Consider the following 576,716-nt stretch of genomic DNA (forward strand, 5'->3'; position numbering starts at 1 on the left):
ACATTCATTTTTATTTTGTCCCTTTCCAGTCGATCTCTAATGAATACGGGTTATCTTCAGGTTTATATAAAAAATAAATCGCTTTTAACTGAAGAATCACGCCTTAAAAAAGAAACGCTTATTAAAATTTATTTCTTTCTCTCCTCGCGCGCTGTCGTGTACTCCGGCTCGAATAAAATTAAAAAGTCCAGAATTCTTATTTATTTTAATACAATAAACCGCAATCGTTGAATAAAGATAAATAAAAAGCAATAAAAAATAAAATCGCATTAGCAATAAACAAAATACTTCAGCGGATGTGGGCAGACCGAGCAAGCACACTAAAATGCGTGGAGAGGAATCGCTTTGAAGAAATCTATCAGTCGGTTGCTAGTCGTGTAAAAACTCGTAAAATATATGTGGAGATAACAAAATCAAGTGTTATTATACAATTATCCATTAAATGTGTACACCTATTTGGAACATAAAGTTCTGCATTGCATTCTTATCGCTCATATATTACACAATCAACTTGTTGATATTTAAAAGTCAGATGTACCCGATCTAAGATACAACCAATAAGTATTATATTACTTTTTAAACTCAATAATCTAAACAAAAGCAAAAGAAAATAATTATGATTAGAAGTCAGCTCCACCGCAGACTTAGCCGATTGTCACGAGTGCTACCCTCGTCGGCGTTTTCTTAATTGTGCCGAAATATTTATTTGATTGCGGACTTTGTAGCACAGCCTGCAACCGAAATGGTCATCGGCATCCAGGCGGGTATCACAATGGGTATACCGCCTAACGCCACAGTAATAATCCTTTATGGCATATCTACTAATACGAGTATTAGGTACTTGCGCCATGTGCACTTATGAAGTACCCAATATTAGTAGTTGGTGTGCAAAATTTACTTTTTTGATAAGAAAGCAAAGCATTCAAGGTATCAGAAAGGTTTTTTGATAAATTAGGCAAGTACTTAGTAATAAAAGTCTTAATCCTGAATACAATGACTATACCGAGTGGTTTGTTAATAAAAGAAAAAACTAAAAATTACTTTAGCAGTAGAGACGATAGATGTACGAGTATAACCTAATTTATTTAGAAATAAGTAAGTAGGTTATTAAGTAATATGGATATCCTTGATCGCAATACCCACAGCAAGCGTGTTTACTGCCGATCACATCGCGGTTATTATGTTAGCACGGGCTTGGCTTCACAATGGTCACATTATTACACCTATTCAATTCTATAAGTAGCTTACAAATGTTCTACATTAACAGTACCTAACGATAAATGACAACATAGAAATGTCCCTAAAATAAACGTGTCTGCAGGTGTGTATTTAAATATAAGAATAATAATAGCGATCATGAAGATATAACTATTGGAGTCAAGTCTTTGCCAATAAAATTTCCAGTTAGAACAACTAACAATAACAGACATGGTAAGAATATTTCAAAATTATCCTTAACTCAAATCTTACGCAGGCAGCTCTCCAGTGTCTAAGCTTGCCCGTCAGGCTATTGTCGTATCAGCGATCTAAATGGGGCACAAAATCGATACTCGATATTTCTCGATACATTCGTAGCAGTGTAACTACGCATCGTGCAGATCATTCGTGAACGAGAAATGAAATAAAGTATGAACTGGTCGCCCACTCGGATCTGTGAGTACAACTGTATGGTGCCTGAGCCAACAATCGAGATCTGAAGCGACGATATCGATGTCAACTAGCGCAGCCTGTCCTCGCCGTTCCCATGATTTGCGATGCCGTTCTAATCATTATAATTACGGCCTATCCATCAAACAGACGTATGATAAACATAAGACCAGAAATCAATTTGAAACAGTCATCGGTTTCCATCTGGACGAACGTAATGCACGATTTGAGAAATAGCAGAGATCATTTTTGCGCGGACGACGTGTTTATGAGCGCTCCGTTATAAATTCTCTTTGATCTCATCCAACATGTCACATTGAGAACGCGAAGTTGTCAGTTACGTGCGTTGAAAATGCAGACACTGGTCGTTTACATATTTTTATTGCTCTAATTTCTCTAGTCGGGTAGGGGGTGTCATTTGACGATGGCTAACAAAGCTGACTAATTATCGTGGCGGGGCATGTCGTAAAACACTGCATATTGACGGAATATAGAGAGGCCGGCACACAGTGCTTAATGACATTAATCACATTGATTTATTGTGGTTCCGAGTTATTACAGGCCGGGCGCCGGCCGTGTGTGCGTGTGTTCCTATATCGGAGCGCTACATCTGTAGGTGTATACTTCTTGTGTAAATGTAATACACAGTGCATACAGAGTGTGCTAGAACACCTGAGGAAAATATGTACTCAAATATCGTATTAATTCAAGGAACCGTAAGTGTTACAAACATAATTACAGAACCTACTGTTAAGTACCTTAAATAACCGTAAGATATATTTGCGTGATGCTAATAAACATTTACTTATTCATTCTTTCATTTACTTATATTTTCGTGGAATACATATATTTGCCACTTATCTCTGTACAAATGATTCATAAGGTGATTGGCATATTTATTATTTAAAATTACATAGGAAAAACAAATGTTTATAATTTAAAACAAATATATTTTATTAATCTGTCGCTCTAAAAATCTATTTTTTTATAGCAATAGCATAGTAATCAAAAGCCTGTTTCAAGATCTTTTTGTCTGATAATCGATCATAGTTTGGTACGTATCATTATAAATATACATACAAAATTACACGACGTTTAGGCATTACTAAGAACAATTTCGAGCACCCTGTCTAGCATAAGAGAAGTAACACACACAAACTACGCTAGTGTGTGTTCGGCATTAGGCAACAATTTACGCTGTTTGTGGCGTGTTAATATTGATTGGCTCGCTTATTTCGACTCGCGCGGATCTATCCACCAACTAGCCGGTTCCGCACTCTGCTTCCACATGAAAGCATACCTCTTATGTGTTTAGCCACTGACCGTCTGAATTTAAACCGCAGAACCGTAATGTATGCGCTTTGAAAATCTTTATGTCACAAAGCATGGAGAACACAAAAGTAAAACCTAGTCTTTACGAATCAGTTTAAGTCTTAGTTGAGGACAACAATGTGCACCTGCATAAGAGACATTATGATACTAATTTGTTGCTGGAATAACGAGCATTACTGAGACCTACTGTTCAATCTACGTGTAAATTTTTTCATGCTCACGTAATATCTTGGATGAATCAAACTATATATATGATTATATCGATGGTGGTAAGGTCAAACTTTCAAAAACCTATTTCAATTGCCTCTTTAAAAGTTGCATCCAAATTTTTTTCGTCACTTTGACTGGCAATGGACATGCACCCTCCTGACGGAGGGTAATCCTATCAGCACCCATTATATACTTCTGTACCATTAGTGTGTTGTAACTAGTAGAATATCTACATAGTATCTCCGATCACTGTTTACTGAGAATTATCTGTTCGGACAATTTATATGACAGGTACGTGCGATGAATATTTAACTTGATATCGATAGCATCCCTAGCATTTGAATGAATTTATGCCAATATTTCCATGTATATTATAGGTGTCTATGTTAAAGCTATACATATCTTCCTCGTAAATACATACAAATAATCACGTTCATATCCCTTGCGTGGTAGCCAGAACCAACAGTCTTATCTTTCTCTCTCTCGTTAATGCTGTAAATCCACTATAGAGATCACGTAGGTAAGCTTTAAAAGCTGTTAAAAGATCTGGTAAATTTTTGTACTTACTGCCGGTCTGAATACATGCATGAGAAAACAAAAGAAAAACAGCTAAATAAGTTTTTTCTATTGCAATAACGTTCATTTAACAAATACAAGAATGGTAATCTAATAAATGGACACAAGGAAAAAACTAAAGAGAAACGTTCATGAAAATGCCATAAGTAGACATTACATCGAGAAACCTCGATACACCGTGTAACCATGCACATGAAATCCTACGTGCCCGCAGCGATGGACACGTCCTCATGGCGATCGAACGCCCGCTTGCATGTCAAACACATGATTATAATTTCATAATGCGCGCTTGTCAACATAAATAATACGCAAAATTTATGTTACGAGGTTCTCACCGTTCGACGCGAGCGCAAAGAATCATAATGGACCATCATTAACTTTAAACAGACACAGCACTCATATTCATTTGAGGACGTGGTTATAAATTCAATTAAGCCGTTTGTATATAGGTAGTGCCTAGTAGATGTAATATTGTAAGCGTGTATGAGCTCGAATGCAAATTCAATTTCTTATTTGCATAAATGGCCATTTAAATTGTTTTATGGTTTGTTTGCAACATGAGTTACAGTGGTGGCACACTGCGACAGTTGCAGACAGACATATGTGATTACCCATATAGGTACTCGTATATTGTCGAGAGCCTTATAAATGTAGTATGTTGATGGTTGAATTGAAAGGATTAACTAAAGATGAATCGCAAATGTCTTTAAAAGCGGAAAAATATAATCCATTTAAACTTTTAACACTACACCGGCAATTTGAAAGCATAATTAGGTACCTCATTTTGAAAGTACTGACCTTGTGAACAAAGCGAGTGAGATCTACCAATCAACTTAGGGAGACTTATTATTTGGTATATTTGTAACGCGACAAATTTTTAACAACAAAACACGACAAAGCCGGACCGATTTTGATAAAACTTTAAAAGTAAGTAGGATCTATCAAATAAAATTTTTACTTCATAGGGCCACAAAATTGGTTTGTCGTTTTAGAGAAATTCATAATTTTGTAAAAAAATAAAAGTGTTCGTGAGGTTTAAATTGATGGCGAACAACTAGTTTTAATGTAATTTTTAAAGACAATAAGACATTCCAATTGAGATCAGTCCGCCATTGCACATATTCTTTTACTCCAAGAACTGTATAATTTCTTTTTTTCTTTGTCTTTATTTTCTTTGGCAAAATTTTCATTTTTCTAACATGTTTCATGCGAACATTCTTTGTTTCTCGAACAGCTTACATTGCGTCTATAATTCATTGAGCTGTTGAATATCATCCTAAATTGTGCCATTCATAGCAGAGACTGGGAAATGGTTATCTATACAAACATTCACTTCTTCCAATTCCAACCATCAATATCACATGAATGAGATTAGGTTACCCCACAATACATCGACGATATAAAAGTCCATCATCATTAGCTCTATATTTCGGAAAATTAGTTGCTTCCGCAGGCTTGATGTATGGTTTCGGCTTCACGGGTTTCTATTGAATAAATCTATTGTTTCGGCTATGTAAGAATAAGAAAAGTTGTGAATTTCTTCGTGTAAGACAAAAACTAGAATATTTTTCTAACATGTTATTTCATTTATACATTGATATTAATACAAAATTCAGTTGTAACTTGTCTGGTCCTGGAAGTCAGTTACGGAAGCTTTTTATAAAATAATACTTACAATATAGGTAAGTATTATTTTATAAAAAAAAATTACTTGCAATAATCTGCAAATCTGTAAAACAGGTTTTAAAATTCAAATTCAATTCAAAACTGTTCATTAATATAGGACATTACAGTATCACTTAAAATTGTCATATCTTTTGGTTTCAAATAATAGGTTGACGTCAAATCTTAAAACTAAGTTTACTGCCACTTCCAGAGCGTCAGTGCAGAAGAAGCAGTAACAATCTGCACCGCAGCATTTTCTTCAACAACGTCAACTTCACAATTATCCAAACTTAGGTATAACAGTTGTGATTTCAGTTTGCGAGGACAAATTTTATCATAAGTAGAAAAAAATATCCAAAGACATATGCATAAAGACATGCATGTGAAATTATCAAGCAAAACAGCTGTCCAGTAGATGCCATAAATCCTGAGGGACAAAAAGTTCTACTCGACGCAATGCATACTCGAAACCTCGGCCCAGTTATTCAAATAGAAGTCGGAGTAAAAACCGTGCGAAAAACATTCCGCACGAAAATCCCGCATTGAAATTAATGTTGATACAGGACGTGGAACAGCGATCTATCATCGGCTCGTATAAAAACGCTCGTTAGCCTCCCCACCCTAGCCTACCTGCTAATAATGTTACCACTCAAGTGCTACTATTACCCTTGTCATTTATTATATCCATTTTGGCAAATTGTCTCATCTCTCTGCGGGTACAATTAACGCTATCGTCGTTTCCCAGCTTGCTGTGGCGGCGGAATTGATGTTCTGTATAAAGTGAATAGAATTCGTGGAGGCAATGAATGAAATTAAAGAGATAGTTGGATAATACTTGTAATATGTGGGATCGATAGACGCTCCAGGGATGACCTACTAACATACTTGAGTAATGCAATCAAGCAAGAATAATGTAAAAAATTTTTGCTTTTGCGCATCATTTGTTTGTATTGAGTTGAGGGAAGATAGAATTTGGCAGCTGCTTTTTATTTCGTCCAAACCGATCAAAGATCTGGAACAAGTTTACAACGCTCTTCTGTTTTTAGACTACCTTCGAAAGTGTCGTTCTTTACTACAGTCTTGTATTTCTTTTATATGCACTTCGAATGCATATTGCATACCCTTCATAATCATAAAATTTTAAAAATATTATAACAACAACCTATAGAAAAATAAAATCAGAGTAAGCCTTTATTATAATCCACGCGTAGATAAGTACGAGTAAGTATTATAAAAAGATCGTGTTTCAACCCGCCTCAAAACCACTCTTGTGACATAAATCAAACCCAAATATACGCTATATTTGTGTACACCGTGTTACTACGCGTGAAAACAAACGTCTACAAAACTACAAGCCCGGGGGTGTCTTCGCCGACACCAAATCGTAACAGAGATTGAGGACGCACGCGAGGGTGTCGTCTGTGGCTCCTTGGGGAGGAACTGCTTATAAAAGTATGCGTGGAGAATCCGGGAGGCCTCAGCACCCCGCGTATTAAAATTATTATGAAACCGCGCCGCGATAAGGCGGGATGATGCCGGCTTAGCGCCGCGCCACCCCGCCCCACACTATCGCGCCACTCGAATGCCTTTTCAGCGTACATCTACATGAAAAGTTGCGGCTTATGCATAAACTTGCAAATAAGGTATACAATTTTCAGTGCACGTTCGTTTCTTACAAATAAAGGAAAACTTGAATCAACTGCTAAATCAGGTCTTTATCTTAAATCTATTAAAATCCCTAAGAATATAAAATAGCAAATATTTTAATTCCTAGTCATTTTACAAGTTTACGCAATTTCTTCTAAATATTAAAATTTTAATAAATTTTTCAAATAAATATCAAGCACGACGTAGGTGCCGTTTTCTAACATCAGTTGATTAATTAGAATATAAATCATCAAACTAGTTTGTGGGCAGAAATCCAAATTCGATATAGGAATTATTTGTCACAAAGCTTATCACATAAAGCAGTTCCGAACTTAGAACATTAACCAGATAAAGTTATTCCAACAATGTAAACATTGAAGCAACTTTATGCAGAAGCTGCAATGGTATGTCGAACGACAATTATAACTTTGGCCCGGACGCGACAAAGCGTTCCGCTGCAACAAATAAAATATGTCCACGAAAACACGAGGACGGCGCAGAGAAATTTCGTGCAAGAGACAAAGATAAGCTTAACCAGCACGAAATTATGAGCGTTTAACTGTTTCTAGCTGTAGAATCTGGCACGGGTGCTTCGCCGGCTCGCCAGCGCGCGTTATTTACGAGGGGGCGCGCGCCCACCGCCGCCGCCCGCTGCACCCGAGATAGTGCCTTCCCCGGAAAAGCGACGCCGCCGCCGCAACTGCCGCGCGACAGGATCCTCAAACCAACACAACATATAACAACATCGACCTTATGCTCCTCACATAAAATTCACTTTCCCGCAGCACCGACATGTCTCATGCCACCACAGCACCTCGCTTACACCTCGCGTCTGCTTGTGCAGATTGCCGTCGACCCGCACTTAAACGGTACACAGATTTGACCTTTATTACCGGCGCAATAGGACGAAATCGTCCCGCAGCCGCTTGCCCGCTTTCAGTTCTGACTCGAGTAGTTTTCCGACGTTACATTATATTGAAGATGTCTGTATTTCTTGTTTATGATAGCATAAAGCTATGGTAGGTAAATTTATGCCGCTATATCGGCGTAGCACGTCTACCACAGCGCTACGAAGGCGATAGAACACGGTTATGGCCCAAATACACGTTAGTGAACTTGCGAACACCAACCAACATAATAATCGGTCCAGTAATATTTTCCAAGTCTTTTTTAACTGCAAATTATTTGTTTGTTGTGTACTTAACAATCTCACGAGCGGTTTAATAACATTAGTCATCTCTACATACCTATACTAGATCGGGTTAAACAGCTAAATTCTTAGATAGGAGAAGTCGTTTGTTAATAAAAGTATACTAATGCATAAATGAACAAATAAGCGTCCATCTAACATCTGCACTAAGAACATTAAGCATAATAAAACAAGTCGTTAACGCGACCTGGACATCAATATAAACTAACAAAGATGAGAGGGGTCGCGGACCTATGTCATTTAAGTGAAAATATACGACACTGAGAAAAGAGAAAAATGCGCAAAAACCGTCTAGAGCATTATGCCGCGTGGGCTACCATTACTTTTAATATAAATAAAATAACAAAATATGAGCGTCCGGCCGCCGAGCGCCCCCGGACACCGCACTTTCAGGCCGCGATATATTTTGTAACTCTTAACGTTGAGAACCACTGTGCTCTTGTTACGTTTTGTTTAATGGACCGCTATTTTAGAGGAATGTTTGCATGGTGTTGGATTTGAAAATATGCTTCATTTTATATCCAGGTTTTGAACAAAAGAGTTCTGAATCAACTTATAAGTAAGTATATTTACATTGAATTATGTTTTTTCAACCAAAGACTTTTTTATAATCTAAAGTCCTATTAGTTATTTACTCATCAAGCTTACTCGTAACCAACCCCTCGGTCTTGGGAGTCTGTGAAAGGGGTAAGTCAATAGCAGCAGAGAGGGATGAATGACATTGCAACTTCATAATAATTACATAGTACGAAGTAAGTAAATTAGTGTGAATACTTGAAAATGTTGATGCAATTTATCATTTATCTATATTATTATTATGATATATTTACAAATTAATTAAGGATATAAGTAAGTACAAAGATAACCTAGAGAGGTTTTACTATCATTTTAATAAAATTATTTCATAAATAATACTTAAAAATCCTCTACATAAAACAATTAAATTTAACTTTTAGACTTCCCGTAACAAACTTCAATGCGTACCTAAATTGAAAATTGTATGGTTGCAAATGAATACCCATTCTAATAACTTAATCACGGACATCCCCATCGTTGTCTATCTCCAACCCTTCACTAATTACAGCGGCCGCTCCGAAGCCTCGATCATCGACCAATATTGTCCACGCTCATAAAGCCTAAAAAACAGAACATACCTATAGTCTGGGCAATAAAACCGCGCGAAAATGGCAATAGCTATTCAGAGGGAGATATTAAAATGCATGGAAATAAATTCGGCGTCGCATTCGGGCGTACGGCTGGGGGTGCAGTAAAAATAAACAGCAACGCCATTAGAACTCACTTCCATATTCAAATTTATGAACGCGTCCGCGTCGAGCCCCGCGCCCGCCGCCCTGTCCGGCCCGGATCCGGCCCTGACCGGCCTCTACCCACGGTCTGGGAGCGATAATTTTGACATCCGATTTAAAAATTTCACCCCACGTCAGCGTGAAAAGGTATGAAAACCGCTTAACATACGAGACGATCTACGTTTTTCGCCGAGTTTTATTGAGTGTATTTTGTACGAGGTTTTATAAAAGGAGATGTTGATTTATGAAGATATTTTTTTTCGATTACTTATATGATTAACGATGATTTAGGTTTAACCAAATATAATGAAAGTTATTGTTCATTAAAAATAAGAGAACGATAGGTACAGACGTTGGTAGATTAGTAAACAAACTTTGGTTTGGACTAAGTACAAAATCTTTCATCAATTAGGTATGATTCAAGATATATATTTTTTTCAAACTACAAAGTTAGAAAATTATGCAAATATCTATAATCTGTTATCATGACGGACGACTAGCATCTGTTATAATGACGACAAACGAGATTTGAACCGAGGACCTCGGAGATACGCTGCACATCAGTCACTGTCATTGAGTTTCGTCGACTTCTGATCATTTTATTCGTGGGTCAAGTGCCAATGACGCCTTGTTAACATTTTAATTTTATTTTAGAGAGGTTCTTAAATAGCCTTTTTATTGTCGTTTTATCACCAGTTTCATTTTCAAATTTATATCAAGAAATTCTTAAATAAACGTATTTATGTCAAGAAATAAAAAAATTAAACTGGTAACTTTTCTTCTCGTACAGATATTTGTTTTAGGAAGGCGTTTCAAAATCAATATTACTACATAATAAGATGTCTATTAAATTACCTACGATAAAATACATTTTTTTTTATGTTCATTAGTTCTTTTTGTTTCTCTGATGACAAAAAAACAAATAAAAGAGAAATAATTTTAATGACAGCTCTACGTAACACTTTCAAAGTCAAACAAAATTTAAACGGGCATCACGGTTTCGAGACGCTTTTGCTTAAACAAACAGAGAGCGGACAGTTTTCAAAAATTCTGTATTTCTGTGTATTTAAATCGAATGTGAGTTGTGTTACGCAGCTATTTTCGGTTAACTGCCACTGAAATAACACCTGAGGAGCTGCCATTAATTCATATGGGATTAGGTGTCATCATAAACAAGCGGTATTTAGTCAACTGAGGTTAGAAACAACAACATGCCGACCGTTATCATTTAAAAATGGAATATCGTTAATGTTTCTCCAAAATTCTTCAACTTACAACATTTTGATGTTCTCTTTTCAAATACAATGTAGGCAATTTAAACAGTATTGCGGTGATTGATATCAGTGATTTAATACTTAATTATATAAGCAGTTACTTTAATTTGTTTGTTTTGATTTGAAAAATATTTTCTTTAAGCAGAAATAAGAAAATCAACCCTTTAAAATATTCCCAATTTCAACAAACCTTAAACATGATGAATACCTACTTAACGAATCTGCTTTTTGAAGCCTTCAAGCAAATTAACTCAAGCCCATAAATCCTTTCACTTAATACCAAACTAAGAATGACCAGATTCATCAAACCAAGTTGAAAGATATCAAAAAAATAGTCCCCGATGCTAAGCGGGGCACATGAGCGGAGCCGGTCGTATGAATATTCAAGAACACGGCGACATAAAAACCCTGCCGTCGTGACAGTTAATTAAAACTTTAATTTAATTATGTTTTCTCTTGATAGTAGGTACGCAACTCTAATTACGATTGGATGACTTAGATGCGAGTTAGTTTCTTGTGATGTTTATGTGTATTTATAGGAACTAGTATTGAGTGTTATTTAAGAGGAAGTATAGGTATACCTAGATACTTATTTTTCATATGTAGAGTTCTGATGTTTGCAAAGAAGATTGAAATATAATAACAGATATAAATTAAAAGCTTAAGATATTAATTATTATTATGCTAAATGATGCCTTCTTAGTTAAAAAGTAACTGTTTAGATACTTATATTATCTAAACTTTGGTATAAGTAGGTATTTATTTTAAAAAAAATGCAACAGCCGGCGCTATACCAAATGAGACAAGAGGCCTATGGAAAAATAAAGTGCTTAAATGATATCATCAGATCTATGCCTCAACAAATTAATCATTTGTTGTTAACAACCAACTGAACATCGATAGCTAATCACAGAAATGCAGGCAGCTAAATCAATTATACCATTGCCTTTTCTAATTAAAAAAAGCGAATTAATCATCCTCTTTAGAGACGTAGTGACGTAAAGAAAATGGTATCCGCCGATTGTGCTTAGTCGATACCGATTCGATGACTGGCAGAATTGGGTACTACACTACCACAAATTATAGACCTATCGCATAGCTCAACTTTGCTTGGTCGAGTTGTACTGATCTCTACTCAGAATAACTTCCTCGACCAAACCAACTAGACGAATATAAAGTCCCTCAAAGCCGTGGAGGAATAGTAAATTGCTTCTATCACATTAATATTGGATCCCGGGTATGCAGTCACACGTATACTATATTTAATTTAAATACACAATGCGATTGACATGGCTCCCGAACTATATTTTTTTATAGGTAAACTTGTTAGAAAAATTAAAATTGTTGAGCGTGAATGATAGTTACGGGTGTCGGTGGGATTCGACACAGTGTGAGTTGTGTCGGTGTGGTCGATTTAATTAAAATATGTTAATAAGATAAGTATATTATGTAATGAGGTGCTAATGACCTTGAGCGAGCCGCATTTCGAAGCTAGGAAGCTTTTGACCAAGCATATTTAGGTAATTTCCAGACAATAAATTAAGTATTAAAAAAATATATATATTTCATAAAGCATTTTATTAGAATAGTTTTCGTCAGTCAGTAGTCTAACCATAAACATAAAATTACAACTTAATGTTTCATTTGAGACTCTACCACACCCTACTACTTACTTACGGGTGCATTTAGGTATATTTTTCAGATTTGACCCCAGTTGGGAATAGAATTAAAAAAAATTGTACTAATATACCTAAAAGGAACTGTTTAAGTAGATAACTTGTAGGTATAAAACTAAAAAAGACTTATACTGTTATACAAACGTAGACCTCGCGAACACTTTAAATTTTTACAGAATTGTGATTATCTCAAAAACTACTTACCGTGTGGTTCCTGGCACCAATACAAAAAAGAATAGGACCACTTCATCTCTTTCCCATGGATGTCGTAAAAGGCGACTAAGGGATAGGCTTACAAACTTGGGATTCTTTTTTTAGGCGATGGGCTAGCATAGCACCTGTCTCTAATTGAATCTTAATTCTATCATTAAGCCAAATAGCTGAACGTGGCCATTCAGTCTTTTCAAGACTGTTGTCTCTATCTACCACGCAAGGGATATAGACGTGACCATATGTAGGTATGTATGTATGTACTACTTACCTACCCGATTACGATGACCCACAAACTAGAAAAAATATTCATAGATCTTACACACCTTTTCAATTAACCAAAATCGGACCTGCGGTTAGGAAGTTATCGCGTAACAAACATACTTAGGTACATACAAAAAATGTATTTTCATCCAATGTTGATTGGTACCTAGACCCCACTCGTTTAGCTTACTCAGTCAATAATTAAAAGTATTTCTTCCAAAAATAATAACTAAGTACTAACTCAGTTACACTTACCTGCATACATTAAGATAGATTAAGCTATAGTATATACCTACTTAAGACCAATTAGGTACTAGGTACCTACTTCTGAGAAAGTACTTCTTCTAAAGACTCTATCTGTCTAAGTTCCTAATGTGCCTGATTTCTAAAATTGTTCCTTTATTAGAAAGCAACATTTTGTGCAATAAATATTTTTGATTAGGCTGGCTACATTGCAAATTTCAGTACAAGGAAAGCCAAACTACCAAATCAATTATTTTGTGATTTTAGGTTAGAACCTACCTACAATACCTAAATTAAAACATTAGGTACATTACACCTATAATACTTACTTCTTTGTAAGTATATTAAAAATGAACCTAAGTAAGTAGGTAGATACTTACAGAAAGTACTGTAACTACATACTTTCAAAATTATTTGCTTAAAGCTACATACTAAGTAGGTTGGACTACAAAAGCAATTTCCTAGGTATGTAAGTAAGTACTTATCTACCAAAGTAAGTAGTTAAGTAGATACCTAGGTACATTAAATTGGAAACTGTACACTTCACCTACGCTGAATGTGGTAGGTATTAGATAGGTTTGTGTATGAAGAATAAGTTAGAAAGTGCTTACTAATCCTCATAAAAATATAATTAAAACTATTTAAATTAAAAAATATAGGTATACTTATTCATGAGCCCAAAATAATTAATATTTAAAAAAATTTTTTTTCGATTATAAGCCTAGAAGACATTATCAAAGATTTTTAATTATCGCAGTTTAAGAAATAATTCCAGACAGTAAACATCCCGACTTAATGTTTTAACAAAGAAAATCCATTCTCGGCACGTTAGGATCCATTTAAATTTATCTTTATTTAAAAAATGGTGAAGACAATTACAATACATTACGTTGAAATATGTTATAAGTTCTCCTAAGTAGGTTAACTTATTTTAATTCAGTAACAAGGTATTTTATACAAAGTCTCCCAATATTATAATTTTTAATTTACACAAATCATCGTTTTTTTTTTAAATTACCAATTTCATCCAATGAAAAACCGTAACCACACATATGCAAAATGCTATAAGAAAAAACACGAGTAACGAACTCCCCAACACAAGTTCAGTCGTAGAGCCAATAAAAATATTGAGTAGAAAGAAAATTTTATGACGTGTAGCTTCAATTAGTGAATGTGGGAGGCTTCGCGGCCGCCATCTAGCGGGCGTCGCGCCGCCCACCGCCGCCCGCCGGCCGCATATCGCTTATGAATATGAGGCGTTATGATTATGAAATATGCCCCGCCCCGAATATGGAATATGGAGGAGGGGGGCCTGCAACGCGTGCGAATGGGCGAAGTTTGATTTATGAGAAGGCGCGGCCCCGCCTCCCTGTCATAACTGTGTATACCTGGTGCGCGCGCTCCCGCCCGCCGCCCGCGGCAGGCTCAGTCCCGCTTCAGATGGCGAGTGGTGCGCTCGTCCGCACTCCGCGTCCGCACTAGTTCTAGCGAGCCGAGTGTCGGGCTTCGCCGCGAGTGAACGCACGAGCGCCGCGACGCCTGCCATGCGCCGGCTGTGAGCATACATCATGCCGCGCGTCAAGCCAGCCTGCGTCCGCCGCGTATCCATCGGTACTTAACTCCATAACCAACACACACACGCGCCAATACATGGAACAGTGATATTAAGGATACACGGTGATCTTTCCGCTAAGTTTTGTTCGCCCCCGGTTTCGAGCGCTGAAAATGATTCAGTTAGCGACGATAAAATTTGGCATCCATCAGAGAGTGAGCACTAAAACTCGCTACCAGCGCGGTGAGTAAACAGTGCAGTGAATTTCCACTTGACAAATATTTTCGGCCGCACATAGACGGAAAACGTATCCTGGGAAAAGCTTTTTGTGGCTTAGGTACCTACCTGTCGACAAAGTTTGCGTGATTACAAAAACGTTTGAGAGGTTGTGGTTGACTTGTATTTCGGGCTATGAAAATGTAGGTTCTTTTACTTAGATACTTCAATTTGCATAGAAATTAAATAAAATACTGAATAGGCGCTTAATTTAAAAAAATATAATTGTACTTTTCGATTATTTAAGTAATTCTTTGTAACTAAAATTGTTGACACATTTTTCTCATCATTTGGATAACTCCTCGAAAATGAATATTTTTAAATGCCGTCGTAATTCCGTTTTTTCAAATCTCGATAATTCATTTATTGTTATTTAATGTGTAAATGTAATTACAATGTCTTGCACACATAATTGAAATACCTACTTATTTGATTCATTCTACAATAGAAAGGGATTAAATTAATAATAGAAATAAAAAATCGGTATACCACCTACTTACCTTATACGGGCCATACTTCTCCTTTAAAAACTGTAGGTAGGTAGTTGTTAAGATCGATACAAATTACCTATCAACTTTAAAAATAATGCTTTCTTATTAAAAGGATTTATAGGATAGTTTAACATAGGCATAGCTTTTTTTAAATATTAAGATGTTTTTGTGCTTCTTTGCAAAATTTGTGTTTTTTTAATTACTTAAGTACCTATTTAACGATAATCCTGCTAGGTATTTTATATGATGAAATAATTATATGAAATTAATAAACTATACCCTTATTTAATAAATGTTGGTTCATAATGGAAGCATTAAATTTTTTGTTTATAAAACAGTTGGAGTTGAAAGGTGTTTTCTTTTTTTTTAAATTGTACCTAATACCTAAGTATCATATAAAATCTTCAAATTCAAGTTATTTTTTTCATTAAAAATAATGTTTGGACAGTGGGACAGTGAAATAATTAACCTTACTAAGAACTCTTTAAATTGATTATTGTTGAATAGGCTAGATTATTTTATATGGATAAGTAAATAGGTACTAAATTATCATTATAAGTATAAATATCCCCAAAACTTCCTACGCGTCCTTGAGGCGTTAATGGCCCTTTGTCACACGTCACTTACGTTGGTATTTATAGACTAAAGTTAAATTATTGATTTCATTACCGTCCCGCGACCGCGGCCCGGCTGACACGCTGTCAAATTTTATTATTACGAATGCTACATCAGCTTATCTCATTGCCGGTTTTATGGCCGCTCTATAAAATATTTAGAGACGGTTTTATCTCCTAACGATTGAAATAACCTGCCCGTTCATATTCTTATGAAATATATTCACTGTTTGTTTGTTCCACCAATAAATTGTAGAAACTCGTTATCGACCGGTTCCATTTGGACTGAAATGAGAGATATGCAGCGACCGTTTACCTTGAATGATGAATATTTATTGCTACGATGATTATTTTCTTACTTTATGTAAGTAGATTAATTATTTCAAATTTATAAAATCAATGTTATATTAACATCATCATGTAATGGCAATCAGCACAATTATTTATGTAAGTACTTCTTAACTGTAATTAAAATACACCAATCAATGACTTTCTTTAGATATCAGTATAAGGCATCATTGTACCTTTTTGAATATTATTTACTCATATCTACGTATGGGTTGGATTGGAAGTCAGAACTAGTCAGATTAGATTTCTGATTGTGCGGAGGATGCGATTATACTTAAGCGTATATGTATCTGTTCAATATATCTGATTATATTGATGACATTGTATGTATTAAAGGGACATATATGTAGGTATAGATACATTGAAAATTAAACTTAAAGAATAGGTATACTGGCCATTCTAGATCAGTAATTTAGACTTGTAGGTAGGTGTCTAGATAAACTGCCCTTCCAAGGCAATCATAGCTGCAAGGCTAAATAAAATAATACAAATTTACTAAAAAAAAAAAATACATTTACCCTGACGTTTGTGTTCCTAAACACTACCTATCTATACAAACCTACATAAGAAATAATTTCTCGAACAAATTAACAACAAATATTCCATAAAACTCCCTCATTGTATAAAAATGTCTTCGAGCGCATTGTGTTGACCACTTTCAATGTTTATTTGTGTGGCGGACGCTGCCCACTATTCAAATACTGACACGCTTTGGCTATAATGACACTTTAAAAGTTTTTTTTCAATTCTGCGTAAGGCAGCGGCTATGTGCGACCGCAGCCTCGCTTTGAGGCGACCGCTGAGCGGGCCCGCCGAAAGCGACACAGGCAAACACAAACTCACAACCACTAATCCTCACTCCTACAACTAACACCAAAAACCGGCATTTCGCTACAAATGACATATTTAATCTGGTTCGCAACATTACCCCGGATTATATCCATGTTTTGTATCATACTCACTTTTCCAAGTTAAAGGCGTGTGCCGACAATAGAACACCAATATTTTAAATCCAAATTTAAAAGAAGTTACTAAGAAGTTATAAGAAGACCTATCTATAAAAAAATATATATTGTATATTTAGACGTATTTGAATATGAAAAGGTGAAAGTTTTTTATGAAACCGATAAGAAAATTGAATATTTATTCTTAAACCTTCCATAATAGGGCTCTAATAGCTGGTGCACATGTCATGTATTTCCAAATTAGGTATTTTTATTCTTTTTCTTCACTTAACTCTTTGGCAAACCTTATGATGGTATTTTAATCATTTCGTATTAAAAATTTATTTAATTTCAATTTTTACAAATAAATTTTATCCGTCAGCTTTTAATATCATTACAACAAAAAAAATCAGATATTCGTTAAAGAAAAAAGTACACAAAAATAAGTAAGTTTGTGCACTCTGTATACCTAGGGAAAAAATCACAATCACTTTCTAAATGTATTTGACAGGAAAGGTTGGACAAAGGGAATGATTTATTTTTGTAAATAACTAAGTGTGTCACTTTTTTCATCATTTGTTTGCTTTAAAGAATTTATGCTATTGTTCACCAACAAGGACGTAAGCGCATATTTTAATCTTTTCTAACTAGACGGTAATTTAATTGCAAAATAACTTTCTATACTTACATTCCTAGTGGTATTCTTTAGTAGTCTATTATTATCAATCAAATGTTAAAATGACGAGCCGAAATAAAATTAATACTTAGGTACCTACTTTAACCGTAATTGTCAATAATAATGCAGGTTCAGTTTATATAGGTATTTATATGATCTTTTTGTGAACCAATTAGTGGACTTATTGGTAAAAGCTTTTTATACCATTTCAATCATTAGATACTTACATTATTAAAACTAAATTGTAAAAATATAAAGCAATAATAAGTAAAGAAGCAAAATTTGCGAATTTATTAATACTTAATAAGGCCATTATCTAACAGAAGAACTAACGGTTGAGTCAAAAACTAATTTCACTTATACAATAAAACTAATAAAACAAAGTTAATTTAAAAAGCTGTTATTTCCTAAAAATAATTTTAATTTTTCTGAGCCAAATCTTTTGCTATTAGTTAAATACCTAAGGCGCGTACTAACATACTACCTTAATCATATACGTATCGTACAAGTTAATTAAAACACATACAAATATAACTTAAACAAATAAATAAGTGCAGTAATTTGCAATTATGTAAATAATCGTAATTGTAAGCCTAATGATACCTATAAGTGCAAAAATAAAATTGTTTGTTTTTATCTAAGAGAATTAGTATTAGAATGATTTGCGTTTTGGGCCTTAATGATTATATTAATAGATAAGATTACATACTTTAAATTCAAAATAAAGAGTTCGAATTGTTCTATTGTATTCAGCGACATTGTAGCGTTAATTAAAATACATATTCATATTACACATAATAAGTAAGTATACTTATATAATATGAAGCCACGTAAATGATAGTAGGTATAGTATACCTATAGTTAGGAAGACACAAAATATACCTTACTGTATTAAAATCAGAAAACAAATCATTGCGTTGGAAGGCACGCTAAGCTTTGGTTTATAATAACCAAAAATTAACTTTTAGCACAGATGTTGTCTTAAAATTAGTTGTGATCAGGACTTCAGATTGTCGCTCCATGTAAAGACTGTTACTGTTAACTTACTACTTTTAAAACCATGACTCTTGTAATCAAACGACCAAAATTTATCCAGGTTAACACTTCTACCTTGGGATCGCGAGTACATACAACATCTCTTATATTTATTTTCTTACAAATTCTGTTAGGTACTTACCTACTACATGCATATATACTAGATACGCTTTGGAAGCGGTAGTAGTTATAATTAGATTTAAGTTATGTGACGTCAATAAGTGATACCTTGTATCCAATTTTGAAAATAAATCTATTCTATTCTATATAAGGTCGCGCAATAAAATTCTCCTGTTGGCACTTTCCATTGCCCTCTGATCAACACTAAGCTTTGAACGTTTCTTTCATTAGAGTATCAAGTATAATTATAGGTTAAATGCCTTAAAGATATTAGGTACCTACCTATCTAATTATTTGACGGCCTCTGTGGCGCAGCGATAGTGCGCTTATCTGTGTCACCGGAGGTCCCGGGTTCGAATCTCGGCCAGGGCATGATGAGAAACGAACTTTCTCTGATTGGCCTGGGTCTTGGATGTTTATCTATAGGTATACGTATTTATTATAAAATATAGTATCGTTGAGTTAGTATCTCGTAACACAAGTTTCGAACTTACTTCGAGGCTAACTCAATCTGTTAATTTGTCCCATACATATTTATTTTATTTATTTATTTATCTAGTAACCTAATATCACCGAAAAAATGGTTATATAAATTATATATAAGTAGTTAGTGCTAAATGGCATATAGTTAGTAAGAATAAATAATTCAGAATATGAAGAACGAAACCGAAATTTTTTGATTTAAAAAAATACTTTATATCTAGGTATATTCTCATTACATTACTTTTGAGCGTTAAATAAAGAAAGCAGTGTTTGTATATTCAATATTTTAAACATAATACTCAACCTTATTACTAAAACGTGTGTGTGCACCATGTGTTATTAAATCATAATTATTAAATTAATGAATTTAACTTTACTTACTTAAAGACACTTTTTACGTCAGAAAAAATATATTGTAACGTACTTTTAAGAACCAATTAGTTTTTGTTGTGTTTTTTATATACCTTTTATGTTTGTCTTACTTTCTATTAGAGCACGAAAGAAAAAGAAACAAATTCTAAAATAAAAAAATTGCAATTTCTTCACTTGTTCATTGGACGTTACTATTAGCGACATCTATTGTCAAGTAGCTTAAGTAGAGCAGACTGCTGTTATAATGTCGTGCGATTTTAATGGTATAACAAGATTAGTGCTATTAATATTTCTGTGCTTTTACATTGACAATGCATAATAACATAACATACGACCACATTATTGTTATAAATAAAATAAAAACTATGTTTTGTCGTAATGTTCGAAACCAGGGGCAAGAATTTTTTTTTAAATTTGCATTCTGTGGACGTTGCGTTCAACGTTTTAAAATAAAACAAACATGTAATTCTGCGTAAATAATGGTCGTATTTTCCTTGATATCACTAACATCATTACGTTATTATTTTTGGTCTGTGTTTATTGTGTTAACCGTCAGAGAATAAAGAAATCTATAAAAACAAAGCTTTTTCAAAAGGAATAAACCCTCCTATAGGCACACTTAAACCTCTACTTTAATTTTTTTTATATTTTTTGAGATAACTAATATTCGATATTATTGTTCTAGGTGACAGTTCCGGATCGTGTTCGGACGAAGATATAAATAATGTGCCCGATGATGTCAGAGACCGCACAGAGGCACATATGTGCCCGCGCTGCCAGGAACAGTTCGAGAACCTTCATGAGTTCCTTTACCACAAAAGAGTTTGTGATGAAAAGGCACTTCAGATGGGCGAGGAAAGAATGCACTCGGATCCCGAGGAAATGGTTGTTTCCGGGGACGAAGAAATGGATGGACCTAACAAAAGATTAGAACAAGTACGACGACACCGTCAAGATGCTGAAAATAATAATAGCCTTGAAGATGGCGAGGCAGAAGTACCCGAAGCTGATGTACCGCCAGTTGGGTTACCATTCCCGGTTACTGGCCATGTCACACTTGAAGCTTTACAAAATACAAAAGTCGCAGTAGCACAATTCGCTGCGACCGCCATGGCCAATAATGCCGACAATGAGGCTGCATTACATGAACTTGCCGTACTACAAAGCACTCTATTCACTCTGCAACATCAACAAGTATTTCAGCTACAGCTGATACGACAATTACAAAATCAACTTTCGCTTACGCGACGGAAAGACGAGCCACTTCAGAGCCCTCCACCAAGCGAACCAGAATCAAATTTACCTGTGCCCACCGCTCGATCGCCGTCACCGCCACGTCCGCCACGGGAGCCTACCCCCGCCGCTCCTGCTCCTCCCACTAGCCAAAGCTTGCCCTCAACCCAATCGCATCTGACTCCTAGATCTGATACAATTTCCGTTCCTAAACTCCCAACTTCTTCTCCACCTATGATGACCCACCCTCCTTACAGTTCCATTTCGTCATCGTTAGCGTCTTCAATTATCACGAACAATGATCCACCACCGTCCCTCAACGAACCAAATACGTTAGAAATGCTGCAAAAACGAGCCCAAGAAGTGTTGGACAATGCATCGCAAGGATTATTAGCAAACAATCTAGCTGATGAACTTGCCTTCCGAAAATCAGGGAAAATGTCACCTTACGATGGAAAGAGCGGCGGAAGAAACGAACCTTTCTTCAAACATCGATGTCGATACTGTGGAAAAGTATTCGGAAGTGATTCTGCGCTCCAAATACACATTCGTTCCCATACAGGTGAAAGGCCTTTCAAATGTAATGTTTGTGGATCCCGATTTACAACCAAAGGGAATCTCAAAGTTCATTTTCAAAGACATACTGCAAAATTCCCTCATGTCAAAATGAACCCAAATCCAATACCAGAACATTTGGATAAATATCATCCGCCATTATTAGCGCAGTTGTCGCCCGGCCCAATCCCTGGGATGCCACCACATCCATTACAATTCCCTCCGGGCGCACCGGCTCCTTTTCCACCAAGCTTGCCACTTTACAGGCCGCCACATCACGACCTATTACCGCCTCGTCCACTTGGAGACAAACCTTTGCCACCCCATCCTTTGTTTGGAATGCGAGAAGAACAAGACGCTCCGGCTGATCTCAGTAAACCTTCTGCGCCGAGCCCTCCCCGATCCGCATCCGATGTTTTTAAGTCTGAACCACAAGACGAGGAAAGTCAGAGAGATTCTAGTTTTGAAGATGCCGACCGCGTTACACCTAAACGTGAACCAGAAGAAAATGACACGACGGCTGATGGAGAACCAGAAAGATATCCATCCTCATCACCCTATGACGACTGCAGTATGGACTCGAAGTACAGCAATGAAGATCAAATCGGCAGAGAAAGTCCACAAGTCAAGCCCGATCCCGACCAACCGGAAAATCTCTCAAGTAAGAATTCACCGATATCTGGACCAATTTCAATAGCAACGGGGCTACGAACCTTTCCTTCATATCCATTATTTCCACATTCACCACCTAGTAGTATTTCCTCTGGTAGTATTACTCCTTTCCAAAATATACATCATGTAGTTGACGTCGATCTTGCGCGTGACCCTGTTTTTTATAATTCACTTTTGCCACGACCCGGTAGTAATGATAACTCTTGGGAAAGTTTAATAGAAATTACTAAAACATCAGAGACGTCTAAGTTACAACAGTTGGTAGACAATATTGATAACAAATTATCAGATCCTAATGAATGTATTGTTTGCCATCGTGTCCTATCATGTAAAAGTGCTTTACAAATGCATTACAGAACACACACTGGCGAAAGACCTTTCCGATGTAAATTGTGTGGACGTGCCTTTACGACTAAAGGTAATTTAAAGACTCATATGGGTGTTCATCGTATAAAACCTCCATCTCAATTGTTACATCAATGTCCAGTGTGTCACAAAAAATTTGCTGATCCTACTATATTGCACCAACATATCCGTCTTCATACCGGGGATCGTATTCCGTTTGATCAAACACGTAATATAGAACTCAATGATTTTCCATCGCTCAGTAATGAATCCGACGTCAACGAATACAATACATATCGACCTATCCCTCCACCGATGTTTCCCACTCCTTCCACTCCTGGCGACCGACGGGCGGACTCCCGCGGGACCGACGATGAGAGCGGCCGGGACGATCGTGATCCCGCTAATCGGGAGTTCGACGATGAGTCTGATATGAAAGATCGTCGAACTTCGCCGCTCTCCGTCTACGCCTCGGCGTCCGAATGCGAAGTAAAAACCATCACCACAACGGCTTCCCTCCCATCGGCGACAGGTTCGGAGAGCGGGCGGAGTGCGCGGGCCTCACCGCCGTCGCCCACGCTGTCGACGCTGTCGACGCCACCGCGGCTGCCACACCACTCGCCGCTGCCATCGCCACCCGCGCCCCTCGCAGCGCTCGGTGCTCTCGGAGGATCACCCTTCAGCCCACTCGGACTCGCGTTCCCTCCCGCAGGTATGCGATAGCGGGATATTATAATTTCGTCCGCCCCGGTCGCCCAAACTTCCATCCCTATAATTTATCCTTGATTGCCAACTAATAAACAACTGTCAATTAACTGGGCGCTTGATGTACGCTGAAAGTCTTATAAAGTAACATTTGGTTGAAGAAATAATGCTAGTCCTCGTAATGGTGCGTTTCGATCCTATCATCCTATAAGTGACACTGAGTTGGCATTGAACAGTGGATTTATTTGTGTGCAGTGCGCGGGAACACCACGTGTAACATCTGCTACAAGACGTTTGCCTGCAACTCTGCGTTGGAGATTCATTACCGCAGTCACACCAAGGAACGGCCGTTCAAGTGTACAGTTTGTGACCGCGGCTTTTCTACAAAGGTTAGTGTCTATTTATTATCCAACTTTTTTTTCAGTTTTCTACTAACACTCTCCTCTGCCCAACACTGTTTCAGTTTTCATTATTTGTTTAAAAATAATTTCGCCAGATATTTATTTCTAATACAACTTAAAAGACAAGACATTACCACTAAAATGATTATCATGTAATAGTCACATACCTAGGTCGACTTGGCTCTGATCCAGTCATATTTTTTATTGTTACATAAATAGCAAAGCTTTATTCATTCAAATTCTAATCAAATTTTCACATTTGTAATGTTTACGGCAATAGCTTTCTGTATAAAACTACATTTTAGTGAAAATAATTCGATTTTCTCGCCAATAAGTAGCAACAAGCGTCCGATAAATAAATAATAGGTGTCAAATAACTAAGTTCAGAGACGCCAGCGTCGCTGCGAGGAAGTTCACGCGCCGGTTTCATTTCATCCAAGTCTCGGTGCATTAATTTTGCAAGCAGTAATTACAAGTCGCTAGTCGGCATTAGTTTTAGCTGTTGTCTTCCTCGGCACCCGACCTCCTTGCAGTGTTCAGTAATTGACTACGAACTTAGCAAATTTGTAGACTCGTTACGATTTCATGTGGATGAACGGAAAGCAAGTAGGTAAACGAAAATATATGTGATATAAATATCAGATATGTGATGTATGTGATATAAATATGATCAGAGAAAAGTAAGTGAATGAAACTTTGAGATTAAGATTCGTAAGTTAGGTACAGTACCTACGTCTTCTTCAAAAACTTCCACTTATAGGATAGAAAATGATACATACATACATAAACTCACGCCTCTTTCCCGGAGGGGTAGGCAGAGACTACCTCTTTCCACTTGCCACGATCCCTGCATACTTCCTTTGCTTCATCCACATTCATAACTCTCTTCATGCAAGCTCGGCGGTTTCGGGCACTTTTGACCTGACCCTTCACCAGGACGTCCTTAATTTGATCAAGATATGTTCTGTGTTGTTAGAAAATGATAAGTGTATAAAATAACTACCTACTTTTTACATATATGAATAATTCGAATTTAATTCAATACCTAAGATATTAAACAAAATGCCTCCTAAATCTGAACATTTCAATATTTTAATTATTTTGCTATGGGTAAGTATAAAAAATACATAAAAGAAAAACATGTTATAGTAGATGCAACCTTTAAAGCTGAGTAAAGAAAGCAAACTGAACTGCTGCCCTTGTTAGGAAAGGAAATTTATATTAATTTTAATTTCTTTTTCCACCTAAACCAAAATCTCCGGAGACATATCATTATATATATATATCCTTGCCAAGAGCGGACGGTAAACATAAGCATTATCGGCTTTACATTAATGTCATTGATAAAAACGTAGATATACAATTGGTTTCCCTCAATCGTGAAATAAAATTCATGTTTTTTAATGTTTTCTAATTATAAGTTTAACAACTATCAAGATATTATAGATGTTTGATGCTATCGTTTCTATTGGGAACGAAACTATAGGTATACTTTATTCATTTCTCGCTCTTTTATTAATGAGTTCAATAAAGAATATTAATCAATTAGCAAAATATAATTATATAAGCCATAGCTTGCGCATACTGCCTTGACGTGAACATGTATAAGTTATGTCAATGTTATTAAAATACATGGGCGACCCGTTTTTAAAACAGAATTCAAATAGCTTTAATGAACTAATTTCAAAAATATTTTTAACCTATCTATACAATAGTATTAGTTTCTTATAAACAGTGGTACAAGTGCCAATTTAATTCAAAACATCAAAATAATAATATAAAAAAAGTTATTGTTAAAAGCATTTTATAGCGTTTGAAGTTTTATACTCAATTCGGCCAATATTTCAAGCATGTAAGCTGCGCCTGCGCTGCGAGCTTGGTCGCAGTCCATCGCGCCACAAAAATGACAAGTCATAAAAACAACGTCACAGAAAACGATCGGAATATTAATTCATGTCGTAAAATATTTATTGCTTATAAATCCTTGAGCCTTTACCTACGCTTCTCGTCATAAAAAGATTATTTATGCTTGACAAAGTAAAATTTTTCGTATGTTTCCGAAAGTGAACCCAGTTTAACAATAAAATATAGATTATTTACGACGGCGCCTCAATTTCAAATGTTAAATTCAATGCTTAGTAGAACCAGATTTAAAAACTTTATATTTAAATCTGTGGATAGATTAAAGGTACATTGCAAGAAAAGCACGGTTCAATCTTACATCTCTTTTGAGGCAGTAAATATGTCAAATAGATATAAAAAATTGTTATAATAGAAGTGAAGCTGTGAAGTTTGTCTTTCACGCATATATAGAAATATAATTATTTAGAATTATAAATTGCATTAAATATTTTGTTTTTACAGAAAATAAGTGAATTAAGCTCTAATAGCATACCTTACATATATGTATTTAACAGCAAACTCATAAAAGAAACACTAGGTACATAATTGTCAATAAGAAAATCGCATTACAAGCACAGTCACAGGTGCCATGCGCGTATAAATGAAGCCCTTATGGAATTCAACCTCAATTTCTATAGAAAATCTTCAGAAATAAGGCAGAGGTCATCCGTTTATTTATTTTATATTTAAAGGTGACATGTGAATGATCGTTTTACGCGAGCGTATACGTAGTAATATATATAAGCATTTCGTATTCTTAGCAAAATACTTTAAATTCCACTATTAAAACTTTAACTTAAAGACAATGGGATAATTTAAAACAGAAGCTTGTTTATAATGTATTGCGGCGTTGTTCGCGATAAATACTGGTGTTTTCTCCTTATATTAGTAATGTGGCGTTAGAAAACATCGTCTCGCAGAACCAGCAACCCAGGCCTTACAACCGCATTTGAAATTACAATAAGTGTCGGCGACACCCGCACTCCGCGGTACGAAAGTTCACGCGCCAAACAATTTTATCGTGTATTCCTATCTTGTTATAGGTGTATAAGAGTTTGTTGACTTGGAACCATGTGATATACAACAGAAATAGGTACTTGCATACGTAATAAAAATTTATTCAGATTTCCATGGATGAAAATTGCTTCTTATATAACAACTTAGAGAAGTTGTTTATAATCACCGACGTCAATAAGTGGTTCAAGCTATATTCAAGTAGGTCAAAAACACATAAAAAAATTTAATGGCTCTTGGAAAACTTATATTAATTAATCTTTTAAAGCTCAATTATAACCAACCTTCAATATTTTAAAAAGCGTTTTATTAAAAATAACTCGAACAATAGGTGGCTTTCTTCAATTTAACCAATTTTAATAACATTTCTTATTTTGTTACCATTATGTTTATAAGAGAACATTAACCTACAGGGAAAAATATATACCTGTCTCAACCGTAAATCGTATTAATTTATGTGGGTCTTGATTATAAATGTTAAACAAATATTATTAAGGCAATTTTAACAGATACATTCTGCTGCAAATAAAAGTATTATCGTTGGTTTTGAATCGGATTAATGGACACTTCTCCGCATCATTTGATCAAATTTTAATACAAATCGTCTTTTCCGTCTTGAATGACCCAAAATATGTTTAGAGTTTTCAATTTAGCCATGTTCAACTTTGGCTGGGCAGTTTCTAAAGCATTCGATTAAGCATAGAATTAAATGAGGTGCTTTTATTAGTATTATTTTCTAATTATTTAATTTAATATCACGTTGACCAGATAGCAATCGCCAAACTTATCTACTTGGTAGTAATCACAGGCGAATACTGAGTGACGATTTCTCTCTCTTTGGGAAGTAGGTACATAGACCCAAACAGAGAAAAAGAGAAACCAAACAGTATTATTGTAATAAGTAGAGGGTAGGCCAAAGGTATAAATAGGTACTACCAATTCATATTATATATTATATGCATATAACATATATGCTATACCATAAAGATTTTCTTATATAAGGTAATTATTTTGTGCAAATTTGTTACATAACGAAACGTAAGCGATTTTCTTACACTTTTCAATGCATTCTTTCTTGATCATTTTACATCCCTTTACCTTTAGTGTTTTGTGCATTAAACGCATTTTTGGGGTTGTCAAATATTGTGGAATAATTCGCATTGTCTTCCAAAATGTGGGGCTGCTGCTCAGGGCTTGTGGCCCTCTTCAGCGACTGTCTAAATTATTTATTGTGGAATAAATTACATAGTTGCAATAAAATACTGTAACTGAAAATTTTTGCACTAAATTATGACAACCTTAAAAATGCTCTTACAGGGTCGAATCCAGGACTTATTCAAGTGTACTTTTGTCGATTTTCCTGGATCCATCCCTGTAACTTTGTGTGTTTGTGGTTCCAGAGCAGTGGCGGCGGATGCCGGTGCGGTAGGCGCGCGCGCGCACCCCGCCCCCCGCACGCCACTGCTTTGGATCTCTGGAACGCCTTCGTCTACCCGGTATGATAGAGCGACGCCTGTGCGAAACTCTTTTATAATTAAGATGCTGTATTATGACGGCTGTACACTGATTTGCAAATCCTTGTGGTAAATTTCTAGCTTGAGCGCGAATTCACATTTGTTATATTAAGATTAGCCAATGAACATGAATTGCATCATCTAGTGTACAGATGCCATAATTTTATTGCACAAACGCCAAAGGTCCTTCCATTATTTTTTTGGTTTTGGTATTAAGTATTTATACCTTGTTATTTTGAGTCGTCGTTTGCCAAATTAACACATCCAAATACATCATAATGGATCTGCAATGATGGGTCCAGATTTTATTTTTATAATTTTCATTGGTAAACTGTCATAAATATTATTATTTTCTTATATTATATGGAGATAAATAACAAAATGTCATAAATACTAATCAGGTAATTAATAAACTTCCGTCACTAGCAGGCCCGTCATTATTTTGAATATTGTTTATGTATAATCATTATTAGCAATATATACTCATAGGCTTATATTATGCTTATGACTTATTTAAAATCATTCGGCAATAAATTTTGCATAAATTTATCAAAATAGCAATACAATATTTTAGGTATATTATTGACCACGAACTAACAAGATCATCAGATATAATAACTTGTCATCACTGTATCAATATAGGTATTCATCATTACGATATGTTTTCAAGATTTACTCAACGTTTAATTAATTCACACTGTGCTTCTAAAGATTTACCTACGCCTGCCTCGTAAAAGATCAACTGCATACAGCTTTAAGACTCTCAATATTGAATGTCCCATTTCTTACCTCCCCGTTCATCCACAGGGCAACATGAAACAACATATGCTGACCCATAAGATCCGAGACATGCCCCCAGTCTTCGACAAGAGTCCTAGTGGCACCACTGGCGACGAGACCCGGGAAAGCAGTCCGGACCGACGGTCATCCCCGGACAAGATGGAGTTGAAGAGATCGCCGCCCGCGCATCCGCCGCCGCCCATGTCTCACCCGCAACCTATTGATATGCCACCACTACCAAAGCGGCCAAGCGGTAAGCGATTTGTATTTTTCAGCAATAAAATAAAACGTCAACAAAATTATTAAAAGGACAAAAGCAACAATCAATTCGTCAAGAATTTCTAAGGCAGGCAAACAGCATTAGATAACACGTTTACTTATGGCCTAACATTAAAGTTTAAACGACGATTGACGATATTGAGAATTTGTTTAATGAGATATATATAAATCAAAAACATTCATTGTTTTGCATTCTGCGCTAAGTTGGCTTTTTCTGCATAATCAGCAATTATAGTCATAAAAGCAAGATACCTAAACACGACTAGGTACCTATTAAAAATTAAGTATGTAATATTATATATCTACATTTATCAAAATGTAAATATAAATGAAAATATAATATCTTGCAGTGCCAAGTATTCCGAGCCACCCTCCCCCTCCAACTTCGTCCAAGCACCTTTGCGGGGTGTGCCGCAAGAACTTTTCGTCGTCCTCGGCGCTGCAGATTCACATGCGCACGCACACTGGCGATAAACCCTTCCGTTGTGCGGTCTGCCAGAAAGCTTTCACTACCAAAGGAAATCTCAAGGTAATTACCATCTGCAAAATTATAATGTTAGCTTAGTATGTATTAAGTATATTATCTCAGAGAATACCCAAAAAAATAATGAGTGAAAAAAATTCTCAGTGTGATCAAATGATGTGTTTGTTTTACTGCCTTACCTTCACACTTCGGTATTATGGCGAATTATAAAGAAGACGCAACCGAGACAAATGACAAGAGTGGGTGATAACTTGGCTGTGGTTTGAAATGTGACTCCAAGGAGTGTTCACCTCGATAACTTAATTAAAATAGTGAATAGCCTATTCCGCGAGAGAATCCTTAGTTTACACCTCAGCCTTATACTTTAACAATGGGCATAAAGCGAAGCAGCTGACACAAACATATTTTCTTTGCTACCAGATCAGCATTAATGCACAATATTGTTGTTTGTTTACAACAGGTTTAGGTATATCACATCTCTATTCCTTAAGGAGTAGTCAACAGTCTCGAAAAGATATAATGAATTCTTCATTCATCAGAAGAATTAGTGAATAAATAAGAGTAATTTCTGCAGGTGCACATGGGAACGCACATGTGGAGCGGTGGAGCGTCCCGGCGCGGCCGTCGCATGTCGCTGGAGCTGCCGCCGCGGCCTCTGCACGAACCGCACGACTTGCTGCGCCGCCCCGACCTCTTCTACCCCTACCTTCCCGCACCGTTCCTCAACGGCATGCAGCAAAAGGTAGCTTTTATCAGTAATTTGAAACTCTTATTAGGTGGTAGTAGCTAATTGCTATTTGATGCTCCTGTATAAGATAAACTATTAGCGATTAAAGAAATCATTAGACGTTTATTGCCCCACATGCATTGCTCCAAATAAAATATATGATGTGATTAACTATAAAATCGAATTATTGTTCCCACAGCTGAACGAAATATCAGTGATACAGCAGAGTGCGGGACAAAACGGAGTAGGAAAGTTCCCGGGTCTATTAGGATTTGGAGCCTTTGGTGGCGCTCGGCCCGGCGCAGCCTCCCCGCTGGAGAGGCCGCCATCACTAGATGGTGGCGATGAAAGACAAGCAGCTATGAGGGAATTAGCGGAAAGAGGCCGGGAGCTGGCAGAAAGGAGCCGGCAAATGCGGGAGGAAGGAGAATACAGGTCTCCTCCGGCGCACGCGCCGCACCCGCCGCCGCCCGCGCAGCCCTCCCCTCCCGCGCCGCACCACCCGCACTCGCACCCCCTGGCTTCCCTGCCGCCGCCAGCGCGCACTGAGGGTCTCACCGTGTAAAAATTGATTCAAAACTCGAAACCCGACATTCCAAAAATCTCGAACTGAAAGAGGTGGCGCAATAAGTGATGACGAAGCAGACGAATGAATCTCAATTCTCAAAGGATTAGTGTCATGTTTATATTGTACAGAGACTTATTTATAGGCATATAATTATATGAAAATAAGGGACTGATAAATGATGCACTCAGCGTCTATTATAGCATAATATGTGCGAAATGTAGAGTAGTGCTATATAACAAATTGTTATTCCACGTGTTATTACGCCTAGTATTACTTTAAGTTATATACGCACGAGTACGGGCCTGGGGCAATCGGGGGCTCGTGTGAGCCCCACGTTCATGTCATGACTCTGTGATAGAGCACATTCAAAGACTGTGTCGTACGACCGAACAGATGTTTCATTCACTACCACTCTCGAATATGTCAAGTACTTTCTTTGGAAAATATATTAAACGTAGACATAGTCAAATGTGCTATGACATCAAAAATAGATATAAATTATCCCAAAAATTAATTAAAATCTTAAATCTTTATCTTAAATATGTATATAATTTGTATAATAGTAATGAACACATAGATATATGTATATTTCAAATTAAAATCTTGACTATTACAATGATAAATTAAGACTATATACAAAAGGGGGCGATATGCATGATTTTATCTCCACATTCCAACCAAATGTATTCACACTCGATTGTAGGAGATTCTTTAGTAAACAATATACCTTATTAAAGATGGTACCTGTAATAGAATGTCTATCGTGACTAGGTATCCAGTATTCTTAATACATTTAATTATTGTAACAGAGGTTAATGACATATTCATATCATGTAAATTAAAAAGTATTTGCATTTGAGGTCTATAGTTATAAGAATTTAGAGTCATAGCTATTATATTGCTTTAGAATACTTCAACATATCTAATAAAAAAGTGAGCGACTGGTGTAACGATTAACTTCTTTAAAATAGATATAACATGACTTTTACGTAGAAAATCACTGGCACCTTCAGACTGATATATTTACAGAGTTCACGAGAAATATTTATTTCCAAAATATGCATTTTTTAATGTCTGAATTAGTCAAATAGTGGATTTGGTACTAAGTTTTTAAGACCATTATGTTTATTGTCTGTACTTTTTTATACATTCGATCTAGTTCAGTGTATACATGTCCTATAAATTATTTATTACTAAATCATGCATACACTCTTAGTATTAAAGAACGCTTGTGGGGCGTTAGGCCTCACGCAACAATTTAGTTGTCTAGAATAAATTTCATAGCACTTACAAGTTATTTTCAAGTTGCAAATAGATACTAGATTGTAGAATTAGTCAAGAATATGATGTCATGTCATGTCAGTATAAATAATCATTGTAAATTATTAAATGTTTATGTAAATGTCCAAAAAGTATTCAAATTATTTAAAAATCAATTATACTAATTATTATTTTCTTTTTTGTTGTCCTTACCCTGATTTTCCCTTTTATTTTGGCTTTCGGTAAAATAATGCCCAAGTTCTGATGTTTTTAAAAAAGACTAATGTAATCTTAAGTTTAGAACCGAAAAACAAAAGAAAATTAAAGAAACTACTATACTACTAGCTACTCAACAAAAAAGATTTCTTTTACCCCAAAACCACAACGGTTTTAGCTTCAATTTATCTGGCAGGTCACATACATCTGTTAGCAAATTTTTAAGGAAAATAAAATGGAGATATTCCTCAGAATGCAGTTGCCGAAAATTCTAATTCATTACAACCAAAGAGTGAAATCCCCGCCGCTTTTATAACCACTGAACTCAAAATGACATGACTGTTTTTATAACATTCCCAACAGTCCTGCTTTCCTCAAACGTTGATAAGGCATATCTTATGTTCTGTCTCATATCTCTGGAAGTTGAAAAAAGCTCGGAAGTTGCAAGTGAGGGAATATTAAAACATATGCCTGTTCAATGTTCTTGAATGAACCCACAGTTTGCCTAATTAGCACGGCCAACTCGGAAATCATTTGTCATAAGATGATTTCTACATTGGAATCCAAAATAGGTACTTTTCACCACTACTGCAACTACTTGTCTATTAAAAGCCAGTTTAAATATTAATTCTTATTCTAGAAATAATCACACTTGTCTTATTTGATTGCTTTATTGGGTTTTAAAATCTTACATTTAATTTCTTATGAAATATTAATCGATAGTTTATTTGAAGAAAACCGTAATGTGGGTGGGTAAGTATTCACTAACGTTGCCAAACTTGTCACTGTTCGTGAAAAAGCCCCCCTGATTTAAATAATAATCAAAGCCAAATTACAATTTCAAGAAAGCTGATCTAATTTACGAACCACATGAATGTTACCAGTTTATCATATGTTCTAGAAGTTAATAACGCTGGCCAGTTTCTTGACGCGATTGAGCAGGAGATCTCCTTCGCGAATGGTCGCCTGGTACAGCTGAGAGCGGTCGGCGTCGGCGCCGCGCCCCGCGCCCGTCACCACGCAGCCGGCCACCGCGTCGATGCGGCACTGCAGGCGGCCGGCAGCGGTGAAGCTGGAATTGGAGAATTAAATTGTATTTACTATTTAGTCGTTCGTATGTAACCTCGCAATCATTTCCAGCGCCATCTAGTAATAAATTTGGGAACTACATTTTTAAAATTTTGTATTTTCGTTTCAGCTACGTATCTAACAAATGTTAAAACCAAATCACCGGTTCGAAATTTATCGTGTCTCAATCATACTCATAAAATCACATCAAAAGCACCTCAATTAAAATCAGAGACCTTAGTTCGTTCACTCGGCTAAATTAAAAAAAACAGACGGATGTAGGTTAAATAATTACAACATATACAGTAGCACACAAATGTGTGTGAATAATAAACACGATTCTCAACCTCTCTTTTTAATATCTGCAATACAAATTTTATCTCTAGAGTAGTGGATTCACTTGATCTGATAACCAAACCTGCTGAGATTACAAGGATACCTCTAAAAAACAGTCACGAGAACCTGTGGAAATAATCTCATGCTACACACACACAATCACGTCTATATCCCTTGCGGGATCGACAGAGCCAACAGTCTTGTAAAGACTGATAGCCAACGTTCAGCTATTTGGCTTTAAGATAGAATTGAGATTCAAATAGTGACAGGTTGCTAGCCCATCGCCTAAAATAGAAATCCCAAGTTTATAAGCCTATCCCTTAGTCGCCTTTTACGACATCCGTAGGAAAGAGATGGAGTGGTTCTATTCTTTTTTTGTAGTGGTGCCGGGAATCACACGGCACAATCTCATGCTACTTTTAGTTAACTCCAAGCTTTGAAAACAACAAATAAGTGAAAGAGATAGACAGAGGGATTCATATTCCATACTCACTTAGAAATTTCTTCTTCAATGAATTCGCGGGTAACTCCAAACGTGTCCGCGATGTTGTCCAAACTAAGGGAGCGGTATGCGCGTAACAGTTGCACGTACGCTTTGATACGCGCCTCGCGTACATAGTGCTGGTAGTGGGGGCGGAAAACGGGGTCCACGCAGATCTGCGTCTCCACCTGCAATCAGATATATATATACATGCTAGCTGTGCCCGCGACTTCGTCCGCGTGGAATAGTTATTATGGGCATCATTGAAGCCCTCAAGGATGAAAAATTTCCCCGTTTTTTTCACATTTTCCATTATTTCTTTGCTCCTTATAGTTGCAGCGAAATGTTATATAGCATAAAGCCTTCCTCGATAAATAGTCTATTCGAAGCAACGAATTTTTAATTTTCAAAAACGCGCTAATCTCAGGAACTACTGGTTCGACCAGTAGTTCCTGAGATTAGCGCGTACAAACAAACAAACTCTTCAGCTTTATAATATTTGTATTGATATCAATCACATCTTTGTCACGAGAAAAATGTGGACAAAACACAACTATAAATAATTGGACAATTTTGTGTATTTTTATCACTCAAACAGAGCAAGCTACAAGATAATTTCAAATTAAAATTTGACCATTTTTAATTTAGAATCCATGCAAGACAAAAGCTGCTATAACATTGGATTTTTTAATTAACCTGCACTTGCGCTAACTGACTAGTTTACATAAAAGAGGGATTAAAAGGAAAGCTATAAAGAGTAACATACCCAAGCCAGACTCTTCATGAAGTCAGCATATCGGCACTCATGAAGTGACTCCACCAACTCTCTGAGCTCGGGGAAGCGGGAGCGTAAGGCCTGGACTGCAGCCCCCTGGCGACGCAGTGCTGCCTGCAAAGCGTGACGTTCCAGTGCCAATGCACAGGCCAACACGCAGTATTGAATAATGGTGCCTGAAATTTTATTATGTAGAGAAAATAATTTGTGGCCCTGGCATTAAGTAGTTTTTAGTTACACTGTTAATACCAGCCAGGTAATAATAACTACCAAACATCAAACATTCTACCTTAAATGACTGTATTCCATTAAATACTAATCAACCATACAGGGATAACAATAATTAACATGTAAAAAAAATTACTGTTTAACACAGCCCTAGTATATAAATGGGGTATTTAGAAATTTACTAAACAAAAACCAACCAAGTAGGTTGAGATATGGGATAACTGTGATGAAAATAAAATAAAATGGTATCAATCTTCATCTCACTTCCTTCTTCATTTGTTTTATAATCCATATGACTAGCCTAATGAACTTACCAAAATCTACCAGCTCATAAGATTCAAAAGTAGAAACACAATCAATGAAAAGATCAGCAGCCTTGCTATAATCACGAATTGCGAGACAGTAAATAGCTTCATATGCCTTCAATTTGTTCCTGGAGCGCCAGTCTCCACCCTTATCAACCAACTCATGAGCCTGAAAGTTAAAAAAAGAAATGAGGAATTGAGAAGCATAAAGGCTAATAACATTATAAGCTTTTACCAGTATCTCTGCCCGCATGAAAAGTACCCTATGCTCTTCTTCATATTTCACACTATGTATGCATAATTCCATGAAAATCAGTTGAGTGGTTTTGACATGAAATATAACAAAAAATAAACAAACACTTTCACTTCATAATATTAGAATGGATAGTAAATTTTATCAAATTATTCATTCACAAAAGTAAGCATGTGTATTTGAAATAAAAGATCCTAATTATTTATTAACAAGTCTTACCTTATTAATGGTCTTGCCCATTTCCTTTACATTACAACCATGGAAGTAAGCGATTCTGAACAAAGCAAAGATAGCATCCAGTCTTCTGTTTGTGGTAAGAGTTGAATCCTCATACTTTATGGTTGCCAGTGTTGTGGCACCCTCCTTGTCTCCAATAGAGCACAAGTAGTCCAATCTGTGAATTATGAGAAAATATTTTTAATAACATGGCTAAGTGGTAAAAATCAGGCAGTTTAAAATTGGGAAATATTTGATTTGTAATGAATATTGTAGTTAGCTTATGTTAATAATTCTACTAAAAAGATTGATAAAAAAATACCTGTCCTGCCAAACAGGAGTCTCTGAGTCATCTTCTTGAAACTTAGATAACCTGTCCTCGTTCTGTTTTGCCATCTCATCATGCAACTTTTGGTCAAATTGCCAACCAAGATCTGTGCAAACTTCTTTGTAGTATGGAGCCATATTTCCTACTTTAATTCCTTGTAGAAGCTGTTCTTTTAACTGAAGATTGTCTTTAAATTCAGGCAGTGAGAGTTTGAACTTAATCCCAGCAAGGGCCATATATTCAGGAGTTTTACCCTCAGCAGATAGCTCCATTTTATTTATTTTTTCAAAGAAAGAATTCAGCAAGATCTTCTTCAAACGACTTTAAAAAATAATTACATACGTATTTACAAATATTAATCCAACTTTTCAATGTTTGAGATTTTCAACAAAAGCACTATTTTCTCCCTGCAAGTGATTGACAAATTTGACAGTCGGACGAAATGCCGTTGTCATCCCGACAGAGTTGCCAGATAAAAAATTTTCAATAAATAATCGTACTGTCTGGAAAGGGGTTACCGCCCGAAGTGTCCGCCAATAGACGAGGTGGTTTTTTATATGATTATAAGTTAAAATATATGAAAACTAAGTTTTATACTGTCACAAATTTGAAACATAATTTACTCACCTTTACTACCTCTTACCTGCTAAAGCCCACCCAGGTTGTATAGGCTGGGTTTGCTTATACATATTTGTATAGGAGACATGTATAGAAGAATTTCCAGCATTTATAATATAACGAAGGTCTGGGCGTCGTGGGCTCTTAGTCTATCTGAATATATTTCACATATCATAATAACGGTGTAAATGTTTTACTCAGATAGATAAAAAAAAAACTCGTAGATAAAATTATTTATTTCACATGAGGCTTAAAATGCGTGATGCCTAGAAATGCACAGGACGCTTACCACGACGTCTTATAGCAGGACCTTAATTGAACTGCGTTGCTTTTTCGTACCATGACATCAATTATAAGCAAGCCTGCGGCACATGCTGGCTGTTAACAAACTGGATGTATAACCATGATCGATTCAATACGGGTTAGGTTTATGCAAAGGTTGCGAAGTTCAAATGGAATGGAAGTCTTCGTGTAAAAACCTGAGTAAACCAATACAGGGTGAAATGGTTTTGAAAGCCTATTGCCTCTATTTCTTTGGTTTCGTACCCATTATAATATAATTATAAAAAAATATAACATACATACATACATACATACCGTCACGTCTATATCCCTTGCGGGGTAGACAGAGCCAACAGTCCTGAAAAGACTGAATGGCCACGTTCAGCTATTTGGCTCAACGATAGAATTGAGATTCAACTAGTGACAGGTTGCTAGCCCATCGCCTAAAAAGGAATCCCAAGTTTGTAAGCCTATCCCTTAGTCGCCTAAACTAAAAAAATATAAGTCGATCATAAAAACGTCAGTGTCATTTATTTTAATCTCCAGTGCAACTCCAGTGAGAAAAATTTAGAATTAGGTACTGAGAAAAGAGAACCTAAATTTATTATGACAGTTATAATGATATTTCGCAAAAACAATTGAAAATAATAAACTGTGTATACAAACAAATACACTTAGAAGACACAGTTTCATAGTTCTAGTGTTTAGTGTTCTAAAGCCCACAAAATGGATATAAATCAGCTCGTCAGCAAAAACCAGTCCATTAAAATAGTGCCATCTCTGGAAGAATCACTGCGTAGCATCGGTTTAAACGTTGACTTGGATGTTAGTTTAATACATTGGCTTGAACAGTTAAAAATAACTTGGAAAACATGGAAAAAAAGCACAGCTATAGAGAGCCGGGTTGAAAATTTTTTCCAATCTGTTCCTGACCCATATAGAGTTGCTCTTTTGTTTGTTATCAAATGTGAAGATTTGAAGGATTGTAAGCCAAAATCATTGCCTTATTTTATTATAGAAACACTTCAGAAATGGGCTATGAGCACTGGAGCATTACCAGAAGATGTATTAAAATTGCCAGCTTTCCGCATTGCTATACAACAAAGAAACCAGCAGTTCTTGAACCTAATGGTTAAAGCATATTATATTGTTACTATCAAGGATTTAATCTTGCCAATTGTAAAAGAAATGATTAGCAATGATAACTGCAAACAGGCATCACAAATAGTAATCGCAATGGAGCTCTATGAAGATATTCCAGTAGAAGAATTGTTATTCCCATTGATTCTACAGGATAAGGCTAATATGATTGATGAATATTTATGTGAGTGTCCAAGTCAGGTTGAACCTTTATTGTTATATTTAGATAACTTGTTAAATAGACAAATAAGTATTCGTGAACATGTGCAAAAATATATTGAAGACCACAAAATAAGCCATGTGAAGTATGAAAAAATACACTATAAACCCCTTGGTAAGCTAGTTGCGCGTTTATGCAATAAATTCAATTATCCAATTGAAAGATGTAAAAATCTTAGTAGGAATCGTATTACTGGTGGCTTGAGATATCTGATCCACCAACGTTATGATGGCCATAATGTGAATACATTGGTATGGGACGATTTAGTGAAGGATTCACTGAGACAAAATGCAGGATCAGGACAAGAATTCATTGATATGTTAGTGGACTATGACAGGAATGAAGCATTGAAGTGGGCAACTTATTTAAATCTCTCAGAAAATGATTTGCCTTTGGCCCTACGGGATATGTCATTGGCTGAAGCTAATGATACAGAAAATTGGGATGTAGAGTCTCGTGACAGTAAAGAGTATTATAAAATGTCATTAACTTCTGATCAGATTATAATGATAGACACAGGAGAAAAGTTTTATGACCTTATGATTTCAAGATTAAAAGGCTGCAATATAGTGAGTATTGACTGTGAATGGAAACCATCTTTTGGTGCAACCCAATTCCAAGTTGCGTTGATCCAAGTTGCTACTGTAGACAGTGTTTACTTAATTGACACATTATTACTAAATAAACAGCAGTATTCTAGTTTTTGGCATACATTTAATAAATCCCTTTTAGATAATGGGGAAATAATAAAACTTGGATTTGGTTTGGAACAGGATTTAAAAGAAATGAAGACTTCTATTATTGGATTAGGAAATATTAAACTAAAAGGTGAAGGATTGCTAGATTTATGTGTGTTGTGGAAATGCCTCATAAGTCACGGGCTAATTTTACCATACAGTGATAAAGGTGGGAACAGTCTTAGTTGCTTAGTGCATGCATGCTTTGGTTTACCTCTTGAAAAAGCTGAACAGTGCTCTAATTGGGAAATAAGGCCTCTAAGAGCTACGCAGATCCAATATGCTGCTGTGGATGCTTTTGTTTTGATGAAGATTTATCAATTTCTTCAGAAATTATGTTTCCAACAAAAAATTAATTTTGACGAAATTTGTAATGATGTGATGTTGGAAAGTAAGAAAAAGGCAAGTAAGAAAATTAAAACAGCTGAAAAACTTCAATCCACTGTAGCAAATCCTCAATCTAAATCCCCCAATGAGTTAAAAATAATGGTGGAAAGTAAATTATCAAGCTTAATTCCATATTTGAGATATTGCGGTATAGATACGACAATGATACTGCCAAGTATGTTATGGTGTGACACCATCAACTTAGCAATATCTGAAGAACGTTTCATATTACTTTCAAAGTTGAAATGTACCCCAACTGTAAACTTCCCACAAAGTTCAATATTAGATGTAGGTATAGGTAGTATTAAAGAACAATTGCAAAGTTTTTTAAAACATTTGAATATAAATATAAAACAAGATAATCTATTGAATTTTTGTTTAAAATGTAACAACAGTGACTTGAAAAAAATGGATGCCAGAGGTATATATGACTTTTGTGATGACCAAAGTGCAGCAAATATTCAGTTTAGTTCAAAATATGTTCCTGATGATGATGAATGTGATGACAATTATGTCAATTTTTTAAGTGAAGATGAAGACGATGATTTGGTCAACATGCAACCTTTACCTAATAATTTAACTCAAGGCCGAACCTTCAAAACAAGTAAAGGGGTGCCAATAGAAATCAATGATCTTTACAGGTTGTCACTAACACAGAATGCTGTATATCTTTGCGAATATTGTGGTAAATTATATTGGGATGGGGATGAATTCATACAACCTGTTAGAGAATTAGTTTTAAAATTAACTAATCTTAGCATCTGGTAAGAGAAGTTTTAGGACAAAACATAAAATGCATATTACGAGTATTTGTAAAAAATTATGTATTCACGAAGTAGTAAAATTGCTACAGATAAATATTTTCCTTTCTTAATATAACATAATTGAAATAGATTATTATAAATATAAGTTCTAAATTGTATATAATATTGTTGAAATGTGTTCAATACATATATTTTTGTAATGTTACCTATGTTATTCCATAGAAAATGACAAAAACCTGCCTCCCTTGTTCAAATAGGTTTAAAAGTAGACTTCTATATTTTTATAGTAGGTATAGCCAGTTACAAATACAAAAGCAATATTAGCTTTACAATCGTTATTTATGTAATATAATGACAAAAACATACACCTGTATGTATTTAAAACATCTATCTTTTAGTGACATATAAAAATTCAATGTATCATCTGTATCAAGAGGAAATACTGGGGGTTGGTTCATAATGCATGTTCTTTTTCATTGAAGATAATCTTAGTTTATTGATTTTAAAGTAAAAACGTTTTTACTCCTATGATGAATGATGGTCTTCCTAGCAAGTAAACTATTCAAACTTTGTTTAGACCTAGGCACCTAGTATTTCCATCTTAATAGATTACAAAAATAATTGAAATTAGCTTAAGCATGTTAGTATAAAATTGTATAATTATGCATATCCATGAACTTTTTAACTTCCTCTTCATCTAAGAGGTTATTGCCCCGTAAATTTAATTCAACTAAATCCAATTTTGGAAAGTCTTTCAGTGTAGTTAATTGATTGTTCTCTAAATTGAGTTTCTGTAACAAAGAAAAATAACTTGTTTATAACATGTTTACACAAATATTTAATATCCATTCTTAATCTTTGTGCATTCCAAATCAATATGCCTTGACCTATATGCTTTGGGATTCAAGAGGATTATTGGTCCAATATGATTTTGTATTGCTTTGTACAATGGGCTACAGAGAAAAGTTTACCAACTAGATACTGATATGCCGATGATACAAAGTAGATGCATTTAACTTCAAAAAAATGCGTAACTATGTATGGAAACAATCACTAATATAATAAGTACATATATTTTATTGCCACCCAATTTTAAAAGATTTTTATAAATTTAGCATTTGTTTCTTCCTTCCTATATAAACTTGTATTGGACCTATATAAGATTTATTCTATCGAATTTCAAATAAAATTAGCTATGTTTACACATTAGTGTAGTTGTAACTTACCTTACAATGTTGTAGCATAATTAAGGATTGCATTTTGTTACTCGTCAAACTCTGGTTAGACAAGTCGACTTTTTCGCAAAAGCTGTAATACTGCAAATGTGGCAAGTATGCTATTTTCTCATTAAACCTTATGACAAGACTGTCTTTTTCATTTTGATAATCATCAGCCAACTGTTCCTCTATACTCCATTTAGTAATTAAATCGCTATAATACCCTGCACGCATTGAGTCTATAGTTTTTAGTGCTTGTAATTTTTCGATCACCTCTTTATGATGCCGCTTTGCGTCTAAACAGTGGAGGAGAAATGTTGTCGTCAGCATTGTCCCTGTAATTGAAGATAGAGAGTAAACAATAATGAAAATAAGCCAATAACTAGAATGCATACTATTGTCAAAAACTTAGAAACCTACTAGCTTATTGAAACTAAGTGGAAAATGCCATCAAAAACATCCTGTAAAAACCCAAGTCTCGCAGCTGTCTTTCTACCGTAAAAAGTTGTGAGATCCATGTAATACCAAGTCTGTTAATCTATTTAGTATCTACTTAAAGAACCTTCTGTCTTAAGTTATTACATAAGTTATTAACATGCCAATTTAAAAAATACGTTTAAATAAATAGATCGACTTGGACATCGAATAAAAACACAATGAATATTATCTACAATTATATTAGATTCTTCATTCTAACGCGCCTCACGCGATTGAAACTCGTCTCCAAAACAAGCTATAAATGTATTATCTTTTCCAAGCGACTCATTTAAACTTCTCAATAAACCGAGAAGTCGATACGGGATTTAGAGCGGCCGTGCCCCCACATATATATAGTAAGCACATAAAACGAGATAATAACTGGCTTCATTAGTATTTTTTCATTCTGGAGATTTTATTTTGTCATAGATGATAGGTAGGTACCTACATTTACTATCTGGTTCCAATTCTAATAATTGACGACAAGAATCCAATTGCTTTTGCAGTTCTTCAATAACAGGTTTGGAATATTTTAGCTGAAAATCAATCTCATTTTTTCCAATGTAAGAATTTTTGTGTTTGTGACAATGTACAATCAACTTTTCATCATTATCCTTTATGAATTCAACCTGAAACAGAATTACACTTCAAATATGCTTTTCGAGTAAACCGCCAAAAAACAAAACAAAGAGAAAAAGCCTTATTCAGCAGAGTAGAAAGCCATTTAAAATAAATGTATAGACGACATAAGCCATATAGACCCCACAAGGGATTAGACGTGACCATATGTATGTATGTATGTACGACATAAGCGGCAAGTAGTAAACGGGATAACCGCATTAAAAATAGCGGCACGCCTGCCTTGATAGTTCCGCTGGTCTACCCTTTCATTGTGTGGGTATATCCACCTAGACTAAAGTAACCACTAAGGGTGCAACCGGTGTATTCTCGAGGATACACTGCCACTAACATATTACAATGCTGGTCAGGTAACTTGAGCTATGAGCATCGCTCAGTGCACGTTTACAGTTACGAGGTGAAAATAGTGGTGAGGTTTGTAAGGCGTACGGCAGTCGACTATATAACCTGTGAAAACCGCCTTCATTAAACCTATTTGTAAAGAAGAAGGGAGTTTTAAGTAAGTACTTTAGTAAAAATGTTTACCGATTCGTTGTTTTTATCACTAACTGACCTTAACTTCCAAATTATCCGCTACAACAACATCATGTTTATACATCCACAACAAATCATATTTTTTCCCTGAACATGATATCCATTTGCCAAGTGCAGGAAGATTATTTATTATGATAAATGTCTTCTGATCAACAAACTCCACTGATACATGTTTGTTGAAGGCAACAGTGGTTTTCGTAGGTGATATTACACATACGACTGGTGCGACGATTGTTTTTACTGCTCCTGAAATGCAAAGAAAATACAATGAAAAAATACGTCTATCAGTCTAGGGTGTGCTTATGATCATAATTCTGGATTAATTTAGTCAGGTTTTTAGTCCTGTGTGACCTCCGTAACTTTATCAAAGAAACCCAAACCATATTTTGTCACTTACAGTGATTATGAGTATCAACGTTAATAGTTATTCCACATGCTCATAGACCTCACAATAACTTCAATCAATATATACATATGATAAAACATCTTTCCTGGAGGTATAGACAGACTTGCATCTTTTTACTTACCAGGATCTCTGCAAACTTCTTTTTGCTTCTACATTCATCAATCTTTTTGTGCCAGCTCATTGAACTTACACTTATTTCTGTATTACTAGTTAACTTACCTAAAAGCCATCTCTGGTAAAACCATGCACTGGTGTCGTCGGGATCAGTAAACGCTGCACTTTCGACCATCTTTAGTTCATGCTTATGATGCTCATCTTCTATTGGTCTACCTCCTGAAAATAATTATTCCTTTGAAACCACTTGTGGTTGTAATATTACTTACTTTCTTAGTAACAATTACAAGGTGAAATAAATAATTGCCTCTTAATAGATCTCTTTCGACTCATTTAATCAAAATAAAATTCATTCCATCACTCCACTCAATATTAACAAATTTCCAACTGCCTTAGCCCTAATATTGTATTAATCCTGATACAATATTTGCCTAACCTGACTCAGTCCCACGTTCAACATAACAAGTATAAGATAAACCCTCTGTGATTTATTATCAAAGGAGTATAAATTGAATTTTACCTTCTAAATCAGGATAAAGTGCAACTAACATTTTGCTCCTGTAATGCCATGCAGAATAATTCGAAAAGTTATCAAACAATTTTTCAGTTGTAAAATCGAATTCTTCATTCAATGGTGGTTTACATTGTCCAACTACAAATCTTCTATAATCCCATGTGTGAACTGAAACATGATAAAATTGAATTGGTATATGAAATGTGTCGATAGTAGACAAGGTCATAGACATCAGATGGCTTGTTATTACTGTGTGAAAAGTTTCCCTGTAGTATAAAGGAATTAACTGAAACGAAGTAACTGACAATATGTAAGCTAGTATAGCAATTCACTCACAATTTCGCTCATCCAACTTCAAATATGTGTTGCATAATGCCAGCTCCTTCTTCCAATCAGGATCAGGACGGGTCAATAGGACCCACTCCCGTTGGTGCCAGGCACAGTAGGATTTGGGGTTTATCTTGAGACAATGCTCTGTTAGGTACAACTCGTCATCATAAAGCTTTGACATATCTTCTTCAGGTTCTACAGTTTTGCTATAAAGCAATAACAAACATTATCAATATACATTCTCATAGTCATACCAACATAAAAAATAAAACTACCATTTATAGTAAATTATGTTTGTTGTAAAAGTCCCATACAAAGCATTAGGGCATTGTTTTGGTTTGCATTTCGCTTTAATTTGGCAATTGAGATTTTAAATAACTAAATCATATAATAGTTGTAACTTAAAAGTAGGACAGACCTAATACAGACAGAGTTTAATATGTGGTAAAATATAATTTTATTTTTTCCCCTCCCTCATCTTGCAATCAGTCTGAATATAAGCAAATTGCTTTTCCGATGTCTTAGAGTATCAGCGATTATTAGTTGAAATGCAAGGCAATAAGGATAAAATCTTAGTCTTGTTTTGTAGTTAGAAGCGTGAAGCAGAATATCTTCTTTCACTGGGCCTATTTTTAGATGCTTCTGGATCTCACATGTATCCATAAACTATGGTGTAAATCATGATAAAATTACATTATATTAATATACCAAACCTGAAACCAATCAGAATTTCCCTCCTTATGTTCCATAAGGTATAAATGTCAGGGTTTGATGTCAAGACTTTTCCCGTAATTTCCAATAACTCCTTATCTAGTTCGCCACTCTTTCTCTGGGAAGAGAAGTAGAACAAGAAATAAAATATATAATTGTGAAATAATTATTTGAACACCATGACAATGACCAACCCTCTAAAAAATTAATTAGTTATCTCCGTATTGATAAACTTACGCGAGTCCATTTTCAATACCATTGGTACAATGTTTAACATCTTTAAAGGTTTAGCACCTAAGATATTTGAACCATACAATTTCTCTTTTCTGGGATGCAATAAGTTGTATAAAAATAGATGACTTTACATACCTTAATCTGTATTTTATGCATTGCATGTTTGAAAAGTTTTAGCTTTTCTTGCCTTTCTTTTTCTTTCCTTGCTTTCTCCTCTTCAGTTGTTCTAACCTTAACCCGACCGTGCTGTAATAATTAAATAACATTTATTAATTAATAATGCAATTATCTCAATTTCCCATAAGGTTGTGTACATGAAAGAGAATAACATAATTAAAGGAGATATGTGCATACCATCTTATATACCTTAAGTATACCACTTAATGTATACAAATAGTAAGATATAAATTTCCCTTCAAATCTTTTTGTTGTTTATCACTAAGATTTAAGAAATGAACAGCTACAATATCACAAGATTCCACGAACAAGGTGTTTATTCAAAATGAATAAACAAATGATAATGTTTTCACATTTTATAGACATTATAACTAGTGTTGTCGCTTCGCTCTTTAGTCTACCTAACCTACTATCGATAGTTTGAGGAACAACAATTATTATTCACAATCAAATCACTAAATTGAGCTAGCCCCAAAGTTGGAATCTTGTGATGGGAACTACATATAATGATAATAATTTTTATTTTTAAACTAGTGACCCACCCCGCCTTCGCACGGGCGCAATTCTGATATTATAATTATGTTACTGTACTATAAGATAATTATACACCTTCCTCTCGTTTCGGTCGGTTTGTGGTGATATTTCTACACCACACTTCAACAGCTTATCACCAGACGCAATTAACCAATAAAAGCGAATCGCGCAAGCAACCTCCGACACAACATCGTCGGAGCCGCGGTTCCTCAGGCATAACACTTAGTCTGGCGGAAAAATATCCATTTGTAGCCGTCAAGCTCGAATCATCGCTCCTGCTAAAATAATGACCCCGACATGATTAGAAGTCACCTCTTCATCATCAACCCCAATCCTTACCATCATTATGCGGACGGACGGAATACGATTACAACTCAATCTTCAACATGTTTGTTTCTGTAAGTAACTTCTTAGTTTCTTGCCCATGGTACACTTTTTCTTTGTCTTTTGTATTTTAAATAAAAACTGTTTTATGTTATATAAGAATTCTTTGCCAAATACTTTAAGAGGTGTACTACTTTACTACTACTTTATTTGACTTAACAGTACTACATTATTGTCAAAGAGGACGCTATTTCTTGTAATTTATATTTGGTAACAACTTGTACCATGTACATAATTAAATGATTTGTCACCATGAAATATTTTAATTCTAACATCAATAAAACTTTAAATATTTCTGATTGTCAAATAATTTCACTATTACTCAATACGATGTAACTAATAGGTGTTGTTATGTAAAACGAAGAACTAGCCTCCTTTTCTATTTCTGATCAAACATTAGAGTATTTTCGAGATGAACTATCGATAGCTAAACTATCGTTAGTTTTCTCAACACTAACAATGACATAGGTTTGACTTGCCAGTTGCACAGTCTACTTTGACAATGACATTTCTATTTTAGGTTGACTTTATTTATTTAACGTAAAATCATGCATGGATAAAATTTTGTGTAAATAGTTAAGTAAAGAGGCGCGTGGTCACAGGTCAACCTATCAAACACTCTATTTGTCATTATCTGTATCCATCCAGCTGAACATTTCAGTTCTAGACAGACAAAGCCAACTATAAAACACAATGGAGTTTCATAGTTAGCTCTGTCTACCCCATAAAGGATAACGGCGAAATATCCCCTGAGCAGCCGGTTGACAGGTCGGTTGTATACAAAAATGTGTCGGTTAGAGTGTCAAATTACACCGCGTTTATCCGGATACTTTTAAATTAACTTATGTTTAAAAGAGTTGCTGGCATTAAAAATTATATCTATGACTTTGTTATTTAATAGACTAGGACTAGACTAGAATAGAAAAAAATCCGCAACAACCGAATGTGGTAGTAAATACTTATTTGGAGTTCAATACCCGGGTGTCGAGTTTCACCCCATTTCAATATACAAAAAAACAATGAAAGAACGAAACATTTGTTACGAGTATTTATATTTAAAAAAAGAACAATAAACAACGCGTTTAACATTTTTTTCTCGGTAACACTTTATCAATCCACTTTAAAACACGACATCGACATATACTTATGTTCAATAATAACGATGAGTGATAATGACTATTAGATATCATTTATGAATTAGCTACATATTTCTGTGAGTACTCTAGAAATCAAAGATAAAGACTCGGTTGTTTTAAAATAATTATTTACATAGGAAGAATAACTACTGACAAGGAAGTCATAAGTCGATTTCGACTTTGTCGTCATTTGATCACTCCATTACATAGTAATACCTAGTATTCGTCACGAATCGTCGAGAAATACAGGCTGTGTCTTTGGCCTGCGTTGGCCATTCTCTACCTATCAAAATAGAACACCTCTCACAATCAAGCTGACATTGACAGTGCCTTTTTCTCTATATCTACTGATTGATTTGATTGATTGTGTTGTGTGAGTCAGTGTGAGTGATAATTTCCTGGTTTTCTATTCTATTTTATTTGTGCGAATTTACATTTTGTTTCTATAATCAACTGTATAATGAATAATGCACCGCAATTTTCTCTGCGTTGGAATAACTACGTTACCCACGTAACAGAAGCATTCAATACACTACGATTTGAAAATGATTTGGTTGATGTCACTTTGTACTGCGATGGTGGTAAAATTAAGGCCCACAAAATGCTGCTATCCGCTTGCAGTAGCTACTTTAAACAGATTTTCAAAGAGAATCCTTGTCAGCATCCTGTGGTAATTTTCAGGAACTTCAAGTATGAAGACTTGAATGCTATCATTAATTTTATGTATCATGGTGAAGTAAATATCTTCCAAGAACAATTGGAATCATTTCTTATTACAGCTGAACTTTTAGAAGTTAAGGGTTTGACTGATAATGCGGAAGAAGAACCGTCCAAAGCTCACTTAAGAATGAGTGATGCTTCTTTAGATTTAAGTTCTAAATCAAGTAGAATTACTGAAGAAATTGTCCCTGTACCTGTTGTAATGGATGAACCGATAAATTTAGCAACAATCCAAAATGCTCGTGATGAGTACATTCCACAAACAAATGTAGCACCGAATATGCCAGACCAAGACAGTGAGTCTGTAGAAGTAATTCATCCGCCAATTTCTAAAGTTGAGGAAAGTGTGACCACCCGACCAAAAGCAATGGAACGAACAACCACAGAGGAGATGCAAGTTGATAATCAGTCAACATCTGCCGAGGATTTATCAGAGAAAAATAATTCTGGTATTTTTATAATACTGTTATACTTTCTTTCTTGATTGTAGTATATTTCTGATTGTACTTTATTCTTAAACTAAAAATTGCAATGTTATTTTTCCATTTAATTAATAAATACATAAAATCAGCAATAAGCAGCTTCAAAGTATGTTATGGGTTATAAAATCAACAGTATTTATTATTTGCTATAAAATTTATATCATATAGATAAAAGACTCCTGCTTATCAGGAATAAACATTTTCCACTTGAGTTCAGTAAAATATGCACAACACCACACAGGCTATCAAATATTTGTACTAAAAAACTTAGATCAGTCAATGAGATTTGAAAATCTGCTTTTAATGTGCTCACACAGTATAGTACTGATTGTAGTGTGTTAGTAGTACAACTAATATACTGTGAACAATTGTAAAATATAAAAATGGGATGCCCCACATTTATCTTTAAATACATAGTATTTATATATCTTATAAATTTAAAAATTATAAAAAATTTAAAGTCTTGTTTTTATTTCAGAATCAGATTTGGCGAAATTTCGTTGCCAGTTATGTCCAAAAGGTTTCAAGCATCCAACATCATTGACATTGCACAAAGACTCACATGCGGGTAAAACTCAGTGTCCTGTTTGTCACAGGTCATTCTCCAGATCCTATGACATGAGGAGTCACCTGCAAAGAATACATCAGGGAAAACAACTGACTATTAAAGAGATAAGATATAAGAGCAACAATGACAATGTTGGAACTAAGCAATTTACTCATCATATTTAATTATTATATTTACAATAACATTAGCACATAGTGCAAAATGCCTCTAAAGATTTAAGCAAATGTTGTAATTTACAATGTCTATAGATAAAATGTTGTATACATATAATTAGGTAAGGCATGTGGTGCCTTCTTAACTCTATTGTTGTATAAGTCGTTCATAATGGAATATATTTTATTTACTATGTTTAAGTCACAAATCTTGCTCAGTGCTGTAGCTTTGGCTATTTTTATACTAGTCTGTAACAATATGATTATTATTGTTTTAATATAAATTGTTTCTATTATAAAGATTTTAATTTAGTATTGCCATCAACATCCTAACGTTTCATTGAAGACATTTTCATATAATCACGTCTTTATCCTTATGGGGTAGATAGAGGCATCAGTCTTGAAAAAAACTGGAAAGTTACGCTCAGCTGTATGGCTTAATGATATGATATAAAAATAGTGACGGTGTGTGACGCTATCAGACAAAAACAGCAAAAGTCTAAATCGCGCAAGCAAAGATTTCACGAATTGGAGCATATATGTATACTACCTCCGACAAACACCTAGAATGGCTGAAGATCTTCCCTTTGGTGGCGGTCGAGCCCGTATTATCGCTATTCGCACCGCTAAAAACAGGTTGCTAAACCATCGCCTAAAAGAAGAGTCCCAAGATTATTCGTCTTTCCCTTGATTGACTTTACAATCTACTTGGGAAGAGAAGCAGTTGGCACACACTATGTATTTTCTTCTCTACTAGGCCAGAATGGAAGCTTGCACTAGATGAATGTGTATCTGCCCTTTGTCGCCTCTTACGATATCAATGGTAAAGAGATGGAGTGGTCAAAAGCGTCGGTAACAACTCAGCACTTTCGCCTATTAGGTACTTATAAAATTTTATTTTTCTCCGGCCCCGCCTGCATAAAACTAAATTTACTATTATTCCTGTTCCCGCGGTAATTTCGGGAAATCCACTCTATGTGCACCCCTAGACCACATAAAGATCCTAGACGACAAATTTCAAGACTAGACCCAGCGGTTTAGGCTGTGCATTGACATGTCAGTCACTTACTTATTTACTTTTATTAATATATTCAGACTTAGTTTAGGTACCTACTTTAAGAGAAAACTACAGGGTTTGGTAATTTTTTTACATCTTTTCCTAAGGACTTGGTTTCCGCAATTGGTCTACTGTCGCGGTCCCTTTTGCGTTGATTCTCTTCACTCGAACCAGCTCCCTCAGGAAACGAAGCACCGCCGTTGGTGGGGACAAAGCCTCGCTTAGGATTTCTTAGGAACGTAAAGGTATAAGTATTTTCATAATAGGAATCACTAGTATTGGTTCATGATTATACTATAAAACATTAAAAAAAAAACAGTCAAGAACCTCGTTCTTATATGAAGTGGACAAAAAATAAAATAAAAGATTTATTAGAACCCCGTGGAAATAAGTTTACCCTAACCGAAAAGCCAAAGCAGTATGCACTTAATCGGCAGTTGTATTACGCTAGTGCTAGTGCTGAAACGCGAGGGGAACCCTGTGCAGCTTTGCTAGGGGTAGAAAAGCGCGAAGCTCGCCGGGAGTGCCGGGCCAGGGGTGGCACGCGGGGGCGGTCGGGCGTTGCGCTCGATACGCGCGCGCGCCGCGATTCTGGCCGGCTAGTCGCATTTCGACGCCGCTCCGAGTAGCGTGTCTGATTCCCGTCAACGCGCATCTGTCAAACGTTACGATATCGTTAAAAACAATTAATTTTTATCAGTACGTCATTTGGTAAATAACCTAACGCACACATTTTATACTTGTTCGCACTTGGTGTTACAGTGAAAATTATGGGAATCCCGTATTTTCGGTCCTACTTTAATTCATTAATTTGTTTACATTGAAATCATATGTTTACGATTTCGCTTTTCATCTGATACCTATTTTTCCAATTGGAATCTTTATTTACTTTTATTCAACAATTTTATTGCTAATATGGCGTGAATTAAAGTGTTTTCAGTGTTATTTGTAAAAGTTTATCACTCAATCAGCCCGCCGGCGTGTGTGTTTGAAGCTGGATAGTGCGTTCGTAATTGGGATTTGTATCCGTGATTGTGGCTAGTAGTGCAGAAATAGCGTGAGCTTTTATTCAGTAAAATTGGTGTGTGAATATTTGATGGTGTGTCGTGAACGGGAGCGCGTGGAGAGTTGAGATTAGCATGGCCGAGGGCGCGCGGCGGCGCGAAGGGTATTGATCGGCGGCGGCGGGTCGCGAGACGCCGGCGTCGCTAGTGCCGCCTAAATAAAGCGCCGCATGTGTGCCTCGCGCCTGTCTTGCCGCCCTACGTCGATGCCACCCGCCGCCGTCGTAGCCGTAGCCACTATGCGCACCTCGCTGCTCGTGGTAATGTGGCGATCTTACTACAAAAAAAAAATTTGGTTGTATGAATAAGATTTGAAAGGGAAAATTATGTATGAAATGAAAGTACCCAACCCTTTGTAGGCTAGGTATCTACCATGTCACAAACTAGCGAAAACAGATGGGTTAGGAAAATAACGCTTCATGTAAATCATAGCATGTAGTAGGCAATTGGTCTTGTACCTAAAACAGTAGGTCAATGAAGAGTTTTGAAGATTCCTGGATTATACAAATACAATTCCTGTCTGTAAATAAAAAATATTGGTAGGTTCTAAGTACCTACACAGTTTTTGGCGTGACGTGAGACTTGATTTAAATGAAATCACTAGTGATTTGCTCTAAAACTGTACTGAATATACATAGGTAGCTGTAGTGCCTAATGAAATTTTTTTAACATCTGAATGTCTACCTCCCTTCGTTTTGTTATTTTTTTGAATTATTGAGCTGAGAGATAAACCTAGTTCAAATGATGGTCCTTCGACCCGGACTTTAAACAATACATCCATTCCAAAAATAAAAATAAAATATGTTACCAACCAAGGTAGGTATAAATATCAATAGCAAGTAACCAATTTAAATATCAATAGCTTTACTTTCATACGAGACTACATTACCTACCTAACCATATTTTTTACATAGGTATTTAAATAGGTAATGGTGGTATTTTTGATGACTTACTGCTAAATAATTATACCTATTACCTAGGAGATATTTATACAAATAGGTATGTAGTTATGTATATAACGTTTCATTTCGACGTTTCGTTATAATATTGTAGTACATTGTATACATTTAAGTAAACCGTAAACGAAGCAAATAACACGATAGGGATGATTGAAAGAAATTGTTGACCCTTCCAAGTTCACGGAGACAAGATATTGGCCAATAAAGGGATGGCGAAAGAACAGCGTTGTTATAAAAAAGAATTATATTTAAATAAAACGAAATTATCGAATTACCGCTGACAATTTTGTTTATATTTACAACTTGTTTCACTTATTCCAAGTGAAGAAGTACAGTAAGAAGCAAACCCCTCAATAATACCGGGTAGCTGTGAGGAGATAAAAAATTGAGTTGTTTTGACTGTTAATAAATATAAATATACGGGATCTCAATTTTCGAACATCGAGTGCAACAAGTATAGATAGTAGATTAGTTAGAGTATATGCGTCTTTAAAATTGATATCGTAATGTTTGCATTGTTCCAATGGATTGTTTGCTTATAGGTGTGAAATGTCGGGATAATAATTAGTTGTCGATAAGCAACATGGCTCGCACTGTGCTGGCGGGCGGAGCGTTGCTCTGCGCGCTGAGCCTGGCGCTGCAGACGCACGCGCTCACCCTGCTGCCACACGACGTGCGGCCTGGACATGCCGTACGCCGCTTCGTCGGCAACCACTCGCGATACACACTTCTCGACCCACAGTACTCCTCGTACTTCACGCTACTGGACAACGGACTTCTCATGACCACCGCCGATCTTGCACCGCTTCTCAACCAACCGGTCAGCCTCGCCATTCTAGAACAAACTCCTTACAGTAGTTCGGCCCATTCCATAAATCTACTGGTGATGGATCGCAGAAAAATGATTCATTTCCCGACAACAGATGACATACGAGGAGAAATACCTGAAAATGCTCCTCCCGGTACCATCGTCGACTTGCCCCCTATAAGAGCGACAGCCTTTGCTGATGTCGGACCTATTGCTTACAAAATTATCAAAGGAAACGAAAATTCCATATTTTCACTCCGGGAAAAGGGTAAAGGAGATAGCGTAACATCAGTAAGATCAGTTGTCACTGATGGTGATATAGAAATTATATCTACCCAGTCTTTAGACACTGAAGACAAAAGTTTTTACAATTTAGTTATTCAAGCTACCGATTTTCGTGGGGCCAATAAGGCTAGCTTGCCGATTCGAGTCGATATCACGAACGAAAACGACCATACTCCAATATTTGATCAAACCATTTATTACTTCGCTGTAAACGGAACTCCAACAGAAAATGGGCCGAACGGGACTGGACATTGGCAACGGTTCTCAAGTATAGGAAAAGTGCACGCATATGATGAAGACAATGATCGAGTTTATTATTCCCTTGCAAGTCACAGCAATCTTGTAGTGATAGTGCCCCAAACTGGAGAACTCATTCTCGCTGGTGAACCTGATAGTCATGAAGTCGAACTGCATGTTGTCGCACACGATACTGGTTCTCCGCCACGCAAGAGTCAGCCCGCCCGGGTTTTCATCGAGTTTGTTATTCGTCATCAACACAAAAATTTACCTACACTTCATCGTGAGAAACGACGGGTTACTCGAGCAGTCCGACCTACGAAACGAATAGAATTCACCGAAGCCGACGGCGAAGTAGAAGGACGATCAGTTTTCACTCTTGAGAAAGAGACGGACCGTGAAACATTCAAAATAAGGGACGAAAATCCGTGGGTTACTGTTGAACCTAGTGGAGCTGTGAAAGTTAAAAAGAAGTGGGATTACGAAGAGCTGGGACCAGAGAAGACTATCGACTTTTGGGTGACGATCACCAACGCTGGAAATGGAGGTAAGTGACATTTATTTTTTTATCAACTTAATTTGCATTTGCCCCTTAGTATACCTACCTATTGATGAAATACTTGAAAAAGTAAAGCTGTAGTAGACTTTGCTAAAAATCTATTTAAAAATGTAATTTAGTGTGACAGCAAGAACGCGTGCCATAACAATGCACTAACAATATAAACAACAAAAACTTTGAAAAGGTGCCGCGACTAGTGAAGTCAATCGTTCCATACCTATAACATTTATTATTATCCTTTTTTGTCCCACACGAAGATGCTTTTAGTTTTTGTCGAGGTGTATCAACTTATAATCTCATAACGTCTCTATCGAGGGTGAATTGGGATAATGACAGGGAACAAGGAAAGAGCGAAGAGACGCAAACCATGCATAGATTCTTTTGAATCATGTTGTTATGACGTAAGACCATTGTCATTGGCAGTTTGTATAAAAGTATTTAAATTTTTCATAACAATTTAACTTTAAAAATAGAAAATAAATCTATTATATATAACACATTATTAATGAATAAAAAATATGTCATATGAAAGTATTTCTTACAAGATAACAATTGGTTAATTTCTAATGTTTATTCCAAAATAAAATAAGACCAACTTATGCTGTTCTTTCTCTTTTCTCTGTACAAAAATATATTACAATAGCTAAATAATATAATAATAAATAATAAACTAAATGACTGGGTAGCCCCAGACAAAAATAAATTTAGTACCGATACATAGACTGACTACAAACATAAACTACTCCACGGATTGCTCTGTGCTAAGAAATGATTGCTTCATCAGAATTATGAGAGTAGTTCGTGTAAGGGGCGTGCAACCCTTACATCACCCCCGCCGCAGGTCACGTTCGAATCGAGATGATGAACCTCTAAGAGAAATGGAGCTCTTATGGACGATGTATTTTGTTTTTATTTTATATCTAACCGAACGTCAAAAATTTGAAGTTATTTGAATCCCAATTACATTATGAAGCCATACTGCTGAAAGGAATATATACGTGGTAATAGATATGTAGGTATGTAACCGAACGACACGAGAAATGAAAACATTTTATCGTATATTTCAGAGTAGCATGCTTTATGAAAAGGGTTATTTTAATAAATAAAGAATAAACCTTATTGTTATTATTATAAAAGTAGCGATTTACTTAAAAATGATATAACTGAGAAGTAAGCTGCCACGGGTTCCCATCAATATCATTAGTTTAAATCAGACTTTTTTTCGGTGATTGTAAATTGTTTGGTGTTGTAATATTTTTAATCTATTCATACGATATGCTTTATCTTTTTCAGTCAGTTCTTCAATATCGCTGTCTAACAAACGAATTTTTGTTTTACCATAATCATTAGTTATCTCGGTCATGTTATTTCGGCCATATGCACCTCAACACTACAAGTGTGATACGACGCGATCCATGCACCTGTCGGATCGAATCGGCCAGTGGAGCATGACATGACGTAGACAGGTCTCTCCGACCAGTCACGAGTACTGAACTCCCATCACGACCGACTAATTGTAAACCCCTGCTAGAGATCTATCGGCAATTGATAATCTTATTCGTGTATTGATGCAAGTTATATTTTGTATTAGATATTTTCTTTTTAAATTACGATAAAAAAAAGTTAATTTAATAAACTAAATGTTACCTAAGATAAAATCCGTATAATAAAAATAGCATCACTCAACGCAGGAATCCTTTCTACTATCTATCTTGATAAACTTAACAACAACGAGCTCACTTGTAGTATAAAAACAAAAAGCTTTCACATTTGTTGTGGAATGCAATAATAAAATGTCCATATATAATCGGGAATCAGTGCAATCTACACAGCATCAGGCCACGCGCCTGCTGTGACATCGAAATCAGCACACGACAGGCGAGGCATGGAATTCCCATTAGATCATTGTAGTTCTAGTGTCGTATTCTAAGGCTTGAAAGGCTCATGCACAGGATGAACGTGTTAATTTTTGAATCCTTTTTTCAATATAATGCGTAGACAAAACTAAACTAAGTATGTAAACAAATGCAATTAAAATCTGGTAGATCGGCACTGTCAACATAAGAAACAAAGAATAAAATGTGTAATGACTAAGTCATTATAATTTTTTTTTCATAAAATCTTAATTTAAGCGCGATTATGTATTCTTGATTATTTTGAAGCGTAGCTTAGATGCAGAGATAGCAAACTTTTAAAATTATTAATTGTATCCTATAATGGGCTCAATCGTCTTACGTCATTAAAATTATGTTCGGAAGCGACAAACGGACAGGTTGTGATTGTGACCACCGTGCAGAATGCGTGGATAATCGGAGACCTGTCGCACGGCCCGGCCATCTCGTCTCGTCGGCGTGACGGCCATGCGGATCATTGGAATGCTTCTCCTAATATTTGTCTCTTGACTTACACACGTGCCCTAGTAGGTCCACTAGGTCTTGAAAAGAGCAGATAAAATGAACTTCGAAACTAAATGAACTAGCTCAAGTGGTTAATTGAACGCTCTTCTTATAATCTACCAATAAATCTTAAAATAGCAAAGTAAAAAAATCCTAATAGATGTCAAATATAGAAATAATAGATAGATGTAGAAATAATAATTAAAATGAAATTTATTAAAGGAATGTTTTTCTTTTTGTATTTAATTTTAAAAAATATTTATTTTATCGAAAGCAATTACAAAATACTGCCCAAAACGTTACAAACACCGAGTATTGTGAAACGAAATGGTCAAATCGTTAGCACGTGAAATCTAAATAGAACATCGGAATCTTATAAATCGTGGTCCAGTTCGACATTATCACCCGTTATCAAAATAAATCTACATCGGTGTGTTTAATTACAACATTCTGAGTGGTCAGCGTCCGTTGTGGGTGGCCGAGCCCGGGGCTCATCGAACATCTCATCTCACCCCGCGCGCCGCCAGGAGTCTAACCATTATCATTATTCTGAGGTTAGCTGTTCAAATTGTTCCTATAAATAAGGGATAATTGTGAATGGACATTAATCCCGTCAAGTTCTTTTCTCAGGATCCCTTTACATTATAAACTGAGTTAATACTGAGCTGTCATATTCTCGCCTAACCTCTGAACTAAAAGGTCATGGATGGTCAAAAATTGTGTCGTTGAGTTAGTTTTGTAGTTTTACATAAAACGTCTCGAAAGTATTTTGGCGCTAACCCAATCTGTGAGATTTGTCCCGTGAACAGGTAACCTACATATATTCAAGCAAACACGTTGATGAAACAATTATTCACAAGACGTCGTCGCCGCCAGATCCTTGAGGGAACCTCGTCAAAGCACCATTGTCTATTGAAAAGCGTGCTCTATTGGCAAATTAATTGTTCTTCAGTTGGATCTCTCCAACCAACACTAAACTTTGAAGTGTTTTGCGGAAACTATTCTTCGTTTATACCAGGTTGTAGCTACCTATAAAGATATTATAGAAAACTGAGACTGCCTTATACTATACTTATACACTTATACTGTTGCTGTTGCAGCTGTCACTACACACAATTGAGAAGTACGGTCGCGTTCATAATTGCAGTCATAGTTCGCAAAACTTTATAGCTTGCACCGCTGCTATCACTCACACATTCACACAAATAACACAATAAACAACAAGTTGGGTAACCCGCCATCAAGAAGAGGGTAGTGAAAAAAAAAAGTCGTCCGCTAATCAACACAGCGACACGCCACACAGCGGAGATCCATGGTGGAACAGTACGAAAATAATGGCTTCATACCGACCAGAATATTTGCGGAACAGTTCGACACATCAGTGGTTACTGTTTTGTGTTTGCACCGTGAGGGACTACACCACAGACAGCCAGCAAGAAAGCCGTATTTATCAGAAATAAATAAGCAAAAACGTTTAGAATTAGCTCGGCAGTATTTGGATTTTGACTGGAAAAAAGCGATATTTACAGACGAAAAGTTCGTTTATTTTATGTCATCACAACACGGTAGACATCATTTATTTATGGCGAAGAAATGCAACTCGGTATGAAGAAAAAAATATTGTGCCAAATATGGAGTCCGGACACATCTCTGTAAATATGTGGGGCTGGAAGAGTGCTGCTGGATCTGGGGAACAGATGTGGATAGCAGGACGCGCTACAGCTGCTCATTATGTGCAAGTGCTGCAAGAAACCATGTTACAAACTGTGCGGTGTATTTATCCGATTGATTATATACCAACAATATCATTTGTGGAAGACAACTGCCCTGTGCATCGAGTCCATATAGTGCGTGAAAGGTTCTGCCAATTTATATTAAAAGTACTAATTACTTAGATAGTATTTTAAGGACAGCTTCAATATCTTTTCTTTATGAAAACGAATAATTAAGCTGTAACCTTAAAAACAGGAGATAAGTGGATGATACAATTAGTGTAATATACTATATATGTATAGCTTTATATAATCATCAATATCAATATGTAAATAAAACTATAGGTAAACAGTTTCAATAAAATTTACTAATTTTAATTATTGAATGTTTTATTTTGCTCCCTCTTGTTTAATATTTCTTGCTGATTTCCGTGTTTGAAAACACGGGTATTGTAATTCTTAGATATCAGTTAGTTGGTTAGTCAGTCAGTTACTTAGTTCAAATGTCACCTTGAAACTTTAAAAATTGTCAATAACACTAAAATAGACAAAAAAATCCTTGAATAACTTCGGAATCCAAGTAACGCTAGTAACTAGAACAAGCGAGTGTGAGCAAGCGAGTTTATCTAATATATCTTAGATCTCACTTGCTCACACGAAGTAATAAAATTGCTACCCAATAACTTTCAAAGGAACCACAACCTATGTTAGGGTCGTGTGCAGACAAACTTTCAACCTTATTAAAATGACATAAGTCTGGCAGGCTTTCCTCTATAGGCAAATCTTATGCAAATAATGAGAGACGACGATATTTCGATCGACAATTATCGGGCCCAGTTCGGCCATCGTTGATTACCGTCTCTTTCTGTTTTGTTATGTTATATGTCATAGAATAATAAACTCTTTTACTTAGTAATCATTGGTATTAAAGACCGTATTCATTTGAAGGAATATTTATTCTTTTAAATATGCATGTGTGTGTGTATCTAGTGGAACCACAGTGCACGCTATTTTAACCCGTAAGAATTTTAAAACTATGACTGCAGATATGAACGCGATCGTACGTCAACTAGACCCGCGGTTCCAGTCGCCGGGTTCTTTTATTTTAGATACTTCCTTCCAGTGACTGGGACCGCTCTTAAAAAAAAAATAGATACTGTATCTACTATTCTACACTCGGTTCAGTAACATCAAATTATAAAAGTTGTATGCTGTATACGAACAGTAATACATACTATTCCTTTTAGTGATAAACGAGAACAGGTGCGGCGCTTGGTAGACTTGGTATATAAATCCTGCAAGAGAGATGGCGTTTGCAATGTTACAGGAAAGATATCTTGCGTCTTCCAAGTTTTCTATTGCAACTAATCACTTCATTTTAATCTTCAATAAATAATTCAAAATGTTGATTGATCTGTTTATTTACTTATGTTTGCAGACCACTTTCTTATTTATTTCACGTTGAAAAACGGTTCATCGAAAAAGTGATGAAATCCATTGGTACTCAAACCTTTTTCCGTTGTTATCTTAAACTCTTTTTTGCCTTACTTTGACACTTTCTTACGCAGCGTGGTTTATCGGCAAACGATCTACCGTTTTACTTCGGTCAGTCACATCATGAGCACTGCAATATTACTTTAATTTCGTCTTGATAGTTAAGTTTAAGTTTTGAAGCGCGGACAAGCATCTAAAATCTATGGAGTATTTTCTAAAACGACGTCTTAATCTTTAATGATTCGAGTGCGGCTGGTACTTCAATTAAAATTTACTTGTACTCGTAAAATGGTATTTACGTCACAAAAAACAACTAGTGGAAGTACAAATTTATTTAAAAAAAACATTCTTACATATGCATTACATTAAATGAAACGCACCATAAAATCTATTTAATGAGATTTTAATATTACTTAAAATACAGTTACGGTATAAGAGGAAATAAATGAAGGAAAAAGTAATATTAACTATGGTAATTAAATGGCAGTGCTGGACTAAAGTTTGCTAGAACTATTAAATGAAATGGATTGCGAAGTAGAAGGCGAGGGCGGGAAATGAGATGATGTGGCCGTAACGTCAGTTATGTTAGCTCACTGCAGTAGTTCACCTAAATCGATTTATACTTGGTGTGACGGTCGTCGAGTGACCCGTTGGCTTGAAATTGGCACATCCGGGACAGGGACTGACTTGGCCGTGATGTAATAACATGTTCATTTCTAAAGATCTAATAAAGAAATGATTTTCCATATGTAGCTCGTAGTAATTTACTATTTCGGTAAATTGGTAAACTAAAATTGTCGAGTGTTTGGTTACGGTCTGTTACAGTCGTTGTTTGTTAAATTCTGACATTCATTCAATCAATGGGAATGGGTGCGGGCGTCGCTCGCACAACAATCGCGCTGGCCAATTCCCCTCATTGTGTCCACTCGTAGCAATTACGTATGCGCACTTCCTATACATGACCCACCAGCTCGGTGCCACATCTGGAACTGTTATTTTTTTTTCTGGCTTTTTATAAGGATGCGTCTTATTAATTACAATGCTAATGCAAACGAGTACTTTATTACTATACAACTGCCTAGTGAACTTCTTATTGTTTTATACTTTACTATTATTTATTGTATGAAAAGGTTCAGAAACTCTATGAATCTTTGTGGACATATTATCTCTGCTCATATGATTAAGTTGAGGGTTCTATTTTTCTAGAGTAAGTCAGTAAGCCGTTAATAAAATTTGCTCTCTCTCCCCCACCCCATTTATTCTAATAAAAGTACTTTTGTTAGAATAAATGTCGGTTAACCTTGATAACTTTGGGTTTGCAATTGCTTGCTATTGTGGGATTATGTCTGAGTCACTCAGAAAAGAATTTTGTGGGGTTCGTATATAGCTAATTAATGATTTCATTTACGAAAAGTTTCATTAGAGCTTCATATGAAATTATTATTGAGGTGGTACTTTTAATTTAACTTTAATTAACTTTTGTTAATCACGACTTTCTCTTTATGCACAAAAAGCAGTTGTTGCAGCCAATACGAGTACAATCATGATTGAAACTAGTTTTGAACTTTGGCATTTTGTTGTTCAGAGAGAAGAGAGATTGTGGAAAATTGTTTGTGAACTAGAAACAAACAGTAATATATTACGCCGAAGTAATAGCCTGCGGTGTTCTTCCTCGTAGTTCACACGTCTTGTACTAACTATTGGTTTAACTTCTCTGTTAGTGCCAATACTTCTTTATCATAATTTTTAGGAATTTAGAATGATCAGCAATATAAAAAAACACTTAAGCATTAAAATTAATGTTTAAATATTTGTAATTTTTCCAATTGCTATGTAATATTTTCTTTCTTTATGTAGCGTAGCATAAATGAATAACAACTTTTACCACTTTTTAAATGTGATGAACTTTGACATTGGAACCTATTTAATTGGCAAATATCTTTTGTGGTATTTATATTTGCTTTCAAGGTTGCCCTTATCTGATGCTACTTAAAGGTTGAAATGTTCAATATAAGGAGTATTGACGCATCGGTGTCTGTTGATGGTCGTAATATCGGAAACAAAGATTGTGATCTCGAAGTCGTGAGTGAAGGTGATGTGGATACATTTAGTGTATAATTAGACCTAACGCATTGTAAACACCGGCCGGCGGCGCAGGAGCCCTACGATTCTACAATCTTCAACTGACCATTTGTTGGCTTTCACTATGATTGTGATTTGATTGCGGTCATTCGCTCGTTCTCTTAAACAAGTGGCGTTTATACACTCAACTAACGTGAGATCACGATTCATTTCCTATCTAACAAATGGACTGACAGACATTTGATGTAAGTTGTGTTCAGTGCTTGTGTTACATCGTTATACGTATTTGTATTTGATATGATTTATTGTTTGACGATTAATATTGATTGATTAGTTTCGATTCCTATAAAAATTATCACTTGGTGTATAAATTGTCTCCATTTATCATTAAATTAGCATCGATGAAAACAGAGTCTAGCAGTTTAATAAATTAAGTTCCAATTCCTTCGGTCGTATTGTATGATCGAAAAATTTTACTTACTGCATGTTAATCTCCAAATAGAACCCTAGCAATAACGTGTCTAATATGGTGTGGGATTTCAAAATCACTATGCGATGAGCTGACGATTCCGTAGAAATTATCCGTTAGTCACACACACGCATTTGTATCACGTTCTAAGCTTTCCTCAACTGTTGGAGTTTGCCGTTCATTATTGAGTCGATAGATCACCGTCAATGCAGTTATTGCGTCCGGTAAGACCATCAATACAGTGCTTGGCACATCACGAAACACGATGTGAGTACGTTTGTTCGACCATATTAGTACTTCGTGAACTCTGCCCTTTCTTTACTATTCATTGCTCTCCTGCAAAGATTCAAATGAATTGATTACGAGTATTGAACAAAAAATTCATAGAGTACAGCTATTTTATCAGCTATAGTATAATTTGACATACATAAAAAGTGTGAACTGAATTCTCATGAAATTTTTCTTCACTTGTTATATATACATATTTGAAAAGCGACCAGGCAAATGAGGTCCTTTCAGTGTTAATCCAGCAGATTCCCAAGGGATATGATGTTTCAAATCCAATACAGCCGTGCCGGAAGAAAGGGTATAATATTTTCCTTTCAAAATAAAATGTTAAGTAAATGGCTGTTTCAAATTGGAACTATGTTTTTCAGTGCCTTAAATTGTCATAATGTACCGACATAGTAACTTCCATATTGATTAAACAGACTTTGAATAAAAATAATTTTGGTTAGGCTGGGGTTAAATAGGGTTGGCTGTAAATAGGGTTATAAACAGGTGTATCCGTTTTACGGATAATTGATTTGCGCACTATTATCTACTCTTTTAAAAGAAAATATCATAACTGATATACTTATTTAAGTTTATCTATATTATGCCGTTCTCTTGATAGCATTGGCGGCCACAAACACAAAGTCTCTATTTTTTTTTTTAATATTAAATTAACATTTACAATATGTTTACACGATCCAAAATTCGAGAAGTCTTGTCCGATAAGGATATTTGTGTATAGATGAGTAACTTTTATACGAGATATACAGAATAAAATCAGTTTTTTATTCCCTCTCTATCGATCGAATTTGTTCGTTCAAATACACAAATAATTGTTAAAATTAAAACACTAATAATTATAATTATTATACAGATAGCATCAATGCCCAGTTCAATACGCGTTTTTTTTTTATTATTGGCCTGTTACAACAAGGTTTTGTTTTACAAAAGAGAAAAACAATATCGTATATTTAACTGTTATATAAAAACTGGCTTTAATTATAACGGTGTACTTGTGCATTATTATGTTGAAAACCGCATCTTCTACCCGGGACGTGCCTTCGCCGCCTGCAGTAGTGTGCTGTGGTAGCATGCACTTCATTCCGCATTGTTCGGGTTCGCAATAGCCGTGCTTGAGACTCCTTACATCCACGATTGACATTCAGTTTGTACCAGACGACTTAAACTTCACCCCTCCATGGCAAGAGCTAGGGCTGCCGGATTTCAATATATTTATAGTACTTTAAACCAAAATGTCGGGAATTGTAAATGGACGAGATTTGTCGATTTCAACACAACAACCAATTTTTTTCTCAACTAAATTAATTTAAAACTTGTTATTGTTTAGTACATTTTGTGTTTTGTAGCATTCTTTGCAAATGCTTCAAGTTGCGTGTATCGCCAACGCCTTTGAATATGAGAACCTATCAACTGTGAGTGTAAGTGTTAAAAATGCTTCAATTCATATGGTGTGTGATGGTAACCCTAAGAAAATCGGCTGCTGCAAAACTTTAGATGTTCCGAATACCAACTTAGAATTGTATTGACAAGAAGCCACTTATCTTCCTTCCCAGGTTGCTGAGCTACTGAAATATGGACACGGCACAGATTATTTAAGCAGTTGCCACAGTTTATTTTTAGCTGTTTGCGTCTCTCTGTGTCAATGTTTTATGAGAAAACTGCTCCAGTTGCGGTGTAACGACTACCGAATGTCGCGCTCCAATATTATAATAGGTAGAAATTATGCCTAATTTTTTAGCATTTCTCATTTAGAATATTATCTTTTTAGTCACTGTGCTCGTTTATATGATGCTACCAGTCTCTTTTCCAGTAACTAAAAACTGCCGTAAATTATGCCGTATAGTAGTAAGCGAATGTGTCATCAACTTTGAATATTTACTTTCATGAGCCTACTTTTTGAGTATTTGACTATCTAAGGATTCATGTGGTTTAAGTGGTTTAACCATCATGTGTCTTCTCCAAGTAGGACGATCCATCGCGAGGTGATAGGTCGCGGAGGGCGAGTTCATCGCCAGAGCATAATGTTGCTTGAATAGACCTTTCTAATTATAGTCGGTGTTAGTCGTACGTGTTGCTTGGTTTATCGATACATTGCGCAAAGACAGTCGGTATAATTCACTAGGTTAGTTGCCTTAGCTGGTATAGTACTATTATACGTTTGTGTTTTGTAGGAGTATATCTTTTTTGTAGTTGTGACAAAATATTTTTGCACAGTAATTATACTTGGTTATTGCAAAGGTACTTGGCTACACCAGGCTTCCTAAATAGTTAAATATGATTTTATTCTGTGTCCATAACAAAATTTAATAGAAATCGTTTGATATATGAAATAAAAACCAAATGAAAGTCCTTGCTTGGAGTGGTTCTTCTTTTGAGTTTTGTATTCATAGTATAACTGCTAGTGCATTATCAGTTAGACGATAATTCTTTCGTGTTTAATTTATTAGCAAGGAATACGTATTAGGGGAAAAGTTTTTATCAAGATTTATTACACCTAAGGGATGAAGGTGCAATTATCAGTCTTCTCGGTACCCCTGGGAAATTCGGTGAGGGCTATAATGTGGTTGTAGCCCCTGGACTGTGCACTGTGTAATCAGTTTCATGGTTAGATGGAATAAAACATAAAGTTTGACCATTGAATGTTTGTTTAGTGTAACGACCCCGACTGGAGTGCCCGTTCGGATGACATTTGTGTATGGAATCATAATTTTACTATTTTATTATCGTGAAAGGAGTGTATTATCAATGGTGCAAAATCTGACAGGTTCAAATAAGAAATAGTTTGCAGGTACTCGTATGACAAGTATCAAAGTTAAAACGAGCACACAATTTCAAAGGATTCTTATAATTAAACATTTTATTTCTAGACATAATTGCGAATATTTTTTATTCACGGCCGTATCGTGAGAAAGCTGCTTACACGAGTACCCTCGGTGGTCATAACATTTCTAGCATAACTAGTGTTAAAATAATAATCTCCATCCTGCCCCTAGAATCCGTACAAAGTCCCCAGGTTAATTACCCCTGGGCATTAAGTATTTTAACTTTTACATAGCTAAATGACTCGCTTCCCAAGGGGCCGGGGTCCGGCTTAACAAAGTGTATAATTGAACTCTTTAGAAAGAAAATTATATTTGTTTTTTTAACTGTCTATTTCTCGTCTTTGTATTTTTTGCGCAGTTATTTAAATGACGTATTCTGATTTCACCGTGTTCAATATTTCGGCAGCTACCTAGATTATGGCCAACAACGGGTACCTACTAAAATTAAAACTTAAATTTGTAAGTTTTTTCTATGTCTCAATCCACAATATTGCTTTATACATCATGATATGGGTCAAAATATTGGTAAATGTTATAATCTGTGTAAGTTTGCTAAGTCCTAAAATGCCATAATTGTATTTCATGACATGATTTTGCGTACTCCTTTCTAAGCAAAACTGTCGTGTTTATGAGTTTTGATTACCTAGTCGTAAGTACCTTTAAAAAGTTTATAGAAAATGTTACCTAAAATGCTTAGCATTTCCGTTCGTGAATCACACTATAATTGCTTGTACGGATGGCCAATTCATCACTTTGAATTTTTATAGAGCACGCTTCCCTAATAACTGGCAGTTGTTTAATTTTGCCCGCCATGACTATATGATTAATCGCTTGAAACATGCTGCTTAACCCTGTTATTTAGGTATTTGGGATTCGTACCTACTAAATTGATGCGATTATAATTTCGTTAAGCTAAATACTGTTCTGCGTGGTATGTTTGACGATTGAGTAACGGCGTATTATGCCTGTGTCGTGCATTGACTATTTGGAGAGAGTATAATTTGACTGCGCCTTTGCAAAAGATGTTACTCTTCGCCACGGCTTGCGGTTGAATAGTTGATCATCAAGCCAAAACATTTCGACAGATGCAAACATCTTAACGACTTGAACATCAAATCGTTTTGATTTATCATAGCTGCGGTTAGTGTTGTGGTTGGAAATTAAATGATTAGGAATGTAAACTCACTTAATATTTATTGCTGTAGTGTATAGTGTTAGTCAGGGGAACGGCAGGGGTCACGACACCCACTGTTTGGAGAAACATCGGCGGTAATACAAATATATTGACTCTCTATTATTCTGTTTTCTTCATCGATAAAACTCGCAGGTAACACAAATTAAATGTATAAATTGTTAGTTGTTTAAAAGTAAGATTTTCTTCTGAAGGCATTTTTTTTTTGCTTTGAATTTAAATTAAAAAAGATTTGTTGATATATGTATTTACGATTATGTACCTACTTGATTTTTTTTACATTTTACATATAATCACGTCTATGTACCTTGCGGGTGAGATGGAGCTAACAGTCTAGAAAAGACTGAAAGGGCTACGTTCAGCTGTGTTTATGTTAAAATTGAGATTCAAATAGTGACAGGTTGCTAGCCATTGCCAAAAAGATGAATCCCAAGTTTATAAGCCTATCCCTTTGTTGTTTTTTTTTATATATATGGGAAAGAGATGAAGTGATCCTTTTCTTTTTTTATTGGTGTCGAAAACCACACGGCACTATTTTATATTTATTTAATTTTTTAAATTATTCTTCTTCGTCGTTACCTTTTCCCACTTTCTACGTGGGGTCGGCACAGTATGTTAGTTTCATTTTTTTAATTATTGTACAGATAAAATTAAATTAGTTATAAACAGTCGTTATATCCAAACTTTAAGCGAATTGAAAGGTCATTAACATCAATCTTGCAAATGACAAATCGGTGGCATCTGTTTCGGGGTCACAAACACTAACGATTTCGGAAAAGTAACGCGGGCTAAGCTTTCTCACCGCAAATGTGTGTCCGAAGTTCCATAAACCCTGACATTTATCTTCTTTATCCGTGAAGACATTTCCGTCAATCGCCGAAGCAGTATACATCAATTCTATTTATGTTCTAAAATATTTTAGTAATCTCAGTTTATTTACTATAAGTGTATTTGATTTGAATAATGAGTTTCATACAAATGTTTCCTATTGTAAATGGTAATAAATGGTACTTTATTTTATTACATATATGTATACACATAAATAATCACGTTTTCTTCCCTTTCGAGGTAGATAGGAACCAACAGTCCCTAAAATATTAAAAGGCAAGTTTAATACTTTAGTAAACTTTTGCTAGAAAAGGACTGATATTCAGTAATACCCGTAATAAATTGAATCGGGCAAAAGTGTAGTAGTGTGACAGTTTATAAGCTCTGTTATAGCGCGGCGTGGCTCGGTATAAACATCACTTGGTGCCCTTTAACCTCGCACGTAATAGTCTCGCTTTATTACTTCTTCATATCTTTAAGTTAGTGTTTTTATTTTTAACGCTATCTATTTCAACTCTGCTTGATTTTTATGTTACGTAGCTCTTATCAGTTTTTTTTCTATAGACCCTGGTCGAGTTTTTACATTTATGTAGCTACTTAAACAGTTAGTGTCTAAAAATTAGTGTAGTCTTCAGCTGAACTTGAAAATAAAATACCTATTGCCTAGTAAGAGTGTAAGGCTTTTTTAAAGACAAAACAAGTTTCCACATTTTTATGTACTTAAGCACTCAATGTCTGCAAATTAGTGCAAAGTCCTTAGACTCCGACTGCACTCGGCAAGTCGGCAATAGAATACTGTTTCGCTGGGAGCGCACTCCTATAATGAAATTACCCGCAACAATGCGATCGTGACTGACGCTCCCGCTCCGCTCCGTGCAACCCCGGCCCACTTGCGATCCGCGGTATCTTCACCACAATACCAGCCTCTGGCGAAATTGCTCTTCATTTGCGTGCACGCCGCGCCGCTTCCGAGCCCACTGCAACATTCTCACGCCCTTCCACAGGTCAATACCGGCGTCGGCAGCACGCAATATCACGTACCTACCTACCTTACATCATACCTTTGATCGATCGATCGCTATCGAACCTCTAATAAAGCATCGACACATTTGTATATCGTGATGTATCATTTTAAAAACATTGCGGTGTATAATTGAAGATACTTATTAGAATTACAATCAGTGTCTTAGTTATGCCGCGTCATCCCTGTCAGCTGGCTCTCACGATTGTGAGTACGTAACTACAAGTGGCTCCGGTTAGGTGTTTTCTTTTAAGGGTCAAAAGGCTCAGGGGAATAGTTTGTTCTACAAAAATACGAGACTGCGCATAGAAACGTGTTTAATAGCCGAAGCCTGCGATGCAACCCGGGCTGGCTCATCCTGGATTGAAGCGAGACGGCGATATCTCACGCCCGCGTGATGGAGCGAGCTGACGGAGCAGCTTTTGATATCATAATTAAGCCCGGAACGACCGGCGGCAGAATAAAAAATGTTTATCTTATAACCATAAATGAAGATTATTTTTTTAATAACTCAACACATTTGAGTATTAAATCAGGTTCTAACAGTTTGAATACGTTTGCCTTTCGAATACTATTAGAATGTTACTTGCATCACAAACACACATATCATGCTATCAATTACGTGGGAAAGCATACATGGAAATTTGATTTGGAGGATTAAAAGTTATTGCTTAGTAGGTACAGATGAGATTCGATATTTTAAATAGTAAAAAAAACATTATGTTGATTCAATAAGATGAAAGAACCGAAGCAATTCTCAAAATTCTTGCGAGGAAGGGTACGAAGCTGTGGGCTATTTATATTATTGTGTGGCGACGAGGCTCGCCGGTACTAAATTTGTTTGTGTGTACTTACATCGTAAGAACTTTGCTTTGTTTTAATTTAAACATACATCAATTTATAAACTTATAAATGGGTCCCAAAGTTTCTGTTAGTTTGATTAAATCTTGGTTGAAAATTATTAAATAAAATAAGGATTGGAGTACATATGAGAAATCAGTTTCACTTTATAAAAAAAAAGAGAACCTAGTAATAAATCAAAACAATAGAATAAACAATTAATGAATAGAGAGGAAAAGAAAGACCATGTTAAAAATATTTTGATAAAATAAAATAAAAAGTAAACGTTCAAACATAACAGCAAAGGTTAGGTCTTTTATAAGAAGAAGAACAACTAGTAGACCGAGAGGAACTAACTTTTCATTTTTACCGATTTAAAGTGTTGTATTTCTATAAAATATCTCCTATTCTTTTCATCTTCAACGAAAGCTAAAAGGTCACGTCGCAGTATGTATGCATAATACCGTAAATAACTTTGCACAGAAGCAGCGGATGCACGTGTGCGACACTGCACCCTCTTTTTGTTGCGCTTGCGCCACCAACTGCTTGCGATCAACTAAGATAAAATAATGAAAACGTAGAAGGACTTCTCGTGTTTTTTGGTAATATTGTATAAGATTTGTGAAGTGGATTAAGGGCTTACAGGCGGGTCGTTCTTGTCTTTTCGTTATTTACTTTATATACTAGAATGCGTTGAGAATCTCACGCAATTTTGACCCATAGAAAAAGATTTTTTTTTTTTCTTTCAATGTTATTATATTCAGTCGTGTTACACTAACATCATATTCAAATTAAGCATTAAGCAAAATTGTGTTGTAAATACTTGCATCATTTATATTTTACACTAGCTGTGCCCGCGACTCCGTCCGCGTGGAATAGTAATTTGGGCATCATTGAAGCCCTCAAGGATGAATAATTTTCCCTGTTTTTTTCCAATTTCCATTATTTCTTCGCTCCTAATAGTTGAAGCATGATGTTATATAGCTTAAAAACTTCCTCGATAAATGGTCTATTCAACGCAAAAATAATTTTTCAATTTGAACCAATAGATAGTCCTGAGATTAGCGCCTTCAAACAAATAAACTTTTCAGCTTTATAATATTAGTATAGATACTATGGTCACTATTAGGCAAGTAAAATTATAACCAAGACTGGTGAAATATGCACTATGATTAGAAGAGTGAAAGTTATTTTTAAAACTGAGGTTACACATTTAGGTTATAACAAATTTGTATTGTGCTTAATTTGAGCCTGCGTTCCCGCGCTTAGGTATGCGTCATTCATTCTAAACGAAAAAAAAGATTAGCTCTTGTTTTAAGAAAATGATCGCTATCTCAATGTATTATATCTACGGGTGTATTCAGGATCAAATAGTATGCTTTAAATAAATACCTTTATTCAAGAACTTGAATGTATTTTGCCATACAATCATATGTATTTTATTTAATAAACGAAAACAATAATATGAAAAGCAAATTATGTAAGAAAAGAAAAAAGATCATTTTGAAATGCCTGCATGAAAAGATTGTATCTTTTTTTGTTTTATTAAACGAAATGTGAATATGGATATTGAAGCTTTTGTTATGGTTCATTTCAGATATTGATTGATAACAAAGATCAGTATAGAAAGAGGTTACTACAAAAATAAAGTAAATATACGTTATGTTTCATATAGGACAGTATTATACGCACCTCCGGTGCGACACTGTCACTTATGCAAAAATTGCAAAAATGAGTTACTTATGTAATAACTCTCCTAATGCTTCCCTTAACTTGGTGCGATAACGTTACTTTTGTAGTACACATAGTTACCGCAGTATAAGCTATTCATCTTGTAAAAATCTTCAAATATGACAATGTTATGGGATGTTAAAGTTTTAAATGCTTCTCTTTTAAATTGTGTTTTTGCATAAGTGACAGTGTCGCACCGGGGGTGCGATATGTAACGTCATTAGAACCTTAGCGATAACAGTAATACTAAGCTGCTTTAAAACTCAACGAAAAATTACCATAACGGATATCTCTTGCCGGGTAAAGGCTCTCCCTTTCAAAGCTTTGTCGAAATATTTACGTCCCATATTGAACGTGAAATTCCAAACAATGTAGCCCGGGCGGTGCATATGTTAGCGCGCCACACGTGCGCCCTTTAAAGACTGGACAATGAATAAACAGAATGGGCACGGTACGGCCCATTTTTTTCTCTTTAGCATCGTGGTTTCCTAATTTGTTAACTAAAGATCGAGGCGTGCTCTACTCTTCTAAAATAATATTTGTTAGCAGTGTAATAAAATGTTTAAAGTTTCGATTAATTTTCATTCATTGTTTAGATTTTGCGTCGATTTCATCTTTGTCCTGTGTATTTCGTTCGAGTCGACTCAAATGACTATGAGAACTAGTATTAAATATTCATCGAGTTACGAGCTTTCATTTATTTTTTCAGTGTAGACGGACAAACGAGTATGCTTGTGGGTGTATAAGTCGGAATTGGAACTTGAATAAATTGAATTGTCTGACTGGACTATGGGAACGAGCGTATTTCAATTGAGATCCAATGTTGGTTTATGTGATTGTGTGTCATCTTAAACAAGCTTACGTTTGAATACGTAGATTTAGCTCCGTAGGCTATGAATTATTTATTGCATTATGGAGATAGGGAAATATTATTTAAAGGGAAGGCTGGGAGGCCAGCGTCTGGCGTCAAAGGAGGCGATGTTGTCTTAGTCAATGCCTCTCAACCTAAAATCTAGCATACGGTCTTAGATTGTTTTTTTTAAAGGATGTATTCATTTTTCCTATTCCTAAAGAAAAAAAAATTCTTAACCCCTACAATTTGTTTTAGCCCTTGGTAAATATTTAAAAAAAATTTAGTAAAATATGTTTTCCTCCATGGTCTCCTGTTCATCTACATACACATAGTCAAGTCTATATACCTTGCGGGGTAGACAGAGTCAACAGATTTGGAAAGACTCAAAGACTACTTTCAGCTGTATGACATAATGATGTCATTCAAATAATTCCAAGTTTATTAGTCAGTCCCTACATCGCCTTTCCCAACATCCATGGGAAAGATAGGAGTGGTCCTATTTAAAATAATGTTAATCTACATAACAAGAATTCTTTATTTCTATTATGTGTCATCAAATTACATATAATAATTGCCATTTATGTATATAAATAATCCATCAATAACGTAAACCTTTCAGTAAATTTTTGTCTTGTGGGCTCATCTGCTAGCAAAGTTTGAGAAAGGGTGGCAAGGGCGACATTGCACGGGTCAGACATCGATCGGGGCGCGCCGTCTCCTCCACATACACTAGAGAACAATTGTTCGAATTCTACACCGCTTCGCATACTGTATTTATGTGACACTGACTCGCGTACTATGTGAGTGTGATGCACTCCGGCCCCCAGACAGACCGACCCCACCGTCCAATGTATCGATTTTCATAAGTTTCCTTCTTCGTACTCTGTATTCTGCGAAAGAGAATTTTCTGAAATGTAATATTCCAAAAGTATCTTTGGTAACCGAATGTGAATGGTGTTCCAAGCGAAGCGTATATAACGCTGTGAGATGATTATGTTCAACTTCTAAATATTATCTATACTAATATTATAAAGCTGAAGAGTTTGTTTTGTTTGTTTGTTTGTTTGTTTAAACGCGCTAATCTCAGAAACTACTGAACCGATTTGAATAATTCTTTCACTGTTAGATAGTCTATTTATCGAGGAAGGCTATAGGCTACATTTTATCCCGGATTTCCTACGGGAAACGTCAACAATGCAGGTGAAAGTTGAATGAGTCGGCCATCTGCTAGCTTTCCGCGCGAACGCTGCGCAAACCAACAAAGATATAGTAAAACAATGTACTAAAGATGTGAAGTACTCATTTTTTGCCACAAAAAACTCCGCGAGAGCATATATCTATCTCTTAAGGTTTACTTACAATAACCACTTTTATGTTCATTTTTTAAGATTATTTTTTCATTATAAACATAAGTTATTTTGAAACCAATTTTCTTTAATTCAGTATTAATCCTTATCCAAATAAATATGTTTATTACTTTCGGCTTTTCATGTAGACTAAAATTGCCATTTACAGTATATAAATCAGACGAATAGGTTTTGAGATATAGTCGTTATAAGCAATTTGCAGCGAAATATTTAATACGGCGAACCAGCGTTCTTTCTAATACGCGTGACCGTTGATAAAGCCGAGGAGGATGTTTGCAAAAATAAATATGATGCCCAAAATAACTTTTCCACGCGGACGAAGTCGCGGGCACAGCTAGTTTAGTATATTTGCAATAGCTTCCAGATTAGTTGAACATAAAAAAATTATATCTTACATACAACAAAATCACGCATTTTCCCGCAAGGGTAGGCAGAGAGTACATTTTTCTGCTTGCCAAAAATTTATACTTATCTCTAGCAGTATTATCGAAAAATTAGAACACCTTTATCCAACCTTTATCCTTCAGTATACGTAATTCGTTACGAAACAACAGCTCTGAAATAAAAGATTTACTTTGAAAATTGCTTGATTGCAATGAAAACCAGTACGGTTCTGTAAAAACGTGGAGTATTTGCAGAAAATCCTGTTGTATCCGCTCCGGTGGACAGCGGGCGCGTCGCCGGAAGGAAACGAGAAGCTCAATTACCGCGGACGCCGGGTGCGCAACGGTGTGGTCACGGCACTCACCTCTATAATGCTCTCTGGACTTCATATCACATGTTAATCACGACTAATATAATAAATGCCAAAGTACGTTTGTTTATCCTCTCTGCATTAAATTTTGCATATGAAACACATCGTGCGGAGAATGGAAAAGACCACAAGGTGGGAGAATGGAAGAGACAAGATTTACGCGTGTGGAATTTTGGAATAAAACATATGTACATAAAAATACGCCTCTTTCCCGGAGGGGTACGCAGAGACATCTTTCCACTTACTACCATCATTGTTTAGGTAGGCCAGTCTCGTCAGTTTAGGCAGTTTCACAATAACGATGTAAACATTAGGTACCTCCTATTGATTATCGCGATTTTGGCGCTGATTGCTCTGCGCGTGTGTACGCGTGAGTGTCCGTTAGTAAAAATATGAAAAAAAAACATAAAAATTCACGATTAAATATGTTTTGTTGTCACAATTTACACAAAATTTTACAACTTGAGATGGTGGCTATTTGTATTTTAATAACACTAGATTCGGTAAGTGCGCTTTCATAGTGAGTCAAAAAATATTTTTTATTGTAAAGAATATTTTGTTTAGCGTACTTGCTTTATACACGTTAGTAGAAATAGGCTTAAGCTGAACGCAACGTAGCTTACGCTGTTTGTTTGACTAACAAATTACACATTCATATGGCATAAACTTTAAATTATGCTATTTTCCTATTTTGAGATGTATAAACCCTTTACTTAAGGCGGCCAGAATACATACCTACTTAAATTTTCACGATATGCTAGACCATTTGGTAAAATCAAGGTATTCAACAATGTTTTCGAAAACATTCAATTATATTAAATTCAATTTATAATTTGATCTCTTTTATGAAACTTGACTGAACATAACCATAAATCTAAATTGTAGAAAATCATACCTATTTTAAAACAGGATTATTATAGTAAGTACCTATTTTGACATTTATTGGTCTGACGGTTTTAATGACTGAAGCTACATATGTGATAATTGTAAAATGCATTGAGAAACTTAAAAATCTGTATTGTTTACAATTACACCTACTATGTAAAAATTAAACCCAAGACTGCAATAAAATACAGTATTAGGAAGAAGTCGCGCCACATCGTAACGAATGTATGAAAACTTGGTAATATAGTGGTCATATTTTATGGGATAAGCCAAGAGAAATGTCTCGCTATTCTATGAACATATTAGAAAGCAATCGTAATGAACATTTTTATAGGTAAGTACATCGTTTCTCGACTGTTGCCCTGTGACGATGGAAATACAAAATTACTACACATCGCATTGTCACGGGTGTGTTAGATCTGAGGCGGATCTTTTAGCTCTTTCTTTAAAGAAGTGGTTTTCTCGTGTTGCATTACCTAAGACTTAGATGGTTCCCACAATGGATAGATCGTGACCACACTTATGATCAGGAGCGACGATAGCTCATTCAGTCGAGACTTTGAGTCGTGTCGTGAGGGGTTTAATTGTGAATTGTTATTTAGATTATCTTTGTACTTTTCTGTTTGTTTGTTGGATTGTGTTATATTAAGAAAGTAGAAATAGTTAAAGTAGAAGTTTTGGGCTCGACATCTACCAAAGGGAATATCTGCCAGGGTTTTAGACCTGGGCTACTGCGGCTCTAAATTAAATGGTTTTATCTACTCTCAAAACAGTATAGAAACTTTGCTTTTGCGATTGAACTATTTTCAATTTTGTTGCATATTTACATGTTGCCACAGTTCGACCTACCCGAAGTCCAATAGGTTTGTGGTTATTATTATATCTAGTCTACTTCAATCTGCCACCTAACTGTTGTTTGTTGATTTTGTATTAAGTATATAGAATAGATTGCATCTTTCTTGTGATATTCATCTAAGTAATGGCGTTTAGCGTGGTAGCGCAACAGGAAATTTTATACACTTTGAGATGACATTATACTTTTGGCATTACAACCATAGATCGCATTAGAAACATTTATATTCAAGTGGAAAAATACACTGTAAACGATCATTATGACAGAAATCTATCTGCTTTGCTTTGTGTACTCATTTGCGGAGGGTACGAGTAACAATATCGGTCGATCTCGTGTGTTTGCTCTCCACATTGGAGCGATGATATCTCCGTTGAGGTGTTAGTATGCTATAGTTTATGCATTTAGGTAGGTACATGATATGCTGCGAATGCTGTGATTCTGTAAATTGTAACAGAAATTTAGCATTCACTTCGAATGTTTTATTTTATTACAAACCAAACAAATACTCTCAGAAATCCCGTTTTGTTTAACATTTGACGCGCTGTAAACTGCAAATTAATTAAGCAAAATTGTTCTTATTAAGCAATACTGATTGAGTATTACACTCGCTAATTAAAATATAATAAATGAAAGCGTAATTGGTATTTATTTTGATTCCATCGGCACTCAGTATTCATAATGAGATTTCACCGGAGCGAGGACAGCATACATTATCCGTACGTTTACAAGAGGGTGTCGGATACCACCTGAAATTATTTTATCCCACAGCCAGTAAGTACTTCGAACACATAGAGCGTAAAATATCAAATTTCGTCATCGCGTTCATGCCACTCGCGTTTTCACGCGAAAAAGAGGGATCACAATGAAAATGAATTCAGCTCGCGCGCTACCATTATATCTATGTAAATTACTTAACTGTTTAAGGTACTGCAATTGTGAAGTTTTACTTACATTCGTTTCTTATTTACATCTGCAATAATCGAAGAAAGTAACTTGCATACAACGTGTTATAAAATGAAATTTGATTGACTTACCATTTCTTTATTAAAATCATAGAATAAAATCCGTTTTCCATAAACAAATACTTTGACTATCTGCTTAATACCAGCCAGATTAATTAACCTACTTATCATCACCTACAAATCACGACACCAGTTATACGACACTTGAACTCCATTTCACTGAATGCTACGTAAGTCATTCGTCGGCTTGAAACTTCCAAACAGCCATAATTTCATTATCGCAGCCTCAAAATAGCTGGTGTTTGAAACTAGACAACTGTAGGAATTGTTGAATACATATGACGAAGATAACACTCAGGAAGTTTCGAGGAAGGGTGCTGTGCCTACATCATCATGTAAACAAGAAGAAAATACACGTATTCACCGAGAGCACAAAATAAAGCGAGTTACAGATAAAGTCACTATTTAAGTCTACCCCGTAAGGGATAAAGATTTGATTGATATAGTATTTACAAATAACATTATAACTGTTATTCCTGCATTTTTCAATTCCGTTAATTACAAAACTTCTCAGTACATATAGAGCAAAGTGTCCGTCCAAATTAGGTTTTGAGGAAAAAAATTTTTGTTCTCGAATACAAAACCATGTGTGTGACGGAATTAAATTATTGGCTGTTTATCAAACTGTTTATTTAAGTAGTTTTACAAATCGTATCACGTCAACGTTGAAATGCGGTATAAAATAAAACCCCAACTTTAATTATAAATTTGTTGGAGCTGTGTATTAAAGTTTCCTTTTGTTAGCTTTTCAACGTCACTCTTTTACTCATATAACATGAAATACGAATTTTATATGTCACAGTTTCGGCTGCCTGCATAACTTTTCGTATTGCCATTTTGGCAAGAAAATAAATACGTTGAAGTTTTTTCTCATACAATAATGTACGTATACAAATGTGTGATTATACGACATATAGTATGCACTTGTCATTTGCTAGATACCCGTGATTTCTATTTATTTCTATTGGGTACCATTTAACGAAGTCTCAAAGCATATGTCCTGAGTCCGATGGTTTAAACCCGATTGAAAAACTACCTATATCACGATTGGATAGTTAAAATCTTGCAAAAGTAAATATTTAGTACTAACATAAATCGCTGAACATTTCGTACTTCGCGATCGCAATATGTAAAATAATAACGAAACTCATTTTATCTTTTATATATTGAAGATGTATGTGCCACAGTAATATTTTATTTATACTGACTTAGATCAATGTCTAATTACCTACCGAATTGGAATGAAATGACATAAAAGATGACACAGCAATAATTTGATATCACGTTCCCATCTCCGACCGACATACTGTCGGCATACATCGATAATGATCAAAGTTAGTGGTTAAATTCTTACTAATTGCTCTTAGCTGCTTGCTCTTAGGGATAATGAACTCTGCTCGACAGATGGTGATAACAATTGCTTGTTCTAAAAATATTCTACACTCAACTTAAATCCTCAATATGGTACATACATACATACATAAAATCACGCCTCTTTCCCGGAGGGGTAGGCAGAGACTACCTCTTTCCACTTGCCACGATCTCTGCATACTTCTTTCGCTTCGTCCACATTCATAACTCTCTTCATACAAGCTCGGCGGTTTCGGGTACTTTTGACCTGACCCTTTACCAGGACGTCCTTAATTTGATCAAGATACGTTCGTCTAGGTCTTCCCACTCCGACCTTTCCCTCCACACTCTCCTTGTATATCTGCTTAGTCAACCTGCTCAATATGGTGTTTTTTGAAAAATCACGTACGAGATTATTATTTAACTTTTTCTTCATATCTGTAAATAAAAATTATGGTAATTATAAGAAAACTATATTCGTTCAAGTTTCTAACAAACGCGAGGAACATATTATAATTTTTTTGAGTTTTAGCAGGTAACAACATTTTTTTGTTTGTTTATCTATATTATTTTATCCTGATATTACTTTCACTTACATCCTTATCTTTTTGGAGAGGAGTCCGAGTTGCGCCTATATACAAAATCCAGTAGGTGAGTGTGAGTCAGGTTTTTACATGAAACGACTTCCATCTGACCTCCGGAGACGTTTGGAGAGGAACATAGAACTCGAACTGATTTTTTTTTAATTATTTATAGCATTTTTTTTGGAAAACTAGACAAAAAGAAATATGATCTGAATTGTGAATGTGCTAACGAATAGTTTAAAAGCTTTTTATACTTAGGAAATGGACACTGGTGCATATTTGTTTTAATTTAACATTTTTAGTTAGAAAGGTGTTTTCGTTCGAAATTTTTGGTCTTTGCAAACATGTATGAAAAGCTTTTAAGCTTATGTCGTAACAATGCAGCATCCGAGAGCCGCTTATAAAAATTAGTAGTCTGGCTGCGTGAATCAAATCTAAATGAGATTTTTAATCGCGAGAAAAATAGAACGTGTTGTACTTCACCAGTATTATTAGATTTTAGATAACTGACTTAATGAAATTCTTGTTTTCCGCTGTTTCCATTGTTTTCATTGAGGCCTTGGATGGGTCTTTGAAAAATATATTATTGAAGCGCAAAAAAGTAAGAGAGAAAAATAATAATTGTACATAGTTTTATATTAGTACTAAACTCAAAGCTGACAAACGTTTTTTGAGCACATAATATTATTTATTTATACAAAAAGTCGACGAGGTGCTATCTGTACAATCATCACATCCTTTCCGCGTATTAAGTCTGTGTTTATTGTTTCTGTCAATTCTTTAAGAACACGATAAGATTTTATATAAACAATCACATTAGACGAAATTAATTTATCATATTGCAATTTATAATGACTGGTAGGTCATAGTTATCAGTATAATTTATCCTTAATACATAAATAAGTGATAGAAATAAAAGTAGGTATTGTTCTTTGCTATCACAATATTTATGAATAGCTTCTATCCTCGTTAATAAGAGGGATTGTTTCATTTGTTGAAAATCAAAAACAAATAGGGTTGACAGGTGACATTGGTTTCGCAAACGAAATGTAAATGTCTTACATTTGGAAGGAGTATGTATTCTATATAAGTAGGTAGGCACTTATAGCGTTCCGTGTGACCATTATGTTATAAATGATATAAGTTAGATTGAGTTATTATAATACTAGATTTTAAAAATAATTATAATGATAAATGATGTGTCGTGTGGTTCCCGGCACCATTACAAAAAAGAATAGGACCGCTCCATCTCTTTCCCACGGATGTCGTAAAAGGCGACTAGGGGAAAGGCTTATAAACTTGGGATTCCTCTTTTAGGCGATGGGCTAGATACCTGTCACTATTTGAATCTCAATTCTGTCGCTATTCCAAACAGCTGAGCGTGGCCTATCAGTCTTTTCAAGACTGGTGGCTCTGTCTACCCCGCAAGGGATATAGACGTGATCATATGTCATGTGATAAATAATAATAAACATTACTATAAGACGATAGTCATTAAAAAATGTGGAGTTGCAAGCTAGATTTTTTAAGTCTAGGCTATATTTGAATACTTACATTAGCTATAATCTTGGTCAATTGTTTACATTGGTAAGCCTAGCTATGGAAAATATGTAAACAATGATACTCCCAATCGGTTTGTTTATGTCCAAATCTAAAAACAAATCGCACCATACGTGAGCAGCCGGAGCAAATAGGGAAAGAAGAAATCCATGGTGTAAAATAAACACATTACAGAAGGGTATGAAATCCATAAACATAATTTTTTAAATGGCACTTTCATTGGCAATTACAATAGGCTTTTCATATATATTTTTCACTCCCTGTGAATTCAAGTGCAGTGCAGAACTAAGTAATATTTATTACAGAAAAAAGTCATAGCTGTTTTTCATTCATTTTAAACTTTACGTGAGTAGTTCTGAATGTTGAAATATTTAACCTTAACATGTTTTTCAGAAAATAGAGTTATGCAATATTATATTATTTTTACTGTGTGAACCAAAGTTTCTTCTATGGTATAGATATTTTATTCCGATGGGATACATAAACAGAGCGCGGGAGATTCGTGTCAACGGCCTGGGCTTTGTGCTCCCCCCCTCTTCCCACACCCCTTGCTACGCACCGAGTAAGTGATTTCAAGGGTGGATCGCACATACAATATTTTCCCGCTTGTCGAAAAGGCATTAAGAGCTCGAGACATCATCGTTTCATCACGTACGGCGTTTATGAAGTCTGCTGATGTCTGTAGACAATTTATATTGTTTTAGTTTTGTACTATAGTAAAGAGTGAGTTCTCTTTTGAGTATGAACTGCTGACAAATCGTTGAGGTTACCCTTAGCCGAAAAGTAGTAACCTTAAAATTTGTAACCCTTGTCCAACGCGTTAATTTCGATGATGACGGTAAGTCAGATCTGGCGACAAATTATGTGTAGACATTGTCGATTCACATTAATTATATACTCAAAGTAATCTGTAAAAAATACTATATTACCTTCTTGTTATGAAACTGCCAAGTATCGATTTTATTTATCTGCGTACCGAATCGCTGAAAATTTTTATCGTGTTTTAGGGCGAAATCATAACCACGACGTGCGCTACGTTATTGTCTGTACTTAGGTGTACCTAGATAAAATCACGCCCCTTACCCGGAGGAGTAGCTAGATATATACACTTGCCACGATCCGTTTAAACATATTTCGCTTTGGTATTTTTATAATTTTAATCTAAGTAAAACGATATAACATTAGAAGTGAATTGGTACAGCCAATTTTATCTCGGAAAAAATTCTGATCGCGATCGTGATACGAATGAAGGCACGCAGTTGGTTCCCGATGGAGCTATCGATCTCCCAGTCTCGTCTTTCATCGCAACTTTGCGATATCATTATTGGTTGGGATCATGTTGGTTGCAGAGTTTTAAGACGTGCGACGAACGTGCGACAAGTTTTGCAAATTAGGGATTCTTTTCAGAAAAAATCTAATATTAAAGTTGACAAGATTACCTAGTTATATTTTTTCTTTAAATTCCCTAACCAATTTTGTGTAATATACTCATTGTTTTCATTAATACCTCTGCCAAATTTATCAATTCATATTATAAATTTAATTGTTAAAATCCTTACAAATCTTGACAATTCTCGATCGACCGTAGACAGAGATGAGGAGTTAGTTTTATCACGAGTTTACCATTCACGTACGTTACTTAAGATATAAAACTACGTGGAACTTATCCAATAACGTACCCTTTTTCGTATCCATGATATTCGTGCTGAAGCTCGATTGTAGGCTTTGAAGAGCGTAGGTAACATTACCCGATAAACTAGACCGGAAAATTAGGCGGGGCAGTGCAAAAGTAGTAAAATACATTCCGATAAGTTTGATCAGAAATCTTAGAGCAAATAAGATTTATTTAGTCCGGATATTTGAAGTCCTCTAGCTAGTGATGTCCAGTCAGCGGGAATCCGGAAACACGTTATCGATGGGGACGAGTGATATATCGAGGCATTCTTCTAGAGAAATATTGTCGAGCGCACGCGATATAAGAAACGGATAATCTAATGTGAAAATAGGGGCGAGTGAGGGACCTGAAGGATTTGTAAAAGGCTTCAATGAAAAATTGCTGGCTAGCAATATAAATGAAAGATTGACTGATAGACTGATTATATTCGTTACTAGCGACCCACCCCAGATTTAAATGGGTAGCATTTATACATATTAACCTTCTACTTCAATCAATCTATCTATTTAAAAATTTACGTCAAAATCCGTTGTGAAATTTTAAAGATCTGAGCATACATACATATTCGAAGACGACGAACATGACGAATCAATGCACAATAATATAATATATTCGGACAATTAAAACAATTATAAATTAGCTTCTTAAGTAACTATTTTGTATTTTGGAATTAATATACTTGAAAATAAATATAGCAAATGTTCTTAAAGTGAGGCAAGGCTACGTTAACCCCAGCGTCACAGAGGATGTCTGAAACGAAGATTGCCTTATAATAATTTTACAACAATTTATCACTGCAACGTGACTTGTATATTTATTTAAGTAATCTTGACGATCTAAGCTAAGCAACTATGTAATGCGATCGAGGGTGTTCTTTCAAAGGTTTATTTATGCTGGATCTCAGTCTGATGGCACAAAATTATAGTTACTGACGGTCTCAACAAGCATGCATGTCTGGAGTTAGAACAAATAATATATGAACGAATTAAAGGAAAAAAGTCTGATTCCCAAAAAATTGGAATGCAGAAATTAATACTTACCCAGGTTTTGTTAAAAACGGATATTGGAAAATTCACTTGGGAGCAAAGCTCCGAACATAAACTATTAAGTTTTCTTTTTGAAAACGTGTATAATCCTCATCAGCCACCCCAAAATTTTTTTTTATTGTTACGGTTGCTGCTCTGTTATTTTCGCACGACTTTCTAGTTGTCTTTTACTAAACAAAACAGAAAAATGACAAGTTTTAAAGGACATATTTCTCCCGCGATGTCACAAGTTTAAGTTATTTTTGTTGGTGATTTTAAAGTAGGAAACTTAAACACTAACTTATTTTGTACCTAGTTGTTCTGTGTTACTCGTTTTTGGAAAAATGCCAAGAACTTTATCTAAGTATAACTATTTTATTTATTCTTGCTTAGCCATACTTTTTCCTAACGCTACAATCTATCTTGTACAAAATAATTCATGGCAATCACAAATCTTTGAATTTAAACTACAACGGGACGAATCGACAACAACCTAAATGTATTTGTACTTTATCAGTGAATGGGATTATTTAACTGCTATTGTATTATTTTTAAGTAGGATTTAATATAGGACCGTGACTTCTAAGCTTGTCATAAACTATAATTTTTGACAATAAAAGGCAGATTTAATGCGGCCATTTCGCGTTCCGAAATTGAAATATAGTTCAGGTTCCGCAATGCAGTGTGTGCATGGGGTAACAAGGCTCCCGTTTGGGTGCAGATGCAGTGAGGGGAACGTTCGAATATTGGAGTAAGGATACTCAATATTTTATAAATTATACGACAGTGTCTATGTGTTTGAGGTACAAATTGAAAATTGTTACATGCAGTATATTTGTACACTTTTTGCATTAACATTATAAAGAGAAAGTATGTAATAAAATTTTCTTAGTATGAAATGAAACATTTTTAAATAAAGTATTGGGAAAATTTAGACACGGTTATCGTTTTCGTTGGTAGGGTCATTTGTTTTAATGAAACGTGTATTTGACATGGACACACGTGTCTATAATTTTATTCTTCAAGAAAAATCGAGACACATTGACCTTTTATGTTATTGATGTTGTTTATAATGTTCTTAGAAAATTGACCAATCTGAGTATAGATCATATCAGGGGAGAGAAGCGGATGCTGGCGATTTGTGTGACGGCGGCGCGACGTCCCTTCATTGATTGTTCACTAAAATCAATAGTAACGATTTTATTATTGGAAGCGGACCCTCTTTCTGTCATATTAGGGCAGGTTGTATTGTATGGCTCGGCCCAAATAAAGTGATTCTAGGGTGCACCAAAATAATAATGGCGTTTGCAAAAAAGCAGCTGTATTTATATTTTGACCTTTTTAAACTAAAGGCTTGTTGGTAAATCTTCTTCAAAATATTAATTTGTTTTTTATCTTTTTTATTTGAGTTGGCTTCTAGTCAAATTAATAGCAATTGTCGAAAGGCAGCATTTTTTTAATTTATGTCTAAGTAGTGCTACCTACTTGTAAGCAATTTAATGTCATACACAAATATTTTTTTCTTATCATTTCATAAATTTTTCAACGATTTTATTGAACTTTTAAAATCCCAAGATTTTTATGAGACAAATATTAGGAATAATATGCCTCTTGCGGGCGGTGTATCTTGATGGAGTGTAGTTATGTGAAACTTAGTAACTCTCCGACACTACTGAATGTGGAGAGCCGGTAATGTATTCAGATATCGGCCACAAGGGAGGCGAGGCAAACTTCACATTTCTAGTGTCGACCTACATCCTTTATTCAGTTACGAGAACGTTTGCTGAAATTAGCTTTGTGCTGAATTGTCAGAATAACACCGTTACATTTATCTGAAAGCCTATTTTGTTATTATGAAGGGTTGAGCTATAAAATAGCAAATTTAAAAATTGTATTGAAATTACATCAAGTAATACAGGAAATAAATTCAAGGAAAAAACATTAAAAATGTATTAAAGAAAGTTATCAATTTGTACATTTTTAAAATTAAATTCTGGCAATCTAAGAAACAACACAATATTCTACAATTCTACGACTGAACCTAACTATTATCTATTGAATACTATTACCAAGAGGCTAAAGTGGCGATAGTCTGATTACATATGGAAATAGCGATATCCGCTGACATAGAAATTGTAGTTAAGTAAGAGCGTTAGTGCTGGAAAGTGCAGTCTGAAGTGGATTTTACGAAGATTGCAGGAAATTGATGGATCCAACGCAGAATAACCCACTTTTGCATAGTAGCGTGAGATTATTCTTTCGTTGCATTTTATGATGTCCCTATAAATAAGGTAACTTTACGAAGATGTATTATTTAGGGAAGGTTTAATTTATTATTAAAAAACCTATACATAGAATTATCAGCAGAAATAGATAAGATAAATTTTAAGTAATAAAAACTAAAACATTACGTTTTCCGTCGTCTTAGAACTTTTTTGTAGTTACTTTACTGGACAGCTTCAATAAAAGAAAGACACGATACTTTACAATTTGTAAAATCCTACTATAATATTTTAGTGTAGTAGTATTCTACTATAGTATTTTTCGGATCTATAGCGAAATCTTGAAGATCTAGGTACTTTTTAAGAGTTACATTGACATCTGCGTGAACTGTGAACCTATCGTATTGAAAATTCATTTGAATAAAACTTTTAAAATACGTTTAAATTTTAAACGTAAAGAGTTTAGTGAAGGTATATTTTAAGTAAACCTTAATTAAATTATTATTGTACTGCATATACTTACTGTCTAAGTATTTTTTACGTCGAATCAATTTATAAATAAATAATAACGATGATTTGTTACTGTGAAGTCTTGAAAATTTTGTCGGTAATTTAACCAAGTAACTTTAGCAACCTGACCTTACAATAAAACATGGACGTAATGCTGAACCGATATTGGCCGTAGTGCGCTACAAACTGCAAAATTTATGCTTTGAGCTGCATTTATATCAGCTGGCTAACGTTTGCTTTCTGTAGTGAGCGTATATTTTAATGGAGTTACCAAAAAATGTCTTCCTCCTGGCTTTTGTACCGATTGCAACCTCACCACTGAAGAGGAGCCCGGGGTATGCCGTTGACCATTGATCCTGGGTGAGTCAGATTTTAACACAAAGCATCTGACCTTCACAACTAGTGATGTACGTCTGGGAATATTCCCACTGCTGGTAATTTTCCACTCCCAATATTTCCGGAAAATATCCGGGCACAATGGGAATACTGCCCAAAATTCCCAGACATTGAGTATTAATTATTAAATTGTATTTATATCTGTCTTATTAAAGTCTAGATTTGTCTCGCAGTGAACCGTATCTCTGTACTCTATACGTCGACCGCAACCTTCAGTTGAACCTAACCCGTGGTGGATCGATCATGGTTAATGCCTGTATGTGCAGGTTTTCTCTCGTGATGTTTTCTCTCACCGTAACAGTATCGGTTAGTATTAAAACAGTTAGTAAATTGTGTATTGCAGTAATAACATTGATTGTGCGTCAGAAGAATTTTTTATCGACTTAAAAAAGGCGGAGGTTATCATTTCGACTCTGTGATACGCAATTTTTCTTACCAATTGATGATTATTTTTGGTTACAAGACTACCACAGAGTTGTTCAACAAACATAATGTTAAGTTCGGATAATGATAATTTAATTCACTTTTTGTTATGGTACTTTGTATGTTACATTTTGTAAGTAAAAAAAATATGTTTTGAAAATGTTTCTAATGTATTATGTTGCACGTTTTTTCCACGTCGTGTGGTTTCGCAATCTTAAAAGTCTTGCTCTTTACGACGTTATTAAGTTTACGGTTTAAAACTAAAGCTTTAATGTTTCTCAGACGGTGAAAGATTGCTGGAAATTTAGATTGTATATACTGTGGTAGGTAGTGCCTTTACGGTTGTAAGGATGCTTTTATCTGTCATGTTCTTCCCGAGAGTGGGTTTATGATGTCTATTGTGTTGTGGTAACAATAATGTAATACGAGTACTTTTTGGAGATTTTCTTTGCTAAAATCTTGAAATAATATACTAAATATAAATACTTTGCATCACCCCACATAAAAATCACACAAATTGTGATAGCCCTAAAGTTTAAGAATTGTGTGGAGTTCTCACTTGACGATACAATTTTTGATAAGTAATTTATTCCATCGTCCATTTTTTCATGACCAGGATCGAAGCCAAGCTGAGACTTCAACAGGTTTAGAGTAAAAGCATTGATACCACGTCAAGTTGTCGTTATTTTATTCCAATGAATCTTCGATTAAGTTTTTGACAGTCTATTTATAAAATGCGTTGTTTCATAAAAGGGTTTCACCAAGTCCGTTAGAGACACAAGCACACCTATGTTTACGCTCGCTCCGCTAAAACAGCGTTTATTACCTCCGCTTTGTCGTGCTTTTCACCCTGTAAAATCTTTTCCCAGTAAATTGTCTATCGGGATAAAGCCCGTGGAAGGCAATTTCACTGGCTTCATTTTGTGCTAGATGCCTTGTAACTATGTTGAGATAAAGATCCGTGACAATGTATGCTACAATGTCATCTAATTACCTAATAAATTTCATCTTGATCGGATGATTTCAGTCTTTATAATATAACTGTTTGTCGAACGATGTGTCAAATATAAATTGTTGCTCATTATTAGTAAGCATAAAGAAGTAACGAAAAACATTTCAATGTTCCTGTAAAATGTCTAACATTTCTTACTCATGTATCACTTTAATTTGGTTTATTATATTTTGAACACAACGAAAAATATAAAAGTGTTTCCGTATGAAAGTGGTATTCACTGGTTGTAGAATCGGCGGGATCGTTTCCCTCGGCGTCGGCGCACGCATTCTCTTCCAAAATACCCTTTTGAGACGTCTGCGAGGGGCGCTCTGCGTAAGCACTGCGATAGATGATACTTGCAAAATACAAGCTTATTTGAATTTGCTTTTGTATTTCGTCAGACTTAGCTTAGACTAGGAATATACGGTTTTAACCATATTTATTATGATGAGTACCTGTTTTTGTAAACTTTTATCAGATTTATACAGATAGGCCTATTTCAAATGTATGTATGTATGTATTATATTTAAATACAGTATTCACCGCAATATCTCTTCCGACTGTACGATTTTAACGAGAGGTAAAAACGAATAAGCCATCGCCTTGAATCCTTAAAAAAGCGTTTCACAGTTACGCTATGCGTAACTGTGAAACGCTTTTTTAGTGCTGATTCAATCATTAAATCTTCTCAGATGTTAATAATATTAGTGCAAAGTAGAGCCACACAACATCCTTAACTTCGAAATTTAGTTTGTTAATGTTTGGAACATATCCACGATTACCACGGGTGAAGCAACAAAAACCCGCCTTGTGATAAAGTTGGCATCCCGTTTAGCGTTCCTAGCACGAGAAACTTCCGAAACTCATCAGTCCCTACCAGCTTACTTGTGACAAAACTTAGACCACTTTAGAGTACACCACATATTATAACTACACAAATAAATCTGAGACGGGAAACCAAAGTCATAATTTTGGCATGTTTCGAAAATAGAACTATTCTACCTAAGATCATATTTCGTGTTATTAGCTTATACCAATAAATCAATGCTTTTATTATTTTATGCTCGTTTGAGGTATTTATTTATCTGGAAATTATTGAAATTGTCACTTAGCTAAATGGTTTGTCCTTATTATCTTAATAAACCTCTTGTGTTAAAAAAATAGTTAAAATACGCAGTGGTAGTAAATTGTTCCATTATAATTAGTTAGTTCCTAGTACGACTGCCATACACATCAGGTGCAGCGGTTTACTCAGTCGTGAAAAGTTCTTATACCTAAGTATAATGCTCTCTATATCAAACTAGCGAACAAAAACTATAAATTTTACTTAAATAAAATGTGTTTTAACTACCTAGGCAGAATTACATAATACTCGTATTGTTTCAAATTGTTCCACTAACATTATTAATCATTGAAGATTCCACTAAATAATATCAATTCTACTACGATAATGTGGTGTTTACATAATATTTTATTCGTCAAAGCGAGGATCAGTGGCAGTATCAAATTAAAATTTCTTTATAAGTACTTCGATTGTTTGAGGAAAACTGGCGAGCTCGTAGCGGTCGCGCGTCTGAGACGGAATTATTGATTTCAGCGCAGCGAGGGCGCAAACTTTTGCATTTACCTCCTTTGCTCGACAAATTGCTTATCTTTGACTATTTCCTCCCCTCCGTTTTTTACATCCGATCGTATTAATTCTAAAACTTTACCAATCCGTTTCTCAGATATCGAGTTAGCAGGTAAAATAAATCCTGCACTTTGTATTTTCTTCAGGACGAGCAATAAGCATTTTTAGTGGTAAATGGGGAAATGTCGATGTCGGAGCGCCGTCGGTGCATCACGAGCTTCGACTAATGACTTGAATGGCTTCATTAAGAGAGTTACTCCGATACGTGACTGGAAATTCTAACCGGTTTAAAACGGCCGTGGCAGAGGTGCTTCTCGTGCGAATCTAATACTTTTCGACGAGCTTACATTAGCATATAGTTCGAAACGAGATTCCAAGTTGAAAGGTCAGAGGGTATTGGAAATGGACCGATTGTTCGATCGGCAACATGTGCAGTGTACGATGTTACGTTGGCGGCTAGTGGGGGTTAAAAATAGCCCGGACATTGAACTGGACGCGCCGGACATCGCTGTAATGAAAGTGTCCCATCTCGTCCAGTTTGCGATTTCGCCACTAAAACAATTTTCCGGTGCCCGAAACGTTCACGTTATAACTTTCTTGTAGAAAAGCAAATACATTTAAAAAAAAAGCTGTCCATCTTTGAAGTCAATAGCAGTAAGCTAAACTAGAAATAAAGTTATGACAGAGAGATTACAGTAAATACATATTGAAAAAAGCTTTCTTTGGCTTGAAACCTTTGAAAATAAAGAGTAATCACTTAAACGCCGATGACAAGTTAGTTAATTTACAAGAAATAATTTAGCATCTTGTTAGGTATAAATTGCCATATTACTCAGTCACTAACTGCAGAATGTTAGCATTAGCCGCTTGTGCTTTGTATGAAATAATAATTTGAACGCATTACTGAACCCGTTTGCAGGGCAGCGTTGCAGAAATATGTTATTACTGTGTGTATGGCTCGTCGTATTCTCAAATTAATGGCCAGTGCAGTTAAATAGACGACACAGGGTGCTCCTGTATGATTAGTTGCAGTCGGCACGTGCTTATACTCAGTGCAGCAGGTGCATAGTAGAGATGATAGAAGGACTACTTGCGTTGTGTCAAGACAAAATGGATTATTAACTCTGTTTGTAGAAAACATTACAACTTATGAGGAGGCTCCTGAATCTATGTCAACCTTATTACAGTGAAAGTGTCACCGTATGTTGTAAATATGAGTAACACATAGGTTTAATTATTTTTATATTTACATACATACATATAGTCACGTCTATATCCCTTGCGGGGTAGACAGAGCCAATAATTTTCAAAAGACTAAAAGGCCAGGTTGTCTGTCTTAATGATAGAATTGAGATTCAAATAGTGACAGCTCGCTCATCGCCTAAAAGAAGAATCCCAAGTTTATAAGCCCTACCCCTTAGTCGCCTTTTACGACATCCATGGGGGAAAGATGGGAAGATGCCGGGAACCACACGGCGCCCATCATATTACACAATAACTAAAAGTGTAAATTCTGTAAATTCTTTATTCTTGAGCAGGTGCTTCGTAAACATATTGCATACATTATAGGATGAAATTCTAGGTACATTTTGCCGATACCACGAATATACCTTCATGTAAAACCAAATAGGAGCAAATCCACTAAACAAATTATTACGGTAATAATTTGCTTTTGTTTGATTATTATCCCGTTAATACATACATACATACATAAAATCACGCCTCTTTCCCGGAGGGGTAGGCAGAGACTACCTCTTTCCACTTGCCACGATCTCTGCATATTTTCTTCGCTTCATCCACATTCATAACTCTCTTCATGCAAGCTCGGAGGTTTCGGGTACTTTTGACCTGACCCTTTACCAGGACGTCCTTAATTTGATCAAGATACGTTCGTCTAGGTCTTCCCACTCCGACCTTTCCCTCCACACCCTCCATGTATATCTGCTTAATCTTTTGATTTATTCCACTTTGTCTATTTCTAACACCTATGTATGAGAGCGTTAAGGAGTATGTTGGGTGTGAAATTGAGTGACCGGATAAGGAACAGCGTGATAAGGGAATGTTGTGATGTGAAAGAAGATGTAGTTACAGGAATAGAAAAGGGTATGTTGATGGTTCGGTCATGTGGAGAGGATGAATGAAAACAGGTTGACTAAGCAGATATACATGGAGAGTGTGGAGGGAAAGGTCAGAGTGGGAAGACCTAGACGAACATATCTTGATCAAATTAAGGACGTCCTGGTAAAGGGTCAGGTCAAAAGTACCCGAAACCGCCGAGCTTGCATGAAGAGAGTTATGAATGTGGATGAAGCAAAGGTAATATGCAGAGATCGTGGCAAGTGGAAAGAGGTAGTCTCTGCCTACCCCTCCGGGAAAGAGGCGTGATTTTATGTATGTATGTATGAAGAAAAATGTCCAGGAATCAGTGACATAAATAGACCAGCCGACTGAGCCAGCATTCAGCAAAAATTGTGATAGTTAATTATTTTTAATCCGTTTAAAGCCGTGATGCTGATATTTTTTCTAAAACTAACCGTTAGCAAGCAAACTCCACACATATAATCCACAAAATTTGGGTCAGTCTGTAAATATTTCGTACAGGATTCTCTTTGTTTGACGCTACGTGCGTGGGCCTGACCATTGTCCCGAATTGTTCTGTTGTGCCCTTTGATATAATGGCGTACGATGGAGGCGTAACGACTGAAATGTTTAGATTGTGCCCACGCTGTTACTGTTTTCAAGTGCTCTTTAGCGAAAGCGGATCGTCAAAATATAAACAAATTATCTCACAATTAGCGACCCACCCGGCCCTAATTAATCAAAAATAAAACATTAGTTTTTTTATATAATCACGTCTATACTCCTTGCGGAGTAGACAGAGCCAGCAGTCTTGAAAGACTGAGATTAAAATAGTGACAGGTTGCTAGCCTATCGCCTATAAGAAAAATCCTTAGTTTATAAGCCTATCCCTTAGTCGTCTTTTACGACATCTATGGGTATGATGGAGTGGTGACACAAGGCATTGATATAGTTTATTGCTTGCCAGGCTGCCTGGGTTGTGGCTCTTATAAGAATTGACAATCACATTGAATACTTAATACTGAAATAGATTATGCTTATAATAATTTTTGTTTCTTAATCAAAATTATTCGTGTTACGTAAAGAATTCACACAAGATACCTTTTTTAACATTCTCTGTTTTTTACATTAATTTTTTTTATTCTTTTTTTCAACTTCTTTTTTGTGAAGATGAAATTTTAGTCTGACATATTTTTACAACGGTTTAGGTTTGACTTTTCCTTTTAATAAACTTAATTTTGTGTATGTATTGGTAAAAAATTTGGTTTTGATGACGGGTTGTCGCCAATTACTTTCTCTATCTAGCTCACACATTCAAAAACTGTCAACTGTATGTCACCAACATTTTGTGGGGCAAATGGGTAAATGGAAATTTCATTGAACAAGTCGCACCCCTAAATTGTTCGGTCGTCGTCGAAATTAACCTTTGCTAATTTTTTCTGGTTTTATTTTCAATCACACCCTTAAGCTTAAAATAGATTTGAATAAAGCTTATCTGATAAGTTCAATATTTATAACTAAAGACCATTTTAAACTGTAAAATTAATGCATGCCTTTAATTCGAATTGGTCGTTTCCTCTTATTAGGCATCGATCCATTATTACGGCTTTTAGTATGACTATGAAAAGACTGAAATGGCCCAGTACTTTCTATCTATACGAAGGAAATTTTTGACTTTGTTTTGAATGCGCTAATGTTCCATCTAACATTGTTTATTATACTTTTATTCAATCAAAGCAATAATTTTTTTATAGCAACGTAAACTGACTGCCCCTTCCCCCTGTAGCACACAGCGTAACGATCTCGTAACTTTGACCACAAAAGCTCTAAAACCAAGCAAATAAACGCGAACATAAAGCTAGCGTTATATACTTTACCAATATATATCTAAACAGGCGCTGTATTCGGAATTGTGGTCAAGAAAGATGTAGGTCGTTATAGGTGCTTCAAAAATAGTGAAGCTTAGGAATTGAAAGCCTTTCGAATGGTTATTATTAGAGTCTTTATTTGTATTTAGGATTTAAAATATTTGCTTCGTAGATAAGTTTTGATTGTTTTAAAATAAACTAGCTTCTACCCTCAGCTTCGTCCGCGCAAATTAGACGTCACCTTCAAAAGAATTTTTTTTGCAAATCTCACGGGAACTGTAGTTTTACTGAAATAAAAGATATGTTCTTCTCCAGACTTTTAATTATGCATACGCGAAATTTAATGAAGATTAGTTTAATTGATAACGCGTGAAGCGTTAACGAAAAAACAAGCTTACCTACGTCCGCATTTATTATATATTACTTGGGACAAGTCACTGACTGCAATAGTTATATTCTGTGTAAAGGCTGTAAGTGGACTCCAACATCATTTTTCTGGCTTTTGTACCGGTTGGCACTTCCCTAGCAGTGAACCTGGGTCCGCCATGGCCAGAGCCCCTATTGTGTTAATGAAGCCGTGCACCGCGATTTTAATTGCCTAAGCCCGTATTCACACTGGCGCCCCCAAATGACCCGACAAATTGACCGCAGCACGCAAACGCCAACTTACATTATTGTAGGTACCTATTTTTGATAATTGCTCTTTTTTAACAATCTATACTTATAATTTTTTTTTTGTTACCCTTTATTATGAAAAAATTACAATAGGAAACTGATTGACTGACATACCAACGCACACAGGGCTGGATTAAAGATTTCCGAAGTTCCCGCGAAAATCAGTATTAACGGTATTTTCTATCATGCAGTTGGACCGCGGCCGTACTCTTGTTAAAAATATTTATAATTAATAAGAATAACCATAAAAGTTTCAAATAATATAATTTAATCGTCGTTTATAAATGCATAACGAATTTCAGGCTAACAAAGTGTTATTGTAGGAATTAAGTCAAATAGGTTGGCATTAATTTAGAGCACATTTAGTCATTGTTACAATTTTGTTTAGGATAGCGGCAGGAACAAGCAATGCTGCATGCGGTACAGTCAACGGAATATTTTTGTAATTTTGATCCGAATAGATATTCGTCTCTCTTCCATCATCTGGCCATTGGTTTTAAACGTTAGGGGTTCGTTGATGCAAGTGCAATGCAAGATATATCATGAAAAAAAGTTATGAAGTTTTAACGATAGTCTGCTTGACAACAAAGCTTCTTGGATAATTTTGATGGACCAGTTTTTAGTGCTTTGGTCTTTTGCCACGTTTCTACTACATATACAAGAATACGTTCTATTTTCCACATCATATATAATAAAATTGTCTTGTTGCTCAGTTTTCTGTGGAAGGCTCGTACTGGATAATTTATTAAATATATGTATATTTTAAGGTTGACTGTAGTTATGTATTATATAGAAACGCGTGTAATGTTTTCGTTCAGTGACCGTGCAATGTGCAATTTGATAACGACAGTTAATATCTGACATAATTGTTACATACCAGTTATGTCGCGCTAGTTTGAAGTGCACAATGGGAATGCAAATGGGTGTATGGGTTAATTTTATATAATATAATGGGATAATTTTATATTTAATATTAATCTGTGAGGCTAGTCATGAAGGAATAAGGCATATCTTAAAAAAATATAAGTCTTATCGAAAACTTACCAGAACCTAAGTAATGAGGAGATAGAGAGAGATGAAAAGATATGGCTTGTCAATTTTTGTGACTAGCAGGTCTTTTTTTTCGCCATCATAGGTACATATATTGGAGTTGCTCTTCAGATTACCGACTTGTAATTTATCATTATTTATGAAGTAGTTTAAAGTCGGTATGATTAAAAAAAGTTTTTAATCAGTATTTTATAAGGATATATACATAATGTATTTTTTTTTAAATCGACTTTGTCATAGCCTAAAAAATCTAGAATCTAACATTTTTAATTTGAAAGTCCAATATTAACGACAATTGTTTTTTTGTTTCAGGTAAACGCATCTTTTTGTAATCCAAACGATATGACGGTAAAACCTCCAGTGAAATCGCCACTTCCGTTACTTATATCTAATTTGATACATATCAGGATAAAATCTATTTTGACTATAGAAACTGGAGTATTATCTAATACTCGTAATTTAGATTTCTGGAAATCCTATCCTACCAAATCTATCAAAAATTGTTTATGTAGGCTAGGAAATAAGTAGGGAGGTATCTGTGGTAGTATATTAATGATATTTAGAGCAAAAGCCGAACGCGGGGAATGTCTACATTTTGGACACTAAGAGTTCTACATGAACAGTTACGTTTCGCTACATTTACATCATTATTTTGGCGACAATGACTAGATTTTAAAGTTGATCGAAAGAATTATCATAATATTAACAATCATATTTTATAAAAGTTCATTTTGTTCGATACCCTTAGGGCGTGATTAGTTTGCAAAGTGTGTATTAATTACTAACTGTTAACCGCAGCTCTGTTAATCTTGAATTACCGTTTTTCCGTTCCCTAATGTGTGTGCTAATTATTTTTTACACACATACAACTACGCTTTTAGAATAGAATAGATTTATTTTCAAAATCGGATACAAGGTATCACTTATTGACGTCACATTACTTAAATCTAATTATAACTACTACCGCTTCCAAAGCGCATGTGTAGAAGAAGCGGCGGAACAAACCACACTGCAGCATTTTTACCCGGACGTCAATTTACAAATATAGATCTCTTAAATCTAAATCGTGAACGAATGCACATTGTCTACATTAAAAAGCTGTTTATAATATTAGTATGGATATTACTTCCTTTTACCATTACGACATGTATATATTTATAGTAGTAATTGCTCTTTCTTCAACCAAACAAATTATTGTTGGAACTAAACTATTAATACAATATTAGATTCTAATATAATTAGAGGCTATTGAATGATTAGCTTGATTGTAATGTAATGGTTATGTTATCATGTTGATTTATCGCAGTGATAAGTGTTGATTCCAGCTGTAGTTTATACCGAATGTATGAACATCAACAGACATCCAAGCCCATTTATGCCTAATGACTGTTACATTTTGAAATGGTTGCCATGTTAACGAGAATATATTTACAAATAATACTGACAATTTGGAGACCGTGCCGTGTGATTCCCGGTACCAATAGAAAAAAGAATAGGACCAGTCCATATCTTTCTCATAGATGTCGTAAAAAGCGTAAAAGGCTAAGGGATAGGGTTAAATACTTGGGATTCTTCTTTTAAGCGATCGGTTGGCAACCTGTCACTGTTTGAATCTCAATTCTATCATTGGGCCAAGCAGCTGAGCGTGGCTTGTTAGTCTTTTCAAGACCGTTGGCTTTGTCTACCTCGCACGGGAAACAGACGTGATTATATGTATGTATGTAACTTGAAGACGTAGTATACTTTTAAATAAGAACTCGGTTCCTAGTACAAACATGAACGAACGTAACATACGTGCCTACTACTATGAGAATGAGTACCGAAATACCTATACATTTTTCATCAGACTACTTACTGAAAAATTATATAAAGATAAACGTAATCGTATGTGTCGTGTGATTCCCGGCGTTAAAGAATAGAACTACTTTATCTTTTTTCCACTGTTGTCGTAAAAGGCGACTAAGGGATTGGCTAAAAAACTTGGGATTTCTCGTGGCAATATCTCAATATCGCCTTTCGGTGTTTTCAAGACTGTTGGCTCTGTTTACCCTGAATATAGACTTGGTAATATGTATGTAATAATATAGTAACTGAAGAAGGTAATACAAATTGCCCCTACTGCTCTATTATACCATATTAATTTAACTGACAACCACTATTGTAACTTTAAACAGACAAAGTATCTATTGAAATGAGTAGTGAGGAAAATGGTATTCCATTTAATCAGAGAATAACAAGAAACGATAAAGATGATACTTATACACATTTAAATTCAAATCTTTGCGTAAACAAATGCCTTGTTCAGTTCAGCTAAAACATACAGCTGAAAAAAGTAAATGTTTTATTGGGTCAATGCCCTCGCAGAGATATGGCTTCGCCAGTAAATCAGTCTGTCTGTGTCGATCTAGATTCATAAAAGTTTCATGACATTGTCTGGCGCTAAAATTCGTTACGTTAACTTTATATACCTAACATGTATTATGCTTATATTTTTTAAAGTTAATTCTCATTTTCAAAATATATGATTTTTTATAAGATTCATTTCACTATGACGCTACACTACCAAAAACTGTTTTCATAAATAAAGTAGAAGAGTCACAGATATCTGAAATATTTGGGGTTGTTACGAGATAATAATCTTTCCATCAAAAAGAATGATTATAAAAAAGTATTACTTATTTTACCTACCCTAAGAAAAAACAAGAGAAAGAACAGATGCTGATGGAATAATAAATTGCATGAGAGTTGCGTTTTGATTTTCAAGTTACGAAATCCTAAAATTTTCCAAAAGATGGGGATGGGTAAACCAATCACAATGATTTTTATAATATATATGCAACTTCTGTAGAATAAAAGAACTATTATTTTTAATTTTATTAAAAATTAAATTAAATAAACATTTGTGTGATTTTAGTAACAGTGTGAAACCCCGGTACTCACTATAATTTTCAGGAGAGAGCTACTCTAGTCGTTATCTCTTATCAGGCTGTAGTATATGGGTAGTTTTTGGGTGGCATGTAGCCGAGGAAAGTCACGAGGAGAGCACGCGGCTGTAGTGTACACATGCGCAGTGAACCAGCCACGAGGGGTCACAACCGCTGCAACCCCCACCCCACACCTCTACCCGCTCCACTCACACCTCACCGTAGGATATTAAACCTGCTGTATTTCACGGGTACCGACCAATGTCATTTACGTCTGTGTTCTCTACAATCAAGGAATCAAAATTGATTTTCCAATATCCATTCGAACTATACTGAACAAGAACATCCATCGAATATGGGAGAGAAAAGTAATTAAAACTACGACCGTTGGGCTATTCAATATTAATAACTGCAGTTTTAGAAGTACGGTGGGCTACAGATGAAAATATTCTACTTTATATCGAAGGCATATTGTAATGGTATCTTTTCTGTGCAGCCTATTGTATTTTCAGATTTAAGGACTTAAGACAATTTACATGACTGCTTCCGCGGAAACTGGTTTTTATCTTGGCAAATGCTGATGTTATCAAAGGTTGGCTGGATGCCAAATGCGGGTATTAGGGGTCGGCTTCGGGAGCTTCAGAAATTTGTTGTCAACTTAACGAAATCTTACTGTAATAGCTTTCTTTGATGGGAATTCAAAACAGCTAGTGTCAGCTCCAAGAAAAGCTGATAATGAGAAACTCATCAATTCTCTTTCAATGACTGAAATAAGTTATATATAGTTTGGCTATTTGTTAGATAATTCTTTGTTTTATATATGACGATTTTTTGTACACAAAATGCAATCTCGAGAACAAATAGGAACGATTTAATCTTGATCATAATTTTATTAACTGATGAGAGCGTGGTAAAAATGGCAAATAATGTTGTATTCGAAATTCTTTGACAAAATATTTACACACACAATGCACTGAGAAGTAAATACTTTTATATTATTGAAATACAGTCCACCATTCTACATTGCATTATGTTCTGGAAATGCCGATTTTGTTTGCCAATGTATTCTTTCAGCGCAATTGATATGCACCGCACATTTATAGACCAAATAAAGGCGAAATATTTGTAAGAAAGTTGAGCTGCAAAATAAATAGCATTGCCATAGTATGCAATAATATGGTTAAGTACATATGTTTTGATTTCTGGCAGCCCTCCAAAGTTGCTACCTACAACACACAAAGCGCTCCAGTAGGCCATTCGCCCCGATGTTTTGTAGGAAATATCTTGAATTATGAGGAATTGTTTGTCTGCGTGCTAAGAATTTCAAATTTCATAATTGCAAGGAGTTTTTACACTGCAACGCTTCGTCTCTGTGAAATATTTTAATTGAAATTTCAGTTCGCGCTTGTTTATTCTTGTCCCCAGTGAATATTAATACAAATACTACGTTTAGTCCTGTATAACACATTCTACATTCAAAGAATATGTATATGTAAATCCAAGATTGAAAATTAGAGCTACATTATTCCGTTCATGTACTTCTATGACTCGGCACACGAACTAACGAATACCTACTCTTATTTCGTATATTTATTATATAGAAAAAATAGATAATATAAAGAAAGAATAGGACCACTTCATCTCTTTCCTATGGACGTCGTAAAAGGCGACTAAGGGATAGGCTCATAAACTTGGGATTATTCTTTTAGGCAATGGGCTAGCAACCTATCACTTTATATGATTTTAAATTCTATCAGTATGCCAAACAGCCGCAATTTTCAAGACTGTTGGCTCTGTATACCCCGCAAAGGATATAGACGTGATTTTATGTATATATGTTCTCTATCACTAGCTGGACAATGCTCATCTTTTTACTTTTTACTAGTTCTATTACTCGTTCCTTTAATTTCCATTTAAAAAGCATCTAAAAGCATTGAAGGTTATAAGGTTAACTCGACACTACTTAGTCTAACACTAGATTCGATAAATATTGATAATTTTAATGTAATCAATTCTTAGAGGTTAGCCCTCTGAGGAGCGACACTTTATGAATTGAATACAGTAAACTCACTAAAATGAAGTAGTGTTGAAACTCGCTTCGAAAGTAATCGATCATATCTATACATGTGTAATAAAATCCATCCCAAAATCCCTCATTATATTAAAACATTGAATTTTACAAACGGACTACACATTCACTGTCGAATCCTTAGGCTTGCTTACCACTAGCAAGCCTAAGGATTCAAAAGGGTCAATGTTCCTTCCTCCTTGCGTTCATTTGTGTGTGAAACTACTGAAACGAGGGCCGCGGATTGGATTACAGCAAACTGCGGATTTATACTGCGGATTTACGGGAATCCCGGACAAAAAGGATAGTCAGGGTGTTAGGGCAATGTTTGATAGCCCGTTTGTGTTTATTTAGTAATATTATAACTGATCTGGAACGGAACTTGTTATACTAGCGTGGCGATTTCACTGGAGTTAAATAGAAATCCTTTTTTAATTTGTGTGTGAATTGTGTAATTTTTTTTCCATGCGATACTTGTTTGCTGTATCAATGTGTAATTGTAATGTTTTTGTTCTTTTCATGCTAACCTTACAGTGGCTTTGAAATGTAAGTATTTGATGACGTCATCAATATTTTTGTAATATTTGGTCAGCAGTTGACGTTATTTTTCTATGTGCCAATAAAAAGGTTATTTAGAATTAAGATTTAGAAGATAATTAGGTAATTTATTATGTTCGTAGATTAGTCCTAGCATTTCCAGTATTCCGATCTCCCAGTTTATCATTTTGGAGGACCTTCATGCAGATAGTGTTGACTGGTGTTAACCTTATACTGGTGTGAAATCCTTATTTAGCCCAAAATTCTTAGTTAAATGAATTCAATAAGGATCGTAAATCATGAGGTACCAGAAATCATTATTTTGCCTATAAGTCGTTATGAGAAGAATATTGTGCTTATTATTTTATCTTATGTAGGTGTGTCGTTACCGATTCACATATAGGTAAAACACTATTTGTCAAAATACATTCATACCAAAACCGATAAAAAGCTGGGAGATAAAGCCTATTTATGAAAGTTATTTAAAACTGGTCCTTCTTTGCATATTAATATAGTATGCTTGCGTCCTTACGCTCCGCATGCCTGAATGGCCGAATCTCTCTTATCTTTCCATTATCGAGGTTAATTTATTGAAGCATCCATTGTAGGATTTTCTTTCCTGACTTAAAATAAGGTTGGGTGAGCTTAGAACGGGTTGTCTGAAAATAATTCGTATAAATTTGGTCCTGAAAATCCGCCTTTCAGGCTCATTGTCTGATATAAAATAGATTTAGACGAACGGTTTTATATTTTGTCCGATTGCCTCTTTTATGATTTACGATATAAGGGGGAATACGTCTTAATATATTATTTTTGATTATATGACATAGGACTATTTCTAAATTACGTCCCAGAAATAAAGCAATGAAAGAGGAGATAATTTACGAAAACAATTTTCTTTAATATATGGGCGAAAATTCAGAGAACTAGAAATTAATATATATTTAATTGAGTTCTGTAAATGGGTGCTGAATAAAGCAAAGATTCGTATGTGTTTTCTGATAAAGCTTTATTTTGTGTACTCCAAATCTAACATAAAATAGCTGAATTCATATTAAATGTATGAATAGTACGGCTAGTTATAACTTCCCGCTAATGTTCCGTGGCTCCGGGAGTACATTGCATCTGCATGTTGCAGTTTGTGTGAAATACATGTTGTTTCATGAATAACGTGCCTCCTTTTTGGTATACCGGCTTAATTTGAATACTCAAGTTTATACAAGCTGAGTATTTAGTTGATTATTTAGTCGAAACTAATGTTTACACTTAATCGCAAAATTTCCTGAGACAGATATGAGTATCAGAAAATACGTACAATCCAACCATCCCAAAAATCATTTTCAGACAAAAGTTTTGCGAGACGAAATTGTCGTTAGTGAATCACAGATTTAATTTGAAAGCTTAGGAGTAGGAAGTTGAATAAAGCGTGTTGCGATCACGTAATGGATTTTCGTACCGTAAAATAACTCGTTTAAACTCAAACTTTTCCTGCTTATCCCAGTCATCCAAGTTGAAATGTAGTAAAAAAACTCATTTACATTCGCACGCTACAAACTTTGTTAATGTTCATCTTATTGTAGACGTTGTCTTCCCTACTATGACTTCGTTCTCCGGTTTTCATACAAACAATTACGTTTCTTCCTTTAACGGGCATATAGCCTACATCGTTTCGTATGCGTGTATGATTCATGCGTTTTCACAATCTTTTCTTCCCAGCTCGTATTTTTAGGTGCTTTTGACCTTTGAAAAGCCCGTGTCCGATTTAATTAAGCTACGTATGTTTTCGTATGTAAATCTTATAATATTTCTTATTAAATTTCAGATACGGACAACCAGCGAGTTATAATCCACGTGAAGGATGTTAACGATGAACCCCCTTACTTCATCAACCGACCCTTGCCGATGCAGACAGTTGTTCAGCTCAACGCGGCTCCTAATACTCCTGTCTTTACTCTGCAAGCCAGAGATCCTGATACAGACCACAATATCCATTACTTCATCGTCAGAGACAGGACCGGTGGAAGATTTGAGGTCGATGAGCGATCAGGTGTCGTCCGCACTAAAGGAACTGATCCGTTCCAGTTGGATATGGAATACGTTTTGTATGTGAAGGCTGAAGACCAGGTTAGTAGTAAATACTTTCGAGAAAACAATTTGACTTTTGATGTCAAGTTTTTAAGGGCAGTTCCCCAATTATTCAGATACCTGTATTTTCTCTACGAGAACACAATATTAATTTCTAGAACAAATAAGCGTACCACCTACCTACCCTACCAGCACAGTATTTTTTATCTGTAACTTTATCTAACCTAGTTACTACGTGTCGAAAGTGAATAGAAATGTGTACCATCTGAATACTGTTTCGAATAACCCCCTGTTCTTTCAGGAATTCACCAACAGAACGGAACATTTCAAGTCCAAACCCTTTTTTATTGGACCATTCTGCGAAAGAAACCTCATTTGACCCGAAATGTAATCCAATATGTTTCGCATATGTCATCAAACTTATGACTCAGTGCTTTGCGACGTTCTATTTCCGTGAAGCTATTAATAATCTTGAATAGGGAATACTAACCTACATAAATGTCTTTGGAGATAGAATGGCGAGAAGTTTATAGCTGAATGGGTATGGGCTAGGTGGTCGTTATATCTAATGTTCAGACGTTGAGATAAATTATATCGTGTACGTAACTCAATGTAACATTTCAATTAAATTTCATCTAACACTATTATATAGTTTGGGCTATCATAAAATAAGTTACAGTAGTTACTGTAACATTATGGTAGTCGTATTGTTTTTAACTCAAGAAATAAAAGACAACTTAACTGGCAAGTCATAGACAAAATCTTGTTCATTATTAAGGCCATTCATGGTCTCCATAAATTAGATATAGACTTACAAACATATTGCATTCTTAAACCTTACACACATATGTATATTATATACTTAAACCGGGGTCAAGACTCGAAGCCACGTTTAGTTGGTTAGTATCTACATTTTACTTTCACCACCCTTGCCACTAACCTTCCGGTTATTACGAGCTGAATCATGGGAGGTGTGTATTGCTCTACCAAGACGGCAGTAAAATAAGGAAGCTTTTCCTTAAATTTACAGAGTGGCCGTGTGGATGAGCGGAGGTTCCAGTCGACAGCTGAAGAGCGCCTGAGCATCGTCGGAGGCAAGAGAGCGCCACAGTTCTACTTGCAGAGCTACGAGGCCGAGATTGCTGAGAACCAGAAGAAAGACTCCGAGTGAGTTATGTGATGATTTTATATCTAACTTACCCGGCTTCGTATATCCCCTTATTCTCTCTTACTCTGAGACTGATAGAACCAATAGATAGAAGTTAGCGAATAGTCCAGTTAGATACTGCCGGGTATTTCATTAGCAACTTGGAGTTGTATGATGGTTTAATTCTTACCTTGGTTTGATTTGATAACTACCAGATGTATCTCTAAATACTTACTACTTCAGAATGTTTATCTGCATATTTGCATAATTGTAGCAATTGATAAAACAAACATAATAGCAAAATTGTAATCTCTATTTAGTGATAATAGAACAACACTTAAAGTGAACTGTTTCTCAAATATATTAAGCAAAATTTACTAAGATCTAAATTTAAGCTAGTAAAGTGTATTCGCATAATGGTTTTCAAGACAATGAGATGTAGTTTTGAACGAACACGGTTGGATGCATTTGTCGGCTTTAAAATTAGCCTAGTACATCCTATTTTCCATTCAAATGTCTGATTGATCAACACCCACTCTGAGTAATTATGGACACCACACCAAACCTTGTTTTTCTTTTTAATTAAAAATTACGAAAATATGGTGGGTTGACTTAAGTTTTTTTTACAACTACTGATAATGCATTCAGATGACGACGATGATCTAAATTATAATTTTAACAAAAGACTTACTATACTTACTACTTACTGACGTCACCTCAAATTACCCTTTCTAAACGTGCACTGCACTTAGATCAATTAACATGCTACTAATCATAATTCTTTGATAAACATACATACATACGTATAATCATGTATGTATCCCTTAAGGGATAAACAGAACCAAAAGTCTTTATAAAAGGTAGTATAAAGGTATTTCACCATAATATGTAGTGCTTAATAATGGAACTGAGATCCAAAGAAATATAGTTTGATATACCTACCCATCGTCTAAAAAAAGAATCCCAAGTTTATATGCCATTCCCTTCACTGACTTTTACAATCTGCACGAGAAGAGAAGCAACTAGTATACAGTATTCATAAAATAATAAACAAATAAAGAAATAATATGTTAACCGTGATATTTGAATATACCATCTGAACTTGATGCAAGCTTTCTGCACTCTCAGCTTTGATGATAGCAATATAAATATTTTTATTTATTGTTTCTAGCATAATATCAGTCAAAGCGAAGTCATTCGCCGATCGCGAAATACGCTACACGCTGAAGGCCCAGGGCCAGGGGGCTGGCACATTCAACATCGGACCTACTTCTGGCATTGTTAAGCTGGCCAAGGAATTGGACTTCGAAGACTTGAGGCAACCGCACGTGTACTCCCTGGTAGTCACGGCAACAGAAGATTCTGGAGGATTCTCTACATCTGTCGAGGTAATGTATTTCTGACATTGACTATATGATTGGCTAGGTCGACTACAGAAATCTGTAAATACCTATATGCCTGCTGCTTATTATGCTTCTTGGATCGGATATCGTGTTCGTCCATGCGATCAGATATGTTTTGATTAAACAATAAAAATTTAAATCGTCAGGTAGCAGAACCAGAGAAAAATCTATCAGTCCCTATTTTAGTTAAGCAACATTGATTTTAAAGATCCAGACACAACAACGAATTGGAATACATTAAAATAACCATTTCTCCTGGCGGCAGTCCCGGTTACCTTTCTAGAGAGGACTTCGTGGTGCGTCTTTGACCATGACCCTGGATTGGCCAAGTCAAGTTTTACACGAAAAAATCCCGTCTGGCCAGTGCAACCTACGCAGCCACAAAAAAAGTATAGAGGATAATATGTTTTTTAATAACGGTTTCTTTTCTCAAAATTTCAGCTAACGATTCGAGTTACTGACGTGAACGATAACGCTCCAAAATTCGAGTTACCCGACTACCAAGCCCATAACGTAGACGAAGATATCCCGCTTGGTACGAGTATACTAAGGGTCAAGGCTATGGATGCTGATTCTGGGAAAAATGCCGAAATCGAATATCTAGTTTCAGGTAAAATTATAAAAATTTTACGAAATTCTTTTTCCGTAAAGCTAACTAGTAAGCCTACTAGCGCCATCTATCTCGTATAGTAGGAACATTTAATAGCATACATAGTCAAGAGCTGGCGTTGTGATATTCTTTTGAATTATGTTTCAACTAATAAGAACGGAATGTTAGAAATTATTTATTTATTTTTAAATACATTATGATTTAGTTATTTTTTTTGCATATCTAGGAGCACTTGTGTGAGTGTTGTGTGTTGATGAGTGACAATAACCAGCCAAAGGAACAACTGGTAAACGCAAAGATGTGTAAGAGGACTTACTTAAGCACAAAATGATTATAGGCTAGAGAAATTTGAATTATCAAAGTTTTCTGATTGGTAGAAGTATTGTTTTTGATACGTGTTTTACTTACACCTGGAAAGTAGGCTGGTAAGCTTATCTTCGTACCCCACAAAAAGTATGTCACTGATACTCTTGCACTTACATAACTACAAATTATTTACAGACGATCACTTCAGTGTGGACTCCAATGGCATCATAACGAACAACAAACAATTAGACGCAGATAACAACAACGCTTACTACGAATTCGTCGTCACTGCTAAAGATAAAGGAGAACCAGCGAAGACTGGTACGGCGACGGTCCGAGTTTACACTAAAAACAAAAATGACGAAGAGCCCAAGTTCTCGCAACAAGTATACACGCCAAATGTAGACGAAAATGCTGGACCTAACACGTTAGTTACAACGGTTGTGGCATCAGATAAAGATGGTGACAACGTCCGTTTTGGTTTTGTCGGTGGAGGCACCAGTTCTGGACAATTTGTTATAGAAGAAATCACCGGTGTGATACGACTGCACAATAAAGCTATATCATTAGATAGAGACAAATACGAACTTAATGTGACTGCGATGGACGATGGAGCTTGTTGTGTAAATGGAGACGCTACGATACACACTTCGACTGCTGTTGTTGTTGTTTTCATAACAGACGTTAACGATAATAAACCCATATTTAAAGATTGTCCAACATATTTCCCTAAAGTAGAGGAAGGCGCCCCAAACGGTAGTCCAGTTATTAAAGTACATGCTACAGATGAAGATAAAGGTGTAAACGGTCAAGTGAAGTATTCAATAGTACAACAACCCAACCAAAAAGGGACTAAATTCACTGTTGATGAAGAAACTGGAGAGGTATCTACAAATAAAGTGTTTGATCGAGAGGGAGATGATGGAAAGTTTGTGTCAGTGACAGTGAAAGCTACCGATCAAGGAGAGCCTTCCCTAGAAGGTGTTTGTTCTTTTACGGTAGAAATAACAGACGTCAATGATAACCCACCGCTATTCGACAGACAAGTAAGCTAACTATAATCTTGTATATAGTAGTGATAAGCCACCGTTTTGCATGAACTCACATAATGTATTTTGCATGAAAGCAATTGCCTAAACTTAATGTTCATTTAAATTGTGTATCTTACAGAAATATGTGGAGAACGTAAAACAAGACGCCAGTATTGGCACAAACATTCTCAGAGTATCAGCATCTGATGAAGATGCTGATAATAATGGCGCCATTGTATATACTTTAAGTGCGCCTTTTAATCCTGCCGATATTGAATATTTTGAAATTCAACCTGAATCAGGTTGGATAATTTTGAAGAAACCTCTCGACGTAAGTATGCTTAATATTCCACACTAGTAGGGAACTAGAAATATGTGTGTGCTTGTGACATGCGTGATGCGTGAATGGGACAACTTTATAAAAAAGTTTGGTGGATGAGTGCTACCTACAAGCCCTAGGATTCAATTGGCACGTACCTACTTTAAGTTTAATTACTTGTAAATAGTTCTAAATTTATCCGCTGCTGTAAATTGCTACGAAGAGGGGTAAATCCTGGCTGTGAGGAGTAATTGTCCATTGAACGAGGCGCGGGGGCGCGGCGGCGGCGTGCGCCGAGGCGGGGCTTGTTCTTCTTACAGCACAATTAGTTTAATTTGCCGCCAGCGCCGGCTCCGCACTCGATCTTCGTTAAAATTTGTTTCCGCAGCACCTACTTGCATTAACTATTATCCTACCGATAAATACGACTTATGTATAATACTCTTAACAGAGATAATACTGCTGTAAATATTTCACCGTACCGACTTATGTTTAGTTCTAAAACATGTACAGTTTCCGTAACTGCACTTCTGTATATTTCGCACTAACTAGTTTGAAGTTTATTTTATTGTAATTAATCAATTAATTGATTTAAGAAGCTTACGCTTTAAACATACCTATCAATACTATATGTATGTACATGTTTTGTTACTAATCTCTCATTTTGTTTTACGGAGCGTGGAGTTCCCCAGAGGCAGTTCGACGTCTGCCTAACCCATGTACTTATGTTCGCTCTGGTAGACGACCACTCATACACCATCATTTACTATAGTACCATCATGATAATAATGAAGTTTTTTACAGGGCTCCAGTATATATAAATAAATAATTTTTATTATATTAACTAAAAGATGGTCAGATTGCCTACGCGGCAGTTTGGCCATTCTGCCAGTTGTGACATTATTCCTTCTGTGAAAGGGGCATCGTTCTCAAAATTTGTACAGTTTGTCCGTAACGTCCATCGTTTGTAATATATTCATTTCAATGAGTGTCGTTTCGTTGTAGTCAATACGAGGTCACCAAACCTTCTTATGACAACTTGACCTTTCCGCCATGTCTTGTATGCAGAGCCGCATGCATTTTGCCTGCTTTTGGTTTCATTATTTTAATTTGAAAATTAGTTTAGTTTATTATTGTACAGATAATTATTCATAATGTACAGTTTGTCTTTTCCTTATTGTACAGATGAACCTTGTAAAATACAGAAGCATTTTATTTCCGATTTATTTTCTTGCACCATCTAATATTGGCTACAATATGGAATGTTACTGTAAGTAAGCAGGAATAGTGCCTGTGCGTGCGAGCGGACGGCGTGGCTGGTGTAATGTTACTTCTAGACTCTACTATATGTTCTCTTGTTTTAATTTGGCTTACTGAAAGAATGCGAGATGTATGTAAGTATATTTTAATAATGTTCTGTATAAAAATACCATCCTTGAACAGCCAAATGATATAATAATGTGAAAAAGGAAGGTACTTCAGTTTTTTTTTAATTATTTTGATTATTTCTTAGCTATGAGTACGTTATGTGTTATTTTAGTTGTGTTATGTTTTATTTTCCCCCGCTGACCTCTGACCCGTATATCTGTAGCGGGACAGGTATCGACTGCGCGTGCGGGCCTCCGACAGAGGCGCCCCGCCCTCCTCCGCAGACGTGGACGTTGAATTAGACGTGGTAGACAGGAACAATAAGCCCCCCATCTGGGACATGTCCACGTATGGCCCCGTTCACATCAAAGAGAATGTCACAGTGGGTACCGTAGTGACCAGTGTGAAAGCCAGGTTGGTATAAGGCGCAGCGGGCCTTCGGGCCCGCCGCTCCTCCACTCTTAACACTACTAACGACGTGGTTTTGTCTTTTTCCATCTACCCCTCCCCTATAGCGAGAAACGTACAGATTGGAAGCTAAGGCTGAGGACAAGGGCTACCCGTCCTTGTCGCGCAGCGTGGAGGTGCAGATAGACGTAGTGGATCGCGCGAACAATCCCCCCGTTTGGGATCACACAGTGTACGGCCCGATCTACATTCGAGAGAACTTGCCCGTGGGCGCCAAAGTGGTGTCCGTGAAAGCAAGGTGCGTGTAACTGTTGGCACGGGCACCGCACGCAGCCCCGACACTCGTCACCCGCACGCAGTGTGGACCTCGCGGCGCTCAGTTTTTCCGTATTGGGACCCGTCATCAGCTTTCTTCCTTTACTTCACATGTTAATTTTGTAATGCAGTAAATGAAGAAAGGCTTTGTCGCTTAAATTTTATTTTATTACACAAATGACTTTTGGTTAATTGACTTGCTTGAATGTTACGGCATTTGATTACTATGTTAAGTAATGAAGAGTGATATCATATATGTATGTTTATATTTCTATATAATTTTTGGTTTGTTTAATTCGTCACAATTTATAGCCGTAACATTTGGCTGAAGCTTAGGTATTCACTCTTCATGATTTCATAGTGACTAGATGGCTTAAGCGTCGTGAGCGTCCAATTACCGTATTGTGCCTCTCACCTGGTGACATGAGTACCATGTTCTGTCTGTTGGGTCTATGCATCGTCACAAACTCACAGTCTCGAGCCTCACCAGCGAAGCATTTTAAAGACTCACTGCTTGTAAGGAATGGGGTCACGGTTAACAACAATATTAAATTTCGTTAATATGTAGGTACTTAGATTTATGCTAAAATGTCATTCAGGTCTTTTTGTACTGTATAATGCCTGGCATTTTTTGCCAATAATAGTATGATTAGTTTAAGATATTATTTCAAGTAATAAAACGTAAATAAATGGTATTTTTTTTAGATTTTATAAGAATTGGGTTGAGAATTTTCTAAATGTAATATTGGGTCCACAATTAGATACACGGTTTCTTCTTATGTAGTATTGCGTGTTGACGATGCTTTAAGAAAAGTATTTTGGTAGGTGAATACATTAAAATTGACTCAAAAAGTTTTCAATAAGGTAGGCATAAATAAATTTAATAAGCAATTTAGTATTTTAGTTGCATGTTTTATAGTAAGCAATTCAATTATTAACTGAAAAAATGATTTCTTAAGAATGTACATGTTTATTTTTGTAGTATACTCCTATATACTACCTAGTTAGGTACTGTCTTTTTTGTATTCTGGTATTTTTTTATATTTTCTTCAATAGCTAAACAATTATTGATGTAAAATCTTGATTCCAAAGTTTAATTGTGTGATAAGTTGGCCAGTAATCCGCCTTCAGGTACTGGTCAAATCATCTGAATATTTTTAAACAGGAATGAAAATGTGTCATTGGTGTAGTTTCTACTATTCAAATCGAAATTATACGTAAAATTGAAATGCATTCAGTTGAGGTTATAAACCATATATTTTATATTGTGAAGACTCTATATTTAGAAACAAAATATGTTTAGGTAGGTACTCAGATTTTAAAATACTTGCGTTAAACGTTGTGTTAGAGTTACTTATTCCATTTTGACAATTAAGCATGTTTATAAACTAAGTAGAAACTTTGACAAGTTCTACTGCCTGTCCACTTAGATATCCTCGTTACAAATTTTATTTTGTCATATAATTTCTATTAATGGAATTTCTATGCATAGATAAACAGTACACGGTCGCCCGCATAGTTAAAATTATGCTGTTGTTTTTGCCCAGTGTAGTGTAATGCGTGTTATGTTCTATTTCATTAATTTGGAGGTAGGTATATATTCATAGTAAGTATTATATAATACTTGTGAACACTGTTACGTACCCGTATTTTATACAAAAGGTGGATAAAAGAAGTCTTATTTAACAATGATAAACGAAACTACTTCTAAGTAGAAGTTTGATGTCCCTGTCATCTATGGGGGTTTCGTCGTCAGCCTGACCTTTCTACCTGGGTCCGGAGAAGGAAGCATGGCGATAAATCCAAGCTAGGTTTTAATGATGAAAATTTGTAATATGTATTTTTAATAAAATCGTAAATAATCTCTTTTGCTACGTTATATAGTTTTTGAAATGGCATGCCCAGTTTCCTTCTCCTCCTGGCGTCGTATATCACTTGGCTGAGGGTCGTGATTTTCTTTTAAAATAATGTTATTTTTGACGATACTCTTTATCGTTGTTGGTTTTTAGCAATGTGAAAAGGCATTGTGGACTTGTGAAGACAAAAAAAAGTTCCCTTTGTATAAAAATCGGTAATGCGGCGTGTATACTATAGGATTTATCACTAGGATCAACTTTACTGATTTATATTGAATGTGCATCATTAAAATTTTATCATTGGTCATTGCATTATATTGTGCATTATCACGAGTGCTGGCAAATGACAATGTCTGGTTCACCCTATTGTCTATCTGTTCATCCTAAACACACACTTCAAACTTACATGGTTATAAGACGAAACCATTACTAATTCACTTTACTAACCTAACATTATCATTAGTTCTTACTGACGAGTAATTCATTCATTCAAATTCATAATATATATACTACTGACTTTCTATACTAAACTTGGCTGTTTTTATGATGTAAATGGGTTTTGAGTGATCGAGAGATGCAAATGTTCCATTTGCTTAAATTATAATTAATTGTTGCTATCAAATTAATAATTTATCTTAAAAAAAATTATACTTAGTAAGAGTGACATCCATGACTTTAGTCTTTGATCAAAGTGATGCATTCTGTATGACATTAGTACAAAATATACGAGTACATATTACGAGCATTTTTTAAAGAGCTTTTTGTATTCATTTATTCGATACTTAAAATTGAAATGCATTAGGTGCCTTCGATATATTCAATATTTTACCTCAAATGATATGTTTTTTCCACTCGTTTTATAAATAATGCGTAGGTGAATGAATTACTCGTTTCAGGCTTTTATGATTTGAACATTCATTTATTTAATAGGAAAAGCGAAAATTATCTTAGGTACTATTGTAGAATTTATGATATTATATTTCTCTGTTAATGAAAAAATCTATTGCAGTAATTGATGTCGTCTCGTGAAGATAGCTATATAAGACTATATTGTTATGCGGATTTGCCCAGAACTGTCTGCCTGGAAATAGTTCACTGTCTGATATTGCGAAATTTTCATTTATTAAAATTACCTACTACCTTTTTTTCGCATGGACCTCGTTTAACATATAATTGTGCTAATCCTTTTATAAAATTTTGCAATAATATTTTTCTTTTCACTACTGAACTTTTATTCTTTTATTCTATTACTACAGTTCACACAACAATAGAATCATAATCCGGCGAATTTCTTACGAACGTAGCAACGTTATTCCATTTATGAATTTACGCTGAAGCGGCTATAGACGGGGCGAAATCCGCATCGCAGTAAAGTCAGCCTGTAACTTATCTTTTGTCTGCTGGTACAGATCTGTAACGTGTTATTGTATTTCAGCTCGGGCATTGAGAATAACCCGACCGTGTTCTACCGCCTAATGCCTGGATCGACCGCCCAGACCAACAAATTCCACACTTTCTATTTACAACAGAGGGCCGACAACGGCTTCACTTGGGCCGATATAAAAGTTAATCACCCATTGGATTATGAAAGTATCAAGGAATACAATCTTACAATTCGAGTTGAGGTAAGCTGAATTTTATCGTTGTTTATGAAAAATGTACATAATTTGTAAAATAAAATCAATTGATGTTTTTTAATAATTGGGTAAGTATTTTTGCAAGGTTTTTGAGCATATCGTTAAATATCAAATCTAGGTAAGGTTAGGTTAGGCTTAACGAAATTATGCAATCAAATTTATGTATGTACCTCAGGTCATAACAAGTCATAACAACATATGCATTGCAAACGAGATTTTTGAAACTCTTTCTTCATAAATCCTAAACGGGTTTATAGAAATAACAAGGAAAATGAACATAGTATATATTATTTACAGGACTTTCATTGTTTTACTTATTGCCAATGAGTGCTAAAATGTTTGAATAGCCCTGAAACCTTACCGCTTTAGTTATTGGGGCTCTAAATGAAAATAACAATATAAACAGTTTAATTAAGTACTTTGCAAGATAATAGCTGAAGTCAAGAGTCTCATTTCGAGAACAATAGAAAATCAATATCACATTGTTCTCAACACAAGAAAAGTTTGTTACTTTAGAAACTTGGCTCGTAAGATATATCGGGTTCCTGTATTAGTTTATAATTAAATTGTAAATCAATGACATTAGAGAAGGATTACTTCCACTAAGAAGGATAAAAGTTAACGAAGAAATACATCGGAAGGTGAACGGTTGAATGACTCTACTATGATTTGTGACAATAAGTTTTATTGCTTACTGAAGCTCTTACAGTAAGGGCAAACCCCGTGACAAAATCTGCGCAGACTTGTTAAAACTTTATAACACAATCCGCAGCTTAGATACATACTCGTAGTATGGCGCGCGACGCAGTTTTAATCGCACGAAAAACTATCGCAGTCCCTTTTCTCCTCATAATGAAAAGCGAGACAGTGATATTTTTCGCACGATAATGGCGCCACGCGTGCCATGCTATGGGGGATCACAGGATCGTAGTTATAGCGAACCCCAAACTTCTCAACGCGAGAAGAGGCAAGAACGCAGCCGGCAGGAAGACGATAAGTCGAACGAAGCCACGCATTAAATTTGTTTGATATTGACATAATTATCATCTTTTTAGAACAATGGTGCCCAGCAACTTGCTTCCGAGACCACGGTTTTCATCATGCTTGAAGATGTCAATGATGAGATTCCTCTGTTTACGGAGAGGGAACAAGAAACAGTGTTAGAGGGAGAGCCCATCGGGACCAAGGTGACGCAGGTCAACGCGATAGATAAAGACGGCACGTTTCCTAATAACCAGGTTAGAAATTTATATTTATAAAATTAATTATGTTTATTTTTATGTGACAGCTTGCGTAAAATCATTTTTAGAGCAGGTCCCGAAATATTTCAGGTAAAAAGTAAATTAGTAGATTTCGAGACACAAGCTCCATAAAATAATATACTTAAACTTATAAAAAAAAATCTATATATTCGTGCCGATAAGATTTTTAATATTTTCAATAAGGTTTCATCAATGTTCCAAACCTGGTGATCAAGCGACCGTTCTTGAGAAAACTTTACATAAATATGACTTGTTTTTATCACTTCCGGGGTAGACAGAGCCTATAATCTTGTTAAATTAAAGGCCACGTCTAGCTCGATGGTGTAATAAATGAAAATTCAGAATTTTCTAAATTGGTCCACTCGTCTTCTAGTAATCATTTTATGTGGTTTCCATCATTAGCAGATGTTGGTTGCGAGGTGCACATTATTAATAGCAATAGTATTCGGTTCTAGTTCGAAAGTTTTTGAAGCACTTCGAATCACACATGTAGTGTTTGTATCTAGTAATGGATACAAGACGCTGTCTCACACACACAAGTCGGTATTATAAATGTCAAGTTGACAGTTGCGTGCGAACGGCAATCGCAGACAGACGTGTACTGGTACTTGGTGTGGTAGTGAGCCGGTGACTGTACGTAGTATAAATATCACGTATTTTACAAGTGGCGACGAGATAAAAGGTAAGTCATATTATTTTGATGCGTGAACATTATTACTTGTTATATATATACGCATAATAATTAGATGATGTTTTATAAAATGTACCAGCGGCATGTAGCCAAACAATTTTTCCGAAATAAGGCGTTATAAGTTTACGAAAAATAAAATTTCTACGACAGTTAAATTATATTTATAATTTTGTTAAGAAGTAAATATGTGCTAATTAATATATTTTCTATGCATCTTTTATAAGAATAATATACAACAGTGGATACATATATATTTGTACTAGATTAAACTTTGGATTGTATTAACATTAAGCCGCCAGCTGGTCGCGGCATTTCATTTTTTTTCAAGATTGTTGACTCTGTCTGCCCGTAAGGTATTATGACGAAATTATGTTTATATTTTACAAAACAATAAAATAAATTTTCAAATTGGCGCGAACGCTAAAGTGTAAATACGCAAAAAAAAAAAAAGTGAACGAGCACAGACAATGGGAAGGTTGCGTTCACGATACAGCCTATCATAAAAGAGTGCTATTCACGAAATTTCCTATTACTTAAAATTAAAAAAAAAATGTTTAATCTACCAAGTCATTATTTCTGCGGGTTAGACAGAGCAAATTATTATGAGATTAAAATAATACGGTTTTAATAACAAATTCACATAATTATCACGACCTTAAATACTTTATTGTATAAAATATATAACTTTTATTGCTTATGTCAAGTCAAGTACATAAACACCAATTCATTATTGTAACTAATACACTCATAAAATGAATAAAATTAATAAAATAATTTATCTAGGAACAAAGAAATAAATAATTAAATTCTATATTTCTAGTTTTAGGTTTTTCACTGATCAGAGCAATTCTTCGGCGTCCATTAAATTGGACGAGGCGTCCATTGAATTGGACGAGGCGTCCATTGAATTGGACGAGGCGTCCATTGAATTGGACGAGGCGTCCATTGAATTGGACGAGGCGTCAATTGAATTGGACGAGGCGTCAATTGAATTGGACGAAGCGTCCATTGAATTGGACGAGGCGTCCATTAAATTGGACGAGGCGTCCATTAAATTGGACGAGGCGTCCATTAAATTGGACGAGGCGTCCATTAAATTGGACGAGGCGTCCATTAAATTGGACGAGGTGTCCATTAAGTTGGACGTAGCGCCCATAGAAGCGTAGTTACATAACGGTAAAACTATTACCCCTCCACTTTTACAGGTCGCCCCATAAGACAACATGTCGGACAAACTACCGCCGCCTTATAAACTGGAATTAGAAGGAGACAGCGCTTCTGTTGGTATAAAGTGGGAGAAATGGAAAAGGTCGTTAGAAATTTATTTTGAAGCAGCTGATATCTCTTCACCTAAAAAGATGAGAGCAACATTACTTGTGTTAGGTGGTGCAGGGCTGCAGGAGATTTTTTTCAACTTGCCTGGCTCAAGTGTCGAAGATAAAGAAGGAGTGAATGTTTTCAAGATGGCAATCGAAAAGCTTGATCGATATTTCCGTCCCAAACAAAATAAAATATACGAAAGACATATTTTTCGCCTCATCAAGCAAGAAGAAGGAGAAAGTTTCGAAAAGTATTTAGTAAAACTAAGGGATCAAGCTGTTAAATGCAAATTCGAAAATACTGACGAACACATTATCGACCAAGTCATCGAAGGATGTATATCTGCAGAACTTAGAAAAAAGATACTGACAATGGGTGATGAAGGAACTTTGGACAAAATTATAGTAGAAGCAAATACACTGGAAATTGTGAATCATCAACTGCAAGGGTACGACAGTCAATCTTAAGAAAATAAAACGAATGAGATAAACGCAATCACAAATAAAAGTACACATCAATCAGGATGGAAAAGTGTAGAAAGAAGACAGGGAAAGGCTAACGAGAGATGCAGCAGATGCGGGGCTACATGGCACCAATATCTTGATTTGAAGTGTCCCGCGAAAGGAAAGAAATGTAATGGATGTGGAAAAATGGGTCATTACCAGAGATGTTGTAAAAGTGGTGGTATTTCTAAACTCAATGGACAAAAAAGGAAACTGCAACAGCAAGAAAGTGACAACAATAATAAAAAGTTTCGACAGGACAAAAGGGAAATAAATGCTGTAAATGATGAAGAGATAGACTACATCTTTAACGTCGATAATGATGTTATGATTAAATGTGAGATAGGTGGGGTACAATTGGAAATGTTGATTGATTCGGGCTGTAAAAACAATATTATAACGGAAAAATCTTGGGAGTATTTAAAAAGTCAAAAGATCATTTGTGAGAGGCAAATTAAAGAACCAAATAAAGTTATGTTGGCTTATGGCAGTTCGGTTCCATTAAATATAAAAGGATGCTTTGAGTCGAAAATAAAAGCTAACGGCAAAGGGCTTACAGCTAAAATCTATGTTGTTAGAAATGGATCGCGCAACCTTTTAGGAAAAGACACAGCTATCAATTTAGGTGTTCTCAGAGTTGGCCTTGGAGTAAACCAAATATCGGCAGTAAAACAACCTTTTCCAAAATTTAAAGATATTTTAGTAGAGATTCCAATAGACTCATCAGTCAAACCAGTCATACAACCGTACCGAAGGATACCCATTCCTATTGAGAAGAAAATTGAAGAAAAACTTCAAGAACTGTTGGATTTAGATATTATTGAAGAAGTCTATGGGCCTTCCCCCTGGGTTTCACCCATTGTACCCATATTGAAGGACGATGGCGAAATACGATTGTGTGTAGACATGCGTCGTGCAAATTCTGCAATCCTTAGGGAAAATCATCCATTGCCCTGTATGGAACACCTGTTGCCGCAAATTAGGAAAGCGAAATTTTTCACGAAATTAGACATAAAAAATGCGTTTTATCAATTAGAATTACACCCTAATTCAAGACATATCACCACCTTTATAACATCACACGGATTATATAGATATAAACGACTTATGTTTGGAGTAACATGTGCACCAGAAATTTTTCAAAAAGTTCTCGAAAGAATGCTTATAAAATGTGAGGGTGTAATAAACTTCATAGACGATATCCTTATATTCGGAAAAGACGAAGTAGAACATGATAAAAGGGTATCACAGTTCGCAAAAATATTGCAAGAAAATAATGTCCTCTTGAATGAAAAGAAGTGCATACATAAAGTTGAGAAAGTACAATTTTTAGGTCATGAATTAAGTTCCAAAGGGATAAGACCATTACTTAAATACATGGAAGGCATATCTAAGTTTAGAGCACCAAAAACTATAGAGGAATTACAAAGTTTCCTGGGGCTAGTTAATTACATTAACAAATGGATACCGAATCTAGCTACAACAACAGAACCGTTAAAAGAACTACTAAGACAGAAGCTGGGTAAAAAGGCTAACATAGAAAACTACTGGGGAAAGGAACAAGAACATGCATTTCAATTACTTAAGGATAATTTAACTAAAATACGAACTCTAGGATACTACGACGTCAATGACAAAACACAGGTAATAGCTGATGCTAGTCCTTTTGGGCTAGGAGCTGTTTTGGTGCAAACAGACAAAAATGGTCCGAGAATTATTGCGTATGGGAACAGGACTCTCAATGAATGTGAGCGGAAATATAGCCAAACGGAAAAAGAAGCCTTAGGTTTGGTTTGGGCGGTAGAACATTTCAGTACGTATTTATTTGGCAAAACATTTGAATTAATAACCGACCACAAACCCCTGGAGTTTTTATTTGGACCTGAATCAAAACCTTGCGCTCGCGTAGAAAGATGGGTTCTCAGATTGCAAGCGTACCATTACGTAATAAAATACAGGCCGGGTCACACTAATATTGCAGATCCGCTTTCGCGGTTATGTGACATCACACCTAGTCATCAGGATGAGTATGACTATGTCCACCATATTGTGGAAATGGCAAGACCTCGTGCTATCTCTCTGAAGGAAATAATAAATGAAGTGGAAAAGGACTTAGAAATTATTAAAGTCAAAGAAGGAATTTACAATAGTAAGTGGGATGAAACGGTTAAGAACTATAAACTTTTTGAAGATGAATTATGTTTTTATGAAGACATACTCCTAAGAGGAAATAGAATAGTTATCCCTAGTAGCCTCAGGAAACGTGTATTAGATGCAGCTCACGAGGGCCACCCTGGAGTCGTAGCTATGAAAGGAAGGCTCAGGAGCAAGGTCTGGTGGCCGCGAATTGATAAAGACGTGGAAAAGTTGGTAAAAAGTTGCAAAGGATGTACCCTAGTGAGTTTGCCAAATAATCCAGTCGGTATGAAACGCCGTGACCTACCTGAAGAGCCATGGGTGGATGTTGCAATGGATTTATTAGGACCATTACCTAGTAACGATTATTTATTGGTAATTATTGATTACTATAGCCGTTACAAAGAAATTAAAATTATTCGTACAATTACGAGCACACAAATTATTAACCAGTTAAAGGAAATTTTTAGCCGTTTAGGATTTCCGCTCTCCATAACCGCAGATAATGGGCGGCAGTTTACTAGTCAAGAATTTAAGGAATATTGCGAAGAATCGGGCATTAAACTCTTTAATACTATCCCCTACTGGCCTCAAATGAACGGAGAAGTAGAACGACAAAACAGAGACATCTTAAAGCGGTTGAGAATTGACTATACGGAAAAGAAAGATATAAAAGAGACTCTGTATGAATATTTGATGATGTATAACTCAACTCCTCATGCTGTAACTGGAAAATCTCCATCAGAGTTGTTTTTCAAACGCCAAAATAGAGACAAAATTCCAATGTTGAAAGATATTAATGGAAGAGGGGATGACTCTGAAGTTAGGGATAGAGACAAACTACAAAAAGAGAGAGGGAAAGAGTATGCTGATCGGAAACGAAGAGCTACAGATAATGTGATAGAAGAAGGTGATAAAGTTTTCATTAAAGAAATGGAAAAGGCAAACAAATTATCGACTAACTTTAATCCTACACCACATGTAGTAGAAGAGACCTGTGGTGGAGATATTATTGTTAGAAACGAAGTAACTGGTCAGAAATTACGTAGGAACGTAGTTCATTTAAAGAAAATAGAGGGGGTTTGGAAACCAGTCCAAAAACCTGCAGTTACAGATGAATTGAATATGAATAAAGATGATTGTGAAAGTGATACGAGTGGTTATAATAATTGATTGCTGATTTATGTCTATGAATTGAAACTTATTCTTGTATGTTGATTTTATGAGTAAAAATGTAGAACAATATATTTGTCTTATATTTATTGAAAATATTAATAAGGGAGGGATGTAGTGTTTGTATCTAGTAATGGATACAAGACGCTGTCTCACACACACAAGTCGGTATTATAAATGTCAAGTTGACAGTTGCGTGCGAACGGCAATCGCAGACAGACGTGTACTGGTACTTGGTGTGGTAGTGAGCCGGTGACTGTACGTAGTATAAATATCACGTATTTTACAACACACACACACACAATCGAAAGCCCGCCACAACAATAGTACAATGTGTCAAAAAGCACAACATGAATGGAATCGAGCCTACAAATTTCTAGTTAAAGAACAACATTTCTTTAATGTCACTGTCTTTTATGTCGCAAAATTTGCAACCGATAACTAAACGCTGGAAATAGCCCGATATTTCAACTCGTTATCAAAATTAAAGACTCATTTATAAAATTGATAACACAAAAGCTTTGTAAGATTGATGGTTCAGACACATCACCAATTCCATTATCTAGCAAGAAATTTATAATCTACTTTAAAAAACGTCTATTATCAACAGTCAATTTGGAAAATAATCTGTTTCACACATTATGTCGAATTAAGTTTTTTATGAATGGTTATTTATGGATAAGCTATTAAATACAAAGGGTAATCTATCATGTGCCATGATCCCAACAAATTATGATTGGTAAAAATATATTGTTTGCTTTTCACATCGTTACTGTTCTCCCCGATAAAAGTAATTGGTTTCAGTCCTGTTGAATGCATGCCGATAACTATTATTGAGGTGTTTTGCATGATGCTAGTAAAGTATACTTTATCAAAAGCAAGTAAAATGAGTCAGAATATATTTTTCTTTTAAGAAAAGTAAATGTATTTTTGTTATTTTGATACTTCTTTAAAAATTATAGAAACCTATTGAATTTTCTTTTTTTTTAATTTTAACTTATAGTTCTTAGGGAAAATGTGAGAAATAAATTAGTTTGGGTTTGTGTCATCAAAAAAGAGTTTTCAAGGCAATTCTTTTGTCATTACAACAAATCGATTTTTTTGGGTAAATACAATTTAGGTGATTATTTTATCATTTTACTAGGGCTTATTTACTGATAATCTAAAAAGCATTCACAAACTCGGGTTGGTACCCTAAAAATATAGAGGACAAGAAAAACAGACCGAAGATTAAAACGCTTTTACAAACTTCGCAATTTGTTGTTATACTTTCTTTTCCTATTTCTACGGATTACTCAAAATGGAAGCCAAGCTTAATAAGGATATCGGTCAGAGCAAAAACGTTAAAAGAAGTAATCTCAGTACAATCGCCATTCATTTCAGTGCCTTTCATAAATTACACAAAATTATAACAATTTGCGAGAGTAATCAGGGCCTTGATTAAAATATTCCCTTTCAAGTATAAATTTTTTCTACAGAATAAAGATGATAGAGATGAAAACATATTTTTTTTCGAAATCGCCATAGTTTGTAATGGATACCTTTGTGAGCTGAATTCCAGGTAGATAGATATATAGAAAATTAATAATATACAGAGAAGGTAGTGAAAATTGGTTTAGATTAAGGAATTTAAGATAGTTTATCTATATTTTTCCGCTACATTTTTAGCCAATGAATTTATGTCACGTTAGTTATAAGATTAGTTTTAGTATTAACGAATAGAATAGAATAGATTTAGTTTCAAAATTGGATACAAGGTATCACTTATTGATGTCACATAACTTAAATCTAATTATGACTACTACCGCTTCCAAAGCGCATGTATAGAAGAAGCGGAGGAACAAACGACACTGCAGCATTTTCATCGGACGTCAATTTACAAATATAGATCTCTTACATCTAAATCGTGGACGAATGCACATTGTCTACATTAAAAAATATGAATGAATGTAGAACTAATTATGTCAATACGAATATTTAGTCAAATAAAATAAAATTGAAGATAAATATGTACATACTGTACAAATTATGTCAAGAATGCACAAGCATTTAAGAGGCCATTATGTCAAACACAGCCACAACGACGAGACGAGAACGAGTTAGGTATTTTAATTTTTGTTTGAAAATGAAAAAGTTTTTGGTTTCCATTTCATCTAAACCTAAATGGGTTATGTTATCCCTGTACTGCACATTTGGGGATACAAGTATACTTCAGCAGATGATTAAATGAATGCTGCCGAATATCGATTTAGATTTCTTTGGTTTTTCATGTACGGTCGCGTTCATAATTGCAGTCATAGTTCGCAAAACTTTATAGCTTGCACCGCTGCTATCACTCACACATTCACACAAATAACACAATAAACAACAAGTTGGGTAACCCGCCATCAAGAAGAGGGTAGTGAAAAAAAAAGTCGTCCGCTAATCAACACAGCGACACGCCACACAGCGGAGATCCATGGTGGAATAGTATGAAAATAATGGCTTCATACCGACCAGAATATTTGCGGAACAGTTCGACACATCAGTGGTTACTGTTTTGTGTTTGCACCGTGAGAGACTACACCACAGACAGCCAGCAAGAAAGCCGTATTTATCAGAAATAAATAAGCAAAAACGTTTAGAATTTGCTCGGCAGTATTTGGATTTTGACTGGAAAAAAGCGATATTTACGGACGAAAAGTTCGTTTATTTTATGTCATCACAACACGGTAGACTTCATTTATTTATGGCGAAGAAATGCAACTCGGTATGAAGAAAAAAATATTGTGCCAAATATGGAGTCTGGACACATCTCTGTAAATATGTGGGGCTGGATGAGTGCTGCTGGACCTGGGGAACAGGTGTGGATAGCAGGACGCGCTACAGCTACTCATTATGTGCAAGTGCTGGAAGAAACCATGTTACCAACTGTGCGGTGTATTTATCCGATTGATGATATACCAACAATATCATTTGTGCAAGACAAATGCCCTGTGCATCGAGTCCATATAGTGCGTGAAAGGTTCTGCCAATTTATATTAAAAGTACTAATTACTTAGATAGTATTTTAAGGACAGCATCAATATCTTTTCTTTATGAAAACGAATAATTAAGCTGTAACCTTAATAACAGGAGATAAGTGGATGATACAATTAGTGTTATATACTATATATGTATAGCTTTATATAATCATCAATATGTAAATAAAACTATAGGTAAACTGTTTCAATAAAATTTACTAATTTTAATTATTGAATGTTTTATTTTGCTCCTCTTGTTTAATATTTCTTGCTGATTTCCGTGTTTGAAAACACGGGTATTGTAATTCTTAGATATCAGTTAGTTGGTTAGTCAGTCAGTTACTTAGTTCAAATGGCACCTTGAAACATTAAAAATTGTCAATAACACTAAAATAGACAAAAAAATCCTTGAATAACTTCGGAATCCAAGTAACGCTAGTAACTAGAACAAGCGAGTGTGAGCAAGCGAGTTTATCTAATATATCTTAGATCTCACTTGCACACACGAAGTAATAAAATTGCTACCCAATAACTTTCAAAGGAACCACTACCTATGTTAGGGTCGTGTGCAGTGCAGACAAACTTTCAACCTTATTAAAATGACATAAGTCTGGCAGGCTTTCCTCTATAGGCAAATCTTATGCAAATAATGAAAGACGACGATATTTCGATCGACAATTATCGGGCCCAGTTCGGCCATCGTTGATTACCGTCTCTTTCTGTTTTGTTATGTTATATGTCATAGAATAATAAACTCTTTTACTTAGTAATCATTGGTATTAAAGACCGTATTCATTTGAAGGAATATTTATTCTTTTAAATATGCATGTGTGTGTGTATTTAGTGGAACCACAGTGCACGCTATTTTAACCCGTAAGAATTTTAAAACTATGACTGCAGATATGAACGCGATCGTACATATAATTCCTTTGGTTAGTGTTTGTGAAGACACATCAGGTTCAATCTGATGAACTGTGGTGCATTTTGCACACTGTTTATGTCCAGCGTAATTTGCGCCAGGACATCATTTTTCTTATTGTTTCATTCATTCATTTTACAAAATCAGATTTTGTGTTAATTTTTTGAATTCATCTTGAAGTTCCAATGACTATTGTTTTAGTTGATGTTTAAGTAGATTTTGAATAGAAAAGTAAAGAATAAAATGGAATTAAATTATTTTTACAAGTAATTTAATACCCACACCATATTTGCATCCTCTTCATCTAAACCTATCGGTGTAGCAAGGGTGTTTGTTAGCCGTAACATTTTTCCTCTTGACACAATGATTGATCTTCGAACTAGTGTTTGTTTTTTTCTTAGTTTTTAGTTTATACTTGTGTCAGTATTTTATTTCCACTGGAATTATAAAATGTATTTTTTAAGTGTAGATATGCCAGAATTACAAATACCTAAGTCAAAATCTGTTCGTTTATGTTCGGCTCCAAATACACATTATACTCTTAACGTATTTTACCTAAACAAATATTTGACTTAGCACGATGAATCAAATGTTTGCTATATTTTATTTATTTTGCAAACAAAAGCGTAACGAACCTATTGTTAACTGAAGCTTCGTTTTTGTATGAAAGTACCAAAAGTTAAAATAATATTACGGTTTTATTCGAGAATTTTGATCTGATAACATAATTCTGTTATACCTGCTTGAATAAAAATTGTACGTTAGGAAAACAATGTACGAGTATAACGCATGTGCCACCAATATTTCAGCATTTTAATGCGTACACGGCTAACATGACAAAATGCACGGACACGGAAAAAATGATTCGTAGATTTTTTGTGTAAATATGCAGCGTTGCAATTTACTCCGCCTATAATTTTCGCGCACGCATGGGACAAAAATGCAATTTTCAGCCGTCGTCGTGATTGCGCTTTGGATTGGTGCGAAATCGTGAATTATTAAATAGATTGCCTTCGTTTAACATGCGTAGGTCGTTTAATTTGAATGCCCACCACTGGCACACGCGCGGTGTTGTTTTTTGTACTGTAAATTAAATATTGGAACAAACATTTTACACGAATATTTTAAATATGCAAGACAGTTCCGAATATTCAAAAGTTTTCGTTGTTCAAATTGAGTACAAAAAAGAGGCGCTACAATCTCTTTGTTCTTGAAAGTGCAATGTTCGTTATTCGAAACTATAATTAAATAATCGCTATGTGCACGTTTCAAAATTGGACTTGGTAATTGGCTCGGAGGCGTTCCGAAGTTCTAGAGTAGTTTGCAAGACGTTTCATCCGCGAAGTACAATGTTGAACACCTGTTCTGACTTGGTTCAACAGAGACTTAAGCCAACAACTACCTAGTACAAACGGCCAATGAAGAAGTCTTACTTTGGTATATATTCCTATGCTAATAAATGCATCTCGAAGTACCTAAGTTCGAACTGTAAACAATGTTAGATAATCCTTCCTAACATGATGTTGGTTCTCCTCATGTTCTGTGCATTAATTATACTGAAAAAGGTTTTCTTTTTTTTGAATAAAATAACAATTCTCTAACGGTGAGGAAAAATATTGTTAAGAAATCTGCATATTCAAGTAACTAGACGTGCAATGATGATCCAAGAAATGAATGAATCGCATCGCGACTTACCCACTCCAGGACGTGGTCACAGGTGGATCGCGGGTTTCTCTGGGATCTCTCTGAGGATGTATTCCAAGTATGCAACGCGGACTATGTTTTTATTACGAACGTAATCGAATGTATGCATGACAGATATTAAAAAATATATTAATGTCGGGCTCACCAGCGCGCTTTTGTCGCCACTATAAAAAAGGTCATTTGTAGGAAAATTCTTTGAAAATGTTGAAGTTATCGCGGCTTTTTATGGTTCATACGTAAACAAATTCATAGTAGGCTGAATAGAGGATCGGCCAGGATATAACTTTCACATTTTACGGTTTTTGTGGTACTGTCGTAAAGTGTTTCTTAACATAATCTGATCTTTTTTACTTGCGTACAATTTTGGTGATAAAAAATTTGTCTATACTAAAAGAACCTAAAAGCCTATTTAATGAGTTATGTCCTACTGATACTCCAAACATACATATATAACCTACGAATCTTATATCGTAGGTGTATTACTACATCGTCGATTCGCCACGGAACGAGGGGAAGGACTTCTTCGAGATCAGCATGCAGACAGGCGAGATCTTCACCAAGGTGGTGTTCGACAGAGAGAAGCAGGGGGCCTACGCCCTGGAGGTGGAAGCCAGGGACGGAGCTCCATCAGCGCGCCCCAACTCCGACAACCAACCGAATTCAGGTAAGTTCCTACTTGGTATCTACATATCTGATAGTGTTTAATGTTGAACTACTAAATTGGGATATTGTTCTTGTCATAAAAAATAACTGTATTATATACTGGATATGACCACTGCGTAGTAAATATTGTAATATAAGATCTAATACATATTAATGTATATATATAAGCTCTTATCTACATTTTTAACAAGTAAAAATTTTTCTTCCGACGTAAAATACAAATGAATTATTTGAGTGCGCTGTTCTTTAATGTACAATTTATTTGCTCGTTAAAATTTTCAATTTAAAATAAAGTAATTTTCAACTTCTGTTAGTGAAATGAAATCAATATTTATTTTTGGTAATTGATATTACTTACTACGTAAATATACATACTTTTAATTATTTTTGGCGTAATAATCTAGGGTTTCAGGTAGCAGGAAAATAATTGCTTGGAGATCGTTGAAAAGCAAAGGAAATGAAGTTATATGGAGACTCGTACGTGCCCAAGTCTTTTGAAAAAAATATCCATTTTTCTTCAATAAAACCTAAGTACAGTAAGCAGTGTCTGAATCGGGCGCGAGGTGAAAGGTCAGCGACGACGGGTCGGCCTTACAGTTCACGAGCTAATCACTGACATGACCTGCATTTTAACGACGAACGAACTTTTCTAGCGGTGTCCAGCCAGCCTTTGCGAAGCCCCTAAAACTGTCGACTCCGGCTAACCAGCTGTCTGTCTATCTTACCCTCTTCGCTGTAGATACATATTGACACACGGCGGCGGTCTCATATTTCACACTGTTTTCTCGGTTGTCGAGCAATTGATTGTATCGCTATATGTGACACTATAAATTGTCCGTTTTCTGCTCGACCCTCTATTAGGTAAGCAGGTCGGCGGCGCCTTGCCGTATCGCGTCATCGTAAATCAAGCTGCGGAATAATCAGACGCTTGCCTCGGGCGTAATCCAGTTAAGCCACTCATCCCTATATCAGTCTCACGTGCACAATAGCGCGCATTAAAGCCTCTGTTTACCTCAATACAATCCTATATCACGAGTGTTATCAAACCACACATGACTCAATAAAACAGACAACTGTGCCCGGGCGAAAATTTATCATTATCTTGGTACGTGCTAATAATGCAAACGGTTCCCAATGTTTACTTGGGAGTATTGAATTCGGCGAAATTATGGAGTAAATAATACTTTTCGTTGAATATGTTCGTAGATGATGTATAACAAATTATTTTGAGTTATTGGATGTGTGATTCTGTGCGAATATTGTGGGCACGGAGTGCGGTCCAATTTCAGCATATTGCAGTTGCTTGTGGTGGGAGACGAGACGGGCGCGGCCTGTGCGCACGCGAATCGCATACTGATCAGTTAGAATAAGCCGCATTCAAGACTTGCTATAAAGTAAAGAGAGTACAGAATAAAAAAAACAACAATATGCTTGAAGATGCAACACGTACACGGTGACTGTGAACACATAGACTCGGAGACTGCTTGGTCGCTATAGTGTATCCAGTGAAGCATAGAAAGAAATATACAGCATAAAGAAATATACAGCAAATATACATTAAACATGCTAAATCTAAGTTAAAGTTCAAGTAAACATGCGTCTTTCTTCAAACATGAGTATGCACATATTATACGTCTGATAGGCAAGATTTAATTACTGTAGAGGTAAAATATCTACAGCGGCTCCAAAAACTTCAGACTTAAATCGTTTGGGCAAGCCATCATTATAATGGATTTTGTATAGTTTGTATAGTCCACGTGTGGGTAAAGAAAACTATATTATAAAAACTTGAAACATAAAAATAATAAAAATAACCCTAACACTATTGCGAAAATCAACAGTTGAATTTGAAACATTTACTTCTTTCTTAGCGGCCAGGGCGCTTTACAATTTTAAACAGAATTCAATCGGGATCTAAGTCAAAATAAAATATAAAACTAGTCATTTGGAAATGCCTTAAAATACTGAGGTTGTTTATTAGTTTAACATGATTTATTATATATGTTTATTGAATCGGTTTCGACATAACAATTATATAGTCTCTAAACCATCTATATAATCTCCTTCTCTCATATTGGCGTATTCAATTGCATCCGCCGTCGCCATGCTTCGAAGCCAGGAGACCGCTTCTCTCCTTTTTTTCTTAGTCCGGTATACAGTGTCTAGTTATCTGCAAATTTTACAATGATTAAAAATAAATAATATTTTTTTTTCTATACCTTTGTTGTTTTGAAAATGTTCTTAATGTCAAGGCTAGGTTATTTGCTAAGATTTGCATCCGTTATTTGCTCTATACGTGCTCGATATAATACTAATATAATTTTAGATTGGAGTTGTAAGTGCTGTTGCCTGTGCTGTGCCAGTAACATATACTAATTACATTTTTATCGTTTCTGCAATACGGTTAGCGTGCGGTTTCAACACTTCTGTTTTCTAAAGTAATTAGATTATTCTGAAGCATTTTATTGCTTTCTTTTTGTTAATCTCGATAACTATGGAATACTTTTTAATAAAGTATTAATAGATTAAAAAAGTTAAGCATGATTTAAGTTGGGTAAGGTTTCTCTGTTGATAATTCCTGTTCCACTTCATGATCACGGGTAAAGGCGGATTCTGAGCGGGGGTACTAGAGACAACTCTTAATGGCGATAATGTTGTATGCCCGCGGCTCAAATATACCACAAAAGGTAATAATATGCAAAATTGTATATTTCTAGACCCATTCTAATCTATTAGGCTGTGTGTTGATATGCATTAAATCAGTATCATCTTAAATTTTAATGGAAAGATAAAGTTAACCGTAATCCAACTTGGTTTAATAATTCCTGAACACATTCCTGGATTATGGAAATAGGCGAACCCAGTGTCTTCTACAGACGCACTTGTCTGAAATAAATGCTAAAAGATATATAACGAAATCAGAAATTAGGCAGAGGAGCTACTCGTAATAATATCGTAAGATGATTAAATCTAATAACGTTGTGACAATGAGATAGCACGGCGCCTGTGCGGACTGATACGGAGAAATGGTCATTTACATTCATCCTTTGACAATTGATCCAATTAATTATAATTAATGCAGACAAACATGACTGGGTACGCATATAATGTAACTTTAATGAATGAAGCGAAAATGACGGAATTAACTGTAAAAGAAAAATGTACTTGATCGAATTAAATTCTGGAGAAGTAGAAAATGCACTTTATGTTTATCTTTCAGAGTAGGTCTAATTATCAAAATAGAAGTATACTTTTCTTCTGTCAATCATTCCGCCCATATTTATTAAGTACTGTATTTTTCCTCCGTAATATTTTTAGACAAAATACATCGAAATCAGTCTAGCAGATTTGACGTAAAACTGTAAGACACAATGAAATAAGCAAACTTTGGCATTTATTATATTAGTATGGATAATACATTGAAGAAAATGTTCTATATAAACCATTTATCCAGCCACTTGAGGTAAAAGCTTCTCTGTTATATCCACAAAAAATAAAAATCGTTAAAATAATATATCCAGACACTGTCGGAATTACGCACTGACGTATTTTATTATCGACGAGCGGGCTCGTGAATTATTCACGAAATTATATAACATGGAGGCGGCGTCAAGCGAAAAACAATGAATCCAATCATAATGAAGAAGCGCCGCATCGCTACGTCAACGCCCTTCATTCCATGTAGGGTTATTCCTTTATTGAAAAATATAATAAAAAAATATTCCACTGGGTTATATTTTACGATAGATTCATTTATTTTATAAAAAAGTATTTTAGTCACGTTTCATCATCATAGTAAAAAAAAAAAGAAAATATTATGCCTAGAAATAGATTGCTCCTGAAAATACAATTACACCTTTTTTCCACATAAAAGGGGAAAAATCCTAATATGGCAACACTGCGGCCGACTCTTCGTAGCCGCGTAGCGCCGGTCCTAGATTGTAGCACCTCGTAGTCGCGCTTCAATTATATACGAAATTCCCCGCTTTTCTTTTTATTACCATTTTTCTGTCTTTACATTTTGCGGTTCTTTCATTCGACCTCGCGTCCCCTGGCAGCACTTACCGTTTATTACGACCTTTTTTAATTTGTCCGTCCTGACTTCTGATAGATTTTTTGTTACATTTTACAGCAACGTTGCTTTTAAATAAATTAAAGTTTTCTTTATGTTATTGTAAAAGTTATTTTAATTGTTCAGATAAATTTGTTGATTTTATATTGATGTTGGACGGTTGTCTCACGAGAGGCTGCAATCGTCTATTTCAACTATTTCCAATTACTTGGGCTTAGGGAAGCTGTGCAATGTCGCCAAGTGACAAAGCAATATTCCTCTCCGGCGACGGGAACTTAGTGGCCTACATTTAATGTTGTGGTACAAGACAACGAAATTTCAGATACGTAACTTGCTGAGATGAACTATTTTTGAATAACTGAATGAATTTTTAGAGCTAGATCGATTGCTCGTTCTTCAACTCTCTGAACTCATTTACACACTAGATTTCGTGGACCGAATCAGCGGGTTATCAGATAGGCATAGGTACAACTGGCTACGTACGTGATTCCTATTAAACTATTATACTTACTTACTTTCCGACACGCAATATGGAGTCAGATCAAATGATTACCTACTTGTGACACTGCACAGATTTTAGTTTCTGTTCCATGTACTTATTAATTTGTTGTTGAGCCCTCGAGAATTTGTGATGAGGACGCGTCCAAGTGCATTGTTCGCCGGGATTACTGTGACGGGTACTAAATATTGCTGTTTACTTATCTCGGTTTATGCTCTCCTAATTGGCGATAAACCTCATTTGAATCCTGTGAACATTTAAATAGTGGAACCTTACCGTTTCGTTTAAATATTCTGTTTCAATATTATCTTAATAAACATAATATCTCTTTCGTCATTTCGTAGGGACAAATTAATAGTTAGTCGGACAGTAGTTGGACAGTTAATTTATCTATCAACATTGTCTGGTTTTTTGTAATATTTTTTCCATCGATTTACATATAACATACGCATTTTTCCAAGTGCAATTGAGTTTAAATAACTACTTAATTATTGATAAAACACGAATGTAATAATATTTAGAAATATTTTTAAAGATAAACAAAGTGTTTTAAAACTACTGCTTTAACGGTTTATTTTGGAAATCTACCTACATCTTAATTACTTTTATGTCTGAATATTTTGAAATAGTTTATTTGCCTCAAAATTCTGTGTACGGCATGCGTACCTAAAGCTTTATTTAATTAGGAATTCTCTACTTTAGCTGAATTATTCAAGTACTGTTTTTAAACAATGTAGACCTACGTTTAGCGTTCCAACGTTCAAAAATATTTCATCTTTAATCTGTTATGATGTATGTTACAATAATAATGTTGCAGTTATTTTAAAACGTTCCAATGTTTATGGAAAACAGACTATTACTTTCTGGTCCCTAGAACTTAAAACTTGTCTATGCTGCTGTTTCTAATGCCATGAGGTACGCACACGTGAGCTCTGAGAATTAAATATTTCTATATCTAACTTTTGTAAAGGATGGGATAAATTTAAAGATTCTGAAAAGATGTAACCACTCCGGCAAACATTTAATAATGTTATTTATAATACTACATCGTTTGTAAGAGAATTTTCCTCGTCATTACGGCTGCTATTCACGAGACGAATCTTGGTAATTTGAAAGCTTTTTAGAGCGTTTCAGCCTCCAAGCGGGACTCGGAATTTCGCTAAATCGTCAACTCGACGCGCGAGTTTATAGATGCTATAAGGTCCAGGAGCCGACCGTCAGCCGACATTAAAATGACCAATTTATGCTGTAATGCTAAAGTACGCATAGAATTAATATTCCACATTTGCTACGTACGTTCGCAAATCTATGATTATAAGATTGGTATTTAATTATCCTTGAATGAAATATCAAGAATCCTCAAAAAAATTATCTACGGAAAATTTTAGAAAATTCATAGGAAACGCGCTACCGTTTACTGCTTTTACCTAATAATTTTGTGAAATAACAATGATCGTAAATTTTTGTGTATAAAAATTATTTCAGTTTAATTTTTTGAATTGTATTGTAAGCACAGCTTAATTTAAGTAATAATAATTGAGAGCACCAACCGCAGTTCTAGAAAACTAATTACTTTTTTATTTTCAAACCTAGCTCTAAGTTGGGCAAATATTCTACCTGCGGAATGGTGTAAAAATGTTTTGCAGAGCGATTTTTCTGTGGTTTTAGCCCAAATTGTCCATCTTTTTTCAGCTGTGACGTGCATGACACGGATAACTTTACGAATATTTTTCGAGCAAAATATTTTTAAATACACAAAGCATTATATTGAGAATAGAGATTTTTAGACAAAATATTTTCATGACATTATTAAAACGTTGAATTTATATGTATTTTTTATTGTATTTTGTATTTTCTGAAGTAAATTGCCTGTTTTTGTTTTCCGCTTTCTGTTTACTGTAAGTTATATTCTCTCGTTATTTGCATTAGATTAGATTCTCAAATTTAAAATCAAATCTATTCAAAAAAGTATCTTTAAACTTTAATGGCGGTCCTTTAAGAGCCAGGGTGCCTTTACCGACCCAGTTTATGCGATAGATCTGTAAACACTGCAGGGATTATAGGAGGGGGCGGACGTCACTTTGTTTTACTGGGTTTTTATACTGCTACGTAAGTAAAAAGAGATATAAGTCGTATTTTTTGAGTACGGCTCGCATGGCGCGATTGTACGCCAATGAAAATATTTTTAAATTTTTCTAAAGATGATTGATGTAACAGAGAGATAATGTACTCTATGTAAATTTGTTTTATGTTGTGTACACCACTATTTACAACGATTTTTATTTATTTTGAAGACCGGAGCACAATCTTTTACATTTAAGAACCCTATTTCTGCTGTTACTTGGCATGTTATTTGATACATATATACAAATATTTGATAGGCAGTCAACAGATTTGAAAAAATCGCAGGCCATGTTTAGCTGATATTAAAAACACAATCTTAATAATATAACTTCGACATTGGAAAATTTTAAGAGATTCGTACGAATTCGGGGGAAACAGCTAATAAAAAATTCAATTTTACACAAATAATACTTGTAAAATGCAGCGTTGAATAATTACTGGCCGCATTCAATTTGTAATAATTGGGTCTGTTATTCTCATTGGATAATACAGTGTTCAGAATAATGGATATCGGTTAGTATTGTGGAGGTGGCGAAGGCGCGTATCAGCACGGGGCGTGGTCTCGTGAGTAATGGAAGTTTGAGCTCGCATGAGGAGGGTCCACTTATGTCATGCGGAATGGTATGATTGATAGTGCCTCCTTGAGTAAAAACACGGCTGTAGCTCTTTCTTGATCCTAACCTGGTTTGACTGATATTCGACCATTTATAAGGTAACTAATATTTTTATCACGTTTGCTGTCTAGTTGGCCCGGGGATTAATAAATATAAGCTTGTTGGCCGTATTTAATTATCGATTGTATTTCAGGACAATCAATATTTAAGTCCAATATTTTTGACTCGATCCAGAATGAAGCAGTTGTTTCTCTCTCGCATCTTTGCGTGTTTGCACACTCCGCCACTATGCGTTGAGTCCACCTCCCGAGTTTTATCTAAAACTTTACTGTTTTATTAAAGCAAGCATATAAGATATCATTAGGATCAATACACTTGCTCAGAAGGAGCTACGATTAAACGGAAAGATATCAAACCTTTAATTTTCCTTGATTTAGTCAGGTATTAAATATAAACCAACCAAGTGTAGAAAGAAGATTGTGTCACTCACAAAATAAAGTTATTACGCAATATTATGTTACGTTTTCAAAGTCTCAGCTTCGTTACAAAGTATGAAAAAGATGCCAAAATATATTCTGTTGATATTTAAAGGGATACAAGGAAATTCAAAATGTTCTTCGCTAAATGATTCCGCCTTTTTGATGTGCACACATACGTTTATTTATGTTTACTCAAGTGGCAATGTTTTTGAATGTCTTCAAAGAAAGCCAAAGGGCACGGTAAAGCCCCCACAGGCCACTTTAACGATTAGCGGTGAAGTAGCAATAGAATATTTTAAAACATTGTATCAACTATAAGTGTGCTTAAAAGCGTAAGTCAAGCTATGTAACTAATAAACGTGTGTTTCTTGAAAAAATAACCACAGACAACGTTAAACAATCGCTGGTTATTTGATTTTTACCTCTTTTTATTGTCACAGAGAGTGTGAAACTTGTCAGTCACGTCACGTTTGATACAGACAAGGTAAACATCCGCAAATTCTTTGAAATATCCACGGATGTATAGTTATAATAAATTCTAAATTTGTTCAATATGTTATCTACATATTGAACAAATTTTGAATAGCAAAAAAAAAAAAAAAATTAATGTCAAATTATATACTTCGTCGTAGGCTTATAAACTTGGGATTCATCTTTTAGGCGATGGGCTAGCAACCTGTCACAATTTGAATCTCAATTCTATCTATCACTTAACCAAACAGCTGAACGCGGCTTTTCAATCTTTTCAAGACTTTTGGTTCTTCTACCCCGCAAGGGATATAGACGTGATTATATGTATGTATGTGTGTATCTTGTGTTGTGTTGTATGTTTGGTATATACTCGTATACCTACTACAATCATTGTCATATAAGACATTAGATTCAAACATCAAAGTGAGATCATATGCAATTTAAGCCACAGGCAAATACATACGGTAAACATAATCAGTTTATGGCCTACTGATTAACATTACTAATTATAATAGGAACTACCGTACGTACGAGTATATTGTCAAACAAGGCAATGGCATATATATTATACTAGCTTTCCGCGCGGCTCCGCCTGTGTTATAGTATCCTATGTCCTACACCATAATCAACACTATATGTATACATAATTTCATGAAGATCGGTTCAGTGGTTGAGACAGGAAAGATGGAATAGATGGAAACTTGATTATATTAATAATATTAGTATGGAAACTTGAATTACTATTTTAGGCTATTGGCTAGTACTCTTTCTATACGTAAATCTCAATTTTATAAATTTTTACGTTAATATTACTTTTGAATCTTTTTGATACTATTAGCTTGGATTTCCCCGTAAGAGATTCAAACAGACGTATGTATGATATTTTAGAGAAATATTAATTTACTATAATCTATTAATATCTACGAATCTATAACACCTGTGTTATGGAGTTAATTTGCATATCTATGGTTATTTGTATGTAAGTTTAAGATCGTGCTTGATCACGGTCTCAGCGGGTAAATTAGCTAATGTTTAAAGTTTTCAAGGTTTAGTTAATTACTGAGGTTGTTAAAGGGTCGGGTCGGTGAGTTAGTACGATGGTAATAGCTTGTGAAGAAGGATGGGCGAAGGACCATATAAATAGAATTACCAACTATGTAGATTTGATTTATCTTGCGTTCTATAAAGTAGTAAAAAAATAACATTATTTATTGATTTGCAACATCTTGAAGTCGACTGAATTGTAGAAATTCCACCAATCAGAGATTTACATGTGAAGCTTTCAATTATTCTAACACTCTTTATTTTAAAATTCATCTATTGTTTAATATTGAATATTTTTTCTTCCTTAATGTTTTACTTTTACAAGTATTTCATCTTTTAGTCACTTTATTTTGTTATTTATTTTTATTTTGTAAACCTTCCGTGCAAGTTGCTTTGTAAATAAGACTTGTGAGGATGTAATGCATGGTATTGTCAACTCTTTGCCGAGAACTTATTGTTGTGCCATTAGTGACTAACTTTGCAATGCTCTCGAGAAAATAAACTCTGAGATATTGTTTTAGATTGAGTTTGCCCAGCAGACCACGTCTCCATATTCATTGAGTGTTGTTTGTCTGGAGTCAAATTTAAGATATCTATTTGGTCAGCTTTTTGTTGTCATGGATGATTCAGTGGTTACTTCCAAGAATAAAACTCATTAATCGTTACTTTTTCAAATTATTCAAATGTTTAATTTCTTTCTGCGGCTTTTGTACAGTAAGTTATTTCTATTAATATGAAAAATGTAAGCGTTCTGTTAATAAACATTGTGATAAATTGAGAACTTTCCTTGTTTACTGTCGGTTCAAAAAGAAATTTTATTTGAACCCGAAATGTTAGGCTGTCGGAGTACTTTACCCTATTTATCGACAGTAAAGCCCATTTCCGCAACTTTAGTACGAAATCCCATGCAAACCTACATAAATACGCCTGCGTTGTTTCCTTTGCCTTTTTATTTACTGTTTTATGCACTTCACTATTTTCATTAATGTATATACATATATATCTTTTGTACGAAATAAAGTTGCATATCGCTACATAGATATAGCTTTGATATTGAAAAGGAAAAAACAAAAAAGCAAGACATTTCTGCCAAATTTAATGATTTTATGTGAAGATCAGTTTAGTTTTATATTTTTAGAATTACAACTGAATTTATAAAACTAAAACTTTTCCTATTTATACTAACTTCTTTAAAGTGGTAAAATCGTGAGTTGTCGCAGAAGATTGGAAGTAGCAATAATTTACTGGTCGTCTTTTATGAAGGTAGATCGCACAAAAGAGGAATTTTAAAAGTAATGTCGCAAAGATAATGTGTAATTCTACACTACAGTGTCGAGTTATATCTTGTAAGATTGCAGCAGCAAAGTCGGGCTCGAAATGCCAGTAAAATATATATTCTGAACACGAAATATTTTTCAAGATTTAAAGCTGGCGTCACCTGGTTTATAGTGGGTGCACTGTTTGCTCCTTTACTTTTCTGTTATTGTAGGCGATGGGGGATAGAATGTATCTACTCATTTTTTACGATGACAACAAAGTCAACGAAGCTTGTTTACAACACAAAGTATCGCATGAGACTGTTATAGATATTTGTAAAACCACCCTTTCAAGTCATTTATTCATTTTCATAACGCATTTCTTTCGCATTTTTATGGCATCTTATAAATCAAAACATTACCAGAATGCTTCCGCGCACTTCATCTTTCAACCGGAAAAAATATTGAATTTGCGCCAATAATTTCCTTTTATGATGCATGTTCCACGTTTTTACAAAAATAGCCGGCATTATTTTTGGAGTGGAAAGGGCTACTGAAGTTATAACGTTGTTGAAAGTAAAATTAGGGGATTGTATAAATTCTTGCGCGAAAGTGTAGGAAGTGCTTTAAGTTTGACTGAAATTATGAAGTCGCACCGTGGTGTCGCCCCGCTGGGAATACTAATTAGTTGGATTGTTCCGTCACTCTTACTGGGCCCTTGTCCGTCTTCACAATTTCATTTTGTTGAGTACCTTTAAATTTTTTACGTCATTTGTATTTTTAGATTACTATATACAACGTTTTTGACATTTGATGTAATCAGAATGTTATTATTGTTAAAGCATTGTGGAAAGACAAGTGGCTTGTTGTTGTCTGTCTTGAATTTCCGTAAGTATCTTAACTGGTGTATAGACAAAATTCAATACTAGCATTCATTTTCTTGGTAATATAGAGAAATATGGTGTCGTTTTCATCACGTCTTGGTGACTTGTATTAAGCTACAAACGATTGTTGCAACTACTTATAAATAGCAAAAATTCATGCATAACTCATAATTTATTATCTATTCAGTTTTACCTTATAATTAATTCTTCGAGGTTTAAGAACATGATAATATGCTCATAAAACAAATATGAATCACTGTGCCCCATAAATTCAGAGAATGTAATCTTCGGAAGCATTTGAAATTAAATTTGAAAGGAATGTTGATGCCGGCGAAATTGTTCATTAATTTATCCTGATCGTAAAATTGTACACTTAGCACGGTTTAAAAGGTTCCTTTAATTTCGCTGATATTTGCAGTTTCGCTGAGCAGGTGTTGAAATAAATAGGACAGAAGTATAACGTCTTCAATTTGCCCACTTTTCCCGCTACTATTTTCTGCTCACGTGCTGTTGTAATGTACTACGTAACTGATATAGCGCAAGTTGAAATAGTTCCCATCGTCGTTCGTGTCTGGATCGACTAATGTGATACTTTAGTGCGTATTTCTTTTAACGCGATAATCTATAGATAAAGTTGCCTATAAATTAACGTTTTAAACCTTAATATGGGAATAAAGTGATAAAGATTAGTTATTTGACTTGTATTAGTGTATAGTTACAAAGCCGCACTTAGGATATATATCACGTTTTTATCCCTTACTGGGTAAACAGAGACAACAGTCTCGGTAAACACTAAGGCCACATTTAGCTAGATGGCTTAATGATGGTATTTCTTAATATTTTTGTATAATGCACATGATATAGTACAAACGACAAACCATATTCATAAATACTGGAAATACTTTCAAGAGATGAAAATATCTTTTCCGTGTTTCAAGGTTATGTTTATGTCGCCCATTTTATCGGGAATTAAATCTTCGCAGTTGAATACCCCTGTACAATAACTTAAGTATTGGCTCTTTAGGTAGGCTTTTAAATCGCATTTTCTTGTTGAAGCTCGGACGCCTGTAAATTATTCCACCATGAGGACCAACTTGAGAAATATTTTTACAAGCGTATTCGTCGGAATCCGTTTATTCAGATTCCTGTGAGTATTAAATTTATTTCTGAGAAGCTAGGCAAAGGCGTAGTTTGTAAGTGAACCACTTCAACCCCCTAGATAATGCGGATAACATAAGCACAAACGTAGTTGTTAAATTCTTGGGTGTTCTTACTACTTCAATATGTCGCTTTTCACTCTTTGGTTTTCTAGCGTTAAGGCGCATTAGGATTAATTTTCAATATGGTAACCGACTCGTTAATGGACTGTTTCATATTTAAAACAAGCTGCAACATAAAAATTCTATTGACAGATCCGACAAACATCTTAAATTTAATCAAAATCGAAAGTTTCGTGTTACATGCAAAAAAGTATTCGCCCCGAGTTGATTGGTGGACCTCACTTGCTTCGCTCGCTCGGTAAATTAGGACAAAGTCTCGTTTTTACATCTCTGCGTCTATGTTGGTGTGGTAGCGAAGAAAAAACGTAGCGCAGTACACACTGCTTCTCGCCCCGTGCAGATCAATCAAGGCGGAGTATTATAAATTTGGGATTCTTGTAATAGGCGTTGTGCTTTCTCTCATTGAATCTCATATCCATCAAAAAGACATTCAGTTTCCTACGAGGCTTCGACTCTTGTCACTGTTGGTTTTGTCTATTATAAAAGAGATATACACGATGTGTTTGTGTCAGATATTAATTATTTATTATTGTCTCTATCAAATTGAAACGTTGAAATTAACTGTTAGGAAAATAGAGAGAGATTCTGCAACTGCACGTGCAATGTATGATATGGCGCATGTATGCAATCAGTGAAGCGTACATAAGTCTTATGTATTGATTACTATCAGAAACTATAATATATTCATTGAGATAGGCAATGCGCCAAATATATTAATTGAAAGAGATAAGAAGCAGCTTAGCGAGCTGATGAATTGTATCGCCAAACACGTCTCCTTCCCGGTGAGGTAGACAGAGACTAAATCTTTCCACTTGCCGCACCCCTACATGCCTGTGCTACACACCCGCATTCAAAACTATCTTCATGTAAGCCTGTTTATTTTTGTATTATTTATTAACCAGTATTCTCGTTTTTAAGAAAACTTGTAGCTGAACGTGGTCTATCAGTCTGTTCAAGCCTGTTGGCTTTGTCTACCCCGCAAGCGATATAGACGTGATTATATGTTTGTGTGTATGTAAATAATGTCATTCCTTATTAAAAGGAAAAATGTAAACGATTACTCAAAATCTTTATATTGATGAATCATTGTCAAAATGTTCCTTAATGATTTTAATAAATAAAGTAAAACTAAGTGTTGGCAAAGTCCCACCTATATCGAGTTTAAACTTGGAGTGCAGGTACGGCCAGCGGGACTTGAAAACGGGTCACCTCGGCTATAAATATTGAAGACAGCGTTCATAGATTCGTTTAAACTTTTCATTTTAAAATTTTTCGACCAACTTAACATTATGGCTGAAAAATCGCTGCCCAAATAAAGTGTTTTATAAAAACTTTTCAAAAATATCACATGAAATTTGGTCCGCATAAAATTTTTTCACGCGTTGTGAATGTTTTGTGTGAAGCGAAATTATTTTATTGTAATGTATACATGCGGTGCAGCTCTTTAAGAAGTAGAACCAACCATAGTAATACACTATCAGTAATAACTAATAAGACAATTAAAAAAGCATATGTTACTTGCAACTATAGGACTGACGTGTCCCGCCTAGTTATGCACGCAGTTTTAGACTTGTCAATAAAGATGAAAACCTTATTAACCTTCTACCAAAACTTACGAGTTCTATGAGTGAGATGTACATTTGTACCATCCACAATTTGTTGAACAAGCCACGGAAGACGCTAGCCTGACTGGCAGTACGCATCAATCGTATAAGCCGGTAGCTGCCACGTTAAGCTGATGCGTCTACAACTTCTAACTAACTAGTCTTGTGACTCATACTTTATTACGAGTTAAAATACTAATAACTTAAGAGGAGGCACCTTTTGTATATTTATGATAGCCAATAAAGATAATAAAAAATATTTAAAAGAAGTAGCCATCACCGGCCATGCTGTCCCGGTTGCATACACCCTGGGGAGAAACTCAGAGGTCTGCTAAAATATTACTTTTTAATAACGTGTAACTTACGTTTTTGCCGTAAAATTTGTTATAAAGGAACATGATTTATCTTATTCTTCTTACTTTGCTAATAAATTTTATCTTGAAGCATTTTAACATTTTGTAATGGTAATATTTGTCAGACCCAAACAATCCTTTGTAATACCTTATGCTCTCTCAGAATTTAATATTTAAAATGGAATGAAATCACGAAAAAGAGTTTCACACCGTTACTTTTGTTTTGGGGCAATTTTCTCAAGTAGTCGCAAATAGAGGTCATTTCTTTGTTTCTGCGGCGGAAGAGCAGAAAAATGAAATAAAATTGTTTTGCTCGGTGAAAACACAATGGAATAGTTTGGGGTGGGTCCCTCGCGACCAATGCCCCGCCAGGTGTGGTGCGCCCGCTGACGTGCGCGTCACAACGCGCCAATGACGCCGAGAAAACAATAAAACTTTATTTATTTCCTATTGTCTTCTATTTTGTACAACACGAATTTAACCTATTTCGTTGTGTACGCTTAACCGCACATCATAAAATGAAAAAGATGAAGACTTTTCTTCAGAATAAAAAAGCGTTTTTATTTTGTGTAGCTAAAGCGTGCGCCTCGGCGGAATATTATCTGGTGCCAAAGTCAACTGAGATATATCTCCAGACAAAGCGAAATTGCTAATTTGCTTGCAAACACTTCGTTGACAACTTTTAAAGGACTTAACCCAGTTTGTACATAAGGTTCAGAATGAGGAATGCAGTGTTTCACCCAGAAATGCCACTGTGAATTAACACACACTACAATAACTTTATGAAACTTCAAACAAGGATACATTGGTAAAGTCTGGCTCAGTGTGAAGTCATTGCGTTCTACTACACTACACTTTGTATAACGATGTAATACAAGTACGCCGGGTGTATTCGAAAGTTCTATGGAGTTATCTGTCGTTTGCTCGTGACATTTGCCCCATAGAATTTCTGTTAGACACACAATATTGATGCAACAAGCGGTTTGTGTATTTTACGGCGTTCTCCTCGAAGCTGTAACAGAAAATTTAGTACGTCTGTAGTACTGTACTCGGGTACAAATTGGCAATGTTGCTGCGTTGAGCGTTGTTTTGTGTAGGGTTTTAATACATATATTGTTCGTACCCACATATTTTGTTTTTACCGTGTTGCGCAGGTGCTGTAGCCCTAGCTATTACCGGGGTTTTGTCGCGGGCTCTTTACTATAATTTTATTCATGAATGATAATAACAATAATTACGTTTATTGTTGTATATCGTTACAGGTTATTTATTCATGCTACTTATTTATTCCCTTTTTGTGTAACCTCTATGTATGTAGTACTGCTATCACATTTTTTTCTTTGACTGAAAATTTCTTTTGTTTAGCCTGAATGACTAGAAAACTTAAGACTAAAGAATAGCTGATTTAATTTTGAGGTTTATTTTCCAGAATATTGTAGGTAGTACATTTCTCTCAATCATAAAAATGTAACTTTATTGCAATTCTGACTATGCAGGCAATTATTAGGCTCTCCTGAGACGAGCCCAGCGCTGCCAGGGAATTAATTTCCATGCCGTTGCAGGATTATTTCTACTGGATAGTGTAGTGATTGAATAAAGTTGTCGGTGCATTATATTATTCGAAAATTTATTACTGGAGTTTCATGCGTACATAAGTGATTTTTTGTTTAACGCGGGCGGAGCCACGGGCGCTCCCTAGTTATGTTATTAATGAATTTTCAACAAAAAGACGTATCAAGAGGTTTACAGAAAAGGTTTAGAGAAAAGTACTATAGTAAAAAAATGACTAAAAATTACTTGTTTGCTAATAAGTTTAAAGAATTTATTAATGCCATAAATATAGTCGACAGTAAGCTTCAGAGCCGGCCATCATAATTATTATCTTGAAAATTTTATATAACACGCGGCGGGCAAAAAACTCATTGATAATTCAGGACCGAATGTTTACTGAGTAGTAATCGCTTTAATATTCGTCTGATTTTAATATTATTCAGTGTTCTATCTCTACTTTGTAAATACTTCATTTATTCATTCTTATGTTGGTCTTACCTTTTTGGTATTTCAGTTTTTAATTTTTTAATTATCATAAAAATAATTTTCTGTTGAAAAGATCATGCTAGGTGTATTTATTTTCGAAAATAATTTCACTATTTGATACCAGGTTTGTTCTTGAAAAACCGGAGAGGCCGGGGCTTGTTTTTATTAATAATTTTGCTTTTTTTACTCATGCTTGTATGTTGGTATTATATCGAACTAAAAAGTGTGCCAGCTCTTTCGATGCAGCTTGTGAAAGTCAGACAACTAGCGATGGGTTAGCAACCTATCACTATTCCAGCACTTAGTCATCGATCTTCACGTGCCCTTCGATTCGTGGATCTATGGTCTTTATCTACCCCGTAAAGGAACAAGACGTGATGCCTTCATTTCTTCAAATATATCCTCTATAAACAAATGTTACATGTGTATAGGGACCTCATAAAGAAGTACTGGAAGAAGTTATAATAAACTAGCGCCCCGCCCCGGCTTCGCACGGGTGCAAAATTATAAATTTTATTATACATAAAAACCTTCCTCTTGAATCATTCTACCTGTTACAAAAAACCGCATCAAAATCCGTTGCGTAATTTTATAGATATAAGCATACAGACAAACAGACTAAAATAGCGACTTTGTTTTATACTATGTAGTGATGAAGAATGGATACAACCTCGACCTCGCTAGTACCTATCAATCAAATCTCATCGTCCAACGGCAAACACGAGTAGAATATATCTAATAATTATTTTCTGAAATTTGACACAAACAAGATTTTGCACTTACCTAAATAGACAATGTTTTTTCTGCCTCGTGGGCACTTAGAGTGAAGCCGGAATATAGTACTAAAAGACGTAGAAAAGCCTATGTCTATATATTAAGTAGGGCCTGGAGTAGCAAAAATTTGGAGTAAGTTAACCTAATTATTCATACTGTAGCTATGGTTACGTAATAATAATCTGTCCTCAACTTCGCTTCGCGGCATTTCGTGATAAATCATTATCATAATTCTATTCCGCGGATATTTTTTAATTTCGGCTTTTAGCAAATGGCCAATTTTGATCGACTGAATTCAATTATTACGCTCCAAAGATTACACATAAAAGCGGGTTCACGTCAATAGAATCCAAGGATATTCACGAGACAAGAGAAATTCAATGGCTAACTTACGCAAGTGTCCCGTCTTTATTACCATTGGACATTCAGATTTTAATGAAATGGTATGACCTCGTTGTAAGAGTCCTCTGCCGCCAGCTATTTATCAGTGACACTGAGTGCAGCGCAGTCCGTTTTGTTTTTCTCTCCTTTAAAAATGAGAATTCCAATGGACTAATTAATGAAAGATGTTTTCTGAAAATGCGGCACTCTTCTGATGTTTATTCATCGTTCAAGAAAGCAGTAATTAACCTACTCTCTGCCGGTAAGCTTCACTTGCAGAGGTTATTATACGAGTGAAATTTATTACCATAATCATAATCTTGTTAGGTGTTCCAGACAACCTTATTGTGTAATTGTTGAAATACGGATTAAAATTAAGATTTGCTTCAATTTCGGAGGCTTTGCTTTGAATTGATTTTGTTGTTTCGTGACTATTATGATTTGTGATTTCAATGTTGGTTGCTTTAGTAGAAAATGTACTAAATAAGTTTTGCGTTTCATGTGAGATTGTAATTGTTTCAGGTAAGTTCAGTATAACAACATGTCGCATCTGTAGCTGAAGGTAAGTTGCTATAAATCTCATTTCTTAGTACACCAATATAGTAAACTAGCTGTTACCAGCGGTTTCGCCCGCGGGTAGGTTTTTCGCATACCCTGTGGAAATTACAATTATCCAGGCCTACTACAATAGACTTTAGTATTTTCAGGGTTGATTTAAAAAAAATGTGTCATGTATGTTAGAACGCTAGTTTTTAGCTATATACATTACATATGCATTCAAATTTCATTTAAATCGATTCAGCGGTTTACCCTTGAAAGTGGAACAGACATATAGATAAACAGAATTTCGCATTTTAAATATTAGTAAGGGATACATTTACTTACAAACATAACAAGTAATAAAACTAATTTTCTAAATGAGTTCGCCAAAAGCGTGTCTTTTAAAAATTGATTCATCAAATATTTCCAAGATTTAGAACAATTAACGTAATTATCAAATAAGTATTATTGAATCTCTAAATGGCTTATGAATTCTAAAATATGCCTGTAGCATTAAGGAGATAAGATTATTTTTTAATATTGTATATTGGTATACCGGCTCAAAACCTATGCCTAGAAAGCCTGCATCGCGTTACACGGGGACCGGAGACCCGAATTGGAGCCAAGTGGTATAAAAATAAATGGCGGCAACAAGGAGGTACCTACGCACCGACGAAACGTTAACAAGTCGATTATGTGAACCCATCGGGCGCACTCGAGCGCTGAAACCCTACCCGGCCTGCGAGCCTAATGACGGGTCACGCATTTAAATGACCTGATTGCCGACCAATCGGTTATCGGTTACATATTCACATGAAATTCATTCTATCGTTCAATCTCTTTGTGAACTATCGAAGTAAAATACGTTGAGCATGGACTTTGATACGTCGGTTAGTACCGGTAGCGTCCACTATGCGAGCTTCATAATATATGTTTTTCGAACACGGTTGGTAATTGCAAGAACAAAACAATAGCATTTTAACTAGTGGTATGGTGTGTACGATTTTATTATCACTCACTTAATATTGCATTTTCTCTAAGAGGGATAGGTAGTAGTGGCGCTAACGGAAGGAGGATAACACTGAAGTAAGTTATCAATAGAAGTTACTTACCTACCAGTCGTACGCCACTAAGAGTTCGCGAACATTTGAAATTTTCACAAAATTGTGAATAGCTAAAAAACTACAGGGCCTACATACATTTTAAATTTCATCAAATCAGTCTAACGGCTCGAAAATTATCGCATAACAAACATACGAGTATAAATCATATAACAGTTTGAAAAAAAATATTTTCCCCCAAGTTGATAAGTTGAAGAAATAATATTAAGAAGTAGTAAAAATAAGTAGTTTTACATTACTTACTTCATTTTATGAACTTCGAACTTGAAGCACTATTATATGTACATACATACATCTATCTATCTATCTATCTATCTATATCTATACTTATAATAAATCTGTAGAGAGGTCAATTCTGTACATGGAATATATTTTCAAAATAACTATCAGGGGTTGATTAGTGATCGATACTGATGCCAAAAATGCAATCAGTAAAATTTTTGTCTGTCTGTCTGTCTGGCTGTATGTTCTTTATAGAAACAAAAACTACTTGACGGATTTTAACGAAACTTGGTACAGTTATTCTTCATACTCCTGAGCAGGTTATAGTATACTTTTCATTACGCTAAAATCACTAGGAGCAGAGCATTGAAAGGAAATGTTGGGAAAACGGGAGAAGTTACTTGATTTTTTAAGCTTCCGTCGCGTGTGCAGCCTTAATGGTTAAAGATACAGCGAAATCATATATAACGGAAATATTCTACATAAAATTATTAAAAAAATATCCCAAGACAGCATAAGTCTATCTTTTATGGTTGTCTCACAATAACACGTGTAATTCCTAACAGCTTAGCAGTTCGGAGATTTCTGATTATATTTCTTTACTCTGATGTTTATAATACCAATAACACTCACACTCATTCGTCATTCTTAAAAATGTATATAAGTACCTATTCAATAAAAAAAGAATCATCGAAATCGGTATAGAAACACCAAACTTATACATGAACTAAAATACCCCTAACAAGCCATCGCGCGTAAATACTGAATCATGCTATAAGGATTATTTTTGCGTAACGGTTGCCGCGTTTGACGCGGCTAGCGACGCCGCCGCCGATGGGAACTCCCAGTGTATGAAGACGTGAAGACCCAGGCCCTCACGGCCGCCCCATCGACCTGCCTACAGTCGTAGGCAGCGATGATGCCATTGAAGAGGGCCAAAAGCCCTGACCAATCTACCCGACGACGAAGACCGGACGACGGCAAGATAGTATTGCACAGGCGTTTCAACTTTATTTTCATTTATTTTTCTTTTGTAAGTTGTTGCTACATATTTCTGGTTATAATTCTATTAGAATATTTTTTTTAGTTTAAATAGGCACTTAGATTTACCTTTTCAATATTAGGTATAAAACTGAAGAGTTTGTTTGAATGTGCTAATCTCAAGAACTACTGGTTCGATTTGAAAAATTATTTTAATGCTTTAGGCTATATAGGTAACGTCTAGCTGCAACTATTAGGAGCGAAGAAATAATGGAAAATGTGAAAAAAATCGGGGAAGGAGCATCCTTGAGGGCTTCTATGATGCCCAAAATAACTATTCCACGCGGGCGAAGTCGCAGGCACAGCTAGTACATACATAAAATCACGCCTCTCTCCCGCTATTATATGTATTTGACGTAGAAGCCACGACTTGGTTTTTAGTATCAACATAATACGGTGTGATGGCGAAAATTAAAAGTGCTGTGTTGGTTCTTCATAAAAAAATCCTTGGTTAGCAATGAATAACAAATTGTCTCGATATTCGTCATGTTTTTTATTGCCTTACCTTAATATAAATTGTGCCCATTTTGTAATCTTATTATTTTGAGCTTTTCAGCGGTCGCTCCCGTATTTTTATTCACAACATGTACGATTCTGATTTATTCCAAACATGCATAACACTATTACTTGGCGTAATGCAGCTATACACGCGTTTACTTAGTATTTCACGTTGGTTCTTATTTCGCTTTTTTCCCACTACTGGTGATGTGAATAAACAAGTATACTCTTATACCGCCGTATTGTCAAGTTTTTTACGTGGAAAATTCTTGATGCGGGATTCAAAGTAATTGATAGTATGATATGTTTGTTACAAGTTTTAACCTTTATGTAATAAGACATTTTTCACTTCACTAACAGAATTTATAAAAACTTATTTATTTATATGTCTATATCATCAAATCAGTCCTGTATTTTTTTTTAATAACGTGTTACGCACAAATATTATAATACATATAGCTCTTTTCTATCTAGAGGACAATATGTAACTTTTAAGTTACAACGAAAATATAAACTTGTGTCTGAGAAGATTACCGCCAGAAATATTATGACGACCAAAAAGTAGATTTTGGAAAAATAAAACTTAGTTGATCTTACAGTCACTTTGGAAAATGCAAAATAAAATTTACCTATTTTATAATTTGTTCTGCTAAATAAACGGTTCCTTCGAGAGTAAAGTGCTGTGTTGTTTCTTCATAAAAAAATCCTTGGTTAGCAATGAATAACAAGTAGTCTCGATATTCGTCATGTTTTTTATTGCCTTACCTTAATATAAATTGTGCCCATTTTGTAATCTTATTATTTTGAGATTTTCAGCGGTCGCTCCCGTATTTTTATTCACAACATGTACGATTCTGATTTATTCCAAACATGCATAACACTCTTACTTGGCGTAATGCAGCTATACACGCGTTTACTTAGTATTTCACGTTGGTTCTTATTTCGCTTTTTTCCCACTACTGGTGATGTGAATAAACAAGTATACTCTTTCTTATACCGCCGTATTGTCAAGTTTTTTACGTGGAAAATTCTTGATGCGGGATTCAAAGTAATTGATAGTATGATATGTTTGTTACAAGTTTTAACCTTTATGTAATAAGACATTTTTCACTTCACTAACAGAATTGATAAAAACTTATTTATTTATATGTCTATATCATCAAATCAGTCCTGTATTTTTTTTTTATTAACGTGTTACGCACAAATATTATAATACATATAGTTCTTTTCTATCTAGAGGACAATATGTAACTTTTAAGTTACAATGAAAATATAAACTTGTGTCTGAGAAGATTACCGCCAGAAATATTATGACGACCAAAAAGTAGATTTTGGAAAAATAAAACTTAGTTGATCTTACAGTCACTTTGGAAAATGCAAAATAAAATTTACCTATTTTATAATTTGTTCTGCTAAATAAACGGTTCCTTCGAGAGCTGTTTTAAAACCTGCATTGTGGAAAAAAATGTCGATTCACTTGAACATAATGAGGCGACTTCGGCAACTCATTGTCCGGAGAAAATAATTAACTTTCTGACTCAACACAAATCGAGGTATCAAAGTCTTAAACTTCGGTGAGGAGATCAAGAACGTGCTCATATCTGAGTTTAATTTGTGAAAATAGGAAGCGTTATAAGACGCGTGAAAAAACAAGTTGGTAAGTATTTTACATTGAATATTGAGGGGTTGTCTATGTACGACTACGTGTACATTTGGTTATAATTTCCACGTAAACTGTTTAACAGAATAATTGTATTGACAACTAAGTTTATAATTAACTTTCTATGTATTCTAAGTATTCTCTTTCTGTGAATATCATAGAATTTCTTTTATTATTTTTTACTTTTTTTATGGGAACTAAAATGAGTGTCAAGGGTTTTTAAAATGTTTAATTATATTTTATTTAACGACTAGCTTTCCGCCCGAGGCTTCGCCCACGTGTAATTCGGTTATATATAGCGTTTTTTAATGATCTCGACAGGGCTTTTTCTTCCACAGGCTGAAATCTTGTTACAACTGGAATTAAATATAGCCTGTGTTACTCAGGGATGATGTAGCTTTCTAATGGTGAATGTTTGAAACCGATTCAGTAGTTTCGGAGTTTATCGATTACATGTGTAAACAAACATATAAAAAAATAGATTGTTCCTCTTTATAATATTAGTATACATACAAATCTATATAGAAAAAGTAAAGCGAGACAAAATCATCGTCTCAAAAGAAAAAAAAAACAGGAGTTATAGGACGAAGAGGCCTTACAGGATTTCCTTCTGTTTAAGTATTTGCGTCTGATAGTCATCATCCCATGTGAATGAGCTAATGATGGAAGGTACAACTCCTCAACGGTTAGGAGTTGAAAGAAAATTCTTACGAAGTTATACGTACATGTGAGGCTATTAGGTTGACCTGATAATAAAAAGTAAATCTCATTAACGTTAAGAATTTAGATGAAAATGGATGCGGACAAATTTCGTCTCTTCACTTGTTTCCTTTTAGCTGTTTGTATGGGTAGTGTTAACACAAAATAGGGATTTAAAGGCGTGATGTTATTAATGTTATGCATGTATGTACATAATTATGTATGTTATTATGTATGTTAAAGAGACGACTGAAAGTTGTCATACAAAGTCTTTTTTTTAAGGATGGGAAATCATCAAATGACCTCTTCCGCTCTGGGTGGAACGGAAGGGAGTATCAGACTTTTACTGACTAAAACCCACCTCGTTCCTTCAGTTGCCCTTTGCGTTCCGGGGCCACGGTATCTCGTTAGAACTTTCCCGCAGCCCCGGCTCAGTTTATCCCGTTTCCCCCCCTTGGGGGTTGACATTTCAAAAATCCCTTCTTAGTGCTCACTTATGTTACTAAAGGAACCTCTGTTCAAAATCTCAGACTCATATACCGAGCGGTTTCGGCTGTACGTTAATAAATCAGTCACCCAATCGCACCCCCTAAATCACGATTGGAGGGTAGTTTGAAAAAACTTATAATGTCAAACATATTTACTTGCCTATGTACGTGTTCATGCCAAGTTTCAAGTTTATAAACCCAAGGAATAAGATTTTTCATAGAAACGTTTTTACCCCTTTTCCCCCCCTTGGGGGTTGAATTTCCAAAAATCCTTTCTTAGTGCTCCCCTACATATCCCAAGGAACCTACATTCCAAATTTCAGCTGTCTACGACCAGTAGTTTCGACTGTGCGTTGTCTGTCAGTCAGTCACTCAGTAACGGAAGAGTTTTATATATATAGATTACTTACGATAAACACCAAGAGAATTTATATAAAATATGTTCTATGCATTCGATTTGCTTTGTAGCTTCAGTGGAAGTACTTAAAATTATCATACATACATACATACATATGATCACGTCTATATCCCTTGCGGGGTAGACAGAGCCAACAGTCTTGAAAAGACTGAATGGCCACGTTCAGCTATTTGGCTTAATGATAGAACCGAGATTCAAATAGTGACAGGTTGCTAGCCCATCGCCTAAAAGAGGAATCCTAAGTTTATAAGCCTATCCCTTAGTCGCCTTTTACGACATCCATGGGAAAGAGATGGAGTGGTCCTATTCTTTTTTGTAATAGTGCCGGGAACCACACGGCACTTTAAAATTATCAATTTTATAAAATAAAAGCGAATAAAAACAGAACGCAAACAAAATTATTCCCCTTAAAAATTCTTTATAATGTGCGAATTGAGTCAAATGTCAGAACAAAAACTGAAAATGATTACCGTAGGTATGCTTCATTTTCCCATCCAACTCTCGGGGCGGTATTCACGAGTGTCGTCAGAGTTAATAACCATATAATGCAGTCGTCAGGGCGGATAGACGCGTAATATAACTAATTTCCGTGTCGCGATTAAAACTCGTTATAAATGGTCGCCCGGGAGTGCTGCGAGCCTGTCACCATTACCGCAAAAAAGAAAAAGGGATTTACATTAAAACGAGCTCAAATTTTAACGGAACGACGCTCCAGCGCAAATACGACCACCATCCTGTATTGTTTTATAAACTCTCGCATATAACCAACTATCAACTTTTTAATTTGCACCGAAAAACAGAGCAAGAGTTGTAAAATATACGACGGACAGACATAACAAAGTTTTTATGTTGAATACTGAAGTACTATTGGAAAAAACTTGAAAACTATAGTTTGACAAATCCGTACTAAAAGATATCGGATCTACTTGACAATGAAATTTTATAAGCTTAAATTTATCTGATTCGATTTTATACAGTTTGTTTCGTTTTAAGTAGTTATTAGGATGTCAATTTTCTTCAAAATTGCTCTGCTTTCCTGATTTTATTTAGATCTACGGACTTGATATTTATGTATTAATATTTAATTCGAAATTACCAAGATTTTACTTTGACCTTCTGAAAATCGTAGCGTAAGCTGTCAACTACTAATCCTTAGATGAAAAACGGGATAAAGTGTAGCAAACCTTATGTCAGAGAGCTTACTTAATACATTTTTAATGAGCTCTTGTAATTACAAAACAGATTACTCGTCTCGGAAAGGGTTGGCCGTCGCCATAGGTCTGTTCCATACAGGGTTGTCGACATAGAGTTTAAACTGAATTGCTAACAATGTTAGGTTTCATTATCATATCATCTGCTGTACCATAGAGTTAAATGTGAATCTATTCGGCGTGGATATGACTTGTGTGGATTACCGAACTATTACAGTTGAATGTTTTAATACTAACAGCTGTCTAAGTGCAAATAAAAAAACAGATGTATTACATACTTTATATGAAAACTATGCAGAAATCGTTGGAAATGGAAAGATGTATTTTCTGCCTACCCCTTCAAGAAAAAGGCGTGATTATGTGTAGGTATTTACGTATAAGTTATAGTAATAAATCCTTTCGTGCGCACCATATTGAAATATCGGGATTGTTTGATATGCATTGGGGTTTCTCCAGGATTTATTAATTTACATTTAGGCGTGGAGGCCCTAGCAGCGGCCTCGCTGAGTAAATCTGGCACGTAATGGCGCGCGGTGGCACCTGAGCTTACGGCCGGTCGCTAATTTCGGAAAGCACGAAATAAATCACGACTAAACAATGACACCACAACTCGCCGCTACGCTTTCTTGGACAAATAAATTGTTATACAACTGTTTTTATTTATCACTAGCTTCTGCTCATGACTGCGTACACTTTTGAACCGTCTTGGTGGGATCTGCACACTGTCCGAGGAAAAATACTACTATCTTACTAGCCTTGGTAAATAAAATTTCACAGACATGCCAAATTCGTGTTAACTTGCGCTTAAAATTAGAAGTGATATAAGATATTATATTTCAAACATTATTGAAGTCGAATTTCTAGAATATTAATTTTATTGGGGTGATTTCGTTACTTCTATGACAGAATGAACACAAAAGAAGTTTGTGAATTTGTTGTAAGCAGATACTTTGAAGTCGTAAGTGCCGTAGAAGAACTTATTTCCCAGGAACTTCGCTGCTTTCTCCGCCATATTGAGGTGTACTTCATAATTACCCTGTTAACAAAATTTTAAAACAGCACTAAATAACGTTTACGGCTTTTTGGGACATTTTAATTGTTTCATGGTTAGGTAACAAGCGTTTCAACATTTGAACAGCAAGAGTTATTGCATCCATTACTCGTACTTAGTAAAATGTTGGCAAATTACTTATTTTCCATTGAATTTTGTTTGTTTTCCAAAATTGTGATCATATAATTTACCAGAAGTTGAACAGATACATCAAGCACCTTTTCCTTTATTTATTATGTATGTATGGGTAAAGGTATAAAGTGACAATATAAACACGTGGGCTCGGCCTTGAAGTTAGCGACTTATTTAAGTAGGTAATATTACTGACATTATGTTAGACTTTAAGAATTAAAATTTTATTGGGGTGATTTCATAACTTCTAAAACAGAATGAACACAAAAGAAATTTGTGAGTTTGTTGTAAGCAGATGCTTTGAAGTCGTAAGTGCCGTAGAAGAACTTATTTCCCAGGAACTTGGCCGTTTTCTCCGCCATATTGAGGTGTACTTCATAATTACCCTGTTAACAAAATTATAAAGCGGCAAGTAGATAATCTTTAAAAAAATTGCAAAATTGTGATGATATAATTTACTAAAATAAATAAATTAAAACAAAGTACCTAGATGATGTACTCAGCCACCACAAAAACCACTACCAAATTTTTCAATCAAGACCGATTGGTTAGGCTTGTGCGTTGATGTGTAAGTCATTCCGTCAGTATACTGGCTACGTTTTCTTTAGCGATGACTCTTGGCCACCTTTCTTAGAGATGACCAACATCTAAGTTTACAGTCAGCAATCACATAGAGCGACCAGCGACTTGACATCCACGTCCACATTTACCTGATCAGCTTTTATCATAATAAGAAGTAATAAATCTTTTTCATGTCTTACCTTATTAATCTTGCAGTGGCTGGTGAGGTTAAACGATTCAATTAGAATGGGTCCCATCACAAAGTGTTGACAAGGGTGGTCAAGAGAGTAGTTCCATAATTTCTTTGTGACATTCCCATTTTGTTTCGAGCCGATTGTTATTCTTACCTAAGCAAAAGTACAACATGTTAAAATAAAATGGCTAAAAATATTTTATTTGCGTTATTTTGTTCCGGTGTTCGTGCAAAAATTACAACGAAATTTTGATAAAATTTTTCTGTATCATTGAGAAATAAAACTTAAGTATCTGCAAATATGATGTAAAAATTTTCATTATTTTTTTTAACTTAAAACATTACTTATTAAAAAAAATATTTTTACCATATTTACCGGGCAATCCTTCAAAAAATCAATCTTGAAAATTATGTTAGAAATATTTTGTTTGTCATATATTTCAAACACGCCACAATTGTTTTGTTTAGGGCCTTTGCAGATCTCATATGTCATCCAATCCATAGTATATGGACCCTAAAAATCAATATTTGTACGTGTTCAATCAATTTATTTGCTTAATTTTACATAAGCATTACCTTCGGCCTTCTGGATGATCACAATTAGAAATATATGGTTAAAGCTTGTGGCATTGTGACTACCTTACCTTACCATTTATATGTCTACATAAGAAAAATTAAATAACCCTCATTCTGTAGCAGAAAGAAAAATTATTTTTACAAGATTAAGTAATTTACTCACATAATTATTTTCTGTAATTTGACCAGATCCTAAAGTGATCAAAGAAAGAAATATCGCCACGGGAATAAACCACACCATTTGATACACCTGATGAATTCCCTTTTTGGGACAATTGTCTAGATTAATACGGGGTTATCAAATTCCCTAATTTAAAAAAATAACCTAATTTTAAACGGGATTGGCCAAAGATGTATAGTTATTAGTTTATAGAACTGTGGATTGATAACTACTCGTAGTTCGTGTCAGCTCAAAGTGTCAGCTACACGGTTATTGAACAAACAAATTTCCGGCTATTACTATGTATAATATTACTCTCTGATATCGGCCTTGATTGCAATTATATTATCATTTACGTTTTCAATTTATGCATGTAAATAAGCAATTACTATTCTAATTTTATTGATTGAAATCGAAATGATATGATAAAGTTATGTGTATTATATAAAATGTTACTTGGTACCATGGTATGATGAGAGTAAGTCGAATAGTGGGCAAGAAGAGTTGACGAATATGGGGTGGATAAATATAAACAGCAAACAGAAGCATGTACAATAAGTCGGCAGTAAGCATCAACCGAATTGTGATGTTTATGAAATATTTTTTGTTAGTTGGAGAAAAAACATTGCATAGTTTTTCCGAACAACAGATGGTTAATGTTTTAAATCTATTTAAAACGTGCTCTCTTATTTCTACATACATACATACATATAATCACGTCTATATCCCTTGCGGGGTAGACAGAGCCAACAGTCTTGAAAAGAATGATAAGCCACGTTCAGCTGTTTGCCTTTATGATGAAATTGGGATTCAAATAGTGACAGGTTGCAAGCCCATCGCCTTAAAGAAGAATCCCAAATGTATAAGCCTAACCCTTAGTTGCCTTTTACGACATCCATGGGAAAGAGATGGAGTGGTCCTATTCTTTTTTTTATTGGTGCCGGAAACCACACGGCCCCTATTATTACTATTGAAGTCGATTTATAAAAAAAACATCAACCTTTATATACGCTACCATGGCTTCTTTCGTTTGAATACAGTATTTATACTTGCGCTCAAATAGCAGAATATGAATGAAAAAAGTCACGTTTTCAAGGTTTAATACTAACAACATTTTATGAAAAATGCTCATGGGAATCTGGTATACATAAAAGGTGTATGGATAAAACTAGCATTAACCGCTTTAGGTCGTTATCGTGAGGGTCGCTCTTGCTTCAGCAATTATTAATGCATTTTATTCCGCGAGCCTCGACGCTGCCAACATCCAGAAAAGCTTAATGCGTTTCTCCATTACATGTCACCTCTTCGATATTAACTATTCTTTTATCATTGTCTTTCAATCTTTAGCGGCACTGTTTTGTTAGCATTTTTCATACAAGTAGGCAAGTTGACACAAAAGCATGCTTGTGTTATAAAGCTCAGCTTCTTTATGATATATCTCCGATACGATGATCTAAAGAGTTCAATTATTCAAGTAGTTCGATTCGAATTCATTACTAAACATGTTTATATATGTATATCTGACTATTATAATCTACTGTTTGTATGCTCACCTCTAAGAATTTAATTCTCTCGGGCTTTGTGGAGTTGAGTATCGTAGTCTAAATTGTTAAGTTTTAGGAAACTGGATATTCGGAGTGCACTCGGCCGCCGCCAACAGCGCAACGATTCCACCCACAGACCCTCGACCTCTGTCTGCCGGCTTATGTGGCGATCACTGGGCTTAGTCTAAATTGCAATTTAACGAACTTCGCTTTTAATCACAACCAAAAATTCACGTGTATTTTAGAAGATAATAAGGCCAGTGGTTTTACAACAAATCACCAAAGCGAATCACGAATTCATTCCAGTTTGAGATGGAATGTTATGAACGCATGTCTCTAGTTGAGTCAGCTGCAGATGATGTATTGTAGCGATGCATTCCCATTCTATCTCACAAATAGGTCGATTAGATATTTGAAACTGAAATTGTCGACAGAATATGCTGAATTTTTATTGACGCTGACAAGCGATTCGTTGAGTAATTTTCGTCAAATCGATTCAGCGTCCTGCGTATTCTACAGCTGGTGAGTTTAATAACGTCTTTGATAAAGACGTGTATCCGGCCCGGGTTGGATGAACGTGAGGTCCTAATATGCTCTCCCTCATCGCGCCGCCGTCGACCGCTGTCGACTGAGAATAAGGGTTCACTCACGTCATATACCTTACCGCAGCTCACGCCCATTCATATGGATAGTGCGGCGTAGTTTACATATTTTGATGCGCCAGCTGCTTTAATAAAGCCATTAATTTTAATAATCCTCGCTCGTACGTTAGAGTTTGTGTTTAAGGTTAATAGTTTTTTCATTTACTCTTAATTAGGGTATATTTAGTGTTAACGTGCCGGTTGCGTTTGTTACATGAAATTGAGTTTACATGAAGCCAAACATGAAAATTTGTAGATAACTCTTTCATATGCTTCGGCTGATGCCTAGAAACATATATTTTCTTGACAGGAATTTAGTTTTCTAGCGTGAAAGACAAAGGTAGGCGAACAAAGTGTACGTGAAAGAGTGCGGCTCCTGATATCGCTATGCGATTGCCAACTTTTCTTCTTTGCTAACTTTTATGACGACCTCATCGACTTCTTGTCCGCTCAAACTTGGAAACTCGATCAGCGCTCGTTTATTACGGCTCTTGCGTTTAGTTCAAAGTGGCCAAACAAAGGGAAGGAAGTTACTATTTGTCCTGCCAAGTCAGATTTTCTAGTACTCAATTTATTAATGATAGGTCAGTTAGGGACAGCGTAACATACTTTAAATATTCCGAAACACAGAGAACTTTCCCGATATTTCTTCCTGCACATCTTGTAAAGTTCGCCCCTGTTTATAATATATCTATATCAAAGCTAAAGCAAAAGAAGATCAAAGCCTGGTTAAAGATCAGACATCTGTTGAGTACTTCGTTTATTATAAAAACTAAAAACTTAATCTGTTATGTTGAACCAATGTGATGCTAGGCCGGAATATTCCACTCGCAATAACCCGTTGAATTCGGGATTAATCATTCTGTTTCAACGAAACCAATTAACGCAATGTGTCTGTTCTGATTTGCATTATATTCAAGATTTATATTTTTGTTATATCTAAATCAATATTATTTTATATAGCAAGAGTTCTTTCTGTAATAGCATAAGCACTTAAAGAGCTCGAAGTGTGATGAACGAGCGGGTTGGTCGCAGCGGCATAACGCGGAACTCCTTTATGATTGATAGAGCTGTATATTAAATCATATATAACATAAGACCTTAATATACCTACCACTTATAGACCTTATTTCGTCAGTCTATAATAATTGAAAGACGTGCTCCGTTCAATTTTTTTTATTCATTATGAGTACGAAGTGGTTTGAAGTTCGTGAGACTTCCATTACACTGCTTGTATACGTAATGGTTGAGACTGTATGAAAGATTGATCAGTGTGGAAGAAGCAAGAGAGGTTTATAAAGATCGTAAGAAGTGGAAATCCATAGTACGTCCCTTGTGGGAAACTGGCGTGATGGTATGCATGTACAAATCTCTTCAAGTCAAAAATCTTAATTTTCAATATTAACAATACTTAATATTTGTGACAGATTTTCAAGCAGTCAGTATATTTGAATGATTTTGCTGAAAAAAGAAAAAAAAACCTGAGGCAAGTTTTTGACTACTATATAATTTTACAATTTTAGTCTCTGTCTTTTCCACTTTGAAAGCGTTATGTACGTATTTTTAATTTAACTAAATTTTAAACAGGTTGATACAAAACATTCAATTATTTGAGTGGAAAAATAGTAGTCGGTCAATTAGAAGAATTAAAATTATAAAGGAATTCTGCGAATTAATAAACGTATCGAAAATGAATTTTATATTTTGTTAAAGTTTTAAATTCTGAAATTTCCAATTTTAAACATTGGAAATTGATGTAAAATCAAAGATGATTAATTTCAGTTTAAAATTTGCATCAAATATATTTCACGTCCCGAAAAAATATTACATTGAATGCATAGGTGTATATTATATGGCGAAAAAACAGATTTACCTAATGAAATGTCTCTTTCGCAAAATGTCGCCCCAGGGAAAGAATTAAATCCATGTCAATATTACATACATTATATTAAATTACAATATGCCATTTTCATGAAAATCGGAGTAGCAGATTGAGTGTGAAGGCGTAGAAAGTAAACATACTATCGGACATAATATTAGTAAGAATATTTTTTCAATGTGATCCTTGCATCAAACGCCTAATAGGCATTATTTATTTATTTCAGAGGACGGAAACATAGTATGTTACTATGTACTCTAATGATAGCGTTATATTTCCAGAATGAAAAATGTTTGTATTTTGTTGTAAAGTTACACGAGAAAATGCAAAATTATTTATCAGTAAGAAATGGGGTTTTAAAAAGCACGATTATGCTTTTGAAAAATTTATATTTTTTAAAATTTTCTTTAGCTTCGTTTGTTTTTCTTTAAATTATCCAAAAATATTTTTTTATTATTTTGCAATTCCGTGGTTTCTGTAATATTTCTTTTTATGTGTACATCTTTTGCTTTGTGCATAATTATCAATATTTTCATGCATGGTCGTCGAATGGTTACAGTTAGGAATAAAATTAAATATATTTATTATAAGGTTTAGCCTTCCTTTCATATCCTATGATGTATTTGAATCACTTACTAATATAACAAGGATAAAGAAACTTTGAAATATTAATAGGAGCACCAATGCTATATATATCTATCTATCTACCAACAATTTTTGGGTTTGTTTGATGTTTTTACGTATGAAGTGTTTGGGAGCCGTTCTCCAATTACTTTACGAGTATTTCCGTTACCACCAATCTAAGACCGTACCGAAACTATACAAGCAGATCATACTAATTTATGTCGGTAGCTTCATTGAAATGTATATCTGTTTTTCACACTTCTTTTTGGTTAAGATAAATTACGAATATGTAAGATTTTGATTACCTTAATTAATATTTAAGATAATATCAGGTTTATTAAATAATTTAAAATTTCTTTTTTGGCTCTGAAATTATTCCTTCCATAAAAGAAGCTTTTCTATTTATGGACCATTTTTAAATAGGTACAACATTGTTAGCAGTACCTGAGAACCATGTTATAGCCCAATGGAATATACCCTATTAAAGTTATACTGTAAGATACATTATGCGTATACTTGTTTGACCACCTCCACATTACGGAATTCACCTCCGAATTGTTGCCATTCCTAAAGTCATAACTACTGCAATATCCATTGTGTAACTGATAGTATACTTGTACTTGCTTAAGTTGTACTATACGATTTCATGGTATATATTTATTGTTATTAAGATAAATCAGTAGCCCATAGTTTGAGTAAGTAATAGTACATACGATTTTATGATGATGTGTTTGTAAATCGTTGTAACGTTATTGGCTTTAACTTCAGTTGGAGGCAGTTCAAAGTTAAGGGTTCTCTCATTCATCATTCTCTTTGCGTTTGTCCTAGTTCCGTATTCCCTAGAGAGGAGCTCAGGGTTCAGATATAATGACTTACTGTGGGTATAAATCCAGCACTAGCCTCCGATGAGCTTGCATACAGAGAGTTATGAATGTGGATGAAGGGAAAGAAGTATACAGGGATCCTGGTAAGTGGAAAAATGTAGTCTGTCTGGTTCCGGGAAAAATATGTGATTTATGTATGTAATAACCATTGTGCCCGCGTATACAAATCAGCTTGACCAGTGTTTTCACTATGCGAAAGTGAAAAGTGTCAGAAACAACACAGCATAATCCTGTCTAAACGGATTTTATAATAATTTGATCGTTAAAAAATTACCTGTTTGGATTAAAATATAGAAGAAAGAAATTGACATCGTAATAACAAATTTAGCAAAACGTCAAAAGTGTGATATTAAATCTAGACTTAAGAAGACAATAGAAACCAAATGCGTCGTTACTTATTGATCGAGTTCAGCCGCTCTGGGGGATATCCCGCGCTTAGTAGAAAACCGCGTATAATCAGCCAATGGTTTGCACTAAGCTGCCTCGTTATCAGTCGCTTACAGCACTTGAATTGCTGGCCTATGTTGTGGTAAGGGTGCGCTTGCCTATTGTATACTTGGAACAAAGGCAGTTAACAGTGCTATAATAATTTTGTCTGCAAACGAAATTAGTATTAGCGTTAGCGGTAGTATTCATATGAGGGATGCCGAAAAAGCGTGGTAACTGGATTATTATTAAAAATGAATAAATTCTTTCTTGTATCATAAATAAAGAAGCAAATCCGCCTACATGCATTACGTTTCGTTATAAACAAATGTAACGTAATTAACTGTAGCTATTTTGCTTAGAAATGTAAGAGCAGGAAACATTTGGAAATTGTAGTATTTACACAAACATTGACTATATAGCTAATACCAATTGTACATATTTTTTTATTGCAGGAACTGTATTGTATCATGTCTTTTTATGAAATAAAGAGTTTACAAGCATACCAAATTAATAGTCATAGACTGACCCATTTAAAGTCCTAGTAATATTAAGTTTCTATAGAAAATCACTGCAGATCAACTTAATCTAATTAATTTGCGTCCACAATGACGCTTGTCGTGCTTTGACGCTTTTCCATTAATTAGTCACAACTTGAAAAGTTGAATGCTAAAGCCGACCCCTAGCAATGGGATGGTAGGATTTTTCCTTTTTTCATTAAATTAATGCCAATTAGTGACATGAAATTTGCGAAATCTCTAAAAGAATTCAATTAAATGATTTGGGAGCTCAGTGTTAATTGTTTTTGTTCCGACATATCTGTGCGAATGTTTTACCGAGCATAAAATACATAAGGGAAATTAAGAAATGGGTTTCACGAGCTGCAGTTTCCGAATTAAATTTTAAATATTTTGATTCGTTTTATAACGCCCGAGCGGAAAGCATCACGTGGAAGAAGTTCGAGGATAAACTCCGTTTATGAATTTGTGAACACACTTGGATTTAATTTCGTTAATGGAAAATAAGGTGGTAGTCGTGGAGGAAGGGGTTTACTTAGAGAATAGTGTTGTGTATGTAGTTGTGCTATATAACCACTAACGCGCGTCCCCGAGCAACCCGTGACGAGGGCGCTTCAATTAAAACAGTTCAAGTTTGTTTAAATGTTTGTGTCAGGCCATCGCCGAGCGACGAGAGTAACGGCCACAGACTTGGCAAGAATAGACAGTGCAAGATAATAAAATTGTAAGAACATCAAGTCCTTGTACGTGTTATTACAATGTGACACTTTCTTTCTAGATTCTGCTACTATGCGACAGTCTGTGTTTTTAATTGGTTAAAGCTGCCTTAACCAAAACACAAATCACAACTCATTTTAATACTAATAGTACCACGTTACATCTCCACGAGTACCCAAAAGGGTAGTAAATCTATTAGTTTTCATAAAATTATATTAACATGTTATTTTTATATAATTGTGTTATTTTTTTACTCATCTATAGCAAGATCCGGCAAAGTGAAGTTTTAGAATTGCACAATAACCTAAGACATTCCTTTTAAAGAACACCGAGTGAAATGAGCGTGTATTTCGCAAACATTTCAGTCAAAAGCATCGTTACGGGGCGGAAACAAGCTTGACCGGACACGCAAAAACTCCCTGAACACGAAAAAAGTGATGTTTTTCTGACGTGACTCCCAGGACAGATTATAAATCACTCATTGATGTTGTCCTATCTATGCTTTGATTTTTTTCATCAATGCTATTACAATTTACCATTTTTTATTCATCTTATCCATTCATATTTTTATTATCTACTTTATAAATTTTCTGTCACAACAGGTTTACCTCGTTTATATTAAATTAATAATACAAGACAATGAAATTAAACATTGAGTAAACTAAATCTCCGGCCGGCTTTAATTGTAAGCGACTTATTAAATAATCATTGACCAATGAAAAAGAAACGAATTTATAGATAAAATAATGCAATGCTCTTGTCGATTCTTTAACGTAATTAGAGCCGACATTGTCGACGCTCAAGAGATTTAGACCACCTCAGGTAGCAAAGTTATCGAGCCACCAATCCGTCGTCTCATCGTGCACAACTTGGATTAACCCTTGATGTTTAAAGCTAACTTCCCAACTCTCTTGCCACCCAATTAGGTCCGAAACTCACTTTCTTATTGTTACTGAATATTTCCTTCGTATTTGATTTTTTCGAGTTGATTTCAAATGATTTCGTTAGGTTAAAATAGGTTTAACTACTCTGATCAAAATATCGTTTCATATTTGGGGTACACATAAGTTTAGTCCAACGGTTTGACTGGCAGATAATGCCTTATGACATTAAGTCCACCTGTTGTATATTTTACGTGCATAAGGTTAAATAAATTAATAACTATTTTTCTGCGTTTCTAACAATTGTTTAATTGCAGCATACTTCGTAATAAAAAACGTTACACACTTATTTATGTAATGTATTAGAATAATACAACACAAAGATTGAGTTATGTCTTCGTGTGTTTAGCGGGAATAGCTGGATTTGGTCCTTCGCCATGTTTGCTTGGGAGTTATTTACCGTTGTAAGCCTTCTTCTCATTCCATTCTCATTTTTGTCATTTTAACGTAAACGAACTCTCAGCAAAAATATCTTAATCCCTAAATTCAACCGACCGAGGAAAATCTTATTTGAGTGTTCGTGATAATCCAAAGAGGCGTGGTTAGGCAGTCGCAGCGAAGACTTTCGTATTTATGTAATTCTCAAGTAAGCTGTTTAATCGTCCATCGCGTACTTAATGTTTGAGCTTCTAAAAGACGGGAGTGTTGGCGGTGAAGGGCGTCAGGGGAGGTTCGTCCTAAAGGTTGCTAGCTGTTGCAAACAAATCGCTTGCCCGCGTTACGCACAGGTACTGTCACGGCTCATTAAGTTTACGTTACCCAAATCACTCTAACGCTGTGAATAAACAAGATGTAGACTTATGCCGTAAGGTACCGCACACACTCTAACATTTATCATGCAAGATAAATCTGGAAATGGGATTGGAATTGGCTTGTTTGTCAACATACTCGTAAAAGGAACAGACATATTGAAAAACAGTGTTTATTTGGCCCGGGCAGGGTTAAAAAAGTTTTGAGTTGTTCAAATCTTTATTTCTCATTTGGGGAATGAAAAAGTAATAAATTAACTAAGTATTACTGACTTTTTTATTTTAGTAGTCGCTTCAGGTTATTCACTTGTTTTTTAATTCTTCAATTAACTAGACGGAGTGGGTATAAATTTAACTCACAAATATTTAAATGACGGCATTTTAAACCTAAAATTAGTTGATGTACTCATGGTTTAAGTTACTCTATAAATGTAATCTAACAGATGTAACATTTAAATTCGCATTGAATTAGCAGTAAATGTGGGGAAATATCTGTTATATTAAGTTCAGTTCATTATCCCTACGGCGAACCGGTGAATATTAAACCTAATATCGCAATTAAAATTGTAATAGCAAACAGTTTTACACTAGCTACTAAAACGATGATTAGTGGAATTATTTCTGTAGCAACGGACGCGTATGACACAATTATGTAAATAGGAAATTTGGGAGCAGCGAGCTCGGCGTCGATGGAAAACGCCACAGTAATGTTCGGATACGGCATCACGTTCTGTGCAGTACGCTTGACACATGGACCAATTTAGAGTTATTATCAATGCATGCTGTCGTCTGAAAATATACGCAATATGTCACTTTTTGAGGTCGACGCCGAGCATTTGAATTATGGTATTGGAATTTATTGCTGTACGTACTAGACATAATTTTGAGGTAACTTTTTCTCGAAAAAAAAAAAACAACTTTTTATAGTTGTTGTAACGTGAATAATTTAAGAAGTTCACTTTAGTAACTAAGTGTCAATATTATAAGTGCGAATATATGGTTCTCTCCAAAGCGCATAATAAGTTTTAGGGTCTCCTGAATGGTGTTTGTTCTTTCAATATAAATTAGATTTTTTGAAAATGTTTAAGTTCCAAATTAAGTTCGGAACTTATTTTATGACCCCATTGATTGTATATTTTATAATAAAGATAAACATCAAAAAATATTTCATTATGATCTAAATTCGAGACCTTGTGATTTAGAGAAAAGCATCCCTATTCCCCTCGGCATCAAAGGCATCTAGTTGATGAACACCCTAAGTTTTTTACACGGCAATTACAGGTTTCAGCAAACCAGATGACCCTATTTCATGTGAATGAACGAGACAAGGCTAAAATTGGGTTCTAACGTTTACGGCAAGTATAATGTGGTTTAGTTAACGGTTTTTATGTGAGCGCAATAAGTATCCAGCAAGGGGCGGTGTTATTTTCTTATTTATATGGATATTAAGAACTTAGCGCTAAATGTTAGCACAGCTTATTTATTCCAGAAAGCTATTGATTACATTGCATTTTAAATTTAACGCGAATCTGGATATCGTTTCACAGGTTTCGATTTTGTTTTAAAGTCATTAAAACTGAGGTACATAATTTTAATTACCTATATAATATAAGCCTAGATAGACTAAACATTTTAATGACTTTCAGTGTTTTAGTTGCAGAATCATGACCAGCAGTCAATTTTTGTAGGGGTATACCTATACTCGTATCATACCCAATTCAGTTTAATAAAAAATCCGATATGCAATGCACAAAACGAACAGAGAAGCGAAAAAACATCACGAGCTCCGTAAAAAGAATATTCGTGGGCTAGCTATTTGAATAAATATCAAGAGAGGGAACCATTTTTCAACAAGCTGGTGATAATAATGACGCTATTTATCAACGACTCGAAAGGGTGGGTAATTATTAACGTTATATTCGGTGGTTTTGTTTGTTCGCTTACACTTTGTTCGCGATATTTTTCCCGGTTGGCGACAGTATCAACCATAGGTCATTCCGCTTGACTGTGCGAGGATAGCTCTAAGTGATTTATTGTTGTGCGTTGAATATGCATGTCAAGATGAAAAATTACGACTTACATGCGAGTGGTTAACCTGTGCGGGTCTGAGTCGGACGGAGATCAGTGTAGGGCGGCGGTGGCCGCGTCATCAGGCCGCGCCGCAGAGACATACGCGGCCGGAAGTCGTTAACAAGATAAATCGCAGAGCACACAAGAAAACTCGCTAATCCTTTTAAAATATCTGCATGAATCCCCCTTTTGCTCAACTTCCATTTGACGATTAGATTCTTATTTCCTCAATCTGTTTTGAAAAATCTCATCGTTATAAGCCTACGGGTGAGAATTGAAAACTGATATACTCGTGAGGTCGCGTGCGTTTCGCGCATAACTGTAGATCATTTTGCAAAACCCGAAGTTTCATCACAAGTTCTCCCTGGGCAGAATTTATTAAGTGTGAGACATTTGCCAAGTGCACCCAAGACCGAACTTATAGGTACTTGGGAACAATACCGAGAAGTTTTACTTTGGTGATAGCGAGCCGGAGCACGAGGCCGGTTACTGCACCCGCTCTCTTCATTAATGCGATCCTGGCACATTTCTATGCAAACTAGTATAATTTTTACAATATTGGTTGTAGTAAATTCCCTTGAAAGAATATCGCCTTTCGTCTCTTGTTTTGTCAACTGATATAACGGTATGTGGCATATATTGGTTTGGTCGGGATAATGTTGCGTTACATAGTGGCACATTTCGTGTCACGACTAGACAGTAGATTAATGTTATTCTTTCACAAAATACACGTACAAGAAACAGTTTCAGCGGTTCAAGACACCATATTTCCTGTTACATTACACGTATGGAAACATACGACCCTTAAAGTTATCTATCGACGTGATGAAAACGTATATGGGGGAGATAGATAGCTACTCGTAGGTACAGTTCGCTGCCGTGGAATAACAGATACGAGCCGGTTTTGCGTTGAAACGAGAAAATTCTTTTCACTAGGTACGAGCTAACTCTGATAGCACAAACATGAACGAATCGAACGAAAATTGCATTCTCACTGCAAGACTAAACTGTGGTCAAATTCAGAAAATAGTCAAAGTCAGAAGGGTTCAGTGTATAATTGATAGCAAGTCTCATTAGTGGTAACATGGTACTACGTCTTTTTGGTCTGATATATTTTTCTGTTTGCGCGTCATTAAGTGGATTAATATAAAGTTCATTCACCTTCGTGCAGCATTGCGGTACCGTTGAGGCTTAATACTGAAAAATGTTATCCGTCGTAAGCTATTCGGCTTTTTGCTCTGTTTTAGTTTTGTATTTAAGTCCCCAATCTGTAAAAGGGGAAACGGCAAAAAGCTTTGTAATTAGTGAGAGTCGACAGCAGCTTAATAACTCAAGACTCGGCAGCAAACCTTCGTGTAATGGATTCTAAACTCGACTACTATTATAGCGATGAAAACTTGTTCGAAGTTGATATTAAATATAAATAAATAATAATGTTTCAGTTTTTAAGTTTGTTTTTAAATTCAGGGATGCAAATGAAGGTGATTGCAATGAGAAAACTTACTATAATGTATGAAATCCACGTGGATAAGAATTTGTAAAACAATGTTGACATATTTTACGAAAAAAGCATGATTCCATAAAATATATAAAATATTAGTATTTGTCGTCAAATTAGTTCTCCAGGCAAAAGTAGTCTTGACCTATACAAAAAAAAATGCTTGCGCCCGGAACATTTCATTAAGGATCAAATATAAATAAAACTAGGCAATATTAGCCGAAGATAAAGGCCAGATATTTGAGTTAGCAATAAGTGCAATCAAACTGGCCTCAATAAATGCGGGGTATTGTTTTCCCAGTTATTGCGATTCCGTGCCGAGACACGTTCGGAATAAATTAAACTGCAATTTGGGCCTTTAATATGGAGTGTTGGGCTGCTGTGTTTGACTGACCCACATTGTGGTAATGAGCGGTGGCTGAAGCGGTGAGTACTCGGTGTCACTTAATGAAGATTAAATGGTTTACTATCAGATTGTAGGACATTCATATTGTTACGTTTACGCTTTTATATGATGCGTCAGTTCGATGAAGATAAAAACTATGTTATTTTAGTTATGAGCAAAAATTTATGATAGTTGTAAGTTAGTATAACTGCAGAATCTTTGCCTTTTTTAAGTGTAATCTTTTTGACCAACGTCTATTACCTTGATAGTAAATAAGGCGAAGGTTATAACATCGAAGATACGTTTAAATAAGTGACAATACTACCCTAATACACTAATACCTGTGTCTGAGTTGATTAATGAGTTTATTAATAATTTATTGTAAGACCTAGCAGGTTAGTATTAAAGGTACATGTTTTAGGTGGGTATCTCCTTATGGTGATGTATCCACGCGTGTTTATCCACATGAACGTTTTGAATTCTTCCACACATATTGTATTTGTTCCGCTATCCGCTTTATCCTATGCCTGCACACACCATTGCTGCTATTGGGCTATAGTGGCGTGTGGCGTCGATATGAGCAGCATCCGAATGAGTACACAAAGGCGCATATACATTGGTAATGCAGCCAGGCAAATGATTGGTGCTACACGGGGACCCCCGGGACTCGCTTTGTACTGCCATACATTTCATTTGTCAACGAACTGAAATGGTCATACAATAGTTATGATGTGTGGTTATAACTTATATAGTTGCGTAACTGTATTATAATTATGAAACCTGATTATATTAGATTATATGATTATATCAGTTGAATATTTGAGAATAAGAAAAAATGCGCTGTCACTTTTTCTTATTCTCAAATATTCAACTGATATAATCATATAATCTAATATAATCAGGTTTCATAATTATTCTCAAATATTCAACTGAAATTATATTTGAGAATAAGAAAAAATGCGCTGTCACTTTTTCTTATTCTCAAATATTCAACTGAAACCATTAAGATAATCATCCTCCTGTGTTAGTCCCGGTTGCATCCTCATCTCACTGCAGAGGAGCCGGAGGAGCGTCTATGACCACCACCTATCCTAAACTACTAAAAGGGTTTTAAAAAAAATTTTATCTGCTTTCTTGATTCTGATTACCATTACTCAGTGATAACTAGGCTTCTCACTGTTATTATTAAAAACCATTGTAATTGAAGACAAGATATAGTCCATTTCTCACTGGTTGTATTTGCAAACTATCGAATAAACAATGTTGTCTCAAGCAGCACAAGACCTCTATTTGCTAATCCAAATTCCCGGAATGCTAGAATCTATTACATTCGAGAACAGTGCAGTAAAAGCAGTCCAGTTGAAGATATTTGATGCAATATACATTTGTGCGTGTTCTATATCCCTAAATGCTTGGAGCAGATAATATTGGCCGGTGCAGCAAAATACTACCTGCCTGCCTCTAGAAATATTAGAACTAGGTTTTATATCAATGTTAGGACAATTTGATAAAAAATATAATCAAGCTGTTGAATTTCCAATTTACATTGAAATAATACTGTTCTTTAAAATTCTTTATTTTCTCAATTCGGGACACAGTGTATCAATTACTGATGTCAAATGAGTGGGACTTGAAATTAATTATAATTGTGCTTCTACCAATTCCATTTCTATCACTGGTATAGAAAAAAGCGGCCGAATATTCTACTGAGGTGTTTTCTTTTAAAGCGTCAATATTCGTTCGCTTTATTTTTAGATGACATTTTTCTAACTAAATAATATTTTTTTTACTAATCCACTTGGAGCGATAATATATTTTTTGTATGTATATTTGTAAAGCGATAACTTTCGAACCGTAGTAGCAGTAGTAACCTAGATTTTGAGATTATCACAATTTCGTAAAAATAAAAGTGTTCGTGAGGTCTTAGTTGGTGACGAACGACTTGAAAGTTTTCTTTTACACAAGCATTATGGATTTTCTATCGTGGATGAGTTATTCAAAAATTATTATCTATGACATTCTTAAACACCTTCTCTGTAAATTTCGGTTATTTACAGTAGGTTTTTTGATTTGGAAACATTTTAATTTGGGTAATGTGGATAAAGTTGTTACACGCTTAAATCTTCCGTCTTAAATTATCTTCACATAATAGCTTTATCTGACTTCTTTGATAAATGGTAACAATTATTCCTGTCAGTAATTTACTTAAATTGTTCCTGCGAATGAAAACATTTCCTGTGTTCCAACTTTTTTGGACTCCTTCCAAATAACGATCTTACTGGTTTCAATTCGATTATACTCATGTTCTCTTGGAAGATCTCACCCTGACATACAAATTCGTTAGCCAGTTGACTATGTTTGTGGATAAACTTATATTAAATTAACCGTTCCATCTTTTGGGTGTCGTAAACTAAGTACTCGCCCGGTATCGCGGGGACAAGTGAGTAGTAGATGTGTGTCTGGAGATGTGCGACCCCCTTTTAGGATTGCTTTATATTGGAACAGAGATCTTGTTTTTAAGTGTGTATTGTTGTTTTGTTAGAGTATAACTTGTTTTCATTAAAAAAAAAGTTGTAAAAGTAGTGTCGTAAAGAGCGACTAAGGGATAGGCTTAAAAACTTAGGATTCCTATTTTAGGCGATTTGCTAGCAACCTGTTACTACTTGAATCTCAATTCTATCATGATGTTGGACGTGGCTGATAAGTCTCTTTAAAATTATTGGCTTAATATATTAGGATAATTATATTTGTACGAACATTGTGTGGGCCCTATGCATACCGCCACAGTAAAAAAAGGGGAAGCGCGGCTTGGATAGATTTATTGAAAAATTTTACTTATAACTTTCAATCTTCTTCCATTTTATTAATCAATTAATAAAAGTCTAGTTAGATATTTACCTTTAGGGAAACCGAGAAAGAATTTATTCGAAACTATTCAAAGTGTCCCAGAGTAACAATATTCATGTACCACAGTACTACCCTAATGAGATTCTATCTTAATTATTTTTCAGAGCTCGTCGTAAATTTTCTCCACGGAGCTGCTGAGCCATTTCGTGGCGGAAACATCCTTTCCCAGCTTAATTATTTCCTTTTTTTACTGTGTTCAATATTCATTCCGATTTTCGTCGAGCGGACATTAAAATTCATAACTCGGTTATTATAGCGGTCAACAGCTGGCGCCACTGAACGTTATTATCTCAAACTTAGAAAAACATTAATTAATTCTCAAGAACATAGTTCTATTATATTTTGAAAGTTAGATTTGGAAATCTTAGGATTTGTTGTCTTATTTGGGGGTCATAAGATTAATTTATTTTTGAATATTATTATATGTATTTCTTGCTGTGTGGTTTTCGATACAGAAGATAATTTAGAAAATTACCTAAAGCTTGTATGCAGGGAACCTAGCTATGCAGCTAAGCTAGAAATATGCCGTGAGTCAAGAGAAGAAAAGAAGGAAATTCTTTTTTTATTTATGAGTGATTATTGGAAAAAACCCAAAAATATCACCAAGAGTACCTACATATAAAATGAAAATTATTATATAAAACGTTACTTTAATGTAACTTTTCTCTCAGATCTTGAGGAAACAACACTCGACTGACATGACTGTTACGCAGATTTGTGTTCGCTTGCCGGCTCGCAAATGTAGTGTTTGTTTGTCTGAGTGACACATGTCGAGAACAAGGACACCTTTGTAATTATTACATGATGTTATGTTATAATACGACGCTTTGAATAATATCGTATCATAATGTTAATTTAAGACAAATTTAATACGAGTAGATAATTTTTTTGGTAACGGACTACTCTTTTCAGTATTTTTTTGTAAATATGTCATTCGTTTGTCTCTTTTTCATGTTAATATGGAAACTTATTAATAAAATAACATATTTAAAAAATGCTGCCCTGCATAGCGCCCCGCTGAGCAAGTAACTAATTTAACGAATCCATACTAATATTATTAACTTTAACTGTTGTTGAGTTGAGGAAATTTGGTCGTATATCGTAGCTAAGGGCCGAAGTTCAACAATATTTTCAATTTTTTATGCAAATCGTTTTCATGGCTATACTGCTGCATCGCGCCGGACATTTAAATGAAACTTGGTATGCATTTGGTCCGTTGAAGTCCAAACCTACGGAATTTAAAATATGGTGTCTTTCGTGCGATATGCGTGTGTATGTAAGTACCCAACTATTCCACGCCGATGAAGTCGCAAGAAAACCTAGATATCAATAAATTCTTGTACTTGTGGTGTGTGATTGTAACATTACAACCAACATAACACCTATATGAGAGCTCATTCGATTAAAAGTAGAGTTTACGAGTTCTCACATCGCATCCTTAGAGATTGGTTGGCACTCCGTACTGTTTTATGCATTGAAGTGGCGTTTTATTGCTCGGACGCTTTCATATTGTCCTTGGTCTCCTCTATGGCTGCAAGCCATAAATTTAGACGGTAACACGCCCCTAACAATGCCATTTCGTAAAGACAGTGGCTGGCAAGTACCAAAATCGTAAATAAGGAAGGTGTGTGGGCTATATGTGAATTATGTTTCTATGTATGTGGTCTACTAGTATATAGTAAGACATAGAATACTTATTTAATGTTGAGGCGAACAACAACACAAGATTATTAGGTCGTTTCTGTTTATACATAAAGAAACAAGCATAATTAACAATGTGTATTATTCTTTCCAGTTATAAACATATTATTTACATACATACATACATAAAATCACGCCTCTTTCCCGGAGGGGTAGGCAGAGACTACCTCTTTCCACTTGCCACGATCTCTGCATACTTCTTTCGCTTCGTCCACATTCATAACTCTCTTCATACAAGCTCGGCGGTTTCGGGTACTTTTGACCTGACCCTTTACCAGGACGTCCTTAATTTGATCAAGATACGTTCGTCTAGGTCTTCCCACTCCGACCTTTCCCTCCACACTCTCCTTGTATATCTGCTTAGTCAACCTGCTTTCATTCATCCTCTCCACATGACCGAACCATCTTAACATACCCTTTTCTATTCCTGTAACTACATCTTCTTTCACATCACAACATTCCCTTATCACGCTGTTCCTTATCCTGTCACTCAATTTCACACCCATCATACTCCTTAACGCTCTCATTTCCACTGCATTTATTCTGCTTTCATGTTTCTTTTGCCATACCCAACTTTCACTCCCATACATTAATGTCGGGACCAACACGCCCCTGTGCACAGCCAGTCGAGCCTTTTTGGATAGTTTCTGACTGCTCATAAAGGCATGCAAAGCTCCATTCACCATGTTCCCCGCGTTCACTCTCCTTTCAATATCACTATCATACTTGCCATCTGATGTAAACTTTGATCCTAGATATACAAACTCTTTCACTTGCTCCACTTTTTCTCCTCCAATCAAAATATTACATGCTGTCATTTCTTTCTCCATTTCAAAAACCAGTGTTTTAGTTTTACTTACGTTCACTTTCATTCCTTTCTCTTTTAAAGCTTCATGCATACAGTTTACCATCTCCTGTAACTCCTCCGCTGATGACGCCAGTATAACCTGATCGTCGGCATAGAGCAGACATTTGACGAGTAACTCATTCATCCTTAATCCACTTTTAGACTCTTTCAAATCTGTCAAACAGCTATCCATAAATAGGTTGAACAGCCACGGTGACGCAACACATCCTTGCCTAACGCCTTTCTCAATCTTAAACCACTCAGTGTGCGCTCCGTTTATCCTGACACAAGCACTCGAATCCTCATATAAGGATTTCAGTGCTCGTATTAAGAGACTGCTCACCCCATGCATAGAAAGTGCTGACCACAATTCATTCCTCTCAACTCTGTCATAGGCCTTTTCCAGATCTACGAATGTGCAATAGACTTTTTGACTCTTGGCCAAAAACTTTTCGGCTATGCACCGCAAGGAAAAGACCTGATCAGTACATCCCATTCCCTTTCGAAATCCCGCTTGACATATTATTTAAGATAAGAATTTTATTTTTTCTGGTCTTACCGTGGACGATTATCACTAATATTATAATATAACACCGAACGTGAGTGTATATCTTTGTTGTCGACAACTTCAGGACCGTAAATTGTAACTTATACTTTGTATATTCACAAGACGTGTTTTACAACCTACGCTATAAAATTGGAAACCAGGAAAATAAACCATAATGATACATTTCCCGGACTATTTGTTTCCTTTTAAGTATAAAAATGAAGATTTTATTTACATCTGTATTTTGTTAGCTGTGAATTCTGTATTAGAGTTGAGATGGGTCTGAGATGAAATTACGTAATTTTCTGAGGAAAGTCGCTTCAAACTCTGTGCACGCGCCAAAAGTTATTTAAATGTTGGAACAACCCTTTCACAAAACATTGCTCGATTCTGCATTCACTAATTGCCTCTGTGTCTGAAAACTATGTATCTTTAACATAATACCAGTCGATAATTAACAATACAACCTTTAATATAAAGTTGCGTCGAGCTTTTTATGTTAATGGTAATTGTGATTGTCAGTTTTATCTTACCTGTTTTAATTTCAACTACTTGATTAATTTAATGCATTCGGTTACGTATGTTCGCAAAATATTGTTAAATAAATATTTAATTTTTACTGTTTGGTTAAATGTTGTAAGGATTGAATTAATTATCAGGTAGTTATTAGTGGGTCTGCAAAATATTTTCAAAAAATTGTTAGTAAAACAATACAAGTAGCTCTTTTAATACAAGGTGCAAATTGTTCCCTGAACTCAACATCGCGCTGGTGTGCTTTCCCCGTCAGAGACAAAAACGTAGAAGTTCATATAAAACTCGTGTAAAACTTAACTATTTTGCATATACACTCGCAAATCGACTTCACCGTTGGTTCGGAACTTTTCAGAACTACCTCATAAGTTTAGAATATGGCATTTATCTTTCTTGCTCAGTACTTTGTACAGAACACTAAAGTCCGCCGTGTCTATTTTGTTTATAATTTAAAAACCGCTTGAAAGTCGGATGGTTACAATATTTTAAGTTATTCACTTTACTATATATATGTAGAAAACCTTGAATTCTGCCCCACAACGTTTATCTTTATAAAAGGACTACTCGCACTTGACAGATTTCTTTACGTCAGCCGCTCTCTGTGAGCCGGGATCTACTTTACATTTTATTTTACTCCTTTCAATCTAATTTAATATGCGTCCTTGGGGAAAAAACGCGAGAATATATTTTTGAATTTATAGTTCAAACTTAAGTCACATATTTTGTAACCACAAACTCACGTACATTTATTCTAAGAATCTAGCATTAATTGGATGGCATATTATATTTTTTTATATCCTACTCAGTCTTACACATATTTAAACAAATGTTCTTTTATATAAATATAAATATATACGGGACAAATTACACAGATTGAGTTAGCTTCGAAGTAAGTTCGACACTTGTGTTACGAGATACTAACTCAACGATACTATATTTTATAATAAATACTTATATAGATAAACATCCAAGACCCAGGCCAATCAGAAAAAGTTCTTTTCTCATCATGCCCTGGCCGGGATTCGAACCCGGGACCCCCGGTGTCACAGGCAAGCGTACTACCGCTGCGCCACAGAGGCCGTCTTTTATATGATTTCCTATAGTTGATATATATGCAATAAGTATGTTATATATGTATTGCCAATGAAAATTTATCCGATATAGATAACTGTTGTTTTCAGGTTTCAAGCTGAACAGATTTTATGAAATTTTCTGTGTACACCTTTCTTACTGTGTACACTATTTATAAGCCTGGGTTAAATAAAAGTGACATTATTATGACATGTAGACTTCTGAGCTAATGCTAGTATTATAGTAAAGTATTAAAGCTAGATAAAATCACATTAAAATAAAAACAAGAATTCAAAGAAACATAAGGAAAATACTTTCTTAGACATTTTTAAAAGAAGCTCCTAAGAACGTCTCGGTTCGTACTTGGTAAATGTAAATACTTAGAGCTACTAAGAATTTTGCAAAATAGTTTTATACAAAAATGAAACATTCATATTCCTATTGAAATGGACGTACGTGCTTGTTGTACCGCACATAATAATTAATAACTTGCCTTGTAAGTATATAGATGCTTTACAACGAGATATAAATTAAGAAAATATATATCCTCCTGACCGCAACACCAGTTCTTCAACTTACCCAAAATATTTCAAATATGGAATCTATCAGTTTACAGATGTTGTGTATGCTAGTAATATTTCACAGATGGCGCCAATTCTGGCCTCGAGTTGAGGGTTGTCCAATTTCCATGAAACATGATAACTAAATCGCTTACGTATCGGTTATTCGTTCGGTATCTTCAATAAATTGAATCAACATACAGATAAAAAAGTATTTTATATTATAAACATTTAAGTAAGTAATTTGTTTAAAATTGTAGGTATACATAAGCGAAATGTTGGAAAATTGTGTAGCCTTAAAACGAATAAGCATTCATTAAATCTTCTTTTACAAAATAAAGAAAAATCTCGTCCTTCCTTGATAGGAATTTAGACAACCCTCTATTGCGAGATTTTAATTAAATCTGCTTTGATCACAGGACTGGAATGTCGCTTTGGTAAAATGATTAAAACCAATACAAAACAGTTGCTCTGTAATCTTTTTTACCTTGACTACTTAACAAAATTGTCCTGAAATAATTTTGTGTACTAATTCTGATTCTTGAAGAATGATTATGAAGCGAAAAGTATTTCGTGTAAAGGATTGTAACATCTCTTTACAAGGAGGGCCATCTTTTTCACAAATAGAAATAGATTTATTATTTATTGATTTAAATTTTAATATATAGTTTTAAAGATGTCCTTAGTAACAGGGTTTTAATTTAGGTACTTAACCGTACCTAAGCGCTAAATAGAAAGAATGCGTATAAACCTAAGAGTAGCTAACCTTAGTAGAGAAAATAAAAAGACATTGTACGATAATCGTAATATAAATAAAACGTTGCTAAAAATTTAAAAGGCTTAGTTTATTCATCAAAATATATCAGTAAGTCGGGATCGTTGTTAAAGCATTATTATTCTTATTGTTAAGGTGATTGAGTTTGGTATAGTTCAAAATAACTCTATGGTTACGGCGGATGCCGACCCGCCTATCCCAAACTGCTTACCACGAACTCCAAAATACAAAACGTGCTATTGCTTAAATAGCCACTTCACCTAAACTAAACCTCCGGGCCTATTGTTTACTTGTTTATTAATTAAAATTAAGTATCTATCTTTACTTATAATACGTAAGTTACAGTTTTGAAACCTGTAATAATTAAATTATATCACTGTACTGGCTTAACATATAGATCGATAGCTTATTTTCCATACGAGTATCGTCTGGCAAATAATGATTAAGTTCAATTAGATATTTAAACTTAATCATTATTTGCCAGACGATTTTTTCATAGAGATGAAAGGTAAAAAGATATACTTTTTAATGTAAACTGAATCGCTAAATGTGTTGCTAGGCGTAAAAATCAAGAATCGCTCTAACAGTTTGGTTTTTTTTTTAACTTTTTTATTTATAACACACAAGTAAGGTTCTAATATAAAAAATGACGTAAAAATATAATAAAAATTACACTTTACACTCTGTTCGAGATAAAGGCTGTATAGATAAGTCCTTAAAAATAAGGCCAGAAAAACCATGACCCATGTTCCATAATCACAGTGGAAGACAGACACAGTTTAAAAGTATCAAGATCAGGGAATGATTTGGAATCAGTAAGGAATGGCTCTCCTGTCTGTTAACGGGAAATCCTAACCAGCTTCCATCATTAACACATTTAGTCACCTTATTGTGCAATTTCCTCAACACGCTTTCAATCTTACCGTAATGGTATGTTTACCTTTCAAAATAATGCGTTTTCTCAAACTCAGAAATGACCCTTCGTAACATGGATTTAAACTAGAAACATTACACTTGCGAGTCGGATATTGATGAAAAACAATTTGGCATTCAAATACTTTCCAGTAACCAAGAATTAACTCAAAAAAGAACATTCATATTATATTAGTTTATGAGCGAAATTTAATTATATATACCTATTTGTAGTCATATTGTATTCGTACAGCTACCTATTAATAAAGTTTAAAATGTTTGGTGGAAGGACACCCGCTGTTATCATTTAAAGCTCCGTAACTAACAAGGGTCTTCGCTCGGCTTAATTAACTCCTTTAATTGGTATTTCTACTGGGTAGCCCATCCGATTCAAGGGTCTCTAGTATACTGAATAGAATATATTGTGTAAGCTTTAAGACGTAATGAAAACGTTATATTCAAGGTCGGCAAAAAGTTTTTTATCAAAGAACAGCCTAACCTGTTTTTCTGCAGACTTTCTGAATATTTCCTTGCGTTGCAGAATTTATAAACTAGTGCTTTGTAAAGCGATGCTTTTGCAAGATACTATGAATATAAAAAAAAGCTCGTTTTCGAGTTCTATGTTGGTCCATGCATTCATTCTGTCTCTTTCATCATACCATATGCCTGATTACATTTGACTTCGACCTCAAAACTTCCGGACCAAAACGACCGCTGTCTTTTAAAGACAATACTTGACACGCCATGAAATTATTTGGCAAAGCTTTTTTTACCGTCTGAATGGCTGAACAGGTTTTGCGGAAATTTGTGTGCAGAATAGGAAGAAGAGATTTACAATAATTGCCACCAGAGAGAAACTTTTAACATATATAAATATGGAATTCTTGTGAAAATTACAAGCTCTCTGATCTCACTAACTTAATCTACATGTAACTTGTCTGGTCGCAGAACAATTTGAATTCATCTGCCTCGCTTATAAGTATTTCCGCACGGTGGTGTTTATAACTATTCCGCTGGGAAACTTTTCAAAGTTCTTCTTATTTCGTAAATTACTTGTTTTTAACATATAACAATAAGTTAATTTTATTCAAATTCTAACTATATTCTTAAATCTCATTTGGCATTTGAAGTGAACTATCTTTCGCTATGGCTATTGTGTAGTGGTACTTATCTATATAAGATTGTTGCGAGTGAACTACAAGTTTCTATCTTGAGATCCAGTCATGATGGAACTTAAAACCTTATTTCTTTCTTACCTGGCGCTAAACTAATTAACTGATATGCTTAAGTATATTATTTATATGTAAAGATGATAATAATTTTTCTTTTTTTTTAAAGTGCAGATGTTAAGTTATAATAACTAATACTAAAGTAAAATAACCTACATTTTATTACTATCAAATATATCAAATAATTCAGTATTAAATTCTCATAAGGCAGAAAATAAATAATTTTGGTAAAATAAAGGCACTCCTTGAAATCGGTCACGTTTAACTTAGTTTCTATCTCGAAAACTTTGAAAACTAACTAATCTTCGTGAAAGACACACAAAAAGTAACCACTTCTTGTCTTTGCCAGATTCCACCGGATAAGTTGCTTTATAATTAGTTTACAATCAATACCTACATACCACCCATAGATAAAAGATTTTTTTAAACACACCTCAACGTCGGGGTATCTTAATTGGGTTGTTTTTTTTTTTATGAACGTATTATTAACAAAAATTGTTTCCCACTATAAAGTCAGCAGGAAATGAAATACTATATTTGTAATGCGCGCATAACGTACCTTTATTTTATCTCGGACGTCTCGAATCATGTTACTATGAACCGTGGTCGCTCGGTGATAGTACTCATATAATGCAATACAAAAGTTCAAAACCTCCTTAAGAGAAATGAAATAGATATCAGATGGCTTACCTTTTGATATCATTAATAAATTAAGATGTTCCAGGCAAATGAATTTTGTAACATCAAAATTTACATTGCATACATATTTAATTCGGGAGGCATATTTTGTGCCGGTGCTGAAAGTTAAATCCCTATGGTTTTCTTTAAATATTTATGAGGCTTCTGGGTCCAGCGACTTTTAATACTCTAGAAAGATTATCATATCCTTGTCATAAGCTCTTTCCGATAAACATTTTCTTTTGAACAAAATTGACAGTGCAGTGGTATAGGTCAAGTTTATTTTGTTACTCAATGCATACATGTAATTACGTCTTTATCCGGGTAGACAGAGCCAACAGTCTCATAAATACATTTGAGATTTAAATAGTGACAGGTTGATAGCCCATCGCCTAAATGTATCCCTGGGATATTAGCCTATCCTTTAGTCGCCTATTACGATATCCTTTGGAAAGATATGGAGTTGTCCTATTCTAAAGTGCCGGGAACCACACTGCACGTTACTCAGTTCTCGAGCTAAATAAGCTTTCTTCAGATCAAATTAACGATTTTGATGGAAGATTTTTCTTGATCAGTATATTGTCTATATATTCCATCAAAGCTGGTATGCAGCATTTTGGTTTTGTTTTCACCATAATTTAGCCATTTAATATCCAAATACGTGAAAATATTATTAAGTATTCTTTATGGAATACATATTAACCTTCCTCCTGAATCACTTTATCCATTAAAAATCCGCATCAAAATCCGTTGAGTAGTTTTAAAGATATAAGCAAACATACAGACGTGGGAAGCGGAAAGCGACTTTGCTTTATACGAGTACTATGTAGTGATAGTGCGAAACCGGGCCAGGTCGCAAGTAGCGTATAAAATTAATCAAAGCGATTTCAATTAAAGTAAATAAGTTAATGGATTTTTTTTTGTAGAAAAACGTAAAATACCCTTCTAGATTATAATAATGGAATACAACTGTTCGATAAGTGATAAATCCATTTTGAGAGTGATGATTTATCGAAGCTCCGGTAGAAAGCGGAGCGCGTGCGGCGCGGCGTCATCGTCGTCGTTTCCTTGCCCTAACATATCTTTTTGATAAATTACAAAGTATCTTAGAAGAGGTGAAAGTCCTTCTTTGAGGATACTATTTCTTATAAAAATTCATAAATATTCCTAAATTCGTTTCACGTCAACGTTGCAAAGAAGAATAAAGTTTGCGGGTTATAAAATACCTGAAACAGTTCGAGTAGTTTCTTCTTGAAAGTAATGTTGTTATGCACGTGTGCAAAGTTTTACTATATTTGCGAGACATTTTCTCAGTGCATACCGAGCCAATAGGTGGAGATATTTTTATCGAATCTCGTCTGAATTTGGGCGTGCGACAGCTGCCGATGACGTGCCTTAAGCGCCTGTTATGCCAGCTCTCCTTTTATTTATGATCGAGTTGAGCGGTGCTTATTACGACTGCGGGCGCGGGACACGTTTCATATGCCAGCCTTGCTCAGAGTAGCGCCTTTTCTTGACGCTTATTGAGCTATTCCCCAGAAATGACTCGTCCTATTCGCAAGCAACAATATTATTAATGTGATACATCAGTATTATTAAGGCTTCGTCGAGTTCTTGCCCACATTATGCTACGCAGTTCTTCTAAAACATTGCTCTTTATAAAGCCGAGTAATTAATTACTCGGATAACTAAGACATTCCGTCTAATTAGGAAGTTCCACCTCATACACAAATCACGCGTCAACTTTGAACACATTTGCAGGAGTTTATATTGTTATTCATGGCGTATCTTGAAACCGTGCAGTGATGTGTGTCTCGCTAAGCCCGCACATATATTTCGCCGTTTTTGTCTATCACATGGCAGCAACTTTCCTAATATTTTCTCATTCGCCGGCACTGTTCCCCAAAACTTAGCTCATTCCTGTCTCGGTGGGTGCTTCCGCGAATTACGAACTCTACACTCGGTCGTCGATGCGTGTAAAATGTCTTCGCGATCCCGTAAATTGTGCCATGTGCGCTTCACCCTCGAGGATTGACTTACTCCACTTTTTTTTAATTAACTAATTGCTAATTGAAAAACTTTAAGCGTTGCAGAGACCAAGTTTCGTCGTCACAGGTACGGAAAAACGTTTCGACCTACTTTGCAGTCAAAAACAATCGTCCATTATCTTCAACTACCGAGTGCAAAATAAAATTGAATCTCCGAGAAAAGAATTCAACTCTTTTTGATGCCTTATTGTTGACCTACTTTTTGATTTCGTTAAATTAAATTGTTATGTTGATACGATAAAATAGATTTTTTAATTTCTATTCATGTTGGGTGCAATTGTCATCTTGTGGTTTTTTTTTCATATGTGGAATATCTGAAGAGATTTTTTTTGTTTCCTTGTACACTGGCCGTTCTAAGAAATGGTCTTAAGAAACGCCATACGCCGCTCGTCATGACCTGAGCTGTCCATTTATCTGGCTATTAATCACGTGAGGATTTTGTGGAATCTATCTTATTTAATTATCCTAAAGCCTATTGGTCTCTTAATTAATTATTACTACAGTATGCTACCAAGACCCGACTTATATGTATTATTCAAGATTTAATTTGTTTTCATAGCGCAGATCCAAAATTAATTATATCACGCTAGGAAAGACAATTAAATGGATCGCATTTCGCTTACCGTTGAAAATGTGCAGAACGTGAGAGAACTTATATAGCTTTCGTACGTCGCTAATGTCCAATGAAAATGGTGGGGCAGTATTTTAGATAACTGCCCCCGTCTGGGTGGTATTTGGTTGACATCGTAGCAGCTTGTGTAGAGTGCTTGAGCTATTAGACGTCAGGGCGTCGTCGCCTACAGGAAACGGCCGTCGTCTGCATAACAAGGTTAATATCTTGCAATTCTATCAAAGACTAATAACGTTATCTATCTGCTTCCTTCAGCCTGCCCTACTTGCAATAAGTGCAACCACATTTTCTACATTTTAATGTTTTATGTTAATGTAATCGTAGGTATAGACCGATTTTTTATATTAGTAATTTACGAGATGGGCTAGCAGCCTGCTTTTATTTGAATCTCAATTCCATTATTAAGCTAAACGCCACTTTCTAGTTTCCTCGAGCCTGTTTGCTCTGAGTACGCTGTAAGGGATAAGCCGTGGTATATTAGTGTAACAATTAAGGATAATTCGAAAATACGGCTATAATTTTACCGGGCATTGTTTTCAAAGTTTTATTTCCAAAGAGGATTGGTATCAGGTAGACGGCGCTTGCCAAATCCTTTAAGTTTATATAAATTATCACATGCAGCTTTTAGTAACAATTTTCCATGTAGATAACTGAGAATGCAAATGGGTATTTTATGACAAGAATAAAATCTACGTTTTAACTTTATGCGATTTCTAAAACATAAAAATAAGGAAAAAGATGTATGATGCATTAAAGCGCTTAGAAAATATGTTATGCTCGAAATAATCTGATAATCCAGTCTCTTATAGAAATTGCTATAAACTGCGAGTACTTACTATAAATCAGGCGAATTCAAATTTTGCTTATCTGATCGGTTCAGCACGTGAGCTACATTATTTGGGAAAAACGAGAAGAATTAATCGCCTAACGAAACTCGCTACAGATACACCGAGTTTATTACATAACTCAGAACACAGTGACCTGTAACATAACACGAAAAGGGGACATCGTTTCATCCCCAGGAGACATATATAATTAATTAGGTAGTATGCATCCATTTACGTTTGCTTTTATAAAGGTGTCATTAATATCATAACATGTGTCGTATTTTAGAAATTCCTTTGTGATTATTGAAAATATTTTTTTTGATGTTTTTATCTTGGTTTAAAAAGTAAGATGTAAAGAAGTTTTAGTGAATAGACTTATGTGAAAAAAAAAGAACAAAAATGGGCGTTGTCAATGTTCACACATATTACGTATTTATCCCTTACGGGGTAGACAGCAATCTCGGATTGATTGGAATCACGTTCTGAATGAATTGAGCTTAAAATGTAATTGATTAGGTTGCGAATTTAGTGTTTCGAAATTCTTCTTTTCATGTGTCCTGTTTTCGCCGAGCAGTAAGAAAATAAAAATAGAAACGTAATTTCATTAGTCCCATGTAAAAGGGTTAGCATAAGACGTCCATGTGAGCCGAAAATGGGAGTTGCATGAGTCAGCCTTTAGTTCCGGGCCGCGGGCAGTGAGCCACGGATCCGGCCGCATTTCTTTCGAGCTCGTTAACGAAACAATAAATAATGATTTGGACGTCTCCACCATTGCGCGCTTTTGTTCGGCCATCATATTTTCCGTCGGCCCGTCGGGGTGCGATGGTGACGCCGAGCTACCAAGTTGCCGATATGCTGCCGGTGCCGTATCCGGATTTCTTAGTTCTAAAATGCGATGTTGTTTTAACGAAATATTGAAGCGGATATCAGACTAGATACCTGTTATGTAAAAGCTTTTTTCTTCTACGTATAATGTCATTGAAAACACTGCTGTTGGTCATCGGTGGTTTGCGTTGATGAAGTTATTTATACATACATCACCACATTACTTTATGAAACGCCATTCAACAGAACACAAGAAATGATAAGGAAAACCAACCCTAAATGAATAAATTTGTGAAAAAGTAAAATGAGGCATTTTTTATTTCTGTTTTCACATGACAATATTCATGGAAAACGATCTTCTGTAATTATGTAATTAGACATGTGGTCGTGTTGGCTGAAATATCGTCTACTAGCTTTTACAAGCGGCTTTGCCGTGAAGCTCGTTTTCCAAGAATATTGTCATGTCAAGACAGAAATAACAATGCCAAGATAGAAATTAAAATTTTGAATATATAGGTATATGTATATATATATATATATATTATATATATATTCTTCCAACCAATCAAACAATCTCCTTGAAATTTTCAATAGTTCAGGTACTTTCGCATTTATTAGTCGGTATACTAATAAATGAACATGGTCCCAATTTATTGGGAAACAATATCAATCCCGGTTTGTTTGATTATTTACTATGACTCAAAGTTTATCGGGAACTAACTACTAAGTCCCGTTTCAGCAACGACCCAATTATTTCGTAGAATTGTTATACTGAACATGATGTTTGGCCTGTTTTCCGACAACACTATCTTAGTATACGAATCTTAGTCAAAATATTATATTTTTAATTCTGTAGTAAAGCTAGTCATTACTTAACCGAAAACAATTTGAGGTTCAGCTTATGATATTATTGCTATATTAATGAATGATAACTTCAAAGGTTAGCTTCTTTGTGTATTGATTTAACTGGAATTTTATTTAAAAAACTCTATAACTTAAATTAACCTGTTTCATATTCTTGCCTATTTCCAGTAACTCTCTAGCCCATAAGCTCAGGCCCATAGTGAACTCTAAACATATATTACATTCACTACAAATTAGTATAAAACAGGTTAACATAGTATATCTGGTAGAAATAGTTTTGAGAAATAATAAAGCTTTTAACTTATCATCAGTTCTTGTTTTTTTTGTAACATTAAACACTACTCTGTAAGAGAAATGCTTTTAACCATTCACTCGCTGCTAATATTAAAATGTATAAAGCTTTACACCCAGATGTGTGATTACTATTACAATATAACTAAACTCTATTAGAGCACGACTTTAAGGCAATTATTTACTGGCTTCTCGTCTCAAATTGTTTTGGTAAAACTTATAGCTTTTCAGTCGAGAACAATTTAAGTACATTTTCCGTGACTATCTTATTATCTTCCCTTGTAAATAATTTTACACGTGGTTAGCGAAGGAACTTTGCAAGTGTAATTATGTTGTCGTAATTTAATGTTTCTTTTACGGTCCTTTGATCATGCGCATGAACTCATTTAAATTAGCTTAGTGTTATTTTTTAAGATATTTGAATATACACAATGTTGAAAGTCACAAGCGCACATCGAACAGAATGATACATTATTTTGTATCATATTATTAGTATTTAGCCTGTCGGATTTGAATTGTTTGGTTTTTAGCTAGAGCGTGTTCTCTATATCTGAATATGAAAATTTTACAAGCTTTGCATATTTAGCTCCAACGGTCTCGGTGTCTGCTGTAATCAAATCTTGCAAGTTAAATTTGACCTACTTTCTGTTGTTCGAGAATTGAATTGTAATTCTGTAAAGACGTGTATGTTGGTGACAATGCAAGCTTGGAGCAAAATACAAGTTTGGCTAGATATGTTCTCGTTTTCAATTCTTATTAACGTATAATTTCGGCAATATATCACTATAAATCTTCGCCAAAAACATCTTCAGAACACTTTGCGTGTAGAAACAAATTCTTGAACTTCAATTGAGTTTCCCATTGAAGTTGCGGGCTCGTATAATTTAAAGTAACTGTTTTGGATCTGAACCAAGCTATTCGGCTTGCGGAGTCATGGGGACAACTGAGTTATAGGTCTGACTTGGCTTAACAACTGTTATCTAAGGACAACAGTCGCACTCAGGCTTAACGTGCTTCTTGAAGCTGGAAGGAGCTAGAGATAATTTTCCGTCATCTTAACCGTGTTAAGTTGCATACATTGTATACTTTATGTACTAACATACTAAGCCATGCTGAAATTGTTGCATATAGATTTTGTCCTTCGTACGCTAAAAGCCTTATATGCTGATCTGGAATCGATTTATGAACGTCGATAAGTCATATGTCTTATCTTGCCTCTTTCTCTTTCTCAGCGGTTAACCAGATAGATAGAGAGATTGAAAAAAGTTAAGACATGGATTGTCACCGTTGAGGCCTGGTAGTGAAAACATAGTTGTTTCTCTCCATGCGCGGATTTTCAACTTGACTAATTTTAATTTTAGACTAGATGCTAAAAATCCTTCTAATCTGACCTTAATTCCATGATTCTTCAGAGCATTTATGACATCCTTGGTGTATTAATCAAATGTGCAGAAACTGATTACCGTTGAGTGAACCGAATGCCTGTTTGACTAGGTTCATAAACGATTTGTATAGGTATTTATTCACAAATTTATTAAGTACTAGCTGTTGCCCGCGACTTCGTCCGCGTAAATTTCGAGTTGAATCTACAATAATGTGAAATAAATCAATATACTGATCATATGAAATATTAATTTAAATATGTGACCTTACCGAGTAAATTATTTTTGACCAATAAAGCAGTTCTTTGATTAAAGTAAACTCAAAATAAGATAAATGACTTTGAATTTTAAATTTCGTAACTTATTTGCAGGCAAACTCATGCCTTGAGTTCATTCAAATGACGATAACTTTTTTTTTGTAGACCGATTTTGATGAAACAATCCTTAAATGTTTTTCATAGTTAAAACAAAGCAATTGGTGAAAGTTTTGAGTAAATCGGTTCAGTACTTTCAGATAAAAACGTAATCATACATACAGACAGACAAAAATTCAAAAACAAAATTTTTGCTTTCTCTTATTCATTCTAAATGTTCCTCTATCCATTTCAGTCAAAAATACTAAATGTACAGACAAAATATTTTTACTGTTTTATTATATGTATAGATGTGAGAGATATATTTATATGTTTAAGCGTGAAATCCGTTGGACGGCTGTCACAAGGGATTACTTGCCAACTAAGTTTTGTCCATCAAAAATAACCTTTTAATATTTTGTTTCAGGTAAGTCGGTGGCACGTTCATCACGTTTTTCTGCTTAATGGGTAAGTAGGCCCGAAATGGAACGGGAAATGAAATTTATGAATATTTAACATGAAAATTGGAATGGTATCTTTATATTTGTTACTATTTTTTGCTTAGTGGTAACATTTAATATTAAAATCTGAGGTACGCACAATGTACTATTTTGAATTTACAATAATTTACAATATTGTAATAAAACAAAACGTTGATTTTTCAAAACTACATACAAACCAATTATTTATTGCTTTGAGGGGATCAAATAACAATCAAATGTAAAATATATCCACCAAGTACATCGTCTTCGCTACGCCACATTTTTTCTAACGTTTTAGTAACGACTAGTCGTAAAATTGATTTATGTATCAAAATAACCATAAAAATTCAATAAGCCTTGTAGAAAATGTAAGGGATGTTGTCGATATACGGTTACTATTTTGTTTTTAATGTTTAAATTCTACAATATATGAATTAACACGTCTTGTAAAACCTGTCTCGTATTATTTTAACAATAATGCACTGATGTCTAATTGACAGTTTAATTTTGTACCAAAGACTAAGTTACAGTTTATGTCAAATTTAACATTATCGTTAATGTTGACCATAATATAAGAATTTTGTATAGCCGGAGAATGACAGCTTGTTAGGATTTTGTTATAGTAATGTGGTGTAAACCACACAATTTTACCTTATTATAAAGATTAAATATTCTTATATTTTTGTCAAATTTAACTCAATATTTGAATTATGAAATGATTTCCAAGCCTCAATCAAACGACTAGTTTAACAGAATTCAGAAAATGAATCAATAATTTCATATCTTTCATGTTACTGTTAATTGCTGGTTTACGAGTATAACCTGCAGGCTTAAATTATGAACACAATCTGGTGAAGTGAAAATACATCTACTAGTTTTGCTATGACTTGAGCACCTCATAGATTAACTAAGACCATGTTATTATAATAAGAAGATTTGAAAATACTCAACTACTCTCAAACGCTGTAATGTTAACTGCTGAAAATTTCACAAAAGTGGCTTAAGTTGTAAATGTAATAAATACCACCATTAGTTGTGCTGGCGACGATAAAACAAGATAAAAGTAATTTAGCACCAGCCAGCAGCAATGTCATTCATCGCAAACTTTATTTATTAAACAATAAATACAGTTTCAGATGTAACATTATATCCGACTTAATGGAACTTACTCGCATGCATCCAATACGTGCTCGTTCTAGAGTTAAAACACTTTTTAGTTCATATGAAACAAAAGGAAATTATATTTATCACGTTTAATTCTTTTTTATCATATTACGTGCATTTATTTTAATAAACATTCAAAAGTTAATAAATTTTTGTAGTTTAATTACCGTAGAAGAATTATCGTTAAAGTACAAACTTGTGAATTGAAATAGAATAAACTGATTTAACTACAAAGTTGATTTGAACTCATTTTTACGGCACATTTTGTATACAGAGAGTGAATATTTTATCTCGGAACAATGTTTCAATTTTTATCGAATAAAAGAATCATAAAGTCGGCTAGATACACATTTCGAGCCAGGCAAATGCAACGTGGGATTGGACGGTATTGTATGCAGTGTACAAACGATGCCTCAGTCTTTAGACACAGCATATCGGCGTATCATTTCTACCTTTGAATGCATAGCAAGTGTCCGCTGCAAAAAGCGTAAAGCGCATTGTTTTCACACTAGTACAGGAAACGTCCAACGCTGGCAGCGATGCTTGGGTCTAATGGACCGCTATTTACTTTGAACTAAGGGCTTTTACGGCGAAAGCAAGGTCCGCGGTGGCCAATATAGAAGCACTGCACGTCTGAAAGAGTAGAATAGTTTATTGAATTTACTAGTAAGTTACTTTATAAAATGAAAATCGCTAAAATCGAGCTATAAAAAAAAATTCGCATGATAAAAGTAGCAAGTAAAGGTCACTGTGTCATTATTCGGTTATTTATCAGTGTCATTTCAAATTAAAAGGCGAATTTGCTAATTAAAAAATTACATTTATTGGGCCTTTGTTCGTTCCATCTGCATAATTTTTTGATGTTATTTTCATTTCCGCTTTATGATACAGATTTTAATTTTGCGCCTTGTGCAAAGGAATAAAATTTCAGGTCAAAAATGTTTCCTGGCGTCATTATCAAATTATTTGGCAATTAATTGACGAACATTTGAATCTTTCTTTGTTTTGTCAGCTAACAAGAAAAGTCGCAACCACGAAGCGTAGTTTACTAGGTGAAGTATATTTTCCTATTAAACAACTGACTAGCTTCCATCGAAGCGAAAAATTATACTTACTTGTTTTTGATGTAAAATCTCGCAGCTGGGTAAACAGTTTTATTTTTAAAGTTGGTAAAATATAGTAGTGCTTTGCTGTTAATATGTGTTTTTCATTATAAAAATAGCTGTTTAGCCTGGGCTATGCTACGTTGGGAATTTCTGGCAAATAATATTAAAAAGCAGAAAATTATATATATATATATATATAGGTATGCACTATATGTACATATTTTTTCTTAAGCGCAGGTTTCGGTAACGTAAAATAAAATAAAAAAATATGATACTTAAGCAAAATTATTTTCAGATTTATATGAAAGAATACCAATTTTCTTATTTGTGTCTTTTTAATAGAAAAATTAATTCTAAAGGATATAGCCGCTTTATAAATAGGTATCTTCTTAAGAATGTTTTGATGTGGCCTTTAAGCAAGTACTTTGGCCTTATGAATTTAATAAATTATGAGTTACGTTATAATACCCTTAGCAGTTAGTGTCTAACAGAATATTAATAGGGCTTGAGAACTTTCTCGTTGATTTATTTTTATATTGTTATAGGATTAATAAATAATTTGCATCATTAATATTTTTCAAGTGTTCAATGCCAAACATACGTATTATACATGTATTCATTTAATATATTTGTTTACTTTGTCATTATTAACCAGTTGGAAACATTTATATGTTATTTGGAATTTGAATTGTATTGATCACTAGCACTTTCTGTTTTTTTTTATAAATAGATGTTTTAAATAAAACAATGCAATAATAATCGTACCAATTAGTATTTATATTTACGGTCAATATATTCAGTGCCGTGTGGTTCCCGGCACTAATAGAAAAAAGAATAGGACCACTCCCATCTTTCTCCCATGGATGTCGTTAAAGGCGACTAAGGGTTAGGCTTATATACTTGGGATTCTTCTTTTAGGCGATGGGCTTGCAACCTGTCACAATTTGAATCTTAATTTTATCTTAAAGCAAAATAGGGTAGGGGATGGTAGTCTTGAAAAGACAGTTGGCTCTGCCTATCCCGCAAGGCATACCTATAGACGTGATTATATGTATGCATGTATGTATTGAATTACATAAATGAAGATCCTGACTGATTGATATCAACGCACAGCCCAAACAAGGTTGGAGAAATTTAGCATGCAAGTTCCTCGTCGGTCTAGGGATAGATATGTACTAAGCGAGGATTTCCCAGCAAATTCACAGGAAGGCAAATATCCGAACGTGAACGTCGGCACATCAAAAAAAAAGAATAGGAGCTTTGACCGTAAATACATACATACATACAATCACGTCTATATCCCTTGCGGGGTAGACAGAGCCAACGGTCTTGTAAAGACTGATAGGCCACGTTCAGCTATTTGGCTTTAAGATAGAATTGAGATTCAAATAGTGACAGGTTGCTAGCCCATCGCCTAAAAGAAGAATCCTAAGTTTATAAGCCTACCCCTTAGTCGCCTTTTACGACATCCATGGGAGAGAGATGGAGTGGTCTTATTCTTTTTTCTATTGGTGCCGTGAACCAGACGGCACATAATGTAATTCAATGAAATAAGTTTTTATACATATTAAAGAAATGTTTAGTTCAGTATGTCGATGCGTGGCCGCGTCGGGTGCGCGTAAGGCGCGCGGGCGGAGCGCCGGCAGTGGCTCGCTGGCCCGCACCCCGGCGCGTCCTCTCACGGCAATCCTGCCGGCCACGGTTTTATACGCACCCGCTTACCACTTACCACGTGCCAATGATCTCTTTTTTAAACCAATAGGCGAAGTGATGTGTCGTGATGTGATCGGATAAAAAGTGAAGTTTGAATTTCGAAAACTTTTAAAAGTGAAGTTTCTTTTTTTTTTCACTGAGGTTTGTTGGTCTAAGGTTAAAAGTACATCATAACAAATTACTTTTTGTTTTTGCAAAGAAATAGAAAGTTCTGTTAAAGATCATCTTTGATTTTGAAAATTTAGTTAAGGTCGTATGTTTCGCAGCTAAAAGACAGTCAGTCGTTGATTTATGAGATGGCGAGGGAGATGTGTAATACAATAATCTTTAGATTCTCCCATTACGTATACCAAATATTAGATTATTATTATTGACGTACCTAAATGCGTTGCCTATTTTACAATGGATTATTCGTATCTTCACAAAACATTAATTTATATTAATGGTATAATTGTAGCAAAATTTGATCTTAAATTTCAGGAATCACGATGACAAAAACATAAACGTATTATTATTAAAAGAACTTCCATTTCTATATACTGAAAAAAGGTGTAAGACTTTGTTTGCTGGAATAATCATGTCAGATATAGGTACTTAAATTCGGACTAAAATACAATTGTACAAAATATAAAAAAATATATATAAAACAGTTTTAAATCCAATTCAGAACACAGTTAATACTTTGTCCCTTAATAAGCTTAATATTCGTATTAACATTTGAATTAACTTTCAATTGACACTAAATATTTGATTGCCATATGGGTTATTTACTACGTTTGAGTTACACTTAGTACATAATTTTCATATCATCAGTCACCAGTACCTAACAAGGTAATTATCATCAATCAAATTATATAAATGCAATATCGCAAATAAGCGTTTATGGTTATTATGGTCTTTTGTTTACTGATTTGTATGCTTAACGGAGAATAACGTACATTTTTCAATTAAATTCGTGAAGCATTATTTTGCACGTGAAATATTTATCTGCGTATGACACGCATACGTACGATTACCTAAACGGCAAAATCCAAAGCATAGGATACAATTGAACACGACGACTGACGATTGCGTCTGAAAGTATAACGTTAAAATAATGGTTCTATAAGTTTTCATTGCCCTTCTAATGTACGTATAATGGTACTAAGTCAACGATTCCGTATTATAAAAAAAAAAAAAAACTATTTTTGTGGATTAACAGCCTCACAACCTTGTTTAATCTGTCAAAGATCTGTCACTCTTACAAGTTACTCATTTCAATATTTCGTTGATTTGTATGAATAAACATTATTACATACATACATAAAATCACGCCTCTTTCCCGGAGGGGTAGGCAGAGACTACATCGAAGGATGTAGTCTCCTTCGCTTCATCCACATTCATAACTCTTCATGCAAGCTCGGCGGTTTCGGGTACTCTTGCCCTGACCCTTTGCCAGGACGTCCTTAATTTGATCAAGATACGTTCGTCTAGGCCTTCCCACTCAAACCATTCCCTCCACACTCTCTATGTATATCTGCTTAGTCAACCAGCGTTCATTCATCCTTTCCACATGACCAAACCATTTTAACATACCCTTTTTTATTCCTGTAACTACATCTTCTTTCACATCACAACATTCCCTTATCACGCTGTTCCTTATCCGGTCACTCGATTTCACACCGATCATACTCCTTGACGCTCTCATTTCCACTGCATTTAATCTGCTAAAAACATTATGTACTGAATAAATTAGGAGAGATCAAATGTAAAAACATATAATTTAAATACATACCACAAAATTTAGTGTACTGTTCAAGTTCTAGTGCAGATTCAGTCTGTCAGAGCTAAGCGATTTACAAAAAGACTTCGGCTTAAGAAGTAAATAATCTGCGTTGAGTCCTAAAGAAAGAGATTACCATTCTCGCGATAAAATCTTAAAGGAAACGCCGCAAAATGACTGCAAATGACTGTGCGGAGTTACACAAGTTTGTGCTCTTTTGTTATATAATGCCATTAAGTCTGCATTTTGGATTCTAACTTGCGAACACTCGGTGAAATCATTGTAATATCGTTGCTGGTGAAATTTACGGGACCTTCGCCGAGGAAATATCATTAAGAAAGTTTAGCTCTTTCAATCCAATGAAAACTAGATGGTCACCTTAACGTTAAAGTTCCATTGTAATGGGCTATTATTGCATCGCGTGTCGTTCACTGCTAGAAGCCGTCCCCGATAAATGTACAACATTATCAGTTCTGAAATTTAATTAAGTAATTTTTGAAATTTTTTACTGAGTCATGCACCTCTATCTCACAATAATAATTACTTTATACATATGTGCATGATTTTTAATTCAATTTTAACCACTACTCCTGAACACTTATATAAAATCTTTGAGGCAGCCATATAGGTTTTCTATAAAGAATAGTAAAATTCCAGGTTGTACAGCAAACCTATAAATTACGAGAACACTGAGATGGTTTAAAATATTGTTAAAAATATTTCATGTTCCAGTTCAAACGATTGAAAACCGCAGCACCCATGTTTTGGTCGTATAATTTATTGCTATAATGTCACAGGTGGCAAACACATCTCTGTTGTTTTTGTGGTGTAAAAACGTTATGTGAATAAATATGTTATTTTTCTTCATGCCCATTTATTAGAAGCTGAGTGGGAAACTGTCAAACGAGAGATATTAAACGCCAACGGTTTAACAAAATTGTTTGCTGAAGGCTCGAGAAAATCCGGGAGGTGAATATTGCTAAACTGAAAATACTTTTATGAAAATAATTTTCAAAGGAGAAAGAACGTCACGTACGATACTAGTCGCCATTATATCTAAGCACATTTATGGCGGTATTTGTCATATCGCCACGAAAAAAATATTCGCAAATTTTAATAAAAACAAATCATTCGAACACACCATTGAATCTCATTTCCTTATTCAATCAAAATTGTAAGTTTTCTCATTTGCTATGTTGGTGCTTTATAAACCATTATAAAATACTTAAAGTCACGTGCTACTAGAAGTCCACTTTTTTAACCTTTCACTTGCTCAAGAAACAATTAGCTTCATACTTAGAAGACAATACTCTTCTGTTATTCACTTAATCCTGAATCTTATTTAATCTTTAATTCTAATTCTTAAGCCCTGCACTTCAGTTTTAAAAGTCTTTATTGTTATGTAATGGCAAGTTTTAAATTTATAAAACTGCGGTGGCCTTTTCACCGCAAGTGATTGTTTGTCGGACTGGGACCCCAAGAAAGTTTCTTGAAGTCTTACATAAATCGCCAATCTCCAGGGCGGCGGCGGCGCGGTAGTCAATTTTAGTTTATAAACTCCTATCGAAGTACAGAGGCAATTAATTTTCACTTTCAATGTAGCCTTAGAAAATGTTTTCCGTCCCTGATTGTCCATTTATCTTGCGAGGTCTTTTGAATTTTATTTGACATTTATAAAGTAAACTTTTTAGAATACCATTGAAAATTTATCAAGTATGAACTGCGTTGTGTTATTTGTTTAGAATGAATTTGCTTAGCTATGACACCTGAAAGAAGATTTATTTTCTTTTAATTATTTTTCCTAATTCAAATACAAAACTTATCGATTTAGTGAAATATCTGTCTGTTATCAACAGCACAATTTTCTTTTTATAATTTTATCTACCAATACTAATAAAACCAAATATTTTGTTATCTCTTTACAATGTTCTATAGATTTGCCCATCCAAAGATAACAAATATACCATAGTTATAATAAGACCCTTTTGAGACGGTTAATTAAACGTATTGATAAGGATCGCTGTTCAGTTGATTGGTATTTGTTTGACATGGGAACTGATTGATTGCTTCGCTAATAAACTATTGAGGGTGTATTCGTGTTTTGTGATACTCGTGCTCAGAGTAATGAAAACACAGATGCGTCACTATGTCGAAGATACTGCTAAAATTGAACTCTCTTCGTGTTAACTATTTTATGTTTCGGAGGTTTGTAACTACCGCCAAGAAAATTATGTTAATGATATTTACTACTGATATTGGGCATATTTCTGCAAATTTTATATTGCTTATGAAGAACAAGCATTTTCATGCAAAATTAACGCACATTTTCCTCATATCCATATTACGATTTATAATTTTCCAATCAAAATGCCTTAAAATTCCATTTTATAATAGGTAATGGGATCATTCCCTCATTATTTTGTGACTGGTGGCGAATGCCGGGTAATCGGTTTCGTGGGACATTAATAGCTATTTGTCAGATGTCATATCATTGCAACGTGATTACTTAATTTACATGAGTATATGCCTTTACAACGATGTAGGGCACCCATTATTTTCGACGCCTGATTGATGTCAGTTTGATTCGATTTCGTATATCTGTTTTGAAATTCGAAATATTGGAAACGAAATAGTGAAAATGTATTCATGTCTGAACCTGTGGTTAACGGTGTTGATTTTACATTTAACTAATTTTATATTGTATTCTGTATGTTTATTGTATTTTAAAATTGTTTGTAGACCGCAATAAACTTAAAAAAAATATGATGTAAAATGTATTTGTTGATATTTACATATTTGTTACAAGGATGGCGAATCATTATTGAAATGTTCAATTATCTTTGAAAACTATATAGTACATACATACATAAAATCACGCCTCTTTCCCGTAGGGTTAGGCAGAGACTACCTCTTTCCACTTGCCACGATCTCTGCATACTTCCTTCGCTTCATCCACATTCATAACTCTCTTCATGCAAGCTCGGCGTTTTCGGGTACTTTTGACCTGACTCTTTACCAGGACGGCCTTGATTTGATCAAGATACGTTCGTCTAGGTCGTCCGACCCCGACCTTTCCCTCCACACTCTCTTTGTATATCTGCTTTGTCAACCTGCTTTCATTCATCCTCTCCACATGACCGAACCTGTATGCACAGCCAGTCGAGCCTTTTTGGATAGTTTCTGACTGCTCATAAAGGCATGCAAAGCTCCATTCACCATATTCCCCACGTTCAGTCTCCTTTCAATATCACTATCACACTTGCCATCTGCACACTTTGATCCTAGATTTACAAACTCTTTCACTTGCTCAACTTTTTCTCCTCCAATCAAAATATTACATGCTGTAATTTTTTTCTCCATTACAAAAACCAGTGTTGTAGTTTTACTTACGTTCACTGCATGTATACAGTTTAACATCTTCTGTAACTATATAGGATAAATAAACAATATTATTAATCACAAAAGTTTCAATAAAATATTTAAGTAAAAAATAAAAAAGAGGAAGGTATTTCAAAAAGAAACATTTGTTTGTGAAGGTATATTGTCTTTTGAAGAAGTTTTATGATTAACTCAGGTTTTGATATGCACATAAATACATTAAAGTTTCGTGTTGTAACCCAACGTGAAAATTTTAAATTATATTCGGAAAAGAATTAAGTGCATTCGATATAACAATAAAAGGAGATCCACAGAAACAAAGGTAGGATTAAATATAATTAAATTACGTACCTCATTTGCTACATACATACGAACCTAACATTTATTACGATAATACAAAGATTTGACTTTGAGTATGTTAACAACTTGTCGAGTTTATCCGAGATATAATAAAAGATCCACTTGTTTACTCGGTAAATTTCTTGAAAAGAATTTCAGACCACGAATACTTTTCTTGTTTACATGCTGTGTTCATGTAGGTACCACTAACGCGTAAACAAACTTCCTGCAACATTTTTAAAAGCAATGCTATACAATTATGTGTTCATATGCTAGTATTAATTGAATGTATTTCCCGGTAAATTGAAATATAAAAATATCTCCTATATCAAGGATGCGGTTAAAAGAGAAAACACTATGAAAATTTCTTTTAAGTAAATTATACCTACATATAACCACATTGGCTTCTACTAAATTATTCTTATATTTAGCTTCAAAATAGACAGCATGTAATTGGAAATGCAATGATGATTTAAATATTAGATTCTCAGATAAAGGACGATAAATTGAACAGTTTTGATTAAAATATGAAATTCTAGCTACGAGTAGCATCGGAGTCTATAGAGCTGCTACCAATATACAGACCAAAACTTGATTCGCGGATGCAAATATTTGGAGAGCTGCGGGATTTTCGATCGTGATCCAGGAAAGCTATCTCGATATTCTCCTATTGAACCATTCAAGTCTTCTGCTAGGAATAAATTTTCTATGAATCTTCCGAATAACAAAAGGTAAATATACTCTGAATGTTTGTTAAACGTTTCTTTTTCCTATAATGAAATGATAAATTCTTTCATAGTTGGGTATATTCTATTTAGGCTTGGGCCTTTTCTGTTTGTTGCCTTGCCTTTATAATAATTATGGATGTAGTTTAGCTCTTTTTGTTTCATTTACATCTTATGAATAGTGATACGTAATACTAACATGAATACGACATACGCGTTTTCACACAGTTGCGGTATAAATTAAAATTATAAAATTTTGTATTTTATTATTGAAATTAACGGTAACTATTCCATTTCGTAATAGATTTTTTTGGTTTTTTACGGTTTTTATTTTCCATCATTTCTTTGCTAAATTCAGTTGAATTATTCTTGACCGAGTTTTCTAGAACCCGGCACATGTATAGCTAAGTGTTCCTTTGTGTCCATCCTCAATCTTTGTGGGTTGTATGAAAAGAGGGTACGCAATAGTGGAGCCGAATTTCCAGGGCAAAGAAACAAAGGGCATTGTTACCCACACAAATATGAATCCTGTCGCTGAATAATGGTTTTTGACATGAAAGAGCCTCTTCAGTTTTATAATAATAAGGTAACGACAAACTAAGCGGGCATCCATTGGAATCTATTTTTATTACGGAAATATACGCCTTTTTGCCCACTTCGGAAAATGCAATATCATCTTTTCACTCGCCAGGGTACCTGCATACTGCTTTCGCCTTATCCACATAAATTAGTCTACTCACGAAAGGTCAGGCTTTAGGCCATTTGACACCGCTTTACAAATTAATATACTTAAATATAACTTTTAACCATGAAAATTAAATGCACTTTTTAAAAGGGAAAAAACAAAAAAAAATATTTACATCTAGAGATAGAGATATTTCTATCTACATACTAGAGGAGAAAAATTTTCTTGGTATAAATTTACATGATAAAACTTTAAATTGGACGGAAAGCAAAATACTACGTTTTTTTTTCAAAAACAAAATAATAATGTCGATGATGTTTCTGTCATAGTTATCATTAAGCATAGTGCATTTATGGTTTATGAATGGAATTCCAACTTATATTTTTAATGCGAAAGTAAGTTTGTTTGTTACCTCTGCTACGCGTTACCTACTTTCGCGTTACTATGAGTAGAAGACGAATCTCAAGGAGTACAATACTAAATATTATATTGCGTAGGTAATACTTAAATAAAAGTTAAAAAATCAAAACATTTCAAATTAAAGTACCAGTGTGATTTACTTAATTTAGCAGATTAATATATTCCTCGGAAAAAATAAGTACAATTTTTCTTTTGCCCTTTTGACTTTAAATTTACTGTTGGTACATAAGTCTAATTAATTAATCAACTTATTTTCTTGATCTGAAACTTCTGTGCAACTTCTTAAATAATATTATTTTATTCGAAGTATTTGCATGGAGATTTTCTGTGATGTTTGTCTTCAATTTCGAAATTCAATGAACAACCAAAGTTCTAAAACAAATATTATCTTGAGATGAAAAAAAAAATACGAATTGTAAAATCCATTTTTGCGAAGAACGAAAATGTCAGTCATCACAAAGTAATAAGATTTACTAGGTGAATAACCAGGGTCATGATAAGACGATTTTAATGCAATGACAGCAGTGTCATGGAAGTGACGAAAATGGATCGTCTGGAGAGCTCGGGCGCAGCAGCGTGTAAAGATGTGCCTACCGCCTGTCCTCCACAAAAACTGAAAGTAATGGAAATCCTTCTAGGCCATTCTTAATGTTCACACTCAATGGTAAAAAAAATTAAGTAAGTTGACTAAATCTTTTTCGACATATTTTAATTCTAACGTTAATAAGAAGGTTTACTTGTGTGAATAAATATTGTGTTTCATATTTAATCTATTCTGATATTTAAGTAGTTTAAAAAAAGTGCACGTCCAATGTATTACTTAAATTTCAATCTTAAAGAAAAGAAATTCTGTTTAATTTAATTCCTATTCGAAATTAACAAGACAAAAGCTTCTACATCCGTGATTTAATATGAGTCGACATGTAAATATTTATGACATCCTGTTCATTTTTATCATTGTTTATTTAATTTCATCAAGATTAAAGATTCCTTCCTTCCTTATTTTATTGCTTTAACCTTCTTATTCTAACATAAGTATATTGCGTTGTATTTATCATTTCCGAATTTTTGCCTTTTGCTGTAATTTGTCTTATCCAACAGAAACCTTTGTGTATGTATGGGGTTTAGAAATCAAATAAGCCTATTTATTTATATCACAAGAGTTATACAAGCTTCGGTTGCGATGAATTGTTATTCTTATGTACAATATAAAAATCTAAAGTTTCATCGATATTCGTTCTAGTCTAGTCTTCGCGTGTAAGTACAACAAACATACATACAGACTTTCGCATTCAAAATATCCGCACAGGCATGCAAAACATAATCTCACTTGTAATACAAAACTCATAATTTTATCTCTGCACAGACTGTGGAGTGTTTTATTGGTCTTCGGGGTAGACTTTGCGAAAGTTTTCTCTCCTACGTCCACTCGATAGAAACAGAAAATACTTTTATAACACACATGGGTTTTATTGCGTTCACTTATGTCGCTGTATTTTTTTTATTATATATTAGACGTGCAAGATCTGCTTAGTAAATATTTTTACTAGGTAGGTAACTTACTTGGGCTTTATCTTCATGTTCATAAGATAATCTTTGTGTCTTATGAACATGAACATTTGTCTAAATGTATGTACAGCGATGTACAATATTTAATAGTTTCTTTTAAATGTCTTATTAGTGTGTTTATTTGTAATATCTTAATTGCACGGATATTTACACAGTTATAAGATATAGTACATACTTATTAAATAAATAAATTACTTTCAATGGCAGACTTAATAACGTGTATTTTTGAATGTATGAAAAATTAAGCCGTTAAATGAATTCAAAACCATTTTCTAAAAGTGCTTATAAGCTATTGACTTTGTACACGTCGGTTGGAACGAAAACAGCTTCTAGAGTGTACTCTGCTAAATTTCACACTGTATTTGAAAATGAGTTTGATAATATGATGAGAGATTTAACTTGAGATATTGTTGGCTCTAGTCCGCCGATTGCTCTGTTTGCAGACTTCCAACACGGAACGATTCACTGAGCAAATTTGTGAAAATCGCATTTGAACACGTCATACATTTATTTGTATACTTTTATCATGGACCTGCCCCGAACTCTGACATTTTTACGGGCCGGGAACTGTGTTCGTGCATACGTAAAGCGTTAATGAATAATGCGAATCATTTTTTATATTTTACGGTTACAGATACGGAACTCGCAAAGTTACTACTCTGAGTTGTAAAAATAACCATCCAATAGGCTGAATGTATCAAATAAATATATGTCATAAGTACTTAGTGGGTTTAATAATGTTTGTCATATTTATATATTATTTCTTTAGGTTGTGGAGGTCGGGAATATGTTCATAGTCGTATTACTCACTTTTCTACAGGTGAGGATAATACACGTCTAACGCCAAGAGGATGATGATGAAAAGGAGATAATTTGATGTCGTTCCTTCCATCGTCGTTTCTAACGATTTGAAATTGGACGAAATTTGAGACTGATAAGCGGGATTTCGTCACTTTGTTGATCTTTAGTCGAATGTTTCCTACAGTTCAGGGTGGTCGTTTTGATCTAATTGGTGTTAATATCTTAATTAATTTTATTTATGTTATTATTTGCGTCAGTAACATACGTATTAACTTTTATTTTCAATGTTTGAAATACAAGAAATTCCGCTTTAAAGAAACAGCCTTTAGTATTCATTACGATACCAACATCAAAACTATGGTTAAGATGAATATAATTAAGAAGACCTTTAAACATAATATTCTATTTATTTTATAACATGTAAACCACCACAGAGAAACTTGTTCTCAGAAACATACTACTACAACTACAGTGTAGTAGAGCATTGTGCATATGCGGCAACGTCGGAGCTTGTTTTCAAATCTAATTAGCCGACGACTACGCTACGGAGATCGAAACTTGCAGCTTATGACTACGACTAACATTCTGACAAGATTAGCAACATTACCGCCCGACACAAATCTTCTACAGGTCGAACAACTTCAACCCAAAATCCCCCTTTTGTATTCATGATTTTATTCTAAATGCCAAGTTTTTGCCAGCCATTTTCGTAAATTGCTTATTTAATACGACGGGCGACTTATGGAATAATCACGGCGCATCGTAAAGATGAAATCTTTTTGTCGCTTATACAAAAGACTGGAATTGCTTCACAATTGTGGTGAATAGGTATCTTATCTGAAACGTTCAAAAAACCTCACCTGCACGTTGAAATTGCTGGTGTTTCCTTTTTAAGTTTGCTTTTAAATCGTCTACTGTACTTTAAAGGAAACATTATATTTGTCTATTATATAACTGTGGTAGAGAAGATTATTTAATTTAAGAACTATAATTACTCATATGTTGCTTTCAAACTTTTAACTGTTTCCATTTTTTGATAGCCTGATCGGCTTTTCTCGTGATAAGATATGTAAGTGCTTTAGTTCAATTTAAGTTGGCATGAGGCCAAATTTACTAAAAGTACTTATGTAGTTAAACATCATACATCGACACAATAAATTAGGTACTGTTTTCTCTGTTTAGGACTACTGCGGTCTTTTATTAGAAAATCATTGTTGAATGTGTCTTATTTAAGAAGCCATCTTTTCATATTTATTTACTTGTTCAGACTTGTGTAAGTACTTGAAAATTCCTTTAGGTGTGCACAGATATGAATTGAATTCGTAGACTAAGATTTTTATAATCCTTACTGTTGATAACAAAGATATTAATTAAATGAGAACGCTGGATTAAATACAAGTTAAGTTTGTGATATCAAATAAAATATTTTTCTTTCTTTCTTTCTTTCTTTCATTGAACCAACCATTTACGGCGCACATGAAATGTCATTGCCAGAGTACGATTTGAAATCTATCTTCGGTAATTTTTCACTAATCCTTCAGTGTCGACTATAAGAACTTGAACTTATATAAAAACTTGATACTAATCCATTTAGCATCGAACTTGTTTGTTACTCTTTAACTACATTGCTGTACTTTTTATCAGTGTTGTTTATTATAAAAACGGAGGAATCTCATCCCCAGCACATCTATTTTATTTTGATTACTAATTGGCACAATATGCCAGGATAGTGATAATTTTTGAATTATTAGTAAAAATTCAATTCGATTTTTTAATAAAGTTGATGCAAAAACAAATCGTTACCTATGATATTTAAAATTCCATCTGAAATTTCAATATGTATTGATGAATTTAGTCTAGCATCTTTCCAAATTAATGACCGATGTTACAAATTGGAAACAACAAGAATATCCCAACTACATTATTAATGTATTTGTTAGTCGGATAGAGGCATGATCTGAATCCTCGACTAAATTATTAAATCAAAGCTGACAAAATGGGATCACATCCTTTGAACTTAATAACATATACATAAATACGGCCCACGTATACCTAATTTATGAATTGAACTTCCTGATGTTATTATTTAGAGAAACTAGAACGTGGGTTTCTACAAGACAAACAAAATAATTTGTCCCGGGTCAAATATAATGATTTTTATATATTCTTTTTATCCTGGAACAAAAGAATAGCAAAAATCGTCATCGATAAGAAAAATAAATAGAACATCTTCGATCTTATGTAATCCGATTTAGTGAAATAACTAAGTACTTAATTGAAGAATAACAGATGTTTCATTTGAAATAATAGTACCTAAGTATCTTAATAATTGCGTTAGAAACAAGACAAATTCTTTGAATGGCGTAGCAATATATCTTTTAATAATAAAAGGTATAAAAGGAATATAGAATTAAATATAAAGTCAACAGGAGTGTAACCCAACATGTGTTATAGTTTATACTTAAAACAAAACCACTGGTGCGGACCCAGATGCGAGCTAGCTGATTTACTGTTGGTAAATTATATTCGAAGTAAGTAAACAAGTATCTGGGTATAGGTATGTACAAATTTGGAGATGAATGAATTCCAGAACGAGGAATGTCGGCACCCAGTAAGTTTCCATGAATTATTACTTGCACGAAAACATAGGGCGCTACAGACTTCTTAAAAGTGTCATACCTTAATACTAAATAACCCCGTCTCGTAATATATTGTCACTTGATGAACCAAAATCTATATTTTCCAAAGCTGCCTAACATTGTCTTATCTAGGCTCCACATTTGTGGGAATTTCTTAATAGGTACCTACCCGCTATCCTTATTGGCAATTATTTACATACTCATCAAAAATTTTGCATTCAGTTGAAGAACTCAAAATAAAGGAGTGTAACAGTGAAAAAGAAACAAAACAGCCAAATCAAGTTGATAAGTGTGTATTTCCAGTCCGCTTCATTAAAACAAAGTCATTGTATTTTTCTGCGCCAGTTTAAGGCCCGATATTGTATGAATAGCAACAATGATATACTAATATGTTGTTAACGATATACTAAAATGCCCCCTTGCTTAGGACCTTCTTTACGAAGAACAATATATATTCCAAAATATTTTTAATTTTACTTAGAAAATTATGAGTTATGTATTTGAGAAAGAAATGTCAGCATGTAATATTTTGATTGGAGGAGAAAATTTGAACAAGTGAAAGAGTTTGTATATCTAGGATCAAAGTTTACATCAGATGGCAATATTGTGTGATAGTTATATTGAAAGGAGAGTGAACGCGGGGAACATGGAGAATGGACCTTTGCATGCCTTTATGAGCAGTCAGAAACTATCCAAAAAGGCTCGACTGGCTGTGCCTGTGTGGGCGTGTTGGTCCCAACATTAATGTATGGGAGTGAAAGTAAGGTATAGCAAAAGAAGCACGAAAGCAAAATAAATGCAGTGGAAATGAGAGCGTTAAGGAGTATGATGGGTGTGAAATTGAGTGACCGGATAAGGAACAGCGTGATAAGGGAATGTTGTGACGTGAAAGAAGATGTAGTAACAGTAATAGAAAAGGGTATGTTAATATGGTTTGGTCATGTGGAGAGGATGCGAAGCGAAGGAAGTATGCAGAGATCGTGGCAAGTGGAAAGATGTAGTCTCTACCTACCCCTCCGGGAAAGAGGCGTTATTTTATGTATGTATGTTTGTTGCTTATGTAGTCACAAGTTTATTAATAACGTTTATATTTATAAGTACGCAGATCATGCAAGGGAAGATTCATTAAGTATGCCACGCACGTCTCTGGTTTTGCGAAAAACATATTCAATTCATTTAGCTATATAGCATTTAATATACAGACTTCACACAAAGTTGAAGATTACTTAAAGCTAATTAGATTTTCATAATTAAACATTTAATTCAGTTTATTAGGCACGTATTATGCATTCTAATAATAGAATATATATGCAGAGATATGACATGAAGCATATATTGAAATTGTTCATATTTAGATTGTTGTTAGATGACTTTTGAAAAATTCTATGACAGGTAGTGAGGATCTAAATCTGATAGATGGTAATCTGATCGCGTGATTTTTAAACGTTTTTGTTATAGCAAAGGCCATATTCTCACTTTGCACTCTACAATCATATACATAGATATAGATATGTTGTATAGTTTATTATTTTCATAGACCAATCTTCTAAATAACATACGAGTATTATTCGTTAAGTCGTAAAGTTTGTTTCAATAAATATACCTAGCAGAGTTATAGGTACATTTTGTACTCAAGTCTTCTGCGAATACATTTGCATAATATTGCTTCAGGATGAGACAGTAAAGAGAAAAAAAACTTTGTTATCATCGCTTCTATATACCGACTATAGCTGTAATCCAATGTAAAGTCCCATTTACTCGTACTAGTGCCTTTATCAGGTACGGTGGCGAGTTCGCTTTGCCTTCCTGCTATCCCTTCGGGATTACATTCCCGAGTTCGTGTCCCAAACCCGCTCTCAACTATAACAACAAGGACAGCTGTTAGAGTCACTCGTGCCAATTTGGTTTAAGTTAATACGTGTATAAATTTATACACAGTGTAAGTTTCCAAGAAGGAAATAACGAGGCTATATTGACATAGTTCATGAACGTACACAATTTACTTTGTTTAAACAAAGTTTAGCCCATTGCTCTGAATGGAGATGTTTGGAGGGGTTTGCCCAGAAATGGGATGTATAATATTTTTTGCGGTACACCTGTTTACTAAATGTTATCTATACTCTATACTAATATTATAAAGCTGAAGAGTTTGTTTTGTTTGTTTGTTTAAACGAGCTAATCTCAGATACTACTGAACCGATTTGAATAATTCTTTCACTGTTAGATAGTCTATTTATCGAGGAAGGCTACATTTTATCTCGGATTTCCTACGGGAAACGTCAACAATGCAGGTGAAAGTTGAATGAGTCGGCCATCAGCGAGCTTTCCACGCGAACGCTGCTCAAACCAACAAAGATATACTATCACAATGTACTAAAGATGTGAAGTACTCATTTTTTGCCACAAAAAAGTCCGCGAGAGCATATATCTATCTTTTAAGGTTTATTTACAATAACCACTTTTATGTTCATTTTTTAAGATTATTTTTCATTATAAACATAAGTTATTTTGAAACCAATTTTCTTTAATTCAGTATTAATCCTTATCCAAATAAATATGTTTATTACTTTCAGCTTTTCATGTAGACTAAAATTGCCATTTACAGTATATAAATCAGACGAATAGGTTTTGAGATATAGTCGTTATAAGCAATTTGCAGCGAAACATTTAATACGGCGAACCAGCGTTCTTTCTAATACGCGTGACCGCCTGACCGCTGATAATGTCTAACTTTTAAGATTGTTGTTGATTATGAGTATTTAATTGTAAACACAACTGTCTTTGATATCACTTAATTTCAATGAACATCTTAGAAGATATTACTATTTTAAAGTAAAGTAAAGTATCAGCCTGTAAGATCCCACTACTGGGCAAAGGCCTCTCATCTCACTATATACGGTCTCCGTTCCGTCGCGGGTAATGATGTAGGCCAAGTCGTCGCCAAGTCGCATAACAATTAGCAGCTATAATAGATAAAGCCGAGGAGGATGTTTGCAAAAATAAATATGATGCCCAAAATAACTATTCCACGCGGACGAAGTCGCGGGCACAGCTAGTTCATCGATAAATAAAACTGTGTGAATTCGTTTTATTTTTCATGTTAATTTCGAAATGCCTAACATATGTACTTTAAAACAAATAATTAAAGTTGGTATCAAAAAAGCAATTCTTATTAAATAAGTAAGTATATTTTATAAAAAGTGTTTTTATTATTTAACAGAGCGCAAAAAAAGCAAGTGTAAATTGAAAATTACGCTCTGGGCTTTCTTTTAATATTCCTTTATCACCTTTAAATTGAGCTTTGGCTGTCTTATAATCTCAGATATATTTGATCGGTAAATTTTAGACGAGGGGCAGTGTTCGCAGAAAAATGGGCTATTATTTAAAAGGGCCTTTGATATAATATCATGATATAATTTTCACAAAATTAGGGTAAAAATGGATGTCTGACTCTTGCTATGACGTCATTTAATTTGCTTTGAGGAGTATGGGATGACTTTTTCGATTAAGAGAGGAATCTTGAAAATCTTGTACAAGATTGAAGACCAGTAGTTTTTAAAGCAGTGTTTGTATTTATTTATATGTTTAAGAAAAACAAAATATTACAGAATATTTGTAAATCTAATAAAAGTTAAAAATAAACCAAAAAGTCCTATATGAAATTAATAATTCAAGAACTTCGACTAATTCGAGAACCAAAACATTTTAAGAGGGCACAAAAAGCAATATAAGAAGAAATAGGCAAGACGATCTTATTATTTAAAATGTGTACATTACAATTCGTTTAATAAGAGATAAGAAGAATACATTTTGTATTTATTTTTGATTTTGTTTAAGCTTATTTGCGATGGAGGGTAGGGCGCGCTGCGTCGCGAGCGGCACGCGCGGGCGCGAGGCGTCGGCGGATGTTTCCCCGGTCCGTACTTCCGTCACTTTATCAACGGCCTGCTCTTGACTCTCCCACCATTTTTCCTTGGCCCTTTTCGTAACTAATGCGAAATTGTTTATCTTGAATCCTTTTTGTATACCTCATTTAGCTGTACATAAACTCGCATCGACCGTGTTAAAACTAAATCTAAACCTTACAGCGCATTTGTGTAGATTTATTTGTAGGAGGTAACTTCGTTTCCGTGTTTCCACTAGTCGGATTCGATTTGTATCTCTTCACACACTCTCGCGACCGAATGCCAGTGTTTAACTTTAAACGGTCCGCGAACGATTTTCGAACGCAGTGAGCGGAGAATAGTGGAAGAAGGTTTTTTTGCCAAACAAGTATATTGGTGTTGAAATTGAAAACGTATTTTTTTCTATAACATAAAACCTTTCAATGTTTTTTGTTACATGACGCATACAATTTTTAGCTACGTTGTAATAATAAAAAGAAATAAAGTAATGGATGATACAATCATTCCTAGACCTAAATATCTACCCATTTGAAATAAGATGTAGTCTCTGTCTATCCTGCTGGAAAGGAGGTGTGATCATATCTTTGTATTTTTAAGTAGCGGCTTGCATTTTAAGTACGATATACATACGTATTAATACCTGGAGCACCTAACTTATAAGGTAGTAATAATGCATAATTCATGTCAGAAGTAGGTCACAGGAACGAATACCTTTTGAGGAGTATTTGTATGAACCTGTAAATCCCAGATTCTCTCGCTCAGTTCATAATACGTGTATAATACCAACTTATGAAAACTTTTGCAAATATATTCTATTCAACGGTTAGATTCAAGTGCAATCTTGATTTTATATGATATGTAAGAAGCCATCTATTTATAAGGAACAAACGCTCTTATTGACTGACTTTTATAACCAGATAATACCTTGGAAGACTTATTTTCTTAAAATTTAATATATACACGTCAAGTGTATATTATTCGTATTTATAAACACATTTACAGAATATTAAATTGATATCCCTTTGCTATAGTAAATCTCATTTTCATTGATTTATACTATGCGAAATTGGTTTATCCAACACGGTGATTGCATCAGCGATCCGATTTGTTGGAGCGTGAAGCGAAAACTTTATATTTGTGAGTAGTTCGTGTCACAATACCTGGGATGGATTTTTGGCTTTACTCCGCATTCATGTTCTAGTAATAGTTATTTACAGTTTTGAGGTTTATTTATTCTTATTTTTTATTCGTATTTAAAAATAAACACAAAAACTATATTTCACAGTAAATATTCCAGGGCAATGTTTTTAATTAAATCTGGTTTCCGAGTGACAGATAGGAAAGACTTTCTTCTCAAAGTGGCCATATATATATTATTTGGACTAAAAGAGGCCATTTCAGTAATTTATATCGCTTTTAAAATCACTTGTTCGCGTTGTATCAATGTAATTGTAAACTCTGACATACAAAAGTGCGCGTTGAAACCTACATGGAAAATAGAAGTTTTTGTACATTTAAAAAATTTATACAATGTAGTGGTGGCATATGTGTCTGTAGACTGTCTACTGCAGTCTTCCAGTGAATATAATGTTTGGCCCATGAAATTTCCTTCAATTTAATATCTTAAAACTGTTCATTTTCTCCCAAGATGCCGTAAAATGCTGCCCAGCGCCACCTGCATGGGACCTTAAATGTGATTGCGGTGTATAAAGGGCAGTGAAAATAAAAAAAGGAATCAATATTTAACTTAATGGTTGTTTAAAATTATTATTTCCTGTATATGTATCACGTGTGTGGTTTTGTTAGTATTATTTTTATAAAAAAAGTTTAGGCTGATGTGACGTAACAAAGAACTCGATATATGTTATAGTTATTTAATTTTATATTAGTCTTAAAACGAAAAATAATTAAAATTCGCAGCTTGGAAATTCAGTTCCTGTTAAAAAGATTTTTGCAGTGCTTTTTTGCACTTTTAATTGGTGCCTCTACAACCTGCATTTCTTCATTTTCGTCGTTTATGACTAGTTATTTAATTAGCTTGACGAGAAAATGTTCGAAAACATTTGCTTTGTATATTTTACTAATTTCTTTTCTTAAAAATTGCAATGTGAATAGTACGATGAATTTGGATTTATTAAAAACTTTATTTAGTAGCTTGTTGCGCGTAAGAAGTTTATATTATCCGTATCTTAAAGCAGTATTTTTGGTCCACGTTATTTAAAAACAATTCCTTTTGCTTACGCACAGTAGTCCCTGCTGAACGTTGTTATTCAGTCAGTCAGAATTTAATATACATAAATAGATGATTGATTTGTCATGAGTTTGTATGAGATTTATTATGGTTACGTGGAACTAGTGAAGTATTTAAAAAATTAACTACCAACATATATAAAAAGAAGAACGATTGTCTTACTGAAATATTGTATGTATATATGTATTTTATTTTACACAGGCGGAGCCGTAGGCGTATTAAATTATAATTTTATAAAGTAACTTGTCATCATTTTCTTCTTTCTTTCTTTTTCAGGCGATGGGCTAGCAACCTGTCACAATTTGAATCTCAATTCTATCATTAAGCCAAATAGCTGAACGTGGCCATTCAGTCTTTTTAAGACTATTGGCTCTGTCTACCCCGCAAGGGATATAGACGTGACCATATGTATGTATGTATGTCATCATGTTGTACAAGAAAGTACTTGTAGTTAGCTCCTTGAATTTACCGTAAATACATTTTCTATGTATTTTTAGCCATTTGTGTCTGTGAAATGCTCAATTTGAATACTCTTTTATTTTTGTCTCTGAAATTGTATGTGTTGCATAATTTACTTTTACCCAACTTATGTAACAACATTTATTTATTTTTATCTTTTTTTATTATACCTTGGTGGTCTTACATACCACTTTTATTCTTTTGAGAACGTGCATAGACTATTTATCAAATTTGAATACTTGACATGGAGTGCATTGATTTGCCGATGTCTGAATCGATTTTCGGTTGGTTTTCTTTCTCATTTCCCTAGGTCTCGGAAAATTTGTAAGTTTTTATATAAAAAAACACTCTAGGGATACTTTTGGAAGAGTTTAATTAACCAACTCTGTAATAAATGTTGTTTTGTGTTTAAAAAATAATGGGTACAGTATAAAGGAATGATTTTCTTATTTAAATACAGTCAAGTTTCTATCTGACTGAGCCATTGCTACTAGGAAGCGACGTGGTTCGGATAGTTGGTTTAGTTAGAGCCGAGTTCCACGTCGGCATTTGATGGTATTGCATACATGTTTACGAAAGTTTTAAACGAGAGCACCTACAAAGACTACTACAGGTGAACTCGCATCACACTTCAGGAATTAAATTCTTTTACAACCGCTTATTTTCCAGTCGATTCTAACAAACGGGTTTTTAAATTCAATGTGGCGGCAGCCTTCCGCGTCGTTTGAAATTAGATTTAGGACAGCTGCACACTTCCCGTGAATGCAATGTTTCAGATAGGGAATAGCAGTCAAAGTAGGGAAGAATTCGATTGAATCTAATGTTCTTTTATTGGACCTTTATCGAACACCGATAGAAATTCGAGCTCAAATAAAAAATGTTAAATTTTGTTCCAGAAACATAGTGTTCGATGTACCTAAAATTTGAGATACTGTTGAAATAGTTAAGGCTTCAGGCTTGTTTTATGTGAATGTCCTGAACAATTTTGTAGAACTGAATATACCAAAATTTTGACTTGACGACTAATGGAGGCAGACACTTTTACGAAATTGGTTTTTCTTTGATGGGTTTGAGACACTTGTCCCGTTTGCCCTCGGCTGTGTTTGCAGAGAGTCAATCCACGAGGAAACCGCGAATTCGCTCATATTCGTAATAATGCACGGTCCTTATTCAAATATTTGCAGGGACTAGACTCTGCAATCGCTTTATGCGAGTCTTTAAGGAATTCTAATGCCATTATAACATCGTTGTCGTAGCAATTTAATATGAAATTTACGAGTGAATTTGTTTGAACTACCTAAAGAGTTTGAGTTCATGAATAAATGTATAATCTTTATAAAAGACTTCAGCAATTCTTTGAAATGACTAAGCAATGGAATAGTCCTGAATATAATAGTTTTAATTCTTTATTAGTTAAATATGATTTTGTTCACTTTTTATACGCATTTCTTATAACCGATATTTTGCTTCGTCAGCGAACGGTTACAATAATTGCCGCGCATTTAGTCCGTGACCACTGACTATTAATAATAGGCTATATGTTTGTATCGTTCTACCAATTCAACCAACCTCTTCAAGTCCACGCACTCCCTATTCACTCTTGTCATAAACACATTTTCTCTAATGGACTACCTCAAAACCTCTTTGGACTATTGTTTTTGTCTAACAATCAACTGTAAGGTCATTCACTTACCCCATTTTGTATAGGTCAGTGAAGATTAATTATCCGAGAGCTGATGTTACTATGAAATTACTGTTAGGCTGGCTTTGAAGAATGTAATACGACGACTAAGATATGTCATATACTGGAGGCAATTAAGTATCAACTATTTAGAAATCACATAATATATAAAAAATACAACGTTTTTACTTTTCTTTCGGGGTAGTCTACGCCAATAGGATGTGGATCAGTGCTTACGTGTAAATGTGTTTATCCCTCTGTTATATAAAAGTATGTTATTATTCAGAAAGTTGTTTTTGTAAATAACGTCTTATTCATATAATAAAAAATAACTGAGTGATGTCTGTGCTTGAAAGATTTTTAGAAGTTCTTTCTGTCTGCCTGTTGTTCTGTCTAGATGTTTGTACTCGCATAAATTTATCTCCCCATCGCTCCAAGGGGCAATACAAAGACTCAGCTTTTTAGTTAACCACACAGATTTCGTCTCACGGCGAACGAAGTCGCGGGCAACAGCTAGATGTTAATAAAAATCTTCAACAAATAAACCAATAAACAAAAGAGGAATTCAGAAAATCTTAAACAGAAAATTGCGTAGAAATAAACTAAGATTGACTTTGCTTTTAATTCAATTCTATTTTAGCTAAAAGTAGGTAAGCTTAGTTTAACTAACCTGTTTTGTTTTCAAGAGTACCTTTTGCTTTGTATGTTGTTTAAAAAGTTTACTTCCTTTAGACAAGTAACTTAGGATATTCTAGTGTATCTATCTTTTTTTTTAAATACCACACAGACTCAACCATATCTCAGATTCTTCCATTTTTTTTATATTTTTATTATATTGCTCACTATATCACACAATTTGTTTAAATGCATAACCTAATAATTATAACACATACATAGGTATATAAAATAATACCTCTTTTCCAGAGGGGTAGGCAGAAATAACATCATGCTACAAGATTGGCTCCCATTGATATACGTCTCTAAGGCATGTACCGCTGAACTTTCCCGAGAAACTTTAGTTATCAAAACTATCTTTACAATGAGGCAACCCTACTTTTATCGTTAGATATCAAAGTGCTGACGTCCGCATTCTCGAGAGGGCACGTCTTCCTGGGGTCGGCTGCCTATGAGGCTGAATTTAGTTTTTATTTTGCCACTTCAACCACCTTCCCCTGAGACAAATCATTCACATTTCTTTGAGATGTTTCCTTCTTCCTCGTCTTAAGTGCAATCAAACAAATTTCTTACCCGAATTGTCTAAATTAAATACTGAATTTATTTTTGTATTTAAACTTTATGCACGTGTAGAACAGATGGCCTTAATGCCACATGGCAGTCTTTGCCAATCGACCCTTTGTTATAATATAAATAATATTTGCTTTCAGAGTAAGCTGCCATTGCGATTTGGTTTAATTCTAAAAAAGGTTGACTATTATGCTAAAGTAAACATTGTATTGTGAAAAAAGTTGAATGGGTTCTTGTTGCCGAATGAAACAGCGTTTGCCTGAATTTCGCTAGCAAGGCGTGCTTATTACGGACGAAGTAAGTTCAATCTCTTTTATCGCAGCATTATAGCGGGCAGAATTGAACGGCGCCTCGCATCCCAGTGCTGGTGCGCGCACTCTGCCGTAAAATTATGTTAAACTTTCCCTGCGTTTTTATGTCGTTATCATTCTTCCTATATAAGTATGTTCATTATCGTTCAAAGCTAATGCTCACAGATTGACTCGAAAACTCGTCTTCAGAAAGGATATTCTTTTTGATAAATCACCTGTTTCACATAAATAAACAAGTACAAAAAGTCTATTATACATGCATTTTGTTTATACAAGGAGTAACGGGTGGTGTAAACTGTATTTTATTTTAATCTAGAAAATATGGAACATTTCAAACAAGTCCTACTTTTATACATGGTCACACTTTTAAATAATAATGTTTTTATTACATACATACATACATATGGTCACTTCATATCCCTTGCGGGGTAGACAGAGCCAACAGTCACGTTACGTTCAGCTATTTGGCTTAATGATAGAATTGAGATTCAAATAGTGACAGGTTGCTAGCCCATCGCCTAAAAAATAATCCCAAATTTGTAAACCTATCCCTCAGTCTCTTTTTACGACATCCACGGGAAAGAGATGGAGTGGTCTTATTTCTTTTTTGTATTGGTGCCGGGAACCACACAGCGTTATTGGTACACATTGGTGGTTTATTACACACTTATTTAAAAATTGCCCACAAATGATTGGTTCCTCCATTAAGGTTTAAAATACTTGTTTTTAGAGAGCCCGCTTTTCCAAAGTAGTTTGCTCTAAGGCAGAGACTGTATCTTTCCACTTGCCACTTTATATATGTATGTTTCGTCCACATTTGGATAATATGTCTGCTCTGAAAAAAAAAAAATCAAATAGTCGGGCGATTATGCGGCGAGCCGCTCTGCACCGTAATTACGGCGTCACTCGGCTAAAACGGGGAATAAATTGAAAAACCGACTACCGGTGAAAATGCGAGCCGGAAAATATCTCTCCACGGTGCTTGGGCCGCGACCCGCGACTGACAACAACCCAGATAATGTATTTGTTTTGTCGAAATCCCATTGTTTCTGCGAATAATAAATTTTCTTTTTCGACAATTACATTAGCCTTTTATTGGAAATTGCATAAATAAAGTTAATTAAAATAATGCAGTATTCACCACAATGTAAAGTTTACATAAATGATTAAAATATTTCATCAGCTTTCACGGCAAATACTCCTGCAATAAAGCATTTTCACACCAGCGGAACCTCTACTATACTTAATGATATAGAAGACAATTCCTATTTTTATTGGATAGTTACAGTAGGAAATTTATCCTTATCCGCTCAGTTCACTTTAACCGAATGTTTCCGCTTTTCCGATCCGAAAATCCTCAGTGTTCCATTTGGTCTCATATCAGTAGTTACAGCATCGATCCGACGCTTTCTAAGTCGACTGCGTTCCATTCCGTACCAGCTCCAACAAAGTGTAGGCATCTCGAGCTGCTTTTGCCAAGAATGAAACGAACCAGCCTAAGACTTCCCAATATTTTAAACGGAAGATTCGATACGTATTTCAATGTTTTCGTTTATCATACATTAAGGGCTAGCACTTTTTTAGTTTAGATTTTTCAGGTATCTGACATGGCCTTTACATATTGAATTGGTAAGAATAAATGTATGTATGACCAGTATATTTTAGAGTAATGAAGGGTTATAAGTATGATAGTTCTATAGGTATGATAGCTATAGGCATAATTAACAGTTATCAGAACTGGTAAGATAACTCTTTAACGTGTTAAATTTAAAAATATTTACCATTAAACGTAGCTCTTATTATTACGCCCGCGATTTAGAAAATCAATGTTAATAAGAAATTTTGCGTTTGACATTCCCTTATTGATTCTATTATCATACATTCGTATTTCAGCTCCCTTTCTAATGCATCCACGCCCAATATTTGACGCCATCATTTCAGGAGTTCGTATAAATTCAGTCTTCCCTCGGTACGATCACAATGCCGTAGCGATTAAATTTTCTTATTGAATTTTTTTCTTATACTTTTTATAATCTACAGGATGTCGTCTGTACGTGACTGAAATTCAGTTGACTCTTGACCATAGAAAAACTAAATTCGGTCGGGGTTAAAGGTTATCTGGGATTCGAGCGGCGGACGAGCCTGAATGGGGCAGCTCGCACAACAATTGGGGGTGATAAAGGCGAATCAGTATGCCATTTAACTGCCAAGGCAGTAATTATTGCCGCTTGTACGCGCGAAGCTAGTTCATATAGGTAGTTCTTGTTCAAGAGAACATACGTGTCACAAACCGACATGCGTTTGCGCGTTGCAACTACTTGTCGGTCTCCACATTTTCATACTTAGCGTTTTATGGCATTACAGTTGTCAAATTATTTGTTAAAATTTTATGTTAATAAATATGGGATTATATGTAATATACATCATGAGTATAACTTAGCTATGCTTTTCTGGAATATGTACATAGTTTGATTGCAAACTGAAGATCTTACGGTGTGCAAACCCATATTTCAATATGGGTTAGTTTTCCCTGCAGAGTTGCGGCGGTCAAAGTATGTAACACTGTTCATTTCAATTTTTAAAACTAACTTGTTTGCCGTTTTCTATGAACCAATTAAAGAAAATGTTACTTCGGAACTTCGCTAGGCGTAAAATGCTCTGTAACCAACTTAATTATTTGCTATTGCCGGAGCTTACGCAAACGGAACACTAATAGAAGCAGCCTACGGAAAGTCAAACATTGAGTTTATATTCATTCAGCTATTTTGTCAGTTCAATGTTTAAGAAGTTCTATTGATTTATTATTACACTCTTTTACGAGCATTGAACAATTATAATACAAAATACATTGTCTTTTTCATATTGGGACCTATTGCATAATTTTAAAACGTTATGTATGGAAAATTATAACTAGGCTGAAAAAATTGAAACTAAGTTATAAGAATTATCTTGAAACAGATTCTCTGATATTGTGGTCTTTGTTGCTTAGCAGAAATTTGGCTTTTATATACTCAAGTTAAAAAGTACGTCGTTGAGTTGGTAAAGGCAAGGCTCTCTCTGAAGCAAAATGCTAATTTAGCTGAACGAATTGTGTAACAGAAAGATGAAATCCGCAACGAATTTAAAGCTTTTTCCGCAGAATTGTTAACAGCATTAACTTATCTGCGTGTACGAACGCTATTCAGAAATATTGTTTGGTTCAATTTAACCCGTTTCCTTTTTAGTACAATGTAACTAATTTATTTATACAAACATACATTTCATCACGCGCACTTGAATGTTACATCAAGCAACCTGATAAAATAATAAAATAAATACGTTTAACTATATAATTAATTGATAAAGTAACATAAATATTGAAAAAAGTGTAATATAACTCATTGTAGAATATGTGGAAACAAGTACAGTATTGTACAATTACCATTAGTGATTTGTTTTAAACTTGTTTCAACTCTATAATTTTTTTATGTATTTTCTATGACATAAAAAATTAAACAATAATTAAAAGTAAACAATAGATCGAATTTAACGGTTTATCTAAGACATATAAGAATACTATTACAAATCCATAACCCTTCAGGGCATTGCTTGGAACAATATCGCTTATTGGTTGGAATAGGTCGGAATAGATACCTCATTTAACGCAAAGCGGCATGCCTGAACCGACCACGATAAATTATCCATTGTTGAATGGCGAATCCAACAAGGACCGTTTTTGTTCAATTCTTCGTCTCGTCGTCAATGGAAAATTTATTGCCGGCTCCCCCGAATTTAAATATGGCCGATTATATCAGCGAACTTAAATGCTGTGCGCACTCAAGTGAAGATGGTAATTTTCTCGTTCCATTTCTTACTTTTGATCTCGCTAACAGAGTATTTGACTTTAAAGGTGTTGAAATATGTAATCAATTATCGCAATACAATAATCCGCCTTACCTTTATTGATTTTGAGCTTCAAACAACGATTTCCCCCATTGTAAGATTAATTTCATACGCACAGTTTAATGTATAACTTTTAAGTCGCCTCCCTTCGTGTCTGGGTCGCAACCTTCCCTTTAAGGTTATGTAACATGACACGTTATCTATTATCTACCAAGTTTCCAAGTTGCGGCAACAACTTGTCGGTCTCCACATTTCCATACTTAGCAGTTTGACACCAAAAATTTGTAGGAAGTTTTAATTGAAACATCAACTGAAGAGCAGCAGCAGGTTGAACGAAATTCTTTGTAGAAGCGCTTGTTCCGAAGGGATAGGGCAAATGTTACAAACATTTGATATCAAAGAGGTTTTTTATTGATCATGTGAATGGACCCATGCCAAGTTGAATAAAGTTGTAAGCGGGTACCGTAATCTGTTCAGTCGGGTTCGATCCCCACAACATGCGACCGGTGTCAGTCGGTTGACCTCACACATTCCTCTGATTCGTGCTCGCTGGCTACTTTTGTTCGGAATTCATCTATCATCTTTCTCCGAATCGATGACCTTCCATGTCAGAAAGAAGATTTCCGTTTAGGATATCCATTTTGATATATGTGTTTTGTATATTGTTTGCGAATGATCAAAATTGCTGAACCGTATATTGCTTCAATAGCTCCAAATGACTGATTGAGTTACTCAAAATTGTGCTCGATTTTCCGTGTTTACAAAATTACTAAGAAACATAATGTTATTTATAGATAATTTTCTTAAGACGCAATCATACCGCACAGATCACGGCATTTCTAGGGAAACGTGTCCCAATTTTGTATCAATAATATCAAAGTTTCAAAGGTAGATTTCAATTCCAAAATCATTTGACACCTGTAAATTTACCTACTTATATTTTTATGACATAACACAAATCTCCTGTATAGATAGGTCATTATCCTACGACATGGGCGTGACGTATCAATAGGCTGTGTCCACGAGGGTCTAATTTGTCATTTCCATGGCCACTTGATTATCAGCCTTCTCTGTGGCTGGCGTTTCTGATGCTGCTCGTTAATCATGGATTTATGTGCATTCAATATGAATACCCGATAATGTTTCGTTCATTTGTTTTAAAATAAACTGTCCAATTTTTATGATATTTAAAACGGTTTTCTGGAATTATAAAAACCAATGTTACATACATTAGTTTGTACAATATTGTGGTATGAGATTTTAAGCATTATATTATGTTAATGCATCAATTTCGCTTTATACAATATTTCAGTTTGGTCCAAAGGTTCGACTGGTAGAGAATGCCTTATGGCATTAACACCTGTTGTACATTTTACCTGCATAAAGTTTAAATAAATAAATATTAGCTTGCTCACTGACTCTGTGCCCTATCATCAAAATTAGTTCAAAAAATTATGAGTTTTTTTGTTACAAACAAAAAGAACACAAAGCTTTTCACTTTATAATTATTACATATAATACATACATACTCATACTCTTTGTCTCTTGCAGAGTAGACAGAGCCAATAGTTTTAAAAATAACTTAAAGGTCATCTGTATAGCTTAATGCTGGAATTGAGATTAAAACAGAGACAGGGTTCTAGCCCGTCGCCTACAAAAAGAAACCCAAGTTTATAAGCCTTTCCCTTAGTCGGCTTTTACGACATTGATGAGAATGATATTTTATAGAGTGATTTCATTCTTCAATGCTTAATAATAGGAATAGAAGTAAAAGTAATAGGACTTTATAATTATTAGTATGGAGTAAAAATGGATGTCTTTTTAATATATCGAAAAACGTATACTCATAATAACGCTTAGAATCAAATCCAGTCTGGTTAGGATACATTTGCAGGGCATCACAAACTTTACCATTTCAAGTTTGTGAGATTTAATTAACGTCATTTAGTTAACAACTACAAATATGGTGTAACCAACGTGTATTTGCCAAAGCAAATATGAAGCGAAATAAGTTTAATTAGTAAATTTTACTAATCTACTTAATCAACATTATAGTGTCGTTTACACTCTTGAAGCTTAATGAGTGATATTTTATGTTTATTTTTTGTATTTTATATAGTGTGTTTATTTGACGCGTCTTCACGTTTTATATACTTGACCAAATTTGTGACATTTCACATCACATAGTTAGGAGTACTTTTTATTCCCCTAAAATTTGCACTACTAACTACCATAAACTCGGGGCGAAACCGGATGAAAATGCCAGTACTACCCATATATTTATGCAATTAAAATTATGTTAGAAAGTTGACTATAATAGGCACCAAAGTTAAGCATGCTGTGCGCACTGATTTGTTTGTTTTTAACCAGTCATGTTGTATACTAAACTCTATTTTGTGCCAATTAATAAATAAAAAAGGTCCTGAACATGTGCACCTACATTTACATTATTTACTTTTTTTCCATGTTAAGGCATATTTTTTTAGATCAAATAATGTAACTATTTTTGTCCTTAAAGATTCGAAAACTTGAACTCTACAGTTTAATCCTTGCCAACTTTTTTTTTGTTCGCTCAAATTTCTAGCCACTTCCTTTGTTTCTTGAAACTCGGTCTTACGGGCAAAACTTTTTGTACTTGCTGTCTTTCATTATTTTTAAGTAAAGTTCAGATAAATCAAATGATTGCAAACTTGAATGGTGTTTTTTTTAATATAACTGTATAACTGCAAAATGTTCAAAACCGCAGCTTTCAGTGGGAATTACAGAAAGTCCTCTTTTAGTGTACGCCTTGACTCTTTCATAAGGAATCTTCAGACCCCAAGTCTCTAGACACAGTGGTTCGGACTTTGCGCTGTCCGTCAGCCACACAGAACGGGAGATATATATATATACACATACATATAGTTATGTATATATCCTTGAGGGGTAGACAGAGCCAACAGTCTTCAAAAGACTGAAAGGCCACTTTTAGCTTTTTGGCTTTTTTAATGTATTGATATCCGAAATACTTCATAATGTTGAAGAAATCTTCAAAAATATTATTTTAATTTAAAATTTTAATAATACGCGCTATGACTTTAGTAACTTCCCTCAGTAGTTACGCACGGAATTAAATAAACCATATTCAGGTAGAATAGTACTTTTAATTTAAATATAGGTATAGGTCATAAGTCGGGTAATTTTAGCAACGCTTTGGGTGTTGTTGACGCCCGCAACAACCGCTAGCGGGCGATTGGCGATCCTATACAAACATAATTACGCTCCTTACATTGACCGGGTAAAACATTCAATTCTTCCTGGCCTGGGAGGAAATTAGTCGAGGAGATAATGATGTTGTGCCGTTAGTAACATACTTTTTTGTATTAATTGTCAGTAAACATAACACAGATATGCTCTTTCGAAATGTGAGAGGGCTGTAAATTTGGCGTTATGTGCATGTATATAGAGAAATTTGAAAAAATGGGAGGACAATCACTTATGGCACATGTGCAGACCGTTAGGCCTCCTTCAATGACTTTCACCTCACTCTGTTGTAGGCGATCTATACCAACCCATCGAAATTTACCAGTTCTTCGGCCCATCTTGCGGGGGGCCGTATTACGCTGCAATATTCGGTACGTGGTCTCCATTCGAGGACTTTTTCTTACAAAAATGTTTATTTTGACCACACGCTCATTGTTCAAAAAGTTGCATGATTCGCTGAGTGGTATCGCATAGCAAATATCATACAACTGAATAGAGGTATAAGCCACACAATGCTGTCAGAATAGTTGGTCTAATTTGTAATATTAAATTATCCATCCAACCACAAAACGAATGTGAGTTTCAAAGGCTTCCTAGTGGATTATATTATTTTATTTCAGATCCGAACTACGTTGAATATACCTACATACATATATACGATCGATATTAATTCAATTCACAATACCCAGACTTTGAGATTTCTACGAATATTTTGCATCGGTTTTGAAATATTTCAATAAAAGTATATTTATTATTGTTTGTATAATTTAAGAAGGTATTTAATATTAACAATTATATAAATATTATAATTTAATCAAATTAAATTAAATAAAAGTATTGATTACTTATTACATGTTACGTTAGAATATTTCTGTGAAAGGGGAAAAGTATGTTTTTATTAAAAACTGAGAAAGTCTCATTAAGTTGATTCTTGGCTTTAAGTTACTGTAATGAGTTCCAGAGACTTTGGTTGCTCTGATTGTCTTTAATATGCAAAAGCGTAACGGGACCCTCGAATTACGTAACTAAGCGTTGTAACAACCATTAGGCTTTTGATTTAAACAATGTACACTGTGCTACGTTGACAGGCTACTAATTTTTAACGTTACAGATATGGGCAGTACGAGTAGTCATACATTTAGGGCATTCTCATTCGCTGATTCAACATCTAAAATTGGTAGGTAGATACCTTTAACACACGCACACGGGAAAAAATATATTCATTTATTTGTTTAAGTTTTACACACGTAAAATGTACAACCGGTGGGCATAATGCCACAAGGCATTCTCTGCCAGTCGAACCTTTGGACCAAACCAAATATATGAATTACATAGACGTGAATAATTGCATTTATCAGTTTAATTCTATCTTATTTAGGTTATTTTGCAATATCAGCCGACGGATTAAAATTTTAGGTCCATTGCTCACTTAAACACATACATATGTATGTATATTTGATCGTTTTCCTTTCAGTTCGAATTTGTTTTCAAATTGTAATTTTTAATGTATTTTATCTTTACAAACTACAGAAAGAAATACAAAAATTCTTGTTGTTATGCATGTGAGGAATATATGTATAAACATTTATTATTTCTCTCATTTTAATACATAAATAGTATCAAATGAAAGCTCATAAGTATTATCGATATATTATTAATGTTTTTGAAATTGAGACTTGACTAAAGATCTGCATTAAATAATCTGTAATCACTGATTTCAGTAAAAGAGTAAGCAATAAACGGTTTAGCGTTGTGTTTGACGAGTAAATGAAATTGTGCGCTGACCCTTCATCTGGAAAGGCAACAGTTTCTGTTTGGTTTTCACAGAAAAAAAGTTGTTTGATGCATTGTTGGATGTTTTGCGGTGTTCCGAGCACTGCAGGCCTTGTTGTTACTACAATACCTATACAATACCAAAGGTGATCAATTGTTAACATAAATACACAAGTCACTAGTTATGCCTTTAGAATCTTTTTGCAAGAAGTATTTGATTGTGAAAATCGATCTAAAATCGCTGGGCTTATCGGATAGATAGCGGGATATACGTATATTAAGAGAGAAAAGAAATGGGATGCTAATTATCAAACGTATAAATAACGTTGTACTATAATAACAAATGTATGTTCTGATATTTGCAAGCATTCTTCTTCCTTATCTGAAGAAAAACTTCGACATTACAAAAATATCAACTGCATGTAGCAACTCTTATGCAACGTACAATTTAAAATTTAAATGTTTGTGTACAAGCCATTTATTTTATGGCTAACGGTGACCAGACGCAGCACGTAAATTAGCTCATTCAGCGACTCTACTAACTGAGCAAACTTGGTCCTGGTTCGAGGCACTCAGAATAACATTAACAGGAAAATGACCTCCGCGACAACTCCTGTGGGACTCGCAATGACCCTTGAATTATGGCGAGCGAATTCGCAAACCTCAACTCGACTCGCTTCTGTAGCCCGTTCGAATAGACCTTTTGTTGGACAAACGACAATAAAATTAGTTAGGCAAGAGAGAATAAACCTTTGAGCAAAACTAAATATTTAACACATTTACTGAAACAGTAGCTAATACCACGAACATTTCACACATTTTTAATAAAATTAGTATTCTATAACATCAATATGACGTGACTTATGTGTATTCGCTACTTTTTTTCATATCTCTCGAAATCGAAATTTCCTTTCGCCTGTGACAATACATTCAATAGTAAGTTATCTTTTGGTTTTAATGTGAATAAGAATTTCTAGTCACTAATGAGTAATATATATTATGTATAGAAGACTTATAAATGATTCATACAAATTACATACATTAATAGCCTTAACTACATTTATATTATTTAGTATGTTCACAAACTTTGTTATTTATGGTTATTACTACTTACGTAAACAAGAAATAATGATCCTGCTGTCAACAGAAGTGTGCTATGAATATAGTTTTAGTTAAGTTAGAATTTATTTTATATGCAAATTTATTTGAAGCAAAGAAATGCGGGGGCGTATATAAAATAACATATGTAGTTTACACCTCAAACTGAATCTTACTTTTTATCAAACCTCAAATAGGTCAAACCTATTCAAAATCTAGGAAAAAATTATAAGAAAATGGTTTTATTATTGTTGCATTCAGTATATTTTAAGCAGTTGTTTTTTTCAGATGGTTTCCATAGGCGTAAGTAAGATCATGGAAAGCTAAAATACAAGTCACGTAACGTTTGAAGACTGTGGTTCCTTCATTTTTAAGTCTAATAAAGATTCATTAGGCGAAACTCCACTAATCCGACATAAGACGTGACGTAATAAATTTTATTACGGCGTTGTTCAGAAAATCCTGGAATTTGTCGCAAGTCATGGAAAGAGTTATTTATAGCTGAATAAAATTTACGAATAAAAAACGTTGTCTATACACAACCGTGAGTTTAGGAGTAAAAACTAAATCAGTTGTCGACAGCACAACCAATGACCTTACTTGTCTGATCTGATCAGCATCTATCAACTGTATAATAATTAAAAGCTTACTTATATCATAAAAGTATACATACATACATACATAAAATCACGCCTCTTTCCCGGAGGGGTAGGCAGAGACTACCTCTTTCCACTTGCCACGATCTCTGCATATTTCCTTCGCTTCATCCACATTAATAACTCTCTTCATGCAAGCTCGGCGGTTTCGGGTACTTTTGACCTGACCCTTTACCAGGACGTCCTTAATTTGATCAAGATACGTTCGTCTAGGTCATCCCACTCCGACCTTTCCCTCCACACCCTCCTTGTATATCTCTCTCCACATGACCGAACCATCTCAACATACCCTTTTCTATTCCTGTAACTACATCTTCTTTCACATCATAACATTCCCTTATCACGCTGTTCCTTATCCGGTCACTCAATTTTACACCCAACATACTCCTTAACGCTCTCATTTCCACTGCATTTATTCTGCTTTCGTGCTTCTTTTGCCATACCCAATTTTCACTCCCATACATTAATGTCGGGACCAACACAAAAGTATCATGATAAATGTTGTTCATTTTTATAATTTTTTAATATCTGGCTATCCTTCAGTGCAAGATGTGTGATCACTTTAATGTACCAATTCAATCATTTGAATTTATGCAATAATTCATTAATTTTGACAAAAACGTTATAGTTCATATCAGCTTGTTTCTAAAGATGGAGTAAAATTGTTAGAATAACTCACTACCGTTTAGTTCAGTTCATAAACTTTGTAAAACCAGCGATCATAGTTGACAGCCCTATTACACGTATTTTTATCTTTTCGCAGCAGGCTTCCATCCCACTTGTGCAAGGAAGTAGAGTTAAGGACAAAATGTGACGAATAATTTAGTTCCTTATATATTTCGGTACAGTTTTACTATAACAGGGTTTCGACTTTTGTAACTGAACGTTACTATCCTTGACAGCTGTTATACCTTTTGTGCGGGCTTCGCGCTGGTCCACACAAATCATTGTAGGGCCGACGCACCCTTTAAATACTTTTTAAGCAGTGATTTATACCATCGCGACATTATCCGCTCTTCTAATCCAACCGTGAATTATTCTTCCTTAAGTTTGGTACAGCTTCGACCCGCATCCTAACAATTTCAGATATCCCGCTGTGCGATGAGAGATTAAAATTTGTAATTAATGTTACAGTAGTTCAAAATACTTTTTTATGGAGACAATGAGGCAAAGTTAAATTATTGTTTTCAGGGGACAGTGTTTTTTTTTACATAAAACATAAAGCAATGTAGTTCACGGCAGAGTAGATTAGGACAAATTATCTTCTGGTGTACTTATATATGTTGCCTACGCAAATTAAAGCAGTAGTATATTGCATTAAAATACCTATTAAAGGTAAGCTCAATCATGCCGGTTTGATAATAGCAAAGAAAACAGTCAACCAATAGCTTCTTTTCAGTGATGGGATGCCAAATTGTTATCTCTAAATCACATTTTTTTTCATACAGCCATTCATCTACACGTAGCCTTCAAGTTTTTTGGCTATTGGTTCCGTCTACTCCATTAAGAATTACAACATATGTATGTGCCTGATTGTCACACACCTTGTTTCGAGCGGATATTTCAATAATTATAATACGCTGTGGACTAAAAACCTTTAATAATAAATATTTGCTGTATACTCGTAGGTATATAGTTTTTATTAGAGAAGTTTGTCGAGAACATTTTTAACACTTGGGAATTAAGCTTACTAAAGTAAATTGTAGACTAACGTGCCATCACGAGACTGATCGTTATCGTGTGAGAGCTTTTAGTTTTAAAATGTTATTATTACCTAATTGTGCTCTAAAATATCTCTTTTTTAAATTCGTAATTTGAGTGCTTTTGATCTCAATCTCCTTGATGGTATTATGATGCTGGCCAATGTTAAATCTAGATGATTTAAAGTTTATTATTTTAGAGAAACTAATACTTAGATATATTAAATAAATATCGTCGAATTTACACAAAAATTTACCTACTTCAAAGTTACAATATAATTTTTACAAAAATATCCAGTTAAAATTACTTTGACGAACAGGAAATCAACCTCTAACTTGAAGAACTGTTGAGATATCTTGTGCAACATTTACTCCGCATTGGAAATGTGGTCATTCTACTCAACAATAAATAAATCCCTAAAATCTTAATTCGACCTTAACGTAATCCAACAATAGAATACCGTGCTCCCGCGAAAGGATACGGCTCTAGCGGTAGGGAATTTTATCCATTTTGAGCCTATTGAATGGGGACTCTTAAATCAGTTTCTTCCACGTCTGAACCCGTACATACTAATATATTCGGAAAGTTCGTGAACAAAATACAAACAACTCTGGTCCGGACTAGTGGTGGCTCGTGGCGCAGAATGAAAGGCCCTCGAACAAAGCGGGCACGGTTGACGCCGACTTATATTATGAGCACTTCTCGTTTATTTCACCCGTTTCACTGACCTACAAGCATTTTGTGTAGTAATTTGACAAATTGTTGACTGAGTTTTAAAAAATTATTTTTGTATTTTTTTAAACATTACAAATATACAAAATGTTAACTAAGAAAAGAAATTTTGCTGTAAGTAACTGTAAAAGTAATTTGTCATGTACCTAAATGAATAAAAGACGACATTGACTGACTTACATATATATAACACAGTTTAAACCGTTGGGTCTAGAAATTTGAAATTTGGCAACTAGATTTTTTTCCGTATTTTAACTTGAATTGAAATTTGAATTGACGGAAACTCCCGTATCACGCAGTTGGAATCACGAGCAAACTCATGTTGTGTTATAATTATAAATTTAATGATTCAAACAAACAAAAAATCAAAGTGAATTAATTAAGTTATATAGTACTACCATTTATTAACCCGAGTTCACCGAGCTCGAATATCGGGTTACGGTTTAAATAATATAGCTTTCGAGGATCACAAAGTACCAAGAAGCAAAAGCGTATACAACATGTGCTCGAGTAACGGTTGACTCGAGAATAAATCACTTTGCTAAGTCGCCTGTGTGGAAGGACCATTACTTTTCCATTTAAGTGAAGGTTCGTAGCGGATCCGGATGAATAAAATTTTATCTTGGCACGTAATTATTCTAGACGCAATATGAAGAAATAAGACACATATCCCATCTGTAAAAAGTAAAAGATCGCACTATCTATATATATTTAAAGTGTGTCAAATATGAAATAAACTGCATTTGTTAAAGTACGATCAAAAAAAAAATAAAAAAATCAAAAATTTATTTATTTTTCTCTACAATCTTATAGTTACACTGTATAAACAAACAAACAAACGATAAAGCTAATCTTTAAATATTTTATAACAAAAAATCGCATCTTTGATATAACTAAAACGCATAATGCAAAATTGTACCTATAGGGTTAATATCTAAAGTTATTTATTCTCACTTGTTATTTTATATTGTTTTCTCTTCTTATGTACATTATTCTATTAATGTATTTTAAACAATATGAGGTATCAACATTGCTTATCCTTATTAAAGATCCTAAATATCTGGAGTATAATTAATTTGACTTAGCTTTAATATAACTTTACTAACTTAACATAGATTTTTATAAAATATGAAAGATTATCGGGAAACGGGTGCCTAACCTATGTTTGTTCGTAGTCGATGAGGTTCGAAACCCCGAAAAGGTTGGAACGCTTTTCATACATTTAGGATATGTCTATTGTTATCGAGGATAATAAGTCAATCCGTGCGTCAAATCAGAATTTTCACAGACACGAGGACTTTGTCGAGAACTGTGATTATTGATTTTTAATTATATATTACAAATTAAATCAATTAGATAATGACTTTCCAGTAAAGTTCTACTAGCCTTTTCACCTACCTGATTTTTCATATCAGACTAAAAGCACTGGGCACCTAAAGGGTTAACATTCGTGTTTTATTGTTTATATTTATTTAATTGTAAAACAAAACAAGAATGCCGTGTCGCATGCCTGCTGTCACTGAAAGGAATATGATTATACCAGCGGCATCGTCGACTATAAATGATTGTTTAGCATTTTTTACTATGTATTCAGCGCCGACACCCTCTGTCGATCAGCGTGCCCAAACAAAAGACAACAATTTGCATTTTAACTAACTGATAACTGGACAAGCTCGACGTCGCGCCCTTTAATTTTCTTTTGGACGGGGACGACGTAATTTTCTTTTTTTAGTTCAGGATTTCAAATAAAGACATACTATCATCTTTTTTATAGCATGGAGATAAAACTTTCTTTTTGGCTAAACTTACTAGGATTCCGCTTTAAGTTACAAATTAACTCTCTTCTCCGCTGCTAGTAAAAACATCACGCAATTTAGAAAAACCTTATAATAATGTCTGAAAGAAACAGTGTGTTTCTTTTTGAGAATTTAGTAAACCCATACACTAATTGCATGTACACAGTCAACATCTTGACACAAACTTTTGTAAAGTACAAGTTATATTACACAAGCACAATAACTTCTATACATTGTGCAAAATATTTTTTGATTGGGTAATTTTATTCTTTAAAATAACGTGGCTTTAATTAATTGATTTTAATTATTTAATAACGTGAATGTCATTTTTTTAACATATCTGTGGATACTGCGTCGGAATTACTCCACAATGGCCGAAATAAATCATGAGAAAGCTTGCATTTATTCCGCAGCGTAAATTAAAAAAGTTCTACCAATTTTGAATGAGTTATTCTGCAATGTGTCGGTTTGCTTCTAGATATTGTATGCCAAAAATCTACGAATATTCAGTTTGATACAAATGATGACTACGGAAGTTTTTGTGTGAACTGTAATATTGCGATGGAGCTAGTTCTGTGTGAGCATAAATGAGGTTTAATATTTAAAAAGTTTAGCGTTGGTATGTGGTGAGTGGTTTCGTGCGGTGGCAAGCAGTGATGGCTCGAGTTGACAATGCGCACGAGAGTGTAATCGATGGCTAATTCTGCGGACTTCGGCCTGCTTGCCGCCAGCCTGCTTCGGCTTATTATTGGTAAGTTACATGATTAACGCTCATTTACTTAACTTTTTAGTTGATACGTTATATTAAACAAGGATTTAAGCGAAGTAATTTTAAAAGTCATTTTCCTGTCAAGGTTCTGCTAGCCCTTTTGGTGTATACTTATTACTATTAGAAGATATGCCCAGGCAAAATTTTTCGTTCCCGAGATTAACATTAAAGTACGGAGTTTTTCATTATTTATCGAAAAAGCTTCACTGTCAATGAAAGTTACATATGGCATTGTTATCAATACGTTACTTTTAATGTAGATTGATGCGAATAAAATATTGCGTCGCAATCGGAACGGATATTTTCAGATTCGAGCACGCCCCGCGCCATGGGAGTTCACGAGGCGTGATCTAATTTAAAAATTAATCGGGATCCATCGCCATTTACATACCGTGATGAAGATATAATGAACTAATTGGAATGTACGAGTACCATATATTATTACATTTCATATGTTTATCAAAAATTATGTACATGTTCGTGTTGAGTTTGTATGTTGTAACAAATTCAAGGAAATTAATTAAAATTCATATGATATGCGACGTGACGAATAGATTGTAGAAAGTACACATTCATAAAGTTATTTTTACAAGTTATAATTGCTGAGGGAAAAGATGTAACAGTTGGCATTTGGAAGCAATTTCTTCATCGGATATTGTATCCTTATATTAAAATCTTTATGAAATTTTAAGTTAACTGACTTTTATTCCTTTGTGAATTCATGCTTAAATGTTTTGTAGGATTTAAATTACATTTGATTATTAATATTTAAGTATAGACTATTTTGACCGTAAAATCCATGAAATGACAACCTGGAGCTTTGCTCCAGGTAATAATATAATACTTGTAATAAATTATAAATAATCGACTTTAGCCTGCTTGATAAAACCCATTTAGGCGCAACCCATTTCAGGTACCTATTACATGGCATATACTACTCTGTCAAGAAAGTAGCAGGAAAAGATCAATAATACACAAACTGTTTGTTATTCATCCAAATTTATTTTATCACCTTCAAAATATGCTCCTTTAGAAACGATACACTTACGCCAACGAATAATCCAATCATCAAAACATTTTTTAAACGCTGTTTCCGGAATTGAGGTCAGTTCTCGCCGCGAATTCTCTTTTATGTCTTCTACCGATTGAAAACGGGTGCCACGAAGGTAATTTGAGTTTAGGAAAAAGAAAAAAGTCGGCTGGAGCCATATCTGGTGAATATGGTGGTTGCTCGATGGTATTTGTTGAGTGTTTGGTTAAAAATTCGTTCACAATGATGGCCTTGTGCGAAGGTGCATTATCATGGTGCAAAATCCAAGAATTTTCTTTCCACAAATCTGGCCTTTTTCGTCGGATTTGCTCTCTTAAACGCCGCATAACACTCAAATAATATTCCTTATTTACCGTTTGACCTTCCGGCAAGAATTCCGAGTGCACAACACCGCGATAGTCAAAGAAAACAGTCAACATGACTTTGACTTTTGAACGACTTTGGCGTGGTTTTTTCGGTTTCGGTTCAGTTGGAAGGCGCCACTCCGAAGCTTGTTGACTAGTTTGCATGTCAAACTCGTAAACCCACGTCTCGTCACCAGTAACAATGCGTTTCATGAATGTTGGGTCGGAATTGACTCGTTCTAGCATGTCCTCATCGACTCTCATGCGATTGAGTTTTTGAAAAAAATTCAGGTCTTTTGGGACTAGCCGAGCGGCAACATGTTTCATACCCAAATTATTAGTTAAAATGGTACGGATCGACTCGTGAGATACAGAAAGTTCGGTGGCTATCTCTCTCAAAGTTGAATGAGGATTTTCAGTCACTATTTCCTTCACTTTTGCGATGTTAACTTCAGTTGCAGACGTTGATGGCCTACAAGAGCGAGGCAAATCTTCCATCACATCTCGACCGCTTTTGAACGCTTTGTACCACTCATAAGCACGAGTTTTTGATAAAGTCGATTCACCGTAAGCCTTCTGTAACATTTTCAGTGACTCCGAACACGATATTCCATTGGCAATGCAAAATTTAAGACAAACTCTTTGTTCGATGTTTTTATCCATTGTGAAATTAGCAATACACACTAGATATGATATAACTAAAAATAGCACTGTATTTAATGTAAACAGCAGATGCAACTCAAACTCCGCGCCAAAATGGAAAACAGTTGTGCCAATCTAACAACAACAAAAAAAACAAAAATTTGAATTTGGAACCATAAATAAATAATCCATTCCCGATACTTTTCTGACTGAATGTATGTATGTACTTAGTATAGTTGTATAGTATTCATGTAATAAATATTGAAGTAAGTTAACCAGATATAAGAAAGCAGGTAATATATGCGATAACCGTAATATACATTCATCCCGTGCTATTCTAAAACCTCGATACTAGAGCATATTGAAAATTTATGCTGTCGTAAAAATGAGGTAGCAAATTTATGCAAGAGTTTACTTTATTATGTTGCAACTTGTTCTGTGGTCAGCATACAAATTCGAAGTGTATCGATTTTAAGTGTACAATGCAATTTCAACAACAATTAAATTATAATTTATTAATATGGCTTTACAAAATTTCTGAATGTAACGAGTATTTCTACAAAGATTTTCACTTACTCTTAACCTTTAGGTTAATCCTAGACTTCGCCTATGGCATATCTATGGGAACATTCTAATTTAATGGAAAAATTTACAGACATACATATAAATCGTCATACAGGTCACGTGTCACGTGGTCACGTGAAAGGTCCCGGTTATCCGTATTGAAAAAATTCCTACAACACATTTATGTTCACAATGCAAGATAAAGACGTATATTTTCGTATTCAGCAATTACCATTGACCCTACAAACTGAAGAAACGGAGTGTGTAATGACACAAGGGAAGTGGCCATCTGAGTGACCGAGTCAGAAATGGCTGTCCCACATGTTTCCTACATTTACGAGTATATGCGGGATGGTCTACGAATCAGGTTGTCATCGTGTGTCCGTTTAAATTCGATATAAATGCAAATTACGTTTTCTAGAAAATACGTACATTTAATGTCAACTCTGCTGGTTATTACTACAAGAAAAAAAAAATATTTTGTCGCTAGCAAAGTGTTTATGCATTATAGTTGCTATGAATTACTATTTTATTAAGCTACAACAAAACCAAACAATTTTTCTTGGATGATTAAATAATGTATTGCATTTTGACGTCAACTATGATGTTGTAGCGGGAGCGATGATTCGGCTCGACCGCCACCAAAGGGAAGATCTTCCGCCAGGCTAGGTGTTATGCCTGGGGAACCGCGGCTCCGACGATGTTGTGTCGGAGGTTGTATATATAGCTCCAATCTGTGAAATCTTTGAAATCGCGTCTTAGATTCTTCGCTGCTATTGGCTGAGCGCGTCGATTTCTTCGAGATGATTGACAGTTGTTGTGAGATTGGATGTTGTGACGAGTGGCGTAGAGATGTCGCCACAGTACTCCCCCCCAAGACCGGAGGTCTGAAGTCTTGATCTTGCTGTGCAATCTGTGCTTCAGTTGTAGCTTGCAAGTGCCAGTTATCTTCCAGTGAGTCGGAAGTTGCTCGAAGTCCTAGTGAGTCAGGAGTGAGCCGTTGCGTTGCTCGTAGTCTGCGGTGAGTCGAGACAGTAGAGAGCGAAGTCGACTTGTTGGCGCCGAGGGAAATCGTGCAGAGCTGCCACGCTGGAGAGAAGAGCGGCCGTCGAAGAGATCCAGGCGTGGGCTGCGGTAGATGCGTCGGTCGCTGAAGGCGATGAGAGTGAGTGCGGGTGGAGACAGGACCAGGAAGCTCGGTGAGTCGGCTGCGATGGACCTGCTGCGATACCCAGTTGCTGGCTTGCTGTGAGACTGCTTGCAGAGTGAGGAGTGATGCTGAGGATTGGAGTTGATGATGATGGAGAAGGTTGCTTCCAATCACGTCGGGGTCACCAATGTAGCGGGAGCGATGATTCGGCTCGACCGCCACCAAAGGGAAGATCTTCCGCCAGGCTAGGTGTTATGCCTGGGGAACCGCGGCTCCGACGATGTTGTGTCGGAGGTTGTATATATAGCTCCAATCTGTGAAATCTTTGAAATCGCGTCTTAGATTCTTCGCTGCTATTGGCTGAGCGCGTCGATTTCTTCGAGATGATTGACAGTTGTTGTGAGATTGGATGTTGTGACGAGTGGCGTAGAGATGTCGCCACAATGTAATGATTGGTACTAGAACACCTGCTACATTATCCTAATATCGTAGAAATGTATTACTATCATATCTATATTCTCGGCCGAAGCATTACATTGAACATACTATATAGCGCTTGTCGCTAGAGCGTTCCGATGTAATCCATCACAAATAGACTCAATTGTTCTGCATTCTATTTGCGCGTTTTTACTCTCACGCTACGAAGACACTTCTTTTCTATAGTTCTATGGCAAGGTACAATCTAGGTATAAATCTACGGTAAAACCTCGAATTGTATTCACTAGTAAACATGGCATGACTTTCAACCTAGGATAAGTAAAATTGTATATCTATGTTTTCTTATTAGACTAGTCATAAGTGTAGATACTGAACATGACAATGGATACCAAAAGAAGCAAAGAAAAACGTACTACTAATGATCGTAATATTTTGTGTCGCATTATACAGTAGTATAATGCGACACAAAATTTTGCGATTGCGATTTTAATAAGTATATTAAACGTGCATGTAACGTACCTTTATTTTAGCTAGGACGTTTCGAATAATGTAAAATGATCCGTGAGCACCGAACGACTGAAAACCAGCGCGCTACTGCTCATAAAATATAATAAAATAATACTGCGGATAAAATAAAGATACGTTACGTGCGCCTTTTTTCTATATAATATATAAATAGGAAAGCCTACTGTTGCAAATGATGAAATAAAACACATACAATACTAAAATGCTCTTCGGATCGACCACAAACTCATTGACTCATTCCTTGGTACTACATTACTTCGAATTAGGAGATAAGAAGAATTCTTTTTTATGAGGTTCCTTATAGAGCATACACGGTATTAGATTACTGTTTATGTAGCAAACGCTTACTTTGTTAGCTAAATTGCTTTTTGGAATTTATCATGAAAATTCCCCTTATTTATCCCTTGCGTGTTTCTGTATTCTCGGAATTGGCTATCTTATTTTTCTTGTCAGAATTTAACTGGAATTGGTTGTTCTTTTAAATTTCTTTCTTATTAAGCATGAAGAATTATATCTTCTATTAGATAGGACTTCTACTAGACTAGTGAACGTTTAAATATCGCCTCTGTATAACCTCAGATATACAAAGATATTCCCTATTAGGGATAGTAACCCGAATATCATTTACGTTTATTTAAGTTAATGTTTAAAATTGAAATGGCAAAAGAGACAAACAGGAACTTTGTCACTTGTCGTAGCTTCATTGCGTCCCATTTCTTCAAAGGTTTATATATTTTGTGTATAGGCATCTTGCGTACTCGTTTTGAACTGAAGTAGTTCCTCCGCTTCTTTGCCTTACGTTTTAATCTTCCTAATGTGACGCCTGGTTCGCTTTACAAATGTTTGCGCCCGCTCATGCTAACCGGAACTATGTTTGTGTTTAATTTGTCTGCAGTCCTCAAGTCTCCATTATTATTTGAACAATGTAATTAAGACGAACATTGTCTCAAGATTTTCCCATTTTGTTCCATTTGCAAGTCCGACAAATACCAGAAATTTAAATACGAATGGGCGACACCGATTTATAGTTGCACCGATTTATAGTTATATGATTTAAAGAATTTCGTACGGGTTTGTCATTTATGTCTTAACATTTAGCGCCGGGGCGCTAGTTAACAATATAATAAAGTGTCGAATTGTCGCAAGTTAAATAAGTTTTCTGTCAATATACAACGTTCAGTAAACATTTTAGAATAAAGGAACTGGTAAACTCCCGTTGTATATAGTTTTTCTCGAGCTCGCTGCAATTGTTACTCAAAGAGTAAAATAATAAACATGCATCATGTTACATTGGGGCTTTATTGCTACCTATATAAATTAATATTTCTGGCAGTGCGACTCAATAGGGAAGATGCAAATATGATATTTATGAAAATTTTACGTATAAAATGTTAAAAAAATATAAAAGAAGGACTTCTTCAACGTTTTTATTTTAAATTATGTTGATTTTTAGCAATTATTACGAATTAAAATTACGTTAAACGAAACGCAATTCAAAACACCAATCAGCGTTCAGTGACGTCACTCGTGTTGTGTCAACTTTAAGAAGTTAACTTTGCGATTAATAGGCAGCAGTGCTTATTATTTACGTTTTTAATAAAAATGGAAGTTGGATTTAAAAAAACAGACTCCAAAAATTTACCAAAAGTTGGTGTCGACATAGTAGTAACTTTTTTTGTCGTGAGTCCAGAGTTTTCAAGTGTAGAAATGAAAGGCACTAAATTAGTACGGTATGCATGAATGTTTTTAAACGTTGTTTGCATTTTATTCAGCAATTTCTAAACATAGCAGTTATATTTTAGCTCAACTAGCTAACTAGCTTTTTTATTTAAAGAGATTGAAAAGAAGTTAAATGTGTGTTACAATAATAACTGCATATTTTTAGGTGGATATTTTAAAAGAATAGATGCTGTCAATAAAAATGATTGTCGGGGAAGTATTCTTTGCTACTTTCAAGAAGACAAGCATTCATAAGGTGTGTTCAAGCTTGATTGGAAAGTTGGACTCTCCACAATCATTTCTTGAAGCATTATCAAAGCAAATGACCAACACTGATAATATAAATATGGTATTTTCCACCACCAAACATCAAAGTGATTCACAAATGTGGTTTGAGTTGAGGTAAGTAGTAAGACTTCTAGCTTAGTTTTGTTTATTGTATTTATCACTAACATATCATGAATAAAAAAAATATTTTGACAAAATAAACTCATTATCATACTCACATAACATAAACTTGATTGGCATATTAGCTGTATATAAGTTTATTTTTCTATTTTACAGGTACGGCAGAATTACTGGCTCAACTTTTTATGAAGCCGCTCACTGTAAAACTATAAATGGTTCCCTTCTGAACGCAATTATGGGAGATGATTCAAAATTTACTTCCATTGCAATGAGTAGAGGAAAAATACTAGAAAAAAAAGTTCTCAAAGTAGCAAGAAAGAAAAGGTAAGTTCGGTGGTTTTTGTTTGTTTGAATATTTTGAATAAAAGAAATTTGTAATGTTTGGTTCAAGGCTTTTGTAGTACATAATTAATATTTTTGTTTCTGCAATTCAGATTGAAATTGAAGAAGCTGGACTACTTCTTAATGCCGAGTATCCTATTTTTGGAGCAACAGCAACCTGACGGGCTTACTGAAAATTATACAATAGAAGTCAAATGTCCTTCAACCGAAGCTGCCATACTTTCCTATGTGAAAGACAATAAAATAACACCAAAATGTTGGACACAAGTGCAACTGCAAATGTTGTGTGCAATATGATAACATCATTGTATCTGTAATGAATATTGCAAAGAAATTCTGGATAGATGCTGTATTTCCGAAATTAAAAGATATATATAATATTTAAGCACATTTTTTTGTTTTTCAAGAATTTCATCAATTTATTAAATAAAACTATGCTTCGAAAATATTGTTTTTATTCAATTTTAATTAAAGGTGATTCACAAGTGCACAACAAATGATTATACTATAGTCTAATTGGGGTATTAGAAAATGATCTACACAGGCATTTGGAAACTTTGTTGAAGTAGATGGACACATAGGCACAAAACATGAGTCAACACGACTTTATATCCGAATTTTTTCGGTATTATTGTGATCACTTGATGTGGATGGATATTCCATTTTAAATTATTACAAAAAACTTAGTGAAAGTCGAGAAAATTTGCAATTTATGACAATCAACTAGTGTTTCCACTATAAAAATTTTCTTTCCCCATGCCTCAATTCCGATTTCCCCATTTCAGAACTTTTTTCCCCTCAAAAATTATTTTGCTGTAGTTTTGGCACTTTTGTTGTAACTAAAAGTTTAATATATGATAACCTAAAATTCCCCTTTTATAGTATTTCCCCTTTTTCTTCCCCTCTGGACCCTGATTACCCCTTAAAAGGGGAATTTCCCCTCATTGTGGAAACACTGTAATCAACGAAGGCAAGCACGACCAGTGTCAGACACGTGTGACGTCATTGGAAGTGTAGGTCCGTTTTGGCGCGAAAATTTAAACGATCAGTTTAAAGCCGCATTTTTTTACGATAAATTAGATTGTTTTAATTTTTTTAATATGTTAAGACCTATTTTACATGGAATTCTTTAAAATGAAATCAAAACTAAAATTATTGCATGTTCCCTATTAACAGACAAAAATGTCACAGTCTATTTTTTTGTGTTTAATTTTGTTTACCTCTTTAGGACTGTAATAATATAAACGCATTAAAGTTATTGCTATTACCAACACTACAGCAAGTTATCCCACACCCGGGCGACAACAACAACTGTTCCGCTTCATATTGCGGTTACAATTTCATGTCGAGTGCGCTTCGTACCTTTGTCTCAGAATGCTATTGTAAGCAACGTAAGCGGTTTCTCTATAAAATAGCTAATGCGCTGTTAACTTTCTTTTTGAAAATATTTTAAAAAATACCTTGAATTGTTCGTGCTAAAAGATCGCAATTTCATTATCTTCTTAACAAGCTTCCTCGTGTTGTGTGTGGGGAACAGTAATTGAATTAGTAAAGTATCTAAGGTATCACACGTTACTTAAACTCCTCTACGTTTTAGAAACCTAATTGCAACAGGAATTTACTTCATTTGTTCCATATAGGAGTGAACTGCCAAACTCGGCACACGGCAACTTTAAAGTTAATTATTAACTTCTGAAGATAATTAATATCTGTGCTGTTGGCCCTGACAGCCGAGCTAGCTACACTCGACTTAAATATATTGGTTCGAGGCACCGGACTATTCAAAAGATATAAGTAATATAAAATAGTGGAATTATATTGAAAAGCGACTCAATCAATTTTACTTAAAGGAAAAGGTCTTAAGTCCGGTGACCCGTTTGACGGACTGTATAAACATAAGTAGCTACTTGAAATGTGTCCCAGTCCCAACTACTTCAGAAGGGACCCTCCGTTTGGACATTACTTAAAGGGCGATGCTGACGTCATATAGATTTGTCTATAAGCTGTTTGTTTAGTAACAGCCGTATTTTATCCACTCTTATGATAGTATAAGAAATCACAAGGTACATAAATTCTTTCGTAGCTCATTGTCTAGATATTCAGATAAAAGGAATAAAGTTGTTTTAGTTTGGCCATAAACCAAACCACTGATCTCTGATGTTACGGGAAAAATAATTGTAAAAGAAACTAACGGCGAATTTGGCAACATACCAATAAAAGAGCCATTGGGTTAATGTGCGTCTTTTGTAGTCTCTCTGGTACCCAGTGAAAGGGATCGTAAGGTTTCACAAAAATATATCTATGCATTTGTTGATCAGTTTTATAACGTGAACGAAATTGACTCTGAATACAATAAAGCAGTGCGTGATATACCTACTAAGCTATGAAGTTTATCGCGTAACCTTATTATCAATACATAGTATAAAGCCGTGTGGTTCCCGGCACCAATACAAAAAAGAATAGGACCACTCCATCTCTTTCCCATGGATGTCGTAAAAGGCGACTAAGGGATAGGCTTACAAACTTGAGATTCTTTTTTTAGGCGATAGGCTAGCAACTTGTCACTATTCGAATCTCAATTCTATCTTAAAGCCAAATAGCTGAACGTGGCCTATCAGTCCGCTCAGGACTGTTGACTCTGTCTACCCCGTAAGGGATATAGACGTGATTATATGTATGTATGTATGTATGTAGTATAAAGCAGTCGCTTCCCGCGTCTGTCCCTATGTCTGTATGTATAATTAGATCTTTATAACCACACAACGGATTGTGATGCAATTTTTTAAATCGATATAGTGATTGAGTGAAGAGGAAGGTTCAGGTATAAATGCTAGACATGCGAAAGTGGGGCGGGTCGCTAGTTTTTTATTAACCCAAGCACACGGCTTAACTGATGGTGAGCGACTAACATATTGTTTTATAACAAATTATACACTGTCGGACGAGGCTTTGCTTGTATATAGTATTCTTAATTTCGAATTAAAGGAAAACAATTTCTTTGTCAGGATGAAAGATACCCTACGTTATTTTTAAATATTTTAACTTACAAGAACAGCAAAAGTAAATAAAATGTGACCACACAAAAATATGATTTCTCATTTTTACATTCTCGTTATGCTTTGTTATTGTTGTAATAAATTATTTACAGATATTTGGACAAGACTTTGTATTAGGTAACTTATTCACAATTCCAATAAGTCACATAGGTTTTACCGAGAAAATCGTGTCGTGAAGACGACGCAGCCTCGTCAGGTCAAGATGCGTACTCGACCCGCACCTGACGCCGCTTTTAAACTTTTTCGAAATTCCCAGTGGCTTTCATTAAGCTGTGAACACTACGAAACTCTTCAGACGCTATTTTCATGAATATTCTTAGAATTAATTCGTGTATTTACGTTGCGCTGTGAATAGGGGGGAACGTGGTTTACCTTTCGGGAGCAAAATTCCTTTTATTTAATCGTTTTGAATGTATGAAAATCAGTTTATTAAATAAATAAAATTCATGAAATTCTTACTGTTTTAAATTTGATAATAGTTGAAATACATAGGTATATAGACTCATACAAGTAGTTAACAAATAATGTAAGTATGTCGTCTCCTAAAAAATCTATAGGAATCAAAGTACCATGCTTAACCTTAAACCGTTATTTCTGAAAAATAAACGAATAAATATTTTATAAAGTTTAAAATAATCATTTCCATTTCAAAAGATAAGAGATATAGATTAAGATAGCTTAACCCAGAAGCTGGCCACACTTGGCAATAAAAGCGGTGGAATAAATATGAAATTAAAATTGTAGGAAATTCTGACGGCGATGGTATAAAAATGTAGCCTACCATTCTTTCCAGCCCATTGTTTCAACCTTTTAATCCGTTCTCTGTACACCTGTTGTACTTTTAGAGTACTTTCGTCCTTTCGCTAATCTAAAAGACTTCTAAGTTAAATAAAATATTCAAGCCGTTAAATATTAACGCCCACTTCCATGCAATTTAATACTTTGTTACTCGAAATCGTAGCGAAAACAAGTAGCTCTTAAAGTAATTAAGATATTTCATTAATGTCATAAATGCGGCTGGATTTAACGGTAGTTTTAGTCACAAAGCTAGATCAGTGGGGTGGTTGCCACAAAGAGGTACTACGGTGTAGTGAAGTGGGCTTAATTCGTCCCTTTGTGTGCCCGTGGCCCGAGAGCTCTGTATATGTGGCAATCGGCAGTCCTGGCGATTCCGTATTCGCATATCCTACATTATATAATATTTAATAAGAGCCACCCGCGCCCGCCGTTTCATACCGCGCCTGGAATGTTGATGCGCACTTTTGTATTACTCACAAACTTCATTCGCTGTAATGGCTTCCCCATAAAGCATCGTCCGCATAACTTATCCCTACAGATTTGTTTATTCAGAACCGTCTTTAGATTTTTACGACTGAAATCGAATGTCGTATTCTCCACCACATGTTTTTGGTAAATCACTGTTTTTGTCATAACCTATTTGGAAGGACGTATTTTTGCGGGTCCTCTATGAGTTAAGTGTATTTGATATTTTTTTAGATTCTTCTATTTATCGAAATTAAAGAAATATAAAAAAAATATGTACAAGGTTTATGAAGTTATTCATTCCGTTAAGTTAATAAAAAATTTGTTAGGCAGCCATTCCCTTTTCATAACATAATAATTCTGCTTGTGTACACAATAACGAAGTCAATCTCTGCTCTTGCCGTCATTTGCCTTCCCTATTGCAATAAATACGGCTAATTTTCCGCTTAACATACCACGACTTAATTTTCAGTTTAAAATAAATTATTACCTGTACCAGAAGAAAGAACCATTTTAAAAACGAGAGAAAAAAAGGAGGGGGGAAATTATAGGCCATTTAATCCTTAAAGATGATTTTTTTTTAAACAATAGAAGAAGGAAGAATTAATGAAAATAGAGTAAGAGGAAGACCAAGTATAAAATATTTTGATTAAATAAAGGAAAAAATAACGTATATACCAATAAATAAAAAAGTAGTAGAATGTTGTTGTGTCACTGAACAAAAAATACATTTCTTATGTCTGTTTAATCCCTTCAGTAGAACTTGTCGTAGAACATAAGGTACGAAGTTCATAATCGTTTCTCCGTCAATTTCTACTGGTAAGGCAAAACGGTTGATTTTATCCGATCTGTCCTACTAAGCGAACAATAAACGTATTTTTTGCCATTAATTCCTATTAATAGAACTGAACGATAGAAAAACATAGAACACGGACACAATGAAATGGAGGACGCGACGGACAAGACTTAAATCTCTTAAATTTAAGAAAAAGAAGAATAACAGAGAGTATATAATAATAAGAAATAAATACTATGTAAAATTGTATGTAGCTGTTTTTGCTTGCAGATCCTCCTCTGCGCAAAACGAAAAAATAAATATATCTTCCGTTCTTGTAAAAAATTCAAGAAATCTACTGTCTCATAATGCAGGGAGCATATAGACTCCCGGAGACATGTATTGTATGTCTTCGGGAGTTTATAGGGCCAAACATACTTACTACACCTGGTAGTATGAGCTGTCTGTCAGTCAGTCAGTCGGTACCTCATTAGTTTCAAAATATTGATATCAGACAGAATACGATTCTTAATTTTACGCGGGTGTAGTTTCAGGCATATCTAGTTTATTAATAAATCTCATGTCACGTACAGCACAAACAAATAGAGGTATCACACGCATGTTGTTTCTGATATACGTACATAGGCATAAACGTGTACTACACGACCTCGTTATTAACGCGGTTATAATTCATAGATTGCGAATTTAATGAGCATATTAATTTACAGTTTAATGGAATTTTAGACCGCTGAAAAATTTTTTGGTGCTTTTCTATCCTTATCCGGACGGACGCGGAAAATGGTCAAATACAAAGAAAAGCTAAAGCTCTTCAATTATTTCAACTTTTCAATTTGCTAGTTTAAACCTCACAAAAATGATGCAGGCATGCACTAAGAACATAAAAAAGATTTGAAAAAAGAGAAGATACATGTTCAAATGAACGTACAAGTGAAGTTCGATCAGTTTTATGTGTATATATATATATATATATATATATACTAGCTTTTGCCCGCGGCTTCGCCCGCGCAAATGTATTTATATTATAAGGATACGCCATAAAATTTCACCCATTTTTTTATCCCGTATCGTGCGGGGCTGTTTTATGTTTATATTTGGTTTAAATTCATATGGCTTCTCCCGTCTTGTCCCGTCTCTTCTCGTTCTGTTCCGTCCCGTCCCAACCTGTTGTGTCCCGTCCTGCCCCGTCCAGGCCTATCCTGTCCCATCCCATCCTATTTAGTGCCATCCTGCTTTCCGCAACTGATACGTATTTTTTACTAACCAATATTTAAGACTTCTCGCACTTCGACACCTATCACTATCAAAAATATCAAATCTAATCAACAAATCAAAAATTAACTGAAATAGAGAGTAAAATAAGTTAAATAAGTCAAGTTAAAAGTTAATGAATCAAACGAATAATAATTTCAAATCAATATTTGTAGTGTGTAATATGTAGTTTCGCGTATGTCCGCTAGGGGCGCTACTAAAATTACACGATAAATTAAATATTTTACGCTACCTAGCTAAATGACGGTAACGAAACCATAGCGCGATCTATCTCGATGCCAACGCCATCTATAGAGCATCGAGACAACTCGTGATAGTTAATAGAAAATAAAATTCGGGTGTTTTATTTATGCATACCGATTACGCCGAGATTTGTGGATCGATTTACGTGATTCTTTTTTTGTTCGGTAGAGTATACTTTCAAGTTGGTCCCGTTGTTACCTAGTCAGGATCTGATGATGGTATTCCAGGGAAATCAAGGGTAAACCTCAAATTTACAGGCAATTACGTTTTTGACAATTTCATAGATCTGTTTAAGTATTTGCGTCTGATAGTCATCATCCCATGTGAATGAGCTGATGATGGAAGGTACAACTCCTCAACGGTTAGGAGTTGAAAGAAAATTCTTACGAAGTTATACGTACATGTGAGGCTATTAGGTTGACCTGATAATAAAAAGTAAATCTCATTAACGTTAAGAATTTAGGTGAAAATGGATGCGGACAAATTTCGTCTCTTCACTTGTTTCCTTTTAGCTGTTTGTATGGGTAGTGTTAACACAAAATAAGGATTTAAAGGCGTGATGTTATTAATGTTATGCATGTATGTACATAATTATGTATGTTATTATGTATGTTAAAGAGACGACTGAAAGTTGTCATACAAAGTCTTTTTTTTTAAAGATGGGAAATCATCAAATGACCTCTCCCGCTCTGGGTGGAACGGAAGGGAGTGTCAGACTTTTACTGACTAAAACCCACCTCGTTCCTTCAGTTGCCCTTTGCGTTCCGGGGCCACGGTATCTCGTTAGAACTTTCCCGCAGCCCCGGCTCAGTTTATCCCGTTTCCCCCCCTTGGGGGTTGACATTTCAAAAATCCCTTCTTAGTGCTCACTTATGTTACTAAAGGAACCTCTGTTCAAAATCTCAGACTCCTATACCGAGCAGTTTCGGCTGTGCGTTAATAAATCAGTCACCCAATCGCACCCCCTAAATCACGATTGGAGGGTAGTTTGAAAAAACTTATAATGTCAAACATATTTACTTGCCTATGTACGTGTTCATGCCAAGTTTCAAGTTTATAAACCCAAGGAATAAGATTTTTCATAGAAACGTTTTTACCCCTTTTCCCCCCCTTGGGGGTTGAATTTCCAAAAATCCTTTCTTAGTGCTCCCCTACATATCCCAAGGAACCTACATTCCAAATTTCAGCTGTCTACGACCAGTAGTTTCGACTGTGCGTTGTCTGTCAGTCAGTCACTCAGTAACGGAAGAGTTTTATATATATAAATATATATATATATACACATAAAACTGATCGTATATATATATGTGTTTTCAAACTTATCCCTTATATATATAGTGACGAAATAATAATTAGGCCTTATATTGCTTACCACCAAGCAGATTGAGGTTAAGCGCACAAAAATCTACTATATAAGTATAAATAAAAAAGAAAATTAGACCGTATGTCATTTGCCATTAACAACAGCAATTAATTTTTTATGTTCAAATAAAATAAGAAATAAAACGAAAATAAATAATAACTGGCACATTAACGACCTAATGAAGCCTTAACCCTCACATAAACAGCATAGACAACTGCATCGACGCAGTATTTTCTTAGTATAACTACACTAAGGGGAATACGTAATATCATACCATACTCTTGGCAAACTAAATTGAGGTTAATCCAAAAGGATCATATTAAAACGGAACTAGTTAAGCGAATATTCTTCCGAAGCGAGTTTCTTGCGTACGTATAATTAGAGATATGTGTTCAGAATTAATTAGCAAATTTGTGCGGGCTCTCCGACCGCAGCGGGCGTCGGCGTTTTGCGGTTACCGCCGACGCGAAACATCGATACTACAAAAATAGAGATACGTCTGGTAAAAAATATACCTTCTAATTTTATAAAATTTTCGGAGCAAAAGAACTGAAAGTTTTAATTAGTCTGTATATAAAGATTTTTATTAATATTAGATAGCCAAGAAACCTTTATATTTATGTGACTTTGTTTTCTTTAACACTAATTTTGCCATTTTAAATTAAAATATCCACTATAACATTAAAGAATACAATATAATTACTTATACACCTAAAAGAAAACGCTCACTTAAAAAATGGCAGCAAATCTTTATTCAAAAGTTTTAAGAAATCTCTGTAATCGAACCATTTGATAGCAGCACGTACATATGTAGCTTTATTTCTGTACTGTAATTTGTTTGCGGTCGGCAGTGTGTGCAGCGCCGACCCATCCACCTGTCCCGCCCATGCTTGCCGTAATCCGGTTACCATTTGTCTGTTTCTGAATACTGAAATAAAGGGAGTTTTGTTTGGTACACAGACACGGATCGAACTCTAAGTCAATTTGTAGCTTGTACTCGCTTACAACAACCCTTTCTATTAGGCGTTTTGGTTTACTTAACACCTGATCTAATTGTGCAGTCATAGTTTTTTTAGTTGTTATTATGTTTTCAACCAAATGTTGGAAAATGGTTTCAATTACTAAGTTTATAAATGATAGGAAAGTTATGAAATCGTTATCCCTATTCCAGAATAGGACAGGAATTGATAAGTACTACCTAAATTACTGCCTAAGGAAGTAATTTTAATTTATAATTGTTATAAAATGCTTTATAACTTTTTTTGTGAAAAATATTAGTAGAGAATCCCGTTGATATCTTCCATAGCAATTTTTAATATCTAGACGGATCAAAAACCTTTTATTTGTATGGTTTTGTAGACGGTTTAATAAATTTATAATATTTTGCTAAACCATTTTACTTTATGGTTTATTTTACATTAAAAAAAATATCACGAAGTTGAAATAATTGTGTTGTTACAATTGCAATACCTGTGTATTCATAATTATCGTCTACGATACCTGCTACGAAAGCTACTAGGATTTGCGTGCAGTAAAATTATGAAATTACTATTTTCTTAAATTACTATAAAAATCTTTCCGAAATAATCAGCGCCCTCTACACTTTTGTATGGTATTAAATTATTACAGTTTCAGTGCTCACCAGCGCCATCTTTACTGTAAAAATTAAACTTACTAACTCATTCCACCTACGTACGTTTTAGTTTTCAACCCGTAGTAAATAGTGCTATCCACCCTCTACTAGATGGCGCCTGTTCACTGAAATGTTAAGCAAAGGTTATGCTTTTCAACCCTACGCTTAAGCGAGTCATTAAGGAAAGTTTTCACAGATGGCGTTACCAACTTTCTTATTTTCCGTGGTATTTAGAAAAGGTATCCTACTTTGTATCCTTATTTTGCGATTAATATGTAGAGTTTCCTGTATTTTTTCTAAGCGTGAAATATGGATGCATGCTTTTATTTTATGTTAACTCATAGTTTAAACATGTGTATTAAATTACAGAAACTACATTTAATTTTTTTTTATGATAAAGTCTTTGATGTTAACTTACCTATTACTTTCTTTACGGCAGTGAATGTAGCTATGAGAAAATACTTAAATTTTTATATACCCAACCGACAATAATCTATTATTATTAGACAATAATCTATTTTAATTTTTTATATATTAAATAATAAAAATAGTCACAGGAACATACATATAAAAGAAGCTGACGTTTTGCGGAAATTTACTAAATCACTACCCCTCAAAGTTACCACCATAACAATTAAGACCTTTTTCTTAAAAGATTTTAGCGTGTTTATAAAGCAACGTGTTCTTTGTTAAAATATATAATAGAAGTATTACACGTTTCTATTGAAGCAAAAGGAAACAAAATAAAGCGTCTTACTTATAACGTTTCCATAGAAGCCTTCCCTGTGTTCTCATTTAAGGTATTGTTTTACCAGCTTTGTAATAACGTTGGATGATTTGCCATTTCTTTTGATAATTTGGTATTTATAAATACTAATTGACAGTGTAATTTTGCTTTATAATTTAATGGTTGGTTTGGTACCTATTTGGTTCCTTGGAAAGTTTAAAATTAATGTAATGTAATAGTCAATAAGAAATGCGAAAAGAAAATTAAATATATTACATGCTGATTGAGTTATAAAGCTACTTTTAAAGTAAGTTATTTCGATGTTAGTAGGTACCTACTGTATAACAAATAAAATTTCTTAAAAGTTAACCACACTGAATCAATAAATCTTAAGTTTTATTGCAATTTCCCTTCTGCAGTTTCTGTTAATTAACATTTTTGGATTCCAGCCAGCGTCGGATAAATATGTCCAACGCCGGCTAACATTTCAAATGTCCAGTTTAAGTACTGCGCATTTTTTCAAGATATAATTTTTACGACTTTTATTCCTTTACTAAATAGTGTAAATAGAATTTTGAATAAAAAAAAGAATCCCATGTTTATATGGCTTTGCCTTAGTCGCCTTCTACGACATCCATGGGAACGAGGTGGAGTAGTCCTATTCTTTTTTTTATTAGTGCCGGGAACCACACAGAAAGATAATCTTATATATAAAATTCTCATGTCACAATGTTCGTTTCCGTACTCCTCCGCAACGGGTTGACCGATTCTCATGAAATTTGTGAGCGTATTGACATGGTCTGAGAATCGGCCAACATCTACTTTTCATACCCCTTAGTGATATTGTTGGTTGTTCACCCTTAACATTTTTTTTTAACTAAAATTACTTAACCTTTAACTGGTGACAAGCGGTCTCACAGGCCGAGCGGTGTCAGTGAAACGTCATTTCACCCCCTTCCCTGCGCTTCCTTTGTTTCAACGTCTAAGTAGCTGTAAATTTAGATGCGTCCACGTGGTAGATAGTGACAGTTGTGTCGTATTGTCCTTTATTCGTAAATTACAACAACATAAAATTCGGCAGCGGTCTCTCAGACCGCACGTCACCACTTACGTAACTTGTTAACGTAATTTTGCTATATTACTTTTTCTTGTTTTTACGGTAATAACTAAAAATTACTAATTCTGGACCTCCAAAAAAGAAGCGTAAGGAGTCAGGAGTTGGCAATGAACTGTCAAATACTCAAATTGAAGCGTGTCTGGCACGGGAAGACTCAACTGGGTCGCAAGCAGAAAATGTTCCTGAAAATTTCATCCCGGAGTGTTGGGTTTTGATTTGCCACCTGAACCACAAAACTTAGAGGATAGGCCGAAAACACGGAAAACCTGTGCCAGTTGTCCTCCTAAATTAAATCGCAAATCAAATTACCTATGTAATACATGTAACAAACATGTGTGCTTGCAATGTGCCAAACAATTATGCCCCGACTGTCAATAAAAATAACCAAAGTTTGACCAATGCCAGTTTTTTTTAAATGATACGTGTGATTAAATAATAATTTTTTTTATTGATTATAGTATCGTAACTATAAGGAAAAAGAGTATTTTTGCTATAATTATCTTGATTTAGTTTTTTTTTGTGTGATTATTGATCTCATCTTTAGATTTAAGATTTTTGTTCCTAATTACATTTTAATAGCATGTTAATTACTTAAACTTACATTCAGAGTCCATTGGATGGTTTTATTTTATCCTTTTATACAATAATCAACTGTTTTTAAAAACAGAGGTAAGCTATCATAGAAACTTTCGATGCTATAGACTATTTAACAGCAGCGGCTTCTCAGACCGCGCGTCACCAGTTATGTTACACAAAAACCATGTCACCAGTCAAAGGTTAATAATTATTTATATGGCAAAACAACGTTTGCCGGGACAGCTAGTAATAGATAAATAAGATAGGACCGGTTGCAAATAGTCTCCGTTAGTCTTATCTTACAGATAACTGATCAATTGCCTTTCATTGTTTCAGGTAAGCGAACCTTTTGACCCCATCAGATAACCGAACGGGAAACTACTACAATCGGAGGTTATATCGGAGTAGTACTGAATGAATAAACGCAAAGGTAAGTCCATTTGGTGAAGGACATCAACAGTTGGTGATTTCGCGGTGATCAGGATTGACAAATATTGAAGTGCAATGTCAGAGAGCACCGATTCCATTTAAGGAAATAGGTAAACGTATAATCACGTCTTTATCCCTTACTCGGTTGGCAGAGCCAACAGTCATGATAAAGCTGTCATACCTTGGTTATAGTGTGTTCAATTGTGATTGGAGTTGAGAAATAAATAGAGACAGGTAAGTAGCCCATCGTCTAAAAGAAAAATCCCAAGTTTATGAGATTTTTACAATCTGCATGTAAAGAAATGTAAACTTTCTAATTTCTGTAATTTTTACATAGGTAGGCACACATGACTATATGCATGAATGTATGCATAACGATCTCAACGTATAATTTAGTGATATAGATACGGGTTGTATCTAATTATATTTCCTTTGCACTGCTCTTTGATAAAGTTACCATTCACAGAAAAATATCCCAAAACAAAATAATTTATTAATCTCCAGTAGTTGCGCCTGTTTGTTCGATAATATTCGATTTTATTTTCACTTGAAACGAACACGTAATACGGGTGCATTTTTTTAAATTCATTTATGCCTGAATATTTTATTTCTTGTTTTCCCTTCGCAGTAAATTTTTCAATCCTCATATTTAAAAATGTACACAGAACAAATTCACAAATATTTAATTCAGCAAAGATATTTTCAATCAGTTGTAAAAATATTTTTTTATCCCTATTTTGTACTTTTTAAGACTAATCTAATGAAATAAAAAAGCAAAAAATGCCTGCGGACTTTCGATACCTTAAACCAATAGAGTCAAATACCTATCATGACTGCAAATTACACTGATTTTTCGTTCATGATCAATGCAATATTGAAATAGTAACTTTAGGTACATTAATGTCATATAAATTGTGAAATTTGCAGATTATCATTAAGTTTAGTCTATTTGTACTTTAATGATGAAATCGTCAAAAATGACAAATACATTTATTTTCTACAAATTTATTACGGTAATTGAAAACTGTCAAATGAATACCAATTATAATTTAAACTGGATCGTATGATCGTGTATCCGCGTTCGTATCACGGCAATCCGTCGGTGATGTCCCAAATACAACCAGTATTAATTTGTATTGTTAATTACACTGTACAATCGGTAAACTGTCACAGGTTACTGTTATGCAAATCCCTATTGTGCAGCTGAGAGTTAATTTGCAGTAAATACCCGATAAAGTTTGCTATTAATTTAATGGAACAAATTGTTAACTTTCAACTTTGCGCCAATTAAGACGATTCTGTTATTTTAGTGGTATATTATCCCGCAAAGATGTTATAGTATGTATGTTAATGCGATCACATGGTAGAATTTGTTTTAACATAGATTTGGTTATATGTTATAGTATGTATCCCGGGTATGTTGAGATGGTTCGGTCATGTGGAGAGGATACATGAAAACAGGTTGACTAAGCAAATATACAAGGAGAGTGTGGAGGGAAAGGTCGGAGTGGGAAGACCTAGACGAACGTATCTTAAGTAAGGTCGAAAGTACCCGAAACCGCCGAGCTTTACCGTGAGAGGTATGAATGTGGATGAAGCGAAGGAAGTATGCAGAGATCGTGGCAAGTGGAAAGAGGTAGTCTCTGCCTACCCCTCCGGGAAAGAGGCGTGATTTTATGTATGTATGTATGTATTATCCCGCAAAGATATATCCGATATACATATATATCCGATGATATGATATAATGTCGTATTCGATGACATGTAATTTAACTTGCGTGTATCTACTTATTGTATGAGTTCGTGCCAGACTCAAAATGTTACGAAAATATTTTTACGAACAATACAGACATATCTACTAGTTATTATCATCGTTACCGCAAATTACTCTTTGTTAGCGAAAATTACTAATGTTGCCATCTTATCTTCTAGATTGATTATTGATTTCGCACAGTATCTGTCCGCACTTGAAGTATTATGTGTGTAACCTTCTGTAATTAATTTTCTTAGGAACAGTGGAAACTGATTCATAGTCGATGGCGCAAAAAGAAAGCATAGAGGTGGATGATAACGTTGTTTTAAACTACGTTATCAATTTTTTATCATTTCTTGAACTTTTCAGAAAGCTGAAACAGCTCGAAACATGAATCTTACTTATAATTTTGATTAAAAAAAACAACAAAAATACATACCATTTTCAAACACTCGGTTTTCAATAACGAATTTTAGTTCTCTGTAAATATATTCCCAACCATTTAGATAAAATCTTATTAAATCTCCTTGTTCCATGTCAGGGTTAATAAGGGACAGTCTTCTTAATTTATCCTGCCTTTTGTTTTGAATAGCGATTGTCAAATTTTATTTCGGTGTCGCAAATTTTAGATTTGAATATGCAAAGTTTTGAAGTATTTATTTAAAATCAATTCAAAATTGTATTGCGAAGAATTGTGAGGTATTTTACCATAAAACTAGTATGCTACAAGGCTTGTCGAATGTGACAAAACACATTCGTGCATGAGCGATATATAAATTTTATTCTTGCTTACCTGTCGTGGCTGTTTAGTAAGTAGGTCACGTAAACAAACGTGTATTTTGCGTAAGCGTTTACTACACAGACGTAAAACTACCAACTTTGCTAGTTCAAGAATATCATGCATATATTGATTTTACGTCAATTTTACCATGTCATCGCATTAACAGTATTAGTAACCCTAGTTTTGGATTGGATTCAAAATAATGTTAGTATCAAATTTTGGTTAGCCAATAATATTCATCAAGTTTTAAATTATCAGAATTTAAAATTTATGAATTCCAGTATCTAAGATTTAGCAATTTCTAGGTAATAATTATATAATATATCCACACTAATAATAAAGAGGTATTTTTGTATGTTTGTGTGGAATAAACTCAAAAACTACTGGTCCGATTTTGATAAAATTTGGCACAGATATAGAATAGACCTTCAAAAGTTACATAGGCATAAATTTGTTTTTACTCTTTGTTTATTTCAAAATATAAAACACAAAAATATGTCCACCCGTGCGAAGCCGGGGCGGGCCGCTAGTATATAATAAAGTTTAAAGATGTTTGTTAAATTTTTAGGAATAGTAATTAATTCAAGGTCAGAAATTCCTTGTTAATTTTTAATAAGCAATAGGCATCTGATTTACCTTCCTCAAAGAGATAAAAACGCGTAAGTGTGGAAACCATGAACCTTTTTTATAAAGGTACAAATCAAACTTATTAGACTTGATTCAAAATTCATTTAAGTAATTAACAAACCCGTTCTACGTTGCAACGCAAAATCCAAAAAGCAGTAATAACGCAATAAAAATCGCCAATAGTTAAACGTCAATGCGAGTCAAAGAGAATACTTGCTCCACGGTAATAGTCTACACAGGAGCTGGCGTCACACCGTATTGAGTTGTAATAAAGTTGAAAATTGAGTAAAAAGGCGTGAAACATAGCTTTGTGAAGGTGTACCTGTGGTCGCACGTGCCAAATGGACGACAAGCGGACGCGAGTGCCGCTGCGATTGTTGCGGCCGGAAGCACCCACCATTTCCGCATTCAGCGCCCATTCAAAAAATAATAAGTTAACAGACAGATAACTCGGTCTTTGAGGTCGTTAGATAGAAGCTATTGTATTCTATGGATCTGACGTACTGTCAGTGTCAAATAATTAGACAATACTTTTACCATTAAGTCCGTGTTATAAAGTACGTCCACACAGATTTATTTCGGACATCTCAAATCACAGGACAACATTAAGAAAAAAATTATATTAAATACAATTATTTTAAATTTTCTTTTTATTATAATTATATATTTTTAACTATATTTCATGAAAAATACAGCATTTAACGTTGATTAAATTTTATCCTACATTGAACATAATATAAAAATATAATAGATACCAATCTACGCGGTATCTGGGTTATTTAGGTTAGCAATTAACGCCCAGGCGCCAATTTATTTACCTGTAAGATGCTCCCATTTTCTGAAGTGGCCTGTCTGTAAAATATTTAATTTACGTCCCATTCTCCCGATCGACAATCAACGCAACTCGTTATCGACAACTACAGTTGTAATTATTGAACAAACTACAAAAGGACTCATTTATGTAAATTCCTCACGAGACTGCGTGAAATTAATGACTTCACAATATTTAGATTCTCAGAATACCCTTTGTTGAATTGGGTAATTGAATCACACATGTATTAGCATTAAGTCTATAAAAGCCTGTAATTATGGTTTCTATATCAAATTTGTACGGCAAAGTAGATATTGATTGCGGTAAATGTAATGACTTTACAAAGTGTGGTTTTGTAAAGCAATTGAAATAACCAAACTAATGAGTACTAGCATTTATTTGTGATTAACAAATTTCAACATTAGTTTCAAGGGCCACTAAAAAATATTCATTACATGCGGGAATGATATGTATATGATTGCCATAGTATTGATAAAAGTTTCCATAAACTTGTTAGATAAGATCTGTCGCGTGCAGATGTAGAAATCGAATACAAAAAGATTTGATTTACGTAAACAACGCAAGTTCTCCGATGTCATTTGTTACAATAAGTAAATTAAACTTATATTTTTCTTTATTCTTTAAGTTCATATGGAGTTTCATTTAAACACTAAAGTAAAGAAACTGAATAGAAAGTTATTTGAAAAGCTATTTCCCAAATATTAACTAGATCTCCGGCAACGCACTAGCACTTTTTAATTTTATTTGTTAGTTCGTTAAATATAATATTTATCCATTACTGACCTATACAAAATGTAAACTTGACCTACGTACTTATTAATGCACAGATGAAATCATTAAACGAGATGACAAGTGACAAAAGCAATTGGAAAAAACTCACATACTTTACCCCACGTAAAAATTGGGAAAAGGTAACGACAAAGAAATCATTAAACGAATTCTACAAACAATTGAATAGAAATATCACCTATTTCTATTCAATTGTTTGTAGAATTCGATAACATTTTTGAAAAGCTAGGTTTTGTTATAAAACACAACCGAGTACCAAAATAGGCTTTAACGCTTCTGGGAACATGTTAAACATGCTAATGTGGCAACGTTTGTAATTCAGACGTTACAAAAATCTGTTTTTTCGGCTGTTTACCCAGCACACGAAACCAGCTGAGCGCTGGTTTTTGCCAGTGACACAAAGACCACGGAGAGGAAAAACTCGAGTGAAACCAACGCCAAACCTCTCGCACGCTCGCATTATGTCTGTTACCTTGATGGCGATGGCCCGCTGAAATAACCGAAATATAAACGAAATTCTACTTACAAAAAGTACTTAAAAACAAACTCTCAAATATTGTTAATAATTGACGGTAACGAACAAAGAACTAATAAACAATCACTTTGAAGAGAAAGTTCAGTCAAATCTTTGTACATAATTATTTTTAAACCGGCTTTATGTTAAGTATCTTTTGTTCCTTTGTAAATTTTAACTATAACCTTTGTCAACTGTTTTTAATGTAATAAGTAGTTTAATAGTACTGTAAGACTATGTCGGAATTCGGACAGACAATTTAATATTCTGGCGGTATATTAAAATGAATATTCAGCGCTTATATTTGCTTTGTATTTGTCTGGTAATTACTTATCAAAATATTTACTGAGTTCTGTAAATTTTTAAATGAAGGATAACTAAAAGTGGTATGTTTTTAATTTTTTGTTTCATAGTCAAACATGTATGTGTATCGAATACCTCTCAAAGCGTTTATTCAAACGTGAAGTCCTACAAATACGAACAATGTAAGTATAAAAAGTTTTGTTTGAACGTCTTTTTATTTTTTTAATAAACCCTCTGCTGAAGCGACAGTGCTAGTTAAAAATCATTTTGGCTTTGTGTGAGAATTGTGGGTAGAATAATTATTTTTTGCGAGAATGCCTCGGCGGCGACCGTGTTCCCATTTATCTAGAGCTAAATGCTTCCATTCAAGCGTCCGTTTTGGTCTGTATTTGGTTGTGGGCCATCGCAGAGAGTACGGAGAATGGAGCTTGAAATAAACTGTGTTGTTCCAGAGAATTCTCCGCTAATCCTAGCTAAAGAGACGCGAAATTAAATAAGAACCGGTAGGTGATTATTTTACTATTACAATCATAGAAAAAAAATATATAAAAACTTGTTAATGTTTTCAGTTATAACTTTATTTTGTTACGAACGAAAAAAATAACGTTTAATTATTAAAAAATATCTACGCGGTTTAAGGGATTGAATTATTTCCCCCATAATAAATATCAGGGGGGGAAAATCGCACTTATGACAACAAGTGTAGCACCATGCTTGGCAAAAATATCCGAGTGTAACACTCTCGTGTGTTTCGGCACAGCGGGCTTTTCTCGTATAATTACAGGAATGCATTGTGTGGGCGCTACACTGTAGGAACACATTGTGATGTTATATCATTTAATTTCCGCACAAGTACACAAAGACAAAAATATTGTTGGCAGGAGAAACTTTGTTAATGTCAGGTTTCATATTTATTTAACCTTAAACAGACTTATAACTTAGGGCTTCGCCAACAATTACTAGAAGTGAAACTCGTAAAGTTCTTTGATGGCGAAAAAGATACCACAGGTACTGATGAATACCATAAATAAATATCAATAGCTTTTGCCTAAGCCAAATCTCAGAATGCAGAACGTATTTCCCGTAAGCAGTCAACGGAGAACGGTTAGATACATTTATCTAAATAGAGTAACACGATCGCACTTCACACAGCTCACTGTCGGTAAATAAAGCAAAACCAAACAGACGCTACGATGTAACAAAAGAAAATGTATATTTTGATAGATAGGAGACGACTTTTTGTGTTGAGAGTAGAATGAAGAATACGTAGGCTTACATATTTGGCAATGAAAACATTTCGAGTCAATGAACTATTATTTGTGTAAGACGTTTAAATTTTGTCAACGTTTATTCAAAAGCGTTGATGTTATGAATACAATAGCGTCAACTTAAGACTCGTTTCTCGTGACTTTCAAATTATCGAAATATTCTGTAAAGTAATAATTTTGTGATAATTTGCCAAAAACAATATAAAGAGTTGAATTTTAAGACGGAATTCAATACTTATTAGAATATCAGTGTGAAAAGCCGTTGCAGAAGGATACGATTGATCTACACCACAAGTAAATATTCATTAAAGTTTTATCAGGTTGGTATTTGCATAATTTAATATTAATTAAGCGAGTACTAAGAAAACCAACCACCTTTATCAAGTAGTTAATATGTATACCTATGATAGCAATACAAAGAATTACACCTTTTTAATTATTATTTTCCGAAACAAGCAAATCTATAAATCTATAAATTTATTTATAAGTTTAATGTAAAATTTTGTCAAACCAGTATATCTAATTGAAGTTTGTCAGAATTACAGTAGACTTCATAGAGTTTGGATGAGGTCGCGGCAAGAGTATCGATCGTCGCCGGCGGAATTATGAGCGCGGCTGTCCTGTCTCAGATAACACGAACTGCCAGCTATTTCTGGATCAAAACACAATATCCGCATATAATAAATCGAGAACCAGGAGAGTAATGTTACCACTTAGAAATGGGAATGATTGTTATCGATGTTTGAAGTTAGAAACAAAGTGTATCATTTCAATACGATTTGTTTGATGTTACGTCTCTCAACTCGATGTTAAATTTTGGAAGTTGATTTTATTAATTATAAAATTCAAAACGATATTGTTTTGAGGTAGGTAAATAACCCTCAGGTCTTAAAAATATAGTGTCTATTAATTCGAATGTGTTCATAGTTTAGGTAATAATAATTTCAATATAATGCAGTTCAATCTATGAGTTGTGTTATTAGTAAGACATAAGATGCTTTCAGCATTAAGTTCAACTTTATGGCTCAATAAAGTTTTAAAATGTAAATAAATGCACTCTAGCGTTAAAATCGTTCGAATAATATTGGTTTTTATATTTACTTGACAATGGACGAAATATAAGTATATTTTAAATTTATTAATTTGGTATTAATCTGGAACCTGGAATTGTATTCACCGAAATACAAGTCATATATCAGTAATGCACTTTTACTCATATATGACTTGTATTTCGGTGAATACAATTCCAGGCAAGCATGCATATAGTTGCTAATTATAAATTATTAGGAACTAAACGACGCGTTTCATCTTAGGATCATTTTGTATACCTATCCGAAAATATAAAATAGTTGAGTGCGACATTTAGTGTCGCACTAATGTAATGCAAAGTAACAACAACTGTCAGCGTTATTAAAACTTTATGTCTATTTGTTTAGTACATTTATTTTTATTTGTCACTCAGCTAGTTGAATTCGTCGTAGTAACCTAGTTTCATTTGAACAACTCACATAAAACAAACTTTCATTTGCTGTCGTCATACATGACAGTCTGTCTTGCAACACGTCCGTACACTTCTCAGTTTCACAAATATCAACATTTACATAGTGAAATGCACTAATGGACATATCCCCAGAGATAATACAATTAAAGAGGCAACCAACTTTAAATGTATTGGTTTCTGCTCTGATGCTGATCGGTTTCTGAAGAAATATGGAATATGCCAGTTGCATTTGTTCCCGCGCAAATATATAGATAGAAGTCGATCACGTTGAACTACATTTATTATTTATATAAATTAATTCTGATACCGTATATGAAATTGTGGCCTCTAACACATGTTTAAAACCGCGAAAATCAACATTTGTGGTTATTACGGGACATCCATGTGTATTCAATGAAAGATGGGCGACGGATAGGAAATAAAGGTAAATCATTATAACGGGAGGAGGAAAGGTCGGAGTGGGAAGGATCTCAATCGAATTTATGTAACGTACATAATTCATGAAATAATTTTTATGTACTGGATACAGAAATATACTTTACGTTACTTAAATATTTTATTTATACTTTTATTATATCTTAAATAAAATTTAAATGTCATTAAAATATTTTATATCTACCGGGATTTATGAGACCCGGTGGTTCCTCGTCATTGAATAATTTTCCACATAATAGCTATTATACACTTTTACTTTGTTACAAGTTTATGGCTTTGCAAATAAGACACTAAAAATAAATACTTATAGTAGCTAGGTAAAGGTACCTACGTAATACACTAGAGTATCTTGTTTTGATCATGGCGCGACTGATAGTAGACAAACTTTCCCTTAATTTTCAATTGCGAAAATCTTACATACATATACAAATATACCCATCCGGGAAAGAGGCGTGATTTTATGTATGTATGTATGTATATACAAATGCAAAAGACTGTAAGGTTCAGCTGGACGATTTAATGATGAAATTAAAACAATTTTAATGTCATATGCTTAATTATTGACTTCGTTTTGTCATATCAGTGTATCAGCAAAATTTAAACGAAATATTTTTACATTCAAAGTTGCATAAAGTTTCGTAACGATACTACTCGTATTTATGGTTTTTAAGCCCCCGTGAATTCCACTAAGGCTAATGGAAAATTTTGTGGGAAGTTGCGTTGGAGTGCCGGGCGTACCGTATCGTTAGGCTTCAGACCATTATTATGAGTTAGTGTTCTTATCAGTGACAGTTTTTAATCCTGTCACATTCGGTTAGCTTCGTATCTGATGACGCTGCGCTGTTAGTTTTTACGATATTGAGTGAATTTTTCGGAGCTACCGCTTTGGATGGAATCGAATTGGCATGGCTGAGGTTTTTTTTAGTGTTATATTTTTATAATTTGTTTTTGTAAAAAGTCAAGCAAAGGTGAAATAATCACAACGTCGTAATTTATTGTATTCTGTCATATTAAAAACTAATAAATAATATGTATTTAATAATTTTTCAAAATTAAAGTATATGTATATCTATAATATCTAAAAATAAAATATAAAACGTACGCACCTCAGAAGTCAGAATAAACGAATTTTCTTTTATTATTGTTCTTAATTCAATTTTTTCAATATTAATTAATTGTAGATAAATAACAATGACTTTATTGAGTTGAAAGCCGTATTTATGATTTGAATTGAATTGTCCATATTTTGTATGTTGTCCACAACATTCTCCCTTGGGTAAAATTACTGAAAATTAATAGCACGATGTGTTGCGGTCAAAAAATCCATTATGAAATGTAATTTAGCTTTCAGAGTACAAATATAATGTAATCGATATCTATCATTTGATATGGATTGAAACTTCATTTCAAAGTCATATGTGAAGTGCAGATTTATGTAATTTAATTACCATCAGTATATACATGAAAACGAGTCCATTGTATGCTATTTTAATTTTTTATTAGTTTATTTCCCAAGTCATTTGAAAAGTGGATATTTTTATCTCTGTACATTAAGCATATTTAAACATGTGGTTTAATTAATTTAGTTTTGTTAACTTTGCCTTTCAAATATTTTAATATAAAAAAATACACTGATTGACTGACGCACAACCCAAACCGCTGGGTACAGATTAGAAATTAGGTATGTATGTTTTATATATAGCCTAGGGGTGCACTAGAGAAGATTTCCCAAAACTCCCGCAGATAACGTTAAGTATGATGTTGACCATTTCAATCATCATTCATGTCGTACATTTTTAAGTGAAGACTACATTCTAAATTCCACATTCCTCGATAGTTTCATGTCGAAGGACAATTTTTCTTACTTCAAAATCAAGATATAAAATCACTAACTTGCGCGGGGCTTCGCTTCCTTGGGAAATTCCAGAAAAAGTAGCCTACGTCACTCCCGAAGGGCTATAGATTATATGCCAAATTTCGAAAATGAAAATCAGTCCAGTTGTTTATGAGTTTGTTCAATACAAACATACAAAAACACTTTTTTTCCTTATTATAAGTGTAGATGTAAATCACAGTTTTCCAGTAGTATTTAAGCGAGGATTATTATTTCACTGGGGTAAATTCATTTATTTTGGCAAAAATATTTGATTGGCATTTTGAATCTGGCCATGCGCAAATGTATATTGATGTATTCCTGGAAAGGTATTATAATGTCGTAGTATGAATGATGATGAATGCAGTATGCAGAATGAATTAATGAAGTATGCAGAGATCATGGCAAGTGGAAAGAGGTAGTCTCTGCCTACCCCTCCGGGAAAGTGGCGTGATTTTATGTACGTATGTATGTATGTATTACATGATGAAATAAGTTGTTGCTCGCCATTTCCATACAATAAAGACAATTTTATGATAGTTATAGTATTGCGAGAAGTATCACGCTATTAAAATATTATACGATATCGTTGGAGTTTTTTCTATAACATTTCATATATTATACGGGCCGAATTCGATATGTAGAAATTTGGATATTCTTCATTGTAGAGCAGACAAAAGTGTGTAGCGACATGCAACTTGCAGAATTGCAAGAAATTTTACAAGGTAATACTTGCAAATGACCTTTGATCATGAAAGAAAATAATGAAGATCTTTACCCAGCAGTAGAAGAAACAAAAAATATGTTATTATACATATATTATGCTGGGTCCCAAATAAGATGGAATCTTTTTTACCGAGTATTCCCTTGGTGATTATAATCCCAATGCTGGCTTAACTGAGGAAGGAGGACTTAACTGAGGAATTTTATCAATAAGTAGCATAGCTTTTTAATTACGCCTTCTTATATCGATTTGGATAATCACAGGTCATGAACGTAAATTGAATCTCACGGAAATTGGATATTTCCTTTTCTATGGGTGTAAATAATATCAGTTCCACTAACAAATAGCATTAGGCTGCTCAAACTTTATCTTTAAAAATAATGAAAAAGCTGTTTAGTTAGGTTTCCGTTTTAATTATTTTTATCGCTCTCCTCTCTCAAGTGCACCTCTAAACCACCTTATGTAACTCAAATCGCCACACACAGCGCTTTGGGCCGTGCGTTAATGTATGTTAGTCAATCAGTCAGTCATTGTCCGCTTCTATTATAATATTATATATAAATGAGAATTTTGCTATTGGCTTAATTTTGTACAAATTGAATGACTGTGATTATAATTAGAAGTACATTAGGCGAGATTATTTTAAAATTTGGTTCATATTACATTCACACGCATTTAATGTAATACAAATATTAAATGAAAATGAAAAAATATTTATTAAGTTCAACTTCCAAGCGGGTAACAAATTAATGGCTGGAGCCTCCATTTAAGTGCATATTATTGATTTAAATATAATTAATGGAGCTCTGAGTGGTGATAAAACTTATATATTGAAATATTTCATAAAACATGTATTTTGGCATCAAAAGTAAATGAATATTTTATAATTGTTTATTCTTAAGTACAGCCTTGTAAATTTTGTCCGGTTTTAAGGAGAGTTTATATTTAATTAAATTGAAAATGTAATAGGTGTTGGCGATTTACTTACTGCAATATTGTTCGCCGCCGCCGCTGGGTTGCCACTCACCACTGTAATTCTACCGTCTCGAGACGCGGCAATTTCCTCGTCTAACATCTAGCATCGTTGTCTTCTTAAATTAATCGCGTTACAATGGCAACACCAGTTCAGCTACAATTTAAATAAACATTTGTATCTTATAACTACTATTCCAATTTCAAAGATTGTCCTTTGTCTCTCGTCAAGTTTTTTTTGTTGATTCAATAAAGTCTTCTAATTACTCAACTGAAAATTTAAAACTTTTTTTATTACTGTAAAAGCTAGGTTATTTGGGGTAGAGGGCTTTTAAGAGCTTAGTTAAATAGTATTTTATAATAAGGTAGGTGTATACCACATTAAAAATACAAAAGTAAATACAAAGAGAAGATTTTTTGTTCGAAATATATATTTATAATAATATTTCATTATTTATATGTCTTGTTATTATTTAATTCAATAATTATTGCACAATATATAAATTACAAAACACAAAAGGCTTGATATAAAAATTATTCAATTTTAGTATAGATGACATTTACAAACAAAAATTTTTAAAGATGAAATAAATTTTGTTAAATAATATTAGTAGAGCCATGTGTTAAGGTCCTTTATTCAAAATATGGAGTGAATTTTTCGGTTCGTAACCGATGTTAGAAACTAATGGAAACAAAGTTTAAACAAACTTGTAAATACGCATGGTTCGATACACATCCAAAATTAACTTTGGGTTTACTGGCAATTATCTGAACAACCGTAGCATCAAAGTACAAAGTATGTAGGTGTGTGTACGTATAATATAGAAATAGAACAGAATATAAGTATGTTAGTAATTTGAATTAATATAAGGTTAATTTTATTAATGTAAATTTTTAATTTGGCTAAGGTTTAGATAGATAGATAGATAATTCATTTATTTGATGTTTACGGGTCTAAATTTTAAAATTGAAAGTAAATTATTAGTTTATTTACAAAATATTTATTGTCAAAATTTTGTAGTAATTTTAAAGTTAAATTCTATCTTTAACAACGATATTTATTTTTATCAGAGAGAGCATGAGAGCTGTCCTTAATAAATTGCAATCCGATCAGTCGATGACATATTAATATTAAAGAACGGAATGATTCAAAAGAATTTTTCCATAAATTACGTGGGATCCGTGCCTGATAACGTCAGTTTTCTTTCGCAGCGGGACTTCGAATTTACGAGAGCATCTCCATTTCCCGATGGCGAGAGCAATTTCCTAGCGTTTGTCGGCGACCGCGCCGGCGACGGCGGCGGCGGATCGTCGCAGCGAGCGCGAGGCGACCGCCGTAATACGTCTTTCGATCGAATAAACAAAATGATGAAAACCCACAAGAATAACTTGAACAGTTCATTAATCTTATTCCTCCTGGCTTTATTTAGTCTCGTACACTCACTCACTACTCTAGAGAGATAAGACGCTTGACTCATCCAGAGTCAGATTTGTTGTACAAAGCGACTCTCTGCTGACCTCCGCAACTTTTGCAGGGAAACCTTACCTGTCTTGGACTTTTGGTCAAATATTTTTGTCAATAATTTCAATTATCTACTAAGCAGAGCATGGAACAGAGTAAATATAACTGACTTCGATATTTGATGGGGGACTGAGTGCTTTTGAAGTATATTGCTGTACTCTCATTATTGAAGCGTTGCGCTCAACTTCACTATTTTTAAATTACTGCCATATACCAAGTTTTATCTCCTAAGTTATAATAAAATTATGTTAGGCATTGCTTGTGCTTCAATATTGAAGTCTGGAAATTGAATCCCAGTTTCTATATCCTTTCTTAAGTGTGGTATTGTAATATCTTATGAGTTTTAGAATGTGTGTGGGCTATTAGAAGAGCTCAGAGCAATTGTCATCATTTTAAAGATTACGGTATGAGGTTAGAGAAGATTTCGATAAAATAAAATTGAGGTTTTATTTCTTTGGTATAAAAAAAGTATTCTGTTACCGAAAGAGAAAAACTTTGCAAACGACGGTAGTACTCGGAGGAAAATTAAACGGTGTGGAACATGCATTATTCAGTACTTTGCTTTAAGTTACCAACTAGTCTCGAACAGGGAAACAACTGTCCCCAGAGATCGAGAATGCTAGTCTTTGAATGCTAATTGTCCATTAGATATACTTACATATTTAAAGAGCATTTTTCACACTTTTCATAGTCATCTTTTTATAAATTTAAATTTACCGGTTCTTAGGACATTTACTTGAATAAATGTATAAAAGATGCTATAGGTAAGCTGTTTATTATGCAAGAACAACATTTCCTTATCAACCAAGTATACCTATAAGAAGACTTTAAAAAATATCATAATGAGCTGGTATTTTGTGGGACGTTGCTTCGTACTCATATTCCGACTTTCATTAAAGTTAACTTCTAGATGAAACTTCTTCTTTCTCTAACAAGTGCTTAGAAACAAAACAAAAGGTAAACTATATGTAGCGACGGAACAACGACTAATACAGTTTGCAAGTAACCATCTGTTCCTTTAGCTCCTATATCTTTCTCTGCCATCGTACAAAGGATTGGCTTTAAGTGCCTTCAAACCTAATTTATAATAAATAATGCTCCCATTGCGTCCCATAAAATCGAGAATTCGAGATAACCGCTATTAAACAACAGACGATTTTCTGGTTTATTATTTTTCGCCATCCTTATAAAAAATATTATTAACTCTTAAACTTATCTTTTGATTCCAGAAAAAACCCGTTTAAAATCCTTTTAAACCAAAAAAACAAGTCAACAACTTTCAAACCCAACATTAAAATAATATAAAAAAGTGTATCCATAAGTATAGTACTTACCTACCTGAGAATAAGTTTACACAACTAATGTGCCGGAAATAATATTTTTTACTCTCACTTAGGATTTTGTGCCGGCGTCCCTTGCTCTGTGGTTCGACAACGTCTGTGGTTAGGAATTGCAAATTGATGAATATTTTGCCGCGCTTTTATTCATATTATTTCATTCCGAGATTAAATTGTTTTAGACTTTCACGCAAATCGGTTATGTATTTTAAATGCTATGCATTATTTCTTTATGTTCGTTTAATAGCCATATTTTTTGTTTCAATTCGTAATTTTTAAATGTTTGTTGTGTAAACTTGATCAATACATAAATATAATAAAACAATAAAAAAAAACGTCTGTATATTGATTATATTTCCAAAAAAATAATCTATAACGATGAAGAAATAGTAACCGAGCATGAATTTGAAAAAATACTGTCTGTTTGCATGTTTGTTTTTACACGCTAATCTCCGGAACTACGGAAAATGGAACGGAATTATGGAAAAGACGACTTTACAAAATTTGCTCAGCCTGATAAGCATTTTCTGTTAGCGTATTAAAAACGAAGATCTGGAACACCTAATGCAGAACTATTATAGACCAGCTAAATCATCTGAATCATGGAAAAAACGTCTTAAGAAAAGTTGTTCAACCTGATGAACATTTTCTTTTGGCGAAAAAAAGGAAGATCTGGATCATGTGATTAAATTATAAATTTTCTAACCTTAAACTTCGTATTTCCAATAACATGCAAACGGAGTTGCGGGCATCAACTAGTTTCAAATAAATTTCATTATTACAAATATTCCTTAGTTATATATTACAAATACACTCGAAAGTTTTTTCTCCCAAATTTCTTTAAGTTTCTGGATACCTGGTAATAAACGGCAATATTGAAATTAGGAGGATGAAGCTCATTACTTTCATCAACATAGATTAATGTGTCTCTATTAGCGTTAATGAGGCACAGCCTGTGCACATTTGCCTTGCGGCTGCCTCAGTTTCAATCGGGATACTTTGTATAGGTGTGTAGATTACAAGTTTACTCACAATTACGCTCTAATGATACTGTTTATTTGTTCCTAAACTATAGGCTTTAGAGATGAATATGTCTAATAGTTGTGATACTTCTTTTTGGAAGAGCCCTCTACTCGACAAGGTTAGCGTTAGTTTATTTAAGTGCTTTATTTTCTGTGTTCCTAATACAAGTCATACAATAAGCATTTTGATAAAACTTCGTCTATATTTTTTGCTCTTCAACTTCATCGTTTTTGAACTTGTTACATAAAAGTTTGTGTATATCCGTTTGTCTATAACGAAGTCGGTAGCGGTGTAAGTAGCAGCAAAACTTTATTAATATTATCTACTACTGAAGGGCGGGTAGTCGCGGTGACGAGGGGGTGTGGAGTGCCACCCACGCAAAAAGCAATAGGTCCAAAGCGAGAATCTTATTTAGCCTACTTACTTTAACTCAGACTTCGAGATTATGGAGAAATACCTTGGTTATATAAACTAAAACTGGGTTTTGAGCAATATCCATCTAATAGAATTATAGTTCTACAGAATTTTTGGTACTCCACAACCGAGATTGACCTATGGGGTTGTTCCCAAACGCTAATGAACGAAAGAGATAGAAATAAAAGAGATTGAATATAATGTACATGTCAAGCTAAAATAATTCGAAACCTTTTAAAAAGTGAAAGCTTTCGTCGTTAAGAAAAACATTATAAGATTCATTTTCGGTATCACATGTGTCTGAACACATGAAAATTTTACCTTTCCTATGTTGCGAAATTTCCTTTCCAATTACTACTTACTTGAATAAAATTTCATTGTATAAAGCGAAATATATCGTACACAGACTACTGCAACAACAAAATTCTTCGAAATCTTGTTTTGTTAATATCTACTTATTTGTTCGAAAATTCCAGCAAATATAAAATTAGAATGTTTACTATTTTAAAAGCAATCTTTTTAATACTTAAATTTACTTTTCACAATAGTTTTTAAATTGGCAAAACACATATTATTTGTAAATAAATGTTCACCGGTTTACAGGGTCACCTCTAGTTTGTTCTGCGGCAGGTACGTGGTAAATCACTGTCGAATTAAATTGTTTATCAACAGAAATCGTAGTCATTATCGCTGATGGGCAATCGTTCGTTGTTATTGTAAATTAACAAAATATGTTCAAAACGTAAACGTTTAAAGGGCGAGAGTTGAAAATGAGAAATGATTTGAGTTTCCAAAGCGTCTCGTTAGTCAAATCGTCGATGCGTGGCTCAATATCCGTACTCGCTCGTCGGCTGTCACGCCCTTTCTTCCGACATATTAAATTATCGCCAAATGTTGCGTTCTTGATTTATTCCCACACGGCTCCACAATTTCAATATCATTTTTGTTTACGTAAGAGTTAAATAGCTCGTACTGAGGCAGAGAATCGCCCAGAAATCTCGAGCATCTTTTAAAAACACTCAGATCATCTTTTGAAAATTCTCAAATATTCCGAATTGTTTGTTTTATGAAGGTTGTATTGTGAAAGTAAATAGGAATGTCTTGTTGATCCTTGAAGGCATACTTTGAATTATTTGAAAGGCATTTATTTCCCTTAAAACGATGTGTACCTATGTTTTGTTAGTACCTTTTATACGTATATACATATCTAGTAAGAAACTAAAAGCTTTTCAACTAAGTAAACGAGTCGAAGTTTCCCTAGGGTTATTTAGGTAACCGAACCTGGAACCCAGGTATGAACAATAAATTTGGAGTTACGAAATGTTGTTATTATGCTTAAATATAATGGAGTATAATGTATAATTTGCACAGTTTATAACTAGATTCTTAGGGGCCAACAATGTTACACATAGCATTATGGGTTTCTCAGTTATTGCTCGGTAAAAAAACTCACCATTCTGTTCAGAAGTTATCCCATGGGGACTGTGCCATTAATACCGCCATACTAATATAATATACTAATACTAACTATTTCTTTTACCTTTTAATAACACTATAATAATTGGCTAACAACTTATTGATCAAGGTTGTAGTTAAAGCTGAAATTTCTGGGTGTACCAAATAAATATTTAGAATTTCCTGCAATTAAAAAAAAAGAACTGGGTTGATCCTGAATCTATTTCTAAATACTACGTCTTCTTCCAAGTAGTTGCATAAGAGTTCCTACCAATGATTCTTCTTCTTCTTCCTGGCTTAAGTATCTGTTACATCCTTACCACTTTGGTAAGCAGCCCGGGGTTAGCTTTAAACCATGGATCCTGTATTAGGTGAATCAGATTTTTACACAAAGCGACTCCCATCTGACCTCCACAACCTTTGCAGGGGAACCTAACGTATATTGGATCATGATTACCCTTCCAGTTGTCTGAATGTGCAGGTTTACTCACGGTGTTTGCCTTTACCGGAAGTTTTCCACGACTGATTATCTCTTCACATTTATCTACTCCCGGCTGTGGTACGCTCTCACACCATTTGTTGTAAGGCTTTTACACACACAAAATTAATGAATTTCACGTTCATCGTTTGATGCTATGTAATGAGTATCTAAGTATGTATATCACTTAAGAAGCGACACTCCAGAAAGCCACAGAACTTCGTTTTCTTTGAAGGCACACTTACATCATTACTTATACTCATGCGACATACAGCCTTATTGTGAGTCAAACCGGTTTGTCGTAATTCCGATCTGATAAAACATAACTTCCACTCATATTTGTACTTTCGTGAAATTAGTGCTAGCTTCACAGGGGACTCTCGACATCTTGTTTTCGTAGAAACTAACTTATTCGCGTTAAGTTATTGATATTTGGGATTTTGAGAAGAAAATACCTAGTTATGTTCTTGCTGCCTAACTATTAATGAAATCAAAATATTTCATGCGTAACAAACCTTATGATATTAGGTGGTTTTTAATAGTTTTTCATATTTGTGATAAAGTATGTTTTTAGGTTTGTTGACTTAAAGCGCGACCGCTAAAACAATATTTGGCTACGTTAATTATACCAAAATGAATTAATTTTCACTTAAAATTTATAACAAATTCTGCAAATTGGAACATTCTAAATGTTAAAATGTAGATTTGATTTACGAAAGTTTTTAGGGAGCGTACATTTACATCGTGGCGACTATCCATCATAGTTAAGGCTTGTATTTGGGCGCAGTGACAAGTTAAATAGAGCAACAAGTCTATATGCAGTAGCAGTGTTGGCAGACCACGTCAGACTAGCAATGGCCCGGGATACAATGGACGTCGCCCATGTCGTCTGTCATTCAGAGGTGCGGGTAAATGGTCCTTGTTCAACGAAGCCCGGGGTTTTCGATAGAAAATTGGATTGCCTCGTAGAGGTAAAACAACTGAGGCTGAACTCGTGACAGTGAGACGTTGCATGACCTACTTGCGAGTAGGTTCTGTCTTCATCCAATCTTCTAGGAAAATGTACTTATAAAATGTAAGTAATCCTATTTATAGCAGTCTCAGTATCGCAGACATGTGTATGTCCCGCATAACTTTTTAATTACTTTATGAAGTTGTAAATAAGCAAAATTAGGCGCCTAGTTATCGTTAGTACGTAAGGAAAAGGCTATGTACGTAGAGACAAACTTTATTTATATTATAATTATTGAAACCGGTCAATTACGTTCCTCTATCTATTACGTTTTCAAGGCTGATGGACCAAATTCATAATATTTTTTTTTAAGTATTTAAATATTGTGTAAGTATTTTAAACTGTCGCATATAAATAGACTTTAGATAAGTGAGAGGAATGGAAGCAGTTAGTTCGCGGGTGGCATCACTTTGCGGCTTCGTCACTTTCGGCTAAGTCTGTAATTGTGTTGGCTCGCGAACAACGCCAAACTTAAATGAAATAGCCGTGTTTAATTGTCACGAGTATTGACGGAACTTCTCTCAGTAGTCTACATACTTGTACATTGTATAATCCAACATGTGTCGTTCAACAGCATCATCGAATCAATTTATTTATTTCCATAAGGGTAGGTAAAACAAACAACAATCCGACATTGTTTATTAAAAAAAATATTTTAAAGCTCTTATTTGAAAGCTAACATTTGTACAAACAATTTTTCGCCGTCAACACTCTAAAGTATCTATTTGGAAACGTGGAGGTTTGCGTTCACCGGATTCAGTTGTGATCCTAGGGATGTATCGGCGAGACCTCCCATAGATCACGTTTTATGTGTGACAAATAGTCCCGAGTTAGGCGAAATTGCTTTCCGATCCACTCTGACAAATAATGTTAGCCCAGTGACGCGTGACCTCAGTAGTTTTCGTGACGATCACAATTTGCGTATAGTAGCCGCCATCACGGATTTGGGATTCAATCTTATCTTGGGTATGCGTGCGGCGTCTGCGATGCTCCTTTATTTGTACTGCCCTTCAAATATTTATATAAGTTTTTTGACGCCCGTGTCGTGTGTTTTTCTGCGAACTTTTCAACTTAATTTCCTGGGAAAAGGATTCTTTTTAACCGAGTTTCAAAAAGAGAATTGTTTTCAAATAGTCCGGATGTTTTTGAAGCTACCGCACCAGGTTTCATACACCAGGTGCGGTTATAAGATTAGTATTAGATAGATGACTATATTATTATATTTTAAGTCGGTATAAGTAGATATTTTTAGATTAACAGATATAAATTTTAATAATTCTATTTTTTTGTTTAATGCCGAATAAATTTGATGGAAGAAAAGACTTGCACAATAATGTCACTTTATTCAAAACAAAACATCAAAATATCGCACGCATTTTACTGAGACGAAGGTGCACTGCTATCCGGTAAGTACCTTAGATAAATACGGACGAAGATAAATCGGTACGCGAGCGGATCCTAAGGATTGTTGATCGTGGGTATTTTTCGAACAATAGTCTTCATAGAATCGTAGAATATGTAAAGCTTATTTTTGGAACACTGTTTTCAGAATTCAGTGTTATTATGCTTATTACAAGGATTTAACCCCTTTCCTTCAAAAAGAAATCTCAGGATAGAATGATTTATAAAAATTCTCAACTAAGTTAAAACAAAGACAAAAGAGTACTCTATAAGGCGCTACAAGAGATTAGCTTTTTAATTTAAATGAAAGACTGCGAGTAAAAATGGAACACTAGCGGCGATTTGAAATATTATGTTGTTAATCAAATATCCGCTGGAATAAGCCTCAAAGAAATAGATCACATAGATAAATCAATTTTGTGAGCCTAATTGAATTATTACTAAAGAGTCCTTAGTCACTGAACTGAAATAAAATCGCGAAGTTAAATTGAATTAATTCACCTTATCGCCGGGTAAAGTGGCAGGTGCTTAAATTTTGTAACAAATTGGGAACCTGTTTGTATTAGCATATGACCTTGAAGCCGTGGCTACAACGCCCATATATGGTAACGTGATGAGCCATCCTCTCAGTTTAAAAATTTAATCACCGACATAATGGTTGAATACCATAGACCTTTAAATAACATCGCCAACAGCGACCTGCTATAGAATAATACAATGCGACTGCTAGGCCGCTCACTGAATTACAGTGGTGCGTTGTCGCTCCCTATTGTGCTCCCAGCGAGCTCGGGATAATATACGAATCTTTTATTCAAGTGCCTTGGCCCCCGAACGCCGCAAGAAATAACACTTAAATGAAGTCAACGCTCATTGTATTACCCTCAATAAGATTTCACTGATCGGCATTCGACACTGTGCGTTAGTATTTAACGAAAATAAAAATGATGATATTGATAATTATGATAATTAATATATATATATATCAATTTATTCGTATGATAAGTATGATAGATAAAAGATATACATTTGTTACGGACACCTGTTGTAATGGAAAACATTTTATTGCCAAATTCTTGGAAAATTCATAATGAACTGACACAATTTTGGTTCTTATTGATATTTCAACAGTCAAATTATCACGAAATATATATAAGCGTAATCTTTTATATTTAACTTTAATAATTCTGGTAATAAGAAATTATTTTTATTAAGTAGACATTTCCAGGGGAAATTTTTAGAAATAAAAGCAGCCAAGTACTCCAGCTCAGGTGAGTAAAAGTCTAGGAATACATTTGAAATCAAAATCGGTCTAGTGGTTATTCATAATAAACAGAATACAAACGTAATACGGTTAAAACCTTTTATCTTGATGAAATAAGTATGGATTAATTTTTAGAGCAAACTGTTTAGAAATAGCATCTTGTTAACGTGTTGAAATAAATCCTGTTTCTTTTCGCTTGCTTCAATTTAACTGATAATAGATTTCGGTCAATTGTTTTTGTTGTCCTGATCAACATTTATTGCCTCATTCGTATGCGGGTCCAAATCTAGAAAAAGGTTTTGGAACATGTAATAAAATTTTATTTCTCTTTTTAGATAAATTATCCGTTTCGGTTTGTTGCTTTTGTATATTGCATTCGATTTCGTACAAACTGTAAACAAAAATTGCTAAACATTTCCTTCTTTTCTGTTGCAACATTTTTGATGGAAGGATTTTAATAATATTAACACTCTCAAAGTAGTGTTTCATAAACATGAAAGCTGGCATCTGGTGACGGCCTCATAGACGCAGATGGCGGGCGATGCAACCTTCCCGGGTAATTTACATTTAAATCGAGGGAAAATATAAAAAAATAAACTCGCTCCCTAGAGTTATTAAGAGGCGCATCAACCGCGCATTTTACACAATGGAACTTGTTATTAAATGGCAGTTTTTATAATAAAGAGTTAGTAATTTGTTTTCTTTCTTAATTTTTTTTTTATTTTTTAACTGTATCCTAAATATATTTAATCGTATATTTCATTCACTACATAAACATGATAATGAACGAAGGGGTATAAAAAATGCCGAGTTGACTGCATCAAGTATTCTTTTGTCATTTCTGTCCCGGCTTGGTTAAAAGCCTGGTTTGATTATGTAAGAAAGAATCTCTGTAATTTCAGGTTGTCGTTCGAGTGCAATTTTCTCTTAAACTGTGCTATAGGAAATAAAAATAAAAGTTTGGTGTACTTTGTTTCAAGGAAGTGAGCCGAGTACGAGCCGAAAGGTCGGCCATAAAACGAACAAGTGTCATTGCGTTCGCGAGTACCTCCTGATTCGAGACGTAAGCAAATGTGGACGGCTGAAGTTTAATGAGCCGTGTGCTTACTTCTTCAACTCCGTGCAAACTCCTTTTAGGCTTTAGATTTTCCGCTACTTCAGAATTAAGTAAGTGAACGCTCATTTCAATGTCGTTTGTCGGAATTACGACTACGACCTCGAAAACAGAATTATTTCTTCGTATTTTGGGTAAACACGTGACTTAAATTTAAGCCCGCATTGCGTTTTGATCTTAGATTGTCGGTACGCGACGGTATCTTAGAATGTAGGGAAAAGGTTCCACCCGCATCTACTAAGGGTAATTTGTATGTAGTGGGCCTACATTTCTTTCGGAAAAGTACCCTTCTTTCCGGATTCGTTTCAGCTCCTCCGGACCGTTTACCATTAATCATATATTGGAATTATCTTGCAACCGATATAGAGAGCGGTGTGATGTGGTTTCGCAATGAGATATATTCATATGTTAGTACATCCAAACGTTCATAGGATTGAACAATTAGTATGTCTGGTATAATATTCGGTAGTAGGTAAACTTGATTGCTCAGATTGTTTTGTATTGGAAGACCTGCTAAAGTTAGATATATTAAGGAAAATATGAAACTTTTAATATCTTATGCTTTTTCTTAACAATATAATATTCTATACTTATAATGTGATCTAGATATATATAAAGAATTCTACGTATGTTTTATATCGACAGCTCGATAGCAACCATACGTTTTTAATTGCAATGAAGTAAATTAATACATAGTTGAAGAAACCATTCTGGTTGAACGAATAAAACTTCAACCGTTTGCGTTAAAATTTAATTTAATAATTAATTATGCATCAGAGTCTTTCATCTTGCAAACTTTTATAGCCGTGCCCATAAAGTTTTTGGTTTGGGCTAAGAAATTACATATTCTTTGGAACAAGAGTTCATAAATATTGTATACTAAGTAGAGTTTCGATTACTTAGTTATAATTCACTTTCTAATAATAATATTTATATTAATTAATTGTATAATTTAATTAGAGAATATTTAACTTACATACATATAGTCACGTCTATATGTCTTGCGAGGTAGACAGCGCTAATAGTATTACATACATACATACATACATATAATCACGTCTATATCCCTTGCGGGGTAGACAGAGCCAACAGACTTGTAAAAACTGATAGGCCACATTCAGCTATTTGGCTTTAAGATAGAATTGAGATTCAAATAGTGACAGGTTGCTAGCCCATCGCCTAAAAAAGGTATCCTAACTTTATAAGCCTTTCCCTTAGTCATCTTTTACGACATCCATGGCAGAGAGATGGACTGTTCCTATTCTTTTGTCTATTGGTGCCGGGAACCACATGGCAGAATTTTTAGAAATACATAGTAATACCATTAACAACATATTTACCTACTGAGACTGTGGCCAAAACTCGCACATCGCGCTATTCTCCGTTATAGAATAAAAGAAAACAGAAAGTACTCTCTACCTAATAAGAAAAAAATTGCGACACTTATAGTCTTTTACCAAATAATAGCATTTGTAAATACTATGACAGATATGCAGACTGCCGCTAGAAAAAAACCATACCTACACAAAATTTTGCTCTCGTATTAAATCAATAGACCTACTTCACTATATTCGAATAAAATTTTCTTCAAACCTATAGTTGCATTTCATATTGTCTCTGTCTTGAGAAAGTACATACCGTTTATAGTTTCTATACTCACCTTAATTTTTATACGAAGCGCGCACACTCTGATACCTCTCTTCAACTAACCACTAGCTTATTATCGTATAATGAAATTATTATTCATAGCACGTCTAGGCAATTATCTTGTGCTGTCACCCACATGTATCAATAATTCACAAATGACAGGATTATCCAATGATTTTATTATGTAATGGCGCTGTCAAGACTTGTATGTTGCTATTACATAACTTGTAATAACGTCGTTTAATACTGTTTCCTAATATACAAATATTGTTCCACATCTGTTTGCACTATGTTATTCGTTGGAGCGCTCAAAATGAAAGCTACTTAGCTAAAAGTGTGTCAATTAAAAATATAACCAATTTGAGTAAATGGGTCTGATGGGGCTACGCAATTCAAAAGATGAAATGAAGTTGTTTTTTCGATCTTGCTTGATTCCAGATTTAAATTTTCATGTACTGCCAACTTCATTCCATAAATACTGTATAAAATATAACAGCGATAAAATTGTAACTTGATCTGAAAGTGCATGAAATTCGGTCTTCGACGTTTTATATGGCTCGCGGCAACATACTGACAGAACGAGGTAATGAAGTACGGGACTTTATGTGCTTGTTTTTGTACAAAAGAATAAATACAGCACAATGTCGATCAACGTTATGTATAACAGTACAACTCAGACCCGTGCAACAGCACGGGCCTGAGCCTAACTACTCGTATAAGAGGTTTGTTTTTATAAGTGCCCCAAGCATAAAACCATAATGAATTGCAACAATTAAAATAATATGAGGTATCCCAACTTTATGTTAACTCTAAGAGTTTGCAATTATCATTAGATAATTTAGTTCGACATGGCCGGAACGAAATCTCTTTTCTACCCCCTTTTCCACCTGTAAAACCACTTCACAAATTTAACGCAAAACAACAGAGCAATAGCTATACGTGCTAAATTTGAATTGGCTCTATCTCCAGGGCTTAAGACGTGACTTTATGTTCATGTATGAAAACTTTAGACAAAATTCATGTAAAATTGTGAAGTCAAGTCATAACGGTAAGTACGGCACTCGATGACTTTCAAAAGGTAACGTCAACGTAAAAATATAAGATATAGTAAATAAAGACGCCATATTCCGGTCATTCTTTTCCTGCTTACAAATATAGGTATTATTGATTGTGTACTATTGATTGGGTATCTTAATAAACATTTTTTGTAACTCGTCAACGTTAGTAACATTCAGAATACGAAATGCGAAAAAGGTCAATTGCTCGACCAATAAGTCTTGGCCTCGGACAACCTTTTTACCCTACGTGTCTTGTGTTGGAACACTTTGTTTTCTCAACAAGAATTAGTGGTATATCCATTGGCCGGGGGATACTAGTGGGCGGAGATTCATGGGCTACGGTGTTTGGCTCCTTTCCTTTTACAGATTTTGAATGGATTCGCCGTTTTAATCGTAAATTATTATCTTTTCTAATTCAAACCAATACCATATTATACCTTTAACTGTAAATAATAAGTTAATCTTGTGAAACGAAATATAAAAGGATCTGGCCGCTGTGTGAAATTACTTAAATTATCGGGCATATTTTACATAGAGGGTGTCGCGAGCGGCCTTACTATATGTAACTTAAAATGATTGATTTATTTATATTTTTGTACTAAATGTACAATATAAATGTGAACTTAAATGTCAGTCCTTAGAACACATAATAAGCGAAAGAGACATCGTCTACTACAATTTTATGAGAATGCATGAACCTAACACAGCGTCGCCACACAATGGGCCGGCCTGCGTCAATACAGAGGCTTTATTTACACTACACACAAAGAAAAAGGTTCGTGCAAATATGAGAAAATTTCAAGTAAATATGTTTACTGTAACAACTAAAGTCTTTTTAGTTTCAAAACAAATCCAACCGACCCAAATCAAACGCTAATAATAATGATGTTGACTGTTTCTTTCATGCAATATTTGTTGTAGGGAGAAATTTTATTGGTTTTCATTTTTATACATTGCACTGGCAGGCCTTAAAGAATTACAGTTCAGATGTATCAATTAATTTCTTCTGTTTATGTTTCCTTTACTTACCAGCACTGTGGTTATGAAAGTTAAATAGGATTTTTAACGATGAATGGAGTATTGATATTTGTTTTATGAACTCATGTTTTAAATATTTTATTGCATTTTCATTTGAGCGTGACCTTTCAGTATTTTCAAGACTTGGCTCTTTCTATCCCTTTAGGGATAATGACGTGATTGTGTGTACATATGCCTTAAACATATATAGAAGTTAAATTAGTTGTTTTAATTTTAATGGTTTATTCCACTTTTCCAATTTAATCAATTAAAATTCCACATTTAGGCTTTATACCTAATTACAGTATTTTTTACGAGACAGTACGATGTTAAAGATAAGTTGTCGCTCGTCGCAGTGAAAATATAAACTTTACTTAGATTTATTTGTTGCCCAATACGTGTTCCGCTCGGGGCTAACTTTCCATATTAACTTAACACCGAAGTTAGTAACTTTTCAATCTTCCCAAAGATACTTAATTACGATGTTGATTCGATAATATTCTCTCCGTTTGCGTATCTGTGTCAGTTCCTGATTGTTAAATGAATATTAATGATTAATTACTTGCATTCATTTCTTTGCTTTATTATAAATTAACTTTTCCCGAGACTTTGTCTGCTTGGTTTCTTTTCTCATAATAGAAAGAAGCCTTTGTTTTTCGTACCAAATTTCGTGAAAGCGTAACAGATAGACAGATTTATAGCATTACTTTCCCATATATAATGTGCTGAGGATATTAAAATAGTATGTCAAATCAGTAATTTACAAACATTACATCTTATACCTTACAGGGTAGACACAGCCAATAGTCTCGAAATAGCCACATGCAACTCAAAAATTTATGTATTTTTACATATTCGAGGTTCTCATTATTTTATAATTTTGTTGGCGTTTTCTTCAGCGCTTTACTTCTTTTTATCCAGGTCCTCTATCAATATTATACACATGAATGCTGATATCAAAAAAAAAATAAGGCAAATATCTTAAATAATAAATAAATATTTGTTTTTTGTCTACCTTTCACCTTAAAACGAAGCCACAAAGTATTAATATTTGACTTTTAAAATTATATTAGTCACAAAAAAAATCATGATAATAAATGAATTTGGGATACTTCTTTATAGTGATGGGCTTGTCACTCACTGTATATCTTAATCTTAATTCCATCATTACGCTATCCAGCTTAACGTAACCTCCATGGCACGTACATCTTATGAAACGGCTCAATTTTTTAAATTTACCATATGAAGAAAGGTTTGTTTAAAATATGGCCCGATTGCTATTAATGAATGTATTATTTCATATCACGACTTCTCGAGCAACTGTTTAAACTTGCCTCTAATTATACTTATTTACACGGCAACTGCCGGAATATTACATTAACTATTAGAACCACAATTAATTAACACAAATATTTCGTTTCTGACCTGGCGATGGCCGTGTTTTCTTTGTGTTTACTCCGTAGCTTGTTTGTAGTCTCTGCGTTTACAAAATTTTGTTGATCTTGTTAATTAATCGTTTTGTATGCAGACAGCCACCGGGATATTCTTAGCTAAGCTTTTATTTTTTAACGAATGAAATCCGAAGTACGACGGGTGTCTGAACAGAAAATCGTTTATCACGTTCGCTGGGAGTATTGCTTAAATTATCGTTTCTGATATCCAAATTCTTCAAAAAGTAATATCACGCTTTTTCTTTATAGAAAGAGGGAAAATATGACGGGCGAAAGTGAAGCTGACGTTTCAATTAGGTATAGTATATAGTAAAAAATTTAAAAAAGATGTTGTAGTTTGCACTTTTATTGCAAGTTCGAACACAGAAAAAGATGACGTCAATTATACTCACTATATTATAATGTAATTTGATTGTAATTGATATAATGATACGAGTTTCATAATAAATGTATAAACTCATGATTTTAATAGATTTAACCATAACCGTTGCGAGCCTGGAATGTCCGCGGTAATAAGCTCGTTGTATGAATAGCTCTACCCAGGGCGCGCGTCCTAAATTAATAAGGCTTTAGCCAAAAGTTTCATGGTTCTACCGTCATTTATCCATCGCTAGAGGATCATTTTTTGTAACGAGGTTCATCGCATTCCCTTACACGCGCACTGTTTCGTCACACTTTAATAACAACCAGGGTGGAGTCATAAAAAATAAAGTGAAAGTGCGGACGTGCGTACAGTGTTTCTTTTGTTTTTCCCAAGTTTAGTTCGCGAGATGTGCGAGTGACACAGATTCGAGATACAGACGAATATGTCAGTATGTAGATAGTTACGTGCGCTGCAGTCTCACATAGATACGTCATCTGAAGGCCTCGCCACCTTAGTGGGAGCGGATCAGATATGAATAGTCCTTTATTAGTACGCAAAGCGCGAACTCCCAGCACCGCACCACGCGCCTGGTTAATGGAACGTCGTAGTCGGCGGAATTCGTTTGTGATTAATAGCAATCTTATCAGATTCTAACACTATACATTAAACGAGCCGATCGCAACGGACTTTAATCGTCGGACCTCCGGAAAGGTGCAAATTAATTACACTGATAGGTTGAACTCTCCCGTACATTAATTTGAGCCTAATTGATTATTTGTAGATAGGCATTTCTTTGATTAAATTCCTTATAATAAAACGTACTAAATGCTGATTTACTTGACTCTTTAATTACATTTCAGGCGAATGTAATGACATTGTGATAGTAATTTCCTGGTAGGTAGATGACAGACCGAAGACTTTTTTGGATTTTTATTATGAACATGTATGAAAACGAAATTTATGAAAAATCGGCTTAATACCGTTAAAATATGAATTTAGTTCGGTTTTCGGTAGACATTATTCCAAAACACGAAACACCAACCGAAATCTTACAGCTTATAAGGCTTTTCAACTTTAACTTATTAAATATTGAAAATAATTATCACATTTTGTACGTTTGGTAATAACGGTCGGTTTGCAACAGAGCGGGGCCACGGGGCGGACTCGCCGCCGCGGCAGTTCCGAGCGGGCCGCCCTCCGACCGCCCGCCTTCCGCGCTCCTGCCCATACCTATGATAGCTCGTGTACACTCGGATTCAAAAATGTCATGTGATTTGGTGACATAAGTGTTAATATATGGGTGCTTTGTGTTGTGTGTGTAGTGGTAATTACCGTTGACAATTTGAGTGCGCCATGCGGTGAGCGCCGCCGCCGGTGCCTGCAAGTGCGGATATGGTGGACCCGCTGAAAATCTTCTGGGTTCTTACAAATAGCACTTACTTAGGTATCGGTTTTTTTAAATATGAGAGTTTTTGGTAAAATTTGTTAGCCTGTAAGATTTTATAATAAGCTATAATTTACATCGCAATTAAACAAGGGGAAATCAAAAGCAAAGTTGTTTTCCAGAGTTAAGAACAAGGGTGTAATTATTTGCGACTAACGAATATAAGATAACAAGATATTGTTATTTTTACGGGTACATATTGAGAATATAGTTCTTTAAAATTATATGTCTATTATAAATGCAAAATGTGCGCCCACACGAAGCAGTGGCCATTTTCTTAAATTTAATTGAAAAAAAGATTATCTATTATTTCGTCATATCTTACTACTTCGTAAAAAAATCACATTAAATTATTTTTCTAGAGAAAAAGATTCATAAATCTGTACATATACAAAAGAAAAAAGTATTCATCATGCATATCTGTCAAAAATAATGGGTGGTAGAGTCAGCGGGCTGAAGTAGCCTTGTTTGTTTTGCACATAGCACAGCTCCCAGCCTGGAAGACCATTTACGACTGCTTTTATGGTTCATTCCGCGTTCGATTTACAGGCGGCTTTGCGAAACCCCTTAATGGCAAATACGTACTCTATAACTCCCATTTTATTGAATATCAATTTGTAAATATCATAGTAGCGATCACACACGAATCTAATCATTGGTAAGATCTTGTCTATATATATCAAAAATGCACATAAATATCAAAAAGCCATTTTATGGGAAAAATATATAAACGTTTGTCTATTTTTAAAAAGTTTCATTCAAATTATGTGTATTTTTAATACCGTCTGTCGTATGCCTATTATAAATATTTTTTTATCTGCGTTATAAGGGTCGTAAAGAGTTCTATGCAATACCAAGTTCTATGCAATGCAATACCAACGCAATACTTACATAGTACATGTAAATGCTGCACCGTTCCAGAGAGAGCGCTAATTACCTTGTTTAATGTCTTCGGCTTCTTTTAAAGGTATTCCATCATTAAGCCTATTGTTGCCTACATTTTGCATCAATCCTCGCTCTGCCCTCATTACTGGCAAATTTATTAACGGCGACCCCCGACCTTACGGTCTCACTCGCTACCTAATAGGGAAAAAACGTTTGAGATTTATTAGGGAAATTATAGGTGTATTTTTTCCGAGATGCCGCGATGTCTTACGGCGGGCATTAAATAAAAAAAATATCCCAAAATAAACAAAATAAGCTTCGGCTTTGATACAAAATGAGAATCAAATTTGCAAGTAATTGAAGTGTGCCGTGGCAAGAGATTCAGGGACTAACAGCTTAATTAAGTGTTTAATTTGAAAGTTCACTGACGACGTCGATTCATAAATTTTAAATTCCGGCTTTTTTAAAAATATATAGTCCGTAATTTAATAGGTACCTTGCCATCGTTAATTCTAATATGTTAAGTCTTTGTGTAACTTTTAACACAAATTATAATAGTTTAGTAGAGGTAGTGTTAGCAACAATTTGTTAGAAATTTCATTTAACAGAGTTCTGCTTGATACAACTTCAAACAAACTTTTGACATGTTAGCAATGGAACTTGTTGCCGTGAACTTATAAATAAGGAGTTTGTGTTGAAAACACTAAAGAATTTTAGGTTGGAAATGAATGCTCGTGTGTAACACAGAGTAGGTGGCGGACCGTGTGTGGAAACCTTTGTGAGCCGACACGAATGGAGCGCCGCCACGCGGAGTGGAAAAGTCGCAAACATACAATAACGTAGCACTATGCAAATCCAGTAAGCTTATTTGTCTGAATAAAAAGTGTAAATCGTATATACCTGAGCTCGAAGCAGTTGATATACCTATAGTGCGAATTGGCGATTGGTGATGCGAAGCCTCAGATGTGGCTATAACTCAATCCGGGGGAGGCGTGTATTCGCAAATGTAATCGACACGCTTCTATCACAATCGAGCAATCCAGTGGCGAGCGAACCCACTTATACTAATACATCCTATTGAACGCGAACGCGCTTGGGCTGGCACTAACGAGGAGGTTTTATTTGAAATATGCGTGTGTGGTCTGTAGCGGGTACGAGTATGCGCATTTCGTTATTAGTGGATAATTAGAAAGCTAGGAATAAATTTTGTATAGGCTATAAATATTTCCAATTGAAATTTCATTTTATTATTTAACCGTCTTCAATAGTGGTAGGAGGTACCCTGTTCATTGAAAACTTTGCTGTTGATTTTGCTCTGTATGTATGTCAACAACATGAGACTCTAATTAATAAATAAAAAAAATTAAGTGGCATATAACCTTCCTTATATCTATATCAATAGGACGAATAAAAATACGTTAAAATATAAAAGTGTAAGTAAGTTGTTTATTTAATACTTAGTCGGTAATTTTCTAATAGTTTGTACACAATAAGTTCAAAGGAGACTATTTTCTTGTTATTTTAATAACGCGTCTATGTTGTCATATAAAGTCGGGTATTAGTTTTTAAACTTTTTTTTATTTATCTGAGTTTTCAACATGAACTGATAACACTTAATATCTGTGTCTAATCCAAAGAAAATTATTAAAATTTAACGTAAGCTTCACTTGCCACGAAGTCGTTAGCTGTCGTGAATTTGTTATTCGGGCAGCAATGTATGACCTCTTGAACATACATACATACATAAAATCACGCCTCTTTCCCGGAGGGGTAGGCAGAGACTACCTCTTTCCACTTGCCACGATCTCTGCATACTTCTTTCGCTTCGTCCACATTCATAACTCTCTTCATACAAGCTCGGCGGTTTCGGGTACTTTTGACCTGACCCTTTACCAGGACGTCCTTAATTTGATCAAGATACGTTCGTCTAGGTCTTCCCACTCCGACCTTTCCCTCCACACTCTCCTTGTATATCTGCTTAGTCAACCTGCTTTCATTCATCCTCTCCACATGACCGAACCATCTTAACATACCCTTTTCTATTCCTGTAACTACATCTTCTTTCACATCACAACATTCCCTTATCACGCTGTTCCTTATCCTGTCACTCAATTTCACACCCATCATACTCCTTAACGCTCTCATTTCCACTGCATTTATTCTGCTTTCATGCTTCTTTTGCCATACCCAACTTTCACTCCCATACATTAATGTCGGGACCAACACGCCCCTGTGCACAGCCAGTCGAGCCTTTTTGGATAGTTTCTGACTGCTCATAAAGGCATGCAAAGCTCCATTCACCATGTTCCCCGCGTTCACTCTCCTTTCAATATCACTATCATACTTGCCATCTGATGTAAACTTTGATCCTAGATATACAAACTCTTTCACTTGCTCCACTTTTTCTCCTCCAATCAAAATATTACATGCTGTCATTTCTTTCTCCATTTCAAAAACCAGTGTTTTAGTTTTACTTACGTTCACTTTCATTCCTTTCTCTTTTAAAGCTTCATGCATACAGTTTACCATCTCCTGTAACTCCTCCGCTGATGACGCCAGTATAACCTGATCGTCGGCATAGAGCAGACATTTGACGAGTAACTCATTCATCCTTAATCCACTTTTAGACTCTTTCAAATCTGTCAAACAGCTATCCATAAATAGGTTGAACAGCCACGGTGACGCAACACATCCTTGCCTAACGCCTTTCTCAATCTTAAACCACTCAGTGTGCGCTCCGTTTATCCTGACACAAGCACTCGAATCCTCATATAAGGATTTCAGTGCTCGTATTAAGAGACTGCTCACCCCATGCATAGAAAGTGCTGACCACAATTCATTCCTCTCAACTCTGTCATAGGCCTTTTCCAGATCTACGAATGTGCAATAGACTTTTTGACTCTTGGCCAAAAACTTTTCGGCTATGCACCGCAAGGAAAAGACCTGATCAGTACATCCCATTCCCTTTCGAAATCCCGCTTGAGCATCCCATATTTTGTCATCAGTTTCATTCCTGACTCTATTAATCAATACCTTAGCATACAATTTGCCGACGACGCTAAGCAGGCTTATACCACGATAATTTTTGCAGTCCAGCTGTGACCCTTTTCCTTTGTAAAGTGGCACGATAACAGCCTTACACCAATCTTTTGGTACTCGGCCGCTTCTCCAACACAAATTGAAAAGGCAGTACAACTGACTAGCTACTACGCCTTTTCCTGCTTTAAGCATCTCGACCGACACTCTATCACACCCAGCAGCCTTTCCCGCTTTCATACTCTTAAGTGCTTCCACAATTTCGAACATTTCAATTTCGCCTTCCATCTCATTCTCTTTTTCTTCGCTATAGCAGAAATCTTTCTTATTTCCTTCCTTTTTTTCAAATAAACTTTCAAAATAGTCCTTCCATATCTTTAGTACACATTCTTCTCCTTTCACAACGCTACCATCCTGGCATCTGATCCTAGTCAGCTCTCTGGTTATAGTATTGAATGAATAATAAAATATAACTCTGAATAAAGTTTGAGCTTGACTGCAAATGTGTATCTAAGCATGTATTATTCACAAATATGAAAGCGTGGTATCCACGCAATACCCACATTTGTGAGAACAGTGTTACCACCGCTACCTGCCAGACAAACACGTGAAATTAGTTTTCCTTTACCGATACGAGGATACGCCACTAGGGGGAGGTTTATCACCTGAACTTGCATTTAATATCGCATCGGGTACTCATATGACTTAGATATCATTGAATACAACCTCTTTTTCCGTTTTCGTGAAGCACTACAAATACTTACGCGTTTTTGTTTATGCGAGAAGTTTTTCATTTTTTATGAATTTTTGTTGCCATATCCAATTTTATGGCTCTTTTTTACGACCTAAACTTCTTATGTAATACGTGTAATATTTTTCAAGGGTACCATTTTGTAGAAGATTTTGAAGCATCGTTTATTCCTGAATGGTCAAAAATTACAATAGTATATCTATTTCATGAAGTCATTGAAATTTCACTTTATGTACTTAATTTTCTTAAAATATTTACAATTGTTTTTATAAAATTATGATATGACTAGCAATATAAGTAGTATTATATCATATCTTAATATCAGACAGCTAAAGCATATCACAACACAAGACAACCTTATTTAGCTCTGCCTAAGAATTTGTGACTTCTGAGCATAAAAGCAAAATATTGTCTCGATAATCCATAGAAAACAGAAATTAATACATACCTATGCTATAAGTATTTTTATAATCATACTTCATTAGCTAAAAGGATTTCCAAAATCCTACCTAGAATAAAGCATCGGTAATAGCTACATTAAATACGACAGAGCGAGCAATTAATTCATATAAATGCACTAATAACTGCATAGTGAATCATCATTATGGAAGCGTGTCAAGGGTCGACGCCAGTACCACGGTCTCATATAGCGGTTTTTAGAATTTCACTAAACTTGTACTAAATTATATTTAAATTTCTAAGTCTGGTTTTTAATACTTAGTCTTATTTTACTAGTCATCGCCTAAGTATAAGGCGCACCACACACTAGTCAGAAGATAAAGAAAATAAATAAATCAACGAATCAATAAATTTCTTTGCGTATAAACTTGTCACAAGTAGGTAATACAAAAGAGAACTGCCATACACAACCTTGCGCCAACAACATATGTAGTTTTAACACCAAAAAATATTTATCGGTGTCTATTTCTTTAATTTTAGAGTTCTATTTCTTTAATCTTTCATTCACGAAAGAATTCACTAAAATACTTCCTTCACGTACATCATCACAACTAAGTTTTTGTAAATGTTGCCAGATTCCAGCGAAGTCTGTTCAGTGGTTTCTGCTGTGCGTTCATGGATATGACAGTCAGCTTTACCTTTATTTATTATACAGATACAAGAGTACCACGCGTCTCTCTCCGGCCTTGTTTATTTAATTTACCACATGCTCACAAAACTGTTTACCGTCACACTCCGCAAAAAGCCGCCGACAGTAATTGAATGCTTTGCCTACCTTTTGACTCAAACTTTACTTACTAACGACTAATGGGTCCACATGACTTGTTTACTATTGTCTGACTTTACGCACTGTGTAGAAACGGTAGTATAATAAGAACTTTTGCTTTTAGCGAACCATAATAAAAAAAAATGTGTAGGTATTTAAACCTAAATACGCATATCGCGCCACATCGGTACATTTTTCGCCATAAATCACAAAAAACTCATCACAAACTTTATGGTTATGTACAAGTCTTTGGCTACGTAGACAGCTAAAGGGGGAAACGAAGTTTATGCATATTGTACATGTGAAAACAAAGGACGATGGTTAGCAGTAAGTACGAAGTGAAAACAAACTTGGGAAAAGAAGTTATACGTTATATCGCAGAAGATAGCTTTCTTTAACATTGAGCCTGAGAATTTATAGTTACATGGCCCCAATTACTTATACATATACTGAGAAATTAATAAAGACGCCAAACTTGTGACCTATTTTGAGTTAAAAATATATATGTAATATATTTTTTAACTAAACAAAAAAAATATAGTGTAAATTGATTTTTGCAAGATAATTCGTACTAAGAAAGGAAATCCATCGGCTGAATGTTTATTTAAAGTCATCTGATTATAATTTAAACATTTGCATTGAGGAAGTAAAGTAGGCGCTTGGCTTGGAGGAAGAAATGCAGACAATTTCTGAAAATTCATTATAAAGGGTATCAATATTGTCATTATATCTATTGAGCTGTAATCAGTACTCTTGTCATATCAAATCTCCTTTCAGATAGATATGTCGGAGCGTTCACAGTGAGAATGTTTACTATTTTTTTACTTTCACACTCATTTTAATATCATTCGATTGCGTTCCGTCACCTGAAAGAAATAGTCTTTGTTCTCTGAGAAGTAATATTGAATCCCTATTTTATCATACAAAAGTGTTTTCCTATATGATATTTTTATTTGTAGCTGAAATGTCGAACGTTCAGTTTTGTTATTGGTAAACTTTGATCGTACATCGTTGCTAAATGTGCGAATACGACCCTCGTAAATTTGTCTTGTTCCGTTTACCTTTGTGTCGGACAATCTAGATGGAGTCCCTCGTCACGCTTTCTGTTGGGGCTCAAGTAGTCCTGCGGTATATCGGAAATGACCGGTTTCATACACATATGCCACAATCCTTGGGGAAATCAACATACGATTTGCGATATTCGGCTTTTGTTATACTTCGTCATGACTTATTTTGACTTTTGTCTTCATTCTGGGTTGGCACTTATATAATAAGTTAATCCAATTTTACAACTAATTAAGTAAAACAAATCTACTTAACTACAATTTTTTTTAGAATGTAATTTTAGAAAGCATCATATTCAATGCAAAAATATATTTTATATTGTAATTCATGTGTGCAACACAAACATGGAATAGAATATAAAATATATTTAAGTTAAAAAGAGCTTTGCATATTAAAAAGGAATGTTTACTGAAATTTAATAATGGTTGTAAATAAATACCACAGATTTTATTTTATATCAACAAATTTGTAAGTACTACAATAAAAAGCTTTTTTGTTTATGTTATTACGATGTGAACATGCTAAGACACATACTAATGTGCTACGAATAGACTCAAAACAAATGATTGAACAACCAAACATTTATACGTATGGCATGCACTAAAACGCTAAGTCATGTATACACATTACAATATAATGACGGCTTAAATAGAATTTGTGATTCGAAACATAGGTTAATAAATAGTACCCACAGCGTTCAAACGAATATTGAAAGGTAAATAAAATGGAATAAAGTAGAAACCTTTACAATATTTACTGTAGTTTCGAGTTCGTGCTAAGTCAGGGCCCACTCGTGTTCGTAGAACTGTCCCATTAATACTGAAAGTACAAAAATAAAAACACTCTTCAATGTATTTTAAGCTTATTTACTGCAGTAATACCAACATAAGATTTAGACTAAAGCTATTTGTGAACTCGAAAATATTCTTACCAACGAAAGTGTGTAGTACAATAAGCTGTTTTATGTGTTTATTAGTAGTTACACTTTGCGAAAGGCGAAAATTGCTGGCACTCGCATTTTATTGTCCGGGAGACCATTACGATACACATCGTTTAACGCAAAAAGCAAAACGTTCAAAAGCAACATAAAAACCTGCACTTCATAGGAACAAATAAATTGAATCTGGAATCGAGATTTAATGAATAGTTTCATCGAACGATATGGCACAAACTGACGGATTGGTTTCTTTTTACTTTTGTTTTTCACATTTTCCCTTTCCCGATGCCGATGCCTGTTTTCCTCTTGCATTCGTAGAATTATGTGTACATCATATTCATATTACTCGGTGGCTTTATAGAAAAAGACTTTGTGAATTTGTCATACATCTGGAATTGAATTATTTTGCTTTTGATAAAATCAATGAGCATTTTTCTTTCAAATTTACAGCTGTTAATTTGATTATTATCAAAAAAAAAAACATAAAAACCTGACATTTAATATAACGCTTCATCCTGTTTCTCACAACTTTATCGCCTTTTATTTGTTTTTACATTGCGTCAATCTTTCATCCTTCATTTACTTTGCACAAGTCACTGGATACATGTTTTCACGTCTCCGTCGCTTCATTTCTGCCAGAATTTATTTAATGTAAGGCCTTTTGTCATTTCACAGGTGTTGAGATAGCGTGAACGATACATATATTTCAACATTAGAGCAGAATGGATTTTCAAAATGTAACATTTGGTTTTCAATCGCTTTTGCTGAAAGAGAACAATCCCCATTTATCTTGTGAAGTAGTTCGAGTAGATCTGATAAGGCGATCAGCAGGGGCGTCGGATTTTTCCGAATTCGGTCGCAAGGCGCGAATTCAAGGAGCTTCGGCACGAGTCGATTTATCGCAGACGCGTTAGATGGACGGAAGGTATTCGTGCGCGCTGAATCTCTCTGATAATATAAACTTGTAAAATACGTCCGGAACGGAAATACATTCTATCGATATCTATTTTCCCCGATATAACTTATTCGACATTCAAATGTAATAAACAGGCAGCATTAAGTAAATACAATGTTTGCCCGATACAAAATGCCTCACTGGTATATAAAAATCAAAGGGCTTTTTAATTAGAAATCAATTACCATTTTATTGTCACATTTATCCGTGATTCATTAGAAGGTAGGTACTTTGCTTAAGTCGTTTTAAAAATAACTTACCCGATGTTTGCCAGATGCTTTAAAAATAATTTAATTACAATTGCCTTTGTTTTCTGTGACCACAAGAGACGTGGGGAGCTTTGGCGGGAAGGCACGTCTCGCCACTCGGCTCCTCTTGAAAAGAATTTCATTATCAGCACGCTACCCGCTATATGAATGTCCTACAGATTCGATCATAGACTACCACGTACCTGTCGCTGCCGGACCTTTGTTTAATTTGATATTACGAGTATGCATTCGCGATTTTGATATTCTAAGAATAAAAATCAGAGACTTATGAGATACAGAATTACTACTCGTAGGTACCTATACCAAGTTAGATAACTTTCTGATAAAAATTCGTTTAAATGAAAATACGTTCTTATAAATTTATTAAACATGTAACTAAAATTTTCATTGTTAACTCAAATAAATAATTAAAGCACCATGGATTTCACAAAAAGACATTCCAGCATTTCAACGGGAACTTTACATGCACCGTTCACTTTTTCATTTGTCTTTTATTTCATCTGTCTTTTTATGTTCCATTTTCTTTTCAGTCGAGCAGATAATTTCTAAAGGACATTCAAATTTATTTTTAGGTCTAAAACGTTTAATTTGACGATCTTTGTTGTTAAATTAGAAATATTTCTTTAAACTTGTCGATAAGTAAACGAGTACGGTATTTACTTATGCCAATACACCGACATTGCGACAAATGTGATAAGTGTGTTTAGGGAATACTAACAGATGGTTGAGCGATTGAATCAATCACGTATACTCGTGTCTCTCCCTAATTTAGACGACGGCCTCATTTATATATGTATACATATATATACATTATGTCTTCCTATATACACGTTAGAGACTTATTAAGTGACTTAACGTTAAAGGTTCGACGACTCGGGCTTAAAAGGTGCTTGTTGATGTGTTCAGGGTGTCTTTACTTGTAAACAAGGAAAAGGGCGTCGTCCTACGACCTTGTAGCTTGAAATTAACAAAAATTTCGTAATTTTAACGACATATGGATCGGCTTAGGAATTTAGTAAATTACTATGGTTACGAAGCTAAGTTCACTAAAGTTACTTATATGAACTAAAGTCCGACATTTTTCCAATGAATGCGTATCGTCATAGTTCCGTAATTGTCTGTGGAAAGTTTGACCGCCGTCGCCGCTTGCGTGTTTGTCAAAAACTTTTCAGATCACTTTCGGTTAGATCACTCCTAACGACACTGATTAGTTTTTATGTACGCATTCCACCCAACTTTCTAACTTTAAGACCAAAATAAAGTCAAAAGTGCGATTAAAAATTACTTCCCCCTCGGGGAGTGTGACGAAGCAACTCCCACTAAGGGTTAATTTGTAACGGAAATAGCAATCTCTTTAGATTTTATTATATTATTGAGTTCAGTAACTTTGACGACGTGATTGCATTATTTGTACGTAGCAAAGCCGTTTGTGTAACCGCGGTGTAACTACTTATATAAATTATTACAACGATGAATAAATAAGTGGTAAGATATAATTGCAATTTAAATCGACTAAACAACAAATCAAGATAAGTAGCAAGTTCTACCAAAGTTTGTTCATTAAACTGTTACACAAGTTACAGATTCACTAATGTTTGACATAAAATTAAATTATCTCACTTTGTAATTTTGCATTAGTTTCCCGTTCAGACCTGCATCAACAACTCATTACACAACTCTGTATTTGGCCTCCGTGAAAGACATGAGAGGATTGGTACCATTGTATTTCCAGTTTTCTGGCATTGTACTTTACATCAATGTAATAGAGTTTATTTTGCAAGAGCAATGATAAATGTCCGTATGTTTGCTAATAAAGCCGCCGGACATTTCACCCGCCCCTAATTTATCATTGTTAGAGTGCGCCTCAATCGAAACCAATTTCCGTCTAGATTTCCGTTTTTTGATACGATTCTTTTGCTCGAAGCTTAGACCTTATTTGATATCGTCCAATTAGGAATCCGCCAGATGATCCCTTTTCTTTCTGTTTTTAACATTTTCTCTTACAAATATTTATGTTCGTATCGTACATAAATAATGTTGACATCAGCTTATAAAATCATGATACATTGTAGGTGTGTTCCCTATTTTCTTTGTAATAAGACAAAATACAGTTTATTTATCAAGCAAAAACAAATAAGGTGAGTTTGTGTAGTATAAATAATTGAATTCAGCTTTGCGATGATGAATATGATAATGTATGGTTAGCATAACAATGTAGCTATTAGAAAATGGATCGTGGTCGAGTTTAGCGACGGAATTACGAGATACGCTGGCATGTGAAGTTCGTACAACATTTGTCATTCAGTGACATTATCATGCATCTAGTTATTTGCTGTGCTCCGCTTTCCTAGAATGCACTTTGAATAAATTAAAGGTATCCTTGTCTTCTTTTAAAGACGATATAGATGAAAGTGAGCGACATAGTGTAAATATTTTTAGCGGTCATCTAATAATGCACAATAATTAAAGTATACTTATTTTTCCTAGACGTAGACCTATTAATTCAGAAAAAGAGTTTTCAGATAACTAATAAAGAATAATTTCCATACCATAACAAGACCATGTGACCTACCAAAACAATTTGTATTTGTTACAATAATCTGTTTGAGTGTTGGAGTGTTGACAACTAAACAGCAGCAGCAACAAGCGAATTTTCTAGCCTTCATAACATTTCCTGCTCAATTTTTTAATAATGTGTCTATAAAATAATTATAATAATTTATGTTCCAAGTACATATTGTTTTCTTGCAAACAGTTCAATACTAAATAGATCCGGAATATTCGTCACGCTAGTAATGTTATTTACACTGTTATGGACCCCAATTAACATGGATCAAAGCGCTTCCGTTACACACGAGTATCTACGTCAGTAATTACCCAATGATTAAGGCAACTACTGGATTGATAAATTGTTATGATACCCGACCATACCCAGTCAAAACTTATAAATAAATATATATGAGACAAATCACTCAGAGTGAGGAAGCACCAGAGAAGTTCGAGAAAAATGGCATATTAACTCAACGACATTACATTTTATATCATGTTCTTAAATAGATAACACCCAAGACCCAAGCCAATCCGAAAAAGTTAATTTTCCAACATGACCTGACTGAGGATCGAACCTTAAACCCTTTGGTTGAGAGGCGAGAACCCTACAACAGCGCCAAACTAAGTTGTGTTGAACTTAATTAATCTCTTATACTACCAAATTTTTGAGATGTTGTGGTTCTACGACTGCCAATACTGCCATGGAATAGATTCCATGATGAGTGCGGTGACGATAATAGTAATTCAAACACTAGGGTGTTTCTATTATCGTATTAAGTCATAGTACTGTCTTGGGTCTATATAGATGCGTGATACATACATACAATGTATGTACTAATTACAAAGCACTACAGAACGCTTTCACCAATTCTGTTTGTCTTGTTCCAGTGACCAAGTTCATCCGTATAGGCATCGCGGACAAGAATGACAACCCGCCGTACTTCGACAAGGAGCTGTACGAGGCTGAGGTCGACGAGAATGAGGACATCCAGCACACAGTTCTCACCGTCACCGCCAAAGATCACGATGAATGTGAGTACATATATAATTAATTCTCAATAGCGTCCAAGCGTTCACTGATTTTTTTTTCAGAGTACATTGTTAGAATATGTCTCTTCTATGGTTTTCTAATTAGATCTAGATGAGTCGGTCTGTAGTCCTGGTCGACCATGTCAATTTTTTTATTTCGATCTACCAACGCCGTTGATATGACTATACATACATATTTCTTTCCTTTCCCTGGAGACACGAGAGAGATATCCGTACTGGTGACTCAGATGTTAGTTCCTTCATGGTTTATCTATCAGTCGTGTGGCTTTCCCGCTAACAGCTCATATTTCTAGTTTTCATTTAAAATGCACGAGAAAAAGAAACATCTACAATTGACAAAGTTTTTTGGTGACTGTTGGCTCTGTCTACTCCGTAGGGGATGTAGACGTGATTATATGTTATGTTATGTTATGTTAAAGAGAAACATATGGGTTACTACTAGTAATAGCTCGTGCTAAAGTAGTGAGAAATGACTAGACTTTGACCAGGTAATGCATAAAACGCAGGCTGTGCCGTGCCAAATGTGTGGTCTAAGCCTAACCACGATATGACCGTAATAATTCCACTATAAGCTGATCTAGCTGCGGTTATGGATCCGATAGTACCACGTAGCTTGTTTAAATTGGAACTATTAGCCAGGATAACAATGCTATAGGAACCGAAATTGATTATAGATGCAATAAACGTATCCATTGCCTGGATTTAGAAACAATATAAAATACTTCGTTTAATGGTACTCGTATATAGGCATATTCACCTGTCCAAAATATATCTTACCTATCCATTTGACTAACATAAAGTTTTTTTTTAATATTTCTACCATATTTCTAAAATAGCAATGGTATATATAGTACACATATAGTTAAGGTCTTGGAAAAGGGCATCAACAATATTATCATTCCTACGGGAACGGTAAAAAGGTCATCATTCAGTTTTACACGATTTCAGCCAGAGGCGAAATCTGGTCTAAAATAAACGTGACGTTACCATAGATATATAATATATATACCCAAATCTAATACAAGTTAGTGTAAAGTTATCACGTAACGAACCCCTAGACGCCTGGATAAAATTGCCATTCAGTACGCCTGCGAACTACTGATAAACTAAGCGGATTAATGTACAAGATATTCGTATGTAAAATTAGTTGTTATAATTACTTTGTCAACTAGCGATGCGGTGGATTTACGTGACTACTATTGTGTACTGGGCAGTGTAACTACACATCATAATTTAATTTTTCGAGACAAATACCAAAGTTTTCAGCGTGCCGTTTAAAGGTTATAGTTTTCCGCTGATAAAGTTACCTTCTAATTATCTGTTTACGAAATAAATCAACCTATGTTTATATTTTGTTAAAATTAATTCTTTATTTTTCTTTGTTTCAAGTAGAGCTTTATTATATTAGTACTAAAATATGAGGAGTGATTTGAGTACTAATGAACTATGTTCAAATATTTCATTATTATATATTTTAGTACCTTATCTAGATCACTTAAATCTCTTCCGCTAGTTTTGCATCAGTCGGGCAAAAAGTAATGCTTCTATAAATTTACAGCATATCCAAACTTTGAGACTTTCTAGTTTTATTATATCGCCGTTTTCTGAAACTAAGTTAAGACAGTCTTTTGAGGACGTGCCAATGTTATCCAGTGTATGCCAGTGCCGATAAGTTGCTAATTAAAGGCGAAATTCACAGTTGACAAATAAAATAAAGTCTTCAGGCTTGATACAGAATTTGAGCCGTATAGAACCAGTTTAATATGATGTTACGATTAAGAAAAAAAAAACTAAAATGTATGTAAGAACACTTTCTTACATACATTTTAGTTTTTTTTTTCTACTGGTACTGGTTTAGGTACTGAAATTGGCTACGTACACCACTGTGTACGTAGCCAATTTCAGTACCTCGTATTTGCTTGAAACCATCTCTATGTAAACTGTATTAGGAAACCCGACCGCAGACTGCAACATCACACCATAAAGTACCTAACTATTTATGTGTTGGATCAATTAAGTACACGACGTACGTCCTATATTGCTTGTATTTAATATCTATATCTATATTATAAGGAAACTTACTATAGGTCTGGACGATTTGTACCACCTCTTTTCTCGAACAACTGTTGTAGGAGGGCGCAACTGAGGATGCGCAAAAATAAGACAGATATATGATGTATAAAAAAGAATAACTGTGCATGAGACTTATATTTTATCAATTAAAAAAAAATACAAATGTTATCTACGTAACCATGAGATTGACTGAGCGGACTGTGCATTTTTAAAAGCTTTTAATAAATCAAATTCATATCCCGCTTTGATAAAGGCCATACAATTTTCAGAAATCAGTCCAATCGTTCGAATGTTTGAGTACAAGCCGGGGGATTTATAATTTGTCTAACAAATAAATTAAACTATCGTTTGACCTTTTACCGCATAAATCTTACTAATTGATGTGTATGCGCTAGGTTGTTTAGTAGATCTACTGTTCTTACAATAAATAATACATACATATATATATACATTAAGCATGCTGTACTATATGCAAATTTCATATGTTAATACTATTATGTATCTAGTTATTTGATTACTTAAACAAGATTCGAGATATTCCCATAATATTTGATGCTGCTCCGGGCAAACTAAACTCCAGTTATAACGTAGTAGGCGGAGTTGCATGCTCAACATAGTTTCTAAGTTTAAGGTTACCGTTCGATATATTAATAATTAATATAAAAGATGATTAATCTCACATTTCACAGTTTAATTTTAAGAAAGATTTTACTAAGAATTCACTCAGTCAGAGTGTGCCCATCTAAGTTGATAAAGAGTTGATCTCTGAGATCCACAATATTAAATTATATTAAGAAAACAGGTCCAATTGTTCAAAGCGAGTCCTTTTATACACAAATTATAACAAAATATTTGAATTTACTGTTTCTTTTCCTCTTATAACTTAGCACGTCTCGACAATTTATACCTCTCGCGATATTCAGTTTTGTCAGACAAAAATCTTGTCACTTAATATTCATAGGCTTACCAAGCTGTTGATGATAGGTACTATAAAAACATGACGCAAAACACCACTCTCCATATATTCTGTACCTATACTTGTTTTTGCGCAGCACCAATGCCTTGTCCAATATTCCCATTCAGTGTTTTGTCGAATTAACAGAGTTTAAAAAAGCAGATTTGTTTTATTTCATGGTTTCATGGTAGCAGTGATGTAACTTAAAATAGTTTTGTAATACTTTAATTTATTATGATCGAAAATACGAATGAAGAAGACAAAATAAAAACACAATAAATAAATGTAGCAAAACTCAGTTCGCGTTTTTTTCCATTTTGATAAAATCTACAAAAAGTTTACATAGAAAAACACATAATTGAAACATCATCAATTAATTCAGAGCTACGTAGGTATGTTTACCGAATTGAAATATAACCTTTACATATTCGTACAATTAGAAGTAGATATACTGTTTTTTGTACAAACACAAAAAGTCCGTGACAAAAGGTTCTATTTTCTTTTCATCGAATTCTTTGTATGAGTCGCTTTGTCCATTTTCATTTTTATGTTGATTGATTATTTTTTTAAAGAACCTCTTTGTTTGTATTTTGTTCATCTATTTCGATACCTATTTTCTAATACTTCAGAATAATAATTAAATATAATTTAAATTAATTTTGTATGATAGATCATGTACATAGTTTCTTAAAGAAAGTCTTCCCACGAATTTATTTTATTTTAGCATATAAAGCTTATTGTTCTTGTTTTATACGTTATGCTTTTGAATATGAGCAAACTCTTCTGCAAACAACTTGATAAAATAAAAGCCAAATAACAATGGCGACCATTCATTTTCAGCAGTATATTAGGGTCGTAAGCGGCTTTTCACTAAATACTTAGTGAAAGGATTTCTTGGAAATATGAAATCTTAGAAGAAATATTTCATTTATTTTATTTCTTCTTTTCACGGCTAAAATTTTACATTGTAAGTATGTTTTTGTAAATGAAATTTTATAAAAAAAATTAAATCAGCTAAATTTAGTTTTAGGCGCATGTACTTAGAACGAATAACTTCTATTTTTGAAAGATATGCACGACTTACATTAATAGAACTGTAATTTTTTCCTTGGAGTACATTTAGATAAATGCATAATTTATTATAAATTTCTTCTACATCATAGTCATTTATGTCATAAATTTTAACACCATTCTGCTACTCCTGATTATCATTAGTAAATTCGTTCAACGTTAATCGAGGTCAGATGAAAAATTTATCATCGTAATTCTCCTAACGTTTAGTCCCGATTGCATTCTCACCTCTCTGGGAAGAAGTCCGGAGTTCAGCCTGTGACCGCCGTCATGAAGTGAGTTGGTCAGATTTTTATTCGAGAAGCATAATTTGCTCAACTTAACAATGAAATTTTACCTATACTGATCATGCTAACACAAAGGCGAGTGCAACTTTTTTGCGATGTTTTCCCTTACTTTAAGAGCATCTATTATTAAGCTTTAGTACGAGACACATAAAAAAATCATTGGCTACGGTAGGATTCTGATCTGTGTAGAAGTCGTATCCGACTTCAACCGCTCAACCATCGACACTATCGTCAAATGTCTAGATATCAAACTCAAATTGGTACTACGCTGACAAAATTCGATTTTATTCGTCACAAATTTTATTGACTCCACTGTACCGGACATGCAAAACTTTATGGTAGAAATTGCAAATCGTATTTGAGGGTGCCAAGTGGATTCCGTTATGAACGTTGCTGGCTGTCATTGGCGTTAAAGCCAGTTTGGCATGACGGTGTTTGCAAGTTTGCAGCAAATAAAGTAATATAGAACTACAAACATTATTTAAATCGCCTCTTATCTGAAGGTAGACAGACTACAATTTTCCACTTGCATATAAATATATATATACATGTGGGAAGTATCCATGTACCGGAAATTTATTTTGACTGTCAAACGTTTAATGTAGGTAAAATACAAAAAAGGAGAATAGGTTTACATTTTAGACAAAGGTGTATTTTTCTTTTACTCTACGCCCGAACTACCTTAAGGTGTGCAATTTTTTTTGAACTAGTAAAATTTTTTGCACATGTGCTCATAAGTGCAGACGAGTAAATAAAACCGACCTCATTATACCGTTCCACGCCACGCAATATCTTTACCGAAGTATCGTCATGACTTCAGATAGTTCAAAGTGAATGCACGAAACTCGATAGATTGTTTTCAAGCCACTCTCAAAGCGGTTTGCATTACACACAGATACTTAAATCCACCTTCCCTGTACGTTTGTTTAGTAAACACAAGTTGGTAGATAGATATTTACCTTATTGCGCGTTACCATTTGATCGATGACTTTGCAGTTAACACGATACATAATATTCGCGAATTTTACCTCGCCGCGTAATTCTCTCTTCAAACGAAGACCTTATTAAGCCAACGTTTCCTGTACCTTTTCATAATGATATTAAAGTCGCAAATTCTGCAAGAGTTGGTAATATAATTAACTTAAGGTGGGTAATAGGTACCTACTTTAAATTACCCTACTCCTTTGGAAATGTTAGACAGAGAAATTCTCAGGTAGCTCGGGTTGACTTCGTAACGACACTGAACTATTTTATTTCACCGCGGCGATCGCTGTTTTCCGCGACAGTCACCAAATTGAAAGTATAATAAAATTTTCTCTTACAACATCGTAAATCTTTTAGGGTCGTGGATGTCCAGCCGTTTGTTTCCCCGGTTGGCACTCAATAATGAAATGGACAGAAAAAAACGAGGTTAATTATTTTAACACTTATTAAAGTTTATACATACTTCTTGCATGGTAAATCTTTGATTTCGCCTTAATAAACGCGTTCAATGGATTACCGTGCTTTCCGAAACACCAACTCGCTCTTTTATCCATATTATAAGAATTAAATATAATTAAATAATTATATTTAATTAAAATATATATATATATTTTAAATTATTTAAAGAGGTTGTGACTGAGTAAGTAGCGGACCTGAAAGAAGTTTTCAAGTAACCATTACTTTAATTGATGAGAGAGCAAGCGGGATCTCATTTTGCAGAAGTTATAAATTCTATTCGACGGTGGAGAACTTATGGGAAGCAAGTCTCAAGAGCACTTGGACGTTCTTGGCTCGAACGATTTTTCAATATATAATATTATTATATTTCAAAAGATTTTGTTTAGTGAACAAATGTTTGACAAAAATGTTAACAATTTTTTGTGTGTAGTAATGTTTTAACTTAGTGTTCAACTTCATGTTGAGTAACGTTATGTTATGAAAAATTTTTTGTATCACCTTTTCTTTAAGTACCCATCTTTTTATTCGGAATATTAAAATTTATCGAATAGTTCTAGAAGCCCGTCAAAATACAGAATAATTACTGACATTAATTTTGTGAATCCAGAACAGAGAAGGCTTCATGCTGCATGATTCTTTTGAATTTAGCCCATTTAGTTCATCAGAGGGAAACGCTTCAAACGTTATTTGGCGAAGTTTTAGCCAGCATACCGACCGGTGGGAACCCATTTAGATTTCAGGGATTCCTTTTAAGCCTCATCCGGAAGCCGTCTTTGTGTATGAAACCTTTTAAAAAGATAAACATTTGTTAATTTATACCTACGTTTCCCAACTGAAAAGTGAAATCGGTTTTTTTGTACGAGTAAGAACGTTATTTTGTTGATTTGTTTTCCATTATATTCACGTACCTTAATGTATATATTATCGATAAAATTTTAAAAATACTATTGTTTATGACTGGTAAAATAACAAGGAAAGTAATATCAAAGCTGAGGTTTTTGTAGACAATCATGCTAACACGATAAATAACGATGAAATGGAAACATAAAAAACATTAGTGGAATGAAAAGCGTTCACGTAGTCGCATGACGGTACGTGACTTTAACATTGTTAGAATTAAAATTGTTTTACAATGTATAAAAAGATCTACTTAGTTGTTACATTATGGTTTATACACGAATCTTTGGTAGGTATCCTAACGCCTAACATATGTGTGTCATTATTATTCTGGTATTAATTTTGCATTAATATAAAGTTTTATTCGTAGTGACTGTTTAATCTATGAGTATCATCTATTATGCTTATCTGCTTTGAAATTATACGAGTACACTAAAATAATTCTAAATTATTGCTGAATTGATATTACGACTAACGAAATAATGATTATAACAACTTGCAATAATACTAGTATATCTAATAGAATTCTACCAAATATGCACCTGTTAGTAGTTAACATGTGGCAACGGATTCAATGCATGTGCGTTGAAAAGCTGCCGCTGGGTCCTGAAAGGCGTCCCTTGTCACTTGTGCATTCAGCGAATTATCTGTACTTTATTACACTGCAGGCGAGCGCCCGTTTGGCGCAGAGCATCGCCTCGGGCACTGTCAGAGCCTCGGGAACTTGGGATGCTATTTTCTTATTCGTAGGTATTAAAATCTCCCGCCGTCTGAGACAGATGTCGCCGGGCCGTCTCGATCCAATCCCGCTCTTAAACAGCCCCCTTTTCTGTTCCCGGGAAAATTAAGCGAAAGAATTGAAATAAACCCGACCGCACTGACAAATTAGAATTTTATCTCGGAACTATACTATTTTAATCAGTCGTACTGTTTACGTTTGGACTTGAAATATTTCCTCCATTTCATTTCCGCAGCTCGCGCAAGGGACTATAAATATTTTTTAACGAGTACTGTACACTAGTCGCAACAATGTTTCGTTTTGCTTCTGTCATAAGAAAATAACTGAGGTAAACAATGTTTTTGAAACTGGCTTTGGTTTTCTTTTCGTTCGTCTATTTTATATCAGACATATATCAATACAAATAGTTCCCTAAATCAAAGTCTCTTTCTGATATTGTCAACATATCACGAGTGAATAACGACGATCATGCAACCGTAGTTTTCAGTATGTGTTGTAAATACTGAAAATATAAAATTCAATTTATACGATCTTTACAGAAATTAATTATTAAATCAGTCAATATTATTATAAAAGTATTTCGGATTATATGCTCAACAATTTTGTGAATCGGTGATGTCATTTTTGCATAAACCCCAACAACTCTACGATTACTCTACGCAAACAGGCTGACATTATTTCGATTAGCAGCTGTAACGAATATACTTAAAGAAGTACCTTTGACTAAACTACTAAAAAAGCGTGCACATTCCAAGATGTACAAGTTCGAATTCTATCTACCGCGGTCGTGTACTCACATCGTACTTTTTGAGGTACGTACATATAGTCGTTGGATTGCTAGCCGATGCACTCATGATGAAGGAAAATTATTCAATGTGGGTTTGGTCCCTAGGTTAGTTATGCGTCAAAGAGGTAAGGATATTAACATGATTAACAGCACAAGGATGATGAACGAATGTACTAAACAAGTTTTATTATTTCAATTACTTTATTACATTCCATTTATTATCATTAAAACGCGAGCGATCGTAAAATCGTCGTACGCTCGGTATTTGTCACGCTTTTAATCGTTGGAGTAATTAATCACTGAAACAATTCAAGCTTTATCTCCGTGAACTTGTTAAACTGGTAACTTGTTCTTAGTTAGTTCGCGAATATGGCTGCCATTCACCGCATTGTTTTAACTTAACGCAATTTCAACTTACATTCATTGTTTACATACTTGATTACCCTTCTCTGTGTACTTTGCGTTTTGGTTTTGGAAAACGTTTGAAGACTTGTGTTTTGCAAACAAAGAGTGACAAGAACAAAAGTATAATTTTATCTTGATATTGTCAGATTAGCGACATATGTATTTCCATTTAAATAAACTCATAATCTAATTAGCAATAAATGAAATATTCAATTCAAATTTCTTTGATATACCTACCTGCATAATTCTATTTTACTTTTCAGAATCCTTTAGATAATTGGTTATTTCACGGCGTTGGACCATTTAGCAGGAGGGCTGGTTTTAAGTGTCCGCGTCTAGATCAGATGATTTGATCGTAACACCACGACCATTAACCTAACCACCGAGCGCTGAAGACCGCCCCTCCCAGCGCGGCCTGCCTTGCTCTGTGTAACTAACGAATGGAGATTACCTTCACTGCTCAATTGATTGCCAGTGATCAAGAAACCGGTGATCCTGCTAAGAATACTTTCGTCCAATTAAAAAGATTATCAGTTAATGGAATAGACTTTACTGGATGACGACGACGAAAAAGCGATTTCACTAATTAATACAGTTTTTATTTTGAACAATTTTCGTTTCATATTTCTCGTTTTTATTCTTTGTATTTTTAATTCAGACTTATATTCGTTACGAATTTAGCACTGCATCTTTAAATAAAATACTTTAAATACAATAATAGAACTGGATAATACGATTAGCCCCTTCTCGGAACTTCTCTCCATTGGGAATTTCCAGAAATCATTTTTACGCTGAAGTTATCATCCTAATTCCACATAAGGTATGTTTCTGCGACATCTATTCAACAGTATCGGCTGTGCATTGTAAAATATGTCAGTTGCTTTTTACAAAATTAATGCTATATAACATTTTTTCATTGGAATACATTCACAAAATCCTCTTCAAAATCCATCTCTCACCTCATGGGTTTACTGGAAGGGAATAATGAAATAAGTAGCTCCTTTGTACTAGAATTACTTTAATAACTAAATATATAATTTTGTGTACATAAATAAATAAATAAACAAAGGTAGACAATACTTTGCAAATACATTGTAACTATTTACATGATAGGATTTTCAGCCAAAGAAGCAAGGGAATTTCGACTCTTAGTTCAGTCCGAGTTGTGGCTACCTATGGAGGAGCCAGGATTTTTCCTTTAATAAGTTCTTGTGATATCCAAGTTATAAAAAGTTCTATTCTATTCTAATGGTTCTAGAACAACACGGAACAAAAAGAAAATACTAATTGCAATGCAATAATTCGTAGGTAATACACGGTTTCGAAAATATGTGGCATCCCTTATTATATCGCCATCCCTCTGGGAATGATATGGCGTCATATAATAAGTACAAGATATAAGATAATTGATGACCACATCGTAGCTCTCATAGCAGCCATTATTGCAGGCATTAATTACTCTCAATGTCGGCTCTTTTCTGGGTATCTCATGTAATTAATGTATATAAAAATATAAAACAAATTCAGCAGGTCTGCCGACCACTATTGTAGTTTTCTCCATACCTTCACGCTAGTGTAAAGAATTATTCTGGTGACATTTTCAGATGTTTGTTTTTAACTTATGAACCTCCAAAGTCAACATGACAGATATTTGTGATGGTCAATATGGAAAGATCAAATTGTTTAATGTACGAGATATCTTAGTAATTAGGTACTATTTTAACTGATTTGAAAGCTAAAAATGAATTTAATATCTACTATGTTTTGGGGCCTGGAGTCTGCTATCCAACTTTTCTCTTTCTACTTTGTCTGCAACGTCTTCAGTTTTAAAACTAAATATTAATATGTCAATTTTAATTGATATATTAAGAAAAAAAATGGTGTGTCAAATCACTATACCGATGACATCATATTGACTATGATATCAGCTAATCCTTGTATGTTGTGATGTCACTTGTATATGTAACACCATTGATTATGACAAAATGCATATTAAAAGAGATTATACCCAGAAACGAGCATGAATTCCACTAGTTAAGCTCATTAAATAAATAGTCTGTGAAGTCGCTTCATCTGTGAGTGATTACGAGCTGGGATACGCCAACGCTCTTCCAAGTTATGAAGTACATCAAATTGATAATGCGGTCGCGATTTATGAAATTATAATTATGATAATTATTCCGAGTTACTAAGTCGACTGGCTACATTAAATGACAATCATAATGAGGGTGTATAAGTGCTCTTCAGAATGTTATTTATAGTTTGACTGGGAGTGGGAGTTTTGTTTTATTCACCATGTGTAAGCTTACATACAAAACAAAAGCCATTTGTAAACAGCAATTTTTTTTTTAATTTTCTTTATAAAATATGTTTTTATAAGTAAGATTTTTTAAAGATTATCGAAAATTTTCTTTTGACTACAACACAAGAAAACTTAGCAATTCCAAATTTAAGCCTCAATATGGTAGTTTTAGCTCCGAAAAGGAACTTAAAAAATATTTCGAAGCTATAAATTTAACCCAACATGCACTTATTTTACCAAAAATCAATTGCACTACCATTGAACTGGCTATTTAGTCAACATAGATGCTTGGTAAACCAAAAGCAAATTCAACACTGCATTTTATTACTAAATGATTGAAATCCTGTGTACTACTGCGAATAATCCGGGATTAAATTTTATCCAGAATGCTTTTAGAATTCATCAAATGAATGTGCTTGGCGGAAAGAAAATTAATTCATATATTTTACTAGTGATCCTCCCCGAAATTGCACGAATTGCTATGGATTTCAATATTTCTGATAAATAATAGTAAAATTGTCCAAGTGCGTGTCGGGCTACGCGTAATGAAAGCTCACGTAGTTTTATTATGAAGGCGATCTCGTTAATGATGTTTAAACAAAATTGCAACTACTGCAACTTGAAAGTGTGTTTTATGTGTATTTTAGCACTATTCGCGTGACCAATTAAGTAAATGTAGGTTGAATAACTTATTCATGTGATATAGGTATTACAACTTCCTACTAAATGATGCCGATGGGACAGACTACAGAAATTCTTAATTGATGTACGATGATAAAATATCTTTAAACAACTTTACTAATGTCTAATTTTTTTAGTCGTTATAAAAGTTTTGTCCTCAATTTCCTACAAATTTAATTGCCTTTAAAGTCACCTCGGTATTGAATATTCTGAAATTAGAAGTTTATTATCAACAAAGACGATATAATACGTTAATGACGAATTTAATATACGTCAATCAGAGAACATCAAATTTCCCTGAATTGCTTTACCACGAATATAGCTAGAGCAATATATGGCTGGAGTTCTCTCGTGTGAAGTGTAGTTCTCCATTAATTGCGTCCACTGTCGACGAGCCGGCCTCTGCGTCACGCTGAGTGATTGTCTCGCTAATTCGCCGTGACGCAGGCGATCATTGCCGTCCTCACTATCCCACTTTCCGTTCAACTACGAGTAAAACCAGAAATGCACAGAGCCTTGTGTGATAACTGTAGGATCTATCGATTATAGGTACTTCAATGTTGGTAGAACAAATAATTTTTATTTTTAATAGTGGTGTGACATGTTGTGAGAACATTATTTACAGTTTTAAACTTGCATTTTCTAGATATTTATGAGTTTTACACTTTGACATTATGATTTGATGAGCAACATAGATTTGTTTTACGGTTGATAGATGTGAGAGAGCATCTGTTAAGTACACCATTCTGTATATATTTTGAGGAATATTAAATGCCACGCTGATAAAAATTCAAGCCATATTTATTTTTAAAGGGAGTTTATGTACACAGCCGTTGGGTTTCTAACGCTCGACTCTCGACTTACAGCACGGTAAACCAGTTCAAGCAAATAATAGAACATTGCGCTCGGCCGACTAACAGCATGATGACCACTCAAATGTTTACGTACGCTCTCCATGCGCAATATCCCTTGTCAAATTAACATTAAATTCCATCCAGCTGTGCACCAAGAAATACAAAATCTAACAATGTAGCATGTACTCTTGGAATATTCCACGCTAGCTGCAAATGGGTGATAACTGGAAATAATACCATTCCGACGTCAAATAAAACTGAGCATTTTAAAAGCTCTATGCGAATTTCCATATGGTATCCCACGGACCTGGCGCTAAGCATGATCCATCGTGTATCAAGAAATGAATGTCATAGAATTCGGATTTGCACGCAATTACTCACTTTTACGCGTCGCTACTTTCGCAGAAGCATGCCGCATTAAACAGCATTATTTTATAAGAATGTACGTATATTTAGTTACTCACAGGTAAGTTATGTATATTTTTTATTGGAATCATTAATATTATAAACAGATTTTTCAAACAATAAATACAAATGCAAAGCAACAGCATCGATGTCATGTAACGTTATTATCGTAGTTGGCATTCTCACTATAGCCTAGCCACATTCGGGAATCTGTTTTACATGTTTGACGTCGCCCAGAGGCTCTAATAGGTAATAACGTTTCGAAATATCCGCTCGAGAGCAATACTGCTGAATTCAACAACGTCATTTGTAAGCCTTTGAATTACGGAATGGCGAAACCGCAACTTTAACCGATTTCTAAAGCTAGTCTGATGGAGAGATAACAACTAAACTATATCAGTTTAAGATTGAATTGGGCTCTTGAACACGATTCGATTCGCTGATTTCAAAGTTCAGCAGACTGATTTCTCGCATAGCAAAGATTACTTTTATCTTGACTCACAACCTTATTACTACTGTCTAAGGATTTAATTAAAATGTATTCATGTCCTTTTTAAACATAATATTCGCGCGAGGAAAGCAGTTGGCACATACTTTTTTTTTTCGCTACCATATTGAGGCTTTTTTGTAGGTTTTGAACATAATTTATCCGATCACGGATTTTTCATAATCGTGGGGCATTCATCATGATTTCACGCGTTAAACTAACGGTGAATTAGCATTTGGCCTTCATTTATAATAGGCTATTTCGACGATCCGCCTTGCTCGCAATTTGTGTTTCGTTTACTTTTTGTTGGTCGAAAATATATTTTACGAGATTAGAGACAAATACATATTTGTATATTTTTTTATTTAATGCGTTGACTTCCTTCGTATTAAATAAGATTGTGACAAATAGAAATTTCAGACCGTACCGACCGCTGAAGATTGAAATTGCTACCACATGGTTAGTCAATTCGTTCAGTAATAATAATTACCGATTCGAAAATAAAATATGCAGTCGAAAATTGTAAATAAATAAAATATTAAGATCCTGTAATATTACAACAAAATATAGCCTTTCTTCTTCGTCTTAGGAAACCTTCTTGCGGTATTCCGACTCGCCCTTGGTTTTTATATTGTAGAGGGTATGCTCTGTAGTGTAGCGGAGGTGAAAGGCGTCACGTGATAAATTATGTTATGATTTTGTTTCTGTACTCTCGCCAAACAATGTTATAACCTAATTTTACGCGTGTTAAGGAAGGTAACGTGCTTTTGTTAAATATTTAATTTTTTTTTAAGCAAAACATTACACATGTCATTCGAACTCATAGAAAAATCAAACAAAAGACATGAAATATTCCAGTCTAATCTCATGTTACATATATTTGTCAAAACAAGACTTGAAGTTATAAATTCGAAACTAATTTAACAAATAATTAAGACTCTCACGAAATTGCAATTTAAAGTTTATAATTGAAAATCTTTTAGCTGTTTCAAAGATGTTCATTGCGAAAGTCGCAAAAGAAGTGACTCTACGACGACTGTGCTACGTGCTTATTAGCTACGAAATGCTACGAAACGCTACGAAACTATAATAGCATACGTAGCGGTAGCCGCTTGCTACGAAACTTTCCAATGGCAATCATGGTTACATGATTGCTACGCACGTAACTTCATTTTTGGCAGTGAGCCAAACATTTTCAAATTACGAGCCATATCGTAGTCTTTACCTATATATGTACGTATATCACTTCTTTATACTTTACGGCGTAGACAGAGCTTTAAGTCGCAAAACTAGGAGGTTACGGAAAGCTTGTATGGCTTGATGATGGAATTTAATTTTCTTGTACAATGTTTGCATAACGGGTGTTTTACGTCCGTAGAGTGTACGAGTATGAACATTGTATTAATTAATGTTTATGTAATATTCAAAGGTCCACCTGATACTTTTTCACAGCAAAACAAAAGAGAACAGCTTTTGTTTTGCTGTGAAAAATTATTATATTTATGTTAAACAAATTATAGCAAAACAAGATTTAAAACATACTTTCATTAAAGGCATTTCTGATTTTAAAAGAAACTTCCATAATTACAGAGTAATATGTACAAGAGATCAATAAATAAGTATTCTAGTTCCTAAAAATACTATTTTCGCCTTTCAAAAGTATAAAGTGAAGATTAATTTTAATCCAACAATGGTCTCTGGACTAACTACGACTATGTGAGCCCGAATTTATCAAATTTTAATAATTTTTAAAGAAAATCCGTTTTTTATAGGAAAGTTACGGACTTCAGTATTTGTAATGTAAAATGTTAATAATATAAATTAAAGCCATATTGGCTTGAACTAGCAACAAACTTGGGTCACGAATGAGCCAGGTCATTATATTTCATCATTATTTAAGTTATTTTAACCATCTCCTTAATGTGAAAGTGTAACTTACACATTCACACGTCCTTACAAACTTTCGCATTTATAATATTACAAGGATTTTGTATCAAGACAAGGTGAGAGAAATTTTTTTTTTCCCTTTCATTCGACTAATTTTTATTTCCTATTTTAGTTTGGCATAACGAGTTACGCATACTATTTTTGGTCATAATAGTTTTTGGCATAATTGGTTTTTGGCATTCTATTTCAATAGGCATAAATATAGTTTAGACAATTTTTTTTTTGCGGAGTAGATGTAGTGTAATGCGCTACAAGGCCAGTATTTCCTTCCTAGGTTAGGTTAAGTTAGGTATGCTTAAAAAATATGCGTAAAAAGTTATGCCAAATAATATTATTCGTAACAATTATTAGGCTAAACAAAAGTATGCCATGTAAAATTATGACACAAAATTTTATGCTAATAGATAGAGAACCAGAAAAATACCTCTTACTTTTTATTCTAATTAATTTCTTGGTATAAATAATTATATTTGAGCTTTATTATTAAGCAAAAGCTTCGCAACTTTCCTTACTGTAATACTTCTAGGTAATCCTAGCGCCTTTTCCCTCATTTTGTGTACACACCAGACAGGATTAAGGAAAAATATAGTTCTTATTTTCTAAGAACCTATATAATTTATGTGAAATCTAGTTGTTCCCGTCCAATAAAGAGGTAATTATTGGATACAAAATCTGGAAATCGACTTGAATGAAATAAGAGTAATTTACCAAATAACACAATTCACAAAGCTCAGAGCATACGAGGTTGTCATTTGTTCCTGTGTAATGTGTAGCCAATTTATTTGTGAATTCTCTGTAATTTAATGTTTAAAAGAAAGGTTATACCGTCAAAGAAAGCAAAAACAATTTATTTTTCTTCACGGTATTAATGCTCGAGGCGTACACATGGAATTTATAATAGAAACATATACTCCTAAAATGAACAGTTTGATACCAACATGTTTGCAAAACCAAAACTTTATTGAAAATTAATAATGTGTCATACTCATACTTGGACAAAACTTTAACATGCAAGTTGTATTAAATAATAATAACAAATTACATTCTTACTCACTAAATATTATTCAGCGACCGCATTTTTACACTTAGAACGTGACTTTGTGAGATGCTCATGTGAAAAAATATTATAAACGTAAAGATTATTTATCTGCAAATCATGATTTGGAACAAATGCTTCTTAACAAGCATGTGTCGTACACAATCACTTTAATTAGTGTTTAATATGCGTCGTACACACTATGCGCTATTAGAATATTTCCCCACAGACCAAGTTCGTAGGTTACTCGTTAGACGCGGGCTAGAGTTAAATGAAAACGACATGTTCCTGAGTCGGGTTGTCGCGTCATGTGGCTTCACATACTACACGATTAATGGCGGTCAGCTGAATTAATAACTCGCTTTCTGCCGCAAACAGACGAAATACGATATGATTCGTGTTTTAATTCTGTTTTGGTATGCGTGATCCGGGTTGTAAATTACAACTTGTGTTTTATGACTGAGTAAAACCGGGTGATATATTTGTAAATATATGTTAATGACAGACGTATTCCTAATATGAATGTGAAAATTCCGTAAGTTCTGTGTTTGTTTTCAAATTGGCTGACCCTAAGCTAAGGAATATTTATAGTCTTCATAATTGTGTAATTTGCGGTGTTCCTTCGAAGATATATTCGTTAAGGTACAGCTTATCACCAATTTGTGATTAATCTCCACTAAATTATTATTATGTAATATACGCAAAAGAAAGAGGAGAGGCGTCAAGAGCGCGACATTGTCTCGCGATTACGAGTCCGCGTCAGTTCCATCTCGTCTTTGCTAAGATTTATGTCGTTGCAATAAAATCCTCCTCGTTTGAATAAACATCGCCGCGCTGGGCCGTGACAAATGGCCGAGTTTGCCGCCAAAAGCCGTGATCAAGTATAAACTCAAATAATGATTTTTAAAAGTCCTTCACAGACACGCTACTTTTGGTGAATTAGTATATTTTCAAAATAAGAGTATACCCCTGATAAGTTCACACTTCTCTTCATATACCTACCTTATTTCGTATTAATTTTTCAGTGTTAAATACATCAACGGAAAAAAATTATAAAATATGTTACACCATTACAGGCTAACTAGAGCCTGCAATGGTGTTACCTATAGTTAAATACCTAAAATGACTTTTGATATAGATCAATGCATTTATTATAAAACCTAACCTGCAATCTAAGCTCTCATAATTCACTTACCTACGCATAAATGCATACTTTTGGTTTCTTTCTCTTAAAACGGTACGGTCTAGATTAATTTATTTATACATTTTTAACGATGATTTTATTTATGTTTTGAATCTTAATTATAGCCATCTCCTTCATTATATTTCTTTTATTTTTACTTATACATATATTTTTAAACGGCTACTGAATAGAACGGCACAATCCCCGTCGCATGCATTATTAAAATGATTTATCAACAACACAACTTCAATACTTCTAGGAATTTTCTAATTCAAATCTCATGTTTGATCCATGTATCGTGAACTCCAATTCGTTTATATTCCATTTAGTTATATTTTTTGCGCAACAAGGTATTCAATCTATAACGATGCCAATAAAAAAATTTGATATTCTTTCAAAAAATGAGCTGAAAAACGTTGAACGCAAAGCACTAGTCACCAAAAATCGATAAAGGAAAAATGCAGTTGGATAAATAAATGCACATACTTAACCTTTTTTACCATCGATGGTGATATATGGTTTTGTTGACGCTTTATACAAATAAGAGCAACTATTGATTTCTGGATACGAGTATGTTCAGTTTAAATTAACCAGTAATCCAAAACAACAAGCGAAGGTTTTGGAGAAGCGGTCCACATGTGGTTGACCTAACTTGGGTCTTTACTCACACTTAGCCAACTTTGACGCTACAAATTAAATGTTTACCCTTGCTGCTGATAATTATTATACCGCCTTCGCAAATATAACTAATTTGCTTACTTAAATTATCTTGTACATCAGAGGAACCCAGAGTTGTCAGTTTGGGAGTTGCAAGGAAGTAGTATTTTGATAAAATTAAGATAAACCGGCCCTAAAAACTTAATAAGCCGCAGATTCCTCGTCTTAGGAGATTTTCGTAGATAGTTATAATTTACACTATATAACTAGCTTTCACGCGCATCTACGCCCACGTAAAAGATGTTCTTTTCAGTGGTTTTACTGTGAAAAGGTAAACAACAAATGTACTTTCACATTTATACGATGGATTTTTAATTAATAATGGCCTAAACATTACCTAATTATATTAAAAATTGTTGCAGAAAATAAGGCCAAATTAATGAGTACCTACGGGTAGGTATATTTCTTCTGATTTATTCATTACAAGTTATTTTGAATTAAAAGATAAAGTTCTATTCTGAGTCTGCTAGGGATGGTGATTAAACAATCCGAAATGCGATCGAAGTAATGAATTTCCCGGTGGCTGGTCATTGACTGGCCGCTGTCAAATTATCCGCTTCCGACGACGGCCTCCGGACCCCGAGGGAATAATCAATATATAGAATACATGCAGGTTTCTCCATATTCCGAAATGTCGTAAAACAGTAATTGATTTATCCGTTATTAATTATATCCTAATACTAAGAAAAACACATAAAAAGTTTATTTTTATGCATTATATGAAAGAGACATTGTTTACAAAGCTTGATGCCAAAATACGTACCATCTTATCAATGGCTCTTTGATTAAATTTAGCCGTTTTATGGACCACTTAGTAACGTATTCCGTCAAGTAAAATGAAATAAAGTGGGCAATTTATTTGCCAGACATTTAGTTGGCCTTTATAAGTTACTAGTCCGTTTGGTCACTACGTAAATGAAGACATTTTGTGTTAGCTACACGGTCCGCCTGACCGGCGCAGTAAAAACAAACTAGGTTATTTTAACAAGCTGGAGTGAAGCTCATAATAGCAAAGAGTTCAGATTGCTACGAGCTAACATTTTCCTAGCCAGCAATTTGTCGGCTAGATGTATACGTACGTTGTCGGAAACGTTTAGCACTGAACGTTGTAGCTTATAGCCACCGATAAACCTCACTACGACACCCGTAGTATTCGCTGGATAGCTGACCGGCGCGGGTTGAGGCGTTGGAATGCTAGTAACGTTATAAGCCGGCCGTGAGAGCAGGCAAGATGGCATATTCGCTGACGACATTGCTATATCACTTCCACGACTAACCACTTATGACTCAAACTGAATCAGCACTAGACGAATGTCTTAAAGTCTCTTTATGACCTCAATCGACGAAAGTACCTATTTCTACATCCCCTTTTTCACATTTATAATTCGAACTTTTGAATTTATACCGAGTAAAATCCAACTTTCCTGGCACACTTTTTAAAATTTTATTACATACAATTGAAAATAGTAATATTTAGGTAGCATGGAATATTGCCAATTCTAATAGCAGCATTTTACGATTTCTAGATCAGTAAGTACATAGCTGTAAATGGTAGCGAACCACGTTCTAATAAATACAGAATAAGTGGCGGATGTAATATTTATGCTCAAGTCACGTGAATTCTGGCATAACTTCATAAATATGTCATGGTGATAAGTTTTGTTCAATATAGAAATTCATAAAAAATGTAAAGATATTGTGATTCCAATTTTATTTGCCTTTTTCAAAGCGTACACAGAAATGAATAAAATACGCTTGAAATTTTGCAAAACCTATATTTTTTAACAATGCAACACATTTTGTTTTCCCTGCTCGTATCAAAATTTGGCTCATAACCAACATAACATTTTATACTCATTTTTTTCGTTGCTACCTTTTAACACATTAATAAGACAACAGACGCACTTGCTATAACTTCGACAGTTTCCTGAATGACTCAGTCAAGTTTTCCTTACCTGTGTATTTTTTCAGTGTTTATAAAGATTTTCATTCTTGAGAAAAAATGGCTTTATTCTTGGCAACACAACAGTTTGTACTCGAACATACAAACTATCAATTATGGTTTACCTCTAATTTATGAGTTCTAAAGTTACTTATAACTAGTCAATAGTTGTGTTGTAAGAAAATACAAATATTTTTTTTTTTCATCAAAAACACTGCTTAGAACAGAGATTAGAAAGATTAGAAAAAATTAGCCTTTATTTTGAACGCTACATTACATTACTTTGAACGCTAGTCGATGTTCTTTGAGTGAAAATATCCTGGTTTTTCCCTGGAGGAAAGATGATTAGCTAAACAGATTGTCAAAATATGATCGAAGGTCATGAATCATGTCTGAAAATGCCTTGCTCTTTGTAGGTATGTATTTATAAAAATATCTTCCTTCTTGTCCTTTCTCAAAATGATACCTTTATTTTACGTCAGTCTCATAATACACCCACCTGTTGTATCGAAAATTAAAGTTCTTTTCCCTGTTCAAGAATTTATATACGAGTTCTTATCCACCTTTGCCGCTTTTTGCAAAGTTTGAAGTTTTCTTAAATTATCTTGCAAAATACCTATTTAAAACATTTTGAAGGCACCTTACATTTTCTCAAGTTTTTTTACTTATCAAACGGATGTTGTTCAGTTAACTTTTCTTGATGTGCTCCCAATTCCCGAACGCGACCCGAGAAACCTTTTCGAGTAGGGACCAACATTAGTCGATTCTCCACCTTAAACGTAAGAGCCTGCTTTAACAGCAAAGAGTTACAGAAAAAGTAATATAGGCAATGGAGCATTTAGAAACTGTAATAGAAAATCGTATCATTTTGAACCTTTTTGCATCTTGGTATTACCGTCGATTATAGATCGTGATAATTTAAGATTTAATGTAATAGAAATCTGGTGATTCCGACAGAAATTACCGCTTAATTTCAAACAACCTATCTCAAAAAAGGGCTGAGATATGTTCAAATAATATTATCGTGTATCTGACTACGACGCGCGTGATCGACACTTGGCCTGAGATCTGAGATGGGCGACTAGGGCGGAGCGCAGCACCGGCGGCGACGCGTCGTGTCGTGGGTGTCGTCACTCGCCGCTTGGATATTATTCCGGGCCGAGTGGTGCCATGCATATTCATGTGCCTGATCCAGAGGCGCGTATTAATTTGCATCCCGATCCGAAACGAGACCGCTACATTGTCCATTTTCGTTTCTTTATCTTTAAAAACCATCCACTCTCTAAACGTTTCAATGTTGCGTTCAAAACTGGACTACTTATTTTCCCGTCCCACTGAAGTGATTTATAAAACTTCACAATTTCCTCTAAAACGATTTGTCATCTCGCACGAACAGTGATAAAAACTTTGTGCTTGTCAACTACGTCATTCCTGTTTGTTAACAGAGAGTAACGTTAAAACTTTCTGATCCATCGACAGTTTATCTTACAGATGGATGGTACTACCGGTAATTCGGAGTTAGGATAAATCTCACCCGTTCAATGTATCATGTGAATAGTTCGTTCAAATCGTTTAAAAATAGTTAACCACCTACGAGGGACATGAGTCTAAGTGGGCGATAAATCTGTAGATGTGGCGCTTTATGTGAAGTTACTGGTGGTCGCGCAGCACTCGCGCACTCGCCACATAACACTGAAAACGATTTTACATTCGCCGCTGCACTAAAACAAAATAAATCACACAAACTAGTTCAACTTTACTTAATTGACTTTGGAGTTTATTATACTAACACGCTTTAAACTCCATTTGTAACCTGCAGCACTGTGTAAACAAAATACTTATATTGTATTCATTTCTTTCAAATGAAAGTTACTCAAAGTATACATAATTTAAACTATGACACTATATTAATGATATGGTATGAGCCTCATGTGATAGTGATGTGAGTATGATCAACTGTTCTTCACAATTTTATCACAATAATGTTGGTAATTTATTCAGCAAATAACTGTAAGCCTGTTCTAATTTGCAGAAAAAGGACTTTGTTTTTGTGTAACATCATAAAATATTATTAGTTCATACATACACACATACGTATGGTCACGTCTATATTCCTTGCGGGGTAGACAGAGCCAACAGTCTTGAAAAGACTGAATGGCCACGTCCAGCTATTTGGCTTAATGATAGAATTGAGATTCAAATAGTGACAGGTTGCTAACCCATTGCTTAAAAATGAATTCCAAGTTTGTAAGCCTATCCCTTAGTCGCCTTTTACGACATCATTGGGAAAGAGATGGAGTGGTCCTATTCTTTTTTGTATTGGTGCTGGGAACCACACGGCATCAGTTTTTAAAGAAAAAATTTAGTTTTTCAAGTTCGTATTATTGTGATTCGATAGAAAAATTAGTTTTCTAATTGGTCGACTAATTTCATCAGCCACTATTTCGATTAGTCACTTAAAAATATCTTACCAATATATTAATTAGTTGAAATAATTTAAACTAACCACGTAGTAGTAAACCGAATTCAGTTTTAGCTTCAATTACGTATGTTTACTGTTAATCCAGCCAATCCTTAAAAAATAATATGCCTACAAATCAACAAAGAAATTTTTATCAATTGCAATTTTAAGGAAATATTACCTTTGTTCTTTTGTTGAGAAAAAAATCATAAAGATCTCTGTAGGTACTGTGTAATTTAATAGCAACATTCCTCACGAAGGTCATATCCCACACATATTATGTATTTTAAGAATCATATTGTAACATTTTTTTATAAGCATCCTAAAAATAATGCTCTGAACACACTGGTCTTGATTGATGAATGTGTTTTTGTTACTTGTTGGCCTTGGTAGCTATTTTTCATTCCAAAGTGTGCTTAAGAGATATAGTCCGCAGCAAAGATCTTGAAATAAATCATCTTAAAGATAAAGAAATTTAACAGCAAGAACCGATCTGATAATATGAAATTACTGATAATAAATTAAACAGGCAAATAAAAGTTTTATTCATTTAATCAACTAAACGTATAAAGTGCATGATTATCAAATACTTATTCATGCAACTGATTTTTTTTTTATCGGTGGAAACTTGTAAATGGTCTTTTTTCTTTTTTTCGTTAATTATGCTAATTATGTATATAGCTGTGAGTTTTCCAAAAATGTAAAATAAATAAATTAATTATTGTTTATGAGGAATAATAGATTCTTATTTACAAGAATGGCTGAGATTCTCAACATTACGAGGATATAGCTGATAGTGTTTTAGTAAATGGGCAATTATAAGTTATTTCATGCCTATGCGACCTACCCATCAAACAATTTTTTGCTCGACGTAGCAATAACTATTTCGCCGACTTTAGGTTCGCTTACCATGAAAAACTTATCGCTCTAATTCAGTCCCGAACAACATCAATTCACATCGTTGCCGGCATTCTTTCAAATCATTGGAATTGAACAAGCATATTATCAAATTACGTGGTTCATCGGACTATATTCCGATTAAACTAAATGTATATTATGTTGCGGTCAAATTTTATGAACCGTGAAATTGAGATTCACTATATACTGCTTGATAATTGTTATAATAGTAATCACATTAATCTATCGTGATATACACTAAGTCAAGGTAAGGAGTCAAGTCCACCAGGCATAAGTCCCTGGTCCCTATTACATCCTCACCCCTGAAGAGTGGCGGCTTTGTGATCCTGGATTGAACAAGTCAGGTTTTTAGACAAAGCGAATCCATCTGATTTCCTCATCCTTTTCAAGGCACCTATACCCATATTTAGTTAACAGAACGACGACTTTGTAAATATTATCGACATCGCGTTTATTTTGATTGTTATCCCCACCCTGGGGAAGGTCAAATACCGGACAGGAGTGGATCCTGTCAGTTAAGATTCTGAGCTTGGATAATGCCCAAATGTTTATTTTCCTTAACACGTTTTCTCTTACCATAGAGGCATTAGTTAACTTTTCACTTAAGTACATTTGGAGTCGAACCCGGCCTCCTTTTACTTGCGTAAACCACCCTAAATGCTCAGCGGTTACGGATAAAACCTTTATTTATAATATGGGATAATTTATAATGAGCTCATCAATATATTACAACTGATTTCAGAGAAATCGTACTTTACAATGTAGCGTTTGCTTTTATGAGAGAGACGACTATTGGATGGGAGGTTACAGGGATTCAATCAACTCGAGAACCGCAGAATAATCAGTACAGAATTGGGTTTACAAAATGACATTCGGCTTAGTCTACATATACATTTAGCATATATGGCGGTAATATTGTATGATTAAATTGACGCGCCCGCAAGATTAAGTCCACTGATGATTAATTACTTACGCATGATAAAATTATATTTAACATTAATATTCAGGTAATTAAAATCCATTCGGTATCTAATTATAAAGTGTTATTTAAAGGTACAATTAATAAACTCAGCCAATATAACTAAATTAACGTGAAAACAAGTTAGTTATTACAGAAAAATATGCGGGGTTCTTTTTTCAATTTATTCAGTTGGAGAAGTCCGATAGGCGGGCTGGCGTTCGATAATTCTTTGAGAGATGCTGCGTTCGCATCGAACAGACTTCGACAGAAACTAATTAAAAGGAACATCGTCCAATCGGGCGAACTCAGCTAGAACCAAAATACATTGACGATACTAGTTTGTATGTAAACATTTAGCTTAAAAAATTCTAGCTGCTTTACTGGTGAGGCTGATTGAAGATTGTTTTTTCCTGTGGTTTAGGTTCGTTTCCGTTTTGTCATTTTAGCATAAGCGACAACAATTAACCCTACTAGATAACTCCCCTGAATGATAAAAGTATACGAAGTCGCTCCGTGAGATGATTATTCAACTCTTAGATCGTCGTAATAGACGAACTCGTCCCCAGGAAGGGTTCACCTGGAAAAAATACTGTACCGTATAAATAAAAGAAAATTAAAAACGAAGAAAAACTAAAATTGTTACGATGATTCTGGTCTATTAAAATCAATTCCGTCTTCTATCTACAAAAAAATAAATTGGCAGTGAACAAATACGGCGGACATGTTGTTTGCACGGCGTGTCGAGCTAACACATAGCCGATCGAATCTGAACATTTAACACACGTTTCACCAATTTTTTTCCTGCCTTTATCTCTCATTTTATTTTGAGTCATTTGATCGAAAAAATATTTTTGCATAGTACACTTTGCATATTCGTTTATAAATTGGTAACCCATTCTCTATGGAGGAGAGAGCTAGTAAAAGTAACCTATGTGGTTTTCTCATCATTTTTTAACTTAAATTAGGTAAGTTTATTTCACCGCAATTGAAGTGCGACTTACACTGGTTTCAGTACATGCCCTTTACAAATTAGGCAGTTATCCCACAATTACCATTGATATTTACCTATTTAGGCACTATACAGAGAATTCTGGATGTTTTTGGCAGTAAAATTTGATGGTTTGTGCTTAATTAAAATATTCTCAATAAAACTTTCAAACGAACCAACTTCACAATTTCCTAGTTTAGAAATCTGCAGTGCGGTGCTGGTAAAACGCGTCGGTATTTATTATTTCAATTTTCGTCTTTGAAAACTAACAGTGAAAAAGTTTTACCGCAGTTTATGAGACATCGACTAAATGTAGGGCATTCTTTTAGCAGTTTAAGTAAATTTAAGAAGAATGTAACTTTCGTTATTAGTCAGTTGAACTATAGGATTGTTAGTTTTAACATGATAACATATTTTTTTTAATAATAATGTCTCTTTTATTAATATTATTTTAAGATCATCTTGTCAAAACGAAACGAACACGCGCCTTAAAATCTATATGAAATGAAACCTTAAGTTTTGCATTATCTAAATTAGTAATATATTGTATTTTGTTTAAAGACAATGTTTTATGTTTAAATATAGAAATCTATACGGATCGATAGTACCACCAAACACCCACCGAGGTGGGGGCACTTAGCGAAGTGACCACAGGTTGCGTCGAAGTTAATTCGCAAGGGCTAACTCGCGTTTAGCTGAAACTATCCAAACTTACGTTGTTGGTGTTAAATTTTGAATCTACCGTTGCACAGTCTTGCAACACATAGGCAAATGTCACAAAGTTTAAGAAAGATGTTATAAAAATAAAGATTTTCGAGAAATTGAAGAAAAAGAAAAGGAATTGAAGAAAATACCTATACCGTATCATTTCTCTACAATCGGTTCAGTTTCAAGTGTTTTAAATTTACGATTTACATACATACATATAGTCACGTCAGTATCTCTTGCAGGGAAGATACAGTTGGAATTAAAATCGTGACAGGTTGCTAGGCCATCGCCTACAAGAAGAATCCCACATTTTTTAGCCTTTCCTTTAGTCGCCTTAATCGCTATCCATGAGAAAGATATGGAGAGACACGGCATGGTATATTCACAATTTTGTGGCATTTGGTTCACTTTTGTTCTCCATTCAAAAATATTTTTTTTCAAAAGATAAAGAAAATAGGAATGCTTTCCTTAAATTTTCCTATTTTCCCCTTAAAACTACCGACTTATTGGAAGTGCCGCGACGGCTGAATTATTTTCTTACACGAATTTAGTAAATAAGCAACATTCAATTTAACTTAGGGTATGGTATCCTTTACAAGTGCAGAATTTTAATTTCACAGATAATTTTTGAGCACTGAAAAGCCTTGTGATGTCTTGTAAAAAGTCAACAATCCTTTGCTGAGATTATTTATCCAGTATAACAAGGGTCAAAAAGTTGTTATAGAATTTGTTTCTGGGTACAATACAGAACAATCAGGCCGCCGCAAGAGGCTTGCTTAGCAAGTCACATTGTTTCTGAAGACGTTTGGCCTCTTACAAATTCACCGCTGTGTTTTATCGTTTTATTAGCTTTGTTTTAGAACTTTCTTTGCTTGTTTTCTCGTCAGCTTTTTTATCTTTGATATTCAGTACGCTCCGTGACGATATTCATTGTAATGGTTACCATTACAGTAATAATAAAATATACTTTTCTCGTCAGAATTTTTATGCCAGTATTATAAAGAAACTATAAAGGTATTGGATAAACAAAAATGGGTACGTTATATCAATAAATTTTCATCCGAAAACTGTACTGGTATTACTACTGTGCAGGTAGATAAAAAATTACGATCTCCACATTGTTTTTGGTCATTCTTCATCTCCAAAAGAGACCTGCAATTTGCAACCACCCATTTGACGTACTGTAAGTTAGGACATATGCAAAGTACTGCACGACAATCAGCATCAACTCATTCCTGAATTCCTATCACGAAAACAGTGCAATAACGAATTTTTAGTCATGTCAATTTTGGACGGCAGTTCAACCATAATTTGATTCACGATTTCACGGTGACCAATTTCGGTATGGTGAGAATATAATGTGGGGATGAAATCGAACGATTGTTCCGAACGCAAATTCCAGGCCGATAATCGGGAGCCGAGCTATGTATGTGCTGCCGTCACGACTCGCCGCATACTGCATTGTTTCATACAACAATTTATAACCGCGCTCTCCCCAGAGGCCCGTTTAAGCGGGATATTTAGCAAGTTTAACCCGCGTAAGCCTTCTACTAAGAATGACGTGCCTTCCAGGAAACACGTCGTCTATTTTTGACAAAAGGATAATGCAAGAAGTTTCTTGCAGTACGTGAATTTTACTTGTCTCTTAATAAGACTTGAGAGGAGTTTGAAAAGTTAGTGGTAAATGAAATTTATATCATTTTGTATACCGTATCTAAAGGTGGGCTGGAAGAGATTGCTTAGCGATAAGTCCGTCTTTGCTCAACATACATACATACATATGGTCACGTCTATATCCCTTGCGGGGTAGACAGAGCCAACAGTCTTGAAAAGACTGAATGGCCACGTTCAGCTATTTGGCTTAATGATAGAATTGAGATTCAAATAGTGACAGGTTGCTAGCCCATCGCCTAAAAGAAGAAACCCAAGGTTTTAAGCCTATCCCTTAGTCGCCTTTTACGACATCCATGGGAAAGAGATGGAGTGGTCCTATTCTTTTTTGTATTGGTGCCGGGAACCACACGGCATACTTTGCTCAACATACTCATAATGTATGTTTCTACTACAAATGTATTTTTTTGGGCAATAAAGGTAATTTGTATTGTATTGTACTTTACATATGAAAACATTTGATACCAGAGTTTGTTTATCAGATGTTTTCTACCAAAATAAGACATGAAGAATCATGAAAAAGATTTTTAAGTTGGAGAAGTCGTAAGTCATTCCATTAATGTAATTTCCTGTTATTTGAAACACAAATACAAACTCCTATATGTTTCTTTAATATCAAACATCCCGCCTGATTAATATCTTCCATCTGTAAGCCAGCAAAAGGTTTTATACAGATTTGCGAATATTTTTAGTAAAAGAAATCACGGTAGTAACGTTTAAATGAATATCGTGTATCCAATGAACACAATAACAACAGGACAGATAAAGGAAAAAACATTTTCGTTTGCAAAATTATACGCCGTTTGTATTGTCGAAAGCAGAATTGTGTCTCATAGCATTATAATATGTAAAGCACAAACTGTTTACCTAACTCACGTTGTTTATAATTCCAGGGTATTATAGGTATTATACTTAATCAAAAGAGTGCGTTACTTACCAAGACAGGCGTGTTTACCGGCATTTGCAAGGGATGTTTGTATTTACGGAGATTGCTTGAGCGGGCGGTAATAATATAAATATTAAACGAATATTACGGTGTTTTCACACACGCATTTACAGTTCTACACTCCTGAATAATTCAGAGCCATCGTACCACTTGCGCCCTGCGCCCATCTCTGAAATTTATACTAAACCAATTGTTTACCTTACCTCACCATAGAGATGTACCATACCCCGATTGAATGCCAAATTGTTTTACTGTGTAACAACCTTTACAAGTATATTGTTTCAGCTAGCTTTCTGACGGAAATAATTGAATTTGGGCCCTCGATATAATATTACGATTTCGGTGTTGGTAGAAATTGAGAAATATGATGTTTACCTTATTCTTATTAAATGGTTTTTATGTTCCTTTATGTTCAATTATAACTGAATATTTTAGATTATGTGCTGTTGAACCTTCAATATTTCCATAATATCACACAGATACTTAAACTACAAACAGCTGAACGTGGCCTATCCGTCTTTTCAAGACTGTTGGGTCTGTCTACCCTGCAAGAGACATACTCGTGGTTATATGTATCTATGTATGTATGTGGATACTTGAACTACATCTTTGTACCAATATCTGTTTTGTGCTGTTTTGTATGTTTTACTGTTACGGTGCAATAAAGTTTTATTTATCTATCTATCTACATTATATATCAAATAAGAATATTTTATCTGATTATAAGTTGCAACTGGAGCAATAAACTTTGATCGGGCAAAACTACACATACTTTAAGTTGCGAACTCATCGTTATCAATACATGTACGACCGTGTTCGAGTTTGTCGTTTTCAAAGCGTATCCAGGTCACGTTTGGACAGCGCCAGCATTAGGATGGAGATACTCCGTACATCAGGGAATCACGGCCAGCAGACGGTTGGCTCATATTTAAACTTTTACAATGGCACACCCCCGACGCCTACATAAATCACCCGGGCCTTCCTTCACACATCTCGCCTGAATTTAAATAGGCCCCTATGCACGATCTCTCGTGATTTAGTATCTACTTAACTGGCGCCAGTGGTTTTTACATTTTGTATTTGATTTATATTAAGATATGACAGTCATTTCTATCACATAAACCATGTGAGCATCTTGGCAACCATAAATGAAGAGTAAAAGTCCATACTCCATAGAGTCAGGTCTGTTTCGAAGGAAATTAATGAGAATTCACATTCTTCAATTCAGATCGACATAGAAATTATTTTGGTATATTGTGTTTTATGTTAATAGGGATAACTTAATCTGTAATTAACGCTTTGAGAAATTTGAATTTTTCGATTACCTATGTTATTTGATTTTATTATGTACATAACATAGAAAGGGATTAATCAAACATGATTATATCTTGAAGGCAAAAAATTCTAAGTAATAACTCAGAAAAGAGTTGCCATTTCAATTCATGAACTGTGCAAAGGTACCCATATTTAGCAAAGTGGGCGCTTGTGTCGTCGCAATGGAATTACATTATATAAGACTACCTACGACTCGAAGGTATTTAGAGGACTATTAAAACTCAGCCGGGACCCTGCCGAGATTTACATCGGAACCCTCAGCTTACACGCGCAATAAACTCTTCCAACGACATTTTTGTTCTATAATTAATTGTTTCAAGAACTTTTCTTTAAGAGTTCCAATTAGGTTATTTATCTCGCAATATAGACGTTTCCTTGTTGTGATTTAGGTAGTTTTAAGAAGGATTTATTGTAGAGCTTCCTTGGTTAAAATTCGTAATGCGCATAAAAGAGACAGGTTCAAATCCCAGCTCGGCCACGTATCATAAAAGACATACCCTGAGCTCCTTTCCAGAGTGGTAAGGAAGCAAGCGGGACTAAAGCCGAGAAGAAAAGAAGGAAGAATTTATTGCTGGTAGCGTCTCGCTGGTAATTAATACTAGCATTTATGGCTTTTGATTGGATCATACTAAAATCATAAAACAGATACCATATCGTTATAGGTGTACTAATTGATTTATAGATCCACAAAAACCATTGCACTGTTAACTATATTTTTAAAATATACATGCCGTCGACAGTAAAACCTCAGCCATAAAATTGTGCGGTCTTTACAATACAAATAAGTAACTTTGAAACTGGCTATTAAGAACAACATGGGTAGTACTTTTTGTTTCGATCATGTAAATTACTCAGATTTCTGTGGATCCGAGGCAAAATAACCATTATAACGCCGTGATAACTCGTGAAACATTATATCTACGAATTTCAATCAGTGCAAATTTATATTCAAAATAAAAATTCCTCGCATAATAGCTTCAAAATACTAAAATAACTATAAATGTTATTTTATATATCGACCTCTATTTTCATAGATTTAAAATGTATTTTTCTTGCTTCAATTTAGAAAGCAGCCTTGTAAAATCGCTGTAGCTCTAATAAAAACCGACCCTTTTCAGCGCTGGCTATCGGTTACCTCAACATTCTTTTTTTCTGGCACCGTCGGGTGTTAACTTCGACTCATAAAAACTGTAAAAGAAATAGAGTAGTACATTTCGAATCCGCCGCATTATGTTATGAAAAAAATGATTGTATTAAACTACTTAGACATTTATTTAGCTTTGCCCACGGTCCATTGGCATACACAGTCTTTTACCACAAATTCTACGGTATTTTTGTTTTTCGATTTATACGGTAAGTATCTTTAAAATTGAAGGAAAATTTGATCAAGATAATGCGTGAAGAACAAGCAACAAATAAATGAATAAATAAAGTTGTGAACTTGCGATAAACATGATTTCAAATATATATTTTTTCAAAGAGTAACAGAGCCAACAGTCCCGAAAAAAAGGCCACGTTCAGCGGTATGGCTTCATGATGGAATTGAGATTCAAATAGTATTACATTATTATACAATATAGCTTACAAGAGGAATATCAAGTTTACAAGCCCATCCCTTAATCGCCTTTTACGACATATGGATGTCGTAAAAGGTAATCTTTTCCATGGGGAAAAGATATGGAGTGGTTCTATACTAAAGTGCCGAAAACTACACGGCACAGAAAATAAATGTATATGTTAAAATTCCATAAAATACAAACACAAAGCTTAGAATATTATTTTCCATTGCTCGGCTAGTACATATTTACATAGCAAACACTTTCTTTTGTCTGATAATGTTTTATTTTTGTTCTTTTACTTCTTTCATTTCAATATTACTGTTCTGTTTTTTTTTTCTAAATTAATCAGTTATTCGGTGGAAGCAGACCTTAGAGCCTTTCTAGTACTTTAACCACCTCAGACCTTAAACCTTAGATTATTGTCTCTGTCTACCTGATAAGGGATAAAGACATTATACATAATCAGTTGATGGATATTTACAATATTGGTTACAATGTTTCTAAACAAAATCGGCTGACAATTTCGCATTAAAACCAGTCTATCTATAGTTAAACTTAGATATCAGTTTGTATTTTTTACCGATTATACTACCACCGAGGGCGTATCTAAGTGTCTGTAACGTGACGACAACAAGATACTCATGCATAATGTATGAACCAGTTCCATCAGCAAGCCATTCGATCGGCCGATAGCATAGCCCTTGTTTACAGGCTGTTGCTAATCTTGTCTCCAAATTTTAACAAGATTTGAGCAATACTTGGATTATTGTCGCCGTTGTTTCCTATGGACCCTAAACTTATTGACGGTTCTCTCTGCATAACTTTGTATTGATTATAAATTGAAATGAATAGCAATCACAATGTATTTAACAATGTACTTTATAAATTGTACTTATCCATACTTATATTTTAAATGCGGAATTGAGTTTATTTGACGTTTGCTTGTTAACCCCTTTACAGTTAAACCACTAAACCGAAAAAAATATAGTTCCCACGGGATTTGCAAAAATCCTGTACACGTTTATCCGCTGCGGGTAAAAACTAATAATTTTATAATTATGAAATTAACATAATTAAGAATTATATTTCGTATTAATCATACGTAGTTGACGGCTGATTCATCATCGCCCAGCTGAAACAATGCTTCCTCGCTACCTAGTTCAAAATCGTATTTATTTCGCAATCCTAAAAATAAATCGCAGAATCAAAAAGAGGGCTATGTGGAAATTGAAACTGTCAATTATGACATTTATTTACATGACGCCAACAAACTTTTGTTAAACTTGAAAGTGAAGCCGAGCGGGGCGGAGTTGGGTAATCACGAGTTAACTAACCGTGGTAGAAGCCTCCCGCCCTCACCGCTCCGATACTCCCGTAATGAGGCCGAGACAATCTTTTATTGTCTATTTCGACTAGGATAAATTGTGATAGATGATACTCTACGTCTTGCAGATTTGGAGCCAACTCTATCCGTCTTCCAATTTATATCGAGAGAGTTCGCTCACATCTCATCCCTTGCATATGTATATATATAAACTGTTTTATTCGCGTTTTCCGCATTCATTCCTCGTCTAATGAAATGCGAGCATCGTGTGCTGAAACTTTTTATTTTAGATCCCAGTCGAGAGATTCTTTTTTGAGGACACGTAGCGCTTATGAAAAATAGCGAAGCATTACGGAGACCGTTTTATAAAGCCGCTAGTGATGCGCATTGCGCGCCACGCCACCGTTGACAATGTAAGACAGGCCATTTAACAAAGAGACTTCGGCAAGAGAAGACAATTTCCTTTTTCTTACATGTCACTTATAAAACGTGGTTCTTACAAATTTTTGTCCACCTTAACTGGTAATGTCCTGTACTTTAAATTTACGCATAATCGATAGCAAATACTAAAAATATATGCGTATTAAGAGTCGCTGTCTTTAAATACTTTATCTTTGTCCAAATGAGCAATGTTCGACGGACGTGGATACTTAAAACGAGTGTGACGTATGCGTATAGTGGAACATCAAGCGGATACGTTACACTTTCTACAGACAAATGAGCACCCAGGGAGAAGGTACATAGTCACGACAAAGTGGCGAGGACATTTGACAGAAAGCTTACTTCCAGTATCTAATCTCCCGTCGCGGCGACTCCCTGCAATTTCCGTCCTCCAAACGACTCCCTTGTCCCTGAGCCTGCCCGTGAAAACATGCCAGGAAATCCCAACGTTTTACTTTTTATAACCCGGCTTATCTGCTACATAAAAAAGTCAACCGATAAGCAGTACATTAGGTACTAACGCTAAAATTCGTTCATGAAGCAATTAATATTTCATGAGATTATACTTCAGCTAAAGCTGTACATCAAATATATCATCGCGTTCTGAACACTTTTGAATAGAGATTTAGCTAATCTACATTTTAGCATTATATTGCAATAACTTGTTCATGTTCGAGGGGATTTATTCAGCATTTATACTCGTTCGACCATATCTGAAATAATAGTTAAAACCAGGAACGCCAATTTATTTATCGAATATCGTTGTGCTTTCAGAGACCTTATTTGACATGAAAATAAACGTAAACAATTTCCAAGTAATATTAATAATGGCAATCAAAATATAGCCAAATGCATTTGGTGGCATACAACGATTTCACTGTCAATGTGCTTTATTTATACGGTCAGTAGCTTTTGATCAATGTTACATTTTATTAGTACTTTTAACGATATTAAGAATCCAATAAGGTTATTTGCAAACGACGGGTGGTGATCCACTGCACTTATAAATTTCTGGCTTGCCCACGGACATGAACGAAAAGTGGTCTCCTAAATACGTAGACGATGCTGGCCTGTGATTTACCGAGCGCTCCTTTATTGAATACTCGGCGGTTGAAAGAAAAATCGTATATTTTGACATGCCTGCGGTCCAATTTATGACTTCCATTTATTCCTTTGACAAATGGCAATTAAAAGTCACCGGTGGTTCTCTCGAGAACGGGCCCTCGTGACGTTTTTATTTCGAACTTCAACATTTTGTTCCCGACCAGTAAATGGCAAAACTTTTCAGGAATCAATGTCTCGCGAAGGGCTTTCTACTTAATTTTATCCTTAAATCTTCATTTCGTGGAAATACGCAATATTTGCAGCGGACGAATTTTATCGACGATTTCATAAAAGATGAATAGGTATTTTGATAATTTAATGCTTTGGGGATCGAAATAATTTTACCTTTAACATTTTCAGAAATTTAACATTAATACCGGTTTTCCTTTGTAAGTAAAATAGTCGTCTTCCTAAATAGGCCGCATTTATTATATCTGTTTTAATCACAAAATCAGTATCTACACAGATCAGATAGTAGACTCATACATATCTATCAAATGTTCGATATTTAACTTTATTAGAAAGATACCAATTAAAAGTTGATTCTTGGGTTAGTAACAGTTAGTAATACTTGCATTAACGCACTGCCACTTACTTTCAGATTCATATAACATTGACGTACCTACATGATATCCTACCTATTGTCACTGCTAAAGTATGTTTCATATGAATAGCCCTCATATAAAGCTATATATTTATTCGCGTCTGCGAGCGATCAGAAGTGTATGATAAAAGTGGCCCATTCCTCGCCCATTAGCCTGGTCATTACTTTTCTCGATAAAAGACCTACACTTGTTCAATGGAAAATTGAGTATTAATTTAACTAAGTCAATATTTTTTATTTAATGCGTAGAAAGTAGTTTTTACTAGTCCGAATTAGGAATGTTGAAATTGTAGACAAGGAACGCAAAGCAAGTGCCTATGTAGTTACCCATAGTTAATAAGGCAGGTCTCTCTGTATGTTCCTCACAAAAGTAAGCTAATATCGCAATTGTAGTGTAAAATTTTAATGAGTTAAAAGTAATTCTGAAAATCCTTTAGTATATAATAAGAGTCTGGGGTAGGATAATACGATTTATTTAAAAATTAGGACAGAAAAATGTTCCGACTGATTCAATGACATTCATACTAAAGGCATGGAGTGCTATTCTATATATCTGTACTATAGGCCGCTATAATTCCCGGGAGCTTGGCATAAAACATTTCAAAATTACAGTACAGAAACTAATCCTTGTTTTATTATACCCTGTTGACCCTTAGAGTAGTGCTTTGGGGAATCCCAGGAAATTAATCATTTCTGATAAGGTTTGGACTGCAGCGCTTTTAATGTATAATAAACAAAAATTATTCAAAACAGAAGCCTTTCATTTATAGGCACCGCAGTCGTGTTCTACAAAATGAAATTCTGACGCAAAGGGAGGGAAAGGTGTTGCGGGTCGAGGTGACAGTATAACCTTGACTAGGTACCTGCCTCCCCTAGCCTCCCCTTCACTTATAGGGAGTCCCGAATTCCGCTCCAGTAGAAGTCCGCCCCCCCCCGCTGGTATATGACGTCAACGGCTGCGGACGCGGCAGTGAGGCCAACAAAGAATCCTCGGATGGTAGGTTGTGTAGAAATGGGGTCATCAACCTCTTCCAAAAGCCTATGTCTGATTTCACTTGATTGTTAATAAAACTACTATACGTGGGGTCATTGACCTTACTCACTGAGTGTCTATTCACTATATGATCACTAAATATTGAGTCTCTCTCTCTAACCAAAGTCTATGTCACTTAATAAAGTCTGAATTACTCACGGTTTAAGGGTTCAGTCACTGAAATCCAATAGCACTATCACTAATTGGAATACCTACTCACTATGTTCAAGTCTTATTGGAAACCACTAAACTAATTGAAGAATTAAAAAACGAAAACAATACACACAATTTGTCCGTCCACTAACCACGCACAACACCTTATACTAATTTCCTAACACTATTAAACTATTACACTAAGAGGTATTATTCCGACTTAATTTCTTGAAGACTTTTTCTTTCTTGAAGACTTTTTCTTCCTTGAGGACTTTTTCTTTCTTGAGGTCTTCTTTTTCTTGATTTTTCACTTTAAACTGGAACAATTGCACTACGATGCCCTCTGCCGCCGATTTTACTATTGTAAGTCGGAGTAATACCTTAACGCGAACCTCAAATTTCGTGACGATTTCTGGTGTTGTGCATAGCTTCGCTTAGGTGATATTTATTTACTTTTCTCAATTTCACATGATAAAAACATAACAATTTCCATTTTCCAAATAAAGTAACAAAAATTCTCATCATATAAAATAATTTACAAATATGACAATTTCTTTTCCAAAGAGATTTTAACAAAGGTTTGTCTTCAACCTATGCTTTCATCAAAATTTCTTGTCAACTTTTAAATATTTCTCGAATATACAATATAAGATTCTAATAAATTCTAAGTTATACAAAAATACACATATCATACTTTCTTATTACAATACTCTCGTTTCTATAAACAATATACTTTTCGAGAAATTTACTTACATTTGTTGACATCAAAAAACATAATCCAATTATTGACCTTGTGGCCTTGACTTTTATAAAAATAGCGTTATCACTTATCTATGACGGTCTGCGTTATCGTTTATCAATAAGGTTTCATAAATAATAATAACAATATCTAAAATATGCCTCTAAAGTGCTCATTCGCTTTCTAGTGTACTATCTAATGCAATTGACCGTCGTGGTGGGGGTATTGTTTGATCTCGCTTCTTTTGTTCTATACAATACAATACTTAATGAGTGTGCTACAATATGACAATGTTTATTGAGTGTGCGCTATGTTAAATTTAATGTGTCGCTAACAAACTCTCCCTCGTGCTGCGCACAAACTCTTGAAGCGACATCAAACGTTTCTTATTCTACTTATGCTATTACATCTTTGCTATAATGTCCATGCACTTTTATTTCACTTTTACTTTCACTAAATTTCACTTTTGCTCTGCTTTGTTTTCACTATTCACTGGCACTATCACTACTAGCTTCGAAGCTGGCCGTCGCAGAATGCCACCACCGGTAGCCACATCAACGACTCTGGTCCGGTCGTCGGGGCCCGGCAGCGTGCGCACTACCCTCCCGCGAGGCCACGTGCCTCGCGGTAAGGCAGGATCCAGGACTGCTACGATGTCCCCACATCGGATGTCTCGGGTTGGCTGGCCGACGTTCCTCCGTGGCAGCAAGCCAGGAAGATATTCTTTCAGCCAGCGAGACCAGAAGTGGTCCGCTAGCCGCTGCGAAGTCTTCCACGAAGGTTTTCCGACAAGATCGGAATCGGAGAACGCGCCCAGCCTAGGCGCGCCGCAGGATCGCCCAATGAGGAAGTGGTTGGGCGTGAGTGACTCTGGATTGGTGCAGTCTTCCAGTTCGGTGAGAGGTCGAGAGTTGATAATGTGCTCGACCTCAAGCAGAAGAGTGTGTAGCGTCTCTTCTGAAGGATTTTTCTCTTTGAGCACGGCCGTCAGTGAAGTCTTAACGGACCGTACCAGTCTCTCCCACGCTCCTCCCATGTTCGGAGCACCAGGCGGTATGAATTTCCACCTGACGCCAATGTTGTCCGCGGCTGCCTCCACCTCTTCTTTCTTCAATGCTTCTACAGCTTCCTTCAGCTCTCTGTTGGCACCCACAAAATTAGTACCATTGTCACTATAGATTACTTTTGGCATACCTCTTCTCGCGGCGAATCTTCTCAGGGCCATGATCATGGAGTCGGTTGACAGCGATGTAGCCAACTCTACGTGCACTGCTCTGGTTGTGAGACAGGTGAACAGTGCGCCCCATCGTTTTTCATGTCTTCTCCCAATGGTAATGGTCATCGGTCCGAAGTAATCTACAGCTGTGCAAGTGAACGGGTGACTGTTGTGAGACAGTCTTTCTGGAGGCAGATCTCCCATCGGTATCGTCGTCGGCATGGACTTTCTTACTTTGCACCATTGACAGAGGTGCGCGATTGATCGTACTGCTGCTCTTATTCCCACGATCCAGTATCTTTGTCTCAGTTCGTTGATGACAGTAGCGTGGTTTCCGTGATGGAACACATTGTGGTAATGTTGGATAAGCAGTCGTGTTATCCAATCACGTTTGTCTAATACTATCGGGTTCTTCTCTTGTTGTGTTCCTTCGACGGCGTTAATTCTTCCTTTCAATCGAAGTATTCCGTCGATTTCGACTATATCTAAATTATGCAGCTTTTGACTTTTCGTTAAATGTTGACCTTTTCTCAACGTAGCTATTTCGGCTTTGAAACTTTCTTCTTGACTTCGTCGCATCAATAGTTCCTCTGCTTTCGCTAATTGATGCGTTTCCAACGGAATAAAGAGTTTTTGTTGCTCTTTTGAAATCTTTTTTAGAACAATTGGAGTCTTCTTCCTTTTCCTGTTCTTCCTCCATGGTTCATCTTTCTTAGTCGCATTGACTTTCTCTTTTTCTTGCTTATTATTTCTTAATATTTCGACGAATTGAACCACTCTTGCCGTGGACCTTAGGAGTCTATTCCAACTTGAAAATCTTTTCGGATCTGGCGTAGAAAACTCTTTCTGTCTCGTTGTTGCTACTTTTTCAATCTTCTTGTCCTCTTCGTGCGGTTCTCTCTTGATTTCTTTCGGCTTCGGCCAATGTTCCTCAGATTGTTTTAAGAATTCAGGCCCTTCAAACCATCTGTGTCTTTCGTTGAAGTTTTCGGGCACATCCCTGGTTGCATCGTCAGCCGGGTTTTGGTTTGTCGGTACCCATCTCCAATCTTGTGGTTTTGAAAGTTCTTCGATTTCGGCCAAGCGATGTGCCACGAACGTCTTAAATGTCCTCGGGTCTGATTTGATCCATGAAAGAACCGTCGTTGAGTCTGTCCAAAAAGTCTTTTTTACTACTGTCAGATCCATTTCTTTTTCTATTGCGCGCGCTAGTCTGCAACCTAACAATGCTGCTTGAAGTTCCAGTCTTGGAACGGACATTGGTTTTAGAGGAGTTACCCTGTTCTTTGCTGCGATCAACGAGGTTTTCGCATCTTCTTCTATCGTTTTCCAATATGCTGAGGCTGCATAGGACGTTTCGCTTGCATCCGTGAAGACGTGTAGCTCTCCCTCGGTGTGGTGAGGAGAGATGCATCGTGGTATTGTGAGCTCTTCTATTGTCTTCATATGTTGTAAGTATTTACGCCATTCGTCTTCCTCTGATGCCAAAATTTCGGTGTCCCATCCAACTCCGCTTCTCCAGATATTCTGCATTAGTTTCTTACCTTGAATAAGAACTGGAGCTATTAATCCCAAGGGATCAAATGTTGACATGATTGCGCTGACCACTTGTCTTTTCGTAGGGGTCTTTTCTCCTCGTAAAATTTCCCTTGGTACGTCTCTCATTGCTACTCGAAATGAAAAGCAGTCTTCTTGCACTTTCCATTTCATTCCGAGCGTTTTCTCTTCTTGCTGACCAAGTTCTAATTCCTTTTCCAAGCTATTGTCTCCGTTGATCCTTTTCAATACATTAGGACGGTTGGATGCCCATCCTCTTAAATGGAAACTTGCTTTCTTATGTATTTCGTCGACTGTCGTGGCGACTTCTACCGCATGTTCTTCTTCCCAAAAACTTTGTAGATAATCGTCCATGTAATGATTCTTTTCTATCGCTTTGATGGCCTCCTGGTGCCCTTGTCCGTTGTCTTTCGCGTTTTTGTTTTTCACAAATATTGCTGTACTGGGTGATGAGGCCGCTCCGAATATCACAGTTTTAAGACGATACTCCTTCATTGGTCCTGTCCTGTCGCCTCCTCTCCATAAGAATCGCAAACTATCTCTGTCGTCTTCTCTCATGAGGATTTGCAGGAACATCTCTTTAATGTCAGCTACGACTGCTATAGGACCTTGACGAAAGCGTATTAACACACCCCATAACGATTGTAGCAGATCCGGTCCAGATAAGAGCGCGTCGTTCAGACACTTCCCATTGGATCTTGCTGCTGCATCGAACACTATTCTTCTTTTCTTTTTCGTTGGGTGAGTGACGGCGAAGTGCGGTAAGTACCACAATCTCGTGGATGTACTATGTTTCGGAGCTTCTTCTGCGTAGTCTGAATCCAACAAATGTTGCATCTGTTTCTCATAGTCGGCTTTCAGTTCAGGATCTTTATCCAACTTTTTCTCCAAGTTTCTCATTCTGCTTTCCGCAGTTGATCGATTGTCTGGAAGAGTTTCGTCTTCCGCTTCCCAGATTAATCCCGCTTCGTATTTATCGACAGCAACTTTTCGCACGACTTCTTCCAATTTCTTTGTTGCTCTCTCTTCAATGTCAGACGATGGCTTCCTTTCAGTGACACCTAGTGCTTCTATTGCGAAGTGTTCTTTAATTATGGCATCCAAATTGTCGTCTTGACTTTTCAGATGCGCACATCTCATAAACTGTACTTGTTTCGCTATCCCACCATCGCAACCATGTAATACCCATCCCAGCTTCGTGAATGAAGCAACGGGTTCGTCCTTCTTGCGTTTCCTAGTGTGTCTCGATACGATCAGTTCCCAATTGTCCTGACCTATTAACATTTTCGGAGGCATGTCTTCGTAACATATTTTGTCGATAAGAGGCTTCAGGTGTGGACAGGCTTCCAATCTCGCCCTATCCACTGTTTGCGGTGACAACTGGATTTCTTTAATTGTTCTCACGTTATTTATGTTCATTTTCTTCCGTTGGTGGACGCCTTTAATCTTCAAATTGATTCTTTCAGAATCCGTGTTTCTTATCGTATTTCCACCAACTGTTTCTAGAGCAAGGATTTCTTTCGGTCCTGTTGCTCCTATTTCTTTTGCTGTAGCTTCGTCCAGCAATGTGACTGTCGAACCTTCATCCAGAAGTGCTAATACTTTCACAGATTTCGTTGGCCCGTATAGCAGTACGGGCATTATTTTCAATAGCGCTTGTGGTGTTTTCAAAGTGTTGACAGTTCCAGTAACACCAGCTTCTTCTTTCTTCTTTTCATATGTACTGTTTTCTTTCTTATATTCCTTATGAAGAAGCGCATGGTGTAATCTCTTACATTGTCGGCAGGGTCTAGACCTGCAATCATCTTTTCGATGTCGTCCTCTTAGGCAATTGAAGCAAACTTTTAACTTTTTTACCATTTCCCACCTTTCGTCGATACTTGCGTTTTTCAATTCTTTGCATTCCGAAAAATAGTGATCTCCTTTACATTGAATACATTGAATTCCCCTTCTCATGGGTTGTTCAACTGCTACGTGTGCTGACTGCCTCTTTAGTTGTATCACTTTCTTCTTTTCGTTTGATAGCAGCACAACACTTCTATCGGCTTCTTTGTTCAGGAAGTTGGCTAATATTTCGAGATCAGGTTCATCTTCGTCGTATTGTGCGATATAATCACACCATCTAAATTGAATAAACGCTGGTAATTTTTCCGTGATTTGTTTCACTATTTCCGGTGAGTGTAGGTACTTGCTTTTCTTTAACCCTTTGATACTTGTCACACTGTTGTTGACTTTACATGAGAATGCACTAAGTTCTTGTACATTTTCACTAACACGAGGAAGCGCCCTTAATTTGTCTAATTCGGCTGTGACTAATAAGTCCGCTCTACCGAATCTTCTCCTTAATGCTTCCATGACGTCATTGGGTTGAGAATCCGAATATAATATATTTTTCACTGCTTCTCTTGCTTGTCCCACGATGCTTTTTCTTAGTCGAGCCATATTCTGAACTGCCGAAAACATGGTAGATGTTTCGGTGTATACTGTTAGGAAAGCTAGCCATTCTGCACTATCTCCATTAAATGTTGGTAACTCAAACATGTACTTCGGTGGCAACGGTTTGTGTTTCGAAGTAGCTTTTTCGAATGCCGCTGCTATAGCTGAAGCGAGGTTGTTCATTGGTAGATCCTCATTTCTGTTGAATGGAACTTCCATACATGACGCGTTGTCTTGTGTGCCAGCCATCCAACTTCGTACACGATCCGCCCTGTCCTCTGGTTCCTCTAGGTCGGAATCAGATTCTTCCTCAAGAAGTTTCGCCTCTGCTTCCCTTTTCGCGGTTTCTGCTTTTATTTGTTCCAATTTGAGTTCCGCAATTTCTTTTTCCAATTGAAGTTTCCTTCTTGTTTTCACTGACTTGCTTGTTCCTGCTCTCTTGCTCCTAGATGGGGAGCGCGTTGTCTGCGTAGGCTCGCTATCTCTCGGTTCCATTGGAACTAATGTCATCGTGCTTCCCGGTAGTGCTTGTTCTCGCGTTCCAGTTTGCATGCTTGTGTTTGTGGAGTCCTCAGTTCCACTTGTAGTACCTCGACTTGTAGGAGTTCTATGTGTTGTGCCTGTTTCCTCACTTGTTGTAGTAGGTGGACGTAATGGTTCCATTTTGCCTTTCTGGCTTCTCGTTACTGGCATTTTGAAAGATATTGAAGATCCGGCTCGAAGGACCACGCCTTTGTTGCGGGTCGAGGTGACAGTATAACCTTGACTAGGTACCTGCCTCCCCTAGCCTCCCCTTCACTTATAGGGAGTCCCGAATTCCGCTCCAGTAGAAGTCCGCCCCCCCCCGCTGGTATATGACGTCAACGGCTGCGGACGCGGCAGTGAGGCCAACAAAGAATCCTCGGATGGTAGGTTGTGTAGAAATGGGGTCATCAACCTCTTCCAAAAGCCTATGTCTGATTTCACTTGATTGTTAATAAAACTACTATACGTGGGGTCATTGACCTTACTCACTGAGTGTCTATTCACTATATGATCACTAAATATTGAGTCTCTCTCTCTAACCAAAGTCTATGTCACTTAATAAAGTCTGAATTACTCACGGTTTAAGGGTTCAGTCACTGAAATCCAATAGCACTATCACTAATTGGAATACCTACTCACTATGTTCAAGTCTTATTGGAAACCACTAAACTAATTGAAGAATTAAAAAACGAAAACAATACACACAATTTGTCCGTCCACTAACCACGCACAACACCTTATACTAATTTCCTAACACTATTAAACTATTACACTAAGAGGTATTATTCCGACTTAATTTCTTGAAGACTTTTTCTTTCTTGAAGACTTTTTCTTCCTTGAGGACTTTTTCTTTCTTGAGGTCTTCTTTTTCTTGATTTTTCACTTTAAACTGGAACAATTGCACTACGATGCCCTCTGCCGCCGATTTTACTATTGTAAGTCGGAGTAATACCTTAACGCGAACCTCAAATTTCGTGACGATTTCTGGTGTTGTGCATAGCTTCGCTTAGGTGATATTTATTTACTTTTCTCAATTTCACATGATAAAAACATAACAATTTCCATTTTCCAAATAAAGTAACAAAAATTCTCATCATATAAAATAATTTACAAATATGACAATTTCTTTTCCAAAGAGATTTTAACAAAGGTTTGTCTTCAACCTATGCTTTCATCAAAATTTCTTGTCAACTTTTAAATATTTCTCGAATATACAATATAAGATTCTAATAAATTCTAAGTTATACAAAAATACACATATCATACTTTCTTATTACAATACTCTCGTTTCTATAAACAATATACTTTTCGAGAAATTTACTTACATTTGTTGACATCAAAAAACATAATCCAATTATTGACCTTGTGGCCTTGACTTTTATAAAAATAGCGTTATCACTTATCTATGACGGTCTGCGTTATCGTTTATCAATAAGGTTTCATAAATAATAATAACAATATCTAAAATATGCCTCTAAAGTGCTCATTCGCTTTCTAGTGTACTATCTAATGCAATTGACCGTCGTGGTGGGGGTATTGTTTGATCTCGCTTCTTTTGTTCTATACAATACAATACTTAATGAGTGTGCTACAATATGACAATGTTTATTGAGTGTGCGCTATGTTAAATTTAATGTGTCGCTAACAAAAGGGATGCTCTTCTTTATAGGCCAATTAATCTGAGAATACGGTACGCGTTCATTACCGGCGTGTAACGTCGATTAGGTACCTACACCATAAAACGTACAGTTAAACCCATGATTATCTTCTCAAAAAGGATTATAGAGGGATTACCTATGTATTGCACAAATTACTGTTTTCAATTCATTGGGCTAGGGAATGGCCGCCCACATTTTGTCTAAGGGCGAACGCAGCAAGCTTCTCAAAACTTCGTTTATAATAATTTTATCGAGATATAATTCTTGAAAGTTGTGAATTTAAAAATGAACAGAAGTTTATTTTTATCGCAATCAAAATTAGGACGTAATCAAGTGGTTTAAACATTCCAATGAGCAAGATAATAAGGGCAGAACTTCCATCAGTTATACACAAATTATGTTTTCATTTTCGAATAATATTACAAAAAAAGTCCAAAGAACTTTACGATAACGTTTGAGAATTCATCAGTTTTGAAAATTGTAACAACTTTTATTTAGATAATTTTTATTTGCCTTTTCGCCACTTCTCATAACCAGACATCGACAATTGAATATTTACGGAAGACATTTTTCACGGTAAAGACAAACAACGCTCATTTGTTCCGATGCTGCGCTCGGTGTGGGTAATGTGTATTATTTGTTTCTAGTTCGGAAAAATAAGGTCATTTAAAAATACTGTACTTATGTACTTAAATTACCGTTTTTGTTTTATTTTATTTTACCATTGTATTTATTATGTATCGACCATGTAGACGGGATAGTGTTATCGTATTACTCAAGTTTCTATGGTAGGAAATTCATGTAGTTGATCCCAAGCTAATATTATAATAAACGTAATGTGATAAAATTATTATCTTTATTTCAAACTCTGATAGTGCGGTCATTTTAAATGTGGGACGAGATAGAAAATTATTTAATACTGACTTATTGAATGATTAATCAGATGTTTACGCAGAGCCAAAACCGCTGAATATATAATTTATAGAAATTTCCATGGTAACGAGAAATCTTGTTTTGCACCTACGTATTGAATACAATTTTAGAAATAGAAATAGTCACCGTCAATATTTAATAATGAATGTTGCTACGAGTAATATAATGTACTATATACTGTGAAACAATATTTGTAAATTTTTAATTTCAAACCAATAAGGTAAGTCATTGTAATTGATCATAAAATGTTCTATATACCGCTATGATAAAGCCTTAGGGGAGGATTGATCCCTACGCAAACTGTTTGATTTCGACAACTCAAATACAATATGCCGTACCAAACCGTTGATTTCATAATGGTTTTGCATAGTTAAGTGTGCAGTAGCCACGAGAATTTCTTATTTAGTTATTGGTTTTAACCAACAATAGAGTCATTGGGTGAACTATTTACATGATCTTTTGATTTAATATTATATTTTTTTATAAAATTAAACAAAAATAACTATCTGTTTATCTGAATATGAATTGGTAAATAAAAAATAAAAAGTTTATATTATATTAATTTTAATAATTTATTCATGGTTTTTTCGGTGCCTTAAATTAAATTTAATTATTTTTAACGGCACATACTGTACTAAGTAACAGAATAAACAGAATGGTAGAAATCGCGGCGCGCATTCATCGCACACTCATAAAGCACAAAGAAACGTACACACACTTATTTATATTAACATTATTTCGCTCATTATGGCTTGTGTTGCGTTCTGATATGACTTTCTCATTATGTTGGTACGAATTAAGCGTAAGAAAGACGGGATTAGTAGCAACCCTACGCTGTTTTATCTCTACACTCTATTTCACGCTGTTTGCTTTGGTTAGTTGATATTAAATAAATTTCTCTTTTATTGTGCGGTTGCCAAAATATCGTCTGTGCACATGAGGGTCCGTTAGGTGACCAATACGTAGGCTCATGAGTTTTATTAAGAAGAAACTTTTAAACTTTTATAGGAAATTCCACGAAAACAATCCTTTTTCCATGCTCAAAGACACTTTTTATCCTTCTCAGTACAGATTAACGACGTGAAGCGGTAAAAAAACAACGAACATACAAACTCACTTTCCCAATAATAGTAGGGAAGGGATTATAATGCGCTTGAGCAGGGTATGTATGTATGAACAGGGTGAAAAGTTTTAATTGACGGCCTCTGTGGCGCAGCGGTAGTGCACCAGGGGTCCCGGGTTCGAATCCCGGCCAGGGCATGATGAGAAACGAACTTTCTCCGATTGGCCTGGGTCTTGGATGTTTATCTATATAAGTATTTATTATAAAATATAGTATCGTTGAGTTAGTATCTCGTAACACAAGTCTCGAACTTACTTCGAGGCTAACTCAATCAGTGTAATTTGTCCCGTATATATTTATTTATTTATTTATTATTTATTTTGTTGGTATGCAATCGGTTAATGCTATTGTAAATGGGTAAGGCCGCCGAAATTGTCAATTTTTTTGTGTGACTTTTGGTCGCTTTTTGTCGAACTACCATTATGAAGATATACTCCATAAATTGTAAAGTATACCTTAAATATATGTTTACCATCGAAGAATAATATGATAGCCCCTACTGTTACTGTAATACCGGTGCAAAAATTCCAGATATAACTTGTTTGACGACAGTTTAAAATTAAAAAAGCGTTTTACTTTTGTGTTACATTTTTTTTTGTGTGTCGAATTTATACCCATTGTTTTGATTAAAACTACCAAATAGCAAAACAAAGTATTAATATGGCATCACTGTTACCGACATATAAATGTAAAAAAGGCAGACAATGTTGTTTTGTCACAGGAGGCATTTTGAAAGTCCGTTACATAATTTGCTCTGATTGAATAAAAAATTTAAAATTGTGATTTTGAAGGTAAGTAACAGAGATTTGTTTATTTTTGTACCGAATTTCTATGCAAAGTGTTTTAAAGTGTGCGTGGAATCGCTCATAAGCGTCTAATTGTAATAAATAACCAAGTTATAACCAAAAAATATTTTAAATATTTTACTTTTGTGTTGCTTTTGTATGACATATGTGTTACGCTTGTATTACTTCTGTGTTATTGTAACACAAATTTACGTGTTGCGTAACACAATAGATTTGTAAAGCCGCATTCACATTCTGTGAATTGAAAGTCGTTTAGTTTAAATGGTGCTACCTACCATCTCCCGTCGAAATAATAATTATTGATGTTTGATTCCTCTTCGTCGTGCTTCTTCCAGCCAGATAAATAGGCAAACAGAAAAAATATAAGTCATTGTTTTGGTTGTAGGTATTGCGTTATTTGAGAGCCTTACTATCATTGAGAGAGTTAGTATCTCGTAACAAAAGTCTCGAACTTACTTCGAGGCTAACTCAATCTGTGTAATTTGTCGCGTATATATTTATTTATTTACTTTTTCATTACCTACTTCATTTTTACTACAGTTACTTACTTATAATCGTTAAGGTTATTTTAGTCACCAATCTGAAACGAACTTTACCCAAAATGTTCGTTGCTTTTGGGTTACATTTGTGTTATGGTAACTCAAAATGTCTTGTGTTACTTTTGTGATACAATTGACAATTTTCGCGGCCTGACCCAAATATAACTCACGTAAATTTATTTAAGTAAAACAATGTATTTACACAACTTCGAATATTGTTAATTTACCCAAAGCGATACATTATCATCACGCCGCTGTTTAATTTTGTTGGTATTTGTATGTATTCCTTCTTTACAAACAAACTCTTTATAATCAAATTAACTTAAGTCAACAAAACATTTATTTTCACTTTATTTCGTAACGTTGTGACGTATTTTTCATAATTTAATTCATCTTCGCATCCAGAATCAATAAGTGGAAGATTCATTTCATAAATTGACAACATGACTGTGTTCAACTACATGTATTTAACCTAAATCGCATCCCAAATGAATCTTTCTGTAATTTGTAACCTTAGAAATAAACAGTGACTAGCTGTGACACAGATCCAGGAAAAAAAGTAATTTTCCGTGAAGGATTACTCCCAGGAGCAACCCATATAACCGCAGAGGTCCGCCCAATGACTGACATTACTTCTATATAAAACGTTGCCTTTACTTAGTAATGACGTAATACGCATGGGTCCCCGAACAAACTTAAGTACAAAAACACGCTCCCATGCTCGGCTCAGGCTCAAAATGAAAGCAATCTTCTGACAATCATCGCCGGCCGGTCCGTAACTTGCGGCTCTTATCTACAAACCCCGCCCGCTATTACTAATAGAAATCCAATTACTATTTAAGGGACATAAACTAAGAATATACTTGTACCCGGAAACCATATAATTATTTAATTATTATTTTATAAAAGATGTGAAGTAAATGCAAAAGTTTCCGTTCTGGCGCACGCCGATTACTTTAATTAGAATTATATATATATAATTTTCCATAAAATAATATAAATGTAAATTATAATGAAGCCATGTTTAAAGCTGTTTAAATTTATAATACACTTTTCTTTTATTACTTTTGAATAGAGAGTATGTTTGGCATCTTTTCGGCCTTATGGAAATCAAAGGAGGTTTCAGGATACATGCAACTCGCACAAGTACAACAACAGTGTTGAGAAGTGTGACCCATTTTTTTTTACAAAAGCCGCACTAATGTACTTATCTTTTAGTTTCCGTAAAACCGCAGAAATATTATATCACTGTGACACCCACGTACTTTACCAAAGCGGTTGTGGCTGAAAAGTGAGGGTGTGATATTTCATGCTGTCGCTGTGAAACGAGGCGCGAAGTTTTTCACTTTATTGAAAACTTTTACGCACCTATATTCTCTTTTATTGAGTTGTTCACGCAACGTCACACATGTCTTTTTTACTGGCTATTCGACGGTTGCTATAAATATAACCACCTTTATATATGTATTTTAAAAATAAGGCAAATAGTAAAACTGAGATTGAATTTTTTTTCGCTTTTTTGTATCAGTTTGTTATTCTTTACCAACATATTCCCAACTACACTGAAACCACAAATCCCGACAAATATAAAAAAATGCGAAAATAAGTTTGTTTGTTAATTTTTTACCTCTTCAAACGTTATACCTATACCGAACCAATCTTAAATTTTCTTGTAACTTAATATAATTAAGAGTCTGGAAATGGACATAGGGGGTACCCTATGTCCATCTCCAGATGGAAACTATAGTATCCGTGGGATTGGCGAAAAACCTGCATTATTATAATAAAATATAAACGATAATTTATTGGAAATAGAACATGCATAAAACGACCAAAACCGAGATCGAATATAGGTAATTAGAGATACGAGTAATTTTCAGGGAGTGTGCAAATTTCATTCTATTTTCAAATGCGTTACGATAATAATCAAATATAATCATACTATTTTGTTCACAGCATCGCGTATTCGATACGAGATCACGAGCGGGAACATAGGTGGCGCCTTCGCCGTCAAGAACATGACGGGCGCGATCTACGTGGCGGGTGCACTCGACTACGAAACTAGGAAACGGGTATGTTTTCTTCTCTATTTGCTGACTAATATTATCTTTACATTCTGTTATGTAACTTTCTATAAACAAAAGTTGACTTTTAGTTACTTATGAAATTTGAATATTTCAGATATTCATTATTTATTTGAATTGTGAAATATTCGTAATTTTGCACAGAAATAGTGGGTAAAAAACCAATAAGGTCAGGGTTTTTTTTACCTTTTTACTAACCTCTGACTTTTCATAAACATCGTGTCTTTAGTGGAGATTACTTAATTTATAAATGTATTAAATGACATTCAATAATATAAATAAGAGCAATCCAAGTTGGACGGATTGGAATGGATGTAAAATAAATCGAAATCCGAGAGTATTCGACTGAAATCTGAAGTAGGTAGCGAAGTTTTGTTGTATTTTTTCATATGGCATTACTGTAATGTGAGTTTGAAAGCGCTAATGGAACTTGGAAGGGATAAGTTTCTGATATTTACTACATTATAGTGCGAACCTGTGCTACTAACACTCATTTCGAAGATTGATGTATTTTTTTTGGAAATATGTTCAAGGATAGAAATAATAATTTGTATATTTAAATGTCACCAACAACATTTAAATCCAATCCAATAAAACATTTTGTTAAACAAAGCGAGCGAGCTTGTTATACATGCCAATTAACATCATGCACAAACTCACCTAGTAATAATATTTTATTACAATTAAGGTTTTATTTGACTACCTAGCATTATATTCTTTGTAATTTTTATTTTTAAATATATTGATGAGAAAAATACAAACGTTTTCTGATCGATCGAATTGCAATGTATTTAAGAATACCACCAGAATAGTATTCAGAACAAATCGGTAAAGAAACAAAAATTTTCACTTTTCCATATTTTTTTATATTCACAAAATAATAATTGTGTGCCTTTATAATAATCTTATTTCAGGTCCATATTTTAAAAAGCGCAATAAATATTCGCAAATTTTTTACTTAACAAAATGAAACTGAGCCTTTTTTTGTGAAATTTCGATATTAAGCAGGCACTCTAGAAATTGCTCCCGTTTTCATCGTTATCTGCGGTAACAAGCACTGACTGTGAGTTATGAAACAAAAAGCCAACTTGAGCGTGAGTGGCAGTCATCGATAATTACGTCGCGTCGGCTAAATTCAAACTAAACAACTCGCCCCGACAGCCTGACGACCCGATGAACGCAATTTAACGTCTACTTACTATAAACTATTAAAATCATAGAAAGATAAATATTACCTGTCCTAATAGGTACTTTGAAACTTTCGCGTTGCATGATTATATATGTATGGTTGAAACGTCGCGAAAAAAGCGAGAAATATTAATTCTAGTTAGCATATATTACATAAGTAGCCTGTCTTTTTTATTACATCATATTTGTACGTTTATATTTTACCACAACAACCTGTAGGGAATACAAAAACTAACATTTAATTTTTCCGCACGTTTGTGTTAAGTGTTTATTTACATTCTTTATTTACGATTTTATATAACATTTTCAAAGACCGCTTGCGTAACAGCAACTGTAACTATAAATTTGATTGAATTGACAGTATTTGTTTTCAAAACATAGACCACCCCACTTTACTTTATATAAGGTCTTTTCTAATAATGTTTTAGGACGATAAAATTACAACTCGATGTAGCTATTCTCTGCACGTTAGTTGTGCTAATTAGGGGTGAGCCGGGTTAAAGGAGGATTAATCACCTTTGCAAAATAATTTCCCTTTAAAATGTACGGCGTTAAAACAGTATTATTTCTTCGCCTCTTTCCGAGTTTCAATTAAAAACATTGTGTCGGTGCGGAGCCACTGTTCAGGCGATAGCTCTTTGTTACCGCCTTGGAAAACTTCAAACTTTCTGCGAGATAAATAATTTAATCTTTAATACCCGTTTAAGCGAACAGTCGTGGCTGATATCACAGATAATACTGCTGTATATTCTATATTGGTTGAACTTATCACCGTGTGGTTTTGATGGGTTCGAGTTCCACATAACTGTTTCTCTCCCCGTATCTGGGCAGACAGACACAGATCTTGCCACATGTTAGAAAAATATTACACTACTGTAAACTGTACTTTCCTTGTCGCATATTTCCGAAACTGAAAATCTAATACGAGTACCTTTAGAATAGGAAAAGCAAATCCACTAGTTGGCCACTACCGGCCGTAAGCTGTGTATTGTCATGATACTTTTTGGCGTTCATAAAGGAGGGGATTTTATACAGCAACTATTATACCAAGCTTATGAATGCAGCTTTTACCAGAAGCCAGATTTCACAATCTGAATAGGCTACTAATTTCTTACTGGCCTAAATAATAGCACTCAAATTATTTATTAACAAAAAAACCTTTTTAATAATAGCTGTCCAACTAAACTTAAAACGTTTAGAACATTTTGTAATTAGAAATGTTCGCAATTTACTGAATTAACAAAGACGCGTAAATCATTAATTAAGCTACATTAGTTTCTTAACTATAGAAGTGGCTACATACATGTGCGTGTGACGACTTTGAAACTGACATTTCTCGCCCCACTGAGGAAATTACTGAGCGACACTGACAGATGACGCCAATATCTCGCTCGCATCTCCGGCTCTATTTTGTAAAGCAACTCAGGAAGTTAGCAATCATTTATACACTTATATGTATCTACCTTGAGACCCATAAAAAAGTTTTCCGACAGGTAAATTGGATTTCCAAAAAAGGAATTAAAAACAAAAAGAAATATTAAAGAATTATACTTTCCTACCTCCAATCAAATTCTTGAATACTTTCTCTTTTGGTAAAGTTTTTGTTTGTAACTTTAGTTGTCCAATTTCAACCATCAAGAAAAAAATCTCCGTTATTTTTGCTTTCAAGCATTAGGTCTACAAACCGTAGATTTGCCACACTTCGAAGCACTCATTTCGTCCTGTTATCCTTTATATTAATATAAAGTTAATTACGACCGACTCTTTTCACTAAACTTTTTCTTTTAAATTACTCTCTGATATAGTTAGGAAAGTAAAATTAGTTTTTTTACCTTGTAAGAATATAATTTTCATTACTGATTTTTTCATACTAACGCCATTTTGATGATATGAAAAATAATAAGATGTTATTTCATTAAACTAAATTACCGAAAGACAAAATATAATTATTTTCTTCTAAGTTAGAAAATTCACAATTTAAAATTTTGTACGTTGAACAGTACGAGTTGAAGTTAGCCGCGTCCGATAACCTGAAGGAGAACTACACCACCGTCGTAATTCACGTGAAGGATGTGAACGACAACCCGCCAGTGTTCGAGAGACCCACGTACCGCACGCAGATCACAGAAGAAGACGACAGGAATCTGCCCAAACGCGTCTTACAGGTCCGACTCCGCCCAGTCACGATTCGATTTCGATATTTCTTTTAGGTCTCGTCTCATTTGCATGGCATGAGTATTCGTTTGTAACACAGTTTTGTTTCGTTGTAGTATTGTTTGGTTGCTAGTGTTCGTCTTGTTGTTTTGTTGTGTCGTTGGCTTTCAACTTATTTATTGCGCCCTACGGTTCCAGAATGAGGTCGGCGACAATACTTTGTTATTTTTTTTTTTTATTTATTGCTTTTTTGTAGGTCAAGCTAACTACAGTCACGGTGTCGTGAAGCTAATACGTTTGAAATGAAATAATATTAAAAACAACTCCAATATTTAAGCTTAATGTTTTCGATTGGAAATTATATAAGTGTTACTAAATAAGAATATACACTTGCTTGAATGTCAACGTCAGCATAGAAATGTATTATACAATAAGTAGTAATTTACAATTTAAAGCACGACATCTTTACAACGATGACACAATATCTTATTAAGCGCACAAAATATATTTAAATGTTTAATATTAAATGTATGAACACGAAGCATCCGAATGCCGACATTGTTACGTTGAACCAAAAGCGTGATTCCACTCAGATAATTTTCGCCGATTTCATAGCAACGCGTTTTAACGGATGTTACTGGTGCGCCGTATAAATCACTTGATACGGAATGATATATTTTATTGGTTGCAACTCTTTTTATTACATTTTGTTAAAACACCATTCTCTGCTACGTTAATAAAATCGTCAGCAAACACGGTCCCGAAAATCGCGGAATTAATCGCAATAAAGACCTTAATTCCTGTAGCGAAAACTTTTCGGGTTTCAAGCGATAATTGAAAAGTACAAATCTGACTCATCTGCCAAAGTTCTCGTCGTTATCGCTGTAAAAATCGAATCAATTCAGTCGAGCTTTAGCCTGTGTTAAAAAAACACTTCGATCTAGATGGTGGGGAGTAAATAAATATTAAAATCACCAGGACGTTGTTTAAAGAGCATTATCATAGCGGGCGCGATATTACGCGACCCACTGAACTTCGGCCGGTTCTACTCAAACCACTTCAGGGGCCTTTCGGTTGGCAGTTTTATTAATTTTTTTTCAAATATTCCATATTTAATTAACTTGAATAATTAAATTTTACCGATATTTTGTTAGGCTTTATTTATCCCATACGAAGTTTACTTTCCTGAACATAACTGGCTGTAAACAAACTGGCAAATCATTTTATTATTACATTAATATCGGAAATGACGAATCAAATTATCTATATAAAAATGAAAATGTCACTAATATTCTTTTCTTTATAAAAATAATGTTGTAGCCACTAGATAGTAAATAATGACAATGGTCCAATATACGTCAGGTTTCCCTGTAAAGATTGCGGAGATAAGACAGTATTCGCTTCGTGTAAAAACCCAACTTGCCCAATTCAGGATCTTGGTCACAGGCGTACCCAAGGTCCTCTTTCGAAGACGCAACAGGGACTAATGGCAGGCAGCTGATGTGTAAGTAGTGTAGAGTGTTCGCATGAGCATGTAGTGTGCTAAAGTGTGGATGTCGCAGTACGAGTTAACGCTGGTGGCATCCGATGGCCGTAACGAGAACGCCACCAGAGTGGTGATCCGGGTGCTGGATGTCAACGACCTGCCGCCACGCTTCACCCGCAGCGCTTACGTCACGCAAGCCCTGGAAGAAACTGGCCCCTACCCCCATTCCCTTATACAGGTTTTTTTTTTATTTTTTTTAATTTTGTTTTGATTTAAGTTAATTTAGATTTATTTTTAAATTCTGAATATTAAGATTTATGAGATTATGCGAGTCGCGATTCAGAATATTTTAAATTTTTGAATTGATTTTTAAAACTTAAAACCCAATTTTGTTGTGTTATCTTCCAACTTATTTTATTTTTTCTATGTATACTTTGATTTAAAACCGTCCTCAAAATCGAATAATATGATTATAAAAATGCCTGCCCAATCTCAGAGTACACTAACTCTGCGAACTAAAACTGGATGTGCAGTGTATACTTCTAGTTGTATTTATGCTTTATCACTTTATATCCGACTGATCTCTGCTTGATAGAAGTAGTGAATGCTTAAATTCAACAAGTTTACGGTAAGTATGTAGTTGTGTGCGTTTTTGCAGTGAGCTTTGAGTAGAATTTCAACAAATTTTCAACTCTTTCTCCTTGTTCCGTATGTACTTCATTGACAGTGATTTAGAATGTATTTTTTTAATGTTTTACCATGTAATTTTTTTTATAATCTTTGAAAATATTAATGCTTTCACACTGTTATTATAATATATGATTATGTAAGAAATCAAAATATTTATATACTAATACTGTTTTGCGAAATTTGGCTTAGTCCTTATCCGAGGTGAGTTGTTCTTTTGAGTTACTTATTTTATAATATTCCTTTGAAAATATTCAATATTCAAATAAGCTCAAAAAATATTCATCTATACACATAAATTCACTCAAAAGATAAAAGTGTTCTGGCCAACTTTGAAGCTCTAATTTAACTTTATGGCTTCCGTTCATTTCAAAATGTGTGTTAAAAGTAAAATTATTTAGATCCTGGTTAAAAAAGACTGCTTTCTCGCGAACCTCATCACAGTTTTGCCGAGTCAAACTGGTTGCTTTTTTAAAATTCCCTCTCAAGCAATTTCAAACAAAAGCCGTTCAAAATTAAAGTAACTCGGCTTATTTTCGATGATGAAAAATGTCTATTCACCTTCAGAGAATAGCCCTTGTCCCTAGTCGCTTGTAGTGACAAGCTTTTTATAATTGGAGTGAGATTCGCAAATGATCCGAGTAATTACGCAAACGTCGACCCTCTTCATTTCTCCTACCGACCTCGTATCCTATTGTTATAATATTATAAAACTTATATTCTCTTATAGGAAATAAAGTTATCAAATTGTGCACCACACTTGCATAAAAATGACTATATTTTTCTTTAAAAATGTGAAAATTCAAAGTCTAAAAATAATAATTACAGTATGAGGAAAGAAATAATTTAAACAACAATTTTTGCCTTCACAACTCTCTCCCATAAAACTTTTTACTTCTGAAATAAATTAACACTCCATCCCTTTTTAGGTCGTTTTTTATATCCTTAACTCGCCAAATAGTGTCTTGAAAACTTTTGGAGCTTTCTTTGTGGGAATCCCTAAAAAGAGGAAAGTTTCGAGTTTCCGGCCGAGCCCGTCGTCGGTCGGTGCAAACAATCCGGGGTGTTGCTGGGTTCATAACTTCTGGAAACTTCAGCACCCTAAGCTACTATAAAATAGTGATTGTTTATCTAAGTCAGTTTGGTGGTCGCTACTTTACTATTTGTTTAAGTTAGGTCAAGTTTAATAGCTAAAATTGTCAAATGAATATTTATTAACTTAACCATTTCAGCGATATATATATAAGTTTTAATAATACTTTTTATTTTTTATGCAAGTTAAATCGGTGCAAGGTAAGGCCTGTTCAAAATGCAGTAATGCAGTTCGATCATATATTTGAGAGGAATGTAGTCCACTAACAATACAGATTATTTCCCTAATATATGTTTTTATAATTCAAGGAACATTACGTAGGTTCTAAGCCAAAGTCTCGCGAAAACAATTACCACTTCATCGCTGTGTCTGTGTATATGATGACTTGATTCAAAATTAAAATAATGTTGTACTTAAAACAGGTGACGGCCACAGATGGTGACAAAGATAGACAACAAAACATCGTATATTTCCTCACCGGTCAGGGTATTGATCCCGATAATCCAGCAAACAGCAAGTTCGACATTAATCGTACTACAGGAGAAATATTTGTCCTCAAAGTAAGTGATAAACTTCCGTAATATTTCAGCCAAAACTTTGCACTTTGTCATTAAAATTTTTTAATTATGTTTCAACTGAAGAAATTCTGCTGAATGTAATAGACAAGTAGGCCAGCTACTTTCCAGCAATTTTGTGTTTTCAAATATATTTTAATTTTTTTGAGTCTACAAACAACTATTAAAATTTCTGTCCGACCGCTAGTGGTCAAGCATTAGGAATCTACCAATTTCAAGTTTAAAATATAATGGTGGCATGGACTAGACAGCAGAGATAACCGACCAACAAGATGGCACGTGCTTTGCATTCACGATGCAATCACACATTATTGCGTTCCATTTGTGTCATAACCTGAACACAGATATCTCTGTAACGAGAAAATTCGTATGTCCGTTGAATAATAATTACATGTCAGTTATCAAAACACACGAATTATATTTTATTTTGTTTAATTTTAACAAGTATAATTTTTTTAGCCCTTAGATCGGGATCAACCGAATGGGCGACCTCAGTGGAGATTCACTGTATTTGCGCAGGACGAAGGAGGTGAAGGTCTCGTAGGCTACGCAGATGTTCAAGTCAATCTTAAAGACATTAACGATAATGCGCCCATTTTCCCTCAAGGAGTTTACTTTGGTAATGTCACAGAAAATGGCACAGCTGGCATGGTTGTTATGACAATGACCGCCATTGACTATGATGACCCTGCGGAAAGTAATAACGCGAAGCTTTGGTATTCTATTGAGAAAAATGTTATCGAAGAAGAAACTGGATCACCCATTTTTGAAATAGAACCCGAAACGGGAGTGATAAAAACCGCTGTATGTTGTTTGGACCGCGAAAGAACGCCAGATTATTCTATACAAATAGTAGCTTCAGATGGTGGAGGGTTAAAAGGAACAGGGACGGCATCGATACGAGTAAAAGATATAAATGATATGCCCCCGCAATTCACGAAAGATGAATGGTTCACCGAAGTCGATGAAACAGATGGCACTAATTTACCTGAAATGCCAATACTCACTGTGACGGTTCACGACGAAGATGAAACAAATAAATTTCAATATAAAGTTATTGAGAATAGTGGTTATGGTGCTGATAAATTTACTATGGTACGGAATAATGACGGGACGGGTTCATTGAAAATAGTGCAGCCCTTAGATTATGAAGACCAGTTACAAAGTAATGGCTTCAGGTTTAGAATACAGGTTAATGACAAAGGAGAAGATAATGACAATGATAAATATCATGTAGCTTATTCGTGGGTGGTAGTAAAACTAAGAGATATAAATGACAATAAACCACAATTTGAGAGAGCAAATATAGAAGTCTCAGTTTATGAAAATGCGGAAGTTGGTAAGAGTTTGGAAACATTTAAAGCAACAGATCCGGATCAAGGCGGCAAAAGCAAAGTATCCTACGCTATTGACAGATCATCGGATAGAAAACGACAATTTTCTATAAATCAAGAAGGTACAGTTAGTATACAAAGGTCATTAGACAGAGAAGATACTCCGAGACATCAAGTGAAAATCTTAGCAATTGATGATGGTGTTCCTCCAAGAACAGCTACCGCAACCTTGACCGTAATTGTGCAAGATATAAATGATAACGCACCAACGTTCCTAAAAGATTATAGACCTGTTCTTACCGAGCACATAACTCCCAAGAAAGTTGCAGAAATATTAGCCACCGATGATGATGATAGATCGAAAAGTAATGGCCCACCATTCCAATTCCGATTAGATCCTGGTGCAGATGATATTATTCGAGCATCATTTAAAGTTGAACAAGATCAAAAAGGTGCTAATGGAGACGGAATGGCAATTGTTTCGTCATTACGATCTTTTGATAGAGAACAGCAAAAAGAATATCTTATCCCAATTATTATAAAAGATCACGGAAATCCAGCTATGACCGGAACAAGTACTTTAACTGTTGTAATTGGTGATGTCAATGATAATAAAATGCAACCAGGTTCAAAAGAAATCCTTGTTTATAACTATCAAGGTCAAGCTCCAGATACAGAAATTGGTCGAGTTTATGTTTATGATCTAGATGATTGGGATTTACCCGATAAGAAATTCTTCTGGGAAAGTACAGAACACCCTAATTTCACATTAAATGAAGAAACAGGTATGATTCAAATGAAACATAAAACAAGAGAAGGAAGATACCACCTAAAGTTTAAAGTATATGATCGAAAACATACTCAAACAGATGTTCCTGCCAATGTTACAGTATATGTCAAAGAAATATCTCACGAGGCTATAATAAACTCAGGATCAATACGAATATCGGGTATATCAGATGAAGATTTTGTAAGGGTCTGGAATTATAAGACCCTAAGTGTTTCTAGAAGCAAGTTGGATATATTTAAAGATAAATTAGCAGATTTGCTGAATACCGAACGAGAAAATATTGACATATTCAGTGTTCAACTTAGAAAGAAACATCCACCGGTAACAGATATAAGATTTTCAGCACATGGTGCACATTATTATAAACCTATTCGATTAAACGGTATAGTTTTGATGCATCGAGAAGAAATTGAAAGGTCCGTTGGTATAAATATAACGATGGTTGGCATTGATGAGTGTATTTATGAAAATCAAATGTGTGAAGGTTCTTGTACTAATGTTCTTGATATCAGCAATTTACCGTATATGGTTAATGCAAATAAAACTGCCCTTGTTGGAGTAAGAGTCGATGTAATCGCAGAATGTACTTGTGGAGCAAGAAATTTCACCCAAGCAGAGACCTGCCGAAATTCTCCATGTTACAATGGTGGTCGATGTATTGAAGGAAAATACGATTTAACATGTTCGTGCCCCCCAGGTTATACCGGACCAAGATGTCAACAGACATCTAGAAGTTTTAGAGGCACCGGTTGGGCTTGGTATCCTGCCTTAGAAATGTGCGACAATTCTCATTTAAGCTTTGAATTTATAACACGTAAATCTGAAGGCGTATTACTCTATAATGGGCCTATAGTACCACCAGAACCTGAAGAAATAATGGTATCAGATTTTATATCTGTGGAATTAGAAAGAGGAAATCCAAGACTTTTGATTGATTTTGGATCTGGAACTTTAGAACTAAGAGTCAAAACAAAGAAGTCTCTGGATGACGGTGAATGGCATAGAATAGATATCTTTTGGGATACTGAGAATGTCAGAATGATCGTCGATTACTGCAAATCTGCCGATATCCAAGAAATGGAAGATGGAACACCTCCAGAATTTGATGATTCTACTTGTCAGGCTACGGGTACAATACCTCCTTTCAATGAATACTTGAATGTAAATGCCCCATTACAAATTGGTGGATTATACATAGAACATTTTGATCCAACCCATTATCATTGGCAATATATGCCTATCGGAAAAGGTTTTGATGGTTGTATACGTAATTTGATACACAACAGTAAATTATATGATTTGGCGCACCCTGGTCTGTCGAGAAATTCCGTTGCAGGATGCCCGCAAACTGAAGAGATTTGCAATCAAGCAGATACTACATCAAGATGCTGGGAACATGGTACTTGCGTAGGAAGCTTTTCTGAAGCTAGGTGCCAATGCCAGCCTGGTTGGACAGGACCCTCTTGTAACTTGCCAACTACGCCAACAAGTTTCAGACCTCAGAGTTATGTCAAATTTGCACTAAGTTTCGAGCCTGATAGATTTAGCACTCAAATTCAACTGCGATTCCGTACTCGTGAACCTCACGGAGAATTATTTAGGGTGAGCGACCAACATAATCGTGAATATGGTATTCTGGAAGTAAAAGACTCACGATTACACTTCAGATATAATCTCAATTCCCTTCGAACTGAAGAGAGGGATGTATGGCTTCATTCAGTTCCTGTAGACGATGGTCAGTGGCATATAGCACGTGTCAGTCGATATGGTAGTGCCGCCACATTAGAAATCGATGGTGGCGAGGGAAGAAGATATAACGAGACTTTCACCTTCGAAGGACACCAGTGGCTATTAGTAGACAAACAGGAAGGCGTTTACGCAGGAGGAAAAGCTGAATATACTGGTGTTAGAACTTTTGAAGTTTATGCAGACTTCCAAAAAGGTTGCCTCGATGATATTAGATTAGAGGGCAAACATTTGCCGTTACCGCCAGCGATGAATGGTACCCAATGGGGTCAGGCTACCATGGCAAGGAACCTAGATCGCAACTGCCCCTCCAATAGCCCCTGCATCAATGTAAACTGCGTTGATCCATTCGTTTGCGTTGACCTCTGGAATGAATTTGCCTGCACGTAAGTTTTAAAATTTGTATTTTTCTTGTTAATAGTAAAGTACGTTTTGAAGGTCTTCAAATCATTGATTGATGATATTTTTTTCATTATTATAAGAAAAAGTAATATTTAATCTCAAAATCTCCTACCCTTAATTCGGCAATTTCATTTTTGTATAGTCACAATGATATAGTTCGAGAATTGTTTTTTTAATGATTTTAATTTGGACACAACTTTTATATTATGATCAACATTTGATCTACATTTTGTCAGTCATACAATTTTGGTTTATATAATCAGATATCACTCGGTAATTTGTTACGCCTGTTAAAGATGATGTATTAAAGATGCGGTAGAGTGAGATGGCTGGGAGTGCAACTGGAAATACGCCAGGATGAGAGAGAGACTTGGAAAGTTAATATTTCAACATTATGTATATTTTGTATTTTTTTTTGGAACGCACTGAGTTTCGCAGATTTTGTTATCATTTATTTATTACAATAAATTTATCTTATTATTAAAATGCTTTATTAACTTACATTAATATTATATTTGCTCTATATGTTTAACATATTTACGTACTAATGAATAAGTAATATTATGTAACGCTTAATATACTAAAGCATTGGAATGGTGTCTAGTTGCGGTGATGGTTTGGTTTTAACGCCGGACCAGAAAGGTTGCGTAGACAAGAACGAGTGTCTCTACTTCCCGTGCCGCAACGGGGGCTCGTGCGTGAACCGCGAGCCCGGCTATCGCTGTCACTGCCCCGAAGGGTTCTGGGGCGAGAACTGCGAACTCGTGCAAGAAGGCCGCACGCTCAAGCTCAGCATGGGCGCGCTCGCCGCCATCCTCGTCTGCCTTCTTATAATCATGAGTGAGCACTTGCCTAGCCACGCTTTCCGCGTGTCTTTGAACGCTAGAGCGTTACTATTCCATCGCACTTTCACGTTCGCACATTTCACCATCCATATTATTATGTGTATTTAGCTGTCGTATTAGATAGTTGTATATGTAGTGCATGCTTACGGGGCTCAGTGCGTACGGATGTGTCCTCCACGGTGAGGTAAAACGCACAATGTGTAGGTGTCCCGGAGGTTCCACGCGGGCTGCTGGCACTTGCGTCAATGTGAACGAGTGCTTGGAGAACCCGTGTTTGAATGGAGGCACGTGCATCGACCGGGAGCCGGCCAGGCGATACGACTGCATATGCGCATTCGGCTACACCGGCCATGACTGCGAGCTCGAACTATTGGCATCCGGAATCATCACGCCGTCAAGAGATTTCATTATAGCTATCATTGTCTGTTTATTTTTGCTTTTAGGTGAGCACTACCATCCATTTATTTGCATGCTATTGTCGCCAATCAACATCCAACCACGAATTCAAAGTTTCTCATTTCTTTATCATAATTTCATATTACTTAGATTAGTAAAGTTCATTTTAAGAGTTTTATAATAAATCATTATCTAATAAGTAAGCTTACAATTTCTATAACTTATTAACATAATATTACTGCTGAAAGTGAGTATTTAATTTAATTATTATTCGTACATTAATGGGTATTAGCAAGATGATAACCAAAAAGCTATCTCAGTGATTACGGCTTACTGTGTCCCGAAATAACTCATACACACATAATATACACAAACAAAGCTGCGTATTTACGTCAAGATTCCAATAATACGAGTCAACGGAATGAAAATAATTGATTCAGCAGTATTCCGCGTTCTATATTCCAAAATCAACGGCCCTTCGGTCCCTTCCTTTATTAAATATCTATCGGAAATTGAAATGACGGAAGGCTGTCTTAGTTCTATCATTTCCAATATTTAGCTATGATAAATATGGAGCATAGTTCAAAAGATCGATAATGTAGTATTAAAACATACTCATGAACACAAAGAAATTTAAATGGACAAAATACTTAGATCGGCTTTAACAGTTATTATTCTGCGGAGGCTCCGCAGATACTTTTTCACGTCATTTTTTAAAATTTCAATAAATTAAAATTGATTTATATCCAAAGTTATTAGTATTTATCAAAAAACTACAAACTACCTAAACATATATAAATAACTGTAAAAGATTTATATATTTTCTGTGAACTAATGCTTAGTTTTTAGGATTATGACATATTCCATTTTTACCAAATAACAAATATTTCACTGTGTTTCCTTTTTTTTGCAAAATAATTTGTATGATCATTTTAAAAATTTAATCAGCCGATTTACTTAAATGGCAAAAGATGACAAATCAGCGCAAAATCTAAAAATAAATCAGTCTGCTTATGAAATTATCTCAAATTATCGATAATTGAAAATGTGATCCTGTCGCCTGCGGCTGTCACAGAAAAGGATTAAAACTTCAAAACTTATAAGAACAAGTTGAAAATGAACGTCGGATTAGTAAACTTCGACATTCATCTCATTAAACAGTTTTAGATGGAAAATTCGATTCTGAATATTTTTTGGATTGCTTAAGAGAATGCTCTTGGACTCAATAAATATGAAATTGAATAAAATATTAATTTTGAATTTTTAGTTTATAAATATTTTGTCGTTAATAACTTTCATAACAAAGTTGTTGTGAGTACTATAAATAAAATTTTACGTGTTATCGATAAGAAACTTCGTTACAGAAAACATTTCATAGTCTATTTTGTTTGTAATGAATTATTACAAGTCTAATTACTATCTAGCTAACTTGATTTGAAAAAGTTTGAACTTACAAATGAGATATTTTGATAATATCTTAGTTCGCAGTCGTCTATAGAAAGAAACGTCTACAAGCGAATCCCTACAAGTAATATTTCTTTTTATTGAATTCATTTTACCAATTCTTTGATTCTAAAATGTTATATCTATGTATATATAGTCTTGGTGCTCGTGTTCGTGGTATACAACCGACGTCGTGAGGCGCACATTAAGTACCCTGGACCAGACGATGACGTGCGGGAGAACATTATCAATTACGATGACGAAGGAGGCGGAGAAGATGACATGACAGCCTTCGACATCACTCCACTGCAGATACCGATAGGTGGACCATTGCCTGATCATGCACCTGCTAAAATGCCATGTAAGTGAACTAAGTTGTCTTTTTTGTCATGTGTGTGTCATAGTGTGATCTTTGTGACACAAATAAGCCAACTGATAATATAAATGCGAGAGTAAGTGTATTTGTTTGTTATCTCTTCACGCGTTATCTACTCAACTAATCTACTTGAAATTTTGCCTATAAATTTAATTAAGAATCTGGAGAAGGACACAAGGTACTCTTCATCCTGGTAAAATCTAAAGTTACCATACGATTTCAGAAAAATCTTTATTCTTTTGTAGTAGGTGCTAAATTCGCGGGTATAGCATAGTCTTTGAGTATCTATTTAATTATAAATATATGGTGAAGGTGGCGGTAGTTAATCATCTAAATTCGCGCTTGTAAAAGTTGCGGGTAAAAGCTAGTAGATAATATATACATAGGTACGTATACCTATGTACAGGTATTAGGTACTTATGGTACTTATGTACTTATATACAACATATAAATATATACAACATCCTATCCTACTACTATTATAAAGGCGAAAGTTTGTATGGATGTATGGATGTTTGTTACTCTTTCACGCAAAAACTACTGAACCGATTACCATGAAATTTGGTATGTAGGTAGCTGAAGACCCAGAATAACACATAGGCTACTTTTTATCCCAGAGTTCCCGCGGGATTGTTAGGGTTTCCATGCGGACGAAGTCGCGGGCGGCCTCTAGTATAAATATAAATCAACCAATAGCTATATTTATTTCCACAACATTAAAGAAATCGTTTTTTTTTTATTGACGTTTCTGAGAAAATGTTTGTTTGTCTATTGAATTTATGTTTACGGTGACGTTATGTTTTGAAACCTTGTACGCATACGTTAACGTTCGGGCAGGTGTAGCTTTTATACAAGTACAAAAATGCGGCCGTACCTCTAGTAAAATTTCCTGTTCCCGTGGGAGTTTCGAGATGTCCTTTCTTACGCCTACGACTTGAGATTTTCCAAGGAACAAACTCGCCTAAATTTTCTCGTCCTACGTCCACTAGATTCGTCTGTACGTTGTTACCAGTCACAAGGTCATACTTTGAGATTAGCTGATGAATCAAAAGTCACTCATAGATTTAAAAATCTTTCTGTATCTTGTAAAGAGGTGACTTGCGCTACAATCGGTTACAAAATTAATATTTGTCAACAGATCCGCTAATGGGTGTGGGTCTCGGCGTGGGTCCAATGGGAGTCGTTGCCCCCGGCGTCGGGGTTCCTCTGCCAGGAGAGACCAACGTGGGGATGTTCATAGAGGAGCACAAGAGACGCGCGGACAGCGATCCCAACGCGCCGCCTTTTGATGACTTGCGCAACTACGCGTACGAGGGCGGCGGCAGCACTGCTGGATCTTTATCGTCGCTTGCTTCTGGTGAGTTTAGATCACATAAATATTTAAAAATTCACATCATAATAAGGTCTTCTCACACATTGCGCTCATCCAGAGCGAACCTTTTTAACAAGATACCCTCTGATATCAAAAATATTACCTCTTTCGATGTATTCAAGAGACAATTAGCCGAGCACATAATCTTAATTTACTGAACTTTTGCTGTTATATTTCATTTATTAGTGTTTACGAACTTATTTTTTTTTTGTTCATTTTATATTCTCATGTAAATGTAAATTATTGGAATAAAAGTCTATAAACATTAACCTAGCTGAGGGTTTTTGGAAGAGCGCAGGGTGTGCTTTGTGCGTGTGCTGCACGCAACCGGAACTGACACTAGAAAGATCAAAGTCTTCCATTATGACGGCACAATTTCGAGACCTGCTGAGTTGGCAGTTTTTTTCATCTATATGGTGAGCATATGGACTGCTCTGGTGGCTTTTTAGTGTACGGCAAAGCTAAGCATTGTCCAGTAGTGAGACACTTCTATCATAGGTTGGTAATTTTTCACATTGACATGGGTTTTAATACATTGAAAAGCACTTGGCAAGATATGTCGTAATAACTCGTATCTATTCATATGTACTGAACTAATTGCTACAATATTACAGCATTTGAAAATGTTCAGGTGTTTTATGACAACTCGCGACATGCGACTTCGGAGAGATATTCTTCAGACGTGACTTCGCTTTAAAATTTATGACGACTACGCCCTGGAACGATTCATTCACAATGTATGAAGCGAAAAATTGAAGTCCCCTCCAGTTTGAAAATTTTCGTTGAAAATGAATTACTGATATGAAATCATGTGGCAGGTACCGACGACGAGACACACGAGTACGACTACCTGGGTGCCTGGGGTCCTCGCTTCGACAAGTTGGCTGATCTGTACGGGCCTGACATGGACGAACAGCTGTAGATGCCGTTACCCCGTAACCCAGCGCGTTTTGTGCTAATTTAGTCAATTGTCTCCCACTCTCCTACCCATAAGCCACTGTAAAACTACTTTCTCAGGAGCGTCATTCCTCCACGTACCCTCAAAATCTTATTTTGTACATAGACAGCCAGGCGTCACAACGATGACGCCTCGCGTGACTTATTATTCTTATCAATTTTATATGACTTTATTTGTAGTAGAAATGATTAGCTTAAGAACTTGTTTAAGATACCTATTTAATTGCGTCGTTTGTATAATGTTTGAACGTATATCTTCACTAAATATTTGATATAAGTTTTTATTAAATTAGCCATAGGTATTATGAGTCAGTATTTTATTGGAAGTTACTGAAATAAGCGGATTTCTGCCGGAGGGCCAGAGGTGAATTTGATTGGTGGGTGTTTGTAGATAGTGTGCTATAAATGTGAATAATTTATACGAGTATTTTGTAAGTCCACAGCTTTACGTGATATCACATAAATATTGGCCCTTCTGCATAAAATCACTAATACTTACTTAGTATAAAAGAATATGTTATATTTTATAAATAATAATAAAGTTAGATAAAACTGTCTATTCGGACAAGGAGTTTACAATGCTCATTTGAAATGTGAAATGTAAAAGGGGTATGTAAATACGATAATAACAAAAGGCAACCCCGTAATCCTTAGTAAAATATGAAAAAAAAAACATACTTACGTGTCTAAATTGTAAGCGAACTGTACAGTAACTGGTGTTCCTCTCCTAATGTCTCAGAGTAGTTCTAGCAAATAAGAATAATCTGAAAATAGCTATGGTCTACTCATCTTACTGTAGGTATTGTAATCAGAACTCTGTTTTCATTTGATTTGTGTGTGGATTAGAATGACTGCATCTGAATGAGAGCGAGACTGAATGTGTGGGTAAAATTATGTTTGTTGAACTAATTTTTATGTACGTATATGTTTGGGTGTATGGGCGTAAATTAATTTACGAATATGGTGTGGTTGGGTGAGTGCGTCGCGAGTCTCTCATGACATTGCGTTAAAATAAATGGAGGGACTGTGCCAATTTATTAGCATTATATGACGCAGCTAATGACGGTAGATTTAAGTGTTTGCACTTTATTTATTCGTATGTTTAAATATAATATTAGTCGCACCTAGGAAAATATCAATAACTTATTAAGAGTGTTGTGCTAGATATTATCCTACCGAAATTGACGTGAGATAGTTAATGAAACCTTTAGAAGTCACTAATTTATAAAGTTACGATTAAGAATTTATAGTAAAATAATTAAATAATTATACAGTTTCTGGAAACTGTCTCACATCGATATCGTATTACGATCAGTGTACATTTTAGAATATACTGAATTGCGTTAAAATGACTGATTTTATTATGCGTTTAAATGCCTAAGATTTTGTAGATTCGGTTATTTAATTATAAACTTGAACTACCTTATTATAAGGTCACCCATTAGTTTGCACTAAAGAAAACTATTATTCAATACATCAATATTAAAGCAATTCTCGTTAATTACTATTCGTGTAAGTAGACATAAACCTAGTTAGTCACGGTTTTCATTATCATTTAAGTTTTAATATCATTACACTGCCAGTATCATACATATAGACGAATTACGATAGTTGATTCGGTCCGATTTTATATTTCAGTCTTTACAACTTTTTGTATTGTGAGTTTTTTGAACTGTTTATAACGAGATACTTTAACCATAACTTTCCGCTCAATAGACTCCAATCTTCCACTGTCAGCTCTGTCGCGTCTTGCGTGTTGTAAACTCTACTCTAACCCGTAGGTTACGGCCGTTCTGTAATTATCGTATGAATTTATGTGTCACCTGCGTTCTTATTTACTTTTATCGTAACTGTATCTTGTTTCTGCTATGTTACAATGTCATTTTTGTTACCAATGTGTCTCGAACTCTCTTCAGCTATATATTTTTTTGGACAGTTATAGTCATCTTGAACGATTTTTATGTTAACGAGTAAAAAAAAGACAGCGACGCGAAGTCGCTACTCGTTTTATTGACTTTATATTTAATGCAGAACAGCATTTAGCAGTTTTTATTTGCTTTAAAATTTCTATTATGATACATCAAGTTTTATTCGAGCCTAATTGGTTTAAAATAAAAGTTTTCGATAATTCTAAAGAACCCGAGGCCGAATATCCATATCAGTATTATGTTCTTCCAAACTGTCTTTTGTTCGACCTACTCTTGCAAGTTGTGACCGATGGCTTGTTTATGCCTGTAAGTATATATTTCTCACTAAAACGGCCTCTCTACGTGGGTAACAGCTGCAAGCGCCCGTGGCACTTTTTTACATTCGGATATTAGAACTAGGATACAAATTAAGAGCACAGAGAAAACACTACAAGATACGCTCTTGCAACGCACATGAAAACATCGTTCCCTTATTATAATAATGTCGTAAACTGCTACTTAGCTACAAAATCTGCTTAAGTTTCCCTTCTGGCCAATAACTATACTGTATGTTTGAACACATGTTCCTTGTTTGGAATATCTTTCTGTGCAATCGTTTGTTTACGATAGAGGCGAACGAAGTAGTTTCGAGTTTTTAGTAAATCCACCAACACTATTAACTATTGTCACTTGTTTCGAACAACGAAACGTGTTATGTCTACATTGTGAACTAGAAACTAAATCCGAACACAGTGTTACCGCTTAAATTACACTCGGAGTAAACAATGCGCTAATTTTTACCACGTTTACAAAGAAGTTTCTTTCGGAACCACCAAGTTAAACAAATGTAATTTTAAATTAAAAAGTAACTTCTACTTCGGAATCGATCACATGTGGTGATGTACTTTCTAGTTTCTATGAATATAAATATATAAATGTCTGCCTTTGCCTGGATTTTCATTAATTCATTAAACAAAGACATTAAAGAGTAGGCGAAGCCTAATTATATCATCAACGAAATCTCATTAGATTTCGTGCATTCTACATACTGGGAAGAAATAATTAAAATTTGTATGTAGTTTAATTCAGTTTTCATATTTCATATATAGGCAGAAAATCTGATTTCCACTTCGACATATGACAGCCGATTCACGCTTTAAATTGATTGAATTTTTCTTTGCATCGTATTCCATCGATCGGAATCAATCCTTTTTATCAGGAATACCTACAATTTCGATTTTTTTGGGTAATCAAACAGCTGAACGTGACCTATCAGTATTTTCAAGACTGTTGGCTCTGTCAGGTAGACAGGACGCAAGGGATATAGACGTGATTATGTATATGTGTAAATTTTAAATTGATAATTTTTATTTTAAAAATCTTGGTTTAATATCTCATAACATAACACGGATATAGACACACCTAAAACATAAATATTATCATTTGTATTATTTGGTGGTTCCGACAAAGTAATGCACGAAACTTGATCACAGAGCACAGAACCCCAGTACAAATGTAAGAAATGTTCGACACCGCACTCAACTACCGGTGCACTTGTGTATTTTATTTTAAGACATTACATTATAGTTATGTTTTGTTTCAACTGTGATTATTTAGTTGTACAACTCTGACGATTACATAAAAGAACGAATAAAATATTAAAAAATACTTTTCTTTTTATTTCATACCCTAATACAACCCACAGCTGTTTCATGCTAAATGGAGTGTGGATGGGGACCGATAGAGAAGTACTTGCTCAGTTTCATATAAGTCAAAAGTACCTAAGTTAATATTTAATGTAATATACAATTATTTATTGAAAATTATGAACAAATTCATGATTGGTAAGAATTGTTGAAAATTCTAGCCGTGTAAAAATTTATGAATTGCTTACCAAAAACAAATCGGACATAATAATAGCTTAGTTAGTTTTTATATTTTTAAATTGTCTTTATAGGTAGGTACCCTTATAAATAAATGATCTATGGTTATAAGGTTATGGTGTTAAGTATAAACAGTTCTTGGGTAGAAAAATCTCTTTAAGCCGACCCCCAATATTTTTGTAAACAAAGTTATTTTTGGCGTTCGACTTAGCAGATCCGCTGCCGTAACAGATAAGTTACACTCGTATTTCTCACTGAGCTCACTTTAATCACAGGGGATATAAAAGGTAGGCGATTCCACGCGTCCAAAACTATTCACAAACATTTTCAAGGCCATTTATTCCGTACCTTGCTCAAATTATGTGTGAAAGTTTTCAGCAGTTGAAATCCATTACTTAACCTCGGAAATATACACAGTACACTATTTTAATAAAAAAAAATTACATGACTAATCAAGAATACATCCTTTGTTGTGAAATATTTTGTACCATGTGGTTCACAGCACTTTAAAATGGTATCTTATTGGACACATTATGCGTTTTGATGGCTTTTTTTTAATTAACGGGCCAACCTATTCCCGGATCTTGGTGATAAATAGTTTGTAGGCCAAGCTTTTTGGGCCCCAGAACAATGTCAACTCCATAGTGTTATGATCTGATTTTAATATGATGCAAAACAGAGGAGGCAAGACAGTACAGCCCCATAGAACTTGAAGTAAAAAGTTAATTTTTTGTACTTGTCAGCACTAGCTCTTTCTATGACCTTCTGTGTAAAGTTTGTCTTAGGTTTATGGTAGACAGCATTCTTGATACAGAGCTTTTACATTTGTCATGTAGGATAACGCGACTTACGGTACAGCCTTACTAGCTACACAAGTTATTCGTCATAGGTCTGTGAGTTTTGTATCGTAGATCTACGATGGTCTACGACATCTTCACTTTAAGTCTCCGAGTTCTACGCCATAGGTCTCCGAGTTCTAAGCCATGGGTCTACGAGTTCTACGCCACAGGTCTACGATATTAGACCTCGTAGTCTACAAGATCTACGAGACGCCTATGAATTTTCGGTGAGCCTACGAGAGATTGAATATTTTTTATAACAGAATTTTTATTTTTAAAAGACTTTACTTTCACAAACCCCGGGCGGCGTTTAATTGCACTTTATTTATATAAGCCCGAGTAAATTTATGTGGACTTTAGGAGAACCTTTCGTAAGAGTATTTATGTAAACATATTTACTTAAATGTAACAAAAGTTAACTGCTTCTTTACAAATTTGAATTCAGTTACTTTGGGTATATTTGGGCAATAGTAAATCAAAAACATTTTTCTTAATATAATTTCTATTTTAAATAGGTATATAAGTTTTATTTTTTCTTTATAAAATAGGTTTCAATAAACTCAAAACCTACACGTATCATTCTATCAATAAGAGTACCTACCTATTGAAAAGCAAATGTATTGTGAAAAGTACTGTTGCGAATGCAATTCCTATTGTATGCGACGAAATAAGTGCAGGCCAAGGTAAAGTACCTTGGTACTTGAATATTTTGTATTTCTTTGTTTATTTGAATACTGCGCATTCAAATTAAGACACGTGGAAAAAAGTCGGAATATAGGTACATTTTTAATCTGATTGTACCTTTCTGGTATCAATTGTACCAAAATAATATCATAATCGTGATCGTCTCGGTACCAAATTTCATTAAAATCAGGTGATCATGGTGATCGTTTCTGTGGTTTAATTGTTAAGAGGTGATAAACAAACTTATTTTCGCATTTATAATATTCCGCATCAGATTTGTAAGCTATCTGGTGATCGCTAAATACACCACACGATGTCTAAGGCTGACCCGTTTTAATTAAAACTTTGACATTGTGCTGCACTGAAATTGGCAAGTTGAGACATTATTCTTTGAAGGCGACGTAATTGCTTAGATAATTATAAGCATTTTCATAGATCGAAAAGCAGCCAAGTTAGAGTCGAACTTAGGATTCTTTATCATTGTATAATCCAAATTTCGTTTGAAGTATTTGATAAATTTTACAAACTTGAATTTTTCACGGTGTACCATTTTTTGTAATGGTGTCGTGTGGTTCCCGGCACCATTGCAAAAAAGAATAGGACCATTCCATCTCTTTCCCACGGATGTCGTAAAAGGCGACTAAGGGATAGGCTTATAAACTTGGGATTCCTCTTTTAGGCGATAGGCTAGCAACCTGTCACTATTTGAATCTTAATTCTATCACTAAGCCTAACAGCTGAGCGTGGCCTTTCAGTCTTTTCAAGACTGTTGGCTCTGTCTACTCCGCTAGGGATATAGACGTGATCATATGTATGTACGTATGTTGAATTTTTCACAAATATTCTTTCTTTTCTATATTATCGCTTCCACCGGACTTTCGGTGATTCTGCCAATGTCATGGTTTGAAGAGATTCACAAATATTATTCCTGCCCATAAATTTTCTATGACATAAGGACTGGCATGGGACTGGCCATCAGATGTGACGTAAAATTTCGTTTCGTTTTTACCGTTCGCTTACGGAACCTTTAAAATTGTAACGAAATCGATTTAATCGTATTAAATCACTAAGGAAAAATTTAGTACGGTCCTTCGCTACCCACTTCTCAGACTCTTGGCTAAATATTTAGTTTGTATCGCGAACGGTCGGGCAAACGGTAAGAGGGTTCTTTCAAGTTAAATTTTTTTTAATTTCTTTAGTGTTTAGAATTAAAATATCTCGTTGTTAGGCGCAAGGTTAAATATTTATTGAATTATAACAACAAAAAACAATGTATCATATCGTGAGGGACTAACAATATCTTGTATACTAACAATATACATATATATAATATTCTAATAGCTATTTCACACCTATACGAAGAGATTACATCAACACTTTTACGTTCTAGACTAATATCATTTTCAACACTAACTTGGTGGATCTCAATGTCGACAAGAATCAAATTGAATTATGAAACTTTTGCAGCTTAGTAACACGATTCGTCAGTTTCGAGAGAGTTCTCGTTGGTTCGTATTTACAATTCCTATATATTTAAGTAAATAACAAGTTCTCACTAATATAAAAATAATATAAAGACGAGTTACTTCTAAGTTCTTGTTATAAGGTCGCCTAAATTCACTGAGCAAGAAAAAGTTGATAATAAATTCCTGAGAAGTTGTCCAGTAATCTAAATGTACAGACAAAGGCGTCCGTACACTTAATGGTCCATTATATCTCATTTTTAACACATCAAGAGAAAGATTTTGTTAACTTTATTTCGCCCATTTGGCGTTAAATGTAATTTTGCTGAGCTGATGTAAAATTAATTTGGATAAATCACTGCTCCTGTAATGTGTCAGTAGCTTAATTTATTTTGCAATTACGTATCGGAGGCAAAGCTCTTAAAAGGATAAAAATATCTCATTAAAACAGAGTAGGTACATACAAAAAAAACGTATTATGCGTTTATCAGTATTTTTATTTTTAGTAGGTAATTCAAAAAGATTACAAGTGATTCAATATTTAAGCCCAGACAAATACTTACTATTACCACTTATACGAGTACTACACTTGTTCAATTGCAAACCAACAGATAATTATTCATTCTAATTGCACTGATGCTGTTGTATATGTATATCCCATCACTATTGATTTATTGAAAAATAAAGCTAACGACGAACCAATACATTATCATGATTAGTGAGTGCTATTTATTCAGTAACAGCAGTAAATATAAATGTTAACTTACATCACTTAATGATGCCCCATTTCACTTGTAAAATAATAACATATGGAATCTTCAATGCATTATAAATTATTTTAAAAATATGTAAAAATAATGCTACCTGCATTATTTGTTGTTATTACATTGTTATTCAAAATGAGATATGAATCTGTATCAAAAGAAAAATGTATGTTTTACTGTAAGTATAATATCATTTTCTATCCAAAAAAGTAAGTTACCACGCAAATAATAAGTACAGTCGAGGGTTTAAAACATGCATACATACTATCTATTTAAGAGCAATATAAAGGTGGGCTTAATTCTAAATGGGGTCTCTTGGGTCAACCTTAAATTCAGAGGAAAATAATAGCTGTTGTTATAATTTTCAGCAAGAGGTAGTTGAACTCAGTGCTTACCCGAAATATAAAATGTAACAAATCATTCAATGACTCGTCAAAAATCCGACCAATCCAATGAACCCAAAAAGCAAAGCCTCTTTCTAAGTAAGATTGTTTGTAATAGAAATAACTAGGGTAACCCGTGAGAACGTCTTCAATATAAATTTTATTTACTGTCCACTGATTGTTACATGATTCATCCGCGAAAAATGTTACCGATTTCAACAAAATCGGTCCGGTGATTTTACAGTCATAAAAACAGAGATATACAGGATAACATTCTTTTAAACGTAGGTATAATCTTTAACAATATGTTATTATTACTCAACGAAATACTCAATAATTAAATTACTTACTTGAAAGAAACATTGTGACAACGAAGATAAACCTTAGCATATCTTCCCAAAGCATGTAAAGTGATTGTTAAATGTTAATTGAGGAGAATTTAATGAGAGAAAGGAACAACCCGTAATTTGAATTAATTTGTATGTTTGTCCAAAAATTCATCCTCGCAATCATTAGATGGGTTATAATGAAACACGGCGCCATAAAACTGCACTCATTTACAGGTGTTGCATTGTATTGCTCTACATGTACACACATTTTGCATAGCTATCTTGTCATATTTATACGTTAAGAGTAAAAGTTAAAATGTCTGACTATTAAGTCAAAAAAGAGAAAATCATTGGCTGCTTCTTGGGTGATGTCATCTCACCTTCCTAAGTCCACAGAGTGAACAACATGGTAACTGGTCTCGAAAAAGGTAACTCGAGGCTGAAACTATTACTTACTTGACTCTGGCGTAAATTTGCGGAAGTCATGAACTTTATTCTAAAATCAGAAATACATAAAGCTTGTATATAAAGCTTTGAATACACGGCATCTTGGTCAATGGAAATCCATTGCTATCAGAAGAGACATTACGACCACTGCCTTATAGATACACCTTTGAGCTGTGTATACGGCGAGGCATTTTGATTACAGTGTACCAAATAGTATGTATAATACCTACGTATAATTCCATTATGAATCGATGAAAAGGGTTAAAAATATAATTTTTGTCTCCACCATCGAGTGGAATATCAGCATGTTCGTTTTATTCTCTGTACTGTGTTTGTTAGTATGAGAAATATTTGACTAATTTACCTACAGCTTGGTCAAAAATCGCTTACGTTCATCTGTTAATTGTCATTTGAGTACCTAATCAACCTCATAAACATTTAACACCTTAACAAACGTTATTCCTATTTCTCTACACTCTACTTATAAATGCAAATGTAACTCTGCCTGTTGTGTCTGTATTACGCTTTCAAACCTAAGCCCAGTGGCTTACCAGCCAATTATAAAATTTTATAATTGGCTGGTAAGCCACTGTAACTGTATAATATAATATGTTTGTATCCACTGTTTATTACTAATAAAGGGGGAGAAAGAGTTAAAAGAGTGGAAGGAGTTGAAAGATTATCAGTAACCTTTTACGGCGAAGGAAGCCGCAGGTAACAGCTAGTAGATAGATAAAAAATACACATACGTCGTAATGATTAAATAAGTATTCTATCTCAAAATATCAGAAAAATTATTTTTTGTGTTTTTTTTAAATAGGTTTTTAAATATAGCTTACTTCTATTTGTATAAACAGTAAAATTACTTTTATTTATTTTCACTTCTAAGCAAATAATCGTTTAACGAAAAATCATAATCTTATGTAGTTCATAATATCTAGGTACTGATATTGGCAAGTACAATTTAGCGACAAGAGTGGTTTGACTGCTTTATAATTATTCCAATGAGATACGTTTTGAGCCTTAAATTATCATAAATATTAAAATGTGATTCCTCTTATAATAATGAGAAATATTGCTTTATTTCTGCAGAAATTAATTCTATTCGATAATGTCTAAGAATAAGGCTGTTTGAGATGACAAAAATATTAAATAAGAAAGCTTTAGTACGCCAATTCGTAAACACGACCATCCATTTTCTTGTTATCGTGAGAAGTTCAGGAAATCCTCTAAATAACTACACTATCAAAGAAAAGCCATATTTGTAGCCACGTTACTGACTTTCTATCAGCCCGTGACTCTCTCTCAACAAGTGACTGACTCTCATCAGCATGTGACACTCCCTATCTGCACGTGACCGACACTATATCAGCACGTGACTGACTCACTTTGAAAACGTTACAGACTCTCTACGACCATGTGACTGACTCTTTCTGACTGCACATGACTGATTTCAACACGTGAGTGAACCTTTGTCTGCACGTGACTCTCCCTGTCATCACGTGACTCCCTCTGTCACTACGTGAATGATTTCTGAGTCTTGTGTTGACCATTGCCAATAATCTTAATTCGAATACCTACTACAATAATGTTAGTTAATAATGACAATTTGTCCAAAATTTTGTCTTTGCCTTTCTTTAAAAGTTTCAAATACAGACTCGAACTGTCTAATAAAAATATCGACTACGACTAAAGGGTACAAGTATAGTTTCAAAATACAATTTATTTACAGGATTAGTGATGTTTGATGACCCTTTTAGGCTTATCAAACATCAACGGCTTTTAGATTGTACAGAATTGGAACCGCCAAAGTAGTGATTGAATGCCTGCTTCCAATCAGCCCTTACGGCTGAATACATATGAATAGCTACCTACCAAACCAATGTCCTCATACATACGGGCTTAGTAACAAGGCCATTATTTCATAAGTGATTAGTTTCTATATTAGTATTGAGTCTATTCGATTTAATTTATGTGAAGTATCAACAAAGAGTTTTCAGCTACATGCCACATCAATAAATAGGAAATTTATATTTACAAATGAACGGATTATGGAACTATTGGCCGTAGTATGAACAATTAAAAAAACAAGTTGATGTAACTCGTAAGATTTAACTTAAACTTATTTTAGATAGGCAGATTAACTTACGCTTTATGATATATCTAATGAAAGATATTTCTTAACTCGTCTTTCCAGTTTCCCGAGTAATCTTTGCTCAACTACAACGGTGACAAGTCAAAACTTTAACGAGACGACTTTACGACTCAAAAGATGCACACGAACTTGAGATACCTAGTTATGTCGCCTTTATCAGTTCGGTGCATTTACCTCGTGAGTTTCATTTCTCATTTTTCTATAATTCTTTTTTCCAACTTATTTGCCTGGTGATTCGCTCCTTTGAGGAATTGTATGCTAAAATTATGATAGGTAGAAATAATAAACTTATTCAATTAAATTTGAAAGGTTTAATGGCATCTGGATGGATGTTTCTTTCTTATCCTGGTGTTACGTTACCCGAGAGCCAGGATTTAACGCAAGTGGGAAGCGATTAATACAACTATTATTCAATATTCGTATTTTTGCGTAACAATGAAAAAATATGTTAAAAATAAAAGTATACTTATCAAACAAACAGACATAATATAAACACGTGAACGAGTATCTACCTAATTCACGACAGCCCGCACACAGCATGAGTTCCACACCCAACTTTATGTTATTTCAGGAAGGAGCCCCGAAGTTTACATCTAAATCATACTCAAGTTTTGAGACAAGCATCTGAACATGCGACGTTTGCAAATGGCGTCAACCAACCTATTTGGATCTAAATCGTCAGATCAACTTAATTGGTTGTATTGGACTGTATTTTGAAGTACTAATAATTTATCGAAAAAATTTAAGTGACTAAAATTAGAACCTATAGAAAGTGTTATAGACATCTACCTATAGATATTTACCTATAGTAATTAATAAATGTAACGAAGTGAAATAGGTGAATTTTCAAAGTGACCTCCCAATACATACATACATATAATCACATCCATATACTTCGCGGGGTAGACAGAGCCACCAGTCTTTAAAGGCTGATAGGCCACGTTAAGCTGCTTGGCTTAGTTATAGAATTGAGATTCATATATTATTTAATTAATATAATCACGTCTTTATCCCTTACGGGTAGACAGAACCAAAAAGTCTCATGAGGATTATGCCGTTTAGGGAAGTGTCGATAGCCTTATGAAATCATTTACCATCAGGTGAACCGTACTTATTTAATATCTACTAGCGACCCGCCCCAGCTTCGTAAATACCAATCACCACCAAATATAAAATCGTCAATTACCTTTATACTTATCTACGAGAGAAACTCTTTTATGAATGACTACAATACAATGTTTTTTTATTTTTTTTAAATCATAACGTCAAACCCACTGAATGAAACTTATTTACAATGTAAATAAACAAATAAAAAAACGAGAACGATTCTCTCCGTTAATGAATAAAGCTAACGCAAGTAAAAAGCGTTTATCAAGCCGTTGCGACCACTCGGTACGTAGTTTAATTAAATTTTTAATTTATTGTGAAGACGGCCGCATGTGGTGCCGAGCACATAGCTTTGCAATTTGCTGCTATCTGTTGTTTATTTACTTCATATTAACTATACTTATTTAGATATAACTGTACATTAGCTCTAACCGATTTGTTAGACTATTAATAGTTGCATTTTTAATAAAAGAATAGGTACATATAAAAAACGGCCATGAGTTTGTGCCAACTTAAGTAACTTTCAAGATTTTTTAGAACTGTAGACATATATAATCGTAATCAAGTTGCGAAACTGTATGGGTAACCTATATCAGACTGCATAATTAATTTCTAAGTGATGTAACACGTACAATCTATACTTATTGATTGGTACAACATAATCTACTTAGTATGTTTTCTTTCTTGATGATTTATAGGTGTGTATACATGCTAATATTAAAATCGCAATGTTTTAAATCCACTTAACCAATCTTTTCCCCGACCGAATTGTTTTCTTTGCAATTTTTGCTCATATATGTAGTGTGGTGTAAGGAAAGTCAAGGCCCCGAAGCTCTATAATGGAGGGTGCAACCGGGAATGCGCAAAGATAAGAGAAAGAGCACTCTCTATAAATGTCGTGTACGGAGAAGAGGATACTTTTCACGGGAGAAATTGATTTAACTTATTTATTAATAAAAAAATATCGACAGTCTCTGTATACTTTCTAACCGACGCCTGCCTAAATATATGTGGTACTTTATAAGAGACGTGGGACCATCGATCACTTCCTTAGAAGGTAGGTATGTTACCACCTTGGGGAATTTGCTTGTCAACATTGTAATTGATACATTTGATTTCTCAGTAAATCGATGCATGAAGTACATTACACATAATTATGTAGTTTCGGTGTAATTTTTTTTTAAGTTTTATTGCTACATTATTCACACCTCAATTCTATAGGTACCTGAAAGATATTTTGTACTTAATAAAACGAGAATAGGCACAGATATCTACTAAGCCAGTAAAATACATATTATATGTAAAATATCTAAATAGCTTTTAAGTTTAGGTAAATAGATACCTACCTAAACATGTATTATACAATTAAGCCTACTATTATTGAGATTATTAATATTTCTTAGGGAAAGTACTAGAAAACTCAATCAAAATGCATATGTTAAATATTTTTCTTAATTTTATTACTAGCCTTAAATTACTATTTATATTTTAAAATTACAAATCTCTACTTTTACTGACGTCACATCTAATGACGACGATTCTTCGAAACTCCAAAGCGCTGCCAAGGGTTGGTACGTACGTTAGGATTCCAATTAGGTATGATGACGTCACGATGCGAAGGTTTCCTTACACCTGGTAGCTGTATATCTCGAGTCACTCGAGCGTAAATAGGGAACGGCTTGGTATCTGTTATCGGGCGTGGTGGTTTTGGAAAGAAAGGCGGTAAAGTAAATTGTTCAGGCAGCCTTATTGACCTTGCGTTTCTCCGGTTGTGTCCGGGATGAGTAGCCCCCGTGTCCCGGCTTCCACTTGACGTTGAATGACTTCCTCCACCACGTTTGGCACTAGGAGAATCCAAGCTGCGAGCATATCTCCTATTCGGATCCAACTTCACGTCATCTGTAAACTGGGGCAGGAATGGATGGTCAGCCGAGCTCGGTGCCCGGTCTATATTGTCTCCTTTGTATAACCATAGTGGCTCATCGTCACTTGCGGCTCGTACTTTGCGAATCAATATAGGCTTCCTCGGGGGAGGTCTGAACGTAGGTTGAACAAATCGCTGGCAAGAGGATTCTGCAACGAGGAACACGCCCAATACAAATAATACAAGCTTCAACATCTTGATATTTCTCCTTAGACCACTCCAAATTAACTGTGCTGGAGTTGATAATATGTTAGTATTATATACCCTGATAGGAGGAAAACAAGGTACTTTACCGTAATGCGGTGAAATCGGGCCGGAACGCGGGAATAACCTGCGTGCTTCATATTCACCGCGCTCTTTGTTTACAAAATGCAAAGATAATACTTAACCTCGAGATAAGTTCTTTGGAATAGGGACTTTAACGTGAGTGACTTACTTCAATGAAATGACAATATTGTAAACATTATTTAAATGAAGTGATATAAATTATATGCATTTCGCAAAATTAGATCACAAAACAACTTATAACGAGTACCTAGACCTTGAAATGAACAGGAAGTACAGTTACTTATATTTTTATTTTACTCGTTTGCAAGCATTTGTTTTGTAATAAAAAAAATCAGAATTTTTTTAACTATCTATTAAAATAATCGTATTTAAGTAATTTATGAAAGCTCATGCGAAAAAGGTCTCTTTCGCAAAACGTCAGTGACTAAAAATAAAAAGTGACTTTCTAAGCAAAATCATTTATTAAATTAACTACAGTTATGATATCCTTATATTTGATGATAATTAACGATTTTGCTTTGAAAATTTGTACTTTATGAATACGTAGGCCACAGAGTCTTTTCTGAGTTAAGTAGGTAGGTACCTACTATAAGTTAAACGTATCTAGTGATTACGTTCTTTATGTAAGTTAGTTTGAGTGAACCGATACTCTTACGGGAAATATTTTCTCAACTTATAGCTCCGTGCAAAAATATGACCACGGTAGACAGGTTTTTCATCACAATCCATTCCAATCATGGTCAAAAGGCGCACCAAGGGCTTCTCCCCTAAGGGGTAGGAATGTAACCGGGACTTACGTCAGAAGAAAGAAGAGAGTACCTATCTTACCTATTAACTTCCAATTCGAATTTTATACAAACCTTTACATAATATGTAGGTAATCTTACATTTCAAAATGCAACTCAAGTTATAATAAAGTACCTAAGTATTTAAAGTTGGAAATCTAAAAGGCGTCTGGGATATTTTCAACAAAAATATCGCTGTTATTCTTTCTCAGATCTTTCGGTACGTGCCCTCGTACTTGGCGGATAGTTTGATTTAAACATAAAGTTTGTATCTGTCGGACCAAACTGGAGAAAACTTTGCAAGTGAACTCAGCAGATGGAACTAACAAAAAATACTTAACTAGTTAGATAGTTTCTAGGTAGTTACCTAAGTGGGTACTTTCCCTCGCATCTATTATGTGTCTAACACAAGATCTCATACTTAGATTTCAGATTGTTGTAAGTACACCTGACCATCTAAATTGGAATACCTAATCAATGTAGGAAGGTAAGTAATTGCCGCCATTTCGGGGAATTCTGCATTGCATGATTGCAGCACCTACACGTCAAAGGGTTTGTCCATATCTGTTAAAGATTTACCTACTTAATTAGGATGAGAGTGTTCTTTTTATTTCGTTTATATTTTTTACTACGTATTGGGCCGATTGTTTGATTAATGGGTACTAACTAAAACACTTATTATAAACAGTAAAAACTAGTCCGGCGGGTCCAGCGGTTCCGGCTTAAATTCCCGTTCCTGTGGGAATTTCTCAAGCCACTAAACATTTCCCTCTATAATATTTATATGGATATAGCTCAGCTTATTGTCAGAGTTTAGTTGTCATTGAGATATAACATTTGAAACAATGCACGCCATTGCATAGCATTAGAATGAGTGCTGCAAACAAATTCCTGTCGGAGTTGGTAAATATTATATGTATGGATAGAAATAGACCCTTTGTCCTGTTATCTCTATCGAGCATATACCTATATACATATATAAGTACCCTTAAAAGTATATTTACGGTATTCATTAAACACAGATTCTGTATCTTTAACATCGATGACTTGAGTTGATATTTTAATTATAATCAAATGCAAATGATCAGTGTATCTGTGAATTCTACATAAATGGTGAAAGAAATTGAAAAAGAAAACACTAATGAATTGAACAGGTAAGTAGATCTCTATGATGCCGCCCCACTCAGAATCGAATCTCCTATATATATACATATTTGTAGAGCATTATATTTTTAGAGGTTCCACTAGTTACTACACCACAGTAGGTATTATATGGATTTTTGTAAATCAAAATAACACCAAATTCAGACAGAGAGAAAAATAACTTTGTAATACTTATACAGCGGAATGCTTGATTCCAGAAGCAACAGAAGACAGCAAGTCTAAAATTACCAAGTAAAAATTGACTTATCACTCTGTTATAAATTGGAAACAAATTTTGAAAACTAAATTTGTAAATTTGTAATGTGCCGTGTGGTTCCCGGCACCAATACAAAAAAGAATAGGACCACTCCATCTCTTTCCCATGGATGTCATAAAAGGCGACTAAGGGATAGGCTTACAAACTTGGGATTCTTTTTTAGGCGACAGGCTAGCAACCTGTCACTATTTGAATCTCAATTCTATCATTAAGCCATATAGCTGAACGTGGCCTTTCAGTCTTTTCAAGACTGTTGGCTCTGTCTACCCCGTAAGGGATATAGACGTGATGATATGTATGTATGTAAATTTAACAAAATTCCCATTGAAAAAATGGGTTACGTACTAATAATGCGTCATAAATGCGACGATTGTGGATAAAAAATGTTGCTTTTTATAACATCTTTCTAGCAAAAAATATCTGTAAATGTGAATCTTGTGTAAATCAAACAAGTCAATGCAGTTTTTGGTTGTTTATTTCTCAGGAAGCAAATGATTCACAGCATTGGTGGGATACAGAGGTCTTACAATACTGGGCCGAAACATTCTCTTACCTGAAGCATTTGACGATTTTCATTCTTTTTTTTTTCTTTTTTATTAGTAGTACAACAGCTTAGAATACATAAGTACCCAAATATAAAAATGTGGGAAAACAACTTTATAGATAGTCGTAAGACATATTTAGTAAAGCGACTTTTTACTTTATCATAAACTACACACCTTACTAAATCACATTTCTAATTATGTCAAAATTATTTATCACATTTATAACATTCTGTACAAAGTAAAAAAATATCTTCATACTTCCACTATTAAAAATAAAACGTATGAAGATTGCAACGATAACTTTCATTTACTAACTGTTGTATTGTTTTCACTTGGTACTAGTATAGTTAGGTACATTTTACTCGTTCACTGGAACTGTACTTGACTAATTATTTAAAAGCGATTATCGCACACACGAGTTAGTGAGTCCAGTCCACTTCATATCACAATCACAAATACTAAAATGATATGCAGTTACCATGCTATTTTCTTACTTTGACGAGTGGTACCTACAGCGGTCTATGGATAGGCGTACTTAAACATACAATATTAAGTTACTCTTTCTATGTTTAATCTAAACTTCAACTTGTTTTAAATATCATAATAAACTTGTTAAGATATAAATAACACAATAATTACGTTAAAGGACTTACAACCTTCACAAGAAGTGATGAATTCATGTAATTTACAACAGTCCCATCTGTACAATATTCAAGATTGGATTAAAATATTTAAGTCTACGAAAGATTTAAATATCATTAAAGGGATGCGGAATATTACCTGTGTAATGGATTCTCGTTTTCATATCAGTTGAAACATATTTAGCAAAAGTGTGATCGCATGATATGTTGATAGTAATAATATTATCATAGGTTTAAATTAACAATGCTAAATAAAAAAATGCTATATCAAACATATAAGTACAATCAACAAGTATGTCTCTTAATTTAAATGCGTACAAAGGGCATACATTCCAGTAGGTATCATACGCAAGAGGTTTAATATCGGCTACAAATGGCAAGCTAGGAACAATCGGCCTCGGCGACAGCCCAGCACCCACCCACGCGCGTGACGCATCTGACTCGATTTAAAAAAAACAAACATTTGAATAATTATGCAAAACAATTATTACAACCTTTCTAATTTGAACTTTTCTCAAAACTGGGACTTTAAAATGCAAGATTGTGATTTGTGACCGTGAGAAACAATCGAATATCATCATTACTCTATAGGGACACTCAAATTATTACAAATAAATTTACAAATATACTCAATCTCTAAATATTATCTAATATAAATTGAATATTTACAAATAAGGCACGTCAGATGTGACGTGACCAAACACTCTCTTACATATCTGTTATTTACAATGACTATATAAACATTAATTTAAGAGCATTGCGTTTTCGTGAGCTTGATCAATTTAATCCCTTGTTCAATTAACAGAATAGTTCAAAGGTGAACATACAAACAGTATGTGTTGTCAATTGCTTCAATATTTTCACAGTATGTCAAATAAATAACTTCTAATTTTCCACTGGAGTAACATTCCTGTTTTAAAATCGTTAAGGCTTCATCAACATTCGGTCAATAAAATATATAGATACAAGTATCAGAAGCCCAATAAGCTAGTATTAGAAATCAGTCTTGGATCAAAGGAAACAATTCAGTACTCTTTTTGTATAAAATTCGTCATATTCCGATTTTAAACGGCATGTGGTAAAGGCTCAGTTGTGAAACAGATAAGTTAGAATTTTAGGGAATTCCATGAGCTTTTCCATGACAATTAGTGCCTAGGGTTTATAGTTTACTCGTCATAAACCACAAATAACTAATCAAATCGATTATAAAACAGCAGCAGAGTGACACATTCACGACATTTGATTCTACAACTAATACAACATGAGAAAACAAACATTTGTATACCGCACACATCTTTATATCAAATTTAATCATGATTGCCCTATTATATTTAAGTCATATGTCGCTTAACGTAATATTCTCTTGAATAAAAAGAGATTAACTTGTACTAACGGAGTGTACTAAATGAAGCTGCCGAAATGTGAAGCCTCGGCACTGGCTTTACAGTTTAACAAATCATATATTTTATGTCTAATTACTAATTCTTTCCTATCACATAGTCATTGGATGTAAATTTTATTTTATCGATTGTAATTTTTTCTACCAATTAATTCCAATATGGCACATAATACTAAAATGTAAACGTATGTCAAATGGGCAACAATGTTATTTTATAAAAATAGAAATGAAAAAATGGTATGTTTTAAGAATCTCCTGTAACATTCTATTTTTTCTCCAATCAGAAATTTATATTGATTGAATTTAAAAACTTGTGAAACTAATGTACATGCGATCTCTATTATTTTTATTTTTTGTAGTATTTTATAATTCATTGCTTATCATAATATTTAAGAAGGTTAAGCTATCTAATGTATATGTTCGAAAACATGTCTTAAATATTAATAATGTGTTTTCATGCAGACGCTGAGAAACATTTCCAATATCTACCAATTGCATATTCCGATATTTTACTGTTTGCCTATACCTAAAATCTGCTGCTGTAAATGTCAAATAAAAATGGAATTCCCTCCAAATTCTCAATACATAACAGCTAGCAGTTATTAAATGTTTAATGATAACTGCACTTTCAATTTTATTTTGTAGTTATATTGCCTAAAAAGGATAATCCACAAGATTTTTCATACAACTCATAATATATTAATTGAGATAACAGTTAGTTAATTTTATATGTATATATATAATGTACCTAGGGCCATACTTTCTCCAAATAAACATAAATACAGAATAAAATATATTCGTTTCAGGCACTAAATTTAAAATGTTGTTCTAAACACTCCTTTTGATTATCGAAAAGAGAAGCAAAACGGCTCTTGGTGCAATTTGGACCAAGCGAACCTGAGGCTTAGTCTGCAACCCGCTCCAGGGGATCTATTTAAGAACATTGATGAGACCAATATTATTATTTATCTCTCTTTCCAGGATTAAATGAGAGGGAAGATGAGACACATACCTTATCAACGTCTATTGAATAAAACCCCCCAAGTAGAGCTCGAAACCCTGCTCGTTCAACCAAAATACAGCAGTTTTACATACTTCAGCTCATTTATCGTTTAACAGCGAAGCAGACGCCTGTGTAGTGAACGTAGAACAATCGACGTAGTTAAATAAGCTATTTTTCATTCCTACTATAAGTTTGATCAAGGTACCAGAATTCACCCTTGAACATTTCCAAATTCTTTGGCATGCTCCCCCTTTTTCTAACGTTTCGAAAATCACAGACACGCTCAATATTCTCTCACGAATATTTCGATATTTCCAGACACTCTGATAATAGTTGCAAACTTTCTCTCAACACTGAAACTATCACTCAACTCTCTAAATGCTATTTATCTCTGCTATTCTCTCTAAAAATATCTAATACTCACTCAACACACCGATACCATCTTTCGACACTTCGATAATGGGAAATACTAGTATACATAGTTTTGATTATCATATTAGTTTTAGACCTTTTTGTGACCACATTCTACTGAAACTTAATTTTAAAATTACTTTGAGTGCTAACCCGTACGAATGCTCCAGCATAAGGGTTAGCTGTGCTGTGCGAATAAATTTGAAATTAGCCTTATTGATTTGAAACCAAGAAAGACAAATCGGAATGTTATAATATAAGAGAAAAATGAAAGTGCAATTACTCTTAAACATAACAAATTAAAAATCACTGCTGTAATAAGTTAGTCCCAGAAGCGCACATAATATTAACGTCATAGGTCTGTCGCATCCGATCTATGATCAGAAATGTCAATTCTTCCGTCTACTGTACAACGCGACACCGATCTCCCGCGTACTCGGGTCATTATGTACAATTTGAGACCCGACACTTTGGTAGGGGAGCGGGGGGCTAGTTGTAACATTTTTTTGTTTCTTGGCTATAAACGCTTACTTGTTTGGTATTTAGGAAATCTAACAGTACTATTCTAATGAAAAACTATTCAACTAATGATTCCAAATAAAATTTTGATCAATCCTGTAAAGACTTCTTGTAGAAACGGCTTTAAAAAAAAACTGACGAGTGTTACAACTTACCCCGCGATAGGGGCTAGTTGTAACAGGCTTGGGGTAAATTGTAACGTTAGGAATTAAAAACTAGTTTCATATTTTATAACGATTTATTTGGCATAAAAACATAACCCACACTTCTCTAAACCTATTTGGTTCAGACTTTTAAGTTAAATTATTATTTCAACAGAAAAATATTTCAAACATGATTTCTTACTACAGCCATAATAATCTTAACTACTTCAGTAATCTGAATTTTGATTCATTTATCGTATTTAGCATTATAAATCTTCGGCATGTTATAACAAACTTAAACTGCTTAGCTTTATTCTTAATCTAATAGAAAATATTAAAAAAATTACAAAAACATGTTCTTTCTTAAGTAAGTAATCAACCTTTTGATTGACGTAGGTAAAATATGGAATCTATGGTCTTATTTTAGATGGGGAGAACATGTAAGCAAGTACTCAGCTATTTTAGCTTCTTCTTCCTCTTTAAAACCAATCTGGGTTTGACTAGCCGACTGATAAAGATTGGTTACTCTTCTTCTTTTTCACATATCTATATAGCGATACATGACATAAATTTAAACGTTTTGCAGCTTTTCGTACACTGGTTTTATTTTTCAATACTACAGCAGAAGCCAATTCGTGGCTTTGGGAAGCACCTTCAGTTTTTCTTTTGTTGTTTCTCATTCTGAAATAGATAGAACCAATGAAGTTCAACAAAAAGTATTCAAAACATGAAAATAATAACTTGTTACAACTTGCCCCGTAAAAGTGTTACAACATACCCCACGGCAAGGTTTTTTGAAATAAAATCTATTTAAAAAATTGGCGCTTACTTGAAATATAAATACAATTACTATGATCACACTAAACAAATGATAAATGTATCTGTATAAATCAACAACTGCTAAACAATTGTATGTCTAAGATAATCAATATTGTGCAAACAAAAAAAAATCCATTACCTGGCTTCATCGGAGCGCCTGCACAGCACCGCTTCCTGCGCCGTCTGGTGGGATACTGATTGCACTTTTATGATAGAATGGGTATTAAATAGGAGGTAAAGTTGGAAATCAAGAGTATATTCTTCCATTATGTAGGTAAAAAATCCATGTTACTACTTACCCCTGTTACATCTAGCCCCTCGCTCCCCTACTAATGGACAGAGGTGGCGACGGTCGCTAGCTGCGCGGCGCGGCGGGCGACGCGGCCCGCGAGCGCTACTTGTCGGCCGGCTCGGGCGGCGCGCCGAAGTCCAGCTGGTAGCCGCCCGCGCGCGTCATCTCCTCCATGCTGGGCTCCTTGCACTCGTGGCCCGCGTGCCCCGCCGCGCCGCAGTTCCAGCACGACAGCTTGGGCGGCGCGTACAGCACGGGCACGAAGCCGGGGAACTGCGGCGTGCCGTACGGCGGCGGCTCGCCGTTGGCGAAGGGCGGCGGAGGCGGGCGGTAGGCGGGCGGCGGGCCGGGGTAGTAGGGGCGCGGGTAGGGCACGAAGGGCAGCGGCGGCGGCGGCGCGCTGGGCGTGGCGCGGCGCGGTTGCGGCGCGGGCGTGCCGGGCGGCGACGACGCGGCGCTGGACCCGCTCTCGGACGAGGAGCGCGCGGGCGGACAGAAGGCGCCGGAGCGCTTCCGCACGCCGTTGAGCTTCTCCAGCGAGCGATACTGGTGCACAGCACTTAACTCGCGTAACCTCTCGTCGCCGATGTTGTGCCTCCTTTGAAGCCTGTCGACGTTTTCCATCTGTAGATTGTAAAACAAATTTGAAAACTCTTTGAATTCTTATGACTACTCCTACTCATTTGGTAACCATCACTCAAGCTGTTTTACTTAAAATTGTAGTTGCTCTGACCCATGACTCCATTCAAGTTAGGTTAGAAGGGTGTTGCACTGGTCCCAGGTTCCGGAGAGAATACAAGCAGTATAAATACAATAAGGATGAAGACATCGTTTAACACGTAGTGTACTACTGCCTTAAATGACCTGAACTAATAATGTTCATTTCCTTGCTCACAATGTTAAAGTACTACATATTTTATGCTTTTATTTATATACTTTTGATTTTTCTTTAATAATTTAAAAATTATTTTATAAAATGCATCACATATTAGCATGCATCAATTTAGAATTTTCTCGTTTTGATATTCTTTTTTTATTTTGAATATTTTATTATTATATATCCTTTTTGTTATTAAGCTACTTTTGTAAAAAAATATATATATCAAGACAGATACACTTATTTGTAGTCATAGACTTATAAATTGACTGAGACAAGGCAATAATTTATACAATGCTATGTTCTTGAAATATATGTGCAAGTGTATAAGTGTAAACACTTGTGTCCATATTATGACATATGGTTTGTAAACAGACGAATCTTGGAACAATATTCGAAACAAAAAATAAAAAAGGAAATAAAAGTTCAATAAATTAGTTATCATGTTAGTTGGATAACCAAAACCAGATAGATAAGCATGTGCTTCACCCCTAGGAAAATATTCAGGAAGACGAAAACACACAAATTAAGACGACTACATTAGCTATTGAGACTTTCATAATGCGTCGTGTAGACGATTCACTGCATTGATTCTTTTCAAAAAAAATATATGTTATTCTAGGGGACGTGTGTTAGAAAACTACTAATCTCAAAATATAATATCAATATTTTGACTCGATAGCAAAATATCACAAATGAAGATCTAAAAATAACTTCCAATGAGTAGAACATTGTAAAACCTTATGTATCAAACAATTAACTAGCGTTTGTTTTTTTGATAAAAAAGTCTATTTAAATTAACGTGACGTACCTACCTATACACGTATTGCCTACGTACCTACTATGTTACAGGAAAAGAAAAAATGAAAATATCAATGTACTTGATTCAGATCCGGCCGTACCTACTTTACATTTTGTATACTTATCAACAGTACGAATTACATTCATATTTATAACAACAAAGAGTTATTAAATTATATTTTTTTATTTGAAGTAAGTATTTGTTGTTATAGTGGCAAAGGATAGGTGCATCATATGTTAAAATTTCAGCTCTCTTCTTTTACAATATTTTTTAAACTCGAAATAAGGCATTAAGATATAAAGTTATTGTTTTCCAAGTTTTAAAAATGTTTAATGCGTATGGTTTTGTTATAGATTGGAAATAGTTGTTCCAAATTTTAAAACATCTTTGGCCACAGATCAACGGCGATTTCACTAATGTTGATGAAATACAAATTCATCTAAAATTTAATAAATAGCTACATCGAGCACAGAGTTCAATATTTTTTGAGCTGTCATCTTTTCTTCTAATAGCAATGTTTGTTTTTCCTGAAATCTACATTAACGGATTAGGATGGAACTTAAAAGATTAATTTAGCTTATCTTATATATAAAATTCTCGTGTCACAATGTTCGTTGCCGTACTCCTCCGAAACGGCTTGACCGATTCTCATGAAATTTGTGAGCATATTGAGTAGGTCTAAGAATCGGCCAACATCTATTTTTCATACCCCTTAGTGATAAGGGTTGTCCACCCTTAACATTTTTTTTAAACAAGAAATCACAATCACATGATTATTTACCTATAAGTATGGCAAAACAACGTTTGCCGGGACAGTTAGTAATGCATAATGCTGGTACTGGAAATTCCAATATGCCGTGTAATGGCCGTGCAGAGTTGTGTCGCATCCTTTCCGCTTTACTTTTACGCACAACACATTCAAACGTCTTTCATCCATCATCTGACATATTTCTTTAATCTTATCCTTCATTCCTCCTCTTACATTCATCGTCGCAAATTAAAGCAGCTTTCAGCAGGTCTCATACCGCTCCCGTCGGAAGAGAAAAGGAGAACGACACGTGATGTGATGCGTTAACAATTGCCGCCATTTCTCTATCCTTTAATTTGAAATCATGCGATATAAACCACTTAGGCAATTTCTTATTTAAAAAAACGATTTGGTTAATTTCTTTGAAATAAACATTTATATGACTAGCTGTGCCCGCGACTCCGTCCGCGTGGAATAACTATTTTGGGTATCATTGAAGTCCTCAAGGGTGAATAATTTTCCCCGTTTTTTTCATATTATCCATTATTTCTTCGCTCCTAATAGTTGAAGCATGATGGATGATATAAAGCCTTCCTCGGTAAATGGTTTATCAACACAAAAATAATTTTTCAATTTGAACCAGGAGTTCCTGAGATTAGCGCGTTCAGGCAAACAAACTCTATAATATCAGTATAGATACAGATACCTAAGATACTTTTACCGATTTTTATTTTCAATTTATAAATAAAAAGATTTCGAAGAAATCTGAATTGTCTTTCACAACTGGTGTTGTGGTCACAAGTGTTGTTGATAGATGGCGTTAAAGTCGATACTGTCAATGTGTGCTTCCGTCTCTAATTTAACTTAACTGATGTAAGTCCCTTAATGATTGCTTGCATTAACAATTAACAAAATAAAATAGGTACTGCATTGATGTCAATTTCAATAACATAAAAAAATGCTGCCTTAGGATCTACACATAATGCAAAGCCAATTTTGAAAATGAAAGTACCTATATGTTGCAACCAAGTGGTTAAAATAGATAATACAAACATATCCATTCCCAAGCGAACAACAATACACTTTTTTCAAATATTTCTATCTTTCAACAAAATAGTAAATAAAAAATCTAACCTCGGCAAGAGCTAGGGCTTCAAAGTTTCCAGCAAGGTGCATTGCTAATCCCTGGTCATGTGGTGGGACAGAAGGCGAAGAACGGTCGCGCGACTGTCGCCGGCGACTGCGAGGCGACCCGGCGCGACTGTCGCCGGGCGACACCAATGGCGAAGACGGGCCTCCAGGCACTGTAGGGTTCCCGCCGGCCACCGGGTAACTTAATACCTGGAAAAACGACAATAATATTTGTTAATGCGAATTTTATCTATCTATTTATGAATATAAATTTTCATTTTCATTTTCATTTTTCAAAAAAAATGTGAAATTTCTGTAGAGAGTGCAACACGCAGAGAGACTCTTCATTAAAAAAGTGTTTACCATGAACAGCTAGACAATTTTTTTTCATTCGGTCGCTAATCTTTACTAATATTATAAAGCTGAAGAGTTTGTTTGAACGCGCTAATCTCAGAAACTACTGGTTTTAGATTGAAAAATTATTTTTGTGTTGTATAGACTATTTATGGGGAAGGCTTTAGGCTATATAACATCACTCTGCAACTATTAGGAGCGAAGAAATAATGGAAAATGTGAAAAAAACGGGGAAAATTATTCATCCTTGAGGGCTTCAATGATGCCCATAATAACTATTCCACGTGGACGAAGTCGCGGGCACAGCTAGTGCCTCAATATTATACTTGCCTCTAAAGGTTGTGGGACAATAATATTCCCTGCCCACGCATGTTGTCCCATGTATTCTCCCATATTGTACTGAGGCATAGGCAGACCAGGTGGGGGATGTTGGACTTCCCCAAGCATGGGCACAACACCTCCCGCACCAGTTAACACTGGAGGGGAATGCAATTCAGGGACTGAATCTGTACTTGGAGGCTGAAATGTTACATAAAACCATCAATATCCTATTTTTAAAAACTATAAAGCAATATGATATAGATGACAATTTGAACAACAACATGATGAAACAGAATGCCACAGTCCATGTGTGAGGCTTTCATATTAGAAGCGCAGTCAAATGAAAATGATGTCCAAAATGTTTCCTCCTTACCCAACTTCATTTGTAAAAGGTGGTTCTTGATTCTATGAAACCTAAATTTTAATTGCGGCTTTTATATTATGACCTGAAGTAAATTTATGTATAAAGTTAATCAAAATTTTGATGATGGCAGTGACCATCAGTGTTAAAATTGATAAATATTGTTAAGAGCATCAATAATTTTCATATATTTTCTCAGTACTCCATTTCTTTTTGTAACACTTAATCTCTCAAATGAAATGAAATTAATTTGTTAATATGTATTGTCAAATAATATTATGTTGTGCAGTCACCCACAATAGGTTACCTAGTATTATGAGTGTGGATAAAAAATAAAAAATGTATCCCAGCACCAAATTCTGGGGTCTGCTAGTTTAATTATTTTATCCTGGTTTTTGCATAGGTGTCTACTGTAAGTATAATAAAAAGTAATACACCTACATTGTTTTTTTTTTTTTGCTTAACTAATAAGATTGTGATTTGTATGTTCCAAATATAAATAATCTTATAAGACTTTGTCACAAAGACTTAAAAAAAAATATGATTTCAAGACAGTGCAGAAGTTTTAAACTAATAGTGAACAACAATGAAAATAATGAGAATGAAACTGACCTGCACCCCAGGGGGTTTGACAAACATGATACCTGGCGGAGGCCCCAAGCCCGACAAGCTAGGTGGTGGGACAGACATATTGGGGGTGACACTAGGCTGGGTATGACATACACTCACTGGTACAACATTCATATGTTCAGGTTGCTCTTGAAATTGTATTCTCTGGTCTTCTAATTTCAATTTCTCTAATATTTCACCAAAATGTGACTTTTGATCAAAGGTGAAGGCTGGATGATGCAATGCCATTGTGTATAGAAGAAGAATTTCCTCCAAAAGATCGCCGTAAAGACCTTTCAAGAGACCACTGTGCTCCAAACTAACCATGGCGTTGTACAACGTTGTGGCGCACGCAAAATTACACGAGCGCAACAAAGACACATATAAAGCCATTTTTCGTCGCGTTCTAGGATCTGTGTTTGCACCTCCTATGTCAGCTGCCAGATCTGTGGGGTTGTTGGCTCTGAGTTCGGCACCACGCAACTCCTGAAAGTCCCGCTTACCGAGCTCCTCTAGGTATGTGCCAATAAAGCGCAATTCGAATGGTAAGCACATATTTAACAATGTACACATTGCGTCTATGCGTTTATAGCTTTCCAATTCTTTAAACCATGATACCACGTCCTCTTTGCAAACCATTTCCAGAACACATTGAAATTTTATGTAAAGAATCAACCGGTCCCCTGCAGCCGTAGCGCTCCCGAAACTTATGATGTTTGGCACAAACGTTTTTTGTGAAATTTTATTAGTCGTAATCCAAAAATATTGGACTGTAACATTAGTGATTTTAGGCTTTTATCAATTTCCCAAGTACAAGTATTTGGTTAAGCAACTAAAGGCACAGGCAATGCTAGTATTTTTGTCTTGTTTTTAGTCTATGGTATTAGTATAGCGAAGGAATAACCTTTATACAGCTTTAAATGTTTATTATATTTTCTCTGTTGAAAAACCTATATACATAGAACGGAAAAAGCACATAACTACATATAATTTAACATGCGTAATTTTATTAGTTTTAAAATGAGTCCAAATCTGTTCGATGGTTATACTGTGAGTAGACGGTTTTGTCTAATTTTTTGATTATAAGTACGTTCTGAATACATTATGATTTTTTATTTAAATGTAAATTTGGTGATTATTTACTTATTTTATTTTGCTATTATTAACAAACATAAAGTACCTATATAACATATATATTTTATATTTATGAATTAGTCCATATAGCAAAGAATATGATAAAAATAAGTAATTTATCTAAATATTTTTTAATGAATGCCTACTAAGTTAATGTTCGGAACGCATTCAGTTACTCTGCAATTTTTTGACAAGTGAAAAGTGACATTTCATCTTTTCATTAATTCCAATCTAATTTGGTTATTCCCAAGTTTGTTTGATTGTGTGTAATCTATTAACTAAAAACGGATCTTAGTTTTGGCTAATATGGCACCAGTAGATCAAGACGTTGAAATGAAAAGTGTTGAAAGTCCAGCTGCCGCCAGTGACATGGAAACAGGCGAGGTGAAGAAGGACGCCGATGTACTTAGTGTGCAGGATTTGAGGGAGCATGTTAGACAAATTGACAAAGCAGTGTCTTCCAAAGAACCCCGATTTGCAATGAGAGTGTTAAGATCTATTCCCAGTACACGAAGGAAACTAAACGGTAACGTGTTGCGAGCCATTATAAATCAATTGTATCCATCAAACTCTGACAAAGAAGGTTTGCTCGCCTTTGTTGAAAGCCCCTTGCCTGGAGCTGTAGAGATCGAACCTCCACGTTCTAGAAGTGCTCCTAAGACGCCTGCTCCTGAAGTTGATGTTTATATTCATCTATTAGTGTTGCTACGTCTCCTAGACACTAACAAGCTAGAACAAGCATCTGAATGCTCCCAGCAATTGATGAACAAAGTCACCGCCCAAAACAGGAGGACATTAGATTTGATAGCAGCCAAGTGTTACTTTTATCACTCACGAGTATTTGAACTCACCAACAAGTTAGATCTTATCAGGGGTTTGCTGCATGCTCGTTTGCGTACTTCTACACTTCGGAATGATTATGAAGGACAAGCAGTCCTAATCAACTGTCTATTACGTAACTATTTACATTACTCTCTCTATGATCAAGCAGATAAATTAGTAAGCAAGTCTGTTTTTCCTGAAAATGCAAGTAACAATGAGTGGGCAAGATTTTTATATTACTTAGGCAGGATAAAGGCAGCTCGTTTGGAATACAGTGATGCCCACAAGCATTTAGTGCAGGCACTAAGGAAGGCACCTCAAACTGCTGCTGTTGGTTTCCGTCAGACTGTGCAAAAATTGGCCATTGTTGTGGAGTTACTGCTGGGAGATATTCCTGAGCGAGTTATATTCCGTCAAGCACCTTTAAGGAAAGCATTGGCTCCATATTTCCAACTTACTCAAGCTGTGAGATTGGGCAATTTGCAAAGGTTTGGTGAAGTACTGGAGTATTATGGCCCTCAGTTTCGCAATGATCATACTTTTACTCTGATTCTTCGACTCAGACAAAATGTCATCAAAACAGCTATTCGTTCTATTGGCCTTTCTTACTCACGAATTTCACCAAAGGATATTGCTAGAAAGCTTGGTTTAGATTCTGCTGAAGATGCAGAATTCATTGTGGCTAAAGCAATTAGAGATGGTGTTATTGAAGCAACTCTTGACCCTGAAAAGGGTTACATGAGTAACAAGGAGAGCTCTGACATTTACTGCACTCGTGAACCTCAGCTGGCATTCCATCAGCGTATATCTTTCTGTTTGGACCTTCATAATCAGAGTGTGAAAGCCATGAGATATCCACCTAAGTCATATGGCAAGGAACTGGAAAGTGCAGAAGAGCGCCGTGAGAGGGAACAGCAAGATTTGGAACTGGCGAAGGAAATGGCTGAAGAAGATGATGATGGGTTCCCATAAACATTTAAATGCTTGTTTTAACTAGATTTTCGTGTATTACTATTTGAAAATACATTATAATACTAAAATAAATGTACTAATTGCAATATTTATTTTTTCTCTTCATTTATTAATAAGTAATTAATAATTCAAACGAACATAACACAGGACTGGTTAGTTCGGTGGTTAGTTGTAACTAGTCGAACCTATATTAAATAATAAAGGATAGGAGCAATCCTACTAATATTATAAATGCGAAAGTTTGTGAGGATGTGATGTGACGCAAAAACTACTGAACCGATTACGATGATAGTTGGTATGTAGGTAGCTGAAGACCCAGAATAACATATAGGCTTTTTATCCCGGAGTTCCCGCGGGATTGATTACGTACGAAGTCGCGGGCAGCCTCTAGTATTCAATAAATTAATATTATATACTTATACTAGCTTTCTCGAAAATGAAACATTTGCATATGGCCTCTGTGGCGCTGCGGTAGTACGCTTTTCTGTGACACCGGAGGTCCAATAACCCACTTCAAAAAGGACGATATCGATTGAGGCAGTTCTCTTTTTTTACAAAAGTTATATGGGGATTCTGACGTCGACCAAGCACCGCTCGGTCACTCAGGGGCATATTATCCTACCAAATCCTCGTGCCTGAAAACAAATTATGAAATGTAAATGTATCATTATATAAATAGGTTGAACAACTTTTGTTAAGAGTCTTTTCCAGAATTCAGATGATTTTGCTGGTATATACTTAATGATTCTGCATCAGGTGTTCCAGATCTTCGATCTTTAAACGCAAACAGAAAATGCTCATCAGGTTGAACAACTTTTGGTAAGATGTCTTTTCGATATTTCCTATAGTTTAGCTGAGTTGTTATGGTTCGCCATCAGCTGTTTTAGATTCAAAATAAATTATATCCTATATGTTGGCCAGGCATAAGAGCTATACAACAATAAAAAGTTTATTTCAAATCCGTTCAGTAGTTGCTGAATCTGAAGAGTTTGTTTGTGTGTGTGTTTGAACGCGCTAATCTCAGGAACTACTGGTCCGAATTGAAAAATTCTTTTTGCGTCGAATAGACCATTTATCGAGGAAGCCTTTAGGCTATTATAACATTACGCTGCAATAATATTGAGCAAAGAAATAATGGAAAATGTGAAAAAAACGGGCAGAATTATTCCAGCATCCTTGAGGGCTTTAATGATGCTCATAATAACTATTCCACGCCGACGAAGTCGCGGGCACATAATCGGGATATAATCTATCAACACCACACTTACCTTTTTCGATTCTGCTGTACGATTTTGTGTATCTACTCGATTACAAAATAATTGGTAATACATTCTCTTTGAAGTTTCTATGGCAACAAAATAAACGCGTCCGCTATTTGTTCGATTGGCTCCGGTAATATTAACATAAATAAAAATATTGACTTCAATATGGTAGAATTTACGCCTTGTGCTATTGAGAAATTAGCAGAATTACTGCGACCCCCTGAACCGGAAGTGCTTCAAGGGGACGACTTAACTCCATCAGGTATAGTACATATTCTCCAAAGTACTCTGGTCACATCTTTAGCAATCATGTTCAGTAGGTATGTTTAACCTGAATTTATTGAAACTAATATCTCTTTCATCTTTATGGTAACTTTATGGTATCAATTTAGTATAATTATATGAGTTTAGTGTTTAAAAGACTCCCGTTTGAAATCTGCATTAGCTGTTGCACTAAGTGTAAGGAAGTAACTAAATGGGGGGTGAAAGTTGGTATGAAAATCAATAATGCTACCATTGCGAAGGGCAGGGCAGGTCGCTAGTAATTCATATATCTAATAACCTTAATTTCTTTTGCAAAATTAGCTTACGATATATCGTCGACAAGGGACAAAATTCCGTTGTCTGATGTAAATAAAACCCCTAAAAACATAGAGGAGTTTGAGGAGCAGGAGGCTGCCGAAGCCGAAGCTTTGGGTCAAGTAGGTGCTGGTCTTAGTGGGCGGAAGGTTCCGGAGTATACTATGAATTATCAACAGGCGGTTACAGCGGAAGACGTTTTCCTCCAGGTAAGGGTGCTTGATATCAGCCTTACTTAAGTACTTATTTCTTACCTAGTAACTGTATGGCTTAGAAAGAACACCTAGATTTTGTTTGTTGACAAACAACTTCTTTAAAGAAATACATAAAATAATTACACCTCTTACGTGTTAGACAGAGCCGACAGCCTTGAAAAAACAAGGCCATGTTCATCTGTTCCAAAAATATTGTACTTACTTATATTATACTTATTTCAGATTGGTCCAAAGACCCCTGGGTCTGCAAGTTGTGAGAATCTCATAGTGCGCATCAAAATGCCGGGTGATAAAAAAGAAAATGTGGACCTGTCTGTGGACACTGCAAGTGTCTCTGTGGACTCTTCACAGTATTGTCTGAAGCTGCCGCTTCCACATGCTATAAATCCTGATCATTCTAAAGCCAATTGGGACGCAACGGAAGAAACATTAGTGCTAACTTTGAAGCTAGATAGAGAGTTTGATTTTGTTAATTTTTAAATACGAATATACGAGTAGGTACAATTTTATTTCTTTCAATTGTTTTGTTTTACAAAGGACTTTATTCATTCATAGGTAACATCGTAGATCTGGCTTTGCTAAAGAACAATAGGTAGCTATGAAAGTTATCGGAAGTTCGTGTCTTTTGTATGTATGTACGTCGATAAATATTGGTTTAATACATTGAAAAGGTTTTTTTATGTTCAGAAGAGCAAGCAGCCAGGACTGCTGGCTAAATAGCCCTATCTATATACGAATCTGCAAATATAAGAGAACCGACTTAAACAAATGTCTTGCTGCAGAGAGGAAGGGTAACCTACTCTGTTGCAAACCACATGGCCTTTTGCAAGCCAATGGTGAATTATGAGGTAATTTTATTTCTGTGAGTTGTATCTTAACTTATGTTGTTTGTTGTTGTAGATGACTCTTAACTATAAATTTCATAGGAATCTCCTAATCTGCTATTAAAATCGGTACCTACTAGTACGTAGGTACTGTAACGTGCTTTTATACCTAGGTATAGTACGTCCAGAATACTTAGTTCAGGTGAACGAGCAGCGCCGGTGGAGGCGATTTCTTGCTGTTTTGAAAAATTCTTCTGTAGCAAGACCAACCGGGAGATAGTGGTTTCCTTCTGCGAAACGTCATCTCTCAGAAGAAAACTGACGTGAGGGCGTGGGAGAAAGAAAACCGGACTCATGCAACCAGGTGGTATGACAAGTCCGCAATACCAGGATGGAAAGGACAGCCAGAAAGCGACTGAGGAAACGTTTATGTACGACATAAACATTTCCCTCCCAATAAAAAGATATTGTACGTACCTACTCTAAATATGGTGCGTAGTGTGCGTATATTTTTCTCCGTGACCTGCCGTACCTATCAATGTCAATTTTAATTGGAGTATTTAAGCGTGAGAGAAACAATCTATGAAGATTGATACAGACCGTGAATTATGAAATTGTGTAACTTATAATAATTATCTAATATTAATTCGTTAGTAAGCTGTACTATACGTCCGTTAATGTATCTATATTAATAACCATGAAATATTGATTACAAGCGGCCATGTAAGAATTTTCATGATCGGTTTATCTCTTTATATAATTTTTAACCCTTCACAAAAAGCACATTTAACATAGAAAAATAAGGCATAGAAACCGGTAGTACTTAACCTATATTATTTAATAAACAATTTGTGTCATCAAAGTAAAAACACTAATCAACTGGTTTGCAAAACAGAAAGCTAAAAAGATAAACATAAAACACTAGCGATAAAAAACATAAAGCTATAAAATAAAATAATAAAAAATAACCTATATTATTATTCAGATTTTAGCTTTTATTTCTCATATATTAGGTAGATGATTAGGTTGTTGATATAAATTAATGATTGCAGTTTATTACCTACCATGCTTTTCTTTCGGTATATGGCACATCTCGTAAAAGGTCAGAAGAATACCTACAAGAGTCATTATGGTATCAAATTATGATTGTGGCTCGAGTTTTGTTAGAGATCCGTTGTTATATTCTACGAACGTTTGCATCAGTCATTATAATTTTTACTTACAGTAAGTACTTGATACCTACAGTCACACAGAGTCAGAAAATCAACAATAATTTAATTTGCAACTAATACATAACCGCGAATGAGTAAAAAAATTTTTCCTTTTTTTTCTAAAAAGCTTAGTTGTGAGCATACGTTATTCGTTGTAAGTATTATGCATTAGACAAATGTGGCAACTGCCAAGCATATATATTGTTGTTATTTTACATAATTTTAATGTCGTTTAGTATACTTTTTTAAAGAGCAGCAGCAGACATACTAAATATTTATAAACTGCAAAAAAAAACGTAAGATTCTCTAAAAAAAAAGTAGGTGAATGTAATAGTATAAATGTCTGTGAAACAATTATAAGTTGGTGGACCCAGCGCACCTACCAAGAGCCAACGTATGATCATCAGACCCACCACCGTACGCCTCATCTCGATATAAAATAAGTACCTACAAGTCTTAAATTTATATAACAGAAGATCTAAAATCTAATGTGCCTGAGAAAGAGATCTTGCTCGGTGGTTCAATGGTAAAATGCGCGGTTTCAAAATCTATCGCAAACTCGTATCAATTACTCTTTCTTAGTTTGATTGCTAATTGATGCTCTGAAAAGTGAAATCATTGCGAGGAAACCTAAGGCTTGTGGATGTATACCTAACCATAATCCAATTTGGGTTGGGTTGCCCTGTAAAGATTGACCACAAGCGTAGCTCTGTATTAACACGGAGTTCTTAAACCTTGTACCTACCTGAATTATAGCGGGAATCATACGGAACGCCAAATGTTTTGAGATCACAACTAACCTTAGAATCAATTTTTTATGTATATAAATGGTATTTACCAAGGATCAATTTACTCCGAATGGCACTGCGCGGCCAGTTGCCGTAATTATTGCGAACTCGACACTCGGGAGATGAAGTCGTGATCAAATTTATAATCCTATTATTTTTTATTTTCGAGAACGAATGACGATGCCTTCAACATAAAACGTTAAATTTAACGTAAACAACGAGTGTTTTTGTAGTTTGAGAAAATTATTGCAACTTTCGGGTAAGTATTTTCATTCTTATCTAAAAAAGGGTACCTAAACTTTTTATTTTATTATTACCTCAATAAAAAGTGCATTTATTATTATTACCTAAATAAAATGCCCTTTTAAGGTACGATGTTGAACGTAGGTACCATGTTTGCCTCCTTAAAATCAATTATACTTACCTAATATTAAATGTATAAGTGTAACTATAACACTAACTATACCTACTGAAACAATTTTTAATTAGGTAGGTATATGAAATTCGATACAAATGTAGATAGACTTACAAAAAATCAAATCTTACGCTTTATTGTAACAAAAGTATCTAGGTACCTAATACTGAAAAAGTGAAATGAATTATGAAAAACCCTTACTGTGGCCAATAGTCCAACTGAACAAAGTTTTTTGTTTGCTGAGGGGGTATCTTCCAATATGAACACACAAACTTACGATCAGTTTTTCTTAATTAAGTTTTATTTTTTTATAAAGTAAGTTGGTAGATAAGCGTACAAGTAGATTTACAACAGACGCCTTTATTTCTAGGTTTTCAATCTTGTACTTAACATTTATTGCAAAACCTAAGTGCTGTTTCGGGTCCCCATTATCTTTAAATTACAAATAGCATAAACTTCGCAAACAGTGTAATATTTGTGCTACATCTGCATACTTACATTCTATAACACATCTTTGTACCTCTTACGGGGAAGACAAAGCCACGTTAATAATTGAATAGATTCGAAATTACTAGTGCTGGTTAAAACCTATTGATTTGTTCAATATCTAACTAAATGTTACAATAAATATCTAAGGTTAGGTATTTTCGTTTCAGCACTGCATTTTAAATAGCTCACATGATTATTAGTTACGGTTCTGGACAATATTATTTACCAAAGCAATCACTACTCAGCCATTACAACGTGAATGTTTTAATTTAGTCATAGTCATGCTTAATAATATTCAAATAACGTGACTTGCATAAGTTCAATGAAAAGAGACTAGCAGGAAAACACTCTCTTCTTCTTTTTCACTAAGCTTCGTGACTCGATTTCCATCCAAGACGACTGATGAGCTGACAACCTGTCACTAATTAAATCTGATCATTAAGCTCTATCATTAAGCCAAACAGTCGTTGGCTCTGTCTACCTCACAACGTGTATATATATGTACCTGACTGACGTGATTATATATATGTACCTATGTAGATGAAAAAACAAATATATAGATATGTATTTCTTATGATAGAGCTTAAAATAGTGACAGGATGTATATGTATATATATATATTATACATATATGTATATATATATTATACATATATATATATATATATATATATAATATATATATATATATATGTATAATATATATATAATATATATGTATACAGGCGCATATATATATATGCGTCTGTTGTTTCACGCTTTATTAGGGCACCGCTGCCTTCAAAAACCGACTAAGTACTTACGTATAATATTTTACTCAGTAGGTACTTTATGCAATCCGATATCGCACGACATTGATTCCGAGTGTCCATATATGAAATCAAATCGCCCGGTCACTCACTTGCAAGGCAATGATTGTCCATTAATTATCCATTATTTTCATTTGACCATTTGTGAATGACCTTCTCAAAAATATTGGTCACAACTTTTAATCGGACAAGCGATTATTTATTTAACATTAGCAAAAAATATACAAGCCTAAAAATATCTATCTTAATACATACTAACGAGTTAACTGCTGGAAGTTATTTGATAAATTATAAAAATACCGCCCAAGAAATTGGAAAAGGGACAAATTAAGACGATGATAATGTTTCGGTAAATAGTTACATATGAGTTAACAATTTTTGTTGCAGAAATGCGACTTCGAGGACTATGGTTTCATAGCATAATAATATTAAACGCTGTAGTAGTGCTAAGAAGTATAACTATTCGAGACAGGCGTGAGTAATCGCAATTTTGTTTTTTAATAATTAATGTTATTTTATATTATTTAATTTTTATGTAAAAATATTATTTTCGAGAAATAATTTTTTCTAGTACCTAAACAAACTATTTTTCATTGATTTTTGTGCCATGTGTTTCCCGGCACCAACTGAAAAGAGAATAGAACTACTCCATCTCCTACCCATGGATGTCGTAAAAGGCGACTAAGGGATCGGCTTACAAACTTGGGATTCTTCTTTTAGGCGATGGGCTAGCAACCTGTCCTATTTGAATCTCAATTCTAACATTAAGCCAAACAGCTTTACGTCGCCTTTCAGTCTTTTCAAGACTGTTGGCTCTGTCTACCCCGCAAGGGATATTGACGTGATGATATGTATGTATGTATTTAAAAAAATTGCTGCTGATGTGTACACTTAAGTACCTACATTATTTTGTGGGCTTTTATATTGTCAACTTTTTATTCTTTACAGCGTAGAGACAGAGCCAATTTTTTTTAAGCATCACGCAACATTCGTTTGTTGTGCACGGATTTTGATATAATATTTAAATCTTTTTTCCAGAACTCTTTCCACATACTAAAATACCCAACGATGCCTTGAATCCACGAAGAGCAATCGTGAGAAGGAAGATAGTTCTTTATCATAATTTTTTCCGCACTAAAGTACGTCCTAGTGCGTCTAATATGTTATTAATGGTGAGAATTTAAGATTTAGATGTTAATTTCAAAATATGTTTACCATGAAGGTACCTATGATGTTTCTAAAAACATCATCTTTTTTTTTTAAATTAAATATTCAGACTCATTTAAGTACTATATCATATATACCTATTACCTACAAGAATTTCAATGTTTAAATAAATGTTTAAAATTTTATGTCGATGTCAAAGATTTTAATAAGAATACTATACAATTTCTTTTGAATGAGCTGTATCTTCAACCGCCGAAGATAAATTTGCTTTACAGGTCAAATTTACGAAAATAAATATTCAACACAACACTTTCTTTATCATTGTTTTTATACTTAGCTATAGGTTATATATCTCATAAACTCCAAACACACGTACGTGTTCCTTTAAAATTTTCGCAGCAAAGTCGTTCTCAAGCGATATCAATCCACAATTATGTTTATTGTACTAAATAAGTTATTAACGTCATATGAATTCAGTATATAATAAAACTAACCTTTAACAAATCTATAGGTACTACCACTTGTTTGTTTGTTTGAACGCGCTAATCTCAGGAACTACTAGTTCGAATTGAAAAATTCTTTTTGTGTTGAATAGTCTAGCAACCTGTCGGTAAGTATTTGAAACTCAATTAAGTATATCATTGAGCCAAACAGTTGAATGTGGCCTATCGGTATTTCCAAGACTATTGGCTTTGTCTGCTCCGAAAGGAATATAGACGTGATTATATGTATGTGTGTAAGTGAATAAAACTATAATAAACTTTAAAAATATTTCCTACAATATTTTTCAGTCATGGCACCCAGTAGCAGCACGTCTCGCCCAGAAATACGCGGATAAGTGCATATTTCTCAAACACAATGATCCGAGCGAAAACGCAGTGCCTAATCTCGGAAACTGTGGACAGAACCTCTTTGTCTCTTTGCAGAAGACTCCATGGTAAGGATTTTCCAGTTAGATTCATCTATAAAACTGTAAAAATCCGATTCTATTCGAAGGCAGAATGCATACAGAGAGACAAAGAGAGACAAACAAATATTCTGAATAGTTTTGCCTGCTTATGACTCTCATGATTGACTTTATCTTCTCTTGTCTTATATTCCTATTAAGTACCTCTCACTATTTGGATATCTATAATATCATTAAGCCATATGGCTGAACGTGGTATTTCAGTCTTATCAAGACAGTTGGCTCTGTCTACCCCGCAACGGATATAGCCGAGATTATATGTAATATATTTAAACTCCAGTGTCAATATAATTATACCTATTTATAGATATTGCTCGCAAATGTATAAACACTGTTGCTTGTTTAGTCCACTTTTTGCTACATTAGCCGTTCTTTTTTATTTCCTTCTTTATACAGATGGTACAAATACTATCACGTCACGATTAACTCGTGTGGATAATAGTAAATTCGTGAACACATAATCACAGATTACACGGCAAATATAGCCGAGTAGAGCTTGCCCTTTAAAAATCAACGGCATGTATTCTTCCGCGGGTTAATTGGAGGTATTAAAGTGTCGGATTTGAAGTGAAAATTAATCGACTTGTGCGTGTTCAGGATAAACAACAATGGTAATTTAATAACGACGTTTTTACTCACGACTAACGTTATCTGACAAAGCTCGCTAAATATTTTTTTTTCAAGGTTAAGTCTGCAATTTATTTTTCTCATTAAATTTAACATTCTATCTGTATATCGAGATAGAAACTTAGGTTTGTTGTTGCATTAGGGACAAGACAACATTATTTTTTTAAAGTCTATTTAGGATACTAAGATCAAACGTGTCCTTATTATTTATAGTTATCTATACTAATATTATAAAGCTGTAGAGTTTGTTTGTTTGAACGCGCTATCTCAGGAACTACTGGTTCGAATTGGAAAATTATTTTTGTGTTGAATAGACCATTTATCGAGGAAGGCTTTAGGTTATATAATATCACGCTACAACTATAAGGTCGCTCCTTATTATAGAAATGATGGAAAAAAACGGATAAAATTATTCATCCTTGCCCAATTTAACTATTCCACGCGGACGAAGTCGCAGGCACAGCTAGTAACTTATATTTCATTTCAGGTTCTTCGCACTGAAAAATTGGTTCCTTGAATATAAGAAGTTCAAGTATGGATATCCTATCAGAGATCTACATGCTGTGGGGCACTACACGCAGATGGCTTGGGCTACTAGCCACAAAGTGGGCTGTGGAGTAGCCCATTGCTCGGGCGGGCCCTGGGGGTCCTTCTATAATTATGTCTGCCATTATTGTCCTGCGTAAGTGTTTCATAATCCGTTCTTGCTGAATTGTCCATATACCAATAGATACCTACCAGTTCTTTGACATCAAAAGGGATTAAAATGATCTCAATGTTAATTAAAGTTTACACTGGCCCGTGCAAAAACGTCTGTTATTTTCCGTTCCCACAGGATCTTCAGAAAATATTTTTACGACTTGTATTTCGGCTGCGTATTACTATGCTTTGACTAGCAATGTCTAAAGATACTATTATGAACTTGGCAAATTAGTATACTATCAACATTTTTGAAGAAGGCATTTCAAAAATGATTCTTCAGAAATGATGACAGTTTTTTTTCTTTTTCAGTGGAAACTTTGAGACCATAACACAATATCCTTACAAAATTGGCTTACCCTGTGGCGATTGCCCAAATAACTGCATCGGAGGCAAGCTTTGCACTAATTGGTGTCTCCAAAAAGACCTATTTTCCAACTGCGATGAACTCGTGACGTATCCGGACACCTGCAAACAAGGAGTGTGCAATGCGACCTGTTCGTGTACTGGAAAAATACATAAAAACTATCCATGGAAAAAGTGAAAATAAAATTATGCGGTTATTGTTACTGCCAGTTTTAAGACTTATTTAATTAGGATACTGTTAAAAATTATGTTAAATGTATCAATACAAAACTATTAACTTTTGACTCAATAATTGATGTGATGAAATAGAAAGTAAATCATTATAATATAAACATGGGCATTATAGACAAACTTTTATCGTCCGTCCATGATAATAGGTATATAGGTAGTTTTACTTCTATTCATTGTGCGAACACTAGTGTAGAGATGTGAACACATGCAAGAAAACACCATACATCCTGTTTCTCGTTATGCTGGTCCCTAAGGAATCCTAGCTCCTGATCTGTCAATGGAAATAAAACATTTTATTGCTCAGAACTATTTTAATGGCTATGTAGCAGCAATGTGTCAAGTTTTTGCTATAGGAAGTAATGGTGTGCTAACTTATAAAGAATAGTTCTCAAGATAAACCTGACTTCATCTTGATTCGCGTGCTTATTACGTTTTTTTATTGTGTTTATAAGCTTTGGTGTAAGAATTACTTACAAAGGTTTGTTTGTATATTATTCTAGTACCAAATATTATAAGTATATAGAAAGTTCAAATTAAAATGTAATGTTTTAATATTAATTGTTCCCTTAAAACCATAATTATCTATAGAATTAATATAGAATTAGTGTAAGCCGACTGCGTTCTTATAATTTTTCTTATTTCTTATTAGATTTGTTTGTAGAAGCTACGTACAGTACAGTTGGTAGCTAGAGCCTTGTATACGTTTAGTGAAGGGTCACGGCGCTCGCCCTCGGAGTCGCAGGTGACTCAGCAGGTGGGGTGTTTGTCGGCGCGGAACGGTTTTATACTCCTTTGCCCCATTTTACTAACTAACATATCTTTGCTTTATGAGTAAATTCTGTTACAGTAGTATATACACACTTGACAAAAATTCTCACTAAGGCAGTGCTGCCACTTCTTACAAAATTTCAAGAATAGTTGTTTTGAAAAAAGACTTTAATTGATAGTATTCATCGGTTCCTTGAAAAACATAAATTTCAAAGAGATGGTGACAACAACTTGCCAAAGTTCTATCTGTTTTATTAGTATTCAGCAGTGACCTTCAACACACGAGAACTTTATGTTCATTCGATGGGATGATCAGTATTCCACTGTGTTCCCGAGTGACCGAGCAACATGCTTCCCACCCCCACCACGTGTCCGACCTAATTGTAATGCATGGGACGGGCACTGAGCCGGCGCACGGGCATTGCGGCGCCGGCCACCGCCTCGCGTCCATCTGTTGCGCTCCGCCATGGTCTGCGATGACGGGCTGCATGCATCATCGCCTCACCAGCAACGGAAATCACTACGCCGCCTTGCTTCTACGCGCGGTTTCAAACCACGCCCCGCCAATCAGTCTGGCTGGATACGAGTCTTCGAAGGCCTCGAACCTTTCGCTGTTGATGCACCCAGCAAACTGCTCAAGGTCTCCATCCACAGTACAGTCGAAGACCTTAATAAGCAGCTCGGATTTGGAGAGGAACTGACCTTGTGGTTACAAATTGGAGGAGAAAAGAACAGACGTTTGGAGCAGAATGAATACCCATTACGAATTCAGGAGCAGTTTTTGGCAGTGCATGGATGGAAGTCTGAGGAGAGGCGATTGCGAGTCGCAGTTGATCCCGAGCTGCGGCATTCGTTCCGATGGTGCGCGGGTCCGGCTGCTCGAACCGGTGGTGTTTTACGATCAGGCACCCTTTACATACTGAAAGGGCATGTTTTCCCGCAATGGAAACCACGACCTGCCCACATCATCGGATCATGTCTACATATTTTTGGTAAGCATCTAGACAACCTTCAATAATTTTTATCGTGTTTTGTGATTTAATCATATTGCCATGATACTAAAAGTGTTTTTTTGTTTATATTAATTTCAGGAACTTCGCGAGAGGCAATAGAGTTGAGCGGTGGCACAATTGAAATGTGCCAACCAAAAGCCCAAAGACTAGTGATTTGCTTAAAACCACGTTGTCAAGGAAACCTGGTGCCCGGAGACGCTGGTATGAATCACCTATTCCTTGGGTTCAATACAGTTTGGGAGAGAAATATGTGGTTTTGCTGGTTAAACGAGGTACGTGCTTATATATACATGTGTTATTATAAATTCATTAAATAACTATTATCATTTTTTCCCATGATACAGTTCAGTCCTGCTTATCGAACGATGGAAAAACAATATTTTCTATTGTATAGTTGACAGGACTATTGACGAATTATTTTTTTCGTAGTCCGGCCGAGACCGGCCCAGAATGGTTAGGTAAAAGTCTGTTAGGATCCTCTCAGACAATTTAACCACAAAGTATCGTTTTATACATGTACGTATTACTGTGGTGACGGAATACTGCACTAGTAAACTACTCAATAGTTGCATTTAGACTTATTTGTCTTAGTCTAGATCACGCGAATTGCCTTGGAATGTGCAAACTCTTAGCAGATGATCGAGGCTTTATTCCGGTACACTTCCCAAACTAACGAACCATTTCATGTCGGCGGAAAATTGATAGAAATCTTCCGTAGCTTATAAGCTTTTGACAGTTTAATGTGTAATTTCATGTTCATCTAGATTCCTTCTATTCTATAGAATTATGGTTGTCAAACTAGATATATTTTGATTTTAAAGAATTAGGTATTTTAAGATGTTTAAAAGTTTAAAGGTTTTGGTACAAAATATATATTAAGGTACTTTGAAATTAAATTACCCATGAAGAAATTTGCAATCAAATGAGAAACTGACACTCAGATAAGCTGTATTGTATTTTTGAAATATTACGTTCAATAAACTTTATTTGCAGGCGTTACTTTTGAATATTAAGATTTAAAACCAACGCATACTACGTAATTAGTAGCTACTATATTACACACGTCAATTTAAACAAACCATTTGTACATTCACGTAAGAATAATGAGATGAAAGTGACGCTGTCTATTTAATTGGGCACACTGATAATTATTTCTTCAAATATGAATTTTAATGTAAAAAGTAGCTTAATTAGAAATTGTGCACACCACCCTGAAAGAAATGTTACGGTTGAGATGTCCCAAAGTGAGTAAGGCGGCGTCGGCGCGCGCGACACTCAGTCGACATCGCCGGTAAAGAAAAGACAATCGCATTCAGAATTTTCTTCGCAATAAATTCGTTCGGTTACAACTCCGGTATATTCTCGAATCCCCGTGATCAAAACAATACCCGATCAAGGACGCGTAAATGCCTTATGCAAGCGACAATATCCATGATTGGAATATTGAAATCGCAGGCGGTTTCGTAGTTTAAATAAACAATGCTAAAAAGTTCGTCGGCCCCATGAAGTTACACGACAGTTGCCTTTGAATTGTCACTTGATGTAAAGTGTTTTGTGGTAGTGAAGTGTAGTGATGGTGGAAAGGGAGACAATGGGTGTGGATGATGAGGAGCTTGACAGTTTGGACGTGTTCACTCAGCAAGACGAGGATTTCCTGGATAGTTTGGAGCCAACTATATTGAAAGAGAAGTGTGATAATATACTGGTGTGTATCTGACATACAAACAATAAAATAAAAATAATAAACAACATACAAAGCTACCTTTCGCAGACCGTCAAAAATTTTAGAATAATACATACATTATAGTCACGTCCGAATTCCTTGCGGGGTAGACAGAGCCAACAGTCTTGATAAGACTGAAAGTCCAGGTTCAGCGGTAGGATAATGGTACAAAATTGAGCAGACATAGATAGTATTTAGCATTCTTCAATTAAAAAAACAGAAAGCTATTGCCTTGGCAAAATAAGATCAGTATCGCTTCGGAATTATTAATTTATATACAAATAAGATACAAAAACTATACCTATTTATTACAATCGTAGACTGTTATCTTTCCTAAAGACACAACCGAAGTTCTGATTACATCAGGACATATATCACCATACGAGTAGGTACATTTAGGTACAGTAAATGCTTTGGCAAAAAACACAAGCCCAAAACACCTAAATCTAAGCTTAGAGTCAGGATATTAAAGATACATACTATTGATACTTAAAGCAGGCTTAATATAGAGTCAATAAAATCCACATGACCTGACAAATATAAAACGTTTTTTTTTTTAGATTTTCTTAGTGGAAACAAATAAATCCCAGTTTTATTTAGTAGTCAGATCACGTATTTACGCTAACATGTTCGAGTCAATGTTCTACGAGTAATTTTCAGAAATCAAAGGTCAATCACACGCCTTCTTTTATGTATTTCTTGAAAGAAGGCCGTTTTCACATTTCTTTTGGAGTAGAACACCCCGAACGATATCACATCATAACAGCATCATGAATGACACTTACCTAAGTATTTGTTAATTTTCAAGTGTAACAGAAATCACAGCAAGTGGAAAGATATAAAGAGGCGTGATTTTATGTATTTTATTTCTAAGTGAATAGCTCTGTGAAATGACTAATATGTTAGCAAAATCTGTTATATAATATCTATAGTCTTTCATATATTTTAACGTGGAAGAAGAAGTAAGGTATTAGTTTTTACCCAATAGAAATAGGTTACATTCATAAAAGTTTTATTATCTGACTGCATCTAGTTATAACCGGTTGAAACTATATGTAAATACAAAATAGGAAGAGACACATTTTTTTCATAATCTGTTTCAGGGCACCAAAAGTACACAGCCTCCCAACGTCCTCGACCTAAGCGGTGGGGGGCAAGCCTCCCTCGGCACTGCCCTATCCCAACATGCTACTAGTGCGTTCACCATCAGAGTACTGCGCCTGCGCGGGAACTCCTTGCTTACCCTCCCTCCACAGTTGTGGTCCCTACATGCGTTGACGCATCTGGATCTGAGCGATAATAGGATTGGAGAATTGCCAGAAGAAATATGCCAGTTAAGCCAGTGAGTACATCATAATCATTAATTTGTTTCTTTTTGACAAAATGGTCTCAAAGCACAAAAAAATCACAAAATAAAAGCAGACAGATAGACGGCTTGAAATATTTGAAATTTTCATTCTTTTAATTTTGAATAGTACGGACTTTGGAATGAATACATTCGAAGAGCAACAGATAGGTAGACGGCTTGAAATATTTGAAATTTTTATTCTTTTAATTTTGAATAGTACGGACTTTGGAATGAATACATTCGAAGAGCAAAACCTCTAGCTTGAAAATATAAACGGAAAAGTCTATAGATTTGGATAAAGCATACCAACGGAATACTTACTGGCGGCATACTTGTGGTCTGAAAATCGTTGTTTCGTTCTTCACATATATCTTGCTTTTGGAAAATGTTTCTAGTTTGGAAAAACAGAGGGACGGAAGTGAATGTCGTTATAAGGCGTCTGCAGTAATAAGAACATTACTCTCATACCAGCTTTCATGCTGGTCTGACAGTGAAGGAAAAACAAAGCTTGTGTGCCTTTCAGCACTGTTTGTAATAAAATATATTAATAAACTGAATTATGATTATTCTCTGTTCTGTATACATCTCTGTCAATCCATTCAGAGACATAGACGTAATGATATCTGGTTCTGCTTTCTATTTATTTTTACAATTTGCGCTGCTGTGAATGAGTGCAGTGACAAAAGCTTTTTCTAGGAAGCGTTGAAATCTTTCGTATGGACAAGATGCCAAGCCTCGTAGCACACGCGGAGTATTTGAAAACTGACTGAAAATTTGAATAATCATTTAATTTCTACTCTACGATGACCGAAATAAACTAAGCCTAAGTTAAGCTAATGGCTTGAAAATAAGTAGTGTATTGGATTTGAATCACGAGAGTTTCACGTGGTATCAATAAACATTTTATGACGAAATTAATTATAACAAAGAAACAATGATGGAAATATACATGGCGCCTCAAAATAAAGAGAATACAGATTTCCACTTTTGCTTGTTACACACTATTTCCCACTCCATCTTTTCCTTTGGATGTTGTGAGAAGTGGGATGCAAATGAAAGACAAAAGGTATATAGCTGAATACATGAACATTAGCAAGTTTTTCTTTTATGTAATGTTTCTTTTACACAGCATGTGTCAATTGAATAAGACTTTCGAACACAAAATTGTGAGAGAGGGTCGAGCTACTATATATAAAGTTGCTACATGTGTATAGTTAAGCTGGCCATATTTAGCTTGACAACAAAATTTACATAACATACCAAACGAGCCGACGTTGGTAAGGTACAGTGCAATTTTTTCCCCTTACCTTTTTATTATAAAACACACATTTAAAGCGTAGATGTGTTAAAGCATCTCGCTGTACTTTCCATATTTTATAGCGATACCCCGGAGTCGCGTAACGCACGGTCGGCGGAGCGTGGCGCTCTCATCTCCACCGCAGCCTTCGCCCGTTACTGCTCATATGTAACTCTAAAACAATATACCTCGTTTCTTACTTTTTACTTTTCATGCGATTGAAGTCTTATAAAAGAAACACAACAAAGATCGTTGAATTTATATTTTAATGCACACTTCTATGCAGCGGCCTACCGTATATTATGCGGGTAAAAACGTCAAAATATGTACGTAATATATTGAATTGTCTTTTCCTCATGTTTAGAGGTGACTACCGCCATTAACTTCAGCCAAAATTTGTGCCACCAATCTCGTCTTATGCGAGATTCATGGGTAAGAAGTTTTTGTAATTTTCTCTATAAATTCGGTCACATTAAACTTGCATTCTTAAAAAGTTTAGTTCAGTCTTTAAGATGGGGCTAGGAATGTATATAACCTGTATTGACTCGAGACGGACCGCTTCGCTATTTAATTAATTAATAAATTGATAAAAATACTTCAACGTTTCAAGGAAAAAAATCATTTTCTTCCTTTCTAGGTCATCTATTAAATATTAAACATAAAAATAGCGTTCGCAGCACACCATGACTAAAACTAGAGGTACCGTCATCACTCGCGAGTGTTTTCCGTTGTGTGCTAATTCTATAAGTGAGTGCTTGCGTACTTGGCTCCTATCTATATCTGGGCGGCAGAGCATGGCGTTACGTTCACTCCGCAACCCCTATTAGCTAACCTCTCGGTATAATTGATTTATCGATAGTACTTAATCTGTAACATGTGCAATTCAAAGTACACATGGCGCAGTGGTTTCTTCATTTATTAAATTTCAATATTTAGTCCATTATTACACCGACTTCACTCCTGTGGAGATTTTTAAAAAGAATCGTCGACTGGATCACTCCCAAAAGTATCGGTGTGCCATATTTTCTTAAAATTGGTATAAAAGATTAACGATCGTTTATTCGATACCAAAAAAATAATTACAAATCTTCAATATTGACAATATTAGTTATGAGAATAAGTATGAATATTGAGGGATATAATAAATATGTTGCTTCTTCCCTTTGACCTCCTTATATTTTACATTATTGCCCATAATTTAATGAATGTAAGGAAATCATTAGCTCAAGTGCCTCTATCCTACGCAGTTGGTTTACAACCGAATAAAATGCTAAATTACATGTATGATGTTATCAAATATATGTAATTACGCAATTTGCTTATTTTCCTGCACTTTGGTTTTAACGAGTTAGATAAACTCAAGAAAGGTTAAACAAATGCTTTACACCAGTAGTAGTAAGCATATTTGCTATATACTTTTGTATATACCTAGCAAATATGCTTACTGCATGTAGCAAGGTTGTTTATCATTATTAAGTAACTTAAAAAATATTAATTAAATCAGTGGTTAATCATCATTAACCCCGACTATGCACTATCTATATTTTTAGTGGTAAAATTAATGCACGTTCATGTTGCACGAGTACAATAATTATTTTAAAAAACACATTAACGGACATAAAGAAAAGTATCACACAGAAAAGGGATTAAATTATGTGGTCCTTCAATTATATGGTATCCGCCCTATTCACGATAGCGCCCTATTTAGCGATATTTTGAGTATGTAAAATCAATATGTACCAATAAACGCACGTACTTACTTATTGTACTAGTGTTATGTTGAAAGACGTTCGAAAGGGAAATTAAAGGTAACGAACAAAACAATTGGTGTTATAAATGGTATTGCATAGATCCTTCTTAGATAAACGAACAACAATGCGTATGTAACATCGATACTCTATCAGGATTGCGTGGTCCGTGGGCGGTCGGCCGTGCGCACACGCGGCACCCGTGGCCAGTCTATGCGCATGCGCCTTAACCAGTGCCGGTGTAATCATATATGTGTACTTATACTTAGTGTTGTTGTTTTTTTACCAACGCAAGGATTTGATCAAACTATGTTAAGTGTGGCCAAAAATCTCATACCGGCGGAATTTTAAACAACTTATGATTCAAAATGGCTGGTTAGTTCAGATTTCAGTTGTTTTGAATAAACTGACGCAGTTTAAAAATTTTGGTTTATTTAATTGGCATCTGACTTTTTTTCTAATTTATGCGAACTTATTACCTCTTATTTCTTTAAAATACACGAGTATAGAGCGATTATTCAACTTAAATGTAGTGGAAATAATATCCCTGTCTTGTTTGTTTGAACAACTTAGTTCTGAATTTCGGAGTGTAAGTCTACAATGAGACTAAATAAACAACAACATTGACATAAACTTCCGAAACCAAATTGATCGAAAGTACTAAAATTTTACAATTAGATCATCGTAGTACTTTTCTTTATAAAGCAGAACAAAAAACTGCCAAGAAAAGAAACAAACACTAATTAAAAAAAATATGTTTAGGTATATACTATATATTGAAAAAAATTGATTAAGATATAAAATTTAAATATAATAAGTACATTAATTAATAATAATGAACTTATTATTTAATGTATTTGCACATTTTTTAACAATGTAAAATTTTGCATGCCTTTCTAATAATGGCTGAACTTCACTCACAGTAACTATCAACATTTTAGTGCAAGTAAAAGATTTTAACATATTTGTTGTGGTTGAAGGTACGGTTTTGGAATCTCAGTTTGGAATGTAAAATATATTCTAAATAAAAAAACTTTTAATTTCGTCTGTCACGGTTTGTGCTTTACTAGAACGCTGTATTAACATACAGCCAGTCACCGCGAGGAACTCTACGAAACCCTATTGTGTGAAAATATTACGCAATAAAAATATTATGTTTAGAGCTCCTCTCTTCAAAGGTAATCAGTCAACAACATACGGGGAATTGAATTTTTAAATTACGCTTCATTCATATAGTCACGTCTGTATCCCTTGCGGGGTAGACAGTCTTGAAGATACTGATATGCTACGTTCAGCTGTTTGGCTTAATAATAGAATTGAGATTCATAGTGACAGGTTGCTAGCCCATCGCCTAAAAGAAGAATCCCAAGTTTATAAACCTACTTACCTATCCCTTAGTCGCCTTTTACGACATCCATGGAAACGAGATGAAGTGGTCCTATTCTTTTTCATATTGGTGCTGGGAACCACACGGCACTTTTATTACGATATTATTCCCAAATTACTAACTCCAAAATATTATTGGATTGTACCTCGGTTGAATTCACTCATAAATTACACTGCATGCAAAGCCAAGATGCACGCGATGTCTATGTTTTGTTTCAACTATTTTCTTATTTAAGCAAAGACACAATCGGTTCTTTAAAATATCTAATAACATAAAAAAGTTTAAAAATATAGACAAGCCATGCGCGCCAGAAATAAGACAAACATGGTTTTAATAACAAGAATTTAATATTTAACCTTTACAAATGTGGATTAAACACCACGTCAGAATAAAATTAACACTTCTGTCATTGCAAATCATATAAAACCTATGCTGAATGCTTTAAATTGTTATTCTTCTCTGTTGCAGACTAGAAGAACTAAATATCAGCGAGAACGAACTGAAATCGCTGAACTGCGCGTTAAAACTACCGCGCTTACGGACTCTTAATGCTGATCACAATTTGATTACAAACTTCGCTGTAAATACAGTAAGTACAAATACATCGCCTACCTATGCTTACTAATATAATTAATGCCATTACTTTTATTGCGACACAAATATGTTTGCGACAATTACCTTCAATCCATAAATTTTTTAACTGTTCATGATGTGAGATATTTTCTTTCTTTACATCTTTTTTATACCATATTTGGATCAACACATTTTATTTTATTTTATTTGGACAACATGCAGTAATTTTATAGTCATTTTGCAGTCATATTAGTTCTACATTCATTCATGTTTTTTAATGTAGACAATGTGCATTCGTCCACGATGAAATTTTAAGAGATGTTTGTACATGTACTATGTAGGTACATGGTTTCCTATAAGTGCATTGTTAGATACTTAACTATCCAATTACTGAAAATTTTACGTTTACGATATAAGATTTCGTCCCTTCTTCTAACCGTCTTTATTAAAAAGGTAGCACGGTAAAACATCTAGGCTTTCTATTATAACGTTTCAGTCTGACAAAAGCACGGTAATGGGCCCAGAAGACCAAAACAAAAACGAGCACCGCGCGCCGCTCACCAGCGTGGACCTTCGCCACAATCGACTGAAAGGAAGCATCATACTTGGTAACTATGAAGTAAGTACTTGCATACAGTACTTAAAGGATTTAATATATGTTTATTTTACTTTATATAATTAAAGCCAACAAGGCAAATAATTAAATTATGTTAACTTCAGGATCTTAAATGAAATACGTAATGTAATTGTTGTCTTTATTTTTCCACGATCACGGTTAGGTAAGCCGTTTTTCTTTTTAATGCAATAAAGTGTTTTTTATTTGCTTACAACGTGAAAGTGATTAAATGCAATAAGAATACCAAGCTACCTCGCTATCCGATATAGCAATAATCCATACTCATTCTTAAAAATCAAAACCTTATGATTTCCGTTATCCACACTAATACGCCACACAAATAATATGGAAGAATGCTTTGTATTTTTGTATGTTTGTAACGAATAAAACTTAAAAACTACTGAAACTTTTTTAATAAATTTGGTACACAAAAAGAATAGGCGTTCAGGAACGAGATAAGCTTCTTTTTCTGAAAATTCCCAAGGGAGCGAGGCCCCGCACTAAAGCTAAAGTTAATTAATAAACTCAAATATTTAAATTCCAATAGGAGAGAAGCCCATGGAAAAGTCTTGTATTACTAAAGTAAAAAGGTAAAGGTTGTAGGTAAAAATATTCTATTAGTACTTACCTCTTGAATTTGAATGTAAGACTTCTTTACAAATATTCGTTGTACTTATTTAATTCCAGCACTTGGTGTCTCTAGACATATCTCATAACGCAGTGGAAGTTTTAGTGGTATCGGCGCTACGCGGTCTTCGGGAATTATACGCTGCTCACAATTCGCTCCAACATCTAGCATTTCATGGCGCTTCACTTAAAATACTACGTGCTCCACATAACAGTAAGTTTGTCCCTTTTTTATGCACCCTGGTGGCAGTTTGCGTTCTCCATGTGAGGTCGCGAACAGCGAGGGAATTGGTGTTACTCGTCATATTTTAGGGAAAAGGGAACGTAGGCAACATGTTTTTCGAAGTGATTTCAATACCTCCTAAATAAGTGGATAGCAATAGTGTATTTGCTTAGTTTAACATACTTTGACTCAAAGTGACTTTAGATTGTTTTAAATCATCATTAAAATTAATTCCTGGTACCGACATAATTATGATTGTTTGTTTTATAGTTCGTATAATCTTTTTTCAGAACTGGAGACACTGACTACAACGGTACCACCGATAAATCTTGTGGAGATGGATGTTTCGAACAACAAACTTACATCACTGCCACAGTGGCTCAGTGGATGTTCGGACCTTACAACCCTTTATGCCAGCAATAACCAGTTGACATCATTACCAGATCATCTGTTTTGTAGTGAACTATCTAGTTTAAGTAAATTAAGATTAGCTCACAACAAAATTGCAAGTATCCCATCAATGCCAAGATTAAGAGCACCTCTGAAAGAATTACTACTTCATGACAACTGCATACAATCCCTACCCGAGAACTTCTTTTCCGTTTGTGATAGGCTAAGTATATTAAATCTTTCTAATAACAGATTAAATCGCCTACCACATGCACGAGGCCCGTCATCACATTGCCTAGAACGCCTGTATTTAACAGCCAATTGTTTAACTGATAATGCAGCAGATGTCATCACAGCATTCCGTGGATTGAAAATATTACACATAGCTTATAACTGCCTGTCAAGTTTACCAGAAAGTTGCGTCAATTTTTGGCCAGAAATAGAAGAATTGGTACTATCAGGAAATACTTTAGTTAAACTGCCTGATAATTTACCACAACTGAACAAGATCAGGGTTGTACGTGCTCATTCAAATAAATTAAGATCAGTTCCAATGTTTGCATGTAGCGCTTCAATAAAAATTCTAGATTTTGCACACAATGAACTCGATAGCATAGATTTAAGGCTTCTTGCCCCTAAACAACTGAAGTTTCTTGATATATCTTGCAATCAAAAACTACAAGTTGATCCCTCACAATTTACCGCGTATAGATGTCAAAGGCCATTAAGTTTAGTAGATGTAACTGGAAGAAATTCATTACCATGGAAACAGAAAAGTGGCTTCCACGAAGAACTTGGCGGTTCGACTCCATGGACCACAGGATTTACAGAGTGTCCTAACAAATCATTGCAATTATGTTGTGCCCAAATACGATTACCATCATTTTGCAATAAAGAAGGACTTTTTGCAATTATTGATGGAGAAAATGATATTGAAGTGCCAAAAATACTACAGTCATGTCTTCCCGGTTTATTACTAGAAGAAAAATCTATTAAAGAAACCGTCAATGAATATATGAAATACGTTGTATTATCGGCCCATAGAGAATTAAAAGAAAGGGGTCAGAAAAATGGGGCGTGTTTGATAATGTGCCACTTGTCGCCAGTAACCCCATTAGATAATGGATTCGGTCAAGCTTCTAAACGATACAATTTAAGGCTTGCCAACGTCGGTGACACGAAAGCTGTTCTCAGTAGAAGAAATGGACCATTAAGCTTAGGAATAGAAAACAATAAGCGTTTAGGGTACTCATCGAGATATCCCAATACCATCCCAGATCCTGATGTTATACAAACAATAATTAAAGAAGATGATGAGTTTTTGATAATGGGCAATGGTAAATTTTGGAATGCAGTTGGCATTGAAACTGCTGTGACAGAAGTTAGAGCTGAACGCAATCCTGTGCTTGCTGCAAAACGGTTACAAGATTTGGCTCAAAGTTACGGAGTTGATGATTGCATGTCTGTTATAATAATACGATTTGATATAGTACGAGGTGATGTAGATCTTCTCATGAGAGAACTACGCCAGACGATAAATAGTCATAAATCTGTGTGTAGATCTGATTGTTGTTGCTCTCGACTTGATGCTTGTTGCCATTCCGCTTCCCCACCTAAACCATGTAGTGACCGTTCATCTCCTAGTGGCCAAAGTGACCGTCCTCCAAGTGAAACAGTAAGTCAGCAACATTCTATCAGCCAACATTACGCCAGCGTACGATCACAAGCCAAAGCCTCAGAAAGAAGAAGCTGTCGTGGAGGCGTAGCGAGAGCAATTCGTGTACGCGTTGAAGAAGATAAAGAAGACGAACAAAAAATCGATGATATTTCTACCTCTGAAGAACAATTTAAATGCTGGGAGTATATGCTAGAACAAAATACACAGATGCTATTTGATAAAGAATTAGACAATCTCTCCAAAGGGATCAAATCAAATGTAAGTAGTTTACGTAATTTTAAAGGTATATCAGGTAGTAGTCCACAATTGCATCTGTCAGGAAAAACGAACAAAGTTCCATTTCTGTCAAAACATTTTGGGAGTGCGCGGTCTTTTGGAACTAATTTAAAGCCAGAGCTGCGTTTCGGCTCTGGAAGATTACCGAACGGAGGTCCTAATGCTGCATATTTTGGTTCACTTCAACGCTTAATGCCATACCATTTAGAATATGATTTCGCTGTAATACAGGAAAAGTCTGCACAGTCACAAGATTCATTAGACCTCGAAGGCCGCATGCAACAGTACTGGGGAGTGGCAACAACTGAACTGTAAATTAAATGTAAGTGTAATAAATTTTGTAAATAAAACTATAAATAGATTAGCGTATGTATTATTTATAATACCATTCATCTGTCGACTAGATTTTTTTGCACAAAGTAGTGGGATCACTATGGACTTACAGTGAACTAAATTATTTATATTTATCACATTAATAAATTCTATATACAATATTGTGATTTTATAAATTAACATGTATTTTGACTTATTTAAATCAACATATTTTATAACTGAATTAAAAACAATTTTTACGATAAGTAGTTTTTCTATAATTATACCTACACAGAGTACCTGGAATTATTATAAGGCTTTAAAATTTCATTTGTGCTTTAAAAACCACACTTATTTAGATCTAGTAAAATATTTACAAATTGTCATAAGCCTATACTTACATTAACTTAATATTAAGGACTTAGACTTATTTACAACTTGAATAAAATTCTACATATAATCGACTTTGAAAATTTTTTCAGTTGCTCCACAGTTAAGTAAAGTCTTCAGAAGGTATTGATAATTGATAACAGTATTTTCCAATTGGTCATAATTACTTATTAAACGTCAGGAGTTTACTAGATACCATTTTCACTTTTTATTTGGATTGTAGTGCAGCACACAATGTCACGCAGTGTTCAACTGGTTAAATTACTTAAGATTTTGTCCTAGGGTAGAGGTTAGAATATTTAATACCGATTGAATGTCTATTGAAAAATCACAGCTCACGTTTAACAACGAGCTCTAGTGGCTGTGCGGGGAGGGCGTAGGGTACGGGAGGCGGCGGGGGCGCGGGTTGCGCATGCGCCGGCGGTGGCCGCCGCTAGGGGAAGCCCCGCGGCGAGTAGTGGTGCGGCTCTCCCAGCCACGAGTCGGGGGACGGCGGGAAGTCAGGATACCCTCCCGCGGCCGGTGATGATGAACTGCTCAGATCTGATGCTCCACCAGCGCCGGTGCCTCCTATACCAGCGCCGCTCATAGCTTGTCCTGGAAAAATGTAACTGAATTTATATATTTAGTTATAATTTAAATGGGAAAATATTTTAAATGGAAAGGTCACAGCTCCTACAAAGATCCACAAAAACAACACAGTGCCCGACACCCACACATATGTAAATACAGAAATAGTTTCACCTTCACTGACCTGCAAGATCGAAAGAATCGGATCTGGAGACAAAAAATAAATTCATCTTACCAAAACTTCTAGACGCAATGTAATTATTTGCATAAAGGGAGAGACCACTGTTTTCTTGAACTTGTTAAAGTACATTTTTTATTAATTTTGATAAAAGTGTATTTATAACAACGTCACCAGTATAACATTAGTGAAGTGGTATACCAATGAAACTCCTGGGTTATTTTTACCAGTCAGTTTCAGTTCATTCCCACACGACATTTAAATTTATATATACCTAAATTAATAATATGACATTTATATAGATATGAAAAAGCAAGTACCTACTCGAATGATTGGGGATCACTTAATTTATGTATATTGACAAAATTTGATCATTACGAAACCTCTAAGATGACTTACCAATATTAGTATAAACTAGATGGTCTGGTGGGTAGTGGTAGTGATGGGGCGCGGGTGGGGAATGAGCTCGTAGGTACGGGGGGGTGGCAGCGTATCTGCCCGCGCCCCCCGCACCCCCTCCTGCAGGGGAACCTTCTTCACCCCCCAGAGCTACTGTACTGTAGCTGTCGTTGCTGAGTTCTGGGAAAGAAATGTTTTCTATATAGTTGAGATCTAAAGTTTTGTTGGAAAATCGAATTCGATTTTAAATTGCATACAAAGATGTATGTACAATCGTGTCTTACATGGTAGACAGAGTCACATTCAGCTGTATGGCCCAATGATGGAATTAAGAATGCACTGTTTTAAAATTTAGCTATTTCTGCATTGACCGTCAGTTATAGTGTTATCAATTTTACTGTGATGTAGCGGTCATTATGTAGTTCTAGGAAATAAATGTTTTCTACATTGATCTTAATAACATTTTTAGTTGGGAAATGAAAGTTGGTTTTTAAAATTGTATGATGCATAAAATTGTAAATTTTTACCCACGATTAACCATGCGTTAGTTGATGTATTTTTACAATATTTGGGATAGTTTTTTACACCAGTAATTGTTCATTTACCTATATTTTCAATTCCTCTAAAACTGCAGGAAAAAAATATCATGCAGTCAAGTCACTTCTTCACCATACTTTAATGAAGAACATACCGTGATGACTAAAGGAGTCAAGGTCGATCTTCAGCTCATCCTTGTCCAGCAGCCGGTCGTGTCGAGGAGACCCTCCGCCGCTTTTCATGGATCTGAAGTATTGTGACCATCTTGTCCGGCCGGCGTCCTTCTTCAGTCGCTTCTCCTTTGCTCGCCTAAATGTTAATGATAAGTTATGAATTTTAAAATTATATTATAAGGCAGTGGGTTAGGTTCCTCTAATATCATGGTCATAGAATTCGGGCGGGGGTTCCTTCCTGTAATTACCATTCTTTCCTACTTCTGGATCGCAGTCAATATGGATCCCAAGGTCGCTACAGTTATGGCGCAACCGGGACAAATGCCAAGAAGACGATGATGTGCTCTTACTTACACAAACATTTTTTCACATTAGAAGATTTCAATTTAAAAAGGTTATTGACTTTTGTAACAAATGTTATCGCTTATGACATGGTGCGCAGATGACCAATATTGCAAAAACACTATTTCAATATCTATGGATTCGTCTATAAGATGAATAGAAATCGGCTTATTATATTATTTCCGTGGATAAAACCCTAGATAACTTCCATGTCTACCTAAATACCAAAATGGGAAAGAAGACCCTTTTTCACCATTGTCACTCAAAGTGGAACAATCAATAATAGGCTCCTCAATTTAGTTTTTGTCTTTTGCCAAACTATTACTGAGTAAGTAAGTAAGTATTACCCATACGACTCGCCTATATAAGTAGTATCAATTTGTGATAGTATAATAGCCGAGTAATCGATAAGTTCTCTTTGTTCACTCAAAGATGGCAATTTAGGGCGTTGTTTTAATAATCCGACGGAGCTATAACGCAGCACGCAGCTCCCAGTGGACTGGGCGGAGGCACTTTAATTAATCAAGCTCCGATGAAAGCAGGCGCCCCGTGGCTCCGCTAATAGCACACGCAAAACATGCTAGGGTGTTCTGTATGACTGTTTGTACTTCATATTATATGATTATTTGCTTTAATCGGAAACAATTGGAGCGGGAACAGCGCTGGGACTCGTTAACTGTTTGTTTGGAATGAGTGCAATTCATGGTTTAAGTTTGTCATAGCGGTTTTGTGAGATTTACGAAGAAAATACTTATATGAGTATCGATTATCAGAAATCCAGTCAGCATGACAAATATTCAATAAAAACTTAAAAGAAAAAAGGTAATAACTAACATGGAAATTAAGTAGATACACACTTATTCTCATAAAAATCGATTATTATTTTTAAAAACTTGTCTGACCTTACTACGCTGTGACTTTTACCTACTAGTCCATCTCCTAGTGTTACCTATCACTATTGAGTTTTACTATTACAGCACCTATTAATTACTATGTAGGTATCTCCTTGAAAATGTTAAAATTGCCGAATGATTTAATAAAGATTTAATCAAAAATCATCTTTCGGCAGTAGCTTTTTTTGGCAATATTATTATTGTGTTTTTGTGAGACTATTAGTCGTAACACTGTTATTAGTTCTTGACTGTAAGTATCTAGGTACTAAACCAGTGCAGGGTGAGAAATTTAGCAGCTTAAGGTACTTCTACATTTCTGAAACATCACGCATACACTAGCAAATGTAAAAATCCCGATGTACCTACTTATCGTTACGTTTGATTATGTTTCACATAAACTACTAGAAGTCGACCGTTGATATCGGCGGGTTTACGAGGCGCGGCCAATGCGCAGGGCGTGTCGGCCGCCGTGACTGCGGGTGCCCGCGCGCAACGCAACGCAACAATTGTACAACAAACACCGGATAACATGAAAACATAATGTCTGAGGTCAGCCTTAGAATGCTTAACATATTGTGTGAAAAGTACTATGGCTTACATAGATTTACTGAAAATTGAAATTACTGAATATAAAATTTTATTGAGCACTACAGTAGATAATATGGAATAAATATGCAATGTGTTTTTGAATATTATTAAGCTAAGTATTTACTTTAAAAAAATCATGTCAATATAACAAGAGAAATATGAACACTTGTAACTATAACTTACCTATATTCCTGCACAACAACATGTACTTCGCAGGAATATAAAAATTTATAAATTTTAAGCTTTGTACTACATTTTATGTGAAACGGCTTTGGGCAGTATATTTTTCTTAGGATTTTCACGCGTAACGCTACATAGTCATAAAAATTCTAATCACAGTTAACGTCTTGTTAAAGCACACACCGTTTCAAAATCATTTATGTTAACTCTCTTTCCGCCTTCGAAATCGATTACAAATGTACGAATGTCTTGCTTTATCCATTTTTTTATGCTAGAACCATTGATTTTTATATGCTGCATGACCAATTTCCGTAAAAACTTTTGACTAAAGAAAAATCCGTGACTGTAACGGGTTGACTGTACCAAAATACTTACACTTTCGAAAATTTGTAAAACGTTTGCTCCACAAATATTGATAGGTTGTTGTGAAGAATTCATTTTCTAATATAGACCGAGTTGGTAGGTATACCGACATCGAAAAAACATGCTGCATAACCAGATATGTGGTGTAATATCTATACATATAATAAAACAGTAAAAATATTTTGTCTGTATATTTAGTATTTTTAACTGAAATGGATAGAAGGACACTTAAAATGAATAAAAGTAAGAAAAATAAATATTTTTGGAATTTTTTTGTCTGTCTGTCGATATGTATGATCACGATTATCTCTGAAAGTATTGAACAGATTTACTTAAAACTTGCATCAATTGCTTTGTTTTAACTCAGAAAAACATTTAAAGTTTGTTTCATCAAAATCGGTTCACTAAAAAAAAAGTTATCGTCATTTAAATGAACTCATGGCATGAGTTTGCCTGCAAATAAGTTACGAAATTTAGAATTCAATATCATTTATCATTGTACGACAGCATTATACCTATAACATCTATACTAATATTATAAAGCTGAACAGTTTGTTTGTTTGTTTGAACGCGCTAATCTCAGGAACTACTGGTTCGAATTGAAATATTCTTTTTGCGTTGATTAGACGATTTATCGAGGAAGGCTTTAGACTATATAACACGTTGCAACTATAAGGAGTAGAGAAATAATGGAATACCTATGTGAAAAAAACGAGGAAAATTATTCACCCTTGAGGGCTATGTAACTATTCCACGCGGACGAAGTCGCGGGCACAGCTATTAGCAAATATAATAAGTATTATGACAGGGCATTCTTTTTTTTTTTTTTGAAAATTAGAATATTATTTGTTACATCATTTTCTTTTACACTAGGAGAAAGTCAAAATTTTAGAGATCTACTATTCACACGTTTATAAAAATTCCCCGCTTACATTATGTAAGTTAGGAATTCCATGAGACTTACCGGTTCTGGAACCAGACTTGCACCACACGCATATCCAGGCCAGTGTCATGGGCCAGCTGCTCCCTCACGTGTCTGGCTGGCTTCGGACTGCTGCTGTACGCGCTCTTGAGTGTCTCCAGCTGCTTCGCCGTGATGGTCGTCCGCGGCCTCTTGCTCGCCGCGTCGCCGTCCAAAGAACCTTCGCCGCCTGTGTCGTTTGCACTTAAATTTACAACCGGAACATTCACAGAATTGCTGATGTTAAACTAAAATTTTGTGATTTACATCTCTTGTGTTTATTAAGCTTAAATTATGGTAGGTATTTTAACACTGTGATGACCTAAGCCGCATACAGTCTACTGACAGATAGGCCTAGCTATAACGTTTCTACTTTGACCAGTTAAAAACATTACAACTAAACGAACAAAATGTAAACAAAACTTTGTCAGAAAATGTAATTTAAGACTTCTACTTAACACACCAATATCAAGTCAGTCCAACGTCTCTAAATAGATGTGAATTTTTGAAATTAGAATGTTCATTATATCTCACCTTTAACTCTAGCCGCTTCGTAGTCTGGTTTACAGACGAGTTTCCCGTCTTCCATGAGGTAGAACTCATCGCCCGTGTTCAAGGTCCTCGCACAGGCCGCACAGGCGAAGCAGCGGAGATGGTAGACGTGTGACTGCGCCCGCCGTACCACCTGTGTTGGAGGGATGCCCTGCCCGCAACCCGCGCATTTCGTGCCGAAGCGCCTGGGACAACAGCCGCAAGAACAACAACATTATCAACGTGTTAACGGTTATTGAACGGAATAAGTAGTTACGTTTGGAATGCGCCGTCGGACAACTTGCGTCGGATGGAAAGTACGGATACTTACTCTACCCGCAGCCATCGCACTTCGTGCCAAAGTGCCTGGACAACAGCCGCAATAACAATAATATCAACGTTTAAGTGTTTATTGGATATGAACGAGCAGTTTGTATGCTTCATTTGTTAGCACTTTCATTGAAATTAAACCCGAAATCAAATAAAAAGTTAAGGGAAAGAGATCACTAAAATCTTTCCCAACTGTGATCTTCGTCAAGTGTAACTATCTGGCAAGAGTCAAGTAAAGAACATAATAAACTACAAAGTTCATATAAGTTCTGGAAGTGGGATTAGGTATACATGTATCACCGAGAATACCTATATAAATATGCAACTATAAGTATCACCTACTGTACACGTTTAATAATATTTAGATGAGCAGTAACTGACTAAAATGTTTATCAAAGTTATTAATTTGGTTTGTTAATATGTTAAAAATATTGATAGGTATGAAAAGATTTTACTATCCCACCCGTACCGTACAAGTAAGTATGCAGTGTAGTAAAAACACAACTTGATGAATCGATTTATATTTACTGTGTCACTTATGAATATAATTCCAAAACTACTATTACCTAGCTACTTACATATTCAAAGATGGTATGACAATTTTAAAAGTATTACAAATTATCTGATGTTTTAGATCCAAGGCAGCGACGCAATAAGCTGTTGCACAATATTTTCAGAATTTATAATTTCATTATCAGTAAGGATATTTTTCATGATAACAATGGCACCTAATTATTAAATGTGTTATATTATTGGCAATTCGCTGTATTTTCTATCTAATCAAATATTTGTTATCAGTTCAAAATCATTTAAGCTTTGGTATTTCTATTGTTTAATTTATAACGCTTGCGAAATTTGCAGAGTGAGTGTTGTACAAGAAAATGTGTAAAAATATTTAATATTGAAATTGAACTGAAATAATATTTTGTTAAGCTTTGTTTAATCAAGATGCAAAAATAAAATATGAAGAAAATATCTAGCAAGATTGATACGTTGATAGTAAGTAGAAAACCATGTAAATAAAAATTCTAAGTTTATTACAGCTAAGATGAATCTTGAACAACAATGCTAATGTTTATAAGCTGAAATTCAGCACGTAATAAAATCCATAGGAGGATGTACAAATTATGAATCTATGACCAGTTTTAAGAAACGGGATGATCCATGGATATATAAAAGGAAGAGATTATTAATTTTGTTTATCTCCACTTTACGCTTTACCTACTTGACCTACATAAGATGAATTTCCACAATCTAAGGTTTAGTGATAAATGCAAAAAAAAAAATACGAGAATACGTCCGCAGTCATAAACGCGTTTTAGAACTTTAATCAATCCTTGCCGATTTGTCAAGACACGCAAAACCGAGCATTTCCGCTAAATTGTGACCAAAAACTCTTTTTATAACGACCATGACTAACAGGCCATTTTTGGTGCATGCATGTAATTTCAAATTCACTAATTCCAATTTATATTTTGTTAATGTACCAAATAAACGATGACTTGACTTTCAGGCCCTTTTTAATTTTGATAAAATTTCTACAACCCTAACATTATCTTATCATCAATTTCATTCTTCACGATTCAGTCAATAATGTCCAATTTAATTTCTGTTGATGATTTACTTCGGCCTTCTTCCAGTATGGATTTTATTTACCTAAACTTTTCACAAAATACTGATATAATGTTACGAAGTAAAAAAGGCTTACTTGAAAAAATCATCAGTGCAATACAGCTGGTTGTTCCTCGCAAAGCATTTCCCAGACAGCATGGCCCTGCACTCGACGCATCGGAGGCAGCCCGCGTGCCACGTGCGATCAGACACCTTCAGCACATAGCGGTCCACTATCATCTCATGACAGCCGCCGCATTTCGGGATACTAGCTGCAACATACCACATAATCAATGGGATACCACACAAGTGATTCATATGAAACTAAAATTCATTGAAAGTATTTGTATCATTAATTTTTATCTAGGTATATCTAGATTGCTAAAAATCTTTGTTGCTGCATAAATACCTAAATGAAATGATTGGGTTACCAAAACAATAGGTGAGATATATAATTCTTTCTAATAAGTTATTTGGAAAATTTGGACAATTGTATGGTGTTTAATTTTTTTAAAATTAAGTAATTTACTAAAGTAACATCTCATGACTTTTATGATGGTCCGCATTCCGCAATAAAATAGATTATTGTTATTATTTCCGATTGAATTTTTTGCTATTGTTGCATATTCATCACGCTTAAAGGCTAGCTATAAATAAACAAAAAATGATTTCAAATATCAGTAACGGATTTATTATCACCATGTTATCGTGAGATATTAGTATTTCAAATAAATATTTTTTAAGGACTTCCCCTGTACATTTTGAGCAGTTTACCGAGGGCATGCAAAAATTATATTTCGTGTTGGATATATGCATCTTTCATACGTATCCAATTTGACCTAGATACGACGGTCCTAGTCCAGGTCGGCCATGTCATCCGGCTATCTGGCTGCTGGATGCTGGTAAACAAATTGTTTGGGCTCCATCTCATCTCTGTGGCAGAAATGTCAAGCCCAATGCCATTTGAGGTGGTAAATTCGCCATTTAATACGTTTACCTATGATCCCATTTCTAATTCGGTCTTACAGATGCTAATTTTCTGACCCAAGTTTACTTTCGCTATCGTTGTACCGTCGACCGAAATGAGAGTTGTGTCTATGGGTTCCATCCATTTCTCGTTTTCTCTAAATTCATCCTCAGCTCATGCATTCAACTATAAGTGATACATAGCTTAGATCATTAAGCATCTGCTGAAAAGCCTCAAGCATCTCTGCGATTAGAACGACATCGTCACCAGAGCAAAGATGATTTAGAAATTATCCATCCACATTCAAACCTTTACCATCCCACTCCAGTGTATTGAAGAAATCTTCTAGAGCATTTGTAAAAAGCTTCGGAGGTTATAATGTCTCTTTGACTTTCCCCCTCTTTTTAACTATTTTTTGAAGTGCCTTGTGTATGCATTGTTATTGTTGCTGATTGGTATAGGAATTCAAATAGTTGGACATATCTGTAATCTTTGCACAAAGAATCAAAAGACAGCCTAATTTTCCACTGATTCAAACGCCTTTTTGTAGTTTATGCGATTTGTCTTTGCTTCGTTTTTATGGAACAAAACAACAAGACTATTCTGCCAACTAGTTGGTAAAGTACCAGTGAGAAGCGCGTCGTTGTAGATTGTCTGGAGTATTGAGTTCGGACAAATATATTAAAATGGAAGGAGGCGGACTCACATATCTACATATAATACTAAGAGATGATATTGCCGGCGGAGCGGTCGTATTCTCTTTGTTCCTTATAAAAATATATTAAAATCACTTAAATGCTTGTTTTATTTTGATTATTTTATTTGGAAAACATACAGTCATATATCTTGTACAAAATCTTATTTAGTTACTTTACACAATAATTTGTATTAATGTATAACCATTATCCACCCAAGATAACGATACCGCTATTTTATACAACGCTAAGTAAATCGCAAAATATTATATTTCCGGAATAAAAATCTAATCTAGAACTTCATTTCTAAAGATTACTACTGAAAAGCATAAAATATATTTTTGATTATCATACTTTATATAAGGCAATCAATAGTTTAGAAGAAACAAGACATTACCGTAGAATACAATCTTCTTCTTCAAAGTTACCCTTTGCAGCCAGATAAAAAAGTTAAAAGCACTGACCACAGCCTAGGTAAATTCGGAGTAACAGCTTCGGAACAATAACTATTAATTGGTACCGAGGTAACGGCAGTCGTAACTTCTTAAACAATTGACAGATTCTGCAATAACCACGAAGAGGAAGATATCTACCATGTAAACCTGTATTTCGATATAAAAATCTGACTTCGCTCGTAGAATTAAGTATGCTGACTGAATAAACCGATTTAGTTCTAGATAAGTAGGTACATTAATTTTATAACGATAGGAGCGCGTTGCGATAGGTAGTTCACAAATTCTCCTGATAGAATAGTAATTATCCGAACTTTGGTTCTCCCGAGTTTACCATTTCTTCTACATTTACGCTCACTTTTGCTTAACTTTCTTCATCTTCAAACGTTATAAAATTATCATCTGGTTATTACTTTAAAAAAATATCAAGCGCCACTAAAACGATTTTAATTAGGTACCTTTTCTTCTACATTGCCTATTGCTTCTTCCCCTTTATACCTACCTACTTTGGCTTTTTTATTTTTTCTTATATATATCACTGTGCCTTTTATGATCTCCGTTTGATGAAAGAAGAAAAAATAAACATTCCTAGCTATCTGCCTAAAACATCATGCTAGATACCATTGCCAATTCCTATCGGAAGACTTATCTGATTCTTATAAGAATTCCATTATTATTAGATACCGTCATATCGTAGACTTTCTACATATTGAAACCGAAACAATTTTATGCGTATCATAAAACTAATAATAGCCCAACTCACAACTATAGCACTATTCACAAACACACTGGCAAACATCAACATGGCACACGACACCAAACGTACGTACATAGAAACACCTCGGGCAAGTGCTCGAGTTGGATCGGCGGGACGCGCATGTCCTCCAGGGTAGCGTCCTCCACACTTGGATACATCATGGTACCCAACATGATCCCTGTGCGGCCGGCCAGGACCGCATCTATCGGCGCACTGCCGTCACCCCGCCGCACAACCCCAACCCTCTTATCGCTCCTTCACAGCCATTGGTCGACGCCAATTCGATGATAACAGCCACCACGCCTATCGACCAATCCACAAAGACACGGTCCACCCATCTATCGACTGAATTTTCGCAACATTTCAATGCTACAGATATCGAACGCGCCGTTCGCACATGAACTTTTGTACCTTTCAGCATTTCTTTCATATTCGCTTTTAGAAGAGAAGTGAACTACAGAAAATCTAACCAGACGTTTAAGTGGTCAATTTACTTAATCTTGTTAAGTTCTGTTTGTTTTTGAAATGTAGATAGAGTCACTAAAATTTCTTCATACCTATTTAAATATTTTACTCAACTGACAAGATTTATGACTTTGGGATTTAGATTATTATTTAATTATTTAATACAAGAGCTAGTGAGCTATTATGATTACGTCATGTAATCAGTCAGTCAATCAGTAAAGATGTAGTTGATGGTGTTTGCTAACATAGGAATAGGTGTCTTTTGTCTCTTATTTACCTCATTTATTTAACTCTAGCTTCAAGAGACTCCCTTGCCGTGAAATTACTCTTGAACCACCCAGCATCCAGGCGTCCTGTGCTTTTAGATATTGTGATCCAGGTCATCTACTTACCTTCTAATACATGGAGCCAAGCTCTATAAATATCACACAAAGGGCCAGTCTAGGCCGTGGCCAAGCAAAACCGTCGGCTATAAATTATACAAACGAACGCGAGAGCACCGGTGTGTGCAACTTTACGAGCTATAAATCACGATACACTCGCAGCACCCTAACTAAACGGCCGGCCCCGGGTTTCCACGTATTATGGAGCCACGGCTAGGTTTGATTCAATCCCGGCGGAGGCCACTAGGTCAGCCGTATTTATGAGATGGTTCATAATTGAAAGAAGATGGTGAAGTTGTCGCTTTTTGTGAGAAGCTGTTGAAAAAAAAAACTGATTTCAACAAAACATTACCCAGAAGTGCTTTTATTTTAGACGTTGATTCAATAATTGTTATTGGATTCATAAAATGTTCTAATGAATTCAAATGTTGTTTCAAAAGCATATGCAAATAATTTAGCTAGTTACAAAGTTCGTTGGAAACCGCCAGGAGAACAGTGTTAAGTGGAATTTTTCAGAAATTTTATCAACAATGATTTGGTGAAGTGAATACAGCTCATAAGCGTCACCATGGTTGAACATAACCATCCACTTTAGTAAAATTAAGATTTATACATACATTAAAAAGCCGTGTGGTTTTCGGCCCTTTAGAATAGGACCACTCCAAGGGATATCGTAGATATAAGGCGATTAAGAAGATGGGATTTTGATATCTTATATAGATACTTTCTGCTAAATGGCTCTCTCCTTATTGTAAAGCATAAATACATGACAAATACCTGTATGTTAATTATTAAGCCCTCTTTCATAGACACTGCATTGCGGACAAATCTATCTACCTATCTCTATACTTAGAAGTCTAAATTTTATCAGAAATAGTTACCTACAGTACCTAGGCCGAAAAATTATGTCGTGTCGTGACATTTGTTTGTTCAACATTAAGGAGGTAGTCAACAGCAAAGTAGGTAATCACTAGCCACCTAAATGATACCCGCGACTTCTTTCCCATTAAATATCTATAAATTTTAACTTATTATGTTATTCCAATGTCTAAGCTTTATTACTGCAGTTTCATACAAATCTGTTCAATAGTTTTTGTAAAAGAGCAACAAACAGACATATCCTTACAAGCTTTCGTATCAATAACGTTAAATAATTTAATAGTTAAATAATGGGGAAATGGGTATTTCATCACACTACATGAGAAATGAATTGCATTTGATAAATCTTTTCAAAATTAAAAAAGGTTCGTCGCTTATCAACTCATTTTAATGATTTTTTTTTTAGAATTACTTAACTAAATACACATGTATATAGGTAGGTACTGAACTACTGACTTAGGTACATGAAGAACATATTATTAGTGTCCGACCGAAGGTCTATTTTTGGCCGAAGCCGAAGCCGATTAATCGGCTATCGCCACAACCTTCGGCCGAAGCCGAAGCCGAAGGTTTATATTCTCTCAGCACTCAGTAATTAATTTTGTTCAATATTGTCTACAAGCTACAATTAATATTAAAATTATTCAAAACCTCAATATTGAAGGTTTATACAGGGTGACATTTAAAAAACCCTCAAAAACTACGTCACACGCTTTATTAAAGACCAATACTACAAAAAGAAATTAGAACTAAACATGTAAATAAATGTCTGAAAAAAACTTTTTTTTCTAGTGTTTAGATCAAGTAAAGTACAGAGTTATCGAGATCGCTCAGCTGAATGAATTGTGTCCTTGACCTCTGAATCTTACGCGTCGCTTTTCCGCCGACCGGGGTGATATTACGTATTTAGGATCGTGGATTTTAATACTTTTATTTTTTTTGTACTTTCTGAAATATGAACTGATATTTTTCTTTTAACGTTTTTAAATACCCTTTAGATGAATACACTTAAAAGTTAAATTTATGCAGTTGAATTAAAAGTCACCCTGTATATTAACTGTCTCATATAGAAGTTGATGATATATCATAGAGATGGTTGGTTTAGAGATAAATAAAAGTTTGTGATTTACCTACTGGTAAAAAATAATGATTTGATTTCTTACAAAAACACTCGTTTAAATACACGTACGGATTTGTTTTAATGCATGCAATCAGCAATGTGATATTTTGACAGTGACTCCCCGCCGCCTCATGCTCGGACCTTCGGCGAAACCTTCGGCTTCGATCGGGTTTTGGGCCGAAGCCGAATGTTTCGCCGAAGGTGGATTTTTAGGTCGAAGGTGGCCGAAGCCGAAGCCGAAGCTTCGGTCGGACACTACATATTATAAGCTTATTTTTATTCAAAACAAAATCCCTACCGATTAGGTAGGAATTTAAAAATAAATCGTTATTACTATGTCATTATGACAAATACGAGTATATCAATTTTGAAAAATAATTCAAACGTAGCGAGGCCGACTTGTACCAAGTTATTTTTCGTAATTGAAGGGTGGTCGCGTGCATGTTCCCGAGGGCACCGGCGCGTGCGTCGTTCCTTCATAATTGAGGGTTGTACCGCGAACAGCATATATTTTAGGGCTTCTCTACGAAAATCCTGATCGGATGCAACTAGCGAGCACCCATTTGGATATTTATTGAAGGAAGCCGGTATTCCTTTTGAATAACAAAAAGTTCCCCTACTTATGATCCGCAAAGATCTATCTTTTTCATTTCTACCATATATAACTGAGGTGCTGTTTCATTGTGTTATCATTTATACTTTCGTTTCTAAATATTATATGTTAAAGTATTACTACTAAACTGCGTTGGAAATTATAAATGAATTAAGAAAAATAAAATTGTATTTGACACGAAAAATAAACCGTAGGTAGGTATAAATTGTTCTAAATTTAGCAACATTTGGTAAAGATACAATGTCTAAAAGAATTGAATAAAAATGTATTTCCTGTCATTGACCGGTTGCGTAACAATAACTCATAAAATCATCTATTTTTATAACCGGAATTAAGCAAAGATAGGACTATACTCAGATTTTAATATTTTGTAAATATTTGTATTTGCTTTGCTTCCTTGGAAATCCCTTTTGAGAATATTTTAGATTTCTTTTCGTAGCCGATGATTTGCGATTTAAGGATTTAGTTGCTTGTAATTTTAAATAAAATGACACTTTGTTTTACATATTCGCTTATTAATTCGGTTTTGATTAGAATTTTATAAAAAAAAAAAACAGTAGTTATTTAAAGCCGAATATAAAATTTTAGGTACGTAGGTACTGACATTTGAACAACGGTCGTTTATATAAATTGTTTTATAACTCTCACGTATATTCAATTCCTCATCATGTAAAAAATCATGTCACGTAAAAAATATATTTAAAAAAAAATTAAACTTTGATGCGACTTTGATTATCTATGAGAACTTGTTACATCACCTTAATGTTTTATACAGACACTATTTTCTGTATCACTACCAGACCTGCAATCGAAACCCTTATCTCCATAACAACACAAGATAAATGACAGTTGATTCCCGGGATCTGACGTCAATTGGGTTTCTAAGTCCTGATAACTCACATCAAACCTACCAATAGTACAATGGACGAAAGAGCTGGAATGACGTCTTTAAAATAACTGGAATCTTATCATAAGCTAACATTTAGCATGGTCTTCTTTCAAAACAAGTTTTAGTTGGTTTAAACTTGATTATACCTTCCTAGGCTTAATCAGTGTAGGCCTAATCACCTACTCGTATAAAAGCAACGCGATTTGCTACTAGTTATGTTGAGATACAAAATCTAGTCAATAGATTATTTTTTTAATAAAAACAAATATATTCCCTAAAAATCTAAAAAAATCGAGAATGACGTGAATAATATACCTACCCTACCTTCACTTATAACTTAACCTATCACAAAATACCAACAGGACATATCAAAACTTTCACCATAAAACTACCCACTGAAATAGACAAGTAAGTACTTCACCTTACCGTAATGACCTAGCAGTTCCCATGATATAGGTTCAATACTTTTCAGTAAATCTATTATGTGTGAAATAATCATGATAAACGATTTGATACTCAATGATACGAATTAAAATTGGGTATATTTATACAATTTGATTACCACGTCAATTACCCGAATTCACAATATCAACTAGATAGAGAGATTCACAGAATTTTTCTCCAAATTAATAAGTACCGATATATACGAATTTACTAACAAATAATACTAATACTTGTTTCGACCTGTGTAAAAAAGTCCCCTGATTTAGATTATCGTTATTATCGACATTTTATAATCTTTTCTTGAAAATTATGTAAATTATGGAAGTAATTGTTTATGTTTTGATACTTCTGAAGAAGTAAAGATAAATAAGAATCTGTGATACGGAGTTGGTCGCCGTCGATAAGAAACGGATAAGGATGTCTTACTAGTAGTGAGTAGTAGTAATGATTACGTTTACTGCGTTGGTTTAAAAGAATAACTGTTTACGGTTTTAATAAATTACTACACGTGCATATTACGCGTACTATAATTATCAAAATAATTAATTCTATATGTAAAATAAAAAATTAAATTAAAACAAAGTTTTAGTTCTCCAAAAAGTTAAAGTAAAATCTGAGTACAATTAAAAATTATTTAGACAGCGATAAAATAAAATTATAAATACTCATTGATAAACAGAAATGATAATATTTACCATATCTATTATTCCATGACAAATCAATGTTCTCACGTTGTATGGGATCTGATACAAATTGACCCACAATAATTTGGTCTCCTGACGGTTTTCTGCGCGTGTCGCTGGGCCGTGGTATCCAATTACTATGGGAAACTACTATCGTATCGAACTATGAAGAACCATGCCCTTTAGTAGTCGTATTTCGGTATTTGTGCATCAAATATTGGAACTAACCTTATAACCATATAAAGTTAAGTTTTAGGCGTCGGTGGTCGAATCGATAAAAATACCGGAATACGTGATACGCATGGGAGCATAGGTTCAAATCTTATCTCGACCATGTTCAAATGACTCTTTTCTGAGTTTTGTATGAAATACATTTTCTAACTAGGTATAATTTTGTTATAACTCTATAAATTCCTATGCAATAAATATATTACAAACAAAAAAATATTTTTTTTTGTTTGTTATATCAATCCTTATATAGATATAGTGAGTGTTGTATTGTACCTATGTACTATTTTCACCAGATAAAAGTATAATACATTCAATTCTTGATTCTATGCAATGCAGAACAGCCCATTCCCTTGCAGTTTGATAGACACTGTTACATAAATTTTCGTCAGACATTCTGGTTTAATACAAACATAACAGAATTACCATGAATCATTGATGCGCCAGTATACTGGCTCGTTTGCGATCCCGCCTGCTGGAAAGCGGCGCTTTAATTCGATAATGTCAGCCTTATCTGATTATAACGGAACCGAAAAATTATATCATTCTGTAATTAGGTTAAAACGCAATTTAGAGATGCGCCGCGGGCGGCACGCGCCTCGACCGAAACACTTTTATGGACCTGTGACGATGGGGTGTCGCCAACGGGGGTCGCAGACGGAGCTAAGTCAGTCGACAAATGTCCGTTCTCCAACTCTTTCAATTCACAAAAATATATAAACACCAATTTTACTTCGAGTAATTTTGCGTGCGATATTTATTGCCTGTTGCTGTTTTGCAAAATGTTGGCTAACAACTTAGCTAACCGGATAAAACAGGCGCTCCATAGTCATAAATGTTGTAGTCCGCTTCATCAAAGACATTATTATCTACTTTTTAGTAGATCTTTAGATTAGGTAGATACAGTTACCTACTTTACTAATCTTAACCAACTTTCCGAAAATATTTGCATGTAATTAAGTACATGTTTTATCAAAACAAAAGAAAACCAAGAATCAAATTCATTAGAAACGGTACAAAACCGAAATATTGTAAGGAATAGGTATAGTGCTATATTGTCTTCTTACATAACATATATGTCCAAAGGTAAAATATTATTGAATTTTATTATTTAAATTATATTTATTTAACCATAAAATCAGAACCATCGCATGGCCGTCATCGTCCCCTCAAACCCCGAAGTCACCCCACTTATTAAAATTAATAAGTGGGCCCTTCGGCCGTAATGATCGCGCTGTGTCAATATGATATATTTGGCAAACAAAGTTAACCAGTAACTGCCGAGGCAAGTTTGCGGGTTTCGCCTGCGGTTACTAGGAAAAAAATAATATTATTTAATTATTTATAAACAATGTTTAGTCTACTTAATAAAAGTCAACTTCTTAAGATAAATAATACTATATAAAAGTAGAAATAGTAACTTTATTGTTACAAAATCAAAAGCATTTTTGTCAGTTTGTTTGCTCACCGATGCTCTTGCGCTGAGGGAATCATTGTGAGGAAACATAATCCAAGCAACTGGATGTAAAACTCTAATCCAATATGGGTTAGTTTCCCGCGGCACGAGTGATGCACCTATGACAAGAGCAATATTCTTTGCCTATAACCAATAATATTATAACTATAAGCTCTTCCAGAGAGATGGATACGTATCCGGAACGCCAGGGGATGATGATTACTGGAAGTACTATTTTAGAAGATATAAAAGTAAATAAACTTTTTACGACATGAACGTTTAGAAGTCTATCACAAATCCCGATCATAAGAATAACAGTAATGAATAAACAAAAGAATGTTCGTTTTTATCTCACGGTTCTTACAGATAATTAGCTTGAAAAAACTTGATACTTTGTTGTTTGACAGGCAACAATTAACGAATGAACACTCGAAGAAAATCTTTGTGCAGATTAGGTGCACCGACTCTTTGATCTAGTATTTACCTACCACTACCCTATCCCTAACCGAGGGTGGCTTTACGAGTACGAGGGCTTAGTGTTTGCCAAATAAATATTTTCAATAAGCGCACTCAAATGTATTTGTCTTTTAATTTATTACGACCAGTTTCGTGTGTTGTGAATGAAGTGAAACTGATTATTTGTCTTAGGCATAAATATGGATGGGCACTCGATGGGGCCTCGATGGATTTGATATGGTCAAATTCAAGTGTGTTTCAAACAAGAGCCTATCAGAAAATTATTTCATTGAAAGACTTCGTTAGGTATACTTGAACATAGGACACCTCACATCTCTCTATGTTGACAACTCCTTGCCAACATAGATGTTAAAAAGAGTTTGTAGTCAAACACTGGTTTTTATTATTTTTATAGTTTCTTTGTCTAAGTGTAGTTTCAACCAAAATTAACAAGTGAATGGCGATCAAATTCAGATTGCCAACAATACCTACTCTTACGAGTACAAAGCGAGCAAATATAGTCCAAAAAGGTATACTTAGTTTGGTTCTTAGTGAGGTTAAAGAATCAGGTTTCAAGTTGGAATTTAAGTTGGTGTTATTATTTTTCTGTGAACACGTTTTTGCGAGTTAATGAGGTGATTTAAAAAGAAAGTGCTGGGAGCGTGGCACAGCGCTCGCTCTCGATGCAAGTTCTTTTGGTAGTAGCTGGTTTCACATACTACAATCAGAGAATGTTACCTCTGACTTCATGATAATGAATAAACTAAAATCGACTTTAATTCAAAATACGCAAAGTTAAGTATCAAAATCAGTGAGGAGTAGTAAGATATGTTGGGTAGTTAATTCAACTCTCTTTCATTTTGTTAAAGTTCAATTTGCTTTGCACATGTCGTGGACAAAATGTCTCTGAATGCTGTGTTCGATGTGTGACTGTAATTGATATCGGGTGCATGCCGTCTGCTTTGCTCCCCGTTTAGTTATGCTTCCTGGCAAAATAATTGCCCGCATTTTTTCATTTATCGCGCCAACTTTGATTAAGGCTAAACTAGGTAGTACTTGTATTAAATTTTTACGTTTGGTAAACGCAAGAAACCGAGTTGGAACACCTCTGCTGCATTGTGAAACGTGGTTGATGAACTACAACCACGTTTTATTTTATCAAGTTCAGTTGAACTAGCCTGCTATCTAAAGAGCAATAGCTCTTACAATGAGGAAAACATTATAAAGTTACATACACTATATAATTATGCAAGTTTAATCAACTATAATGTGAAATTATGGACTCATTTAATTTACTACCTTTAGTAGATAACCAATAATAATATAATCATACCTACATAATATAATAATACAATCCATATCAAATCATTTTAAATTAACAGAGCTTTACCTACAATAAAATATCGTCAGGAATTATAAGCACCATTACTTTAATTAATAAATATAAAACGTGAATATATGAACATAAAATTGCCAATAAAAAATATAACTATACAATCCGATTCCTTGCTAATATGTAAAACAATGCTATTATATACCTAAAACAATTTATTTGCCTCACAATCTTTTATCTATATTACCAATAAACTAACGCGATCATGTTTAATTATTATAAAAAATTTGCCCTAATCTTTCCACAATACTAATATCGATAAAAGTATTTTATTAACTAAGGAATATTTTTATATGTCACTCAAAATAAAATAAAATTAAAGTACAATGTCTCGCAAATTCTCGGAATATTGCCACCACGGAAATTTAGAAAAAGCCTTTCTTTGCGGTCATTATATTTATCTGAAATCTATCTGAATTTCAATTCTAAATTCATCCACAGTCCATATCTTTGAATATCTACTTAATTATTATTTAAAGCTGTGAGAAGAAAAAGCGAAAAAGATAATAGATATTTCATAGTGAATTACTTTTGCTTTTCATTTTAACCATAGATGACGACTGACGGCCTCTGTGGCGCAGCGGTAATACGCTTGTCTGTGACACCGGGGGTCCCGGGTTCGAATCCCGGCCAGGGCATGATGAGAAAAGAACTTTTTCTGATTGGCCTGGGTCTTGGATGTTTATCTATATAAGTATTTATATTATTATATATAATTATTATAAAATTATAAAATATAGTATCGTTGAGTTAGTATCTCGTAACACAAGTCTCGAACTTACTTCGAGGCTAACTCAATCTGTGTAATTTGTCCCAAAGTAAAAATTAAAAAAAAATAAATTAAATTAAAATTAAATTAAATAGATACTATAATATATTAATGTAGTTTTCAATTTAAAAAAATCGTATCGAGCGAAATTGTTAACCTTTATTGCAGTTTCTAAAAAACTGGTAATAGCTATGCCGCAGCCCTTGAAACTTGTTACTCTTGGCTCTTTCTACCCTTAGAGGTTTAAAATATAGTTTTTACATATGTTTTTACGCTATAGCAGTCTAATCCGTTGCTGTGATATGCGTGAGATTTAATATATTATGCTTACTTAGGTATATAAACCTTTATCAAGCACCTTTTCCATTTTCATAATCAGAAAATAAGTACTATCAAGGCAGTTGTATGCATAGTACATTGTAAATAGTAAAAAAAATATTGACCATTCTTCACAGTCATACTAAATAAGATTACAGAAACAGAAAGCAAAGTGGTTCAAGTCCAAAGTCAAGGCGAATTTTAAAGGAAGTGTTTTACCTAGTACACTTTTTTGCTCAATTTAGCATGTCGAATGGGTCTAGCAAAAAACTTGTTCAGCAACTAAGTATAATTAAAGTTGATAAAATAAGTCGTAAACGCATGCAGGCGTCACTTTAGTTGGTATCATTAAAAAAAAACAATTTGTGTAGTCGGTGTTCAAAAATAGGGAATATCTACTTATTATTCGTATTGAATTATATTATTACTATTAAAATACGATCTAATTAAAAGACATTTTTGTCGATGACTATGTTTAGCGGGACGAACGATTTATTAGAGAAACCTATTTAGTAATAACAAACTTGACAATAAGTTTTATTTTATATCAAAACTAACCGACCATAATAGATAAACCGTGAAACAGTTATGAATCTCACAGTGGCAGTAAGCATGTATCCAAACTACTACCTATCCTATACTATTATAAAGGCGAAAGTTTGTATGGATGTTTGTTACTCTTTCACGCAAAAACTACTGAACCGATTACCATGAAATTTGGTATGTAGGTAGCTGAAGACCCAGAATAACACATAGGCTACTTTTTATCCCAGAGTTCCCGCGGGATTGATAGGGTTTCCATGCGGACGAAGTCGCGGGCGGCCTCTAGTTTATTATAAGTAAATGCAGAAGTTTGTTTGTTCTCTCTTCACGCGTTGCTATCTACTAAACCAATCTTTTTGAAAGTAAACGTATAATTAAGAGTCTGCAGAAGGACACAGGGTACTTTTTATTTCGGCAAAAACTATAATCCTGCATTCTTTTTTTAGGTAGCTATAAATTCGTGCGTGTTGGTGGCGCTTAATTCGTGCATGTAAATAGCGCTTAATTTGCGCGGACGATGCTGCGGATCAAAACTAGTTGTTTAAAATACTTACGTAGGAAATTAAATTCCCCAAGAACCTTTAAATTAAACAATCGTTTAATTTTAAATCCAAACAGTTTTACCATTTACACAGACTTCAAAACTAAAAAGTAGATACTTATAGTAAGTACCCTTTACCGATTCTGAAGAAAAATTTTCACGCCTCAGAAACCGTGTTTGTATTAGTAACCAACAAACAGCAAACACGAAGACATATTTACAGAGACTACAGGTATATTCTTATATTATCTACTAGACTGAAAATTCAGGTCAGTAGCATTGGTCAGTCTGTAATAATTACATAATCATAGACAAACAATCAAAATGCCCTTGTGCTGCTTAATGACAGCTCCGCGTCGCGTGCGCCGTGCATCCCTGTCCGTGGTTCATTATGCAGTTAAGGTCACCATTCATGTCCCATGATAATCAAATTTGCTAATAAGTATTAAAATTTAAAAATTTTGTTACACTTTAAAATAGGACTATTCCATATATTTTTCATGTATATCGTTATAGGCGACTAAGACTAAAAAACTTGACATTCTTCTTGTAGGCGATGAGCTAGCAATTTGAATATCAATTCCATCATAAGCCGTTATTAAGGTTAGCTAAACGTGGCCTTTCAATCTTTTCGAGACTGTTGGCTCTGCCTTCCGCAAGGATTATAGACGTGATTATATGTATGTACTTAAGTATTAAATTATATTAGAATTAACAAACTGGCCGGTATATCTTTGAAACATCAGGTTGTGGTAATGTTGCCAGAGATGTCTCTTGAGCTATGTGACAACAATAGGTATGTTTAAAAAATATTTCTCTTAAGTATTCAAAAAATTGAAATGTTCATATTCTCGTAGATAGGATATTATATATACGACTTAAGAAACAGATTGAATGTATAGTACCTACCTATACACTGACCTTGCATCTGACAAATACAATTTCTTAATTTTGAATTCATAAAAATTACACGTCGCATGTATTGAAAGCTAGTGTAGATATGCTACTAATACTACTTAACTAAGTACTATTCTCAACTTTAACATAATATAACTACTTACCTTGATTTTAACAAATGCTAGGTACTCGATCAAAAAATATGTAATAAATCTCTCCAAAATCTCTAAGGTTTCTAAATCCTAAGATTTAGGTTTCTAAAAGTAACTTCTTACTCGTAAGTACACGTGTTAAGTTACGGTCACGGTCATTCATGCATAACAGTAGTTAACTAATCAAAGGTATCATTAATCACATTATTGCAATCTTCTGCTCATTCCACCATCTTGTTGATTCACATTTGTTTTAACGCGTAGTTTGGTTATTGTTTGGTAAACAAAAATATTATAAAAATGCAGATGAAACCTAGACATATTTTCGGCGAATCTTTTGTTTACATCATGTCCTTTTGCTCAGCAATGCCTCTCCCTTCTTCATGTCATTCCTGTCCATATTTATCAAATACATTCATATCATATAGGTATCAGATAGATTAAAAGGTTAGTAGCTTCAAAATAGAGGATCTGTCAATTTAGCATCAACATAGATATACTATTATTGTTGGCGGTCCAAGTTCGAGCCCCAACAAAAACAATTTTTTTTTTATTAAATTTTTTTTTGTGTTTTTTGAGCTACAAAGAAAATTCATCTTTGTAGATGCAGATTTATAGGAATAGGCTTTACCTTACTGTAAATACCCTTGTTGTAATAGGTATTTGTTTGTTTGTTTGTTTGTAAACTCTTTATTGCACATAAAAATAAATAAAACAAATTTCAAAACAGTTATTGGATTAAGAAGAATATGTACAATGGCGGACTTATCCCCAATGGGATTTCTTCCAGTCAACCAAAAATTTAGGTATTCATACTTAATAATTATATTAAGTGAGAACATGTACAAGACAATAACACAGCAACGATGAAATCCTACTTATTTAATTATTTCCGAGAATAGTTGAATAATAAATTTGTTTTTTCTTCAGAAGACAAATCTATTAGTCTAATAAAGTAAATATGTCTATACTAGCTATAATAAATTATAACTTTCCCAATTTGTTTCAATAATTCATACTCAGAAAAAAAGAATTTATGCAGTTTTCATAACTTGACAATAGACATTTTTTACATAAGCATGCAATATTTCCTGGACAATTAGATACTTGTAATTTCAGTAAATGCCCGGTATCTTCTATCATTAAATCTCCGATTAGGAATTAAAACCCAATTACTTTACAAGCTAACAATTAACTACTTAGTCATCGAAGGTCAGGAAAGTGTTCAATGTTTACTTGATCAATCAATTTCTTTAGCTCTTTTTGTATAATAAGAGATAGGCAAAATAACTTAAGAAAATATTTGTATTTTCTTTCGGGAATAATATTTATTGGGAATATATAGAAATACAGAAAGTCTTTGTCTGCCTATATTGTGGCAGTAGGTGTTATGACATACCATGTTTTGTAATATAAAAACATCATCTTGCTTTTACTTGTTAGACCCTGTTCCTCAGACACGTTCCCAGAGACCACCTCAATAGATATAAACAATCCCTCTCAATAAGGCAATAATATGCGATGCTATGGATTGGTAACTTACATAGGGCGATACAGCATCAAACAAGACAATGATGATAGTTTCTTACAGGACTGATAAAATTTAGATAAAGTCATCGATAGAAAGTATGGCTCTCATCCTCGCTTCCGCAATGAAATTGCCGGTTCCTTGGGGGTTCCCACCACAACCCGTTGTAAATCAGGATGGGTCAGCTGGTCATTGGGATGGGCGCGTGTCTGAAGCCCCTCCACGGCCCAGGGCTTCGCGTGACGTCAGCCGCATCTGTCCGACAGATGGCGGAGCCCCCAACCATCAAGATAATATCGCACACACGCCAACACTTTCGGGGAATTCAAAATCGTGTAAGTTTAATGTCCTAGTGATAATTAACTTTGTGATGTCCTATGAGAAATCAATATTGATTTCGGAGAACATTCAGAAATGTAAATTACTTGTAAGTACCTGGTAACGTAAATTGACTAATTTGTTGGTGCATTCAGTTTGTCGTTCATAAATATTAAAAACAAAGCATTGTGTGATAATTTTACTCCAATCACGCTTTTAAAATGGTCTTATGCCGTTTTCAATCGTAAAACATGTTACTTCTGAAAAATTTTTTTCGACGATCTATTTATTATGCGACTTTTGACCAATTTTACTGTAATGATAAAAAGTTTCAAAAATATGAGTATAATTTAAAGCCCAAATGCACATATACATTTTTGAATGCGCACACCCGCCATACTATAGCACGTTCAAACTACCCTATTGTTTTACGACCAACCATAGTAATTACCGGAGCATCATCACGCAGTAAGTGATTTGATGTTAGCTAACTAAGCTTGCCATATGCCGTCAATTAAATGTAATTTACGTAATATAGAACAAATGAGATATTGTCCATTAATTCATCATATTTCTTTTATAGGTTACCCTTGTTTTCTGATAATAAATAAATATATGTTTACTGAAATATTTTGTGGTGCAACAAAGAATTAATGTATTGTATTGTTTTTTAAAAGAACAGCGTTAGGTTCTTTTAGAATCACAGACGCAAGTAATACGGTTTTTACAGATTCCATGCTACAATAACCGCTTTTAATTTGGTAAAAATCTATTTGCTATATTACTTATTACATATAAAGTGTTACAAATCCTGAACTTTATTAGACTTATGTACGTATTTATCCTAAAAATATTATTTCACGGAAGCAAATACGCGCTCTATTTTGGAGACTTGCTTATTTAAGCTTGTTTATTTAATTTTTACAAATAGCTTGACTTCGCAAAGGATGATATGTGTGCAAATGGTCTGTGAACTGAAGACGCCGTAGGCAGGAAGAAAAGTAGGAAAACGGACCCCAGGCCCCGAAGCTAAATGGCAGAGGGTACAACTAGGGACACGCTAAAATCATAGAGAGGGAGCTAAGGCAGACAAATGCATGAGTATTACTGCGTACCCATTACAAAGCGATTAACATAACTATGAGTTTCTAATAGATACTATGAAAAAGACTTATTCCATAAAATGCCGCCGTTAAGAGCTTGTTAGCAAATAATGACGCAACAACAAAATCTTGTCAGACTTCAGCACTGACGTCACGGGATTTGCACAAATAAAGTATATGATTGACAGTTTGTATAATATGAACAAATAGACTCTTGAAGCCATATTTCTCAATTTATTTATGCCAGCTTGGTAAGTATACTAAATTATTCAGTTATTGCCCAGATTTTTAAAAAAAGGCAATCTAAGTAAGAATGTGTAGCCTTTTAAAAAAAAACATCATAGTTTGAATCTGTATTCTTTATAAATTAATTAATTAATCTGCGCTAAGCCGTGAATTTATGTAGAATAACGCAATTATTTTAAGTATAATTCCTTTTTCGTGTTGACTGATTTCTTAATTTCAGTTTTTAAACTGAAAGCCAATCAGAACAAATATACGAGTACATATATCAACTCTAAAAAGAAGAAAAGAAAATATTACTAAGATTCTTCTTTCTTCTGGCTTTAGTCCCGGTTGCATCCTCACCACTCTGAGAGGAGCCTTTGACCATGAATCCTGGATTGGATGAATCAGGTTTTTACATAAAGCGACTCCCATCTGCAACCTTTTCAGGGAAACCTAACCCGTATTGGATCGATCATGGTTACACATTCAGTTGTCTAAACGTGCAGGTTTCCTCGCGATGTTTTCCCTCACCGTAAGAGTATCAATTCGTATTCAAACTAATGTACATAACTGTGAAAATCATTGGTACCTGGCCGAGGTGCAGTTTGAACCTGTGCCTTTTTTCGCCACGCGCTTTTTAACCGGACAAAAAGCATAAAATTTTTTGAAACTACAAATGAACTTTATTTTTAGCACTTCTGTAGTTCCAAACTCTGAAAAGATAAATATTGTCCTAAGAAAAATACTTTATCATTATAAAGAATTTAAATATTTAGTCAATTATTGCGTTGTTGTTACTATTCACTTTTGACATACCTTTTTCATCAACAAGACCTTTGGAAAAACAAATAGCTGAGTAAATAGTAGTAAATAAAACAACAAAAAACATAGTTGGCATATTGTAGATAGGGCTGACTAAAATCAATATTATTACAAAATTACGAAAGAAAAAAATATTTATCTAGCTTATTAATTTAAATTGCCGTGTGGTTCCCGGCACTATTACAAAAAAGAATAGGACCACTCCATCTCTTTCCTATGGATGTCGTAAAAGGCGACTAAGGGATAGGCTTATAAACTTAGGATTCCTCTTTTAGGCGATGGGCTAGCAACCTGTCACTATTTGAATCTCGGTTCTATCATTAAGCCAAATAGCTGAACGTGGCCATTCAGTCTTTTCAAGACTGTTGGCTCTGTCTACCCCGCAAGGGATATAGACGTGATCATATGTATGTATGTATGTATGTATTAATTTAAAACATAAAATATCATATTTTAAAAAATGTCACATTTAATCAGCAAGATCGTACGTTTAGGCTCTAAATTTCTATTTCCTTTTGACTTCTCGCTTCATGTAATAAATAACATATACTAACTTAACCAAGGGCTAATAAAACAGTGTTCAACAAATATGCCACAAAAAGTTGTTTTCCTTATACCGCAAAAGAAAAATGTGTTGTGGGGGCCACGTAAAAACAATGAACCTGCACACTACCCGGTAGGTTGATTCAGTAGTCTATCATGAAATCTCAGAAGAGTTCACTGCTAGTGGTGGACTGTAATTGAATTTGGTAAACAATTCGTTTTCCGCAACATGCGGGAACATTCCCAACACACGGCAACACAGGTGCTCAATTGATTTACTAAAGAACGTTTTAGTTAGATATGTTTTATTTGACTGTGATTTAAGTTCATTAATATTGTAGTTTGCGATTAAATTGTTTATGTATTTTACATACCAATAAAACAGGGTCGGTTTTGCCCGAATCGAAATGGCGACTCAATTTTTAAAAATCTTTGTAATAAGTTCGTTGCATAAATATTAAAAAAAAAACATTTCCTTAATAATGAAGGATGTTTCTTAATCGTACATCTAACGGTAAACCCGTTATAATTAATAAAAATAATAAAGAACAAAAACACTGTGTAAACGATTTAATCTGATACTTTTATCGCAATCATCCCTATCAAAACGGAGGCGCGTGCGCGTAACTTTTTAGCCGCGAGAAAAAACAATAGAGCAATCTCTCACCAGTATCGGTTTCACCCAAACTCGGCCGATCTGGACCCCGGGCCCTGTATAATTGAATCGGGGTCCGTTTCCCTCCGAATCGTATTAGCGAAACATTTGATTCGAATACTATCAATGTTACCATTATAATTGTCTTGTTTTGGAGTTCTACATTATTTGATACTGTATATAATTTAAACATGAATCATTGTTACATGTAATTTAAAATAATATTAGATGTACTGTTCTCTTTGAGCCTTTTCAACAGTCTTGGCACCAGTAAGAGTTTATAATTTTGTAGGTACTTACATTAAAAGTGAGGCCCTTCTCAGTAACGAAGTAAGAAAATATCTCAAATTTAATTTGTATTATATCTAAAGATAAATAATCACTCACCACCAATTTATTTAAAGTATCCTAAATTACAACAAAAAGTCTCTCTTCTCTGTGAAAGTTGAACATCGCAGTTGGTATTTGCGTTCGGCCGGAGGGGGTCATTACTAAACTCCATTACACTTTTTGTGCCAAGTGTTTTGGTGGTATAACAAGGGTGAAAACGACCCTGCGAAACGAATGACACTCTCAACAGCCTCCGTTTTTTATCGCCAACGAGATGGCTCGGTATCGTGCTGTGAATATTTTTATACTTACAGAGAACCATATTTATCAACATTTACACTTCAACCGTTTGTTATATTTGATTAGTAATTACTATTTTCTTATTAATTATATCAAATGTCTTTTTTGTTTAAATTAAATATTACCCTTGAACTGATTTAATAACTTCTATGTTCAAAAACACAAACAAAACGTAGATAGGTATTAATTCTTTACAAATATTGACAATAAAAACGTCTGATTGTGGACTACAATTTTATTGTTATTAGTTCCTTCTTATTTTAAAGACAACCTACTCGTAGATAATATTTGCATTAGGTACCTAAGTATTGTTAATAATAGTGACCTTTATACGTAAAGTCTATATGTAAATAAATAATTATAAGAACGATTCTGAAGTTATATTAATGATACTAAATAATCAAAGTATCTTATTTACTTAACAGTCTTATCTCCAAGTTAAGCTGAAGATAACCGAAAAGATTTAGAGATAAGCAGCCGCAAGTAAATTTACTCAGTGAGAGTGAGCTAATGAAGTAAAGTGAAAACCAAATCGAGGTTCAACGACCCGACAACGAACTACCTTCTCGATTAACTGAATGAGAATATTTTAATGAGCCATTGTGAGGACCAGCTGAATGACACATTATTCTTTTAATATTAATTTTTTTCTCAACATTTTTAAACGCAAACAAACATTTTCGTAACCTCGGGCTTGCACTTACATAGTGTAAGGATAGTTATATAATATAAAATAAAATAGAATTTCGCAAGCTATTTGACTAAGTGATCGCATAACATTTACATGCCCTAATACATTTGAATGCACCATTCAGGGAATCGTCATCAATCTTGAAGGGGTGTAGTACAGTGAGCGAACGATAATGCGTTCAACATATGGCGTCGTCGTCGACAACTCCACTATGGCACTGGTACCCTACCTACGTTCCGCCTGGATGACACTGAATGGGTCCAAGTGACCCGCACGACCTTACACACGGTCGCACTGCTTTAAATAGAGATCGGATCTATACTACAAGTGGACACTAGCTTTGAAAACCTCTTTTGTCCTGAATGTCATTGTATTTATTTGTAACAATTTATTATCGGGACTAGTTGAGGGCCGATCATGGCGGAAAGGCACTTGTTATACCCGATTCAATATATTTTATTTGCAAATTAGGTACCCGCATCTTGTGGTAATACAATTTTAGTTCGGTTAGTGGGCATAATATCAATCTGTGCCGTTATGACTATACGACGACGGAAGCAATATGATAATATCACTGGCTGTTACAATCTGCCTGTTATAGAAATTTCATTTAGCAGACATTTTGTCCACCTGAAATACTTTTATGTAAATCATTTCTCTCCTTTTTCGTATTAATAAAAAGCAGCAGCATCATGTCAAAATAGCTGACGCTAAAGTTCATCATTTTTTATTGTACTTACAAATTTTTCGGTTATGGGATTTGATAGGGATTTCCTTATCTAATATATTTATCAAAAAAATGTTCTTAATGTAAAATAACCCAATGTACGCACTGGTGGATTGACGGTGCTTATTTATTTTATGGCCGTATATTTATCAATGGGTAAATATACAGAATGTATAAACATGCAAGTCCGTGATCCGGGGGTGGCGTGCTAAGTGCCAGCAGGCCACATGTCGCTCTCGTCGCGCTAATCTCCAGGATTTGCCATCCAATGTCCCTCTTCTACCCGTCCCTTTTTCCCTCGACACTTAACTATACATCCGTCTCATGCGACTCATTGAATATTATTGCTCTATAGGGATTTTCAAAATATGGAGTCGTTTAGCGAAAGCCGTACATTGTATCCGTCGTGTGGAATTATTCATACACAGCTCGGTGCATTTATCACTTAATGGTATTAGCTATTAGACCGTTTAATCGCTCGATTTGCGACTTTATAGGCTGGATTTATTTCTTCACAATATAATGCTAATGGCAAATAATAACTTGCATCTATTGTTGTGTGAACCTAAGTGTCTTTGCATAGCCATTTCAAAAAATTTTGAGATCTTACTTGTGAGAAATTTTCAGTAATACTAATAATATACTGATTAAATGATGTTCGTTTACTCAATACAGAACTATTTATTAAGTACCTAATAAATGATTTTTTTTTCAATTCATATGCTTTCTTCCTCCTTCTACTTCCTGACTTTAGTCCCGGTTGCAACCTCACCTCTCTGGAGAGGAGCCCGGGGTATTGACCAGGTGAGTCATGTTTTTACACGAAGCGGCCCCCGTCTGTCCTCAGCAACCTTTGCAGGTAAACCTAACCCGTATTGGATCCATGGTTACACATCCAGTTGCTTGAATGTTCTGGTTTCCTCACTTTTTCTCTCGCCGTTAGTGAATTCTTATACTTTCTTCCAATTTACTAAACGCTGACCATAAACAGTTTTTTATTTTATTTTAAAATGCGTATTTGTATTAGCTTTTGCTTGCACATCTAGAAAAGCCAAAGAAACTAAACATCACTAGTGTATAAGACCAGACCTCCACCAAGACCAGAACCATTTTTCATGAAAATGATTTTGGTGGGATATTCTTTGACATTAAGTTCTATATAGAAGTTGAGCAAAATCTGTGAAATCGAAAAGTCAATGCACGTCGATGTCTTTGTAATGACTGCGCTGACAGCATGTGAATCACTACGCACATGGTGCTTATAAAGTTCTACTAAAACAATATTAACGTATGCATTTAGTAAAAAATAATATGGACTTAAAACCTGTGGAATAAAGTGTATATTGATGTAATAGAACGGAGAATAATCGCATTGATTACGAAAAGAATGTATTGTGGGGACTGGCTTGTCATTGCTTCCCGGCAACCCTAAAATCATTCCATTCTGCGCCGGACGAACGGACAGGTTAACTTTTGTTGTTCTACAAAAGCAGCATTACACACCGATTGTTGGCACAAATGTTCGGTATTACAAAGCATTTTGTGTTTACTGACGATTTATTTAAACTTATTATTGTATTTTCCGATTTTCAAATAATTTTCTAAATAAAATTTAATTGAATTGGTATAATAATAAAAGGAAATAATTATTCGCGGTCGCCAAATAGCTAGGCATCACGTAGAGAGAGAGCGATGCGGTCTCGCTTCATGAGTAATATACCTACTTACTCTACATATATTAAAAAAAAATCATACGTGTAATACTAAAACATCAAGAGCTTCAAAACATAAACTTCCAGAAAAACTTACTGGAGTAAATCGACCCATATTTTTACAATCATTCACAACACGGCAAACGACAAATGAAAAATGTGTATATGTATTTCGTATTTCCATTTTCATATCTTAGGTATGCGAATTCGTCTGGCTGGCAGTATTGACTTTTTATATCAACAAAGAAATGTAAAATATTTCTTTAGCGAGTGGTAAGTCAATAGAGTTGAGAGTTGAGGCTTGAGACATTGCCCTCGAGGTGGCTCGCGCTGGTTTCAGCGCAGGGGATGCGCCAGGGGACGGGGGTACTCTTCTTGATTACAGTACCACCCCAACACCCCCGGTTGTACCTACCTACGTGCATATATAACTCCAGTGAAAGTAGAATTAACATTTTAGGTTATGAAATGCAACAATAGTTGATATGTATGTATATTTTACCACGTTTCCTATACTTACCATTTTTCTAAAAGACACATAATAAATTTTTAGGTGACGGAAATTTATGTAATTTAATCTAAAAAGTGAAACTGTTTAATAAAATTTATCTTTAAAAACTTGTCGGATTTCATAACTTAAAATATTATACAGAATGAAAAAGTTTAAGTTCTACTTGGGTGTGTTTTAAATATAATTAAATACAAAATTAATAAAATATTGATTTGGACATTTGTAGTATAACAATACGTGTTATCTATTAAAGATAGCCGTTTTCACATACAGCAATATAACAGAACAATAAACGAACAAATCGTTACATAAAGTTGTCTTAAACAGAAACCGAGTCTCAGGTGGCAGCAGGCACCGGCGACCCAGCCGAGATTGCACGCATCAAAGATGCAGGATTCTGAACCCTGGAGCTCGTAAAAATACATATTCTAGCAGAAGGGCGCCTGCTTTTAATACCAGCAGTAATGACAGGGCGGGAGCCTTCTTAATTTGCTCTTTAACGGTCCATTCAGGTAATGTCTTTATTAATTGGTCGTGGAATAATGAAGCCCTCCAAAACTTTATAGGCCGGTGTTACAAAGTGTTTTAGAGGTTTCTCAAACTCCGAGAAATAAGTAGATGTGATATATATAATTTGATTTGATAGTCGAAAGTAAATAAAACAAATATCGCTCTTTTTAATATATGTATTAGTGCACATGAACTTGCTACGGCAGCATTAAAAGACTTAAGATTTAAAACCCAGCATAGTCGTTTGCTTTTATTGTACTATTTCGTTCCATTTTTGCCTAAATTTATTACTAATTGTCATGAAAATCCAACGAGAAATTTGGGCAACTATTAATCCTTAGAAAAAGTGTTAGGAATCCAAGCTTCACCACGGCTTATAAAGCGAGCACCACAAATGCCGATGTTCAAAGTATGTAGTTTATAAAATTTCCATTAACAAACCCACATAAATACATGCACTCTGAAAGAAAAGTTATTACTAACTACAAGTTGTGTAGAAACAAATATATAATAACATCCATGCTACTACACCCGTCGCCATAAAAACCCACCACGCAACACACCCACTCTTTTTTTTTCTTTTATTTGGGACAAAATCATCTCACTTGTTGTATTTATTTAAACTGTATTGAGCCACAAAGATACAATAGGTGGACTTAATGCTAATCTGTACCAGTCAACCTTTAAAAACTAGCAAAAACTTGTCTCACCACGAGACAACTCAATGGGACTAGTGGGATAGACTGAGTGGCATAGTCACTCCGTGCTATGAATCATTCAAAAGTAACTGATGATGATGAAATTAACAATGAAAATGTTTTATCAGTATGTCTCTATTAAGAAAGACTTTTAGGTGTTTCTTAGATATTGGTTAAATATTTTAGTTTTTAACTTTTCTTTCAATTTAAATTTGCGGGTATTGCGATTGTTCGGTTAAGCCTCCGGTTATGCCTCACAAATTGAAAAGCCTAATTTGGAGATAGCCTAATGTTTTGGGCTTTTATGCCCCGTTGTAAGTATATGAAAAGTTAAAAAAGTGTAATACCACATCCACATATGTTCAGCACGTAAAATTGTATCTTTATTTTTAAATAGTGGTTAGTTTAGTCGGATAAGTCACCGGTACACCCACACTCAAGTAGGTACCACCCCCAAAATATTCTCAAAACATTGGCGATGCGTAAAACAACCCCAAGTCGATGTGAACAGTCGGCAGGCATCTCTGATTGATTAAAGCGCTAACAAAGGATAAAGCTGATCACCGAGCTTTGTACGGAGAAGCCCTTTATGCTCATGTAATCAAAGAAACCCTCTATAAAAATTGCCCACAAAATTATGACTTTCATTGTTCAGCACATGAACAGCTTCGAAAGTCTTAATAAGAAATGTATTTATAGCTGATGTGCCCTACCATTTGTATATTCGTTCAGTTATCAGATTATTGTAGATAACTATACCATTCATGTTCATCTTTTATCGATTCTCTTAATCCCAATCAATAAATTATATTTATCATATTAAAGTGTTATATAAGTATTAGATATTAGGTATGTTAAAATTTAACACATAAAAACATTAATAATTCAATTTTTTACACCATAGAATAAGTTTTTATACGTTAGTTGCTTTCCCCCTCCCATATACTATCTTCAAACATGGCGCTGGACATACTAAGACGAGACAGATTACATAGATTGAATTAACCTCGAAGTATGTAAGTTCGAGACTTGTGTTATGAGATAGTAACTCAACGATACTAAATTTGTAATAAATTCTTATATAGATAAACAACCAACATCGAGGCCAATCAGAGAAAGTTCGTTTCTCATCATGCCCTGGCCGGGATTCGAACCCGGGACCTCAGGTGTCACAAGACAAGCGCACTACCGCTGCGCCACAGAGACCAGCAATGGAAATACGAAAGGTCGCGCGCAATATTTATGAGAAATACATGTAGATAGACAATTATTTTATTTATGAACATCACGCATAAACATACACACACATACGTAATAACTAGGTATGCATACCCCTTTGTACCTTTTATTGACTTTATATCAATAATCCAAAAGACTATCATTATTACAGCACAGGTGACACTACTGAAAATCAGCGCTGATTTTTAGAGTTAAAAGAGTCTTTTCTATAATTGATATGGTAAAGTAAGTCAAACGTAACAATAATCCGGTAGCTCAATATCAGGTGGGCTAGGTCTACACGAGGGGTTAGACTCGACAGATGTCGCCCCCTGGTGAGCGGATGATGACCCATAAGCCCCCATACAGTAACGATTTAGCGTCTAGCCTTTTTGAGATATAAAAATCTATCGAGCGATTTTAATTTTATGGGCTTTATAATTATTCCATATATGTGTTTCCAAGAAAACAATTTTAAAATAAAGTACTGTCTCTTAAAAAAAAGTACTAAGTAAATGTTTACTTTGCGGCCTCTAGCGCATTAACAAATAAAAATAAACTTATAACATAATTTTCATATTCTTCAACACAAAACTTTGATCACTTAAGGCTAACACTTCATAAAATGTACAATTTAAACGCCAGGTAAAGTCACACGCCACGTAATAGCGACCGGAAGGAGATGATTCGCCACGCACGCGCCGCCACGCGATCTCTTCCGCTACAAACCGTAACATAATAGGAGACGTCTCCGTACTTCTTCCTTTTACACTCCAACTAATTAAAATATTTTCAATTTTTTTCACACGCTTTAATGATAAAATAAGTCGAATTATATTATATAATACTGAACAAAAGGATATTCTGTAGGTATTACACATTTGCTAACAATTATGAATTAGCAATTTTAACACAATAACCTGAATTGATCAAGGTTATTGCAGCATTTCAGAAAAAGGTAATTTTCACAATAATTCTGAATATTTTTAATTCTGCATATTTTTACTTGACAAATAAAATGAGTGAACTAGGAGTATCTATCGAAAGCCCTAAATACCTAAGTACTTGGTACGAGTACTTTTTACAGATCTTTTTAGGATTTAGTTCGAAAAATCCGATTTATCAGAACTGATTTATCTAATTACTATAAATTTTAGCTTTTTAGCTTTTGGTCAGCTTATTCAAATAAAAGTACTAATGGAATAAGTAATAGGTACTTAGTTAATGTTATTTTTTTTTCGTTTTTGTATATTTGTCAACAAAGCAATAAATATGAGACGTATCCCAACAAAGAATGAACCTACCTTTCTGAATTTTTTTATACAAAAATAATATCCCATCCTAGGTCACGTTCTCACGCACCAAGTAGGTGGAAAATTCCCTTCGCGATATGCATAGTTCTGATTGTTATAAAACAACAAAACAATATTGTTCAACTTAATACAGTTTAGTTAAATAATAACCAGTCATGCGGCCGCCGTCGGCAAAACGATCCCTAAAAGCATAATCATACCTTAAAAATAATAGGGGTTCCACTTTTATGAAAATGGTATAACTTGATCATATGGCCGTGATTGTTTAATGATTTGTGATATACGACGTTCGTAAATAAAAACATGACTTATCGATAGATGTTACACGTTTTAAAGAAGTTGTTTTACAAGTTATCATAACACATTCATTGATGATGTTATTTTGCTTCAATTGAGATAGATTTTCATTAAAAGCAAATAGGTACTCTTCTTTTTAAGTAATCTCAACGTAGTCTTAAAAAAAATTAAATTAAAAATTGCTGCAAACAAAATATGTAATATAAATAAAATACCTATGTGAGATTAAAATACTACAAAATATTTATTTCATAAGGAGCATAAGACATTAGATCGGCAGGCTTTAATTATTGACGTCAACGACGATCATTTTTTGTGATGAGTACCGATACAAACGTACATATGTAACAATTTACTAAGTGCAGCGTTATCGATGTAATAGGCGTATGTTGGCTCTTGTCTCGTGTTAAAATAAAAAGAGGCGATCGCTACTGAGCACTTAGAAAGAGCACTTAACTTGATTACTTGTAACCCTGCTAGGTGTCCCTATAAAAATAAAGGCTAGGACGTACTCGCCGCGTGGCGGTGTGCTCCACCAAAACCCTGACACGTGCATAACACCCGATAATTGTAGAGTGCTACCTACATGAATAAGAAGTTATTTTACAATGGCGTTAGTATGTAACACCCTTATTTTAGACGATTTCTAAAAAATATTTGATTCAAAACCAGTTATTTTAATATACAAACTGTACATAGAAAACATAATGTTACATTTACTTGAGACTTACTTAACACAAAATCTGAATTAAATTTTGATATTGTACTTATTAAACTTGATGTTGTAAATACATTACATCTAAATGACATTTGAGGGAGAGCAGAACCTCAACAGAAATTATTTCTTTTACGGAAATAGTTGCAGCTTTCACTATGTTTACATGTGAACCTACGTGTGTAATTATTGATTGTTCATTATTAAATCAAAGACAAAAATCAAACCACAAAATTACAATAATGGGAGGTAAAACTCGAGTATGTGTAATGTTATATCAAAATTAAAGGCGAAAGCTGCAAATGCCGCCGAGCCGCCGTCGGGTCGAGGCGATCTCTTATTTGATAAAGTTATCATAAAATTTTCAAAATAAACTCCGAGATCAGATAAACTAAGTAAATCAAAAGAAAAAAAAAAGAAAGTCAGTAAATTAAATATTATATTCCAAAGATACAAAGTATTGTGTAATTTCATTACTATTGAAAACATTTTCAAGTGCTTTTATTAATATGAAAATTTTGTTACATATTGATTTACTTACCTTCCAATGCTTTGTTTCTAGCCAATAAGGCTAACAGCACGTCGGGCGGTGGAGGATCCAATGCATGCATACCGTCAAGGCTGGCATCTAACGGGGCCTCTCGCCGGGTCTCGCAATCCATCATCGCTTCGTATGCTGTATCCATCGACCACTAACAAACAACACTGCAAGTATCCAACTCCAAATACTAACATCCCGCATCGGCGTAAACAGAACAGTCTCCTGAGCACCTGGTCATAGTTCGAGAATGTTGCTAGGCTCGGGCTCCGGCGTCGCGACGCGCCCGGCGCCGGTCCCACGTGGCGGTGCCGCCCACGCCCGCCCCTCGCCGCCGCAACCGCCCTCCCACCTCCCATTGAGAAGTCATTTTTCACCCCCTGAATCTGATAAACCCCCGGGCACCGCGCGGGGCTCCCCCGCCCCGAACTAATTTGCCAGAGTCGTACGACACACCCCCGGTGCTTACATCCATCTACAATATTACTCCAGCACGTTATCCCGTTCGCGAGGGCACTTCGTTTCTACTCATCTGGTATCGTTGTGAAGAAAGGGAGAACTGAAATTATAGCCTTGAAGGGCTTTGTTAATGAAAATCTATTTTTTTTTTGTGAAAAGAGCCCATAGATACAAAATTCTCGCACTAAAACTTATTTTAGTCCTAGTCTGAGACATATTGTAAAGAAAAGGCTTAATTATCTGAGGTAAGAATTGATTATGACAGTGATTTTGAGACTGAAATGTCATTCTTTGTCATACTTACACAAATTTTATGATTCCTTTATTATTCATGTATATTAGTTATCTGTAATGAGTTTAGCAAGATTTCCTTTTCAAAATGTAAATTCCGCAGAATGTGAACTTTATCAACCAGACAATGTTTTTAAAAGGTTCAAAGTTGTAGAGTTTCCAATATCATTTGTTGGATTATTCACCACACAGCTTTTAGATGTGGAAGTGAACTTACAAACTTCTGCTTTTTTAAAAACAATGTGCAATGGGAAATTAATGGTAAGAAATCCATCTCCCACAGATTTTTACTTATGTTCCACTAGTTACCCTTTAAGCATAGCCTTTTGATCTTTACCATGACTTTTGACTTTCCTTGGTCTGCTTCTCATTCAATATTCATTTGAAAAGGCATAAACGTCTTACGAACTTTTAAAGCACATAATTACCAGATTGTCTGGAAAGTAAACGGAAAATCTAATAATGATTCAGCCAAACTGACCACTGGATCGACCAGGCAGTTGAATTTTAGATTAAAATAAAAATAACTTCTTCACAGAAATTTGAAGATGCACGAGAATTATCTGCATCACATCGAGCTTTTGAAATAAACCATGTAGATGAACATACTATAGCTATAACATTCAAACCAAACAATGAAAGCATCTCTAGATTAAAGAGAGCAAAACAAATGGACAACAGATTTGTATTCGATTTGAGACTGATTAAAATAGATGGCACTATCTGTTGTGAAAATGAAATACATTCAGAAATTGGTCGATATTATATTTGTGGCGAGTTTGAATATTGTAACATCAGTCATGAACCAAATATTATAAATTTCGGTGAAGTAGAAGTGAATACTAAAGCAACAAGAAAAATTCGTCTTCAAAATAGATCAACACTTGTAGCTGCTAAAATAGAATACAATAAAGTTACTAGTATTGTTGTAACTCCAGAGAAATTTACAATACCTCCCAATTCTTCAAAGAAATTACACGTAACTATAAAACCTACATGCTTAAAAGTATGTAATGAACTATCTTTCAGCATAATGAATCCACACAACTCAATTGAAATGCCCTATCATTTGAATAACAATTTCATGATATATACTATAAAATGTTCACTAAGCGCTAAATTTCATGTCAACCTTAAAATACCAGATATAGAATCACTGCATAAGATTAATGAGAAGAATCCAGTATACACATATCTAGGTGAAGAAGCAGATATTCATAATAAAAGACAAGCTTTGGCATTCAAATATTTAGAAATTTCAAAATTATTACATTATCAAAAACCTATCGTTGAAAAATTTTGCAGCGGAAAAGATAAATGTAACAGTGAGACATTACAACCAAATAGAAAGAAACCAAAATTTTTTTGCAGAATCAAACGTCCGAGATTGACAACATATGGATTAACTGATGTTTCTTTTATTCCATTTGTTATTGACTTTGGTAGAGTTGCTTTGTATACGTACGGCGAAAATGAGATGACAATAAAAAATAACAGTAGATTTGATATAAGTGTCAATTTGCTGAAAGATGAATATATTCTTTATACGATCGAAAAAAATACTGATTTAATACTACAGCTTAAATCATTCACAGAAATAACTATCAAAATATTTTGTTTAGGTTTTGTAGAAGGAAATCATAAAAAAACATTTCATTACACTATAGACAATAAATATTCTAGGAAGCATCCTTATTTTCTACAAGTAGGAAACCCGACATTATTGGTACTGGAAAAAAGTTTGAAATTTGGAATGGTAACAACTGAAAGCTTCGTAACATCCGTTCCAATTAAAATTCATAACTGGTTTAATGTTCCTGTAGATTATGAATGGGACGAATTAACTGCCGATATTCCTTTTGAAATTATCCCCCGTACTGGAAGTATACCTAGCCATAGTTGTAAAGTATGTGATGTTGTTTATAACCTCAAACCTTCGAAAACTAAAACACATGAAGTGGATTTCGTCTCAATAAGTAAAGTAAGGAAAGTAATCCCTATAGAACTCAGTGTTATCACGAGAAAAATTTCAATAAAATTTTTGCAACAAGCAGTTATTTTTAAAGATATTGCTTTAAACTTGGAAACAGTTGAACGGGTGAAGTTAGAAAATTCATCTCGTGAAATAGCAGTATTTCATATAGTAGAACCTCTCATACCAGGTCTGACTATCATACCTATGGCTGGAACTATAAGACCAAAAACTATAATGGTCTTTGATATTATCATCAAAATAGCATGTGTATTAGAATTTTCTTTTGATGTTTATTTGAAAATTAACAACAAAGAGAATGTAGTATTACCTGTTAGTGGTAATGTAATAGAACCAAAGTTGATTATTCATCCAAAGCTTATTTATATGGCGCGTGTTCCATGTGGTATGATCACTTATGTTCCAGTAACTTTTCAAAATCTTAGCTCACTTAATACAATTGTCGAGGTGTTAGACACTGGAGATGAAAACATATTCGGATTATATGCAGCCAATGGAAACGACAAACAAAAAGTACTAGAATTTCATGTTGAAGGAGGACAATCCAAAACTATGTTTATAAAAGTTTATGATGTATTTCGTAGAGAATATGAGATGTACATGCCCTTTAAAATCAATGGGTTACTAGGTCCACCAGATTATAATATTCCTGGATCAACAGAATTACAATATTATATTGGAGAAAGTGAACAGTAAGTATTATATTTTTTAATATTTATCGTTGCGTTGAAAAATATGACGTACGATCGCGTTCATATCTGCAGTCATAGTTTTAAAATTCTTACGGGTTAAAATAGCGTGCACTGTGGTTCCACTAGATACACACACACATGCATATTTTAAAAGAATAAATATTCCTTCAAATGAATACGGTCTTTAATACCAATGATTACTAAGTAAAACAGTTTATTATTCTATGACATATAACATAACAAAACAGAAAGAGAGGGTAATCAACGATGTCCGAACTGGGCCCGATAATTGTCGATCGAGATATCGTCGTCTCTCATTATTTGCATAAGATTTGCCTATAGAGGGAAGCCTGCGACTGCCAGACTTATGTCATTTCAATAAAGTTGAAAGTTTGTCTGCACACGACCCTAACATAGGTAGTGGTTCCTTTGAAAGTTATTGGGTAGCAATTTTATTACTTCGTTTGTGCAAGTGAGATCTAAGATATATTAGATAATCTCGCTTGCTCACACTCGCTTGTTCTAGTTACTAGCGGATTCCGAAGTTATTCAAGGAATTTCTGTCTATTAAAAAAAAATATATTGTTACTGACAATTTTTAATGTTTCAAGGTGCCATTTGAACTAAGTAACTGACTGACTAACTAATTAACTGATATCTAAGAATTACGATACCCGTGTCTTCAAACACGGAAATCAGCAAGAAATATTAATCAAGAGGGAGCAAAATAAAACACTCAATAATTAAAATTAGGAAATTTTATTGAAACAGTTTACCTATAGTTTTGTTTACATATTGATGATTATAATATAAAGGTATACATACAGCATATTACACTAATTTACCTATCTCCTGTTATTAAGGTTACAGCTTAATTATTCGTTTTCATAAAGAAAAGATATTGAAGCTGTCCTTAAAATACTATCTAAGTAGTAGTTTTAATATAAACTGGCAGAACCTTTCACGCACTATATGGACTCGATACACAGGGTAGTTGTCTTGCACAAATGATATTGCATATAATCAATCGGATAAATACACCGCACAGTTGGTAACATGGTTTCTTCCAGCACTTGCACATAATGAGCAGCTGTAGCGCGTCCTGCTATCCACATCTGTTCTCCAGGTCCAGCAGCACTCATCCAGCCCCACATATTTACAGATATGCGTGCAGACTCCATATTTGGCACAATATTTTTTTCTTCATACCGAGTTGCATTTCTTCGCCATAAATGAAGCCTACCGTGTTGCGATGACGTAAACGAACTTTTTGTCCGTAAATATCGCCGTGTTCCAGTCAAAATCCAAATACTGCCGAGCAAATTCTAAATGTTTTTGCTTATTTATTTCGGATAAATACGGCTTTCTTGCTGGCTGTCTGTGGAATACTCCCTCACGGTGCAAACTCGACGAACAGTAACCACTGATGTGTCGAACTGTTCCGCAAATGTTCTGGTCGGTATGAAGCCATTATTTTCGTACTGTTCCACCATGGATCTCCGCTGTGTGGCGTGTCGCTGTGTTGATTAGCGGACGACGGTCGCTGAGCGGTCGACTTTTTACACTACCCTCTTCTTGATGGCGCGTTACCCAACGCTTAACCGCTTGTTGTTTATTGTGTTACTTGTGTGAATGTGTGAGTGACAGCGGTGACTGCAAGCTAAAAAGTTTTGCGAACTATGACTGCAATTATGAACGCGACCGTACTTCCGTAATACATTTGCATATGTTTTAATTTCAGGCAATATGAAAACAATCCAAAAGTTAAATTAAAAACCATTAACAAGGATATAAGTTACTGTCGCATCGCTGGCGTCATAACCGTACCATGGATAGAATTTTCCGAAGAAAACTTTGAAATTGATTACGCTGTCGACAGTAAAAACATAATTGATTTCACAATAAAGAATGTATCAAAATATTATTTGTATGTTACAGTTATAACAGCAAAGCTGACACCTAATTTTACTCTCAAATTAACTACAGAGGAAAATCAATGTACAGTCAATGACACAAGCATAAAATTTGAGTTTGACAGAAATAAAGAAGCTGGTTTTCGTTTAAAATTTCATCCAAAAGGACATGGAAAATTTATTTCAACTGCAATATTATTTTTAGACAAGTATATGACTATCCCATATAGTAATTTAACATTTGTTGGAATTCGGCAAACACCAACTATGAACCCAAGCACGCATCGTATCATATTTGCACCTTGTCGGGTTGGGAGTACATTGACGCAAAGTTTCTATTTAACAATTGAAATAGAATCAGATAGACGTTCATTTTCTTGCAGCTCCAGAGAAGAACCAAATTTAAGAGTCGCATTTATAGAAGCTGAAGTAGTACTTTCACATGATGTGTATCATACGCAAGTCAAAGTGGAAATCAGTGTATCTTGTCAGTCTACATACGCAAGACATTTAACGATAACATTTCACCATGAATGTGGTTCTTGCTGTGAGGTGGAAGTCAGCTTCGTTTTCACATATTGTCCGATAACATTGCATACTGAATCACTAGTTGAACCAGTTAATAATCCATACCCATATTTTCCTTTGAAGCAACAACAGGATCTCTTTGAGTATTTGGAAAAATGTTCTAATTTTTTAGAGAAATGGATGTTTCAACAAGGATTCCGTAGAGACTTATACCCAGTTATTCCAGATACATTTCATGCTATTTCATCATCTCTGTGCTCCCAACCAAGTGGTGGAAAAAGTAAAGGAATGAATGTATCATATTTGAATTTTGTTAGACGCATTGCCGGACCATTGATGAAACATGTAAGAAAGATAACGTACGTTCAAAAATGTTATTTATTTTACTAAAGTACCTAAACGAAATAAGTAGAAGTTCTTTAAACTGTATTCCGTGCGTCCTATTTATATAAATTTAATATATTCTTCAGTGTTTCGGTTCTACTGCATTGCAATATCTTTATTAAACAAAGATAGATAGAATCTTAATTAAACCTTTATATCTTCAGGCTGCATGGTGTTGAAGATCCGTTCAAAACTATCCAAGAAATTCATGATACATATAGAGAAGTTATAAATTTAATTCGAAATCGTGGTGCCAATTTATGGACCTTGCAGGCAAAATTTCTTCTGAGTTACGAACAGTTTGTTATATATTCCGAAAATATTACTCCAAAACGTACTACTGATATAGTGTTAATAAAAGAATTAATTGATGATATAAATTTATTCAACAGACTTAACAAACAAAGTTGGATTGACTTCATTTTGCAAAGTTATAAAGTGTTCGTCATGGATAGCTGTTTTTTTGAATGTGTATGTGTAACTTCTATGCCTAGGGATATAGTTCAAGTTTTGGTAGATTGGTTTAATGAACAGATTGCTTTACATCACAATAAATTGAAAGTCAAAGACAAACCATCTAAAGTCATTACGAATATATGCTCAGATTTGTCTGACGGAACTGCTTTAGCATCAGCAATATTAAACTATTGTCCATTTATGTCTGATCATTTTCAGCATTTTTCTGAAATTAAAGAAATTGTTACTGAAGGTGACATAATAAATAACGCGTGTTTAATAATAGAAGCTTTGAATATACTTAAACTCTATTTTCCATTGGGCAGTAAAGATTTTCTACAACCTATATTTTTACAAATGCTTTTCTTGTCTATTCATTTATATGTCACTTTACCAATGTTTACACCCAAAGATAACATTGTTTTTAATCCTCCTTTATTAAGAAGCTCTACTCGCCAGGTAGCCATATCGACATCTAGCCAAGAAACATTAATATATAATTTTATGATATTGAACAGCAACCCTCATAACTTTATAGTTGAAAAAGTTCCAACTGCAGAAAATGGGAAAAAAATGTATCTGAATGTTAAATATACTGCCAATTTTGTAAATGATGAGACATGTGTTCTTCTAGTTCACGGCTATAACAAAACTAGAATATTTGACACATATATAATATTTTTACTCAATGGAAGCGTAGGATCGTTAAACCCAGTCAGAAAATCTAGAGTAACTGGACCTCTTTATCGGCCTGTTAAAGTTGATGTGTTGGTCTCCTCGCCGTTTATGTTATCATCAACGTTCGATGTAACCCTGACAGATGAAGAGCCTGTTATCCCTGTAAAATTTGAAGAAAATCCAGCTGTATTAAAAAGAAAAAGATTTTACATTATGCGACTTAATCTAATTGATAAAGAAATTTCTTTGACTGGTTTACCAAAAGAAAGTGGACAAGACGTTATCGAACACAAACTATACATACAAATGATATGCCTTAGTACACAGGTTTCAAATTCATGGATTTGGTTTCGGGGTGAAATTGGTGAATTTTTTATTCGTGTAACATCTCAGCCTCGCTGGGATCTGGCTATTGATACACTGCAAGCGAAAGTGAGCTCTTGGCCAATCGATCCTTGCAGTTGCGGGGAATCATGCGAATGTTATCGGACAACAGTTCTTATGATACCTCATCGGAATGAGCTTATGATTAGATCTTTGCGACATGCGCTACTTGAACACGCATCAGCAGTTATGATGCAAGTTTTCGACCAATTAATAGGTGAGCTGTAAAATATATTGTTACTTCGTAGGAAATTTTAATTAACATTTTATTAAAAAACTTATCTACATAAATAAGTCTTTTTGTGTTCAAATTAGGAATATTGCCACGTTATATGACTAAGTATTTTTATTTACCCTATATCTTTCTCTGGTTTTCATGTGATAGACGAAAAAACAAGCACAATTTTACATTTATAGTATTTGTATGGATGCGACAAAAAACGTACATAATTTTAGTCAAAATAGTGACGTCAAAAACTCACTTTCTCTATTGATTACCTACCTCAACTTAAAATGATTCCTTTAATTAGCTTTAATTACGTCCGTGAGTTTTATACTTATATTTTTAAGAGACTACATAAAATACAATGCTACAGTACATTATAAAATTACTTTTTATTTTTAGAGACCGCTACGGGAAAGATTATTTTAGGGATGTTGTTTGCCGAAGGCGGTACAAACATGTCAGATATTCAACACATCCTGCGAAGCGAAGCCTCTTATCGGATCACTTCGCGGACTCTCGAACCTCGAATCGACCACGTCAAATTGGCTCAACATACTTTATCTACGCTGCCTCTGCTAGTCACAATACCAGTTCACGACAAGGCAGAGAAGTACTCTGTAACATTCACGTCAGACTGTGGGATGGACATAAGAACCTATAAAATTATCTTTATAGAGAACTCAGAAAATGCAGATCAAACTCAAGAATCTGGTTAGATTTTTTTTTGTCTGTAATGGCCTTATATTTCATAAATGCCTATTTGATTCGAATGCTGTTTAGTTGATGTTTTGTCTTGTAATTCTTGACTTCTCGTCAAGAAGTCTAATTAAACATATTTTTATCATATAGACTTTTATGTATGATTTTAGGTTACTATAATGTATTTTTTATCTATTGGATTCTATTATACTTATCTTTAATTATTTTTAGCGGTTATTTTATTCTGTGGTGATAAATTTAAATTAATTATCTGTTTCTTGCTTTTTGACTATTAATTTTCTGTATTGAAATAATTAAAGGTGTTAACTTAAATAACTCCATTGTTTTATTAATTGTAAAACATCAAAAAATTAAGTATTATGCTGAAAGTCCAAAGCCAAACAGCTGAGCGTGGCCTATCAGTCTTTTCAAGACTGGTGGCTCTGTCTACCCCGCTGGGGATATAGACGTGATCATATGTATGTATGTATGTAAGTCCAATATCTGCGGCAAAAATTACTAAGATATTAACAACATACTTACTTGTATGGGTACTTATATTGTCAAAAGATTAACGCTATTTTTCAGCAGATACCTACCGAAACATTAAACGTGTAAGTAAGTACATGGTAACTATGCAATGATTTTGTCATAAGCACCGCCTATAATTGTCAGACGATGGAAGTATGATACGAATTTTTAATCAGGAAGAAGACCGTACCACTCTCCAATTTGACCGGCCATGGCGCGCCTGACCGAGCGAAACCTTTAACCTCACTAAAAATTTACCAAAAAAATATTGTTATTTTGTACATTTGATCCGAAAAGTAAGTGCACACTTGTACAGTGTCACTATAATAGATTATATTTATTTTGCAACCAAATACTTAATCAGACTATTTATTCACTTATATAGAACATACTTAAAACCTAAAAATAGCGAAAGCGATAACATATATTTTACATGCTTAAAACGGCTATAAGGTACATATTAAACAATCCTACTTTTGCTAATTCACATACATACATACATACATACATAAAATCACGCCTCTTTCCCGGAGGGGTAGGCTAATTCACATAGTCCTTCAATTCATTAGTTACGAAAGTACCTAGAATTCCCAGGTTACGAAATAAACAAAATAAAACTTAGTACCTACTTCGTCCTTAACGAATATATCTATATCTACTCCTCGCCTATTCCAGCTCATAAACTGATGAGTTACGTAATTAAAGATCCATTAATAATTACTTTGTCTATACTCAAGACGTCAAATTACTACTTGTAGGTAAGTCTTCCGAGTAGAGGATTTTCCAATTAAATTTCCTGTTAATTATAATTAGGATTTATCCAATTATCTTTAAAAATTCCATTATTTCTTTGATTTGGGCTTACACAGAATTTCTTCAATAATCAACTCACTTTTTAGTCATTGGTAAGTTCCTACTTACTCCCCATACGATGTTATATCGCGGCCTAAGTTAATATCAAAAATGAGATATATTTTTATAGCATGTAGTAGGTACAATGCTACAGATCTAGACCCCAACAAATATCTAGACCTCTCTTCATCCAAGCTCGGCGGTTTCAGGTATTCTTGACCTGACCCTTTGCCAGGACATCCTTAATTTGATCAAGATACGTTCGTCTAGCACAGCCAGGCGAGCCATATTGGACAGTTTCTGACTGCTCATAAAGGCATGCAAAGCTCCATTCACCATGTTTCTCAACTAATAATAAGCGGTAGTTTGATTATTTGTTCATTATTAAGTTTTATTTACTTAATCTATCTAAATCTAAGTTCAATCTCTTTCATAAAGAGTTTTCTTGAAATTACGACGACACATACCTATGTGGTTACTTTCTTACATAGACGGACAAACATCTTTTCATCTCAAACCTAGTAGCTGTACATTTTGCACGCGCAATCGAGGCTGCAATTCAAAGCTAGAGCTAAATTAATATTTCTATCGTGAGACAATTGTTTAGAAGACAACGGCGCGAGTCAGGCCGGTAGAAAGCCGATCTCTGCCAACATCAACACCTATAAAACTACCTGTTGTATAATCATGCCTTCATTACTCCACTTGGCGGCATCACTGCAGTAGTGCCTTTGTGATTGTCTGTTCCGTTAAATCTTATAAAACTTGACCAGTTGTTAAGTGGTGTTGTGATAACGCAATGGATTCGCAGCAGTTTCGCGAATTCGGCAAGGCAGCTATTGATATGGTCGCTGACTATTTGGATAATATAAGAAAATTGTGAGTATTTAAATACCTACATAACATACCCACACAAGTACTTATAAATCTATTTATATAAAACGCGAAGGTGACTTGATTGACTGACTGATCTATCAATGCACACCAAATTGCTAGACCGATCGAGCGAGAAATTCGGCATGCCGATAGCTGCTATGATGTAGTCATCGTCTAAGAAAGGATTTTTAGAAATTTCCGCTGCAACAGGTGATAACGGGATATTTCGTTTTACGCAGACGGAGCCGCAGGCGCTCTCTAGTATTATTAATAACCTAATTAATTACTTATCGTCGTCATAGTGTTTTTGTTCCTAGGGTCTACCTTAAAGAAGACCAACTAATAATATTAGCTACGTTAGTTTACTAGTTACCTACCTACATAATAAATGTACAAAACGCGTATGTATAATAGCTGCAATTATTTAAAAAATGCACCCATATTTCAGTATCACGGAAAATCCTTTAATATTTATTTAAACTGAAAATAATAATATTTCAATAAGTATTTATAGCTGCATATTTTCTGCCCTTTGATTAACACGATTTTTTGGATTAACCTGAAAAATTATTACACTTGGTAAGTATTCAGAAATAAATACTTATCACTAAAATTTTTTTATTCATTATTATAGGATACTATAATATCGCTTAATAATTGTCAAATCTTTTGGTTTCACAACATTGGTTGACGACAAATCCAAGGCGTCAGTGCAGAAGAAGCGGTTACAAACTGCACTGCAGCATTTTCTTCAACAACGTCAACTTCACAAATATCCAAACTTGGAATAGAAAGTGGACGTGGTTATTTTTATGAGATTTTAATAATAAATAAAAAAATATTTTTTTAAGGATTTTTATCTCTTTCCCGGTGGGGTAGGCAGATACTAAATTTTTCAACTTGGAATAATATCTGTAAAGGTACTATCCTCGCTTCATCCATATTCATAAATAATTTGTTTTTTAATCTCGAATTTTCTCTTCACTCCAGAACCAGCCCTAAATCTTGACTTAAATTTTAGTCTTCACTTCATCAAAAAACTTATCTAAAACATTATTCGTCAAAGTTGCAATGAAAAAAAATCCTCAATATGGAGATATATATACTTCTTACTAGCTCTACCTACGCTTATAAATACTTTTCATTTTAAGATCTTTCTTTGAAGATTATCACGTTAAATCACTAGATAGATAGATACTAGAGGTACCTAACTATGCTATTCTATTGCAGATTTATTTATTGGATGTTTGACAAATTAGCATATAATAAAATTGATATTGACGGCTTCTGTGGCTCAGCGGCAGTACGCTTGTCTGTGACACCGGAGGTCCCGGGTTCGAATCCCGGTCAAGGCATGATGAGAAAAGATCTTTTTCTGATTGTCCTGGGTCTTGGATGTTTATCTATATAAGTATTTATTATAAAATATAGTATCGTTGAGTAAGTATCTCGTAACACAAGTTTCGAACTTACTTCGAGGCTAACTCAATCAGTGTAATTTGTCAAAAAAAAAAAAAAAAAAAAAAAAAAAAATATTCCGTAAAATTATGGGTCAACATAGGTCGACAACTGACAAAGCACGCTACCTTGGTATTCTCGGGGCTTGTTCAAAACATTGCACGGAATCACAGAACATTGGAGTATTCACCCGGTCAATTGGTGCGTTTTTCTGAGTTCTGTGCACTGAGCACTGAATGAATGGCGACAACGCCGACAACAATAATTCATAAACGAGATCAATACAGACGTCTGTGTGCGGAGTCGCCTGACCAGTGTCGACTTTCCCACCTGAACTTTTACTTGAATAAAAATACCTAGGTACCTAACCTTATTGATTTTTAAAGACCAAACAAATATGAGAAGTTTCCTATAACGCGACAGTTGTCTTGTGTTAAACGAAAGTGTAGCGCCTAGACAATCCATTGCATGATTTTAAAGGTTTTAATACTTATATTATCTATTAAGTATAAGATAATATTTTCCTTTTTTTTTTTGAAAATTAATATTTAATTGAATCAGATCAAATTTAAAAAAAAATCTGATGCGAAAAATGATAGTTATTTTTGCCTTCCTTTATAAAACACTTTGTTTTGACGGAATTTTTTCATATTTTACCTTAGAATCGATTCATATCGGCAGTTTCACGGTACTATGTCCCAATTAGGTCGAATAATTAATCCTTGGTAGGTATTTTGTAAAAGGATAAGTCATAAATAGGCGTTAACGATAGCAAAGTGATAACAATTGAAGATACGTAATACGACAAAGATAAAATTATTTCATTCGTTTTTCGGATACTAACCACGCCCAACATTGCTTAATAAAAATATAAAATAATTATTGTAAAATTTCCTGATTCATACTACGATCTTGCTTTTAACATAAAGTAGATATCTACTTATAAAAACAAAAAAAAAATGATGAAGGATACATTTATGTTCTTATTTGTTTCAGAGACGTCCTGCCTTCAGTTGAACCTGGATATTTGCTAAAAGCTCTACCAGAAGATGCGCCAGAACAGCCTGAGCAATGGCAAGATGTTTTGAAGGATTTCAGTGAAAACATTATTCCTGGAGTAAGGAAACTCGTACTTTATTTTTAGCAAATTGCTGAAAGAGGCTATAATAAAGATCTGTAATAAGATCGCTCTATAAGCTGTAGACATGCCCTACGGGAGAGAGAGCCAATAGAACACCACCTCCATGGCATAGAATTTATTATGCCCGCGAGAAATAAGTTTTACTAATTTTGTTTTAAGCTTTTTAATTTGTGCTTTTTTCACATTCTTTTAACTTTTTACTCGTATGGGCAATTTAGTTACTATAGTTGCTCTAATAATTATACTCGGGGTCCGGTCAGGCTTAACATGGTGAAAAAATAAATTGTTTAACTAGCATCAAAAAAAAGAAGGCAACCGGACAAAAGGCGGAAGGCGACTTAGTTTTATTACGATTTATCTTATTGCATCAGAATATTATTTTTTAATCTATTTTATTCAGTCTTATAATGTTGTTATCTTTATTATTAGGTGACACATTGGCATTCTCCACGATTTCACGCATTCTATCCCACTGGATCTTCATACCCAAGTCTGGTGGGCAATATCCTAAGTGACGGCTTAGGAGTCATTGGATTCAGTTGGGTAAGTATTATTTTTTTATTTATAAGTATTTGAAACGTGAACAATTGAAAGCTTGCATAAGACTAAGTAATCTTATTGTTAATTTTCAACTGGTTGAAATTTTTACAGGCTTCATAAATTTACAAATTAATAACGGAATTATTTTATTTATGAATGTACTTTGTATAACTAACCTACTTAAGGTTAGTTATACAAAGTACATTTAAAGTTTTTTCCATATTTAGAAACGAATATTAGGAATATTCGTTTCTAAATATGTTCCTGTTTTGAGATTGTAACTTTAGGTTTCATTATCATTATAGATGTCGAGTCCAGCGTGCACCGAATTAGAAGTAGTGACACTGAACTGGCTGGGGAAGCTTCTGGGCCTTCCCGAAGAGTTTCTCAACTGCTCGAAAGGCCCTGGTGGTGGAGTTATTCAGGTAAATTAGTATTTTGGTAATGAGTCTAAGACCTTTTGTACTATTTAGGTAACTTTAACATTATTTTGACGATACGACAAAATGATGTCGTAAGAAAAAATGTTCCTATTTACCAAGTGATTAGTAGGTACACTTTCCCAGGTCGAGTTTAATCTTTCAGCAAGGTATCTAGAAGATACCTTGCTGCTTATACGCTATCATAATTTTGAAACTAACGTTTGAGAATTCACAAGGGCAAAGAGCAAATCAGAAATTTCAACGGGTCAAAAATGAAAATCATCACTATTTAGGTTTTTAAAATACAATTTTAAATTTATTCATTTTTATAGGGTTCCGCAAGTGAAGCAACTCTAGTCGGATTGCTCGTCGCAAAAGAAAAAATGGTACGAAAATTACTAAAAAACAATCCAAGCCTTGACGAAGGTATCATTAAATCTAAGCTGATTGCTTACACTTCCGATCAATGCAATTCATCGGTTGAAAAGGCAGGATTACTTGGTTCAATGAAAATGAGACTATTAAAGGCTGACGCAGACGGAAGACTACGTGGCGAAACTTTGAAAACAGCGTTTGAAGAAGACAGAGCCCAAGGTTTGATACCTTGCTATGTCGTTGCGAACCTCGGTACTACAGGAACATGCGCATTCGATCCTTTGTATGAATTGGGACCAATATGTAACGAAGAAGATGTATGGCTTCATGTCGACGCTGCATATGCAGGCACTGCCTTCATCTGCCCGGAGTACAGACATTTAATGAAAGGGGTGGAGTACGCAGATTCTTTTGATGTCAACGCTCACAAATGGATGCAAGTACATTTCGATTGCTCTGCCATGTGGGTAAAAAATGGATATGATCTAATAAATACATTCGACGTCCAGAGAATTTACCTGGATGATGTTAAAACAGATATCAAAATACCAGACTACCGACATTGGCAAATGCCACTCGGTCGTAGATTTAGGGCTCTGAAGCTATGGACAGTTTTAAGGATAAACGGCGCCGAAGGGATACGGAGTCACATTCGTAACCAAATCAGCCTCGCCCAGTACTTTGCAAAATTGGTCCAAAATGACAATCGATTTATTGTAGAGCCTGAACCATCAATGGGGCTCGTTTGTTTTAGATTAAAAGATGGTGACATCATGACTAAAAGATTATTAGAAAATATTACAGAGAAAAAACAGATCTATATGGTAGCTGCCACATATAGAGGCAGATATATCATTCGTTTTGTTATATGTTCACGTCTTACGACTACAGAAGATGTTGACTTTAGTTGGAAAATAATTAAAGCAGAAGCTGATTTGACTTGTTCAAATAACGTGATCACTAAATCCAAAATTCCAGCTATTAATCTCCAAGAGACAATTAGCTCGTGTGAGAAATCTAAATAAGGCATTTTTTCCCCTATGGAAAATAATGAACATCGCATATAACTTAGCTGAGTAGACTAAAATACTTATTTAGTTATTTACGATTTCAACTTGTCTACAAACGGTTTAGAAAGGCGGAAAAGACAAAACGAATGTCAAGGTTTAATTTTACAAACAAAAGAAATATTGTACTTACCAAAATAAACACTAAGAACTTAAGTGATATACTTACCAACCGGCTTATTTTTTTATTTAAATACAAGTTACTTGATTAGTGATCGATTTTTATTATATGTATAATGGAATACTATGCTATTTCAGAGAGGGAAAATATTGTGAGAAAACCTGCATATTCATGCAACTGAATCTTTAAATATAATCTAAGCTGGGATAATTTTCAATTTAACAAAGTCATGGAGGTGAGGCGGTAGTCGCTCCGTGTAATAAAATCCGTGACTTTACCCTCTCCTGGATCGTAGTTATAGGAGGACGCAACAACACGAAAAAAGGAACCAACGTTTGCAACAGCACAGTTTGTAACTTTTTCGCAATAATAAGTAGATACGTAACCTATGTGTATCTTCCTCGGGGTCAACTCTTATCTCGGGTACCGGGTACCGAATTTCATCGAAATAAGTTCAGTGGTTAGGTGTGAAAGCGAAACAGACAAACAAACAGTTACTTTCGCATTGATTATAATAGTAGGGATAACTAGATCGCAAAGAAAATTATCCATACATGCATAGCTTTATTTATTTGAACTTTATGCACGTAAAATGTACAACAGTATGTACAACAACGACTTTATGCCACAAAGCATTCTGTGCCAGTTGAATCATTACATATACCTATAGATGACAGGCATGCATGATTTTGCTGGTTTCATATATCCATTGTCCCATAATTAAGTAAACAAACGAACGTCTAGACTTCAGACACACCGATAACCGGGAGAGATCACTCTTATAGGTGAGATATCTATATTTATCCTGCGGGTTATTTACGAATCTTGGTACGGCTTGGGTATCAATTTGCATTGATGTATGATGATGGAGCCAAAACATACAGAGACGTACCTAACAAAAAGGTATTTATCGTCAACGTGTATGAATGAGCCCCCTGGACCTTTGACTTTGACATGTAGTAGGTAAATAGATAGGTTATGAGAGGATGCCATTAAAAACACTACACATTGATGGATTTAAAATAATATAATGTTAAACCAGTCTCCAAATACTTATCTTACTTTCTAAACCAATTAAGTACATGACTTATTCACAAGTAATATTTCAAATACAAGTGCATGTTTTGCTGACACAAAGTCCATAAGAATATCCTTTGGGAAGGCAGTGTTCCTGGCAGACGATGTCTTCCGTTGGTTCTTCATCCTGGTTATCGCATGCCACTCGATGAACGACGTTTGGCGCCTCCGGGAGTTGTGTGGAAACTAAAAAATAACGCAGGTAATAAGTGTAGGTATTCTTTCTTACGTCTATAACTACTAAGATAGTTGTTTTTCACATAGGAAAGTCTAGCTCTGTCAACGATGCCAAGCAATTTTGGTTGCACATAGGTAATTTTAAATCTTTTCAAAATAAGTGTTCAGAATTACCGTTTGGTTCTAGGCACTTTAGAATAGGACCACGCTCTCTTTCCCATGGATTTCGTAAAAAGCGACTAAGGGATAGGTTAATACATTAGATTCTACTTATAACCAAAGTACGTACACGGAGAGTGTGGAGGGAAAGGTCGGAGTGGGAAGACCTAGACGAACGTATCTTGATCAAATTAAGGACGTCCTGGTAAAGGGTCAGGTCAAAAGTACCCGAAACCGCCGAGCTTGTATGAAGAGAGTTATGAATGTGGACGAAGCGAAAGAAGTATGCAGAGATCGTGGCAAGTGGAAAGAGGTAGTCTCTGCCTACCCCTCCGGGAAAGAGGCGTGATTTTATGTATGTATGTATGTATGTATGTACGTACCTACTTAATCGGCGGTGACATGGGAACGCGAAACGCATTCACTTTAATAATTCCCCATATTGTATGTGGGGAATTATTAAAGTGAATGCGCAACAACAACAATAAAACACTTGACAGTCGTAAATTAATATGAAAACCACCAGCATAATAATCGAACAATATCTGAAGGCCACTTATGAGACTGTTTAGTGCCTAAAAAGGCCTAGCCTAATAGGTCTATGAACTGCTAAGGCAAAAAATTTCTACCAAGCTCAGAGTAACTTTGAACACACCAGTTCTCCATTAAATTTTTAGTATACACATATTTAAGTGGTACGTACCAACACTAGATGATTCATAGACAGGTTCTTCCGATTTTGTATTTGGTAAAGAATTTTCATTTCCATTCACATCTTCGATTACTGCCAAGCCAACGTCTCTAGGAAAACCACTAGAATTTTGTGATAAAAACACGATTGCTAATGATAATAACAGTAATTTCATAGCCATATTGAAATCAGCGTTTCTTTGTTATGTTGGAAAATAACCACAATCAAGGTAATAGACACAAGCGAAGTCCAAAGGCCTAAGTTAGCCCGCGACGATTCACTGAGTGAACACAATACGAATTAAAAATCAAAAGGTCAAATGTGTTAACATCCTTATACACAGATTACACCTACACGTAAGTGCCATTGTTAACTGCGAAACGTCATGCTATAGCAGTGACTAATGTTTTTCCAGTTAATCCAAATTACCTACATAATTTAACCATACCATAAATTAATTAATCTAACTACCTACCATTAATTAGTAAAGGTATTCATACCTAGTTGTTGAACTACGAGTATGCTTATTATTTGAGAAATACTTATTGCCTGAACTTTTTCGTAATATAATAAGTAGATATTTAAAAAAAACCTTATATTCAAGAATCACTAGAAATTGATAAAGAAAAAGAAAGATCCTAATCCTATTCTAACAGTGTGTTGTAAAGATTATATGATTGGATTTTTAAAAACTTTTCACCTGTTTTTAGTGATTATATTAGTGATTATTATACCTATATTAAATTTTCAATGAAACAAAAGTTAAATACTACCCATAATTTATTCAAAAATGTCGTCATAGGTCAATAAGGTGCGCTTAGGATCTTTAGGTGGAGGGGCATTTCGAGGGGATGCCGCAGGAGCCCATGCCCCGGTCTGGGGTGGTCTGCGAGCAGTGCTTACACGCCAACCTTCCTCGTTGCCATCCAATGCCGTCTGAGCATGCCCAGCTATATCAGCAGAATCAAATGTTAAAAATACCCTGAAACAACAATATAAAAGATTAGTTACAATAAGTTAACAAGCCCTAGTTAACTGTTGTCTAGTGTAACTTTATTTATTTATAGTTTATTTTCAAAATAATGTATAATAGGTGGACTTATTGCCAAAGGTATTCTTTACTGGTCAATAATACATGTAATGTTCAGAATAATTGTCATGCTGTAAATTTTTAATCTAGCACATATTTTTTTCATTCTGTAGATACATAAATTGTATTTACTTTATGTAAGTTTATTATTATACATTTATATATGTATTTTATTATATTTTATTTATGTATTTGTTTATGTTTGTCTATTATTAGTTGTGTGAGTGGAGTACACGCCTGTCACCCTTTCCATCATGTCTCCTATCTCGGGTCTGCTGGAAGAGATTTCTTTTGAAATAAGCAGAACCTTTGTAATTTTGTTTCTTGTGTTTATCAGTCTCGATGTTTTCTGTGTACATAAATTAGTAAATAAATAAATAAATACAAAAAATAACATCTATTTCCCTTGAGGAGTCGAGAGAGCCAACAGTCTTGAAGACTGAAGGGCCATGTTCAGCTGTACAGCTTTATGATGGAATTGAGATTCTGTAGATAATAATAATTATATATCTTCATCATCCTCCTAGTGTTTGTCTGAGTTACATAATTCCTGAGAAGGAGCGTTATAATTGACCTTATAAGAGTAAAAAACTTACTTATCATCATCTGACTCCTGTGTATAAGTGAAAGGTTCAAAGGTCTTGAGTCGACGTCTAATAACTTCCTCAGTTATTTGGCTACCAGTAACACACAACGTAGAAGAACGAGCCCCACTTGTAGCAGCTGCGTCCCCACCAGCATTAGGCCTGAGACTTTTGTCTTCTCTAAAATTAAAATTATTTTATAATGTCAATGGAAGGAAATATTTATATATTTCTACATAAATCAATATATGTGTTATGCAGCACTTCAATATTAACTTTTAAAATGGTCATGTCTGGTCAGGAATGAGTTCTAAAAAGTAAAATTAATCAGAATGTCTGTTTAAAATAAAAACTAATGTTAATAAGTATGGTATGTGCTTAATTGAAAAATAAATTAACTTACTTCTCCCTAGCAGTGACAAAGGAATCATAAAGATACTTCACACGTGGAGCAGTTTTTTCTTCAGGTGGTGGAGGTTCTTGGGAAGCACTGAAAGGTTGATATGATGCCACCCCTCCTGCAGTACCAGCTGATCCACTGAGTTTCCTCTCCCTGCCTATAACCAGATTAAAATGACACATTAAATATTGAAAATTGATTTTCGTAATTCACAAGAGAAAAATAAAATATAAATTTACCTGCTCGAGGCCTCTTGAAAGTCGCATTTTGTGGTGGAGGTGGAGGAGTTTTTATAGCTTGTATAGCACCGCTCTTTATTAACTTGCGAGCTATCTCACGTGCGTCCCTAGCTTCCGTAGGTCTCTTAGGTAATATCGGCTTCTCAGGCTCTTGTTTTGGAGCTTTCAAAGCCTGTAAAGCTTTCTTCTTTTTCTTTAGCTTCTGATATTTGGCTTGTAACATCAATTCTTCTTCGGTAAGATTCGAAGGAAAATGTAAATAAACCATTTTATATTTACAGCCTATAAATTTATAAAAAAATCTATTGTGAATTTTAAAAAATATGTAGGTACACAAACTCACAAGCACAAAAACAAACACTCCAAAAAGAAGGCAATGCAACGAGAAATAAATAAATAATCACAGTAGGTAATTTTAATCGTTATACTAATAATAAGACATTGACTTTGACAGATTTTAATGGCAAATTGCAAAAAAAAAATAATGGTTTCCCTCTAAATTCCTTGGTCCAAAGCTACCTGCGTTTTGAAGGGAAACCAGAGATAAGAAGCTACCTACCTACTGTAATTATCACTCGCTGTCATCTGTCACTGTAAACTAATTGACATTGACTTGTATATTCTTTGTCTTGCTTTTGCTTTTGTCAAAAGAAGTCTTCATTTCAACAGTTTTGGAAATTGCAGAATCAATTTTGTAAATTTTGTTGTACTAACGAATTCTAGGTAAAATAGCATAAAGAAATATGTTTCGTGTAACTAGAAATATAATACGTACACTTTCGAATGTACAGAAAATTAATTCAAATCAGAGTAATTTACTCATAGTGATACAGAAACAGAGATCGTTATCCAATTCAGGTATTGTATTCAGCGTTCATTTCATTTGTTTAATAAATTGATTTCTTATTTCGTTCTTACACATCACTGAACCCCACACTGTAGGAAACACCTACATACATACATAAAATCACGCCTTTTTCCCGGAGGGGAGGTCTCCGATCTCTGCATACTTCCTTTGCTTTATAATTAACCCTATAATGCTTGTATTAAACATCTAACAGATCCCAGATCTGCCATGACCAGGTTATAGCTACACTTATAATAATTACACTCCTAGCTTATGCCTGCAAATGCATCAGGCTTATATCTCTATATATATTTTAATTAACTATAGACACTCCGATTTTTATTCAAATTTCTAGGATAAAAATTGATTCATTAGTTTTTTGGGTGAAAGATTAATAAACATTTCCACACATCCTTACAAACTTTTGCATTAATTATATTAGTAGAATTACTTCTATGGTTCTGTAATTGTACAATATTGCAACATCTAGTTAATTAATGAGCCCGTCTCATTAATAATGTCCAAACAGTACTGGCACTGACATATAATTGATATACACTATAGAATAGAATAGTAGATAAGAGGTTATTGTTTGTGTGCATTATAGTCTATAATTTCTTATTTCAGCTGATGAAAAATTTTCTTTGAAACATGAAGAATTTGGACGGCCTCTTTATTTTGATGCACAAGCAACAACACCAATGGTAAGCTATAAAAATATATATTTTATATCAATTGCAATGAAAAGGGATTTTTCTTGGGGCTTGCAACCTGTCACTATTTGTGTTTCAATACCATCATTAAACTATACAGTTTTTAGTATTTCAAGAAACTTCAAGGGAAATAGACGAAATAGACGTGATTATATTATACATACATATGCAAAGGAAATTTAATAGGCACATACCTATAGGTATGATGGACTGGCATGATGTAATACATATTATAAGAAAATGTAACATTCATGGTCTAATAGAAAAGTAAATATTGTAACATCCACCTATTGATGCGTTTTGAGCAACTATGAAGCAAAGTGTAGAACAGAGTTCCCCAAAATTTTTTGTGTCTTAGACCCCTTGCCATGTTGTTCTGTGTTGGGTAGACCCCCCACTTACCTGATATTGATTTCCTGTATCCTACAACTTACAATCTTATAAACATGTATAATATTTTTTTTACTTAATGGGTACTTTTATAAATATAAATAATTATATTTTGATGTTATAAGATAGTATGATGTAAGTAAATAGGTGCTATCAGTACATGTGTTGAGATCTACTATCATGGACACTCATTCTCATTTCATGGATCTCCAAATTTTTTTCCCTGATGTATACCCCTTGCAGGTTGTCATAGACCCATAGGGGTCGGTATAGAGCACTTTGGGAATCACTGGTGTAGAATTTCAAACAAAAATGGCTCTAGTTTTTTTTAGTAAGAATGACATTTTTGAACTTCCATACAAATTAAACACACTCCATTTTTAATGGCTTTGATAAAAAAGGGTTCTTGTATCAAATTCTAGTATGTAAATATAGAATTTTGTCTGTGATTGTTTCGCTGAACCGATTTTGATACGGTTTTCAGGAAAGTGTTTGTTACACTTATTTAGAAACTTAACCAACTTCAAAAAAAGAGGTGTTATATTAGTTTTTTAATAATATGTAAAAAAAATATAATAAAACACATTGAATTAGTGTTAAAAAAATTTGATTACTCATTATTCTATTTTAGGATCCAAGAGTCCTTGATGCTATGCTCCCCTACCTGGTCAGTTATCATGGTAATCCCCATTCTCGAACCCACGCCTACGGTTGGGAAAGTGAAGCAGCAGTAGAAAAGGCACGAGAACAAGTTGCTCACCTGATTGGGGCAGACCCTAAAGAGATCATATTTACTTCAGGGGCCACTGAATCCAACAACATATCTGTGAAAGGTGTTGCACGATTCTATGCACCAAGGAAGAAACATGTTGTTACTACTCAAATTGTAAGTAAAAAGTACAAAGTGCAGTTTTTAAGTTAATGTAAATCTGGATCTTTAATTTACCAGACATGAACTCTTGTTGTTGCTTGTTTCCAGTTGCATCCTATGCATTCTATTACTGGGGACTGATATTTGACAAAATTATCTTAGGACTTAATATATGCTTACTTTTTTTCAGGAACATAAATGTGTTTTAGACTCATGTCGTGCCTTAGAAGGGGAAGGTTTCAAAATTACATACTTGCCTGTTCGCAGCAATGGAATAATTGACCTCAAGGAATTAGAAAATGCACTTACACCTGAAACAAGTCTGGTGTCAATAATGACTGTAAATAATGAAATAGGTATGTAATAAAACAGTATTTCAGTTAAAGGACATTATTTTAATTAAACTATTTGGCAAATACCCAAAACTGAAAAAAAAATATTATTCGTAATCCCCATAGCTCATCCACTAAAATATTTTTGTTTATTTTAGTATTTTCAGATTTAATTTAAATTTTCAAACCTTTTCTAGGTGTGCAACAACCAATAGCTGAGATTGGAGCAATATGTAAAAGCAAAAAGATATTCTTTCACACAGATGCAGCACAAGCAGTTGGGAAAATGCCTTTAGATGTTAATAAAATGAACATTGATTTAATGTCAATTTCTGGACACAAATTGTATGGCCCAAAAGGTGTCGGCGCCTTATTTATTAGGCGTCGACCCAGGGTACGAGTGGAACCCATACAAAGTGGTGGAGGGCAGGAGAGAGGCATGAGAAGTGGCACTGTTCCCACACCTCTGGTTGTTGGATTAGGTATGCTTCTATTTGAAAACAAAAAAGAATTGAGCATTTCATTTCATCATATCGACTTCGACATTCGATTGTTTAAAATTAAAACAAGTGAATTTTTGCTGTTACACCAATGTATGAATTTAACTTTTTCTAAAACATAACAGGTGCTGCATGCGAACTGGCAGAGCGTGAAATGGCATACGATCATGCTTGGATGAAGAAATTAGCGCAAAGATTTTTAGATAAAATAAACTCAAAACTAACACATGTTATTCGAAATGGAGACCCAAAAGAATCATATCCAGGCTGTATAAATCTGTCATTTGCATTTGTTGAAGGTGGGTGAACAATCTGTAACTAATTAAAGATGTTTTAGATTATACATTCGTAATATCACGCCACTCCTTGCACTGCACACTTCATTTGTTTTATCTAATTATTTTTATTTCAACTAAGATAAGGGTATGTTGGTCCCAACATTAATGTATGGAAGGGAAAGTTGGGTGTAGCAAAAAAAGCACGAAAGCAGAATAAATGCGTTGGAAATGAGACTATTAAGGGAGTATGATCGGTGTGAAAATGAGTGACCGGATAATGAATAGCGTGATAAGGGAATGTGATGTGAAAGAAGATGTAGCAACAGGTATAGAAAAGGGTATGTTAAGATGGTTTGGTCATGTGGAGAAGATGAATGAAAGCAGGTTGACTAAGATACAAGGAGATTGTGGAGACAAATCTTGATCAAATTAAGGATGTCCTGGCAAAGGATCAGATCAAGGCTACCCAAAACCACCGAGCTTGCATGAAGAGAGTAATGAATGTGGATGAAGCGAAAGAAGTATACAGAGATAAATATTATAGAAACAAATGAAGATTTTAATGATTTATTGAAACATTTTAATTTATAGGTGAATCTTTGTTAATGGCATTGAAAGACGTGGCATTATCTAGTGGGTCTGCCTGTACTTCAGCATCACTGGAACCTTCTTATGTATTGCGAGCGATTGGAACTGACGAGGACTTGGCGCACAGCTCTATCAGGTAGTTTTAGTTTTTCAGTGTCAACTCCCATTTCAGGAGTTTAGAAATTTAACAGGGAAATAATTCTGGAACGTCATCATTTGTGAAGGTGTACACCATCCAGTATTACTGTTGTTATTGAGCCTATTATATACTTAAAATTGTTATGTTAGAGTAAAACACAAATTGGAAGCAATAAGTGATTGAATAATGTATTTTTACCTGACTACCACAGAGGGTAATGTGTTTGGAATGTTTTTGGTTATAGATTTGGTTTGGGCCGATTCACAACAGTGGAAGAAGTAGACTACACAGCTGAAAAAACAATCAGACATGTGGAGAGGCTTCGTGAAATGAGTCCCCTGTGGGAGATGGTACAAGAAGGTGTAGATATCAAAACAATACAATGGTCTCAGCATTAATATTTTATTATTAAATATATTTAATTCAAAACATCAAAGAAGCTTCAAAAATTCCAGCTTATGCTTAAAGAGATCTGGTGAGAATATTAATGTATTATTAACTTATACAAATAGGGTTTTTATTATTTTGTTGTCCTTTAAATCTTTGGACATTTGAAAGACACCTTTGACTTCATTGTGATAAAATTTGTCATGTTGACTCTAAGGAAACATTGATGTTGAACAAATTATGTGATAAAAATGTCTAGCAGTCTGTTTATATGTCATAATCATTTTAAAATATGGAACAATAAAGTTAATTGTAACTAATTACCATAATATTTTGTTGTGAATAGATATTATTTTTTGTTAATAATAAAGGCTGCATCAATGTAAACCTGAATTTTATTATGCAGAGGAACCTTATTATTACTTTATTATCCAGTTTACATAATAATATTTGTTGGGAGTGCTATCAATCACCAATAAATAATATATTTGGTTTAGCCAAAATTAAAAATAATACACTCATTATTGTACTTGTTAGCTTGTGCCTAACACATTAGTATGAAACTTAACAGTTATACATTGTAAAACTTTAGGCTATGTACAGTCTCCAAAACATTGGTAGGTATATTTTAAGATTACCTTTGCTAATTTCTATAGATATAAATTGATATTTTATAAATTTCAAAAGGCCTTACTGAAACAAATTTTAAACAGGAGATTATATCTGAGCATATATTTATCTACATTCAAGCTAACAGTAAATTTTTCATCTGGGTTCACAAAGAGAATGTCAGTACCATATTCACTAACTAAGCCCTTACTGACTTGCCCAGTATTATGATTAACATGATATACAGCAAACAGTACATCAGTCCCCATAAGTTAGAATTCTTGATTATTCAAGAATTCTAATGTAAGCAATTAATTGTATGCTGTTGGTATATTGTACTGTTCATAGCACAAGAACACACACTTCTACAAACACAAATATAGTAAAGCTAGAAGAAATCCAAATTGAAATTTGTTGACTCAACAGCCACATGAAGGCTCTTCAGGAGGTTCAGGATTGGTTATCTTAAAACTGTTATGATCCAGAGTTTGAAGTTCTATCCTTGACCTGTTTGTCTCTACCAGCTGCTGTGCAATGTCAAAGAACATTTCTTCCACTCCTTTGCCAGTCTTACATGATGTCTTGTATGTAGTACTGATCAGGTTATGGCACTGCTCACTAAAACAATAATTGTCAAGTACATACATACATATGGTCACGTCTATATCCCTTGCGGAGTAGACACAGCCACCAGTCTTGAAAAGACTGAATGGCCACGTTCAGCTATTTGGCTTAATGATGAATTGAGATTCAAATAGTTTACAGGTTGCTAGCCCATTGCCTAAAAAAGAATCCTAAGTTTGTGAATGTATCCTTTAGTCGCCGTTTACGACAACCATGGGAAAGAGATGGAGTGGTCCTATTTATTTTTGTATTGGTGCCAGGAACCACACAACACTTGTCAAGTAATTTGTATTATTGCCTTATGAATGTATGTACATAAGCATGCCTTACAAGAATAACAAACAAAATACAAGCCTACATGCAATAGCTTCATGAAGAGAATTACATTATGAAATCAACACAATAGTTTGCCAAAATATTCAGTTGGTACATTAGATTATTATAAAAAACTATGTAATTTGAAAGCAATAAAAATACCAGAAGGTTTCAATATCAGCATCAGTGACTTGTGGAGATGATCCTTCCAAATCAGACTTGTTTCCACATAAGAATATTTTAGCATTCTCTGCATAGGTAACAATATCCAACAGGTGTTGACTTAAAATGTGGAATGAAGAGGCATTGTCTAGTGAGAACACCAATATTGCTGCCTCAGCGAATTTGTAGTAACTTGATGTAACTGAGGCTATTCTTTCCATGCCCCCAGTGTCCCACAACTGCAACTGAAGCAACAGAATTTCGGGTAAGGAACTAGTAATAATAAAGTAGGTATAACTCATTAATAGTTATGTGATGATGTGAAAGCTAATTAATAACCTTGACATCCTTTTCCCCAACTTTATATAGTTTCTCAAAATGGTCTAAACCCAATGTCGATCTTCGATCTGAGTTTGGGAGAAAAGTATTATTGATGAAGCGCCTAAATAAAGAACTTTTCCCTACTCCGTATTCGCCACATAATATAACTTTTAACACAGGGGTTTTCACAACAGCCATTGCTTAATAAATCGTTAACTGCAACCGATCCATATATTCTCGTGATGTTGGTTTTTGCGTGGGAATAGCTTATTAATGAATATCAATAGATAGTCGCTATAAGAGAGTAGGGTACATAAATTGTCGCGCTCGAACAAAAACAATATGAAGTTGAGATTACAAGTAGATTACAGGGATCATCCATCATCACAAAATCATCACAACATAACAAAAAAATTATTTTAATTTTATTTGACACTTCACATTGACTTGCTTGACACCTCAAACTGGTGTTGCCGCTCGATTCCGCTCGATATTCTACTATTGATCGATATATAGTTGAGTAAGGGCTCGTGCAGCGTGCGGTCGACTAGCGACCAATGACTTCAATTCAAAGGTACGGTATGGTGTGGTGCGAACGAATTCGGCGGCACGCTGGACGAGCCCAAAAGCATTAGTGTTAACAAAATAGTATTTTTTGGTTTACAAAACATATCTTAGGGTGACTATATCCACATATACATAATTAACAAAAAGAAAAGATTTGCATTTTTGTACCAAATAAATTCAAAAACTACTGAACCAATTTCAAAAACTATTTTATCATCTGAAATCTACAGTGTCAAAAAGTGCTATAGGCATTATGTATGTTTTGAAATAAATTAGATTTTAGACAGGCTAATTTATATGAAGAAATCCGGGGAAAAAACGCTTCCGAAAACTGTTCTTGCTCTGCTGGCCACACGGTTAATTAGGATCTGTATCTATATGCCTAAATGTCACAAAAAAAGTTTGGATTTTCGGATTTTATAACAAATAAACTCAAACACTACTGAACCGATTTCAAATATTTCACCATTAGAAAGCTACAATAGCCGAAAGTTTATTCTTCTCTTTGAGAAATCAATGTCATGTATGTCATTGTCAAGACTCAAATAATCAGATAGCTTTCAGTTCATCTCATCGTAGCTTGTTCTTGTTTTGTTTGCCTGGTTGTGATTTTTTACGGTTCTTACCGAATTACGAATACCATATATATAATATATAATTCAAAGCCTTTTTTGTGTAACAATATTTATATCAGGAAACAAGTGTTAACAGATCTACTATGGATCTTCAAACATCTCACTTAGCCGCAGCTTTGATGTCGGGTTCCACGTATAATTCAATATCAGAAACTGCACCTGCGCCTGTGGAAACTGAAGATAATAAAACAGATAAATCTAATGAAACTCGCAAAGAGCCTTCTGACGAAGATAAAGAAGAGATGGCAAGCGGGGAGGAATACAGTGATGAGGTAATTAGTGTCCTCACTATTAAAAGATTTTTAACTGTACTGAAGTAGTCTAAAAAAAATTCAATTCCATTATAAATGTTTAGTAAATAGCTTAAGACAGAATGTATGTGGTTGGTTAGTTACAATGAATTTACACTATTGTTTGGCTTTTTCTTTACTATTCTGTAAAGAAAGAAAGAAAGAAAGAAAAATCTTTATTTGGCGCAAGATGTAACATAACATTTTCATTCATAAACAGAGATAAAAATAAAAAAAAAAATACATGATGCGACCAAAAGGGTTTCCACTCAGCATATGCATGTGTATGATGAGGTTACACAATGCGCTGATTTTCAGTGGAACCTAGTACGGAGGCTTTGCCATTCAATATGAAGGATACATATTAAAAATATGAACACAAAATAACAAGAAGACAGCAGTGCTAGGGAGTTAATATATGTTGAGTATGAGCGTGAGTGTAACTATGTTCTTATTGTTGAAGCAAAGTAGACAAAAGGTAGGCAGGAAGGACAAAAGGTAGGTAGAAGGAAACTACAGAAAAATGCAAAGGTTATGTAAAGGTTTGCTGTTATGTGTTGGATTGAGATTGTAGTAAGTGACTTTTCAGTTTATCTTTGAAGTGTGATACCGTAGTGCAGTTACGCACAGGTGGCGGAAGATTGTTCCAACACTTCGTAGCAGCGTATCGGAGTAGTCAGCTTCCCGACTGTAGTAGAAGATGATGCTGTTCTTATATTTCGATAATATCTTAATGAAAAATTTATAAATTAAGAATATGCTAGTTATGCATACATACATACATACATATGATCACGTCTATATCCCTTGCGGGGTAGACAGAGCCAACAGTCTTGAAAAGACTGAATGGCCACATTCAGCTATTTGGCTTAATGATAGAACCGAGATTCAAATAGTGACAGGTTGCCAGCCCATCGCCTAAAAGAGGAATCCTAAGTTTATAAGCCTATCCCTTAGTCGCCTTTTACGACATCCATGGGAAAGAGATGGAGTGGTCCTATTCTTTTTTGTAATAGTGCCGGGAACCACACGGCACTACACGGCACTAGTTATGCTTAAAATTATATGATTAATGTTCATGATGGTATTAAATTTCATATATTAAATATGGTACATAATTTTTTAGTTTCACTTTTGTTTTAGGAAACTGAAGCACAGGCTGGGAGTAAATCTATGCCAGGCCGAGGAGTGACATTGCAAATGCTTTTGGAAGAAAAAATGTTAGAGCCAGGGACTGCTGCAATGACCATAGAATACCTGGTTAGTTATAACCTGCTTTAATTTTGTTTCAAATAAATTCAAAAGAATAGTGGCATGCATAACATATTCTACTTTTCTGTCCATAGCATCATGTATCTTCCACTGCAATTGCGCCACTATATAAATGATGCTCTAGTCATTTCTAGATTAGTGATTTAAAAGGATGATTGAAAGAAATTCTCTTAAACTTGGTATATTGATTGTTTGTCAAGTAGGTTAAAAAAATATATATTCAAAAGAAATAAATCATAATGATCAATCCAAGCACAATATTCTCACATTATTGGCTGGGTAATTAAATATATTTTGAATTTGAAATATTCTTTGCAAGATTGAACAAGTTTATATGACATATTTCTATGCAATATTTCACCATGAAATTAATTTATGTTGTTTTAAAATATATAATAATTTTAAAATTACAAGTATCATTGTTTAAATTTTAGGGTCAAAAGTTTGTTGGTGATTTACAATCAGATGGCAAAATAAAGTCACATGAGACAGAGACTATATTTTGCTCCCCTTCTGCATGGGCTATACATTGTAAGCGAATAATAAACCCTGATAAACGTTCTGGATGTGGTTGGGCTTCTGTGAAGTACAGGGGCAAGAAGTTGGATACCATCAAAGCAACTTATCTTCGTAAGAAGCAAATTCAGCGAGAAAATATGCACAGTGATGGTAAGATTACCTCAACACACCTGTGTGTAGTGTGTATAGTGTATGTAATAAGTGACATAGTATTTCATTTCCACTTTTCTAGAAACCACATACCAGTTTAGTATATTTTCCCATTTTATAATTCAGTTCTATTATTAAGTTATGAATAATAAAATAACCTAGGTGTTCAAAGTGGAATAAACTGGACTTCAGTCTTTCAAGACTGTTGGCTCTATCTACACCTTAAAGGATACAGACATGATTATTAATGTTTTAATGATAGATTTCTTAATGATAATGTACTGAGCAGTTTTTAAATAAATTATCAACAAAACATAAGTATAAATTTTGTGTTTATTTAATGGGGAGATGTTATGTCTCTACCCATTTCACTTGACTATGGCTTTTTCGCTCAATGTTAACTAATATCTTTTCAGAGGAAACAGAGATGGAAGTAGAGAATCCTCCTGAACCACCACCACAACGGATTGTTATGAAACATAACACTGTGCCTAACAGAATGATGCAACAGTAAGTGTGATATCTTTTTCACTTGCAGAATGATAATTATAATACAATGATAGATTTACTTATTTCAAAAAGGTACCTAACCAACTTTCTAAAAGAGGTTAAAAAACAGGAAGTTAAAAATTTCACATAAAAATGCATGCAAATGCTTAAATCTATGTTAGACTATTTTTATTTTGAGTTGTTTTTAGTAATCTTAGTATCCTATGAAGAAGTAATTGCTTGTTTATTTGCAGTGACACCAACATGCTGATAGAGGCAGTGTCATTTTCTTCAGCTGGTAAAGTGCAGCCATTCTTAGTATCTGTAAGTTCCAATGCTTGTTTAGTTCTTGACATTCATTGTCATTTGAAGAAAGAAGAAGTGTATGGATACTTAGCGGGAACCTGGGATCTTAACAGTCATAGTAAGTTGTCTTATTTTTTAAATATAAGGTAAGTTCCACAGTTTGCATGTGTTAAGTTCAAATAAATAAACATCACTTACTAAAGGCGACTACTATCATGAAATATAGCAACACATAACGCGCACAGCAATAATTCTACTACTTTGAAACCAGCATAATGATTTTAGACTATTATATGTCCAAATAAAATTCAACATTTAATTATAGATAGATGTTACTGTTAAAATTCCTAGCTTATGCATATTTTAGTATTTTTTGTTTTTTTTTTTACTCATATCAAGTTTTTTTTTAGATTTAATAATTACACATACATTCCCTTGCCTTGTGAGTAAAAATGATACCCGTCCAAGAGTATTGGTTGAGCTTGAAATACAAATGGAAATTGAAAAGCTTGGTTTGACCCTACTTGGTTGGTATCACTCACATCCAACCAATCCAGCTATGCCAAGTTTGAGGGATTGCGACAATCAACTCGAATACCAAATCAAAATGAGAGGTCCATCGGAAATATCATATGTTCCTTGTATTGGAGTCATATGCTGTAAGTATTTTTGATATATATTAATTGACTTTGGAATGTTATTTTATGTGCGTCATGTCTTGTATAATCAAGCCAATCCTGATTTAAATTATTATTAACAAATATTGGATATGTTAGGATGCTTATGTTAATAACTCTTCTTTCATTTACAGCGCCATATAATCCGGAGAGCCCAGTGCTGGAATCATCGCTTACCTATTTCTGGGTCATGCCTCCGCCGGAACAACGCCCTACAGAATACCCGAGACCTCTGTTACTACAATATAACATGATACATGACAGTCACTTGTCAAAACACGCCATGGAACAAATAAGGAAATGTATTAAATATTACATTACATATGCCGATGAAACATTTATCAATTTTAAGGATAGTTTTAAACCTGATATAACCTATCTAGATAAGCTAAAGTGTACATTAAGCGCAAAATTCCCTAGGGAACAAAGTGATGGTTTACTGTGGCATTTCATCCGTGATGAGCTAGGATGCTCTTCAGAAAATGACGACAAAATGGACTTGGACGCCCTTTTAGCAGTACCACAGCCAATACCTGTGTCCAAACCGAGCCAAACAACATCAGTGCCTAATTTCCCGTCGGTTAGTACTTTGCAGCAGATGGTCAGCCGGCCAGCGGGCGTGCCACCTATTAATGTGTCATCGGGCATCGGATCGCCTCATAAGTTCGAAACGTCGCCCCAACTTAACATCCCAGTACTGCCTACTTCTTCAAAATCTTCTAAGTCAGCTACATCAACTCTTTCGTCTGCTTATCCCAGTGGATTGGATATGCTCACAAGTATGGCTTTAGGATTGGGTTCTTCAAATCTTCCTTTGCCTTTAGGCGGTAGTGGTTTAGATAGTCTAGCTGCTGCTAACAGTATGATGTCAGGTCTCACTCCGGGTATGCCGTCTAACTTATCCGCTAGTTTGTCTAGCTCAAAATTACCTGATCCACCGTCTTATGCTGCGTCATTGCAAAATTTGACAAGTAGTATTGGAAGCTATGACAAGACATCCACTAGTACATCCACGAGTACTTCTTCAGCGACTCCAATTCCGGCAAGCATAGCTTCAAATCTAATGATGAGTTCAGCTGATATCGCAAACGCTCTCTTTTCGGCAAGCAAGTACTCCAGTGCGGGTATATTAGGCATTCCAGATCCCATGTCAAAGTCGACTTTGGCAGCAAACAATATGTTCTTGTCTCCATCTCTATTGAAAATGCAAGAATCTCTGATGAAGCCATTATCTAGTAGCAGTCCTATTTCTTCAAAGGTTGGTTTAGATCAAAATAATTTGATGAAGTCTCCTCATGATTTGCTAAAAGGTAGTAAAGATTATTTGCCGCCTGATTTCGGAAGTGTTGGAAAAGGTAAATCAGAGAGTTCTTCTTTGGACTCAATGAAACATACCGAAGTCGGCATGAGTTCTAAATCTGAAAGTATCAAATCAGACCCTATGGATATGGCATCAGATTTCAGCATGCCTTCACGGGTAGGCGGCGAATCTTTTTTGAATCAAATGCTAGAATTAACAAAAAAGACTACAATGCCAGATTATATGTCTGACTATGGACAACCTTTGAAAATGTCAAAGTCCGAAGACTTGGCGACATCCGTACCACCTTCTAGTCATTCTTATTTAAGTTCTTCCAGTATTGTGGATACAATTGCTCAAGTGGCAATGGGAAATTTCTCGAAGCATGATGAATCTTTGGACTATAGTAAGGAACAAGATTATAGCACAAATAAGAGCAGCATGAGCGAAAATGATAATTAGTTGAACTAATAATAATTATCAAATAAATATAATCTGTCCTTTTCTTTATCTCAACTAATAATTTATAACATTACAATGAATCAAGTAAAAATTATTGTAAACTTTTTTCGGGTCAGTATAAATGTTAATCTATTAAGACAACGACTGTAAGTTTTGTATTGTAGCTAGCGATCGTGGTAAGTGAGGAACAAAATTCTTTATAGCTGTACTGGTACGGATCACAGACTGAATATTATTTATTTTAATTTATAACTACCTAATTAGTAGTAGGATACAATTGTATTTTAAGCTTATTTGTGAGAACTCAGTATCTCTGAAATCAGCCACAAGATAACTAGTGTGAACTGCACGGAAATATTGAGGTTACAAATATTAAGTACCTACTTTCTTATAAATATAGTATTCCATTAATCGCTGGTGTCTTGTGGAATTAAATGTTTCATCTTGGTGAAAAAATTACTTTATTAAATTGTATTATTTCATTTATGAACACATTGAATAATACACAAAAAATAATAATAACTTTGTCTACTACTAATATAATTTCTTCGTGAGGAGATTGTACTAAATTTTAACGGATCTCATTATCATTTAATAATTGTCAAGGGTGTTTTACCTTTAAGGTATGGAGCCCTGAAATATTTTTTTTTCTATTTTTTCTATGAATATATAGATTAATTTCAGATTCTTGTATTGTAACAAGTGTTAAGTTATGCAATATGGATTCTTATTGGTAATATCATGATGGCATTTATTGTGTAATAATGGTTTTTAAGTAAAATAATAAACGTAATAAATCATTTAGATATACGTCCAGTGTTAAGTAACTAATTAAAACATGCATAATCATTTAGAATATGTTTTACAAGTTAACATAATAAATACATATTTATGCGAATTGTTATATTATTTAATCGAATCACCTTAATGATTCATGATTTCAATTTACTTTTCTTCTTCTTAAAAACTTCAACTTTTTAATTTGATCTTTTAATCTATTGCTTTTTTTAAGTTTGTCTAATTCAATGACTCTGCTTAACATAGATTGTTAGTAACGTAAATATCCTTGTTATGTTACCTAAACGAGTAATATTTTCGTAAATATTTTAACTACTCACAACACATATAATGACTACTCAATATGTACTTAACTAGAGGCCGCCCGCGACTTCGTCCGCATGGAAACCCTATCAATCCCGCGGGAACTCTGGGATAAAAAGTAGCCTATGTGTTATTCTGGGTCTTCAGCTACCTACATACCAAATTTCATGGTAATCGGTTCAGTAGTTTTTGCGTGAAATAGTAACAAACATCCATACATCCATACAAACTTTCGCCTTTATAATAGTAGTAGGATTATAATAGTAGTAGGATAATTTTATTGGTGATATTTGCATTCTCTTCATATCATAGAATCAAGGTGTATGAGTGTCTCTTACTTGCCTTTTACGTTTCGTAACCTTAGTTTATGTCACTCGTTTTAATGTAGGTAATACAGTCTTAGGTATATACTACTTTTTTATTCAATTATCGGTCACCTGCAGTATTATCACTGCGTTCTTCCCCTGCTGTTATCAATATTTTAAATTTATCAGTTGAATACTAAATTGAAACCTTTATTTCGTTCTTGAAATAGTTACAGTATTTTCTTATTGTCTTTGTCATAGATGAGAGATAAGAAACATGTTGAAATGTATTACGAATGCTTATAAACTTCGATATGGTTTGTATTAGAGTATTATCATAAGTCGCTGTTTTCTATAGGGCTTAAATCACGGTCGCAAACGATGTACTGATCCTCGATAAGTAGGTAATCAGGGTGATAAAGCGACACCGCCAATTGATATGGAGATTAGTGCAGGCACTTGAATATAATTAATATAATTTGTTTTATTTCGTATCGACAGTTTGAGGATAACACACTAATCGGATTCAGCCCGTTTGTTTTGTGTTTGTCCCTTTGAGTGGTGCAAGGATGTTGTTTTTATGACATATTTTTATGTCAAAATATTTAAGGTGAGTTCTATACTGGATATAATTCAGAAATCAGGGCAAGTGGAAAGTTGTAGTCTCTAGTTAGATACACCTCCAGGAAAGAAGCATGATTCAAGCATCAACTTATTATTGGTTTAGTGAAAATAAAATATGTTTATGAGCGGACCTCGTGTCCTGTCAAAAGTGAAATTCAAACAAATAATGCCTGGATAAAGAAAACTTCAGCGGCTACCACAATAAGTATATGAGGTACCTATATAAATGTATTCCTATATGAATGTTTTCTCATAAGAATTATCAGGAATATCTGGAATCATGTCAAATTTGAGCTTATGCTCGGATCAGTGAGTAATGAAGTTCCTACTATTTTTATTGGTAAATCGGAAAAGGTTAACAATAAAAATAGTACCTACCTATTATTTATTAAAACGGTAAATTTTGCATAGAGTTTGGGTTTCCTGAATATAAATTAATAAAAGAGGAGATTGACTGACGGACATATCAGCGCACAGCCAAAACCACTGGGTATAGGTATTTTAAATTTTGCATCTAGGTTACCTATTAATGTGGTAGGAGTAGGGGAGCGGGGGGCTAGTTGTAACAATTTTTTGTTTTTTGGCTATAAACGCTTACTTGTTTGGTATTTAGGAAATCTAACAGTACTATTCTAATGAAAAACTATTCAACTAATGATTCCAAGTAAAATTTTAATCAATCCTGTAAAGACTTCTTGTAGAAACGGCTTTAAAAAAAAACTGACGAGTGTTACAACTTACCCCGCGATAGGGGCTAGTTGTAACAGGCTTGGGGTAAATTGTAACGTTAGGAATTAAAAACTAGTTTCATATTTTATAACGATTTATATTGGCATAAAAACATAACCCACACTTCTCTAAACCTATTTGGTTCAGACTTTTAAGTTAAATTATTATTTCAACAGAAAAATATTCCAAAAATGATTTCTTACTACAACCATAATAATCTTAACTACTTCAGTAATCTGAATTTTGATTCATTTAGCGTATTTAGCATTATAAATCTTCGGCATGTTATAACAAACTTAAACTGCTTAGCTTTATTCTTAATCTAATAGAAAATATTAAAAAAATTACAAAAACATGTTCTTTCTTAAGTAAGTAATCAGCCTTTTGATTGACGTAGGTAAAATATGAAATCTATGGTCTTATTTTAGATGGGGAGAACATGTAAGCAAGTACTCAGCTATTTTAGCTTCTTCTTCCTCTTTAAAACCAATCTGGGTTTGATATAGCCGACCGATAAAGATTGGTTACTCTTCTTCTTTTTCACAAATCTATATAGCGATACATGACATAAATTTAAACGTTTTCCAGCTTTTCGTACACTGGTTTTATTTTTCAATACTCCAGCAGAAGCCAATTCGTAAACATCTTGGTTTTGGGAAGCACCTTCAGTTTTTCTTTTGTTGTTTCTCATCCTGAAATAGATAGAACCAATGAAGTTCAACAAAAAAGTATTCAAAACATGAAAATAATAACTTGTTACAACTTGCCCCGTAAAAGGGTTACAACATACCCCACGGCAAGGTTTTTTGAAATAAAATCTATTTAAAAAAATGTCGCTTACTTGAAATGTAATTACAATTACTATGATCACACTAAACAAATGATAAATGTATCTGTATAAATCAACAACTGCTAAACAATTGTATGTCTACGATAATCAATATTGTACAAACAAAAAAAAATACATTACCAGGCTTCATCGGAGCGCCTGCACAGCACCGCTTCCTGCGCCGTCTGGTGGGATACTGATTGCACTTTTATGATAGAATGGGTATTAAATAGGAGGTAAAGTTAGAAATCAAGCGTATATTCTTTCATTATGTAGGTAAAAAATCCATGTTACTACTTACCCCTGTTACATCTAGCCCCTCGCTCCCCTACAGTAAGAATTCTCCAATATTCCCGCGGGAACGGAAATTTGCGGGAATTCTCGTTTTAATGGTTTCTATCACGCATGTTTCACAAAATAAAACTAGACACAGAAGTTACACATACATATGATCACGTCTTTATCCCTTACGGAGTAGACAGAGCTAACAGTCTTGAAAAGACTGATAGGTCACGTTCAGCTGTTTGGCTTAATGATAGAATTGAGATTCAAATAGTGACGGGTTGCTAGCCCATCGCCTAAAAGAAGAATCCCAAGTTTATAAGCCTATCCCTTAGTCGCCTTTTAAGACATCTATGGGAACGAGATGGAGTGGTCCTATTCTTTTTTTTTATTGATGCCGGGAACCACACGGCATTAGAAGTTACACCTGTGGTACAAATAAATACGAACCAATTTGGTAACATTTAACGTTTTTTCAGAAGCATAGGAGATGACGACAGTAACGTCAGGCTTTACAAAAGCACCAGGGTTTGCAGACGATGGCAACCAGTCCGACGAGGACTATGTGCCCCTCTACGATGACGATGAACCAGAGTAAGCGTTTTGATTGTCATATTATATCAGCCTTATAAAATTAATTATCATGATGATTTTTTTTTGCGTATTATTGGAAATTCTTACCCTATTAACAATAGAAGAATATTAATGATAAGGTGGACGAAAATTTTCCTCGGTGCAGATATTTCTGCTTTTCGTTTTCTAATAAAAATTTTAACGTTTGTAACATAAGTAAGTACTTTCCATTTTTGGCTTTGACTCGAATTCTCTTTGAGGAATGTTTTTAGGAAATGTCGGAAAAATATCTCTGAAAACAAAAATACAAATAGAATTTCCAAGTCAGAAATTATAGTGAATATCTTCACAATGGTATTTAAAAGTAATGAACCAATTAGGTACAAGATAAATCCTAATATTATAAATGCGAAAGTGTGTGAGTATGTATGGATGTTTGTTACTCTTTTACGCAAATACAATTGAACCGATTACGATGAAATTTGGTATGTAGGTAGCTGAAGGCCCAGAATAATGCATTAAAACAGGTGGAACAAATACTTTTTTCTTCGCTACCAACCATTGTGGCAACAGTGGTATCTGGCAGTCACTACTTATATCATTTTATCGAAATTCAGTATATCCTTTGTTCATGAGCTTAATTGCGTTGTATCCTTACATTCATACTGGTGAATTAAAGAATATTGCTCATGCTCCTATTCATATGTTAAACATAATTTGAAACAGATTAAAGTGTTTACGAAGAAAAATTACTTTATTAGCTCATTTACCTTAAATCTCATATCAGTTTCAGTCATCCATCAGATAATAAGTATATTTAATTTCTGCTTATTGCGTCGTGTTTGTCATATTTTGTTTGTTTTATCAACTAGCAAATGTCGCTGGGCTTGTATGAAAAATATCACATTTAGTTTTTGTACGTACAGACACAGAAATCAGCTTAAATTGTTATCCGGACGTATAATATTCTGCATGTTAGTCAAACTTCCAAACTAGAGAAGATCATTTGTGCATCAGTAGCCAAATCATTGAGTTTTGAGATTTTAATCAGAGAAAAAGAATTTAAGCCTTGAGCCAAATGGAATTATGTATTTGAGTTTTAGTATTAAAAAGTTCAGACTTACAAACACGACGATATTACCTTTAATTCTTTTATTTTTCTTTGTACAGTCAGCGAACGGCACAGGAGACGAAAGGATGGAATTTGTTCCGAGAACTTCCTGTCAAGAAGGAGAGCGGCTCCATGGCTTCATCCGAATGGATAGACATCAGCGTCAAGGCTCTCAAACTGCTTGCTTACATACTAACATTTATAGTAGTGCTGGGCTGCGCGGTTATAGCCAAAGGCACTTTACTATTTATAACGTCACAGTTGAAGAAGGGCCGCGAGATTGTACACTGTAACAGAGCTTTAGGTAAGTATTGAATTACAAAGATACCAAATCCGAATTACAAAGAAAAAAAAATTTGTTCTTTTTCCTGGAATTAGTTCCTGTTGCGTTCAACCCCGGTGGCCCCGATCCTGGAGATAAGACATTACCTAGGTATTGCAGGTAGGTACTTGACAGAGTTTCGATCATAGTTACCCATAATCTTCCTTGCTAGCTCTACCAGGTTCGATAGAATAAATCCAACTGTCTCGAGTTCATCTACGATTGTTTATTGCAATAAAACATATAGGTACCTATGAGTAAGTTCTTCATCAACAATGAATATAACAAGGCCAGTTTAATCTTGTGTGATTCATCCTTCCTTTTATTGATAAAATAAAAAATATATGAATAATGTATTTTTTCTTAGACACTTTTGTTTTTATTTATTACAGCTTTAGATCAACAATTTTTAACAACGCTTACTTTAGAAGAGCGTGTCACATGGCTCTGGGCCGCGCTTATAGTTTTCGGTGCGCCGGAACTTGGAGTACTTCTTAGATCTGTTAGAATATGTTTTTTCAAGACTGTAAAAAAACCAACTGCCACACAATTTTTTATCGTAAGTACGAACATTGAATTTATACCTATTTAGTAAGTTCAAGAGCGAAGCGCATTCCAAGCGCCTGTGCTGTCAGGTAACATACATACATGTATAAAATCATACTTCTTAACCAGAGGGTAGACAGAGACTACCTACATATTTCTAATGCCACGGTCCCTGAATAATTCTTATGCTTCGTCCATTTTCATCTATCTTTTTAATTGTCAAGGTCTTAATAATGACTTTTGCCATGATGTCCTCGATTTCATCAAGGGACGTTCGTATTCCCACTAGGCTGTCAGGATATACAAATTGAACTTTCTCTAGCTTTTTTTGCAATTTCTCTTTTTTTGTTTCACTGCGACAGAGTTCCTTTAATTTTTTTTTCAGGCGTTCATCGTCGACACGTTACACACGATAGGAGTAGCAATGTTGATTCTCATTGTTCTTCCCGAATTGGACGTGGTAAAGGGCGCTATGATAATGAATGCCCTATGCATAGTACCAGGGTTTCTCAACGCGGTTACAAGAGATAGGTCAGACCCTCGCTACTCCATGAAGCTGATTCTGGACGTGCTTTCATTATCTGCCCAAGCGACAGCATTTGTTTTATGGCCCATGCAAAGCGATAAACCAATCCTGTGGTGCTTGCCTTTAGCATGTGTTTTCATATCTCTGGGATGGTGGGAGAACTTTGTGCGCGTGCCGGATAAACATTCACCAGGTAAGAGTTCAACTAGCCTTACCAATAGTACAAGCCCCTTTCGTTTCGGTCGTCATCATTGCCTCGAAGAGATTACATTATTCGATAAGGCTGCCTTTTGAGTATGATAAGGTTTAGATTTTTAATATTTTTTTAAACACACCATTAATTGTTTTAATTTTATCATTGTAAAGATATCGCATTTTTATTGTTCATGCTTACAGAAACTAAAGAGGTGTGATTGCTACGTTAAGGTTGACGTCTTACTGCTGGATTTAATCGAGATTCCCAGTTCAGAGAAAGAGTCAGGTTACTAGTTCATCGCCTAAAGAATAGATCTCAAGTTTATAAGTCTTTCCCTTTTGCTTTGAAGAGGAGAAGCTGACACACAATGTTTTAAACGCCACCATAAAAAATGCAGCGCTTATCAGATATTTAATAATTTTATACTATAAATAATAATAATTTTGTACCTATAATTTTATTCCCAACAGTTTTCTACATTTATATGTGCGACCTCCGCGACGGACTGAAGAAGTGTCGCTACTACAGCGAGAGGTTCCTAACTCTATGGAAGCTAGTTGTGTTCGCGGGGTGCGCGATGATATCGCTACACTTGCAAGACGATGACCCTTTTTCGTTTTTCACGTCTATCGCCACGGCGTTTGGTGAACGGAACTATACCGCACATGAGGTAATATACGAAAATATCTTAACTTATTTATTTTTTAATCCAATGCACCCTCGTTTGTCTCAATAAATAACTCTTTATTTGATAGATTTCCTTTTATGATTAATATTGTTATAAGAAATAGACCATGAGAATCGGTGATATTTTTCACTGATTTCATACGATTGCGTTGCGTGTGCTCTTAAAGGTACTTTTTGTACGAAGGATATTATGATATCATATGATAAGTACCTAAGTAGCACGATAACGGATGAAGAATTTTTATTTCTTGCTACTTAAAAGTATTGAGTGGGATTCACCGTAATCATAATCCTTAGATAATATAGACATCCTTAGGTAACCTAGAGACGTCTTTAACCTTCCAAAATGAAATAAGTATTAAATGACCATATAAATGGATTAAAAACTAAAGTTACCTTTTTCTTTCCTCCTAGGGTTACATCCCGGGGTGCGTCTTTAGGATTTTTACACAAAACGACTACGAGTACTATATGACCTCCTTTGCATAGGAACCTAACTCATATTAAATAATGGTTATACACTCATTCGTCTAAATGTGCAGGATTCTTCACGATACTTTCCCTCATAGTAAGAGCTTCAGTTAGCACTTATACCAACGTATGATACTCAGAAAAAATAATTGGTATGTGGCCGAGGTAGGATTTAAATTTTCCCGACACGCATTACCTACATGCGCACTTTAGCCGGGCAATGTAACCGTTCGACCAACGATGCTCTTCAAATCACCGATGCTCGGATTAAACTGTCACCTATCTACTCCCAAAAAATATTTGCACCGTAAATCTTCTAAAATTTTTATTATAAAGCAAACTAAGTAAGAAATAGTTCCTTTTCATCCTGAAAAAAGTACAAACCCCGTAAAGTTTGAACTATCTATAAATTCATTTATCAGCAAAGTTGCCCATTAGTAAAATAATATATTTTTTTCAGTTTCACGTGTTTCAAGATTTACACACCGTGGACGACCTAAATTTCCAATTCACAAATAAGGTCTTTACTCTTCCGGCATCATGGAGTTCATCTCTCTGGGTTTCCCTGATCCAAGTTATAGCCGCTTACGTATGCTACATTAGCGCCAAGTTCGCGTGCAAGATACTCATACAGAGTTTCAGCTTTGCATTTTCTTTGAGTCTCGTGGGGCCATTCACTATAAACCTTCTTATTGTGTTTTGTGGCATAAGAAACATGAACCCATGTGCGTTCTATGGAACTATACCGGATTATTTGTTCTTCGAAATTCCACCAGGTTTGTTGTATTTTTGATATACCTATGCATATACCTATTAATTTTACGTGAATTTTATTATTTGCGAAAGTGCCTATGAAAATACACAGGTACGTGCAGTTGAAATGATTTAAGTAAGTTCCCCAAACATTTTTTTTATTTACAGTATACACACTCCGAGATTACTTGGGTCCCGGAATGGCCTGGGTATGGGTACTGTGGCTGATGTCGCAAGCCTGGATCTGCTTCCACGCGTGGCAGCCTCGCTGCGAGCGACTGGCGGCTACAGACAAACTGTTCTGTAAGCCCTGGTACAACGGCCCGCTCATTGACCAGTCATTATTGATGAACAGAACCCATGACGAGGAAACCGATATATCATACGAGGTAAAAAGTGTATTATAATTTTAGTATAGGCATACACTTCAAGATTACGTAGGTCCCGGTATGGTGTGGGTGCTGTAAGCCTTGGTACAACGGCCTGCTAATTGCCCAGTCACTGTTCATGAACAGATCTCATGATGAGGAATCGTACGAGGTAAGATGAGAGCAAAATCAATCAAAAAACGTCACGCCTTTCGTTCGTTTTCATTTTGCTTACGCTTATTTTTTTTACATAATTTATAGTTAAATACTATTAAAAAATGTATTTTAACGTATTGCAGCGAAGCACGCAATACTTAATATTTTTAAAGTGAAGTTTTTGTTATACGATTTGTATGGTGTACTACGTGTATGATGAAGGTTTATTGCGATTTTCTAGACTGGCCAGTGTTAAAAGACAGTGTTTTCAGGAGCTGAAAGAAAAGAAGAAAGAACCATCGGAATCCAGTGAAGATGGCGATAAAGACGTCAGACCTACTGACAGCATAACAAGGTAAAATAACTGACGATTAAAATATTTTTGCGACTAAAAAACAAATGAATCTAAATGAGAACTTCTATTTAAACTGTTCATTGACAGCAAGCATACTATAGTATCTTGTTTTCCGAGTTTTATTGTTTGTACCTCTAAAACGTGTTGAATGTACGCAGGATATACATATGCGCGACGATGTGGCATGAAACAAAAGATGAGATGATAGAGTTTTTGAAATCCATCTGCCGACTGGACGAAGACCAATGTTCGCATCGAGTCGCTCGCAAGTACTGGGGCATCGTCAACAGCGACTATTATGAGTTGGAAGGTAAGATAGAAGTAAGACGTAAAGTTTTAATCATACATTAAAATATTTGGATTTATTTCTTAATGGGATACAAGGTTTCACTTATGCCGTCAATACGCGAGTGTAGAGTAGTGGCGGAACAGACATTGTGTCAATGCGTCAGTTGTGTGGTTTCCAGAACAGGAGAATACAACCACTACACTCTCTTCCTCAAACAGTAGCAGTTCCGTTATTATAATGAATTCGCTACCAACAAAGAAAATTTAATACGATTGTGTTAATTATACTTATTATCAGTTAATTAGAAACCGATTACCCATGACCACGAAATATACTTCCGTTTATTGTTACTTATTTTTGAGATTAGATTTTAAGATAAGATTATGACGTAAATGATAATAAAACTATGCATTCCTTTCATTAACTTTAATATGATATTTTAGCTCATATTTTCATGGATGACGCTTTTGAAATATCAGACCACAGTTCTGAGGAATCGCAAGTGAATTCGTTTGTTAAATGTCTGGTGAATACTATGGATGAAGCGGCTTCAGAAGTACACGTAACCAATGTCAGGTTAAGGGCTCCCAAGAAATTCCCCACGCCATACGGTGGCCAACTTGTTTGGACACTGCCTGGGAAGAACAAGTTAATATGCCATATGAAGGATAAGGCTAAAATAAGACATAGGAAGCGTTGGTCGCAGGTAAGAGAAAAAACGTTAAAGAATGAAAATAGTGCAACTAAATAAATGAAAGTAAAAATCCGTGAGTCATTTATTCATTCATATAATGACGTGTGATATACACGGGGTAGATAGAGCCAGCAGCTTTGAAAGACTGATACGCCACGGTTAGCTGTTAGGTCTAATGATAGAATTGAGATTCAAAAAGTGAGAGGTTGCTAGCCCACCGCCTAAAGAGAAGAATCTCAAGTTTATAAGCCTATCCCTTAGTTGCCTAATTTACGTTTTTAGATAATTACTAACGACATGAAATCCGCTCAGAGTATGTATGAGGCGAAATGCGAGGTGAGGCCTTTAAAGGCTATAACTTTAAAGGCTTTCTTACAAATAAAGTTTATAGAAAGATCACATAAACGGAAATAATTATTCAGGCAGAGATTAGGTACTTCGGACTTACAAAGGTTTTTAAATATTTATTTATTCGCATTTATTTTAGTAAATAATTGTAAGTGATGTAAGTAATTATTGTCGCTATTGTAGGTGATGTACATGTACTACCTGCTCGGCCACCGCCTTATGGATCTGCCGATCTCTATCGACCGCAAAGAGGTGATCGCAGAGAATACCTACCTCCTTGCGCTGGATGGAGATATCGACTTCCAACCGTCCGCTGTCACGCTGCTAGTCGATTTGATGAAGAAAGATAAGAACTTGGGTGCGGCCTGCGGTCGTATCCATCCTGTTGGCTCGGGTTAGTTATATTGCGATGTACAGTCATGCAGAGAAACCTGACCCCAAAGGTTTTGGTTTGTATCAAAGGGGGGTTTTGGTTTGTATCACTATTCTTTGCCATTAACTCTAGATAACCATAATAATACACGTATTACTTTTTTTCGGACATTTTCGTTAGAGTTTATTTATCTATGCTACAAACTGGACGGATTCCTGTTATAAGATGATATTTTGAATCGCTTTTGGAAATTAGTTTCTTTTAAAAGATACTATAGGTACCACAGATATACAGCTAAACACGCATAAATATGTACTTACATCTCTTTATCTCATAAATTAAATATTATTTGTAGAGTTGATTAATACCTCTTAATATAGAAAATGACAGGAAAAGATCATAAAAAAGATTATATAAAGAAATTTTAATACATTCAATGTGCAGGCTTCATGGCGTGGTACCAGATGTTCGAGTACGCCATCGGCCATTGGCTGCAGAAGGCGACTGAACACATGATCGGCTGCGTACTCTGTAGTCCCGGATGCTTCTCCCTCTTCAGAGGAAAGGCTTTGATGGATGACAACGTGATGAGAAAATATACGTTAACCTCACATGAAGCTCGGCATTACGTGCAATACGATCAAGGTAAAGACTTTATTGACAGAATATCTATCAAGTACCTAACCTAAGCGATTGTGATCCACTGTCCGGTGATACTCGGTTTTGCCACTGCTTAGTGACTAGTATTTGTTTCAATTTGCATCAAAATAATTTTATTTACTTGTTCTTTCTTTACCTAATAACTCGGTGAACCTTGTAGCAATAGAAATCGGAATAATATATGAACCGAATTTATGCTTGTAGCCAATAGTTGCTCGAGTTGTCCATTAAGACTTCCTTGTTTGTTTATAATATCTTTATTGCACAGATTTGCTTATTAGTTCAATTCTTATAAGAAAATATTGTTTTATTCTAGCAATTATTTGCTCAAGTTAAATTAAACTTTCAGGAGAAGATCGTTGGCTTTGCACCCTACTTCTTCAACGTGGTTACAGGGTGGAGTATTCCGCCGCATCTGACGCCTACACACATTGTCCTGAGAGGTTCGACGAGTTCTACAATCAGCGCCGTCGCTGGGTGCCATCCACCATGGCCAATATCCTGGATCTTCTTGTTGACTACAAACACACTGTGAAAGTCAACGATAGTATTTCTACTTTGTATATTATGTATCAGGTAAGGATTCCGCGAAGCTGCCAAGTTTTATGAAGTAGTTGATTAAATTCGTGCACCTGAAACCCGCTATCTTCAATTAAATATAGGTACATTTAGTTGAAAGTTATCTACTTCTTGTTTGTTTGTAAACTCTTTAGTTCACATAAATAATATAACAAATTACAAAACAGTCATTAGATTAAGAAGAATGTGTACAATGGCGGACTTATCACAATCGGTATTTCTTGCAGTCAACCGAACTTCTTGTACTCAATAATTTTGTTACTACAAACTAATATTGCAAACTTGGATACATTCACATTTTAGTTTAATGCACTTGTGAATCTTGGTTCAACTTAATATTATAACGAATGAAATTTTAAAAAATTGAATAAATTAAAAGAAAGATGTAGTCTCTTTCTATATCAGAGCTAAGCAGGCTAAAGCTAAGATCAGAGATTTTTGTGATCGCAAAATTTTCTCGTTTCCAGATATTCCTCATGGTAGGCACGGTGCTGGGCCCCGGCACCATTTTCCTGATGATGGTGGGCGCTATGAATGCGATCACCGGCATAAGCAATATTGACGCCCTCATTTTAAACCTCATACCCATCGCCATCTACATCACAGTCTGCATGACATGCAAGTCAAATGTACAGGTAAATAGATTTTTAAATTGACTTATTTTTGTTTGTTTTTAAATGTAGACATTAATTGCTTATGTAAATTAAGATTCTAAAGTAAAAGAACTCATAGATATTAATTGTGGATTAGTTATCCGCTACCTTTCGTTACTGTTTAAATGTTTTAATATCCTTCCTAAAGTTATTACTACATATTCTATAACATATATAACATATTAAACTTTATATGTATTAGAACATTTAAAAAATAAGGAAAGGTATAAGTCATTATAATCATAAGTCATTAAAATCCGTATGACAACTTTTGCAAAATACGTCCAGAACTTTCGGCTGCGAATTTGAGAACTCGACTGATTCTAAACTACTTAATTAATAGAAACACTGATCTTTATCATAGATTATATATAAATATGCCATCATTCTTCCTCAACAGATTTTCCTGGCTAACGCAATAACGTGCGCATACGCAATGGTAATGATGCTTGTAATCGTAGGCATAGCTCTACAGATAACAGAAGACGGCTGGCTAGCGCCATCTAGTATCTTCACCGTGGTAACTTTTGCCTCTTTCTTCTTGACGGCAGTCATGCACCCTCAAGAAATAATATGCCTATTGTACTTGGGAGTGTACTACATAACCATTCCAAGCATGTACATGTTGCTGATCATTTATTCTCTGTGCAACTTGAACAATGTTACTTGGGGTACCAGGGAAATTGCCCAAAAGAAATCTGCTAAGGTGAGCAAAGTCGACTTTCTTTTGGTTCTATCAATTTGATGAATAAACGTTAATTTCTACGCCTTCTATAGCCAATTCACTTTATTATTTGAACAAAAAATGTTCTATGTGTTACTGTGTGCACATAAAAAACATACACAAAGTTGAAATTTGTTATTTTAGAGCTCACCTATTTCCTATGCTTCTCATAATATTGCTATATTATATTATTACCCTTATTTAATGCAAGTAATTTTAAATGTCTCAACATGTTTTGATAGGAATTGGAAATGGAAAAGAAGGAAGTCGAAGAAGCTAAGAAGAAGATGGATAGTAACGCTGTTATGAAATGGCTCGGGAAGTCTGAAGAGGAGAGCGGGTCCATAGAGTGTGGTGTTTCGGGGCTGTTCCGTTGTATGTGCTGCACTAACCCCAAAGACCACAAAGAAGACTTGCATTTACTTCAAATTAGCACCGCCATTGAGAAGATGGAGAGGAAATTGGATTCTCTGTAAGTATAAGTCGGTTTTAGAATAAAATAGGACAAATATCTAATGAATCGCTTAATACCTATCATATAATCGTGTATATTTAAAATATTATATGTGAAAATTCCAGTGGAGCAACTAGCGAGCCTGTAGAAGCACCTCGACGGCGGTCGTCGATAGGGCTTCGGCGAGAGTCCGCCAGGAGGGAGTCGATGGGGATGCGCCGCGAGTCGCTTAATATTCTACAGGAGTACGCTGATAGCGATGACTCTACCGATATACCCAAGGTTTGGAAAACTTTAATTCTTTTTATACAATAACGAAACCGCTGTAATGCCTTCAATATACGGGAACTTGATCAAATTTGGACAGGGATCCAAATGTTGTCCGATATTTCGTCGAACCAGGTAAACTGGAGTAAAATTACCGACATTGAAGAAATTTTCATCTTATATTAAATTTAATTTTCTCATGATAATTGTATGCATAAAGTAATAGAATTTTAACTTTAACTTTTTTCTATACATTTTTTTATTTTATAGGAAGAAAGAGATGATTTAGTCAATCCATATTGGATTGAAGACCCTGGACTACAGAAAGGAGAAGTTGATTTCCTGTTGACAGCCGAAATTGAGTTCTGGAAGGATTTGATCGACACGTACTTGAGACCTATTGAAGAAAATAAAGAAGAACAGGTAATATTAAGAAATGAATAAACTGTATCTTAAGTTTGACAATTGTTTTGTGTTGATAGGACATTTTATAAATCCTCACGTGGTTTGAATTATCTCTGTGCTTAAAGTAAAATTACGGCAAGAGTTTTGTCTGAGTATGGATAAATATATAGGTTACCGTCAGTGTGAGATTTGTTCTCAAGGGTTCCGTAGATTATGACTATCTAGAGACAAAAGATAAAGGTGACAAACCGGGGCATCTTTAACCACGATTATGAATTAGGTAAGTCAGGGTTTTCACGAAACGACATTCGCAACCTTTACAGGGAACATAAAATGTTATCGTTATTAAACCAGGAGGAAGAAAAAGCTTATAAAACATGTTAACGAAATCGTTAAATGTTATAATACCTTCTTTAGAGATATTAAAAGGTGAACAAACAAAACAACGCAAAACTTTAATACGTCATTTTATAGATCGACGAACTTGTTTGGCTCGAAAACTTTTTGGGAGACATTATGAGTCTGTATACTACATTCTCCTCAACAGGAACGCATCAAAACCGACTTGAAAAACTTGCGCAACACCATGGTGTTCGCGTTCATAATGCTAAACTCCCTGTTTGTGCTCACAATATTCCTGCTGCAACTCAATCAAGACCAACTCCACATCCGCTGGCCGCTGGGAGAGTCGGTGGTTATTACTTATGATGATGATATGAATATTGTAAGTTTACTTTTTATTTCGTTTTATTGTCTATCATATTTTAATAGTCATGCATTTCATGATCTATTTTACACACACGCCACACGGTCATTTGACGGAAATTTACAAAGCATATGTTTTATCTTCCTTCAGGTAGATTGGTCGACAGAAGACGACGATTATGCATTATAGATCCTAATTTATAATAAACGGGAACGAATGCTTTTACAACTTTGATGAGACTTGACCGTAATATAGCTTTTCAGCAGAATATCTAATCACAGTTTACATGCGAGCGACGCCGCGGGCGGAAGAAAGCCAATTATGTATTTATTATTATTAATTCATTTATATGTTTCGATCGTCAGGTTAATCTGAACCGAGAGTACCTAATGTTGGAGCCGATCGGGTCTTTATTCCTCATATTCTTCGGGTCGGTGATGGTGATCCAATTCACCGCCATGTTGTTCCACCGGCTCGGAACCCTCACGCATCTGCTGGCGACCGTTCAGCTCAATTGGTTCTTCACTAAGAGGGTAATTTGTTTGTTTGTAATATCTTTATTGCACAGAAATTTACACAGTTACACGAAATAGTACCTACATCGTTATAAATGTTTTGTTTGGGGGAAGATACATTTTTCGTGCGACAAAATCTGCGTCGGGCACGGGGGGCTGAGAGGCAGGTGTGACAGATTATTTCAGTTTAACCGATGTCTTTTACTTTGCAAAGAATTAAATATATGGCTGACACGAATTTGACTTTCGACGAACTAAACTTAGGATGTCTTATAATAATATAGCTAAAACTGTACACGCTAATGCACAATATAGGTAGTCATCAAATCATAGGTAAGGTCCATTTACCATTGAAAGTCAAACCAAAGATTTCCATGTATTCGTGTGCCTGAAAACGTACTAAAAAACCTTATTATTCTAGCCCGAAGATACAACAGATCACGCGAAGATCGAGCGCGAAGCCATTATCTTGGCGAAGAACATGCAAAAGGTGGACATGAGTGATTTGGACGGAAGAATTGACGACGACAAGGATGTGACCCGGAGGAAAACTTTACATGCTCTAGACAAGGCCAGAGTCACGAAGAGCAACGTGTTCAATTTAGACGAAAACTTTAAGAGGCGCATGACCATATTGGAAAACGCTGATCCGAGTAAGATTTTTTATTGTTTTTTAGATAATTCGTTCAATAATGAGAAGTGCCGTGTGGTTCCCGGCACCAATACAAAAAGAATAGGACCACTCCATCTCTTTCCCATGGATGTCGTAAAAGGCGACTAAGGGATAGGCATAAAAACTTGGGATTCTTTTCTAGGCGATGGGCTAGCAACCTGTCACTATTTGAATCTCAATTCTATCATTAAATTAAAAAGCTGAACGTGGCCATTCTGTCTTTTCAAGACTGGTGCCTCTGTCTACCCCGCAAGGGATATAGACGTGACCATATGTATATATGTAATGAGAATAAGAGAATGATTAATATATAGTGATTAATATAATTTCTATAATAGAAAGAATATTATAATTGATATCATAGGGATATTGATGTAAAAGAAACCAGTTATTCTATATGATTTTGTGACGCATAACGCATTGGGCGCTGCCTTTCTTAACTACCTACAAAATTTATTTAGTGTTCCTTTACTAGCGCCGTTGATCTATCCTACCACCATCAATGACTCTAACAATCTTCCGGTTATACGAGACGAATCATAGGATGCGCTGGTCTCGCGTTAGCTTCCTCTAACAGCGCACCCTCCCTTGACTCCCTACTTTAATTCGTACAGATCTCGCTCAGTAACAAGGTTCACTTTCTCGGCGCCGCAGATTTATACGAATTTTCACGAACGTACAGATACGTTGAAATGAATTTTAATTGTTATATTAACAGAAGTGTTATCGGGTCTCCCGTGGCTGGGCGGCGACGTGGCGGCGCGCCGCGCCACGCTGCGCGCGCTGCAGACGCGGCGCGACTCGCTGGCCGACAAGCGCCGCTCCGCGCTGCCCGCCCGGCCCTCCGGCGACGACTTCCTGTACGGAGTGCCCGGCACTTCCGTAAGTATCGCCAACCTGCTGTTACCTCCAACAGAACCCAGGTGTAATAGTTGAGCCGTTGGCCCTAGTTTGCCGTGGTTGGGCGACAATGCTTTAGATGCCATGACCTTCCGAAGAGAAATTATGTATCTAGATAAGTTTACATTATTTGGTGGAGTATCTTTATCTTTGAGAAAGCTCTCTTCCAGCTGTTGCTTTTCGAAGTCTGGGATCTGTCTTTGATATTTTTTGAATAAGTGAAGAGAGGTTATTACAGTAGAGCGACTACGGTACGATTACGGTACTACGATTGGACCATGATTATACATCTAATTGCCTGAATGTGCAGATTTCCCCGCGATGTTTCTCTTTATCGTTAGAGCATCGGCACAAAATAATCTACATAAGTCTGTTAAAAGTCATTGATCCTTGGCTGAGATGAGATTTGCCTCCATGCACGTCGCGTATTTTGATCGGGCACTTTATCGATTCGACCACCAATGCCGAGGTATTATTTGTTAAATATATACATACATACATACATAAACTCACGCCTCTTTCCCGGAGGGGTAGGCAGAGACTACCTCTTTCCACTATGGAAAGAGGTTAAATATATGCTTTCACTTATTGTATTATTCATTTATTAATTTCCTTTCAGGGAATCCGGCCTAGACGGGATACAGCGGCGAGCGTGTACGTGAACAACGCGTATGAACCCGCCCTCGACAGCGACGAAGACGAAGCACCGAGGCAAAGCATTGTGCGCTTTAGAGAAAATTACGCCTAATATTCGTATTAAAGATTGCCTATGAATTAATGGCAATCATCTCAGCCGAGAAGTCCACTGTCGGATAGGTAAAGGATATTTCTAAACATTTACACCTCGACCAGTCGGAAACAGCACGAATCCAGCGTTTCTCGCTGGATTCGGGGTTCCTAGAGAATCGACTATTCAAATATGTGAGTTTGTTTATTTGATGAATGAAAAACGTAGTTATTGGAATAAATATTTAATTAATTTACAAGTGTTTTTAATTTTGTAGTACTCTTTAAACCATATGATTTTTTAATTTATTAATTTCGTGAATGGTGGTTATTGTTATCTTGACTTGCTTTCACACTTTTTAAAAAAAAATTTGTTTCATTTCACTTCAACATTATTAACCCTATTGAAAAATTAGTTTTGTTTACTATGAAACACATAGAAAACAAATATTTACAAAAAAAAAACCGGAAGGACATGACATTCTCTACAGACTCAGTTGATCTAATTTAAATGGCTTATAAATTCTTTCCTAAATAGACTTTAATCAAATTGATATCTTTACGGAAAAACCCAGGGCACAGCACTAGTCATAGTCACCCAAGTCCGTAGGAAAACGAGAGCGAGTGAGGGGTCGGCTGATGTCGACAGGCGCAGGCGCAGGCAGTGAGCGCGCGGCGACCTTACCGACCGCACGAGCGCACCATGCGCGCGCACACCGCGAGTGAATACCACCCTAACATACAATATAGTGAAGTGACACTAAGGATTTCCACATTTAAACCCCGCTGGAGCTCGATTTAAGTAAGTAATCTTAAAATAAAACTCTCGCTCTTTTCTTCTTTATTATGACCTTTAATGACAAATCGTACGCGATCAGCTGCGAAAGTTACATTGGGTGTAAGAGGTATGTCTCCTTACAAAAATTTAATATAATTTTTGTAAATCTGTTAAGTATGTATTCTTGTTACTGAATAATGGTTAGATATATTTTATTTAGGTGTGTTTAGTCAACTTACCTACTAAAGAAAAGTGACATGATTTCTCTTTCGAAAGTTTCGAAATCGTTATGTTAACGTGAAATCCGTAATAATACGACAACAACAAAGACATTTAGTTAGATATTAAATCCATCATTTGACAAAATGTATATAATTTTAACTCTGTGTCATATCTAGTCTTTTTAGCAATCATAAACAAAAGTGAATGTGGGCGGCATTGGTATGGGAGAAGTGAGAATGGGAAACAAAGAGCTGACAATTCCTACCTATATCTTGACCTCTAACAATTTAATTATAAATCAGAATCGGTAATAGCAATAGATAGACTTCAGATTGCATATACTTCATTGAATGTACATCTATACTAATATAATAAAGCTGAAGAGTTTGTTTGTTAACGCGCTAATCTCAGGAACTACTGGTTCGAATTGAAAAAATATTTTTGCGTTGAATAAACCATTTATCAAGGAAGGCTTTAGGCTATATAACATCACGCTGCAACTATAAGGCGCAAAGAATTAATGGAATATGAGAAAAAAACGGGGGGTGAAAAAATTATTCATCCTTGAGATCTTCAATGATGCCCAAAATAACTATTCCACGCGGACGAAATCGCGGGCAAAGCCAGTCTGAGATAATTTAACATTCAATGACCGAAATTTGAAACGAAAATTCAATCATTAACTGCAATCGTTGTTGGGAAAACACTTAAACTAATATCTTTCTCTATTTGTCGTTTTTTAAATTCGAAGGACATGAATTTGATAAGACGGGGTATATTTGTCTCAAAACTTATTCGCGCTACACACATACATATATCAACGTCTTTATTTCTGATTGGGTGGGCAGAATCAATAGTCAGTAATAGCCACGTTTAGCTTGATGAAGCTTAAACTACGTAATGAAAAATTATTTAGCAAAAATAAAAAAAACTGTATGTCATTCAGTTAGACGCTACATCTGATTAGAAATTATCAGGAAGGTCGTTTATACGTAACTTGGTATTCTGCTACCTAATTAAACAACGTGGAGCTCGAAGTTAACGCAGCGTGGCCGCCCTAAGGCCTCGCACACATCCGGTTCCGACGGGGGTCGTTCTCACTAGCATTTCCGCGACAGCCTCAATTATTATATTTTGATAGCAAATTGTATTGCGCACACCAAAAAGTTTCACGCGCAAATTCGTGCAATAGACAACAAACATAAAACAACAGAGCCATCAATCTCAAGGAGAACGAAATGCCACGTTCAGCTGGAAGGTCTAATGATGGAATTGAAACAGGAAAAAGAAGAATGAAGTCACTTTTACTACCAAACTAACGTGATAACTTGCACAAGATGAATGTGCTTATTCTCTCTTCGCTCGTCTTTTACGACATCATAATTTTCATAACACGAATGTGCCGTGAACCACACGGGACAAAAATTTATTTTGATAGCAAATTTGTGAAAAAAATATTGCGAATGTGCACTCACCGACCCGTTTCACGCGCAAATCCGTAATAATTGATTCTTGTAATTTTCCCAGTACTAACCACTTCTAAAAGGGAAACAGTTATTATTTAGAATTCGATGTATAAGATACACAGTCGACGGTAGTAACAAATTGCCGACAACGATAAAGAATAGTGTGAGTTTTCTGTAAGTAGCATAATCTACATACAATTTAAACTTCTGTTTTCAAATTTCTTCGAAGTAAACCAGGTTATTATAAGTACTACGATAATATCTCGCTTCGCACATAGTAAACATGCTAACCGCTTAACAAAACGCAATGTTGCATTATGTGATCACGTCAATATTAAACGGTTATATAATTTCATAATCGAATAGGTAACCTTATAATTCTGATTGAATTAATAATGCAACTGGTAACTCTCACTCCGTGTAGCAATTGCTTTTTTTTACAAATCAATTAAGATAATTTAGTCATTCGCCCAAACATGTAACTAGATATTTGGTACTTTTTTGATACGAGTTAATAAGATACAGAATATCGAGTAAGGCAGTTAAAAAAAAAGAGAATAAGGTATCATACGATTAGGCACGCGAGGTAGGTTACATACATTATGGGTCTAGCTTGATTTTTATGTCAGTAGTCTTTTAGATATTGATTTGAAGAACTGCCAAAGTGGAGATATGTCGGCAAGTGGAAAGAGCGCCTTGAATAATTGTAAAGGAACGATCCTGGGAATACTCAAAGTTGAGAAGACAATACCGGCGATAATCAAGGATGGCGATTACTTAACATTGCAAATTGTTTTGAAACTCGTGTAAAGATAATAGTTTTTTTTAAATAAGATATAATATTATATTTACCCATTTTATTATTTATATAAGGACCTGCTTAATTTTGTTCTCGTAAAATGTGTCTTTGACCAAAGCAAATGAGACAGAAGAATTTCGTATATTGTCTCCCTGTTGTCAAACTAACTTATACTTATTATAAACACTCAAGCTGTTATGGTTTCAACAACTAGGTATTGCTCTGTATAAAAGACTTCAACGCACGTCGCCACTCTCGCCCACCGCTCACTCGCTGATTCGTCACTAATTGTGTCTTGACTATGTTGAATTATGAATACTCTTTAGGTTAAACACTTCTTAAATAGATATTTCAAATAACAATAGTATACTTTTGTTCTTCAATTAATACCATGGCATATGACTTGTAGCAATTAATATTTCACTTAGGTATATTTTTAAATTCAACATTCATACAAGCAGTTCTCCTTTTATTTTCTGTGTATCAGTATCAAATTTATTTACACAATATTGAACAACTTAATTAGTAAACCAAAACGCTTGTCTTTTATGTTACTATGACAGTTTTATCTTTTCTTTTTGAAAAACATAATAGCGGAAACGGGAAAGTTTTTGATGTTTCCGTTCGTTTAACACTATAAAACCGGAAAAGTACCTATTTATCTTCGACGACAGTCTATTTAATAATTAAAGTGTGGAAATGTTACCTTCTTACTGTATATTCTTTAAGATTTCCTCTTGAGCTTGATTCGCAGTGCAAGTATTGTTGTTTTAATAGTTATTGATAGAGTCTGAGCTGAGAAACTGCGAGAAAATGTATACAAAAAAAGAGAAAGTGGGCCTCGTCGCAGCGAAACAACAGCCAGCATTCATTACCACGCCATTATCAAGGTTTTCTCAAGGGATTTACACAAAACAATATTTAGTAAATGGATTTTTATATGCATTCAGGGTCAGATTTTTAAGCTTAGATTTTTCGTAGAGATACTATATTTTTAAGATATCTTATCTATTTTTGTTATTAGTTAAAGAACAATTTGACCCTCCGTACCAAATAATGATTTTACTATGCATCAATAATAGGTGCCAAATAAATATGATTTTGTATTTTGAAGTTGATCATTACCAAGATGTTGAGACTTCTCATCTTGACATTAAAGAGATAATAATAAAATATTTTTTCAAATATAACTTTGCATCAAATGCCAAATGCATAATACGCATTACATAAGTTAAGATTCCAAAGAATTTTGCCACAATGGGTGTGATTTGAAATGACCTGTATTACTTGTGTGTAAGATAGATTTTATCTTGACAGTGGTTTCTTTGTTTCGAGGCCGCCCGCGACTTATTGACCACCACGCTTCAGGAGGTTTCTGGCACGCCGCTTTGTTACAATTTGTATATTTTACAACTTCATTTGCTTAGAAATTACACGTTTGTATTATTGCTAAGGTCATCCCTTCCTAATAAAACAAGTATTTATTTAATACAGTAATAACAATCATATGAAAAAAAAAATCAAACCTTTTTCAGTGAATAACAAAGATATTTTTATAGCAAGAGTACAAAATAGGGACCTATATAATAAACTAACGCTAAATAAATCTAGTTATTAATTAATTGAAACGCGTTTTACCAGTTCATGTCTAGTTTATCAATTAAATTGCATTAGTTCTATATGGATTTATTTTTGTTAATGAGCTAAGACTAATTGTTAATTTTATTGCTTTTTTCATATTTAGCAACTGCTTGCAATGACTTGACTAAAATGGATAGATAGAGCGGCACACAAAAATAGAAAGCAAAATATTTTTTGTCTGTATGATCACGGTAAGTATTCTCCGAAAGTACCGAATAGGTTTATCTAAAAAATTCACCGAACGTTTTGTTTTAAGATCAGCAAAAAAAAAAATTAAGTTTATTTGTGTTTGATCAAAACGGTCCATGAAATTCGTACAAGGACACAGGTTACTTTACAAGCGGAAAGCGGCGGAATCGCGAATGATAGCTAGTTAAAATGTACAGCATTATATGGAACAAAAGTATGATAAAGACAATATCTAAGAGTCGTGAGGCAGTTCGCGAATTGTTACTTAAGTTCAGTTTCTTAATATCGACCAGCTGTATGAATAGTGCGATGTAAGTCAGTGTTGCGTAGTGTTTGGGGGAAGGGGTACGGAACTGGTGGGGGGAGAGGGGAGCTGACGGCCGTCAACAGTGAAAGTAAGCCTGCACTGGCCATCGGCAGCAACTAGTTTAGTGGTTATAAAGACTTGATGAATAAGAGAGAATTCCTGACGAATTACCTATACTTAGTTACAATCAATAACAGGAGCTTTTGAGTCAATATTAGGTATAGCTCAATAAGATATGTATGATATATACGAAAGATAGCCTGCAATTAAAATCAATCTGGTTTCGCGATGATAGAACAAAATGATTTTGAATAGATATAGAAGTAACCGTAAGTATCTTATACAAGGATTGATTGATTTATATATCAAAGCACAGCCCAAACTTGAGTCTGGAGACCGCTGGTCTAAGAAAATATGATAATATTATGCGTAACTAATCACGACTTACAGTTCTTACATAAGAAAGCGGTTTATCCTGAAATTTCAATCTGTATTACATTTTTAAATATTGTGTAAGAGATCAATAAAAACTTGTTGGACAATTATTGTCCACATTACAATCATCACTTTTATTACGCACAACGTAAAACTGGTCGCTTAACGAGTATTTTAATTTAATTTAAAAACATATACACTACATAAGTCTCCAAATATTAGACAAAAAAGAGTTAAGTTAGAAAAAGAATTGTTCATCACAAATACATTGTAAATTTATGAATCTTTTCACATATTCGTTTGATTAAAAAAATTGTGACTTAAGTATAGAAGTAGCCTATGAAAAAAATGTTTTAAGGCGAGGCGTATAACCCGAGCTGGCGCAGGCGCAAGTCGCTGACCTTCGGCCGCCGCTCTGCACGCACCGCAACTTTTAACAAGAACAAAATATTCGATACAATATTAAAATATCAACTTCGTTTGGCATTTATTGATATCCGCAAACCTTGTAGCGAGGAAAATAGTATGAAGTCTGACATAAAATATACTTTGTCAAGCAGTCAGTGACTTTTAAGTAAGTATTTTGTTCTATAATGGTATGGTACTTAATTTTTAATGATTAAACCAGCATTGTAGGCAGAGATACCTTAATGTTTTCAAACATCACAGCTTTGGAAGTTAATTATGATTGATTTGTTTTGTCTTAATCATGTAATAATATTCCATATCCATAGATTTATGGATCTACTCGTACCCATTAATTTTTTCAAATCTTTGTTTAAAATAAATCATGCAAATGCTTCCATGAATCCAGCGGGATGAATGACCTGCAAGGTCGAAGCTTGCTTGAGGAATTTACTTTGTGATTGTGATTCATGTGAACGGAACTTGGTTGCAAAGAAAGTAAATGCTTGGTCCACAATTTTGCGATATACATTATATAAACAACTATTTAGTTAAAACGTTTTCAAGAAAATGTAAAAGAGAATTTCAATCTACGTTGAGAGCCAGCTAGCAAAATATATTTTTAGTAAACCATTAAAACGGGATCTGTAAATGTGCTTGTTGAAACCGATAGATATTTTAAGAGTTCATTATATTCCTATTTCGTTCTCTTCACACCTTCCTCTATTGATCAAATAGGTATTTCATATTATGTATTGTTTCTTTTGAGGTTGATCCAAGATGGCGGCGTCGGGAGGGAAGCGCCGTGACGACGGCAGCGATAATTCAGACGACGAGCTCACACCACTGGCCAACGAGATTTACGGCGGCAGGTGAGTTCATGCATCTTCTTGATAGGTTAGAAGGTGCAACTGGCAAAACGCAAAACGCTATCTTCAATCACATTAGTCCTGCCAGCGATTTCGGCCACTTTTTATATATATATTAAGATTTATATCTTAACTTCTTATGTTATTCCAATTTCTAATCTTTATTATTACTGCAACTATACAATACTAATATAACTGCAACATTTTATGAAAATCCTTTAAATAGTACTTTTTGAGTAAAAGAGTAACACACACAAACAGACATCCTTACATTCTAACACATTTAAAATATTAGTAGGATACATTTCGCATATTACGGCAGTTCTAGCTTTTCCCAAGAATAGCAAGAAAATCAATTAGTATTTCTATGAAATCTTTGTCATTATGGATTCATCATCTGTACCTATGACAAATATCAGCGAAATTCATTCAGTCCGCCAATCGCGAAATATAAGGTTAATACAATAAAGCAGTTAAACTGTGCATTATTATAAGTCAGTCACTTAATTTGTCCTTTTGTGTAGTTTAAACTAATCATGAATAAGGTAGATTAGTAACTACCAAAACGGTAGTTTTCTAACTTCATGCCAACGAAAACTTTCTAATACTGTTTAATCAGTGATATCTCATTAACATCTAAATCAATATTTATACAAGCTAGTCAGATTTTACTTAAAGTCGCGTGATGTTTCCTAATTGCTATTCTAAACCGATGTTCTTAGTCACCAGTTTTAGCGTTGGAGAATACAGTTTTGATTACGTGGAGATGCCACGAGTCGACCTCAGAAACTGGATGTGGCATATGACATCATAACGCGTCATCACATTTTGGCTACACGCTATTTTTAATACACGTCATATGATAGTTGGTCAGGTCATTTTTACGAAAACTCTTTTAGAAAAGAGATTACTCAATTTTTGTTTTGTCTTTTTAACGATTTTGCAATGAAACTGAAATTACATAATTTTACATACAATCATTATTTTTGTTAAGATGAAATAATAAATCACAATTTTGCCGTGACATGATTGCCAAATGACAATTTGCGACTTCTGACCGGTTTTCTCAGGTAATAAGATACAAGAAATTGGACCTACTCATACGGAATCTTGTAAATTATTTATTAATTTATTCACTATTTTTCCATAAAATGAACGATGACTAGAATTTAATGGTTCTAGCTGAACTATGGCAAACATAAGATTTCAATATACTATTATGAAATAGTTAATTGTGTCATTATATGCGTGTACGCATAGCAATGTTGTTAATCTGCTCTAGTAAGGAACATGACGCATTATTTTCCCATCAGACCACGCAATAGTGCGTTGTTCTGTTCTTGAGCAATCCAACAATACCACATAACAACACTGCATCAGTTCCGCTTCTACGGAGACTCTCACTCACGACCAAGATGTGAAAATCACTGCGATGAATCTCAGATTTGCTCTAACAGAGTTGAACAAAACCATTTCTTTTATCGTAGTTCGTATCTAATTGGTTCTGCGGTTAAACACCATGTACTTTTATGTATGAAATCATTATGTGAATTGATAATTATATTAAGGAAATTTCTGCTTTCCTCTTCCTTAGTCTTCTCGAACATATTCCTTAAATTATGCTTATACTTTAATATCTGCCTATCCCTCCGGGAAGAAGAGTTGTTGTACTGAAAGGAAACTCTTCTCTGTTTCAATAATCCCAAAAACCAACTTGAACAATTGTAGTCAAAAACATATTAAATAAAGTACTCTGTGCTGTAAAATGCACTTGGCTTTTGCATGCAGATCACAAAAGGCATCTGTAAACCAGTTCTAGCCAAGACCTAGACTTCACAAAATAAATGAAAAGGAGCGGCGTCGTACTTCGCTTTGTTAGAGGTCGGTTCACATTTGCCGATCGGTCACACTGTCTACAAAATAAAGTCAGAGTAGAAGTATTTACATTATAATAATACAATAGTAAGAGGCATACGTAACATTGTTAAAAAATCGCATAACTATAGCATATTCTTCTTAAAAATCTCCATTTTCACATACTGTAATAAAACGTAGTTAAAAGGTGATGATGTAAATAAATAAAAGTACCAACTCACGTTCGTAGTGTCATAGGTATTGTTAGGATTGGAAATAAAGAAATTATTGCGTTGAGTGTTCTATACTTTTGTTATTCTGTATAGTGTGTCCGGAACCCACTCAAATGCCAAGGTTGACAACTCTGACGACACAACTTTCGATCAATCGACTGCGCCACATTTTTGCGCCCCACTTGCGCTACGGCCTTAGATCAAGCGCCTAGACTTTATCCATTTGTAAGAATTGAAAACGCATTTTCTATATACCACCACCAATTTACACACGCGACTTCGATCGTGTGTAAATTGAAGCCGATGAATAAACTGTATCATACTATCATACCTACTCACAATTTTTTTTTACTTTGAGTTTATTAACATCTTTCGCATTTAAGTTCGTATAAACCGGTAAATAATAAATAAATACGGGACAAATTACATAAATTGAGTTAGCCTCGAAGTAAGTTTGAAACTTGTGTTACGAGATACTCACTCAACGATACTATATTTTATAATAAATACTTAGATAGAAAAACATCCAAGACCCAGATCAATCACAGAAAGTTCGTTTCTCGTCATGCCCTGACCAGGATTCGAACCCGGGACCTCCGGTGTCACAGACAAGCGTATTACCGCTGCGCCACAAAGGCCGTCAAATATATATAGGTATGTAGGTAAGGAGAATTTTAGAAATACTCAGAGCCAGGTCCCGGCAAAAGCTAGTTCAAAACACATAGAAAAACATTACACTTTTAAGAAAGACATTACAATTTTAGTAGTTAAAATCCTATATACTTATAACTGTGGTGCAGCATGGGACGAGTGGGGTCAGGCGTGCTCGGAATACGGGATGAGGACGAGCCGCCACGCTCAACCGCAATCGCTACCAACATCTTGTACCAGCGTGACCGCAACTTTGTTCACGTGTGGTGATTTGAAATGAGAAAACGTAAATTAATGCTTTGTGCCTGTATGCACAAATTCACGGCACCAATCTACGTAGAGCTGTGCATGTCAGCAATGAATTCTCTATTCCTATATAAATCCTATGGCAAAAGTGAATGAATTCTCTATTCCTATATAAATCCTATGGCAAAAGTGGTCAAAAATACGCACCCTGGGCTCTCTCCGGAGAGGTGAGGATGTAACCGGGACCAACGCCAGAAACCAGAAGAGAAATAGATTTAATCCGGTGCTTTGTTACCGTGAATAAAAAAAATTAAATAAAATCACATTAACTATGCATATTTGCACGTACGAGTGTTTGTATGAATATAAAACACATATGTATATCGTATCAGAATATTTACCGACGCGTTGATGTCTTTTACAAGAACAAAGTTTACATTCTTTTTCATAACAGTATGCCACTCTTTTCGCTTTGGCCATTCGTTTTTGAATGGTTAACTGTTAAAACAACTAAAAATAATATGACACTAGAGAATTAAAATTAAATAAAGGTACGTTAAACTTGTAAGTGATGTAATAATGTAAAACATGGGAATAAAACAATGAGCTATAGGTAAGAATTAAAACCATGCAGACAGTTTTAAGGTTTTACGTTCGTCGCCAGGTCGTTGACCCGGGCTGCGTTGGACATTCGATATATGGGCATGTATCTGAAGGCATCATTTAGCATAACAAACATCACCTTCCGAATCGAACAATTTTATTATTGACCTCAACGCAAAATATTACGTGACACTGTCATGAAGGAAAATTTCATTTTGATTTATCCATGTATATAACGTCTCTATCCCTTACGAGGTAGATAGAGTTAAGTCAGCCTTCTTTAGATACATACATATGGTCACGTCTTTATCCCTTGTTGGGTAGACAGAGCTAACAGTCTTGAAAAGACTGATAGGCTACGCTCAGCTATTTGGCTTTATGATAGAATTGAGATTAAATAGTGGAATCTTTAGATTGTTTTTTATTGTTTATTGGTGCGCTGTATATTATGCATCAGGAGACTTTTTATTATAAAAAAAATATATATTAAGGAATCTGACCTATGAGGTACAGCTATATTCAACTTTTAAGAATTTCAATAATATTCATAGCTTCAAAAAGTCAAGGCGAAAAAGTGCTTCATGTATTTGGAATGCATTTCGCATGAAGTGTAAATGAACATGATTTGACACACGACACGAGTTAGCTTCGACGTGAGCCATCAGATGAAGACTTTCGTAAGTTTTCGTGCGCTCGAACGACATTGACTGATCTATTGTTAGAAACGTGGGGCGCCGAGCGATAGACTATCGTGATATTACTGACTTATCTTGATATCAAGGGTAAAACATATAAGCAATCATAAAATATAGTAATTATACAAACGTATATAGGTATATAATAAGTTTGAAAACTATTAAAATTGTTTAAAAAAATAAATAATAGCTCCATATATCTAGGGTTATTTCACAAATATTTATTCACCTGTCAATATATCAGTAGCGAATACATTCAGCTTTTTATGTATGCTTGCGTGTATTGTCAATAGTATATAATAAATATTAAAATTAAAGAATGTTTATCAAATTTCTGAAGCAATTAATGTAGAGGCATTGTTAAAAGTAAGCCATATACATATTTTTCTAAATCCAATGCTGTATTGTAATTTGTTATATTTCTTTTTATGTATTGCAATAAAGAGTTCACAAACAAAAAAACAGAGTAGTACCTATGTATATGTTCACTTGTTTATTACATTTACTAGCATTGTTCAATTATTGTGACCACAATCTACAATGCACTTATGTCTGTTGAAATATTTCAAGACAAGAAATTCTTCTTACTAGCGATATCCGATCAAGATAACATTATGCTGTGGGAGGTGCGTGCACCTTTAAATACATGCTCGTGCCTATAGAGAATGTACAAGTCTAGTCTAGAGGAAGGCGGCATTGTAGAATTTGTATCGAACGATTTGAATATAATAAAAGTTAATTCCAAATTTTAACAGCATAGCCTTCGCACTGGAGTCGGCTGGAGTTTTGCTTAATAATGATAACAAGATGTGAAATATATTTTATATAGATAAAACTTAAAAAATCTAGTAATCCGCTCTGTAGTCTGTGAAACGTTTAGCGACTTTAAGATGAATCGGTTTTAGTTGTCACTCTCCTCTTAATTTTAACATTCTTTCCCTGCTACTCGTATAAAAGAAATATGTTACGCACATCCCGTATGGAGTCTTTTCAGATTGCTGTCATCTATTCTGAAGTTTAACATTATAATTTATGACATAAGAAATAGTTAATGAGATACGAATATAATCAGGAAAGTAACTTTCATTAGAGAAGTCGTGTGGTATCGCCATCACATAGCAATTAGAACGCCGGGCGATATAATTTCACATGCTTACTGCTGCAGAACGAAGAACTCGGAGTCGCCGCCCGGTGCATGTGCTCATAGGATCTTTTGTTGAGACTGGCCAATCTTTTAATTCTTTAAATAATGCTTAATCTCAATATGATAATTTTGCAACAAAGTTTAAAAAGCACTTTATCTGTATGACTGTATTTTTATTGATCCTTGATAAAAGCCATTGTAGATTTTCCACTTATTTTCTGACCGCAGCGACTGATTTGAATTCAGGTGTAAAAGTTAGTCACCTTTTAGTTGATTGATCCTTTAACGTTTATATTTGAACTTGGTTCACTATGATGTTGAAACTGCGATAAGAATTTAAGTAGATTAAAAAGAATAAGTACTTATTGTTTTAAAATAGTCTATCAAATCAATACAATATTATAATGCGACAAACAGAAAGAAAACATTTTCCCACATAATTAATATTCACGTTCAGTCTTTTGAAAACAATGACGAATCGGCGTCCATTGGACACGCGTGCCGCCCCGGCAGTCGTTATTGCGATCGCACCGTTTGCTGTCCTCATAACAACACGAGTTATTGAACAATACTTGCCCAAGCAGGACATGCGAGTACAGACACCATCGTCCTGACAAACTTTCCCTTACTTTTCCAGTAAAATTACAGTGATGAGTGCAATATCATAAGTGTAGTACAAAAACAAGGATATGAGTGAACACGACAGAAGAAGCTATTATGAAAAAGATCCAGGCGATGAAAATTTGTACGGGGCGAACAATAATTCCTTATATAGTAATGGAACATTACATTATTGCAGCATTTACAGGTAAAAGGAAGGCGGTTCCTGTCATTAGGCCAATTAATATTGTTGCACTTCCCTATAAATCACAATCGCAAATGTTCAAATATTGCAAATCGTTCTTCTTACGCACTACTGAATCTAGATGCATGATAAATGCCAATAAATTTTGCTGAAAAGAACAACTGTAAACTGATTTCTGGGCGCACTTACTCTTTCATTAATCAAAATAATTATGTATTACAAAATAAATTTTAATATTCATTAAATGTATTTCAAAATTCTTAAAGAATAAAATTTTATTAATTCAAGGGACCTAATGCACATGCAATCATGTGAAAATGAATACGAGAAATATCAAAAAACCGTTTCCTATAATTTTACTTATCGTAATTTTTTTCAGGAACCAATTAACTTAAATGAAACTTAATTGCTTCCCCCTATAGTACCTATGTAACATAGCATACTTGCCTTTTTATTATATTAAAACTAGTATTATAAACCTGTAACTATTTGAATCTCAATGTCTGAACGTGGGCTTTAAGTCTTTTTAAGAATGTTGGCTCAGTCTGCCCCGTAAGGGATATACTCGTACTTACACACAATTAACATCAGCCACTCCCGTTTTCTTACTTTGACCACATTTACATATAGTCACGTCGACTATATGTAAATGTGGTCAAAGTAAGAAAACGGGAGTGGCTGATGTTAATTGTGTGGAAACTATGCAGTTTGACCGTCGTACTGTCTAATTGGGTTACCGCTGTACCACCGTAACTTACGTAAACCCCTGTCACAACTGTGGTACGCGAACCCAGTGCGATTGTGGCGAAACAATTCAATTCCTTTTTGGTGTGAATGATTTATGAGCTTAATTTAGCGCCTCCTTATTAAGAGAATGAGCGCGTAAAACTGTGTTCTTAATTCCGTTAATTTACTTGTTCATTGTATCACATTTACTTCTTGCTATTATATACCTAGAGGAGAAAATTTTATTTTAACATTTTCATGTTCAAGACGATCATTTAATAGGTTTTTTTTATAAAGTACCAAAATCATAATACTTGAAAGGTTTTTTATCCATAACCCACTCTGTCGGATGCGTACATTTCATAGGTTGGTGTTAAGGTCTCAAAGTCTCAAATATAAGTATAATATATTAATTATAAACAGTAATTGCATTTTAAACCAGCATTCATTTCCTATGTAATATGCACTGTACCTTTACCTTTAAATCTGATAAGATATTAACAAAAGTTGGGACTATGCGAGACATCGGAGGTACCTATACTGAGCTACGTCGTCGCTCGGAAGGAAGACTACCGTACATGACATGACGTGACAATGTACGAGATTTCTCTCGCTGATCGGCACCGTGTGAAAGTTGTTTTTTTTTTAGTATTTATTAGAGCTCATGGCTGTGAAATGTACTGATTCCATATTTTTAAATTATTTTGGGAGAGTTCAGCTTTTGTTGCATCGATGTCTACACAAAATACCTCATCTTTAGTTCTAGAAAAGACATAGGAATACTTATCAAAATTTGAAGAGCAAAACTCATAGGTTTTTGCTTTTCGTCAAATCGTCATATTAATTAACACCTTTACTAAAGAAATAAATATATACGGGACAAATTACACTGATTGAGTTAGCCTCGAAGTAAGTTCGAAACTTGTGTTATGACATACTAACTCAACGATACTATATTTTATAATAAATACTTATATAGATTAACATCCAAGACCCAGGCCAATCAGAAAAAGTTCATTTCTCATCATGCCCTGGCCGGTATTCGAACCCGGGACCTCCGGTGTCACAGACAAGCGTACTGCCGCTGCGCCACAGAGGCCGTTTTACTACAATCATATAACACGTTAGTCTTTATCTTCTTCACGGTAAATAACTACGGCATTTAGTTTCACGTCATAAACTTTTACTTAACTCTGGTTTATTTCTCTTTCCAGCCAAAGAACCGTCCAAGAAACAAAAGGATGGGACGTGTTCCGGGAGTTTCCGCCGAAGCAGGACAGTGGGTCGATGGAGAGCCAGAAGTGCTTGGAGTTCACAGTGCGCCTGCTGAAGGTGTTGGCCTATATCGTAGTGTTCGTAGTGGTGCTCGGCTCTGGAGTTATTGCCAAGGGCACAGTACTATTTATGACCTCGCAGCTGAAGAAAGATAAGCGGTTATCGTTTTGTAATAGGAATTTAGGTAAGTTTGTAATAAGATTCTGCAATATATTCTCAGCAGGTTATATTGAAACGTATATATACCATCTCTTAAAATACCCCCTTAATCCAAACGTGGCATCCTTTTCTTTCTATAGCTTGCTGTATAATATGTCGCAAGCACAAGTTATTATTTTAAACTGACTAGAAATATGATATGACATATTTCAAAATAATCCTCTTGAAAAAAAAAATAACTAAACAATTTATTTTTCAGGTAGGGATAAACAATTTTTAGTCACTTTGCCAGACGAAGAGCGGGTAGCCTGGATGTGGGCTCTTCTTGCGGCCTTTGCGATACCTGAGATAGGAACGCTCATACGATCAGTCAGGATATGTTTCTTCAAGTCTTCGAAACGGCCTACGAGCGCCCAGTTTATTGTGGTGAGTAGAAAACAATAGTTTTCAATACCAGCAGATTATCCAACCGCGAAATGATGTGGATATAAGTAAAAGCCCGAATTACGTTTTGTTTTGTTTCGTCAAGGTTATAACTTAAAGAACCAACAGGGCTTGTATATTTCAAGAATGAACAATGAATGCTACCATAAAGAATTCTCACATTATAAATAATATTCCGCTAATATTCTTGACATGTCTGCTTATTTTAAAGAGAGTTTACATAGGGCTTTTTTATTTGGCCAACTATATAATGTATTTCAATGAAGTTTAATGCTTTAATATTCTATTACAGGTGCTCATAGCGGAGTCACTTCACACGGTCGGAATGGCCTTACTTTTCTTTAAAATTCTTCCCGAATTGGACGTTGTAAAAGGGGCCATGATAACGAACTGTCTCTGCATCGTTCCTGCAATCCTGGGACTGTTGTCACGAAGCTCGAGGGATTCCAAACGATTTGTGAAAGTCATCGTGGATATGGCCGCCATAGTCGCTCAAGTCACCGGGTTCATTGTATGGCCGCTGTTGGAAAACAAACCTGTGCTGTGGTTGATGCCGATCGCTGCTCTGTGCATATCACTGGGCTGGTGGGAAAATTACGTGACCAGGCAAAGTCCCATTGGTAAGGATCACTTAAAAGTTGAAAACATAAAAATGAAGATAGTAAATAAGTTATCAATGGATTTTTAACTCTTACTACCTTATACTTATTTGTTAGTTGAGGCTATAATGTTATATTTATTTAAATTCAGGTATAATAAAAAGTTTAGGAAGACTGAAGGAGGAGCTAGCGTTGACCCGGTACTACACGTACAGATTCATCTCCGTGTGGAAGATCGTATTCTTTCTTATTTGCATTCTGTTCGCTCTCTGGATGGAGGGCGACGAGCCCGCCATGTTTTTCCAACTGTTCAACGCAGGGTTTAGTCCCCACAATATTGTGGTCGAAGAGGTAAATATATTATGTTGAGTTTAAATTTCACACACATTACTATCATTCTCTTTAAAATGAATGGATATTAATAGAAATAGCAGTCTTATAATTCGTAACGATAGGTAATTAATATTCTTATCACAATTCTTATACCACGAAAGCACCGCAAGGTAAAAGTAAAATTGGCAAATGGTCAGCATAATATAGCAAGAATTCATTTTTTATATGCACTTACTAATAGGGTACAAGGTATCAGTATAATTAACTACTTAATGTAAAAAACTCGAGCCGAGCTCGAACTTTTGTAGAGTAACAAGTGAGAAAATACATACATAATTTAAACTAAAGAGGGACTTACGTTTGTTATTAAATTTGTGTAATTAAATAAAGTACTATTGTTGTTTTAATTCCTATTTTCAGGTTCAAATTCAGTTAGGAGGCACGGTCATACCGGACTTGGTCAATGCTACTCTGACTGGAGATTCGGTGGAAGTTCCAGCTGTGCACAAATCTGCTTTTTACGTTCTTCTTATCCAAGTTTTCGCAGCATATTTCTGCTACATATTCGGAAAATTCGCGTGCAAAATCCTAATTCAGGGATTCAGTTACGCGTTCCCGATAAATTTGGTGATTCCTTTGGTGGTTAACATGTTGATCGCAGCCTGCGGATTGAGGAATGGAGATACGTGTTTCTTCCACGGAACTATTCCTGATTATCTTTTCTTTGAAAGTCCTCCAGGTATGAATATTTTGTAGCGTTCTAAAATTTTATAGCTATTTTAAGAGTATTATGTATGCCCTTTATGTCCTTATCATCGGGCCTGCGGACCGCACGGAACGGCGAGCACAAAAAAAAAACATTTTAGAGCTATAAGTCATTTTTAAATATATTTTACAGTTTTTACTCTCAGCGATTTTATTTCCCGTCAAATGGCTTGGGTGTGGTTACTATGGCTGCTGTCCCAGACATGGATCACGATACACATTTGGACACCTAAGGCTGAACGTTTGGCTTCAACTGAAAAGTTATTCGTGATTCCAATGTACAATGGGCTTTTGATAGACCAAAGCATGGCGATGAACAGGAAAAGAGACGACCACAAAGATGTTAAGACAGAGGTAAGGCTGAAGAACGTTTTTTATTAACTTATAAATGTTGACTTTTGAAGTTAAAAATTAGTGTGGCAAGACCGCAGTTCTCAATAAAATTGCGCACTGATACTCACTGTTCTTCCAAAAATATTATTTGATGATCAAACTCGTTTACCAAAAAATACACTAATTATTGTAATTGCAGGATTTGGCAGAAATTGAGAAAGAAAAAGGTGACGAATATTACGAAACGATTTCGGTTCACACAGATAACACTGGTTCTTCTCCTAAAACGGTGAAGTCATCAGATTCAATAACGAGGATCTACGCTTGCGCCACTATGTGGCACGAGACTAAAGACGAGATGATGGAGTTCTTGAAGTCTATCCTCAGGCTGGATGAAGATCAGTGCGCTCGTAGAGTGGCTCAGAAATATCTCCGTGTGGTAGATCCTGATTATTATGAATTTGAAAGTAAGTAGTTTTTGTATTTGTTGGAAGCTTCAGTATACCTTTTATTTACTGAAAATTTAATGTCAAATACAAAAGTATTTAAATCTCACTTATGTTCGTTTAAATTGCATTTAAACAAATATTCTTGGAAGCTAGAAAAACAAAATATAAACTGAATTTTATAATTTTTATAATTAACAAATAAAAACAGATTATTTACGAATTTGGTTACTAAAAAAATTACTTCTATAATTTCAGCTCATATCTTCTTAGACGACGCTTTCGAAATATCAGATCACAGTGACGATGATTCTCAAGTCAATCGGTTCGTGAAATTGTTAGTCGATACGATAGACGAAGCTGCTTCCGAAGTACATCAGACGATCATACGCATTCGTCCTCCGAAGAAACTACCAGCCCCTTACGGAGGAAGACTGACTTGGGTTCTGCCAGGAAAGACTAAAATGATCTGCCACTTGAAGGATAAGGCCAAAATTCGACACAGGAAACGGTGGTCTCAGGTGATATATTTTATTTTTCTCGGAGAAAGAGAGAAGTCTTCAAAACAAATAATTTTAAATTTGACTAAAGAATAATTATACATTGCAAATACACATAATTACAAATTACACTTATGACTACAAATTTTATGAAAATGATCACATCAAAGATTGACGCCGTTTTGTAGTGTGGTATTCAGGTTGATTGCGGTTTTTGTGAAACTGCATATAGAATTGCCATTTATTACGGAAAAGGTTCATTCATTTGTGATTATCAGAAGAACTAAAATAGTTGTTTTTTTTGCAGGTGATGTACATGTACTATCTGCTTGGGCACCGGCTAATGGAACTGCCGATCTCTGTGGATCGTAAAGAAGTGATGGCGGAGAACACATTCTTGCTGACCCTGGACGGAGATATCGATTTCCAACCGCACGCTGTTAGACTGTTGATTGACTTGATGAAAAAGAATAAGAACTTGGGTGCCGCTTGTGGTCGTATTCATCCCGTTGGTTCAGGTAACTATGAAAATGGGTTTCAGTTAAAAACTATTGCAGAAGAACAAAATGGCGTTGTTTTAGAAGTTTAACATTTTAGCTGTACATATAGTGTTATATTAAGTTGATATAATACTGAAATATTATGTTTTAGGTCCTATGGTGTGGTATCAAATGTTCGAATACGCTATTGGTCATTGGCTGCAAAAGGCGACTGAACACATGATCGGCTGCGTACTCTGTAGTCCTGGATGCTTCTCCCTCTTCAGAGGAAAGGCTTTGATGGATGACAACGTGATGAAGAAATACACACTGCGCTCAGATGAAGCCCGGCATTACGTGCAATACGATCAAGGTAATATATCTGCTTCCTTCGTTGGAGTACACTTGCCTGACAATTCGGATTAGCAAACCTCGATAACCAAAGGTAATGGTTGAGAAAGCGACTGAGTCAGTCAGTCAGAAGATAATTAGAATTGTTAGAATCTATAAAGACTAACAGAAGCCAAAAATATGATTTAATGGAATTCCTGTCTGTGAGTTTGTACTCGCAAAACGCGGAAAGTAGAGCTCCCATTTGAATACGGTTTTTTTTCAGACATAGGCATAATAGTCCAACTTAAATATTGGTACCCAAAAATACCTCTCCCCGCCAATATTATTGGCAACACGAGGAGTCAACTTTTACAGCGAACAAGTAGCTAGTAATTCTATAAGTATAATAAAAAGTAAGTAATGTATTATAATAAATTGATGTCTCTCTACAGCCACTATAAAATGCATGCTAACGATTGCGTTGCACCCCTGCCCCTCAATCGATTCCAGTTCTATAACATTAATTTGATGTTTCTCTAGGGGAAGATCGTTGGTTGTGCACTTTGCTACTGCAACGTGGTTACCGTGTGGAATACTCAGCCGCGTCGGACGCCTACACGCACTGCCCTGAAGGGTTCAGTGAGTTTTACAACCAGCGCCGTCGGTGGGTGCCCTCCACCATCGCCAACATTATGGACTTGCTCATGGACTACAAGCACACGATCAAAATTAACGACAATATATCTACTCCGTACATCGCTTATCAGGTAAAAAACTAAAACATTAAATTCGTAAACATTGCGAATACAAAAACGGGTGATTCCTGCAAATTAATAAAAATGAAATTGCTCATCATCATCTGCTCAAATCATTGAAACCGATAAATGTAACTTTAATTTTACTTGATTTCAGATGATGTTGATGGGTGGTACGATCTTGGGCCCTGGTACGATATTCCTTATGTTGGTGGGAGCTTTCGTGGCCGCTTTCAGAATCGACAATTGGACTTCGTTTGAGTACAACCTATATCCGATCATGCTTTTCATGTTCGTTTGCTTCACAATGAAATCAGAAATACAGGTATATAAACGAATTCATTTTTGCGGTTAGGGCTACAACATTATTAACTAATCAAATCTCAGAAACCTTTTTTAAATATTTTCTGTAATAACTAAAGAGTGACTTCCCATATTTTACATTTTAAGAGCTAGTTCTTGTGCCGACAAAATTAATTTCTTTCTTTGTCAAATTCAGTCATCAAAAATTGGATAGATCGGATATTAGTTAATAAAACGGCATGATTGATAAATAAGTTATATTATATTCCAGTTATTGGTGGCACAAATACTATCGACAGCGTACGCCATGATTATGATGGCTGTGATCGTCGGTACGGCGCTTCAGTTGGGCGAGGACGGTATCGGATCTCCTTCCGCTATTTTCTTGATCGCTCTTTCCAGTTCGTTCTTCATAGCAGCGTGCTTACATCCGCAGGAGTTTTGGTGCATTGTACCTGGAATAATTTACCTGTTATCTATACCGTCTATGTACTTGCTGCTGATCTTGTATTCTATCATCAACTTGAATGTTGTTACGTGGGGTACGAGAGAAGTACAAACGAAGAAAACTAAGAAGGTGAGGGTATTAGTAATTTTAAACGTACATGTAATATCTTCATATAGCAAATATTAATTAAAAAGCTACATTTATTCAGAAGTAATGTTGAGCTTCCTAATATTGCAATTGCAATATCAGTATTTGCTCATTATGTTGCAATTATGGTAATTATTTATTCGTATTGAGAGCTTTGTTGTTAAAATAACACTTTTTAGTATTTTTCACAATTTCTTAAACATGACAACCTGACTGATTTTTAACATTTAGGAAATTGAGCAAGAAAAGAAGGACGCGGAAGAAGCCAAGAAAAAAGCCAAACAGAAGTCATTGCTTGGTTTCCTTCAAGGGGTAAACAGCAATGAAGAGGAAGGATCTATAGAGTTTTCGTTTGCGGGTTTATTCAAATGTTTGTTGTGTACTCATCCCAAAGGAAACGAAGAAAAAGTACAACTGTTGCATATAGCTTCCACTCTAGACAAACTGGAGAAAAAGTTGGATATTGTTGAGAGGTATAGGTCGCGCGGTGGTTAAAGAACGCTCGGAAAAAATAGTGGGGGCAAACGGCGCATGTGTACATTCGCGCTCAAAAATGCTAAGGGAAATGTTTTTATTTATTTATTTAATACTAGCTGTTGTCCCGCAACTTCTCCCGCGTGATTTTCCAAAAAAAAGTAGCCTATGTTTTAACTCGGTTATTTAACTATGTATATCCATATCTTATAATATACTTATAATGTAAGTATGTATTTTGTGCCTTATAAATACTTATAATCCCTACTTATATTATAAATGCGAAAATGTGTATGTGTGTATGCATGTTTAGTTTTCACACTTAACCTGACCTGGCTGAACCAATTTTGATGAAATTTGACATAGTTATATTCAACCGTGGACGGACATAGGGTAGGGGCGACTTGTACTGTTTGAGAATTGATATATTATTTTAAGTTGTCGCGTACAAACACGATAAAACAATTTGTGCGCAACAGTACCCAAGAGACACGGGACGCGCGAACTCAACGCGGGAAGTAAAGAGTGACTAATCCACCAATACGTGTCGCCGTCGGCGCACACCCGCCCCCCCTCTCTCCTCGTCGCACCTAATAGACCTAAAAATTGATCACTGCGCATGCCCCTTCTACTTTTGCCGAGCGTTCTTAAACCACCGCGCGACCTGTAAGTAATGTTAATTTTATGCATTTTAAATACTTTAATTTTCCTTATCGACCCTTATCTTGGAGACAGATGTAGCCTTGATGAGAAGTTATAAGTTTATCTTAAAATAAATTCCAGATCGATCGATCCTCACGGACTAGCTAGAGGTAGAAAGTTATCAATAGGTCATCGAGGCAGCACCAACGGAGATCATGGATTAGATGCCCTGGCAGAGGGTCCGGAGGAAGACCGCGATTCAGATTCCGAGACAGATACTCTTTCTACATCACCAAGGGTATTTACTATTATAAGAAATCTAATAGATGGCATTATCTATAATTTTCTATTAGGGCATGCCCTTTGTTATATTCCCCTGTTGTATATTAGTCTCATGTGTATAGTCAGCTGGAAAATGCTTAAATATGAATCCTTAATGAAATTTTGTCGGGTGTATAAGTGGCGAGTGTTTCCCGGCATTAATAAAAAAAAAGAACAGGACTACTTAATCTCTGTCCCATAAATGTCGTAAAAGGCGACTAAGGGATATGTTCATAAACTTGGGATTCTTTTTTTAGGCGATGGGCTAGCAGCCTGTCACTATTTGAATCTAAATTATATCGTTAAGCAAAACAGCTGATCATGGTATTTTCGAGACTGTTGGCAAGGGATATAGACTTGATTATATGTATGTATGTAATGTTTTAATTTTAAATAGGGGTCAGAGTGAAAGGTTACATTGGGAATGGTTAGGTAATTTATTGCACATATTAATTGTGATTAATTTTAATACAACATATGTCTGTTTAAGGAGAGAAGAGATGATCTTATTAATCCATACTGGATCGAAGACCCGGAACTGAAAAAGGGAGAAGTTGATTTTTTGAGTCCAGCTGAGATACAGTTTTGGAAAGACTTGATCGATAAGTATTTGTACCCGATTGATGCCAACAAGGAGGAACAGGTATGATCAAAACTACCTTAACAAAATTTAATTAATTCACTTACATAGTTAGTGTAGCGCAGTTATCATAAAATGTACGGTAATGTCAATTAATGTTAATCCATAAAAATATATATGTATATATATAATTAAAATCTCACATAAATAAATTAATCTGAACAATGTATTCTCTCGTCTACATTCTATTCTAAGTTTGGATATTTGTGAAGTTGACGTTGTTGAAGAAAATGCTGCAGTGCAGTTTGTTACCGCATCTTCTGCACTGACGCCTTGGAAGCGGCAGTAAACTTAGTTATAAGTAATTTATTTGACGTCAACCAATGTTGTGAATCCAAAAAATTTGACAATATGTAAGCGATATGAAGTATCCTATAATAATGAATAACAAATTTGAATTGGAATGTAATTTGTCGCGCAGTTTAAATAATTTATAAGATAAATTCGAGTACTCGAGTATTATATATATTTTTTTAAATTTATCTGTAAAACGTTAACATCGAATTATCTATACTAATCAGTTTTTATTACAGGTATTTTTTTTACAATACTGTTTTGCTAAAAATACCCTTTTTTAATTTCCCCAAATTTTAGGCACGTATATCAAGGGATCTAAAAGAATTGCGAGATTCATCTGTTTTTTCATTCTTTATGTGCAATGCCCTATTTGTGCTCATTGTATTCTTGCTACAACTGAACAAGGACAACCTTCACTTTAAGTGGCCCTTCGGAGTTAAAACTAACATAACTTATGATGAAATTTCCCAAGAGGTAACGTGAAAACCAATACAAAGAAATCGGCCTTCAATGATGACTCGGGACCACGACATTTAGCTGTACAAATTCTCAAAAAAATCCTCAACACAGTCACAACCCCAGTCACCTTTGAAAGTTGATTCAGCTTAATTATTTTTTGTTTTATGAAATTTTCCAGGCTCGAATCGCAGGGGATTTGATAGAACTTCGTAATAAATCAGTTTTTGCATTCTTTATGTTCAATGCTTTATTCATTCTGATAGTGTTTTTATTACAACTGAACAAAGATCAACTCCACGTAGATTGGCCTTTGGGAATTAAGACAAACATTACGTACATCGAGGGAACAGGCGAGGTATAGCCAAATGTTACCACTGAATGTGTGTCACTTCACAAGTCTAACGACCTTCTTCTAACCGGTCTGTCTGGGATGGCACACCAGCATGGAGTCTTAAAGACATGAGAATTCAGTTTGGGCATCACTATAATTCTAATAAAACCTGAACCTTCGGATGTCCCTACCTTCAACCTTCAATAATAAAATTCAAATATTCCAAAATAGAATCCTTTACCTAGAAAACCATGCAATTTGTTCCTAGTCACCGAGAACATCTGTGATCTAAGGGAAACTAGTCCTTATAAATCCATTGCACATTTCCCAAACAACCAAAACACAAAGAATTAATATTCTGTTCTGTCTATTAAGGTGGCGGAATCTTTTCTATTAATTTTATCACGGTTAAAGGGTTACTGGTGTCCCTTGTACATATATTGCATAAGAGTATTCCTCCAAATGAGTGGTGAATTGATAACATAACAAAATGTTTACCATAGTTTTTACGCAAGATCATATATCAGAATATATTCGTTTATTGAAAATGTGAACTAATCTCATACAAAGTTCAAGTTCACCGACTTGTGATGAATTTTTATTTTGGGCTCATATATTTAAGTTTAAAAATGTGCAAGGCAAATACATTATAACATTTTTCTCGATTCTCCGTTCACATTTTCATCACAAATCCAATGTTCAACACATTTCATGATCACGTTTCTTTTCATGTGTTTCAATTCTAGTTTTCATAGTTTATAATAACTGTCTATCCAATGGCACTTTTTGTTTTCACGTTAATATCACTGTCTTTCAATAACAAGATATTGTTTGTACCTATTTAATTCCATCTAACTTTAAGATTGCCAATAAAACTGACATATTTATGTGTTTTCAGGTAATAATTTCAAAAGAATATCTACAATTGGAGCCAATTGGTCTTGTATTTGTATTCTTCTTTGCTTTGATCTTGGTCATACAATTTTCGGCTATGTTGTTCCATCGATTTGGAACTCTTTCGCACATATTAGCATCGACAGAATTGAACTGGTTCTGTACGAAGAAGGTTAGTTCCAAAGTCACTTGAAAATTAAATCGTTAGGTATTTTAAAATTATAGGTCACTTATATTATTGCCATATTTGCAGTCTGAAGATTTGTCGCAAGATGCACTACTGGATAAGAACGCAATAGCTATAGTCAAAGACTTGCAAAAACTAAATGGACTAGATGACGATTATGATAATGATTCAAGTTCTGGTCCTCATAATGTTGGAAGACGAAAGACTATTCATAACCTGGAGAAAGCAAGGCAGAAGAAAAGAAACATCGGCACGCTGGACGTAGCGTTCAAGAAACGATTCTTCAATATGAATGCCAACGATGGACCTGGTAAGAGAACTAGCATAAATGCACTCCATCACAGTTAGTTTATTTTTTCGACATTCGTGAGGACTAATTTCATAAAATGTTAACAAGTATTTAAGAAGTGAATCAGAATGAAAGTGTTAATTAGGAACGAATATAAAACAAATTCATGTTAAAAAGCTTACTGATTCCAACTTGAGTTAATTAACTAATTTCCTTAACTAATCCATAAAATTTATTTACAGGTACTCCAGTACTTAATCGTAAAATGACCCTCCGAAGGGAAACACTGAAAGCTTTGGAGACTAGAAGAAACTCTGTTATGGCCGAACGAAGAAAGTCGCAGATGCAGACACTTGGGGCTAATAATGAATATGGTGTTACAGGAAAGGTAAAACTCGTTTAATAAAACTTATTTAACTGAAATCATTTTATAAGAAAAGAACTTGGTCACAGGCGGATTTCAAGTAATAATTTATGGTCATGTGAAGACCACACAGCAGAATTAAAGCAATCAACTCTTCCTAAAGATATTGAAGGAGGCAAATCATGTACATAAAAACTAACAGCTAACGCATAACACATACCATGGTGTTTTAGTGTCAGGCAGGCAACTAATAAATACAAATGCTTCAATGGTTTTTTTCAGAAATGTTTCATACTAACCCAGCTTATTTAATACATATTCTGATTTTTCAGTTGAATAATAACATAGCTGTACCACGTCATCGTGCATCTAACGCGAATATCTCGGTCAAAGACGTATTTGCTGAGCCCAATGGAGGGCAAATAAACCGTGGCTATGAAACCGCGCTAGGTGATGAAGAAGAAGCGAATTCAATGAGACTGCAGCCAAGAACGAACCAGGTGTCCTTCCAAGGAAGATATCAATAAAATAACTTGTGCCACTCATAGGGCTGCCAAAATGAATAAACATAGAGAGCTTACCATAAACGAATTTAGATACTCATTTTGTATTTTTTAGATAAATATTAAAATTACTTTCAACATCATATTGTTTGTGATATTTCAATATTTTGTTACACGTTTGTATACACATTTTAGTACAGACGTGACTCCCAACTTTTAGTAAAATAAACGGCTTTATTATTGATTAAGTATATTTTGTACACTGCCAATTAATAAATAAGATTATAAGACAGATGGTTTCATTTTATACATGTAATTAAATTATAATATAAAAAAATTGATTATAATATAGTATCTTTAAGTAAGTATCTCGTAACACAAGTCTCAAACTTACTTCGAGGCTAACGCAATCTGTGTAATTTGTCCCATAGTGCATTAGAATTTTGTCGCAAGCAGCACCAGCAAACATGCCCCACTTTTTTTGCATGAATACATATTTTTTTTTGCACACATTTACTAGTATTTGTAATACTTAAAAAGCACAAAATGGAGACTAAGGAGAGCATGAGGAAATCCCTTGTCCAGCAGTGGGATTGCTATTTTAATATCAAAACATATTTGACCTTGGTAATAGTTTTTCAGTAGCAGCAATAAGAAAGAACTCTTAGTTTCTATAAAAGTAATTATTGCAAGGTGCATTTTGCAAAAACTTTTACAAATCTGCACAGAAAAAGAAGCAGCTGGCACACACTATATGTATTATTCTTCGCTTTTAGACCAGAGTGGAAGCTTAAATTATTAAAAGAGACACTTACTTAGTTTTCTAAGAAGGAAACAAATTCGGTCAGTTTAAAGAGCTGGTCTTCGCTGGATGTGTGGAGTGGCGCAGGCTGAGTTGGTGGTGTTGGGTTGACAGTGACTCCATCTTCTGCAAGTTCCCACTTGCGGTCCCGGCACGCCTGCAACACGGCTTCCTTAGACAGCCCAGTCATTGCTATCACAGTATCAATTGATATGGAGCTGTATGATTGTCCGATCAGATTGAAGGCACGCTCTCTGACTTTCTCTGAAATGTTGAGAAATTGGACATTTAACCTAGGCTTCTTGAAAATAAACCTAAATATAAAACACTAGTCCTCCCCCTCAATGATCTGTTAAGCTAAGGAACCTATAAGGATGATTCCAGTGCACTACAATTTTCATAATGATGACAATGGATAAATAGCAATTTGAAATTGAAAAAAATATGTTGTATATAAAAAAACCTGATTTACATAATCCAGAATCATGGTAAATCTAAAGCACAACCTGTATTCCTCTCCAGACAGATAGAGGAAGGACTGTAAAAAGGAGAACAGCCCTAGGAAAAATAAAATATTGTCAACACACCATATTCAATAATGAGAGGATGCGCAGCCATTGTACCTATTACCACTGTGTGATCAATCAATGTAAAAAATTTGATAGGTATTCAAATTTAATGTAAAATTACCTTCAAGTGCCCTTATGATGTTGGACACTGGTTCTGTCCAAGTAAAAGCAGCCAGAGCTTGGTATGTTCCTGCTAAATCTTTTTTCCATAACTTCTGCCCCACTGCCCAAATAGCAGGTATTTCAGGATTACTACTTAGTATATTTGGTGGGATCCTTTTCCATAAAAATTTTGCATTACATCTAAAATCATGGATTAATATATTTACAAGTTTTTAACAAAATGTGAGCACATGGAGCCCCTTTTCCAAATACAACCTTGTCCATATACTTTTTTTTTATTATTGAAGTATTGTGAGGTAACCTGCACATTGGGACAAATAAATACGTAACCAAGATTCAATAAGGGTTAGGTAGTTTCCCTTAAAAAGGTGGTGGAGGTCAACCAGGAGAAAGGATAAAGGGATTATGTAAAAACCTGATACATCAATCCAGAATAACGGTCAAAGGGGTACTATGGCTTCTATCCAGGGACATAAGGATCAGGAAGATTGAATAAAACTAAATAAATAAATATATACAGGACAAACTACACCAATTGAGTTAGCTTCCAAGTAAGACTAATATAATAAATACTTATAAAGATAAACATCCAAGACCCAGGCCAATCAGAAAAAGTTCTATTCTGATCATACCCTGAAGAAAGAGTGAATGAGTGTTTCTGAAGTACTTACAGATCATTTTGATACAAATAAATAGCTAAAAGCTGGCCATATGTTGTGGGAGACGCAATGCCATTTGGTGCCTGTAATAGTAAAATTATTTAGGAATCAGACATCAAAAAGATTGAAGAGAATAGCTAAAATAGAGATAACCTCATGATGTTTGTTTGTTAATAAATGCTCACCTCCAATTCATTCTTTTCTAATTCTCCGCAAAGTGTATCAAAATTAGTTACCATAGTGAACAAACAACTTCTATTTTCACTGAAATGTATTTGTTAAGTTTGTATAATTACTGGTCAAAGAATAAAAACGTTAAACAACTCAACCAAAAAAACAAGAACCAACCTATTTCAATTTGTTGACTGACTGACAGATGACATAAATGACAATGACAATTCGCGTGATTTATTTGTTATTTGGAACGATATTTTTTTTGTTTGCCTTTCGGAAAGCCAAAGGGAGCTAGGACCCATACAGCCATCGTCAGCAAATTTATTTAATTAAAATCAAATTAAAACTAAAGCTAAAACTACTTATAAAATATAATGTAATATGAAAATGTAATGTAATAAAAAGTGATCAGTTCACGTAATCACAACGTTAGTCCTTGTCATGGTCAATAATAGCTGTGGGTGCTATACTTCACCCTTTCTTGGGTCGTTCTGGGACAACATCAAAAGTCACATACCTAATCTGTTAATGTATGTAACACCCTCTAACATTCATGTCCATGAACATTTTTTTTTAATCCTCAATTACAAATTGTAATAGTTGGTCGAATTAAACACACATTTTATAAAAATATTTCAGCACAATGGGGGTATACAATTAGGGTTATGGTTGTAAGTAGAATAGTAATATTGAAAACACGTTATCAATTACTTTTGTCTCAAAGTTCGCTTAGGAAATAAAAAAAATATTTTATTTTATTATCTATTTTCCATTTATCCATTACAAAGTGTTATTACAGGGTTATCCCAAAGAAACATCGCTTAAGCTTAAGTATCTAAATGTACCTCGTTAATGAATTTCGTCAAGTGAAGTTTGTGAATTTAAATACGTCCAAAATTTCTTCATGTAATTTAGCATGTGCAGTGCTCTAGTGACAGTTTTGCAAGTATCTGGCTTTTGCGTGGACTATTGCAGTTCGTACTTACCAGTAAGAATTATTTTGAAAACGTATTTCATAAAACATGAAAGTATCAGTAAAGGCAGTATGAATTTAGATGAAGTATAACAAAGCAGAGTGGATCTATGATCTTATAAACTATTCTGATCATCCATCATACATTATGTTGAATGAAATAAGGTAGAATTGTACCTAAGGAAGAAGTAGAGCGTGGTTGGTCGAAAGATTAAGTTCCCCTGCAAACTAAAAAAATTGCATCACAATATTCGGCTGGATGACCCCAATTCTAAAATTGGATTTCACGGCTATTGATCGAGGGTTTGGGCGGGCTGGCCGGTCTACTTGTCGACTGGCTTTGATTAGATTGCGTCACACTTATTAAAGAGAGAAGAAACAGAAATGACACTTTTTGGAAAGCTCATGCTCTTGGACTAGAATTGGATTATTACAATTGTCTCTGATATGTGTGTCTTAATAAATAAATATATTTGATTCGCGAACATTTTATATGTTGTTCGAATGCAGAACCTCTTCTTTTGAAGTAGGTATAAAGAGAGAAATTTGGTAGGTAGGTAGTGTTGCCATAACCTAGTTAAAAATAATATTGTCATGTCTCTTTTCGCTTATTTTTAATCGACACCGACTTCAAAAAAGGAGGTTCTGCACTCCGCTCATAAGCATGTTTATTATCAGTATATTTGTGATTTACTTAAAACTACTGACCAGTGATATAGGTGTTATTAACAATGTTTATAGGTGCCGTGTGGTTCCCGGCACCATTACAAAAGAATAGGACCACTCCATCTCTTTCCCACGGATGTCGTAAGAGCCGACTAAGGGATAGACTTGGGATTCCTCTTTAATGTAAATCCCTGCCAATCTAAGGTCTGCCGCGCCGATGGATGCATGGCTAGGGGCGAGCCTAGTCTCGAGCGTGCCACTTCCGCCATGGGGTTGGGCGACCCCCAGGTAATGGCTAGCCTTACCCTGGCATGCGGGGCTCTGCTGGGGCGGACAAAATTTTTCCCTAGCGTCTCGTGGGAATCGCATGGATGCAAATTTTTTGAAAGAGCACCTAGATGGCGGCGATGGTGTCCGCACCCCATCACGTCTCGTTCCCGGCGGGAGCGGTATGCGGTCTGCTGAAAGCCGCTTTGCGACGATGAATGTAAGAGGAGGAATGAAGGATAAGATTGAGGAAGTATGCCAGATGATGGATGAAAGACGTTTGGATGTGTTGTGCGTGAATGAAACGAAGCGGAAAGGATGCGACGCGACGCAGCACGGCCCTTACACGGCGTATTGGTCTGGAATTTCCAGTACCAGCCGAGGCTGTCAAGGGGTCGGTCTAATTCTTTCTGCACGAATGGCTGAGTGCGTGAATGAGTATGAGTGTGTCAGCCCTCGTCTTCTATGGATTAGGCTGAAAGTTGGAATCACTCGGATCTTCGTTCTAGGTGTTTATGTACCTTGGGATGTGGGTTCGAGGGGTACAACATCAGCAAAAAGCGAAAACGAGGAGTTCTGGAATAGTGTAAGAGAAGTATTGAAAGTTACCAAGCCAAATGAGAAGATTATTATGTTAGGTGATTTTAATGGATGGGTGGGTGTAAAGCGTGATGGATATGAAAAGGTGCTTGGTGCGTTTGGTGACGAAAGGGTGAATGATAATGGAAGAAGTGTATTAGAAATTTGTCTAGAGTGGGATCTTTTTGTGTCGAACTCAATGTTTCAACATAAAGAGATCCACACCTACACAAGAGTGGAAGGTATTTTAAAAAGTATGATAGACTTTGTGATTGTAGATGAAAGATTGAAGAACAAAGTGCTGGATACCCGTGCATATCGCGGTGCTGGCATTGACTCGGACCATTTACTGGTGATATCCCGGATAAGGGGTATCTTCAATCGCTGGCGGCACAGGGTAAGGGAGCAAACCAGCGCTTTGGAAAGAGTAAAAGTAGAAAATTTGCAAGATATGGATGTAGGTAAGAAGTATATTAATAGACTGAAGGATGAATTTGAAGATTTAGAGGAAATGAGCGATATTGAAGATGGATGGAAGGAATTTAAAGAAAGAATTGTGAAAGTAGCTGTTGAAGTGTGTGGTGTAAGTAGAAGAAGGAAAGGAAAAAATCACAAAAATGCGTGGATGAGTAAAGATGTGCAAGAACTTGTGCGATTAAAGAAGAAAGCATGGCTGGATTTGTTAGCAGCAAAAGCTAACTTAAGAATGCAAGAGGTTATAGATGAAGATGTGAATGAAGCACGTAAGGAATATAAGAAAATGAAAGATTTGGTTAAGAAAGCTGTGATTAGAAAGAAAGAAGAGTATAAAGAGGATTTTGATAAAAGGCTATCAGAAGACTTTCAGTCAAATCTGAAAGTATTCTGGAAATCCGTAAGGTCAGCCCGAGGAAATACTATAACCAGAGAGCTGACTAGGATCAGATGCCAGGATGGTAGCGTTGTGAAAGGAGAAGAATGTGTACTAAAGATATGGAAGGACTATTTTGAAAGTTTATTTGAAAAAAGGAAGGAAATAAGAAAGATTTCTGCTATAGCGAAGAAAAAGAGAATGAGATGGAAGGCGAAATTGAAATGTTCGAAATTGTGGAAGCACTTAAGAGTATGAAAGCGGGAAAGGCTGCTGGGTGTGATAGAGTGTCGGTCGAGATGCTTAAAGCAGGAAAAGGCGTAGTAGCTAGTCAGTTGTACTGCCTTTTCAATTTGTGTTGGAGAAGCGGCCGAGTACCAAAAGATTGGTGTAAGGCTGTTATCGTGCCACTTTACAAAGGAAAAGGGTCACAGCTGGACTGCAAAAATTATCGTGGTATAAGCCTGCTTAGCGTCGTCGGCAAATTGTATGCTAAGGTATTGATTAATAGAGTCAGGAATGAAACTGATGACAAAATATGGGATGCTCAAGCGGGATTTCGAAAGGGAATGGGATGTACTGATCAGGTCTTTTCCTTGCGGTGCATAGCCGAAAAGTTTTTGGCCAAGAGTCAAAAAGTCTATTGCACATTCGTAGATCTGGAAAAGGCCTATGACAGAGTTGAGAGGAATGAATTGTGGTCAGCACTTTCTATGCATGGGGTGAGCAGTCTCTTAATACGAGCACTGAAATCCTTATATGAGGATTCGAGTGCTTGTGTCAGGATAAACGGAGCGCACACTGAGTGGTTTAAGATTGAGAAAGGCGTTAGGCAAGGATGTGTTGCGTCACCGTGGCTGTTCAACCTATTTATGGATAGCTGTTTGACAGATTTGAAAGAGTCTAAAAGTGGATTAAGGATGAATGAGTTACTCGTCAAATGTCTGCTCTATGCCGACGATCAGGTTATACTGGCGTCATCAGCGGAGGAGTTACAGGAGATGGTAAACTGTATGCATGAAGCTTTAAAAGAGAAAGGAATGAAAGTGAACGTAAGTAAAACTAAAACACTGGTTTTTGAAATGGAGAAAGAAATGACAGCATGTAATATTTTGATTGGAGGAGAAAAAGTGGAGCAAGTGAAAGAGTTTGTATATCTAGGATCAAAGTTTACATCAGATGGCAAGTATGATAGTGATATTGAAAGGAGAGTGAACGCGGGGAACATGGTGAATGGAGCTTTGCATGCCTTTATGAGCAGTCAGAAACTATCCAAAAAGGCTCGACTGGCTGTGCACAGGGGCGTGTTGGTCCCGACATTAATGTATGGGAGTGAAAGTTGGGTATGGCAAAAGAAGCATGAAAGCAGAATAAATGCAGTGGAAATGAGAGCGTTAAGGAGTATGATGGGTGTGAAATTGAGTGACAGGATAAGGAACAGCGTGATAAGGGAATGTTGTGATGTGAAAGAAGATGTAGTTACAGGAATAGAAAAGGGTATGTTAAGATGGTTCGGTCATGTGGAGAGGATGAATGAAAGCAGGTTGACTAAGCAGATATACAAGGAGAGTGTGGAGGGAAAGGTCGGAGTGGGAAGACCTAGACGAACGTATCTTGATCAAATTAAGGACGTCCTGGTAAAGGGTCAGGTCAAAAGTACCCGAAACCGCCGAGCTTGTATGAAGAGAGTTATGAATGTGGACGAAGCGAAAGAAGTATGCAGAGATCGTGGCAAGTGGAAAGAGGTAGTCTCTGCCTACCCCTCCGGGAAAGAGGCGTGATTTTATGTATGTATGTATGTTTATAGGTAGGTAAAGGAGCTGATAATAATCTACGGATCAACAACTCACAAATCGAGAGATATCTTTAAGTACAAATATTATCCAAAAAATAAATAAAAAATGTTTTCATTAGAAAACCATTCTACATTAACAAAATGGGGTGACTAATAAATGGATTTGCCTTTTAGGTTGAAGTTATAACTAAATCACGAAATTAACGATATTTTTTAAAATCATATTTGTGTTCGAAGTAGGTTCAATATTTCCGAAAAGTTTTATCGCGTTAACTACCTACTTTTTACTTATATGATTGTGCAGAAAACCGTTATGATTACTGCTGTACTTCTGCATTGCTTTTATTTTATGTTCAACTACAATATAACCGGAGCTGATGGGCTGACACGCTGAGTCACCCTTCAATATTGTCGTTCGTAATGCTAATTTTCTCGTTATGCTTGTACCAATTTGCATCTTAATGCTTTTTGTTAGAAAAATCTTTGTCATATTTGTTTTTAGACATAGGAGTCGATAATTTATCAATACAGAAATTCCTTACACTCATGATTATAAAAAGGGTAAACACTTCTACTGTCATTTTCGCCTTCGTCCCATGGTCGCTGGTTCAACCTTTAACAACCTCTTTCAGGTTGCCCAAGATTTTTTTATTAGTATTATTCACGATAATTTTCAAGTAACTTCTACAGAGGATGATGATGACTCCAAGGATGTTTAATGTTGATAGGCTGCAGTACCATGGATGGATGGTAAGTACTGGCTGAAAGATCAGGCTGACGCGCGATCCTGTAAAAATTGTTAGAAGATTTATTTATGCAAGTTAATCCACCAAACAATATAAAATAGGTATAAAACATACTACCCATTAGTAGAAAACTTATAGGTATTCGTTAATAGTTTCATTATGTAATATATTTTACATAATTTAAATACTTGGGATCTGTACTTCATGCGGGCGAGGACATCGATCGCGACGTCAAGGCTCGCATAATAGCGGCCTGGGAAAAGTGGCGTGAGGTGGCGGGTATTGTCTGTGGCTCCAAAATGCCGGTTAGACAAAATGCAGGAAAGCCTCCTAAGCTTGTACGGCCATGTCTGGTGGAAAACGGTAGCCTACTTGGGGAACAGATCATGGCTTGACGTCGCAAAAGATGACCAAGTGCAGAGAGAAAAGTTGGAAGGCGGACCCCGGGCCCCAGAAACACTTCTATGGAGGGCGCAACCGAGAACACGCAGAGATGAGAGTAAGTTGACAGTTTCATTATAGTAAACAAACATTTATAAATTACGAATTTACCTATGTTCTTTATTACAGTAATACAATAGGTACATTCCTACATGGTATACTTATACGCTTGCATATAATAAATACAAAGCTGATTTAATCTTGTCTAATTTTATAATTGTTAAGCATTTCGTCACCTTCACTAGTTGCATTGTCCAATGGTGGTGCTGTCACGGTCTGCCGATAACCAATGAGTACTTACAGACACGCCTCGAGGTTAGGCGTGAGTTTGTTTGGTTTCTAAACAATACCTTAGTGTGACAATACCAATGCTGGATCACAATAGCAAGCTAGGGTCATATGATAATCAGCTCGCCAGTTACGAATACTTTAGGTAACTTGCTATTTTTTAAAAGCTTTTATTTCTGTATGAGATTGAATAACGTAGAAAGTAAACAGTTTATGAATAATGCATCTTTTGCGAAATATCTACTTATTTCAAACTGTATAACACAAATTAAGTACAAAAGGAAGATGAAATGTCCCGTGACATTCATAACGAGTCAATCAAAACTAGCTTTTGTTGTAAAATCTTCATTTTGTATGTTTATACATACATATGTAAGTAAATTTACTCAAACTGTGAAGGCACAGAGTGGCAAACCACCAGAGTACCAAAATGTATATTGTAATATATAAGTAATAAATGATTATTATTATGAGTAACTTTTGAAGGAAATCTGCCCACAATACACTACTAGCTGGTGCACTACAGCTGAAATCATTTTAAACGACTAGGTACTTAATTTCATTTCAAGTTCAAAAGTTCATCTGAAATAAGCAAAAAGTCCGTTTGCTTAGTTTCATTATCAAGCGCAATATTCTATCTTCCTGTGGTTGAAAATTTAGCTTGTTAATCATTGGTCTCAACAGATGTTAAATTTGATTTCAATTTATATTAGTGCTTGTGCATGTGGCACAAGCGTGGGATGTCTAGTTTAGGTGCATGACAGCTAACGTAAACATCATAGACTACGAGATAGTTAATTCATATTCTCCTGTCTATATACAGCGTGCTATTGGTGCGATTTACTCTAGTGAGATTGCATATGGTGTAATGCGGTCAGCCGGTTCAGCCGGGCCGAGTGACCCGCGGCGTGGGGTCACAACACAAATTATGAAGGGTACAGGATTACAAGTGTTCATTAAAATTGCCTTCTGCAGTAGATAACCTGGGGTTTAAATAAAAAAAATATATAATTAAGAATAGATTTTTAGATTTATGTAATCCTTTTTTATTATGTCGCAGAGTTCGTAGAATTAAATTATTGATCTAGGTACGTAAAATTGAAAGTAAACCAGAGATTGATAAATCTTTCGAAGCAAGCGACCTTATTGGCGCGGTTAAATTTGGCTCTTTGTTCATATTTAAGAGATTATAATTTTACTAAAAATCTAAGACATTATTAGTTTTGAACTTAATTCAATTCGAAAAAACCTTGTTATAGCGAACATTCCTAAAAATTTAGATAGATAGTCCCCATTAAATTTATCTGAAATAAACACAGATAGATGTAAAAGCTTCTCTGTATTGACAGAAAACAAAAACCCCCACTTCAATACTAATAATATAAATGCGAAAACGGAACCATGATCAAGAAGTCACGGGAAAAAGTTAGGAAGATATAATTTGTGATGATAGCTCCTGTAATTTCTTTAATCTATAGTCGCGGGGTTCTATCGCCAACGCCACCACTCTCCGTCGACGACGCCGACAGCGCTGTGCAAAATTGCTAATTGCATTCAATCGGGACCTCGCTTCATGCTGATCATGCAAGATGATCAAACTAAAGTGAAATTTTACAGTTCAGATAGAGATATGTAGAGATATTCAGAGCTGTCATATAGTTATTCAGAGCTTCTTTTTTTGGCGTGGTGATATTGATATTTTAGTAGCTGTTAATGATTTGAGTTGCATTTCTTCTTGAATGTGCACAAATAAGAAATTAAGTCTCAGAGTCACAGGACATGCATGCAGATTTTAATACTGAAGGTGAAGATCACATACCAAGCCATGCCTTTTACCTTTTTTCGTCTATGATAAGGTAGAATTGTAAATCATGTAGCTATTAAAAATTGAAGATGGAAGAGTAACAAAATTTTGTTTTATCGTATCTTTCTGAAACATAATGGCCATTAATTAATACAATTAGCCGAGGGCAAATTGCACGTAAAGACTGAAATAATGAGCGTAAATTGAGGCAACTTTACACTTCTGATTTATTGTCCTGCACTGCACGATTTCGTCGAAAGAGAAAACGGACCAGTTCGGGTATTACGGACAGTACATAAAATTGATAATGAATATTTATAAAAACTTAATCACGACGCTCCGTGTTTTTCAGCAACGGACACGAAGAAACCATTAATCAGAACATTTCCACTTAATCATGCAAATGGCATATCTTTTTTCACCGTAATTATATTTCACTTAATTTTTATTGGGAGGTTTTTATTACTCAGTAGCAACTTTTTCTTGGTAAAAAAGATTCATTGAATATGTTTCTCATGTGAGAATATTTCTATCTGCCACACAATAAAACGATTTTAATGTTTGTTATAATTGTGCTACATTGTATGTACGTATATTGAACAAACTTTATTGCACTTTTTCTCAATAAAATGATGATATTATTATGTCAATTTGTTACAATAAAAAAATTATAATTAAATCAAATTAAAACTAAAGCTAAAACTACTTATAAAAAGAAAGAAAAAAAGATTTTAAATATTTTAAATACTTTTTCTCATGTTTTGTATTCTTCGTTCGGAATACTTAGATTGCCTATTTTTGGTAAATCACTGACCATATTAGAGAAAAAAATTGTACTTATCTAACATTAACTCGTTTACGCAGACTATAAGTTTTTATTGTTACGTAGTAGACAGAACCAAATATCTTAATAAAACTCGAAGGCTAAGTTCAGTTGGAATTGAGAATAGGAAGACTTTCTTCAGTAGCTATGTTATTTCTATAGGTATGATTGTAAGTGAATCTAGTTGTTATATTACTAATATCAATTGCCAATTAAGTACCATGCGGACACCTGTCACCTGTTTGCCAATGCCCACTAAGTGCGACAGAAACAGTGATGTAACGATGGATGTGACAAAGTGATTTTATAAAACGGTAATCAACAATAATGACAAAAAGCAAGATAGAACCTCGTGTTTACGACATCTAACAAAGTGTCGTAACGGTGGGCCGCGCACAGATAGCTCGCGAGGCTTGTTATCAAAAAAACATTTAATAAAATCGTGGTTCGATGATGGAGTGGCTCAACCAAATGTACTGTCTGTCCATTACCACTTGACAATTTGTGAGCGATCGGCGACCATGGCTCCTACGCTGCTACCACTCTCATAAAACAATGGCTCGCTATGCTATCTTCAATCGATACAAAATGGAGTCTAATTGGGTCTGCAAAGTATTTTTTTTTTCATCACTTGAGTCAAGGATTTTTCATATTAATTAATTTTATTGATTGGTTGAAAACAGAGTTCGATCTACAGGTATTCATTGAGACACCAGTAAAATATTTCAAGGAAAGACCTCGAGTTATGTGATTTATTGCGTTAATTCTAGATATCTGAATAATTAGCATACGAGGTGTGATTCTTAACGGTAAGGCAGAATTTGCGGTGAATATCTTAAAAGTTTACCTTAATTAAAATCAATATATTATTTGTCTTTATTTATTTATCTTGCTCTGCGCTAACGCCAATCTTCTGTTTGGTTTCCTTCCACCCAGAGGTTGACTGGAAGAGATTGCATTAGCGATAAGTCCGCCTTTGTATCATATCTCTATCTGTTTTGCGCTGTTTTGTATGTTTTACTCTTATGGTGCAATAAAGAGTTTTATCTATATTATGTAGAATGTAAATGTCAATATATTATGGAGAATATTTAGGTTGATATTCAGTTATTTGTGCAGTGCATGAGTTTTACCACATTAACCTTATTTATGTGCATTTGGGTCAATCCACCGATAAATGTACCTATCGGAGCAGAAGAAAAATGTAAAGTAATAATTTCGCATTGATTAAAATCGACTGCACCTGTAATACCGAATGTGCTTAATGATAAACAATTCTCAAGGTGGCAGCAATTCAAAATGTCGTGCAGCACGATAACATACTGAGACTTTCCCTCCCTGACTGCATAATGGGATGAAGAAGATGAATAGTTTATTGGCACCTTTCCAATGTAATAAATAAAGATTGTTGTTAAAATGCTCCCGTAAAATACAATATATAAACGTGTACCGGTAAAAATTAAAGTTTGAACCAATAAAATAATTATTCTAATTCTAAGACTTTACTAGTTTATCATGAAAATATGCTATAGGTTTTACAGCAAATAATTTTCTTTTTTTTTTCTTACGAAGGTATAATACCTATAATAAATTTATTTTTAGGTACTTACTGCAATTTCGAAGAAGCATTATTGATGGAAAGTATTATGCATACCGTACCAATTGCATAGAGTGCAAACAAATAAGATGAATGATCGATGAGACAAGTAACCAATATGAATGTGTTAAATACACATTTTCATATTATTAGGGTTGCGAATGCTTTCTAAAAATATAGACATCAATAAATTAATTACTTTCATAGAAATCGGAACAATTAGTATTTTATTTTTGAGATCTACCTATTTGCTTTATTAGTGAGATTTCGATACTTCAGAATTTCAGTAAGAAATCTACGTTTCCGAACCTGTAATAATAAATTTTAATAAAAAAATTATTTTTTCGTTCAAGTTTGCCGCGCTGAGCCCGGCGTGAAATGGCCAGTTAGTGAGTAATATCATGTTATTTCAGGCGACGAGGGCGAGGGCGGTCGTGACACAACGGAGTCGCGCGCCCGCCGCGGTCACGAGCCGCTCTGCTGACCCTACCACGAGAGGCTTTCCTTCTCTACACAAAATCATCACTTTGCGAAAATATTCTGGGTAACTCTGTTGACTGTATTAGGCTGAGGATTTCCTTTACGAAACAAAAGTATAACAATAGGTACTTACCTCAATATCATGATGAAAAGTTTGTCAGCCCTGCTGTTTTAGAATATTTATAAAACAGGTGTTGCAAATTCTAATGAAGTCATTGATATCTTACTTAATAATTTGCTATTCGTAATTAAAGGAATTATGTATTAGATGAAATTGTTGTTTAATCAAACCCGGCGCATAGAAATACAATTTTATTAACATGCATGTTAGAGCAGTTCTAGCTGCACGCTTCAAGACACAATCAGCAATCTGTAAGCTGTAATATGTAAAATAATGTCTCGTCGTATTTTACATATTAAGTTATCTGACCCATGCTCCAGGACATGCCTGTGCGGAAATAATTCATTGGTTTTATTTCTGTAGAACAAGTACTCATGTTTTATAAAGGAATAGACATAAACGATAAAAGTGATTCAAAGCTTACCTAGACCATAGTATTAAGTGTTATCGAATAATACAACTGTTGTATTTCTAGAATTTAGAAGTTACTGAGCAGTTCTTACACAAAATAACTGATTGGTCTTTTTTTTATTGATCTCACGAATAATACAAGTACGAAAATATTTTGATTAACTAGCGTTAAAGGGGCAATGATGGTGTATATCCTTTATGATGAAATCACTGCATTCATCAATTACCGACCGTTAATCTGAATGAGAGCAACTCATGCGGTGGCGTTGCTGTGGGCATGCATCATTTAATAAGGACAGGCTGCGCGCACGCCGTACTCGCTTTTACCAATAAATTATCACGAAGATCATGTACCGATGGCGTAGACTTGTATCTAAGTAGCATGGGAAACTAAGCACTAACTTTAATCTACCTATTTCTATACAGTTACGTAAAGGCGGGTTAAAGTTATAAAACGTAGAGCTTTTGCTTTAGAAATCGCCATAAAGTTAAATTATCTTCGCCTCGTTCAGATCTTCTATTAATTTATAGATAGCCAACAACTCACGAAATGGCATGTTTTAATTACAGAAATAATATCTATAAAGCTAAGCTAATTATATATATACTAAATGTTTCTTTGAAATTTGAAAATAATACATTTTATAATTTTGAGTTTAATAGCTAATCTTAGTAATTATTGGCGTCAATATCTTCCAAAAACCTTGGTTATATTTAAAACATATAGAAAATGTTATATTTGTTAATTCTGAATACCTTTAACTAACTATATGTTTGTAGTTCTTCTATAGAATAACAAATACGATTTTTTAATAATGGATAGAGTGGTGATGGTGTGGATGACAGTGGATATATATGATAATTAGCCAAGTAAAAAAATAATTTCATAAACATGAGCAATGAATTTTTCTTTAAAATAAATATGAACAATATGAAAGACATAATATAAGCTCAAATGGTTTTAAGTTACTCAGTTTCATATCCATAGGAAAATATATATCTAAGGTTATTGTGCAAATTAGTATAAGTTGAAATGTGGTATTATTGTTTGTAGGTCACTAGGCGAGGTGGTAGAATCACGAAGTTGCTCGAAATATTAAAGAAGCTACATAAATAAGACATTGCCGTGTAATTTACGAAACGAAATTACATGTCGTTTAGGGCGTGGTGGAGACATACGTAATTATATTCGATGATTTATAATAACATTTCATAGTGGGTTCCCTGTGTCGAAAATCGGTGCAAATTGTGCAATGAGCACGAATTTAATCTCAGTCTCTGTAGGTACCGTCACGGTAATCTGTTATTCGCGAATCTTGAAAAGCTTTTAAGGGGCGTGCATTATTTTGGTAGCCGTTTAATGCATTTTTGCAAGCGCAGTGTTGCGCAACGGTGACGAGAACTGGTCAAGCCAGCTTCGGAACTGGGCCAGAAACATCACTGGTCATATATAACCTCTAATTAACGTAGAATATTAGGCTTAGCAAGTTATCGATATTACTCAATATGTTAAGAGACAGGTATTTTCAAATGTAAAAAGTTAAAATCATTAAAAAAATATTTAATCAAACTTAATTATAATCTTCAAAATAATTGCGACATATAAAAATAAATTTATACTACGCAATGTACTTGCCTGCCGAAATGATTTGATTACCTACTAAATATTTTATAATCGATACAAGTCATTGTGGTAGATCGCTCACGCAGTTCCCTTACACAATGTAAGTTCCACTAAGTGCTGACATTTCATTAAAATATATTGAAATCGTGAAATGGGGCTTGCATCCCATTGATTGCAGCGGCCGCATGCGCGTGCGCCGGTCAATACCTGATATTGATTTGTTTCGTGTTACGAAATGGATTATTATGTTTAATGGTTATGGTATACGGTAGTACGAGTAGTATAGTAACGCAATTGAAGACACCGCAAGTTTGATTGATTGTAAATGCTTAAACTGCTATTTATTTACTGCCAAACCTATACGCTTCATTAAATTATTTTTGTACACGACGGGACTCCCGTCTAATCTATGTATATGTAAACATTTTAATATTTGCTTTTCTTAGTCTAATAAATTCACCACGCCATTATAAAACATTATAAATAAAAAAAACCTAAATATATCCACGCTAGTCATCTAATTTAAAGCATCTTGAAAATGGCATATCCAGGCTTGATTTTGTCTTAATAATGACTTTTGAAACATTTTTACGAGATCGTAGTGAAAAAGACTTAAACGAGCCTTACTCGTCAATAATCAATTCCTTGCGGTTTGTTCTCATTATGTGTTCTCTAGCGTACGAGTCCAGGGTCCAAGACGTCGGTAAAACAAGTAAGGAGTAACAAAATATTTTCTGCCTGATTGCCTTACGTGACTCTGTTTACAAGAGATTCTAAACCTGCTAAGAGCGCAACCCAAATAACGTAGTTATCAAAAATATAAATGTTTTCTCAAAGCATTCATACTTCTATAGAGGTAAGCTCTATATACGTGATTTATTCAAAAAAGTAGTTTTTGTGGAAAAATACTTATTTATACATTCTAAACAACTATGTTAGGTACATAAGTAAAAAATAAATGAGATGAATTCATTAATTTAATGTACTTAGGTATTCATTTTACTTGTGCGGGCGCATGTATGGTATCTCAAATAAAGTCAGCTCGTGCAATCATGTGCATGTAGTGAGCAAACACGGGGTTTATCTTTGTAAATAACTAGACAGCGGGGAGATTCATTAGGCGTCGATCGGTGTCGGGCGCGGTGTAATCGAGGCAATTGTTCTCTGGTGGAAATTCAATTATTAGCTCTTTGTGGCCGCGAGCGCGAAGTATCCGACATTGGGCAACCCGCCGCGCCGTCGTTACGAGTTAGAAATAATTGTCCGCGATTTATCTCTCCACTGACTATAATTAAATGCTTAATAATTGAAGGAGCGTTGGTCTGTCTGACCAATAAATTGTTAAAAGCGACCGCAAAGTCCCGGCGCGCGATATGCTTTGGTCGTGCTTCGTGCCTGTTGTAATTTCGATCGAATGGCTCGACGAGGGTAGTTCGCTCTCACGCTTCCAATGACTATTGTAATCGTTTTATGCGACCTGCTGTTGAATTAGCTATTTGTGATGGCTATTTGTACTCGTTAACTGTACAAGTCAGATAATATAATAATGGCATATTTCTAAATATCACTTCAAATACATTGCGCATTTGTTGATGTTGTTCACATAAATTCATGTCTTCATGTTGTAAACAATAACCCATTAAGTGCAAAATAAATCACCCTTTTAATTCACATAAGTAATAAAAATAATTCATGAAAATATCACATAAGTCATGATAAAATATCACGTTTTTATCTCTCACAGGGTGGATAAAGCCAACAGTCTCGTAAATACTAAGGCTACTCCTACTACAAGTATAATAAATATGTGGTACAACGACACAACATTTGATAATAAATAAATTTTGGGAAAGTTAAACGTTGGTATTTGATGTCAATATTGTTTACAAACAAAGAGATTTCATAAGATCGCACAGATGCCATAAGGATATAGAAACGGGATTACAATTTATGTGTCGCATAGTGCGTAAAGCAGTATGCCGTATAAATAAATATATTCCAATTGTCTGTTGTCATTAAATATTCCATGTGATAAATCAAACCGTTATCAGAGTTGGTCGTCGTAACGGTTACATCGAAAACGCTGAGAAATAATTTAGTGATATCGATAGAGTCGGAAACACGGCTGAGCCACTAAGGAACATCGCCATAGAATAAGTTAGTGTTTGTCACACTGGCACTAGTGTTTCTTTAGCTATTATATTGATCTATTTGTACTTTGTTGTATATTTTCACGTACAAAATGTATTAGAAATTTAATATTTTTGTGAGAATAGAAAATAATTTTGACCACAAATGCGCTGAAGTAATAAGATAAAAGCTCATGCGGAGCTATTATTAGTCATTATAAAAAATGTAAGGTTTTTCTGATTTGTGGATATAATTTGATGTGACTCTGACATAAGCCACCTTCAGCCAGAGGTGATGGATAGTACCAAATTCGGTTGCGAATATATGGAATAAGGCAGTCCCAGATCAACGGCAGAACCACAAATCGCAGAGAACTTCTGTTTCTGCTGACTCGGAGTTGAAGAAATAGTTTTTGGACAGGATATTTGAATTGACCTTAAGGTAAATGGAGAAATAACCATTCCATATTTTTTTTATGTTTTTCTGATGTGATTTCAATTTCGATTTTCGGGGGTCGTTTTTGGATCGTGAAAAATAAGTAAATGAAACCATTTAAAAAGCATTTCAAATATAACAAAAAAGACCGAAGCCATTGGTAACATTGTAGTCAAAATATCTATGCACCACCCCATATCTTCCCGTGGATTTTGGGGAGATCTTAGTCCAGCAGTGGTCTTTTATGGGCTGTTAAGGTAAGGCAAGGTAAGGCAAAATAATAACCACCTTACGCCCAATTCATTGCAAACGTAAATATTTCTTACTTCGGTTGTAAGCACCAGATTATCCATTTAATTAATAATTTTTTTTATGTTCAGACTAGAATGTTTTGAACTGCGTCGAAATTACAGATATGAAAGAATACCTAAGCTTCCTCACAACTTATCATTGGCTAGAAGAGTATAAAATTTGCTGATGACTACAACATTGTTTGGGTATCGTATTTCAATATCTGTTTTCCCCAGTCGAACAGCTTTCTGTCGATATTTAATCCAAAACAATGTAATTATGTGTATGTGCATGTAAATAACATAACACTATAGTTTATAGTGGAAAATTTCAGAGCATCGATGGCGTGATGCGCAGAAAAGTACAGGTTTTAATCCCATTTCAGCCATGTACCAATGATTATTTTCTAAGTTATATACATTAGGTTGAATACATAATCTTACGGTGAGGGAAAAGATCGTGAGGAAACCTGCACATTCAGACAATTGGATGTGTAACCGTGATCGATCCAATACGGGTCAGGTTTACCTGCAAAGGACGCGGGGATAAACAATACTATCTGTCATTCGTATTCTTACATGTTTATTAAAATTACTGCTCGTTCATACCTCCACTCAAGGCAATAACTGGTATTGGGGTAGATTGTCGACAAAGCCTACTCGTACTTATACAATTGATTGTGTTAGAAGAAGATTTACTTTAAGCAGGTGTAAAGAATTGAACACATTAAGTAATGCTTTAAATTTATTTATTATTTTAATTTTGTAACAGCATTAAATTCAATTATGAAAACCAATGTTGAGGAGATCAGTACCGGCCCGCGCCGTGAGATGCCGACAAAGATTTGGGTGCCATTTTGCCACAGATAATAATTACGATGTGCGAATATTGAGGTTCCTTAGATTATGCTTTGACAAATCACGACTTTGCAATTCCAATGTAGCAGATTTAATGTATGGGCGGCAGTTTGCATTCTAACCGCGACCTGCGGGCCACCTCTTTCCTAATGCACGCTTATTTGAGCTTTTTAACCTTTCCTCCGCTAGGGCTCGAGCATTGAGGAACAATAAACATAATGCGGATACTTAATACTGTTATTGTTCTCTGGTTGAGCACGTAAAGGTACTCTCCTAAACGGGCATCATGAGTTGTGATTAACATATCCGTGTCGGATCCGTAATGAAGTACTTGATTAAGCAATCTGGCAACTATGTAGTTAGTAGGTAATTGCCGCTTCCATATTTTGGACTTGTGTATAATATGAAATTTTTATTTTATGAATACCTACTTAACATCTTGAATTATTTGAATTTAAGTATAAGAAGACATCTTTACATGTTTTTAAGATATCACGAATTACATATACCTTAGAATATACCTAAATACATTAAACGGACACTGATTGAATGACCCAAACGCTAGGTCTAGAGATTTGTGATGTAGGGGTTTACTAATAGGCTATGTTTCTCAAAAATTTTTTTTTAGAGGTTGAAGCCGTGGACGTTATCTAGTATTTATATAAGTAAAAATGACGTCGACTCGAAAGATAACACAGACTAAGAATACATTTACTTATAATATGGTACTAATAAAATAATAAATACAAAAAAATTACTTCTCGTGAAAGTCTAATAAAATTGGGATTCTTCTTTTAGGCGATCAGTTCAGTCAGTATCTGAATCTTAATGCCATTAAAAAAGCTATTTAGCTGAACGTCGCCATTCAGTCTCTTTAGACTGGCGGCTCTGTCTATCCTAGAGAAGTGATATATATTTGTATACAAATAATATTAAAGTAGTTTGTAGTAATACACAATAGCAATTGATGGGTGAGTAAAACTTATAATAATAGGTACTACTCTTATTGCGAACTTTCCAGGTTCTAAGAACATGATATCTCGCTATTCAATATCCACTGGCGTTTATTACCTATTAATTTGCTGAAATGATTTAGTTGGAACCGCAGTGCCCTTTGCCGAGTTCCTGTGCATGTGCAGTCCGCGGTGTCTATTTTGCAAGACGATTTCATTATGAGCTGAATGGGGCAAGCCCCGAGGCTTTGCTGTTCTGGGGAGCTCGGGGTTACGCAATGTTGGGTGGTTGGAGAGGGTGGGAGGGCGGAGGGGCGGGGCGGTGAAAGGGCTGGGCGGGGCGCGTCGTGCGCGGCGCCGCCCACAGAACATTTCACCACCGCAGCGCGTCGCGCGCCCTACTTCTCTCGACTGGCTCGCTTGGTGTTCCATTGTCTGCCGACCTCTCGAGCAATACCATTGTGAAACGACTGATAACATCCCCACGTTTTATTATTTAGACACAGTTTTTGTCTTGATTTATATCTGATTTTAATAGCTTTAGTAAGCGAGCTCGTTTAAATCTTTTACTAGAACCTTTTAGAGGTATTATGAATTGAAAGCTTTAGTCTTGAAATTTATGTTTCCTTTAAAAAGTTTTAAGTTAATGGAAAACTCTTACAAGCTCTTAAAATTCATACTCTTAAATTTCAAATATCTAGAAATTTGAAATTTGGCATGTAGGTTCCATATGTGGTGATATAATAAGTGGATTAGTATCTCGTTACACAAGTTTTGATCTTCCTTCGAGGTTCAATTTGTGTATTATTTATTTATTATGGTGATGGTAACAAAGAGAAGGTCTCCCGAAATTCGAACGGTTTTATGCAGGCGAAGCTGCAGACGATTTTCTAGTCTTACATAGGTCTTTTATAGGTATAATAATAATTCTGAACATTCGTCTGATATTCCTCACTTAAGAAACCTTATTCTATTGACCACTTCGAATCTCATTATAAAACAGGAAGAATCAGAGAATGTAAATCGAGAGCATAATAATACACCTGCGAAATAGGTAAGCGGCTTATTTGCGCCTTCAAATATCGTTGCTGCATGCTAATGCGAGTAACTTGCAGGTTTGTGCGCGTAGCAGTCCATACTTGATTTGATAGCTGGCTGCTAAACGCGCTGTTGTGGCTTGCGGAGGTAATTGCGTTGAAAGGCCTCAATTTGAGTCGCGTTTGGGGTTAAATAAGACGTCGTTGCACCGAGCGGTAAAGAGGCCGCATTATTCTTATTGATGCCTCGAGCTCACATTATCTGCTCGCCCGCGGCGCTTGCATGCGCCCGCGCGTCATGTACCGTACCTTGGTAAACTATGATCTATGGTATCCTCGATTTGACCATGCATACGTTATATATTCTACATTTCACTTGCACTAGCTGTAACATGCTGCATTTGTGCCCTCGCTATATTAATATGTAGCAGAGTGGTTTTCGAAACCACCCCTGGGGCTGGAAGCGCTTATATATGAGTACTTAATCTTCCCCTGGAAACGTCTAGTATTTCAATATGAATGTATTCAATGTTTATTTTGATTTAGTTTTGTGATTATGACTAATACAAAACGTTATTTCAATTACACAAGTAGATCTAGTCTCATTTAATATTCAATAGCTTTACTCAGTAATCTAAGGGGGCGTACCGCGGCACGAGCTATGCGCTATGCATCGCGTCATGAGCCCGTACAACCAAGCGGGCCCTCGGTGTAAACTACGCAATGCTCAAGCTATGTAATGTTAGAAAAATTAAAGAAAAAATAGAAACTATTCGCTTTTGTAGAATTTATAAACCTGCCACGACTATTCGTAATTTTGGGGACGATTGACTATGAAGAATCTATCATCTTATATCACAATTTAAGGTACTGTGTGTGATAAGAAGTGTGTAGAAGCTCACTTACAATTACATAGCCAAAGTGAGTTTTTGTTTACGTTGCTTCTGTGCTCTCCTTATTTTGTGGTCCGTTGTGCCCATATTTTCGCGGCGATGTCACAGATCCCGAAAGGTCGCTGAACCGAAACCCCATTGTTTTCTGTTGCGTCAACGAATCGTCTGCCTCGAGATTCATTGAATTGAATTTGTACTATTGTTATAACAATTTATTGCGTTACTGATATAAGCAATTAGTGTTCCTACGTACCTATAGCTAATTTATCTTGCGCAAAATATAGAAACAAGTGATGCTCTACCATAGTTATGCAGTAATAGATAGCAGACGTGAGGTGCATACTGAAATGATTATGTAAACATATAATTCTGTTGTATCCATTATAATGTTACCTATCGCTATTATTACATCCTAAAATTCTAATATCTACTTTGTTACTCAACCTTATACTCCGCCATAAAATTTACTAAAAGCTGAGAAATGTATTCAGATAATAGCAGACATTAAGATTGCATCAATAAAGACGATAACATTACAGGTTCCTCATATGCGTTTCTAATCTTATCTTGGCATAATGGTGAATCGTCATCCGGTCTGAAGATGTCTTAAAAGGACGTAGAATATATAAAGCCGCGACCAACGCACCGGTAAGCACGAATTGACAATAAGAACAAAGTTCAGCGCGGTTCAGGACTCGAGAGGAATGCGGGGACGCGGCGTGGGTTACAGCCTGTGAAGGTGCTACACTACAGTACAAACTTTGCGCAAAATCACGATTAGCCACTATTTATATCGACATGTCTAGCACTCCCTTTTATCCATCGACGCTATAAAGCAATATACACACAATAAGGATACTTGGAACCAAGAAACAACGGGTCTTTATTAGGAGAGAACGTATCGATTCTGTCTTGACGTGATTGACAATAAAATAGGCTAACACCCGGTGCAGAGGTCACTAGGCCAGCACTACAATACGTTTAAACAAGTTCGTCTTCTAAGCGGTGTAGTGTCTCGGTGTGGAATATTGGCGAAAGTTATGGCGGAATGGTACAAACTGTGTTCACGCATGACCTGCAGGTCAGGCGTACACATTCTGACACATGTCAATTAAGGGGCTCGCTGCCGCCGGGCGCGGATTGAGTGCTTGGACATGTTTGTGGAAAACCATCGCGGGGAGATTGATTCATTACTTCATTTGCTGGAAATGCAGAAGACAATTTATACATCGCTATGTTATAGCAACGTTTGGAAATTTTTTTTTCAGGCTCATAGAAGTAAAATCGTTTTTAATAATCCAAACCAGAAACCTAAATTGAACTAGTCAAGTTTTTTTTATTAGAAACTACTGCCGTCTGATTTTATTTTTTTAGGGGATAGTCTTAACCATATTGATTGGTTATACAATATATACACGCAGTAAGTTTTCTTCCTTTGTTATAAAAAAAAATATTAAAATGATGATTATAGTGAAGAAGTGGTACACAATGATAGCCATGGAAATCTAGCTGCTTCGTTATTCTTATGCCCGTAGTTGGCAATTTACCGCCTCCCGGAGCGATCGGCTCCTATTACAGCGGAGGTCGGACGTGTACAAACATCGATTTTGCGTCGTTAATCCGTACGTCTCCGAAGCCGAGGTGAGAATCGACACCAGGCCTCACCTCACGTATTGCCATAAAGATAACGACGTCTAATCATAATGATACATTGTAAAATCACCCAACATTCTACAATTTACCTATATTTATCCTAAGCCTAATTGCGAATAAAATAACTGCTTACCTTCAAATATGTACATGCATTTAGTTTATAATAGGTGGTTTATCAGTAAATTTTATGAAGTTTTGTTTTATTCGAAAATAATATGAAGCTATCTATACTCGTTAAAATTTGTCATCTATATTGGTATAAGATATTCTACAAATCTGATAAATTCAACTAAAACCTCTTAATTTAGAGTTTAATATATTGGTTATCCAATCAATAGAGGTATCTATTAATTTGATAACCAATATATAAAAAAATCTAATGTAACATAAGTACGTGTTTATCCATAAATTATGTTGACTGACAATTATGATACACAAAATATATGTATGTTAAACTTGATACCAAATATGAATAAATTATTTATTAAAATGTAGTTTAATAGATAACATGGCGTTAAACGATAGTTTCAGGGCTTAATTTGTAAAAAGAGCTTAATTAAATGTAAGTGTCAGATAAAGTTATTAAAACGATCAATTATTACAAGACATTGTTATTTAATAGAATCAACACAAAATTGCAATGTAAATCTCCAAAAATCTCACGCTACGAGTAATCCTATTAGGTTTATTTAACTTTTTGTGAATCTTTAAATGTGTAATGAGACCCATATAATTTCGTTATACTGTCTGCTCCGTCCACATCCGTATATCACAGGCATTTATTTTGTGGAGTAGCTACACTTTACACTACCTATGTGCTAATGTGAGAGTATTACGAGTAATATATTCATTATGTAGTCGCAATAAACTTTTACATTGTTAGGATAGATATAAGCAGTTTCCAATTTTATTAGATACATACAGTTGCAAGTGAATTTGTTTTTCCGTATCTCAGTCCAATTAGTACGTCGGCGCGGGATGTTTATTGCCCGACAAGTGCAAAGGTTGTAACTAGGGCTGGGAATTCGATTAACCGGCCCGCTATCTCGACTTTAATTTAATGTAGAAATTGCGTTTACTTATTTCTTAATATAATCCGATACGCCTGTATCAGATGTTTCTGTAAATTTGTAGCGGCTATCATTTGCGCTCACTGCAAATATTTGCGCTATTGGAATAGAATGTTATTTTACTAAGTTTAATATACAGTATCGCCTATCTTTGCAATATGTGCACATCGTATTACAAATACTATCAACGGTTCTCAAAGGGTACCTAAAGTTTCAAATTCTCTAAAGTAGTCGGTATTCACATTACCTAGTTGTAAAATATTTAACATTTTCATTCGTATTAACTAAATTTTACTTACTTTTCAATCTGCCTTTACATTATTTTGAGTTTAGAGTGCATGATTGCGGCCAATTATTTTCTGTTTATCTCTAATTACGCATGCGCTGCCAACGTCGCCTGCTAATCGTGAATCTGCCCTTCGGCCCAAGATTCAATCTCTATTACTAATCAGTCCTCGAACCGCTATACGTAGACTACCAGCCGAAATAGACAAATGTCAATTTGCATCCACTATTATATATATTAAGATCCGATTATAACGAATTTAATTTATGTAAAACCAAGCCTCAAAAGGTCCTCAGAAAATGAGAAGCCTTATATTAACTTGTCCTGAAGGTTTTGTCTATTTTTTAGCTAAATATCATCAAAGCCAGTAAAGGAGTTATTAAATTTATTCTTTACAAATTAAAATACTAATAGTAGGTAGGTATAGTATAGCTAAAGAATTAAATTAAAAATGTGCAACTTCATATTCAGCAAACAAGGATAAATCGGCGCGCGGCGCCGGCACACCATAGCGGGAATTGGCGAGTGACTTTGTGATTTTTGGCTGAAAACAGACATCGGCCGTCAACAAGTAGGACAGGATGACTCGCATCGCCGACAAGCCTGCGCCTGCGCCGGGATCGTGCGTGTCTCACTCGCGGCCACGGGAGCACTCGCTCCGTATTAATTTATCGGCAAGTCGTGCAAACAGAAATCGCAAATAAACCAAAGCGCAGAAAAAAACAAATCAAACTTAATTTGTTTTTGCGAAGCCTGTAATGCATGAAAGAATGAGATGACTTTGTAAAATTCTTTTTAATAATTTGTTACCTAGGTATAAAATTGGCGATTTATGTAATCTACAATGTTCTCTTTATAGTGTTCACACATAATTTGATGTAATTTTGGCTTTCATGGTTTGCCTAAATGATGCCTATATTTTTTCATTTCAACTTATTTAAGAGATCATGGCAATTAAGTACGCTGTTATTCTATTGAGATTCATTATAGGTATTTACACGTATATATTAGGTTTATTATGTTTATTTCACTTATGTACTTGCATAATTAAGGCGTACTTATTCTTATCTGTTCTTTGTTTAATCTGCACTGACGTGCCAGTTTTTTGGTGCGCATTCATGGCGGTGAAATTAGCCTGCATTAACGCAACAAGGTCAGCGCAGTCGCCGTATCCTGTCTGTGTGGTCATTTTGGCTTTTTAGAATCGCCGGGCTTGCGGTCGGGCACTTCCGTGTGTAATTTAACATCAATACGCCCTCTATTAATTTATTATCATTCGCACAAATATTCGAGCGGTTTTTGTTGAAAACGGCAGTGTCCGAAAAATAAGCGTCATGTACAAAGAAGTACATGTTTTAATTCTACCTCGGCAACGACCAACGACTCTTTTCAGAGTTGACATTGTGTTTAGTATAATTCAAAATGAGTATTGGTTAAAACTCTTTACTTCGTTTACCAGGTTGCAACTGGCCACATACAAAAAAATAAAAAGAAAATTTTTGAGTTTACTTGGAATTCCATTAAGAAAATAGTTGAGTCCGATTTGATGTTTTAGCATAAGTATTATTTTTTATTAAATTGCATGTTTTTAAGTTCAAATCAAAGTGCAGTTTCAATTCATCAGAGTTCATATAACTATTTTTCAACAAGTGCTCGAACACATTGGCTTGATTACTTATAAGTAAATGAGATTACGGTGTGAAAAAACATCGTTCACATCCAGGCAACTGAATGTGTTACCATGATAAGGGATAGGTTCCTCTGCAAAGGGTCAGACGGAGGTCGCTTTGGGTAGAAAAAACTAACTTACCCAATCCCCCCAGATTATGGTCGAAATGAGCATCCCTGGGTCCTGGTGTAGTGCGTTAAGTAGGTAAATTTTTTCGATGTTTTGACTTTATGCAATTAGTAATGCAATCATTAACTATTTATATGATCAATTACATAAATAATTTAGCTTTTGGTATTTTTAATCTACTTTTTAAGTAAGTATATTCTTTTTGGTTTGGCGAAAAAATAAAAAAACTTTGTCTTTCAGTCGTGGTTAGTAAACACGACAACAAAGAAGCCTAATCAGGATTTTTTTTATTTTATTGGCTGTAATTGAAGGCTTATATCTTGGAACTTGCAATTGTTTGCTATTTACATTAACTAATATATACCAATAAGGTACCTACCTACCGCTGTCAAGTGCATTCAAAATGCAGAATTACGAAACTGTTCCATATCTCAAGTACCAGATCTTGTTTATAAATGACCGGTATCAAATTGATGTTCTTATTTCACAATGTATTGAAATTTATGCAAAACTATGGTTATAAAACTAAAATGTTGCGTAGTAAGCAATTTGTGTCCTCTAAACATCTGTGAGTTATTGATATTTTATCTAATGTATCATGTAGATCGCATCTACGTCAATTTTTCGCTTTCTTATATTTAATCAAATATTATAAAAAAGTATTTTTGCTTTCAAATTGTAATAGAGAGTTCTAACATATATGAATAATGACAATACTTATGAAATATATGTTCTTGCTTTTCCGGGCAAATTTCTTTTTATTAATTCACATTAGCCAGCACGTTTTGTTCTCAGAAAATTAATATTTCTTTTTTGAAATCTTTCCCTTTGCAAACTTTTTACAACAATATCACTAAACATAATCTGAATACCTTTATACAAAACTTTTAGGCATTTAAAAATGATTTATTAAAATACAGTTATTAGATAATACCTACTTATTTATAGATATCTAGATCATTTTTAAGTGGTTGGTCTAGACGAGTATTATCGAGAAGTGACGCAGATGAGATTAGTGAGATCAATTACTCAGTTCTCACGGCTACCGGCGGCTGCGCCCGCGCTGCTGTCTCTGCCACAACAACTAACTTCACAGATCATTCCGTATGATTTATACGCACGAAATGTGTGCTCGCATACCGTATACCGCCGTTGGTAATCTTATATTGATTTAATAGCGTGCGTGTAAAAAAACGGTAATGGCGAAACTTTTTGTTACTGTCCTTGGAAATAAAAGTATTTTAAGTCGATTATATTATATTATGCAGATATTCGTTTTTGCGCTCAAGCAGATCAATCGAAGGTCGATAATTTCCTTAGATGACGAAATTTAATTAATGTTACGAGAATGTAAATTACATGTAATAATATAAAAAATAGGTTTACTTTTCGTCGCACACTGGTTTAGCGTGCTTATAATTTGTTCTATACCTAGTATAAATATCGAGGGCTGCTCTCACGATGGCCAGATAAGATTGCGAATGAATGGTTGATGCGTAGGACAATATGTAATAGATCAGCTGCGACTAAACGAACTAGACACGCCGAATAATGCCTCATTTATTGAGATAACTGTCTATATTAACTTCTTGTTCGGAGAAATGGGACTTGGCCATGGGAAAATAATTACGAAATTTTTGAAGTTTTCCTTATTAGTTGGTCGAACGCGATGATAATGTGCTATACACAATATAAATAAAATGTCTATATCAATCTCTTTAGTGGGTTTTATAGTGAAACAAAAAAGCAGAAATATATGATGTACTTAGTTAAACATAGGTTCCTCAGTGAAGTCATGATGGAAATCGAAGTTTTTCTGATTAGCCTGGGTCTTGAATGTTTATAAATATCATTTAATTAGTATCTCACACAAGTTGACCTTTGGGTCTAACTAAATTTGTGTTATTTGTCGTGTACATATTTATCATTATTTATTTCTTTCGTTTTAGCATACCTTGAAATTAGTATGTCATGCATTGATAGGTAATCAATAAAAAACCATTTTTAAACGTTCAAGTCAAGTCATGCAAAGTAACTCTACTATTTTTATTTTAATGGTGTAAAAGCAATTCGGTAAATTTATACCTGTACAACATGATAATAAGGAAAGTAAATTGACACTTTTATGAGTTTCTGGGATGGATATTCTACTCTGTTCTATGATATTTTTGATATAAATATCATTTCTTACACAACAGAGCAACTTATCTTTATTATATATTCGAATTCGAAAACGATATTGTTTATATCTCTATAACAATATTAAAATTTATAACTATTGTTAAATTGCTAAGTTAATGCGAGTCGTAAAACGCATAATGAGCTTGCACTATACGAATACAATACTGTATATGCTTATAATAACAACTTCAAAAATATTGATTGTAATATTATTCATACCGCAACAGTTAAATAGTTGAAGATCAACGAAAAATGAGACGGAGTTAGGTTTCTCTGAAAATTATTGTTAACAACATTAAAGTTTCAATACATTCCTTGTCTTTCAAAAAAATCAAAGTCTGTAGTTTAATAGTGATACCCTATATATGTACTACTCTGTCAAGAAAGTAGCAGGAAAAGATCAATAATACACAAACTGTTTGTTATTCATCCAAATTTATTTTATCACCTTCAAAATATGCTCCTTTAGAAACGATACACTTACGCCAACGAATAATCCAATCATCAAAACATTTTTTAAACGCTGTTTCCGGAATTGAGGTCAGTTCTCGCCGCGAATTCTCTTTTATGTCTTCTACCGATTGAAAACGGGTGCCACGAAGTGGTAATTTGAGTTAAGGAAAAAGAAAAAAGTCGGCTGGAGCCATATCTGGTGAATATGGTGGTTGCTCGATGGTATTTGTTGAGTGTTTGGTTAAAAATTCGTTCACAATGATGGCCTTGTGCGAAGGAAGGTTTTGTTTGAAGGCATTATCATGGTGCAAAATCCAAGAATTTTCTTTCCACAAATCTGGCCTTTTTCGTCGGATTTGCTCTCTTAAACGCCGCATAACACTCAAATAATATTCCTTATTTACCGTTTGACCTTCCGGCAAGAATTCCGAGTGCACAACACCGCGATAGTCAAAGAAAACAGTCAACATGAGTTTGACTTTTGAACGACTTTGGCGTGGTTTTTTCGGTTTCGGTTCAGTTGGAAGGCGCCACTCCGAAGCTTGTTGACTAGTTTGCATGTCAAACTCGTAAACCCACGTCTCGTCACCAGTAACAATGCGTTTCATGAATGTTGCGTCGGAATTGACTCGTTCTAGCATGTCCTCAGCGACTCTCATGCGATTGAGTTTTTGAAAAAAATTCAGGTCTTTTGGGACTAGCCGAGCGGCAACATGTTTCATACCCAAATTATTAGTTAAAATGGTACGGATCGACTCGTGAGATACAGAAAGTTCAGTGGCTATCTCTCTCAAAGTTGAATGAGGATTTTCAGTCACTATTTCCTTCACTTTTGCGATGTTAACTTCAGTTGCAGACGTTGATGGCCTACCAGAGCGAGGCAAATCTTCCATCACATCTCGACCGCTTTTGAACGCTTTGTACCACTCATAAGCACGAGTTTTTGATAAAGTCGATTCACCGTAAGCCTTCTGTAACATTTTCAGTGACTCCGAACACGATATTCCATTGGCAATGCAAAATTTAAGACAAACTCTTTGTTCGATGTTTTTATCCATTATGAAATTAGCAATACACACTAGATATGATATAACTAAAAATAGCACTGTATTTAATGTAAACAACAGATGCAACTCAAACTCCGCGCCAAAATGGAAAACAGTTGTGCCAATCTAACAACAACAAAAAAAACAAAAATTTGAATTTGGAACCATAAATAAATAATCTATTCCCGATACTTTTCTGACTGAATGTATATTAAAAATTTATGATCAAGGCTATTTCAAAGTTCGAGTTTCGTGTTCAAACTAACAATATTTAATTAAAAATAAATAATATGAATGTATATCATAAATCAAGAATTTACTCAGGATTTTCCTTCAATCTCACTGAAACGCATTGTCAGCGACACCTTTGGTTACATTATAATTTATTCAAACAAACTTAACAGTTCTGCAGTCTATTTCGCCATACGCCTGAAGTGCCTACGAGTAATAACTAACAATAATTCATGTATCATATCGTACGAGCGGTTAATCACGTGGGTCCGTGTACCGAACCATACCAACATTGGCCCTTCAGGCGAGTAAACCATAGATATCGTTCTGCTTTTCTCGAACAATCAAATGTCAGATTCGTCACTGTATTGAATTCGCACTTCAGTAGGCAATAGCTTTAGCTTATGTAAAGTTATATACACTGTTTTAAATTCATTGTTTCAAAAGTGACAGAGATTGTTTCCTATCCTAATAATGGACTGATATGAACTAAGTTCCCTTAGAAACTTTAAGCATCTTCCTACATGAACTTCATAAAAATAAATAATTTTGAATGCATGCTTCTTTACCAAAATTCACGTTTTAACTATACTTGTGCTATTTTTATATTCTACACATCAAAATTTACTAAACTACAGCAAGACGAACACGTTCAGCTCCACATTTTATCTTTGATCAATTTTCAGGAAATTTGGAATACACATTATTAGGGTTGGAATCTTTCGGGGAAGCAAAATCTAGTAGTATATTATAAAATAGATACAGCAAGTTTAAAATATTGCTGTAGATCTTCCACTTACGATATTTTGCAATTTTACCGTCTAGTTTGTTAACATTTTATGTTGTTAATTTTATTTTAACTATACTAGTTTGCATGGGATTAGCACGCGCTTAGCTTGTCTGCGATGATGATGCAAATTTGGCCGAGTAATCGTCTAGTATTGCACACTTTCATAACAATCTGCTGATTGATTACATAAATTTGAATACTGACGCCGTTAAAACTAAATTAAATTCATCTGCGGCATCGGATAAAACACGTCGCTTGCCCGATGATAAATTACCGAAATGATGATTAAACGACTGTTGCGTAAACGAGACACTGTATCAGAGACCTTGTTGTATCATAATCTGACATTATGCATATTGCTTATTTAATTGATATAAAATTATCTTGCAATATTTGCAAGTTGGTTACTTTCGGTTGCAGATGTTATAGGCTATGTATGTATCACCCGTGGTTGACCGCTAGTAAACTACTAATAACTAGCTGTCCTGGCTAACGTCGTTTTGCCAGATAAATATTTTTTAAGTAATTTCTAGTTAAAAAAATGTAAAGGGTGGACAACCCTTATCACTAAGGGGCATGAAAAACAGATGTTGGCCGATTCACAGACCTACTCAATATGCTCACAAAATTTCATGAGAATCGGTCAAGCCGTTAAGGAGGAGTACAGGAATGAACATTGTAACACGAGAAAATATGAAATTTTAAGTTGTAAATAGGTTACTTCGAAAGACAAGTAGTGCTCAATAAAGTGTTTATACGCTGATAAAATGCACTACTTGGTTACTTATACCGGGCCCCATTGCTATTGGCAAACATGCTATGCAGATTATTTTCTCTAAATTACTTCTGACTATGATGTCATGCCATAAACTTGATTAGAAATAAAATCACTATGTAAGTATACCAGATTTATGCCTTTTTTAAAATTCTAATTACTATTGCTTGATTAATTATAATTACTTTTGCTTGAATTTTTGTATTTTAATACAATGCAAAAATTTAGGAAATTATATATAAAAACACCTCAATCATAATCGTACCCTATACAGGACATCACAAATTAGCCGGAAGCATTGTAGCGTCACGTGGCCACAGAGAGCCCTCATTCTCTCAAATTATCATAATTAACTCCAAATAAAACCACTGGCCAATTATTTTAATGCTTATAAACACGTGTATTACAAACTACAGCATACGCAGAAATACAGTAACGAAGATTAAAATCTGTTAAAACTTTTAAGTATATATAATTTTACTGTAAGCAAACCAATATAACTTTTAAAATAGTCATGTTTATTAAGCCTGCACTTATGTGCGAAAGTAAAGAGTGTTATTACCTATATCTATCTACCTATCTTTTCGCTAATCTTTGATTCCTTGTCAGTTATTGTATAGAAAAAAAAAATATTGGACGTACGAGTAATAAATGTTCAGTATTGTAATGACCATATTATGTACAAATATTTAAAAGCAGAACAAAAAAATTTCGAAGGGATATGCATAATTACAGTCCAACAAATAATAACATTAAAATTATAGTCATAGAAGATTTATTTCTATACACAGAGTACTTCATGTATGTGCTGAGTGGAGCGTGAGCTCGGTTTACCAGCGTCCGTTCCGCTAACAATTATCGCCATTGATTCTGTGGTTTATTACATGAAAACTCAGCAGGTGTACACTGTTAGACAATACTTTCCCATGATCATAAAGTAATAATCGATAATATGTTTGTTAGAATGGTAAACTTCAACATTCTGTCTTACTTTTTTTTCTAAAAATGTGTATTCCAAAAAACAAATTGTTTAGGTAGGTACCTACTTTAAGCTAAGTCCCGGAAGTCGTATAATAGGATTTTTTTGGGAAACGATGTAAACAATTTAAAAAATAAAATTGTTACAAAAAGAATCGGGGATCAACTACGAAGGCATAATAAATATTCAACAAATCAATACAAATCTAATAAAACCTATCTAACTACGTTTTGCTAATGCGTCAGGTTTCATACGTAAAGGGTAGAAACGATGCGGTGTACCTGTGTACCGTTCACAAAAAGATTTATGTTGATCACTACGAGCGATTTATTACAGCAAAATTGCGAATAAATTTGTGGCGAAGGATTATTAAATTAATTCAACAGTAATTGATGAATGCCAGTTGCAAGTATTTATGACGGTTACGACCTAAGATTTCTAAAGATGACCCGTCACATATCTTTGAATCACCATCAGTCTTTTGGGAAATTGTATAAGAATCGTTCTTTCTTTGTAATCAACTGCGAGGATATAAAAGATCTTTATACTATCTTATACTTACCATAGCAAAATAAGTAAGGTATGATGGCAAATATGTGCCAGTACCTAAAACGTTCTCTTTACTAGTCTCTGATAGCGATCTCGCGGGATCGATTCCCCACATAGCACCAACATTGTTTGTTTGTTTGAACGCGCTAATCTCAAAAATTACTGGTTCGAATTGAAAAATTATATTTACGTTGAATGGACCATTTATCGAGGAAGGCTTTAAGCTATATAACATCATGCTACAACTATAAGGAGCAAAGAAATAATGGAATATGTGAAAAAACGGGGAAAATTATTCATCCTTGAGGGCTTCAATGATGCCCAAAATAACTATTCCACGCGGACGAAGTTACGGGCACAGCTAGTTTTAAAATAAAATACATACAGCTACACGTGGCCTTGCAGTATTTTCAAGACTGTTGACTATCTAGCTCGCAGGAGATGTAGACGTGACTACATGTATGTATGCATTTCAAAATATCACTCACCTTCCACCACTGCTTTCCAATACAAAACTTTAATATCCAGAAAGGTATTACCTACAGATACGATAATAAGGTAATAATGTCGCTTTGAGATTTACGCCGCGTAGTTTGAAATTGATGGGTTTACGAGAGGCGGGATTGGCGTTCTCATTAGCATTGGCACGAATTGCGCTATCGTCGGCTGAGAGCTTCAATGATGAGCTTTGTTGTTTGTTTGTGATTAGACATCAGTCAAATTGTCACAAAATGTATGCGAGTATGATTAATGCTAACTCTATTACATTAATATACTAATTAGCTTTTGTTCATATTGATTGCTTATTTAGGTAATTTTAAAAATTAGATAACATCCATTCAAAATCTGTAATGCAAATCTTCTATCTAATAGGTAAATCAAGGAATTAGCTTTCAGAAAGCTCTTAAATTTCATCAGAGCTGGGCTATGAATATATGTCGTACAAGCATATGTTGTTTTGCCGTAGAAATATGTGGGGTTTCCACTAAAGATATGCGAGGATAAGAAATTAAATAAAATATTTTTTATTGGTTTCTTTATTATTTGTTATAACATTGATAATGTTTAGCTTTAAGTGCAAATGTGCAGCGTCCAGACAAACCACAATATGCGATGTTACGTATTATTAGGCTAATAAATTAATATATATTTTTATTAAGTTTATTTATGTAAACGTGGACGTAGGTAAATTGAGTTTTCTCTTTAATTTCAAATTTGTGTTTACTTCCGATAGTGGTTAGTTGGTACACCGGTGAACAAATTTTCATAAAAGTATTATTTTAATCAATTGTGTCAGAACCAGACATGGATAAACAATTTAAATTAGATATAATTTTTTTTAATAAGTTATTAAAATAAACGTAAATGTTGTTGCTGCTGCTGTTCCTTTGTCGTATGAAATGCTAAGTGAGGAGAAAAAGAGATTTAAAACTGCCTCTTTGATTACCTATACCTCTAGTTATAACAAACGAAATTTATATCGCCACTCTTCTCATAGTTAAAAATCTTAGCAACGCTTTTATTCATAGCTCAGTTTTACGCCTTTGCAAACTAGTTACACTCATAGTCAAATATCAGCAGAAAATAACGCATCGATAGTATACCAACAGTGTTATTTCCAATTAATTCCAAATAGGTAAATTTGCAAAGGCGTAAAACTGAGCAATGCCTTTATAATGACGATCGTTCATAAAGTGTTGTGAAAGGGCTAGCTCGCGGCTTGTCGTAAATAATTGGAAGCGCACAGTTTGCGCTAATGCGCGAAATAAACGCATATTATTCATCAATTGAGTTATAAATTCGTTGGGAACGCAGCCTTTGGGAACATTCCTAGAGCAAGCCACTACGTGGGTTGAAAGAGGAATACCTGAGTTAACTAATAGCCGAGAGAAATCAACGATGCGAAGTTTGTGAAGCTAGATGTTGCGGAACACAGTAATTCGATTCGGTTTGTAATAAAGCTGTGTACAGATACCAGATAGACTCGCAATGTAAGTAATGCACAGAAGCGTGCCATAATCTTAGAACGAATAAGCAATCAAAATATTTTTAAAATCTATTGCAGTAGTTAAGGTAACTTATATCGACTGAGGGATATGATTGCTGACACTAATACATTTTAGCGTAGGTATAAATGTATTAAGACGTATTCACAGACCTAAAAAATATACCGATTGAACATGGCAACATTTGAATATTTTTTCTACATATAGTAATGTTATTGTAAATTCCAAATATATCCTGACTTCGTTGACATTGACGTCGGTTAATAAACAACCAATGTCAGAGACTTCTGCAGAGATCGTAATAAAAATTTAATAAAATCTAAATAGACTTCATAGTCATAAAATAGGCAGCTAAAAAATGATGTTTGCGATGCAACGTCTAGCCCAGACACGTCCGGCTAAAACAAGTTCTGCCGATTCGTTCTTGTAATATCGGTGTAATTTATTTAATGTTAGAAATAGACCTCGCTCAGCGCCACAAAGAATATTGGCTTTCACAACGGAACCTGGTAAATTTATGTGCCGCGAGATTTTGCCAACAGTGCACTAACTTAGAATCACGAGTTCGGACTTCGGACCGAAATCTTCCAGAACACCATAAACTGATCATCGTTTTCTCAGTGCAACGAATTGGGGTTCTCGAACTTAGTTAAATAGAAAAAATGTTGTTACTTACCACTATTTCTGCATCCAGACTTTATGTAAGCTCGTTGGTTTAGGGTAGGTAATATATACCTACTATTGACCTCATCATGACCGATTAAATCAAATTTTCAACATATAGAATATTCACAGTCTTTGCTCTCACATGGGCTCTTTTCATTTACAAAACTTTTACTTCTTACTTTTAAAGCATTGGCGCTACTTTCTTATTAAAATAATTAAACTACAATAAAGTGCAAATAATGAAAAGTAAAATAATGAAAATACACTTTTTATTTACAACTATTCATTATTATTTATTTTATTCTTGGCAGATAAGATACCTACATAGTATTTAGTTTACAGTTAATTTTCAATTACAAAACTTACAATTATATCTTCTCACGTGCTATCTGTAATAGGTAGAAGGTATAATTTTTCTGATAAAATGGTCTAGTAAAGGTGCTTAGAATACAAGAATCGATTATAGTGAACCAGTAATTTTGCAGCCTACTAGCACGTTTCCCTAGTATCGCCCTAAGCCAATTCCGTTACTAGGAATTATGAGTGGTCCTTGTTACTGCACCTGCTCTTGAAAACCGTTCTTGTAATTACGCTAATTGTTCCATCATGTACATATTTCTAGATGTATTATTATCAACAGTTTTTGCTGTGACTCCAATTAATTAGACACGTGAAACTACGAACTAATGTATAATGTTATAAGCCTTATATCTGAAACGGCTTCCAGCTTACGGTATTTTTTAAGTTCCAACTTTGCAATTATAATGGTTTTATTTTCAACTTTTCATTTACATTGCATTAGCTAGAATGTGTTTTTTTTTTCTTCATAAAAATATGTTTATTTTTTGCTACATTAGGTGCTCCGGATATAATAAAATGTGGATTTTGAAGTGAAGCGCCCGTTTACCAGCCAGGTAATGTTAAATTTGTGATGAATTGAAGAAAAAGTTAACTTTATACGCATGAAGGGATATAAGAAATACTTCTTCATTCACTACTTAAATATTTAACACAATATTATGAATAATGTGTTAAATATTTAAGTAGTGAATGAAGAAGAGTCCGCTAAAAAAAATTTTAATAGAGAGTGATTTTTGACTAAATTTCTGCAACTTATACATTTTTAGATCACTTTTAAATTTATAAAATATTATAGATTGTCTTGTATGTCGAAATTTAAAATATAAATTCAATGCTATTTACAATAGTATAATTAAACATTACATGCCTAGGTACCTGATATCCTTATTAAGGACATCTTTATTAGGATCTGTTTATAATTTGGAAAACATTGATACATCAGTTACATCAGAGAGGGGCATTATTAATACACGAACACACTATTATTACGCTAATAACATCAATTAACATCTGTAAATAGTATGTAGTCTGTAAAACATGCGTGGTAGCCGAACTAGTTTTTCGTATCGACAAGATGCTGTCAGCTTGCATTCGATGAGGCGTTGCAAATGTGTCAGGAAAATAATTGGAATTGTATGAAGCATGTCCTAGACCAAACAACAATTGTCTTGAGCCCTTCTCCTTTGCTCACTACACCAGTTCAGCCACGTGCCACTTGATCGCGTGCTGCAGCTAACGGTCCAGGCAGCTGATCCTGCATTGTCCTTAATTAAACGCAGTAAGTAATGCATTTTTTTAAACCCATAGTTATTTATGAAGTATATGAATAAATTTGTAAAAAATAAAGGAATGTCTTTAGTCTTCTCCGACACATATAACTGTGCATGGCACTTTTATATAGCTACTAACGGTTTAATATTGCATAATATGTTGATTTAAGTAAGGATGTATAAAAATCCGTAAAGCAACCGACTACACATATAAAAAAATCATATAATTTTCCATATTATCGTCATTATTTTTCAACTAGGTATTTTACATGAAATGGTTGACAAAAAAGCGCTAATATAAAAATACAGTTAGGAAGACTTATGTAATAATCTGAGTTTTAATATAATTTTATTCAATGAGCCATTTGCCAAATTTGCTTTATAAAATATTTTTCATTCTGCTTGTCAGTCTTAAAATAGTAAAAAAAGCTAAGAGTTAAGAGACTATTTTGTAAATAGGTTTTATTACTCTAATCTTAACTTAAGAAATTCATTGATGATGAAAATTAACTAAAATTTCCAAGAATTTTGACAAGTAATAATTATAATACTGCTTGCAAACGGAAGTAATATAGATGAAGAGGAGGCGTGCGTGCAAGCTGCAAGATAGTTTTCAGCTACCATTTCTGAATGTTGACTTGGTTATTTTTTGTTCTGCAGGTGGGCAATAAGTTTATGTGTTAATAAGTAGTGTCCATTACACAAACACAAGTAACATAATATCTAGAAAATAAATGAAAATTGTTTGATTGTACAATATGATGAACAGAATACATATGGCTTTTCTGGGATTATTGGCTCCGTCTACCCCGCAAGGGATATACCTATATATGTAGAACAATACAATCTGTGAGCTGAGTTTGTTGGCATTGATAAAAATGCATGTCCTACCGAGTGATGTTTTCTGTTATCTAGAAGTTTTAGTGGTAAATATTTGTAGATGAGTCAGATTATATATATGATATTTAATGAATACAAATATAGGTATATTTGCCTAAAATATATTTGTTGTACACGAAGCGATTCCCGTCTTACCTTCGTCACCAATTTTTTCCTCAAAATAAGAATTGTGGTTAGGGAAACTGCATACAAAAGTCAAAAGACAATCATTGGTTGTTGAAGTTCTTGTATGTCCTTATTTCCTTAGCCTTATTTATTGGAACGACATTAAGAGTAGAGCCAGACTGACTAACCCGCTAATTAAGCCCCTGTTAATTTGACGCGTGAGCGCACCGCAGCGCCCTAATGAATGGTATCGCACACGTTCATCGCATCACGTCCGCGGCTCCAGCCCTCGTGCTGGGCATTAGGCAAATCTGCAGACGTGCCCCGAGATAAAATTAACTTCCGATTAATGGTGATATTCAATGGAAGAGCACGCGAACAAGCCGTCGTAAACTAATTTAGCGTGCACTTCCATGACTTGTAATTTCAATGAATTAGATAAATTTACCCCATGCTGGACAATTTTGTAAAATTCAATATCATAAAGTTTTGATATTAATCAATTATATCATTGTTAACACCTTCACACATAATTATAATTTTTTTATACATTTCGCATATTTATGGATATGAAAAATATTTTACAAAGTTGAAAACTGCTAGGTAAAGTCTTTTAACCATCTTTTAATATTTCAACACAAATCATACTTAAATATAATTATGACTTAGCAAATATAACTTTTATGCTTAACATAAACATCAACTTGAAGCTTTTAATCATTATAAGGTATCTATTTATCTAGGCAAGACCTAACGAATTAAATTTACGACCTTTTAATCGTTTATTCAAGTACGGCTATGGGCAATGACGCCGTCATTAGCTACTAAAAAATCGTATTATTATTTGGTTTGGAGAACAATTCAGTTATAAATAAATAATACTTGATTGACTAACAAAGTTTAAATTTATATAAGTATGTATATGAGAAAGAGGCTTTATATTTGCATAAGTCATATAATGATGATAATAATTATATCATCGATGCATACATTCACAACAGTACCTAGTTTCTATAAGTAAATATTTACAATTTATCTAATTTGCTACTCTGATGTAGTCTCTCTTATTAGCAAAGCTTAATTTAATAAATCATAAAATCTTTTATTAACTATAGGTACGTTTATGTCCAGAAAATATTATGTAGTTAAATGAAGCTTACATAGGTATAACATTAAAAATACATGATTATACTTAATTAGAAAAACATGAAACATGTTGACATAATGATTCACTAAAAATATTTAAAAGCCATTGCATAATATGTGAGTAAGCTGAAAAGAAAGTGCATCCGGCGAGCCTTGTGTTCGCGGCGGCGACAAATTCGTGCTCCGATATGTCTTCATGCACTTATCGCGCAATTTGTCATGCCACCGATGGCATTTTTGGCTAAGTATTGAAAGAGAATAAATGTTGCATATTGAATTTAAAATGGCTCACGCACGAAGGGTTCTTTACGTACCATCATCACGTTTGTTGCTAAAATACATGTATTAATATTTTATATTCATGTTTTTGTTATTTAGAATCATTCTTGTATGGAGCCCATTTTAATAATTATTTAATTGTTATCTAATTATTTAATTTCAAAGATAATATACAAGTAAATATTCTCTAAAATTTTTAAGTGTGTACCTGTTACGGTTAATATTAAGCTAAAAATACGAATAAACACGTTTTTTGCCGTGTGGTTCCCGGCACCAATACAAAAAAGAATAGGATCACTCCATCTCTTTCCTATGGATGTCGTAAAAAGGTGACTAAGGGATAGGCTTACAAACTTGGGATTCTTTTTTAGGCGATGGGCTAGCAAGCAGTCACTATTTGAATCTCAATTCTATCATTAAGTCAAATTGCTGAACGTGGCCATTCAGTCTTTTCAAGACTATTGGCTCTGTCTACCCCGCAGGGGATATAGACGTGACCATATGTATGTATGTACGTTTTTTGTATGAGGACCCTTAATATTTAATTTTTTGTTACTGTTAGTAGGTAGTATTTGTTGTTATAGCGGCAACGAATATAGGTAGGTATATTATTTGAAAAAAATTCAGCTTTCTTTCTATCACGGTTTATATATATATGGTGATAGACAGACGGACAGACAGACAGCTGAGGCTTAGTAATAGGGTCCTGTTTTTACCTTTTAGATACGGAACACATAAAAGGAGATCTTTCGATTCCAGGCTTAAAAAAGAAATTAGATGATAGGTATTATGTTGTATGAACATCTGCAAGAATAAAGCATAAAGAAGAAGTGGAGTGGCAAAGAAGTTTTCATATTTGAGGACGATTTTATAGCCCCGTTAGAGAAAAAGTCATCATATCTTTAAGTGTGTATTATTGAATAAAACCATAGATAAGTAAATAGTTGAGCAGTCTGGAGCAGCAGTGCTAGTGCCACGGATAATCTAAGTGCACGTCTGCGTGGCAACCTCGGTCATTGCACACAATCAACGGCCCGGTTAATTACTCGACGACGACTCACGACTCTCGCCCGCTTAAAAGGCTTTAAGCCGTGTCATTTGTTTGCCATAATGGACTGATAACAAATACAATTGGCGCTTTTGCTCTTAATTTCGCATGTCCTATTCAAGAGACGCAAATGGACGATTCAGGATATATTTGGAGTGATTGTGCATGAATGTGATGTGTATTCGTATATTTTTTAATTTAGAATTAGTTATTAATATATAATAATCGTTATAATTATTTACTTCTTATTTTGTTTCTATTGCTTTTATCAAAGTTGAAATAAATGTCTTCCAGCTATGTGTCTGATCAACCAGAGCGTATTTATTTATTCTTTATTGTAACATTTACAATTTGTAATTAAAATAGGTGGACTTAATGCTAATAGCATTATATACCATTGGGTTAAGCAGAGAACCTTTCTGTGGGTGATAAATTGATAATAAATAACGTATAATAAACATACTTGCTGTACTATAAATAACAATTTTATAGATATAACATACATTATTATAGTAGTAGGTTTTTTCTCAAAGCCTGAACACAGATGAAGAGAACTTTTGAAAAATTATAACTTTATTTACATACAGTTAAATCCACAATTTTTCCCCCATTCGAATAACTAATACGGTATATTTTTAATGTCTTACATATCTCTCTTCCTTGGTTCCTTAAACCATTCACAATGTTTTATTAAAAAAAGCTTTATCTTAAAAAGAACACACGTGTGTGTAATGAGAAAATAGGACCATTTATATTTTATTAATTTTATGAGTTGAAATTTAAGCAATCTGCATCGTTTTTACGACACTTAATTTTGTATTTATAGCAATTTTATTCTTTACTTAATAATAAAATGCGTAAAATATTTTTATCAATAAATGATAGTGACCGTACTTAAAATTTTGATAAAGAATGCGATCATTTATTTTCCATGAACCAAAAATGTCGGATAAAATATAACTTGCTGGCTTAAATAAAGCCTGATTTCAATTTAAAAAATATATAAGCAATCCTTTATTCACTATTTTATAATTGTAAAGATAATTCGATCCAAGAATTGTGTTCCTCTTCTTTTGGATGCATAACTTCGTCAGTACTTAAAATATAAAAAAAGAAATAACTCCAACATCAAGGTGGGCAGGTTAAAACGAAAAGCAAACTTTTATTGCCGTCAATTGATATACCTAGTAAGTATAAAATAAATTTACTATTATTTAAAGACGCGATACCGTGATGTCCATTTAATTCCAAAAGAGAATTATAATAATTTTACTTAATTACGGCATTTATTTCGCGCGAGGCCGTGCGGATGCACTATATTTCGCGCCTGCGTGCATATTAACTCGTTGCACAGCTCATATCCGCGACAATGAACTTAAGTGAAATTTCTTCCGCATTTATCTTTGTCCGTGACCTAAACTACACTATTTACTATAAATATACTGTGACACTTCAGAGTCTTAAAGTATATTTAATAAAAATCCATTAAATACAAGTACTATCGTAATTTGGAACTTCATTTTCTTTGATTACGGGTATGTTGTATATTAAATTGAACACAACATTTATTACAATTTTAACAATATTCTTTAATTTGAAAAAGGGCAAATTGTACACGCAAATATATATATTGACTAATAATCGATTTTTTTATTAGACAACCTGTCGTAAAATCGAGGTTTAACAATATCTTGGGCGGTCGGTTGAATGCACATAATTTTCTCGCGAATTGATTTTTGTGTCCACATTGATATTGTTTCATAAAACCGAAATTTTATTGATACTTACTTACTTGCAAATTACGAGTAAACCGGAAAATACTATGGTAGTCGTATTTCATTACATTACAAATCATAAACGAATTTAATTTTTTAAAATATTATCCTTTCTGATATTATTTCCTTGCTAGAGGTCGCCCGCAACTTCATCCGCGTGGAATCAATCCCGCGGGAACTCCGGGATAAAAAGTAGCCTATATGTTATTCTGGGTCTTCAGTTACCTACATACAAATTTCACTGTAATCGGTTCAGAAGTTTTTGTGTGAAAGAGTAACAAACATCCATACTGACATACTCACGAACTTTTGCATTTATAATATTAGTAGGATAATTATGTCTACAATAGGTATGCTTCAGAATAGGAATGTGAAAAAAAATCGATTATGGAAAAAATCGATTAAAAATCGATTTTTTTTAAGCAAAAATCGATTTTTTTACGTAATTTTTTTAAAATTAATAATCGATTAAAAATCGATTTTTATAATCATACAATAAATGCACTCCGACATTACGTTTTTGTCTTCTGGCTTGGAGCCCGGAACGCGAACTGCCAAAGAATACTATCATAGCTCCATAATATTACATTAACGCCATCTGTGCATTCTTTCTGTGCTCTTAAAACAGTTTAGATGATTAATTTATTTTATAGACGGCCTCTGCGGCGCAGCGGTAGTACGCTTGTCTGTGACACCTGAGGT

General features: G+C 34.8%; 24 protein-coding genes across 40 annotated transcripts; 15 read left to right on the forward strand and 9 right to left on the reverse strand.

Annotated features, from left to right (window-relative positions):
* The first annotated feature begins 14,708 nt into the window (after positions 1-14,708).
* Positions 14,709-32,806, forward strand: LOC106133639 (homeotic protein spalt-major). 5 transcript variants are annotated; one of them, XM_060945118.1, is made up of 9 exons: positions 14,893-15,056; positions 20,858-22,621; positions 23,510-23,689; positions 23,938-24,071; positions 28,400-28,495; positions 29,321-29,546; positions 29,923-30,101; positions 30,631-30,798; positions 30,983-32,806. In XM_060945118.1, exons 1-9 carry the CDS (start codon positions 14,987-14,989, stop codon positions 31,346-31,348), a joined length of 3,183 nt encoding a protein of 1,060 aa, XP_060801101.1. In that variant the 5' UTR covers positions 14,893-14,986; the 3' UTR covers positions 31,349-32,806. The 5 variants fall into 5 exon arrangements, with proteins under 5 accessions (XP_060801092.1, XP_060801101.1, XP_060801089.1 ...); XM_060945109.1 differs by lacking the exon at positions 14,893-15,056 and adding an exon at positions 14,709-14,872 and having other exon boundaries at positions 20,858-23,689; XM_060945106.1 differs by having other exon boundaries at positions 20,858-23,689.
* A 670-nt stretch (positions 32,807-33,476) lies between these two features.
* On the reverse strand, positions 33,477-37,270 carry LOC106133569 (26S proteasome non-ATPase regulatory subunit 6). The gene is made up of 6 exons (XM_013333351.2): positions 36,812-37,270; positions 36,493-36,667; positions 36,030-36,189; positions 35,479-35,663; positions 34,725-34,900; positions 33,477-33,899 (listed from the first exon to the last, which is right to left on the reverse strand). Exons 1-6 carry the CDS (start codon positions 37,087-37,089, stop codon positions 33,725-33,727), a joined length of 1,149 nt encoding a protein of 382 aa, XP_013188805.2. The 5' UTR covers positions 37,090-37,270; the 3' UTR covers positions 33,477-33,724.
* Positions 37,271-38,271: 1,001 nt separating this feature from the next.
* Positions 38,272-42,330, forward strand: LOC106133630 (exonuclease mut-7 homolog). The gene has a single exon (XM_013333428.2). The coding sequence runs from the start codon at positions 38,444-38,446 to the stop codon at positions 40,967-40,969; it is 2,526 nt and encodes an 841-aa protein (XP_013188882.2). The 5' UTR covers positions 38,272-38,443; the 3' UTR covers positions 40,970-42,330.
* LOC106133631 (geranylgeranyl transferase type-2 subunit alpha) lies at positions 41,607-46,705 on the reverse strand. Its single transcript, XM_013333429.2, has 10 exons — positions 46,496-46,705; positions 46,277-46,387; positions 45,910-46,025; positions 45,203-45,402; positions 44,873-45,034; positions 44,458-44,571; positions 43,852-44,078; positions 43,108-43,288; positions 42,192-42,517; positions 41,607-41,756 (listed from the first exon to the last, which is right to left on the reverse strand). The coding sequence occupies exons 1-10, from the start codon at positions 46,496-46,498 to the stop codon at positions 41,607-41,609; spliced, it is 1,590 nt and encodes a 529-aa protein (XP_013188883.2). The 5' UTR covers positions 46,499-46,705.
* A 2,009-nt stretch (positions 46,706-48,714) lies between these two features.
* On the forward strand, positions 48,715-50,572 carry LOC106133573 (modifier of mdg4). The gene is made up of 2 exons (XM_013333355.2): positions 48,715-49,541; positions 50,053-50,572. The coding sequence occupies exons 1-2, from the start codon at positions 48,833-48,835 to the stop codon at positions 50,304-50,306; spliced, it is 963 nt and encodes a 320-aa protein (XP_013188809.1). The 5' UTR covers positions 48,715-48,832; the 3' UTR covers positions 50,307-50,572.
* A 1,396-nt stretch (positions 50,573-51,968) lies between these two features.
* Positions 51,969-363,060, forward strand: LOC106133556 (neural-cadherin). The gene is made up of 22 exons (XM_060944308.1): positions 51,969-52,050; positions 53,917-55,251; positions 103,271-103,572; positions 104,564-104,700; positions 105,852-106,068; positions 106,525-106,693; positions 107,195-108,045; positions 108,170-108,361; positions 109,941-110,131; positions 113,732-113,921; positions 114,989-115,171; positions 127,118-127,307; positions 292,476-292,619; positions 342,543-342,658; positions 345,859-346,023; positions 347,575-347,736; positions 349,701-349,838; positions 350,313-354,109; positions 354,730-354,965; positions 356,967-357,170; positions 358,324-358,542; positions 359,376-363,060. The coding sequence occupies exons 2-22, from the start codon at positions 53,958-53,960 to the stop codon at positions 359,477-359,479; spliced, it is 9,201 nt and encodes a 3,066-aa protein (XP_060800291.1). The 5' UTR covers positions 51,969-52,050; positions 53,917-53,957; the 3' UTR covers positions 359,480-363,060.
* LOC132902345 (uncharacterized) lies at positions 235,951-237,918 on the forward strand. Of its 2 annotated transcripts, XM_060947004.1 has the most exons (4): positions 235,951-236,333; positions 236,489-236,724; positions 236,887-237,054; positions 237,165-237,918. In XM_060947004.1, the coding sequence occupies exons 2-4, from the start codon at positions 236,510-236,512 to the stop codon at positions 237,367-237,369; spliced, it is 588 nt and encodes a 195-aa protein (XP_060802987.1). In that variant the 5' UTR covers positions 235,951-236,333; positions 236,489-236,509; the 3' UTR covers positions 237,370-237,918. The 2 variants fall into 2 exon arrangements, with proteins under 2 accessions (XP_060802987.1, XP_060802983.1); XM_060947000.1 differs by having other exon boundaries at positions 235,951-236,724.
* A 9,853-nt stretch (positions 363,061-372,913) lies between the features above and the next one.
* On the reverse strand, positions 372,914-373,641 carry LOC106133579 (lebocin-4-like). The gene has a single exon (XM_013333360.2). It carries the CDS (start codon positions 373,592-373,594, stop codon positions 373,001-373,003), a length of 594 nt encoding a protein of 197 aa, XP_013188814.2. The 5' UTR covers positions 373,595-373,641; the 3' UTR covers positions 372,914-373,000.
* An 8,064-nt stretch (positions 373,642-381,705) lies between these two features.
* LOC106133632 (ATP-dependent helicase brm) lies at positions 381,706-387,723 on the reverse strand. Of its 3 annotated transcripts, none has more exons than XM_013333432.2 (4): positions 386,988-387,723; positions 385,907-386,095; positions 385,226-385,432; positions 381,706-382,288 (listed from the first exon to the last, which is right to left on the reverse strand). In XM_013333432.2, the coding sequence occupies exons 1-4, from the start codon at positions 387,504-387,506 to the stop codon at positions 381,767-381,769; spliced, it is 1,437 nt and encodes a 478-aa protein (XP_013188886.1). In that variant the 5' UTR covers positions 387,507-387,723; the 3' UTR covers positions 381,706-381,766. The 3 variants fall into 3 exon arrangements, with proteins under 3 accessions (XP_013188886.1, XP_013188885.1, XP_013188884.1); XM_013333431.2 differs by having other exon boundaries at positions 386,982-387,723; XM_013333430.2 differs by having other exon boundaries at positions 386,871-387,723.
* A 461-nt stretch (positions 387,724-388,184) lies between these two features.
* On the forward strand, positions 388,185-389,883 carry LOC106133572 (probable 26S proteasome non-ATPase regulatory subunit 3). The gene has a single exon (XM_013333354.2). It carries the CDS (start codon positions 388,308-388,310, stop codon positions 389,793-389,795), a length of 1,488 nt encoding a protein of 495 aa, XP_013188808.1. The 5' UTR covers positions 388,185-388,307; the 3' UTR covers positions 389,796-389,883.
* Positions 389,884-391,171: 1,288 nt separating this feature from the next.
* On the forward strand, positions 391,172-392,331 carry LOC106133554 (dynein axonemal assembly factor 6). The gene is made up of 3 exons (XM_013333327.2): positions 391,172-391,319; positions 391,643-391,845; positions 392,074-392,331. Exons 1-3 carry the CDS (start codon positions 391,223-391,225, stop codon positions 392,329-392,331), a joined length of 558 nt encoding a protein of 185 aa, XP_013188781.1. The 5' UTR covers positions 391,172-391,222.
* Positions 392,332-394,846: 2,515 nt separating this feature from the next.
* Positions 394,847-400,468, forward strand: LOC106133553 (cysteine-rich venom protein TEL1-like). The gene is made up of 6 exons (XM_013333326.2): positions 394,847-394,933; positions 396,774-396,860; positions 397,425-397,558; positions 398,345-398,490; positions 399,635-399,829; positions 400,159-400,468. The coding sequence occupies exons 2-6, from the start codon at positions 396,776-396,778 to the stop codon at positions 400,388-400,390; spliced, it is 792 nt and encodes a 263-aa protein (XP_013188780.2). The 5' UTR covers positions 394,847-394,933; positions 396,774-396,775; the 3' UTR covers positions 400,391-400,468.
* Positions 400,469-401,004: 536 nt separating this feature from the next.
* On the forward strand, positions 401,005-415,126 carry LOC106133567 (protein phosphatase PHLPP-like protein). Of its 3 annotated transcripts, XM_060944376.1 has the most exons (8): positions 401,005-402,203; positions 402,303-402,496; positions 405,051-405,289; positions 410,196-410,316; positions 410,797-410,919; positions 411,604-411,757; positions 412,057-414,092; positions 414,342-415,126. In XM_060944376.1, exons 1-8 carry the CDS (start codon positions 401,678-401,680, stop codon positions 414,423-414,425), a joined length of 3,477 nt encoding a protein of 1,158 aa, XP_060800359.1. In that variant the 5' UTR covers positions 401,005-401,677; the 3' UTR covers positions 414,426-415,126. The 3 variants fall into 3 exon arrangements, with proteins under 3 accessions (XP_060800359.1, XP_060800354.1, XP_060800363.1); XM_060944371.1 differs by having other exon boundaries at positions 412,057-415,126; XM_060944380.1 differs by lacking the exons at positions 401,005-402,203; positions 402,303-402,496 and adding an exon at positions 403,294-403,929 and having other exon boundaries at positions 412,057-415,126.
* On the reverse strand, positions 414,468-430,202 carry LOC106133565 (LIM/homeobox protein Lhx3). 3 transcript variants are annotated; one of them, XM_060944413.1, is made up of 8 exons: positions 430,115-430,202; positions 422,566-422,740; positions 420,531-420,739; positions 420,000-420,186; positions 416,651-416,805; positions 415,960-416,139; positions 415,557-415,589; positions 414,468-415,409 (listed from the first exon to the last, which is right to left on the reverse strand). In XM_060944413.1, the coding sequence occupies exons 1-8, from the start codon at positions 430,185-430,187 to the stop codon at positions 415,246-415,248; spliced, it is 1,176 nt and encodes a 391-aa protein (XP_060800396.1). In that variant the 5' UTR covers positions 430,188-430,202; the 3' UTR covers positions 414,468-415,245. The 3 variants fall into 3 exon arrangements, with proteins under 3 accessions (XP_060800396.1, XP_060800401.1, XP_013188797.1); XM_060944418.1 differs by having other exon boundaries at positions 422,566-422,736; positions 430,115-430,152; XM_013333343.2 differs by lacking the exon at positions 430,115-430,202 and adding an exon at positions 425,413-425,565 and having other exon boundaries at positions 420,531-420,733.
* A 22,298-nt stretch (positions 430,203-452,500) lies between these two features.
* On the forward strand, positions 452,501-461,364 carry LOC106133563 (uncharacterized). Its single transcript, XM_013333337.2, has 5 exons — positions 452,501-453,336; positions 453,614-455,760; positions 457,502-458,560; positions 458,750-460,320; positions 460,729-461,364. Exons 1-5 carry the CDS (start codon positions 453,136-453,138, stop codon positions 461,043-461,045), a joined length of 5,295 nt encoding a protein of 1,764 aa, XP_013188791.2. The 5' UTR covers positions 452,501-453,135; the 3' UTR covers positions 461,046-461,364.
* Positions 461,365-462,106: 742 nt separating this feature from the next.
* On the forward strand, positions 462,107-468,502 carry LOC106133564 (aromatic-L-amino-acid decarboxylase). Its single transcript, XM_013333340.2, has 5 exons — positions 462,107-463,290; positions 465,742-465,862; positions 466,316-466,429; positions 466,732-466,851; positions 467,181-468,502. The coding sequence occupies exons 1-5, from the start codon at positions 463,211-463,213 to the stop codon at positions 468,246-468,248; spliced, it is 1,503 nt and encodes a 500-aa protein (XP_013188794.2). The 5' UTR covers positions 462,107-463,210; the 3' UTR covers positions 468,249-468,502.
* Positions 468,503-469,419: 917 nt separating this feature from the next.
* LOC106133566 (uncharacterized) lies at positions 469,420-470,875 on the reverse strand. The gene is made up of 2 exons (XM_013333347.2): positions 470,528-470,875; positions 469,420-469,674 (listed from the first exon to the last, which is right to left on the reverse strand). Exons 1-2 carry the CDS (start codon positions 470,694-470,696, stop codon positions 469,517-469,519), a joined length of 327 nt encoding a protein of 108 aa, XP_013188801.2. The 5' UTR covers positions 470,697-470,875; the 3' UTR covers positions 469,420-469,516.
* A 402-nt stretch (positions 470,876-471,277) lies between these two features.
* On the reverse strand, positions 471,278-473,275 carry LOC106133578 (negative elongation factor E). The gene is made up of 4 exons (XM_013333359.2): positions 472,829-473,275; positions 472,593-472,746; positions 472,202-472,369; positions 471,278-471,497 (listed from the first exon to the last, which is right to left on the reverse strand). Exons 1-4 carry the CDS (start codon positions 473,094-473,096, stop codon positions 471,296-471,298), a joined length of 792 nt encoding a protein of 263 aa, XP_013188813.1. The 5' UTR covers positions 473,097-473,275; the 3' UTR covers positions 471,278-471,295.
* A 178-nt stretch (positions 473,276-473,453) lies between these two features.
* On the forward strand, positions 473,454-478,227 carry LOC106133635 (cysteine desulfurase, mitochondrial). The gene is made up of 8 exons (XM_013333434.2): positions 473,454-473,686; positions 474,303-474,379; positions 475,410-475,664; positions 475,840-476,005; positions 476,179-476,463; positions 476,607-476,780; positions 477,351-477,483; positions 477,731-478,227. The coding sequence occupies exons 1-8, from the start codon at positions 473,572-473,574 to the stop codon at positions 477,882-477,884; spliced, it is 1,359 nt and encodes a 452-aa protein (XP_013188888.2). The 5' UTR covers positions 473,454-473,571; the 3' UTR covers positions 477,885-478,227.
* LOC106133634 (ras-related protein Rab-14) lies at positions 477,875-480,378 on the reverse strand. Its single transcript, XM_060944424.1, has 3 exons — positions 479,923-480,378; positions 479,584-479,828; positions 477,875-479,100 (listed from the first exon to the last, which is right to left on the reverse strand). Exons 1-3 carry the CDS (start codon positions 480,100-480,102, stop codon positions 478,902-478,904), a joined length of 624 nt encoding a protein of 207 aa, XP_060800407.1. The 5' UTR covers positions 480,103-480,378; the 3' UTR covers positions 477,875-478,901.
* Positions 480,379-481,029: 651 nt separating this feature from the next.
* Positions 481,030-487,473, forward strand: LOC106133594 (MPN domain-containing protein CG4751). The gene is made up of 7 exons (XM_013333382.2): positions 481,030-481,378; positions 482,540-482,656; positions 483,103-483,337; positions 483,754-483,847; positions 484,081-484,250; positions 484,543-484,791; positions 484,944-487,473. Exons 1-7 carry the CDS (start codon positions 481,190-481,192, stop codon positions 486,569-486,571), a joined length of 2,682 nt encoding a protein of 893 aa, XP_013188836.2. The 5' UTR covers positions 481,030-481,189; the 3' UTR covers positions 486,572-487,473.
* Positions 487,474-488,428: 955 nt separating this feature from the next.
* On the forward strand, positions 488,429-505,668 carry LOC106133593 (chitin synthase chs-2). Of its 2 annotated transcripts, none has more exons than XM_013333381.2 (24): positions 488,429-488,587; positions 490,924-491,035; positions 492,185-492,429; positions 492,840-493,006; positions 493,379-493,712; positions 494,186-494,385; positions 495,334-495,649; positions 495,795-496,015; positions 496,423-496,505; positions 496,664-496,815; positions 497,238-497,500; positions 498,020-498,230; positions 498,654-498,854; positions 499,219-499,445; positions 499,916-500,083; positions 500,502-500,807; positions 501,068-501,297; positions 501,405-501,561; positions 501,817-501,969; positions 502,499-502,675; positions 503,023-503,190; positions 503,594-503,825; positions 504,564-504,727; positions 505,365-505,668. In XM_013333381.2, exons 2-24 carry the CDS (start codon positions 490,932-490,934, stop codon positions 505,491-505,493), a joined length of 4,608 nt encoding a protein of 1,535 aa, XP_013188835.2. In that variant the 5' UTR covers positions 488,429-488,587; positions 490,924-490,931; the 3' UTR covers positions 505,494-505,668. The 2 variants fall into 2 exon arrangements, with proteins under 2 accessions (XP_013188835.2, XP_013188832.2); XM_013333378.2 differs by having other exon boundaries at positions 488,430-488,587; positions 490,921-491,035.
* A 398-nt stretch (positions 505,669-506,066) lies between these two features.
* On the forward strand, positions 506,067-532,584 carry LOC106133601 (chitin synthase chs-2). 4 transcript variants are annotated; one of them, XM_060954613.1, is made up of 24 exons: positions 506,070-506,273; positions 511,667-511,882; positions 512,483-512,585; positions 520,754-520,998; positions 521,233-521,399; positions 521,710-522,037; positions 522,168-522,367; positions 522,770-523,088; positions 523,248-523,468; positions 523,647-523,914; positions 524,152-524,414; positions 524,701-524,911; positions 525,045-525,245; positions 525,746-525,972; positions 526,118-526,285; positions 526,535-526,840; positions 527,090-527,331; positions 528,116-528,272; positions 528,786-528,938; positions 529,530-529,706; positions 530,921-531,088; positions 531,170-531,413; positions 531,635-531,780; positions 532,089-532,584. In XM_060954613.1, exons 3-24 carry the CDS (start codon positions 512,494-512,496, stop codon positions 532,281-532,283), a joined length of 4,698 nt encoding a protein of 1,565 aa, XP_060810596.1. In that variant the 5' UTR covers positions 506,070-506,273; positions 511,667-511,882; positions 512,483-512,493; the 3' UTR covers positions 532,284-532,584. The 4 variants fall into 4 exon arrangements, with proteins under 4 accessions (XP_060810632.1, XP_060810596.1, XP_060810531.1 ...); XM_060954548.1 differs by lacking the exon at positions 511,667-511,882; XM_060954589.1 differs by lacking the exons at positions 511,667-511,882; positions 529,530-529,706 and adding an exon at positions 529,870-530,046 and having other exon boundaries at positions 506,071-506,273.
* Positions 526,506-534,790, reverse strand: LOC106133602 (COP9 signalosome complex subunit 8). Of its 2 annotated transcripts, none has more exons than XM_060954753.1 (5): positions 534,598-534,790; positions 534,425-534,495; positions 533,752-533,933; positions 533,075-533,325; positions 526,506-526,732 (listed from the first exon to the last, which is right to left on the reverse strand). In XM_060954753.1, the coding sequence occupies exons 1-4, from the start codon at positions 534,649-534,651 to the stop codon at positions 533,075-533,077; spliced, it is 558 nt and encodes a 185-aa protein (XP_060810736.1). In that variant the 5' UTR covers positions 534,652-534,790; the 3' UTR covers positions 526,506-526,732. The 2 variants fall into 2 exon arrangements, with proteins under 2 accessions (XP_060810736.1, XP_013188845.1); XM_013333391.2 differs by having other exon boundaries at positions 526,506-526,718; positions 534,598-534,789.
* Positions 534,791-576,716: the final 41,926 nt, after the last annotated feature.

Source organism: Amyelois transitella, chromosome 2 (genome assembly GCF_032362555.1).
Source record: "Amyelois transitella isolate CPQ chromosome 2, ilAmyTran1.1, whole genome shotgun sequence".
Taxonomy (NCBI): Eukaryota; Metazoa; Arthropoda; class Insecta; order Lepidoptera; family Pyralidae; genus Amyelois; species Amyelois transitella.

Bases quoted from the DNA above. Each gene is read 5' to 3' on its own strand.
- LOC106133639 (XM_060945106.1), top strand. From the start codon at position 14,987: ATGATTCAGTTAGCGACGATAAAATTTGGCATCCATCAGAGAGTGAGC. The intron at 15,057-20,857 runs GTGAGTAAACAG...TTATTGTTCTAG, and splicing joins TAAAACTCGCTACCAGCGCG to GTGACAGTTCCGGATCGTGT. The intron at 24,072-28,399 runs GTTAGTGTCTAT...TTGTGGTTCCAG, and splicing joins ACCGCGGCTTTTCTACAAAG to AGCAGTGGCGGCGGATGCCG.
- LOC106133569 (XM_013333351.2), bottom strand. From the start codon at position 37,089: ATGGAGCTATCTGCTGAGGGTAAAACTCCTGAATATATGGCCCTTGCT. The intron at 36,190-36,492 runs GTAAGACTTGTT...TTTAACTTTCAG, and splicing joins TGGGCAAGACCATTAATAAG to GCTCATGAGTTGGTTGATAA. The intron at 35,664-36,029 runs GTAAGTTCATTA...ATAAAATTTCAG, and splicing joins TTATGAGCTGGTAGATTTTG to GCACCATTATTCAATACTGC.
- LOC106133630 (XM_013333428.2), top strand. From the start codon at position 38,444: ATGGATATAAATCAGCTCGTCAGCAAAAACCAGTCCATTAAAATAGTG.
- LOC106133631 (XM_013333429.2), bottom strand. The intron at 46,026-46,276 runs GTATGTAAAGTC...TTCTCTTCCCAG, and splicing joins TGCATAAAATACAGATTAAG to AGAAAGAGTGGCGAACTAGA. The intron at 42,518-43,107 runs GTAGGTACCTAC...CTTCAATTACAG, and splicing joins ATTGGAACCAGATAGTAAAT to GGACAATGCTGACGACAACA.
- LOC106133573 (XM_013333355.2), top strand. From the start codon at position 48,833: ATGAATAATGCACCGCAATTTTCTCTGCGTTGGAATAACTACGTTACC. The intron at 49,542-50,052 runs GTATTTTTATAA...TTTTTATTTCAG, and splicing joins ATCAGAGAAAAATAATTCTG to AATCAGATTTGGCGAAATTT.
- LOC106133556 (XM_060944308.1), top strand. From the start codon at position 53,958: ATGGCTCGCACTGTGCTGGCGGGCGGAGCGTTGCTCTGCGCGCTGAGC. The intron at 108,046-108,169 runs GTAAGCTAACTA...TGTATCTTACAG, and splicing joins CACCGCTATTCGACAGACAA to AAATATGTGGAGAACGTAAA. The intron at 354,110-354,729 runs GTAAGTTTTAAA...AATGGTGTCTAG, and splicing joins TGGAATGAATTTGCCTGCAC to TTGCGGTGATGGTTTGGTTT.
- LOC132902345 (XM_060947000.1), top strand. From the start codon at position 236,510: ATGCTGTCAATAAAAATGATTGTCGGGGAAGTATTCTTTGCTACTTTC. The intron at 236,725-236,886 runs GTAAGTAGTAAG...TCTATTTTACAG, and splicing joins CAAATGTGGTTTGAGTTGAG to GTACGGCAGAATTACTGGCT. The intron at 237,055-237,164 runs GTAAGTTCGGTG...TCTGCAATTCAG, and splicing joins AAAGTAGCAAGAAAGAAAAG to ATTGAAATTGAAGAAGCTGG.
- LOC106133579 (XM_013333360.2), bottom strand. From the start codon at position 373,594: ATGTTGAAGCTTGTATTATTTGTATTGGGCGTGTTCCTCGTTGCAGAA.
- LOC106133632 (XM_013333430.2), bottom strand. From the start codon at position 387,506: ATGGTTTGCAAAGAGGACGTGGTATCATGGTTTAAAGAATTGGAAAGC. The intron at 385,433-385,906 runs GCAAGTATAATA...TCGTTTTTCCAG, and splicing joins TTGTCCCACAACCTTTAGAG to GTATTAAGTTACCCGGTGGC. The intron at 382,289-385,225 runs GTTAGATTTTTT...TACAATCTACAG, and splicing joins AAGCCCTAGCTCTTGCCGAG to ATGGAAAACGTCGACAGGCT.
- LOC106133572 (XM_013333354.2), top strand. From the start codon at position 388,308: ATGGCACCAGTAGATCAAGACGTTGAAATGAAAAGTGTTGAAAGTCCA.
- LOC106133554 (XM_013333327.2), top strand. From the start codon at position 391,223: ATGGTAGAATTTACGCCTTGTGCTATTGAGAAATTAGCAGAATTACTG. The intron at 391,320-391,642 runs GTATAGTACATA...TTGCAAAATTAG, and splicing joins GGACGACTTAACTCCATCAG to CTTACGATATATCGTCGACA. The intron at 391,846-392,073 runs GTAAGGGTGCTT...TACTTATTTCAG, and splicing joins CGGAAGACGTTTTCCTCCAG to ATTGGTCCAAAGACCCCTGG.
- LOC106133553 (XM_013333326.2), top strand. From the start codon at position 396,776: ATGCGACTTCGAGGACTATGGTTTCATAGCATAATAATATTAAACGCT. The intron at 397,559-398,344 runs GTGAGAATTTAA...AATATTTTTCAG, and splicing joins CGTCTAATATGTTATTAATG to TCATGGCACCCAGTAGCAGC. The intron at 399,830-400,158 runs GTAAGTGTTTCA...TTTCTTTTTCAG, and splicing joins GTCTGCCATTATTGTCCTGC to TGGAAACTTTGAGACCATAA.
- LOC106133567 (XM_060944371.1), top strand. From the start codon at position 401,678: ATGGTCTGCGATGACGGGCTGCATGCATCATCGCCTCACCAGCAACGG. The intron at 402,497-405,050 runs GTACGTGCTTAT...AATCTGTTTCAG, and splicing joins GGTTTTGCTGGTTAAACGAG to GGCACCAAAAGTACACAGCC. The intron at 410,920-411,603 runs GTAAGTACTTGC...ATTTAATTCCAG, and splicing joins TCATACTTGGTAACTATGAA to CACTTGGTGTCTCTAGACAT.
- LOC106133565 (XM_013333343.2), bottom strand. From the start codon at position 425,512: ATGTTGGGTACCATGATGTATCCAAGTGTGGAGGACGCTACCCTGGAG. The intron at 422,741-425,412 runs GTACGTACGTTT...GGTATGTTGCAG, and splicing joins CTTGCCCGAGGTGTTTCTAT to CTAGTATCCCGAAATGCGGC. The intron at 416,140-416,650 runs GTATGTTCTTCA...TTTCTTTCCCAG, and splicing joins TGACTCCTTTAGTCATCACG to AACTCAGCAACGACAGCTAC.
- LOC106133563 (XM_013333337.2), top strand. From the start codon at position 453,136: ATGAGTTTAGCAAGATTTCCTTTTCAAAATGTAAATTCCGCAGAATGT. The intron at 453,337-453,613 runs GTAAGAAATCCA...ACTTCTTCACAG, and splicing joins TGTGCAATGGGAAATTAATG to AAATTTGAAGATGCACGAGA. The intron at 455,761-457,501 runs GTAAGTATTATA...TTTTAATTTCAG, and splicing joins TATATTGGAGAAAGTGAACA to GCAATATGAAAACAATCCAA.
- LOC106133564 (XM_013333340.2), top strand. From the start codon at position 463,211: ATGGATTCGCAGCAGTTTCGCGAATTCGGCAAGGCAGCTATTGATATG. The intron at 466,430-466,731 runs GTAAGTATTATT...TTATCATTATAG, and splicing joins GAGTCATTGGATTCAGTTGG to ATGTCGAGTCCAGCGTGCAC. The intron at 466,852-467,180 runs GTAAATTAGTAT...TCATTTTTATAG, and splicing joins CTGGTGGTGGAGTTATTCAG to GGTTCCGCAAGTGAAGCAAC.
- LOC106133566 (XM_013333347.2), bottom strand. From the start codon at position 470,696: ATGGCTATGAAATTACTGTTATTATCATTAGCAATCGTGTTTTTATCA. The intron at 469,675-470,527 runs GTACGTACCACT...GTTATTTTTTAG, and splicing joins CTATGAATCATCTAGTGTTG to TTTCCACACAACTCCCGGAG.
- LOC106133578 (XM_013333359.2), bottom strand. From the start codon at position 473,096: ATGGTTTATTTACATTTTCCTTCGAATCTTACCGAAGAAGAATTGATG. The intron at 472,370-472,592 runs GTAAGTTAATTT...TTTTAATTTTAG, and splicing joins TTTGTCACTGCTAGGGAGAA to AGAAGACAAAAGTCTCAGGC. The intron at 471,498-472,201 runs GTAAGTTTTTTA...TTGTTGTTTCAG, and splicing joins CAGGAGTCAGATGATGATAA to GGTATTTTTAACATTTGATT.
- LOC106133635 (XM_013333434.2), top strand. From the start codon at position 473,572: ATGTTTCGTGTAACTAGAAATATAATACGTACACTTTCGAATGTACAG. The intron at 475,665-475,839 runs GTAAGTAAAAAG...ACTTTTTTTCAG, and splicing joins ATGTTGTTACTACTCAAATT to GAACATAAATGTGTTTTAGA. The intron at 476,006-476,178 runs GTATGTAATAAA...AACCTTTTCTAG, and splicing joins GACTGTAAATAATGAAATAG to GTGTGCAACAACCAATAGCT.
- LOC106133634 (XM_060944424.1), bottom strand. From the start codon at position 480,102: ATGGCTGTTGTGAAAACCCCTGTGTTAAAAGTTATATTATGTGGCGAA. The intron at 479,829-479,922 runs GTTATTAATTAG...CTGTTGCTTCAG, and splicing joins TTGGGGAAAAGGATGTCAAG to TTGCAGTTGTGGGACACTGG. The intron at 479,101-479,583 runs GTATTTTTATTG...TTATTGTTTTAG, and splicing joins GCTGATATTGAAACCTTCTG to TGAGCAGTGCCATAACCTGA.
- LOC106133594 (XM_013333382.2), top strand. From the start codon at position 481,190: ATGGATCTTCAAACATCTCACTTAGCCGCAGCTTTGATGTCGGGTTCC. The intron at 482,657-483,102 runs GTTAGTTATAAC...TTTAAATTTTAG, and splicing joins CAATGACCATAGAATACCTG to GGTCAAAAGTTTGTTGGTGA. The intron at 484,251-484,542 runs GTAAGTTGTCTT...GTTTTTTTTTAG, and splicing joins CTGGGATCTTAACAGTCATA to ATTTAATAATTACACATACA.
- LOC106133593 (XM_013333381.2), top strand. From the start codon at position 490,932: ATGACGACAGTAACGTCAGGCTTTACAAAAGCACCAGGGTTTGCAGAC. The intron at 491,036-492,184 runs GTAAGCGTTTTG...TTCTTTGTACAG, and splicing joins TACGATGACGATGAACCAGA to TCAGCGAACGGCACAGGAGA. The intron at 502,676-503,022 runs GTAAGTTTACTT...TTCGATCGTCAG, and splicing joins ATGATGATGATATGAATATT to GTTAATCTGAACCGAGAGTA.
- LOC106133601 (XM_060954613.1), top strand. From the start codon at position 512,494: ATGGCGGCGTCGGGAGGGAAGCGCCGTGACGACGGCAGCGATAATTCA. The intron at 523,089-523,247 runs GTATGAATATTT...TATATTTTACAG, and splicing joins TTTCTTTGAAAGTCCTCCAG to TTTTTACTCTCAGCGATTTT. The intron at 529,707-530,920 runs GTAACGTGAAAA...ATGTGTTTTCAG, and splicing joins ATGATGAAATTTCCCAAGAG to GTAATAATTTCAAAAGAATA.
- LOC106133602 (XM_060954753.1), bottom strand. From the start codon at position 534,651: ATGGTAACTAATTTTGATACACTTTGCGGAGAATTAGAAAAGAATGAA. The intron at 533,934-534,424 runs GTAAGTACTTCA...CCATGATTTTAG, and splicing joins TATTTGTATCAAAATGATCT to ATGTAATGCAAAATTTTTAT. The intron at 533,326-533,751 runs GTAATTTTACAT...TCAACATTTCAG, and splicing joins CATCATAAGGGCACTTGAAG to AGAAAGTCAGAGAGCGTGCC.